Source organism: Podarcis filfolensis (assembly GCF_964270895.1).
Source record: "Podarcis filfolensis genome assembly, chromosome: 6".
NCBI lineage: Eukaryota > Metazoa > Chordata > Lepidosauria > Squamata > Lacertidae > Podarcis > Podarcis filfolensis.
In genome coordinates, this window is record NC_139609.1 from 29,222,481 (window position 1) to 29,725,067 (window position 502,587).

General features: G+C 42.9%; 1 protein-coding gene and 3 long non-coding RNA genes across 10 annotated transcripts; 3 read left to right on the top strand and 1 right to left on the bottom strand.

Moving 5' to 3' along the window:
• Positions 1 to 69,341: 69,341 nt before the first annotated feature.
• Positions 69,342 to 79,045, top strand: LOC310765616. Its single transcript, XR_014549679.1, has 3 exons — positions 69,342 to 69,817; positions 70,137 to 70,384; positions 78,933 to 79,045. It is a non-coding gene; the product is annotated as an uncharacterized lncRNA (long non-coding RNA).
• A 77,035-nt stretch (positions 79,046 to 156,080) lies between these two features.
• On the bottom strand, positions 156,081 to 168,955 carry LOC310765606. Its single transcript, XR_014549668.1, has 6 exons — positions 168,596 to 168,955; positions 160,565 to 160,741; positions 159,889 to 160,089; positions 159,130 to 159,715; positions 156,970 to 158,791; positions 156,081 to 156,598 (listed from the first exon to the last, which is right to left on the bottom strand). It is a non-coding gene; the product is annotated as an uncharacterized lncRNA (long non-coding RNA).
• Positions 168,956 to 219,037: 50,082 nt separating this feature from the next.
• Positions 219,038 to 486,923, top strand: LOC310765583 (uncharacterized protein). Of its 7 annotated transcripts, none has more exons than XR_014549641.1 (6): positions 219,038 to 219,709; positions 252,408 to 252,529; positions 269,726 to 269,773; positions 281,492 to 281,592; positions 419,353 to 419,558; positions 437,658 to 438,932. XR_014549641.1 is itself a non-coding variant. In XM_083620781.1 (5 exons), exons 1-5 carry the CDS (start codon positions 219,649 to 219,651, stop codon positions 486,721 to 486,723), a joined length of 504 nt encoding a protein of 167 aa, XP_083476907.1. In that variant the 5' UTR covers positions 219,042 to 219,648; the 3' UTR covers positions 486,724 to 486,923. The 7 variants fall into 7 exon arrangements, 5 of the variants coding, with proteins under 5 accessions (XP_083476907.1, XP_083476908.1, XP_083476910.1 ...); XR_014549642.1 differs by lacking the exon at positions 437,658 to 438,932 and adding an exon at positions 453,765 to 457,435 and having other exon boundaries at positions 219,039 to 219,709; XM_083620781.1 differs by lacking the exons at positions 281,492 to 281,592; positions 437,658 to 438,932 and adding an exon at positions 486,657 to 486,923 and having other exon boundaries at positions 219,042 to 219,709.
• LOC310765627 lies at positions 294,408 to 305,994 on the top strand. Its single transcript, XR_014549690.1, has 2 exons — positions 294,408 to 300,123; positions 300,364 to 305,994. It is a non-coding gene; the product is annotated as an uncharacterized lncRNA (long non-coding RNA).
• Positions 486,924 to 502,587: the final 15,664 nt, after the last annotated feature.

Here is a 502,587-nt window from a genome sequence, read left to right on the forward strand (position 1 = left end):
AGTCACACTTCTCTGAAGTTTCTCAGCCCCACTCACCTCACAGAGTGTTTGTTGTGGGGAAGGAAGGGAAAGGAGAATGTTAGCCGCTTTGAGACTCCTTAAAGGGAGTGAAAGGCGGGATATCAAATCCAAACTCTTCTTCTTCTTCATGCTTCCAGGCTTAACACCCGAATAGTTATCCATTCCTATCTAGTTTGGCCCTTAGAACTTAGGGCTTTTGATCTTCCCACTGCTTATATTGCCTTTGCACTTCTCTGGATAAGCCATTGCAAATATTTGAAGCCCGTGAGAAGGTAAAGGGACCCCTGACCATTAGGTCCAGTCGTGACCAACTCTGGGGTTGTGGTGCTCATCTCGCTTTATTGGCCGAGGGAGCTGGTGTACAGCTTCCAGGTCATGTGGCCACCATGACAAAGCCGCCGTTTACCTTCCCGCCAGAACGGTACCTATTTATCTCCTTGCACTTTGACGTGCTTTTGAACTGCTAGGTTGGCAGGAGCAGGGACTGAGCAATGGGAGCTCACCCCGTCGCGGGGATTCGAACCGCCGACCTTCTGATCGGCAAGTCCTAGGCTCGGTGGTTTAACCCACAGCACCACCCGCGTCCCTGCTGTGAGAAGGTAGCGGAGCCCTTAATGAAATACATAGGCCTCGCTCCCGGCTCCTCCTTCCATTATTATTATTATTATTATTATTATTATTATTATTATTCCAAATCCTGCTTCCCCATAGCTTCCTAGGGATCAAGGGGGCCATAACAGGCATAACCCCCTACTCTGGGAAACCAAGCACTGGTTTTAAGGGTGTTGCACATGTACAAGTCTTCTAGTATCATGCAGAAATGAAACCTTACAGGTCTCATCAGCAAAAGGAGGTTAAAAACAGGGGGAGGGACAAGAGAGAGCGAGAGACCCAGCTCTGAGACTAAAGAATTCCTGCCCACTTATCCCAGGGGGCAGACTAGTAAACTCCAGCATAAATCTGATGTGTGTGAATAAAACGCCATAAAAAACAAGAAGCATGGAAGGGAAAGATAATGAAACCAAATGTGCTGTAAGCAATGTAACCTAAAATCTCACAGAATATTACCTGACTCCTGTGTGCTTGCAGACACAGTACAATAAAGGATGATAGTGTAAGTGTGATATGGGAATAGTGGACATAATCCTGTAATGTGCTATGTCTGGGAACTGTAGATGCAGCTGAGCAGAGCTGAAAGCAAAACAGATTGCTATTACATAAAAGTCAAGCGAAATAGCAAATATCTAGTCAAGTGTCTCCCCACCTCCCACCTTGCCTGGAGGCAGGAGATAATATCCATCTCTATATATATCTAAAGAGAGAACATCTGGTAATCAAATTAGAAGGGAGGAGGGCAGAGGGGACCCAGTCCACTTACTTTAGACCCTGTTTTTAGAAGGCTGCAGGGATGGCATGATTGCCTAAATTAAAGCGGGGTCAGGAGTGGGGCTTGCAGAATTCATTTGGGGCTCTGCAATCTTCCCACACCCCTGCAATAGTTCAAGAACTGCACGAAAGCACGTCAAAGTGCATGTAGATAAATAGGTACCATTCTGGTGGAAAGGTAAAATGGTGTTTCCTTGCGCTGCTCTGGTTTGCCAGAAGTGGCTTAGTTATGCTGGCTACATGACCCGGAAGCTCCCTTGGCCAATAAAGCGAGATGAGCGCCACAACCCCAGAGTCGGTCACGACTGGACCTAATGGTGAGGGGTCCCTTTACCTTTACCTACCACTAGAATAGGTGGGAAGTTCATGGTCCCCAGACTCCAACCTCCATCTTTCTTGACCACTGCCTATGTTTGCTGGAGGTAATAAGAGCTGGAGTCCAATAACACCTGAAGGGGTTCCCCACCCCTGTAATTTTGTTCTTGGCATCCATCTGTCTCAGCAAACAATGGAGGAGAGTGCCTTTGGAGGTGAAGTCAAATGGCTGGAAGGTTGCAGCGCCTGCTGTGGCTGTAAAGACGGATGTGGGAGAGACACATTTTGTTGAAGCTGGGGCAGATGAAGGTGTCCGGTTGTGCTGCTGCAGAGGCACCATGGTGTTTCTTCAATCTGCACTCCTCCCAGTGGTCATTCTTCCTCTGGTTGCTGCTGTGGATACATGGCCTGATGGATGTGTTTCCAGGCACTGTGGTCGTTTGCAAGGGATTCCCACTGGGTGAGGTTGATGTTGCCAGCTATCATGCCATGTTTGTAGACATCTTTGTAACACAGAGCTGGTCTGCCAGTGGGCCTGGTGCTTGAAGCCAGCTCTCCGTAGAGCACGTCCTTGGGTGTCCTGCCATCTTCCATTCTGTGGAACACGGGATTAGTAGGGTTGCCATATTCTGAAGTGCAAAAAAGAGGACACTTTGATGACTCTTCTATAGCCCTACTATATGTAGACTACAGAAGCTGTGATCTATTGCTGAGGGAAGCAGGTAAAGAGAAGAGGAAAGCAAGTCTTCAACCACCAGTTATGTCTATGTTTCATCCAGAAAGTATAGCCCATGGGTAGATAAACTAAGGCCCGGGGGCCGGATCCGGCCCAATCACCTTCTAAATCTGGCCCGTGGGCGGTCTGCGAATCAGCGTGTTTTTACATGAGTAGGATGTGTGCTTTTATTTAAAATGCATCTCTGGGTTATTTGTGGGGCATAGGAATTCGTCCCCCCTCCAAAAAATATATAGTCTGGCCCCCCACAAGGTCTGAGGGACAGTGGACCAGCCCCCTGCTGAAAAAGTTTGCTGACCCCTGGTATAGCCAGAGACATTTCGGCAAATTTAAGAAATCCACCTGGACAGAAATTTTACCCCTGAAAAAGAGGTTGTGTCCTGGAAAAAGAGGACACATGGCAACCCTACATTACAGTAATGGCAGGTGTGCGGTAGTTGGAAATATTAAGATGCGCAGGATAGTTCATTATGGCTGTCCCTTATCCATATATTCTTGGGACTGAAATGTAAATGGATTGAGTGCATCCACCATCTATATTAGGTGAGACAAGTCCCATTGAGTGAGTTTTACCCTGTGCTTTATCATGGTACCGATTGTGTATACAAAGCCTATGTTGTACACATTGTACACGTTGTACACATGTAGGTTCTGTGCCAGTCTTCTGAACAATATACACTGGGGGAAAGGGACCTCCGGCCCTCTGATATTGTTGGATTCCACTTCTCATGAACCTCGGCCAACATGGCCAATAGTCAAGCACGATGGGTGTTGGAGTTCAACAACATTTGGAGGGCCACAGGTTCCTTATCCCTGATACAGAGAGTGGCAGCAGCCACAATCCTGTTAGCCGGTTCTCCATGTAACTGTTGTCTAAACAGAATGGCTATAGCATGTGCTATGGGAAATACTCAATTATTCATTCAAAACAACTTTGAACAAGAAAAGTTAGAAGCAATAGCTTGCTCTGGTAGTAGAGGAAAAGAAACAGGTAAGCAAAAAATAAAATAAAATAAAATCCTAGACTTTTTGTAATTAGCTGTGAGAACCGAGGACCATTCAGAGCAGATTATTTCCTCCAAAGTATTTGGCATAAATGACTCTCAATCCCATTACAGACTCATACAAAAATGATCAGCAAGATTTACAGATTATGTGAAATTACATGTTTATTAATTGCTGCGTGCTCTTCAGGCTCAGAGAAGCAATTCTAAGACTTATGGATATGATTTTAAACTTCCTGAATGCTTTCACGTGGATTTTGATATATATCATGGCATTTGGATTTTAATTATTTTATCATATATATTCTGAATCTATTGATCTATTGATCAATCTACCTACCCACCTACCTGTTAATCTGTTTTTAAAATGGCAGTTGTTTTTGCAGAATCTGGCCCAGATAATGATGGCTTTCACACTGTGCTCAACTTGATACTGATACCTTAGAAGGCAATGGCTATAGAAACAGCCCAGGAGGTCTCTGAATCATTAGAGCCGAAGGACTTGATGTAAGCAGTAGTCAAAAATTATTCCATGTTATGTTGCTTGTGCAAATGCTTATGGCTTGTTAAGCAACAACAGTATGCTGAATCCCAGAAAATGCCCAATCAGCAATTTTCCTGTATCTGAGCAAGGAGGATGTGTTGGGTATTCAGATAGTACACCATTTCCATGACAGTGGCAGGCTGCTGTTTTTTCATGTGTTGCAATCAGATGTTCCATTCTGTGCCGTTAAATGATACAAGCCCATGTGTTTCAGAGTGATATGTCAAGATATCATAATACAACATTGTGCTGATAGACATGCCATGCTGACACATTGCACAGATGTATTTTCTTTGATTTTTTTATTTTTTAAGGGAAAGGAAATAAGCCAGGATATTGCGTTGACTCCAAATGTTGTGTGGATCTATCCGAAAAAGAAAATGGCTTCTAGATAATTTAATACATCTTTAACAGGACATAATGTTGCTGATCCACCTGCTGATTCATGAACAAATGAGGACTTGACGAGAGAGAGAGAGAGAGAGAGAGAGAGAGGAGAGGAGGTCAAATTTGTCTGACTTTTTAATTCCTTCCCATTGGAAATGATGGAACTCAAAAGTGCTCAATATTGGCTACATTGTGCCACATAAAAGTTGTCATTTCTCACATGTGTACTCATAGCAATCTATCAAGGTCTCATTGAGCACAACAAAATCATGGTAAAGTATGCCAGTCAGATGTTTTGGAAGGCCACTGGCCAGTGAGGGAGCATCTGTATGGAATGCAGAAGGTCCCTGGTCCAATCTCTGGCTTCTTCAGGTAGGGAGAGAACCCTACCCGAAACCCTGGAAAGCCATTGCCAGCTTGTATAGACAATGAAATAGATGGACCATTGGTCTGACTTCATATAAGCAGTTTCTTGTGTTCCTGTATTGGTGCAAATATATGGGGTGCGGGAAGACTTCTTTTAGGGAAGGTCTTTTCAGGCGGGTGCCCAGTTCTCAGTTGTTCCCTTTTCATTTGCTCTCCTAGACAGCTCCTGCCCCACAGCCATGACCCATTTTACAAGGGAAAATAGGAAATTATCATGGGATTAGAAATCCCTTCCTTGTCCCAAATTTGGCAATCAGCTACAGTGGTACCTCAGGTTAAGAAATTAATTCGTTCCGGAGGTCTGTTCTTAACATGAAACTGTTCTTAACCTGAGGTACCACTTTAGCTAATGGGGCCTCCTGCTGCCGCCATCACACGATTTCTGTTCTCATCCTGAAGCAAAGTTCTTAACCCAAGGTACTATTTCTGGATTAGCGGAGTCTGTAACCTGAAGCGTCTGTAACCTGAAGCGTCTGTAACCCGAGATACCACTGTACTAAGCTCTGAGCATGAATGCAAAATCCAGCGATGGGTTTCCTCTCCATTCCTAAGAAGAGCTTTCTTAGTTTTTAACACAAGATCTTCCAATCTGATATTTTATTTATGTTATTGACTTCTACCGTGCCTTTCCAGATGCTTGAGGCTGCTCCTAGTTCTGTAAAAGCAAGTGGCAATAAACCCCAAATGCTCTGCCCCCTGCGGCGAAGAGAGATATCGAAAGAGCTGCGAGAGAAGAAACCTCTTTCGACGCCAAATGCCAAATGTCCACTGCTTAGGCTCCACGGTGTTGGGAGTTTGATGCAAACGCGACTTGCTTTAAGCAGTGCACAGTTCTCTGCGGGGGCACATGAGGCCTACCCTACACTTTCCAGAGGTGAAAATCATTTCACATTTCTATAGCCAGGATGCAAATGTTTTATGCTAATCAGATGAGTTCCAAACAAACAAACAAGTCCGGGAAAGAAACCTAAAGCCAGCATCAAGCCACAAAGTGCCCAGTGGCAAGTTCTGTTCCAGACTATGAGAAATTAAAGAGAGAGAGCGAGAGAGCGCACACCGGTGCATATCGGTTAGTCTAATTTATTCCGCCTCATTGCAATCTCGCAACCTCATGTTTGATTTTCTTATAAACTAGTAATTTCCTGAATGAACTTATATTGCCACAGTCACTACTAGCTCTGCCTTATAGAGAAGCGGTGTGTGTGTGAGTTTTTTTATTGTCGTGTGTGCAACTAAATTGAAATATCTTTCACTTGAAATATTGACTTTAATATCTCATTTGAAAAATTCATGAAGCCTTTGATGTTAAATCCATACTCAATTTAGCCAAATGCCATTAGAATATGCAATATGCCCGAATACAGAAAGCATTATTGTCTGTGTTTCTCTAGAAGAATTACATTTTATGACTGTAGCGTCAGGATCCTTTTTTTGGACTTGGGCACAGGAGGAAAAGAAAAGGGGGGAAGGCAGCACATTAGAAAGAAAATGAAAAGTGGTATTGATTAGGGCTCCCACTTACCCTCTCTGTGCTTCAGTTCGTAAATGCATGGAAATCAGGGCTGTGCCACTGTGAGTAACAATGCACTGTAATGAATGGAGCAATCGTTGGAAAATTAGTGTAAGCTAGGATGATGGTGCACAGATGTTGCTCCTAGTAACTGTCATGCATTTTCTTTTACAACTCCATTTCCATAAGTCTCTTTATTTCTTAATAGTATCATAATAGAAACATGGCAATAGTTAATGATTTCATAAAAACATATAATGTAGAGAGGTAGAATGTTAATTGAAACTGCAGCTAAGAGTACTTCAGAAGGTTCTTTCTCAATAAAACATCCCCCCGTTTTTTTACAAAATGGAAAAGAAAGAGGGGAAGGCGTAGGACAAAGGCAGTTTTAAGCGGGAGGACATGAACTTAGGCTTTCAGCAAATTAATATTTTTTTCTTTTGTAAAGTAAAATCTAGCACTGGGCAAATGTTGCAAAATCTCCCGAGTGCTAATAGAATGGTATTTGCCTTTAGTAATTTATGGGCACTTTCCCCCCAGCTATCGATCACATAAAAATAAAAAAAAGCCAGCTCCATTAACATTTTAGACAATAATGGTTGGAGAGGGGGGGGGGGAGTTTCATTTTTATCACTCTTGAAACTGATGTCATGGTCCTAGCATATTTAGCTGAGACGTAAGAAGAGATACTTAGGGTGCCCTCTGCGTCTAATGTGCTTAGACAGGTAGCTGGGGACTAATCTGATGAACCAGATGTAAAATAATAAAATAACAAAGCTTTGAGCTCATTTTGTTTATCTGAGGAATAGGAGGGAGCATGTTGATGCCACTTAATTAGGTGACCCTTACCTGGCAATGTAATTGGGTGTCCAGGGGGTGGGGGTGGGGTGTCCAATGCGGGTAAGATGATCAGTAAACAGATAAACAAAAAATGCAGTCAGAAAGGAAAGCTGCTCAGCAGCTCCATCTTCTGTCCAGCCTACGGGATACAAAAGTTTCCCCAGTCTCATTTCCAGGAAAGGGAAACTGCCTGTTACCTTTTCCAGGAAGAAGGCAGGGAGACTGAGGCTGTGATCCAAAACATGCTTACCAGGAAGGGAGTGGCTTATCATCCAACGCCAGAGCTTTGAAAACAGATCAGTCACATAGGTCCTTCTGGAACACCGCCAGAAATCTTCACTTCTGCTGTACGTATCTTATCACCACCACCCAAATTATCCTTTATTATTGCTGAGGCACGTAACATGCACCGAAGCGCCGTGAAACTGTTGATACTGAAATTTCCAAAGTCTTTGTGCTGTTAAGGGCTAGATAATGAACAGAATACAAATTCCCTTGAACTGCAAAATAAAATGATAAAATAAAATACTCTGCCCATTTATTTCTTGCATCCAGATGCTACTGTAATATCACAACAGCCAAGTGGATTGTTTTGGGCCACCACCTCTGATTGTTCAAGGTTTGACACTTTGATAAAAAGGGACAAATCTAATGGTTTGGACATTTCGCTAAAGCGGCAGAGGCCCATAAAAGCAGCGCCAGGTACAGTGACTTGGGGCTATAAAATATTATCTTGCATCCTTCTTCCAGCAATCTCCCAAACAACCATACAGTCTGAGGCCAAAAATTCCAGTTGCCTTGTTACAGAGCTTGACTCAAGCCATTGCCCCTGTTGAGTTAACTCGGCATTTGGTTTCATTCTCTTTTCCCTTTCATCACACTGTTGCGAGAACTTCTTTGCCTACCTAATCCCCAAGCCTGACTTAATTTAGACATAGCAGTCCAAGCCCTGTCACTGAACAACTTTGAATGAAGTCTGACTCAGCGCTGATTTACATGTGATGGCTGCCAAGTGGAGTCTGCAGAGAGGCAGTTGTCAGTACTGAAACTCAAGGCAGTGCATGTAACATTTAAAAGGCTTTCAGCCTGTGCACCAAGCAACCCGCATGCTAGCCTTTAGCTTATGTATGTTTATGAGCTGCTTCTAGCAGCGATGCTAGGATATGTGTCACTTTTGCTTGTTTTAACCCATAGGTCTGTTCCATTTACCTGATTATTATTTTTAATGGCCACAATTGATTGTGGTCAACTAACTTATACTCAGAGTATAACTTATGAGTCAGTTATGGTCATTAATTTCAATGGGTCTTCTCTGAGTAAACATTCGTTGGCTGCAACCCATTCTTTTTATATTCACACACACTTTAATACGTATTTCAATCTCTATTTCCCTCCAAATGCACATTTAAATATGTTTAAACTGCTAAGAACTGTGTCACAACATTTGGAGGAGTACAATTCCCCTGCATAGCACATTAGTCCTGGTTAGAACTTAGCTATGCTATGATTCTGACTTAAGCCCTATTTAGGCAGCCTGAGGCGTAAACTGTTTATAGCACAAAAAATGTAGTTTCCCCTCACCTTGGAATTGTTTGTGTGCATCCATAATACGTGGATTTCAATTTCTATTGATTCTAGATTCTGCTGCCCACCAGGGTGTGTGTGATTACTTGTCACACATTTGAGAACTTCCTCTTTGATTAGGCTATCCATGACTCTTCCTCCCTGCAAATGCCCCTGGGGAAACAAACTAGGGCTGCTCCAAGAAAACCCAAATGGCAAAAAGGAGCACCAGGCCCCCTTATCTTGGCCAAGTGGATTTTTTAAAAAAGTTTTTCCCTCTTCACTTTGTCACTTCCCTCTGTGGCCCCCTAGCCTTGTGCTATGGCCCCCCATTTATGTGATTTTCACCTGTGCCCCCCTCAGAATATCCTGGGGGGCATATGGCCCCTGGTTGGGAAACACACCCTTAGAACAACCTTCGCTGAATTTTGCAATGCAATTCTCCAGCCATCAAAATGGCTACAAAAATGCATAAAAGTAAAGTGTGCACAAAACTGCATATATTGGTGAAAAGAACATGCAAACATACACTATAGTTGGAGAAGTTGTTTTACAAAAGTGTGTGAGAGGCAAAATTGCATACAAGTGTTTCTATTAGGAGAAATTCACACTGCAATGCTGATGAATTTTCGCAAGGACTTCAAAAACTGATGGTCACAACTGAACTCAAGAGTGCAAAAATCAGGAACAGAGAGATACTGAAATAGGCATTTTCTTCTATCCCTCCATCCCTGCTTAAATCCCACTTCTTCAGGGAAACTTTTTGCCACCCTTCTCTTTTCCCTCAGTTTTAAAGCCATAACGAAAACACTCATCTAACTGCAGCCCAGGGTTAAATAATTGATTAAAATCGTATTTTGAATAACCCAAATGGTAATTTAAATCAAGTTTCTTACTTTCTACTTCATATATTTACTGAACAAACAGACATACTTAATTAGTCTAGCAACCAATGAAACATATCTCTTTGCAACTGAACAGAGACTCAAGAATATTGTCCAAAACCTCAGGCTATGCTCACAATGTGCCTTTTATGCTATGGGGTTTGTATTTGCATTGTAAGAACCATTGTGAACTTAAGGATTCCAGTTTGCCTCTCTCTGTATACACATCAAGTGAAGGGCTTTAAACAAGACCACCTATTTCAGGGGTGGGGAAGCAGCCTGAATGCAACTCTATGGGCCTCTCCTGGCATTTGGGCCTCTCCCCAAGCCACACCCCCTTCCCAGACACTTCCCCATTGTCCTGACTTTGCCCTGTCCTTGAATGTTGTAGTTTTGCCTGACTAGCATATGTCTTGGAACTCGGATAATGCATCTCGTTTGCCCAAATGGAGATGAGAGAGGATTGTGTGAGGAGGCACAGAAACTAGCCTACTGTACAAAGCTAAAATGTACATTCTCTGCTCTGCTCGTTTTGCCCTGCCTGGCAGCCACTGAGATGTGGGCCCCAGAAAGTTGCTCAGAAGGAAATGGGCCCTCAGCCTTAAAAGAGTTCCTCATCCCAATTTACTTGAAGACTTAGGTTGCGGTCCTATACCCACTTTACTCACCTTGTGACAACTATCTGACTTTTAGAAGACATCTGAAGGCAGCCCTGTTTAGGGAAGTTTTTAATGTTTGATATTTTATTGTGCTTTTAATATTCTGTTGGGAGCTGCCCAGAGTGGCTGGGGAAACCCATCTAGATGGGTGGGGTATAAATTATTATTATTATTATTATTATTATTATTATTATTATTATTATTATTCGTTCTGAGCAGAGATATGTAGGATTGCCCTGTTAACCAGTCACAAAAGTAAGAGTTTCCATTTTCTCACCAGAGCAATTTCCCTCTAAAACATGGAAAATTAAATGTCCATGCTCTTTGGTAGTATTTGTAATTTTCACAATAATTACTACAATCTATGACTGAACGCGTCATATTTATTTTACTTGACCTCAAAAGTCAAAATATCTTTGTCTCTAGTTCATTGGTTTTCATAGAAAAACATGCTCTAACTCAGTGTGTATGACAGAGGGCACAGATTCATTTTAAAGAGATGATTAGTGTGGATATGGCTGTAGTACACCCAGACATTATTTTAAACCAGTTATTATATGAGATCCTGAATATAAATGAAATACTTAATAAACCAATTTCATTTTTTTATTTAAAAAACCCCTCTCCTTATTTTTATTTTTTTTAAATTAGACGTCCATTTTTGTCCGCACACTATTTATCCACTTGCAATTTCGTTTCATCAGATACTCTTTTCATTCTCTTCTGTTTCTACTGTGATTTCATCCCAGGGGCCTTATTGCTTTGTTTTCTTTTGCTTTCGCTGCTGAGGACCTAAGATGGGAGGAAGTCCACAACCCAGCATGCCATGCAGATGGGCAGAAGGACTCAGAACAGGGACTTTACGTTTTGGAACACCTTCTTCTTACATATGAGGCACTTATATAGTCTCTATTGTATTTTTGGAGCCTACTGAAGGTCTTCCTTTTTCAAGCCGTTTTCTGAAGTGGAGGGTTTTTTAAGACTGTTGTTGCTATTGTTGTTCTTAATTATCCCAGTTTGCATTGGATTTGAAACTGTCCGTAGATGTTTCATTATCTGATATATGTTTTTATTGTTGATGCTCTGATTGCTAAACCACTTCAAGGCCTTTCATAGGAAGTGGTTCATGAATGAAATGAAATAAATATAAAGAAGGTAGCCGGCAGCAGAAAGCAGCAGCTGGGACCATAGGAGAGTTGGTAAAGGATTGCTGAGGGAACAACAAGACCACAGATTCTAAGGCTACTTTGCTCCCGTAAGAGCCAGAGCTGAACTCCATCCTTATATACTGGTGCTGATGTGGAAACAAACTCCCCCTCCCCCTTGTTAAAGGAGGAATCTTTAACAGTGTTTGTGCTTTGGGCTTCGTTGGTATCTTCTGCATGGTGGTTGCTCAAGGGGCTCCTGGCTGTTGCTTCCTTGAGTTTGTTTGCCAAGGCACCCATGGCAATTTGCTGAAGACAAATATATAAAACATAATGAGGGAGGGCCCTCTCAGACAAGCTGATGGAACAAACTCCATGGGCCCAGGATTCCCTCTATTCACACAGGTCATGCCATATGTTGAAAGCACTCTGGTGTGACTTTAGCAGACAAGGCTTCTCCAAAGAATGAAAGCTCCTGTGGTATTTTAAGGGTGCTGGGAAACGTAGCTCTGTGATAGGTCTCCTAACTGCTCCTAGCTCCATTCACAAACTACAGTTCCCAGGATTCTTTGGGGAAAGTCATGGCGCTTAAAGTGGTATAACAGCATTTTACATATACGGTGCAGATGCGGCCATAGTCACAGAGGAACGAAGGTGGGCTGTGCCAGAAGTTCCCTCAGGCCACTGATGGTCACTTTGGAGCTGGTGGCTTTGCACTTTCCTCAGGTCACACAGGTCTTTCTTAAGCCACCCCAAAGGACGTGGTGGGAGGGGCTGCCCCAACAGTTCTCTCTGGCCATTGATGGTTCTTATCAGATGATGAATGGTGGCTACCAGATGGACTTCCTTCGCATCTGCTGTCTTTTCTCACTTTAGCAGGTGGATCAAATCTGTTTTGCTAGATACAGTGGTACCTCTGGTTCAGTACTTAATTCGTTCCGGAGGTCCGTTCTTAACCTGAAACTGTTCTTAACCTGAAGCACCACTTTAGCTAATGGGGCCTCCCTCTGCTGCTGCGCCGCCGCTGCGCGATTTCTGTTCTCATCCTGAAGCAAAGCTCTTAACCCGAGGTACTATTTATGGGTTAGCGGAGTCTGTAACCTGAAGCATATTTAACCTGAAGCTTTTGTAACCCGAGGTACCACTGTATTGGATCTCTGTCTAGTAGTGCTGACTGCTCTTCGGTCAGGACCGGCTCAGCCATTAGGCAGGTTGAGACTGCTGCCTCAGGAAGCCACCCACTGCTGGCGGAGAAGTGGCAGCAGCAGCACTGATTCGGGACACCCCAAAAGTTGTTGAACTTTTTTAGGAAGACGCCAAAATTGTTGAGCTTTTTTAAAGGATTTTTTAAATTGACTTGCCCCTAAGATCCAGGACAAAGCAGCACATCGCAGAAATCCCACCCCAGATGTCATTTCTGCCTGTGAAATCCCAGAAATATCTGGGAAAATCCTGATGTATGGCAGCCCTAATATCTAACAGGTTGGACCCAGGCTTGTGCGGGAAACTAAGTATAGTACCACCACTACTTCTGTTGATTGAAACACCCCCCCCCAATAAGACAGGATACATGTGTCTTGAATTATACTCAATATGAAACAAACTGAAAATAACAAAAACAACTGAACACTTCAGGCCAGCCTCATCCTTAAGTTTTTCAGGTATTTCACTTGCCACCCCTTCTTCTCAATCAGTGTCTGACTCATTGGATTTGGCCACATTATCTTTAATTTGAATGTTAGAATGATGATGGGTGTACAAATAATTAGTAGCGGCAGTATGCAAATCGTTGCTACAACACTGAGGATGGTTTTCAAGTTTGACATCTGAAAAAAATATACGAAGCAAACCAATGTACATATTCTATATATAGTTGCTATGAGCTGCTGAATCTGATGAATGACAACTTATTAGAGAAATACATTTTGCAATGCTTGGAGACTTTGCTTGGAAGTGCTTTGCATATCTTGTTATTCTGCTGTGAATTTGAGTTGAAAATCTGGAGAATATGCTAGATAATGAAGAAGTGTGGAGAAGAATGCTAACACCCACATAAAAGAAGAGCAAAATCAAGTAACAAACATGCATTGGGGAGGGGACAATCATGTGACTACATGCTTTGTGCATGTACGTTTGCATAAAGCATCTCTGTTCATATTGCCCTTTGGGAAATTAATTTTGATATTTAGCCGTGACTGCTTTGACTTTCCTGAGGGTTGTTTTTGGGTTTGTTTGTTTGTTTGTTTGTTTGCATTTTAAAAGGGGTTGCCCCAGCATATCGGTCAGTGCAAGACAACCTGGTAAAATGGGATCATGTGCCCAGGACCATGTTATTAAAGAAATTGGTTTTCTTTCTTGATTTCATGTCATTGCAGCTCAGCCATTCATTTGTTCAATAAACAGTTTGGTATGTTCTGGGAAATAATGAATATTGATCAACCAATCGATTACTTATTAAGAAAGAGACTAAGGGAAATTGTTTATCCAATCAATTTTAATTTTTGATTTGTTATTTATATTTTCCAATTTAATCCACCCCTCCCTCAGGCTCCAAAACCACTAAGCAAATCAGGGGCGAGTGTACAGAGAGAGAGAGAGAAAGATGGTCTGCAACTTCAGGAGAAAGAAAGAAAGAAAAGCAGAAAAGCCAATATGCTCATTATAGATCATGCTGGTTGGTTGCAATAGGCCACATTAAGAAGAATTGTGACTGAGAAGCGTGGGCACATTGCCTTGTGCTCCTGTGGCTGTTGGATGAAAATGTTAACTTATTAATGGGATTTCTTAGGCTGTGTGATTACTGTTTCTTATATCACTCAGCCCTGACACTTAAACTACAGCCAAATGTCAGAGATACAAGCTCATCCATCAACCATGTGTCACACTTGTAACATGGCTCGCTCAAGATGCATCCGGATCAGATATGGAGCGAGGGAGTGAAGCAAAGAGATGGTGTGCTCTCAAACCAGTCAGATCAGAGCTCCGGTGGGACAGGAGCTGGCGTGAAGGCAGCTGGAGGCGGGGGTTAGTTGCCTTGTGCAAGGATGTTGGTGCAAAGATGTCATGGCGGTAAATAAAGAGCTGGGAGGGTGAACGCTTTCATAAGATCTGCAGCATGTGTGGGAAGTGAATGGATGTGTGTGGTTTGTCTATTTTGAGATTTGCAAGCAGCTCAGAACAGAAAATAGCAACTTGGAAATGTTCGATCACATGTCATCACACGCATCTACTGGGGAATCCTGGGACAACCCAAGGTGGGTGAGGTTTCCTTATGGTGTCAAGCAGCAGTCCCTCAGAACCACCTTCTGGACAGGGCCAGACGGAAAGGATCAGAACCAATATGATGCTTCCAAGGTCCAGCCTGGGCAGGCAGTCCAGAAAGAAATTATAGCTGATTTATTTTATTTTATTTATTGAATTTATATACCGACCTATACCCAGAGGTCTCAGGGCAGTTCACAAAAGAGATCACAATATATAAAATCAAAATAAAAGCAATAACCCAATAATACCCCCCTCCCAAAGAGCCACATTTTAAAAGGGTATAGGATGTTAATCAGGTCAAGCAAAGACCTGGTTAAAAAAGAACGTATTTGCCTGATGCCTTAAGGTGTACAATGAAGGTGCCAGGTGAACTTCTCTGAGGAGAGCATTCCACAGATGAGGAGCCACTGCAGAGGGAGCCCATTCTCATGTTGCCACCCTCCGGACCTCTCAAGGAGGAGGCACATGAAGGAGGGCCTCAGAAGATGATCTCAGGTTCCGGGTAGGTTCATATGGAAAGAGGGGGTCTTGAGGTATTGCGGTCCTGAGCCATTTAGCTGATGGTACTGAGATAAGATGTTCAAGAGATGAATCGGGATATGCTCCCCAAGTCGGGTGACAGTATAATACAACAGTCAGGGCTGGATTTAGGTTTGATGAGGCCCATAGCTACTGAAGGTAATGGGGCCCTTTATATGTCCAGCTGTCCTTTGTCAACAACAAAATGTCGCTGTTTTTTGTGTTGAATATATACTATATTGTAATTTATGGACCTAGTAGGTATCTAAAGCCATTTGCACATAACAAAATATGTATTTTATCTAATTACAGGTAGGTAGCCGTGTTGGTCTGCTGTAGTTGAAACAAAATACAGAAATTCCTTCCCGTAGCACCTTAGGTAAAGGTAAAGGGACCCCTGACCACTAGGTCCAGTCGTGACCGACTCTGGGGTTGTGGTGCTAAGCTTGCTTTATTGGCCGAGGGAGCCAGCGTTTGTCCGCAGACAACTTCTGGGTCATGTGGCCAGCATGACTAAGCCGCTTCTGGCAAACCAGAGCAGCACACGGAAATGTCGTTTACCTTCCCGCCAGAGTGGTACCTATTTATCTACTTGCACTTTGTTGTACTTTCGAACTGCTAGGTTGGCAGGAGCAGGGACCGAGCAACAGGAGCTCACCCTGTCACGGGGATTCGAACTGCCGACCTTCTGATCGGCAAGTCCTAGGCTCTGTGGTTTAACCCACAGCGCCACCCGCGTCCCTCCAGTAGCACCTTAGGGACCAAGAAGAAGTGTGCATGCACACGAAAGCTCATATCAATAACAATCAAAAGGTAGATGAAGAAAGAAAGCTAAGAGTCCGGCCCACTGCAGGTGCTGCAAACAATGCCCTCTCAAATTCACCACCCTGGGCATTTGCCTTGTTTCCCCTCCATTTAAATACAGCTGAAGGGACATGGGTGATGCTGTGGTTTAAACCACTGCGCTGCTTGGACTTGCCTATCGGAAGGTCGGCGGTTTGAGGCCCCACGATGGGGTGAGCTCCTGTTGTTCGGTCCCAGCTCCTGACGACCTAGCAGTTCGAAAGCACGCAGTGCAAGTGGATAAACAGGTACCGCTCCGGCAGGAAGGTAAACGGTGTTTCCGTGCGCTGCTCTGGCTTCGCCAGAAGCAGCTTAGTCATGACCCGGAAAAACTGTCTGCGGAAGTGGACAAACGCCGGCTCCCTCGGCCTGTAAAGCGAGATGAGCGCTGCAACCCCAGAGGCGTTCGCGACTGGACTTAAATGTCAGGAGTACCTTTACCTTTTAAATACAGCTGAAAATAGAGAGAACGGCTGCACAAATTGATCCTTTTGTGAGAGAAAGGTGTCTTTTCTTTTGCCGTTTGACTGCAAAAGATAAAACGTTACAGGCTCCCCAGTGATTAATTAACTCTTACTCAGATTTCCATGCAAAATTTTGCAGCTTCCCTCTTATGGAGTTTCCTCTATATCGAACAAAGAATGGGTAGCTTCTGTGAACAGCATTTCACTTCCTGTATTACTGAGTATACACTGTTTTGCTGTTGCAAGCAAGCAAAAGTTTTTCCTTCTACTTTGTGAGCGACATAAATATTTCTGAAATTTTCCCATTTTGCAATGCACAGAACTTGTGGGGACAGTGGGTTGCTGTGACTGTTTGCCTTCCTGGTTGCACTTTTTATCTCTGGGTGCTGTATCTGAAAGCCAGGCCTGCATCACATGTTGCTTTCTTCTGACACAAATTAATCTTCATATTGAAAAAGACAGCAATGTCTATAAGGCGGGTGGTATAGGGACATTGCAGCATAGTAGAACAGTAAACCACACTGTGATCCTTGGGTGAAGGGAGGTATATACATTAAATCGGGCAAGCAAGCAAGCAAATAAACAGAAGCAGCCAATGTGGTGCGCTCCAGAAGCTGTTGGACAACAGTTCCCCTCAGCCCCCGCCAAGCATGGCCAATGGGCATTGTAGTCAGGGTTTTTCTTTAGCCGTAACTCACTGGAACTCAGTTCTGGCACCTCTCAAGTGGGCTCCATTGTCATTCTAAGAGAACAAGGTAGGTGTTCACAGTGAGTTCCGGCACCTTTTTCTCTCTCTAGAAAAATAGCACTGGTTGTAGGTCAACAATACCTGGAGGGTATTGGCTGTCCCTGGGATAGAGTGTCAGAAGCCCCTCAGAAGAACTGAGGAGACCCTGTTTCCAAATCCTCAGTGAAGCTCACTGAATATCAGGAACTGTCTTGTGTGGTGAAACACTGAATTGCAAGTATTTAATATTTCAAAGACCTCTAGTCTAGGTCCACTCTAGGCTGTGGACCGATTCCACCCACCTAACCTGGCCATTGGATCTTCTTGGGCAGGAATGAGTACAGAGACAGCAAGGTCATCCTGAGCTCTGGCACGTTCTTATATTCTTAATTATTCTTCAAATCTGACTCCTAGCTGACCTTTCAGTCACACCACCTGATCTGTCTACTGGTTCTGCCCTGCATCTTGACACTGGTTTGTCCTTCAATCCTGCTTTGCTCTTTGACCTTGACTTCTGGCTTGCTTTTTAACCCTGCCTCTTGATTTCCCTCAGGTCCCCACTACTGGTTGGTCCCATGGCTCCTGGCTCCAGGTGCTTGGCTCTTCCCATATTGCTGTCCACCTGGTCTGTAGACCAGTCACTATTTCTTCAGCTAACTTAACTCACAGAGTTACTGCCTCGAGCTCCTTGGAAAATAGGTGGGGTAGGAATGTGATGTAAAAACAAATGAACACATTCATTAGCATTGCAGAAATCTCTTTCAACCAGGTACCTAGAGAGGAAAGCCACTGCATACATCTGCTTCCTAAATCCTGTACCTGGAACATCAGTAAAGACATTCCATCATTCACAGATAGTCCAAACATGAAGTAGAAATGGTGCAAACATTAACAAGCCAAGTTTTAGGTCAGTGCAATGAATGCTAGTGAGGATAATTCTAGCTGTAAGTTTTATTTAAGTATACAGTGATGATTGCATAAACTTGGATTATAGACAAAATGTCCAATTTGTTATGCCTGTTTTATGTCTGTTTATTTGCAGTGAAATTATACTGTCTTGGAGCATGATGCATGCAGCAAACGAGGCCTGTGCTGTTTGCTGGTCTTAAATCTGCTAAGAATCACTGTTTTATAAAGTAGTTTTCCCATATAAAAAGATTTCTGGTTCTCATGTAACTCGCAAAAGGTTTAGGGTTAGGATCTAGAGCTGAAACCTAGGAACACGATCGCTTACAGCGCATCAGAATGCACGCAATTTCTCTGAGAAGACCAAACCGTGAGATTCCTACAGACAGTTCTCGTGTGGGCAATCCTAATTCATATAGAACTTCACTTTAAACAAAATACAGTAGCAGTTCTGCAGAGGTTTATACACTCACCTGCTCTCTGAAAAAAATAATCACTAACTTTATTGGAATCATTTTAGCTTCCCTCAAAACTCTTCCAGATGTTTCCTCCTGAGCAGGACCCTCCAAGTTTGCCTTGGATTCCACTTGAGGCAAAATTCAGTGGCAACCTCGACTTGGACCCAACGGTTACTGGTGTAGCACACAATCTTTCTTCAGCTTTTGAGGTCTGGAAAGTGCTGTGATATTAGTAATGCTAGCGGCTGATGGAATTTTCTTTTCTTTTAAACTGTATTTGTACAAGCTAATCTGTTCTTGATGACTGCACTCACATAAAGTTAATGGGAGTTCAGTCTGCTCAGCCCTATGGGATGGCTGCCTTTCTCAAATGGGAGACATGACTTGGCTATTATTTTCCTGCTGCCTTTTCTATATTCTCATATTTCCCATAGCATTCTAATCTTCTCCAGATGAGTGGAATTGCATCCCTTTTTTGCTTGACAGCCAAAGACAAACACCAAGCTGTCCAGAAGATAGAGTGCCATTTTATTCCTCCGTCGAAATTCCTGATGAGATGGGCAAAACATCAGGAAACACTCAGGAGGAGACCCCCACAACCTTCCAATTATTCTTGTTCGCATCTTTAAATAGATAAGGTATTTAAACAATCTTTTTCTTGTTTCAGATTAAAAAAAAAAATTATAAAAAAATTATACACATAAAAATGCATTGGTTTGGAGGTGGTTTTTTTTGGGGGGGGCTAGTCAATTGGGTTATTCAATATCCCAATACTGTACGAATGCCTTTCCCTAAAATGCTGCCCTGTAAATACTTCAGAGAATGTTCCGTCCCACTTTTCACTCGTTGATAATCCAGGTGCTTACAAATCGAAGTAAACAGCACTGTGTCACAATATCAACATAACTGAACGACCAAAAGCAATAAAATAGCCTTTGGAGACAAAAACTGCATTTGGAGCACCAAACAGATAATCACGTACTCAGCATATCGGAATTGGGGGTGGAGGAGCCATTTGACGCCATTTGCATTTCCAGGCAAACCTACCTAATTTGTACTTTCTGAAACAATATGTGAACCAAAACACAGACTTCCTTTGAAATTTGCACCTCTCCAAATTTTATAGTGTGTTTCTTCAGCCAAGTCATGTGCATGAAAATGCATATACTTGGGTAAAGTGTGCATAAGAATGCATATGTATTAGTGAAAATAATATACATGTAAGGCATCTTGAGCTCCTTGCAGGAAAGGGTGGGTGGGTGTATATAGCAAAATACATACATACATACATACATACATACATACATACATACAATGGCTTATGCTACAGAAATGTCGCTAGTTTTTAAGATACCAACAAAACTCAGTTTTTTGTTTTTGTTTTTGCTACCACAGACCAACTTAGCTGTCCCTCTGGAATTTGTATTAGAATTGCTATAAAAAGTAGACTGCTTTTCTGGTTTTTATTTTTTAAAAATATTCTAAGGTGCATAATAATAATAATAATAATAATAATAATAATAATAATAATTTCAAACAATGTGAATGCCACATAGTTTCAAGTGGTCCACGGTGAAATTGCAAAAGAGATGCAAAGGGTAAAAACAGTTACAATTAATCAATTCAAATTAATATAAGATTAGGGGTTTTTTTTTATTTAGCTACACAATTCCACAAAATTGTGGGCATACTTCATTCTTGCAATTTACCAAACTTCATAATGGAACCATCTATCCAGTCCCTTTTATACTTTTCTGGATGTTGTTCTGTCCCTATTTCCTTAAAAGAAAAAAAGAAAAAAGCTTTTGAAAGATGAGGGAGGTCCCCCAAGGAACAGATGAAACTGGCTAGAACTGTGGTGACCTGGTAGCTTCATCAGTTGCCATGGGAACAACTTGTGACCCTAACAATGCTATTCAAGTGGGAAGCCAGAGACCAGCAGGTTGAAAGGGGAAATATTTCGCTGCTCAGCTGATTGATGGGAAGCTGTGACTCTTTTCAAACTCTCCAGAGCCTGCACTGGACCCTCCTAGAGTTTTTGATGGGATGCAGATGGCTTCCTTAGGGATCAATATAGCTGCGATTGTCAGTCCCCAAGGGCATATTCCATACCCATCCAACACTTTCAGGGCAATCTCTACCACATTAGACACAACCAGGAATTGAAAGGGTAAAAACCAGCTGGATGGCTGGTTGCAGTGCGGAAACTGCTGGTGGAGAAAAGTTTGAACATGTCTTCTCCTCCCAAGCCTATGGATCCCTCCCCAAATCTGCTTTTGTCTGCAGAAACGGGCCAAATGTGACTCTTTATACATACATGTTTGAGTGTAATATGTATTCTTCCCTTGAAAATGGGGAGGCAAAGGAAAATCTAGCTATTGGCTGGGAATGCACAGTCATCTCCTTAACTTCTTCCAAAAACTATTTACATTCTGCTATTGCCTTCCCTGCTGCCCAAGATGTTTGGAGCAGTACTGTTGACTCTATAAGTATGAAGGAATGTGTTTTGCCCAGATCAGTTAACAGGGAGCATGCTTTAAAGTTAACACGGTTCATTTGGATAAAGTGAAGCTTGGGTTTATAGCAGCTACTGACAGAAGGGGGCCTCTGCTATGGCCATTTGAGGGTTAAGCAAGCAAGCCAGCTCTGTGACAGTCAAAAGCCATACAGCACCAAATATCTGGCCCTTAGTGGCAGGCATTGTCTTAGCCTTTATTCGCCTCCATATCTACAGGGTGTGGGGTATTCTTTCAGCTTTCAAATCAAGGTTGTGCAACCATGGTATTTCCACCAATACAGAACCTGACGGTGCTGCTTTAGTGGTGGAAACATGGAAGCCCTGCAACATTCTGTGGTGAGGCTGGTTCTCAATGTGGCCCTGCTGTTCATCGTCCCACCACTACATCAACGCTAGCATTTTCTGTCCACAGGCTCTGTTTTAAAATCCCCCAGGAGAACATTATGTGGCATCAAAACACTACATGACCAGTATTATGTATACCTCCAGCTTTCTACTATTTCTCCAGCCCTTTCCTCTGGGTGCCCTCTTCCTTCAGGTTCTCGTCCCCTCCACCTGTTCTTCTCTGGGCCTGGCTTCTTCTATGCCTTCTTTCCCTTTGTCCTGTTGCAACGCCACAGAGAACTCCGAATGACCAATTTGCTCCGAGCCTCTGCCTTCACCCTGTCTCTCCTAGGCTCCACCCACTTTGTCCTACAGTCCCCAAAGGGCCAACCATCTGGCTTGAAGATGGGCACTTCTTTTGTGCTCTTTGACCTCCTCCCTAGTGCGAACTCTGTGCTGCTGAACAGGCAAGGCAAGTTGAGATGCACTTGGTACCTCAGGCCCAGGGGAAGGTCCCCTGTGTGGGCAGCAGCTCTCTTTCAATCGGCTCCAGTGTTGTAGGATCTGGTCCAGGGGATTCTTGCCTGCTAGCCTTGACTTTAGTGGCTCCATGTTCACCATCTTCAGTCAGATACTTGGCCTGTCTCCTTACTGAGTGACTTCGCCTCTTGGGCTGTGTACATGCCATCTGTTTAAAGCACCACCTCCATCCCAAGAATCTTAGGAACTGTAGTTTGTTCAGAGTGCTTGGAATTCCAGCACTGTGAGTTTAAACTACAGTTCCCAGGATTCTTTGGAGGTGTGGATTAAATGGACAGTCTGTGTGTGCAGCCTTGGTCTCTGCTAGTCTGTAGGGTCATGACACCATGTTTCTGCTCTTTTTATCAGTTTTTTTTTTGGTTAATGTACAGTAAACCCACATTTTATGTGTGGGTTACATTCTGAGGATTTTGCCTAAAGCCAAAATCATGTATAGTCAGAACCTGTGCTATTTTTCTAGAAAAAGACGTGCTAGAATGCTTCCCTTGCTCTATTATAATTATATTCAGAGCCCTCTTGCCTGTTCTCCAGTTTCCACCACAATCTGCCTCTAACCGCCCCCTTTAGATTTTTAGAATAGAACAGTAAAAGGTAAAGGTAAAGGACCCCGATAGTTAAGTCCAGTTGCAGACGACTCGGGTTGTGGCACTCATCTCGCTTTACAGGCCGAGGGAGCTGGCATTTGGCGCAACAGAACACAAAACCAGAGCAGAGCACGGAAACACCATTTACCTTCCCACCAGAGCGGTACCTGTTTAACTTTTTGGCATGCTTTCAAACTGCTAGGTTGGCAGGAGCTGGGACCAAGCAATGGGAGCTCACTTTGTCACAGGGATTCGAACTGCCGACCTTCCAATCGGCAAGCCCAAGAGGCTTAGTGGTTTAGACCACAGCGCCACCCACATCCCTTAGAATAGAACAGTAGGTCACCCAATAGCTAGCAAGAGTTCACTGAATGGTGAGTAAATTCCAGTCTTTGCTTATCTCATAGGTTGTCCGCTTTGTCCCCCAAAGTTTAAGTTTCTGTCACTTTAAACGAACTAGCAATCTACTACTTTTTGGTAAATCTATACATTCTGCATTTAATTTGACTTATTTGTATCTTCACTACCACGGTATGTGAGTTACATTTGTTTCTGCACAGAAACCTCATATTGGGTATTATAACAAAGACATTATGCTGTTGCTGTATACCTGTGGAAATATATGATTCCTTATGTGAGCTAAGCAAACTATATGGCACCCATTATTAAACGTGTAAAAACTATTAAAGATGGCTGTTCAAATATGCCTTTGAGAAAGTACAAAATTAAGAAATTCGGTTGGATTAATATAATAGGAAAGCTTTTGTTAAGACCAATAGTATTTTTAAAATGTGAACTGTTTGACTAAGGAAATTGTTACATTATCCAAAGCTGTAGTGCTTATGTCTCTAATTTCTACAGCTGTTGCCCCCTTTAAAAGAAAGCCAGAAGAGAATAATAAGTCATTGTTTTAAGGCTGGAAAGCCATTCCTGCCTCATTTCCAATGGTCTGTCCAGATGGTAGTTTTCTATTACTTTGGTTTGATGCTAGACCATACAACCAATGACATGGAAAATGTTCCAAATTCCTCCAGAATTTCCCAACATGGTAGCAAGTTGGCCAGAATGTTACTGCCCAGTCAGGCTTTCATCCTCTTTTAACAGTTGCCATTGATGCAAACCAGTGTTTTGCATTTTCATTATTCATTGCCTATCTGGGCTGTAACTGAGCATTTGTGTGCACTAGGTAGTTCTACTCCTGGTATTTCTTGTATAACCATGCATACATAATAAATGCAAACACATGCATATTGGCAGCCTGCCTTTCATAAGAGAAGCCCAGAGATGGCTAGATCCTACCCCGCTGTCTTGCAATCTTATGTTCATGGAGGCAAGAACATTGGAACCTCCTCTAGTGCAGACTCTGTACAGTTCCCATGCCAGGGCTGCCACATTTCAAAAAGTGAAAATCCAGACACAAAAGTTGTTGAACATGGGTTGCCATATGCCTGGGTTTTCCTGGACCTTTTTACAGATTTTTGAAAATTCCGCCTGGACGCTATTTCCAACGGACAAATCCCGGATTTGTCTGGGAAATACCAGACATATGGCAGCCCTGTCATGCATACAATGGTACCTCGGGTTAAGAACTTAATTCGTTCTGGAGGTCCGTTCTTAACCTGAAACTGTTCTTAACCTGAAGCACCACTTTAGCTAATGGGGCTTCCTGCTGCTGCTGCGCTGCTGGAGCACAATTTCTGTTCTCATCCTGAAGCAAAGTTCTTAACCCAAGGTAATATTTCTGGGTTAGCGGAGTCTGTAACCTGAAGTGTATGTAACCCAAGGTACCACTGTACTTTCCACGATTTTGTAGGCACCACATAGGACAGTTTTATAAGGACTGGAGTGGATCCCTTCCACAAGAAAAGGACAGCCAGAGTAGAAACTGGCAACCGTACCATCAATGGTCATGCATGAAGGAAGCTGGTCTGTGAAGATTTGCCTCAGCGGATGGGAAATACCTGTCATGCGGGATTCAGGAGTTGTATTCTGGATTCCCAGGCTTTGAGGTGGGATAGGAGCTGCCTAGACGATTCTTAAATATGATGGTTGTGCATGCATGTGCTGAATAAGAAGGAGAATAAGATATGTTATATGTGGGGGTTTGTTCCTCCTCCTGAGTCAGACTCAGGGACCCAACAAAGCTTCTGTTTCTGTACCACATACCTCTATATTTTCCTATATTTCTATGTTTCTCTATGTCCATGAACTTTGGAAGAAGTGAGGGTGTCTAAAATGTCTACAGAGCACAGGGGGAATTGTACCCATTTTTAGAATTCCCAGTTATGATGAATGGAGCAGACAGAGCTTCGTTTTATACAGAGTGGCTTGGAACCTGAATTACAAATTGATGCGGGGAAAGCACCGAGCGACTGAGAAGCAGATCAGAATTTTTAAAAATACACGTACATACAGAAAGTGAAGCTTGGGCCCCTTCCTCACACCCGTAGTGTTTATTTCTATTTAAAATTGCCCGGTCTGTCTTGACACAGCTGAATATTAATGCTCTGCTTTTTTCCTGGAAAAGACTTCAGACAGAAATGATTGGGAAATATTTGATATGAGGGGAGTCTGGACACATTGTGAATGGTCACTGTTCTCATAGGTCAAAGGCAAGTCTTGGAGCCCTTTCCCACCCCTATTAAACATTGCAATGTTTACTGGAGCCCTTTGAAATCCCCTATCTGGTACTGTACAAAGACAAAAGCTCTCCTTCGGAAACGGTGCGGTGTATCCCAATATTCTTTCAATTTATGGATCCCTGTTTAAAGTCGTGCAAATTATCCAGAGAGTCGTCCACTAATAGAGTGCAGAACTGAAGCATACTCTTCGGGATGCAGGAAGTCTGCATCTGTTGAGGGTGGGTTAGCAAGCTAATTGGGTAGAAATATTCCCTAGTGTAACAATTCGAGAGCAATTTAAAGTTTAGGGAGAATGGTGTGTGCCTGTTCGCATGCACGGTGACAAAAAAATGAATATGTGCCGTACACAGTTTGGAGCCTAATAAGTCCAACTCCCAATGAATTGGTTTTTGACAGTTATGAATGGTGGACCAGCTGCATTAAAGCAATGAGGGAACTAACAGCAGGGCTGAAACTGAGTTTGAATAAATCAGCCACCAAACACATAACTGCATTGTAACAGTAGGCCAGAACCTATATAGGCATGTGATTGCTTGTTGCCAAGAGACTCTGAATCTTGGGCATTTTTAAAGGGGGGGGGGGAGAGAAGAGAGTGTTGTGATGTATACTGGGCTCTTTTTTTTAAAAAAAAGAAAAGAAATCAAAAGCATTGCAATGCATAAGCACTTCTGCCTACAAGTGTCAGCAGTGCTGGTGTAAAACAGCCCAAATGTGGGTGTTGTTGAGGCACAATTCCTTGCATGAGCATCGTACCCTGCCCAATGTGCATACTGAACAACACTAACTACATCAAACCTTCAGCAATGAGCAGGAAAGTCAGAGTGGAATCCCTATATACAAGCAAAGTTTGCCCATTCTGTTCATTTGAAAGAGTTCAAAATGTGCAACTGCTAAGGAAATAACTGGGGGGGGGGGGGAGCAAAGGAGGCAATTTCATAATGGCCCCAATAGTCTGAAGGAAACAATTGCTGGCTGGGGGAGGGTGACATTAGGCCAACATCTGAGAGGCTGGGAGCACTGCAAGAGAATCTGTTGGCTTGACCCTATGGGCAGTGGAACTGATAAACAAAGCAAGTCAGTGGTACTTCTGAGGTTTTTTAGATGTGTAATTTTAACACGTCAGGGAAAACTATTGATGAGAACCTACCGAGTCAGACCATTGGTCCATCTCACTCTGCATCGTCTACACTTGGCAGCAACACTCTGGAATTAATAATAATAATAATAATAATAATAATAATAATAATAATAATTTATTATTTATACCCCACCCATCTGGCAGGGCCTCCCCAGCCAATCTGGGTGGCTTCCACCAAATATTAAAATACAGTAGTCAGTCAAACATTAAAAGCTTCCCTAAACAGAGCTGCCTTCAGATGTCTTCTAAAATTCTGGTAGTTGTTGTTCTCTTTGACATCTGGTGGGGTGGCGTTCCACAGAGTGGGTGCCACCACTGAGAAGGCCCTTTGCCTGGTTCCCTGTAACTCGGCTTCTCGTAGTGAGGGAACCACCAGAAGGCCCTCGGCGCTGGACCTCAGTGTCTGGGTAGAATGATGGGGGTGGAGACGCTCCTTCAGGTATACTGGACCAAGGCCGTTTAGGCCTTTAAAGGTCAGCACCAACACTTTGAATTGTGCTTGGAAACGTACTGGGACGTTTTGTACCCTTTCTGAAGATCGGTTGGAAACATCTTGCATTCAAAGCATGTGCTCTACTTCTGAGTTGCGGCCCATCCCGAGAAGAAGACAGCTAACAGTCATTCTCAGATGAGGACAGTGTGAGGAATATGCTCAGAGCAGCTCCTAGAAAATGGAAACAGCTTGCCAGACCTGAAAACTGAAGTGGAAAAACCAGAAGTTCTGGCAGTCGAGTGCCAGCAATGTGCCAGATGGGGCTGTAAGTGAGAGTGTTGAACAAGAAAATGTTCAGCGATGTAACTGGACAGCACGGAGTGGCTAGTTGCTGAGAACAATACTGGTTAAGTTTCAACAGTTATTGAGGAAGATGGGTGGGGGAGAAGTGATTCTGGGACTCATAAATCTTCTCAGGACTTCTGGGCTTGGAAATGACTGCAAATGTATTTGGAAAGAATTCTGTAAGCTGAACTTAATGTGTAATGCCCACCAGAATCTGCTCTTTATCCAAGACTGAAGTCACAGCTTTCCATGAGAATTATAGGCCCCTTCACACACCTACATCTAACATGAATTGATGCACAGACTTAATAAGATATTTTAAAAAATCTCTTTTCATCTCAAAGACTCCACTATAGGTGAATGTGAAAAGGTAAAGGGTAAAGGGACCCCTGACAATTAGGTCCAGTCGTGACCAGCTCTGGGGTTGCGGCGCTCATCTCACTTTACTGGCCAAGGGAGCCGGTGTACAGCTTCCGGGTCATGTGGCCAGCATGACTAAGCCGCTTCTGGCAAACCAGAGCCGCGCATGGAAATGCCGTTTACCTTCCCGCCGGAGGGGTACCTATTTATCTACTTGCACTTTGATGTGCTTTCGAACTGCTAGGTTGGCAGGAGCAGGGACTGAGCAACGGGAGCTCACCCCGTCGTGGGGATTTGAATCGCCAACCTTCTGATCGGCAAGCCTTAGGCTCTGTGGTTTAACTCACTGCGCCACCCGCGTCCCCATAGGTGAATGTAGATGACCTTTTATCAAGCATTTTAGAAATTTAACTTACCATGGTATGCTTCTAGACTCTTGGTAAACTGATCGTATGGAACATTCCACTACAATATATGGTGATATTTTTCACCACCCCTTCTCACTTTATTTGAAATCTGAGGAAGCAGAGAAGCATCCAATTCTGAAAGGATAGCCTGGTTTTTCAAGTGGTCACAAGCCCATCAGATCATTAAAAGACGATCTGATTACCCCTTTTTGTCTTGTAGGTTGGTTCCATATTAAACTATCAACAACCTTGGATGCGTTATAAAGAATTGAAAAGATTGTTTTAGGCAGCAATCCAACATAGTAGGGATGAGGAACCTGTGGTGTTGGACGCCCATCACCCCTGACTCTTGGCCATGCTGGCTGATGCGAATTGAAATCCAAAAACAATTGGAGGGCCATGGGCTCCTCATCTCTGCTATCAACCTACTTGGGAGTAAGTCCTGTTGAACTCAGTGGTTATTGCTTATGAGCAGACATGCATGCACTGCATTTTTAAGATTGATATCGGGGGGAAACAAAAACAAACCCTGAATCCCAAACACCCAGGTAATCCCAAGCCTTTCCATAGCAGGACAAATGAAATGGTGCGAGCTCCATGTAAGAGGACATGTTTTCCAGCAAACAGCAGAGAACGGCCGTTGGGAAGCTTAACACAAAAATGTTATAGGAAAACATACCACCCTTCATGTTGGGATTACAATAGTAATTTCTGCAGCTGAGAGGGAGGAGTTGGGAGGATGTATTAAAGAATACAGGGCAGGATTCACCTAATGAGGCCTATCAGTGAAAGGCAGCGCAATGGGGCTTCTTCACCCTCTCTTCCCTCTGCGCCCCCCGTAAATTGGCTCTGGGTATGCGTGTGAGGTATGCATGGGACGCGGATGGTGCTGTGGGTTAAAACACAGAGCCTAGGACTTGCCGATCAGAAGGTTGGTGGTTCAAATCCCCACGACGGGGTGAGCTCCCGTTGCTCGGTCCCTGCTCCTGCCAACCTAGCAGTTCGAAAGCACGTCAAAGTACCTTCCCTCCGGCGGGAAGGTAAACGGTGTTTCCGTGCACTGTTCTGGTTCGCCAGAAGCGGCTTAGTCATGCTGGCCACATGACCCGGAAACTGTATACCGGCTCCCTCGGCCAATAAAGCAAGATGAGCACCGCAACCCCAGAGTCGGCCACAACTGGACCTAATGGTCAGGGGTCCCTTTACCTTTACTATGCGTGCGAGAGGAGGGACCATTCTGTCTGAAATGCTTGTGCTGGCAGAACAATTGGCATAGCACAGCAATTCCTTCCTCCGTATAGTAAAATAATGTTATGACGCTTGTGGCCCTATAGATCAGATGGCATGCTAGAGAACGTTTGGGGAACTTTTAAAATCTGAGGATTCAATTAAGGTTTAAATCCATAGCACATTTGAATAATGTCTTAAGTAGATTTTGCATCAAATGCATCAATTACCTTGTTTTTGTAAACCGTGTGAATACAAATGTTTGCTTCCCTGTCATACACAGGACTTTTAGGCTGCAGCCCTGTACTCATTTAGCTGGGAGTAAGCAATATTGAACTCAATGGGACTTACGTACTTCTGATTTCACACACACACACACACACACAGCCTGTGCTGTAAATAAAAGGAATTCAGTGGACTGAGACGTTTCCTTTGAAGACCATTTTGCTTTGCATATGAGCCCGTTCCATCATTAAATAATAATAATAATCAGAAAAGCAGCCGCCTAAGCTTGTGCGAGGGAGGCAGAATGAGAGAGCGAAACTGAGTGAGTGAAGGTAAGGGCAGGTGAAGAACAGTGAATATCTGGCAACAGCAGCAAAACAGTTTCAATTTTCTGGATTATTAATTCAAATTCACATGCACATGCCAGTTAAAATTAAAGGCCTTTTTTTACGGCTCTAGTTTAAAGATTATATTCTGCTCCACAAGTCTGAATTAAATAGCTTATTTTGCACACCAAGCTCTCATTTTAAAGCTAATAAAGAAAAAACATAGCATGTACGTGCAGGCTTGAGACAGGAAGGCTCTAAATTACTACACCTGTTTCACTTGGGAGCTACTTTATTAGTGTTACAAAATTTGGCTTTGGGTTTGGCATTCTGCAATGCATTTAGAACAAGCCTTTCTTTGTTTTGACAGAATGACTGCAGTAAATGAATGACGTTTGAGCTAGGTGTGAAATGTGAAGGTACAAAATTAACTGGTAAGATAATTACTGTTCTAATTCTGCATAAACAAGCATTTTGAAAATCATTAATAGTTCAGGGAAATAATGTTAGTGATTAAATAAGGCGGTTTGCATCGCTGAGCACAACTAAGCTTCTTTAATTACATTTGAAAGCAAGGGAAAGCAGCTAATTAAAATTAGCACAGGGTTCCTGAATGACCAACACTGTATTGTTGCCCTAACCTGTTTAATTGTGTTTATTAATATGTCTTCATTTTCTCTTCTCCTATGCATTTTAAAAAAAATTAAGAAAGGGAAACCGCCACAAAGGAACATGAATTGTATGTTGTGGTTAAAATTAGGAATAGCTGCTATAACCAGAGAATTATTTATATGGCAAGCTATCGTTACTTTGAAGTCATAACTTTTTTAATGTTCCAAGTGTTCTCTGGCTGAATCACTGATGGGACTATGTCTATCATGCCTAGAGAAAAAGGGTATTGCCAGGATCCGAAGTGCTGCTCTAGGCATCCGAGGGCTTGGCATACATACCCAGTGAAATTTGCAGGTGGGGATCCCTTGAATAGTAGAAATCATGTTCATTTCCAGAAGCGATGAGCTGGGTGGGGCAGACCCACTACCCTAGCCTCCTGACAAGTGGGTTGCTGTTGCTTAAAGAAAGGCCATAGGGGAGAGCAATGCGAGTGTCGTTGTGGTGCAGAGAGGCAGCAGATTGGTGCTGCCAGTGGGTTTTCACTGCACTGACCTCCTGGCTACCTCCCCATCTTCTATCTCGTAAGCAGCAGTGACTCACCTCCTGGGAAGCTGGTGTCAGGGGCGGAGGTAGGGGTGTGTGGTGGGGGCGGGCTGCCCTGGGTGTCACCACTGAGGGAGGTGTGACAAAATGGCTGGTGGCACTCACCGTGGGGCCTGCAATGCGCCTGAGCCACAGGTCTCTCCTGGGAGTGATGTGGTGGCTTGGGTGCTGCCCCAAACAGTCCGCCCGCCACCTCCGCTCAGCTGTAGGGTGACTGAGTGGGAGGAGGCAGACAGACTCCTTGGAGGCCCTGCGGAGCGTCCTGTCCTGGCTTGCCCTGCCGCACAGGTGGCTGGCCCTGCCCCCCACTGGCAGTTGGCCCCGCCCCTGGGCTCAGGGCATGCACACCGCCCTAGGCACCTGATTGGCTTGCTCCGCCACTGGCTGGTGTAGCAGTTCTGCCCCACCCAATGAGCTACTTTCGCAAATTGAAATTGCCCTTAGTTTCTAAAGCAGTTTGCCATGTGGCAAGGGAAGATTGCTTCTGGATGGAGGAGCCATCTTCTCACTATGATTGAGGGGGCCCGGCGTGATATCCTAACATCACGCAGAGCCAGGGGGCATAGATGAATGCACTTTGTACATTGAGGGGCTCTGCCCTCCCCCCAAAAAGAAATGGAGGGAGCCAAAAGTGCCTCGGCCCCTAGGAGTTGGTGCCTATGCTTCTGGAGCAACACAGGCTGTTATTCAATTAAGTCATACTCAAGGTAGACTCACGTGAGTTAGCCATGACTTACTTAAGTGGGCCGACTCTGAGTTTGACTTAGTCAGATATCACCCACAGTTCAAAGGCTCCATGAACTTTGGAGTCACACCTATCCTATAATTAGTTTCCGGGCTCAATTCAAAGTGCTGACCTCAATATTTTAAAGTATGCTTTTCTCCATACAAAACAACCTGGACCCTATGCTTGCCACCAGAGGCCCTTCTCTATGTCCCTCCTCCCTGAAATGTTTGGAGGGTGGCAACACAAGAACAGGCCTTTTCTGTGGTGGCTCCCCATTTCTGGGCTGCTCTCCCCACAGAGGCTCGCGCAGCAATATCATTACAGACAAAAACATTTCTCTCCATCCAGGCCTTTGGCCTGTTAAAGGTGGTAGCAGTGGTGTCAGGGAACTGCCATCAGCTCAGAGGTGAGAGGTGGAAGGGCAGTTGGGTTACAGGGAGCCTCCAAAGATTGTGAGAAGCAGCACTTCCTCCGAGGAAGAGGGAAGCCCCGCCTCTAGTGGGGAAGGGATGCAGGGCTTGGAGGGTGCAAGAGAGAACCAAAATACCATGCATGAGCAAAGAGGGAGGGAGGCAGGTCCCCCTTTACCCATGCCCTCTCTGCGCAGTAGGTTTACGCGCAGAGAGGGGAGGCGTTGGATGGGGGTCAAGAGACTACTCTGCTGGGGAAAGTTTAAGGACCGCCCACTCTCAGATTCTGCTAGTGACTGAGCAAGACATGGAATTGAGACGTTCTGCACTGTAAATGTTTCTGCACCGATAATAAAGCCTTTGAAATGACCAGTGGGGATCTTGCCTGTTCGCTCTCGAGCAACCACACCAGTAGGCATAACAGATGGGAAGGGCTGTTATTATGATTATTTTATCGTTATGCTTTGTATTGTGTTTTTATTATCGTGCTCTGTAAAATGTGTTCTTAATGTTGCACACTGTCCCGGGATCTTTTGATAAAGGGCAGCATATAAACTGAATCAGCAATACTACTACTACTAATAATAATAGTTAATTGTAGAATTCAATAACGGAAGTGGCGGGGTGTGCACGTGTTTACCTGACCTCCCCAAAGTTGAATCATTGCTGGTTACCAGAAGGTAGTGGTGAGGTCGGTCCGGGGCAAACATAAGCAGGAGCACAATTGGGCTTGGCTGATGCATCTATATGTCAACCTTGCTGCCACCTTAACCCTTCCCAGTCAATAGTAGTAGTTCTGTTGCGAGGTCAGGTAACTGCCTGCACCCAACCACATTGTACATTACTGGTAGTATTTTAAGAAAAATATCCAGCCCAATTCCTACGGAGTACAATGGGGTTTATTATTAAACAGCAGTGCATAGGGCTGCAGTCTGAGGTTATAATCCAGCAGAGCACTAAACGTGTTTTAACTTAATAGCATACCTAATTCTGTGTTAGTGTGTGGGTATGGCGAACATCACATCAGTTACATATATGAAAATGTTCTTTATAGAAAAAGTGGATATGCTTTTAGTCAAACAATCTACTTTTTTCCATCAGAAGCTCTGTTTTTTAAAAAATTCAATATCTACAGTATAATTTTATTTGACTGTCTAGTTTAATTTCCATTTCTGCTGATCAATTGGCATTAGTTCCAATCCCTGGGGTGGGTCATTTTTAAGATTTGTAACAGAGAAATCATTTTCTATAATATACAATGTACAATACAATGAATAGGACAAAAATAGAGTCGATGCTAATTTTTATTTTATTTTTAGGTATAATCAAGTCAACTTAAAGCAGATGCAACAATTTATACAGTATTTATACAGTACTGTATCTCTGATGTGAGCCTCAGTCGAATAATAATTTACATACATATACATTTTAAACAGTAAAAACTGGTGAAAAAACACAAAGTTCTATACTGAAAGTTAGCAGGTCCTAAGAAAGCAGGTTAAATCATGGAAATTATGCTCATGGAACTGATAAGCAATTATCATGAGAAGTTAATTTTAACTACATGAATAGTGCAGAATATTCAGCAGACATTACATACGTTAATTTATAGATGCACACTTTTATCAACACAGAGAGGAAAATTCTGTTCTCAGTGATCCAACTGTATATTTGGAAAAGCACCCATTGGATTAATCTGAAGTGCTGTTTTCCCAATTAATGTCAACACACCCCTTTAGCAAGAAATACTTTTTAGAAAGTAGACTGGAATTTAAAACAACAACAACACAAGTCATTCATTGTTCTGCAAGCAAATTTTCATTTTGCAAAGATTGGCAGCAGATTCAAACATAAACAGCATGAACAAATACAGGAAATATGTGTGGATTTCAATTCTTGTACGCATGTGTATCGCAACTTGGAAGCACCTGTAGGGAGAAGAGTTTGCTCTCAGTGCAACTAAAAGATTGGCATGTCCACACAAACAAGGGAAGCGTGATTCACTACAATTCCTGCATTCTTTGCTTTTATTTATTTGTAAAATGTATTTAAAAGCTTTTACAAACAGCTCAAAGTTTTAAAATCTATAAGCGGTGCGCAACATAAAAATAAGAAACAACATTGTTAAAACAAAGATGCTACATAAAACCAGCGAAACAGTAGTATGAAATGATTCATGCCTGCAAACGTGGATTTGCTAACTGCATTTTATTAATATTGAATACTTGCAATGAGTTAGATACCAACTTCCCTTGCGTTCTGCTCTTATACTGCATCTTATGCTATGATGTATAGGAAGCTACCACAGAAGGAAGATAGGAAGGGCAATTTTCACTGATCCTCCTTTCAGCTCTCCATGCCCCTGGAAATCTGATCTGGAAGGTTGGGGAACCCTCCAGAAAAGCATGGGAGTTGGTGCTGGGCTGCAGGGAGAACCAGTGAAAATCCAGTAACACCTCCTTTCTGCAGTGGAAGCCTCTGATGGATCAGAGCACCTTTTACAAACGGAAGTTGTCCTATGGGTAGAAGGGCGAGTCTAGATCCCACCTTATGTATCTGAGTGGTAACACTGAAGATTAATAGGTTTTCCTACTATATGCAGCAAGTAAGCCACCCTAGTTGTATGTTATTATAGTTCAGCCACTATGTATTTCTATGGTAACGTTTAAGATTAATGGATTTTCACACTGCATGCAATAATGGTCATTGTAAGCCACTGATTATATTGCTTTTTATGTGCTGCATACTCCCTGTGGAAGCACAGTCTTAAGGAACTCCAGTATGATATTTTGACCCTACTCAATTAGCTGGGGAAAGTGGAATAGAATATCTGAAACTGGTGGGATATGATAGGGGAGAAATTCCATTAGGATCCCATTTCACACTTCCCAAAACAATACGGAAATCAAAACAAATCTCCAAATTTGGTGATGCAAAAAAGAGGTATACAAAACTGCACATATTGGGGGGAAACGAAAGTGCTCATAAAATGTATATATTTGTAGGAATCATATACAAAATGCATTGCCTTAAGGGAAATTGCTTGCTGTTAGGGATTGTAGTTAAAGATCTGCCAAAAAAGCTGAAAAACATCTTCATGTATGCGACAACGGCCGCAAGAGTTCTAATAGCACAAGGATGGAAGACTGAAGAAACCCCAACTAAAGAATCATGGCAAGAAAAATTGATGGACTATGCAGAACTTGCAAAATTGACGTATAAGCTACAGGACAAGGATAACTGTGACTTTAAAGATGAATGGGAACTCTTTACAAAGTATTTGAAGACGCAACAAAGCGAACTGAAGTCCTTGGCTGGCTTTGAATAAACATTCACAAACTTTTTATCGATGATAATCAGCTAAACAGTTTGAGGATCTATACAACTGTGTAACATGCAGAAAACAGCAGTCTCAGAGAAACCAAATACTGGAACTGAGGGAAGTCGGGGGGGTGGGGGTGGGGGGGGTTTGTGTGGGAGGGTGGGGGGAGGGAGGAAAAATGGGGAAAAAATAAGGATGATATGTTTCTGGATGATATGTTTTGTTTTAATTTTGAATAAAAGTTTCAAAATTTTTGAAGAGAGCCAGTGTGTTGTAGTGGTTAAGAGCAGTAGTCTCGTAATCTGGGGAACCGGGTTCATGTCTCCACTCCTCCACATGCAGCTGCTGGGTGACCTTGGGCCAGTCACACTTCTCTGAAGTCTCTCAGCCCCACTCACCTCACAGAGTGTTTGTTGTGGGGGAGGAAGGGAAAGGAGAATGTTAGCCGCTTTGAGACTCCTTAAAGGGAGTGAAAGGCGGGATATCAAATCCAAACTCTTCTTCTTCTTCTTCTTCTTCTTTTAAAAAAGGGAAATTGCTTGCAAAAAGAATTAAAAAATTGAAAAAGAAGAAAAAATTGCTTGCCCACTGATGCAGAATCTGAACGTAAGATGGGTGAGTGCGGAAAACCGAGGGAAATCAAAACTAACAGCTTTGTACTTGGTTACAGATGAAAGTTGGGAAGGGTAGGCTTTGCAGCAACTGCCTTCTGCTTGCTATCTTTGTCAGGCTCAATTTTCCAGGGTTCTTAACTGCACAAGGAGGCTCCACAATCAGAAAAGGTTCCCCAGTGCAGAATTTGCAGCCAAACATGGGGAAGCTGGGAGGAGCCGCCTGAATATTCTGAAAATGAGGGCAGTTCTCAAGGGACATTGGTGTGACCCTTTTCTACCCTTCAGGATTGGGATGCCTAAAAAGGGTTTATGAAATCATGCATTATAACATCTTGCTTGCAGAGGCTGATGGGAGTTGTAGACCAAAACATCTGGCGTGCACAAGGTTGAGAAAACCTCCCTTACAATGTTAATACCAGAACTTCTATGGCAGGTTTTTTTTTTTAACTGTCTTGCTAACTTTAAAGAAAAGAAACTCATAGATTAAACAAATGATCTAATTAAGTCTCACAGGGATTTTTTTTAGTAGCACCTCATTGCCATAACTACCATTTTACATCATCAAAGGGATACATGACAAGTTCTTAGTAATCAGAGAGATAATTAATGGTGGCATTTCTTTGTATCTAGCAATAGGAATAAATAAAAGTTTGATTTTTTTTTAATTGCCTTTGGCCCTTTGTTGGGTCATGGTCATAGAAAAGTGTGACTGAAACCTTTAATTAACCTTTCTCTAATTCAGCATTTCAAATTTAGCATCATTAAAAGTATAAGAGCTGGCAAAACGGATTATACATTGAACTGGAGAAGTACCCTAAATATGTGAGGATTAATGTTCGAGTAAATGATGCTGTTACCACATTTCATTCCATCTTGGTTGATTATAGCAAAGCTTAAGTTGTGACCCACTTGGTCTGGTACAGATTCTGCCTTAGAAGTGACTTTATCGGGTGGATAATCTCTACCATGATCTTTTCATCTGACACTGGTGGCCTGTAATATATGGATAATAATGACAGCACAATTGACAGAAGAGAAATAATAATAATAATAATAATAATAATAATAATAATAATAATAATAATAATAATATATTATTTATACCCCGCCCATCTGGCTAGGTTTCCCCAGCCACTCTGTGAGGCTTCCAATAAAAGATTAAAAATACATTAAAACATCAGTCATTAAAAACTTCCCTAAACAGGGCTGCTTTCAGATGTCTTCTAAACATTGTTTATTTATTTGACATCTGATAGGAAGGCGTTCAACAGGGCGGGTGCCACTACTGAGAAGCCCCTCTGCCTGGTTCCCTGTAACTTGGCTTCTTGCAGTGAGGGAACTGCCAGAAGGCCCTCGGCGCTGGACATCAGTGCCTGGGCGGAATGATTGGGGGTGGAAATGCTCCTTCAGGTATACTGGACTGAGGCCATTTAGGGATTTAAAGGTCAGCACCAACACACTGAATTGTGCTTGGAAACCTACTGGGAGCCAATGAAGGTCTTTCAAAACCGGTGTTATGTGGTCTTGGCAGCTGCTCCCAGTCACCAGTCTAGCTGCTTAATATAGGATTAATTGTAGCTTCCAGGTCACCTTCAAAGGTAGCCCCACAAAGAGCGCATTGCAGTAGTCCAAGTGGGAGATAACCAGAGCATGCACCACTCTGGCAAGACAGTCTGCGGGCAGGTAGGATCTCAGCCTACGTACCAGATGGAGCTGGTAGACAGCTGCCCTGGACACAGAATTGATCTGTGCCTCCATGGACAGCTGTGAGTCCAAAATGACCCCCAGGCTGTGCACCTGGTCCTTCAGGGGTACAGTTGCCCCATTCAGGACCAGGGAGTCCTCCACACTTGCCTGCCTCCTGTCCCTCCAAAACAGTATTCCTTCTTGTCGGGATTCAACTTCAATCTGTTAGTAGGGGAATGGGGTGGGGGGTTTTTTATTTAAAAAACTATGTTCTTCAACCATTCCCAAAATTGGTCTCTTTGCCCCCAAACCTGCAATCCTAACCCCCCACCCCACAATGGGGTTTTATGGAGTGGCAATCTGGGCCTGGGTGGGGGCAGGCTGGGTCTCACGCCTCCTAGAAATTACTCAGGATCTACTGAATCCCGGGCCAGCTCAGCCTCAGAATGAACACACACACACACACACACACACACACACACACACACGAATGGCCAGACCTGTCCTGCTCACAAAGTATTCTTAAACAGACACAAAGCATCACACATGCATTGCTAAACTAGTATGGGGCTACCTTTGAAGGTGACCCGGAAACTACAACTAATCTAGAATGCGGCAGCTAGACTGGTGATTGGGAGCGGCCGCCAATACCATACAACACTGGTCTTGAAAGACCTACACTGGCTCCCAGTACGTTTCCGAGCACAATTCAAAGTGTTGGTGGGTGCTGACCTTTAAAGCCCTAAACGGCCTCGGTCCAGTATACCTGAAGCCATCCTGGTTTCTGATTTGATCCTGAAGGAGCGTCTCCACCTCCATCTTTCTGCCCGGACACTGAGTTCCAGAGCCGAGGGCCTTCTGGTGGTTCCCTCGCTGTGAGAAGCCAAGTTACAGGGAACCAGGCAGAGGGCCTTCTCGGTAGTGGCACTCGCCCTGTGGAACGCCCTCCCACCAGATGTCAAAGAGAAAAATAACTACCAAACTTTTAGAAGACATCTAAAGGCAGCCCTGTTTAGGGAAGCTTTTAATGTTTAATAGGTTATTGTATTTTAGTGTTTTGTTAGAAGCCGCCCAGAGTGGCTAGGGAAACCCAGCCAGATGGACGGGTTATAAATAATAAATAATAAATTATTATTATTATTATTATTATTATTATTATTATTATTATTATTACTACTACTACTACTACTACTACTACTATTACCATGGAATGCATATATATGCATATATGATGAGAACATGAAACATTCCCCAGGTTTGATGCAAGTCTCTTTGGCAATTGTAGGTTTCATCCTCAAGTGATGCAAATTCATTTCAAACATATTACCCTTGTGGCGAGGAGAATTTGGCCACATGCCAGCCCCCAATCAGGTATCTAGGAAAAGCAAGAAATAAACGTTATCCTTGCCACGCAGGGGAGAAAGTACAGATAACCAGCTCCAAAAGGGATTGTATTTCAACACCACTTTAGTAACTAACCACTTGGCAAATGGTCAGCTGTACTCAGCCATGGAGAAATAAAATGTATACCTTATGGAAGCAAGGAAACATGATGGATTCAAAGGTCACACAGGATATATTTCCATCATACGCTGTGGTAAAAACTGAGGTACGTCGGACATACCCTATAATTGCCATCTAGTCACATTTTCTCTATGTCGTTTGTCACATTGTGACAGTAAAAGAGAAACTAGTGGGAAAGGAGTTATTTTTAATGCATGTCTCATTACCAAGTAGTGGTTTTTTTTTTTTTAAAAAAGAAAGGCTTCTCCCATAATTTTTTTTTTCTTTTTAAAGAAACGCTGAAATAATTTCTAAATAAGAAAAAGACAAAACCAAAATAGAAACTTACTTAATTTCCTCCGAAAGTGCTGTGACTTCTGATCAGGGTTTTATTTTATTTTAAAGAATGACTATCCTGAAATGCATCCCATGAGGGAAACATAAGAAGTTGTGTGAGTGATGTGATTAACTATGGCACTTCACTGCATTATGGCAGTAGCAATGAACAGGAAGGTGTCGGGGAGTTTAATTGTTAAAGCTGCCATCTCCCTTGCCCCTTTGCTCCACCATGACTCTTGTAATCATGCTGGGAAACTTCCATTAACCTTCCACTATTTGAGTCAGTCTTTTTGAGTTAATACCATCAAAACAAAATACATTGGCTGGCTGGTGTAACGCCGTGCTGATTGTGTGTGTTGTTTTTAGGGTTTGATTTACTTATTTATTTATTTTCATTTTGTGTGTGTGCAAAAGACGCTGTTTTAAAGAGGTCTAAGCTCCTGCCAAAGCCAAGCCACCTTGAAAATTACATTTAATGCCAAACAATGCATGCCTTGCCCTTTCTCATACTGGGGTGGTTCTTACAGATTGTGCTGAAAATGTATTTGCGATTTATTTATTATTATTTTTAAGATTTATCTGTCATCCAGCTCACCATATCATCTGGGCAGTTCACAATTTAACAGAACACCATCAACAAACAATTAAATTAGTAAATACAAAAGCTACACTGGCAGAACACTTGCAGAAAGTCATATGGAGATGCGTAAAATCACAGACACTTCAAGAATTTTCCAGGGACAGTCCCAGATTTACAGAAGCCATCCTGGTTTCTGATTTGATCCCGGAATGTCCTGCTTTTCCTTAGGACGTTCCCATTTTCATCAGAAAAATGTTGGAGGGTGTGGAGTTATCCGGCCCCCGAGCCATCTGAAGGCAACCCTTTATAGAAAAGTTTTTTTAATGTTTAATGTTTTATTATGTTTCTATATATGTTGGAAGCCGCCCAGAGTGGCTGGGGCAACCCTGTCAGATGGCTGGAGTATTATTATTATTATTATTATTATTATTATTATTATTATTATTATATAGTATGTCCCTATTTTCATCAGAGAAATGTTGGAGGGTATGAAATCAACCTTTAAAAAGCACAAAAATATGATGGGAGAAAATGATGACAGTTCTAAGAATGAAACCATTAAGTTTAATAACAGGCCTAGGACAGCACTGGGAACCCAGTTAGGCCCACTGAGCCTCCCCAAAGTCAGGTAAGATAGTTGGTGGAAAAACCAAACAACCACCTGTGGACTGGTGAAGCCACAGCAGCAAATTGCAAATGATGAATCAGAATGAATGAATCAGGATGAATCAGTGATGGATTTGGCATCTTTTTTCTGTTGTCCTGCCCAGTGACAGAAAAAAAAAGTAATAGAGAGCACACTTGCCCCAGTGCATTCCCAGTTCTCCTTTGCAGCCACATCAACTGAATTTGAATCATCTGTTGTCATATGAGGTCAGGGGATTGACATGTGGTCAGTCCCATAAACCTGTCTCAAAAGAGTGGTCCAGTTCTGGGTCACGTTCCAGTTCACCACTCCTGTGCTGGGAGAATATCTTCACCAGGCACTGAAGATATCTCTAGTGTAAGCATCAGGTAAGCTTCTCTATGAAGTCCCTGAAGCTACCACCTTGCCAAAGCTAAGCATGTCTGCAGCTGGTCAGTGTCTGGATGGGTGACTGCCTAGGAATCACATTTGTGCTGCTTTGGGTTCTATAAAAGGATAACATTTGGATATAAGTGTAATACAGTGGTACCTCGGGTTAAGTACTTAATTCGTTCCGGAGGTCCGTTCTTAACCTGAAACTGTTCTTAACCTGAAGCACCACTTTAGCTAATGGGGCCTCCTGCTGCCACTGCGCCACTGGAGCATGATTTCTGTTCTCACCCTGAAGCAAAGATCTTAACCCGAGGTACTATTTCTGGTTTAGTCTGTAACCTGAAGTGTATGTAACCCGGGGTACCACTGTAATATTATTTTGAAGCACACACACAGGTTTAATGCTGCCCATAGACTCAAAACACACAGTACAACAATAGTATATATCAGGGGTAGGCAACCTAAGGCCCGGGGGCCGGATGCAATCCAATCGCCTTCTCAATCCAGCCCACAGACGGTCCGGGAATCAGTGTGTTTTTACATGAGTAGAATGTGTGCTTTTATTTAAAATGCATCTCTGGGTTATTTGCGGGGCATAGAAATTAGTTCATTTCCCCCCCCCCCAAAAAAAAATAGTCCGGCCCACCACATGGTCTGAGGGACGGTGGACCAGCTCTCTGCTGAAAAACGTTGCTGACCCCTGGTATATATCAACAGTTTTTAGGATAATACTACCAGAAAAGCCAGGGACGCAGGTGGCGCTGTGGGTAAAACCTCAGCGCCTAGGACTTGCCGATTGCATGGTCAGCGGTTTGAATCCCCGCAGCGGGGTGCGCTCCCATCGTTCGGTCCCAGTGCCTGCAAACCTAGCAGTTCGAAAGCACCCCCGGGTGCAGGTAGATAAATAGGGACCGCTTACAAGCGGGAAGGTAAACGGCGTTCCGTGTGCTGCGCTGGCTCGCCAGATGCAGCTTGCTACGTGACCCGGAAGTGTCTGCAGACAGCGCTGGCTCCCAGCCTATAGAGTGAAATGAGCGCACAACCCTAGAGTCTGGCAAGACTGGCCCGTACGGGCAGGGGTACCTTTACTTTTTTACCAGAAAAGCCATCACCTCACCTTATTTGGTCAGAGAACCTGAAGAAGGGCCTCCAGCAAACATCTTAATAAACAGACAGGTCTGTATTACAGGTGTGCATTGCCGGTGTGTGTGTGTGTGTAGCCAAAATTACAAGGCAAATTAGGGTGATTGGGGAATGGCTTCTGCACTTCCAAGTCAAATTGCACCTTTGAATTTGGAAAGACCTGGTGGTTCATAAACAGTTAGGACTGCTTCCGAAAGCTACAGATTCAAGCTGAATCTTGTGACTGGTGCATGCCTTAATATTTGCTGTCTCTTTGAATGTGGAAGTGCCACTTGGAATGAGGGAATCAACAGTGGTGTCCAACCTCCTCCCTTCTCTTTGCAAGTGTTGTACTAAGAGGAGGATAAGGGTACTTGAGGAATTTTATCTCTGTGAATTTTGATATGATGCACCTTCTGAGCTAATGAGAGGAGTGGCACTTAGAGATCCACCAACTGTTTCGCGTCCCAAATGTTCCAATTCTGTTTTGGGAACCGATGTATAAAAATGCATAAATATGTTCAGAAATGAATATTTTGAAAGAAACCATATTTTAAGATACTTTTTGTGCAAATCTTCATACGCTTAATTAAAAAAAAAAGAGTCACCGGTTCAGTTTCTGTGGAAATGAGATAGAAGAGAATTATATGTGAACAAATAAGAAAGTGACACAGACTCAGAAATGGACTGATTTGTCCATCCCTTGAGAGGGAGGAGCACAACAGATTGTGCAAGAGGTCGTCTCCTTCAAAAGAGATGTGCTTGCAGACTAAAATGGTGAAGGCAAACAATTTTGCAAAATGGGGAGCCCTTGCTACCGGTGCAGGTTGGAAGTTAGGCAGGTGCTGTGTCTTTCTGCTCCCTTGGTGCAATACCTTCCTGCATCTTAGGGGTGTGAGTTATTAATTACATTGTGACCTTCTACCTGTGTTGTGCCTTCTTCTCTGGTTGGTCATGAAAATGGAACGCTTGTCACTTAATAGGGCTCCTATCTGAACCATAAAGAACAACATTGCATCTGTAGCAAACAATTAATGGCTCGCTCCAGTATGCAAGCAAGGCATAATTGTAACCCACAGATAACCTCTTTCCTCCTTTCTCTCTTACCATTTCAATTTGAATCTAATTGTAGCAAAAGATGCTGACCTGCAGCTGTGCTCCCTCCCCTCCCCCAGCTATAGCAAGAATCCGCAGGAAAGAGAACAGGTGATGCTCACTCGAAGGGGATAATTGAGGCGCAAGTGTCTGCCCCAAACCCCTACGTCACTTCTGAGAAGTAACGCATGACCCTGACATCTCTAAGTGAACAAGAAAAATGGATCAGAAATTGTGAACTTAAGTTAAAGTTTCATAGCAACCATTGTATCAGGAAATGAGAGATGTTGATCAACTGAGCCAATACCAATTTAAAGTTCTGGAAGCAGCCTTTCCGGTTATGCTAAATAAATCCCTAGAGTTAGATGTATGGAACAAAATAAATGTGAGTACAAATACATAAAGAAAGAATTATCTTCATTATATTGCAAATATCATTTTGTGTGTGTGTGTGTATATATATTTACACACACACACACACACACTCTATAAATACTATTTGTAATATTGTCAATATCCCGCTTTTCCATTATAGAATGCCAAAGGTAGCTAACGAAAAGTTACAATGAACATGAATATTAAATCATTAAAGCAACAACGATACAATAATCAAGTAAGAGCAGATAAAGCAAACAATAACCAATTAAAATATTTAAAATGCAGGTGAAGAAGAAATTAAATAAACTCATGAGGCCAAAAACCTGTTTGAATTAAAAATAGTTTTTGCCTGCCAGGGGGAAAAATAAACAAGGCGGCTGGTGGGCTTTCCGTAGAAGGAAGTTCCAGAGCAGGCTAAGCAGAAGAAGACCTCTTGAGTTTCCACCAAATGCACATGGTCTTTTGTGGGAGAAAAATGAGGGCCTTATTGGAATATCTCAAAACTGGGACAGGTTTACATGGGAGAAGTCCATTCAGAATGGTTCTGGGTGTACCTCTCCTCTAGCAACTATTTGAAGTAAAGAGATTCATTTCCTGAACAAGCTCTGAAGGCCTGGGTAGAAGAAGCAGTTTCCTGCAAGCCGTGGTGGAAAGCCTGGTTTGAACGCTACCTCGTCCTGCTTTCTAGCTCAACACTGTGACCAGATGCAACTTCATGGTTTCTGCATCAGTCAACTCCCCTATTGTTCTGTTTACCATCCAGCCTGGCAAATGGGAACCTCCAGCCCCATGGGTTCAGATAAGGCCTGGCAGGCACTCTTTCTTAGCAAGCAATGGACCACACCTGCCATCTTATGTGGAGGAGGTAAAGATGCAGCTACAAAGGAACATTCTTGAGCCCTAAAGTACTCTTCTGATTGCAACCATCCACCATCTCCTAGCTGTGCTCATCTTATAACCAAGATGAAAGCCAGTGGTAAGTTGAAAGGTTGTGTAACATGCCTATTACTGGGATGGCTTCACTGGCAATGGCCATACTAAAATAAATAGGTCAAAGTTTACATGTATTTTCTTTAGTAGAAGTCACAATTGCATGACAGGGAGCCTTTGCTATGAATTCCATGACTTTGGGGGATTAAAACAAACCTTTAACATTTCTGTTTGCATTTTCACAGTGTCCATGGGTGACCTTGCCACCAGCAGTATGTCTTACTTGTGGTGCCACCATTTTTGTTGTTGTTCATTTTCTGATATCCTGGTTTCGTTTTCACACCCTGTCCTTGACTCCATGTTCCTGAAGGCCCTTCTTGAAAAATCTGCTTCTGGCACAGCAAGATTTCTTCATCTATGAGGTCATGTTTCAGGCTTTTGTTCAGTCACAAGTTCTGCTTGGATTTATCTTCTGCATGTCTACTTGAATATTCAGAAAGTCATCAGCTAGTCTGATTTGTTCCCCCCCCCCCCAAGTCATGCAAAAGACTGATTTGCTTTGACAGGTGGATCAGGAACAGAATTGGAGCTATTTTATCTGGACCTAATTAAACAACTGTCATTACTGGCAGGCAGGTATGTGTTTGTAATGACTTAAAATTATCTTGATTGGAATGAAAATGCAGAGTATAAGCCGTCGAATTGGCTGGTTTTAAAATGTGATTTTTAAAATGCATGTTGCGTGGTGTGTATATATATATTGCACCAACTGTAAACTGAAATTATAATAATCCCATCATGCTGAATTCCATTTTGTTTTCTTTTAGAGGGAAAAAAATCTCCATAGCAGATTCTTTCCCATTATTATTTTATTCAGTGGTTGGAACTCCGCTCTGGATCTGGAAGCAGAATGCTTGAAGTGCCAGGACAGACAAAAGGAAGTGCTTCTTCACACACCTTATAATTAAACTGTATAATTTGCTCCAAGATCTAGTGATAAGCACCAAGAGAATCAGACAAATCCTTGGAGAGTAAATTGATTGATGGTCACTGGCCGTGGTGGTTATCTTCTCCTTCACTATCTGAGGTAGGATGCTTTGGACACCCAGTTGTTGGGAGAGGGCTATTGTACCCGTGTCCTGCTTGTGGGCTTTCCATGGGCATTTGGTTGGCCACTGTGAGAACAAGAGGTTGGACTAGGTCAGCTTTTGGTCTGATGTGTCTGGGCACTTCCGATGCTCCTATTTTATTTACGGTACCCTGAAGGTCGGATAGTCATCTGCGACTACTGTATCTTAAGGTCTGAAATAATAATTTTGCAGTATTTTAGGACTCTATGATAAAGATTTACTACAAATCTTAGCTATTTCAACACCAGCTAGATATAAGAAATGCAACAACAAGAAACAAGATTATTGTCAGGCTTTGGGGGATCGGCTTCCTCCCCCGTGGCAGTAAATAAGAAGAGATCATATGAAAGGAACATCTTACCACTTAGATTCTTTAATAATCACAGTGAGAGACAAAGAACCAGTCTACCTAGAATGGCGGTGCTCCCAATTAAGGCTTACACCCCCTCCGCCCCTATTAATCTACGTCATTCCTACATCTTGTAATCTGAGTTTGTACCCTCTGCGCTTTCTGTTCTGAGACTTTCTGAGCTCTTCTTGACCTTGGGGAGGGCGCTGGAGGAATGTTGTGCAAAGACTGTGAATCTGTTCACTCTCTCTCTTCCAGTGTTTCTTCTCCTAGCTGTTCCCCATCCAGTATTTCCCAGCTTCTGCCTTCTGAACTATGCCCCTCTGCAAACCACTGTTCCAAATCTATACTGTCCTCCTGCTCCTGAGAAGATTCAGGATCAGAGGGAGGGGTGGCTCCCACCATTCTTCCTCAGTGCTGTCCTCCTCAGCACAGTCCCTGACATCATATGCAATTCTAATAGTTTAGAGCTAAATGGATTGACAGAGTTCAGCTCTGAGTTATTCTTGGTCATTCTTCTGTTGTTGTACCATGATTTCACCCAAGTAGGTGTGGTTTGTTTGAAAAAGGTTTTTTTTTTTTGTGTATTTATTTATTTAAGACCACTTCTATACTGAGAGAGAGGGAGATGGAGAGATCACTAAGAGGTGTAGAACATCTAAAAACATAATGAATGTAAGGATTTCTGCTTGCGCAAAGGAACTTCACGCCCCTTTCCTCTCCCTATGTATGCCCTGTAATTTCCCCAAATCTGCTCTGGGGAATTGGGGGAAATCCAAGAACAGATTTAGGGGGTGTATGGGGGGGAAGAGAAGGGGGAGTGTTCTATTGCACAAGCTGAAATCCTCGTGGTGATGGATACTGCCTAATATTCATTTTAATTTATGTAAGCTGTCATGAAAATCATCAGTACAACAGAAGGATGGAGCATAAATTATTATAAATACAGTACCTGCAATGGAACACATCCTGTACATTACTGGAATATCGTGCTGCCAGAGGTTCCAAGTTTCAGCACCAAACCAGTTACAAGGAGGTACGTTTGTGGGGCAAGATATACTTCTGGCCCTTGAACAGCTGAGTGAAGAATAGAGCATCCTATTAGACTACAGAAGTTGGTTATTCTTGGGTCTAAATAATTAACAAACCAGTAAAGATAAAACATTATTTATGCCATCTTCTCTCTAGTATTTGCAAATTGACATCATCTGCAAGTTCCATTCAGTAGTGACTCACTTGCAGTTACAAAGAATTCCTAGAGAATTAATTTAAAGGGGGGAAACGTGAAGCATGCCAAGACAGAGTATGTAAGTCCATATATAATTAGCTTCATCCCTCATATAATTCTTTTCTCACATGCGTTTAGCAAACTGGTACCAGGCAATGATCAATGTACGAGCTATGAAAGCAGACAAAACCAGCTGAAAAAGCAATCCTGGACCTCTTTAAGGAAGAAGAAAAACTTTTTCCAATTGATGTAGTGCTTCATAAATTAGCCTTGGGACACCACATAGATTGTGCTCTTGTCATGCGTATAGAATTCTATTCAATTAATAATTTTGCTTTTCAATAAAATACGTCTGAGTAGCATTCTGTGTGCAGGATAAATGTAAATGAAAGGAGCAGAATGAAATGACTCCCCATTGGTTTCCTTATTTGCACGCTGATCCTAAACAATTCTTGCCGGAATAACCAGGTTCCATTCATCTGGTCCCAGTCAGTCACTTGGTCTGTGTATTTGGAGCCAAATGCAGTTTCTGAATAGTATTCAAAGGAAGCCCCAAGTGCAATGCATTGCAGAACTGCGGCAAGGCTACTGCTTTCTAGGAGGGGCACATTACCCTTGGTTTAGGAAAGGTGCTTCAGAAGTCACTTGGTCCCTTAAAGACAAGTCTGGGCCCAACATCACCTTCTAAACCACATATACAAAACAGAGGACAAGAGAGGATGGAGATTGGTTGCAGCACTGGAGGAGAAGAAACAAGGGGGAACGCAGAACCTTATCTCCACCTGGGAACAAAGCAAAGCAAAGCCTTCGACATCTTCTTCACTAATGCAGAAATTCTTTCTAAGCCTGTTAAAGAAGCAGAAGTCACAAACTTCTTTATTTCTTCAAAGCAAACAAACAAAATTGCATTTATTGTAATGGGATATTATTGCAAAATTATGACCACACATCTTCCCAGAATTTTCCCAAGCAAGCAAGCGAAAGAAGAGCCCCTAAAGGATTGTGTATTTTGGCCATCTCTGAAAGTCTCACAGATTCTAATGAATAAATTTCTCTTTCCTCCTAGTTTTGACTTCCTGGAACTCATTGCATGAATCTGCAAACCTCTAGCCTTTCAGTGGTTAAAGAATGGGTGCAATGCTGCAAAAGCTGAGTGTTCCTGTTAAAACCACCTGTCCAGTAAGTTCATGAGAGTTGATAGTGTGGTGGACTTGCATAAGACACGGTTGTGGTAGTTGTGGTATGATGCAAAATGGACCCTGTTAGGATCCGTGACGGAATCTCGGGGAGTTTGAGTCAAAGCCTAAAATGATCCCGAGGTGAATGCAAGAAATCAACTGCTTTCAGACTATGCACCATCACTAAAGACATCACCCAAGGCTGCTTTGACTGCCAGAGGGCAGTTACTGTCCCTTTATTTGATGTTCTTAAATGTAACAGGATTGGCTTAGGATGCAAGGCTAGGAGGTTGCTCTGCACTATTGGTGGGACCTGAAGTTGCCAAATGATTGACTGTTTTTTGTAGTTTGGTGTTGAAAAGTAAGAGCACTGGGTCTCAACCTTCTTACCTTCCCGCCCCTTCCCTAGCTGGGTAAGCAGCAGCATCACCAGTGTTTGTAGAGAAGTTCTTCCCCACCACATGCTTTGCTACTCAAGCTTCACAACACAAAGTGTTTCTTTGCCCACCCTCAATGAGAGGATCACCCCGCAGCTGCGTGCTCTCTATTCAGATGTTTAATTTCTCGACATCAGAAACAACCATCAGCATCATGTCACTATGATTTGTCACACATTTATTTTCCGTGTCTTACATCTCACTGCAGCCCCATCTTGCTGTCCTTCTGCTAATGATCGCACTAATGCGAAGAACAAGCTAAATCTCAGATTGAAAGTACTAGAGAGAAAGATGCTGAACGGAGAAAGACGGCGACATCTACAGAATCTGGAAACTGTCATAGTCGTGACACAGCTCATATGTATGGAACTCATGTGGTGAATCAGGAATGGAGACTATGATTTTATCCAGACACACCCTTTTACATTTATGTCCCACCTTGCTTCCATCACAGAACCTATTCCTATTATTACCGTTCCTACTTTTTATTACCTCCCTTTACCAGCAGGTCCCAGGGTGGGTTGTTGTTGTTTTGTCGTTTAGTCGTGTCCGTCTCTTCGTGACCCCATGGACCAGAGCATGCCAGACACTCCTGTCTTCCACTGCCTCCCACAGTTTGGTCAAACTCATGCTGGTAACTTCAAGAACACTGTCCAACCATCTCATCCTCTGTCGTCCCCTTCTCCTAGTGCCCTCAATTTTTCCCAACATCAGGGTCTTTCCCAGGGAGTCTTCTCTTGTCATGAGGTGGCCAACAGGGTGGGTTACTACAATTTAAAATTCAGAATTAATACCTGTGGTTCCACATCAGTCATCCATCCAGGCAATGACCAGGCACATATCTGCTTAGTTTCAGCAAGTGGGCCCACTTCTGATGTTGCAACCTGATGGCTTCATGGGTATCCACACATCCTGTGGTGCCCTTATGGACTGAGGGAGGAGCTGGCATGGGGATGTGACCTCAGGGAGTAAAGTTCTACCCCTGATTCACTATGTGAACAGGGCTACTGTTTGGTGGGAAATTCCTAACAGTAGATTACTTGATAGGCACAGAGCATTGCCATGGTGGAGAGTGGTGAAAACTAGGGAAATGTGCCCTGGGTAATTAATCTGATCCTTGCATCATTTTAGCACCTAACTCTTCCTGCTTAGGGGCGCGGGTGGCGCTGTGGGTTAAACCACAGAGCCTAGGACTTGCTGATCAGAAGGTTGGCATTTCAAATCCCCGCGACGGGGTGAGCTCCCGTTGCTCGGTCCCCGCTCCTGCCAACTTAGCAGTTCGATAGCACGTCAAAGTGCAAGTAGATAAATAGGTACCGCTCCGGCGGGAAGGTAAACGGCGTTTCCGTGCGCTGCTCTGGTTTGCCAGAAGCGGCTTAGTCATGCTGGCCACATGACCCGGAAGCTGTACGTCAGCTCCCTCGGCCAATAAAGCAAGATGAGCGCCACAACCCCAGAGTCGGTCACGACTGGGCCTAATGGTCAGGGGTCCCTTTACCTTTACCTTCCTGCTTAAGACTGCTCTGCACTTGACATCCTTCTAGTCTCAGTCCAGCTACTATGCTATAACAGACATATCTCCTCCCACAAGAGTGAATGCTGGCCTTTCTGTTTACCACACTACAGAGAGTTGGCTGGCCACTAAGTGTTGCTTGTTAAAGGGTTCTTGAAGTGGAGACATCCAGGGAATAAAGATAACTGCTAGGTGGTAGTGGAAGAGGCCAAAGAAGGAAGGACTGAGTTAGTTTGTTCCCATGCCCACACATTCGCCTGTCCATCAGCTTTGGGGAACACACTGGCAAAGCAAACCCCTGTAGCCAGCAGGATTGAACCCTTTGCTCACCAGGCGGGGTCAGCCTCGCCCGTGCCTTCCCTTTCTCCACCTCCCCAGGTTAACTTTGATAGGTGGGTGGCATTGCCAACCTTTCAGGCTCCTGATGCCATCACCCTGACAGATGATTGACAGGTGGATGCCCCTGTCAAGCTTTGGAGATAAAAATCTGCCTCACCAGGCCAAAAATGTTCCCTGCCCCTGCACTATAGTCATACTATGCTTGTAGTTGTGTCATTGCCTAAGCTACACAATGTAAGTCTGCCTAAACTATGGTCACAATCATTGCTATTTTTCTAGAAAAAGAGTCCCTCATTCTTAAAGAGTGGCAATGATGTCCACCTGAGAGGTGTTGGAACTGAGTTCCGACTGAAAAAACATCCTGGTCACAACTTAACCTGGCCATATAAAGATGGAGTGTAGACAGCCAAATGAAAGAAAGAAAAATATTTGACACAATGTCATGGTATGCATGAAAACACAACATTTCATTAAAAAAATAAAGTTTATTTATAATTTTCATTTATAACAAATAAACATTTCAACAATGAAATTAAAACAGTTCTCACATATCAAACTTTGACTTCCCTCCCCTTCTTTCAACTGTTCCATGAATATACCCTCTTTCCCCGCTTCTGCATATCCCAGCTAACTCTATTTATTCTTTTCCTCATCTATTTCAGATATGTTTTAGAAACTGCAAGTTTTTACAGTAATCCTGCTAATGTCTTAATTTGTTTACAGTTTGTAAATATTCAATAAACGATTTCCATTCCTTGATAAAAATTCTGTTGTCTTGATTTCTTATTCTTCCGGTAAGTTTCTCCATTTCTGCAAAGACCATTAAGTTCTGTAACCTTTCTTCTTTCCACTACGTCTTCTTTCCATTTGGGGGCAAATATCATTCTTGCAGCAGTAGTTGCATACATAAATAAATTTCTGTATTGTTTAGGTAACTCTGATCTCATAATTCTCAAGAGAATTCCCTGGTTTCTCTTCAGATCGTATAAACCTTTCGCCTTTTACTAATGAAAACACAACATTTCAAGCTGGGTTGGGAGGTCTGTAGCCCTCCAGATATTGGATTGAAGTCCCCATCATCCCTGACTATTGGCCATGCTGCCAGGGGTTGATGGGAGTTGTAGTCCAACAGAATACCTTCAGGGCCCTTGTTCCCCACCCCTGACTTAAAGGAACCCATGAAATTAAGCATAATTTGATTAGTAATAAGGAAGTACAGGCAACTTAAGTTTGGTTTCCTGACAAAGAATCAAAGAATTGTAGAGTTAGAAGGGACCACAAGGGTCATCTAGTCCAACTCCCTGCAATGCAGAAATATTTGGCCCAATGTGGGGCCCAAACCCACAACCCTCAGATGAAGAGTCTCATGCTCTACCAACTGAGCTACTCTCACCCTCACTCTCACAAACTGTGCAAAAAGCTATCACTGTGTAACAGATGATTCCGTTTACGTAGAGTGGAGAAGTATATAAAACTATTTGCTTTTATGAATAATACAGCTATTGCAGCCGGCTATCAAATGTAACAATGAAGGATCTAAATGTGCATTTACTTTACACCTTAAGCATAATATGTCATTTCCCCTCATCTATGTGTACCTTTGGGATGGATTTAGTGGAAAATATTGAAAATCCCCCAATAACATTCTCAGAAACATTCTGGCATTCAAAGGACCTTCTGTTTATTTCCCCTTTGCACCATATGTGCACTGTGACTGAGAAAAGAATGGTAGCCCTTGACTGAATTTTCATACTGAGGACTAAATGAATTTTTCAGTAATTAATTTGGTTCCCAAACACCTGGCTTCCAATTTTGTATGTAATTGGCACTTGGGTAGTCTGCTTACCTATTGATAATTTCTTGGTCTAAGCAAGTATTTCAATTCTAGTGTGTTTCTACTTAATAATCAATACTCCTGTTGTTTAATGAAGAAATAGCCTTCCATCATGGCCTTTGTGCATTGTTAAAATGACATTGATCCCGGCCATTATCATATGTCCTTGCTGTAAGGACATCCATATCAGTCTTACAGTAAAGGAGCTGTTTAGTGGTCATGTATCCCTAACAATGTTCAAACAAGTATATTCCATGGTGGAAACATCATAGAGGAAAGAGAACAGGAAGAAATGTTTCTTGTTCAAATGTAGGTGGCATTAGAAAAGGGACTAGTTTGGATTATACTTCTCACCCACCCACCCACACACATACACACACAAAAGGATAGGGGAGAAATCTGTTTTTAAATGCACATCTACCTAAATTGCAATACGCAAAGGAATACGTGAACTGAAATTTATACTGCTCATAATTTTGCAATTCAGTTCTCCAGCCAAGGAATGCGTACAAAAATGTATATAATAGGGTAAAGTGTGCATAAAAATGCATATAAATACATACATAAAAAATGCAAATGTGTATATTACAGAAAATTGTATACAAAAATGTGTATATTAGTAGAAAGTCACACTAAAGTTCTGATTAGGACTTTTTTAAAATTGTAAAGTGATGTGTGAATTTGGAGAGCTGAACTTCATATCAGAAAAATGAGAAGTGGAGTGAAACTAAAACTGACAGGGGATTGGTGGTGGTACAACGATGAGTGGTCAGAGGGAGAAGACTGGGAGGAGGAGGTGTCAGAAGTTGAAGCAGCAACAGGGTTTAGTGAGCGGGAAGAGGCTGGGGCAGAAAGCAGTCCGGAATCAGAGGCAGGAGAGGCAGGCCAGTAGACGGAGATGAGGCAGGCTGCTGATGAATCCAGGGAGTCTCCCCCACTGGCTGAGACCAGCTCCCCTCCCTGCTGGTCTCCAAGAACACCCAGAGTAATGAAGAGGATGGAGCAATGATAGACCTAACTACCCCTGCTGCTGATGCAGGCTGCAGACCTCAGTAAGGGCAGGTAGCCAATCAGCAACCGTACACTTGCACAGAAATTGTTGCAGTGCCTCCTGCCTCCACCTTCTCCTCTTGACAGTTACTGCTAAGGCCTGGTTATATCCTTCTCCCTTCAATTACTCTGTTGCGACTGCCAGTTGCTCCTGGTAGCAGACTACTCCGCCTGCCTCCACAGAACCTCATGTTAACTCTTTAAAACAGTTAAGAGTCAGTGCTCCCTGGAACACCATAATCTCCTGTACAGAGAAGAGAGATGTTGAAACCACAGTGCATTCTGAGCCTGATTCCCATTCACAGTTTATATGACAACAGCATATCATATTTATAGGATATTAGCACTTAATTTATGGCCACAAATTCTAAAGCTTGTGTTGAAAGCAAGGCATTAAACAAACAAACAAACAAACAAACAAACACAACCTTAAAATATATGCCCAAGATTGCTTGAACTTTGCAATTGTTTTGGAACAGATTTAACACTGTAGTATCTGCAATAACCCATTTATAATTTGGAAAATCACTGCAACCCAGGGAACCCCTGTAACTAAGTGGTTTCTCAACTCCCATTTCCACCATTAGCAATTGTTTTCCCATTTCCCCCAGCTATAGAACTTCTTCCAACTGTATGCAACACTTCCAAACCTTAATCCTTTTTCATAGCATAGCACAACATATACGTTACAGCTGTTTTTTTGGAGCTCAGGGACAAGGGAGCATTCCTAAATGCCCTTGATGTCCAGCAGTGCTGGATGAGGTGGCAGGGTCAGTACCACGTCTGCATCCCTGTCGCAGATTGTGCCGACATGGAGCTGGCTCAGCAATTGGACCCGCCTTGTGATGCAATTGATCCTGGGCTAGCTGAGCCCTTCCCTCTCGGAAAATCCCATTTTGGAGCTTTCTGTTGCTGCCAGCAGTGGGGAACCTGCCAGTGCTGCTTCCACCCACCCATTTGGCAGCAGGAAGGAGAGCTCTGCATTTGCCAGTGATGCTGGCCTCACTCCTCAAATGGTGGCCAATGGGAATGCAGCGTGGGTGGGTGGGTGGAGGGACATCTTTGCCAAATTCACCCCACCTCCTTGCCTATTGCAAAAGTGTCTAGGTGAGACAATGTCCGTGAATCTGATAAAATGGGGGGATGCTTTCGTTATTTACTCGAAAACTTCACTGATCTTTGGGAACGAAAGAACAAGCAGAGAGGGGTGCTGAGATGACATTGCTTCCATTTAGTTAAAGGGGAAGTTGCATGTGTAGATCAAGGCACAATTTGGGTTCTAGGACAGAAATAAAAAAATATTTGAGTAAGATGTATTATTCAGGCATTCTAATACAGTGGAACCTTGGTTCTCAAACTTAATCCATTCCGGGAGTCCGTTTGATTCCCGAAACAGTTCAAAAACCAAGGCACGGCTTCCAATTGGCTGCAGGAGCTCCTTGCACTCAAGCGAAAGCAGTGTTGGACGTTCGACTTCTGAAAAACGTTCATAAACTGGAACACTTCTGGGTTTGCGGTGTTTGGGAGCCAATTTGTTCAGCAACTAAACCATTTGGGAACCAAGGCACCACTGTAAGTGTGACATATAGCTGGGGAAAGAATGATTAAAGTTCTGTCAACTTGAAATTTCAAAAAAATATGGAAGGCCTAAGACACAATTTTCACAAGCATTGTTTTGATTGCCCTCGTAACTATTTATAGGCAGTAAGAAGGGATGGGTGATGGCTACATTTGCAGGTCTTTGGCACTTCTGTAGCCTCAGTCTGTAAAACCCATCTGTTGAAAGAATGTTTAGAGAACAAAGGATCTTTTCTTGGGGTAAAGAGTGATCTCCCGAAGCTCTTCAGAGATACAGACAGGCCTTGTCACTTCATGTTTCAGTATCACAAAAAAGAACACAATTCTGTGATTTTCACTTTAGGCACTAACAAGGTCTAGCCACATGACCAATATTAAGAAGCCATGCTAAACAACAATAATAATCTCACGGCAACTGGGGAAGAGAGATCACAGCTCTTTGAAAACCTGGTTTCCAGGAGTAAATATTTTTACAAATATATTATTTACTCTACAGAAAGCTTTTTTTTAAAACAAAATAATTCTGAGAACATAGATAAATGTGCTCACCACAGGAGCTCTATGACCACTACAGGCCCCACTGTCAGTCCTTCGGTACTTCCTGTCAGTCTGACTAAACTCTGTCATCCTTCAACCCAGTTTAAATTAACAGGTAATTTGTAAATGTCACTTCAGGTTAGGCCGCTCATTTTGTTTCTACTCTACCAATGCAAAGTCGAGGACTAATTTTTCTTGTCTTCTTTTAATAGGATTTTCATTTATAAATAGAATTATGTTCTGAAAATAAATTACAGTAAGTGATGCACGGAACTGGGAGCAACAGCACTTTCATAGAATTTCAAGCACCTACATCAGAAGAGATTAATAAAAACACTTCAAAGGCTAAATTCTATTTAAGCAGAAGACAGCTTTTGGTTAATATTTAATCTGAGTAACGGCAATTTCAGTTGAAAATATAATTTTTTAATATCTAAATTAATTTGCAAAACAAAGCCATTAATTCAGCCCGAGAGCTTTCACAGTGCAAAAGTTTCGGCAATTTATTGGGGTGAAGTGACGTAGGGTTAAACTGTAAAACTTTAAGCCAAAAAAAACTCTTTGTTTTTTTTAATAAACAACTTACTTTCATTCTAATGGCCCTGGTGTGGTATTTGATCAGCTATACTGCTTCAGGTCTACACTTTTATGTTATGCATTTCTATATTACATTAGACAAGGAAGAAGGCGTCTAGCTTTCAAGGAGAAGCCTGGGAAAGATGGGTATTGCTTTTCAAGTTCAGAGTTAATGAATGAGGACAATATACTTTCCATAATTTAAAAAGAGAAAAAATAAAGTTTCTTATTTTTAGTTTACTTCACAAGAGCCCTTCTTCCTGGGAACCAGACAGAGGGCCTTCTCGGTAGTGGCGCCCACCCTGTGGAACACCCTCCCTTCAGATGTGAAGGAAATAAGTAGCTATCCTATCTTTAAAAGACATCTGAAGGCAGCGCTGTTCAGGGAAGTTTTTAATATTTAACTCTGTATTGTTTTTAATGCTTGATTGGGAGCTGTCCGGAGTGGCTGGGGAAACTCAGCCAGATGGGCGGGGTATAAATAATAAATGATTATGATTATGATTATGATTATTTTCTCAAGCAATATTTACTCCTCTCTTCACCAAACTGCTTTGTCCTGCATAGGAACACAGGAAGCTGCCTTAAACTAAACCAGACCATTGGTCCCTCAGCATTGTCCACACTGGTTGGCAGGATTTCAGACAAGGTTTTCTTCCAATCCTATCTGGAGATGCTGGGGACTGAACCTGAGACCTTCTCGCCTGCAAAGCAGATGCTCTGAGCTATGGCGCTTTGCCTGGAAAAATCTTCAGGGGTGTATCTTGAAAGCAATTTTGCTGTATCATTTATATTCACCCGCTGAGAAAGATCATAGGGGGACTCAGGCCCAAACTACTAAATGTGATGCTAGGAGCTTCGATCTCCCATGTTTCTTTTTAAAAGTGAAATATAGTCATGGGGAGGGAATATACAATAAAAAAAATCAACTGGAGTTGTGCAACTCAAATTGGGTCTTCTTGACCCAAAACTTTTGGACAATGTGGACTAAATGTGCTCCTGGGGCTCCTCCAGGATTAGGGCCCCTGAAGCTTAAGCTCCATTAGTTTCATAGTAGATCAGGGGTCTACATCAGGGGTGCCAGTTTTACAATCAAAGATGAACTGCATGTGCTATTTGTTACATCTAAGTAGATGGCGAAGCAGATAGCCTGTGGCAGGTGTCTCCACCCTAGCCTGGTACCCCATGTTGCCTACCTCTAAATTGAGCCTTGTCTATTGCAGGTGGTCCCATAGGTTGATACAGTGGTACCTCGGGTTACATATGCTTCAGGTTACAGACTCCGCTAACCCAGAAATATTACCTTGGGTTAAGAACTTTGCTTCAGGATGAGAACAGATATTGTGCTCCGGCGGCGCAGTGGCAGCGGAAGGCCCCATTAGCTAAAGTGGTGCTTCAGGTTAAGAACAGTTTCAGGTTAAGAACGGACCTCCGGAACGAATTAAGTACTTAACTCGAGGTACCACTGTATTTATCATTTTGGTCACTGTAAATGCGGGAGAAAAACCCTCAGCCTTATTCATGCCTTTATACTGGCACCGGCCATCAAATAATGAAACCTCCCCCTTGTAAATATTTAACACTTTAATCATGAAAGACATTTTTAATTCCAATTGTCACACCAACATTAAAGCGCACCCAAAGTCTGAAATTGCTGCTGTGATATGCTGGCTTGGGGTTCCCTCGGTGTGGATTAATTATAATTAGCCAAGACTGCATGGGCAGTCACAATGTCATTCACTTCCCGGTACTTCCGTGGATTTTAGCTGCGGCTGCAACATCAGCCAAATTTTCCGCCTAACTTATCTCAGCGAGGTCTCCCAATCTGATCCGCTGTGTTGTGTTGTGTTGCTTTCCCCCACCGTGTAATTTACACAAAGCTCTTCTGGGGCAGCAGGGGGAAGATTTCATATCACCACTGCGTGGAAGGGCTCAAAATGATGGTCTCTGATTTGGGAAACGTAGGAAACTGCCCTTTATGGGGACCAACGGCCAGAGTTTCTCAAAGGGTGAACTAATGCTTAGCTCTAGTAAAACTGAGAGGGGAGGGGAGAGAGCTAATAATTGGAACTGCTGACAAAAGGAATTCATGGTGAAATAAATGCCTGTCTGCCTGTCTAAGGCCATCAAAATTAAACCCAGGAAGTAGAAATTTATTACCACCTGTCCTGGAGACAAATATGTAAGATGAATGTGCACTGTACCATTCAGGATGACATCTGGGGGAGCTTTATTGTCTGTCATCAGAGTTATTGCAAAAGGAGAACTGAGGCAGTTGCCCTAATTTCCTTTGAGTTGTTTAGAAATTGTTTAAGCAACCTGCCCTGCTGAAGTCTGGAAGTGCAGAAATGTTTCTTTCTCTCTTCCCGCCCCCCTCCCAATTTTAACATGCCATCGAGCCCTTTAGGAAATTTAAGCTCACCCTTCTGTTTTGAAGTGATGTAAGCAGGGTTGCCAGGTTCAAACCCCTAACCAGACTTTTAATGGAGAGAACTGGTTGCTTCTATGATAGACAAAGCCACACCGTGAACAACTTAGATCCAATTTGCCAAGGCACCCACGTTCTCTCGGGGTATGAATCTTGCAATCCCAGATGGAATCATTATGAGCACAAGGTGGGGTTGGCCTCCACCTGTAGTTGCATGTGCAAATCGAGAGAGTGCATCACTTTGCTGCCACTACATAGCCAGGGACAGAGCTATGTGTTCACCAATTGGTTGGAATGTATCCAGAGAAGGTGAAGTGCCTAGTGGTCAAGTCCTGTAAGGAAAGGTTGAAGGATGGTAGAACAGCCTGCTGGACCAGGCCAATGTTCTCACAGTGCCCCCAGTCAAATGCCCATGGGAAACTTGCTAGCAGGACCTGAGCATATGAGCACGCTCTCCTCCTGCAGTTCATAGCATCTGGTATTCTGAAGTGTAACTGCCTCTGAGACAGCCTAGACTTCATTGCTAGCACCATTGATAGCTCTCTTTGCCATGAATTCATTCAATTCTCTGTCTTCTGCAGAGCAAGCTCCATAGTTTACCATGTGCTGAGTTGGGGCGGTTTGGCCCACAAAGCTGACAATTAAGAAGCAATAAAATAGTCAAATTGGAAGGGCCATCATATACAGTGGTACCTTGGTTTACGAACTTAGTCCATTCAGGAAGTCCGGTCTTAAACCAAAGCATTCTTAAACCAAGGCGTGCTTTCCCATAGCAGCGGGGGACTCAATTTACAAATGGAAAACACTCAACAGGAAGTGAAACATGTTCTGCTTCCAAGGCAAAGTTCACAAATCAAAACACCTACTTCTGGGTTTGCAGCATTCTCAATCCAAGTTGTTCATAAACTAAACTGTTCTTAAACCAAGGTGCCACTGTAAAGGAAAGTTTATTTTCTGTTGCTTCAGAAGGTGAGATTTGAAGCAGTGGGTTCAAATTATGAGGGTGGGGGAAATAAATTTGATGAAGTATTAGAAAGAACTTTCTGTTTATATAAACTGCCAGACTGTGGAACAACCTGCCTTCAAAGCAGGGGTAGAAGGACCTGTCCCTTTCAGTTTCTTTCACTTTTTCATTTTCCAGTCTTAAATTCTGCTCTCTACATTTCTGCAGCAATTTATGACTTAAAAAACCCCCTCTTGAAAATTCTTCAACATTTCAGTTTATCTGGTAAAGACCTTCTTGTATGCAGTTTTGACTAGTGCACACCTTTTGCAATATAATGCATTTCCATATGTTATATGCACTAATATATTCATTGTTTTGCATCCTTTTACCTAACATGCATTTTTGCAAACATCGAATGGTTGGAGAACGGCATCACAAAATTCAAATAAATGTGAATTTTGAAGCATGACTGTATATCCGTTTTCGTATTGTCTAGTCTAGCGTCTTGTTCTCACAGTGGCCAACAATATGCCTTTGGGGACAGGATAAGCAGGGCCTGAGAGCAACAGCTCTGTCCCCTCCTGAGATTTCCAGTAGCTGAGGTTTCCAGCACAGGCTGGGTTACATGAAGTCTTGAGGAACTGGACCTCAAGTCTGCAATCACCCATGAACTGAGCTTATCATATGAATAGTTACCATTACAGCTGCAGTGTAGGGTAGAGCGGTGTCTGTATTGCATTTTAGTACACTACTTTTCTTACCACAGAATCACGGCAGATCTTGTCTGTTAAGTACCAGCCATGGTGGATTTTCTTTGCAAATTGATTAGATCTTCCTAAAACAGACCTTGAGCAAACCAGATGTATTTCACTACTGATTTTTAATTGAAGTGAAAGTGCTGCTCATTAAATGGTGAGAGAATTATTGTTTTATATATGTGCAGAAGCAATGGAGAGGGAGGTTTTTTTTTTTTTGTTTCCAAATAAAACTTTACAACTAAAAGTACCCAACTGCATTAGCCCAGATTAAAGACTAAAGAGATACGGTTTCAGTATATTGCATGGAGATTTAAGCACATGAGCTCAGTTCTCATTCAAAAGCAGATGCGTGCCTTTATCCTCAACAAAGTAGCCGCCAACGCATTCTAAATCTGAGTGTTAAACTCAACTGAGTGTTTGGTAAAAGTGAAATGCAAGACAACATTTAATGTGCTATGAAGTGATGATAGCACTGCTTGCTTTCTAAAACATGCAACGCTTTGAGTTCCTATTGAACCTGAGTGCTTTACTCAGCAATCCTAAAAACTATTTACTTGGACACAACTCCCATGGATCTCCCTGGGGCTTCCTGCCAGCTGACAACTGACGCCATATTGCTCAACAATTGTTTGGTAAAGCAAAAAAGCTGGAGCGTGATGCAACTAAAGTTAATTTTGATGGAGGAGGTACAGTTCGATCCTACGCACGTTCACTCATTAGCTAATCCTGCTGTATTGAGTGGGGCTTGCTCCCTAACACTGATAAATAAAACTCGTTCTTAAATTTCTAAAGCAGGGGTAAGGAACCTTATGCACATAGGAGCCAACTCTTAGGGGCTGATGTCCCTTTGCGCCTCCCAATAACATTTTTAGGGGGCTGACCCCAAATGTTAATGGACATTGCCATTCAAATGGTGTGTGTGCACAATGTTGTATGATTGATTATGCAGCATGGGGCTTACCTGGGCCCCCAGTATTTTATTCAGGTTGGCACTCCTGCTCATGCACAGAGCCAAACTGTGGTTCTCCAAATCTGTCTGGCTCCCATGACTCTCCCTGAACCTCCCTAGCCATGCCACACCCGGGCCTTGCTCTACAACCTTTCATGTTTTTGCCTGGTTAGAATGTTTCTTTGAACTGTGATAACAATACCTCTTTGGTTGCCTGGATGGAGGAAAAGAGAGGGGTGTCTGTGAGAGAGAGTAGAAACTGCTGTAAGGTAAAGGTAAAGGGACCCCCTGACCATTAGGTCCAGTCATGACCAACTCTGGGGTTGTGGCGCTCATCTCGCTTACAGCCGGTGTACAGTTTCTGGGTCATGTGGCCAGCAGGACTAAGCTGCTTCTGACGAACCAGAGCAGCACACGGAAATGCTGTTTACCTTCCCGCCCAAGCGGTACCTATTTATCTACTTGCACTTTGACGTGCTTTCGAACTGCTAGGTGAGCAGGAGCAGGGACCGAGCAATGGGAGCTCAACCCGTGGTGGGGATTCGAACTGCCGACCTTCTGATCGGCAAGTCCTAGGCTCTGTGGTTTAACCCACAGCACCATCCACGTCCCCAAACTGCTGTACTAAAATAAAATTTACATTTGTTGCTATGCCCATCATTAGTATGTGGCCCTCAGAAAGCTGCCTAGAATGCAAAGCGACCTTTGAAATAGGTTCCTCATTCCTATTCTAAAGAAAACATGCATTTTGCCCAACCTTAATCGGGAACGAAAAGCAGTCCAAATCAGTACCGCTGAGCAAACTAGGGAAGGGACTAACCAAAAGTCACGGGCTATTTGCAGATAACCATCTTGTCAGCGGTATGGATTCACTCCGTTGGTTCTGATGCCATTTAGGACGAAGCACAATGCATCAAAGGACACGACAGTTCACGTTTCATCCGGACGTTGCACTCTTGGCATGTTGCTTTTAAAATGAAGTGACACAGCAGCTGACATACAATTCACGTTGCCCATGACGAGGCAGAATGTGACTCCCCGCACATTCCAGAGACATGTTTAGACTGTGTCAGGATTTATTGGCGAAGCAACTAAATACTGAATCCTGGTGCTTTCTGTCGAACTTTAAACAACTTTCTTGGTTGGCTCTTGAAAGGTTTGCCAGCCCCTCCCCACCAGAATATGCAAAGAGAGCAAATTTGGGCAATGAAGAACACCCTCAAACAACCACAAACGCCTCACAGTTCATATGTTATTTTCCAAATAATATATTGACTTTGAAGCATTCCACGACTGGGTGCCTGAAATACTGTGGGGAGCATAATTGTCGTAACATTAAACTGAGTGACGTTTCTATTTTCTTTTTCTTTTTCTTTTCTTTTCTTTTTTGCTGCCGTCTTTAAATTGACTAGCTATTAAACCAAACAGCAGCTGTAGTTGTTAGCCAGATGGTTTATGCAACAACAACAACAACAACAACAACAACGAAACCTTTCATAAAATTTCCAGCAAAGATTCCCGTTAATGAAAGGCCTATTTGTGAGGCGCTAAAACATGTATCCACATAGGTATTGCCCCATTTATCAGACATGAGAGCTAATTACCTCATACACGGCTGTATTTCTTCCATCCCCTGCATTTAAATTCCCAATATTAGCACATAGGTGGTCAAGCTGACCATTGAATAGGCTGCATGAGCATGAATGCATTTAATAATTTAATGTTAGGAGAGTTTATTAAACTGCCACAATCTAATCAGCATGCGTACCTGCCTTCATTAATCTTGCAATGGTCCATGGTGTGTCTCCGCAGCCAACACAGAGAGTGCTAATGTTAACAAACAGGGCCAGTTAATCAAGGAAAATTTACTACGAACCACATGACTGTGCATACCACAATCTAATTACAATCAGACTTAACCTCTTCATTATCTGAACATGTTCCCTTTCCACTGAAAACACCAGGCTGCACGGAACGAAGGGCCGGTGGTGTTCATTAGTGTTGGTAATGCTGTTTGCGTTAAGTCAACATTTTCAAACTTGGGAGAATTTGGGCATAGCCGACTCTGTGTTTTTACAAAGGCTCCTCATAAGATTCCATGCCACAGGACTGGTGAAGGGAATTGAAGTCTAGCTCCCCCAGCTTTAGAAAGAGTGCTCCGGGGGTGTGGGGAGGGGAGGGGGACAGGTTAAGAAGGATGGATGGTTATTGGAAACATGTGTTTCGGAATGAATGTCCATAATTGGGTGTAATTCAAATGACATTTACTCATTGATAAATTGCCAATTACAAGTAGGTTGCACAGGCAGAATATCATAAAATGTAAAATATTTAGCTAATTTCAGTAGTACAATAGTATTGTAACCATGAAGGTGACACAGGTTCTTGGATATTAGTATTGAGGAGGCACTAGGAATAAATGGATCCTGGCTTATCACACTTTTCCATTTTTCTAGATTTAAATTCAGTTCTCCATATTTCTGCATCAGTTTGCAATTTTTTTTTAAATCCTCACAGACATTCTATTAATTTCTCATAATCTATACTTTTTTATTCCATTTTGCCTGATATAGACATTTTTAAAAACAATTCTTCCTGATACCATGCATTTTTGTGTGTGGTTTTCACTGATATATGCATTTTTGAATACACGTTCCCCTAATACACACATTTCTGTACAGATTTTTTGGCTGGTGCACTGCCGCATGGGGGGAAGTGTGCATTAGATAGGTTTGACTCAAAATCCAAATGAAATCAATTTTCTCCTCCATCCCTACGAAAAACTCAATTCATGTCCTCTATACTCAACCACGGCACTGTCCATTGCACTCCAAGATTGCTGCTTTTACAAAAATCCAAGGGCATGACCCCTTTGCATGGAAGACATGCAATGAAAGGAAAATCAAGGATGGCTTTTCCTGTCATTACTTTGACTCACAAGGCTTCAAGCGACCCACATCACAGTTTGCAGAAGGTCATCCATTCCTGGAAATCAGTATGACAAGCAATGCTACAACTGACCCATAGCGCAACTTATGGAAGGTCCACTTTTGCTGGGAAAGGCAGATCTGGCCATAGTCACACATATCTTCCTGACACTGAACTGGACTGAGGAGGAATGATGAGAACCGCCTCTCCTCTTCCTGGCCCTTACCGAGAAGAGGAGGACAGTATAGAATTAGAACAGCGGTTTGCAGAAGGTCATAGTTCAGAGGCTGCAGAGGGGGGAAGCTAGGAAATACTGGGAGAGCAGCAGGAAGAAGAAGCATCAGGGGAGAGACAGCTGACAGACTCAGTGTCTCTGGAAAGCATTTCTGACTGCCCCTCTCTCCTAGGACCAGGTGTGCATTGAGGGTAGTAGAACAGAAAGCTCAGAGGCAGAAAGCACAGATCAGCTGGCACAGGGGTGACATAGTATCATGGAGACTGAGCGGATGGGATTTTACTTGCAGCAACGCCATTATCTAGAGAGAGACCACATTCCTTTGTATCTCAATGTGATTATTGAATAAATTGATTGGTAAGAACTGCTTCTTTGTTGCCACTGTGGGAGGGATAGGATTCCCTGAAGCCTCACGCTTGGTCACCTACCTCCAAGTTAGATTACTGCAACAGACTTTACGTGGGTCCGCTTCTGAAAAGTGATTGGAAACGTCAACTGTGAAAAATCTGACTTGTATGACTGGGATCTGTTCTGCAAAAGCATGTGATTGTGATGTTGTTTAGCAGAGCCGTAGCTAGGTGACCTTGCACCCCTGGCAGAACTGTCCAGATTGCACCCCCTAGCCATGGACAAATTAGCTCTTCTTTCCTCTTCTCCTCCAATCCCGCCCCCTCCACTCATTCAGTTCACCCTCTATTTAAAACTTTTCTTATGAGGCAATAATCAATATTTTTGTTTATATACATATTTATGGACATATTTTAAAAGCTGATTTTGCCCCCGTCACCTGTACCCCTGGCAGGGGCCCACCTCGCCACCCCCTAGCTACTGTTACGATATTCCGTTCCACCTTAAGAGGAACAGACATGTGGAGTTGTTGTATGTCACATGTCTGCTTACATTCCAGCACAGCCTGCTGGGAACTTCCGTTGTGTGTATAGCTTTTGCGTATGCTGTTTGCTTTGACACGAAGGGGAGCAGACATGTTTTTCCTTTGTCCAGATGCTGAATAAAATGCCTGTAAATACGCTTTACACAGCCTCTCTCTGCCCTTCTGTTGCGAAGAGTTCTTATCTCTGCTGGCTTGTGGGCCCAGCTTCTGGAGGCTTCTGAAGCTCAGGTCACAGCTACATGCTGCTTCAAGGACCAGAGATCACCCAGCTGCCTACCAGTGGGCTGGAGCCAGCTTGGGGCCTTCCAATTGCCCCCATTTCCTTGGATGCATCCCAACTACCATGGCCCTGTTGTTTGGTCTTCATTTCCCTTCTGCTCCATTTCTGAGCACAATTCAAGGTGCTGGCTGTTTTGTGTTGTTTCTGTGGCAGGGAGCACGGTGGCTAGGGTGATTCATTGACTGGGTGGTACAACTAGCCTGCACAGCCCTGGAATCCTGCCCATGCATTCTTTCAAATGTTTGTATATTTAGAGGGGGATTGTCATCAGCCTCTTATCACTACCCACTGTATCTGAGATGATGAAGGCACAGAAACATGACCTTGGCTGGGCTCATAGGGGGAAAATGTGGTCCTTTAGGTACCATGCTCCAAGGCAAATCTTTATACAAGCAGATGGTCCATCCTATGTGTCTCATCTTTCCTCCACAGTGGAATTCAAGGCGGCATAAATAAGTTTCTTAGGTGGCTTTTCAAAGAGACGCTGACCAGATTCAGGTCTGCCTCACTTCAGCAAAGTTGTCCCTAAAGACCCCATCCTGGAACCATATATGAAACCTTTGGATGTAGCATAGATGTGATCCACGGGATTCATTAAAATGTAGATGCAGCAACATTGGGCCCCTGAAAACAAATCCTCTAAATGTGCAAATTGATTATGTCCACAATTTTGTAAGTATGATCACCCCCCCGCCCCTTGGGATGGAGCCCTCCGGATTCCAGACAGCAATCTTTCCTAAAGCATTTGCTAAATGCACAAATCCACTGCAACAGGAGAATGTAATGCAATTGTATATGACTCATAAATATAATTTAGTTTGGAAATGTCATATAATAATCCCACATAAGGTCTTATTCATCACAAGGCTTCTGCTGTCAAAGCCATGATGGTACTTAGATTATTCTACACATTATTTACACAGAATGGAGTCAGAAGGCGCATTCCATACATGATTCAGAAAGAAAAACAGCCCTTTAAAAGGGGAGGTGTGTCTCTTTCTATATGTTCATTCTAGAATTGAAGAAAGAAAGAAATGAGGATAAAACTGGGCAAGACAGATTCAGATTGAATTAGAAGTATGCATGGATGAAGGCTGTTAGATTTTAAATCCATTCTTGTCCTGTTTATTGGAGGTTTGTCTTTTTATTTTTTTTAATGGTGTTTGCTCAGGGCAATTTTAAATAAATTAAATGAATATGGGTACAAGGATGGGTTTTTTTTTGCCTCATGGAGAATCAATGGGTGCAAAAGTCTGCCCCCGTACCTCTTTTTACAATTTTTATTGTAAAGGCCAGTGGTTGCTGCAAATTAATATTTATCTATTTTATGGTTCTCAGCTGTTTGGCTTGTCTCTGGTTGTCTACCAATATCCAAGTGACCTGCTTGCTCCTAGCAGCCTAGGATTAAAGACTGCTCTTTGAGTCTGGAGCTAAGTAGACACAAAATAAAGTCCAAGTACCAACAGACATGCTGTTGATGATTCAAAAAGCAAGGGGAAGGTAAGGATGAAGACTTGAGATGGCTTGGCAGTGTAGGAAAGAAAAGGACGAGAGGTCTATTTCACTTGCACTCATTGAAAACTTTGTGGGATCCTTAATGCTTGGTGAAATTAGGGATGGATGGATCAGTCTGCAAATAAATCTGTTCTATGTTGTTTCTTCATTAGCTTGCAATGCTTTAAAAAAAGAAAAATCTGTCCAGAAATCCATATTTAAATATGCATTTCTAACCTAAGTTTTCCACAAAATACACATTTCTAAATGGATTTTCCTTCAAAATATGCATTAAAAACACACACAGAGAGAGCTTTTTGAAGCCACAAGCAGCAGCCAAAATTTGAAGACGTTCAAAATCCAAAGGATGACAATATCCCAATCTCAATGTTCGTTCGAGAAGTGCAGATCAAGTGATTTCATAATAGCAATAATTTGCACCATTTTTGAAAGGGCTCTAGGGTTACATTTCCAAGCCAGATTGTATGGAAGGAGATATTTCCCAAGGTAGGCTGGATGTGCTTGGTAAGGTAGGTGTTTTTTAGTGATCCTTTTTTACAGATGAGAAACTGAACCTTTTGATTACCCAGAGAATTCAAGGAAGAGCAGGAAATGGGATCCAGATGTCCCAAGACTAACACTATTGGCCCACCAAACTAGCTCTCACAAATAGGTACGTGCAAGGTGCCCATGCTGTGGACACTTAATGCTTTAAAGGTAAGCAAAAAAGAAAAAAAGAAAAAAGAAAGGTCTGGTTAAACATGAAATAATGTTTGGCTTGTCTTCCTTTGTCAGGCCTAAGTCGTTCTATTCCAGGACTTGGTTTTCAGGAAGAATTAGACTGATGTACCTCAGAAGCTCACTATCAGGGCATTATGGTCATGGACCATGGCCTTGCTCTGTCAGTAGGCAGCGTGAGGTGGCTGCCTCAGGTGGCACATGCAGAAGAGGAATGGTGTGGCAGTGTTGTGGGGAAGAACTGTGTGTACCCTGTGGCCCCTAAATTGGCTAGCTGCCCTCAAGTGTGGTGGAGGACTATCACCAGTGGCAAAGTGAGGTTTGCCACCTTATCCATCTTCTAGATATAAATAGAAATAGAAATAGAAATAGAAATAGAAATAGAAATAGAAATAGAAATAGAAATAGAAATAGAAATAGAAATAGAAATAGAAATAGAAATAATAGAAATAGAAATAGAAATAGATAAATAAAATTTTAGTTATACCCCGCCCTCCCCAGCCACAGCCAGGCTCAGGGCAGCTAACACCAGTAAAATTACAATTGGGGGAAAAAAACCAATTTAAAATACAGGTTAAATTATAATTTAAAATTCAGCCTCATTTTAATAGTAGCCCATAGATCAAAACCTTAAGGGGAGGGAAACATAAGGGTCAGACTGAGTCCAAACCAAAGGCCAGGTGGAATAGCTCTGTCTTGCAGGCCCTGTGGAAAGATGTCAAGTCCCGCAGGGCCCTAGTCTCCACCAACAGAGTGTTCCACCAAGTCAGGGCCAGTACTGAAAAGGCCCTGGCCCTAGTTGAGACCAATCTAACCACTTTGCGACTTGTGACCTCCGAAGTGTTGTCATTTGTGGACCTTAAGGTCCTCTGCGGGGCGTACCAGGAGAGGTGGTCCCATAGGTACGTTCTAGGCCGCATAGGGCTTTAAAGGTCCAAACATTTAAAGGTCAAAACAAGAAGGAAGGGTGCCATCTTGCCCTTCACGGCAGGCAGCAAAACGTCTCTTGGGCCCAATCAGAGGAACCCACTGTGGCGTTTGTATGGAGCCCCTGGTCGTCCCATGGACTATTGACCCGTACACCATTAATCTGCTGCTACCAACCGGGTCCTCCCTGGTAAAATCACTTCAGTCTCAATCAGGTTCTCAATTAATAAAGAAGAGTGTATTTTATTTCAGGCACAAACAAACTTTTACGGCATTCCAAACGTTGTTGCTCTTTACTTTCTTAGTCTTGTTTTCCTCTCTCTCTCTCTTCTACCTCCCCACACTCAAGAACCCACTGCCCTAACTGTCTCTCTATTACCAACTGCCTACCAACTGCTTCTACAACCAGCCAACCCACTAAAACCAGCCAACTACCCACCAACAACTCCCCATGAACTCCTTTTATAGTCCCACTGACTCCACCCCCCTGGGTCCTGACTGGGCAACCTGTTTAACTATTTCACCTCCAGTACTCTCTCATATGTTAATCGTCACACCCACTGTCTCCCTGGTGTCACTGCATCTATCTGTGCTCACCTTGGATGGAAAACAAGGAAGCTTATCCAACTCTGTTGCTCTGCTAGCACAGCAGACTGCTGCAAAAGAACTGTCCCATCTCTTCCTCTCTCCAGCAGCCCTCCATGCACCCTCAAAATCAACTCCAGACAGGGAAGATTTTGAGGGTATGCAGGGAGAGGAGAGGAAGGGGAAGTCTCACTGTGTAAACAGAACACAGCACATGCAGCATTGGATACGACCCAAGGTTGCTGTGTTCCTGTATGCGTCTGATTGGTTGACTCCAGTGGGGCTTAGAAGATTGCTTAGTTGAGTGTCTCCACTGAATCCCACTCCGAAAGGGGGAAAGAGTAATTTCATGGGGCATTCTAGAGATAATTTGCTGATGACTGCAAGGCCAGATTAAGTACGCAAGGCCACCCACGGAGAGATTTCCCTTAAAGATGACAATATAATTCCCCTTTCTCTTGCAAAGTTTGAGATGAATTCCAAGAAAAATAAGGAGTGTAGGAACAAGGAGCTATTGAAACAGTATATTATGCTTCTGTGAAGAGTTTTTATGTTGAAATGTCTTCTTTTGATATTTTATTGAGCTCTACTTCTTGTGTCTCTATTTCTCAAGAGCAGAATGCTTGCATTAAGTCACAGATCCTGGGCGTAAAAAGAGCTATGGCAGCATTATTCGGCAAATGATGTCCATGAATAAACATTTGACAAAGACTTCTGCCAAGGCTAAAACCACTGGAAGACAGAAGTGCGCGTGTTATCTTGAGAGTCTCAGATCTTCAAAGAACATCTGGCTGTAAGAGAGCCACAACTGTTTCAACCCATCCTGAGCCTGTAGGAGAGGATGAAGTGTACATTCAGCTCATGAGGCAAACACAAAACATACCCTTGTAGATTATATTGTTGTATGGACATAGCAATTAGTTCACTGCATCCAACAAAGGAAGAGCTAAAATTAGACCATTAGCCACAGTGGTACCAAACCCTAGTGAACTCAGTGGGGCTTAAACAAATTAGTTATGTTCCTGGCCACAGTAAATTATTCTCCTAAGCCTTTGTCTGAGGACAATGAGACCTTTCTCCCATATTCAGTGTTAAAAATATCCTTCTTTATTTGCTTTCAGAGTTCATGCTTAGGAGCATGCATTCAGTCTACAGCAGTCAAGTGAGGAACGAAGGCACACATAAGCTCTTTCCCCATAAGTGTGGGTGGGCTTATCTTCAGATCTTTGCCCATTCAGCCTGGAGGTCAGAGGGGGGCTTCTATATGCATTTAGTGGATTGTACATGGAAGCCTATCTATGACTGGGAATCCTTCTAAAATTGGGCTCTTGATCTTAGGGATGGGCAATATTGTCCATTTCAGGTTCTCTTCTTTCCAATCTTGAGTTCATCTCTCCACATTCCCATATCAGCTGGCTTAAAAGAAAAAAAGTCCTCATGGAAATTGATCAGCAGTTGTATTTTTGTGTGCAATTTTTGCAGTGCAATGTTCACGCCGAAAACCCAGAAGGAAATGCTCCGGTTTTCGAACGTTTTCTGGAAGCCGAATGTCCGATGTGGCTTCCGCTTGAGTGTAGGAATCTTCTGCAACCAACCGGAAGTCACACCTTGGTTGTTGAATATTTCAGAAGCCAAATGGGCTTCTAGAATGGATTACGTTCGACAACCAAGGTTTGACTGTATGTTATTTCCACTAATATATGCATTAGTGCATCCCCTAACATGCACCTTTCGACACATTACTTGGCTCAGGAGCTGCATGGTGAAATTGGGAGAAATGCACATTTCAAAGGATGACTGGGTTCGGCTCATGCGTTATTTCAGCATTGCTCCGGGGGGATCTGAGTTTGCCATGATGAGGCCGCAATAGCCGCCCACCCCGTGGCTGGGAAAGCAGCTATTGTGTTACAGTGCAATCGTATGTATGTTTATGGAGAAGCAAGGCCCATTGAGCTGAATGGGACTGGCTCCTAGGTTAGTGAGTAAATGTAGGGTTGCAGCTTCAGACTTTCATCTGCTGCTGAAACAAAAGTGCCCTTCTAAAGTAACTAAATAAAAAATCTCGGATTGATATGCTTCACTTTTTCCATACCTACTTGTGTCTGGGTTTTGCTTCTCTTTCTTTCTACACATTTTTCTTTTTTACTAACAAAACACCCATTATTATTATTATTATTACTACAAACATCAAAGGACAACACTGTCCCTAAGTCAGGCATAGGCAAACTCGGCCCTCCAGATGTTTTAAGACTACAACTCCCATCATCCCTGACTACTGGTCCTGTTAGCAAGGGATGATGGGAGTTGTAGTCCCAAAACATCTGGAGGGCTGAGTTTGCCTATGCCTGCCCTAAGTATTTGGCTGTGACTCCTGAAGACCTTCTCCCTACCTTGCAATCCCTTTTTCTCCTGGCCTGTGAGGGCAGAACCCTGACTGACTCCAGCTACAAAAGCTGCTGAACAGACCCTTCGGTTGGGATATTGTTTAGGGTGTTTTGTTGGTTGAGAGTTGCTGCTGTTATTGATATTATAATATTGTATCTTTATTTTAGATATGATTATGATTTATGTGGAAACCGTTCGATTTGGCTGTGTATTTTTTGATACGTTATTTATTGTTTATGGCTACTTTTGTTGTGTTGTAATTATGTATTTTTTTCATGTTGTAAGCCACTTGGAGCATGGTTTGAACTATGGATAGGTGGCATACAAATAAAATTATATATGTATGTACTTTTCCGTGTCTAAGATGAGTTGTTTTTTTACTCTAAAACAATGTTATAAATTTGGGGCGTCTTATACACAGATAGTGCATATGCGGGGCAGGCCTTTGGTTGCAGTTATGCGGGGCGGGTGTTTGGTTGTCAGCGGCGATTGGGTGGGTGATTGATGGCTGCTGGTGGCAAGTGGGCAGACGCTTGTTTTCTTCTGCGACACGTGTGATTGGCAGCATCGGGTGAGTGATTTTCGGGGCATTCCTCTCCAAAAAAAAGCTCAACAAATCTGGGCAATCTTCCCCACTAAAAGTTCAACAACTTTGGCAATCCCCCCCCCCCATTTTCTTAATTTGGAGTTCCCAAAAGTAGGGGCATCTTATACACGGGGGTGTCTTATACACACAAAAATACAGTATGTATGTATGTATGTAAGTATGTATGTACTGTGCTTTATTATTTCCCCTTCACTCCAAAACTGGGTACTCTGAAAGGCTATTACAGTGGTATCTCTGGTTACGAACTTAATTCATTCCAGAGGTCCGTTCTTAACCTGAAACCGTTCTTAACCTGAGGTACCATTTTAGCTAATGGGACCTCCCGCTACCACTGTGCTGCCACCGCACGATTTCTGGTCTCATCCTGACGTAAAGTTCTTAACCTGAGGTACTACTTCCGGGTTAGCGGAGTCTATAACCCGAAGTGTTTGTAACCCAAGGTACCACTGTATTTAGAGAATAGTCAATCCAGAAGAAGGTGGACTCAGAAGAACTGAGAGGAAGTAAATGAAAGCTCAATCTGGCCATCTTCTCCCAAGACACCTAATACTTCTACAGTGGAAGAGTGCAGTCACCTGCCAATATAGGGAGGGAGGGAGGGGGTACCAAGTTGCACCCATATCCCCAGACTGCAAGTTGGGATGAGTTAGAAATTAGATTTACATAATCCAAAAAGGATCCAGGAAAAGAGAGGGAAACCTGGGACACCATCAGAAAATAAATTAAAGCCAAGTAGTTGTAATGAAATTCTACCCCCAAAAAGTGGTAGTTCACATACACAATATATTTATCTGTATGATTTCCATTCCCCCCCACCACCTGTGTGTTTAAATTGTGCAAGCCAAGCTGAGGCTTTTACTGAAGAGAGGGATGAGGGAGACATTCTGGTTGGTTCACTATAGCTAACACACACATTTGAAACAATGCGGGAACCAAAACACGGAAAATTTGCGCTTCTCTATATTTTGGGAGCCGTTTCTCCAACCAAAAAGTGTATACAAAAATGAAGGACACAATACCATATATGGTTGGGTCAACATCATTGGGGGGGGGGGGTTTGCCACATTCAGGAAAGAATACTGATTACAGACTAAGTACCTCACTTGAAACTTTATAAATTACTTAATATATTAACACAAATGGAAACCATAAGATTGTAGCTGTTGTATAAGGGATTATTATCTTGAAGGGAATGTAACTGAAATTATTAAGATTTTGGAAAGCAGAAAATAATAATAATAAAGAGGGAGCCATCAAATCTAGCTGTGAGGAGGCCACTTTAGCTATAATTTGGTATATTAATAATTGGTTTTTAATAATTGTATTAATTGAATAAAATTGGCATTGTGACTGTTATTGGAACGATATTGGAAAGTCAATAAAACTATTTATATTTAAAAAGGGTATACGAAAATGTTTCCTTTAAAATAATGTATGCATACATGAGTGAAAATAACATAAGAATGCATGATATATGGGAAAATTGGTAGCAAAAAAATGTAAATTAGGCAAAAGTGCATACAAAAATGTGTGAGTTAGGAGAAATGTCACTAAAATGCTGATGAATTTTCATGAGACCTTTTTTTAAAACTCACACACATAAACTGATACTGACATGTGGTGAGCTAAAGACTGGTAATCAGAACTGAAGCAAAACTAAAATTGAGATTTGTCCATTCCAAACTGAAGGGCAAAGAAGCACTGATAAGTAAACAATCCACCAAATGGCTTGTTTATCCTTGGTATTTAATTCTCTGTCGTCTATTGTGGCACAGCTTTTATAATACTGAAATATCAGAGCCCCAATAGGAACGCAACATTACAAAGCCTTTGAGACTAGTTAAAATTCTGTTACATCTTTTGATAAAGTCAGGATATCCATGCTTAGAGAGCACACTTAACATATCATGCAAATACCTGGACTTGCATATTGATATAAGCCTTAAAAGCAATGATAATTGCTCTGCTTTGCAGTGACAAATTGTAGTACAATTAGGGCCCAATCCACCTGAATGAAACACTTTTAGGTCCCATCTATTTCAGCAAGAGGGATGTAAACACACACTTAACTTCAACACTTAAATCAACGAGAAGTGCCGAACTTTGTCTGCATGGTGCCCTCATTGGCTAGCCAAACTTCAACCTAAATTGCTTTCTAACCTCCAAGTACCTTGTCTTTGCTACTTATCATCAGCCAGATCATACTTGGGCTACAAACTTTGACATTTTGAAATAATTTTATTACTTTTACAATTTGGTAAGCATTAAAGTTCCAGCACAGCATGCCTGTTTCTACTTAGGAATATTTTTATCTCTCCTTTAACCAGAACTTTTCAACCTTTCTGTGATCTCTTTATAATTCCCTTTGGAATACATAATTGTGCTCGATCAATTTGTTAAAGGCTTTTGAAGTGTTAAAAAAGCTGCATTAAAATTATTTTCTTTCAGGTTTTATGTTAATGAATATAAGGTGCTATTCAAAGCAAAGTCAGTGTGTCAAGGGAACTTTAACTAAAGTTATTCATACATAAACTAAAAAAGGAAACATCTTTAGTGAAGGAAAATACATTTAATGAGTAAGTGCAGCACACAATTCCTCCTTTCAAAAATGTCAGTTCATATTGAACCTCCATTCTAGATATCTTACAATTACTTTGTCAACAGAAGGTAGAGTCGTGATGGATGATGCATTGGTTCTTGAAACCAAACTTTCTGGGAGTTACTTAGGCTGAAACTAAGTGCTTTTACATTCCAGTCTTATTGATGATAGTGGTTTTATATTTATCACCCTGTCATTTCAGTTGACTGTATCAGCCTCTTCAGTGCAGCAATATGGACACTAATGGAGGTGTGTCCTTAGTTTTCTAAAGGGTCACAGATTCATTCCACTAACACGTTCACAGCACAGTTATAAGCACAGGGGAAAACACGCTTTCCCCCTCCCCCCCCATCTTAAACAGCAGTCTAAAGTTAATAAGGCATATTAGGAAGGAAAGACGCTCAAAAACCCTTTCTTACTACTCCTTTCAGGAACACAAAATGGAAATTGAATAGTGACATCAATGGCTACCTCCAGAATTGGCAGCAACGTGCTTCTGCATTCCAATTGTTGGGCAGTGACAGCAATTGCTTGTGGGCTTCCTAATGTCATGTGGTTGCCCTCTGTGAGGAAGAGGATGCTACACTTGACAGGCCTTTGTCTGATACAGAAGGGCTGATCTTATGCCTCTTCTTGCTCCAATGTATACCACTAAATGTACTGTTCAGCATACCCTTCCAACATTTCTCTGATGAAAATAGGGACACTCTATTCGGTACTACTATTACTACTACTACTACTACTACTAGTAGTAGTAGTAATTTTATTATTTATACCTGGCCCATCTGACTGGGTTGCCCCAGCCACTCTGGGTGGCTTCCAACATATATAAAAACATAATAAAACATTAAACATTTTTTTTTAAAAAAAGTTCCCTATACAGGGCTGCCTTCAAATGTCTTCTAAAGGTTGCAAAGTTACCTATCTCCTTGGCTTGAGGGTCACATAACCCATACCCTCCAACATTTCTCCGATGAAAATAGGGACATCCTAAGGAAAAGCAGGACATTCTAGGATCAAATCAGAAACCAGGATGGCTTCTGTAAATCCGGGACTGTCCCTGGAAAATAGGGACACTTGGAGGGTCTATTTCAGGCCTTCAGGTGGTCTCTGGGCTGGATCCAGGCCTAGTCATGTTTAAAGGAGGTCCACTTACTTCCCGTTGATTTTGGTAGGTCTCCTCTAAGCGACTAAATCTGGATCAAACCCATAGATCAGCTCTAAGCTGGAGGCTTGTTAATCCAACTCATTGTGTTCTGGAAAAGCATATAGAACAGTCTAAGGAGAACAGTACACAGGTTGAGGCTAGACCACATGTTTAAATGCGTCTGTGTTTAAAAACTGAAGAACCAAAGATCCTTCTAGGAAGCTAGTGTGTCAGGTTGGTCTAGAACTTTTCTCCCTGCATGCTTTCATAGGATCAAAGGAAAATACCTTATACCGAGTCAGACCTTTGGTCTCTCCAGCTCAGTATTGTCTCCATGGATTGGCAGTGCCCCTCCAGGCTCTTTGGAGAAGGGGTCTTTCTCAGTCCTAACTCCATACAAAACAGCTGCTCTGTCACTTCCCACAGCCCTTCCCACAGACAGAGATTTGGATCACCCCACACAGATATTTGATTCTCCCACTCACATTGTGAAATAGCACAAGGCCATACACGGAAGATGCATGAGTTGAGTTTAAAAACAAAAAAACCCTGAAAATGGCTGTGGGAAGCTGGCAGTTTCAGCAAAGAAATCGTGGTGGGGCAGGGGAAGGAACAAGCTGCTTAGTTATTTCTGCTCCTATCCTTTTCCTGCTCCAAAGTGTCCACCTCTAATTGTTTTTTCTCCCAATAGGGGGAAGGATACTTATCCCTATTTCCCACACCTCATCCCGTGAATCACTTCTCCCACATTTTGACTGGGAAAATAGCAAGAGAGGGTTGAGCATCCCTTCTCTTTGATGTGCTTCCTTTTCTGATCGTAGTCTTTGATGCTGCCTTTTAGCTTAGAAAGAAGACAATTTGTGCATATCTTGTCCATTATTTTGCCTGATCCACAGGTTGTTGCAGGGACACACAATTGCTGGCAATCTTGTTTTAGCCAATTCCTAAGAGGGGACTTGTCTCTTAGCAGCAGACCACTCTGCAACTAGCTATTTTCAACTGGTGTGAGGAAGGGTTCCAGGTGGGTTGTAACCTGTAGGTCTTAACTGTATGTGTGTGTGTGTTTTCTAAAACTCGCATTTGACACAAAGCTTTTTTTTAGACCAAGTTGAGTAATACATTCCTTTCCCATGCTACCTGACGAAGACTTCTGTGAAGGCTTCAAAGCCTGCCTGATGCTTTGCTCCTGGGATTTGGGCCAACAAATGCCATCGCCTTCCCCCTTTCCCGTCTCACCCTCTGGGGCCATTGTGGCAGCGACTGTCTCTGGCCTCCCTCTGGCAGCGCTCCCTGTCTCTACAGCCAAATGCGCTCCTTTCATCTTTCAGTAATATAATGGCACTGTTTTGCAACCTGCCCTGTAAATAGGTGGAATTCTACCAGGACCTTGGCTAGCCCAGGATCAGATTGCAACACTTATTTATAAGAAATTCTGTCAAGAATCAATAATAGTCTTGGGTCTCAAGTTCCTTCTTTAATAATACTTTGATATGATTTGTCACAAGCTAGCCCAGAGTCTCCACCAGATTTTATTACTTAGCTTGCAGCACAGTGTCTCATCTTTGAGTCATGAGATCAGCCATGGGGAGACCTTTAAAAAGCTATATTCCTTACTCTTTGGTTATTACAGAAAGTCTATATTACTCAATAATATCTTTTATAAGGTGTGCTGTCACATCTTCACATAGATGTTTAACCTCGATGTAGATATAGTGAATGCCCGGGGGCCATCCAAGTGACACGGACATTGTCTTTCATGATTGGATGCCAGATGTATCAACAATAATAATAACAACAACAACAAAAGTTAGGCCTTATTTTCGCAGCTTGGTATTTCTGACGGGGATTTCATACCAACTGTCAACAGCAACTAAGATTTTATTTAGAGTGCAAGGGTGTAACATTTTTATTACTTGGAAATATGTCAGGCTTCTCTACAAGTAATTTAGACTCATTTCCACTGCAATACTGCTTCCTTAGGTTGCTAGTGTATATCTCAATAAACAGAATTCTCCTTCGCCACTAGCATACTTTGGCTCCCCATATATATAAGAGCTCACTCCAGATCTATAATTCAAGTAGTTACGGCGGATGCCAGGACTGGCTCCAGGTTTGGTTTTCAGCGTTGTAGGCTGGAGATTGTTGACTTAAGGTACAATAATTCAGTTTTCGACTTAAGCTTCATGTGCCTTCGGAAAATATATAGATACATATAATTAGGGTAGTCTCAGCCTCGTTCGTTCAAGCGTTCCAAACCTTTTTCTTAAGAGAGAACTGAACTCTTTATAAATGCAGTGTTTGCTTCTAGTACAATTAAAAGAATCACGATTTAGGTAATTTCTTACATCTTCGACATGAAGCAAATTACTGGAATACCACCTTGATTCCCCCCCCTTCTCTAATTTTGCCTTTCTTCACCTTGTGTCCCCTCATAGGAACTGCTCACCTCTGTTCTCTCCCCTTCATCTCTCTGCCCCGACCATCAGACATGATAGAAGAATCAGAGGAAGGCACAGTGTTTGTCCAAGGAGTTTTGTGCTGTGCTCAATGCTCAGGTGCTATCTGTATATGGGAAGGTTTTTGAATCCACGTACAATCCCTGGAAACATGTAAGTTGGCATTATCCCAGAACACTAGAACACACTTATGCACATATTGTCTATTTCATCTTCACAGCTCAAAGGCTCTGTGATACTTTGAGGCAGGATAAGAGATACTCCATCTCTGGAAAAACTGGTTGTGCCCCCCAACACCCCTTCTAAACATCACATCCCTGATTCATCTCCTTGCAACAGCCACAGGAGGCAACCCCACCCACCTAACTTATGGGAAACGTCATAGCAAGTGGACTCTGGTAAGTAATGTCCTGTTTCCTGAGAGGAGAAAGGAAGAACCTGCACACAGAGGCTTGTAGGGAAAGACTACCTATGGCCGCCCTGGTGCCTACCAGATTTTTTGGTCTACAACTCCCATCAACCCCAGCATGATGTGACCGAGCTACCTGATGGGAGTTGTAGTTCAAAACATCTGGGGAGTACCAGATTAGTGAAGGCTGTATTATAGAAAATCTCTAGATTGGGGAAAAAGCAGATGAGAGAGGAAGATGCTACCTGCATAAAAAATAAGCCATGTACCACTTATCTCTGGATATAGTGGAAACTCCTTTGAAGGTCCTGCTTCATAGAGGCAAAGGTTGCCCACTGCCTTCCAGGCTCTCTCTAAAATCCAAAGCCTGGAAATGTTGGAGGGGCAGAGGAAACAAAGAAGAAGAGATGGCAGAGAAATCTTGTAGAGATTCCACAGGAGTCTGGGCAGCCAGTATGAGAACAGGATAGTGGGTTAGATGGGCCATTGGCCTGATCCAGTAGGTTTGTCTTATGTTCTCAAGTGTAAATCCCCAAGAGATTCCCAGTTGCAGACTTCTTGGTCCAAATTGCAACCCAGCAATAAAAAGGATTGAGAGTAACTGAATAAACTCGGAATCCACAACTCTTTTTTTTTTATTGGTTCTTCATGTTTACATTATTACAAGGAAAGAGGAAGAACCATAGGAGTTTCCTTTCACCAGGGCAGTTGCCACAGTGAAGATTCATTTTGAACTGTTGGCCCAAATATTTCACAGGTGTAGCTCCTCTGCTTCCCTTATGGAGGCAGAGCCAGCACTAACCAGCACCAGACATCTGTACAAATAAACTTTCTCCATTGTACTACACCTCCCATCTTCAATGACCAATGGTCCTGCTGGCTGGAGCTGATGGGAGTAGGAACTGGAGAACAAGGAGGGGCACAAATTCCTTTGTCCTGCCTTAGCCCCTGATTCCTCAGATTATTCTGGGCTGGCCAAGGGATCTCCTTTCTTTTTTAGAACTAGTAATGAACTAGACTTCTCAGAGTCTGCACAGATGGTGGCTTCAGAGTCATATCTGGATCAGCTTCTAACAACTTTCAGAGGTGTAGTATAAATTGGAGAGAGCTGCGAGTTTAAGGAAAGGAGGGCCAGGAGACTTAATCTGGAAAGGAATTTGTCCTCTCAGCAGAGCAAGCTACTTTATTTTTCCTAGTATAATGACATCTTGGTTTTTCTGTTTCAACTTGAGATGTACGAAGCTGACAATATGTGGGCAAAGGTAAAACATATTAGAAAACAGGGTTCTCCGCAAAGTAGATTTCCATTCAGCCCATGTCAAGGATGAACATATAAAGCAGAAATCTTAAATATCCATTTTGATTATCATGAAGGCTCTGTAGTCTGTATAGCTTTTGTGTGCATTTCTGGGATATGGGCCTTGGTACAAAAGTTCCATTTAAGAATATGACGTTATAGAAAAGATCTGTGGTATCAAAGGTGGCAGAAGGTGAATACTGAAGGATTCTGTGAATCTGAAAGGATTCCTTTGTTTGGATTGTTCATAGGACTGGGTTTCTGGCAAGCAATGTTGCAGTCTGGTTTATCAGTGAAGTGAAACTGTAGGCTTTTATTGATGCATCAGCTGATTTGACAGAGCTGTTTAACTGGGGATGGGGTGGGGGCAAGAAGGGAAAATCACAACTGTACAGTTTCACAAGGACTCTTCCATGTGTGTCCCTTTCACAGTAGAAGGATGAGTAAAGATATTAAGGAAGTGCATTATTTTGACATTTGGTACAGACATCTATAAAATTAAACAATCAATGGATGAATTAAATTCTCCTGTTTTTTGGTTTGAATCTTGCTAGATCAGATCCCTGAAATGTCTACAGATGACCATTTATCAAGTCTCTGTAAGACTGTAATATTATAACCATCCTCTTAAAAGTAGCTAAGCACCTTCAGCTGCTAGATTGACAATGTTCAGCTACATCCATGATGGTGGTGATTAGTGCTATTTTTCTAGAAAAAGAGGTGCTGGAACTCACCATGAACGCCTCCCTTGTTCTCTTATAATGGCAATGGTGCCCACCTGGGAGGTGCCAGAACTGAGTTCTGGCTGAAAAATCACCCTGGTGGTGACCATAGAGTATATCATTGTTGAGTTAACACTCAACAATGATATACTCTATGGTCACCACCAGGGTGATTTTTCAGCCAGAACTGTGGTGGTTGGCTTACATTGTGGTGGTTGGCTTTCTGACTGTGGTGCTGGAGTCATTGGTTGGATATGGAGCATTGTCACAACAGAGATGAGCATAAGAAGGTTCATCTCCCTCTTTCCCTGAATCAGATAATGAATACCATTTGATCAGCTCCCTATAAACTTCCCAATTTCTCTCTAGTTTAGTGGGTTTGTGTTTTTAGGAGTTTTTAGGAGTTTCTCAGTACTTGAGCAGGAGTTTCTCCATGTGAAAGTCAACATTGGTGAACAAGCCTTCCTAAACAACAGAATGGCCCATCATCAGTGATCCCTGCAACAGGCAGCTACAAGCAAGTTTTGTGTGTTTCCTGTGTGACCTTCTCGAGCTCAACAAGTAACAATGAGCCCAAGAAGCCTGATGCCCAAATAAACATGCACATTAAAACATGTGCCAAGATACATTGCCATGAAACTCCCTCCCAAGCTGAGATTAGAAAGGCACACTCCCTGCTGAACTTTCAGGCACATGACTCAGTCTTTCTTGTCCCAGCAGGCATCTTAAGGCCGTGTTCAATTTTATGATTTGCTTAGAAGTGCAAATACTTAAGAAGTATATAATTGTCTTAAGTAAATAAAAAAAGTAAACACTTTAGATCCATTCCCGCATAAAATTCAATAATCCATTGCACACAAATATTGCAAGGTAATATCAACAAAACGCCAACTAATCATCATAATCACTCCCAACAATTACAGCAAAGCATTAAAGAATTATGAACAACAAAAACGGTCATGGCAAAGAGATGCATCAAAGGCCGCAGACTAAGATCAATGCAGGAGCAAGACCACTTGTCTTATACACACAAATATAACTGGCAATTGCTAATGAAAGAAAAGATAAAATCCTCCCAGGGCAGGGACTTGCCTTTTTGTCATTACTTATTCTCTGATAAAACCCTCTGAAGAAAGCCAACCACGCTTTATCCAGGGATGACTTTGTTCTGCCCACCTGCCCATTTGCTCTTCCGTTAGTGGAGAATCCAGCATTGCATCAGCAGTCCCACATCCTAGGTAGACTGTAAGTGAACAGGCCTTTGCCAACCATCATTGGGTGAGCAATGTCAAGAGCAAGATGCAGAAATGCATTGGAAGTCCACCATGCTATCTTTGTGGAGCAGTTCTGGAGGTTTTAGCAACTCCCTCCTGAAGAGCTACAAAGCCCACAAAACTTACCAGTGGCAGAGAAACCGATGACAACATTCATAGGAGGGGTAATAAGAATACAGTCGTACCTCAGAAGTCAAACTGAATCCGTTCCAGAAGTCCGTTTGACTTCCAAAATGTTTGAAAACCAAGGTGTGGCTTCTGATTGGCTGCAGGAAGTCAAAGAACCCGCATCGGATGTTCAGGTTCCAAAGAACATTCACAAACCGGAACACTCACTTCTGGGGTTGCGGCGTTCGGGAGCCAAAATGTTTGACTCGCAAGGCATTCGGAATCGAAGGTATGACTGTACCTCTGTATCTCTGAAACGATTAAGCATTTAATTAAGTGCATGCCTTATTTTTGAGCAGTCTGAATAAGTAGGCTTTTTGATTACATGGACTTGTGGGGTGGGGAGAAATGAGAGAAGGAAAAAAACTGGTATGGGCAGATTTGGTTTTCTGTGTGGTAAGGAGGCTTGCGAATCTGGCAGCAGAGGCATGCAGAGTTTTGCTGCTGCTGCTGCAGCTGCCTGCAGCATAAACCTTAAGTGACAGTTTTGACATCTCGTGTGAACTGGCCCATACCTGTATCAGTGACAACTGTTGCGTGGCTCAATTTAGCATTTGATCAGGAGGCAGCGTAAAACATCACCACAGGCTTTGATCTCATCAGTTTCAATCACGTCCATAAATCTGTGCTCCGGAAAAGCATCTAACTTTGCTCTAACTTTCCCGTGAAGCCCCATATTTCCCTCTAGTCCCATCAAAGTTCACTATATTAACCCAGGAGTTATAGGTTTCTGCAGAAATAAATTCTTCCAGCGGCAGCAAAATGTACTTGTCAGACTTTTCCACTGCTCCCTCGGAAACTCATTCTCTTGGAGAAGAGGCTCATTTTGAATGCTAACATCCCGAAGCAGCCTCAGCTATGGTACCCACACCCTCAACATTAATATTCATAGAGATCTTCACTTATGGACAGTCCCTCCTAGGGGGCAGTGAAATCTTGTTGAGTGGGGAAATTGCTTGAAACTGGGGCATACAAGGGAGCAAAGTGGGCCCGGTTCAAGATTTCTTTTTATTTATTTATACTTCTCAAGTTTATACATTTCATTAGTTTTACAATCAATTTAACATTCCAAAGTTTGACTTCCTCCCCCTCTTTCTGCGGTTCCTTGAATTCATTTTTTAATATCTTCTGCATATCCAAATTCATTTAATTTGCTCATTTAATTATCTACTTTAAATATATACTCTTATGAAAATGCAGGTTATTATAATAATTCTGCCAATGTTTTTATCAGTTTGCAATTTATCTGTAAATATCCAATAAACCATTTCCACTCTTCTATAAAAAGTTTGTTATCCTTATTTCTTATTCTTGCGGTAAGTTTCACCATTTCTGCATATTCCATAAGTTTTTGTATCCAGTCTTCCTTTGAAGACTTCTGCTTCTTTCCACTTTTGGGCAAGTAGCAATCTTGCTGTTGTGTTGTTGTTGTTGTTTAGTCGTTTATTCGTGTCCGACTCTTCGTGACCCCATGGACCAGAGCACGCCAGGCACTCCTGTCTTCCACTGCCTCCCGCAGTTTGGTCAAACTCATGCTGGTAGCTTCGAGAACACCCTCCAACCATCTCGTCCTCTGTCGTCCCCTTCTCCTTGTGCCCTCCATCTTTCCCAACATCAGGGTCTTTTCCAGGGAGTCTTCTCTTCTCATGAGGTGGCCAAAGTATTGGAGTCTCAGCTTCAGGATCTGTCCTTCCAGTGAGCACTCAGGCTGATTTCCTTAAGAATGGATAGGTTTGATCTTCTTGCAGTACATGGGACTCTCAATAGTCTCCTCCAGCACCATAATTCAAAACTTGCTGTTGTAGTAGCATACATAAATAAATTTCTATGCAATTTAGGTAGTCCTGTCCCTATAATTCCCAAAAGGTCAAGATTTCCAGTGTGAAGGGTCGGAGCAAGGTGCACAAACAATAGACTTCCAAATGGATATCCAAACCCATTGGCCTTTTGCAGCAGACCCTGGCTTTTAGAATCAGGCAAATAAAAGACAAGGGAGAACCAGGCAATTTGAAAATGGTATGTCTCTTCCTATGAAATTCAATGTTGGGTGGAAGCACCACACCTGGAACCATTTTGCTTGGGAGAAGAAAGGGTATCTATTGCACAGGCACAGAACAGTTACCCATTCAAGAGGTCCTGTTCTAGAATGCTTGAATTGGTCCATACTGCAAGAATTCTTGTTTATGAATATTCATAATGCAGGTGGCTCAGCAGAACAGAGATTCGGTTAAATCTGGGGAAACCCTTCTTCTGTTGGGCTGAAAGAATGCCAGCTCCAACCACCCATTCAGTGCCTTGTCATTTTACCTGGTTCTTTGTAGTCCCAACTTCTCAAAACCTTAGCATTGTGTATTTAATAAATGAAGAATTTCAGCTGTCAGACTTGCAAAAGAAAACAGTGACCCCTGCACACCTTTTAAGTCTCACTTCTAAGGTGAGATTTCTCTGCTGCTTTTCGCATGTCATTATGTGAGACAAGTAGTCACAGAATACTTTGAATATTCCCATCACTCCCATAAGACTGGGGCTGTCTTTAAAGATGGCTTGGAAACATCCGCTGAATAGGATGGGCCACGTGTCATGCTTCACAAAGGCCAGTCCTATGTTCTGAAGGACTGCCAGAGGAGAGTCCTCTGTTTGAAAGTGTCCTCTGTTTGAGAATTCTCTAATGAAAGACAAGGAACTATAAAAAGTGAGAGCAGGAGCATGAAGTTGCCCAACAACTTCCAGCAATACCTGTTCTGCAAATTCAACAGCCACACAAATCACCAGGCATCTTCCCCACCATGGTGAGATGCATTGTATTTTTATTCAAATTATAATTATAATAAAATTTTAAATTTGCATCTTTACACACCACATGCAAATGATCTGCAAATTGGTGTCCTCTGTTTTGGTGGTGCAGATCCTCTTTTTTGGCAATGCATAACTGACCACTCTACACCTCATAGAGCCTGCAGATGCTACAATGCATGTAGAGGCCAGGTGATCAGAACATAGTAGACCAATACAGTGGTACCTCGGGTTAAGTACTTAATTCATTCCGGAGGTCTGTTCTTAACCTAAACTGTTCTTAACCTGAAGCACCACTTTACCTAATGGGGCCTCCTGCTGCCGCCACACCACAGGAGCACAATTTCTGTTCTCATCCTGAAGCAAAGTTCTTAACCCAAGGTACTATTTCTGGGTTAGCAGAGTCTGTACCCTGAAGCGTATGTAACCTGAAGCATATGTAACCCGAGGTACCACTGTACTGTTAAAGGCTTTATGAGTGGATGATAATTTCAGGTTGGCAAAGGGGATTATTGTAGACTATAAGTGGGGAAGCCCAATGAGATCATGTGTCACTGGTCTTCAAAGCAGGGCACTGGCTGTCAGTGACCTACCAGCCCCAATTCAAAGTGTTAGTACTAGCATACAAGGCTGCTTCCCAAATGGGACCCACATGCTAAAAATTAATAGAGTGCCTTCCCCCTTATCAACCATCTCACAAACTTTGATCAGCCAGTGAGAACTTGGTGGAGGTACAATCACTCAGACGGCAGCCTGGTTGGCATCAGCTCCTGACAGGGCCTTCACAGTGGTAGTCACTGCCATCCCTGGCATCCATCTCCTTCATTCTTGACTTTCAGGAGGAATTTAAAAACATTCCTGTTCACCCAGGCATTTGATGGCTGAAAAATACTGTTCCCAACCACCCTGAAATCCTCAGCTGAGAGAATGTGACTCTTTTTAGATCATTTCTAATGATATGGCTAGTACAGTGGTACCTCGGGTTAAGAACTTAATTCGTTCTGGAGGTCCGTTCTTAACCTGAAACTGTTCTTAACTTGAGGTACCACTTTAGCTAATGGGGCCTCCCGCTGCCGCCATGGGATTTCTGTTCTCATCCTGAAGCAAAGTTCTTAACCCGACGTACTATTTCTGGGTTAGCGGAGTCTGTAACCTGAAGCGTCTGTAACCCGAGGTACCTCTGTAGTGTGTTTGCTGCCCTGGTAAACAGACCCAAAAGTTTATAAATGGGGAACACCAGGGCCGGCCCAATATATTTTGACACCTGAGGCAAACCACAAAATGGCACCTCCCACACCGGGTAAGAAGGGGTGAGTGAAGATCTACATAAGGGACAAGGGGGGTGGGATAAATATCTCCATAGGGATGAAGGGTGGGAGGAGACTAGCAATGCCTCCTATTTGCCAAGAAGCTGCTGCAGAGGCAGCATTTGTGGGGGACTGCCGAGGAGGTAGGAGGTCCAGTCTCCAAGGAGCACCCAACAGCTGTTGCAGCAGCAGCAGTGAGTGGTACATTCCTTGGAGGCTGGATCTGCTGCCCGTGTGGATACTGCTGTCTGAGGCAATCACCTCACTTTGCCTCATGGGTGGGCCGGTCCTGATGGGGAATGCATATGGCAACTTACTTGGGGTCAGAATAGCTGGTGACATGGACACCAGGATGCAAGATGCAGAGCTTGGGGCATTTCTCAATCTGACCAGGAGTCCCTTTGCTGAGTTCCTTCCCTAGGCTATTGAATTAATTAGAACATTGATATAAAGGCCATTTCGAAGAGGATTAGGTTTTTATTCCTCACCAAGATATGCGCCTTGGTGCACTTTGAACATTGCTGTTTTGTTTGTGTGTATGTGTGTCTTGCCATTTTTAATACTTTTTAAAGCTTATTGCGAAAGGCCAGATGGGCTTCTCCACTAACCTGCATACTGTTACATTCAAGTGTATATTAATCTACTTCGTATTTCAAAAGCAATGCATCGAAATCCAGCTGGATTGTAGTTTCAATAGAAAACGTCTTTTATCATTTTTATTATCTTTTGGTTGAGTGGCTCATTATGTAGATCGATCGAGTCGTTCCCCTACGAACCAAATGCACTCAACAGTTAATGAAAATATTAGTCTCTAAGAAGAATTTATTTACAAAAACAAACGCTACTTTTTCATATTTGCTGAGAAAGTCAATAAATGCCCGTGGCCATCTTTTGTTTTACTTTCACTGTTTCAAAGTTTGCATGCCCCTTATTAGGGCAAGTCCTCCCTACATGGGTCATGACATAATGAAACTATCAATCCATCAGCAGCAGTTTTAAACAGTACAAATGCTACATATCTTAAATCCAGCAGCTATAATGGATATTGCACTTCTTTGTAGAAGATGGTGGCAGCTTACTAAAGGAAGCTCATCCAAGATGGTAGCAGCTTTCTGATGCTTTGTGGGCTTTTGGATCTCTTGTTTTAGGAGGAAAGCCAGGAGAGAGGTTGAATGATAAAAAAGACCCTATATGCATAATGTACTAGTGAACTATTGTGATAGGTAAGATGAGCAGTGTTTGCACTGCAAAGGCCCCTTGGAGAGTGCAACCCCCTGCAGAGTATCTCATACCCTCCAACATCCCACTGATCCAAACTGAGACACTCTCATTTTTTGGCCCCAAGCCAATTGACCCCAAACCTAGAGTCTTTCAGTCCAGCGCTCTGGCATGAGCCAGCTGACTCGCACCACAGTGCTGGACGCCCCAAAAATTGGGGACATTCTAGGATCCAATCAAGGACGCGGGTGGCACTGTGGGTTAAACCACAGAGCCTAGGGCTTGCCGATCAGAAGGTTGGCAGTTCGAATCCCCGTGACGGGGTGAGCTCCCGTTGCTCGGTCCCAGCTCCTGCCAACCTAGCAGTTCGAAAGCACATCAAAGTGCAAGTAGATAAATAGGTACTGGTCCAGCGGGAAGGTAAATGGTGTTTCCGTAGCTGCTCTGGTTCGCCAGAAGTGGTTTAGTCATGCTGGCCACATGACCCGGAAGCTGTACGCCAGCTCCCTTGGCCAATAAAGTGAGATGAGCGCCACAACCCCAGAGTTGGTCATGACTGGACCTAATGGTCAGGGGTCCCTTTACCTTTACCTTAGGGTCCAATCAGAAGCCAGGATATCCCATTCAAATTGGGACGGTGTCTCAAATCAACATGGTGTCTTTCCCAACCTTGCCAAAAATGACAAAGATTGAACCTAGGAATTGAGATTGAGCTACAGAGATTGAGTTACAGCCCTTCCCCAGTTAAAAGATGGGGCATGTCTGTTACAATGGTATTATGCCCATGGCTAGAGCTAACTATGATTGGATGTAAAAGCATCAAAATTAGCTGTCCTTATTGCCAACAACAGAACATTACATCAACATGTGAAAATATCCAAAATAATCAATTTCCCTCCTAGGGGCAAGAGCAAATCCCCCAAATTCCCAGCAAGGGTAGTAAGTGATAGCCGTGTATATAAATTGTCTAGAGTCAATTAAGCCTCTTGATGCATTTTGTTAAAAAGAGAGAGTGAAGCAAATATGCACATCTCCTTACAGCGCCTTTGTTTATACCAGTTTAAATTCAAACAGTTTTAACAGAAAGTTTATTAAATATGTTACAGGCGTTGAGTAATTTCCACAAATCTCTTCAATCACTAATGTTTATGTGATGGATTCAGCTGCTATAATTATTGTATAGGCTATAGACCAAGCCCATTGCAAAGTTAAGCCCTTCCATAAGACCACAGAACATTCCAGGAATTACATCAGAGGAAAGTATATGCTTTTAACAGTAAGCCGCTGTTTGGACTTGACATCAGCAGAACGAGCAACGCTAAAAAAAAAAAAAAAAAGCTTCAAGCTGCAATCCTAAATTTACTTAACCAGAGAGTTTCATTGGAATCATGTGAACTTACATGGGCTTTATAGGTTCAACATGCATAGTCTTGGTCTACGTCAACACAGTGTTTGGTTTTGATCGGGTTCAGAACTGGGAACCTCATGATATCTGTCGATGGGCACAGCTGGTAGTGAGCTAACTGAAATCACAGTGAAGAAAAAACGAGACAGCCTTATTCTTCAAGCCCCTAGCATGGTAGAGCCAAGCTCCTGACCTGGAGGACCCTCCTGCTGACCTGGCTTGGGTTTAAATATGTCTTTGTCTAAGCAGAAGTCCACCTTGGCCTTGTGCCTTGTTCCTGACACATGTTTAATAATATGTTTCCGCTACTTTCCAGTATTCCAGCCATGGTTTGTGGTCTTGGGGGTTGCAGAGGACCTTTCCACAGGACCTTTCAGAAGCAGGCAGCGCCTGCAAGCCCCTTTTGGCTGAGCCAGGTCTTTACTTGTCTCATCTTTGATGTCATATATGATGTCAAGTGTAAGTTAGGTAGGCCTGGCTGAGCTTCAGGGAGGTCTGTTGGGTATGATGATGCACCACAGGCCAGAGATTCTCCTCCTCTGAGTGATTATTATTTTATGCAAACCATGTAGAGGTTTTTGGTGATTAAGCAGCACATCGCTCCTGTTAAACAAATCTAAAACTATTTTTCATTTAGCAGAGTTTGCACTTAAATCACTTCTGAGGGGGCTGAGGGATGTGTGTGAGAGAGTGCCCTCTTCATTTTACAGGGAACTCTTGCTGGTCTGCACCCTTCCCAACCCACCATTCCTTGAGACTTCATGTCACCCATGGCTGGATTTTTCTATAATTCAGTTGTGGCCAACGCAATGTCCTCCAGATGTTGTCAGGGTGAGCCCCAGCCAGCTTGGTCAGTGCTCCAGGATGATGGAAGTTGTAGTACATGGAGGGCATCACACTGATCAATCTTGTTGTGAGCAGAAGAACCTGGAAAACTACCTTACACCAAGTCACACCCAGTGGTCCATCTAGTACTGATTACGCTGGCCACCAACAATTCTCCTGGGTTTCAGATGGAGGGGACTCCTTGCTCGAGACGCCAGGAACCTTCACCACTGAACATCATTCAACAAACAAATGGAAGCACATTCTCAAATATCCCTCCACCTCCTTAAAAGTGAGTGCCGCAAAAAAGCCCACATCCCACCCATGAGAAATTCACAGAAATCCATCCCCTTTTGCTGAGTTTTGCACGCAGTTTCTTTTAACATTACCTGATGGAGAATGGTTGGGGAAAGCCCGTGATAATTTGTTGGCACTTCACTAGATGGACCGAAGTTCTGACTAAGTATAAGGCAGGTTCCTATGAATAATAGATAGGGACCACATCTTCTCAAAGCTACTTTTCAGAAGTATCCTGTCAACCCACATTCCAAGCTTCTGGTATGCTGCTTTCAGGTACACTGATTGTCTGGATTCTCTGGACTAATGCTTTCCTGCATTATTCATCTTTTTCAATAATAAATTTCAGCACCAATCCTTCCAAGGCAATCATGTAGCTGGCTCCCTGCACAGACCACAAGTTTAGGGATGTCCCATAACTGCCCTCAAAAGGTTTGCAGAATAATTCTCACAGTTCACCACATGGAGCAGGCATGGTACTCTCTTGAACCTTCACACCATTTTTTGCGTATGAATTCCCCTCACAGAGTTCCCTGGGAAGAGGGGTTGATTGGTAAAACACTCTGAGCATTGTAGGTCTGTGAGGGGATTAGGGGCATTTAAACAACTTTCAGGGCCCTACAGTTCCCAGGATTCTCTTGGGGAAACCATGACTGTTTAGAGTGGTATGATACTGCTTTAAATGTATAGTGGAGTTGAGGCCTTACTCTTCGGTCTTAACCATCGGCTGGCCCCATGGCTTCCTGTTCTCAACTCCTGGTGCACTTCAAACAACCTACAGCTGACCCCATGAGCTTCATGGCTGAGCAGGGACTTGAAACTGAGTCTTCCCGGTTCTAGTCCAACGCTCTAACCACTATACCACACTGGCTATTATTACCCTTTCATTTTGTTTATGATTGGAATTTTGCATAGCTTCAAGTCTTCCTGTTTCATCCTGAAAGTGATCTCATTTGGTGAGCCTTTGGAAAGAGCTCCTCTCTCGGTTACTTTCCCTCAGGCCAGTGATCTTGAAATGCATCTACAGGGCCACAAAACCCTTGCAAGCCCAGTGATTCATGTAATGTGCATTTTTTCCTCCTTAGTGCAGATGTCCCCTTCTGGAACACTTTAATTAACACTTTAATTAAAGCTAAATTATAATGAAAATGCTACAAAATTATGCTTTCTATCAACATTAATGCAAAATGAGTTCCTCCTGGATGATATTTTTTACAATGAAGACAAAAAGAGATAGTACTAATGAGGCCATCAATTCAGATTTACCATAATTTCAAGACCATGTCACTTACTTATCTGCTCACTAGCACAAAGCCTTCACATTTACTGTACATTTTTGCCGCAGTTATAATGTCTGCAGGGCAAATGACAAGGGGTGGAGGGAGAATCACCTTTCATATACCATATTCTTGATTCTGGGTTCAGATATCTGAGAGTTACATTGCTGCAATGAAACGCAAAGACAGCCACAAACCGTCACAGATCCTGGGTGGCAAAAACTTAATAAGAATTATATGTTGTTATAATTCATATCATTTTATGCTGATTTTATCCCTATTTTTGTGCTGGTGAAGCTTTTTCACGGACGGGTTTTTTTTTTTAGTTGATTTATTTGTGTTAATATTGATTTTAATTTGTGACTACTCAAGAGTACATACTTAATTGGGTGGTATATAAATGCCAAAAATAAATAAGAAGAAGCCCATAACAATTCACAATGTGAAACATAATTTACTTTGGTACTGAAGAAAATACTCCAGACTCCATGAACTGGGAGCCCTTAAATAAATAATAAATAAACATCTGCTAATGCTACTATTAAATAGCTTTGCAGTAATCCATCTTTAAGGTTCCCACTGTATGGATCACGGTGGCTGGGCTAGTCACATCCAGGAACAGTTGCAGCTAAGATCACCCTGAAAATGTGTACCTGCTTCATTAGAGGGACTGCAAGCCTATCCAGAACAGGCTACTTACCTACATAATTTACAGAACCAGTGCCTCCATCTTGTTAGGATTCAGCTTATTGTAAGGTTACCAGATTTTTTCAAAGAATTCGGGGACACTTTTTTTTTGGAAAAGAGAAAAAATAGTTATTTTTTAAAAAGTTATTTTAAAAAAAGAAAGAAGTAATATGTTATGTACTGAGTTGAATAGGATTCAAACTGCAGCAGTCTGATTAGTCCTAGAACAATAGGATTCAGAATGCAGCAATCTGATTGGTCCTAGAACAATAGGATTCAGAATGCAGCAGTTTGATTGGTCCTAGAACAATGCAGCAGTATGATTGGTTGGCAGGAACCACCCAATCATGCTCCAGATAGAAGTGAATCCACAACCTGATTGGCTTACAGTAGAATTCCGGAATTAGCCAATCATGTGCAGCCCATTGTGTAAATAATGTATATAAAGCAGATACTTTGAGGGGACTTTCATTCATTCCTTCTCACCACTATGAGCTGAATAAAGAGCATGAAATCACTTTGCGACTCTGAGTATATTTCACTGGCGACGAAGGTGGGATCCTGCTGAGCTGACTGCCACACACAGCATAATATCTTCTCTTTTGTGGTATCCTCTGTCGTGCGGCCTTCCTCTGGGCCCTGGCCTGCTCTCTTGGAGCACTAGCCTCCATGGAGTAGGCTCAAGTTGGGCCTGGGCTCGGCCATGTGTCCTTGCCCTCCCGGTGCTCTCCTACCTCTTCTCCTCAGCGGCGGCAGTGGCGCAGCAAGGTTGGGACTCCCCTCTTTTTTCTCCTTCCTCTCTCTTTCTCTTCCTTCTTCTCCTCTCCTCCTTCTCCCTGTGTCGGCTCCGGGGTTTTTCTGACCCCGTAGCGCCGCTGGGCAGTTGGCCAGTTGGCCGGGCGCTTTTGCTCCCAGCTCGATTTGGGTCATGGGGGGGGGGTCAGCGGTTTCCTCCGTTGACACACCGGGCGTCCCAGTTCCCCCTCAGCAGTGGCGACGGTAGCGGCAGTCTCAGCAGCCTGGAGCCAGCCTGGTAGCTCAGTTGTCTCTGGCTGGTTTCAGGAGCTGCTCGCTGCCGTGGCGCCTGCCATTTTGCCTTGCCGGAAGTCCCCATATGATGTGCCTTGTGCCGTTGAACCAATCACACAACATTCATTCCCTACTAATAAATCTACAACACTTAAAATATAAATCCGGGGACATTAAATGAAATCCGGGGACAGATTTGTAAATCCGGGGACTTTACCCGGGAAACGAGGACGTCTGGTAGCCATAGGTTATTGGCCTTCATCCAGCACACCACTACATCCAGACACCAGTCTAAAATCTGCACAGCCTTTCGTAATGCAGAGGAAATAGGGTGCATATGGAGTCCCTAATATAGTATCAAGACTCAGAACCACTGGGCCATGGAAGGCTATGTTACAGGAGACACTCTGAGTTTCTTATATGTCTGATATATTTCTGCTATAATTATCATGCTTTCTACCATAAGAGCCAGCAGCTGGGGGCCTCCCAATAAAATATTTGAGGGGGCCATCCCCCAAAGTTGATGGGCATTGCCATTCAAATGGTGTGCATGCGCCACATCTTGTGGTTGATTATGAGGGCTGGGGCTTACCTGAGCCCCCCCTAATATTTTATTCAAGTGGGCACCCCTGCTTTCTGCTTTGCTTCTAGCAGGACACAGGGTCAGCATGGCTACGTGATACTAGCATAGCACTGGCAGAATGGGCTCATGGAATTCTGAGGTCGTAGGATGGAACCTGCCCATCACTGTACCCAAGAAACAGGTTGTGATTAGTGATGGTTCCAGGTTTTGTACAGAAGGCATTCATAAAGGCAAACTTAAGGGTTTAAAACATTTCCATCTTATTATGAGCCAAGCCCAAACCCCATTGACGTTCAAGTCCCATGTGTAATGAGTTTACCAGAGTGTCATCATTCCCCAAAGAACAGCTGCTCAATGGGCATCATTGCTCCCACATGCCCAATAAGCATGAGATGCCTTTTGCCCAGCGGCACTGTGGCCCATAGATTGCAGCAAAATACTGGGCAAGGTTTTTCCCAGTATCTTCTCTGTGTGATGGGCTCATGGGAAAAAGCTGTCCCATGAGCCCTTGCTGAAGAGCGGAGGGGAAAGCCTATATAAGGCTGCTTTCCCTGAAGCTCACAGCCATTTTTCTTTGAGAGCTTCCCCACACTCCTTTCCCACATAGCCAAACAAAATAAAATGGCATACTTGTACTGTTTTCAGATGCTCTACCGTCTATTGGAGTTCTCTGTTTTACTTTTCTATAAATTTCTTTGGGACTTCATTTGGCTGTGCAAAGCAGGGAATAAATTTAATTAACTTACAAAGAACCTTGTGGATATACCCCAAGAAGTTGCTGAAGGGTCACCATTATTCCCCTTTGCAAATTCATGCATCTTTTTTTAGAATTCAGAAATCTTTTTTTAGCAACACCTGGCAACCAGACATATGACTTGTCAGCATGTGACTACCATGGTGTCATGCCAGGATAGTTCAGTTTTGAGTTTCAGGCCTATGTCGGGAAATATTAGTTTCTGAGGTAAATTTGTATCCAGGGCTGCTAGGAATTTCAGTCCATTTTCCTGCCTCAGTTGAATAATGAAATATGAAAACATGTTTCAGCTTTGTAAACAGCATATTACAGTGGAGAAAAACAATTCTGTTTTAGGTCATGCCCTAGTTAAGTGCTAAAATAAATAGGTATTGATTTTGTGATATAGCCTATTTCTGTGGAGACTAGAGGAGGCAGTGTGGGCTGAGGCTGTACTATCCATTCTAAGTATCCACACTACTTAGGCCAAATAGCAGACAATTGTTTTATTTCTTAAATACAAGAGCTAGGCTGCAATCCCACTTACCTGGGAGTAAGTCCCATTGAGATCCATAGAACCTATTCCTGAGCAGTCATGAATTAGACTTGCATTGCTAGAGTTTATAAAGAGAGTGAAAAGTTGCATGTTAAATCAATCTGTTTATTTTTGTGCTATATACTGCAATTATTAGTTCAATGCATTATATCATATGGACCTATACGTCATGAATTTCTTAGTTCCACTACTTTTTTATTTACTTTCCGTGTCCAACTCCACATTAGTTTCTCTGGGTGTTATTTATTGTTAAAGAGATCCTTAGTTTTATATCTTCGTCCCTTGGCAGGGTTGGCTCCAGCTTTTTGTGGGTCCTAGAATAGCAGTACGGCAGTAGTTGTACTGCCCTCATCCTCTAACCACATTTCTGCCTCTCAAATTAAATCTCAGAGGTTGCTGCCAGGGGAGGCACAGGGGGACACATGAACCATACCTTAGCAAGGGGCCAGGCTCTTAGCTTTCATTTAAAACAAAAGTAAGTCATTCAGACAATACTGAAGAAAGTTAGGGCACAAAACATGGAGGCAACTCCAATGTATGGCACTCGGCAGGCAGCACCAATGCTAAGGATGCTTAATCACTGTTGCTGAACAATCAGAGGAAGGAACCTTGACCATAGCCCTCCCAGAACAGCAGAAAAAGCAGGAGAAGCTGGTTGGATGAGGATACTGGGGTATGTTTGTTAAGGCATTTTCCTCATGTCCACATTATTTCGTTCACTCTCTCTGTATGTTGCATTTACATAATAAAACACAATCTGCTGGCTTTGGTATGTTTTACTGGGAAGTTGTTCCCTTGAAATAAATGAGGTTTAACGCCTACTGAGAAAAAAATGGTGACATTGAAGTCCCCCTATATTCTGATTTAAAAAATAATAATTCTACAGCAAGTTTTTGTGCATGATGGATACATCTACATAGTACTGCATCTAGCTAGACACCACTAGTGACAACTTGGAGAAGAAAGGAACCAGGTCAGAGGCAACCCCAAAGAGGACATTTCCATGAAATATACAGGACTAAATGCTCAGGTGCCAGAATGAAGTGCAGGTATTTTTGTACCCACACATTTCTAGCTTTTAAAAATGTCGCTGGCAGACTGCCAGCCTTAAATCAGACATCTAATACTTGTAAGGTGGCAGCTGATAGAGGGTTTCAGCAACTTTTCAATTTTAACTTTACTTTTAAGGCTCCTGCAGGAAGTCTGTCTTGTCTGACAGCCCAAATGCACTGGCGACATTTTCCTCTTTACAGTTGATCACACCTGTTGACACTTATGTGCATTAACAAATCAACTAATGGACTTCTTTCCTTTCCTTTTTTTTTCATTTACATTAGTGCTGGGATTTCTATGCATAGGGAATGAAGATAACACAGTCTGTGCTTCGGATAGGTGTTTTTTTTTTATTATGTGACATATTAATTCCTGTTCTTATTGTTAGGCAGCGTGTACATCTGTCACGAGAAGCATTCTGTAAAACCTTTGGGCAGCAGTTAATTTGTAAATTGAAAGCCTTTCGATTGTTCCCTCCACGTACAAAAAGAGAACGCCTCAGCACACAGACTACTCTTAAAAAAAAAAAAAAAAAGCGATGCCGAAGATGCCCTAGAATGGCTGAGCATGGAACCAACTGGAGCAAACCTCTGAAGTACACTTCTTTCCTGAATCAGGGGTTGGATCAGCCATCCACAGTGGTAGAATGCTGCCTCCCTACCATTAACCAAGCCATTGGTTGGTTGTGCATCCAAAGGCCCATATAGTTAAAGCTATGGTTTTCCCAGTAGTGATGTATGGAAGTGAGAGCTGGACCATAAAGAAGGCTGATCGCCGAAGAATTAATGCTTTTGAATTATGGTGCTGGAGGAGACTCAAGTCCCATGGACTGCAAGAAGATCAAACCGATCCATTCTTAAGGAAATCAGCCCTGAGTGCTCACTGAAAGGACAGATCCTGAAGCTGAGGCTCAAATACTTTGGCAACCTCATGAAAAGAGAAGAATCTCTGGAAAAGACCCTGATGTTGGGAAAGATGGAGGGCACAAGGAGAAGGGGACAACAGAGGATGAGATGGTTGGACAGTGTTCTCGAAGCTACCAGAGTGAGTTTGACCAAACTGCGGGAGGCAGTGGAAGACAGGCGTGCCTGGCGTGCTCTGGTCCATGGGGTCACGAAGAGTCGGACATGACTAAACAACTAAACAACAACAACAACATGCTATGGATTATATGCTGGAAAGTGTGGCCTTTTGTACAATTATGATGACCCTCCATTCATTAATTGACATCTTTAAAAACTGTGGCAGGAGACCACCCATCCCCATCCCTGGAAAAAGGTGATGAAATGGGTGGTGAAAATTATAGTAGGGGCAGTGGATGGAAAACAACCCTATGATTAAAGCTTACAACATTTAGGGCTTTTCAGTGGGGATATGTAATACAGTGATGGCCACCAACCTAGATAGTGTTAAAAGAAAATTGGACAAATTCATGATGCAGAAGGCTGTGGAAAGCTAGCCATGATGGCTAAGCTCATTCTCCACAGTTGGAGGCAGTGATGCTTCTGAATACCAGTTGGAGGAGAGGGGAGAGTGTCTTTGTGATCGAATCCTACTTAGTGGTCTCCCATAGGTATTTAGTTGGCCTCTTTGAGAAGAGGATTTTGGACTAGGTGGGCCATTGATCTGATCCAGCAAACTTTTCTTACGTTCTGATGAGATGCTAGAGATTTATAAAGCAATGCGTAGAGTACAGAAAGTTGACAGAGAGGTGTTCTTCTCCTTCTCTCAAATTATGAGGACCTGGGATCATCAAAAGAAAGCTAGGTTGTAGGAGATCCGCAAGAAGCCTCGAATAAAATTTAAGATATTAACTGATGCTAAAGAAAGTCTGCCTGCCAGACTTAAAACTTTATTATGAATCAGCCGCTTTTTGCTGGCTGAGAGAATGGATGCTTCTTGAAAACACTGACGTGCTGGATTTAGAAGGTTTTAACAATGTATTTGGGTGGCATGCATATCTGTGGTACGACAAGGTCAAAGCACATAAAGTGTTTAAAAACCATATTGTCAGAAAAGCATTGTTCAATGTTTGGATAAGATATAAGGACTTGCTTGAAAATAAAACTCCAAGGTGGTTGTCACCAATGGAAGCGAAGGCTCAGAAAAAGCTCAATATGGAGGCCAAATGGCCGAAATATTGGGAAATTTTGGAACAAGAGGGAGACAGATTAAAACTGCAGAGTTTTGAAAAATTAAAAAATAGAGTGCGAGATTGGCTTCATTAGTACCAGATAATGGAGGCATATAATTTGGACAAAAAAATTGGCTTCCAGGTGGAAAAATCAAAATTGGAAACAGAACTGCCAAATCCTAAAATTAAGAACTTGTCAAGAATGTATAACTTGCTGCTGAAATGGAATACTCAGGATGAAACGGTGAAATCTGCTATGATTAAATGGGCACAAGATGTTGGACATAATATTATGATGGCTGACTGGGAACAGTTATGGACCACAGGTATGAAGTTCACGGCATGCAATGCCTTAAGAGAGAATATAATGAAAATGATCTACAGGTGGTACATGACACCAGTCAAGCTTGCAAAAATCTACCATTTGCCCGATAATAAATGTTGGAAATGTAAAGAGACTGAAGGTACATTCTTTCACCTTTGGTGGACATGCCCAAGGATTAAGACTTTCTGGGAGATGATCTATAATGAAATGAAAAAGGTATTTAAATATACCTTTCTGAAGAAACCAGAGGCCTTTCTCCTGGGCATGGTCGGCCAATTGGTGCTAAAGAAGGATAGAACTTTCTTTATGTATGCTACAACAGCAGCAAGAATACTTATTGCAAAGTACTGGAAGACACAAGATCTACCTACCCGGGAAGAATGGCAGATGAAGGTGATAGACTACATGGAACTGGCGGAAATGACTGGCAGAATCTGAGACCAGGGAGAAGAGTCGGTGGAGGAAGATTGGAAGAAATTTAAAGACTATTTACAGAAACACTGTAAAATTAATGAATGTTAGAAGGATGTTGGAATGATGTTATGTGGTTTTAGCAGAAATGTTATAAAGGATTAGGAAAAAACTGACTGTTAATTGGTGAAAGGAGGGAAAGTAAAGTTACACTATAAATTACAGGACAAAAATTTGAAAAGATGGAAAGGATTTGCTGAAACAGATAATCGAACTAGAATACAAAAAAAAGGGAGGTGTGAGGAGGTCAAGGAAATAAGCTAATGAAAGATAAGTTATGGGAAGATTTGCTGTATTTTTTTGTTTTTTTATGGATTTTATTTCTCTGTTTCTTTTTCTTTTTCTCATCCTTTTCCCCCCCTTATTGTGATGTGCTGTATTGTTTTTGTTTAATATGATGTTTTTTATTTTTTCTTTCTGTAACCTTTAAAACTTTAATAAATATTATTTAAAAAAAAATAGGTTGTAAGAGATCCATCAAATGACACACTCCTTTCCCACAGAGCATAGCCAAATTGTGAAATTTGATGCCACAACTCAGATGGCTTTAAAGGGGGTTTATATGAATTCACGGAGGATATAGCTAGTAGTCATGAATCCTAGCAGCTGGGGTACAAGAGTTATTGCTCTGATGACCTGCTTGCAAGCTTCTCAGAGGCATCTTAGATAGCCACTATGGGAAACAGGATTATGGACTAGATGCAGAGCATCTTTTAAAATAAGTCACAGGACAATCCCATACATGCCTACTGGGAAGAACGTGCCACTGAGTTCAACTGAACTCCCAGTGGTGTGTGGGCGGCTTCAGTAAGTTACAGGGCCTATGCGTACTCAGAAGTAATTCCCATTTAATTCAATGGGCTTACTCTGAGATAATAGATATACGTGTGACATTAACATATGAGAGTGCTGGAGGTGAAATAGTTAAACAGGTTACCCAATCAGAACCTGGGGGGGTGGAGTCAGAGGGACTATAAAACCAGCTCTGGGAGGGGAGAAGGGAGGAGTTCGTTGGGAGTTGGGTGGTTGGTTGGAGTGGGAGTCAGTTGGGATAGAGTCTGTGGGTAGGTTGAGTTAGTGTAGCGAAATAAGCTGAGTCAGGAACAGTTAGGAGCTAGGAAGACAAGTAAATATCTGAGAGGTGGTTTAGTGAGTGAGAGCAGGTAGCGGAAGTTATAGGTCTGGATAGGCACCCCATGATTGTAATTGACCGATACCGTTTATGAAACCACACACTTGTTAAACTGCAATAAATAAACAGAAGTTTATGTTCCAATTTAACCCTGACTGGACTCAGTATTGTACCAGGTAGGGCCTGGGTGGTGGCAGCGAGAAATAAAGTGGTGGCACAGGGATCAATAGACGGTGAAATGTCTGGGGACCCTGTGTGATCGCCACAATAGGATTGCAGCCTAAGTACATGAATCAATATAAGTGACCCCACATTGCAGAAAAAGGTCTGTTAGATCTGAACTGGAGCATTTTAGAACGGGCCTTTTTCTGTGGTGACTCCCTGCTTGTGAAATGCTCTCCCCAGAGAGGCTTGCCTGGCGCCATCATTACATGTCTTCAGGCACAAGGCAAAAACATTCCTCTTTACCCAGGCCATTAATCTATGGCCTGTTAAAGCTCTGGAGGTGGGGGATGTTATTATGATTATTTTATTGTTATTCTATCTGTTACTATGCTTTTTCTTATGTTTTTTTATTATTGATGCTCATTAATCTGTTCTTAATGTTGTATACCACCCTGGGGTCTTTTGATAAAGCACACTATATAAATTTAATTAACTAACTGATTAATAATAATAATAATATAGTTTGTGTGTTTGATCTCAGTGCTAAGTGATATTATTACTGTCATCACTCAAATAAAAAGTTAGGCCACATAAAATATCCAGAGATCAGGTAGCCAGCAATGGTAATGTGCTGACAAAATACGTGTACTCAGTGTCTTAAAAAAGATGTATGAAACTGAAAGATTATTATTAGTAGTAGTAGTAGGAGTGGTCGTGTTTGTGTATATATGGAGCAAGAAGGTTTTCTCACATTATTATTTGCTAACAAATATTTGTTTCTTAATTTCAGGTCCTTAGAGCATTAAAAAAATTGAAAACCCTGTGAAAACCAGGTGAGAGGTTTTTCAGCATAGCTAAATGCTTAATAAACTCAGGAGACTTCAAGTTTATGTCCCTGAACATATTGTAAGATCAGTGGGCAAGATGAGGTTTAAATATAGATTAAAAACCACAGGATATTAAGCATAGAGGAGCATTTTACCATGTGGATTGGATAGCTAAAACTAAATATACAAAAGAGGTAATTTAAATACAAGGAGGGAGTCAGTTTCAAGGTGGTCTCAGCCACATAACACATTAAATAATGGGAAAAGCTGGGAGCTATACAGATGGCATTGGGAATCAAAATGGACAAACTGTAAGAATAAAGATTCTCTATTTTCCCCCCTAAAAACTTTTGTTGTTAAAAGAGCTCAACAGTTTGCTAACAAATTTTACAGAATAATATTTATCCCAGGAACCTAAGTTAAAAATAGTAATGTTAGCCAAGCCATTTTTTAGGTGGAGCAAATTTTCCAGCCTTACAAAAATATTGTATTTGTTTGAAGCCAAGGCATGGAATGAATACTGTATAAATGGACCTCAGCCCAGCTGGATGGTCTTAGAAAAAGAATAACCTTCATTCTTTCATTTGTTCTCATTAATGAAGGGGAACTGGACAGGCTACTTGGATCTCAATCCATTGCTGCAAACACTTCTTGAGTGGGTTCTGAAATGTAAATAACACGGAATGGAAAATATCAGGAGGAAAGACCATCATAGGTCTTCCTAGATAATTTGCAGGAAAATATGTTTCACTGAAACAGAACCCTAGATTCATAAAACTGGTGCCAAATCCCCCTTGTTCCCTCACCATAAGGCAGGTGTAGGGAACCTTTGATCCTCCAAATGTTTTGAGGAGAAGTTGGTAAAATATGGGATGGACGACTCATGGCAACTGTTAGGTGGATTTGTAGCTGGTTGTCTGACTGAACCCAAAGAGTACTCACTAATGGTTCCTCCTCATCCTGGATAAAAGTGACAGATGGGGTGCTGCAGGGTTCTGTCTTGGGCCCGTTGCTGCTCAACGTCTTTCTAAACAACTTGGACGAAGGAACTGAGAGGATGCTCATCACGTTTGCAGATATCGAGCTGGGAGGGGTAGCTAAAGCAGAGGATGGATGGCCATCTATCATGCATGCTTGATTGAGATTCCTGAATTGAAGGGGATTGGACCAGATGACTCTCAGAGTCCCTTTCAACTCCACACTGCTGCTCTCCCTCTGAGAGTGTGAAAATTCTTCCCCTCATAAGGGTCTAACATGCCTTCAGATTTCATCCAATTCTGCCCAAACACAGAAGTTATAGATGGTTCCTTTAAAAAGAAAAAAAAAAGTTGAGCCTGGCACAAAAAACATCTACTTCTGTCAAAAGTGGGGGAAGTTATAGCCCTTGTTTGATTTCCCACAACAATGCTGAGGGGTAAGAAAAAGAAGCTTTGTTTTACCCGAAGCAGGTTTGGACCCTCAGGTAACTAGGTAGCCTCTGAAACATGTTGGATTGAGATGTGGGAAAGGCGTGGGGGGGGTGTCATGAGATTTGGAGGAATCTCTGTACAGTGGTACCTCAGGTTAAGAATTTAATTCGTTCTGGAGGTCTGTACTTAACCTGAAACTGTTCTTAACCTGAGGTACCACTTTAGCTAATGGGCCTCCCGCTGCTGCCGGGCCGCCGGAGCACGATTTCTGTTCTCATCCTGAAGCAAAGTTCTTAACCCGAGGTACTATTTCTGGGTTAGCGGAGTCTGTAACCTGAAGCGTCTTTAACCTGAAGCATCTGTAACCTGAGGTACCACTATATATGGTTATGTTTTCGAATTTTTGAATTTTTTTATTGTAAAATCAAATAAAAATGATTTCAGGAAAAAAGAGATGGCTTGGTTTTCCAAAGTACCAAGTCAAGGTTTGAAATGAATCTTGTGGTCAGTACACACCCTTAACCATATACCTGTACATGGGCAGTGGTATATATAGTGATGGAAGAAATTTTTGATTCAATTTGCCTTTAAAAGTGAAGCTACCCGGTGCTTTTCCCCATATATATATATATATATATATATATATATATATATATGTATGTATGTTTAGGGGTACTCTCATTTTCCTACTCATTGAAATACTGCCCCTCAATGAAGCCAAACTTAGACTCACAAAATGCTTAGGGGTATGCGTACCCCTGAGTACCCCCAGAAAAAAGCATGGAAGCTACCTAATTCATACTTTCTGACGTAAGAGGTGAATTAAAACACAGCCATCCTTTGAAATTTGCACTTCTCTGAATTTTGCAATCCAGTTCCCCAGCCAAACAATGTGTATAGAAATGCATATGTAAAGTAAAGTGTGTTAAATTAGTGGGAATGATGTACAAAGCCATACAAGAATGATTTATATTAGGGGAAATCACTTTGCAAAAAAAAATTGTATATTAGGCGAGCCTGCACAGATAAAATGTGCCTTATTCACAGAAATTTGCACCAAAATGCTTCTGTATTTTTATAAGGATTTTAAAATAAATCACAAAATGATGTGGAAATGCGGACTTGAAACTGGAGAAATGAGAAACGAAGAGGAAGCAAACTGGACAGATTCGCTTATCCTTAGGTGCAAACAGAGATGGCATCAGATGTGCTGTATCACACTCATAGGGAAATTCAGATCTGGTTGTGCAGGCATTCTAAATCCACATGCATAGTATTTAAACCAGAAAAGACAGGAAAATTGGGGTTGTGGTTCCAGATAATGAACCTCTATGGCTAGCTCACAGTGACAACATCTACATTGAAAACTGAATAGCATCAGCAAAGTAATGAAACAAAAGCAAAGAAAATATAAATGTTGCCTTGAAATGGACAAAAGGGGATTGCAAAATTAGTTTCGTCTTTTGACTTCTTCCATCTTTTTTTACTTTGTGATTAGCAAAACTATGCAAACTCCAGGGAGGAGGAGAGTTAGAAGTGGTTTACGTGACCTGGACAAATGCTAGCCTTGTGATTCTTCAAAGGGTGCCAATTGGCATAATTTATTCAAATAATCCTGTTATTCCGCAGTTTGGGCTGGGTGTTGGTGGCTTTATTTTCTTTGTACGGGGCGATCCAATTACAGCTCAAATACTTGCACTCCGCAGCAGTTTTTGATTCAAGAGCAAAATGAAAAAGTCAAGGGAAAGAAAACCTAGTGGATACTTTAAGAGCAATCTGTCATAAGCTAATATTTTTGAAGAACAAATCCTGACCACCTAGGGTTATGAAAGATCCCATGGCATTTTCCATATGATTATTCACAGTGTCCTTTCCAAAATCCAATTTAGATAATTGCCTTCTGTCTACATAAATTCCCTTTGCAATATCATTTGGGATATGATGTTTTTCCTATCACTAATTGTTGTAGTGTGGGCTGTTAAAAGCTGTCACAATTCTCTCCCAGAGGTGGATGCAATTTCCGTCTCACAGCAAAATGCATAGAAGGAATTCAGTGTTGTCTCCTGTTCGTTCCATGTAGCATATAGACTGGAAAACGGTTGTCTACTCTTGGGACAACCAATGGATAGATTATAGATACATATGATTTATTGATTTATTTGTGAATCGCCTTCTACATGTGTGCCAAGGCAGCGTACAAGCCTACAAACATATAAACAAGCTAAAGAGAGTTTTAAATTATTATTATTATTATTATTATTATTATTATTATTATTATTATTATTAATTTATTTATACCCTGCCCATCTGGCTGAGTTTCCCCAGCCACTCTGGGTGGCTTCCAATCAAGTGTTAAAAACAATACAGCATCACGTATTAAAAAAATTCCCTAAACAGGGCTGCCTTCAGATGTCTTTTAAAGAGAAGATAGCTGCTTATTTCCTTCACATCTGAAGGGAGGGCGCTCCACAGGGCGGGCGCCACTACTGAGAAGGCCCTCTGTCTGGTTCCCTGTAACCTCACTTCTCTCAATGAGGGAACTGCCAGAAGGCCCTCGGCGATTGATCTCAGTGTCCGGGCTGAACGATGGGGGTGGAGACGCTCCTTCAGGTATACAGGACTGAGGCTGTTTAGGGCTTTAAAGATCAGCACCAACACTTTGAATTGTGCTCGGAAACGTACTGGGAGCCAATGCAGATCTCTCAGGACCAGTGTTATGTGGTCCCGGTGGCCACTCCCAGTCACCAGTCTAGCTGTCACATTCTGGATTAATTGCAGTTTCTGGGTCACCTTCAAAGGTAGCCCCACGTAGAGTGAACAGAACTGATGCTGCTCTATCTCCACTTGCCACTGCTGGCATCCTAAGAGATGGCAGTAAAAGCAAGGAGGAGGAACCAAAAGGCCAGGAGGCTCTGGAAGTCACCAGGAAGCCATCTTCAGGGACCTGGGCCTTGGCAGGTCCCCTACACTGCCTACACTGCCAACCCTTTGGTGTGAGCTCTGACCACCACTCTGTGCTGCTAACACTCATAATGACATAAAATGGGCCCTGCAAGATCAGGCCAAAGGTCCATCTAATGCAGAATCCTGTTCTCACAGTGGCCAGCCAGTTGTCTATGGGAAACCAGCAAACAGGACCTGGCTGCAACTGCATGGTCCTCACTTGTGCTTCGCAGCAACTGGTATCCAGAGCCTACTGCCTCTGACAATGGAGGTGAAAGAAAGCCACTATGGCTAGTAGTTACCAGTCGCCTTATCCTCCATGCTATTCTACTCAGACCTTCCAAGTGTTCCTATTTTCCAGGGACAGTCCCAGATTTTCAGAAGCCATCCTGGTTTCCAATTTGATCCCAGAATGTCCCGTTTTTCCTTAGGACATGCTTATTTTCACTGGAGAAATGTTGGAGGGTATGGAGTTATGTGACCCCCTGAGCCAAGAAGTAACTACACAACCTTTAGAAGCCACCTGAAGGCAGCCCTGTATAGGGAAGTGTGTTAATGTTTAATGTTATTTTATGTTTTTATAAGCTTAGAGCTGATCTATGGGTTCAATCCAGACTTAGTCACTTAGAGGAGACCTACAGGAACTAAGTGGACCACCTTTAAACATGACTAGGCCTGGATCCAGCCCAGAGATCACCTGAAGGCCTGAAACAGACCCTCCAAGTGTCCCTATTTTCCAGGGACAGTCCCGGATTTACAGAAGAAGTCCCAGTTTTTGATTTGATCCTAGAATGTCTTGTGTTTCCTTAGGATGTCCCTATTTTCATCTGAGAAATGTTGGAGGGTATGGGTTATGTGACCCTCCAGCCAAGGAGATAAGTAACTTTGCAACCTTTTGAAGACATTTGAAGGCAGTCCTTTATAGGGAAGTGTGTTAATGTTTAATGTTATATTATGTTCTTATATATGTTGGAAGCTGCCTAGAGTGGCTGGGGCAACCCAGTCAGATGGGAGTATTGTTGTTGTTGTTTTTATTATTATTATTATTATTGAACAGGACTTCCCTATCTTCATCAGAGAAATGTTGGAGGGTATGTCTACTATCATACTCCACAGAAATGTTCAGGCTGCAAGTTTTTAGATTTAGGCTGCTACGTTTTTGTAATTCTTAATGTGTTTGTAGGATGATACCACAGTGGAATGTAGTAGATCACAGTGTGATATGTTACATATACAGCTACATTAACACACATGCATGGATGACATTGCACAGTGGCTTATATGTGAACACAGAGTTTTGAGTCCAACTAGATTTTTGTCTGTAGTGGAAGCACAAGGCAGGACATCAGCGTTCTCCAGAAAATGGCTTGAAACGGCCTTGATATGAAAACTTATATGTTTAGCTGGTTGGGCAAATTTGGAAGAAGAAAAGGAGGGGGTCAGGGAGAAGGCCTTCTAAGAAAAAACAACCTGGTTATTTTTTTGGGGGGTTTTTTGTTTTAAAATGTTTCTGCAGTTTGCTAGGCTCATAAGCCTAGGGCAAGTTTAATTAAAGTCAATGAAGCAGTTTAAAGTGAAGAAAAAAAAATAGGACAGCAAGAAAAACACAGTGATTGTTTCCTAATTATGCTGAGGTCTTTTTTTTTTCTAGATTGGATCCTTTTTTCAAAAAAGAAGAAGAAGCTGAATGATACATCTGGAAAGAAGCATTTGCACAATTATTTTGCACAATTAAAAGCAACACTTCTCATTGAACATGGAAGGTAGTTTTCATCCCGACCATTGCTTGCTGTCAGCAGCTGAGCAAGAAGAATGATTATAATATCTGCATTATACTTGCCCACTTGAATGTAATTGATGTTGGTACTTGTACGTGTTAATTATATCCACCCGCGTTGTCATATCGGAGACTTGTGCATGAGTGAGCTAGTGTGGTGTAGTGACTAGAGGGGTTGGACTTTGACTGAAGGGGGTCTTGTTCAAATCACTCCTCAGATATCAACCTCACTAAGGGCGAAATCCTAAATCTTCCCTCCCACTGACAAAGTTTTGCAGGAATGTGGGGCCACTGTCTCATCTGCAGCTCTGTCACTCAAGGTGGCCACAGGGCGGGGTGGGCAGGACAATGGGAGCTGATGCTGTTGCGTGGCGAGTTCCCACCTCCCACCAGTAGGAATAAAGACCCAAGACACCAATGTTTAGGTTAATGGGCTAAAATTGGCCACAACTTTATTGGTTACAGGTAAAGAGTGGTATTGGCTTAGGCATTGGTCCATCCGACTATCCGGCTTCAGCCTGTTTGCTTGAAGACCGGGAAGGGTTAACACCAGCAGGGGGAGCCCAGCTGATGCACATCAACTAGGGACTCCCCCGGGGGTCACCGCTCGGGGGGGGGGCGCGCTTTAGGCCCTGACCTCCATAGGCTTCAGACAAGGCCACGCCCCCTGGAATCCTTTACCGGACTACCCTTCAATATTTGGGGGAGGTGATGGCGCTCCCCCCCCCAACACATCTACATAACAATACCCCTACCAGCTCTGCCACTCAAGGTGGCCACAGGGCGGGGTGGGTTGGATAATGGGGGCTGATGCTGCTGTGTGACTGTACTGAGAACAGCTTGAGTTCCTGCTGATTCTGGTTGACTCAGCCCTGCCCACTTTCTGCCCTTGGAATGATCCATTTGGAGGGTTTCTGCTGGTTCGTGTCAGTGGGGATCTTGCCAAAGGACTCCCACCTATCCACATGTCCTTCAGTGGGCAGAAGGAGAAGGTCAGAGCCAACAAATGCTTGTGCCCCTCCACTGGAAGGAGTCAGTAGGAGGCCAACTAAATCAGGAGAGCTGAGCATAGAAAATCTCCACCTTATCCATCACCATCCAGCCCAGAAGAAGAGTGGTTTGGATTTCTGCATCAGTGGTCCTGGGCCAGTCATTTTTCTTGGCCTAATCAACCTCACAGGGTCATTGTGAGGATAAAGTAGGACAACCACATAGGGCACCCCAAACTCTTTGGAGAGAAAAAAGCCTAATAAATAAATGTTCTGCCATTTCCTTTGTTGTTGCTACATTCACTTACATAACACATAATGCCAAGCAGCTTTTAAATAGTTATAAGAATCTTTCGACTTTAGAGCAGACAGAGTCTGAGCCCTGCAAACATTTAGTGCCAAGAAGGAAAACTGGAGGCACTGCATCTTTTGTGACTTACCCCCCCCCCCATAAAATTTATTCTGAGAAGGCTGAATCCTGTCATCACCATGTAAATTAAGCACAGTTGCACAAATTCTGCTTTGCTAGGCATGCAGGAGGACAAATAGCCATGGAAACGCTAAAATCCCACTCTCTGACCACTGGATTTTTTATTTATTCATCCGCTGGGTTTCTAAGTTCTCACAAGGCATTGCCTACACATTTAGCACACGTTTGCAGCAACTTGTTCTCATTTCAAATGAAATTTCAGAGTCCAGGAATGCAAATTCTGCATGCAATACCACACTCTTGCATAAGATGTGGACTGCACACAGCCCTGCCTGTGAGCCCCAAGTGCCACAGAAATAGTTGCACTTGAATTTTAGCCGCTTTTAGCACCCAGTTAGAAGTGGTAGAAGTTACAGCGATGCTGCAAAATGAGTGTTTGTAGGGCCATGAGGAGCAGAATACAAATACTCCAACTCTAAAGCATATGTTATAGATTAGGGAGTCTGATCCATTGGCATTATATGGACTACTTACGTAGACAGGGATGAAAAACTAGAGGAGAACCTGAGAAAAGACTTTGAGGTATTGTGTAAAGTTAGGCTCTTATGCTGGTCTAATTAGCCTAATTGTGTTGCCCCCAGAAGCTATTGAGGAAGTCCTCTATTACGCTTATTTCATCTCTCATTACCAGCAGGAATTGCTAAACTGCAAGCCTGACCAAATCCCAGGATTGCCATTGCAGCAGTGCTTCTAGGCAAGTATAGCATCGTGATCCCACCCTATGATAATCTTTCAGGGCCTGAAAGAGAATTAAAATAGGGAAGGAAAGACAACCAAGAAGCCGCTGTTCTGCTTCAAGTGTGCCCCTTATCTACCAGATCGGTGGTTCTGTTTTCCTTCTGAGACATCCCATTTCACTGAAGAGCACATCTGCATGGTAAACGTCCTCATGCTTTGCTGCACAACTAGAACTGTGGGAAAATAGTCTGGTAGAAACATCTCTGATGTGGCACTGGATTTATTATGCCAACATACTGTCATCTGCTCTTGGGACTGTGCAATTTTTGCCAGGTCAAGGTAGGTTGGGCTGGCACCTCTCAAATGTTCTCCTTTTCAATAAATAAATGAAAACTCCTGCATTTGGAGGGCTGAGTGGAGAAGGCCACCACAAGCAGAAGACCTGTGAGACTGAACTCCTGGAAGCAATAAAAAAGCTATATTGGAAGAGGATTGGAATTGGGAGGAGAGACTCTGGAGAGAGAGCACATCCTGATCCCTATTTCCTTATCCCTATGTGAGAAAAAAATGAAATCAATCTATCATTCTGCTTGATGCCAGGGCAAAGAGGAGCTGTGAACAAGAATTTATACTCTGTGCATGCAGTAATGCCTGCATGTGGTCCCCAACTTTTAACATGCATGCACGAGTTCTTCTAGGGAACAGCAGCAGGCCTCCCCAAATCACACCTGAGCCAGGCCCCATAAACCCTCTAGGTGGACCCTCAAAACTGGCAATGGGGCAGGGGGTGATGAAGGCACTTCTTGCCCGAACCTTCTGAGGCATCAACTTTGCACAATTCAGTATCCTAAAATTTAGGTTTTCTTGTTCTTTTTTACTTTATTCCACACCTCTCCTTTATGCCCATCGTACAGCCCCCTGAGCCATTTTGAAGGGGCAGGCATGGTGCAATACCATCTTTCTAATAAAACCTGCTTTTTGTAGCCACCTGGAAGTCCCTTTTTTTGAGTGCTGCACATTAAATAAAGCATGTAATATAACTTTTAGTATACTTACCCTTTCTTTTTCTTTCGGAAGATTTATTTAGTCTTCAAAATCCTTCTATCAAGGTTGTGGGCTTACGACCACCCAGGGGCCATCTTAAATTATAGCAGGTACATTAGGTCCTGTGCTTGTGGAACTCTGAATTGTCCCATCATTCTTCATTGCGGATCTAATGGGCACATTCCTGGTTGTGTGAAGCAAGAGCCTGCCTTGGCGAGCAGCAGTAAACTAAGCGTGAGCTTTGAGGGACTTCTGGCTGGAGTTCATGACGGGAATGAAGCATTTACTGCAAAAAAGAAAAGAAAAGAAAGAGTTACACCAGAGAAAAAAAGAAATCACGCCTGAGCAACTGACTAAACGTTCCTAAGGTTCATGGCTACGAATTAAAGATAGTTGCGAGAGCTCAAAGAAACTACGGGAACCATTCAGGTCTTTCTTGGAAAGAATTAAATGTGTGTTGCTGATCATACAGCCTCATTTGTGATGTGTGCACTATGATTATACAGGTTTCAAACGCATGATCTCATGCTCCCCCACCACTCCCCTATGACCGCAGGCACAGGGCAAATTACAGGCGGTTAATGAACCAGCCGGTCTGTGTATTTATGATTCTCATTTTAATCAACGGGTGATCCCATTCCTTATTTGCTGTTCCCTGTTCAAATCTAGCCCCAAATCAAAGATTATTCATTCTCTAATAACAATTGAAAGTCAGAGGTGCAAACCCCGAACTTGCCAGTTGACCATATAGCATGTTCCCCTCCCCGGATAATTCTCACTCATTCAGCCATGGTGATGCTATTGCAGCTTTGGGAGAAAGTTTACCAGGCAGCCTGAATAAAACCAGTCTGGCCCTCCCTCCCTCTATTTGAATTATTCAGCTGCAATTACAAACCAATTGTCTTTCACGTCTGCTTAGTTATGTTAAAATTATATCGCAAGCAAAGCTACATGATGATGAACAACTGCTGTTAACTTTTAGCAGTGGGTAGATTAATTTAATATGGGGGGTGGAGCCACAGGCAAAAGTGGGTGGAGCCACAGATGTAAATGTTAGTTTTGTACAGTAGGCTAGTTTCTACACACACACACACACACACCAGATAGGCAAAAACAGTCAAGGAGAGTGTGGAGCAAGATAGTTGAGGGAATATGGCCTGGGGATGACCAAAAGGGTAAGATACAGTGGTCTGGTGGCATTTGACCCTCAAGTCTCAGGTTCCTGACCTACCTCTGATATAAGCAAAACAGAGGGGAAATAAGCACACACACACACACCTGCTAAAAATTGCAATTACTGTACAGTGGTACCTCAGGTTACGTTACCTTCGGGTAACGTAATTTCGGGTTGCAAACCCTGAAGTGTATACTTCCGAGTTTCGCCACACACACATGCGCAGAAGCTCTCTATCACGCCACACGCGTGCGCAAAAGGGGTGCCTCTGGATAAGGACTTTTCGGGGTAAGTATGGAGCCCCAGGACAAATTAAGTTCGTATCCAGAGGGTCCACTGTACATGAAAAATTAGCTTCCAAACATAACAAAACTTTAGAAACTTAAGTTATGTTGTTGGTATCTGTCTGTCTCAAGAGACAATGGAGTGTGCCTCCAGGGGTGAAATCATTAGCAGCACCAAAGTGATCTCTTTGGGGCGCAAGCATGGCCAGTGTGTATGGAGGTCCTGGGCTGCCCAGACGACAAGACCACCCTCTTGGCCTCGCTGATGTGATCCAAAGGAAAGCAGAGCAATAGATTTGGCACCAGCTTGGCTGTAGGAGTTGCCGGAAGGAGGCATACAAGGCATCATCCAACCATCTTAGGGACTCCACTCTGGATTTGTGTAGGGTATACTCCTTAGCATTTTATTCTCCCTAAAATATCATGCAAGGCAGCAGAAGTTTAGGTTCAGAGTTTTCCTTCACCTAAATAGGCAGCCTGCTCAATCTGCTCCTCACTTCCCTCTAAAGCACGTGCAGAAACCATCTTCTTGCTGTTGGACCCACTGTTGGTTTGCCCACTCAATCCACCAGAACATGTCCTCATATGCAGGTGAAATTCCTAATTCACCAAGAGTTGGAGATCCACCAGCTACCCAATTAACTATATACAGTGGTACCTCGGGTTAAGAACATAACTCGTTCCGGAGGTCCGTTCTTAACCTGAAATTGTTCTTAACCTGAAGCACTACTTTAGCTAATGGGGCCTCCTGCTGCCCCCATGCCACCGGAGCACGATTTCTGTTCTCATCCTGAAGCAAAGTTTTTAACCCGAGGTACTATTTCTGGGTTAGTGGAGTCTGTAACCTGAAGCATATGTAACCAGAGGTACCACTGTATTCAGCTGTATTCAAGAAAGAAACCTCCTATGATGTAGGAACTCAAACACCACTGGGTGTTAGGTTAGAGGAGGAAGACTGGAAAGAGCTGGACTTGACGGTCTTGTTCCCTTGCATAACCAGCAACGGGTTACAGAAATATGGGCCATGTTTTCCTGCAAGGTTGAGAAGCAAAGGATTTGAGACAATTTGCCTCCAAGTCTTCACAGCTCCTATGTCTTCATCCCCTCATATTACACTTGTAAGATGTTATTAAATTCTGTTTAAAAAAATTGTATTTATTATGTTGGGAACAACTCGATGTTATTAATGTATGCCTGTCAACTTCACAAAAAGGTGTTTCATAATGACCTGCATGGGGTGCAGACTTGAGAATATAACAGAGGAAATTTCTCGGTCTGGCTCTCTGTGAGGCATGAATATGTGCCAGCACCAGTGATGTTGCTGTTAGAATAAGCCTAGTAGGTCCTGAATCTGGCCTTTTCGTATGCACTGAAGTTGCATTACACACCATAAGTTTAATGTACATTTAAAGCAGATGACTTCCCCCAAGAATCCTGGGAACTATAGTTTGTTAAGGGTGCTGGGAATTGAAGCTCTTCGAGGGGAAAAGCACAGTTCCCATGATTCTTTGGTGGAAGGCACATGCTTTAAATGTGTGGTGTTTGCGCAGCATCTATCAGCACTTGATGCCATCCAGTGTTAGAGCAACTGCAATTGCATTTTAGTATGAAATCTACTAACGTATGACTGCACACTGAGGGCCAGAGTCAACAAAATAGTTGTCCTTGCATGAGCCAGTACAAGTCCTTCTAGCACAACGAGGCTTCTCCCTCCTTCCCGCTATGTTCTTCCGGCACTCCTAAATTTGCTCTGAGGGTCAGGAAAAGCCCTAGAACAGTGTGCAGGGGGATCAAGCAGAAATGGAGCAATTGCCTTAGTGTTATGCAAACAAGGCACCAGACTTTGGGAAGGAGGCGTGTGGGCTCTGGCAGGGTCCTAGAGCCCTCCCACCTCCTTCCCAAAGCTGGGAAAGTGCTAACTAGGCTTTGGGAAGGAGGTGGGAGGATTCTAGGACCCTGCATTGGACAGTCCTGATTTAGTTTAATACCACCAACAGTTATAAAAACAGATAAAACCATTGCAATAATAAACCAGTTTCAAACAGTATACATTCAGCAAAAGAAGTGTATCTTCCCCAAACCTAAACTGCCACATCTTTAATCTGGGATGGGGATAAGGAGTGCTGGGTGCATTGTCTAGGCCACGTAGGAAACCCTGGTCAATAGGAAGCTGTCACACCTCACCCCTTGCTAACTTGGCAGACCTCTATGGCTCAGTTGGCTCTCCAACCACCATTTGCAAAAACACCGTTGTCAGCAGCAACGTTCCCTAGTAAATACTGTATTTTTCTGTGTATAACACGCCCCCTTGTATAAGACACCCCCTGTTTGGGGGGACTAAAAATTAGCCACAACTCCAGCCAATCCTCAACAGCCCTTTAAAGGACCCCTGACCATTAGGTCCAGTCGTGGCTGACTCTGGGGTTGTGGCGCTTTATTGGCCGAGGGAGCCGGCGTATAGCTTCTGGGTCATGTGGCCAGCATGACTAAGCCACTTCTGGCGAACCAGAGCAGCGCACGGAAACGCCGTTTACCTTCCCGCTGGAACGGTACCTATTTAGCTACTTGCACTTTGACGTGCTTTCAAACTGCTAGGTTGGCAGGAGCTGGGACTGAGCAACGGGAGCTCAACCCGTCATGGGGATTCGAACCGCCGACGTTCTGATCAGCAAGTCCTAGGCTCTGTGGTTTAACCCACAGCGCCACCCACATCCCTTACTCAACAGCCCTTTACGCAGCAAGAAATCACCCACCCAATTACCACAGAAGCAACAAATGAAAAGAAGCCATTGCCCAATTCGCCAATGACAAGCTGCAACTCACGGCTGCAACCAATCACCCATCCCCCCCATGCACTACCCATGCATAAGACATCCCCCCTTTTACATTATTTTAGAGTAAAAAAGCCTTGTCTTATACACGGAAAAGTACAGTATATGCAGGATCCATCCTTAGTGCGATGAAGCTTCATTCTGAAACTCCTCTTGGCAACAAGTGCTCCTGTTTCATCTGAGAATAATTCAGTGTTTAGATAATTGGTGAATTCCCAATGGGAACCAAAGCTTGATTCTGCCTGAGCATAGGTTGCCGAATGCTCCACCATATAATAATTGATTTTGTGATACATCAAGTGGAAGCACACATGGAGATTATTGAACTTTTCACTTAGGGCCTCCGGCTGATTGTGAACTGGGCTCCCAAAGGTGAAGAGCCAGCATGTGAGATGAACAGGGTTTAGCACTCTAAACAGTTCTTTAACTTACATTTTCTTCTATTAATTTAGTATGATAGATCTACCTCCACCAAGGTCTAGATGTGTGCAGAGACTTACAGGGATGGTAACTTGTCTTTGGAGATAATCACTAAAGGAATGTTTTATAAAAAATGAGGGAGAAATATGCCCAGAAAGCCTGAATATATATTTTTTTAATTCTGTTGTTTTAGCGAAGAGGTTTTAGATGCTGATAGGAAAGCCACTATAGCTATAGGGCACATTTAATTGCCTTTTAGAAAGTTCTCTTAATCCTATAATAGCAAAAAATTAAATCAGTGCTGACATTTTTTTTTTGTTGCCAGAAGAAGGTAGTAAAAGGGTAAAGAAATAATTGTTAGTTCTGAGAATATAATTAGCAACTTTAATGCTTTAATCTAGAAAAAAAAGGAAAAAAAGAATGCATATTTTGAGCCACGTTGACTGATTAAAGAAAAGATATTGAAAGCTTTTGGAAAAAAATCAATGTTTGTTTTTTAATTGTAAATTATGATCACCATAATTAGCTAATTTAGTACGTTTATAATATAATCAAAATATGGATATATAGAAGTTCTGTGATATATTTCAGGGCAAATAAGGAGCAATATTTAACCCTAGGTGGAAAGAACTGAGAAAAAAAACTGTTCGAGGAAGCCATGGTTTTGCTTTGGGATCCCTTTAGAAATAAATGAAAAATGAAAGGATATACCATATTTTTCTCTCTATAACACACACCCAACCATAACATGCACGTAGTTTTTAGAGGAGGAAAATCTGTAGGCATGCCACCCGTAGGCATTCCCTCCATAACACGCACAGACATTTCCCCTTACTTTCTAGGAGGAAAAAAGTGAGTGTTATGGTGCAAAAAATATGGTATGAAATGCATGCAGGAATGTGATGAGGACTCAGTGGTTTAGGCCCAAACATCCATAAGTGGATTTTTGCACACAGAATCTGGTTTCCCTGCCTTCCCACCGTAACACCACCCACCCCCACCTTCTCCATACCTGGGGACGGCACAGAAATTGAAAGGTGATCTTACCCACTTCTCTCTTTCTAAAATGACTCCTCCCCACATCAAATGGGGGGCGCCTTTTGTGTGGTCATGCGCAGCCCTCCCCCCAATCCCATGCGGCTCCCAGCAGCACAACCTGGATACGCCCCCCCCCCAGGCTGGACACCTGGAGGTAGCCACCTACCTCTGCCAATTACCCAATCCCAGCTGGGGGAGCGTTGCCAGGAGAGAGTTGGCCAGGTAAGGGGAGGGATCGACCAGCCCACACAACAGTGGGCAGAACTTTCCAAAATGATATGTGAATCATAATGCAGCCATTCTTCAAAAAATTTGCATTTCTCTGAATTTTGCAGTGCAGTTCTCCAGCCAAGCAATGTAAACAGAAATGCATATATATATATATATATATATATATATATATATATATGGGCATAGAATTGCGTATATTGACTAAAATAACATGCAAAAATGTTTATATCAGGGAAAGTTGTGCTTGGCAAAAATGTTGCAAATTTTGCTGTCGTATGCAATAAATTTGCAAGCAACTGCGTGTATATGGAGCGAAATCTGCACTAAAATGCTGATGAATTTTCACAACTTTTAAAAATAAAATAAATCACAAACTGACCACAGACTACGCAGGAGCATAGGTCATAGCCATAGTTTTTCCCACTATGGTGACGTCGTTGTTGGCATCGTCAACATCGTTGACTGTAATGTAATGCATTTCTATTTAAATTATAGTCATTGTATCCAAATTTGCCTCCATACATGTGATAGCTGATAGCATGTGCAAATCTAAGATTTTTTTTTAGTCCTTTTATCTTACCATGCACTTTTTAAAAATCCTCCAGTGTCTTGGTTTTCTTTGTTTTTAAAAAAATATATTTTTTATTTTCACCTTTTACAAATATTTTTAACAAGAAAAACAATTTTTTTTACAAATCTAATTTGCCTTCTCCTCTACTTCCCTCCCCTCCTTTCTGCGGTTACTTACTTCATATTTTATTACTGCATATCCAATTCAAGTCTATTTACGATTTTTTTCTGTTAAAGGTAAAGGGACCCCTGACCGTTAGGTCCAGTTGCGGATGACTCTGGGGTTGCAGCACTCATCTCGCTTTACTGGCCGAGGGAGCCGGTGTACAGCTTCTGGGTCATGTGGCCAGCATGACTAAGCCACTTCTGGTGAACCAGAGCAGCACACGGAAACACCGTTTACCTTCCCGCTGGAGTGGTACCTATTTATCTACTTACACTTTGATGTGCTGTCAAACTGCTAGGTTGGCAGGAGCAGGGACCGAGCAACGGGAGCTCACCCCATCATGGGGATTTGAACCGCTGACTTTCTGATCGGCAAGCCCTAGGCTCTGTGGTTTAGACCACAGCACCACCCGCATCCCACTCCCCCCCGTTATCTCCCCCTTAATTATCTCCTACTGCACATTTTTATATCCTGCTAATATTTTGATTTGTTTACAATGTATCTTCAAATAAATTTTCCCCGTTTTGTTTTGAAAAGTCTCTCTCCTTGATTTCTTATTCTTCTGGTAAGTTTTGCCATTTCTGCATACTCCATTAATTTTAGTGGCCAGTCTTCCTTTGTCGGAACTATTTCTTCCTCCCATCTTTGGGCATACAGGTTCTTGGTTTTCAATATGTTGGAGCTGAGCTCACCTTTGTGTATGTGAATACAAAAAACAACAACATTCGCCATACAACCCTAGGTTCTTTAATTACACCCTACTGTGTGCACAGTCACAGTTATCTGATCTAATCTCCTGCTCATTCAGGGGTGCATTCATGCGCCCCAACCTGCAATGTGGTCCTTTTAGTCCAAAGCCTTTGCATTGTTTGTTTGCTTGTTTGTTTGCTTGTGTATAGCTGACGGGTAAAAATAGAGAGAAGGAGAGCCATAGACATTTCAGTCGCCGCTGTGACACCTGCTCTTTCCATATCAGTTACTGCCACAGCCAACGCCTGACCCCACTTCACTCCTGCAACTTTCTGCCCAGTATTAAACGATGATAGGTCCTGTCCTCTCAGATGCAGGTTCAGGCTTGAAATACCAAGCTGTCCGTCATACTTTTAGTAGCTGTCTTGGTTCTTAAAGCAACAGGGCCCTGTGAAGGCAGGTGGGCGGACAGTCACATACAGTACTATTACAGTATTACACTTCAGGAATGAGAAAGAATTACAGCGGTACCTCAGGTTACATATGCTTCAGGTTACAGACGCTTCAGGTTACAGACTCCGCTAACCCAGAAATAGTGCTTCGGGTTAAGAACTTTGCTTCAGAATGAGAACAGAAATCATGCTCCGGCGGCATGGCAGCAGCAGGAGCCCCATTAGTTAAAGTGGTGCTTCAGGTTAAGAACAGTTTCAGGTTAAGTACGGACCTCCGGAACGAATTAAGTACTTAACCTGAGGTAACCCTGTACTGTATAATTAGAAAATGTTGACTAAGGCGATATGGGAGATCTACCTTTTCGTACATCTACTGGAAGTGGGAAATCGAGAATGAAAATCCTGCTTGTATCTTCTCCATTCCCATAATGTTCAGGACTAAGCTCTGTGCCTGACTGCTCCTTATAATGCAGGCCTTCATTAGACATTTTCACCTGTTCTTTCCCAGAACTCCCTCTGGGTCCTGCATACTACTGGGAATGAAGTCAGCTCCATTTCTCATTGGTGGAGGGAAAACACCATGAGGCTTAAGCCATATAACACAGAACACTGCTGCATGAGCCTTTTTTCAATAAAAGGTTGTTTGGCGGGGGGGGGAGGGGTTGGTCACAACAGCACTGTATGTACTAGCAGTAAAACAGCGAAAAAGGAAATTAGAATCACATAGTTCACAATGGCCAACATTTCTGCCAGTATATTAAAACTAACAGCCCTTGTCAGGGAGATGATAAAAAAAAAATACTCAACGTTGCCCCTTGCTTTGATCTTTCATTTTACAGGTCTCGGAGATATTATACATATATAAATATATATCCTCCTGTTTTAGTGTAGCCTCGTGACTAAAACTTTGAAATGCGAAACTTTTTCCTCCACCGTTTCTTCTTGTTGAAGGCTAGAAGTTGGTGTCGTTGTTTCCTTCCAGTTTGTGACTTCATCGCTAGAAGGACCTGCCTGTGTCTTCAGAGAATACATTTTCTGTGTGGGGTGTCGAGCAAAGATGAGACCCAAGTGAGCCAATGGTAAAGATTCTAGAAATCACCTACCCTTGACTCTGGCGCCTTTGTGCTTCTAGGATCTGTCTGTTAGCTTGCAGAGCACAATATGTTTCTTGTACATACACTTACCTTTTGTTTCAGCAACTCTCTGGCCCCTGCAAATGCAAACGTTTGAATTTCCTGTTGGCTCAGAGGTGAGATTTATAACTTTTTATTAAGGTTGCTTTTCATTGTGAGTTTACTGGGCAAAGAGCCTACAGGGTTTCTTTCTCTCTTTTTTTCCCTCCCCCTCAGTGTGCCTAAGTTTTTTTTTTTAAAAAAATGACTTAATTGCTTGAATTTACCAGAAGGGGGTATGGCTCCAGTCTCTAGCAGTACCATTAGCCCCTAAAATAGCCAGGTGCTGGGCATTCCCTGTGGAACCAGGGATCTCCCATTCATATAGGTTTTGACCTGTTGAGCTGCCACATTTATGGGTTTGTTTTCTAAAGTAGGCAAGTGGAGTTCAGGATCATGTGATGATTATATTGCAGTTGGTCAGCTTTTGGACTCTGGATTTTCCCACTCAGGCAAGTGTAGTTTTCTGACATTGGGTTGTTGACATTGGAATTTCCATCAAATTTCACTGGAAGGAAAAAAAAGTGACTTGAAGAATCTGAAGGTTTCTGCCTGGGTGAAAGCATTTCAGAAATCGGTCGGAAAAGAGTTTCAATAAGAGACAGAAATGGAGGGTTATAGCTGATGGTAGACCTATTGAAATTAATGGACATGACCCACTTGGCTACAATCCTGCACCAAGTGAGTTAGCTATAGCAGGCAGTGATAATGTTAAGAGTCTTCAGGTAATAATCATATGATGTCTAGGGGGAATTGAAGACACAAACTTATATTACTCTATTGAAGATCTGATTAAGATCCTGACCATTGGTCCATGCTGTACTCCTCTCAGCTGACTCTGGAGTGCCTGGGTAGAGGCCTATCTACTTTTTTTAATGTGTTATTGAAAGTAAAAAGAAACAGCGAATCACAAATTTATCCTGAAAAAAGAGAAAATAGTAGTAATTGTTACATCAGATCACAAGAAATTCTTATATCTGTGTCGACTTCCCGTCACCCCATCATGTATCTACCACTTAATCCATCTAGTGCACTATAATAATAATAATAATAATAATAATAATAATAATAATAATAATAATAATTTATTATTTGTACCCCGCCCATCTGGCTGGGTTTCCCCAGCCACTCTGGGCGGCTTCCATAGAAACCAAAAATACAGTAAAATATCACAGATTAAAAACTTCCCTGAACAGGGCTGCCTTAAGATGTCTTCTGAATGTCAGGTAGTTATTTATCACTTTGACATCTGATGGGAGGGCGTTCCACAGGGCGGGCACCACTACCGAGAAGGCCCTCTGCCTGGTTCCCTGTAGCTTTGCTTCTCGCAATGAGGGAACCACCAGAAGGCCCTCGGCGCTGGACCTCAGCGTCCGGGCAGAACAATGGGGGTGGAGACGCTCCTTCAGGTATACTCTTTTATTAATTTTCATTAATGATTTCTTCTCCTGTAATTATCCATCCTACCACAGAAGTCATTCAAGGCCTGCCACTGATGTCATGTTATGACAATATTCCTTAAGGTACAGTGGTACCTCGGGTTAAGTACTTAATTCGTTCCAGAGGTCCATTCTTAACCTGAAGCACCACTTTAGCTAATAGGGCCTCCTGCTGCCGCCGCGCCACCAGAGCATGATTCCTGTTCTCATCCTGAAGCAAAGTTCTTAACCTGAAGCACTATTTCTGGGTTAGTGGAGTCTGTAACCTGAAGCATATGTAACCTGAAGCGTATGTAACCTGAGGTACCACTGTATTTTTTGTACATGTCTCATTCTTTAATAAGTATGACCTCTCAGTTTCCCTGTCATTTTTGCCAGCTCGGCGTATTCTAATAGTTTACTTTGCCACTCCAGTTTAGTTGGAATTTTTTCACCTTTCCAATTCATAGCCATTTAACCTTCTTGCAGCTACCGTGGCATACAAGAATATTTCCCTCACTTTCTTAGGTATGTCTGGGTCTAGTATCCCCAGGAGGAAAGCCCCCCTTTTTTATTTGTTTTTTTTTTTATGAAAGAGACCTTAATCATCTTTTAGAGCTCGTTATAAATTACATCCCAAAATTCCTTTATTTTCTTACAGTTCCACCACATATGTAGCTTTGAACTTCCACTTCCCCACACTTCCGACATTTATTTGAGGTGTTTTTATACATTGTAGATAGTTTTAGTGACGTTAAGTACCAGCAGAATTGCATCTTCATAATTTTTTTTTCCAAAGTGTAACATGTTCCTTCCACAGTTTTTTCCCCAGAGGTAGAGGTCTATCTAGTTGTACTCAAGAAATAAGTCAAATATCTACAGCATGTGAAACATACCGGTACTCTGTTCTACTACACTGGGGCTCTCATTGCAACCACTTTCTCCCTGATATTGGGTCCTCTCCTGCCCTTGGAAACTGTAGGTGTGCACAACATGAACCCTGTGATCTGTAGCCCCAGGGTGTGTACCCTATCATCTACGTTATGGTCTCTCTGCATAGGATTCATATATACTGGTTATGCTGTGCTGTGATTGGGTGCTGAGTTACACTATATCCCATGCTGTCATGGCACTCATTCACACAGATGCAGCTTTTTTGAATTCTCCCACTTCTTACACACCATTGATGGGATTGGTGGTCACAGACTAAAATGGTATAGGATATAATGCAAGTTTACACCACTCCCATGCCCCACCCTGCCCACCCTGCTTTGTTTTGGTCATTCCTCTGATTTATGGCAGTAGCACTATTATGCTGCAATGGTACTTATGCAGGCATAACCTCACTAAACTATAGGACTGCATCCTTAAAGAGTACCAAATTATATATAAGGCAAAACTATGAATGTTCATTCCCACCCACCTCTGTCCACTTTTAAAGACAAAGGTCTTGCTAGAAACAATTAAGCAAGCATTTAATTTTGTCCCTGAAATGAAGAAGAGATTAATTTTGGCTAGATCATGTCCATAGCCTTTAAGGTGGACCAGGACTATGTTAGTTGAACTACCAATATTTCCAATAATACTAAACTAACAATATTAAAATATATTTAGCTCCCACCCCACCCCATTTTTGTACAATGCATTGAATTTTCAATATATGGCAACCTGACAGTCATGTAAGCTAAATCAGGCTGCAATTAATAGCAAATGTATTAAGGAAATTTACTCATAGATTGATGCAGCCACCATTGCAATTGAAGAATAAATTGGAATATTTTGGGTTGAGGGTTTTTTTTAATCCCCCTCTTTTAAGTCCATTTGTTAAAGTGATAAATGGGGGTCTCTCTACTAAACAAAAGATATGTAAATGCTGTATCATGATTTAAATTATGATAAAACCTCAACCACAAAAAGACATTATCATGCAAAAAAAAATGTACAAGTACATTGCTTTACAAGTCTATAATGGTAATGTGATGTTGATGTAGTTAAAGATGTCAGAAGGGAGACAATGACCTTAAAAGTTTAACCCAGCAGACACATTAATATTGATTGATTTTTAAGACATTGAATAGCAAGATTAACCCATCTATATATATCCTGAATATTGAATTGATGGAAAATTTGAAAAGGAATCACAGAGTATTTTAGTCTTCTAATGGTTTAGACCAAATAGCATGCACTTGTTTTAAACACAGCCATTTGTATGACATGAAATTGGATAAAGGTTTACCGTAAATTTATCAGACTGTAAACCCATTTCTCATAAAAACCAGTGATATTTTACAAAGCTGGGAGATCATTCTTGGCTAAGCCATAAGTACACCATTTTCCTAGGAAATGTCACAAATGCAAACTTTCTTGGCTCAAGAAAATATTGCAATTAATATAAATGGGTGCTTTGCCTTGCATATATAAAAAAGTACTTTCAAAATGCTTTTGGTGAATCAGTGTTTCTACCACAAGAAGAGTCCTTTTTCACAGGTGTGGGGGACCTGTATCCCTTCAGATATTGCTCCAACTCCCAGCATCCCTGACCACTAGATATGCTGGCAGGGGCTAATCGGATTTGGAGGCCATCAACACTGAATGGGCCACAGGTTCCACACACCTGATTTAGTAGTAATAATAATAATTTATTGTTTGTACCCTGCCCATCGGGCTGGGTTTCCCCAGCCACTCTGGGCGGCTTCCAACAGATTAAAAATACATTAAAACATCAATTATTAAAAACTTCCCTAAACAGGGCTGCCTTCAGATGTCTTCTAAATGTCAGGTAGTTGTTTATCTCTTTAACATCTGATGAGAGGGCATTCCACAGGGTGGATGCCACTACCGAGAAGGCCCTCTGCCTGGTTCCCTGTAACTTGGCTTCTCATGGTGACAGAACCACCAGAAGGCCCTCAGCGCTGGATCTCAGTATCCAGGTAGAGCGATGGGGAAGCCTGTTGAATACTAGCCCCACTAGGCAGTAACTTGGGTAGAGAAGTCCTACCCTGTAATGGACTAACATCTAGCTGCATAGGGAGCCATTTCCAGGGCCTTTTTCTCTGAGATGACCTCAGAGATTCAGAAGTCAAGCACAGACCCTCCAAGTGTCCCTACTTTCCAGGGTTAGTCCTGGATTTACAGAAGCTGTCCTGGTTTCTGATTTGATCTCAGAATGTCCCACTGTTCCTTAGGACGTCCCTATTTTCGTAGGAGAAATGTTGGAGGTTATGATAAGACATCCCTATTTTTATCAGAGATATGTTGGAGGGACACCTCTATTTTTACCAGGGAAATCCGGGTGGGTATGGAATAGGATATCTCTATTTTTATTGGAGAAATGGTGGGTATGCAAGTGTCACTTAGAACATTTCAGGACTGGAGGTCTTGCAGAACCTCTTGAATCTGTCACTAGGAGATGGATGGTGTGAGAGGCACAAATAGCAATAGCCTCCATCTGGGAGGCGACTTCCATGATCAGAGGCACCATACCTCTGAATAGCAGTCACAGTGAACATGAGCAAAGAGTACTAATGTGCTTACTGTGGACTTCCCATGGGCATCTTCAGTGCTTTTCTTCTGAGGGTACGCAGGGGTACACATACCCCTAAACATTTTGTGAATCTAAGATTGGCCTCATCGAAGGGCAGTATTTCAATATGAGTAGGGAAATGAGAGTACCCCTAAACTTTTTTTTTAGGAAAATAAAGCACTGGGCATCTTGCTGACCACAGCGGGAAACAACTTTCTGGCCTACATTTCCAGCTTATCAGAGAGGGCATTTCTTCTGACTCCCACTGTGGTCCACAGATTCGAAGCAGCAGAATAGCTGCTGCAACAAAGACTGCAGGTGCAGGAGACTTGAATACACTTTGGTCTTCCTTATTTATTCTATTTATTTATTGCATTTACAGTGGTACCTCGGGTTACATATGCTTCAGGTTACATACGCTTCAGGTTACAGACTCCGCTAACCCAGAAATAATACCTCTGGTTAAGAACTTTGCTTCAGGCTGAGAACAGAAATCGCACAGCGGCAGCAGGAGGCCCCATTAGCTAAAGCGGTGCTTCAGGTTAAGAACAGTTGCAGGTTAAGAACGGACCTCTGGAATGAATTAAGTACTTAACCCGAGGTACCACTGTATATAGAACCTTCTACAAAGAGCTCAAAGTGGTATACAGTGGTACCTTGGTTGTCGAATGGCTTGGCTCCCAAACAAATTGGATCCCAAACGCCGCAAACCTGGAAGTGAGTGTTCCGGTTTGCAAACGTTTTTTGGAAGCCAAACATCTGACGCGGCTTCCGATTGAGTGCAGGAAGCGCCTGCAGCCAATCAAAAGCCGCACCTTGGATTGAGAACGTTTTCGGAAGTCAAATGGACTTCCGGAACAGATTCCATTCAAGAACCAAGGTACGACTGTACATGGTTCTCCTCCTCATTCAATCTCCATAACAGCTAAGTGAGGTAGCTTTGGCTGAGAGGCAGTGACTGGCCCAAGATCACCCAGTGAGCTTCATGGTTGAGTGGAGATTTGAACCCTGGTCTCCCAGGTCCTAGTCTGACACACTAACCACTATATCATACTGAATTCTCCAGTAACTCTTGTCTAATTTGTTGTGTTCTAAATGTATTGTGAGCTACCTCAAGGAGGACTTTCGCTAGCAGGTGAAGCATCAATATTCCAAATAAATACAAGTTAACAATATCCGTTATTAACAGTCCCAAGCAATGGCTTGCAATGAACAAGCCATAAATCTTAACTGCAAAGTACTCCTCTAAATAGAATAACTGTAGCTGGTTTTTAGTAATGTGTTCCAACAAAGCCAGTGTGTTTTGTCTGTACTTCTTATGGTTGCAGCCAAGGGAACAGGGATTTGAGGAGTTATGGATGTTGTTCCATCCTGTGAAGAAGATGCAAGTCTCAGGCACTTCTCTTGCCTTGCTAGTAGTCAGACTTTGGTAGTTGCTTCAACTCTTGGGTGAATAGCAGCATGCATTTCTCTGCCTCGGTTAGGGATGAGGGAGAAATCTGACCCAGTTCACATTTAAAGGCAAACATACATTGCAAGGTGTGGATTAGATGCCCCTTTGGGCCCCTTTCATCACTACAATTCTTTGAGTCTGTGATTCTAACTAATCACACTTTCTGAAACAATACATGCACAGAGACTCTTTGAAACCCTCCCATCTCTGAATATTGTCAAGCCAAGTAACATGTGCAAAAAATGCATTTATATGATAGGGGAAAGTGCATATAACAAAGCATATATTGGTGAAAATAATCGACCAAAAAATGCACAAAAACGGGTGGGGGGATTGCATTGCAAAAAATGTGTATACCAGGGAAAACCACATAGGAAAATGTGCATGTCGGGATAAATTTGCAGGAATATACTGATGAATTTTCACGAGGACTTTTACAATTAATAATAATTGCAAGCTGGTATGGAAATGGGGAGAACTGGGGAAATGAAAAATGGACAGGAACAAAAACGGATATATAATAATAATAATAATTAATTAATTAATATACTGCCCTATACCCTGTCAGAATTTTGAACTGCAGCTGTTCACTGCTTTGGGTCTGGAACACATGTGTGTTTATCATTCATTTAACTTCCATATCCATTTGTACCCTCCTATTCTTCCAAGAAACTTAGGATGGTGTGCATGAAGTAATTACATTTGATCCCCTCAACAACCTGCAGCTTGCACTCAGTTTTAGTTGTCTTCAACTTTTTACTATGAATCCGTTATCCTCAGCCCATATCCAGCGATATATCCTTTATCTCACCTAATTGCACGTCTAATTGCGCAAACTTCCTGTTTGTGCTAAAGTGAGAAACAGGAAGTGTTGGAAAGTTTAGTGAGAGCATGCACTGAAGCTGAAGTTCCTGAATTTATGCCCCACTCTCTCATCCCCTCACATTCAAAATGAAAACTACACATTGAAAGGCATTGCTAAAGGGAACACTATGAAAGGATCTTGGGGACACACCATAGAGAAGACGCTTGCTTAATTTGACACTTGCTGTTGGCCATGAAACCAAATTATGGCTTTGTGACAAAATGTGATTGAAGCATGTCATAGTACCCATGTGCCACTTGACTGACAGCCAAGGTGGCAGTTTTTCCCCACACTTAAATTCAAACACCTGTGCAAGGTGCAATTGTTACGCCAGATTCAAATGCTAATTGTATGATTAAGTCATGTCAATTTAGGAGTCAGACACCAATCCTGAAAGAATTTATTTGAATTTCTTTTGGGGGGAGGGAGAATACAATCCCAAATGTTTAATGTTCTGTATCCACCCTTAAATTAAACTTTCCCACAGCTGATTTTGATTGCAAAAACTAGGCTGGGTTACATATCAAGGTAGGATCTGTGGGCCAAACTGGATAATATATGAGATGCGCATGTCACACATCTCAGATGTTTTTGTTAGTTGAAGCTGTTGGTGTTTGAGTACCAATCAGGATTTGGGTGTTGCCATGAAAAATCCTTTCACCTGACACAAAAATCATGGTGAAATCCATTCACCCCCAAGTTGGTACTGGGATGAAAACTGCTCTTGGTTAGTAGCTTCTCTCCCACAGCAAATTATTTCTGCATTAGGTGTGGGAGAACTGTCTGGTGCAAATAAACCAAGTAGAAGGCAAGGGAACTCACATTCCACTGGCTACTCCATGCATCCCCACTGAGGCATGAGAGACTGTCCCAAAAACCTATGCAACAATTGCAGGACTTCTGTAGTGAAGGTCTGTTTCTTGTTGAGAGGAGCACTGGGAGGAGCAGAATAGCCCATTTCTTTGAATACAATTGATTGCTGCTGAATCTGGATGGTTGCTCCAAAGACTCCTGTGTTATCAGCAGTGTCTGTGATGATTGTGTATGTTCTGTTTTGGGAGATGCCTGGAAGAAGTGGAGCAGCAACTTCTTCATGTACTAAGAAACCTGAGGGAGGCTCTTCTCTGTGACCTCCAAGTGTCTCTGTCTAGGGGAAATGGGGGCTTACTTTAGAGAATTCCGCAAGTCGGAAAGCTCATGTTTCTGCTGGGAGGGACATCTTGAAAAAGCAAGAAGCAACTCTCCACAGGTTTTAAGCTTGTGCATCAACAAAGCTAAAAGAAGTGAGTCCTGGTGGGGAGGAAGTAAACACCTATCTATTGATTGATCTCTAAAATGGAGTTACAATTGGGAAAAGTGTGTGTGTTGTGTGTGTAAAATTGAGGTACTTCAGAACTACTGCCTGGTGGCTAATGTGCCCTTTCGGGGACAAGGTTGTGGAATTGCTGGTGGTTGAGAAGCTTCAGACATGCTTGAAGGAAATGGATTGTCTAGACCAGGCACGTCCAACAGGTAGATCATGATCTACCAGTAGATCACTGGATGCCTCTGGTAGATCACTGGTAGATCACTGACTTCCCAAAAAAAAGCTCCACAACTTTGACTCGACCTACAGCCCCCCCCCAAAACAGGGCTTTCCTCCCTAAAAAAACCTCAACAACTTTGACCTGAACCCCCCAAAATGGGGTAGATCACTGCTAGTTTTTAACTCTGCGAGTAGATCGCAGTCTCTTGGGAGTCGGCCACCCCTGGTCTAGACCCATTTCAATCTGGCTTCAGACCTGTGTTTGGTCTGGTCACTCTAATCTATGAACTGATCTGGGAGACAGGAGAGGAGTGCAACCTTGTTGAACCCCTCAGTCACTTTTGATACCACTGACCATGGTATCCTCTGGGAACGGCTCTGTGGATTAAGAGTTGCAGGTATTGTTTTATGGTGGTTCCAATCCTATCTGCAGGACTGTTTCCAGAGAGTAGCATCAGGAGACACGTGGTTCAGCCCAGGAACAGATCTACTATGAAATTAATGAAGCTTAAGCTTCAGGGACCCTAATCCTGGAGGGGCCCCAAAGGTGTAATTAGTTTATTGCTTTAAAATTTTGGGTCTAGTAGACCCAATTTGTGTCGCACTACTCAAATTGATTATTTTTTTTTGTTGCAACAACCCCAAGGTTTGAGAGTCAATAGCACAGATGTTGTAAAGGTTTGGTGATCTGTCATGGAATAACCCCACTGATGAAGATAACAGTGGTTAACCAGACCTCGTTGCTGGTTGTGAAGGGTTCCCCGTAACAGTTCAAGCTTCAGGGCACCAAAAATGTAGGTCTGCTAGTGGTTCAGCCGTTGAAATTTGTGTTGTGTGGCTCTGCATAGGTCCATCTTGCCACCAATGCTGATTAACGTCTGCACAAACCACCTGTGCTGAAGGTCCTACAAAAAACAACAACCTACAGCCAGCCCTGATATCTCATGTCGTCTTCACCAGAAAATGACCTGCATATAGGAAACTAGTAAGCTCTTTCTCTGTGGATAATGCCATTCTATAGTTTAGTCACTAGGTGGCACTGGGCTTAGTTGAATCCCTGGGTAAGAGGTCATTCTTGTTATCTTGCTGGTGTGTCCTCTAAGCCTTCTATGACATACACAGAGAGAGACTATCAATTGATGGAGCTGGGGAGCAGGGCCTGGAATCCTTTACTCATACTTTATTAATTGGAGTAAACGTTGCAAGATGACCAATCTACTTTGTTCCGGGAAGGATCCACACCACTCAAAGCTAACAGATAAACTAGGACACAATTCCTCAGCAGCATGTTTCTGAAAAGCCCAGTTTCTGGTGGACAGGTGTGATCCTAGGAATGCTACCAATATGAAGGTAGTCAGGATTGATTTATTTCCTTTTTACTCTAAATCTCATTTCAGAGGATGATTAACAGAGGGAGATATGTAAATGGTAGAGTCTCGATCAAGGGAGCTGCTGTCAGGATATCATCTAGATAAATTAGAAAATGAATGCTCGGGTTTCTGCAAAAGAAGACTAATGACATTAAGTCTGGATGAAATAGAAAGGCAACAGTGCAGAGGCTGAAAAATAATAAAACTACCAGCTTGGCCTGCTAGTAAATCCTCAGGAACATTTTTGTCCAAAAAACTTACCAGGAATGGTGCAGACTTCCCTGGTGTTTGAAATCCTTTAGATATTTTGTCTGAGGCGTTCCTGTTCCTCTCTTCCAAGAAGCCTTGTCAATGAAATGCCCAACTCTACAAAGGGTTGTGGTATCGATTATTTAGCTTAAGTTTGTTAGCTGCCAAACTCTCACCTAAAGCAAATTTCAAAGCAAACCAGGGCTCCATCCCAGGTGAAACATCTGAGGAATTTCAAGGGAATGTGTACTTATTTAGATCACTTTTATGATCTCAAAGATTATTTATTTAGATCATATTTCTGCTTCAAAGTGGTGAGCAAGAAATTAAAACAGAATGAAGACTGCGGTCCTCAGAAGTAAAGCTTACTTTCAGGTAAGTATAGGACTGCAGCATAATTTAAATAAAGTGGGTCATGTGTGGATTTTATCATGTCTTGCATAGACCCGTTAAAGTCAATGGGACTTCAGTTAGTCATGACTAAGGTCCCACTGATTTCAATAGGTCAGCTCTAAGCATGATTGACAGTGCAATCTTCACCATGTCTACTCAGTCCTGTTGAATTTAATGGGCCTTACTCTCAGGTAAGTGGGTTTAGGATTGCAACCCCAATCTAGATGCAACACCAAAAGACATTTTCACAGCAGGCACTAAAAGCCGTCAGTCAATCAATCATTCAATCAGTCACCCAAATGCCATCACAAATAAATGAATTTTATAGGCATTTTATAAGCAAGAAGGGGAGACAACCTCAATAACAGCAACATTTCTAGGAGGCCCAAATGAGTGAAATAATCTCAGACAAGTTCCACACATGTCAGTCTTTCAAGGGGGAGTTGCCGAAAATGTATAAACCTACTCCCGACTGAGATTTTCACCATCTGAAGATGTTTCTGCCGCACCTTCCTACTTATATTAGCTTTATTAGAACAGCACAGAGAGTTTGGTGATGGGAATCTTCTTTCTGAACTGAGGAAAAATAGGAAGTGGGGTGGGGGTGAGAGAGAAACTATCGAAAGGAAAGTTCAGTCAGGAAACTGTATGCAACAGAAAATTCAGTCACTTGCATTACCACCAGGCCTTATGACTATAAATAAAATTTGCCGAGCAGCTTTTCTATATTTTAGCTGTCGTTTTGCCCAGCAGGTGTGCTGCACTTTAGATAAATAGAGGGCTTCTGTCGGCAGCGCTGTCAATCCGCAAGTTTGTACTCAGTTAATTTTTCTTCCTCCCTCCCCTCTTAAAGCCCAAATGGGCATGTTAAAGCAGCTTAGTGAATGGGTAGCATTGCACATCTCCAGAACATCTTGCACATATTTACTAGGTACTTCGTCTATGACTGCTCCCACTCTACAGATTTAGTAGGGCTGTTCACAGCCCCCCTACCCTTTGCCCACATCTGGGCCACATGCTCCCATCAGGCTGACCTGCCCCAGGCCAAATCAGGAACCAACCCACCCTAGATCTGGTCCTGAATTAGTTTGGGGATGCAGCCAATGTTTAATTCGGTTTTTAAAAAACCCTAATTAAACATACATTGTATCTCCTTAACCTACATCTGACCAAGAGCAGAAGGTGTCATAGCTGAGCACCTTCCACCACACAGTATTGATGTTGCCACTGAACATCTGTTGTGTGGCAGCACTCATCCTGCGGGGTGATGCTTCAGGGTTTGGTTTTTGCACATTCTGTGGGCAGTGCTGGGAATTTTGTGGGCAGCAATGGGTTTTCTGACATTGCGTTGCCAGCCATACTTAAATTAACAAGCACTAAGCCTTGAATATATATACAGTGGTACCTTGGGTTAAGAACTTAATTCGTTCTGGAGGTCCTTTCTTAACCTGAAACTGTTCTTAACCTGAGGTACCACTTTAGCTAATGGGGCCTCCCGCTGCCACTGCGCCACCACGCAATTTCTGTTCTCATCCTGAAGCAAAGTTCTTAACCCAAGGTACTATTTCTGGGTTAGCGGAGTCTGTAACCTGAAGCGTCTGTAACCCGAAGCATTTGTGTATATATATAAACAATGCACCTTCTCCTTCCACACCCACCATAGTAACTCTGTCATGCCCACTGGTGTGGCAGCAACGTGGTAGCGGGAACGTTAAGACAAGTTTAAATATTTCTGATAGCCCGAAAAGTCCATTGCAATTCTTCTCGTAACTTACAGGGCAGCAGCAATGATTTATTAGTGCTAGGAGCCACCCATCTGAAAGTCCTGTATGAGCGGAGGCACTATTAAACTGTCTGCACCTAGACAGGAGACAGTTGTCTAAGACTAGATGCTCCTGCCATCTCTGGGGTAAGGAATTGTCCCCTGAAAAGGAAAATAAATACTGCACGGAAATAGCATTTGTTTTGGTAGCAATTGTTCTGCTACCCAGTAGCATTTGTTCTGCTAAGAGTTTCGTGAAGATATTTCTCAACCTGTCTTGGTGAAGACCATGTTAAGGCATGAGATGGTTTTGATTTACACAATCCATAGTCTATGGATTTCTGTCCAGTTTTCCTTTTGTCAGCTTCTGTTGGGCCTTTTGTTACGGGGCTCTCAAAGGTTTCTGTCACAGGAACAAAGCATGACCTAGCATAGTACCATGCAACCCATTCTGGAGTTGTTTGTTCAAGTCCAGTTTAGCCTCACAACAACCCTTGCTTCCAGCTAGGGGAAAGATGGAGGGCACAAGAAGGGGACGACAGAGGACGAGATGGTTGGATAGTGTTCTCGAAGCTACCAGCATGAGTTTGACCAAACTGCGGGAGGCAGTGGAAGACAGAAGTGCCTGGCGTGCTCTGGTCCATGGGGTCACGAAGAGTCGGACACGACTAAACGACTAAACAACAACAACAACATGATTCATTTAGGGGGAAAAAATCATATAAACAGCTTAATATTGTCAATATCCCACTACACCAGAGATAAACGAATTCCAATGGCCTCTAGAAGTTTTTGGACTGCAACTGTCATCATTCCTGAACCTTGGCCATGCTGACCAGGGGTTATGGGAGTCCAAAGACATCTGAAGAACAACACATTGACTACCCCTTTTCTAAGCAATGTGCATAAAACAATATAAAACAAGTATCAATAAAACACAGATTAAATCAGGAAATATTAAAAACAAGCGCACATAATTAAATTATGTGTCTGGATAGCCTTGCTGAGATAATTCATTTTTAAGCAGGTGTCTAAAAGCAGTGTGCTGAGGATGCCTGCCTAATGTTAATAAGCAGGGAATTGGGATGCTACTGTAGATTCAGTTATGGAGCTGACTGTAGTACTCATGTCATAAATGCACCTCCTAATAAATAATGCTCTGTGGTTGATCAACTAATACTGGTACCATATGGCTCCAGAATGTCACATTTTCCTATATATTTGAAGACAAGTACAACTGTTAACACAAGCATTTGGGCATGCTCATTTGTAGTTTTCTTAATATGACCCAAGCCCTACATGATGAATAGCCCAATCTTCTGAAGGCAAACTAGTCAGATAAGAACTCTTTAGAACAAGCATGTTGTTGTGAATATTAAGTGATAACATTAATACAGTTAATGGCCAAAGTCATCCCTCCCTGATATGACATTTTTGTCATCCTGGGAAAAAAGAGGCCATTTACATCGTGGTTTCTGTCATAGCTGTATTTTTTTAAATTTTTAATTCTTCATTACTAGTCAGCACCTTTGAGTCATCGACATCAGCTGTGGTTTTATTATATTTTTTTTGCATGACATGACCCTGAACGTAACTGCCTAATGATTGTGTCATCCACGTTATCCTCTTAGCCTAGAATAAGGATTTCTTATTGTGGAAGTTAGTACCTTATTGAAACTATACTTCCCTGAAATCCTGTGTACCTTTCCTGGGCAAATGTTGTGGAGTTCCTTTCATCCTAAGCTCCTAATCAACATTATTAACATTTCAAATAAAGAGATAACCACTAAGATACAGACAGTGTTTTTTTTCTGGAGGTACGCAGGGGTACGCATGCCCCTAAACATTTTGTGAATCTAAGTTTGGCCTCATTGAGGGGCAGTATTTCAATATGAGTAGGAAAATGAGAGTACCTCTAAACATTTTTTTTAAATACAATGGTACCTCTGGTAATGAACTTAATTCGTTCCAGAGGTCTGTTCTTAACCTGAAACTGTTCTTAACCTGAGGAACCACTTTAGGTAATGGGGCCTTCCACTGCCGCTGCACCACCTGTGCGCGATTTCTGTTCTCATCCTGAGGTAAAGTTCTTAACCCAAGGTACTACTTCCGGGTTAGCGGAGTCTGTAACCTGAAGCATTTGTAACCTGAGGTACCACTGTAGAAAAAAAATCACTGGATACAGCTAAGCATTTTCTGTGGGCAGAGGTAGAACCATGACCCACATTCTCAGGAAGGGGAATTGTGCTGGAGGCCATGAGAAGGTTGAGGAGGCTGAGGCCTAGTTGCTGCTGCAGTGGCAGAGAAAGAGAGCCAACAGAAACAACGTGGCAGCAGGCAGGTGTTGTCAGACTACAACTCCCATCTTGCTCAAACATTGGCATGCTTTCCAGGGTGATGGGAGCTGAAACATCAGCAGGCCATACACTCCCAGCTCTCATGGCTTCTTGAAGCTGGACTGGATATTATTTTCACTACAGTGATGATGGCCAAACTTCCTGATTTTGCCATTAAACAAAGCTCAAGATGTGAAGCAGGGTCATCTGGATAGGAGCTTCCTTGCCTTCTGTCTATCTACAACAGCCACTAGCCCCCTGCTCCCCTTCCTGAACTCCATTGCTCCACATTTTCATGTTTGCAATTAAAATAAGATAAAATTAAAAAGCGCTCATGGAAATTTATCTGCATTTAATGCAAATTTCTGCTAATAGACATGTTGTTCCTATGCAATTTTTTCCTATCGTGACACATTTTTGCAAAACAGTTTCCCCTAATACAATGCACCTCTGAAATACCGTTTTCATCAATACATGCATTTTAGAGTATATATGCATTTTTGTACAACTTACGTGACTGGAGAAAGGCACTGAAAAATTCGGAGGAGTGCGAATTTCAAAGGATGGCCATGTTTTTGTTTCAAAATGTGTGAATCAGGTACTGTAGACCCACCTTTAAATGTGAACTGAATCAAATCTCCCAGCCTCCCAGCCCTACTTCAGTTATCTGAAGGCCTCCATCATGTCTCTCCTTAATCTCCTTTTCTCCAGACTAAATATATGCTGCTCTTTTAACATGTAAATAAAATGGATAGGAGCAATCTCTTATAATTAGCAGAAGTATAAAACATGTCTTTTACATTGTGACATGTCATAGGTATGCATACCTTTATATGCCTTGAATTATATTGCTAGACCCATTTCTAGCTGTCTTTTGTTCCCCGAGTCCCCACCCCCACCCCTCGTGCCATACAGTAACTGCACTTTTGCACATCTTCCCAGCACAATGGCTTGCGACCTGCTGCAGAAAATTGCCCATTAAAATTTTATCCATTTTGAGACAGTATGAGCAAATGCCATAGGAAAATTAGATTTCTTCTCTGACATCAGGCGCCCACTCAGCAATCCAATCCCATGTGTTTCTACCGAGACATTAGGATTTGATATAATTTTGGGCACAAACATTTTAAAATGAAACAATTGAATTTTCTCGATGGTCTTGGGGACCACTTAGCTTAAGAGAATACACTTCAAAATCAAAAGGCTTTCAATCATTTGAAATATTATTTGGATGGGTATTTCCTTTATTGTGTAGTTGCAGTTTGAATTTGTATTGAATGTTTGACTGGCTCGTGCACATAGATGATGTATGAAATTATTATTTCATATTTTTCCTGGTGTTTGCATTGTGGGTGACATGTAGCTGACAGGAACCTGGAGATATGGGATGCACAATGAATGCTGTTGATGCCATGGTGTCCTGTTTTATGGGAAAGGTTTAAGGTTAGTCTAGCTTTGTTTAACACACACAACATGAGAACTGAAAAACAGAAATGGCTTAGAGAATCAAGACAGGCGAAAAGTCACACAGCTGGAGCAATTTCACCCAGCACACCTATTGTTCTGCCTGCATTTGTTATCAGTGAGATTACACTGGTTCACACATGCATGCACATCCCTCGACGGCTGTAGTAAGGATTTCCACATGTGAATGAGTTGGAATCTTCATGTTTTCACACTAGACCATCAAGTTTGAGGCACAGAGGGATGCGTGAATGGAGAGTAAATAAGCCAGAAATCAAGAGAAATCGAGATCCTTCTATCCCTATTGGGCAATATCCAAGAAACTCATTCTGTCTGTGCATTTCAGCTTGCAGTGTGGAATTTCCCATCTCCATACTCTGGGTCCTCCTGAAATCTGCTCCAGAGGGTCGGAGGACCCCCAGAACAGATGTAGGGAGCATGGCGGAGGAGCAGGGAGTTCCACTGCGCAAGCAATGTTGGAAAGAGTTAGTTGGATTCCACCTATCATTTTCCATTCCACTGAGTTTCTAATAATGATGATTAGATGATTCCTTTCATTAGTTTTTGTAACAGCCAACTCAGGTTTTTTTTAATAAAAAAAAGTTTGAGGGCAAGAAGGTTAGAAAATGGGCAACTTGTGCACCAGCTCTACTTTGGCAACTGAAGAACTCATGAAGACTTCTGTGTGAAGAGTATTAATTGCAAACTATTAAGTATGCAAATTAAAATGCTACATAAATGCTTAATAATAAAAAGAAGCATAAAATTATATGCAGCCCTCTGGCTTACGACACAGTTTCAAAGTTGCTCTCAGTGCTGAACATATTGCTCACTCCAGTCCAGAACATTGTTTTTCACTTGTCAGGGTTCCTTCTCTGTTCCTTATGATACTTATGCATATGCAGTGTTTGTGATATTGCTGCATTTGCAAGCACTGACAGAAATGATTGCTATTGCAAATACAGTGGTACCTCGGGTTAAGTACTTAATTCGTTCCGGAGGTCCGTACTTAACCTGAAACTGTTCTTAACCTGAAGCACCACTTTAGTTAATGCAGCCTCCTGTTGCTGCTGCGCCGCCAGAGCACGATTTCTGTTCTCATCCTGAAGCAAAGTTCTTAACCTGAAGCACTATTTCTAGGTTAGCAGAGTCTGTAACCTGAAGTGTATGTAACCTGAAGCGTATGTAACCCGAGGTGCCACTGTAGTTGTTCTCGAGATGGTAGATCCAGGCTATGTATACAATATGTATTTGGCTTGCCCCAGAGAATCATGGCAAGCGTGGTTTACTCCTTGCAGAACTCCAATTTGCAACATCCTTAACAAACTACAGTTCTCAGGATTATTTGGGGGAAGTCAAGTGCCTTAAATATATTATCTGTATGGAACCCCCACCTCTGCTGTCTTGTGGGATATCTTCAGGAGAAGAAAAGGCTAAGAAGGAATCCTACACAAATCCGAAATGGAGTCCCTAAGACTTATACACCTCTTTCCAGTAACTCCTGCAGCCAAGCTGGTTCCAAACATATTGCTCTGCTTTCCTTTGGACTATATCAGCAAGGTCGAGAGGGGTATCTTGTCATCTGGGCAGCCCAGGACCTCCATACACACTGTCCAGGCTTGTGCCCCAGGGAGGTCACTTTGGTGCTGCTAACCCCCTTGAGGCACACTCCATTGTCTCCCGAGACAGATGGATGCGAACAATGGAGCCCCAAAGCCAGTGGTTAGGGGGATATTCAGAAAGCAGAGGTTGGGGTGAGTTGGCCTCTTTAGTTGGCTATGCAACTGATTTAACCTGGGGGATAAAATGTTGGAATTCACCCAAAGGAAAGGACAATGGGCTAAACTTACAAGGGGGTAGATTTTGGTTGAACAATCAGGGAAACGTATTGATGGGAAAGGTCCAATTGGACAGGCATCTGCTGGGGATGGTCTCTCTCCAGATTTCTGGCACCAAGCAGTGGGCTGGACTAAGTAGACTATAACTATATGATTCTATGAAATCACATGTATGCTGTTGACAGCTCTGGAAAGGAAGCATAGAATAGAAATATGCTAAATAGATATTTTCTCTGGTGTTAGGTTGCAATCAGCCTATTGTGCAAAGTCTAGGAGCACACAAAGCACATTCTGGGCTGACATAGCCAGATACAGAAGGAATTGCCTGTGATCTCACCCTTCAAAAACACCAAATGTTGTACTGAATGAAAATTGGGATCAGCCCTAGGGAAAAGATGGGGAATCAATCAAATCCCTTCTCACCTTGGAGGCTAGTTATCCTTTCATTGTGGGTTATGAGGCTTACATTGGATAGAAAATCCATGACGGATGTGGGTTAGGACAAACACAACATAGCCTTCACTTTTGTGCATAATAGGAATGGCAAATAATGGAATATGACATGAACAGTTTGGCAACACTGTGACAAGAAGCCATTGTCCACAGCACGAAGCTGCACATCTGAATTTCACAGCCTCTTTTGGACACCAATCTGCACAATCTGTCTGTTTTAATGTGTGCTGTTATCTTACATTGCGGTCCTTGATATTAACATATTCCGGTTGTAATTACGAATCTCTTTAGAAATAAAAAATGTGACTTCAGGACTAGCTAATACGGTGTCTTCTGCATGCTACTGAGCTACAGTGCTCATCACCAGTGGCAATGGTCACGTTGGCTGGGGTTGATGGGAGCTGGAGTTTGACCGCATCTGAAGGTCTACAGGTTTTGCACCCCAGCTTTGAAATAGCTTCCACAGTGCATCTGATGTGACTGTTCTGGCAGACCAATCATGTGGGCTGAACGGGGCAGACTTTGTGGGAGGCAGTGATATAGGCTCTCTCCAAACCTCAGCAAGGGAAGGATATTAACTTCCTTATTCTGAGCAGAAAGCCCTGTATGCACTCATTGAACTGGGGCCTCCTGATGTAATCATTCATGTGTACCTCTGTTGCTGCTCGTTATTAAGTTTGGGTCAGAATTGCACATCCTCCCAGTTTTCTTTGATGAAGTTCTTTGTTAAGTACAGGAACTGAGAGAGTTTTGGACACTGGAATGCTTTTAGAGTTTAGAAGTTTGGAGCAGATCGGCAGATCTGGGAAGGCATCCAAGGGGAGCGGAACCTAGAGAACGGGAAGCTGAGAGGGAAGGAAGTGGATGCAGAGACAATCAGGAGGTTAGACGCAGTCTGGGAGCTACTTTTGAAACAAGCATTTAAATAAGTCAGCACTCCACTCATCAACCTCAACTACTTCCCTTCCAAAACCAACAGCCCACATATCTTCAACTTCATCCTGATTAGAAAGGCACTTTTGCCTGCTCCAATTAAGGTAGTTTTCTTTGGCAGTGCTTTGGATAGCCACCCATTATGGTGTAAATGGTTAGTTCCACAGAACCTAGGCCTCAAAAAATGCAGGTTGTGATAATTTGGTGCACATGACAGCTTGAGTCAAGGGACATTGCAACGTGGTTTAAAAAGTAAACAGAAAACTACTAAATGGGAGGTTTTAAAGTACTGAGTTGAGCATTTCCTGCACTGAGCTGACCAGCCAAGGAGTGCTTCCAAAGTCAGAAACAATTCTGAGTCAAGGGAATTTCACTTATTTCACTTACTCAAATGAATAATCTATTCTGCTTTCTTATGAGCAATGAATCTCAATTTTGGAATGAGTCTACCTAAAATGAACTAATTTGGCTTTGATTCAGTTTGAGCTTCAAATTACTTTGTTTTAAGTTGCACCCCTTTCTTAACTCCAGTTCCTGTTATATTTCTGCTGACGAACATGAAAAGACCTGGTCATCTTCCCTTCCACAGCTCTTCCAGAATTGTAAAGTTAAAAGGGACTCCAAGTTCATTTAGTCCAGCCCCCTGCAATGCAGGAATCTCAACTGAAGCACCAACTAAGACCCCTAGATCCTTTTCACATCTACTACTGGCAAGTCATCGTATATTTGTGCAGCTGGTTATTCTTGCCAAAGCGTAGAACCTTACATTTATTAGTATTGGCCCAGTCCTCCAATTTGTTATAGTCATCTTGAATCCTGATTCTGCGGCTTTAGCTATATGTTCCAGTTTTGGCTTAGCAAAAACAATCAAAATGTTAACTTGGTGGTCAGTGTGTGGCATCACTCAGTAATTTCTATGAGTAGTTCAAATCAGAATTCCATTTGCCTTCTGATTGCTTGGAGAGCTTTATAGGAAGCAAACAGTTTTACTGGCATGCTTGAGTCTATAGTAAACGTTCTGATGTGTCCTGGTCCAGTAAAACCATATCAGATTTGTGATGTGCCCTTTTTCCAGATGGCATGGTTTCCCTCAGGTGGTCATGAACCGACTTTGCAACTGCCTCAAGGAAGCCAGATTGTATGATGGCAAGAAACATGAGGCTCCAGCAGGAGAGCCAGATGGCAAGTTGACACAATTCCTCTTAAGATCTCGTGGCTGAAGTTAGGCCTGTGCATATGGCTTGGTATAATATCCTGAACTTGCTGATTTGGAGTACAGTGGTACCTCAGGTTACATACGCTTCAGTTACATACGCTTCAGGTTACAGACTCCGCTAACCCAGAAATAGTACCTCGGGTTAAGTACTTTGCTTCAGGATGAGAACAGAAATCATGCTCCGGCGGCGCGTCATCAGCGGGAGGCCCCATTAGCTAAAGTGGTCTTCAGGTTAAGAACAGTTTCAGGTTAACGGACCTCCGGAACGAATTAAGTACTTAACCCGAGGTACCACTGTACAGTAAACATTTGTGCCCACCCTTTCTGAACATAAATCTCAGCCTACCACTGCCCCTTCCTACTTCTCCTCAGCCGTACCAGCAGACCCTTCAAGTGTCCAGGACAGTCCTGGATTTACAGAAGCCTTACTAGTTTTCCTTAGGACATCCCTATTTTCATCAGAGAAATGTTGAAGGGTATGGAGTTATGCAATCCCCGAGCCAAGGTGATAACTATACAGCCTTTAGAAGATATCTGAAGGCATTCTTGTATGAGGAAGTTTTTAAAAATGTTTTATTATGTTTTATACAAGTTGGAATCTGCCCAGAGTGCCTGGGGCAACCCAGTCAGATGGGCAAAGTATAAAACAACAACGGAATAGGATGTCCCTATTTTCATCAGAGAAATGTTGGAGGGTATGGAATAGGATGTCTCTATTTTTATTGGAGAAATGTTGGAGAGTATGGAATATGACTTACTTTTAAGTAGATATTATTATTATCTCCACCCTCATCATTCAGCCCGGACACTGAGGTCCAGCTCCAAGGGCCTTCTGGTGGTTCCCTCACTGTGAGAATTGAGGTTACAGGGAACCAGGCAGAGGCCTTTCTTGGTAGTGGTGGAACAGCCTCCCATCAGATATCAAGGAAATAAACTATCTGACTTTTAGAAGATATCTGAAGGCAGCCCTGTTTAGGGAAGTTGTTATTGTTTGATTTTTTGGTGTTTTTAATACTCTGCTGGGAGCCACCCAGAGTGGCTGGGGAAACCCAGCTAGATCAGTGGGGTGTAAATAATAAATAAATAAATAAATAAATATTATTGTTGTTGTTGTTCTTGTTCTTGTTGTTGTTATTTACATTTTTTTAAAAAAAAATAATTTTTATTAACTGGCCAATCACATCAAATTAAATCACATCACATAAATTCCAAATTACAAAGCCAAATTTTTAAATTTTGTTGGGGGAACCCATACTTCAAGATCCAAAGGGGGATTCAGATCATCTTCTTATTACTGCGTTAATGTCCCAATCAGTCCCAATCAGTCCAAACAAAATTCATAATTCTATCCAGTCTTATCTTGGTGTTTCCACATCATATCTTGTTCATATAATTTCTATTTTTCCTTTACGATCTCTTCTGTTAGTCTCCTTAAGCCGATAAGCAAAATAATAATCGTTATTTACATTTCTATACAGCCCTTCATCTGGGGATCACAGGGCAGGTTACAATATAAAAACAGAAAAATTCATACTATGGTAACAAAACAATACCTTCCCCCTCACCCCCCACCCACAGATTAAAAGGCCATAGATGGTTTAATTAGCCAAAGGCCTAGGAGAAGAGGAATGCTTTTGCCTAGTGCCTAAAGATATGTAATGAAGGCACCAGGAGAGCATCCTTTGCAAGAGCATTCCACAAGCAGCAGCAACTTCAGAAAAGCCTTGTTCTCATGTTGTCACCCTCCAGACCTCATGTGGAGGAAGCACACAAAGAAGGGCTTCAGATGATGATTGCAGGGTCTGGATCATGCATAGGCTTGCACTGTTATGCACCATTGATTCCAATGAGAAATGTTTAAGCAAATGCTTAGCACTTCTGTTGACATAGAATCATTCAATTGTAGCATTGAAGGGGACCCCAAGGGCCATCTTATACAACCCCCTAAAGTGCCGAAACATGGAATAAAATCAGTGCTTATCTTTCACTGGATCATGCTTATTGTTTTCAGAACTGGAAAAAGACCTCCCCCCCTCAAAAAAAGGGGTATTATTTTTAATACAAATACAGAAGCAGCCAATAAAACTACTTCAAAGCAAACATTATAGATGGCTTGCACTAAAAAATTCTCCAGATAAGCAACTGCATCGAGGTTTGGTGCTATAATTCTGAAAGCTCTCCAGAGAAGTCTGAAATAGACAAAAAGGAGGAGGAGATCCCTTCTGACAGCTCATACAATTCTGCAAAATACAATATTTTTGTAAGCTCACATTATATGCTCCTGCGCTTCGGAAAACGTAAAATTGAGCACAATTCCTTCTATGATAAGAGTCCATTTAATAGCTGAATTACAATTGAACATAAGTACATTTTTTTAAAACCTGGCCTTTCCTTTGTTTTCCTCCATGGTCCGGGAGAAAACACGAGAGCAAAAGAGAAGCTTTACAGAATGAATCTCAGCAACAGCAATGCAACTCAAACAAAAACACAGTATTTTAAATTGGATTCTGCTATGTCTTTCAATGGATATGATAAAATGGTGAGAGATAGGGAAGATGTAAAAATGCAGAGTCTTTTGTCCATTCCCTCCTGCACACTTTTCTAGTGCTCAGTTACGTTCTGGGTAGTGAAGGCTGCATGTGGGTGGATCTCTCTTTTAACTTTTGGACCTGCGTTGAAGACATTAGGATTCCTTATTGGCTAGCAATCTCTCCAGGGCCTTTTGCAAATGTTGTTACTTTGATTGTATTTAATTGGAAATCTAAACTTTAGCTACTGCTACTTTTCTAAATAAGGTTCTCTGCATTCCAGGTTAAGCAGCTGAGACACACACACACACACCACTGTATTTATTGTAAATTAGCCCTGACTTAGGCCATAGCTCAATAACTGAGCACATGTAGAAGGTTCAAGGTTTAGTTCGGGGTGGCTAACCTGTGGCCCTCCAGATGTTCTTGGAGTGCAACTTCCATCATCTCTGACCACTGTTTCTGCTAGCTGGGGCTGATGAAGCTCAGAGTCCAAAAACATCTGGACTAGTTTAGCCCCTGACATTTCTGACGGCAAAAGAATCAAGGTTTGGAAACATTTCTGACTTAGACTTTGGAGAACCAGTCAAGAGTAGGAAGCAATCAGTGGACCAGAAATCATCTTTTAACTCACATCATTGACAGGGAGCAGCCTGGTATCAGTTCAAGCTTTTCTTCTGGCTTTCCCGATGGGTACAGAGCAGGAATGGGGTTCTCCCATCATCCCTGATCACGGTGGGAACTGGAGTTCATCAACCTTTGGAGGGCCACAGTTTCCCTATCTCTGGCAAAGAGAGTAGACCCAAGCAGTTTCCTGTTTTCTCGGCACTTTTCCTGCACTCCCAGTTGTACCGATGCCAGAAGTGCATGCAGCTGTTGTGACTTGCGCAAAGGGAGTTGTCATTAAGGAGAGGCTAAGAATTGCCTTAAAGGTCCTTCCACTTTGTACCATAGAGCCGCGATCCAGTCAACCCAAGTTACAGCATGAAGCAAATGACAGAGGACATGGAAAAGTACTGCATTTCCCCCAGAGCATTAGGTTAATGGGCAACAGGAGTGCAAGCTCCACATTGGTGTATCACAATGATATATGAAGGCAATGCATTTGGGGAGCGTGAAGTGCACTGCGGACGGCTTTGGGGAGGGGTGGAGTCCATTGGGAGATTGAGAGTGCCTCTTTTTTCTTTCTTTCTTTTCTTTTTGCTTCTGGTTGCTGTGGCTTTTCCGCTGTAATTTTATTGTGGGTTTTATTGATGGGTTTTTTGGTGTGTGATTTTTTTTTTTGTATTTGGTTTGGTTTCTATATTGCTAATTCTTGGTTAAAATGTTTATGTATTTTGCTGCCTTGGGATCTTTCTGTGAAAGAGCAGACTATAAATGGTTATAATACATCAATAATGTCTTCCATTGATCCACTGCACAATCCAGGGCCATTAGTGTACCTTTAGAGAAGGAAAGATTTGTTTATAATCAGCAGCACTCTGTGATGTATCTGTTGTTAGACGGTACCTCCACACAGCAAGTTTGGGACTGAGTCTTTGGCTGATCCCCCAGTGTTAAAAACAAAGCAAAAACTTCCTGCATGTGCCAGGCAGAAGGCTAGGCTGGCGTTGTGAAGAGAACTGTTAGCTGGCTGTCCTACCTGCTCTTTAGTTTTTGGACCTAGATCACACAATTTAAAGCTTTGCTTGGCTGTTGGTGACACTTATGCTACACTCCTGTCACCAAGGTGAAGCCTACAACCAAACTTCACAAGTAGTACACATTTGCATTAAGGGTCTGATGCATCCTCCGTCTAGGAGGCAATCTGAGCTGATACTGGTCTAGAAACAGTTGGCAGATGGAGCACTTGTTCTTAAAAGCACTGCTGGGCTTTATTGACTGACCTGACATCAGAACATTTTTTCTCCTTGTCAAATTGCTAACAGGTTTAACTGTTGGCCCAACAGCGGTCTTCTTTTCCTACAATCTTCTTAAGCTAGCAAAGCCACAATGAGCTCATTTTAAAAACTTCTGCACACAAAAATATGTACACATCCTCCCTTCCTGGTTTGGTTGGAATTGGGCTGGGCAATTTCCACAATTAACCAGCTTGGTTAATTCTGAGCCTGATCCACATCCAGTTATGCTTTTCGTCCATTGGGACCATTTCCCCACCTACTACTCCATGAACCTTCCAACCTCCTGACCCTGTGGAGCCATTGATGGCTTTTGGGGAACAAGAGGTCTCTGTCTCCCCATCTGCTATCTTTCTATCTCCTTTCTTCCTTGCTCTTCCTTTTCCTTGTTCTTGAGAAACTACTACAGCAGTGTTATAGGCATAAGGGATGCTGAGGGATGCACTTTTCTCAGGAATCTAGGGAAATTGCATTTCCCACTGTCCATGGTACCAATGGCACTGTTATAGTAAAGGTAAAGGGACCCCTGACCATTAGGTCCAGTTGTGGCCGACTCTGGGGTTGCGGCGCTCATCTCGCTTTATTGGCCGGGGGAGCCGGCATACAGCTTCCGGGTCATGTGGCTAACATGACTAAGCCGCTTCTGGCGAACCAGAGCAGCGCACAGAAACGCCATTTACCTTCCCACCGGAGTGGTACCTATGTATCTACTTGCAGTTTGACGTGCTTTCGAACTGCTAGGTTGGCAGGAGCAGGGACCAAGCAATGGGAGCTCACCCCGTCATGGGGATTTGAACTGCCGACCTTCTGATTGGCAAGTCCTAGGCTCTGTGGTTAAACCCACAGCACCACTTGCGTCCCTGTTATGACACTGTTATAGCAGCATCCTAATCAACCTAGAGGGAGGGTGGGGAGACGATCTCCCACTTTCTTCAGTTACCACAGCAGCAGCTGTGGCCACCTGAGGGAAGGAGGTGCTGGAGAGGTTCTTCTTTTCTGCCTTAGATTTCAGTCCAAACCAGACAAGAGAGATGGGGGAATTGTCCTGATTTAGGGTACCAGTGTGCTTACAAACACACCAAACTCATATTTCAAAACTGGGTCATTATGAAATTGGGTACCATCACTAACAATGTTCACATTTTACGAACATATCATTAATCTAACCAAGATATTGTAGGCCGCTCACTTTATGGGGCACCTGGTTTGTTGAGCAAATCTATTTCTTTTACAGAGATCATTTAGGTAAAACATATCCTTCTTCCTTGGTCAGTAGACTGTAGCATTTTATCATTTTGAAAACTTTTGTTTCCTTCATGGGTTATTACTTCATCTGAAATGCATTTAACATCTTTTAGTTCAGGACTTCAAAAATCAAAGGCTTTCCGTATCTGATTATGCTGTTCCTCATAATTCATTTTTTCCCCTTCAGATTTAGTAGTATTGTATATTTGGAAATTCAATTTCAGTCCTTTCATCCAGTTTTTCATCTGATTAATAAGAGGACCATGATCAGGACTTCCCCCCTTCATACAAACTATGAACTTCCTGAAAGTACTATAATAAATAGGTTTTAAATGTTACGTTATAAATGATGGATAACATGCAACTGACAGATTCAAGGCTGATCAAAATGTTAGATGCCCTGCTGAAGATCAACAAAAACATTTCCATGGGCTGGTGGTTCTGCATCCACATGGCCCACTTCCACATCAGGACAAAGGAGGACATAGGTAAAGGTAAAGGGACCCCTGACCATTAGGTCCAGTCATGACCGACTCTGGGGTTGCGGCGCTCATCTTGCTTTATTGGCTGAGGGAGCCAGCTTCCAGGTCATATGGCCAGCATGACTAAGCCACTTCTGGCGAACCAGAGCAATGCACGGAAATGCCGTTTACCTTCCCGCCAGAGCGGTACCTATTTATCTATTTGCACTTTGACGTGCTTTCAAACTGCTAGGTTGGCAGGAGCAGGGACCGAGCAACGGGAGCTCACCCCGTCATGGGGATTCGAACCACCGACCTTCTGATCGGCAAGTCCTAGGCTCTGTGGTTTAACCCACGGCGCCACCCGCATCCAAGGAGGACATATATTTACATAAAAATTGCATGTGCTATTTTATGGATGATATCCAATGATGTCAGCCTGCTCACACAACATACACCAGGTTCCCGTTTCTCTTTGCACTCCTACATTCTCCTGTGTTCCCCAAAAATCTGTTCCAAAGGATCGCTCAACCATCTGCAGAAGGTTTGGAGGCCACACAGTGAGGCTGAAGGGTTTGATGAGAGGAAAGAGAAATCTTGTTCTGCAAGCATGCACCTGCTCTCACTAACTTGTATCACACTCTATACGTATAGATGCTAATTTGGAAATATCTTCTATAATGCAGAGAAATGCAATACACCTCGTTATAATGGGGAAGACGGTAACAAGGTGACCTGTGTGCATGCTTAGTCATCTGTCCAAGTACTAACTGCTGATGGGTTCAAGGCCCCTGAATATGTATCTTTAGGCTTGGACTGAACAGCCTTTCACATAGAGACCTTGAAACAGAGGACTGTCCTCTGAGATCCCATCAAGCAGCTAGGACATTTGCCACCCTAATGGAGTTTGAACTTGTGGGAACTGGTCATGTGTTCCAGTTATGTGGGTAATCTCCACACCAATGCTGGATGCTCTCAGGATTGTGTAAATCTTCAAAATGCCCTATGGTCTCCATCAGTAGTAAACCACATTTTAGGGTTCCCTTCCAGTTGGAGACTAATCTTGGAATATTAGAAGCTGCCTTACACATTGGTTCATTGAGCACATTGACCAGCAGCTGCTCTCCAGGGTCTCAGAAAGGGAGCCTTTCCAAGCCCAACCTGCAGATTTTGGAAATTGAACCTTGGACCTTCTGCATGCAAAGCATGCACTCTACCACTGAGGTACCAAAAACATGTATTCAATTTTCTTACATTTTCTAACCCATCTTTCTTTTACCACGGAATCCAAGGCAGCCTACATGTGGTTCTCAGCTGGTCTTCCCTCCAGACACTGAACAAACCCAGACCTGCTTAGCTTCAGCAAGATAGTGGGATGCATGTCTTGAGACCACCCCCTGTGATCTTGATGAAGGACATGCAAGGTCCATGACTACAAGAGGGAAAAGTGGAAGAGGCAAGAGGTAAGTGCCTCACTCTACTTTGCCCCTTCCAATTGTTCTTCCTCTTGGCAAATGGTGATGCAATGCATTTCATCCCCACCTCCCCATAACCATCTCAACAGATAGCCCCACCCCATACTCAAAGCATTAATCATTTATTAGCCTGTCAAATGGGAGACTGATCAGGTGACCTTTGAGAAGTCTTCCAGGCCTACAGTTCAATTGCTACAGAAAAACAACAGTCGTGGGTGTTTCCCTGGATTTTTATAAAAGATAATAATAAAACGAATGGTTTAGCAGCTCTACATTTTTCTTGATTTGTTCTCTCTGTGTCAAATAAACTGAATTGCTTAATGCATATAAATATTTTCAAAATGATAATCTAGCAACAGACCTCTTGCTGTGCGGCCTTAGTCTGTACTTTGTACTCATTTAAGTGAGTTTCCATTTGCATGGGAAAATAATCTCTCTTTTTCTCATCTGTTATGTTATTGATCTCTTTCTTTCAGGTAGTTATGTGCAGAGGTGCTCACAAATACATTCATAGTTTAATATTGTCACCAGGAGTTGATTTCCTATACCCTATTGACCATAAACCATGACAAATTTAGATCTATCCCTTTTTTCTCCTTAAAAGTTCAGTGAAAACTAAGGAAATCGTTTTTTTTTTACCTGTTCTTACCATATTGGGTACTTTTTCTTTGTTTACTGACCCTCCATCTATCTAAACTATTTGACCTAAACCTTGATGAAATGGTTTGTTTGCATTCTCTGGTTGAGTGTATTTTCGCTGGGTTATAAATTTGGAGGTGACATAATAAACTAAGGAATCTGTACATAGTGGCAAATTCATACGAGTAGGCATGCTAAGCATAACTTAATACTTTGGATAAAAGGTCACTATAGTCTGTGACCAAGGATTCCCATAATTTCAATGTCTAACCCACCCACCCCCATCATTTATGAGCAGCAAAAATTGAACGAAGTTCATTAATTTGCTGGGGAGAGGAGAACAAACGTCACTGCCATCCCCCGGAGCATCTCCTGGCAGCCATAAACTTGCAGCTGCTATTTCCCTCCCCCAAAGCCCCTTGGCCTGACAATGCATATAAGGCAGGGGTGGGGAACCTTTTTAGCCTGAGGGCCACATTTCATTCTGGGCAGCATTCTGGGGGCCATATGCCAGTGGTAGGTGGGGCCAGAGGCAAAAGCAGGTGTAGCAGTGAATTTTAATATCTTTGCACAGTAAACTGAAATCTACACATACTCAAACAAAAATATCTGCTTTCAATCAAGGCAAGCAAGAGACATTGTTGATTTTCAAGGACAAATTCCAGCCACGAAAAATGTCTCACACTCCAGGTCTGAGGGGGCATCTGGCCTGTGGAGAGTCTCAAGGGCCAGGCAGAGATACCTGGTGGGCCACACCTGGCTACCAGGCTTAATGCTCCTCACCACTGCCATAGGGTAGCTCTGAGGTGGATGATCCCAGAGACCAGGGAAATTGAGCTGAGGCACATATGAAACTAAGTGTTCATGCGATCCTTTTTTTTTTTTTTTTGAATGGGTATTTCTTTTTCTGGGAACTTAGGTCCTCAGAGGCCTTATGTGACTTGTGAACTTGCACCAATCATTAGCAATACTCCCGAGAAGAATGAACCAAACAGGACAATGGAAAGTCTTTGACTCAAGACTGCAGGCAGTGAGGGACGATTGCGAGGATATTTATACTGCTTGTTTCTAACTCTACTAAATATGGGGAAAGCCAGGAAGGCCCCATCCCCCAAATAAACTGAAGTGTTGTGGGAAAGACACACACACACACACACACACACACACAGTGGTACCTCAGTTTTCAAACACAATCTGTTCCAGAAGACCTTTCAGGTTCTGAAATGTTCAAAAACCGAGGACTCAACAGCCGACAGCTAGGCCTCTGGATCTTGCACTCAGCTGAAGCTGCATGGCATGTTTGACTTCCAAGGCGTGTTTGAAAACCAAAGCATTTACGGGTTTACAGCATTTGTAAATCAAAATGTTCGTCAACAGAGACGTTCAAAAACCAAGGTACCACTGTATATTCATTCCACTGATCCACTTTTAGTGTTGTACTGTTATTTTCATTGTGTTATGTTTTGGTTTGTACTTTGTACTTGTCCCCCTCCTCCCTCCCCACACTGCTCTGATATTGTGTGAGCAGTTTATATATCTTTATACTGCTGTGTTTTTTTTATGTTGGAAGCTGCATCATAATCATAATCATCATAATGGAATAGGACATCCCTATTTTCAATGGATATATGTTGGAGGGTATGGATGCCTTCATCTGCCCCAGCTGCAACAAAACGTGTCTCTCCTCTGTATCGGTCTCTACAGCCACGGCAGGCCCTGCAACCTCCAAAAAGTTTGACTTCACCCTCCAAAAGGCGCACTCCTCCATTGCCTCCCAAGAGAGATGGATGCCAATGACAACAACATGTAGTAGTTCAGTGGTAGAGAATCTGCCTTTCATGCAGAACGTTCTGGGTTCAATCCCCAGGTAGAACTGAGAGAGACCCTGGCCTTACACTTCCCCCCCGAGAGCTGCTGCCAGTCAGTGGACATGCTGTTGGGTTGGATCATGTTCAGGCTCCATATCAGGCAGCTTCCTATGTTCCATCCTTTTCTTGGCGATATTAGATACATTTTCCATTTACTGGTGTGGATCACCTAAGATGAATGGGCAAAGTCTTCAAGAGGTGCCCCATCTCAACCCATCACTATCAAACACTCTGCTCCCGAAACCATTCATTTCAATGTGCCGCGCCTGTCATTAAAATGACCTCCAAGCACCCTTTTGCCAAAATGGTCCTGAAATTCCCAATCATCGCTGTTAATACGTTTCATTTCTCGTCTTCCATGAACTTCGACTTCCGGTGCTCCCCCCCCCCCTTCCTTAACCTGCTGCACACCGAGAAATGTTGGTATCAATTTGCTAAAACAAATAAGCGAAGTGAATTCTCTCAAGCCTTTGATCACTTGTTCTGGCCTTATTAATAAGTACATCAACTTGAAAGCAGTCTCTCCTCTCCTCTCCCCCCCCTAAAAAAAACCCTTTTCTCTCCATTGTTGGCTAAGTGGCAGCTTGTATTGAGTGATTTAAAAGTTCCCAGTTACAAAAAGGAAATCTCTTTAACTATTTATAATCGTCTTTGTGAAAACTGTGCTCACATGTACAAGCAGGAGGAAAACAGGCACAACAGCCCCCCCCTCCCACCCCAGACCTTGTTAAAGAGTCACAGCGTGTGTTTTGTTCTCCCCCCCCCCCGCCCCGTGTAAGGACATCCTCTCTATCAAGGACTGTGAAAGTCTCCTTTTCCCTCCGACTTATGAAATATTTACACGCTAGGCAGTATCAGGAATACCCATTTTCCATCGTGCCGCACCAAGCCCTCTGCCGTCAGCGGGGCTGGTTAATTAAGTGTGACCTAAACCAACTTGACTTGAGCTCGGCATTAAATGCACAAAAACCCATTTGAGCTGACCAGCAGCAGAAGTGGTACTCAGAGAAATTGAAAAGGATTTCTCCCAAATGCTTTCTACTTACTTACAGCACTCAAGTAATGGCTGAAGATTAGCATATGACATGACAGATTACATTAAGCCCTGTCTTTCCCAGCGCTTTATGACAGCGCTATCACATTAGCTTCTTAGCGCCGGCACATCGAGGCATGCAAACGTTTTCAGAGCCCTCTTATTCAAATCTACAAGCTGACATGGCAGCCTTGATATGATTATTAGTCATTTGAGAGACTTTAATTCACGTCATCAGATAACAGGTTTTCTTAAAAGGGTAGAGAAACTGTCTGCTTTTAATGAAGCCCTTAAAAGAGAGAGAGAGAGAGAGAGAGAGAGAGAGAGAGAGAGAGAAGGCCCTCAAAACCATCTTTGCTCTTTCGACTCCCAGTTTGACTTCATTGACAAGAACCCCCACCCCCAAAAAATTGAACTTAAATTGACTAGCTAAGTAGGCCTCTGGTTTTGGGGGTGGGTGGGGTGGCAGTGAGGGAACAGACTCTTGCAGGAAACTAGGCAAAACTAATATCTCTTCCTGCTCCCCTCTTGCCTCAACCTATATGCGAGAGCGGTGTGAGCTTTCCCTAAGAAAAACAAAAGTCCCATTGGAAAACAGTGCAGACATTTTGTCGTGAATGCCAAAGCCATTGGAGAGGCTTTAATTTGTGTCTGACTCTGTACTTGCCGCAAGGGGTTAACTGAAGGCGCCTGAGATGAGGCATAACAAATAAATGTTTGGTGCGCTGGTGGAAGATCATTAGAGTTTGCGGTCCGGAGTCCTCTTTCCTTTACGCTGACTCCGTGGCATACACTTCCTCTGTTTTACAGCATCATGAATCTGCACTTCGCTACCCAGAGGAAACCTCCATTACTAACTACTCAGGACATAACTCAGTGGAGTTGAGCGAGTTCAAAGAAAGGAGGGATGAGAGAGAAAGTGCCAAGTGAAGGCTGTTTATGTGAGCAGATAGAGAGAAGGGAGGCAGGGAGGGAGACATCTGCAGGTAAGCAGAGATGATTGTTCAGAAAGCTGATGGAAGACCTGTGTGGAGATCAGAGCGAACCACCCCAAGATACTGGCACTGCTACTATTGCCCTAGGTCAAAGTTGATGTCTCTTAGCCAGTTTCTCCCGGGTTATGGAGATTTGCAGTGCCTGCATTGGAACCAATGAATGAGGGATTCTTGATTGTTGCATATTTCCAGGTTTTGTGCAGACCACCAATATGTTCATTCATGCCCCCACCCCTGGCCGTTTCCATATGCACCCATTGATGAAACATTCAAAAAAGCAATACTGAGGTAAAGATTGCAAGACTTCTTCTGCAGTGTTTTACCTTTGCACTTCTAAGTATTGATAAAACACCAGCAAAGCAAACTAGATGTGATCGTTCTGTTTAATTTTTATCCCACCTATTCTCTCAAGTGCTCAAGGCTGTGCACACGGTTCTGGCCCTCCCTGATTTATCCTCACATCAACAACCCAGTGAAGTAGGTTAGGCTGAGAGACAGTAACTGGCTCAAAGTTACCTAGTGAGCTTCGCAACTTCAGAAATGAGCCTCATTGTGTTCAGTGCAGTGGGGGTTCCTCCTGGGTAAGTGTATATAGAAATGCAGTCTTCATTGGTTAATTAATCATTAACATGCAGCTCTTATGCCTCTTGATGTGCTTCTTTTTAACACTCACATCCCCCACCCCAATATTCACAGTAACACCACTCACTTATTTGTTTTTGAGAACGCAGTTTATGTCCATCCAAAAACATTCATTCCTGCCTTTCCCCCTGGATCCCATCACCACCCAATTCTGGTTTATTAAAGAATTTACCAGACTAGATCTCTGCTTCAGATCACAGGGTTTCGGGGTCGAACCAGAGTCTTTTCCAAGAACTTTCTGAACTGTGGGTACACATCCTGACAATGCCTAGTCTTTCAAGATGGACGTTCAAGCTCTTCTCTGCTATCCAGTGAGGCTGGAAACCTACTTGGAAGCAGTATTCCCAGAATTCTGGGACAAGGGCTGTATTTGTCATCTAATTTTGCTTTGAAGGTCCTTCCTTCTATAAATATCTTTCTAATATGCAAGTCTGTGTAGCTTCCTTAGTGCCTCTTCGTCACATCATGCTTCCATACGTCAGAATAATACAACCACCACCTACAAAAAACATTAAATTAGGTACCAATCCTCAGCTGGTTCACATCATAATAATTTGTGCTATGTTCTAAGGCTCTGTGGAGTTAATTTTGCCCATTGAGGGAGCTCGGATGAAGTGGTACTTTTCAAGCCAATTGAAGGACCTACATTATTTCCAGTTAGGGACGTAATGGTGTATCGGTTTGAATTCCATGCTTCATTATGGGCAGAGTCCCTGCCTATACACGTGAGCCTCAAATCCCCTCAAGCCACAGTGACCTTCCCCTGATGTCAGCTGAGGAGGGCAATACTATTTCCTTTGCACAGCAAGAGTCCACATGCCAGTATGCCGGTATCTCTTTGCCTCATTAATTCTCGATTTGTTATAAAACCCCTTCTTAAAAATGCATATTCCGGTCTTGCTTATACTTCTTAATTTCTCTTTCTCTCTCTAATTGGATTTATGACTACTTTAATTTATTCATCATTTGTTTTCATTTTGGGTTTTTTTGCAACTGAGTTGCATAATTTTAAAATATTAGTTTAGATGATTCTGTATAGTGTCCAAGAGAAAGTTTGTGTGGAAGACTCCATGCAAACTCAAGTTGTTCTGCGTTGTATTTCAAACACATTTCCCTGGGCTTTTTTCCTGAAGCATAAAAAGTTTCTTTGATTATGTTTTATGCTGCTAGCATCAAAATATGCATTATTATTGTTGCTGTTGGTTCTCTGACTTACAAGACTTCTGATTAAGCACTTAACAATATAGAAGGATTGTAAAAAGGCATCATCCCCCCCCAATTTGTCACATGCAGTACTGTTTCTGTTCTGCTGCAGTTGGTCTTCCGACAAAAACTGTGTTATTTGTCTGCTGCAGCAAAATTACATAACCAGTGCAATTTATATAATTATCTGAATACCTTGCCATTGCGTCATCACACCCCATTCATTTCAAAGCAAAGGAAATGCAGTGCAAATTGGGGTATGGGTGTGTCATCAATTACTGAAAGCAACTGTGAATACCAATCAGCTGCTGGATTAATTTCCATTCTGGACAGGTGATGAAAAAGTGAATAATTTCCACACTTCCTTCCATTTTTGTCAGAATTCTCTGACATCCCTATAGTGTACACAATTAACCCATGTAATTCATGTAGCACAACTGTGCCTGAATGCTTGAGGCTTAACATTTGTGTGGTTATATTAAGATCACCTGCCACACATTATGATAAGAGTCTTATTTGGCCATGTGGAATGAGGAGGGAATCTGCTATGATGCTTTTGGTTTTTTGCACATGAGTCATACATATGGGCAACAGAATGGACGTCTCATCCATGTTCCTTTTGCATGTGTTCATCCATAAGCCTGTTCAACCTCATGTCCATATTAATCGATATTTTAAAAAGGAAAAAGTTGCACTAAAAGATTGCATTTTCATATATGTATATTTCCAAATTTCTAGATTTGATTTCAAAATTTGCATTTTCATGTGTGTTTTGATAGGTATAAACTGCCAAGAATATCATTCCGAAAAAAATGTGAAACCAAGTAGATAGCTAAGTTCTCATACAATGGCAATTGTTTCATCAGTGGAAGCATTTCAACTTCCCAGATAGAATTATCCACCCTCTCCTCCCCCATGTGCTGTTCAGGGGGTTCTCCCACCCCCTTGGATCAATAATGGGGGGGGAGGGAGGGAGGGAGGGAGGGAGGAACCAGTGTTAGAAACTGAGATACGAAAGCTAGGAGCTAAATGGCACCTTAAACTGAGGTTATGGGTGCAACAACAGGGTGTCCAGGCGTGCTTTTTTTATAACAAGAATACAAAGCTGAAAATGAATGAGCAGCAGCTAAAATATTGTGTTCATTTTTCACATGGTCTAGTCTTCCTCTGCCCACCCCCCTAATATTCTTAAGAGGGTCTCTTCTCCAGTCTTCAGAGAGTAGCTGGAAGTGGGGAGGCAGAAAAAGGTCCTCCTTTCCTTCCACTCTGCAGTGTTAATCTGAAATCTTAGGGGCAGTACTGCACCCAGAGATCAGAAACGGCTCGCGCTAATGAAATTCCCTGTGGCAAAATGCGCCTAGAATAGTGGGAGTTTCAAACACTGAGAGGGACCCTATTGCACTAGCAGAAGTCATTGCATTGGCTTCTACTAGTGGCGTTAGTTGAATCCTGCCTGTTCACCAGAGAGGTGCATAACAGCTCAGTTTGTATTAGAATTCACAAAGATCAAACTATTCAAGCATCCTTAACTAGAAATATTTGTTTCAGTTTATTTATAAGATTCCTTCCTCACCATTCTGAAACTTACACGCCACTCAATATGGCTTAAAATCCCATTCACAATTAATCAATAAGATACAAGAAAAGGGGGGAACGGCAGGCAAAATGGATAAAAATGTTATTGAACAAATCCTTATTTAGGTTAACTAAACATTCTCACTAACCATCAGAAAAAGAGGGGCATTTGAATCTCAACAGGCAAGGTGTCCCATAATCCAGGTACAACTATGGAAATGACCCCTGCTCTGGATCCATTAGGTGAGAATGAGCAATGTAAAAGAATGGTGGGACTTGTAGTCCAGAAACATCAGGACTGCCCTTGGTTTGGAGAAGGGAGCGGTTTTGTAAGGGCAAAACTTAAGATGGCAGGATGGGAACAGAGGAGAGGGAGTTCCATCACAACTAAGAGGGCTAGCTTGTAATCAGAGGAAATTATTGTATCAGGGAAATGAATTCCTTTTAGTTCTTTCCACCCCGAAATCATATTTTTATGGGCCTACGGTACAGGTAAAGGAACCCCTGACCATTAGGTCCAGTTGTGACTGACTCTGGGGTTGAGGCGCTCATCTCACTTTATTGGCCGAGGGAGCCAGCATACAGCTTCCAGGTCATGTGGCCAGCATGACTAAGCCACTTCTGGCGAACCAGAGCAGCGCATGGAAATGCCGTTTACCTTCCCGCCGGAGCGGTACCTATTGATCTATGTGCACCTTGACGTGCTTTCGAACTGCTAAGTTGGCAGGAGCAGGGACCGAGCAACGGGAGCTCACCCCATCGTTGGGATTCGAACCGCCGACCTTCTGATCAGCAAGTCCTAGGCTCTGTGGTTTAACCCACAGCGCCACCCGCGTCCCTTCCTTTATGGGCCTATTTGCATGCAATTTAGCAGACACTCTGGAGGGGTTAGTTTGCCTAAAATTCCATCCACTTCTGTCAAAAGGAAACAAGCTACAGCTGTGTGTTGTTTTATTTGCCAATAGTGAATGGGAGGTGGGGGGAAGTGGACTTGAAGAGAGCTATCAGGTTTCCTCTTGATCTTATCTTCTGTAGGAGAAGCATACATGTCTCTTTCAGGCATTCCTCATTGGATTTGGTTTCCTATTCTTTCTCTTCAGATTCCCAAACTTCAGAAATGAAGATGCTATTGTGCAGCTCCCATGCATTTCAATGGAGCTTGTGCAGAAGATCGTCCCGGTGGGGATCATGTCCTGAGCTAACCCATTTAACAACATGCAAGGGTAAAAGCTCTTCTCCCGTGTTGCCCAGGGGACCCCCTGATTGCTATCAAGACTCATGGAACAGGCTCAAGAGTATGTTTCTCGTCATGAGAAGCACAAACATTTTGAAAGCCTTTTTCTTTGCAATGCCGAAAAGCCTTCAAACAATGTTAACGTGGCACGATAATCATACTGACAATGGTTTGTAATAGTTTGCCAAAGTTTTCATGTAACATAAACTAGGAATCCATATTGCTCATGTAACCCTGTGCCAGGATTCTTTTGTCTTTCAAGTGTCAACTCGCATTCTGAACAAAATCACATTGCAGTAAACTTGTGTTAATTGATACATTATGGACTTGGAGGTTTTTCTCCTTACAAAACACACACAAAAAACCTTCGTTAGCTTTGCTGAGGAAGCCATGCCTCTCCTCTACCTATAAAAAGAATGCAAAAAGACATGTTCTCAATGAATAAGGCATTTTTTTTAATTGCTGGTTTACGCTTAACTGTCAAAAGGAAAATTGCAAATGCCCCAAGATCTTCATCCAGGTGTTTGTTGCAAGTCTCATAACAAAATTTTCTAGGGTGGGGGGCAAGGAAATGGGAAGCTGACACCCAGCCAATACACACACCTGCATAACATTCTCATCCACTGAAATTTTCAAAGGGGCCGGGGGGCCATTGAGAGACGCTATGGGGAAGCAAGTTCCTTGTATTAAAGACTACATAATTAGGATTCAGGAACACCAAAATGGTGCCTAACTGTATCCAAACTGAGACAAAAACCTGCTTCTTGACCTCAGGAGCTCTCATGCAAAAAATGGCCATGTAATGTCAAAATGTGTCCGAATTCTTAGAGAACAGACAAAGAATTCTACCAGTTTCCAAAATAGAAAAAGGACAGCTCCTGCCCTCAAGTTTACCATCTGAAAGTCAAGGTGCAAAAGGAAAGGGGGATGGGAGGGAGGAGGAAAAAGGGGAAGTTGGAATTATTGTGACTAGCAGCTGGAATGAAAGGATTCAAGGAGTTCAAAGTTAGAGATCTCTTAGATGAGCCAATGAAGAGATAAGAGAAGGAGAAGAAGAAGAAGAGTTTGGATTTAATATCCCGCTTTATCACTACCTGAAGGAGTCTCAAAGCGGCTAACATTCTCCTTTCCCTTCCTCCCCCACAACAAACACTCTGTGAGGTGAGTGGGGCTGAGAGGCTTCAGAGAAGTTTGACTAGCCCAAGGTCACCCAGCAGCTGCATGTGGAGGAGCAGAGACGCGAACCCGGTTCCCCAGATTACAAGTCTACCACTCTTAACCACTACACCACACTGGCAGTCCCATCACTCCTTGGTGGAATGACTGCTGGTAGACAACAGTAAAAGAGAAAACACTTTCCAAATATTTAGAGTTCAATAATGTTATAGCACACAGATGCAATAAAAAGGCTAAGTAATGCATCAATGGGAGCACATAATGCTTCTCGTCTCACATTTTCTCAGACCTATTCCAATTAAGAATACAGTGGTACCTCGCAAGACAAATGCCTCGCAAGACGAAAAACGTGCAAGACGAAAGAGTTTTCCGTTTTTTGAGTCGTTCCGCAAGACGAATTTCCCTATGGGCTTGCTTCGCAAGACGAAATGTCTTGCGAGTTCTTGCGAGTTTGTTTCCTTTTTCTTAAAGCCGCTAAGCCGTTAATAGCCGCTAAGCCGTTAATAGCCGCTAAGCCGTTAATAGCCGTGCTTCGCAAGACAAAAAAACCGCAAGACGAAGAGACTCGCGGAACGGATTAATTTTGTCTTGCGAGGCACCACTGTACTGTACGTGTGTAATCCTGCAAAGATTTCTCAATTGCCCCATATTTAAAATGGAAACAAGGGGTTTAGTTTTAATGGAAGACACTGGGCCATTTCCACTTGGTCCTCCCATTTGAGTTGATAGTGGGGAGGCCACCTGGGTGGGTCTGCTGGGGTTAACAGCTGAAATCTGCTTTGTTCCAGGAAGAAGCTTTTAACCCTAAGGGGCCCTACCACCCATGTTGCTTCAGCACGATGGTGTCAGAAGTGGTGAGAGCATAAGAAGACATCTGCCTGGCACGTGCTTCCATGGGCTCCTCCAAGGAACACCAATTCTTCCACACATTTCTGGAGCACTCAAGGGTTTTCCTCACTCCCCTGTGTCTGGTTTATAATGGTACAATTGGGTGAATGACATCAGAACCCATATCAGCAGAGGCCCTCGTAGAAAGAAAGTTAAGACACTTCTGAGGGATTTCCCCCACCTTTCGATGTTTTTAGCCAATGAGTGAAATCAGAGCTGTGATTGATGAGTGATTTCTTTGGACACCAGCCTATAGGAATCCCTGGGGCTCCAAAGAGCTTTCTACTTCCCTTTAGTGCTCTATTCCAGTGGCGAAGCGTGGGGGGTGCAGGGGGGGCCGGCCACACCGGGCGCAACATCTGGGGGTTAGGGTTAGGGGGCACAAATCCACAGGTTAGGGGGCGCAAATCCACGGGTTAGGGGGTGCAAATTACTTGCCTTGCCCCGGGTGGTGACAACCCACGCTACGCCACTGCTCTATTCTTTTGTGCTTCTCATTATTTTCAGTTCTTGGGATCTCTGCAGTTCATTGTGGGCCAATTCAGCTATGCATTCTCAACATTTGATGACCTCTGAATCAATTGGTCACTTGTTTGCATAGATGAGCCATCACAGATCAACTTATCTCCATCCCATTGTGCAGTTTGTTGGGTGGAATCAGTGTACACATCCAGCTGTGGGAAGAGGGGGGGGAAACCTGATGAGAGAAGCCAGATGAACTGAACCAGCTTCATCCCTAAGTAAAAAGTCATGATGGGCTGCCTATGGCTTCCCTTTGAGAACCCTCACATACATACTTGGAGCTAACTTTTGGAAGCTGAGACCCTGGGTTCATTCCCTTGGAGGTCCCAACCATCTAATGCCAGCCTTGATGGAATCAGTCAAGACAATGCCTTTATATAGATCCCTGGTCACCGGCTGTGGTTTATGGTCATATAAGAGTCCGCTGATTCACAGGAGTTACTACAGGAGCAAAATGCCATTCCGAGAAGTGTAGCTCACCAGTTAGGCTTCTCTCGTGACAGCAAACTACCGCTCTAATTTTCATTTGTTCTGTCCCAGTCTCCTAACAGATTGCATTTCTCCCCGTCTCCTTCCTTCACTCTCTATCGCCCTGTTATTATTCTTTCCCTTTAAAGCGATTAATACCTTTCAAGAAATGGACTTGTGTGCTGATTCAACTTTTCTGAGTGCTAATATATGGAGTCCACAGTACGGAGAACCTGCCGCATCCTGATGGGACCTGATGTACAGCTGCAGTTATCTCCACTTCCCGCCGTTTGTGGGGCCTCATACTTATCACGCCGCGCTTGGTGCAAGGAGGCGCTGCGAGGTGAATGAAATCAATTGTTCAAGGAGTTAAAGGACCTGCAATTTCAGATTAATCCTCCCTGTTAACAATGCTTGTGATGCTAGAAAGTCAACACACAAGGCCTGCTCTCCAGGGGAGGCAGGAATGTATATTCTCTGACATTTCTCTGATGAAAATATCCAGCGCTTTATTTTTCCTAGGAAAAGGGGTGCTGGAACGTGTCATGAACACCTCCCTTATTCTCTTAGAATGGCAACAGCGCCAACCTGAGAGGTGCCGGAACTGAGTTCCGGTGAGTTCTGCCAGAAGCAAAGCCCCGAAGGCATCCAATTCCATACCCTCCAACATTTCTCTGATGAAAATAAGGTTGTCCTACCATACCCTTCAATATTTCTCCAATGAAAAGAGGGACATGCTAAGGAAAAGAGGGACCTTTCGGGATCAAATCAGAAACCGGGACAGTTTCAGTGAATCTGGGACTGTCCCAGAAAATAGGGGTGCATGGAGGGTCTGGAAATGTAGTAACTGGTGGGATATATGTGTTTGTTTGTGTGTGTTGAGTGGGGAAGGTTGTTGTCAGTAGCAGGTAAAGTATTCAAGAAACCGAATGTTTTCAGACAGAGGCCCATCAGAGGATATCTCAATAAAACCATAAATGTAAGGATTTATAGTGGACAGGAGCAGAGAGAGCTGTGCTCTTGGTGGTGGTGCTCCTGCTAGGGCAGTGATGGGGTGAGGCAGGGAGGTGGTGGCTTTCGGCACACTAGCAGAGCCAATCTGGCACTTCTGCCACTGTGCCTGATCTGCCCCAACCTTGCCACTGACCTGCCTCACCATCCCAGTATTAGGCAGAGATGCTGCTGCCAGGAGGCCAGCAGGTCTGCAGTGAAACCCCTTTCCAGCTGGTCACTACTGAGAATGGATTACAGTATATAATGAGATTTAAATTTTTTCCCGAGAAACCCAAAGCTTTTCTTTTAGGAATTCTAGACAATGATGCACCAAAAGAGTTGGTTAACTTATTCATGCATATAACAACAGCAGCAAGAATACTGTATGCCCAAAGATGGAGAGAAGAGGAGGTTCCAACAAAGGAAGAATGGCTTTCAAAAACAATGGAGTATGAGGAACTGGCAAGATTAACAGCAAAGATTAGAGACTGAAATGATGGGGGGGGGGAATCCTTGAGGATTGGGGACTTTTTATCGAGTATTTAAAGAACTATTGTAGTGAGATGAAAAGGCAAGCAGGATTTGAAATACGAGAAACACCATTAATTATTAAGATAAAAAAGTTAAAAAGGGTGTATTGAATATTAAGTGTGAAATATGTGGGACGCAGGTGGTGCTGTGGGTTAAACCACAGAGCCTAGGACTTGCCGATCAAAAGGTCGGCAGTTCGAATCCCCGTGACGGGGTGAGCTCCCATTGCTCGGTCCCTGCTCCTGCCAACCTAGCAGTTCAAAAGCACGTCAAAGTGCAAGTAGATAAATAAGTCCCGCTCCGGCGGGAAGGTAAACGGCGTTTCCGTGCGCTGCTCTGGTTCTCCAGAAGCAGCTTAGTCATGCTGGTCACATGACCCAGAAGCTGTACGCCAGCTCCCTCGGCCGGTAAAGCGAAATGAGTGCCGCAACCCCAGAGTCAGCCATGACTGGACCTAATAGTCAGGGGTCACTTTATCTTTACCTTTATGTGCAGCGTTTAAGGATAAAAATGGAAACTATGGAATGGGGGATGGGAAGTCAATGGATAAAGTAATTTCTGTAAAAAATTATAATTGTCAAACATCAATAAATAAGTTTTTTTAAAAAAATAAAAATGAATTACAGTCCAGCACAGAGATCACTCTGCCAAGAGGCAAAACTGATGTATCCCACATTTAGGCCTGGTGCAGGTGTGATGTCGGTCTGTCTCTTAAATGGACATTGGAACTGTTTTGCAAACCATGGTGAACGAAGGAAATCCTGATAAGCATGAATCATAACTAGGGTCCATGGAGACATATTGCCATATCGAGGACTGGCCAGAGATGTTTTGTTGCCTGGGACATATGGAAAGATTGCCCCTTCATCCATTCCCCACCCCAAAAAAATTCCATGAGGAAAAGATGACTGGCCTGGCCTTTGAATCCCCCTTCAACACTGGTGACAGGATAGCATCCTCTCGTACATCTGTAGGCGACTAGCAGAGGAGCCAGCTTCTCCAGAGGATTGCGGGGTCCATTGGCTACCCTGCTATACCTGGTGAAATCTGGCAACGGCAGGCAGGAAGAGGGGGTGGATGTAAAGGGGCAGAGAGCTCACAGTCCCCTCTTAGTGGTTCAAATATTAGCAGCAATGCATTTGGACCAGACCTATTTGTGAGAAAGAAGCAGCTGCACTTATTTTCTTATTGTCCCACATTATGCATTTAAAAGTCTCTCAATAAGATCTTTGTCTAGGTGGAGGAGGAGGGGGAGCAGGATTTTAGATCATATCTGTCAATGAAATCTACCCAATATGCACCAGCTATCATTCTTTGTCGCCAAATGTACATATGCAATTACCTTTTAGAGATTTTTGTCGTCTATTAACATGACGATTGTCAATTCTATTTTTTTTTTAGGTTGTGCAAAAATAATGTTTATGTAAAAGGAGAAAATCTCTAATCATACACATAACATTAACCCAGACATTTATGCTGCTATTACAATACATCTGAGATGTGTTAAATTTCCATTTTTGTATATACTTGGGGAAGTGCTTTTGCACTCACACTCCTCACAGATCCACAAATACAATAATCTGGGATAAATACAATCTGAACTCTCTTTCTGTTGTTGTGAGGAAATGTTTAATAGTGCTCAATATGCCTACAGCTGCTTCTAAGGAAGTTTATAAAGAGGGAAAGTGGTGTAGCATCTTTTGTTTTCTTTCTTCTCCTAACATGGGCTCAACCTCTTGGGTTGATAAGTTTTTTGTACATTTTTTTGGGGGGGGATTTAATACATATACATAAATGTGAGGGTTGACCTTTTCTTTTCTGAATGAGGCTCTTTCTGCTGAGGTCCAGAATTACTTCATGCCGTCTGGGCGTCTGTCTGGTATATTGCTTCTATAATATGGTGGCAAAGAACAGTCTCAGGCTCCACTTGTTTCCCATTTCCCTCAGACTCCTCCATCTTTGTGACAGAAGCAGCTTGACTGAAACTTTTGTTTGGAAATATGCACATAAACAAGGTGCAAACTGACAAGAAAGAGACAACAACTTCTCAAACCCTTCAAGTGCCCCTATTTTCCAGGGACAGTCATGGATTTACAGAAGCCATCCCAGTTCCTGATTTCTTCTCAAAATGACCTGCTTTTCCTCAGGACATCCTTATTTTCATCAGAGAAGTGTTTGCGGCTATGGAGTTATGTGACCCCCCCCCCCAGAGCCAAGGAGATTTTTAATGTTTAATGTTTTATTATGGTTTTTATATATGTTGGAAGCCTCCCAGAGTGGCTTGGGCAACCCAGTCAGATGCATGGGGTACAAATAATAAAATAGTTATATATATATATATATATATATATATATATATATATATATATATATATATATTGTCAGAGCTGCCCAAGGTCTCAGCTCACAAAGGACCAACGCTGCTTCGTTGTTAAGTACAAAAGTCTTTATTGAAGTTCAGTTTCACTTCCAGAGCCGCAGCGCGCAGCTCTACGTCTCAACTGTCAGACCGCTGATGATCCGTCTGAATCTCCTCCCCCTGTACACCAGTTTAAGACCCTCGCCTTGCTCCACCTTTTCCGCTGCTCTTTCCTCCTCTGGGTCCGCCTGCCCACCGGGGTCTCGCCCTTTCTAGCCTCTTCTGACGCTGATTCCCCTGAGCCTTCTCCCTCCCTCCGGCGGGCTTTAGGAGCTGGTTCCCCATCCGCGTCTCCTGTTGTCCCGCGCGCCTGCACATTTGAACTTGGCGCGCGCGCCCAGCCAGCAGCTTTCCTCCTGACCGTTTCAATGCTGCTGTCACTGCTTCCCCCTTCGGGGGGGCTAGCTGCAACTGACCTCCCCTCCATTCCCCCACTCTCCGATGGAGGCGTGGTCAGCTCTGACTCACCTCCTCTCCCCGCTGGAGGAGACGCTGGCCCTGACACATGTGACTCTTCCCCCCCACTACGCTCTGGTGGGGAAACTGGTCCCGATCCCCCACTGCTGCTTTGGGGTTCCCCTCTGGCTCCTTGTTTCTGGTGCGTCCCCCCTGGGACCCCCCTTGCTCTGACCATCGGCGCCCCCTTCTGGGAATCTTCTGATTCGCTGGAGAAGCTCATGGAATCTCTCGGGCCACTGTCATACTCCCCTACGCTTCCCTCGGATTCTTCCCCTTCGCTCTCCAATTCCTCTCTCCCCAGTGCTCCTGATTCCCTGACACACACACACACACACACACATATATATATATATACACACACACACAGGAGGGTATGAGAACATAATAAGAGCCTGCTGGATCAGACCCATGAGAACCATCCCGTTCTCACAGTGACCAGATGCCTGTGGGAAACTGTTGATCAGGACTTGGGCACAAGAGAACTGGGCCCTCCTGTTGTTTCCTGCAACTGGTATTCAGAAGGTAACCTCTGACTGTCGGCTGCTGACATAAATTTGCTCCCCCATGATAATATGACAGCAACAATCACAGATAACAATGACTCTCAAAGTGAACCATTCCCAGTGGGAACAGGTGTTAAACAGAGTTGTGTTATTGCCCCAACTCTATTTATTATTTTCGTTGCCATGATCCTACACATTGTCGAAGGGAAACTCCCCCTGGGGTAGAAATCATATATCAAACAGATGGAAAGCTCTTTAACTTGAGTAGACTGAAAGCAAAGAATAAGGTTACCGTAACTTCCATCATAGAGCTTCAATATGCTGATGACAACATAGTGTGTGCACACTCAGAGGATGATCTCCAAACCATCCTGAATATCTTTGCTCAACATCCAAAAAAACCAAAGGACTGCATCAACAAGCACAAAACAACCCTGCTGCAGTGCCACAAATCCAACTCAATAGTATATAGTTGGAAAGTGTTGAACACTTCTCCTACCTAGCCAGTTACCTTTCCACAAGGACCGACATTGATGCTGAAATCCAGCATTGCCTGAGCTTAGCAAGTGCAGCTTTCTCCCAATTGAAGGGCAGAGTGTTTGGGGACCAGGACAATTGCAGGGCACCAAAATGCTTGTTTACAAAGTTATTGTACTAACAACTTTACTGTATGCCTGTGAAACATGGACCACTTATAAACACCATCTCCAGCTCCTTGAAATATTCCATCAATGGTGTCTCTAAAAAATGTTACATATCACTTGGGAAGACAGGCAAACTATTACCAGTGTACTGGAAGAAGCAAAGATCACCCATGTCGAAGCAATAATTCTTCAACATCAACTTTGTTGGACTGGTCATGGTGTTCAGATGCCTGATTATCGTCTTCTGAAGTAACTACTCTATTCCAAACTTAAAAATGGAAAGTGTAATGCTGGTGGTCAACAAAAGAGGTTTAAAGACTCTCTCAAGGCAATTCTAAAAAAAAGTAGTATAAACACCAACAATTGGGAAACTGGCCTGTGAGAGCTCCAGTTGGAGAACAGCCTTTATCAAAGGTGTCATGGACTTTGAAGGCGCTTGAACTCAGGACAAAAGGGAGAAGCATGCTAAGAGGAAGGCACATTTGGCAAACCCTCACCATGCAACTCCTGCCCGGAAACCTATGTCCCCACTGTGGAAGGACATGTGGATCCAGAACTGGCCTCCACAGACTCACTATTAAAACCGTGTTCATAGAAGCCAGTCTTAGTTGGCTATGAGTGATCGCCAGAGAAGAAGAAGAGGCCTCTGACTGTGGAGGCAGACCATAGCCATCATGGCTAGTAGTCACTGGTAGCTTTCTCCTTCGTGAATTTGTCCAATCTGTGCACTCAGGGGCACCAAGCTGATGATTCTAACCTTTGCTGCTTTACAGGGGTACTTGTTTTCTTATCCTTCTCTCTAAAAAATACACCTTTTCTTTTTCTGCCTGACAATGCTGCTTATAAGCCCAGGTAATAAAACCTTTTGTTTACTGTAATGCGGATGCTTCCTAATTTCAAAATGTATTTATGATTTATTCCTATTTTCTCAGCTGGCATAAAAGCCCTAAGATATACTTGACTCCCATAGGGCACAGCAACTTGCATTTCCCTGCCCCCCCTCCCTCGCTAGCTGACACTGGGTATATTTGTAATTATTGTTTTTCATAAAATGAAGTCATTTATGCTTTAGAGTTTCATAAACATAACAAGCTGTACAATTTTATGTGTTAAATTATTATGCACAATACATTTCATGTTCAAGAAGTCATAAAGTTAAGTAGAGGTTTGATAAGTATTGCATATATTTCACACACACACCCCCACACTTCTGCTTATTCCTCCCTCCAACAACAGAAAAACACATTTTCCCTACAATATTTTCAAACATTTTAGCCTTTCCATAAATCCCCATCAGCTAGACCGGTAGGGAAGTGGAACGGGAGTAAAGTCTATATGTGGCACAAGCACACAACACAGATCCATAGAGCACGGTGTCCGTAGATACGCAACACTGCAAAATTGCGTCAGATACGAGATACCATTGTTGTCTCCACTGCCATGAGAGTCTTCAGAATAGCACAGTAGTGAATGGTAGCCATTCACTTACATAGAAGGAAATTAGTCTTTCTGACTGGTGTATAGTTATTTTGTCAAACATTCGCAAATGGGGGACATTAACATTTCAAAGGAGGCAACATGGATCTGCTCCCATCCCAGTGCCAAAGTGGACAGGCAAATCTATCAATTTTAGTTTCTAATTTTTCCAATCTTATGTTCAGTTTCTCCACATTTTCACATCAGTTTGAAATTATTTTTAATGTCCAAATGAAAATTCATCAATCTTAGAGCAAATTTCTCTGAATATACACATTTGGGTTTGCAATTTTGCTTAATGTGCACATTTTTGCAAAGGAATTTTCCATAATAGAATGTGTTACTACTGTGTGTTATTTTCACTAAATGTATGCATATTTTTTTTTTACACAATTTATCCTAGTGTTGCATTTTTGTACTTGGCTAGAGGCTGGCACTACAAAATTTCAAAGCGCAGCTGTGTTTCGATTCATGTATTGTTTCTGAAAGTGAAAATTTGGTAGGTTCGGCTTTGAATGCAGACAGAATATAACTTATTCCCCACCACTCATTTTTATATTACAGTTTACTAGTTCCATAGTACTCAGTGAGAGCCCAAGAGAATGGAGTCTGTCTACAGGGCTCCAGAACTATCATGGGCACTACAGAATGATCATTTCACAGAAATTAGTGATGCTCAGAACCCCCACCCAACAATGGGCAGCCAAACTAAGGCCCCCAAATAAATAAAACACATGACAAAAAGGAAGCCAACCCAAAAATGATAGGTGCCCCTCCCTGCAAACAACAACAAAAGCACTCCAAACCCTTCAAAATTTAAAAAAACTAGAGGAGGCAGGGGGTACCAATATTCCCTTGGGTGCCACACTTGGAACCCCAGATCTATATAGTTCTGCCTTGGTGTTGGTCACACCAGAGCGTGACAAAGAGATGGAAGGGTTTGAAGCAGGCACTCTTCGGACTGTAAATGATTCCTCACATTGTTGTCTAAGATCAGAAAGAACAAATTGGAACAAATGAGGGAAATTGCCACAAGATGCATCATACTTCCCTCCGGACAGCTCCAGTAAAAGTGTGGGGAACTTGACTCTTTTGAAAGGAGAACGTTGCCACGTTTTGCGGGTAAGATGCTGCCATCTCCCAAAAAGAAAAGAGGTGCTCTGACCTTGTGGTGTGCTGACAGTACCCAAAATAGCTGCTGATCCAGGCGGTCCTGGAGGATGAAAGCTGACTTCCAGTCCAAAGGACATGCTGTGTGCCTGGTGCAGAGGCTGGTTAGAGGACGCAATCAATCAGCTTAGCTGGTAATAGTGGATTCCTGCTGAGATAAAAAAATATATGGGGGAATCAGATAAAAGCATATTTTAAAATTGCTGTGTTTGAGACAGCATAGTTAGGCCTCGGATTTTTAAAACCACAGTGGCTGCAAAGGGAGGTGTCCCCCCCCCTTTTTTGCTTCGAAAGAGGGCTGCCCTTTTAAGTAGGGGAATGTGGGTGACATTTCTGGCATGGCAGTCTGACCTGAGAAGTTTGCATTGGCACCCTCTGGGTTGTAACTGGACTCTGCATAAACAAAGCACTTCAGTTTCCAAGGCTGCCATACCTTGAAGTTCATAAACATCAACATTCATCACCCTCCCTGCGCACACCCAAATGAAAAGAATCTGTATATGCGGGCATGCTTATAAGTGGGTGTGCGTGTGTGATCACCAGCACAATCTTGAAAAGCAAAAATGAAAAGTGCTCTCCTCCTTGCAAACATGATTAAGCACCACACAGCACATAAATCCAGGTAATGGAAAATGTTCAGCAACAACAAATCTTAATGAACTGGGAATGTTTACTCCAGATCCAGCCAGCCCTCCCAAGAAATGATACCCGCTTTGGAACAAACTTGGCAATGCTTGCAGAGAGCCAGGTGGCGCCCTAGCCAGGATGGTGGCAATGGAATGTCTGGGAGAGGCACTGGACCCACTGAAGAATATTCCTTTCCAAGTCCCTTCTCTGAATGTTGTGGTTTTTAACAAAGAAACCACCACACCCTAGTTCAAAGCAGTTCACATACAAAGGAGCGCAAGAAAGTTGTCTTCGGCAGAGTTGGCCCATTGGTCTATCTATCTCAGCATGTCGGTCTATCTCAGTATGGTCTACAAAGACTCTTAGAAGCTCTCCAGGATTTTAGGCAGGGTTCTCTCCCTACCTGGGGATGCCCAGGATTGAACCTGAGACCTTCTGCAGGCAAAGCAGACGCTCTATCACTGAGCTACAGCCCTTCCATAAGACCTTCCCTTAGGGTTATTTTACCAATGTCTGGCTGTTTGTGAAGACCCTTGCTCCTTCTTGCAATAGCAGAATGCTAATGTTTTTTAATCAAAAAAGCTAAGATCATGGCCTCTGGTCCCATTACCTCCTGGCAAATAGAAGGGGAAGAAATGGAAGCAGTGAGAGATTTTACTTTCTTGGGCTCCAAGGTTGCAATCCATTACCTTCAAACTAGGATAGAAGGGGGAGGCATAGGTAGGATTAGAGTTTGTGTGGCAGTATTCTGAGTAGCCACTTCTTAGGGGTCTTTTTAAAAAAATAATCAGACTGATTGAACAACCCATTCAGATCTATCACATATTTCTCATGTTATAGTAATCCAATGTTGATGTTTTCCCTCCAAAACTAGAGACAGCCAACTTGGTGTTCTCCTTGTTAGTCGCTGGCCATGCCGGCTGAGACTGATGGGAGCTGCAATCCAATGGCATCTAGAGATCCTCACATTGGCCATCCCTCTGCTAAACCATATTGCTTTGATTTATTCATTTGTAAAAGTATTTAGATACTGCTCTTTCCAATAAATAAACAGGGCAATGTACATTTTTAAAGCATCAAAAGCAGTCCAGAACAATTATTTTGCAAGTGACCTCCTTGTGTTTCGTTTTGAATGGAGATAAGAGGTGGTTCTACCATGTAATCATTTATCATCTCAGTAGTGTTTTTATAATGTCACCTTTGATAGCAAATGCAGTGGAGTCCTGAACATGGCGCGGAGGCGGGGGGAATTCAGCTGCTTTCTGGTTAGCGGTGTTGAACAGGATGAATAGAAAATGTTTAAACTTTCTCCAGCGCTGCCCTTTAGGGGATTTTTGCCCCTTTAAAAACAAAACAAAGTTGATTCAAAGCCTAATGTGTGTAAAAGCAAGTGTTAATGGTGCTTCTTTCAAAATGTATGAGCAGCAGAGGATTGGAAATTGAGCAGGATTAGGCTGCATTAGAGAAAATGCAGTAAAGTTGAGGAGCATTAAAGGAAACAGTGTATTGTTATCGGTCAGCGCCAGGGTGTGAATCTGAAGAAGGGCAGGCATAACTAGTTGGAGAGTATGGACGTGAGCCTAGTGCTGCTTCCAGCCTGCTGGCATTTTGTGGGTAGGGCTGAATCGTGAAATGGAAAACTGACGGCGTGCAATTGAAGTAGATTTTGCCATTTTCTTTCAGGATGTTGTCGCACCATGATTGTTGTTATATTCTACTTTCTAATGCTTTCATCAATGTTTTCAATTCTGCGTTGTTTTTTTGTAAACTGCTTTGCGATATAGGGTAATGGATGGAATATTATTTTCTTAGATAAATAAACAAACCTGATATATATATATATATATATATATATATATATATATATATATATACATACACATGTATGTGTGTATATATATATATATATATATATATATATATATATATATATCACCCAAAATTATTTTTGCTGTAAGGAAAGTGATGGGGAAACGCCCTGGGAAGTGTGGAATAGCAATTGCTTGGCTTATAGTGTTGTATAACTTCCCCAGCACCAACATGAGTTTGATCAAACTTCAGGAGGCAGTGGAAGACAGGAGTGCCTGGTGTGCTCTGGTCCATGGGGTCACGAAGAGTCGGACACGACTAAACAACAACAACTTCCCTCGCACCAAATCAGAATGAATGCCCGATATGCAGTGGACCTTATAGAACCTCCCTGCAAAAGTTGTGCAAAGAAATCAGAACAAATGGTTAAAAACAAGACATATGGAAGTGACCTAGAATCTCACCCAAGCCTCAAAGCGACGGCATCTATCCAAGCTGATGAGAGATATCAGCATTATCACTTAGCCGCAGGGATTCCAGATAACCTGTGGAAGGGACAATTTCTATAAGAGTGTTAAGCTACCCAGGTTTATGACAGTTCTGGAGTCCCTCCCCCCCCCCTCTCTCTCTCTCATTTGTGTGTGTGTGCAGGAATGAGTTGCTGAGAGAATTCTCTTCCTTCTGGAATTGGAAAGGCCTAGGAAAAGGCTTATCTTGTTTCATGTCAATGGGAGTTGTGCAGGAGCATCCCCTTATTAATCTTCAACCTGCAGGTGATAAGACTGAAATTTATTGAACAGTTCTTCCTGGGGGCAGGAGAGGGGAAACAGGAGTGGGGGAAAGAGTTGCACTTGTCTATGGACAGCACGGCCTGCCTCTTTTGAGTTGAAACTGTTTCTGGAATGTGATCCTGCTTTTGAGAAGCGTCTGTGTTACCACGTGTCCTTTACATATTTATTTGGGATATTGCCCATGCCGCTCTTCGTTGCAAAGGGATGATCAAGAATGGCCAGCAACAAAATTTAAAAGCGGTGGGGGGGGGCACAGGAAAGAGGAATAAAAGAAAACAGTGAGTAAAACAGGAGAAAGAGAGAGATGGTGCAATCAATGGATGTAGGTGTGGGCAGTGGTTTAAAACAGGTTAAAACAACAATTGAAATGTGGTGGTGGTGAGGATCTACCTCCTTCTTGAGTTAAGATCCTACCCCCTACCAGTCACACATCCTGTTGGCCAGCTAGATGCTACTGGAAAGCCCACAAGAAGGCCACAAAGACAACAGCCTTCTTCTCAAAGTTTGCCCACCCACCTCCATTCTGAGCAGCTTCCGTTGCTTCTGAATACATCATCACTTGACCTGGAGGTTTGGCTAATCATCACTGCCAGACCTTCTTGACTCTTTCAAAGCTGGTTCAAAAGCCAAAGGCTAGGGATGGATTTCAGTGTCTGTGCCAGTCTTACATGCCTACATTCATAAGATAGTTCTGTCCCATTTCTGTACGAATCTACAATTAAAGGGGGGAGCCATTTTAAATACTATAAGCCAGTGGTTTTCAACCAGTGTGCCCTGAGATGCCTTCAATGATGATCAGGGGTGCCACGGGCAACACTGGCCTCGGTCCTCCTTTCCTTTCATCCCTCCTCTGGTGTCCTCTCATGTCTCTGCCTCCCAAAGGCTTGCACAGCTGTTTGTTGCAGCAGCCCTGGCTACAAGCTCCCCAGGCAAATGGTCCTCTGGGGCTGACCAGGGAGTGCTTCCCAGGTCCCTTTGGGGCAGTAGAAATTGCTGACATAAACATTTTCTCAAGCATGCTTTTGCATGTCCTGTGTAGCCATATTCCTCATCCAGGGGACTTAAAATTGAGGATTTACACGCTGCCACACCATCTGGGAGATTTTCCTATATTAGCAAAATTCCCAGCTGTCCAACGGGGACAGCTTTATCGCTGTTGGAGTTTCGAGGGCTAAAACAATGTCCTTTATCATAGGTTTGCAAGTATTTATTTAAATATATAGCTTGATCTCTCCTGGAGGTGCTGAATGAGTTCAGTATCAAGTCTTTGAGAACACAGTATTCCATAATGGTGGAAATGCCTTGGTTATCTATGAGAGTCACCACCATTCTGCAGCCAGACACTATGCAAATACCAACAGTCATACACAATAAAAAGAAATGTGCTGGGTGGCACCTTGAGACTAAATTTTAGTAAATGTTTTATTATAAAATGGCATGAGCTTGGGTAGGCAACATCCCACCAAAGATATAATTCAATGACTTGGGACTCAGCTACACTAGTAAAGAAAAAGCACTTTATATGTGTTATAACACTTTGACACCAGATGGCGCTGCGGAGTCCCGTCTTTCGCCAACATGATTTCTCTTTATGAAGTTTACAACGCGTTATCCTGAAACACGTTTTTGATGTGTCTAGTTCCAGCCTTGTACTGCTTGCCCAGTTTCAGTCTCCAAATCAGTCACTTCTGCCTCCATCTTGGGCTCCTATGAGTGTCTTTCTATTGTGTATTATTTGAGTTCACAGTTGAATTGGGGTGGTTCCACATGATCTCACTTTTAAAACTGTTTTCACCTGCAAAGGTTTGGGGGTTGATTTACTGCCCTGTTTCCAATCAGATCCCTGTAGCTTCTTGCTGAAATCCTGTAACTTTTCATATTACAAATACTCCAGGTTTGCTGTTGTTTTCTCTTGCTTTTTTTCCACTATACAGCACAAAAGTGCCCCTACAGATGGCAATAATGTGGCAACATTGGGGAAGCAGCTCAGAACAACTCATACAGTAGAATGACATGCGGGCAGTCCAATATAAATCCATCACTGATGTACTATTATTGTGTCAATGATGCGTTGCAAAATCCACTCACAAAATCCCACCAGTCTGGAGGGGCCTCTAAGGACTGAAGGAGGAGTAATGTTGTTGATGTTGTTAAACAACTGAGTATCAGAACGTCCTTCAGGTGTACGACAAGTCACCTAACATTGTAACAAACGAAGTCATTAAGATAGTGGAATGACTTTCACTCAGGCAATTGAACTTCCCCTTCCTTTCTTCCTGCTCCACCTAACCTACTCTGGATGAGGAGGTCTCTCATTCCTCCAAAACTGATTTTAGGGGAGTGCAGGGCAAACAAGAGGGAATTCTGCAAGCACAGTGATTGCACTGGATAGACCCCCTCCAGCAGTTTCTCACAAGATCCTGATCGACCTTCTGTCCAGTCCTGCTCTGATGTTTCTTTCAGTGTCTCCCCAAGGAGTTGTTGCAAGTAGAGACCCACCCAGCTGCCAAGACTTGCCCTCCCTTTAATAGTCTTTAACAAATTTTAATAAGCCAAGATAAACTAAATAAATAAATGAAATACTTTTAAAACAAACTAAGATAAACTAAAGGCCATCTTCAACCTATTGATAGCACAGAACATATTTTTTAAAAAAACACTGAGTCTGTAAGGTACAAAAGTACTAGATTTGCTTCCCTGACATAATTTGAAAGGCACAACTCGAATAGCCACGTAGATCGCTCCACTAAGGGACGGAAATCTTCCTTTTACCAGATTAAGCAGCGATGTGATGCTTTAAATAAAGTCCACCCCCTTCCTGACCCTCATTAACTAATAACAGGTCTTGTCCATTTAACTTTGGAGCACCACTTTGGAAAATGGCCTTTAGAATAAGAACGGGGTAATAGGATAGTCCAGGTAATCAGATTTGATGGAAGCACTAGTAATCAGTTTCCTAGTAAGCTTTGGGCAGGAATACTCGGACAGCACATCGAAATGAGTCATAAGGACATGGTGGTATTAGTGCAGTTCCCACTGCAGGGCATTTCTAAGTACATTTCTATATTATGTACTTGTTTGGGTTATGCCTTACATGTGCTATGGAAATAATGAATAGTACCTCATTAAAATCCCCAGTAAAGCTACCTGTAGCCTTTGCAGGAAGGAACCACATATTTCCTTTGAATTTTTCTGGTTCTGACCCTCTCCAGAGCACGTACAATGAGCCACATATATCCAGGATGAGCTAATACCCTCTAACATTTCTCTGATGAAAATAGGGACATCCTATTCTGTAATAATAATCATAATAATTTTATTATTTATACCTCGCCCATCTGACTGGGTTGCCCCAGCCACTCTGGGTGGCTTCCAACATATATAAGAACATGATAAAATATTAAACATTTAATAATAATAAAAACTTTCCTGTACAGGGCTTCCTTCAAATGCCTTCTAAAGGTTGTAAGGTTACTTATCTCCTTGGCTCAGGGGTAACATAACTCCACACCCTCCAACATTTTTCTAATGAAAACAGGGACATCCTAAGGGAAAGCAAGACATTCCGGGATCAAATCAGAAACCAGGATGGCTTTCAAGGGGGCCTGTCCCTGGAAAATAGGGACACTTGGAGGGTGTGTGAGATCTCTGAACCCAGGATAGTTTGGTCATCTGCATTATCCTACCTACAGATTTATTATTTTATGTAAGGTAAGAGGGGTAAATATAACCATATACCAACTTCAAGTTGTAGTAAAGTTTATTGTAAAATAATTGTCCATATATGCTCTCTCAGCCTCTTTCCAGAATTGTGATATATTTTTCTGCTTACCAATAGGCCATGAAGCACCTTGGTCACACGCAAGAATAACAGTAAGTCCTTCATTTGAACCAAGTAAAAAAATCGAAGAATCTGCCTTAACCTGGGTCAGACTATTTCTGTCTCTATCTGTAGCCTCTGTCCCACCCTAGATTTGCTGGACCACAATTCCCATATTCCCAGTCCATTGGCCATGCTTGCTAGGGCTGATGGGATTTCTGGCTCAGGAAGATCTGGGCGGCCAAAGGTTTCCCACTGGTCTAGCACATTGTTGTTGACCTTGACTGGCTGGGGATCTCCAGGTTCTTCTGGTGTGATCATTCCTCTTGCCTCACACCTGAACCTCACTAGAATTTAAAATCCTTTAAAAAACACAAAAAAATCCCATCCCCTACCATTGAGATATGGGCCAAGAAAGAAGTGAAGAAGCTTTTGCAAGAAGTGAGGTTACAGGGAACCAGGCAGAGGGCCTTCTTGGTAGCGGCACCTGCGCTGTGGAACACCCTCCCTCCAGATGTCTAGGAAATAAACAACTATCTTTTAGAAGACATTTGAAGGCAGCCCTGTTTAGGGAAGTTTTTAATGTCTAATGTTTTATTGTGCTTGTAATCCTTTTGGTAGCCACCCAGAGTGGCTGGGGAAACCCAGCCAGATGGGCGGGGTATTATTATTATTATTATTATTATTATTATTATTATTATTATTATGTCAATTAAAACTCTTCATCACAATGGTTTAAGGAACTCTAAAGCTTGTTTACTTCTTTGTGCCCTTTCATTTGGTCCTAATAAAAGGTTTCTTTGGGGAGGTTCACCACTCCCACTCCCTCGATAAACCAACATGGCTACTTGCAATTTTTTATCTGTGTGTAAAGGTAGAGTCTGACCAGAAATGACAGACTTCTATTCTTGGTTTGTTGTTCTGAGCTGAATTTCACTTTAGTATCAAAGGGGGTTGTAAATGTAGCTCTGAGGATAATTACTTTGGGCAGAAATTAGCTAGGAAAAAAAAACCCCAGTTTGCTTTTAAATGTCAAGTTTCATTTCGACGAGGAGCAGCTTAAATTTCACGTACCTGACAGTGTCCTTCAGATTGACAATTGCGATAGGACGATCTTGTTCTCAATAATCTCTCATGTTTTAAGGTGTTTCTGCAATGGTTTCTATTGCATTTTTTATAAAAATAAAATAGAAGGCCTAGGCATGTCCTGATGCCTGCTAGGGTATTTTGGGCTTGATTTCTGAGCATACTGACAGCTCCTGAAAGATTTAGGAACTGGCAGCAGGAAACATTCCCATAGAATTGGTATTGCAAACTCCCCCCCCCCCCCTGGAAAAACAGCATCGTTTAGCAGGTCATATATCTCCAATAAAACTACAGTTATGCAATAATGGTTCATTAATATGCTAAATCATAACATGGGCTGTTCTCCGAAATTGAAAATGGGACCTGCAGAAAGAACAGCCCTGGTTTCTCACTGCCCCCCCTCAACCTGGCCCCAGACTACTTAGGCAGCCCAGTTTAAGTTTGTGGCTCTTATTATTTTTCACTTGAAATGACTTTTTTTTGATTTGCAAAGAGATAGCATTGGACTTCTGACATTTTTATTCCTGTATAAACAGATTTGCATTTGGGCTAAGGTTAATACAGTAGGATTTTTCTTTTTCTGTTTTTTTTTTTCATTTTGGATCCACTGCTGCTTTTGCAAGAGCACTTTTGTTTGGTATGTGGCTTCTAATTTATCCGTTCTGCCTTTACGATCGTGTCAGAGCCTCATGACTCCTTTACTTTTAACTAATCTAAAATAATCCCTTTGAAATCCTTTGATTGTCTGTTTGGACCTGATCCACTTCTAAAGAAGGAATGTAATGGGCTTCATGGCACTTACTTGAAAGTAATTTATCCAGCGGAGTGACTATAGATACTTTTTTCTTTTTTAAAAAAACAACAACCAGCATGCTTTATGGAAAGTGGGGAGTGCTATTTAATTAGCGAAAGGGAAAGTAGTTCATGATACAATCTGTTCCAATCATCTTGGACATTAAACAAAAAGCCAAGCTAAGTTATTAATGCACATGCACTTTATTTGCGGCTGCTTTGTGTAACCTTTCCTTGTGGTACTTTTGCAGCACCATCTTGAGAATTAAAAAGAACATCTTAAAAGAAGCACGTTTTGTATATATGGTAAAAAAAAAAAAGCAAACAGAAGTTTCACTTACTGCTGCCTATGTAGTTTCACTTACTGCTGCCTATGTGGCAAGTGCAAACATATTAAAATCTGTTGACGGCGGCAAAAATCCTGGTTTTATTCTGGGTAAGATGCTTAACTTTTTGCCCAACGTCTGATGCCTTGTGTCTTTGGGGTGTAGAATACCAATGCACAACACTGAGGGTTTTTTAACACGAGGAACTCTTCTGCTTTTCCCATGAAACATTCAGAGTGCGGATGATTGAGATGTATTTCTTCTTAAGACGTTAAGACTTGTGAACACAGTTTCACGCCTGGAATCCAAATGGCCATGCTCCCCCTTCAGCTTTTATAACTGCAATGAATGTGTGGAAGAGTGGGGAGGGGGTGACTGGGAAATATTATAGGCCCTCGTTTGCTTCTTTCTAAAAAAGGAAAATGACTCTTGTTTTGTCAACTCAAACAACAAACCTGGGTGCACCTGAGGGAACTCAAATTTCCATCTCCTATTTTCATCGGAGAAATGTTGGAGGGTAGGGAGTTATTTGACCCCTGAGCCATCTGAAGGCAGCCCTGTATGGGGAAGCTTTTAATTTTTTTTTTAATGTTTTATTATGTTTTAATATATGTTGGAAGCTGCCCAGAGTGGCTGGGGCAACCCACTCAGATGGACAGTGTATAAATAGTAAAATTACTACTATTATTATTCATGAATAGGACCAGTCCTTTTTTTCTTAAAAAAAAAATGTTTAAGGGTACTCTCATTTTGACTCAAGAAAATTACAGTGGTACCTAAGGTTAAGTACTTAATTCGTTCCAGAGGTCCGTACTTAACCTGAAACTGTTTTTAACCTGAAGCACCACTTTAGCTAACGGGGCCTCCTGCTGCTGCTGCGCCACCGGAACCCGATTTCTGTTCTCATCCTGAAGCAAAGTTCTTAACCTGAAGCACTATTTCTGGGTTAGCGGAGTCTGTAACCTGAAGCGTATGTAACCAGAAGTGTATTTAACCTGAGGTACCACTGTACCATTTTATAGTTCAAATGGGGAAAAATAAATACAGTAAATGGACAAAAGTACAAAGAACATACAATACCGCATATTACACAGCTGACAGGACCTTCCACATTGGCATGAGTTTGTGTGTGCCCTAACATCTTCCCGATTCCTCTGCTTGCTGTTGGTGTCTGTTGCCAAATCAAACCTCCATCGAAGGTGGTAACAACAAAATTGACCAATCACCATGCTAGATTCCTACTCCTACTTCACACATAAAACGCTCACTTTTGTCTGAGACTCAGGAAACACTGTGACAGGAAATGAGGCTGCCACCGGGGGTAGCAATGGAACTGACCAATTACCGTGCTAGAGAAGAAACTTTTTTCTTTCTTTTTTACTTTCTTATCCCATTAGATTCACAAAATGTTTAGGGGTATGCGTACCCCCAGGAAAAAAAGCACTGAATAGGACGTCCCCATTTTCATTGGAGAAATGTTGGAGGGTATGGCTAAACACGCAATTCCACATTTTGTACTTTTGTATTCCACCACCTCCAAAGGAGTCAGGGTGATGTACATGGGGTTTATCTCATTTTCTCCTCGCAGTGACCCTGTGAGGTAGATTGAGCTGAGAAATCACAACTGCCCCAAGATCAATCAGTGGCTAATAGAGATCTGAACTCAGGGCTCCTCGGCAGGGCGATCTGTCTTCTGCACCGTGCTGGCTCCCATGCAAATGTGCAATGGCTGCTTTCTTCCTCTAGTTCTGAGAGCTGAGCACTGGCTCTCAAACACTGGACGTTTAGCTCCATTATTAAAGGCAGTCCATTATCTGTTGAGTTCTGAATCCTTCTGCCAATCCCCCTGGCCTTTAAATGTGCTAATCAACCCCGATCCCTTTCCCACAGACAGATACTTGGGGTGCCCTTGAGTGACTATGATTCCGCACGAAGTTTTGTAAGGTCACGAGAGGATCATCCAGCCTTTTTGTTTAGTTCTGGCTAATAAAGGCAGCGGGCTCTGATGCTTTTGAAGCATTACAGTAACATATACAAACATCAGTTGTGTGCAGTCAGCGGGAATTCCTCTAGTGATGGGAACACAGGCCCAGGGCTTAACATTAGTGAATCAACGGGAGGAAAAACAGAAAATTAAGGAGGGGTTTGCCTTGTGGCTCCTGTTCCCAATCCCTTTTTACAATAACTTGGAAGAATTTTTGACATGAGACGAAGCGCAGCGCATTGTGGTGGCTTCCCCTCCCTCTCGCAAATATGTATAAACAGCTGTTTTGAATGATCTCGCTCGTTTCCGAGAGGTGTATGGCAAGACTGTGACATTAAACATGCATGGACCCAGTTCAGAAAAATAGACAGCATTAAGCTGTAGTGGGTGGGGGACCCTATTTGCATAGCCTATGAGCCCTTGGCTGGCTGTAGCCTTACTTATGCCCTTGCCTTCTCACTACACCGCACCGAGAAAGGAGGGCAGCCCACGAGAGGCATGGGCACATGTTTCTGCTTAGGTCTCAGCTGTTTAATTGATGGGCGTTGATCGGAGCAGCCAGCAGAGGCATATGCACATGGAAACCGGTTAGGATATCACTTCCTTGCAGGTGCTCCACAAAGGAGAAGCTCACCCCAGCCTCTGTGTACCTGCTTAAACGAATACAGTGCACACATTCTGTTTCTTGCAGTCAGATCCGTTTTCCAGAGGAAATGCCTAAACTCCTGGCCCCAATGTCTGTATTTCAGCAGTTTGCACATTACCGTTTTATTGGGTATGGAGAAGCGGAAGTGAACCTCAAAATATAGCAAAGTGTATGCAAGAAGTTGTTAAGAAAATTCACACCTGTTTTGTGTGACTCCCTGGCTAACTCGTAGGCAAGCAGGAATAGCAGGCTGGCACAGCTTCTGACCAAACTAAAAGCATCCCTTCGTTCATGCATAATGTCCTAGACATGCTGTTTTTGTACCTGGTGCGGGTAGCACTGTGGGTCAAACCACAGAGCCTAGGACTTGCCGATCAGAAGGTCGGTGGTTCGAATTCCCACGACGGGGTGAGCTCCCATTGCTTGGTCCCTGCTCCTGCCAACCTAGCAGTTCGAAAGCACGTCAAAGTACAAGTAGATAAATAGGTACCGCTCCGGCGGAAAGGTAAACGGCGTTTCCGTGTGCTGCTCTGGTTTGCCAGAAGTGGCTTTGTCATGCTGGCCACATGACCCGGAAGCTGTATGCCAGCTCCCTCGGCCAAGAAAGCGAGATGAGCGCCGCAACCCCAGAGTCGGTCACGACTGGACCTAATGGTCAGGGGTCCCTTTACCTTTACTTAGAATTTCAAGGACAGGTAGGCCCAGTTCAAATTATTTGGGCCCACTCAAATAATCCACAGGGCAACAATTTTGAGAGCCCCGTCATGCCCCTCTTCACCACCTCTCTCCTTTCCATCATGGTTTGTTTAAGCCAGTGTTTCCTAAACTTGGGTCTCCAGCTGTTTTTGGACTACAACTCCCATCATCCCTACCTAGCAGGACCAGTGGTCATGGATGATGGAAGCTGTAGTCCAAAAACAGCCGGAGAACCAAGTCTGGGAAACACTGGTTTAAACCATTGTTTCCCATTACATCTAGGAAGGGAAACTGTAGCTTAATTTTGACCAGGAGATGAAATCAGGATCCTGGTTTCATCTCATTGAAAACAAACTTATAACCATTTCCCATTGTGGATATTATGGGAAACTGCAGTGTAAACAAACCAAGACAGACATGACAAAAGCAATGCATGAAGAGGAAAGGGGAAGGGAGAGGGGCGTGAAGCTCATATGAGCTTATAGTGGCCACACACCTTACAGTGGACAAGTGGTACAACTTCAGCTAGATAGAGTGGGTAGATTCTGATTCCTTTAAATAACCCATTGTTCCATTATTCTTTGAATTCTTTCGTTTGAAATTCATTGATTTTTATTAAAATTGCTTTGAAGTTCCCCCTGACAAGTCACTAAGGTTCTTCTAGGGTCGCCATAATTTAATCCAGTCAGAAAAGTTGTTGAGCTTTTTGGGGGAAATGAACCTGAACCACTTCCTGGTTCTACTGGCAAAAACCTGGACATTTTGCCGGTTTTTCAAATTCCATATGTATGGTTCTTCCTGTCCTGAGTGATACTTTTCAGTCACCTGACCCTATGCATATTCACATCAGCAATTTCAGTGGGGCTTTCTCCCAAGTCAGTGAGTATGCGGTTGTGGCTTTAGAGGCACTATGGCTATCTTCTAGTACCAGACAATTTTGTTTCCAGAAAGGCCATATAAGAATTGCATACACACTCAAACAAATCATACACCCACACCAACACTCACTACTCTCTGGGATGAAATATGATGTTGCTGAAATCACACCATAGGTCACCCCAACCTTGCCATTTTCTTGAGCTGCAGATCATATGATGTGCATGTTCCCAGACGGCTTGATTAAGCCAGCTGAAGAGTCTCATTGCTCCATCTTTGCTGTTATGGAATGGGAAACCCATTACACAAGCCATTTGAGCAAGGAGAAAAAGTGGTTAATTTTTATATATATATATTTTTATTTTAAAGCAGGCTGTCAGTTTACATCTAAAGTGCATTTAACTGAGAAACAGGAGTACAGGCCTGGACACGTTTCAACCCATTTGCCTTTAGGTAAGCTCCCTGCCAATCTCTTAGTTTAACTCCAAGAAGATGTTTCTCCCATTATTTATATTTGTGGCAACCTGTTAAGTACCTTAAATTATGCTTATTATGCACTTAAAAATATACAGCAGCCTGACAAAGAATTATGGGCTAGATGGTGAGGCCCAAAGGTTCAACTAAAGGTTGTTTCTGCGCTGTTCGGCTCATCGAAGTTACTGGAGACAGATTCTGAGGCTACAGGGGGAAAGGGAATTATGGTTTCCCAAGGCTTCTTCTCTGATGGAGTTTGACACATCGCAGGTTACTTCATCAAGCACCAACTGAAGCAATCTGGAACATAAAGCAGGAAATGAAAGGGCTGATTTTGGAATTTCAGCAGGCTTCTGTAGGGCAAGGTGCATTTGCCTCAGCCTAAAAGGAAGGGGGGAAATAACCCTTTGTCCCATGGAGAAATGCTACCGAAGCAAGACTTGAAACAGCAAACTGTGCATCATTACAGAGACTTCTGGATATTGTCATGAAACCTTCAAACAACAGGGCCTTTTCTGGAAATGCCAAGGCGCAGCAAGTCCATCTTCTTCACTGATGTAAATTTAAATAAAAAGGAGGGAATTATCCCACATTTTTAATGAAACCATTTCGTGCTAAATAAAATTAATTGTACCGATTATTCTCTCAGTGTATAGACCAGCTGATTGTTGGGTTTGCAAAGCTCCAATTGGTTGTCCGCACTCATGGAGACCAGTGCACAAGGCTTGGCATGCAAAATTCCTTTTAGTCCAGTCATGTCTTTCTTGTCCCACACTTGATCTCCACAGGTATAGGCCATGTGGCTGTAAGTTGTCCAAAGCAGCCTCTCTGCAGGCCAAATGGGAATTTTAAAAATGTTTTCTCCCAGCAGGTGAAATGATAGGCAGAAGTATAGCCACGATAAATCTAGCTGGGAGGGGGTTAAATGTCAACAGAGGATTGGTGGTCGTAGAAAGGGTTAAGCACCCCCTCCTTTTGACCACTATTTTCCCCTAACAAATACCCTTCTTCCCCTGCCTTCACATAAACCAACAGACAGGTGTTTCGAAAAGAAATGTTCACTAGCATATTGTGTAGCCCTACTATTGCTGATAACCCGATGAACTTGAGGCAGAAGTTGCAAGAAAAGCCATGCTGTAGCTTTTGTTACAGGAAAAGCAGTTCAGAAAGTTGCACTGTGAGGCAGAGAAGCAGTAAGGGAAGGTATGCTATTGTAGGGTCTCATTAATGTCAGAGAAAAGCAAGTTGGGGAGAGTTGCAGCAGTGAGTGGCAGTGGGTTAAGCATTTCCCCTGGCCCAAATCAGTGCCTCCCAAAGCAGATTTCCACCCCCCCAACAAATCTGGAAAGTGCCCTACTACTTTCCCATGGAAATCCCACTCTTTCGCACTAAATCAGAACCAATGGCAATCCTCAGAAAACCTGATTGCCATTGGTTTCCTGGTCAGTGCTAAACCATGGGTTTTCCTGGAGCAAAGTGGCAAGGCAAACAAAAGTATGGGAAAGCCCTTAGTCTCCTAAACGTGCCCAGGGTGAGGCTGAAAATGTGAACAAAGGTAGCACTAATAAGATTGCAAGAATGAGTTTAACATCCATTCTTTGTTTAAAGAATGAATTGGTGGGGCCCAAATAGGCCAATATTTGGTCCAAACATTTGGCTGTAGTACTATTTTTTGCCTTCTTGCGTTCTTTAAAAGGTTGAGCCAGTGTGGTGTAGTAGTTGAGAGTAGTAGACTTGTAATCTGGGGAACTGGGTTCACATCTCCACTCCTCCACCTGCAGCTGCTGGGTGACCTTGGGCCAGTCACACTTCTCTGAAGTCTCTCAGCCCCACTCACCTCACAGAGTGTTTGCTGTGGGGGAGGAAGGGAAAGGAGAATGTTAGGCACATTGAGACTCCTTTGGGTAGTGATAAAGCGGGATATCAAATCCAAACTCTTCTTCTTCTTCTTGAATGATGCACAGATGGGGACTCATGTACACTTCTGGGAGCCCTGATCTGGCCAAAGTTCTTAGCTGCATGTCCAGGGTATTTAAATATGCATCCTGCACACAAATGAATAACCTCAACACTTTCCTTGTTTGCTGAAACTCTTGCATAACAATGCACTGTATACAACCGGCCTAATCAGTTTCAGTTCCTTTGCAATTTGCCTTTTGTAATGTGGATGTGATCAGGCCTAAATCTAAGACATGTGACAGCAAAGCTCCTGGGACCTTCTCAGTTTACTCCTCTCCGAATCACATCTGACCATTCGCACATTACAAAGATGTCTGTCTGCAGCTGTTTCCACTCAGAATATGAGCAGGGGAGTGTAGCATCGGGAGCCGAATGCTTTCTGAGCAAGTTGGACCTTGAGCAAATTGGACACCGTTGTTTGCTGATTATTTCCATCACTTGCCCACTTTAAGCCTCTCAAAAGCACATTTTCCCATACATGCAGTGCACAGTACTGAGCTTTCACCTGTAGGTGATGCTAGCAAATTACATACTTTGCTTTACTGTGGAAGAATAATTGGCTCATTCTATATTTTTTCACTAACTAGTGGCACCCGCCATTTCTGAGGTTGTTAAGATATCTTTGTTTCAAAATAGTTTCAGATTTTTGCTAGAGGCAGTGGGCCTCGCTTCCATCATTAGGGCTAACAAGCAGCCGCCACCCCCCCAAAAAATCACTACCTGAGCCTGCAACCCCTAAAGGATAGCCTAAGTCATTGAGGCAATTACGTATGCACTTAAAGGCGAGGGCAGTTTACAGTTCTCTTGTGGCAAAATTAATATATTACCGGACTGCGTGCTCCTATGTTTCCATTCTTCTTTATTTTGAATAAAGCTAAAGAAAATTGCAATAATAAGATCAGATTTATGAAAGACGTCCTGGCTTAGCAACATGCAAACATAAAAAATAATTAAGTACAATGTAGCGGAGAGGCATGCGACTCAATGCTGTGGGCATTCATATAATTAATTGGACCAAAAAAAAAGCCCTCTCCTTGCTTCAGTGTGCTATATTTATGGAAGTGTCTGAGAATGAAGGTCTGTGTGGTGTTTTACAGGGAAGCCTAAGAAAGAAAGTGGTTGTCTGTGGCCACTGCTTCATGTGTGGCTTTTTGGGAGGGGCTGGCATGCTTTCAGTCTGGCATCGGATCCCGAGGCAGTAGGAAGCAGGCAGAAGGCTCTCCGCTGGGAAGAACGGTTAAGAGGCACAAGGGCAAGAAGACAGGGATGGTGTTAATAGCGCTGTGTGGCTCAGGATTGCTGCAGAGCTTGTGAGATCGTAATAAAAAAGCAGCAGGCATGCCACAGATTTAAACATTTCCCCTTCCCCAGTGAATTCTGGGAACTGTGCTTCTGTGCACGGGGGGGGGGGGGGGGAGCAAGTCACCGCTTGCTCAGGCCAAAAATCAACAGGGCTGCTCCAGTACTCAAGTTGCAAAAACTCAGAAACCAAATGCCTAATTTAAATGTCCACTTGTTCCCCATCTCTCCCACTCCCTGTCAGTCCTCTTTCTCTTCTGCAAGCCCTGAATAAATCCTTGCTCTGGGTGTGAGGGAGGAGGGGGGCAGAAGGTAAGAGAGTGGGTGCAGGGAGCTCTGAGCAGGGCAAAATAGGTCTTTGGGGAGCAAGAGGGCTCTTCCCGATTGCACAGGTCTTTTGTACCTTTGCAGCCACGGATTGGTGGGCCTTGCCAAACCAAAACTTCAGCTACATATGGCAACTTGATATAGCCAGGAGTGGCAACTCAGCACTACTATTCGTGGCTGGTGAGCCTTACTATTCACTTTTGAGTGTGAATTATGCTTTCATTGGTAAATTTTGTGAATTAACATGAAGACGGCAAATGCTATGTATGAAGGAGCCTCACCAAATTTCACTCAGTCTCTGTATGCAGGAAGAGTGGAGCCATTCATGGTAACTGCGAAACAATATGTTGGCACTGTGTATTACGAGGCTTCTGTGAAATAAAAAACTGACATGGGCACAGAGGTGCCATCTTCCGAAGAACATTGAGGGGGCAGCACGTGATGTCCTGACGTCACACACTCACATGTGTGATGTTGCGTGACGTCCTGACATCGCTCCACACCTGGCTCTGGATTTGGCCTGAAAAATAGGGGTCTGGCCCCCTTAAAAAAAGATTAAGGGGCCCAGAGAACCTCGCCCCCTGGAGCTGGCAACTATGTATGGGCAATATCTCAATCTTCTCAGAACCATGGTGGATCAGGCAAAAGGCCCAATTTGCCCAACAGAGGCCTGCTAAATTCAATGGAGAACCCACAAGCAGGACACAAGCACAACAGCATTCTCCCCACTTGTGATTCCCAGAAACCGATATCCTTAACCATACGGCCTTCAACACTGGAGGGAGAACATATTCATCATAGCTAGTAGTCATCGAAGGAGCTACCCACCATGGTTTTGTATATTTCTCTTTTCAAACCATCCAAGCTGGTGGCAGTCATTGGCAACCGCCCTCCATAACCCCATGCACAATGCCCATGTCCTCCTCATGGACAGCTTTCAGATACTTGCAGGTTTCATAGCAGCATGGTGGATGAAGCGCATGCTGGTCCAGAGGCAAACTATTCATCTAGCACACAGGGGTTGGGGGAGAGGCATTGCCACACCTAATCAGCAAGGGTAGCTCAAGGCCTCCTCAATCGGAAGTGCTACCGGGCTCAAGATTTTCTCCTCATCACTGGCTTATGTTTTATCTGAGTGATACTTATTGAAAGCCTTCTTGGCAGACTATCATTGCCAGAGGTTAGACTGCTCTGGTGATTTTAACAACATTGGCCTGCCACTACTTGGATTTCTTAAATGTAATTAGATATTTAATTTTTTAAAACTTTCATTATTTTATTGTATGTTGTTACTGTCTTTAATTTATGATATGCTTTTACTCTTTGTATTGTCATAGATTTGTTTTTATATTGTTTTAATTCTGTTATAGATTAGTTACTTTTGAACCATTATCTTTTATTTGTTTTTAACTTTTCTGTATTTTGTCTGTGTTGTTTAAATTTGTGTAAGCCTCCTTGAGTCCCAGTCTGGAGAAAAGGAGGGAGATAGATGATAGATAGATAGATGATAGATAGATAGATAGATAGATAGATAGATAGATAGATAGATAAGTAAAGGTAAAGGGACCCCTGACCATTAGGTCCAGTCGTGACCGACTCTGAGGTTGCGGCGCTCATATCGCTTTATTGGCCGAGGGAGCCGGCGTACAGTTTCCGGGTCATGTGGCCAGCATGACTAAGCCACTTCTGGCGAACCAGAGCAGCACATGGAAACGCTGTTTACCTTCCCGCTGGAGCGGTACCTATTTATCTACTTGCACTGTAACATGCTTTCGAACTGCTAGGTTGGCAGGAGCTGGGACCGAGCAACAGGAGCTCACCCCGTCTCATGGATTCGAACCGCTGACCTTCTGATCGGCAAGTCCTAGGCTCTGTGGTTTAACCCACAGTGCCACCTGCATCCCTAGATAGATAGATATAAAATAATGATATAGTCACATGTTTGTTTATTTATTTATTTCACAAAAAATTATACAGTGCTTGATTATTTTTTAAAAAACACCTCAAAGAGGTTTACAAAAAGATAAAATCATAGCACTGAGAAAAATTCACAACTGTATTTTAAAACATACAAAAGAATAATAGAACAGATTAAAATTTCCTCAACTTCCTAAGCATCTCAGTAGGCTTAGTTGTGATCAGCCTTAGAAATATTTTACATTGAAAGGTGGGGTGAAAATATTCTGAACAGATGAATAACATTTTCTTGACACTCATTCCATTTTATATGCTGGATTCAGACTCTTGAGTATATGTGTTGGATACAGTTTGTTGCTAAGTATGCCTATGCAGACTTTTTTCCTACTTCAGTGTGCATCTTTCTCTTTTATTTATTTCTTTATTACATTCCTCCTAAGAAAATTGGGCAGCATATGTAAATACAGTGGTACCTCAGTTTAAGAACAGCCCTGTTTACAAACTATTCAGTTTACAAACTCCGCAAAACCGGAAGAAGTGTCCCGGTTTGCGAACTTTACCTCGGTCTAAGAACGGAATCCGAATGGTGGAAGGGCACCGGCAGTGGGAGGCCTCATTAGGGAAAGCGTACCTCAGTTTAAGAACAATTTCGGTTTAAGAACGGACTTCCGGAATGGATTAAGTTTGTAAACCAAGGTACCACTGTAATCATATCTCCATTTTCTCTACATAACAACTTTGTGAGGTATGTTAGGGTGAGAGAGAGTGACAAGTCCAGTGCCACTGAGGGAGTTTCATGGCGAAGTGAGGATTTGAATCCCTGGTCTCCCAGATCCTAATCCAATGCTCTACCATCCCACCATGCTCTCATTGACTCCACGGAATTCAGTGAAGACCACATTTTCTCTTTCTTAAAAACAGAAAACTCTGGAAATGAAGGTAAGGAACTGTGAACTGTGATGCTCTGTAATCAGATGTTATGTTATAATTACTTTGGCATGTTATTGTAACTTTAGGGTTTTTTCTGTTAAAAGTCTTTGCTATAAGACGAAGTAAATACCAATAAAATGTTATTAAGGCAAAACCCCTCATACAATATATATTATTTGTTTTAGAATTGGTATGGGATACCAATTGAGCGTGGGAGGGAGATTTTTTTTAAAAAAAGAACAAGGGGGAGTATTGTTTTCACTTTCTAATTTCACGTTGACCAATATTTTTACTTCGGGTAGAATAAAAACATACATTTTCCTGAGACTTTACCAAGATAAATTTTCTTAATATTGTGCATTCCAGGATCTGCCGCCAACTTCTGCTGAAAGACCAAATGCATAGATCTGTTTTGCTTTGGGATTACATTTCTCTCCTCATTCGTCAGCCTCGATGGCAGCAAATCAAAGTATTGTGAACAGATCAGATCAAAGTTCTCTGAAGAATTCACACGTGCTTTTTCATTGCCCAGGTCCCATTGGCTGCCCAGGACAAGACGTCTGGCAGAAGACTAGAAGAGACAAGTCTGCGACGGCATGTGGGTGGAAGAAGGAATAGGCAAAAGTATTCATACATATGTAATCGCAGATGCTGTCCTTGATGACATCATCTTCATCCTGCATTGATCAGGAAGGACTTAGAAGCTGTGCACGTAATTTCTCTCTTTGTGGTGGCCACAGCTCACTCTAGAGAGGACCAGAGTTGGATGAAGTGCTGGGGCAGTTAGAGGTTGCACCATACGTTCAAAGCTCATGGCTTCCCCTGAATCTCCCATCCTTTTTGATCCTCCCCAATGAGTACAGCTTTAGAAGACTACAGAACAGCCATAACTTGACTAATCTTGGAAGTGGCAGCAGGTAGAGATTGCAGTTTTCCATAGACACCAACTTTGAGGGACTGAGGTCCCTCCTCCACCAATAAAATATTTGAGGGGGCTGCCCCCTCAAGTTAATGGGAATTGCCATTCAAATGGTGTGCATGTACTGTGTCATGTGATTGATTATGTGGAGCAGGGCTTACCTGGGCCCTCCCAATATTTTATTCAACTTGGCACCTCTGTGGATTTCATTAAGAACCTCCCATTATGTCTTTCCATTCGGGTACTGGGATTATGCCCCACAAAAAGCTCCTGGTTCAAATATCAGCTAATCCCAAAGTCACATTGTTATTGCACCTCTTACAAAGATTCCCTTGGAACTTTGATTTGCTGTCTACAGAACCAGTGTGCAACTACTAAGGGGGGCGGGGTGGCACAACCAGGGCTTTTTGTGCAAATTTGCCAAGTCGTGCAACTATTGTGCCAGCTGCCGGGGGCTGGGAAGAACAGAAGTAGAAGAACCAATGGCCACAAGCAGGGTGGTCGATGCCCACGGACCGCTCAAGAGTGCCAGCTGCCTTCATTCGGCAAGCCATGACAACTGCTTACCTTTCTCCTTCCTTGGGAATGAATAATTCAAAGCGTGTTCTTTAAATGAAGTCATCTGCATCTCCTTTTCCAAACCATGTTCCCAATTCATAACCAGCTATTAACTCTTTATTATTCCTCTGAGGTTTCAAAACAGAGACTCTCACTGTTATTTTGCCCAAAGTCTCTGCGCTCCTTTCAAAACACATGTGGATGAGTCACTTTGGCTAGAGACAGATAATGAATCGTTTTTTAAAGAGAGTTAGTGTGACATAGTCCATCAATGCCCCTGTGTGTGTACATGCACATTAACTTTTTTCCACTGTTGCCTCTGATAGAACAAGCTTAATCGGCAGAATGAAAGTGGGCAAGAGGTATCAAAATGGAGAAAACACACACTTACCTACCTACACACACACACACACACACACACAGAGAGAGAGAGAGAGAGAGAGAGAGAGAGAGAGAAAGAAAGTATACATGAAATATACTCAGAGTCGAGAGTGGATTTCATGCTCTTTATTCAGCTCATTGTGGTGAGGAGGAATGGAAGTTCCCCTACAATATCTTCTTTATATACATTATTTACACAATGGGCTGCACGTGATTGGCTAATTCTGGGATTCTCCTGTAGGCCAATCAGGTTGTGGATTCACTTCCACCAGAAGCTGGATTGGGTGGCTCCTGCGGACCAATCATACTGCTGCATTGTTCTAGGACCAATCAGACTGCTGCATTTTGGATCCTATTCAACTCAGTACATAACAATACACCTATGGAAAGTAAATGGAAATTATCCCCCAGCAAGTACTCATTTTGTTCAAATGATTTCATATTTAGATTGTGTCTGTCTTAAAATCACAGGCAGTGAATGAGAAAGAGACCTATTGCCAAGTCTAATTTCCATGTCTGCTCTGCCACCAGGGTTGGTCAAGTGAATCTCATCTTGCATGTTCCCAGTTTTGCAGAAGCCATGAAGAAGCAAGGTTGCTCATCAACAGTTGCCTTTGCCTGGCTCTGTGTTCCAAGCTTCCCATTCTGGCAGGTAAACAATTAATTAATTAATTAATATTTCCCAATAGAGTGCATTTCTGTATGCACACTTTACAAGATTGGAAAACTACACTGCGAAATCTGGAGAAGTGAAAATTTCAAAGGATTGTCGTGTAACGATTCCCGTCATGTTTCAGAAAGTGCAAATTGATAAGTTTGCCTTTAAATGCAAACCAAGCCAAAAAATTTCCTTTGTCTCTTGGTTCTGTCTCAGTTGGTTCTTTAATTATCCATATTAGATGCACACGAAAGCTCATACCAATAACTAACTTAGTTGGTCTCTAAGGTGCTACTGGAAGGAATTTTTTAATTTTTATTTTATTTTATTTTGTTCCAAACAACAGCTTTATCTTAATCAACAGCTGCCCAATTATATCAGAATTTACTTTTGACTCAACCCCTTCTTGTTGGGGATCTGATCAAACTAGATGCCCAGTGCCCAAGGTGTTCAATCCTGGCCATACCTTTGTGAAGGATGGTCCATCCTGCTTGTGTAAACTTGCTGCCTGTCTAATGAATTAGCATCAACTGATGGCAAGAGTCTAGGGACAAAACAGTGAGGGACTCGCTAATGTGTGCTTTGGCAAAAGGCTGGTTTCAACCAAGGATGTAGATGATGCAAACGTCATCTGAGTGTGTTCATTCTTCTGACACCCCAAGAGCACCTGGGAGCGGCAAGGGCAACTAAGGACAATGCTTATCCAACTCCCTGCTTTTTTACATTTTTTGTTAGCTTAACACTGCTCCCTCCTAGGATTACGCCCCAGCCTATGTGTGAGCGTTTATAGCAAACTTGCTTTTACACATAAGAAATTCTTGGCATGAATTTTAAAAGGCATGGGTTATAAACTAATAAATGTCCTTTGAAGACTGCCAGCTTTACAGTCAAGAGAGGGCAGTACATGGCACTATTAAGGATAACAAGAAGAAGAATCCTCTGATGGGAAATCTAATAAATGTAGTGGCATGCTGTAATAAAGAGCACTTGAAAATGGATGAGGTATAACAAAATTATTCATAAAGAGAAATAGGAAAAGGATGTCATGCTGAGTGGTTACATGCAGTTATATGGAGCACTAACAAGGTTATCACTGCAAGCAAAGTGCTGGTGAGCTCACAGATGCTCCCTCACTAGCACAAAGAGAAAACTCTCTCTTTTTTAACCTTTCAGAACAGGAAAGCCAGGAGTTTAGAGGTGTGCCAAGCTCCTGCTACAGCTTTTTAATAATTCACTGCCAAGTGGCTTCGGTGGTTCATGTAGGTCAGGGTAGAGAACATAGAGAAGTCCCTTTTGGGTTGTTTGATAGAAGAACTGAAGCCCAGATGCTTTCCGTCGGTCATGATGTCTTCTTTCTCTGGTGCTATATCATTCAAAGCACATTTTGATATTATAACCCATGTAATGTTTTGTTCTATTAGGTCGCCGTGCATCATATCTTTCCCTTCCCTCTGCTGCCTTGGCTTTCCCCCTTCCTTCTTTCCGACCCCATATCTACCTGTTGGGCTGCTTCCAAGATTTCTTCCTAAAATACTGTCATGAACCCTTTGGAGAATTCTTGGCAGGATTGGTCAAAGGGGGAGGGCAACTGGGAGGAGACTACTGAGATGGTGAGTGAGCAGGAGCCAAATGGCTCATTGGACAATACACTGCACAATCACACAAGATGTATTTTATATCTATCATCTATCTATATCTACCTATCTATCTATCGTCTATCTATATCTATCTATTGTCTATCTATATCTATCTATTGTCTATCTATATCTATATCTATCTATCTATCTATCTATCATCTATCTATCTATCATCAATCTATCATCTGTCTGTCTAGCTATATATCTATCATCTATATCTATCATCTATCACCTATCTATCATCTATCTATCTATATCTATCTATCTATATCTATCTATCTATCATCTATCTATCATCTATCTATCATCTATCTATCATCTATATATCTATCATCTATCTATCATCTATCTATCTATATCTATCTATCATCTATCTATCTATCATCTATCTATCATCTATATCTATCTATCAGGGTATAGGAAGCAGTTCAGATCTTAGGAATTTAAACTTTCAGACTTCTTCAGACACAAATTGTATCAAACCATGGTGGTGAGTACTGCCATATCTAGAGCCAGTAAAAAATTTAGAGACTTGTTCATCCCCGTCACCCTCAAAATTGACCTTTGAGGATTTCCCCTTTAAGATTCCCATTAAATCGTAGTGTCGAGCCAGTCTAAATTATGCTAGGATTCCTTGCAGAGTTCTGCAGGTTTTTGCCAGGTTAGTTAATCAATTCCTATTGGTCTTAGCCTCCAACCTTGAAATGATGAAATGGTCTCTCAATGTTTCATCCTCAGCGCTGCTCATCTTCACAGCACCAGCTTGACTTCAGGTAAGCTTATTAAACAGTTGTGGTGGTATTCAAATAGACCCAAGCCATTTGTTTTAAGATGTCTGCATTAACAACAACAACAAAATCCCTCCACCCACCCCGACCTCTTATATCTCAGCTTACGTAAACAATAAAATATTGTTGGGGAAGATGGTAATCAAAAGCGCAAGGGGAGGATGCAGCCCAAATAATGCTTCCTTTAGAGAAACCACAGGCTGCCAATCATTCACACCCCTCTCTCTCCTTAAAGCCTCCTAATGAGCCTGGCTGCCGTGTGAGGCCTACACTGAAGTGAAAACCAGAAACAAAGAATTCCATTGACTTTCCCTTTGAAAATGCTAAGAGGCACTCAAATGGCCTTTTCAGACATAATGCCAAACTATGGTCCAGGCTAAGGTTATGTGAATGGGCCTTGGTCTTGTGTGCTGCCCCCTCGCCTCTGTTTTTCCCATTGTGCCTTTGTGAGGAGGTGATCAGAAGCTTCCATGTCTAAGCTAGCCAGAATGGTTTCTTGAGTCCAGACTCATCCATACTGCTGAGGACTCTGGGTAGCTTAAGGCTGCAGTGCAAACCCACTTTGGACTGGGCTGGGAGGAGCTTCCTGTTCTGCCTACTGAATGTGCATGCAGTCAGAGGTACCATCACTGGGTTCCCTGTATGCAAGAGTCTGTGGAAAGCCCCCAAACAAGTCATTTTGGGGGCAGAGGGGGCTGCTGTTACTTGACCACTTGCAAGGGGGTCTCCCCATTTCCCCCTTCCATCCATTCTGCCTTTCCCTTTTCCCCTCTTGCCCCCTCCTCTCTTTACAGTTTCCCCACCCACCCAATAAACTTAGGCTGAGGGCCACATGGAATTAAGCCAAGGGCTGCATACATCCCAACCCTGATTTGAAATTCTAGCCAAACCAGAGTTATTTCCCCAGACTCACATTTCGTACAAGCTTTCTCCTTACTTCCCATCCACCAAAAAGATAAAAAGGTGGGGAGGACGGGCATTTCAAATAATCATTTCAGACACCTAAAAATAGAACAGAACTTCCTTACCAATAATTAATGAAGAACTTGGCTTTAGAGATAAATCAGCCTAGTGACTTTGGCTTATTATATAGCCTGTAGTGGTCAAATAACTCCAGGAGGTACCATGTTGCAAACTGGGAGGCTTGGCGGTGTTAATGAAAGTCTTAACAGATGTGTTTCTTCTGACTGTGAATACTGCAGTAGCCACAAGTTTATGCATGAAGTCAGATGCCATTTGCCAGCCTACGGCCAAAGGGTTAAAATAATGAGCAATGCCGAAAGATGGAAAACACGTGCTGCGTTGGGCAACAGTTCAGTGATACTGTGTCACCACGAGTGTGAGGAAACATCAAATGCAGTTTCAGACTGTTTACACTGCCTAAAATCAATTTTGAAAAATGTAAGCACTGGCCTCTGTGGGGCCGTAGCTCGGATTTAAAATAAGCCTCCCAGAAGAAGGATGTAATTATTTTCCTCTTAATATCGAACATATCAGGTTTAAAGGGAAGAGGAATATAAAACGCTCCTTCGGTACAATTCCCTTTGTTGCAGAATCATATGGGCAAGGGGGTCAAAATCCAAGCCATGTTCTCTTTGCCGTGCTTAGAGGACATGAACAATGGCAGAGAGGCCTCCTTTCAAACCCACTTTGTATACTCACTGAGGATCCACGTTTTTGCTGAACTCTCTTGCCACTGAATGCAGAAGGGATAAACCACACAGGAAAGCTGACAGTTTGTACATGCTCTGCGCTTACTGATGATTTGCATGGTGGAATGGCTTGATTGTGTGAAGGAGCGAACTAGTACAGCAGAAACAAGCTTTTTCAAGCTTCGGCTGCCCGTCACCAAGGCTAGAGTAATAAAGTGATGACAAATATGCAGACAGCACTCACCTGGAATTGAGTAAGACCTAAATCCCCTTGAATCTGCCCACTGATTCATTCTGTATACCCTTAATTTCCAACACCATCGATTCTGCCCACTGGTTCACTCCCACTTAGGAATGGGCAAACGTTTCTCAAGGCGTTCCGATATTAATCCACACTTTCGTCTTCTATTTCCCCTTTAGCTACAACTGGTTTATTTTACACAAGTCAGTCTTCTGTTTTGTCGTCTGCTCGTGCGGAAATATATGTATTTTTAAAAGAATCAGAGCACACAATAAATGTGCATATCTCAGTTGCCAAACCAGTTATCTTCCCTTTGCATTCCCTTTCAAAGTTAATGCGTTTCCAGAGGGGTTCCCCCATTGGTCTTTTGCACCAAAGCAACAGAGAGTTTTGTGGCACCTTAAAGACACCAGAAAGTCATTTACGGTGGCAAGTCGAACAATATATAGAAGTCCTATTGAATTCCATGGGGTTTACTGCTAGATAAGTAGGGCTGGGGTGGCAGCCTCTCTTGTTACTTTGATTTCAAAATTTCATATAAACCTGTCATCCGGTCTCATTTCCCTCACCCAGAAATGGACAGGAGTGGGGCAAAGAAACTTTTTAAAACAGAAATTTAGGAGAAGGGTGGTCAAAAATGAACAGACAAATCCAGATGATTCTCCCCACTTAGGCTCGGACTTTAAATGAGGAGAATAGCTAAAGTCTGCAGGTACCAAAATAGATCTTTAGAGGGATTAGAAGAAGAAGAATCTTTATTTGCGTCAGCTACTAGCCATAGCAATAGAATAAAATGCAATGTTTTGAAGATAGAGGTAAAAACTTAACTCTACAAAATACATTCTGGAGGTTTACATCAATATAACAGATCTTATTCTAATTGCCCCTGCTAAGAATTGATGCTTTTGAATTATGGTGCTGGAGGAGACTCTTGAGAGTCCCATGGACCACAAGAAGATCAAACCTCTCCATTCTGAAGGAAATCAGCCCTGAGTGCTCACTGGAAGGACAGATCGTGAAGCTGAGGCTCCAATACTTTGGCCACCTCATGAGAAGAGAAGACTCCCTGGAAAAGACCCTGATGTTGGGAAAGATGGAGGGCACAAGGAGAAGGGGACGACAGAGGACGAGATGGTTGGATAGTGTCTTCGAAGCTACAAACATGAGTCTGAACAAACTGCAGGAGGCAGTGGAAGACAGAAGTGCCTGGCGTGCTCTGGTCCATGGGGTCACGAAGAGTCGGACACGACTAAACGGCTAAACAACAAACAACAAATTTCTTTCTTTCTTTCTTTCTTTCTTTCTTTCTTTCTTTCTTTCTTTCTTTCTTTCTTTCTTTCTGCCATTTTTGCTGTTGCCTGGTTATCTTGATCTCCTAGAAGAAAAGACATAGTAGCAATGGCTGAGTGACCTGGTATGGACAGTAGTAAAGGGATAATAACCTCACTCTTCAAATCTTTACAAAGTGTGCAGGCTAGAAGCACACAAGCTACTGATTCAATACTGCCATCTCCGCATGGACATAAGCGTTTTTTTCAGTGGATTTTTAAAAATTTCGACCCTCAAGTACAGCTGAAGGCAGAATATTTAATTTTGTGTAAGTGAAGGTGCATCTGTATTTTGGAATTGTTAAATTTTGCAAATAGGGTGCCAACATATCAAAAGGACTAGGCGAAAAATAATCATACCATGGACAAAATTTCCCTATTGTGGCACAATTATTCTGTCGCTACCAAAATAGATCTTTTTATGTAAAAAAAAACAAACCAACAACCAAAAATGCTTATCTGTAGTAGCAACGGCAAATGGGGGTCCTTGTCCAAAACAGGCAAGTATACAAAACATTTTCTCTCTATCCAGATAGTGTATTCCAGTGAACTTCACTTACTGATGCAAATTCAAGACTCTGTCGTAAATAAATTACCATTCCCCACCTTTCCCTGATGTGTTGACTTTGCCATCCCTTGATGTTCTGCACCAGTGGAAAGGCATCGGTTGAGTTAATAGTGAGACAACTTCCCTAGCAAACAGCTGGTACATGAGCAGATTCCACAGCTACCACATTAATATCTTTAGTAGAGGAGCCCATTGACTCAGATTATATTGGGATGGCATAAATGCAGCTCCTATTTGCATGGAAATTGCAGCTTGAAATTAATTAGAAATGATTTAACTTACTTGCATGGGTCTAGGTCAGGCAAACAGTTGTCCCTGGCTCCCTATTGTAAAGCCGACTGCCAGTTAGTCTCTTGCAATCCAAACATTATAACTTTGTGTAATTTCCAGTTATTGACTGGAAATAAGTTTGCTCCAGAAGCCAAAGTGATGTTTGACTTGGATCTATTGGAGCATTTATGGAAAAGTCTTTTTAACGGTATGTAGGAAATAAATCACATGCTTTACAGAGAATTAAATGTCTTTCTCTCTGCGCATTCACTGAGAGGGAGGGCGGGATGAATGGGCTCCTAAAAAGTATCTCAGCAAAATGGTATCGGATCAATATCGGAAGGTAAAATAGTTAGTCTCCCACCCCAATCTCAAGTACTGTGTGAGTTCTGATCATGAACATTCCCACTCACTTCAATGAACATGAGCATCTCCATTCGCATCAGAGGAAGGCACTAGTTCATATACTCTTTCATTTTCACGCAACTTGTTCTTGTTCCCACTAGCACCCCTGCTAAGTTGAATCTGGCCCTATGGGTTCACTGAACTTAACAGAACCACATTTTTCAGTCTTAATTTTTACATTTACAGTGGTACCTCGGGTTACATATGCTTCAGGTTACATACGCTTCAGCTTACACATTCCGCTAACTCAGAAATAGTGCTTCAGGTTAGGAACTTTGCTTCAGGATGAGAACAGAAATTGTGCTCCGGCGGCATGGCAGCAATGGGAGGCCCCATTAGCTAAAGCTGTGCTTCAGGTTAAGAACAGTTTCAGGTTAAGAACAGACCTCCGGAACGAATTAAGTGCTTAACCTGAGGTACCACTGTATAGCTCTCTTTCTTCTGTCATGGAGCGAAGAGCAGATCTTCCACCCAGGCAGTGGTTTTTGCATTTCAGGTGTTCAGCTAGGTAACCCTTTGGGTCCCTTCCAACTCTACAATTCTATGATTCTGTGAGACTCCAAGCAGCTTTGTTCCATCAAGGTGGTTGTCTCATTCAGACCATACTCTCAGAACATACTCAATTTACACTGCCAGGACACCCTTTGAACTGTCCCCTCTCTATTGAAGAATGCCAGCAGTGATGCCTAGGTGGGCGTTCAATGCCAATGTGAGGAGGTGACAGTTTGGCAGGTGTTAGATAGCATGAAATCCTTGTCCTGGCAACTGTGGCTTCTTTTTGTCAAGGACAGAACTGGCTTGCTGCTTTAAGCTTTACCGGATTATTGAATAACGCTGTACAATTGCTTCAGCAGTCATGTATGTTGGTCCATTTTGCATCACTTCACACACTGTAAAATAAATGGGGTGGGTGCTCAAAGTTAAAAGAGCCACAGGAATGGTGGGAGCCTTATTTTTAAAGGGCTGTTGACCTTCTCAGTCTGTTTTGTTTTGTTTCGGTATGCTTAACTGCCCCCAGGAGGTCATTAACAGACTGTGGTGACTGTTGTCAGGTCTTACTGTTTAATTAGATCACAGTTTCTGTCAAAATTCTAAAATTCTTCTTGGCACATGCCAAAATTTTCACAGTTTTTAGCCTTTATGTTGAAATATTTCTTAAACAATAAGCAGCCGCATCTACCAGACAGTCAGCAAATTTATTTAATATTTACAGGATGCATTTAAAAAGATGTGCCTCAGGTTAGATTCACTGAGATGTTGACATCTTATTTTCCAAGACCTTCCTGTGGGTAATCCCTTAAAACTCATATTGACATTAATAGAAGCCTTAAGAAATGGACCGACTGTGGAGTGTTCAGTAATATCTTTAAGGAAGCAGAGTCTTCTTGCCAATCTTGCCTCCTCCACTCATCAAGAATTCTAACATTATTCAAAAAACAAACTTTTATCTGAAGCAGTAAACAAGACTATTGATATTTCCTTGGAATGACATGAGCACTGAATACAATCTGTGCTTTCAAATACAAGTCATATCTAAGAGCCTCTTTCACTGTAATAGCTACTACCACTGTAGGATTGCTTTGAAATTATTTCAGTGGAGATATTTAGGGGAGAGGAGATTAGTGGCCCCAAGATTAACCATGTGTGTGTGTGTGTGAATATGTGTGTGTTGTTGTTGTTGTTTAGTCGTTTAGTTGTGTCCGACTCTTCGTGACCCCATGGACCAGAGCACGCCAGGCACTCCTGTCTTCCACTGCCTCCCGCAGTTTGGTCAAACTCATGCTGGTAGCTTCGAGAACACTGTCTAACCATCTCGTCCTCTGTCTTCCCCTTCTCCTTGTGCCCTCAATCTTTCCCAGCATCAGGGTCTTTTCCAGGGAGTCTTCTCATGAGGTGGCCAAGGTATTGGAGCCTCAGCTTCACGATCTGTCCTTCCAGTGAGCACTCAGGGCTGATTTCCTTCAGAATGGAGAGGTTTGATCTTCTTGTGGTCCATGGGACTCTCAAGAGTCTCCTCCAGCACCATAATTCGAAAGCATCAATTCTTCGGCAATCAGCCTTCTTTATGGTCCAGCTCTCACTTCCATACATCACTACTGGGAAAACCATAGCTTTAACTATATGGACCTTTGTTGGCAAGGTGATGTTTACGCATTTTAAGATGTAATCGTTGTCTAGGTTTGTCATTGTCTCTCATATATATATATATATATATATATATATATATATCATCTGTTTCTGAGTTGCCCTGTGTGTTCTCCAATTTGAACAACAATTTGGCTCCTGAATCACTCTGTGTAAATGAAGCTCTGTGCTTACCCATTCACTATCTAAAAACAGCTATGAAACTTTTCCCTCTGGGCCAAAGTGGATAAACTTTAGAGGTATAGGAGCCCCTCCAGAAAGGCTTAAGTCTGCAAATTGCAGACAAATAGGTCCAAGGACATTTTGTGGGGAAAGCAAAAGGAATTCACTTCCTTCTTAATCCCACATGAGGAAGGGATCTGTGTTTATATTATGCTCTTTCTTACCTTAAAATAATTCGGAGGAAGCTGGGTAGTGTGTCTTCTTGTTTGTACATTTTTTAAAAAAAAAAAACACTTTGCAGTTCCAGCACGGACACTTGATTAGGTTGGCCACTGGACAAGAGCCACAGGGACCCAGAAGTGCCTCTCACTTGCCTGAACCAGCTGTGCTAGCACTCCCCACCCTCCTCATTAGGCCCCCAGGTGGCCAGTCTTTTTAGGACAGCTATTTTAGCAGTTGCAATCAGCAGCCTGGACCGACTGTGCTGCCAATCATGCCACCATGACTGGGTCCCCTGGTGATCATTTTAGGAGAAGGCTAGAGCAGGGCACTGCTTTGAAGAGGGAGCCAAGCTTAGATTCCATCCATGGAGGCCACCCAGCCTTTTAATTTAGACAACATGGAATGCTAGCCTATTATGACAGCAGGAGGGGGGGGGGGAATCACTGCATGGCCACATTGGTGTGTATGCGTTGGAGAGTGAGGGCTCAATGGTGATACTATGGCCCTAGTGGTAAGGATAGAAGTAGGAGAGAGAGAGAGAGAGAGAGAGAGAGAGAGAGAGAGAGAGAGAGAGACTGTTATACACAGTCTGTAGAGTACATCTACTTCAGAGAATTAGAAAACTGGTTGGCTGAATCCTACCCATGGATGATTGGCAGTGCATGGATATAGTAGTGTAGTGAGAACTTAAAAGCCTAATTTAGATGGAGACATTATGGGATATGACTTTCACTTACAGAAACCACTGAGTACAGAAATTTCCTCAGATACCAAACATGTATATTGCTTATAAGACAGCTCACTCAATTTTTGAGAAAATAAAATTGCCAAATTTATTTTAACGGGACTTTAAAAGTGAAATCAATGAAACTGCAGCACACTGTAGCGCTTTATGTTGAGTTTGAATCAATAAAACTATATTGCACATGGCAACGGGAGGCTAAGGTAAACCTTAGCAGTATACCATTTAGCAGTGTTTTATAAGGTACATATTACACTGAATTCTAAAAAGGGGCTGTCATTGGGCTTCTTTTGTGAAACGGAAATAGAGTTTTTAATTGAGAAATTGTAAAATGGAATGTTTATAAGATTGTTACAAGTTCATCTAAATTAGCATTTAAAATTTGAGCACTTTAGAGATTTATTAGACCTTCTGAAACTCACCGTCAATTTCACACGATAGTAATAATATTTAGAATTTCTATAGCAGTTATAAACGAAGCATTGTAAAAAAATAATAATTTAAGGGATAAATCCTGCCCACTGGTTCAGTTCTAATACAGACCAATGAGAAGGGAGGTGAGGGGGAGGGAAATGGAAGGAAAAATCAGGAGGCCCAAGGTTCTTAAGTTGGAATACTAATTTTCAAAAGATGGGATTTCAGGTGCTATTTAAAGACAAGGCAGTGAATATGTCACTGGAAGGATATTTCACAGGTAGAAAGCCAAAAGACGGAGAACACAGATTACAGTACCAATAGGACAAAAGCAGGGGGATCTGCAGCAATGCATTGGAGTGTGAGAAGCAGGGCTGCTCAGAATGTCAGCCTACGTACATACAGTATACTGGATTTCCATTCCCCACCCGTCTGCATCAACAGAGAAAGTTGAGCAGACCCTGAGCCTCTGCCTTGCTTCTCTTTTATCCTTCCCAATCTTGATTGGTACGACAGAGTTTGCTCCAGCTGAGCAGCTATGCCCCTCCAACTTGACAAAGCATGTGATCCTCACCGGCCCTGAGCCTAATCCAGTCCAAGGAACACCATCTCCTCCCAGACCTCACAAGTCCTATGATCTTCAGCTGGTCCACTAGTGAGCTGGGCTGTGTTTGCTTGTCTGCTTCAGTCTCCTGGAGTACACTGCCTGCTGTTCCTGACACCGTAGAGCCTGACATGGAGATGGGGCCACCTTTAGTTCATGTGTCTCCTTCCCCTGGCTCCCACGAACTGTCGGCTACCCCCCTTGACGTTCTCCATGAGTACTTCCTAAGTTCCTATCTTCATCTTGTCCCGGTGTGCATCAATTGTGGCTATACCCCTCACCGGGTTCCCCCTCCCTTTCCTTGGTGTCCTACCAACTCATGACAATGTCTTGGCCAGACCCGTCAACATTCAATGGCTACTATATCTGTTCAGTCCTTGCTAGGCTGTTTTGTGGTTTTGCTTCGTTGTTGTATTTCTGAAAACCTGTCCAGCTCAGACGTCCATCCTGTGTGTTGTGACCTAGTGTGGGTGTCAGGTACCATCCTCTTGGGACTTGGTCAGCTTTTCCTCATTTGTGGTACAATTCTATCTTCAGTGTATCATTGTTTTTGTTTTTTTTTTTTAAATAATATTTATTAAAATTTTTCAAAAATACAAAAAATATCACTTTACGGGACTCCCCCCTTCCCCCACCCCTACCATATTTCCCTTTCATATTGTTGGCCAAACAAGTTCCCCATTCAAATTGAAACTTAATTTGTTTTACAGTAAAAAAAAAGAAAAAAAAAACCCAATGTTCTTTCCCCAAGACCCACCCCATGTCATTCCACAATTTCCATTTTTTAATAACAGAAGCACCCCAGATAATAGAAACAGAAAAGGTAGAGAATAAAAAAAATATAATGAATAATAGACCAATTCAGCAATAAATAACCAAGTTGGCAAGCCTTTGGAGTTTTAGTTCTCCCCCCCCTGTCCCCGGTTTAATTTCCCCCTGACCATCAACCCCTGGTGTCTGCCTGGAATTCTTAAGACCATAAATCACAACTTTTCCCCAACTCCTTGCTGGCTTTTTCTTTTTTTAAAATTAAAAATAAATTTTTTTGAAAATCAAAATTATTATTATTATCATTATTTTTCAAAACTTTAACTTCAGTCTTTAATAAAACTGTAATAGAACTCCCTCCATTGTTCTTTCCAGATTGTAGTCTGGTGTATCATTGTTTTTGAATGCCCCCTGCCCCACATGTGTCATGGAGAGATATCACGCTCTTGATTTTCCCTTTCAACTTCCATCGTATGAATCCATTTTTACAGAAATGTTCTCTTTCAGAATCAAATGTGACTCTATTGGACTTGCAGTAGTCTACCTCCACATAGATGTGGTAGCATTGTGGTCACTATTTCCAACTGGTTTAACAACACTCGACCTCACACCAGATCCTGGACACTGTTTTAAAATTAAGCCCAAAGTTGTCTCCTGTCTGGTTGGCTCAGTGACCAACTGTCCTAAAGCACAGTTGTTTAGGCTATTTAGAATTGTTAACTCTTAGTTGTGACCAGAACATGCACCCGGTCTGTTACCCAGTATTGCTCCCCACCCCACTTTTCAAGGGCTGATTATATTAACCATTACATAGACCTCAAGTAATTAACCCTCTAACCCTATCCTTTTCCAGACTCCATGCAAAGTTTTCAAGTCCTTTCCTGTGCTCCTTTGTCACTGTACACACAAGTAGTCAGATTTTGCTTTGTTTTCCTGTTCTGGATTCTCAGCTGATGAGTTTCCCTTAAACCAGAATGCTTTCCCATGACCAAAATGGTCCTGAGATCAGCCCAATGTGTTCCACGCTTGAGATTGTACAGGAGATCACAATTATTGTGTCCTTGATGGTACAGTGGCAAATTTAGAAGCGAGGTCAGCATTCTGTACAAAGCTAAGCTATTCAGCTGAAATCAACAAATATTCAAAGTATGAATCTCCTCTCAATTCTCCTTAACTAACCCTAGGGTGACTGCTGGTGGGTATTTTGTGTCTGTTTCTGGCTTGCAGGTAAAGTCTGTCCCTTCGTTGCCGAATGTCAGGAATGCAGGAACTCTTTCCCCTTCTTTCCAGGGTTCGGATGAGCTGCAGTTGTGAACAAGCCATGTATAATATGCACATATAACTACATCAGATTGGTCTGAATTGGTTAAAGCAAGTGAGCTGGAGAAAAATCTGCAAGCTGCTCTAATTTAGACTTCCTCTGGACTTAATTAAGCGACTTTAGATTTGCTTTGTCTTTCCTTTGATATTTAGCCAAGAATCTTCTCAATAAACCTATTTCTATTCTAGGCTTGAGAAATAACACACCGTAGGCACATAGTAGGCTTGCGAATGCAATCAGACTTATTATCTAAGTTGATCATTATTTTCTACAGAATTGATTGCTATTTATGATCTTTAATAGAGGTCATTATTATATTACATGCATTCTGAGTATGATTATGTTGCTTTAAATTAAAGCTTGCAGTTAGCAAGGATAAAGTATTTCTGATTATTATTTTTTTACAAAGTGCAAACTAAAGCAATTCCATAAATTATATGCATTGTGGTATAATGGGATGGCTGTTGCTTTTTGTACCAGTATCTCTAGGTAGAAAAAATATATACAGATGGTAAATTTTGCCTTCAGTTGTCAAACCACAAGGAACTTCCCAAGGAAGTTAGTGGCCTTGATTGGGCAAAACAGATGAAAGCTGGACCTTAAAAAAACACATACAAAAAACCTTGGTCTTTGGGGCTGCTACTTTGATTACAGAGTGGGAGTGCTTAATTGTAATACCCACTATTGCAGACAGAGAGGGAGTGGTAAGAAGGATGCAATCAACTGCTTGTGATTTTAATCCTTGCTCATCTTGGCTTATGAAACAAAGCCAGGAAAGACTAGAATGTACTTGCTAGAAGTTTCATTTTGTGAAGTAGTGCATGCAATGGCCTTTATTTATCGGGTTATGATCTAGGGAAAGGGAGGAAATTAGCTGGTTTGCATTGGAATGTTAGCCTGCACTTTCTAGAACTTTCTGCGCAAACGAATTCGTACATCTCTGAATCTTGTGATGCACTTCTCCAAACAAAAATGTCTACGATAAAGGGCATATATCGGGGAAATGTGTCCATACAATCCATATATTAATGAAAATAGGGTACACAAATTGCATCGTACTTGAGAAAATTGATCTCAAATGCAAGTGTATTGGCAAAATCACATGCAAAGGGGTGGATATTGGGGAATGCGTTCACTAAAATACTGACAGAGCTCCATGATGACTTTTTTTTGGGGGGGGGGTAATTGCAAGCTGCTGCTGAAATGTGGCAAACTGGAATTCACATTGGAAAAATGAGAAACTCAGAGAAACTGAAATAGACTGATTTGCCTGACCCCAATTGTGGCCCCAGTAGAAAAACTTCCAACTTGATTTTCTGATTTCTTACCATTACATCCATGATCACCTCTTATTCCCCCCTCCCCATCCAAATTGTATGTGTGGGCAGGGAATGGGGGCGGGGGAGAGACTCCCTAATGGGTGAGAATTCTGGCAGCTACGTCGAGAACTGGAATGAGAAATGAAATGATAACGTCCACCCATACGCACTATTTTAATTAATGTAACATTTCCCCCCTTTTATGTAATTATTGATCGTAAATTACTGTAAGCTTTTCGTTTTTTAAAAAAAAAAAATTAAAAAGAAGGAGAAAAGGGAAAAGCATCTGGGCCCCTGCCAGAATGGCTTTCAACCTAGGCTTGGCAGTAAGAATGTACTCCTGGCCTTGGTAGAACTATGCATATGGAAACTGAAAGGGAATTATTCTCTGATGCTTCTGCCGTCTATGCTTGAAACCACTCATCATTTGTGGTAGGTTATTGATGAAGTGCACAGCACCTTGTGAACATTCTCAGAACCACACGTGAATGGTTCTATTCATTCTTGTCAAGTGACCTGAAGAGATTGATGAGTGTCTGTTTATGATCTCATCTCAGGAGGATTCCTGTATTATTTTGGTTCCATATCTCTCTCTCTCTCTCCCTCTCCCTCTCCCTCTCTCTCTCTCTCTCTCTCTCTCTCTCTGTGTGTGTGTGTGTGTGTCTGTGTGTGTGTGTGTCCTCTTTCAATATGTATGTGCTGGATAACCAGATGTGTCATTAGGATCCTGATAACACCCTGATCTAGAGTTGTTTAGTTTATTTGTTTGTAAATCTGACCCAGGTCCTGCAGTCTCATTGCCCAAGAAGCAGATGCTTATGTTATGATGACCAGTGGTATTCTACTTTTAGATGATCAAACTTTAGTACACACAGGATTGGACTATGTATCATCGGATGTTACCTTTAAACCTACAATTATTTGGGAGGGAAGTGGGTGGCGCTGTGGTCTAAACCACTGAGCCTCTTGGGCTTGCTGATCAGAAGGTCGGTGGTTCGAATCCACGCAACGGGGTGAGCTCCTGTTACTCTGTCCAAGCTCCTGCCAACCTAGGAGTTTGAAAGCACACCAGTGCAAGTAGATACAAAGGTGCCGCTGCGGCGGGAAGGTAAATGGTGTTTCTGTGCACTCTGGCTTCCGTCACAGTGTCCTGTTGTGCCACAAGTGGTTTAGTCATGCTGGCAACATGACCCGGAAAGCTGTCTGTGGACAAACACTGGCTCCCTCAGCCTGAAGTGAAATGAGTGCCGCAACCCCATAGTCACCTTTGTCTGGACCGTCCAGGGTCCTTTACTTCTTTTTTAACATTTACAATTCTTTGGGATTATAAACCAGATAATTGTCATATTTAAACCTGCAGCTAAAGTGGATGTATTAATTTGAGTTCTGGTTCTGCACTATACATGGTTTAACTTTAGCTCCATGTGCGTTCTGAACACTTTGTATAAAGCGAGGCAAACAGGGAAATGCCCTTTAACTTTTCACTCTCGTTCGTCTCGCATGACCCAGAGTGAGCAAAAATATTTGCAAGACTGAAGATGCTGTCGCGAAAACATGCCAGCAAATCACATGAACTCTGTGTGCACACGCACGAAATGACTTTTTGACCAATAATACTACATTCCCTGATTTAGGTCTGCCTGCTCAGTTATCTATCTTGCTGTTGCTACTCAGATTTCCTGGACATTTAGCAATTAGAAGAACACCAAAAGCCTTTTGCTCTCCACCCTCTCATTTAAAGAGAAGGTTGGTAATTGAAACCTAGAGTTTTTGAGTTGAAGCTGGGGCAGTGTACTAAACCACACAGCAATGACTGCTGTGTCATCATTCTTGGATTCCCATCTATTTCCTTCTGCCTACATGTTATATGTACTGATTCACTGGCTTGATGACTCTCACATCAGTCTACTGCAGTGTGTAAGAATTCACCCATTCAAGCAGTTGGCAAGAAGATAGGCTCCTTTTGATGGAGTCCGGGCGTCACTTCAAGATGGATTTAGAGGACGAGTCTATATGTTACTTGGATCCTGCATGTGATCCTACTTGTTGTCAAGTAGTGGTGTGATAGATTGGGCTCACACGCGACAGATAGTTAAAGGTGGATAACTGATGGACATTAATTGGTACCAGCTTGCAGTAGGTCTGATCAGGGACCACAGATTCAAGGTATTTTTTATTATACAAATTCATTTCACTGCTGCATATTAGAATACCACTTTCACATTACAAATATTGTGCATGAAGAGGGAATAATAAGGAGAGGGTGTACGCATTTGAGAGAGAGATGTCTGTTGGACCACTCTCACCTATTGGGAATAGAGTGAACATATTTTGTCCTTGCTACAACAGTGTCCCTAAATGCATAATTCTATTTTTCAACTTATTTGTATATGGAAGCAAGCAAAGGATGTCTCATTCATGTCACAATTTTGGTAGCTGCAATCCAATATGCATTTCAACACTACACCCAGCCCGGCTGGCCTCCATCAACCTGCCTATGGTATGACACCAGCATCGCTCTGCTGGTGTGGAGCTTCCCTTCCAGCCTCTGGATTTTTTGGCTGGGGGAAGTGCCACTAGTAGGATTCTCCAGGATCTGGAAAGCCCTGAAGGCTTTCCAAGCATGGGAAGAGAAGGACCAGGGCTTTTTTCAGCTGGAACTCACTGGAACTCAGTTCCAGCACCTCTCAAGTGGGTGCCATTGTCATTATAAGAGAATAGCACTGAGCAGCACTGTGCTGGCTCCTGAGCCAGCCTAGCTGCCACCATGTGGTGATATTAGGCCTAATATGGGCCAAACTGCTGCACCCGTTCCAGGCTTGGACAGAACCACCCATCCTTACCCACAAACACCCTCGTTTTTACTTTATATGTGGAGAGGAAGACGATTGTGCTGGCTGGTCCAACAACCCTGGTCTCCTTATGTCCTTTGACTCCATCCCTGGCCTTCATGCATTGAGACAAATGTAGGATGAAGGCCAGAGTTTAATCAAGGGTTCCTGGTGGAACAGTGGGCTTTCAGAAGGAAGTTGAAGCATCTCCAGATGCTCTGTGAGAAATAGTGTTCCAGGCATAAGTAGCTACTGCAGACACTAGCTACTGCAGCAGGAACAGATGTTTGTAGATGGTAGTCATCTGAAGAGGAGCAGGACCACACCAGAAATGCACACAGATACACTTACTTTAAAGATGATGTGTGGTTTCATGGGTTCGATTCAAACAGAGCCACTCTAATGACCCTCTTTGAGCAGCCTCCTCCCTACCCTAACTATACTGTCAGGAATGGCGAACCCTTAGTACATCATAATTGGGATCAGCCCCCAAGGATGGCTTGAAGGCACAACTAGGTCAGTAATTCATGGGACCAGACTGTTAGTACCCATCAGTGGAAAATATCTGAACTGGTCAGCATGGCTGAAAAGGGGGACATAACAAACACACTCCCATTAATGTCAAGTCCCTTCAAGACTGTGAGAAGCAGTTATTTCCTGGTAAACACCAAAATGTATGTACAGTTTTTCTCTTCCTGGAATTTTACTTTTCAGGACCATGTGATCTAGCTATTTCCACTGGCAGTTCTGAAATAAATGAAACTTAACATGTACAAACTAAAACAAAAACAAAGTAAAGCTGCCAATAGCTTAAAAAAAAAGAACAACAACCTCACCTTTGCTTTCTTTTAAAAGAAAGGTCTTGCTGATCACAGAAATTGCCTTTCGTGTTAATAAGGTTACTTTTGGAGATCCAATGTTGCTTTTCACTAAGTGAGAGAGTAGGAGGCATTTGAGAGGTTGACTTCTCTCCCATAACACGAGTGTGTTTAAAATAGTGGCAACGTGTGCTTTATGAGGAAATGAGAGAGGGCCTAAAATGCCCTTAATTTGTTTTTATAATAAATATCATTAAATGAAAATGTGAAGCCATATATTTCATATTTTTTTTTCCTGCTTGCAGCTTTGAATGTCAAAAAGAGAGAGAGCCATTTCATGAGATGGTTGAAAATAAGCCATTGCTAACAATGAAGTCACTATTTTATGGAAACCTGATCAACTTTCTTGGATAATTTGGGATATTGTAACAATATTTTTCAATGCAGGGGATCACTACAATCCAGGAACTTGAGTATGGAAGAAATGAAAAATGGTTACCATGGCAGTTCCAACTGGATATAGAAAACCTGTCCCCCACCTTCAACAAACTAAGCACTTAATGTTCCAAATCCATATACTTGCTTTTATAAGTATGCAAGCTCCTTATATAGTATTAGTAATATGGTATTTGGGGTGGGGGGAAATGTAACCAGAGATACAATATGAAAGGTTAATTAAAAAATGGTTTGGGGGGGGGAGAGAAAAGACTGTATGGAAAGTAGGGCAAAGGGGTTCCCTGCTATACCTTTTTAATGAAGTCTCGGTCGTTTGATGGCTCCTAGCCCCATTCTTCAACACTTCCACAAAAATGTCACATTCTTTATGGGGGGAAAGTGTGGAATGTGCCTTAACCACATCAAGTGCACCATTTTACAGTTCAAGTTCAATTAATTAAGCCTCTATTCTTCATGCATGACTAGCCATCTCTCACTTATAGACCCAAGGCGTAGCTCGAAGGGGGCAAGTCAAGAAGCCGGTAAATAAATATATATTAAAAAGAAAAGGGAGCATTCTCTGTGTTCATTTTTTAAAAAAAAATGTTACAAAAAACAAAACAAAACCCCAAACAAAACAAACACTTCTTTATATATACTAGATGCAAGTGTGCCCCCCAAAGAGGTTATATATGTTGTGGATTTGCAAATTAGGGAAAGCATATTACTGTGTCCCAATAACATGTGCTTTTGGGGGTTGGGGGAGGAGGAGGAGAATGGTTTTAATTGCAACAAAGAAAGGGCAACCTCCTTTATGCATGAAAATATATCTGATTCTATATACTGAAGCTAGAAAGGAGGTAATCTATGCATAACAGAATGAGTAGAATGAAGGAGATGGGGGTCACCAGCAACTCTTGGCATGGGGTGTACGAAAGAAGTGGATATATTAATGGGACTGGTGTGTGGGTGTAAATCTCGCCCTTAAAATATCAACATGTAGCCTAAATTTGCAAGGAATTAAAAAAACAGAATGATCCATGACAGAAGCCACAGAAAGAAGGGGGTTGTCTAACAGTACGTTTCTGAGCACAATTCAAAGTGGGCTGCTGACCCTTAAAGCCCTAAACGGCATCAGCCCAGTATACCTGAAGGAGTGTCTCCACCCCCATTGTTCAGCCCGGACACTGAGGTCCAGCTCCAAGAGTCTTCTGGTGGTTCCCTCAATGCGAGAAGTGAGGTTGCAGGGAACCAGGCAGAAGGCCTTCTCGGTAGTGGCGCCAGCCCTGTGGAACAGCCTCCCATCAGATGTCAAGGAAATAAACAACCATCTGACTTTTAGAAGACATCTGAAAGCAGCCCTGTTTAGGGAAGTTTTTAATGTTTAATCTTTTATCATGTTTTTAATGTTCTGTTGGCAGCCGCCCAGAGTGGCTGGGGAAACCCAGCCAGATGGGTGGGGTATTGAGATATCTACTCAAACAGATTTCTTTAAAAAAAGAAACTGAAACTGAGTTCTTCATTTGCTTTTGAACATGGGCTAAACCTGTGGAAACATGTGATGCCTCCACGTAATGGGGAAGCAAGATGATTCCTGATGGACTGTCTTCTTGTGGATCTACCAGACATCCACAGATGGACACCAGCATACATGTGTGCAGGCAAAATCCTTTACTGGAGCTCAGACCTACTGCATGTGTTGGATTTTACATATGTAGGGCCTGTGTGAAATAGCGTAGTCCAAAGTTTTGGATTACAACTTCCATCATCCCCAGTCAGCATCGCCCAAAGTCAAGGGTGAAAGGAGTTGTGGTCCACAACGTCCAGAAGACTCCACAAAGGCTGCTCCTATCCTTGCAAACATTATCTACACATATGGAATACATATGGGAGCCCAGAGATGAGACCAGGTGAGCTGGGTGAGCAGGATAGAACCCCTTCTCCCACAAGGTGCAGTTTCCAACCACATAAAGTTTTGTGTGAACTAGACCAATGCACCTGTGTTGTTCTCGATACTGTCATAGAGGCAAACGCTACACCTACTAGTGAGAATGGTTTTTTTGGACAAGAGGCGGTATGTGAAAACACTCTCATGATCTGTACCTATTTGAAGGGTTGTCCGCCCCAAGCCTGGTTTATGGTTTAAACCCCAAGAAGAGAGAACTGTGGCGCTGAGGTTACCCATCAACAATCTGTATCTGGACAGCAGACTTAACAAGCATATGGGTAACCTGCCATAGTCTTTCCACTATGGTGGATGTATTGCATATCTATTTAAATTACAGTAATTGTTTCTAAATTAGCATATCTCTTTCTTGCCACACACACACACACACACACACACCATTTATGCAAATCTCTGTTCTCATTTCTCCTCTTTTTTTGGCATTGTCTAAGTAGTCACTCTATCTGGTGTTCTTGTTATTCTAGGCAGTGCTGTTTTTCTAGAAAAAGAGGTGCCAGAACTCACCATAAACTCCTCCCTTTAATGGCAATGGCTCCCATCTGAGAGGTGCTGAACTGAAAATTCAGCTGAAAATAGCCCTGGTTCTATGGTATAGTATACTGAGGCATAGACATCATGGCTAGTAGCCATTGAAGTCTTTCACCTCGGTCAATCTTTACACATTCTCTACCTATATAACATTTATCAAAATATCTCCTGCCATGGATTAGTTTACAGAGCTGGAGTGGTAAAGAAGGAAGTGTTGGTCATGGGTCCGCAAGAAATGGGTTCAAGTCTCCGGCATACTATGAAACACAGTGGGAGGGCTTGAGCAAGTCAGGGCTGTAAAGACTACAGAGAGAATAATTGGGTGCACTCTTCCCACCTTGGATCAAATCTATGCTTCCAGGTGCCATAAGAAAGCTGCAGAGATAGCGCAGGATAGTGCACACTCCAGAAATGATCTCTTTCAGCTTCTGCCTTCTGGAAGCAGGTACAGGGTTATAAAGACTAGGACTAGCTGCCTGAGAAACAGTTTCTATTCAAATGTGATTTTGGTTTTAAACGCAGTGTAAGGAGTCTCTATGGGAGTATATTGTATTTAAAAATGGGGTATCAGAGTTTTTAGGGGGCTAACCAGGTTGGGATAGCTGGGATAGCAGGCTTGTTGGTTTTTGAATGTCTTATGTAGATTTTTTCAATTTCATTGTTCTGTATGGCACAGTGACAATAAAGATTGTCGTATCGTATTTCTTTGTCTGACAAGTTTTGCTGGTTAGGATAGTATGGATAAAACAGCCCCTTCCATACTTCCTTGAGCTCCTTGGAGGCAGGATAGGATACAACTGTGATTACGATTACATCAGCAAACCCCTAAAATATCCGGTAATATGCCTGCACTGATACGTTGGTAGCTTTATCTAGACTCCAATATGGAACGAATTAAGGAACGTACGCTTTATCGTATCATATTGGATGGTATCACAGAATGACTCAGTGTGTTCTTAAGTCGGGGGTTTGGGCTTACAGTTCATGAACTTCAGTGCCACCTGCCATACCCCTTTTGAAATCGGGGGTTTCTTTCAAAAGCAGATGGTGCTAAGATATTGTGTGTGAGTGTGTGTAAAGCAGAGAGTTTCTCCTGTTCAAATAAAAAACATCCCAAGATAAATTGATAAATCTCACTGGGCATACCCTGAAGAGCGATTTGGAGTCCAGCCACAGAATTTGGTTAGAATTCTTGTCAAAAGAAGGTTGAGAGAATGAGAGAGAGAGAGAGAGAGAGAGAGAGAGAGAGAGGGTGTTATGTACTGAGTTGAATAGGATCCAAACTGGCTTACAGTAGAATTCCGGAATTAGCCAATCATGTGCAGCCCATTGTGTAAATAATGTATATAAAGCAGATACTTTGAGGGGACATTCATTCATTCCTCCTCACCACTATGAGCTGAATAAAGAGCATGAAATCACTTTGCAACTCTGAGTATATTTCACTGGCGACGAAGGTGGGATCCAGCTGAGCTGACTGCCACACACAGCACCGCAGCACCGCCACCTGCCGCACCGCTGCCTCGCACCGTGTATCCAGGCTTCAGCTCTGGGACACAAGGAACTCAGAATGGCAACCGACAGCAGCTTCTCGTCGTTCAACCCAGCATCTGGAGACTGGGAAGCGTACGCCTCCCGTTTCACCTTCCTCCTAGAAGCCAAAGGGGTCACCGATGAAGAAGACGCCAAGAAGAGGGCAATATTCTTCAGCGTCTGTGGAGAGGAGACGTTTGAAATCGCCCGGGCTCTCCTTGCGCCTGAAGACGTTGCTACTGTTCCATGCAAAACAATAATGGAACAGCTGAAGGGGCACTTTTCACCACAGCCCTCAGTGGTGGCTCGTCGAAATGCCTTCTACGCAAAGCGGCAAGCCCCTGGGGAAACCATAACTGGGTTTGTGACCTCTCTCCGCCAAGCCGCCCGGTTCTGCAACTTCTCAGAGCTGGAGAACATGCTTCAGGACCGCCTCGTCGGTGGCCTGAAGGATGAGAAGCTGCAACGACGCCTCTACGCTAAGAAGGACCTAACGTTCCAGGTCGCTCTGGAGGAGGCCCTGGCAACGGAAGCTGCCGAGAGGTCGACGCAAGAGGCACAGCCGAGCCAGCCGTCCCAACCGAGGGTCCACCATGAAGACCTCACCGACGACTCAGGATCCAACAGGGAGGAGGTGCACCGAGTACAGCAGCGCACTCAAGCAGCCCACATACCACAGCTGCCTCGACGAGAAGGAGGGAACTGCGCAAGCTGTGGAGAAAGTCACGAGAGGAGGACCTGCCGTTTCCGCAATGCAGAGTGCAGGCAGTGCAGAAAATTGGGACGCCAGGCATCAGATGACCAATCCAAGAGCCCCAGGTCCCGGGGCCCAACGCACCAAGGCAACTCGACGGAGCTCACGGACTTCCAGGTATACCAGTTGCCCCACCCCAACGTAGAGAAAATTTATGTAGAGGTACAGATAGAGGGGGCCCCATGCCGCATGGAGCTTGACACGGGTTCAACTCTATCCATAATCTCGGCAAGGACCTTAAGGAAACTGTGTCCTACTGGGGGTCCCAAACTCAGGCCGGCCCCATTCACCCTCCGGGACTTCCAGAAACGTCAGGCTCAAGGCCCGCCGGGTCCCGTTCGCTCTGAAACCCCGTATAGACGAGGAATTGGACCGACTCGTGGAGCAAGGAGTGCTGGAGCCGGTGCCTAATGCCCCCTGGGAAACCCCAATCGTCACACCTGTCAAGCCTAATGGTTCGGTCCGCATCTGCGCAGACTATAAATGTACCATAAACAAGGCCCTCACAGCCCATGCATACCCAGTGCCAGTGGTCAGCCATGTCCTTGCCACCCTGGCTGGGTCGAAAATTTTTGGCAAGCTGGACTTGGCCCAAGCATATCAACAGCTGCCAGTAGATGAGGCCACAGCAGAGGCACAGACGATTGTGACGCACAGAGGAGCGTTCAGGGTAAAGCGGCTGCAATTCGGTGTCAGTGTAGCACCAGGCATATTCCAGAATCTAATGGACTCTCTCCTTAAAGGGATTCCTGGTGTCACCCCCTTCTTCGATGATGTGTTGATTGCCGGGCCCACACCAGAGGAGTTTGAGGACCACCTCCGCACCGTTCTGCACCGTTTCCAGACGGCGGGTCTCAAGGTGAAGCGGGAAAAATGTCTACTAGGAGTGCCTCAGGTGGACTTTCTGGGATTTATGGTGGACGCAGAAGGGGTCCACCCGACTGGGGACAAGGTACGGGCCATTTGTGATGCCCCAGCACCCAAGAACAAGACTGAACTTCAGGCCTTCTTGGGACTATTGAACTTTTACCATTACTTCCTTCCCCACAAGGCGGCGGTAGCGGAGCCCCTACACAGACTCCTGGACAAGCGGGCCCCTTGGGGTTGGGTTAGAGGGGAGAGGTTGGGGAACAACGACCCTGCTTCCCCATAACAGGCACCCCTTGTGGGCCGACAGTTCATGTTTGCGGGTTGTGTAGCCGGCGAATTCTGGCCCGGGGCTGCTGCTGGGCCATCCCCTCCACACCCAGTCCAGGACCCGGGAGATGACCCTATCTTTCTTGGAATGGTGTGCAACTTCTTGTGCCTGAATGGGGCGGTCGGGAAGCACTCCAGGCTCATAACCTCTTGTGCAGGTGCTGGGTCAGGGCCTGTTTCCAGTAGTGGTAGCCTGCTGAGGGCATCTGCATGGCCCATCGCCTTCCCAGGGCGGTGAATCAGTGCATACTGGTAGCTGGCAAGGAAAATTGACCACCTGAGGACGCGAGGAGACAGCACTTGGGGGGTCTGCTTTTCGGGGGCAAACAAGCCAAGCAATGGCTTGTGGTCAGTCACCACGGTGAAGGGCTGCCCGTACAAGAAATCATGGAATTTTTTTTACTCCCTTCACGATTGCCAGACCCTCCTTGTCGATTTGCGAGTAGTTCCGCTCGGTTGTGTTGAGTGTCTGGGAAAAGTATGCCACCGGTACCTCTCTTCCATCTGGGAGTTGGTGTCCCAGGACAGCGCCAATGCCATAGGGCGAGGCGTCGCATGCTAGCACCACCGGCAGCCTCTCGTCAAAGTGTGCCAAGACCGAGTTTGAGACAAGCAAGTCCTTGACTGCCTGGAATGCGGCCTCCTGGCGCTGGCCCCTTTCAGGGGGAAACATTCTTCATAGTGGTGGACTCCTACACCAAATGGCTGGAAGTTGCACTGGTACCATCCACTTCTACGTCCGCAGCCATCCGGGTATTACGCAGGCTGTTTGCAACCCACGGGCTCCCTGACACTCTCGTCTCAGACAACGGGACTGCATTTACGTCAGGAGAATTCCAAACCTTCACAGCGCAGAACGCCATCCGCCACATCCGTTCAGCGCCATTCCACCCTGCCACCAATGTCCAAACAGAACGCATGGTGCGGACCACCAAGGACACCCTTCGCCGCATGACGCAAGGGGATTGGGAGTACCGCCTTGCCACATTCCTCCTAGCACAGCACAGCACCCCCAGCTCAACGACTGGCCGGAGCCCCGCTGAACTACTAATGGGTCGGCGCCTTGCAATCAGACTGGACCGCCTTCACCCCGATAGAGCTCAGGATGAGGTAGTGGTGGGGGAAGGCAGGAACCCCCGGACCTTCGAGGCCCAGGACCCAGTGTACGCAAAGAATTTTGGGGCAGGCCCTGCATGGGTACCCGCCAGAGTCACCAGGGTCACTGGCCCCGTGTCGTACGAGGTGCTAACAGATGGGGGGCAATGCTGGCGCCGCCACTGCGACCAGATACGGCGATGATTCCCAGGAGAAAACCAGGAGGAGGAGGACAGGTCAGGGAACAGTGGGGCAGTGAGGCCCATAGAGCAGCAGGGGCAAGCAGGAGAGGCAGAATCAGTAAATACAGAGAGGACCCGTGAGGCCGAAAGGACACCGGAACCAGAACCACGACTGAGCAAGCCGGTTGCGCCAGACCAAACAGCCCTATCACAGCCAGCATCCTTGGAACACGAGCCAGAACCTGAACCCCAGACCAGGGAACACCCCAGGCCGCAACGCACACGTAGGCCGCCGGCGTACCTTGAGGACTATGAATGCTCCCGGGCAGGACTGGAACTTAGAGGGGAGGGGTGTTATGTACTGAGTTGAATAGGATCCAAACTGCAGCAGTCTGATTGGTCCTAGAACAATAGGATCCAAAAGGCAGCAGTCTGATTGGTCCTAGAACAATAGGATTCAGAATGCAGCAGTCTGATTGGTCCTAGAACAATGCAGCAGTATGATTGGTTGGCAGGAACCACCCAATCATGCTCCAGATAGAAGTGAATCCACAACCTGATTGGCTTACAGTAGAATTCCGGAATTAGCCAATCATGTGCAGCCCATTGTGTAAATAATGTATATAAAGCAGATACTTTGAGGGGACATTCATTCATTCCTCCTCACCACTATGAGCTGAATAAAGAGCATGAAATCACTTTGCGACTCTGAGTATATTTCAGAGAGAGACAGAGAGAGACAGAGACAGAGAGGGAGACAGAGAGAGAAAGAGAGAAAGAGAGAAAGAGAGAGAGAGAGGGGGGGGGAATAATTGTTTTTTTGGAAAACATTGTGAGAATTAAGATGTAGCATCCCTACATGATTAGTGGGAGGTGGGGGATATACTTTCAGTTTACCCAAGTTTATTCTTTCTCCTATGGTTGCTGTATGTTTCTTATTCCTGGCTGAGATAAACTCACTTCACAGTACTGTACATGAATGCCTCTCTCTTTTCTATTGCTCTTTTATCTCTCTCTGGACCTCTTGGGTACTCCATTATGTGCGTATTCAGGCTGTATCTGTTTTTAGCAACACATCCCTATTACCTGAAGCAATAAAACCAGCCCTGTGGTTTCACTGTGGCATCCTCCCTTTTTGGGGGCATGTATCACACATAAAGAACAGAGCCCCAAACTGCAAAGCCAGCCTGCGTTAGGATCCCTACATAGCTTCTCGTCTTCTCCAACAAGTCCCTTACAAAGAAGGTGGCTAGGATGGGGAAGGAGGTGCAGAATCTAGCTGAGCGGTTTGCTCCTGCAATTTGCAAGCATACCCCCAAACGATTAAGCCGACTTAATAAAGCAACAGTTCTTGAGCTTAGCATATTTTCGCGTCTGAAGCAGTTCCCTTCTTATTGCTGCTTTCTCCCCTCGTCTTCCTACAAGCAAGAGGGGGGCAAAGTGAAAGAAAAACAGATTACTGTAAATGTTGGCAGGGAATTCAATTTGCATCATTTTCTTAGAAGTCACATGATTTGGATTTCCTCTTGTTTATGATAGATTGCAAAGGCCTTCCAGATGTTTTTAATTCTCAGACTTTTTTTTTAAGGAAGGCAATATGATCACACACAGAGAGATATAGATAGATAGATGATAGATGATAGATAGATATGACAATAGACAATAGACAATGAGTTAACATGCCACAGCAAGCATATCAGGCTGACACATATTTCTACGGATGACCACAATACAGCGAAGCCAGGCATTTGCTGAAGACAACCAGGCAGACTGCAGGCGAAGGGAGTTGAAGGGGGCTGGGAGTGTACTTTCAGTTCCTGTTTCCAGTTGAAATCACCATCAGCCCCAGCCCCAGGCCAAGCCCACAGCGCAGCTCTATTGGTCTAGGTTGCGTTTACTTCCTGCATAAACATAAACACCTCTCAGCTGTATTGTTAAGTTGAAAGAAGCAGCTTGTTGACGCGGTGCTTTCTGAAGTTCGGAGCCAGGATATTGCAAGAGGGAGAGAGAGAGAGAGAGAGAGAGAGAGAGAGAGAGAGAGAGAGAGAAGCAATGGCATTTTAACGGCTGCTCGACTGTGAAGAGTGTTTGTGCAGGAAATGCTGGAGGCCTGCCCAGTTTGCTGTGCTAGGAGCTGGAAGGAAACGCAACCGGGCAAAGGGACACCTGAATGAAGCCCCGAGACTTCACATGGGGGCAAGGCAGTTAGCATAAAAGGACATTGGCCAGGCACTGGAGGAAATTGGCAATGGACAGTGGTGGCGAACCTTTCAAAGTCCATCCTGACTCTGCCCCTCTTATTAATGCAGGTAACTCTCTGTTCTTCATAGACAAATGACAGGCTGCCTCTGACGCGTATCTGTATGAATAAAGTGGGAGGAGAGGAAGGCCGGATCAAAGAAACCTAACACTGTGAATGGGGCACGGGAGGTGTTTTGTGCTTCTTGGGCAATGTTGCTTCCTTTTCTTACTACGGTTGTCAAAGCCAGAATCTCTGGGACACTGGTGTCTGATGAAATGAACCTCTGAGTGCATGTAAGAAGAGTTTGTTATAAACTTTTTAAATATTTGCTTTGAAGAACACGGGGGTCCGTCAGATACTTATGGAGCCATTAGATGCTAATGGGGTCCCTAGAATGATGAAGTCTGCAATGAGAAGACATATCATGCTGTCTTTCCCTGAAAGACAATTTTGCCCAGCACTCCTGACCTTCCCATGCAAAACCCAGCTATGGGGTAATGTTGAATGGCTTCCCATGTGCATATGCAGTTTGTGCAGGACAACAACTGCATGACAAGAAACTAGGGCCACATTCATACCATACATTTAAAGCATTGTGGCACCACTTTCAGCAGTCATAGCTTTCCCCCAAAGAATTCTGGGAGCTGTAGTTTAAGGGGTGCTGTGGGTTGTTAGGAAAACCCTATTCCTTTCCCAGAGCTACAATCCCCAGAGTTCCATGTGAAGAGGGATTGGATTGCTAAACCACTCTAGGAATTGTAGCTCTGAGAGGGGAATAGGGGAAATGCTCAGGAAATGCTGGTATATCTGAAAGAGCTGGGTAAAGCTGGCCATAGTTCCAAGGTGTGATGGGACCACTCACTCTGTCAACAGCACTGCCCTTATAAAAAATGGAAAGGTTCATAGCAATATTTCCAAGTAGCTTTAAATACATTTTTTAGACTGTCCATCATGGATGTTACCATGGGATTATTGGAAGGTGAAGGAAATTATCTTATGGAGGGATAACAGGAAGAATGTAAATGCATCATTAAACAATCAGAGCCAAGGAAATGACCCTTCTGTGTCCCCTTCAGTCATATGGTGCCTGTAGATACTGAACATGTGGCAGCTAGCCCCACCCCTAGTTTGAGATATTTGTGTTGTGCCCCTATCATCATCATGCTGGCACCAGTGTGTACCTGTGTCAGTGTGATGGTGGCCACCAATGTGTATGGATATACATGCATGGGGCTTCCTCCTTGTGGATGGGGACGTTGAACAACCTGAATTTTCATCTCCATGGAGGAAGCACTGCATGCAAACATCCAAATGTGCGCAGGAACCCCTTGGCTGTTGTGTGTGTTAATGTGTAAGGTACAAGGAATGTTCTCATGAACTTCTTCACACATTGATTAACAAATGCATGAAGAGGGCTTCTGGGTCTCTAAAATCCTATAGGTGATTTTTCAAAAAGCAACCTTTTGAAAAGAAATAAAATGTGATCCATTGGTTCTACCAGTTTCAAAGCATTTCTGCTGCTCCACAGCACAGCAGTGTGTGTGTGTGTGTGTGTGTGTGTGTGTCTACTAACACATCTGCAGCAGCTGTTTCAGGTCCCCAGAAGTAAATCAGCTCTAGAAATTAGCCTGGGAAGTAATGGATACCACGGAAAATGCGGTTGGTGTTCAGCCGAGAACCATAATAGCTATGGAGATACTGTTGCCATCCAAACATTGAACCAGCAACCCAGGATAGGTGTAGATTAGTTTTTGAAAATGCTTATAAAGGTGAAGAGGCTTGTATTGCTATCCAACACTAACAAAAGCAAGTTGTGAGACAGAGGGAGAAATTCTGGTTGCACACCTGCATTTGGGTATGTCTATAGATGGTTATTATTAAAATTGTGAAGCAAGTATTTAGGAAAATTATGCAAAGCCTGTTGAAAGACAGTTTTGCAGTTATTTGTGCTGCAGGCATAATAAAATATTTGAGCCTTGTCCCACCTGTGGTGAAATGGAAAATTAGCAGCATGCTGGCTTTGAAAGATAACTTAAGGAAGCAAAATATTTGGTTCCGATCTTCTGGTTGGCGTTATGATATCCTAATTGACAGTCACTCGACTGGGGATGAGCATGCTATCTCTGAGAAGGCCAGAACCAATTCAAATAGAGCAGCTATTTGTGTTGGATTTGAAGGCCCGAAGTTACCTGCAAAGCAGATTTGAGTATTTTGATTGGGTCTCAGCAAAGTCATAGTGAGTATTAAGGAGCAAGCAATTCATCGGGATGTTAAAGATGGGCTGCAGCTTCTCCACCAACTATAGTCCAATGCTGTCTAAGCTGAGCAGCTGAGTTAATGTTGTATGTGCTGGGGAGTACGGCATTTGTTAGCAAATTAACGCCAGGGGAGAATCCATAGCTTAGTGTTTTACAGTGCTTGCTTTTCATTAAGAAGTCCCAGTTTGAACCAAAATGGTCAGCACTGGGCTGGCAGACTAGTGATCTGACTCGGTTTAAGGTACCTTCACTTCTCCATCTTCCCCTCTCTATTAGGAAGGCCACTTGCTTGTTGCTACAAAAGATGATAGACATTCACATAACATGCTTTATATGTGTAGATGCACACTGAGGAATAATTACTATAATTTAGACATAATACATCAGACCAATGGGAAGAAATTTGACCAGGTGACCTGTGCTCAGGTGCTAACCGTCGATGGCTAGCTTCTTTGCTTTCCCTCCTTTGGACATAAACCAAACATAGACAGGAGAACCCTTTAAATAACAGGCGGTCCTTTGTAAAATAGTGAAATATGCTCGGAGGATGCAGGGATACCTTACTCTCTGCTTCCATTATCAACTCTGTGTGTGTTGTATACAAGCTGTGCAAGAGTTATCAGGTGCAAAAGAAAGAAATCAGGGAGGCATTGCCGAGTTTAAAACTTAAGGTGTATGTTTGGCATGTAAATGAAAGTACTAGGTTGGCTTATATAATTGTTTAGGACAGAGGCACCAATTTGCCCCCAAGATTGAGGGGCCCCGACATGTGTCACATGTATTTGATGTCACTCACACGACATCGTGACATCTGGAGGAGCCAGTCGCTGAAGCTGTGATTTGTGCCGTGCAATGAGCACTGGGGGCCCCAACATTTGGGGTGTGTGTGTCCAGGCCCTTTCCAACAAATATTGAGGGGGGCCAAAGACACCTCGGCACCCCTACAGTTGCAGCGCCTGCTTTGCCTTGGTCATGCTAAGCTAGTCTGCTGCCCTCAGGTGTGATGGATGTTCCTGGCATTAAAGTAGGATTAGCTTGTTTACATGGAAGAAGGGGGCAGTGTTTCATCTTTTGCCTCAGGGAGAACCATACCTTGGTGCCAGAGGAAAGAAGCAGAAATAACTGAAATGCCTGAGGTAAGGTGGTTCCTGAGAAGTCTAAGAAAGGGGAAGTTACTGAGAAATGTGGACGTTGTGCTCTTTTGAACCACTGTCCTGAGGGGAAGTGGCTTAAGAAAGCCTTTGCCAACCTGGTGCTGCCCAAATGTTGCTGAACTACAACTCCCATTATCTGCGGCCATTGGCTGTGCTGGTTGAGACTTATGGGAGTCATAGTCCAAGCCATCTGGAGGGACCAGTCTGGCAAAGGCTGGATTCGGGTGCTGCTATGAGAGAATCAGGAGGGTGTCAGGAGAAGCCTATGGTTGGAGTTTATCTCCCCTCATACCTGTATGAGAATTCTGAAAATAACCATGGATTATGTGGAAAGGAACAAACCGATTACTAGCCTCTGCTTGCAGCCTCGCATCTTGCCCACTATCCTTTTCTCAAGAAGTGGACACAGATCTTTTCAAAGAAGCCGAGTCTCCTTTTGTGAAGTAGGTGGTGCAACCTCATTTGATAAAGGTGCCTTCATCAAAGGAGAGAAGTGCTGCCATCACTTTTCCTGGTAATGTGTAGAAGATTAAATTTACCCTCCCTGAGAAAATGAACGCTATAAATGTCATGGGTGGGGAAGGGATGCAATGATGATTTCAAGCATTAACCCGATCTTCATCACAACTGATGGCAATATATATATATATATATATATATATATATATATATATATATAAGCAGAAGCTGTAAATAATGCTTAGTGAACTGACTTCTGATACTTCCCACTTCTTGAGAAGTGGATGACATTGAGTATTGTGTACAGTGTACTCACACTGCAGAGGTTTAGCAACTGCACAGCGTAAGATATTTCGGCAGGGATACCTGTGGGAGTAATGTCATCCTCCTCCCCTCACAATTCATGCTACCCCTGAGAATAGGGGCAGGGGGATTTGTGGGAAACTAGCTAACGCATCCATCAAAGAATATTTATTTGTTCATTAATTTATTTTATGAACATTGCACAAGTTATACACAATGCTATTTTACTGATCACCCTTTGTTCAGAGTTTACAGCCCATGACTTGGTAGGAAGTGTAGCTCTGCCTGGTTTCGCCCTGCATTTGGTGTTGCACTGCAGCTGAGTGGGGAAAAAATAAATTGGAAAAGCTAAGCATGTTATTTAATTTCTGGTTGAGTCCATAATTCTAATGATTTTTTCTTCTTTTTCCTTAAATTCCTTGATTTACAAGGGGGTTGATTGGAGGGTAGAAAGAGAGAAAAGTCTACATTTCCCTTCCTCCCTGCTCAGTTAAATCCATCATTCTGAAGTAAGCTGAAGGGCAAAGTATTCACATGAAATTCATTTCAGAATTTTGGTCAATAGTTCTAGTGTGGACAGCATGCAGTTAAAAGTGTAGACTCAACAGTAGTGCAGTGGCAGGACACATGGTCCCCAACCCATCCTCTCGTATCTCAAGTTCATAGACAGTAAAACTGGGAAAGACTACTGCCTATGACCTTGGAAAGCCATTTTCAGAACTAGATGAACCAATGCTCTGATTTTCCCTGTAAGTGAAAATATGGCAAGTGCTAGATAGTCAAAATAGGCTTTTTCTGGTTCATGGAAGCCGCCCAGAGTGGCTGGGGAAACCCAGCCAGATGGGCGGGGTACAAATAATAAATTATTATTATTATTATTATTATTATTATTATTATTATTATTATTATTATTATTATTATTCCACGTTTTCAGGCCAGAAGTTCATTATGTCCTGCTTCCACCTTAACCATCAATTAAACTCATCTTTGTGCACACAATCACCATATTTAAATATGTATTTTCAACATATTTTCACTCAAAGTGTGCAAGTTTCTAAAATGCATTTTGATCCAGTTTTTGACCATTCAGAGAAGGGCAAAGTATAGAGTTCTGATTAAGTTCTGATCCACACATTAGTTTGGGAAGCGCAGATCAGGTCATTTTGTATCAGAATTCGCAAAGATGGAATTCCTCAATCACATCCCTTGTATTGGTTGGTGTAAAACACTGTCATTTTGTCGGACAGATGTAGATTTTGTGGACCAAGCTGGGAGAGGATGTGGGAAAGAGTGTCTCTCTTCCAGTTTCCTCCTGCTGCTCTATGCATTTCTGAAGGGAGAAAAAGGTAGCTACCCTCACCACCTCATGACCAAGATGGCATGGCAGTGGTGGGCATTCAGAGGCTTCATAGATGCAGGGGGGCGAGGGAAGTGCCCATTGGCAACCTGTTGGCATTAGGGACCTTTCCTTCTCATCCTGGAAAGTGCATGAATTGAGGGTGAATGAATATACAGAGCACCACTTCAGTCTGCTGCCGGATTAATCATTTGCTGGACGTAGCAACTCCACGTTGACCATGTTCACAGCTTTCCAGTCACACTGAACAACACTGACTTCCACCCAAGGCCTCAATTAGGATGCCGAGAGTTTGCATGCTTCCCTTGCCCACAACCCTCCAACATATTATTTATTACGTTGTTTTCTCCTAACTCCCATATCAAATGATTGCTTTCAAGAGAAAGATTTATTTAAATTCCTAAGTGAAGTGTCCTAATGAAAACTCTGATCCTGCTTCTAGCAGAGCTCGCTGCAGTAACTCAATAGCTCCTTGCTTTCTTTTCCCTAATTCTTAAATGTTTCCCTTCCTCTTTCCCTTGTGGGATAGGTGAGGAAAGCAGTTGCCTCTGCTGCTCATTGCATCACAGACACCCCTCCCAAAAATAGATGGCTATTCTTATAATTTTGAATCCCAGCCCAGTTGGTGGTTCCTGGATTTCAGGCATTGAATATGAGTTCAGCCCTTCTAAATCAATCACTCTGGAAAAATATTTCTGTCAAAAGGAAATATTTTCTTGGCATTAAGGACTTCCTGGTTATTATTATTATTTTAAGATTCAGTGTGTATTGTGTGAGAAGTGAACACTGGCATAAATGGATTTAATATGTAGAAAAATATTAAGCCATCAGTAGTGCCTTTCCTTCTGGGAGAACTTTACCTTAAGGTAGAGTGCAACTGTTGCTTCAGGCCACAGATTGGGAATGCAAATTTAGGGATGGATGAATCTATCAATTTTGGTTTCTCTTAGTTTTTCACTTGGCCAGTTTTAAACTTAGTTGTCCACATTCCCATATTAGTTTTTTTTTTATTATTATTATTATTATTATTATTATTATTATTATTATTATTATTATTTACTGAATTTATATACTGCCCAAACTCACAGGTCTCAGGATGGTCCTCAAGAAAATTCACCAGCATTTCAGTTCACATTTATCCCAATACATGGTACCTCGGGTTAAGTACTTAATTCGTTCCGAAGGTCTGTTCTTAACCTGAAGCACCACTTTAGCTAATGGGGCCTCCCACTGCCGCCACGCCGCCGGAACACGATTTCTGTTCTCATCCTGAAGCAAAGTTCTTAACCTGAGGTACTATTTCTGGGTTAGCGGAGTCTGTAACCTGAAGCGTATATAACCTGAAGCATATGTAACCCGAGGTACCACTGTACAATGGTACCACGGTTTAAGAACAGCCCTGTTTACGAACGATTTGGTTTACAAACTCTGCAAAACTGAAAGTAGTGTCCCAGTTTGTGAACTTTACCTCGGTCAAAGAATGGAAGCCGAATAGTGGAAGGGCACCGGCAGCAGGAGGCCTCATTAGGGAAAGCGCGCCGCGGTTTAAGAACAGTTTCAGTTTAATAACGAACTTCCAGAACAGATTAAGTTCGTAAACCGAGGTACCACTGTATACATGTTTTTGTATGCAAATGAATCCTGAGGCAGCTTACAATCAATCAATAATAACAACATGATAAAACATAATGGAACATCACAAATGCAGCAAAAATCATGTAGAACAATTAACAAATCATCAGTGAAACAATTACGATCTATAAAACACTGTCAACAAAGCGACAACTAAAAATTAAGCTAAACATCACATTTAAAGCAAAATTCCTGTTATATGTTTATCAAATCAATACAACATTTATAATCTATAAAACAATGTTAACAACATTAACAAAATAGCAAAAAATGAAGCACTGTTAAGTTCATGCACACACTGCCCACATACCCTATGACTCATAATCTTTCATTGTATTCAGCTCATTAAAGTACCCATAATGCCCGTGGCAGCAACTTGCTTCCAAGTTATAACAGTAATTCAGAATACCGAAGAATACCCTTCCCCAATTCTCCAGCTGTGAAGGGAAGATTCTTTTTCATCCATAGCCTTCAGCACGCATGGATCCTATATGAAGGATCATACACACATGGATCCTATTTGCTGATGCTACCCAGCCCTAACCTCCATGCCTTGACTATAACTTATGCATAGCAGCCTAAACCCCAGTGCATGCTGGTTAGGAACACGTGCCTCATATTTTTTGAAGATTCTATGTTCAGAGCCTACATGCATTAGTGTCTGTGGGTACATTTTGGCCCAGTTTGACCATTCTGCATCGGACTATATTGTTATTAGAAGAGAATAGCGTGGAACTCTATAGTCCCTTGGCTCAAATGGAATCATAGAATCATAGAGTTGGAAATGATCCAGTGATCGTCTAGTCTAACCCCCTGCAATGCCAGTCTCTCAACTCAAGCATGCCTGACAAATGGCCATCCAACCTCTGAGAGCCAGTGTGGTGTAGCGGTTAAGAGTGGTAGTCTCGTAATCTGGGGAACCAGGTTCACGTCTCCGCTCCTCCACATGCAGCTGCTGGGTGACCTTGGGCCAGTCACACTTCTCTGAAGTCTCTCAGCCCCACTTACCTCACAGAGTGTTTGTTGTGAGGGAGGAAGGGAAAGGAGAATGTTAGCCGCTTTGAGACTACTTCGGGTAGTGATAAAGCGGGATATCAAATCCAAACTCCTCCTCCTCCTCCTCCTCCTCCTCCTCCTCCTCCTCTTCTTCTTCTCTGCTTAAAAACCTCCAAGCAAGGAGAGTCCACAACCTATTGCACTGTTGAACAGCTCTTACTGTCAAAAAGTTGTTCGGTATGTTTAGTCGGAATCTCCCTTCTTGTTACTCGAAGCCATTGGTTTGAGTCCTACCCTCCAGTAGAGGCCAGGACTCGAACCAATGTAAATATTTTAACAAATAAACTTAGAAATAACTTCAGCTGGGTTTTCATTTCATTGCAGTAGGCCTATTTATTTTATTTTTCAAAATGCAAAGCTGAAAATGAAATGTTTAGCAAGGCGTGGTGAAAAAGCACAGGTTCCGGGGGCTGTTTAGCAGTGCTGGAAGCATCCTTGACGTATGTCACGGTGGAAGGGAAGAGGGACAAAAGAGAGATTAGGCGCTGCTAAAAACCGGACAAATTGTTACATTGAGGGCGGGGAGAGAGAATTAAAGGGGCGTTTGAAAATGTGACGCACTATTGTGGACAGTCTGTTTGGATGGATACAGGTGGCAGCAGACAGACTGTTTATATAGTGATATGGGCAGGATGTATCTGGAAGGAACTCTGCCTTCAAACAATCAAATGACAATAAAATGGGTGTTGCTGTGGCTCGGAAAACAATTTCTGAGGAAAGATAATGGAAGGAGAATGACATCTTTTTTTAAAAAAAGAGGAGCAAATAATTTACGTCACCCATCCTTCGCTCCAGATCACTTCCCATGCAGGAGTTTTCTGCTGCCCAGTTTTCTGGTAAGACCCAAACCAATGGATTCAAGTTATAAGGAAGGAGATTCTGACTAAACATCAGGAGGAACTTTCTGAGGGTAAGAGGTAGAGCTGGTCTTCAACATCACAATATATCACTAGCTAAATATTGTGATATAACAAGATATTCCAACGTCTGAAATAAGGATGGAGCTATGTAGAGGCATTGGCTGGCTTCACTGTTCTTCCTGCATCGTGATTTTTGACAGTGCCTGCTCTTGTGATTTGCTGTCCCCTAAATGAGGAGAAGAGCTAAGCCAGCAGCGTTTAACAGGTGCTGCAGCAATCGAGAGAAGCATTGGCTGGCTTCACAGTTTCCCGCACATTGTGATTTTTGCATAGCACACACGGTCACACATCATAATTCACAATATATTGCCAGGTATCACAATATGGACTTCAGACAGGTTTTGGATGATATATCAATATATTGCCTTGCCTCTTCTTCTTTCTTCTTTGGCAATCACTCATACCTGAGTAAGATTGTCTTCCATAAACACGGTTTTAACAATGAGTTTGTAAGTGACTGTGGAGGCCAATTCTGGACCCACATGTCCTTCCACAGTGGGGACATTGGTTTCCAGGCGGGAGTTGATCACGGTGTAGATTTGCCAAGCGTGCCTTCCTCTTAGCACGTTTCTCCCTTGCATCATGAGTTCAAGTGTCTTCAAAGCCCATGACACCTTTGGTAAAGGCTGTTCTCCAATTGGAGCGCTCACAGGCAAGTGTTTCCCAATTGTTAGTGTTTATACTACATTTTTTTAAAAAAAATTGCCTTGCAACAGTCTTTAAACCTCTTTTGTTGCTCACCAGCATTACGCTTCCCATTCCTAAATTTGGAATAGAGTAGTTGCTTTGGAAGATGATAATCAAGCATCCCCACAACATGATTAGACCAATGAAGTTGATGTTGAAGAACCATTGCTTCAACACTAGCCCTAGTAAGAGCTGTTTGATAGTGGGATTGACTCCCTTAGAAAGTGATGGGTTCTCCTTCCTTGGAGGTTTTGATGCAGAGGTTGGATTGTCATCTGTCATGGATGCTTTAGTTGAAATTGGACTAGATAACCCTCAGAGGTCCTTCCCAGCTTTGCAACTCTGAAATTCTATGACTGTTAAAAACTTACTTCAAAACCAAGTCTAATATATTATCCAACTGTCATTATGAAATACCTGCAAAGCTCAAACCTATCTATCCATAAACAAAAAATATTTGCATCCAAGTAACTCCAAATATACAAAATAAATTAAAATGAAATCTTAACATTTAGATTAAGGTTCTGTTTTGTATGGAAGGCTGCAATCCTATACATGCTTACCTGAAAGAAATCCCAACTGAACACAATGGGGATTGCATAGAGATGCATAGGATTGTGCTGTTAATCATAATTTATGAGGGGAAATGCATGTAAAAATTTGAAACGACTGATTGCTTTTTTTGCAGTCAAACCGTATTAGCAAAATGGGGGAACTTGGCCACTGAGTAAACAGTCGGAGCATTTATTGACCAGTAAAGATGTCAGTTTTTCATAAATTGGAAGATAATTAAAATAATCATTTCTAGAATGAAGGAACAGGCCTTTCTTAACATCTCACAAGTGCTGAGAAAGCAAAGCCTGTGAAGCCTTTTTGCTTTGAATTCACTTAGCTCTTACAGTAATACTGTAGTTAATGATTTCTGGAAAGTGGATCCCTGTTTGAATGAATATGTTTTTGCTCTAAACATTGAGAAATCACAGGTATGTATTGCAAGCAGTGGGTGAGCCAACTAAGTCTGCCGAAAATAGCTCTTTAGTGAGTAATGCGAAGGAAAGGAGACCCTTTCTTCCCTCCAAAGCTGGAAACGTTCATGTATATGTCTTACTCACTGACATATTTAGCATGCAAATTATAGTAGTCCCTTTTTACACTTTGCATTTCATTTGATAAATGCCATACATTATGCACTTTGTAGTAACTTCCTAAATTTAGTTCTCAAGAATAATTCTCACTGAGATTGCAACAAAGAAATGCGAATGTTTAAGTGGTGTATAAATAAATGAAAAGAATAATAAAAAATAAATAAAACAGCAAACAACAACAACAGCAACAATTTATTTATACCCCGCCCATCTGGCTGGGTTTCTCAGCTTACAGCAGAATATTAAAATACAATAATTCATCAAATATTAAAAGCTTCCCTAAACAGGGTTGCCTTCAGATGTCTTCTAAAAGTCAGATAGTTGTTTATTTCTTTGACATCTGGTGGGAGGGCGTTCCACAGGGTGGGCACCACTACTGAGAAGACCCTCTGCCAGGTTCCCTGTAACTTTGCTTCTCTCAGGGAGGGAACCGCCAGAAGACCCTCAGTGCTGGACCGCACTCCTTCAGGTATACTGGGCCGAAGCCGTTTAGGGCTTTAAAGCTCAGCACCAACACTTTGAATTGTGCTCGGAAACGTACTGGGAGCCAGTGTAGATCCTTGAGTACCAGTGTTATATGGTCTTGGCAGCCGTTCCCAGTCACCATTCTAGCTGCCCCATTCTGGATTAGTTGTAGTTTTTGGGTCAACTTCAAAGGTAGCCCCACGTAGAACAAACATTTAAATATGAAAAAAAATCCTTAGAAGTTAATTTGAGCTATATCCTATAAGTTCAGACAGTATTTAATCATAATTCTAACCTTATTTCATTCCAGCACCCCTGAGAACAGGGGTGACATAGGAGCCAACTCCTAGTAACTGAGATCCCTTTGGCCTCCCCAATAAAATATTTGAGGGGGCCTCCCCCTGCAGGTTGATGGACATTGCCATTCAAATGGTGTGTGTGCACTGCTTCTTGTGATCGGTTATGCAGGGTGGGGCTTACCAGCCCCCCATATTTTATTCAAGTTGCATACCCTCCAACATTTCTCTGATGAAAATTGGGATGTCCTATTCCATAATAATAGCAATAATAATTTTATTATTTTTACCACACCCATCTGACTGGGTTGCCCCAGCCCCTCGGGGCGGCTCCCAACATATATAAAAACACAATAAAACACTAAATATTAAAAAGCTTCCCTATACAGGGTTGCCTTCAGAAGTCTTCTAATGGTTGCATAGGTACTTATGTTCTTGGATCAGGGGCCGCATAACTCCATGCCCTCCAACATTTCTCCAATGAAAATAGGGACGTCCTAAGGAAAACTGGGACATTCTGGGATCAAATCAGAAAACTGGGATCAAATCAGAAACCGGGATGGCCTTTGTAAATCCAGAACTGTGCCTGGAAAATGGGGACACTTGGATTTCCATAGGTCTCCAGACCCTGCCTCTCCAATTCATTTGTATCGCTCACAGTGGATCACAACAATTACACACAACACAAGCCTATAGACAAAATAAAACAACATCATAAAAGCAGAAACAGGAACAGCAGATAAAACCATGGTCTGTAGTTATAGTCTCTGCAAATGGAAAAGAAAAATACATTTTTGCCATATCAGTAAAGAATTCCATAGGACACATAAACCACTGTCAACATTTCTATTGCTTCTGCATATCGTACTGAATTTTAAGTGAGTGGCCAAGGCAGCAAAAAGTTTCGATTCTTTACTCTTTGCCTCCCACCGTTAAAAAATTTGGATATTTCCCTCTCACTGTTACACACTTCATTGTTGATAATTGATTAAGAGTGGGTGAGGATATTAGTGGATATCGACTAAAACACTTACCAGTTTTTCAAAGAGAGTTGACGGAAAGGGTAGATTTTCTCGATAATCCTTTTAAAATTAAAATACAACACGGGTACATTATGGTTAAGGGACATTAAGGGTTTTACTGAAAATAGTTCAAGCTGGGCAAATCGAAGAGCAGCTGCAACTGGGAAGTTAACTTCCTTCAGAAAATGTGCATATTGCCCCCATTGCTGGAGGAAACCCGAAAGGTGGAAAGGTCATTTTTGTCCCGATAACATCACGTTTTTTCAATGATTATGGAAGTATGCCGCTGATTTAGACCAGTGTTCCCCAAATTTCTGATGGCTGGGGCTATATACACATACATACATGCCCACACTATGAAGAAGGATCAGTGAATTTTGGTTTTCTCACTCTGTCATTTTTCTAATCTTAAATTCAGTTATCGACATTTATCACAATGTGGCTTTCAAAAACGGAAAAAATCCTTATGGGATTTCCACCAGCATTTTGAAAATTCACCAGCATTTTAGTATGAATTTATCCTAATAAATACATTTTATATACAGTTTTGACTGATGTACACATTTTTGCAAGCAATTCCCCCTAATATAATGAATTTTTGTACATATTTAAAACTACATCGCAAAATTCAGCTAGGTGCGAATTTCAACAGTTAGCTGTGGTTGTGTTTGCATGTTCTTCCCCAGAAAGTGCAAATTTGATAGATTTGACTTTAAATGTGTTCTGAATCAAGTTTCTCCTCCATTTCTAACACACACACATGCATATTTGAATTATAGGCTGAATTAATTCTTAAATTCCAAAGGGTTGAAAAGAGGCAGCCTTCCTCCAGAGCAGTTCCAGGGAAGTAGCTTTGTGAGTTTGTTGTTGCAAAGAGTTGTGTGGCTCCAAAGACTACCAAATTTATTATGACATAGGGTTTTGTGGCCCAAACCCCATGAAATCTGCTGTATGTATCCAATGAAGCAGACTGAACGCCATAGAAGCTAATCCCACAATTAATTTAGTAGGGTTTTTCCATGCAGGTATCCATTGTGGGATTAATACTCCTCACTCATGCATTTTTTTATTTTTTTATTTTTAAATAGCATCAATGCACCATATCTATCAAAATTCCAGACTATCATTCCCCCCATTTATTCCATATTTACCCTTTCCAAAGGAAAAAAATAATAATCTGATTAGTTTTAAAATCCTGTTGCCAAGGACCCATTTGAGATATCTGAAAGACCCATTTATAACATTATGGTTTTTTCCCCTGGAAGCCCCCTATAGATTTAAGGTGCCACAGGAGTCTTTCTTGATTTACCCCCGGAGCAGTGATTCATGCTTAGGTTCCTGCTGTCCCTGTTATTTAGGGCCAGTTCTAGTTTTGTGGTGTCTGTCCCGATGAATCAGTCTCCCTGTTTCATCTCTATTTTTAGAGGGGTGCAAGGCCTCAAGATTTGCCTTGTACCTGTTAAAAAGAAAGTAAAGATCTGTTTCTGAGCCTCTCTGTGCTATGTCTGCTTTGTTCTGTGTTTCAGGTTCTCAGCTGCTGTGTGTAAAGACAAAACTCTGGTCCCTTTTCAGTATAATGGGGAATCTAAAAAAAATCTGTTAACTATTGAGCAAGGTGGAATGAAATATATATGCATATACAAAAGCCCTTTCTGTATAACGGCAAACAAGTAGGCTCAGGGGTTTTGTGGGGAGAAGTAAAGGGATTTTCTCCCCTCTATAGTCCATGAAGAGGGTTGGAGAGAGGGTCTGTCTCTTGTTGTTTCTTACCTTAAAATAATGATGAGGTTGCCCTGTGGTATGCACAGCCATTATGAGAATAGCTAGGTTGACCAGGTGCTCTATCTTACAGAAGACCGTTCTCTAGCTGAAGGAGTCCACTAGACTGATTGCTTGTATTTTTTGCGCTGCTTTCCATTCAAATGAACCCCAAAGCAGCTTACGAACAATAAATAACAATAACATAATAGAACATCACGAGCACAGCATAAAGCATATGATATAATTAACACGTCATCAGTAAGATAATTGCAATCTATGAAATACTATTAACAAACCAGCAACAAAGATATTAGCTAAACATCACGAAAGCGGCGTAAGTCATTTAACGATGAACAGACCAATAAGGCATTTATAATCTATAAAACAATGTTAACAAAACAGCAACTAAAAAAATAAGGCAGCACAACCAGTTCTCCCACACTGGGCACTGGGCAGAGATGCCTCCTTTTGAAGCCTGGTACGACGCGAGGGCTGGGGGTCTCGCCAAATTTTGGTTTAGCTCAGGGCGCCATAGTTCTAAAGTTCACCCCAGTATCAAAACGCTTAGGTGGACCTCAGGTTTTGCAGAAATACAAAAAAAGCACAACTGATGTATTTTAATGTTGTTTGTAGTGTTAGACTTGTTTTAGAGAGGGGATATTCCACAGTGGAGTCAAAACCTTGAGGAACATCTAAAGAACAATAGAGAAAGGCTGAGACCTTTTATTTATGGTGCACATAAACTCATGGTAGGAGGCCAGTTGTCTACCCAAGTCACCTCTGCCAAATCAGATGCATATGTGCATCTTTGGCCCAAAATATGGGCTCTATGGGTATGCCCTTAGTATAAAATCCTCCCTATTGGCCATGTTCACATTTCAGCAAAGAATGAGTCTTAGTCTTGTTGTTCAAGAACAAGCCACCCATAGGAATGAGCATGAATGAGTCACCTCATTCGATAGCAATTTGGAATGTTTACCAATTGTTGCCCGGCATAATTTGCTGCCTATAAGTATATATGGTACACATTTTACAGTGAACTGTAGGAGGCATATATGAATGCCTTAATTGAATAACTGGTGCAATTAACTGATCAATGGCTTAAGTGTATAATAAGTATATATGGTACATTTGGAGCATACCGTGACAGGCATGAATGCCTTAATTGAATAGCTAGTGCAATTAACTGATCAATGGCTTAAGTGCATATTAAGTATAGAGGTGTGTTAATCAAAGAGTCCCAGTTCCTGGATGTTCCTGTTCCTCCACTTTCCTAATTCTGTTCTTTATACACCAGTAACCATTATACACATAGTAATGCACCTATTAAATCAGCGGAGGTGGAGAGCGGAGAACAGAGAACAGAGAAGGCATTTGTTTGCTTTTAGCTAGAACATTAAAGAAGCTGAATGTTGCAGGCTGTCTTTTTCTTTCTGTAGAAGAAGGAGGCAGCTGGAGCAGGAAGCAGGCGGTAAGTTCATTTTGTGGAGTGGCAGAAGTTCTCCAGATAGTAAAGGCTTTTGTTTCTGGCAGTGTACAGTCATACCATGAAAGTCAAACTGAATCCATTCCGGAAGTTCGTTCAATTTCCAAAACACCTGGAAACCAAAGTGTGGCTTCTGATTGGCTGCAGGAAGCTCCTGTAGCCAATCGGAACCAGCAGAAGCCCTATCAGACGTTCAGCTTCCAAAAATTGTTCACAAACCGGAACAGTCACTTTCAGGTTTGTGGTGTTTGGGAGCCAAAATGTTTGAGAACTAAGCTGCTCAAAAACCAATGTGTGACTGTATTGAGATTCTGCAACAGAGCTTCATGGTGCTTACAACTTACCTTCCCAATTAACTTGGAACAGCTAAATCAAAAACTGAAATTGCAAGCCAATCTGATTGAGGATGGTGTGAAGGATGTAGAAAAGGGGAGACCAAAGGCCAATTGTGGTACAGTAAAAAATAAACAACCTACTGACCCCCTGGCACAACTGCCCTAAGGGTAGGAGGGTTAGGTGGTGAAGGAAATGAAGAAGTCCTTGAGGGAAAGGTGACAATGCCTTGTATACAACACACCAGTTCTCCAGACAATTGGCCCAGGTTGGCCATGGGATTCCACTCATACCCTCCCCTCAGGATGAAGTCTCATGAGACTTCCACCATCATCAAACATGCCCCCATCAGAGGGATGACAATGTCTTAGGGTACAGTATGTTTCAGATGGGGCCTAAACACTACCTGCCACCTGTCCAGCACAGTCATAGCCTCCAACTTTCCTCAAATGAAAATGGGGACATTTCTCACTCCTCACTCCAAGTGATACTCCTTAACTCCCCATTTTTGTACCCCACACCCACAGAGCATTTCCTATCAGCAGAAGGGTGAGTGCCCCCACCGCGCCAACAGAACACACCCACCCTACGCTGTCCTGAGAAAACCCCTTAATTCTTATTTTATTTGATGATGATGATGATGAAATAATAATAATAATAATAATAATAATAATAATAATAATAATACTTATACCCCACCCATCTGGCTGGGTTTCCCCAGCTACTCTGGGCGCCTCCCAACAAAATATTTAAAACATGATAAAACATCGAACATTAAAAGCTTCCCTAAACAGGGCTGCCTTCAGATGTCTTCTAAAAGTCACATAGTTTTTTATTTCCTTGACATCTGATGGGAGGGTGTTTCACAGGGCGGGCGCCACTACTGAGAAGGCCCTCTGCCTGGTTCCCTGCAACCTCACTTCTCGCAGTGAGGTAACCGCCAGAATGCCCTTGGAGCTGGACTTTAGTGTCCGGGTTGAATGATGGGGGTGGAGACACTCCTTCAGGTCTACTAGGCCGAGGCCGTTTATTATTCAGTAGATTTACAAAAAGAAAAGTAAATTTTCGAAAGGGGCAAGAGTAGACGTGGATGCAGAAAACATTTTTTAAAATAAAAAAAATCAACAACAACAGCAATTTATTATTCATACCCCACCCATCTGGCTGGGTTTCCCCAGCCACTCTGTGTGGCTTCCAGCAAAATATTAAAATACAATAGTCTGCTAAACATTAAAAGCTTCCATAAGCAGACTCCTTGTGCTCCACTCTGCTCCCCCTCTGCCTGCCCCTCAGAGCAAACACATCATGCGGGGCTGGGCCATGGAAGCTGCAGCCCCTTGCCCGCTCTCCAGCAGCCACCACAAGCTGCTCAAGGGTGGAGGCTGGCAGCGGCAGCCATGGAGAGGCCATAGATAGGCAAGGAGTTACTCACTTGCAGCTGTCCAGCTGCATCTACTGACGCTTTCGACAAGTGCCAGCTCATCTTCCTCCCTGAGCTCAGCACCGACGGCACTGGCAGGGGAAATAGGGACTTTCCAGGACCAAATCAGAAGCCAGGATGGCTTTCATAATTCCGGGAAAGTCCCTGGAAAACTGAGACACTTGGAGGGCATGTTAACGTCTGCTGCCTCCTCCCATTTTGCATCTTAAGACTTATACAGAACTCACGACTTCAGCTTCAGCCGGCTTCTTCTCTCTTTATCCTGTCCGCTTGCTTTTTCTTTTCTTTTCAGAGTTCTCAAAAACTCAGAAGCTTGTGCGCTATTTTGTGTCATTTTAGTTGGCCTAAAAGATGAGGTAGCAGCTGGTTTTAGTTTGGCTGAATCAGGATTAGTCAATGGGGGTGTATTCACGATGCCCTCCACCCCATGGCGTTACGGTACTAAATGCCCCTGAAACACCCCCTGCACCAGGAACTCGGAAAATGTTTAGCACGTTTTTGGTTGTCTGAAGTTTCACTATGTAGCGCTTAGTAAAGTCGTTGGGGGTGATGATCCCAGCTCCATGAAATAAAGTCAGACAGCAACTCACGCGTACACACAGCTGCACATATTGCACGAACCTGTTAAGGATTTTACCTTTTTAAGAAATGACAAAATAATTAAAGGACAACATGTCCTTCATGAGTAAAAGCAGCCAAGCTAAAGTGCTTTCAAGGCTGGAATGGCCTACTTCTCCACTGGCAAGCTGCATAAATCATAAAGTGTTAGGGGACTGATTCATACGGTAGGGGATCTGAAAGCATGCAGCCTATGTTTGTGGCTCTTTCTGTGTATTGTACTAATGCATAAAAATGAGCAGTGTTGAGCTGAAGAGAACATTTGCAGAAAAGTGTTTAGGATTTCTGAATCCATTAAACTGGATAGTTGTTGGCCATGTTGAAAATGATTCTTTCCCCTTCTTATTTTTTAAAAATGATTATACAATTTCTAATTTGTCCACTGTTGTATCTGCTTGCAGACCCTCCAAGTGACCCTGTTATCCAGGGACAGTCCTAGATTTACAGAAGTTGTCTTGGTTTCTGATCTGATCCCAGAATGTCACATTTTTCCTTAGGAGGTACCTATTTTCATCAGAGAAATGTTGGAGGGTATGGAGTTAGGCAACTCCTGAGCCAAGGAGATAAGTAACTATACAACCTTTAGAAGACATTCAAAGGCAACCCTGTACAGGGAGGTTTTTTAATGTTTTATTATGTTTTTATTTATGTTGGAAGCTACCCAGAGTGTGGGGACAGCCCAGTCAGATGGCGAAGATATGAATAATAAAGTTGTTGCTGTTGTTGAATAGGACATCCCTATTTTCATCAGAGAAATGTTGGAGGGTATCTGCTTGCCAGAACAGTGTATCTGCCCCAACAAAGATTTGAGATGGTTCACCAACTCAAGGCCTGTTTCAGAAGTTACTTCTGAAACATAGTGTGAGAGTAAAACTTGATGCCTCACCCCTACCCCAAGAGTACCCCATAGGGGCAATAGTAGTCCATTAGTGGTAGATTTATACTGGACAATCCACACATCATTCTGCTTTATTGGCTGTTCTGCAATGCTTCCCCGATGCTATAGCATTAGGTAAAGGTAAAAGGTAAAGGACCCCTGGATGGTTAAGTCCAGTCAAAGGTGACTATGGGTACGGTGGTCCTCTCGCTTTTCAGACTGAGGAAGCCTGTTTTTGTCCACAAGACAGCTTTCTGGGTCATGTGGCCAGCATGACTAAACCGCTACTAGTGCACAGAGGACCATGACGAGTGCCAGAATGCATGGAAACACCATTTACCTTCCTGTCACAGTGGTACCTATTTATCTACTTGCACTGGTATGCTTTTGAACTGCTAGGTTGGCAGGAGCTGGGACAGAGCAACAGGAGCTCACCCCATTGCGGGGATTTGAATCGCCGACCTTCTGATCAGCAAGCCCAAGAGGCTCAGTGGCTTAGACCACAGCGCCACCCGCGTCCCTGTTGTAGCATTATTGCTGTCTGAAGAGGTCCTCTTGCTCTATAGCTCAAGAAATGTGAGACAAAAATGAACCCTGGAACATTACAAGATTTCATCAGGAAGTTATGGGGTATGAGCTGACTGGAAATGAAGCAGCACGTCTGGACCGAAACTTTTGCAGGTGCAAACTATTCAAAGCTGGATTGTGTCTAACTGCCCAGATATCATCATGGGCAGAAATCAGCATAAATGCACAATAGGAAGGGCATCTGGGGCTTTTCTGCACACCCGCCTCCTGTCTCCCCCCTCCCACCTCTCCTCCTGTCGATTTCATGTCTTCACTGCAAGGGGCTCCTGGATATGCTGTAGATTTGGAAAGAAAGCTGGTCAGTTTCACTGTTGCTTTTTTGCTGCCTTTGTATGCAAATCTGCAAGCTTGTGAGAGGTCCTCCATCCAGTAGCATCTTCTCTATGTGAGTTGCATGCACACAGGATTGCAGGTCCATCTGTCGATACAGCTTTTTCTTTTTTCTTTTTTGCAAAGCAGGGGTGTTATTTGTCCAATGAAAATTAGTTCAGAAAGAAGAAGAAGAAGAAGAAGAAGAAGAAGAAGAAGAAGAAGAAGAAGAAGAAGAAGAGGAAGAATAATAATAATAATTTATACCCCACCTATCTGGCTGGGTTTCCCCTGCCAGTCTGGGCAGCTTCCAACAAAATATTAAAAATACAATAAAACATTAAAAACTTCCCTAAACAGGGCTGCCTTCAGATATCTTCAAAACATGTGAACCTAAGGATCTGAGATACTTCTTCACACCAGTGGGAGTAAATATCCTCCCCATAAATAAAAACTAGCAGATTACTTCAGCATTCACACACACACACACACACACACAGTACACCCGGGGGGGGGGGAATCTATATGTTTATAAATGAACCTATTTACATGTCTTTGAGTCAACTTCTGTTTCTATGGGTTGTCTTTCTTGGACAGCAGTTGAATCTCTATGGTGCTAACCAGAGCTTTTTTTTCCTAGAAAAATAGGTACCAGTACTCACCATGAAGTTATTACATTAAGTGCCACACTTTTTAACAACAAAAGAAAGAGGTGCTGGGACTGCATGCCCTTGAGTAATGTAAAGGGACCCCTGACCATTAGGTCCAGTCGTGACCGACTCTGGGGTTGTGGCGCTCATCTCGCTTTATTGGCCAAGGGAGCCAGTGTAGAGCTTCCGGGTCATGTGGCCAGCATGACTAAGCCACTTCTGGCGAACCAGAGCAGCGCACGGAAACACCGTTTACCTTCCTGCTGGAGCGGTACCTATTTATCTACTTGCACTTTGACATGCTTTCAAACTGCTAGGTTGGCAGGAGCAGGGACTGAACAACGGGAGCTCACCCCGTCACGGGGATTCAAACTGCCAGCGTTCTGATTGGCAAGTCCTAGGCTCTGTGGTTTAACCCACAGTGCCACCCGCATCCCTGCCCTTGAGTACCCCCCCCCCAAGAAAAGCACTGGTGCTGACTGAGTCACTAAGATTTACCTGTTACTGTCCCATTGGCTTTCAGGACTTATTCCCTCGGACAAGGCATTTTTTCTCCCTTTGGGAAGAGGGCGTGCTATCAAACACTAACGAAATCCTTGTAGGCTTTTAAAATCATCCACAGGAACACTCAAAAATCCCGTTTTATTTTTGAGGAAATCAGGAGGGAGCAAGCAGTGACCCTCATATACCGTAGCTGAGCTGCTTCATTCATGTGCAGGGCAAAATGGGTTTATAATCACTGCCTTTCCCATTTTCTTGAATTGGGCGGGGTGTGTGTGTGTGGAATCCGAAACATTCTATAAAATAAAGATCCAAGATCCAGTAAATTATGTAAAAGAAACATCCAAAATCCATAACATTATATTAAAATAAAAATCCAAAATCCAGAACACCACATAAAATAAAGATCTTGGGCAGTGGTTCAGTACAAGATATTACTTCTCCCTCTTTGCAAGTTGTGTGCACATGCCTATTGTCACAGCAATTTCAGTGTTTCTGATCCTTTTGCAGGAGTGCCTTGGCACCTCCTGGTACCTTCTTTGCATCGATGTGATTAAATAGTGGAGTGTGCAGAGTACACACATACTATGTTGGTGAAAGTCGAGTTGCGGGCGGGGGGGAGGGAGGGAGAGGGAAACTTGGCTTCTTTGTCAAGAGTTCACTGAAAACATCTGTTCAATCACGGAGAGGCCAAAAAGGCAAGAACAATTTGAGAAAGGGGGAAATAAAGCAGTACAGAAGTTAACACAATGCCAGCATACTGTTAATCCTTCAGGCACTAGGAAGATGAAGAAATTGCTGGAGTTTGGGCAGCTCCATTACCAGAGATACCGTGCCGTTAAATATAGGGCCGAGCCGACTGAGGAAAAAGGGGCTTGTCATTTATCCTTTTGTATAGCCTGAACCAACACTTGCCTCCTCCAATTCCTACTGCAAGACAGAAATTGGGGCTTTGGCCATACCCACTGGAAGGTGAAAGGACAACAGTTATCTTTTCCCACTGGCCATACTGGGCCATATTCAAAGTTTTGGTACTGACGTCTAATGCACTATGCAGCTCGGGACCTGAATATTTCAGAAGCCTCTTTAATCCCTTATATACCCATTAGATAGGGACTGGAGAGAAATTTGATTCCGTTTACATTTAAAGTTGAATCTACCTAATTTGCTCTGTCCCAAACTATATGGGAACTGAAACACGGCCACAAAATTGGCACTTACCCTGAATTTGCAGTGCAGATCTCCAGCCAAGTAATGTGTACAAAAATGCATATGGTGGGGTACATTTTGCATAAAAATGCCATGTATTAGTGGAAACAGAATGAAAAAAATGCATTATATTAAGAGAAATTGTTTTGCAAAAAGTGTTTGTGGAGGGCAAAATTGCACACAAGAATTCATCTATAAGAGAAAATTGCACTACGATGCTGATGAATTTTCATGATGATGATTACCCTTATTATTTTTAAATCACTAACCAAAGTGGAGAATTGAAAAAATGGGGGGGGGGGGAATGAGAGAAACAGTAATTGATGGGTAAGCCCACCCCTACCAGAAGGTCAATGTGTTCTACAGGACAGTTTCTCCTTGAAGCTGCTACAATACCGGAAGCCTGCTGTGCAGTAACTTGGAGCATGGCTTTCTGTGTGGAACAGCATCCCTGCTGAGGTGTGACAGGCGCCTGACGAATTGTACTTTCTGAAAACAATTGGAGGCATTTTGGGTTTGACAACCTTTCCCAGCTCTGTGGAATGGTATCTTTTCCTTAGGTGTTTGTTCTGTGATGATGATGATGGTATTCCTGTATCTCAGTGCTTCACCTGGGTCACATGACAGAGCTGGGCCAGTAGAGAGACGGCTCTGGCCTTGGCCTTCTTAAGATCAGGCAGGCTGACTTGCCACCGTACTTGGAACCCAGACCGTTAAGTAGTGGATAAATGCCTGGAAATATAAAGCATGACTGATCTGCGAAGCCCATTGCTGTGACATGTTGAGAGCCCCGTTAAGACAAAGGGATTCTTAAAGGATTGGGGAAATGTTGAGTGGATTGGCACGCCAAAGGTTATAGCCAAGATGCTTAGGGAAACATGCCTGGAGTTTCCTTAAACTTCTGGAATGCCAGAGTTGGCTAGCAAAAAATGAAACGGGATAGATCGCTCAGTATTTGTCCTGCGGCTTTTTGAATGTCTCTTCAGGAAACATTTGGTGCTGGCAACATGCAGGTCTTCAAAACAGGGTAGTATGAAAAATTTGGACAACAGTCGGAAGATGCTGTTCCTGGCGACCTTGAAATTATTAGCTGTGAGAGTAGAGGATGGTTTTACTTGTTTTAATTGCTTTTAGAGGTTTTCCGTTGTTTTGAATATGGTTTTATTTTACTATTGATTGTATTGTTTTATCACTGATGCGTTTGCCACCCTGGGCTCCTTTGGGTGGAATAGTAATAATAGTAGTATTATAGTAGGAATAGTAGGAATAATTATTATTAGAATAGTAGTAATAATACTCCCATCCACATTGGTGGTATTATCGTATGTGTGTGGTTTCGGTAAGGACAATGAACTACACTATCATGCCAACTGAGGAATGACTTTTGTAGGAATTTTAAACTGGTAAAGAAGAAAGTGCCCATCACTCCAAGATCTGATTCCTCTATTTTTAGACTTAACCTCATCTTTGTGATTGTCGTTCCGAGAAGACCCAAACTTGAACCTGGCCTTTCCCTTCATCATAAATTTCCTTACATTTAGGGAAGATTTATGTTCTGGCTTGGCAGCATAGGCTCTCAACCAATCTTTTTGGACATTTTTATTTTTTTAAACCTAACCAAAAGGAAGCACAGCTAATTATTGGGGGGAGGGATTGCTTCCAGCATCACCATAGCGTAAGTGGATAAAACGGATATAAGGATGATACAGGGTTAAGCCTAATGTGTGGTCTCTTTCTGCACTGCCTAGAGGGGGTGGGTTTGGGTGGGGGCATTTTGCTGTGGACCAAGTGCTTCCTTGGGACTCAGGTTTGGAAGACAATATTGGGGAGATCATGTTCTTTGCCAAGGCTACTGGTAACACGGTGTCTCTCAGGGATCAGTTTTGCCCCTCCCTTCCTATGGCTTAACATCTACTTAAAGGCACTGGAAGAGAGATTGTTCAGGGATTTCGCGTGTGTTGTTATCAATATGCTGGTGATCCACAGCTCTGTTTGTCCTTTTCATCTTACACAATGGAAGCAGTCTGTGTCTTGGATAACTCATATGCATTAGTAAAGCAGGGTTAAGATTCTTCCATAAATACAGTGGTACCTCGGGTTAAGTACTTAGTTCGTTCCGGAGGTCCGTACTTAACCTAAAACTGTTCTTAACCTGAAGCACCACTTTAGCTAATGGGGCCTCCTGCTGCCGCTGGACCGCCGGAGCACGATTTCTGTTCTCATCCTGAAGCAAAGTTCTTAACCTGAAGCACTATTTCTGGGTTAGCGGAGTCTGTAACCTGAAGCGTATGTAACCCGAGGTACCACTGTAAATGAATTGCATTTTTATTTCCACCCTTTCTCCAGGGAGCAGAGGTCAGTATATATGTTTCTCTTCCCCTCCCCCCCACCATTTTATCTTCACAGCAATCCTGTGAAGGCTGTGACTGGCCCAGTTCACTCAGTAAATACAAGATATGAATGGGGATTTAAGCCCAGATCTCCTCAATCCAAGTCGAACACTCTCACCACTACACCACAATGCCTTGGCCATTGCAAGCAGCAAGAATACAGTTGCCTCCCGCAGGATAAGATGAGTTTGTAGTGAAGATTGCTGGCTTTCTTTCAGCCAGGTTTGCATGATAGCAACTCTTTGCAAGCATAACTGAATAAAATGGAATGAAATATGAATGGAATGCCAGCCCTAACTTTTATTTATTTGTGTTTCTTTGGCTTTGTCAGTCCTTGCCATATATCCTCAGATTGTTCTGTGAAGGCTTCAGCCACAAGAGTCTCATTATAGTTAGTCAGTCAGGTCCTTGTCTGGTGTAAATTGGTGGTGCACCATTGAAATTCAGGCAGTGTGTCCAATCGAAACCCGATAAGAATCCTACCGGGAAAATGAGGTTGTTATAAAGCTTGTATAGCACTTTAGAAGCCATGCATAATAGTGTTGCGGAGTAGTTTATAATCTGGAATGTTTGGGAAATGCACCTCTTCTGAGGAGCTTTCGGTCTCCAACTGGTACATGATAACTTATAATCATCACTGACTCATCATCAGAGTGATGTTGCTGAACAAGGCATAGCGGTGCAATCAGTGCTGGGTCAGCATCTCAGTGATTCTGGTCACATGCCAGGAAATGATTTCAGATTATTCCTTACTCCATAGTAAGCACACTAAGGATTGCAGCCTTAGCCTTTGTTTGGACCAGGGCTCTCACCATCACTATCTAAGGGCCCTGCACTCCTGCTTTACAGAGCAATCAAAACTCTCAATCTGGAGAGGGTTTGGTGGGAGGCCTCCACTACTGTGGAGATCCCTGGCGGGCCCACCAAAAGTGTGGGGATCAGAAGCCAGCAGTAGCCGGAAGATCATTCCCCCCACCACCAAAAAAATGAGTCACTTCTTGGCTGGGGAGTGGAGTCCATTAGTTCCCAATCGATTAGATCCCAAGCCGTCCCAGAGCATCAGAACATAAGGAGAGCCTGCTGGATCACGCCAATGGTCCTTCTTGTCCAACATCCTGTTCCCACAGTGGCCAAACAAGATGCCTGTGGGAAACCCACAAGCAGGATTTGAGTACAAAGAGTACTCTCCCCACCTGTGGTTTCCAATACAGTGGTACCTCGAGTTAAAAACTTAATTCGTTCCGGAGGTCCGTTCTTAACCTGAAACTGTTCTTAACCTGAAGCACCACTTTAGCTAAGGGGGCCTCCCACTGCCGCCGCGTGATTTCTGTTCTCATCCTGAAGCAAAGTTCTTAACCTGAGGTACTATTTCTGGGTTAGCGGAGTCTGTAACCTGAAGAGTCTGTAACCTGAAGCGTCTGTAACCCAAGGTACCACTGTATTTAGAAGCACTGCTTCCTCTCACTGTGGAGCTACCAGTTCAGATTTCTCTGGCGCAACATTGAAGAGCTTTCAAGCAGATGTGGCTCCATTAGCTAGTGTGCTGGTCTGTGCACATTTTCGTTCTCCCCTCCTGCTTCTAGGCCCCACTTGTGCAGCCCATATGTGTGTGGTCTGGGGTGGCCAATCAATCTTTATTGTGGTCAAAGACCAGACGACAGAAATAACATCAGCAACATGTACTGCATCAGCACCAAGAGGTGAACGTAGTAGACAAAATTAACAGTTCCCTATATACTTATTTACATTTTTAAAAAACACTCCAGATAAAATCTATCATCCAGAGTTTGAAATCAGTATGCATTCACCGACCATCGCTATCACCACAGCCAGTCTTGTTCTCGTTGCCACAAAACAGAATTTCGCGACAGGCCTGGTGATATTCAGATCTTTGTCAGCAAGAAGGTATTCAACATAAGTTTTCTCTGAGTGGCCAGGTAGTTCCTTTAATAATGGTTGAATTAGCTCCCGCCGGGTATTATGATATAAAAGGTAAAGGTAAAAGACCCCTGACAGTTAAGTCCAGTCGCAGATGACTCTGGAGTTGCGGCGCTCATCTCGCTTTACAGTGCAAGGGAGCCGGCGTTTGTCTGCTCCGCAGACAATGTTTCCGAGTCATGTGGCCAGCATGACTAAGCCGCTTCTGGTGAAACCAGAGCAGTGCACAGAAACGCTGTTTACCTTCCCGCCACAGTGGTACCTATTTATCTACTTGCACTGGCATGCTTTCGAACTGCTAGGTTGGCAGGAGCTGGGACAGAGCAACAAGAACTCACTCCGTTGGAGGGATTCGAACTGCCGACCTTCTGATCGGCAAGCCCAAAAGGCTCAGTGGTTTAGACCACAGCGCCACCTGCGTCGTGATATAGTGGGCAATATATATGCCCAATGGATTCAATCTCATCAGAATTAGATGGACATCATCTCTGTTCTACTGCGATATCATGGTATCTGCCCTCTAATAGTGGATTTGGGATGGTAAGGTTGCTATGGGGTGGTATTTGTTTAAAAAACATACTTCTGAATGCCTCAGTGTGTGTCCTTCATGCTTTTGGGTTGGGCCATTTTGGCTACATAGCCATCAGCACTCAACAACCTGTGTTTGTTATTAAAAAGAAGTTACGAGGTTTATGTTATATAGTGGAAGATATGTGCAAAGAACTATCCAGTATTTCATGTTCATCTTCCCCAGTAGGTCATTCTTTCCGTTTCTTGCCCATAGAATTCAGGTTATTAAAGAGAGTAATTTGTCTTGCCAGCCCCATGGCCACGCAAGAACTTGATTTCATGTTTTCTTTTATGCAAAGCCCATCCTATCCTGACTGCACCACATTTTGCCCTATGGACTAATTAAAACACCCATGTTGTTAATAAGTTCTGGCTGATTTTTTCATTTAACGTTGCAGCCTTCTCCTGCCTTGTAAATTTCAGTTGGAACGCTTGATGCCAAGTTAGAGGACATCAGTAATGTGATGTAATTTGGATTTCCCTGCGTCCAGTCCCAACAGGATACATGCACATAAGTACTGGTTATTAAGGACAAGACTAAGTCAATAAATCCAAGGGAGTCTTCTTTAAATAGTTAAATTGCTATAATTTATGCAGTGCCAAAGCCCAGACTTTCTTCTGGTTCTCTTAGAACTACTTTATTAATCTTAATTTATCCCCCACTTTATTAACCCTAATTTCAAACTGCATCTTAATAGAAGTAGTCAGTTGACCTAGAAACTATTAATGATGAAGCAGAACCTCTGAGAAATGTGTACAAGACAATCAGCCCGGAACTACTAATCAGTGCTGCTGACCTCATGTTCAACACTGAAACCTAAAATGGGTATTTGGATGTGTTTCTTCTCAACTGGCCAGTCTGATGTTTATTTGGCGGGGGGAGGGGAGGAGAAGCTTGTTTAATTTGAGGCCGCTTGATGGGGTACAGCAAGGCAGCAGAAGGACTGAGTGTTGTGTGTGCCGCTCTCGGTAGTGCAAAATGTAGCAAGAGTTTTGAGAGGCTTTTTGGAAGGTTGGGCCCATGGCAGAGGGGTGTGAAGGCATACTAATATTTCAGAGGAATGAATATATACTCCAGTTTGCTGTGCCAAGTTTCCCGTTACTAGTGAACTCTTTGGGGAGGGTTTATGAATGTCCATTTTGGGCATGCTGAATTTATGCAGAGGGTTCTTATTACGCTGCCTCATCTAAAACAATTTGGCTACTTTAGCTCCCCCACCCCCCAGAACTGGCCAGCCTGCTCTGCTTTCCCAGCCATATCACAGAGCAATTACAACCAAGGTGATTAGCTGGTTGTAATCTCAGACCCTCCAAGTGTCCCTATTTTCCAGGGATGTTCCTGATTTAGAGAAGCCGTCCCAGTTTCTGATTTGATCCCAGAATGTCCCACTTTTCCTTAAGATGTCCCTATTTTCATTGGAGAAATGTTGGATGGTATGGAGTTCTCTGACCCCCCCCCCCGAGCCGTCTGATGGCAATCCTGTATAAGGAAATATTTTCAATGTTTAATGTTTTATTATGTTTTCATATATGTTGGAAGCTGCCCAGAGTAAGATGAGTGGAGTATAAATAGTAAAATTATTATTATGGAATAGGGCAGTCCCTCTTTTCATTGGATAAATGTTGGCATGTAAGCAATCTCTCCTTCCTACCCATGGTGGGTATGTCACACTTTAAAGACACCAATGGCCTAATCCTATCCATTTTTGATCAGAAGCTAGTCCAGACAGTTTTTAAAATAGGATTTACTTCCAAGGAAATGTGCTTAGGGTTGCAACCCTCGAAGTGAGACAGAACAAAGGAAAAAACGGGGAAGTGTGTCACATATTTAATTCTCAAAAGTTGCGTGTGTGTTTTAGGGAACCCAGCAGATTCTAAGCGCAGGTGAAAACTACTGTATCCCGAGGCAGTTTTAATTTACATAGCCAACCCTTACTCAGCAGAGTACCATAAGTAGTGGAGATATTGAAGCCATAGATGGGTCACATTTCCTGAACAATTTGTCATACATAGTGTGGGCCCTAACAAGCTTTCCCTATCAGACACCTGGCGTCATTACTCTTATTTCCACTGCATTCGGTGCTACAAAAAAAGAAACATGCATTAGGCTCGCAAGTGAAGTGGTGAACACAGTGCACAGCCCTCTTGTTTTCTTGATGCAGATACAGGAACCGTTTTGTTCTTTCTTCGTCTTCTGTCATGGCATCAACACCATATTGTGTGCTTCCCCTCCCCCCTCCAATAAGCATCAACGTGCTAGACCAGACCAAAATCCAGCTGGCCTGCCATCCTGCTTCCAGCAGCGGTCAGCCACATGCCTCTGGGAGGTTCACAAGAAGGGCATGAGCCTCTCCTGGTTGTTTGGATCCAGCACCTGCTATTCAGGGGTATCTGTATCTTGGCTTTCCGTGAAACTATTGGGGCTAATAGATATGGAAATCTGTGCAAACTCCACCCCCCCACACAAAGATAAAGATCTGTTGAACTGACTGCAGAGTCCTCTGCGGTTGGTTTCCTCTTCTAGAGAGGGTGGGCAAGCATGGGTGCCAACTTGAATAAAATACAGACCCTCCAAGTGTCCTTATTTTCCAGGAACAGTCCCAGATTTACAGACACCGTCCCAGTGTCTGATTTGTTCCTGGAATGCCCCACTTTTCCTTAGGACGTCCCTATTTTTACCAGAGAAATGTTGGAGGGTGTGGTAGGGTGTCCCTATTTTCATCAGAGAAATGTTGGAGAGTATGACCCCAGAGCCATCTGCAGGCAGTTTTGTAGAGGGAAGTCAGATGGGTGGGCTTTAAATACTAAAATTATTATTATGGAATAGGACATCCCTATTTTCATCGGAGAAATATTGGAGGTTATGTAAAATATTGAAGGGGGAGGTAAGGCCCGCCCCATATAATCAATCATAAGTTGTGGCACACACACACACACACCATTTGAATGGCCATGGCCATGAACTTCGGCTGGCCCAGCCCCCTCAAATGTTTCATTGGGGGTGCTGAAGGGACCTTGGCCCTAGGAGTTGGCTCCCATGTGGAGCTTTCATGAAGGTTAAAGGATCGTGCTATATATTTTCTCTTGGGCCCATTACCACCCCACCTCCATATTTCTTGCTGCTACCCCTCTGAATTGTACTGGCGGAGGGCAATCATTCTCAGAAGCCAATTTCCTACTCCTGGCCCTCCAATCTGCATTGATAACCCCCATCAGAGCATGAAGGCTGGGCTCAGATACTACTGCTAGATTCCCTTCCAGCCTCTAGCTCTCTTCAAGGTCTGAAAGCACAGGTAAGTGACAGCGAATTAACAGTTTGTTCACAGCTTAAAATGGAATTTTGATTTATTGAAAATGCCATATGGGCTATCAAAGGTTGCACCGTTGCCCGAGAGGCTGCCTCCCACTTTTTAACTTTCCATCCTTCTCCACTCATTTTCCCGCATCTTAGTGTATTTTTGTAGGTTGATTTTGACCAACAAGAGTGGCTTTTTAAGGCACACCTTCCCCTAATACATGCATCTATTTTTTTTGGTATATATATTTTTGGTTGTATCACCGAATTCAGAGAAGTGCAAATTTGGAAGAGTTAGCTGTCTTCCAAGCTCACATTTTATTTCAGGAAATGAGGTAGGTCCGTATTAAAATGCAAACCAAATTTCTCCCCCCTACACCTAGTCGTAGGCTGAGAAGGGATGAAGCAGAGTGAGGCAGGTTAGAGGCATTACTGAATGCTGAAATCATCGGTTGTGTCATGTTTATTATTTTTGTAAAATCACATAATTATTGAGGGGGGGCATGGATTTACCCCCAAATCTTGGTCAAGCCCACACCAGAGCTGTAAACCACATGCTGTGCATGCCATAGGAGCCATCTCCTAGGGGCTGAGGGCTCTTTGCCCCCCAATAAAATATTTGAGGGGCCCCCAAAGTCAATGGGCATTGCCATTCAAATGGTGTGTGTGCATGGTGGCATGGAATTGATTATGCAAGGCAAGGCTTACCTCCCCCCTCCCAAAATTTTATTCAAGTTGGTAAGGTAAAGGTAAAGGACCCCTGGACAGTTAAGTCCAGTCAAAGGTGACTATGGGGCTGCGGCGCTCATCTCGCTTTCAGGCCAAGGGAGCAGGCGTTTGTCCACAGACAGCTTTCTGGGTCATGTGGCCAGCAGCACTAAACCGCTTCAAGTGCAACGGGACACTGTGACGGAAGCCAGAGTACACAGAAACACCGTTTACCTTCCTGCCACAGCGGTACCCATTTATCTACTTGGTTGCTTGCTTTCGAACTGCTAGGTTGGCAGAAGCTGGGACAGAGCAACGGGAGTTCACCCCGTCGCGGGGATTCGAACCACAGACCTTCCGATCAGCAAGCCCAAGAGGCTCAGTGGTTTAGACCACAGCATCACCCGCATGCACACAGAAGTCACCAGGGTTCAATCCCTGCCCATCTAAGACATGTGCAAAATTCCTCTTTGGCCGTTTTCACACCAAGCACTTAAAACAGTATAAAGACCACTTTAAACACTCATGGCTTCCCTCAGAGAATTCTGTGAGCTGTTGTTTGTTAAGAGGCCCCTACTTGCCACACAGAGCTATAATTCCCCATGAAGAGGCATTGACTGTTGACCCACTCCAGGGATTGTTTAAAGTGGTATCGTAGTGTTTAAAATGTATAATGTTGATGTGGTCTTTGAAATCCTGGAGGGCTGCTGCCTGTCAATCAGATGGGCCCAAGTTCTGGGCCCGGTGCACATACTATTACCCCACAATGCCTTTCTTCCTTAGGGCAACAACTATTGCATCCAGGGCAAGAGCTTGGAATTTCTGCCTGAGGGCTCCCAAGTCCTTTATGCAAACCCAGATGAAAACTCCCAGTGGAATAAAGAAATGCATTAGGATGGAGTGATTTAATGAATGGATAGTAAAAGCCAAATACTATCATTTGTAGTTGTACACTTGAAGGGGGTTTGGCTGATACTGTGTTTCACTCTCCCCCCCCCCCTTTACAGTTTTTTTTTTAAAAAAACCAACAAAATCAGAAAGATGCACAATGCACATTTTTATAAGGGCTTCTCAAAGGACGTAAATATATGGTTGCTGACATTTTGCCTCTAAGGACCCTTTTGAACACATTATCTCCAGAGCGTTGCTCCAATCTGACTGTTTAAAATAGAATAAGTTGGGAAAACTCCCTTCAATGTGTTTTCAATTGCAGATCGTGGCACTTTCATCCAACAATTTTGAGGAGATAACTTTTAATTACAATAATAAGAACCACATGGGCAGTTGATTGATGCAAACCTGATGTGTTCTCTTACTTTATTAATCTTTTTAATTAGAGTCAAAAGAATGTTTTATCTGTCGGGAAGGAGACGAGATGGGCCGTGACGCTCTGCTGCACTTCTGTGACTGCAAAAACTTGATTGCTCACCAGAAATGTCTTTTAACTTGGATACAAAAGGTAAGGGAACTGATGCAGAATATGTCCTTCCAGTTCAGCATCTTTGGTCTCTCACTCTTCCTGCGACAGTGTACGTCAGCATCTTACTGTGTGGGGATAACAGTGCGGCAGGCCTTCCTTGTCTTCATTTGCAAAAGGGCTCTTGCCTGCGATTTTTCAGAAGTTCTCTGAATATATTATTCTAGAAATACCTTTGGGAAGAACCATTGGAGAGGACTCCATCCCCCAGCCCCGCTGGAGAATATTCAACGATAACCCTTCCCACCAAATAAGGTGATTTTGATTTATTTATTTTTAACTAGCCCTAGTTGTAGCATGAGAGGGACACGGTTGGCGCTGTGGGTTAAACCACAGAGCCTAGGACTTGCCGATCAGAAGGTCAGTGGTTCAAATCCCCGTGATGGGGTGAGCTCCCGTTGCTCTGTCCCTGCTCCTGCCAACCTAGCAGTTCGAAAGCACGTCAAAGTGCAAGTAGATAAATAGGTACCGCTCCAGCGGGAAGGTAAACGGCGTTTCCGTGCGCTGCTCTGGTTCGGCAGAAGCGGCTTGGTCATGCTGGCCACATGACCCAGAAGCTGTCTGCGGACAAATGCCATCTCCCTTGGCCAATAAAGCGAGATGAGCGCCGCAACCCCCTTTACCTTTACCTTAGTTGTCCCTTTACCTTTACCTTGTGTAGCACACAAGCATGGGTTTATAATCTTGGTTCCAGGATATGGCCTGAAGGTTTGTGAGGCTTGCTGAAGCCAGGTGGGTCTGATCACAGTCTGGATGGATGACTGCTGTGGAACCATGTGTAGGCTGCCACCATGGGTTCCATGATGGGAGAAAATAAGTAAATACAAGTGCTTAGCCTTATACTTAAGTTGATATTTTTCTGGATAACACAGTTGGTTAAAGCAGGGTGCTGATAATCTTACTTGGCTACGAGTGATCACCAAAGGAGGAGGAGGAGGAGGAGGAGGAGAAGAAGAAGAAGAAGAAGAAGAAGAAGAAGAAGAAGAAGAAGACGACAGCCTAGATGTGTAGCAGTTGAGTTTCCACTGAGTTGAGTTTCATTGGTCATTAGGAAAGAAAATGTATGTAGCACCTAATCACAGGCATGGCTGCATGATGCGGAGTCTGAATTCAGATGCTATCTAGCATCCAAATGCAAAGTATTCAAACACAGAAGAAAATATAATGTTGTGTAGCTTATTTGTTTGTTTGCTTACATTTATGAATTGCTTCCTATGAAACCTCTCCAAACAATTTTACAATAAGAAACCCCAGCAAATTCTCCTACAGACATTCAGGTTCCAGACCATTCCTACTGGGGGGGGGGGGGACTTGCCACATCACCACATCACAAGACAACTCTTTCTCATTGTGCTTGGCAATCATTGGTACCATTAGCAGTTAGCCAAAAATGAGTATCATCAGGATGTGGGGTTGTTGGGTACAATGGATGAGCTTCCTATCGCTCCCTGGGCTAGTATCCCTGCAAATGCAATATTTTGTTAGGAAAGTCTCAAGATCAAGCTATAAATAAGTGAGATGTTGACTTGGAAGAGGTTTTTAGAACTCCCTCCCCTAATTTGAAACACATGTGGCAAATATTCTGTATCAGCACTACTTAATATGTTCACAGACCCAGGACTTCTTCTCCTTTTTTTTTCATGGAATTGATTTCCCCAGTTCCCCAAAGAGTTCACAAACCTAACGTTATAATTTAGGCTCTATTATTTGGAGTGGTTTCCCTTTTGTGCCAGAACAGGAAGCCGGTCTGGTGGTCAAATTGCTAAATGCAACGTGATAGTCCCCATCTTTTGTTAGAATTGACCGCGGTCATTTGTTACGATTTTGTGTGATGCCGGCATTGCAGCAGGCAGAGGGCTGTGATTCTGAGCATGTTTCGTAAGCGAAACAAAATCAAGAAATAACTTCTGGTCAAATGTGCTTCAAAGTGTCTAACTTGCTTGCATTCTCGGTGAGCTTTGTAATGGGGCATAGCTCAGGAGCAGAGCACAGGAACGAAATCCCTGCACACACCAGAATAGTGAGATGGGGCACAAGAGGACTGGGGAAACTTATTTATTTAATTTACTTACAATAGTATCCACATCGTTAATGTGCATGGGGGCTTTAGTTACTACAGTTCTGGGGACACCTGACATAGATAGGATGAGCCTAACCCAGCACTCAGTTGGCAAAAGTCATATCCTAAACAACTTAGCACCAGGCTGCTGAAAGGAAGACCTTGCCTCCATACATCTCTGCTAGGCAACTGCCTAACTCAGATGGAGCACTGCTTAGACTACTGCACACACCCCAGAGGTGTGCTTCGTATGTCCTAGAAATTGAGCTTTTAGTGTTGCAGCTCCAGCCCTCTGGAATTAGTTGTTTGTTTCTTATTTTTACTAGTCTTATTCTTATTTATTAGTTGCGTTTTTGCACTCGGGTGTCCCAGAGTGACTGAAACAATGAAAAGAGAAAGAACAAAAACATATAAAAGATATTAAAAGGAACAAGTCCTACCCACCCTACTTAAAGGATGGGCACAGCAAAGGCCACTGACATATCTAGCTACCCTCCCAATTAAAAAGCCTGGGTTATTAAGAATGTTTTTGCCTGGCATCTAAAAACAGGCAGTGATAGGAGAATGCAGGGAATTTTGATAGGTGGGTTTTGCACCTTTCTTGAGTGTTTTTGCCTGGCTGAAATGTGCCTTTGAACCCTGATAATGTACGTTTGTTTGTTTGCTTGCTTGCTTGGGTGGAGGGTGGAGAGGTATGTATGTGCAAAGGTAGCATTGACATGAGTTGTTCTATCCAGTTTTGCCTGTGGCCCCACCCATCAGTGCCCACAAGGAAATGTGGCTCTCACAGAAGCATCATTTTGGTGCTTTAGAGATGATGTGCATTTTAAGCAAGAACATGGTAGAGCCTCCTTCGGCATGTACCACTTCCAAACGTAGGTGGGAGGATTCACATGTTCAAATGCTGCCCTATGCAAAAACAAAAACAAAATCCTTGTAGAATGAAAACTAGGATACCAAGGTGAAAGCCAGGCCTGGCTGAGAAATGCTAGCATTTGAGGCGAAAAAGGTTAAAACTATTCTTCCTTTCCGCAGGCATTTTTTGGGGGGGAAAGGAGAGCAGCCTTCAGTCCTGCAGTCCCCAGTCTCTATTCCGGTCCCAGGAGGGGCTGTTTCAAGAGTGACAAGATTAAATAACCCATCCATCACAATTTCCTGCATTCTCCCAGTCTTCTTCTTCCATCCCACATCATAGACTCAGGGCCAAGCCCGATGTGATGGTGACAGCCACTTTTGTTTGTTCAAGTGTCTGCACAGTTGATGTCTAAAGTGGGGAAAGTGTCTAATTTTAACATCAAAAGGGGTGCAGAGATGAAAGGAGAAGAGCGCGCCTTGCAGGCTGTCACCCCCCAGCACTCATCTCTCAGCCTGTCTCGCTTCCAGTAATGGAGTCTGGCTGACAGGGAGGGAGGTAGTGCAGGTGAGGATGAAACAGAGGAGCTCCCTTTAATGATGAAATTGGGCATTTCCACACACACACACACTATTCTGTGAACCTCCACATGAACAGACGGTCATATGGGTCCAACCAACATCCTTCTCCATTCCATCATCCTCTTTCCTGCAGTCAGATGCCTCTAGGAAGCTCACAAACAGGACACGAAAGCAATAGCTGTCTTCTCCTCTTGTTCCTCAGTGGTAGGTTGCCTCTAGCATCCTTCCCCCTCCATGAATTCATCCACTCTCTTCTCAGATCCATGCTAATCGGTGCCCTTCACTACACGTGGTGCTGAGTTCCAAAGTTTAACCACGTGCCTAAATTACTTCTTTGTTGCACTTGAATCTCCCACCACTCTGCTTCACCTGATGGCCCTGGGTTCTAGTATCATGAGACAAGGAGAAAAACATTTTTCTGTCCATGGGCAATGAGTGATGATTGTTACCATCAGACCTATGGTCTGCAGCTTTGAGCTTATCAAATGTCATTATCCTCAGGTGACCCAGGGTAGAGTTGAACTAAATGAGCTTCTCACACAACGGGGCATGAGAGGAAAGTCTGTGATTGGCAGGGACAGAGCCCTTGAAATAGCAGTAAGAATAAGAGAGGCCCACTGCATTCTTGCCTCATGCCTTGCCAGCCTTGGAGACCCCAAACATAGTACTATTTCAAGATACAATAGACCCACAAGCCTAAGGGACAAACTGAGCTCTAAGTTAAGCAAATTCCAAGTAGGCCTCTGACCTGAAGATCCAAGTGTATGATTCCTTCCAGAAGGAATTTGATCTATGCTGAAACAGCGAATTCAGTATTGAGAGTCTGTTGGGTTTGAAACTCATGACATGTCGTATTGAGCCAGGAACTCCTGGAACACAATGGCTGCTGTTTTGTGCTGGGCATGATGGCACTGTCATGTATGTTGTGGTCTTTCGGCCAAATGTCTATTTCTGAAAAACTGGAGAAAGTCCAAACCTCCCTGTGAAGAAGACTGGGTTGAGGATTTATTAAATTTAGCGACTAATGGGGGAAAAAACAAAACATTTTTGGTCATGGAGATGCATTGGAAAGTAGCGCCAGTGTTCAAGGAAATTGTTGCATGTGTGCAAGGCTGACTGCTAGTGCAACAAGACTCTCCTTCTTCTCCTCCCAGCGCATGTTCCTGCTCTCCCCAAATATGCTCCAGTGAGTTGGAGTAAACTCCAGAACAGATTCAGGGTTCAAGCAAATGTGGGGGGAAAGAAAGAGGAAGTCCTTGCACTGACAGAATCTTAACCTTAGTGCTATGTTGAACACAATCCTATGTTAGGGTTGCCAAATTTCAAAAAGTGAAAATCTAGACACAAATGTTTTTGAGCTTTTGAGTTGTTGAGCTTTTGAGTTGTATGGCAGCCCTACCTATGTGTTCCTTAGCTTGTAGTGGAGATGTATCCAGCTAAGTTACGCCAGTGTTTTCCTCTTCTCTCTCCCTCTGAATAAATATTGACCATTTGGGGGGTTATGTGGATGGGCTTAGCTTGACAGATGAGCAAAGATAAGCAGACTCTTTATTAATGCTCTACATTTTACATAGGTTTATAACGGTATCGGTTTAGTTTGGGATCCGCCTTTATTTATGAGCTGAAATTGTTTAGTGCACTGAAATGCTGATGCAAATCTTAATGCATCTTCCTAGCTGATATGGTTTATGTACAAATAGCTTCTGAGCATTTAGATTTCTTCTCATTTATTTCCACAGGAGGCTTGGGGGGATTTCTACTATGTTTTACAAAACAGGTTCTGTGTTTGTGAATCAGGTCATTGGGTCATTGCAGGGATGGGCAGCTACCTACTGCCCACCATGACCTTGGCACCACAGAAAAGAGTGGGGCTTGTGCAAGAACTGGACTGGAAGAAATGTAGCGACAGACCCTCAGATACCTATGGAGAAAATTCCCCTTGCCAAAGTGATGATCACCAAAGGGGCAGGGAAGATTTCACCACCGACTTCCACATTTGCTTCTCTAGGGGCATAACTAATTGCTGTCCTCATAACTTTGAAGCAAGTGAATACAAACCTGGGACCAGGGCTGGCCCACCCAGAAGGCAAGGTGAGGCGACTGCCTCGGGCAGCAGGATCCCCAGGGGCGGCAGATTTGGCCTCCAAGAAATGCATTGCCCAGTGTTGTTGCTGCTGCTGTAGCAGAAACAATGGCTGCAGCATGTTCCTTGGATGGTGGATCTGCAGTGTCCTTAGCAGCCCCTCGCATATCGCCTCTTGGAGAAATGGAGGTGCTGCTGATCTCCTCCACCCCCCTTGTTCCTGATGCAGATCTTCACTTACCCCTTCTTCCCTGGTTGTTGGGTGGGCACCATTTTATGGTTCACCTTGGGAGCCAAAATGTCTTGGACCAGCCTGGGGCTGTTGAGTATTCAGGACTGGCTCCCTCACAGTGACCTTTTGAGTGTGCAGTATGGACATTCCATGTGCATCTTGGGGGATAGAATTCAGGAGTAGCCAACATGGCAGCCTCTGGATATTGAGGACTACAACTCCCATCAGCCCCAGCCAGCATGGCTGATGGTTGGAGGTAATGGGAGTTGTAGTCCACAACAACAACAACAACAACAACAACAACAACCACGTTGGCTACCCCTGAAAGAGACGTTCAAATGCTAAGATTCAGAAGCCTGTAACAGGTGCATAAGACTAGAACCATACTACCAGTTTGGTTAATCGAGAGTTCTGCCTAACCCAGTTCCTGGATTGCGTGACTTGGAAATATACTCTAGTAAGACAGCATATGATCTTAAAGAGTTAAAAAGAAAAATCCATAGGAAAATTAAAAATGTGCTTCAGTCTGTCACCCTCAGCATGAGGATGTATGGGGAAAGTGTTTCAGGGCTTGCTTCATCCTCAGATTCCGAGAAGGGTGTCTTGGCAAAGATTTCTACACACGTGTTTGTCATATCTAACTTATTAAGCAATTGAATTTAGTAATAATGACTGTAAATTAACCATCTGTCAAAGATAAGAAATGTCTGACTTAACCCTCGGGCTGCCGCAAATGCATTTGTACGATGCCCACAACATTGCAATGGTTGCCAAAAGGGAAAAATGGCAGCAGACCAAAAACTCACAGAGGAGTATGCATTCCTTTGTGCAAATTGTTGGTGGTTTCTTTTTATTCCTCTCCCCCACCCATTTTTGGCCAAACTTTAGCTGTAAGGAGTTGTTTTGTTTTGTTTTATGTTTTGGAGATTAGCTTAACGGTAAAACGGAATGTATGTTTCTGTGTGAGAAGTGTGAGAAGCACACAGAGAAGTGTCTTTCAGCCCTCCCTCCCAAATTGAAATGGTAGTTTAAAAAACGTAAACCAATATGTTGTGTGCCTTGGAAAGGGCTGCTGGAGATTTATAAAGCTGTCTTCCTAAAATCCAATTGTCTTCTTTCAGCTCCTGGTTTACACAAGACTATCACATACAGTCGTACCTTGGATCCCAAACGCCTTGCGAGTCAAACGTTTTGGCTCCTGAATGCCACAAACCCAGAAGTGACTGTTCCGGTTTGTGAACGTTCTTTGGAACCCGAACGTCCGACATGACTTCCGCAGCTTCTGATTGGCTGCAGGAACTTTCTGCAGCCAATCAGAAGCCGTGCCTTGGTTTCCGAACGTTTTGGAAGTCGAATGGACTTCCAGAACGGATTCCTTTCGACTTCTGATGTACCACTGTATTTTTACTTCTGATATGATTATAATGCTCCCGATGGGTTACGCTGTAGGGAAGCATTGCACTCCCAAGGTATGGGCGGCAATGTGAACTGTGTTTAAAGCAGCCGTGTTTTCAAATCCTGGTTAATTGGGAAATCCTGGTTAGTCTTAACTACAGTAAATGCTTATACAGTGGTACCTCGGGTTAAGTACTTAATTCGTTCCGGAGGTCCGTACTTAACCTGAAACTGTTCTTAACCTGAAGCACCACTTTAGCTAATGGGGCCTCTTCCTGCTGCCACGCCGCTGGAGCACAATTTCTGTTCTCATCCTGAAGCAAAGTTCTTAACCTGAAGCACTATTTCTGGGTTAGCGGAGTCTGTAACCTGAAGTGTATGTAACCTGAAGCGTATGTAACCTGAGGTACCACTGTATTGAAATTGACATGGTTTGGAACAATGATGTAATACTGTGGACAACTGCATCTGCACAAACCATATATCAAGAGTGGGGGACCATTTTAAGTCCAAGGACTTCAGGCAGTGATCTCTCACAGTCCTACCTGGAGATGCCCAGATTTGAACGTGGGACCTTCTGTGTGCAAAACAGAGGCTCTGCCATTGAGCTTTAGACCTTCGTTCATCATGCTTTTAGGAGCTGTCTGCTTGGTCATTGACTCAACAGTACTGGTGTACAGCTTGTGTAGCACTAAAGGTAAAAGGTAAAGGACCCCTGAATGTTTAAGTCCAGTTGAAGGCGACTATGGGGTTGTGGCACTCATCTCGCTTTCAAACCGAGGGAGCTGGTGTTTGTCCACAGAGAGCTTTCCGGGTCATGTGACCAGAATGACTAAACCACTTCTGGCACAGTGGAACACCATGACAGAAACCAGAGCACATGGAAACACCGTTTATCTTCCCACCACAGTGGTACCTATTTATCTACATGTACTGGCATGGTTTCGAACTGCTAGGTTGGCAGGAGCTGGGACAGAGCAAAGGGAGCTCACCCCATTGTGGGGATTTGAACCGACGGCCTTCTGATCAGCAAGCCCAAGAGGCTCAGTGGTTTAGACCACAGTGCCACCTGCACCTGCCTGTAGCACTGAGGAGCATGAAGGAACCCCCAATTTTGAATTGTGCCCAGTTTTGCAGTTTGATTGCAGCCACACAGGAAGGCAGAAAGTTCTCCTGCTTCTTCTCAGGCAGCTGGCCTTTTATTTCCTTGAAATGTAGGTGGTCACTGTGCGTTGATGGCATTTTTTCTGCTCTTCCTACATCTGGGACTTGCCTCTGACCCTCGCACCCAACCCAAGGAATAAAAATGGCTCCCATTCTGTTGGCCGCTTGCACTTTTAACTCTAAACAATCTTATGCTGTCGCATTAGAATCTGTCAAGAGCCAAAATTGCTGAAACATCACCGGGTCTATTCAAACCAGCTCATTCCACCTACTCGTACATTTGGGAGAATTAAGCAGCTCTCTGTGGAAATAAGCATGTCAGCAAACATGTGCATAAAATCAGAAGCAAAATGAACCTGATGCACCAATCCAGAGCTGGAAGATGTTTGACAGCAAAAAATGGGAGCCAGTTCTATTTGCTGATCAATACATGCAATGACCTTGTGCATTTAGAACAATGCAAGCCTGCAGGAAGCAGTAGGCCCCATCTAGTGATGGAAAAGACATGATGCCTGTAGAGAGCTGAATGTACGGACATCTACTAATCAGTAGAGGTGAGCAAGGTTCAATTTGTTGTATCTTTGGTTGTGGGACTGGGGAAATGAAGGGACAGTCCAATATTAAAGGTAAAGAAAGGGACCCCTGACCATTAGGTCCAATTGTGGCCGACTCTGGTGTTGCGGCACTCATCTCGCTTTACTGGCCGAGGGAGCCGGCATACAGCTTCCAAGTCATGGGGCCAGCATGACTAAGCCACTTCTGGTGAACCAGAGCAGCGCATGGAAACGCCATTTACCTTTCCGCCGGAGCGGTACCTATTTATCTACTCGCACTTTGACGTGCTTTCAAACTGCTAGGTTGGCAGAAGCAGGGACTGAGCAACGGGAGCTCACCCCATCGCGGGGATTCGAACCGCAGACCTTCTGATCAGAAAGTCCTAGGCTCTGTGGTTTAACCCTCATCACCACCCGCATCTCTAGTCCAAGATTAGTGTGTCCATATTACAGATGGGGAGTGAGGCTGAGAAGCAGAGCTATCCAGCAAGTTTGTGGCTCAGCAGAGATTGGAACTAGGCACTTCAAATTTAACATGCTCTTAATTATTAAGTCGCATTAGTCCAAAACAAAAATACCTTTCACTTACTCCCTTGAGCACCCAATGAGTCTCTGTGGTTTTTATTTAATGATTTTTAGTCATGCTGCTTCCTTATTCGTTCATTGAGGGAAAGAGCATCAACCAATCAGAGCCAAAACTTTTGAAAGCTAGCATTTGGGCATCCAGAAGAAGCATATTTTGCCAGCTGGAGTACTTTTTGCAAGTTTGTGACCCATGTCTCATGGCCATAGTTCCCAAAACTTGTAGTTCTTCTTGAGCTGCAATGGGTCCTATCTTCCAAACAGAAGGTCCCTTTCATGAAATCCATGTGCTGTCCTCACCACCATCTGAGAGAATTGCATATAAAGTGTCCATTATTCACAGAGTCATATTGTAGAGTTGGATGGGACCCCAAGGGTCATCTAGTCCAACCCCCTGCAATGCAGGAATCTTGACTCAAGCATCCATGACAGATGGCCATCCAACCTCTGCTTAAAAACCTCTAAGGAAGGAGAGTCCACAACCTCTTGAGAGAGACCATCCCACTGTCGAACAATGGACCCTGTCATGCTGCCCAGCTTCAGTCATAAAGAGACCAAGCACTCCTGTATTATAAATACATCATATGGATTCGTTTTTCTTTTCCTGTAAAGCATCATTCTAGAACAAGAATAAACACATTTCTATATCTTACACCTATCCATGATGTTGTTGTTGTTTTACCTATTGTAAGCCAATCTGAATGCATTAAAAGGTCAGGATATGTTTGGAATGAGTAAATAAAAATGTCCTTAACCTTCTGCCCCCCTCTTCCACCATAGTTATATTCTAGTGTGATCAGGGAATGACCACGATTGGACTATGCGAGCAAACTTGGTTTTCAAAGGAGCCTAATGCAGTCCCCAAGTTCACCCATTTACTTTTTCCTCTATAAGTGAATGTTTGTTACTAAATATATGGAATAAAAGGTGAGGTGTTGTTTTTGAGGAAAATTATTGCAGTGAAAGAAAAATCTTCCATCACCCTGACTGTAGGTGAATAGGGGTCTTTGAAATACACAATGCCTTCCTCGAACAATCTATGCTAGTGTTCTTCTGTTCCATACATTTTAGAAACAGTTGAAGGTAAGACCAGGTGAGCAAGAAGGCCATAACTGTAGAGTTTCTCCACTAAGAAACTTTTTTTAAAGTATTTGCCTACCTCCTAATTAACTATCTATGAATGTGGCTGTGAATTGGGGATGTTGTTGTTGTCCTCCATCATTCACCACCATTCACTACAAACCGTGCCTTGCTTTCTTGCTTGCTAGTTTTAAAAATGTCACTTCAGTAGGCCAAAGACTTAAAAAGGGAAGGGTTTACCCACTTTTTAGGGTTTTAAAAGAAATTACGATCTTCAGTGTGAGTGAAAATGCAGTTCGTTTCCGCCCCCCTCCTCAGTGTCGGGAACTAACAATGGAGAAAGATGGCTGACTCATGGGACAGAACGAAGAACTTCTGTGTTGTCATTTTTTATTTCCACTGCAGTTGCTTCTGAAGTTTTAAAATGCAGATTTGAGCACTTCAAATGCTGTGAAATGGACAACTTCTCCTCAGTTCCTCAGTTCTTTACAGCTACTGGAGTCTGGCTATCCCCCTTTTGGCTGTAAAAATGAAGCTATGAGATCTGATTATGCTGTGCTAAGAATGTTTTACCTTAGTTAGTGATGGACATGTTGGAAAGGAACTATACAGGAAAAAACTGTTTCTCTGTATTGCAGTAGTAAATCATAATGCTTTTGTGTTGGCTTATCCTCGTGGCTACAATATAATACAAGGAACTCATATTTCAAAATTAGCTGAAGGTTTCTTTTCTCAGACCAGCTATACTTCCTTGTTTTGCCAGCCACAGTTCCTTTGAGCAGCGATTTCTTAATGGATTCATCTATTAATTTGCAGACATCTAAGAGTATCTCTCGGGGGTTCCCCCCCTTTCCCCCCTAATCTTGATGTTAGCAATACTTTGTGCACAAATATCCTTCTTGGATAGTCCAAAGCTGCATAAATTACTCTTTTAGCTTGATCCATCTCTTTGGATTAATCTCAGACATGTCTGTACACCGTAGGCAAACACCGCCTCGCTGAAACAGTGAGCAAAATGCTACAGGGTTGAACCAGATACACCAAAGATGGGGAAATATATATTGGTATTGTTCAGGACTGCAGTTACGGAACTGCTTGATGTCAAAATAGCTGTGATCCATAGAAGTATAACAAATCGAAGGAGGTGCCAGTGTCCTATTTAATCAGTGAACCTCTAAAGCATTTTCAAACTAAGTAATTTGCCTGAAGCAGCGGTGAAGAACTGGGTGACCCCCAGATGTTGTGGAACTCCCATCACCCCCTGCCAGCATGCCCAATGGTCAGGGACAATGGGAGCTGTTGTTCAGCAACATCTGGAAAGCCACAGCTTCTGCATCCATACTTTGCTGTTTTCGAAGCAGTTACGAAACTTTTAATGCTGCGCGGTAAGGGAAAGCAAGCCCTGGTTGACCTGTTAGTTTGGATGGGTCCTTCACAGCCATATTTGGCTGGGGAAACCCAGCCAGATTGGCAGGGGTATAAATAAATTATTATTAACTTATTATTATTTTATAGATAGATAGATAGATAGATAGCAAATGTTTGGTAACATTTTCAGAGAAGTATATGCCCAGACGCCATGGTAAGCTATGTCTAACCAGACCAGGGCTGGATCTAGAAACATAAAAAAAAAAGTTTCAGCAAAACGCATTGTAAACCTCATAATGGGAAATCACGTTGGCGATAGATGGGACTCCACAGCGCCATATGGTGTCACAGTGTTATAGTGCATTTAAAACGCTTTTTCTTTACTGAAGTAGCTGAGTCCCAGGCATCTCATCGCAACCTAAAGCGTTTCAGCATGAAACAGATAATGTTAGATATATTACAGGCTGTGCTGTATACAGCATTTTGGCATCCACAGGGTGCAATGGTGTGACTTTGTACAGACTGGCCCTGAAAGAACTGGCAGGGTAGTCCAACACATGGCCCAAGGAATGGCCCTTGAGGCCTTTCTTTGAGACCCTCAGCAACATTTGATGTCAGCCCTCATGCTGCCTTCGCAAAGCTGGATAAGGAGGCCCTAGGCTTTGGGAATGGGACATGAAGGCTCAGACAGGGTCCTAGAGTCTTCCCAAAGCCTGGTTAGCACTTCCCCAGCTTTGGGAAGGAGGAGGAGGGCCTCCTGCCAGAGTCTCATGTCTCCTTCCCCAAACCTGGTGTGTTCCTTTGTTGGCTTTCGCATGGTAGCACGAGGAATGGGGAGGGGCATCAAATTTTGGCCTACGTCCCACCCAGCCAACAAGGCAGTGTGCGGCCCACAGGTTCTGTGACAAAGTACCTCTTGCGGCCCACTTTGTATGAAAGTTGCACCACCCTGCACTAGATTTTTAAAAAAGTTCCTATGGCAGAACTTGGGTCTTCAGAACCTCAGACCAATACACAGTAAAGGTCTGACCAAAACCTAGCTCTGTCAAACTTCTTCAAGAATGGTACTCAATTCTGGTGTCCATCTCTAACGTGGAGATATTATTAATTTGAAGTGGCAGACATCGTGACTGAGGCTGGTCTAACCACCAGCTGCTAAACATGTTGCTTGAAAAGAAGGGGTGATGTTGACTTATGCAGAAAAAATCTGTGTATGAGAATTGAAATTTGCCATCTACTCCTCACCCCTGCAAACCCGCCCACTGGACACCATCAGAATTCTCCTCAGAAGGCTGGAATACTCTTTGGACAATATAGGGACTGCAGGAGGAGAAGGGGAAATCCCATCATGCCCACTGGTGCAATGTTAGAATTTGTCTGAAAAAAATATGGTTTTGTGGTGCTGCTCTCTTGGGGGCCCTTTCTTGGTTGTCAAAAATGGCCCATAAGTACATTGCACCAATCCACCCTTAAACCCTAGAATAATTCTCTGGGTCTGTACTTTGTGTTTCCCCTCTTCCTTATTTTAGCATCTTTACTTTTCAGACCGAAGGACTTTGTGCATTTTTGCAGTATTTCTTCTTATTGGGGGGGGGGGGGAAGGCCTTATAAGGGTCAAGCTAGACAAGACGCTAAATGCGTCATTACAAACCACATCTACGGTTTGTTTGTTTTTAGAAAAAGAAAAGAATATCAGCAACTGCGAGGGAGGCCAATTTTCACTTGGATTGCAGTGCACAAGGAGGGCAAGTTTAACCCCTTTCTCCCTTGTTACAGCCCTAGCAATAATTATAGCCCGGTTTCTCCCAGGTCTAGAATCAAAGCTCCCATTGCTACTGATTTGAGTGGGGTGGTTCCAACTGCAGTAAGGAAGGAAATAGCTTCCATTGGTCCTTTCCAACCAGCTGAAGTTCTGGGGTGTAAAAAACCCCAAAAGCCTAGGTGATGTCCTCTCCCTGCAATCCCCATGCCCCCCAATTTTTCTCTGGGCGCTTCAGGTGAAAGTAGGGGAAGTCCCATTAGTCAAGCAGAAGTCCATTCAGAATCTGCTCTGCATGCAGAAGGTCTTATGTTCTATGTTCAATCCCTTGTGTCTCATGGTAGGCCTGAAAATGTCCCAACCAATGTAGACAATTCTGAGTTGTAGAATCATAGAACTGTAGAGTTGGAAGGGACCTTGAGGACCATCCAGTGCAACCACCTGCAATGCAGCAAAATGCAGTTGTCCTGTAGGGGACAACCTGCAACCTTGGCATTATCAGCACCACGCTCTAGCCAACTGAGCTAAGTTAGATGGGCCTGTGCCCCAACAGAGTATAATGCTCTTTCCTATGTTCCTATTGGGTAAAAAGGTAAAGGAACCCCTGACCGTTAAGTCCAGTCGCGGACGACTCTGGGGTTGCGGCGCTCATCTCGCTTTACTGGCTGAGGGAGCCGGCGTACAGCTTCCGGGTCATGTGGCCAGCATGACGAAGCCACTTCTGGCGAACCAGAGCAGCGCCGTTTACCTTCCCACCAGAGCAGTACCTATTTATCTACTTGCACTTTTACATGCTTTCGAACTGCTAGGTTGGCAGGAGCTGGGACCGAGCAACGGGAGCTCACCCCGTCGCGGGGATTCAAACCGCCGACCTTCTGATTGGCAAGCCCTAGGCTCTATGATTTAGACCACAGCGCCATCCCTCCAAATGAATAATTTGAAGGAATCCTATAATTTTAAACACACAGCGCCAGATGTGATTTGTGATGTGTTTCACATCATGCCCACTTTGGCCCTAATAAAGTAAGCTTAAGAGCTGAGCAGGGATTTGGACATCCAGTGTCCAAAGCCTTTGTGCTGTCCCAATGGGGACCACATTAGACACAATGTACACCCAGCTATCCCCATTCAACCTTTAAAAGGAAAAGGAAAGGGGGAAAGGCACAAATATTCATGCTCTTTCTCGTTTTTGCTGAGAGTAAATGATCAAAATGCTGTTTTCAATGAGACCATGGAGGCCCCTGGGAAACATCATTTTAACTGTGCCAAGGATGCCTCTCTTTTTTTCCCTTCTGCATTTCTTTATTAATAAAAACCACATTTTGTTTGCAAAACAAAACAGATTGGTCCAGTGGCACAAAACAATAATGCGGTGAAGGCGCTAGTTCATTAAACTGGAATACAGGGATTGGGTTACTAATTTGATGCTTTTAATTTCATGTTATAAATTATGTCCTTTCAGAAGGTAGGAGAAAAAATATTTCCCGTGACAATGGCTACCTACAGACAGGAAGGTTATATATTACCCTGGAGAAATGAAAAGTTGAGGGAGTTGCAGGAGATTAGGCCTGCCGCTCAGATGGTTCCTCGGGAGCAAAAAGTAACGTGTGTGTATCAAGAGTAGCTTTATAAATACTCTTCATCAAATACAGAGTGCTTTTCTTTGCTCTTTTAATAAGAAGTTTTATAAAGATGCTAGGTAGATGGTAGCTACCAAATTCAACAACACGGCTATGAGCCAAACATGAAAAACAAACACAAAAGCATTATCAGTGGGAGAATCAACGAGAGGGTCATCCTTCATAAACCTTAAGTGTTTTCAGTTCATATTTGCATTATGTTTCCCAATGTCTATCCTCATCGGAATAAACAAGCCTTTAACTTTGGGCAAAGGATTGTGGCCTAAAACCTATTTTCTTCATGTCTACTCTTACTGTTAAGGTCCTCCTTTCCCTCATTGGTCTGTTTAGTAAAATATCTCTAAGCATTATCAAACATATGGTGCAGACATATTTCCCCCCTTTCAATCAAGTCTTAGATACCCAAGTATGTGAGACAGATTTCTCCAAAGTTGATATAGGGTGGTATTCAACTAAGTTCTTCTCAGAAATTGATCCACCGAAATGAACGCACATTAGTTAACCATACTGATTAATTTCAGTGGATCTACTCTGAGTAAAAGTTGAGTACCACCCAAAGGGTTGCATCCAGCTACATTCTACTCAGACACATTGAAATTAATGGGCCTCAGTTAGTCATAACTGTTAATTTCAATGAGTCTACTTTGAGTAGAGCTAAACACTGGATGCTGCCTTTACTGTTTGCAGCAGAGTGAAGGATCTCTCTCCTGTGACTTCCTCCCCATTTTTGAAAGGTTGTTCCCTGAAGCTGAGGAACTTGGCTTTATTCTGAGTACTACAACCCAATGGTCATTTAGCACCAATTATAAGTACAGCTCTTCCTGTTTGACCCATTTTGAAACTTGTCATCTAGTCTGCAATTCAGTACTCACTTAACTGAGAGTAAGCCCCGTGGAAGTCAATGAGATCTGCTGCTTCGGAGTATACTTGCATGGGATTGCACCGTTAAGTCCAGAAAGTGCTATCTCACAACGTATTCACTCAGGAGCTTTTGGCATAAAACAGGGGTCAATAAAAACAGCCAGCTTAAACTAAGATTCAATAGAGACAGCCAATTTACCATGTGGCTTGGGGAATAGCAGACTCTCTAGGACAAAATAGGACTCCTAGACATCCTATCTGGAAGTCTTTCATTAGACTTCAAGGGACTAGGAAAGGGGAGGAGGAAAGAGGAGATATTTGGGCACAACCATCATTCTCACTCCAATAAATAATGGTTTTGTGTTACATTTGAACTGGCCCTAAGTCTCCCGCATTCACAGCTCAGTTCCATGACGCCATTGGGGGCAATGATCCCTGGGCACCACTGCTGCCGCACAGCCTTAATTTATGACACTGTAGACACTGTGGTTTCTAAAAGTAACATTACATTTTTTAAAAAATTGGAATGATATGCCATAAAAATGAAACAATACTTATTGAATGCTTTGTCCCGCCAAAGCTGCTCGAGATCCATTTTCTCTTTGAGAATGAAGGTTAAACACCATAAACTTGATTACTTCTCCAGGCTCAGAGAGACTCCGCAGTCCTGAGCCCTGTTTTAAGCTGATTGTCCATTATCTTTTTGTGCCTTATTGACTTGAGGACTAATTAAGAGCATTAGCATAAAATGAAAAAATTACAATGCAAGAATGGTGCCAATTATCACATGTGAACCACATTCTGAAACTGTAAAACATTCATTTTGCATTACTGATCTGGCCCTGCGAGTCTTCGGTGCTGCCAAGCAGATAATGCTGATGTTTTTTCATATGTTCATTCCCCCCCCCTTTCTGCAGCACCCATTTTTGAGATCAGTTTTACTCCTAAATACCTCTTCTTTTTACAGGGTCTTCAGGGTGAAGGTGCTCCAAGGTGCAAAGTGTGTACAGCCGAGGTAAGTCACTCATTATTATTCTTTACTTACATCATTTCTTCATAAAACTTCTGATTAAGAGTAAAATGAAACCGTTTTTAACCTGAGAGCTAGTCAAACGTGGTATGAGCTAAGAACTAGGAACTCAACCACAAAACCACTAGATGATGTTGTCACTCGTCTTTCATCCTCAGTTTGCATCATATATAAATCACAGAACTGGCTTACATTTTAAGATTGTTGTGATGGTCACTGTGATATGGTAGATAATGGGTGGAATTCAATGTAGTACTAAGTCAATGGGCCTATTAGTGCAAGAATTTCCCCTTGCTCAGAAGACTCTTTTCATCCTACAGCACCTAAATCTGTTCTGGGGGTTCCCCAAACTTTTGGAAGCATATTTGGGGATGGCATAGGGTGGCTGATGGGAGGAGAGGAGGGAAGGACATGTTTCACAGGCAGAAGTCATTCCACTCCTGCAATTATTTAGTTGAATACCACCCAAAGTGCTTCAATGTGTCACAAATGGTCTTGATGTGCATATTCTGTTAATACAGTGGTACCTCGCAAGACGAATGCCTCGTAAGACGAAAAACTCGCAAGACGAAAGAGTTTTGTGTTTTTTGAGTTGCTTTGCAAGACGAATTTCCATATGGGCTTGCTTTGCAAGACGAAAACGTCTTGCGAGTTTGTTTCCTTTTTCTTAAAACCGTTAATACCCAGGGAATCCGTGCTTCGCAAGATGAAAAATTCGCAAGATGAAAAAACTCGCAGAACGAATTAATTTCGTCTTGCGAGGTACCACTGTAATGCAGATTATTTTGTTTTGTTTGTGCTGGTGTGGGGTTTTTATATATTGATATTTTTGAAATCATTCAAAACATGTACACATGCTTCCCAATGGATAGAGATCCACATTTTTTTTCTTGCTAGCTGAGCAGTCTAGACTGTCCCTGGTTACGCACATGTGGACAAATTAATTTGTTTATCAATCACAGGTATATATACCCAGCAACATCTTTGGTGGCCAGTAGAAATGCTGATTGCTTGGCCAGTGTCCCTTTGTTTTAGTATTCTAATATGGTAATCTTGGTCAAAGTGCTTCAAACTGCATCAGGAGCACAGTTCCACACTTTTAAAAAATGTGCATAAGAACAGGAGTCTGCCAGATCAGGCTGGTGGCCCAGCTAGCCAAACATCTTACTGTCACTGGGGCCAATCAAATTCCCATTTGTCTGCAGTCCTTGCTTCAGCGTCAACACAAAACAGCTGAAAATAGTCTGTACCAACAACAGATCCATTTGCATTATCGCATTGGCCTAGTGCATACTGAAAAAGAAGTCATACATGACTTGTATTGCATCTGTGAAAAGCAGGGCCTCTGGTTCCTATGTGTTTGGTAGCATTGTTTTCGCAATTCTTGATAGAAGGTCTTTGCTCTTCACTGTGTAATTCCCTAATTCAAATGGCACTTCAGCCATCAAATGCTCCTTTCAGAGGTGCATCATGTGAAAGAATCGTTGTGGCAGACGCAGGTAAGAGTATTACAAAGGAATAGCTTAAGGGGTTGTTCTGCTGTAGAATGTTTACTTCACCTGACATGTCTATCTTGGATGCCATCCATGATTATTCATCTGGATGTTATTTACATGAGTAAGGATACATCATTTCTTCTGTAGACAAAGGATGGGAGAAGGGAGGGAAGAAGATGCAGCCCAATACCTAAGAAAGTTAAGGGATTAAAAACAATTGTACAGGAACAAATAAAATGGCTGGTGTTTTGTAACAGTCAAACTTTATCTGCCATAACTGTTGCAATGACAGTAAGCCACACTTCCTCGCACAGAGGTTGATGTATTGGCTTGTACTAATGGTTGATTAAGGGGCACAATCCAAGATGGTAATGTAGCACCTTAAAAGAACAATGCTTTAAACCTGGGGACCTGTATGCAATGTATAGGGTGGTCTTCTGTAAGTCAAAATGGGGGTCACAGACATGGACAGTTGGTAGTATTCTGAATTAAAGTTGTCTGGATTGAATTTGCTTTAAGTGCTAGATATCAAAGTTTTATACAGGAGACTCAGGAGGCTGGAGTCTTGTGATTGCACCGCTTCCATCTTTGATTGATCAGCATCTGTGTCTTCTTCTCACACATAAATAGAATTGCTTCAGAGCCTTCAAAATTCTGGGTGAATAATAATCTTAGAAGCTTTGTGAATCTCACAGAGATGGCATTTCCAAAGGTTCTAAACTCAGAAGTCTTGTTGAGCTATAGATGTTCAAAACAGAAGTTCTAAAAGGCAACACATGTTGATTAGGCCAGTTTTTGTTTTTGTTTTAACCCATGAAAATACATTTGAAAAAGAGCAAGGGGCTTTCAACAGCAACTCTGTAAGTACTGTTACAGAGCCATGCTGTGGAGGTCAAGTTGCACACAACCACTGCCCTGAAAGAAAGTAGCAAAGAACTTCAATCATGTATAGAAAAAGCTACAGATGGATGTATAAAGAAACTAGTTTTTTTTCCATCTTCAAGACCATCAGACTCACCGGACCATTATCAGGAGAAGAGAAGATAATGCACAAAATAACAGCAGAACCAAAAGCACACCTCTGTTTAGATTCAGTTGCTGCATTCAGATGTCCAGCTAAACTATGGTGTAGCAAGATGTAAACAAGCCTAGCTTCAATTGCTTGCATGCTTCTCCTCTCATCTGGCCAGGAGGAGCTTTGAAACGTTTGCTTCTACATTTGTTCAGCATGTCATCCACACCAGAAACTGTCGTTAACATTAACTGTGGTTAGTTTGAAAGAAATCAGCTTAAACCCATGGTTTCTGAACCTGAGTTGTTCAGAAAGTGGCTCTGGCAGTGCAAGATTATGCACGTCTGCACAGAAGTTTAATGGGATTCAATTCCAGGAAGGTGTATTTAGGATTTGAGTCTCAGTTATATATGCGGACCTCAATATATTTTGCTGCATGGGGCAACATGGTACAGAATTTGGCCTCTAATATTAGGGTGAAATGCCTAAAGAGCTCACCACAACTAAGACTGAGCAGGACCTACTGGTCAAGCAACAGATTAAAACTGCCAACAAAAAAGTATTTTAAAATGCAAAATCCTGGTTATCAGTTTATGAAAATCCAGTTGAGTCTGATGACTTCATGCTGTAGATCTTTTACTCCCAACGGGCCAACTGCACTCACAGTTTTGGCAGGGACAGCTGTGATCTCTGCATTAGGAGTTAATTTTGGAAAAAGTCCAAGTAGGCAACTCTTGTCTTTTTCTGTGTCTAGAGGGTCTAGCTCCATTGAGCTGCAGGAACTCTGTGTGGCCTGCTTCTCTGCGTAGAAGCAAAATCCGTGAGAACATTTTTTCTCCCTGTTGTGATTATAAACTTTGCATAGTTATGCCTTCACAGAGTTATATAACCCTATGTGGTACTTAATGAAGTGCTGGATGTTTGAAAAAAAATAACTGCAATGTTATTTTGCCTGTGGTATGTTTACCCTTATAAGGATTAATGCCTAGCACTAATTCACTTGTGTTCTGTGATCTCTATCGCGCTGCAATAAAGATACTTAGCACTTTTCACTTAGAAAAAAACCCGCTTTGCAAACATCTCATTATGAAACTCCACAACAGCCCTGTGACACAGGTATGTGGGTCAATTCAATGCTCTGTTTTAATAAACCTCCAGTGCTCAAGTAAATTACAAAATGTGAAGTCATTAAATCCACTTAAAGGAAGGAACATTCGTGAACAAAGGCTCATCCTATTCATTACAGTCTAGATGGGGAAAAGACAGAAAACTGTTATAGTGATTACCAACGATAATATTTACAGAAAGCCACTGCAAGAGCTACATTTAAGGCACTGCAGGAACGACCATCATGTCTGGTCTCATGTAGGGATGGTGGGGGGATTTGGTTCGGTTCACATTTTAAGGGGAACCTGTTGAATTCTCACTTCCTGAAACTATGCAAGCCAAAGTGAAGCTGTCCTTTGACACTCACACTTCCCCAAATTTGGCAATGCGGTTCTCCAGCCAATGGATATATTTGAGGACCATCTTCCACAAAAAGGCGTATATCGGTGAAACCCAAAAAATATGGGCGCGTGTTACATTGCTTTCCAAGATTGTGTATTAGGTAAAATGGCGCAAATGTGTGTATTAGGAGCTGATGAATTTCTGTGAGGACTCTTTTAACAATGCAAATTGCTGTGGAAATGTGGGGAACTGAAGACCAGGAAAATGAGAAACTGAGAGAAACTGAAATGTCAGGGCTACCCTAGGTCCCAGCTCACAAAGGACCAACGCTGCTTCGTTGTTAAGTATAAAAGTCTTTATTGAAGTTCAGTTTCACTTCCAGAGCCGCAGCGCGCAGCCCCACGTCTCAAGTGTCAGACCACTGATGCTCCGTCTGAGTCTCCTCCCCCTTGACACCAATTTAAGATTCTAGCCTTGCTCCACCTTCTCCGCTGCTCCTTCCTCCTCTGGGTCCGCCTGCCCGCCGGGGTTCCGCCCTTTCTAGCCTCTTCTCCCGCTGATTCCCCTGAGCCTTCTCCCTCCCTCCGGCGGGCTTTAGGAGCTGGTTCCCCATCCGGGTCTCCTGCTGTTCCGCGCGCCTGCACATTTGAACTTGGCGCGCGCGCCCAGCCAGCAGCTTTCCTCCTGACCGTTTCACTGCTGCTGTCACTGCTTCCCCCTTCGGGGGGGCTAGCTGCAACTGACCTCCCTTCTGTTCCCCCACTCTCCGATGGAGGCGTGGTCAGCCCTGACTCCCTCTCTGGAGGAGACACTGCCCCTGACACATGTGACTCTTCCCCCCCACTACGCTCTGGTGGGGAAACTGGTCCCGATCCTCCACTGCTGCTTTGGGGTTTCCCTCTGGCTCCTTGTTTCTGGTGCGTCCCCCCTGGGACCCCCCTTGCCCTGACCATCGGCGCCCCCTTCTGGGAATCTTCTGATTCGCTGGAGAAGCTCATGGAATCTCTCGGGCCACTGTCATACTCCCCTACGCTGCCCTCGGATTCTTCCCCTTCGCTCTCCAATCCCTCTCTCCCCAGTGCTCCTGCTCCTGATTCCCTGACAGACAGATTCACCCATCCCTAGACCCGTGTTCCTAAGGCAGGATGCTCACCTGTATCTCAATTTGGTTGCACAATAACTCTCCTCAGAAATGATTTATGACACCCAGTTTATAGTGCAACAAGTAAGTAAGATGATAGTAAGCCCCATTGAACAAGGCGACATTTTATCCTTGAATAAATATGTACAGGATAACAAAGAATCTTGTGGCACCTGAGAAACTTTACAAATGAGCAAGCAGAGGTGGGTGACCCCTTCCCTAGGTACTTGGACAAAATATATCTACCACGCATCTCAGATATAATCTCAGTACAGTAAACAAAGCCTAAATGTTGGATGGGAAGCAAAACAAACTAATTATGTTTTTATGTTCCATTTCTCCATCCTATCCTTCCTGGGTAGCAGACCGTTTTTGGTGCTGCATCTGTGTAGCGGTATTGCTGGGCCCAGGCAGCAACTGCCAAAAGTAAAACACAACATGGAGAAAACAATTGTGCAGTCATTCCCAACAGAACCACAATTCACCCCAGAACTAGTAGAACGTATGAGGGCGTCACTAGTTGCACAATCCCAACCCTTACTGCTTTATTTCACAATAATCCTTGATTCATTTTGTTAGTGGATTCATAAGTAAAAGCATCCTAGTGAATTCTCCATTCCACCCTTACTTTGTTCGAAGGGAGTACTTTTTCAGAGTCCAAGAATAGTCATTCAAACTCTCCTTTCCCTCTATGTGTTAGCAAACTGATGTTGTTGATTCGAATGTAAGCGTTCAAATTGGTATACAGTGTGAACTGGAAGACCTCTGAGACATACTTTTGTCCTCTGGGCAATGGAAAGGCAAAAGAGACAGTAGTCACTAGTCCCATTTGTTGTTGTTTGCTGTTGGAAGACTACAGTTTCATCACCCAAGAAGAATGTGGTGGGTGTAGGAATGTCTGGGCATGTAAGTCATGATGGATGATAAAATGCAGCATCTTAATCAAGAAACTATTCTGGAGTTCTGTGAAATATGATACAGATTTGCAAATGGGCTGAGTTTGGAAGAATAATAAAAACTCTGCATCTCATTGTCGGCGTTGTGCAAAGGGGAGTTCTTTCGTTCCAGAGTAATGGAGAAGAGAATTGTCAACTTCCTTCTCAAATCTGTTACTGTTGGATAGAAAACGGACCACTTGACGCAGTTAAGTGACCTTTAACATAGCAAGGTCTTTGAAATGTGGATTCTTCTGTATTTCAGATGTTCCCTTATGGCCCAGTACTTTATGCCTACACCAGAGAAGTCACACCCCCACCCTTTGGTTCAAGTTTCAGACAGCTTAGCCTGGTTCATCTGTGCATATTACTGAATTCTTTGCACTGGAATATCTGATCAGCTCCTTCCTTACCCTTCCTCAGACACCAGCTCAAATTGCTGTTATTTCAGTGTGCCTTTCACAGCATGGGCAGTGACTGATTAATTCTTTGAGGCTCTTATAAAGATGGGTTTCTGATTCTTATTTTCTTAATTTTGTTGAATGGTGATTTTGGCCACAATCCTATCCGCCTGGAAGTAAGCCCCATTGAAGCCAGTGAGTTATTTTTGAATAAATATGCATAGAATAACAAAGAGCCCTGTAGCACCTTAGAGACTAGCAAAATTGTGGCATAAGTTATCACAGACTCCACTCTGCTTCATCAGAGGCATGAAGTGTTGCAAAAAGTGAGGTCAGAGCAAAGTGAAACTTAATGGTGGTTCTTCGAAAAACAGCTCTGGATGACAGAGAACCCCTCCAGACTGGTGTTTTATTGTGGGTGTCTTGCAACATGCTCTTGCCGTAATAAGAGTGCATTAGTGGCAGGTTTGTTCTGCTTTACTGTTTGTTCTGCAATGCTTCCCCAATACTAACACACCATTGCTATCCAGAGGCAAGGAAAATGAGAAACAAAAAAAAGTTACAGTGTTTCAGGAGGAAGTTATAGGACTTCAATTGGAAATGAAGTAAGGTGACTGCTCTGAAACCTTTGCCATTGTAAACAACATTGAAAGTGGATTCATGTATGACCGCCCCCATAGCATCATGAGCATAGATCACCATGAATATGCTATAAAAAGGACTGTGGAGAGGCCACAGACATCGTGGCACGGGCAGCCAATTAACACATATAATGTGCTAAAAATCCTTTGTATCTGTTCAATCCACAAGTGAAACAGGCTGACAGCATTGTTTGCAATGATGAGGAACAAGAACATCAGAAGCTGCCACTAGTCAATCTAGGTCAATATCGTCCACCCTGATGGCCAGAGGCTCTCCAGGTCTTCATACTAATCTCCTCCCCCAGTCCTAGAGCTTTACCTTCCAGAGATGTCAGGAGTTGCATCTGAGACCTCAAGTAAACAAGCATTCACTGATGGAGTGAATGGAGATTTGAACATGGTCCTTGTCTCGCCCTCCTCCTAGTCCAACACTGCAACCACTCCACCACATTGACTCTTACAGTGTTTGTCTGCTTGTGTGTGTTTGTGTGTGTTTTTAATGATTGATTGAACATCTTTAATGGATTAAGAAATAAATGCATGTTTCCCAACACTGCCTTGTGTGCCGCAGCAGAGGAACGGCAGTCAGTTTTCCATGCTTGATTTCTCCATGCTTATTTTAGGATTGAGAAATGACATTCACCCCCAAAGGCAACAAATAACTATCCTCCAGCAGGCAACGAGTGACTTGTATATATTTGCTGGAGGCCTGTGCATTTGACAAGGTGCCATGGGTGACGAGTTGGTTGTGTTTACATGTAGAACACTTCCACAGCATGTAAGTTAACCCACACATTTAATTTCCATGCTTTTGGGTACATTACTGAATTTGTAAGCATCTAAACTCTCCTCTTAACCCATAAGTTCCTTGATCCTAGAATTAACATTTACCATTTTTATATCATTGACCAATCTACTGTGTTTTCTCTCTCCTTAATGATCCTAGACATGTTACGTTCCTCCTGCTAAGAGGAGAAACATCACCCATGTAATCATTATCAATGAAATGGGGAAGAAGTAACTGCTTCTGCAAAGAATGATTTTCCTGCTATGTAGCAGCAAGAAGTAGAAAGCTTATTAAATTTTGTGGTTACTACCGTCATAAGATCTGAATATTTTCTGAAGTGCAAAAATGATAATGAACAGTATGCCTTTGGTGACCCTGTTAATGGTATTATTACCCATACTGTGTTTACATTCTGCTTTATAATACTCTCTTAGTCATGGCGGCTTTTAACATGCAGTCATTCAGAGCAGGCTGCCTCTCTGCCATGCCCTTGCCATTTCACTCTGCACTATTAAGTGTTGTTTTCCTAGGAAGGTCTTGAAATGTGGGGCATTATGTATGAGTTATGCTAATTTGTTAGGGCAATGAATACATTAATTTCATTAGTAAATGGCCTCAAAGCAATAATTACCAGTGTAGGTGTGTCAGAAACGATCATGTTCAGTTTTGCCAGTTAATTATTAAGATTTTGTTCTGAGGGACCCAGATTTGACATCCGGCTTCGGCTAGCCATAAATAAACTTGAGATTATAGAAGGAAGCAGGAGACAAAACTAAGAACTTGTTTGGATCCTACACATGGCCTTTTCTGTCCAGCAGCTGCTGCCAATAAGGTGCCACAATAATTAGTGTCCGTCATGTGAGGCTACACTAAACACCTCCCCCAAAAGGCACATCATAACAAAAAAAATTGATTTTTATTTTTTGTTGCATTGTGTTACAGCATATTCATGCTTTCTGGTGGGGACTGTTATTCCCCAGTGTCAAATTTTAAATATTGGGATTTTCTCACATTCCTGGATAGCCTAATAATACAACCTCCAAACTGGCAATGCCAACATGCTTGGCTCACTTCACACACAAATGGCAGAGGCTCAGGGCTTAGTGACTTGGAAGTGTACACGACTACTTCCTCTAGGTCAAAGCCACAGCCAGCCTGACCATTTGGACAAAACGGGCATGCAAGTGACCCTTGCAAGCTTTGCCAGAGCACAACATGGTGTAGACTGCCTAGGCCTGGCTGTAGACTCTGCTCACCCATTATTGCTACAGCCCCTATTTTTCTATTGGCTGTGCTCCCCACCTGACTGGCTACCTTTTCCTGTCTCAGCGCCTTTGTCCTGCAACAAGCAAACTTCCTTTGGCCTCCCATGCCCTCCTCCTGCCCATCTCTCCGCCAACGCACTCTGCTATGCACTCTGCTGGCTTGCCATAACAGGAACTGCCAGAGTCACCTCTCAGGCACTGTGGTTTCAGTTTCAGTTTTGCATTACAAACAGCTGACCCTTGCAGAGTTCTCTCTCTCTCTCCAGAAGCTGCTGTGTATTCAAGTTCTTTTGGTTTATGCGTCCTCTGTATGGCCCTCTCTTGGTGATCATTTCCATCTTGCTTGGTTGGCCTCTCCAGGCTTATTTCTTCTGCCTAAAGTCTGCCTGCTTTGGGGACAGGATTTTGAGAATGGCATTTGAATCCACAGTAGGCCTGGGCAGTGGCAAATAAGCCTGGAGGAGGGAGCAGAGTTCATAGGCATTGCCTAGAGCTCAATAGAGCACTTCCCCCATCATCATTATGGATAAAAAGGTCTGCCTGCCCACCTAGAAACAAGAAAGGCTCTCCTAGTATAGGGAGTGGACTCACCAAGAACAGCTTGCCCAGGGCTCTTCAAACCTGGAGCCCGACCTGGAGCCAAGGTTGCAAGTGCTTAAGAGTGAGGCATCCAAACCTTAAATAAGAGTGGCTTTACGTTTCTGTAACTTTTAGCTAAGATTTTGAGTAGACAATGCTGGTGCAATTGATTAACTTTAGGATGCGCTTTGCATTTCTGTGAATTCCTTGAATCTACCACTGGGGAAAAGTCGGAATAGCCACACCCATGTGGCATAATTTGCTATCATAAATAAGGTCATTTTTCACTGGAATGTAGTTGCTGCAGCCATGTTGTCAGGCTTTCTTTAACTACCAATAGGCTTTTGGAACCTTCTAACTCTGGGATTCCTCATTTAGCAAATGGGCATGCATTTGCAGAATTTTAGGGGTGGCATTTCCTCCTCGCAGGCACAATGCAGCCGAAGTTAAGCACTTGGTAAATCCCACTGGCTAGGCAACTTTGTCAGATAAATATTTTCAAAGCTGTGTACAACAAAGCCATCAAAAGAACAGCATGTGTATAGTAAAAATAAAGTATATGCTACAGTCTAAAAAACAGATCTTGAAAGCATTGTGTTACAATAGTCTACACGATATGCAAGATAAAATGCCTGAGTCATTTTTCAGGGAAAGCCTTCTTAAAAATAGAAGTTTTAAGTAGCTGCCTAAAAGCAAAAGCACTTGTCTAAGTTTTGATGTCTCTCAAGATTTTCATTCAAATTACAGGTGTACGAACTGCAAAAAATAAAATAAACCAAAACGACATCCTGATTTAAGGAATATTTGCGTAAAATGAATGTTCCTGCCCTAGTTTAATGGAAGTTTTGTAACATAAAAGGGCTAGTTGAGATGGTGTGTTTTGCACTTAAACTCCACTAAAACTCGTGCCCTTATAGAAGTTGTTATTAAGTAGAATAAAAATTGTTGCTCTCTACAGACGTTTTATAACCACCTCAAGGAAAAGGTTGAGGAGTAGGGGGAGTCGTATTGCCATGTGGAATTAATTCATGGTTCCACAGGAAAAAAAGTGCTCTAAGGCAATATAGTAGCTGAGCCAATAACTGTTAAGTCACAAAAAAGAGAGATTTTAGCAAATACTGGGGATCAACTGCAGCTGCAAAGAGGAAATTTAGAATTATCATCATACTACCACTATCAGAAGTCCTTTTTGTTCAGAAATTCATAGAAGTCCCCAACTGGGGCGCTTAGTGCTCGCTAATAAAAATCTAATGACAGCCTTCTTTTGCACTTGGGTCCTGATTGCTTAGACAATTATTTACTTTAGATGTAAAGTTTTTCATTCTATTTTATAAAGAAACCAATCATAACAGTTTCTGTTATGGATCAATATTAAGCTGGGATGAGACCCTGCTCCCACACTCAAAGGAAACAGAATTGGAATAAGGTTATATTTATTAAAATATAACAAACTGGAGGAACTGCAAACAAGCATTAACCCAATTAACCAAATTCAAAGGAATGTGAGCAGGTGAGGATTTATCTAATTATCGTAGGAAAGCATCTCTTCAGCTCCCTAGGCTGTGGCTCTCCAGCAAAAGATATGGAGGGAATCGCTCCCTCCTTGCCTTGGGTATGAACCCAGCACATGCACATGTAGCCATCCAAGCCTCCTCCTCTCCAGGGCTTTTCCCAAGCAATCTGAGACTGCATCTAGTTGCAGCCTGCCACTGCTCTGCCCGTTTCAGCCCACTTCTGGTTCTGGGAGACAAGGTGGGGGGGAGAAGGGAGCTTGTCACAGCAGGAGGGGAAAACACCCATGACTCTTCTCCGGCCTGACTCATCTCTGCCTCTTGGCCTCCCTTTTCCCACTAGCCTGCTTCAGCTTCTGATTCTGGACTCCTCTCTGCCACATACTCTCCCCGCTCACTAAACCCTGTTTCCTCTTCAGCTTCTGACACCTCCTGTTCCTTGTCTTCTCTGTCTGCCCACTCATCATTGTCTCATCACCACTCCAGGCTCTGAGCCTCCTTCTCTTGGTGGTTCCCCAGCTGGTTCCTCCCACCATTCCTCTGTGTCCAACCAGTCCACGCCCCGCATCCCCGCCTACTCCATCCAGGTAAGCGTGAGGGATTATCAGTGCTCAAAGGCACTGTCCAGCCAATCAAAAGCACTTGAGGGGGTAGAGCAGGGCCAAGGGGGGTCATGGCCTGAAGTGGAGTCATGGCTTCGGGAGAGTTCCATGGGGTGCTAAAGAGAGGCTTGAAGGGAAGCTTTTGGAGGTTCCCCACCTCTGCACTAGATCTTATCACAAGAGAGAAGGAGAGACAGACTGTCTCCCGTAACATCAAGCTCCAAGTCTTCACTTGCCCTGGGAAAGTTGTCCCTTCTGCGGATATTGTGCAGTTTTTGTTCTTAAGAATTCCTTGGTATAATGATGTGATGATATACTTTGGAGTCGGTTGGCTAAAGATCGGAATGTGATTTATGACACAAGGAGATTCCTTTATTGCCTGAACAGTACAAAACCTGTGCTTAAGCTGTGAGGAATATAAAACGAGGGTCATTAAGTAATAAACCTTGTGTTTCAGCGCAGCACATTGTATCTCTCCCTGCACTGATTTGTACGTGGGACAGATGACTTTACTTACACCTTGTTAAATGTTTATACATTTAATTTGACACACATTTCTTCCCCACCCCCACCCCACGTCTGTTTCTTTCTGGTATCGAATGATAGATCACAGGGAAGAAGACAAAATGGCCACAATTGAACTTTTCTCTAGTCTTATTAGTGGGTAGATATTAGCTACATTAGCTTATTGCACTGATTTATTAGAACTGTTTAGATTACAGCATGGACAGATGTAAGCAGCTGGAGGAAAGCAGAACAATAGACCCACCTGGACTGTATTTCTTGTGGGGGGGAGGGGAGTGATCCTGCAGTCAAACCGATCACTTTCCCGTGTGCCAGCTGTTGTCGTCACTGTTCCCTCTCCTGTGAAGGGGCAGAACTGCAAGGAGACTTGGAGATACCACTGAAACTAGCACCTTTTTGGGTGTGTTTTCCACCTCTCCTTCTCTAGCCCCATGTTTTGACATCATCACAATATGCATTTCCTGCTCAACATCATGGGGGGGGGGGACCAGGCAAAAATTGTGAAGGTGGCAGGAGCAGGTGCTAGGCGTCAAGCCACATGAGATTCTGTCTGCATCTTCAAAAGATCTGAGGCACTGAGAAAAGAGGAAGTCATGGGAGATTTCAGCTACCTGTTGGAGCTCAAACTCTGACAAGAATGTAAGGTCCAACAATTTCCCCCATTGCCTCACTGACAATTTCATTTCCCAGAAGGTGGAAGAAGCAACTAGGGGATCACGTGTCTTGGACCTGATCCTGACCAACAAGGAGGAACTGGTTGATGAAGTAGAAGTACTAGAAACCTTGTGGGGGAGGGATAATGTCCTTTTGGGTTTCATACTAGGCAAGTGAAAGCTGAGTACAGTGGTACCCTGGGTTACATACACTTCAGGTTACATACGCTTCAGGTTACAGACACTGCTAACCCAGAAATAATGCCTTGGGTTAAGAACTTTGCTTCAGGATGAGAACAGAAATTGCGCTCCGGCGGTGCGATGGCAGCGGCAGCGGGAGGCCCCATTGCACGAGTAGCCAACAGTTACAGGGTGAAGGTCAGGTGGGCCGAAGCTCAGAATGGACTCAGGCTTACAAGATTTTATAGTTGGGATTCCTTCATTGTAGGGGTTTGGACTAGGTGATTATTGGGGTCCCTTCCAACTCTACGGCTCTATGATTACAAGAGCAGCAGTGTCTTGGGACAGGAGAACTTTGGGGCATAAGTCCAGAGCCCCATTCAGCAAAATGAACAGGAGGCCCTCCAAATACAGTGACTGTATCATCTCAAGGATGCGATGGAATGATTGAGGGAGAAAGCTATTAATTCCTGAGTCTAAAATGATTTAGCTCTTTCAGGTCAGTCATATGATCTAGCAACCCAGCAAAACTTACACCCAAAAGAGTGGTGTATGTCAAACTGGATTCTAAAGGCTTGTTTTCACTCTGTCAAGTTTGGGTTGGCTCAGCCAGCAGTGGCCCCACTCCTGAATATAATTTGGGATAGAGGTAACCAGATTTCTGCAGTTAGGATTGTTCTGAAAGTTCGGAGCCTAAAATCACCTAACCATACCACTGCTGAAACTACAGATATTACCGTATCTAAAATGCAGTTCGCACTTGTTTGGGATGTATAACATGGAAAAGCCCCGACTCACTCATCAGCAGAACTCAGGAGGTGATAGTGGTTCAGGAGTGAAAGAAGTGGCCAATTTTAAAAGTTACTTATGCTACACAGGTAGCCACAACCAACTAACTGGGCTGAATCCATTTTACATGCTGTCTGAGAAGCTTTTCGTGATGCTGTTCCACATTTCTGTGTGGCTGTGAGGTTGACAAATGTTCCACATTATCTTTAATTTCCATAAAATGGTTCTAATCTTTGGTTTCTAATAAATGTATCAAAGTGCCCCGAGGGTAGCTTGGTTTCACATTGTAGGTACTTCGATTGGAGATTAAAAGGAGAAAAATATTCAGGTTTTTCTTTTCATCTCATTCTCAACATGGGTTTGTTTGTTTTTTAAAAAAGCCACCCCCATGAATGGGGATAGACAATAGTTCTCAGTGAGCTCAAAGTGGCTTGAGGAACACAATGTACATTACATGTGTGCTGACCTTGCCCCCTTCATCTTTGAGGAATTTTCCATGGTGACAGATATCCATGGTAACTCTTCACAGTGCCTTGGATATAACCATAGAGTCTCCAAACAACTTGTGTTCATTTCCACACTCTCCCGCTGGGCCCACCCTGCCATTTTGCAGAATTAGGGGCTGCCACTTTAGGCAGGTGGTTTGGAGTGTCATGAAAGGGGTGAAAATTGTTCATTGTTTACTTTATTGTTGTTGTGTTTTTTTCTGACAGGGAGGGGAAAGAGGTACTTGTGGTTTCTGCCTCAGGTGCAAAACAACATCAGCCTCGTCTGGTCTTGATTACTAACGCAAGTCGACTTACGGATGGGAGGGTACCATTCGCTGCTCCATCTCTTCAGGCAGCGAAATCTCTTGGGCCAGCTAGGATGCATCAGACCATCTAGTCCAGCAATAGCCAAGCAGATACCTATGGGAAGCCAGAATTTTTTTTGGGGGGGGGGGAATTCGATTCAATTCACATTGCAAGGTGAACTTGAGACATTCACACTTCCTGGAAAAAAGTTTGAATGAAAACACAGCCATTTCTGAATTTTGCAGTGCAATTCTCTCCGTTTTAAAAATGGGGGGCCCCACTGTCCTTCATTAGAAGATTTGAAGCTGAATAGTTACCTTTAGAGGCTTTCCTACATCAATAAAGGGTGGGCTAGACCAGGAGTACTCTATATGTTGTTGAACTTAATCTCACATCTGTTCCAGCCAGGATGGCCAAAGGTCAGGTATGGAAGTCCAACAACATCTGGAGGGACTACATTAGTTCTCTATGGACCAATTCATCTTTCAGATCCATTCAAATTCTTTGATTCGCTGTAAAATGCTTGTGGCAAATAGCATTATGTCCTCATTCTACAGAGAATTCACCTTCCTCCTTGTTTGCTTTCCAGAATAATATTTTCTAGCTGCTTCTGTCATTTCACTCCGCAAGTTGTGTATTATGAAAATGCAAATACTCATGATCCCTGCATAATTTGCAAATTTTAAAGGGAAAAGAAAGAAATTCCAAATTTTACAGATGCTAAAATTTAGTTCTTTGGTGCCTTTGGTTAGAGCCATAATGAAAAGGTTAATGGTTTTTTGTTTGTTGGTTGGTTTTTTACATTTGGTTTATTAGCATTTAATCTAGGCTGGTAGTGAATTGATGGACTTGTCACCAGAAACATTTCTGGGTGAAGTAAATAAAGGATCAATCTGGACTAAGACAACAGGACTAGCAGCAAATTGCTCAGAATTTATTGGTTTTCTTTTACTCGATGACTCTTTCCTGGTTTCTGGCTTTGCCAGAAGAAACAGCTGAATGATGAGATGGAGAAACAGTGAAACATCTAACAGCGATAGGTGCAAGAATCTATCTCTTTCTAAAAGTCAATGCACACTTTGCTTTTTTTAAAAAAAAACAAAAACAAAATAAAACCTCAGGTACAAAAAATACCTGAGATAAATGAAATACTTAAGTAGTAAAACGAAAGCAGCAGTTGGCTTGGGATGCTGCTTCTGTGCATATGAGAAGGAAACACAGCTTCTGTGTCATTTACATGTGTCAGTATATAAGGCCACAACCATACCATAAACCGAAAGCACTCTCATGCCACTTTAGAAGTCATAGCTTCCCTCAGAGAATCCTGGGAACTGCAGTTTCTTGAGGATAATTGATTGGTGTTTGGAGACCCCTATTCCCCTCACAGAGTTGCAATTCCCAGAATTCCCTGGAAAGAAGAATTAATCATTAAATCACTCTGGAAATTGTAGCTTGGTGAACAGATTGGGGATATCACTTTCATTAATGCTTTGCCAGCACTAAATCAAGCCAATGCCTTAGCCTTACATCAATATAAGAATCGTAAACTAAAGTTCAAAAATTATCTGTTTGGTAGCCAGGCGTAATCACTAGGCTCAAGTCTCAATACAAAACCATGGTAAAATGTAAAATGGAGGGATTTCCTCTTCCAATATGATGAAGCAGAGAAGGAGAGAGGTACAAATTTCTGGTCTGTACTGAAGGAGGAGTCAAGAATAACTGCTTCCTCATTTTTAGAGGGTGGTTGAACTTCCCATTCTACAAATGGAAGTGACGCACCGACATGTGAACATTTCACAATAATGATCTAGTAACTTTTCTTTGGTGATCACTCATAGCCGAGTAAGATTGCCTTCCATAAACACGGTTTTAGCAATGAGTCCGTAAGTGACTGTGGAGGCCAATTCTGGATCCACGCGTCCTTCCACAGTGGGGACATTGGTTTCCGGGTGGGAATTGATCACGGTGTGGATTTGCCAAGCATGCCTTCCTCTTAGCACATTTCTCCCTTGCATCCTGCATTCGAGTGTCTTCAAAGCCCATGACACCTTTGGTAAAGGCTGTTCTCCAACTGGAGTGCTCTCAGGCAAGTGTTTCCCAGTTGTCAGTGTTTATGCTACATTTTTAAAGATTTGCCTTGAAACAGTCTTTAAACCTCTTTTGTTGACTACCAGCATTACACTTTCCATTTTTAAGTTCGGAATAGAGTAGTTGCTTTGGAAGACGATCATCAGGCATCCACGCAACATGTCCAGTCCAACGAAGTTGATGTTGAAGAATCATTGCTTCAGCACTGGTGATCTTTGCTTCTTCCAGTACACCTAGTAACTTTATTAATCGTGGACCTACTTTAAACAGGGTTATTTGTTGTTTACATGACCACTTCAACTAGTGGCTGGGTCAGAATTAATAGCAATGAGAAGAAAAGACAAATATATGCCTGCGTTTTCAAACATAGCTGCTAATTTGAGATTAATCTGAGTTTTTGGCAGTGGCACTTAAGACAATTTTGCAGCTACTACAGCTCATATTTAAGGCCCTTTTATGGGATTCTCCGGAATGATAACTGGATTATGCAAATGGCGAGCAAGTGAGTTTATTTGGGGGAACGGATTAATTTCTAAAGGGAGAGATGTGAAGGTGAGGCAATGTTAATGAATAGGGATTTTTGCCTCTGCATGCCAACTCGTTATTGAGCGTATATTAGCGGCAGTGATGCTATTAATTCAGTGATTCTAACATTAGCAAACTACCAGTGGTAAATAATGCAGTATTATGGGAATGTTTACTTCTATTTCATTTTATGGTGGGAAGGAGAAAGAGAGTGAATGCAGATAAGCACCGTGCCACCAAAGGACTCTAGAATTGCTTTGATAGTCCCAAACTAATTGTATAGGTTTCCTGCCCCCCTCCTCCAAAATAACTCTTGAAATGAGGCTCTGATGCAGTTAATTTATGTTCCAATAAAGGCCTGTCAGGACTTTTCATCAGCTTTCAGAAAGAGATTGCTGGAATGTAGCAACGAAATATTTGTGTTTTAGCCTCTCCTGTTTGTTCTCCTCAAGCCTTTACCGTTTGTGTTAAATTCTTTAGGACAGCATTCCCCAACCTGCTGCTGTGCAGACATTTTGGACTATAACTCCCAATGGCACCAGTCAGCAGCATCGTGTTGGCTGGTGTTGATGGGAACTGTAGTCCAAAATATCTGCAAGGCCCAGAGTCAGGTGGGCTGGCCGAGCAAAATGGAAATTCCTAAAAAATAGTGACAGTGGGGGTGGTTAGCGTGGCAGAAGTAGACATTCTGGCAAATGTGTGGCTACTACTTTTAGAATCAAGCCCTGGGTCCCACTTCTGCCTACTTTCCCTTTCCAAATAATACTTAGCACATCCCTGCCGCATTCTGTTTTATTTGCTGCTGTCATGGGGCGGTTTGGCTATAGTGACATTTTGTTTTACTATGCATTATTGGAGCAAAAGCGGCCTGCTGTTTCATGCGGAAGCCCCAGGTTCTCTGTTTCCTCTTGTCTTGCCCACAGGGTGGGGCTAAATAAATCCAAAGAAAATAGCTTCCCCACCCCCACCCCAAATTGCCACCAGATGAGGGCCAAACTATAGGTGGAAGCTACAGCAGACCTATTTGCTTAATGTTGGGGTCTGCCCCAAATGAAAACAATATTTATGAATTTGGTCTGTTCACTTAATGCACCAAATGAAATTATCTTCCGTGTCCAGCTGTGGGTCAGAAGGAGGCAGGTTAGCTTTCTTTTCTCTTAAAAAGAAATTGGACCTGTTCCCCTCCCTGACCTTTGATATGCAATTGGGGTAGACCAGGGTTTGAACTTGTAACATAGTTTGGCCCAGAAATTCACAAACTGATAATGAATAGCCTGAGACACGAGGCATTTTCTGTGTCAAGACTGAATTAACAAATACTATGCAGCCTTGTCCTAACTAGCAGACACACACGTACAAACACACACCAGCTGTCCCTCAATGAATAAACTGCGTTCTGCTGAAGTGTTCAGAATTTGAGGTTTTCTTGCACAGACTCTTGTGTTTTGGTGTGGAAACTGTTACATGCCACGAGCCGCTCTGTCCAACCACATTTCATAACATTGTTTCATCAGATGGTCTTAATTTTCTGCATGACATTATCTTTTCAAGCTGACATAAGATTGGGCTGTGATATTTGCATATGCAAGATGGAACTATGCAACTGAACTGTATTTCTCCTTGCGTGTGGTATTTCAGTTTGTGACTTAGGGGAATCCAATGAGCAAACCCTTCCAAAGAATTTCCTCAGATTCCTGAATAATTTTATTGTTTAAAGTAATATTAAGAGCTGCGTTGCAGGACTTATTGCTAGCATAATATGTCATGTGGACGCTTTTTATTTTGCTTTTCAGTCACTGGTGTTAGTGTGGAATTATTTATTATTTATTAATTGTTATTCATTTTTCTTATTATAGCATCAGTGCATGGCAATTTACAGAGTACACGAAGGCAGCCCCTGCATAGCTTCCACTCTGAAATTTGACATGGGAGCCAGATAAATGTGGGGAAACAGAACAGGAACATAAACAATATGGTCACAGGATCACTTCTTTCTTTATGCAGTCATACCTTGGTTCTCAAACGCCTTGGTACTCGTATGTTTTGGCTCCCAAATGCCAAAAACCCGTAAGTAAGTGTTCCGGTTTTCAAATATTTTTTGGAAGCTGAACGTCTGACACGGCTTCTGCTTGAGTGCAGGAAGCTCCTACAGCCAATCGGAAGCCGCACCTTAGTTTTTGAATGCTTTCGGGAGTCAAATGGACTCCCGGAACGGATTAAATTTGAGAACCAAAGTTCCACTGTGTATTATTGTCAGTGGGGATCAGGTGCACCAACTCTAGGGGGTCAAGGTGTCTTTGGCCCCCTCAATGTTGAGGGTGCAGAGGAGGCCCAGTGTGGAACTGAGTGTGGCACACTGGCCGGTTCCTCCAGAGTGCTTGGCCTTCTCCAGACAATGTGACATCACTCCATGCATGTGATGTCACACACAATCAATGCGCACCAGAGCCAGTGTGGTGTAGTGGTTAAGAGCGGTGGACTCGTAATCTGGTGAACCGGGTTCGTGTCTCTGCTCCTCCACATGCAGCTGCTGGGTGACCTTGGCCTAGTCACACTTCTCTGAAGTCTCTCAGCCCCACTCACCTCACAGAGTGTTTGTTGTGGGGGAGGAAGGGAAAGGAGAATGTTAGCCACTTTGAGACTCCTTCGGGTAGTGATAAAGCAGGATATCAAATCCAAACTCTTCTTCTTCTCTTCTTCTCAATCTTGGGGGCAACTTGGCTCCCCTGGTGTGCATTATGTTTTATAGAGGTCCTGTCCCCAAGGAGCTTACAATCTAAAATTTGACACCGGGGAAATAACAAAGGAAGAGAAGCGATCTGAAGGTAGGGGTAAACAGAGAAATAAATAAGACACAATTGTTTCAGGTACATATATTTAAGTTTGCTTATAGGCTTAGAATGTCTACAACACATTTAAGAAAACTGCAATGGCCTTAACACAGTTCCTGAACTTTTCAACGAGGCTCATGCTAGAGGACTTTCTGGTGGAATGGACTTGAAATGAAAAGTAGGGAATGGGAGAGGGTGCATGAAAGAGGAATATTTCTATTTAGGTAGATGAAAGGTCCAATTTAATTCTGTCCTTCTGAAAGGCAGAGTTACAACCAGATTATTCTCAAGGGGGGGGATATGGCGGGGGGAGAGACCTGCGTTCTGATTTCCTCTTCTGAATTTACTGTTGGAATTGCATGCACCTGATTGCCAATAGCGTACCAGTTTCATTAAACTCACACAATCAGGAGAAGGCATTGATGATGGTAGTAAATACCTGCTAGAACTTGATGTTCTAATAATTTGCTATGAGAAAAATTACTGAATCTCTGTGTAGCAAAACACAAGCTGGATAGAGTCAAATTTCACATTCTTCCCCTTCACAGTTCTTCTAATTTTTCTTCCTTTCTCCTTCTTAACATTCCCCAGTTAACCCTTTGAAAACTTAACAAAGGCTGTCCTTGTGCATAGGCACAAATGCTAATGCTGTTTGACCCATTAGCTCTAGGCAGTATTTTTCTTTAGTATACACTAATTTTTCCCCGAATAGTAGAATGTTAATTCCATTTTACAGAAAGAATACTGAGTCTAACAGAGAGAGGTTTGTCCAAGGTGACCTACAAACTAGTTTTGGGGCTAAGAAATAACCCCAACTAACCCATGATGATGACGATGATGATGATTTTATTTATACCCTGCCCATCTGGCTGGGTTTTCCCAGCTCTCTGGGCAGCTTCCAGCAGAATATAAAAAGATAATTAAACATTGAATGTTAAAAACTTGCTGATACAGGGCTGCCTTCAGATGTCTTCTTAAAACTGTGTAGTTCTTTATCTCCTTGACATCTGATGGGAGGACGTTCCGCAGGGAGGGCTCCGCTGCCGAGAAGGCCCTCTGCCTGGTTCCCTGTAACCTCACCTCTTGCAGTGAGGGAACCGCCAGAAGGCCCTTGGAGCTGGACCTCAGTGTCTGGGCTGAATGATGGGGATGGAGACACTCCTTCAGGGTAACTCAGTGAATGCTTTAGGCCATACATGTTCAACCGGTCAACTGCGATTGACAGGTAGATCCCCGGGTGATTGTGGTCGATCGCGGGACACTTATTGCTCGTGGGATTAAAAAAAATGTGGGAATGCATGTCTCTGCCCCCTCGCCCTCGCTCTGTTCCTCTATCGCCTCTAGTGGGCGGTCGTTTGGCATTTGATGATTGTGATTTGGGATACGATGATTGGCGCTTCGTGCGTTTGTTGGCTGTGGATTTTGTTGTGAGCGATTTATGGTATTTCTTCCCCCAAAAAGCTCAACAACTCTGGGCAATCCTCCCCTTCCACACACACACACACACACACACGTTCCTCCTCCCTCCAATGACAATGGGTAGATCATTGCCAGGTTTTTTTACACTGGGAGTAGATCGCAGTCTCTTGGGAGCTGGACGTGCCTGCTTTAGATGAATGATCAGCAACTAGCTTTTCTTTAATACGAAATAGTGGGAATGCATCTATTTTGGAGCTCATTAGGTTTTGATAACCAAAGTGGGTGAGAGCAGAGGATAATATTTCCCACTCACATTATGTGTACACTTAACATGTGTGTCTTAAGGATGGTGATTCAGATGTTAAATACCAAAATGGTGGAGGAGGAAATGACTTTTGTTCTCCTGAGCTGGGAACTATTGTGCAGCCTGACAAATACTGTGTAGTTAAACTGCTTATCTGCATTATGGTTTCTTAAGCAAAGACCTTTAAAATGCAGCTCCACTTTCTCCCCCCCCCAATTGCTACTTTGCATTGTGCAGCTCTCAGTTACATCTCAATTAGTCATGTCAGTGCAGTTTTGCAACCTTGACATGGAAAACAGTGTTTTAAATAACGTGATGAGGAATTTGGGATGGGATATTCTGTTACAGAAATAGTTTTTAGTTTTTTAGAGGGGAGAGGGACTCCATCGAAACACTATGATGAAATGTTTTATGTGCATACTATCTGCAGTTGGAAGACGTGAAATTAAGGCGAGCTGTAAAATATAAAGACTCCAGATCTGCATATGATTAGCTGTAGTAAATTGAAGTAAATTTGCTTTATATTACTCAACGAGTGTTTTTCAGCAGTAAACCAAGATTTGTTTTTGCTTCTATTGCTGCCATATTTGTAAAAATGACTCAAAGGCCATGCTGAGTTCAGAGTGAGGCCTTCTTGGCTACCACTTTCATGTTCAGTTTTGGAGAAAGAAAGGAGAAAGGCATGTAGGGGGAAATGACTCTGGTATAATTCTTCAATCACTCACACAGCAACAGAGCACAATGTGCGTAAGAAAGCCCCACTCCATCCTCCTCACATAGCCCTCACAGGGAGCAACGTGTGAATAGGGTTACTCCCGTTGTTGTTTTTCATTTCCTACCTTCAGGTCACACCAACTCAACTGCCAAGGAAACCCAGTGCAAAAGCAGAGAGTTCATTTCTGGAGCATGTTAAGGGAAGCATGCTCAGGAAACGCAGGAAACTGGACAGAATTGCTGGGCTTCACTGTTGAACCTTGAGGAATGAGTGTGCAAACTTTCCTATGGCTGCCACATTGTAGAGGAAGATGGGTTGTCATGGGCAAGATGTCTTGTCAGAAAGCTTGCAGTTGCCAGTCTTCTGAAATTCAAAATCAAAGAATTTCAGTCCTAGGAACCCTAACTGCAAGTCAAATGTACAGTAACATAATCTGGGAATAAATGTAATGTATAAATCATTACAGTGGTACCTCAGGTTAAGAACTTAATTTGTTCCGGAGGTCTGTTCTTAACCTGAAACTGTTCTTAACCTGAAGCACCACTTTAGTTAATGGGGCCTCCTGCTGCCACTGCGCCGCCGCTGCACGATTTCTGTTCTCATCCTGAAGCAAAGTTCTTAACCCGAAGCAGTGACGTAGCGTGGGGGTGCAGGGGGGCCGGCAGCACCGGGCGCAACATCTGGGGGGCGCGCTCGCACTCGCAGCTCTCTGCCCCTACCTGGCTCACTCTCTCTCACTGCAGTGCTGGCTGTGCGAATCCGATCTGAGCCACCGGGTCGCTGCCCACTGTGGAGGGGGTGGGTGCCAGGCGTGCGGTGCGGAGAGAGAGTGAGGGACTATCTGGGGGAGGGACAGTGCAGCGGCCGCCCAGCGCAGCTCTGAGCGCGGGAGAGAACCACACCAGACCAGACCAGGCAGCAGCAAGAAGAAGCTGGCATCGGCGGCAGGTTAGGGGTTAGGGGGCGCAAATTACTTGCCTTGCCCCAGGTGCTGACAACCCACGCTACGCCACTGACCCGAGGTAATATTTCTGGGTTTGCGGAGTCTGTAACCTGAAGCATATGTAACCTGAAGCGTCTGTAACCTGAAGTGTATGTAACCTGAGGTACCACTGTACTTCTGTCCACTGTGAAATACACACACACACACACACACAGAGAGAGAGAGAGAGAGAGAGAGAGAGAGAATGTTACACTTCTCAAGGAAGTTGCTAAATGGAAAAGAGGAAAGGGCTCTTGTACCTTTAATAGGGCATTTCAGGTATAGCTTCCATCATAACTATTAAAGGTTCATGAGCCCTCTCCTGATTTTCAAAGGTTCCTGATCATTAAGTGGTTTTTAAAGTTTGATCCATAACTCCATGAGTGGTTGAGCACCACCACCACCCTGATCTCCTCCAGAGGATTTTCTGGATCTGCAGGTAAGTTATTTTTTGGAGCTGTAGGGTGGAGGCAAAAATGTAACTCTTCCCTTCCATTCTGGACCCAAGCTGCTTCTGAGAACAGAAGCTGCCCTTCTCTGAACAGAAGGACATTTTCCATTTGTAGAAGACCTCACTGGGCTCAGGCCAAGGAATCTCTTTCTACTTCTAAGTTCGGTAGTAAAGGTAAAGGTAAAGGTACCCCTGCCCGTACGGGCCAGTCTTGACAGACTCTAGGGTTGTGCGCTCATCTCACTCTAGAGGCCGGGAGCCAGCGCTGTCCGCAGACACTTCCGGGTCACGTGGCCAGCGTGACAAAGCTGCTCTGGCGAACCGGCACCAGAGCAGCACACGGAACGCCGTTTACCTTCCCGCTATAAAGTGGTACCTATTTATCTACTTGCACTTAAGGGTGCTTTCGAACTGCTAGGTGGGCAGGAGCTGGGACCGAACGACGGGGAGCTCACCCCGCCGCGGTGATTCGAACCGCCGACCATGCGATTGGCAAGTCCTAGGCGCTGAGCTTTTACCCACAGCGCCACCCACGTCCCCTAAGTTCGGTATTTTGAATCAAATTACCAAGTGCCCACAAAACAATTAATAAGGGCCCAATGGATAGTAATCAAGTTATTTCTCTCTCTGGGAGATAACAAATCACATTAGACAGTTGTCTCACAAAACATCAGTGGGAGCAAAGAGTTTCCTTGCACACTTTATCAACATCACCCAGTTCCACCGAAAGTCTTGCCACATTTTGAAGTCTATAGCTATGGAAAATAAATCCATTTTCTAATATCAGCTTTTCTTTTAACCTATTTGTGAATGATTTATTGTGGTAGAAAGTCAGATGATGATAAGATAGCGCTGTTTAGAGGTCATTGAAGAGTTCTTGGGAAGTTTTTTTCCACCAAGGTGCTGGTCTCGCAATGTCAGTCCGATAAGAAAACTAACAGTTTATGTCAAAGTTGGCAAAATGAGTTTGTCTGATAAACAGTCTGCTTAGTGGGCATCAATCATACTTCTTTTTCATGCTATGTTGTATTTATCATAAGGTGAACTTCCGTGACTTGATAGTCTTGCAGGGTTGAGATTGCTGCATGTTAAACAGCATGGCTGTGCATGGAGGAGGGACAATGTCCTGCATATATTGAGCTCTGCCAAAGGTGTGGCCATTGGCTTCTACAGTGCTCACCTGGTGCCAGGTGAGACCGCTATCTTGTTGTCTACAAAGCCGATGGTATTATAGTTTGAACAATACATAACAAAGGGAGAAAGTGAAAGGCGATGGAAAGAGAGGAGTGGGGGAAGAAGAGAAAAGGGGAAAAAAGAATAGAGGTGTTATAAATGGAAGGAAAGAGATGGTACGAGAGAGAAAGTGGGGAATAGATAAAAGAACTATAAGCACAATATGACAGGATTTTCTAAAATAAAATGCTCCGAGGGCGCAGAGCGTCCAACAATTTCGCAAATATGTTTTTCCTGTGGAAATGGGGGAAACTGCTAAGTGTGCATTTCAGACCCTCCAAATCTTGCTGTTTCCCTCCTCCCTCCCCCACCAGCATTTTCAGCTTATTCCTGTATAAATCGCTTTGCAAAATTGCCTTGAGCTGAAACAATATATCTGAGCTTGGGTTAAAAGCTTATAAGTGCTTCTCTGCTTGAACAAAGTGAAATCAGGTTACGTTAATAGAAGTATTAATTAATTTGCCCTCATTTATGCAGCAGAATTAGCATTACCAAAAGTCTTTACTGCCTTTAAGTACGCTAAATTGTGTGCAGCTTTGGCGACAAGAGTTTCAACCACAGCACCTAGCGATGTGTCAAATGCCGTTGAAAAATATTGTCCAATTTGGAAACCTGAGACGTAACTTGGAAATGCTGTGGGGTGTGTTATAATGAAAATACCAATCCACATTAGCCATTGTTGCCATAAGCAAAAATCTTAATATCTTGGCCAAATCTACGTAAGGTTCATGTAATAAAGTCACATTCCTAATTTTATTAGGGATGTGCCAAGTTAAGCGCTTTGCTGGCCTTTGGAAAGATTTATTGGTTAACTTCTGCTGAATTAGTGGTGACTGACAAGGGGACATTGTTTTATAGGACGCAATTTAAATAAAAAACCTGCAGGGTATTTCTCTGTAACGTTGTCACTTCAAGTCCAAACTTGGAAGAAAGCAATGCGTATTAAGGAGGAATCTTCATTAGTTTTTATGAATGCAATCTAGTGCTGTCAAAATCTTCCTTATAAGGTAACGTACAACGACAACTATAATCTTGTTCCAGCTTTGGTATTAAAAAACCCTCAATATTTCAGGTTCATTGAAAAATCAGGGAGGGAAGAAAGAGAGGGAGACAGAAAGGATAATTTTGTAGGCCTGTCTCTACTGACAAGCTTTCTTTTCCAGCTTATTTTTGCAGTAGGAAATGAAGTAGCCAGTCATGAAATGGGTGCTCATCTTGACTGATTTTTATCAATATGCTACCTCTGTAAAACGAGGCTCCATTTAGGAAGCATGGCTGTTGACAGACCTATTCTCTTTGAATTTTCCAAGCATTTGTTTTAAGGCAGAGATGGGTAACTTATGGCCCTATAGATGTTTTTGGACTACAGTTCTCACCATCCCTGGCCATTAGCCATTCAGGCTGAGCAGGAGTCCAGCAATATATGGAAGGCCATTGGTTTCCTGTTGGTTTTCCTCTCCTATTTCAAACCTCTGGAAGACAGCAGCCCTCACCACACCTTCTGTTAATGAATGTCACAAAGTGATTATGTGTTGCATAAGTACACCTCTTTAATATATCCTTTTTTGTAGAACAAATGAATGTTATTATACCCATGTAGACTAATGTGTATGTTTTCATTGCCGGGGAAATTTAAGAATTTGTTTTATATCGAAAAGCGGGCTTGCATAATAATCATAATCATATTGTTTATACCCCACCCGTCTGGCTGGGTTTCCCCAGCCACTCTGGGAGACTTACAGCATATCTAAAAACATAATAAAAACATCAAGCATTAAAAACTTCCTGAAAGAGGGCTGCCTTCAGATGTCTTCTAAAAGTTGTGTTATTCTTTATATCCTTGACATTTGAAGGGAGGGTGCCACTACCAAGAAGGCCCTCTGCCTTGGTTCCCAGTAACTTCACTTCTCGCAGTGAGGGAACCAGCAGAAGACCCTTGGAGGAGGACCTCAGTGTCCGGGCTGAGCAACAGAGGTGGAGACTCTCCTTCAGGTTTACTGGGCCGAGGCCATTTAGAGCTTTAAAGGTCAGCACCGACACTTTGAATTGTGCTCAGAAACGTACTGGGAACCAGTGAAGATCCTTTAGGACCAGTGTTATGTGGTTCCAGTGGGGCCTACTCTGCTTCCAAAGATATTCAGGGTTATATTTCACATTGCCTGATGATCCCTGGATCAACCAAGTGGTAGTTGCTCTCAGGGGATTCACTTGTGAGTTGAGGCCCCGCTCCCCGCTTTGTGATGAAATAAGACACATGGACACAAGTAATTTAGGTTAATGGGCTAAAAAAAGGCCACAACTTTATTGGCTACAGAATGTGAGTGGTATTGGCTTAGGCATTGGATCCAAACGGACTATACTTGACTCCTGCCCGCTCTGTAGGGAGTCACACACAAGGGTTATTAACCTGTAGGGGGAGTTTGTTGATGCAAATCAACTGGAAGCTTTCCCCTAGAGCAGTGGTGGCGAACCTATGGCATGCGTGCCATACTTGGCACACAGAGCCCTCACTGCTGCCACGTGCGCCATCGGCCCATCCGCGCTCTTCATGTTGTTTTCCCCCATTTGTTCTCCTGCTCCCCCTCACGCTACAGCTTGCGTCCGCTGTTAGAACCCAGAACCGTTTTTGCCAGTAGCTGGAGATTGTGTTAGGTGATTGGTCTGTTTTTCAATTTGCTGTGTCAGTGGCTGTTTCTGATTGGGTGTAACAGCGTTCATTTTTAACCCTTTCTGTGCTGGGTTTTTTTTTTGGCACTTTGTCAGACCATGATGTTGGTGTTATGTGTTAGTTCCAGTAAAGGTATTATTCATCATTTATTTCTCCCCCCCCCCCAAAAAAAAATCCGAACAGCTTTGGGGCACCCCCCCAAAAAAAGCAAAGCAACTTTTGCAACCCCCCCAAAACTTTGGTCAGCAGCTCCCCCCAAAAAGTTCAACAACTCTGGGTACTTTGCGATAAATAAGTGGGTTTTGGTTTGCAGTTTGGGCACTTGGTCTCTGAAAGGTTCGCCACCACTGCCCTAGAGTCATCGGAGGGTCATGCCATGGCCCTAGCCACCACCTGGGCATCAGACAGGAACCACGACTGCCGGATTCCTTTAATGGAATACCCTTCCAGGGGAAAGGTAGGTGATGGCCACAACTTCTCCTCCAACACACAACACATTTTCCAGTGCCTAACCACCAAACCTTACAAAGTTGTGACGATTTGCTACAAGGTAGGCGAAAAACCAAGTGGCTGGTGCCAATCTGCCACGTGGAAAAAATTCCTACCAGGCCCCTTGAACAGGCGACCAACCGAGGTCCATAGCAAGGTCAAGTGCTGAATGCAAGACATAGAGCAAGGGTCAACAAACCTTTTCAGCAGGGAGCCGGTCCACTGTCCATCAGACCTTGTGAGGGGCCGGACTATATTGGGGGGGGTAAATGAATTCCTATGCCCCACAAATAACCCAGAGATGCATTTTAAACAAAAGCTCACATTTTACTCATGTAAAAACACCAGGCAGGCCCCACAAATAACCCAGAGATCCATTTTAAATAAAAGGACACATTCTACTCATGTCAAAACATGCTGGTTCCCAGACTGTCTGCGGGCCGGATTTAGAAGCCGATCCGGCCCCCAGTCCTTAGTTTGACAACCCATGACATAGAGGGAGGGAGGGCAGGAGATCCAAGGAAGCAGGAACAAGACAGGAGGAGCTCGTGAGCCCGCGGCCTTTTAAATGTGGCCACACCAAATTGGCTGGCTGGGGGGCATGACGTGGGCCCAGGACTCTGTGACACAAGGGACCTGGCCATGCCCCCCCCTGTGAGCACGGGAAGCGATTCCCACCCACAACCCCTCCCCTCGGTGAAGAGGAGAGGCTTTCCCACCTCATAAACGCACGCCTTAGTTGGGACTGTGGATGTAGGCAGTCGTTCAACGGAGATCTAGAAAAATGGTAACGAACCAGATAGCAGTCGCCATTCTTTTCATTGAGGCTTAATTCCACAACGGACTGAATAATCGTTACGTCAAAAGCCATAGTTTATAGCACAATTTTTACCCTGCGCGGCATGTTGCTTCACTATGCAATGCTACCCTTGACACCAAACGGTGAAGCAGGGAGGAAGGCCCTTTACAAGCAAAAAGTCGCCTCTCGGTATCTGTGTACATGATGAAAAATTAGTCATTGGAAAGCAGCAAGTCCAATGCAGATTACAGCTAGCATTTGGTAAAGTGGTCATTGAAGTGCTGTGTTGTGCGCTTAAGATCACTGTTCAGATTTATTTGCTCATTTCATCACAGGGAAGTGTGCAGTTAGCAGGACAGATGGAGGAATGCTTGAGGAATTTGATATTTTCGAATTCAGATATGAACTGACCTGATCTGCACCTCTCCGGCTAATGTACAGATCGGATCTTGGTTATACACAGGCTTTAACGCCTCCTGAATGCTCCACACAGTTCTCTGCTTAAAAACCATTTTAAAAATATTTTTAAATGCATATTTTGAGAGAAAATATGTGTAATTTCTGATAAAATATGTTTATAAATGCCTATCTTTGAGTCTCTGACTCAGATAAGCAAAGGAAAAAATTAGTTAAGGGTTATTGTTAATGTATTGATTGGACTGTATGTTGAGGGAATATTTGTTTTTATTCTTTGCATATTACTGTTTCTTAGCCACCTTGAGTCTCTGTGGACAAACTGGGGAACAGAAGTTTTTAAAATAAAGTAAGATATTTGAAGCAAAGGTATCTTTGAAGTACACATTTAAATGTTATTTAGTCCAAAAATATCTGGAAACACAGCCTGTATCTTTAGCTAATGGATGAGGAGCCTCCAGGTGTTGCTGGACTCCATCTCCCATCAGCCCCAGTCAGCACACCCAATAGTCAGAAATGATGGGCGTTTTAGTGCATCAACATTTGGAGGGCCACAAGTTTCTCATCTCTTCCTTAATAGGAGCTACGTACAACATAACATGTAGCTAAGATGACTCTCAAGGATTCTATAATGTGTGGCACTATCCAAATACAGTGGTACCTCGGGTTAAGAACTTAATTCGTTCTGGAGGTCCGTTCTTAACCTGAAACTGTTCTTAACCTGAAGCACCACTTTAGCTAACGGGGCCTCCCGCTGCCACCGTACCACCACGGCACAATTTCTGTTCTCATCCTGAAGCAAAGTTCTTAACCAGAGGTACTATTTCTGGATTAGCAGAGTCTGTAACCGGAAGCGTCTGTAACCTGAAGTGTATGTAACCCAAAGAACCGCTGTAGTTCATTTAGTAAAAGTTCAGCAAAATGCAATGGCTGTAATGTACCATGTGTGCAAAGTAAGCCAGCCTATGTAAGTACTTTGATCGGCTAAATATCTTTGTGCCTTTGCAAAGCTCTGTCAGTTGTGCTTCAGACATTAAAAACTAGTACTGAAACATGTCATTCCAGGCTTCATATGGATGTATAAAACTAGCAGCTGTGCATGCAATTGTATAATTTAACATATGCAAATTCATGAAAGTCATTTTAATTTTTCACACACACACACACACTTTTTAATGGAGAAATTTAAGTTGTATTCATAAAGATTTGATTTCATGAAAGATTGAATAGACTTGCATGAGATGCAGCTTTTAAATTTGGTTTGTGTTCTGTATTGTGCTCTGATTAGAGAGAGAGAGGCTTAACGGGGGCCAGATCTGATTGCTCCGCTCGTCACTGGGAACCTTTCCATGAATTTTCATGTGCGTTGCTTGGATTGGGCACCAACCCTCTAGAGCCACAAAGGAATTTTAAAATTAAGCATGCGCTGAAATGCTTTGCCGGATTCAGACTCGAGAGTATAAAGTTTTAATGGCCAGCCATCCATTTGCAGTTTGGTATCAGAGCAAAAGCACTGGTGTAATTGATTCCAAAAAGTTGGGAGAATTTCAAGTAATGATTCTAGGTTGGCATCTGAATGCAAGATGGTTGAGCCAGATCAATAATATGGGCGAGATTGAATCTTTCTTCCAGTCTTCTTGGCAAATGCCTGTTCTGTTACTTGCTTCACGGTGTCTTTCTTTTTTCTTTTTATAAATGTATGTATTCTTCCTGCCCACCTCCTTTTCTGGACTGTTCGGTTTAATTTGCTTGTTTGCACAATTTAGAGTTATTTCTTGTACATTCACCCCTCTGGGGAATTCTGCTTTCCCCTCATGACATCATGACCTCCTAGATTTAGGGTTGCTACGCACACATATCTGATCTTTCATATTTGCCAACTTTGAGATATATGTATGCAGAATAGCTTTTGATCCAGCAGAGTTGTCTGCTAACATAAGAGAATGGGAAGCAATTTTTTTCTTGAACTTTCCCCCCTGCATGTACACCTTGCCACCACATCCATTCTGATGGGACCCCCAATTCTTTGGTGTATATTTTCAGGGAAAGCACAAGGGGCTGTAGCAGGGACATGGAAAATATGAAAAATCAGCTCCCCTTCTCTTACATTTGCCAGCAGCAAAGGATTTAGATCTCACCCTGACAGGCCAGTTGGTTCTTAGAAAAGGAGGGTTCTGTGAGTTTAAATTTATGCCCGTCAGCTCTGCTTTCTGTTTAAGGGAATAACTAGACATAATAACAGCAGATTCCACGTGTGGAACTGCTAATTGCATAGAAGTTGAGCGGGCATCATTTTTAAAGCAAGAAATGTACACTGCCTTTCTGCAATCCGGGACAGAAAGAACTCTTATTGTGGAGAAATATGCTTAGTTGGCCATCCCAATATGGCCCTCTGAGGGTTAATGTGGTAGGAAAGTCACCCTTAGTGGGGTCAAGGAAGTAGAATCTGTTGGAGTTATTTTATTTTATATCTATATATATAGAGTTTATTTACAGCACACACACACACACACACTTGTCAAACTAAACATGAAAATAATAGTATAGAATCAAGAGAAAAACAACTACAAAACACAAAACAAAAAAATACAAATAAGACATGATAACGTGCGAAAACTTATACAAAACAAATAATCACACACCCACATACCATTGTTCAGTTCTTCTTTTCTTCTAAGTGACTTCCTTCATCCTCAACACTGTTCTCTTTTCGTTTTTGGTAAACTGTCTCCTTTTCAGTTCATTATTACCCTCTTTTTCTTTCTGTTTTTAACTTAAGTACCATAAATTATTCTGCAGAAATTAATCCAAGCAAGTCCAAGTATTAATTTGAGGGCACTGCTTTTTAAGATATTCTCTATATTTTACCCATTCTTTTTGGAATTTTTGCTGGGTTTGACCCCTAATTGCCTCCGTCAATCTAGCCAATTCAATATAATCAAATAGTTTGTCTTGCCATTCTTTTTTTTGTTGAGATTATTTCTTTTTTCCAATTTTTGGTAATTAGTGTTCTTGCCGCTCCTGTGGCATAAAGGAATATTTTCATATTTTCTCCGGCAATACCTGTGTCTGGTATCCCCAATCAAAAAGCTTCTGGGTTTTTTTAAAACAAAGTTTTGTTTAAACATTTTCTTTAACTCTTCGTACACTATATCCCAGAAGCCTTTGCTTTTATCACATGTCTACCACATATGTATGAGTGTCCCCTCTACCTTGTTACACCTCCAGCACAGATTTGATTTTGTTTCATGCATTTTACGTATTTCATTTGGTGTTAAATACCATCTGTAAAACATCTTTATTAAATTTTCCCTTATCACTTCACAAGCCGTGAATTTCCAACTCTCTTTCCATAATTTTCCCGATGATCTGTTGGAGTTATTCTAAGATGGTTGCTAATACATGTAGTATTTAGAGACCTCTAGCCTGAGTGAAGGACAGCTGGGAGAAGAGTTGTGTCATCGTCACCATCATTGTTTTTATCATAATCATCAGCTTTAATTATTTGCACACAACTGTTCTTTGGAACAATTCCAAAGTATTTATCCCCAAATCTATCTTTCTATGTATTTATTTTGGAAACCACAGCTGCCAATAATGGCAAGACTGAGCGACCGCTCTATAGATGGGGACATAGCTTGGAGCCACCTAAGTGTCTGAGCCAAGGATGGAGTATTGAGGAAGCAAGCATAGGATTAAAGGTAAACGTAAAGGGACCCCTGACCATTAGGTCTAGTCGTGGCCAACTCTGGGGTTGCGGCACTCATCTCACTTTATTGGTCAAGGGAGCCGGCGTACAGCTTCCAGGTCGTGTGGCCAGCATGACTAAGCCGCTTCTGGCGAACCAGAGCAGCACACGGAAATGCCGTTTACCTTCCCGCCGGAGCGGTACCTATTTATCTACTTTCACTTTGACGTGTTTCGAACTGCTAGGTTGGCAGGAGCAGGGACTGAGCAACGGGAGCTCACCCCGTCGCGGGGATTCGAACCACCGACCTTCTAATCGGCAAGTCCTAGGCTCTGTGGTTTAACCCACAGCGCCACCCGCGTCCCCTAGCAGAGGATTAGGAGGCTCCTAAAATGCATGCTTCAAAGTCTGTAGTACTTCCATACTGTGGCATACTAATAAGTGGCATCAAGGGTGCCCTTCAGCCAGGGAATCGAAGAATTAGATCTTTGTGAATTGTGATACAATGTGAACCGCAGTTTCCTTCAGATGCTGCACTTCACTGAATTTAGCAATGCAGTTCTTGGCTCTAAAATGTACAGAATATGTATGAAAATGTGTGTTTCAGAATGAGATCTGTCTTTTTTTTCCTCCCTGAAAACAATGTGTTCAAACTACGTATTTAAGTGCTATCTGAATATGGATTTTCCTGTGGATTTCTTCCCTTTAAAAAATCCACAGATGAGTGCAGAATCAGGACTGATAAAATAATACATGTGGAAAAATGACCAGCCATCCTTACCTCTGGCAATGCTTTCTGATGCTCTGGTGTGCCAAACATGGAAGCAAGGAGCTGAGTACAGTACAAAAGATTGTGAGATTCACAGACTCAAAGTGCGCATTAATACATTCCTCTAAAGTTTGCCTGCAGGGAAGCTTAAGTGGTTTTTAGAGAAAAGCCTCCCCGTTTAGCATTCTGCTATGCAGAACAGCTCAGTACCCATGTCAAGTGTAACATGAGAAGCAGCTCACAGATTCCTTTATGGAAGATTATCTCTCGATTACCATCACCTCTATCTAAGCTCTTGTTTCCTAAAGAGGTATATGGACTAGGTTTGTAGGTTCTATTATTCTCACTCGTCTTTCATCTGTCCCATGAAATTGGCTTTGTTTTATTCCCAGCTCTTGAAAAATGATGTCACCTCCAATCCCTTTTTCCATTTGTATCATGGGGGGTGTTTATCAAACCACTCTTTAAATAAAAATATATACAAAACACATTTCTGATGTGAGAAAGAGTTCCAGGAATAACCATATAATTTCAAAACGATACTGATTTTGTTTATACGCAACATAATCTTTTACAGTGCTTAGTCTTTATTTGAAGCATTGCAAAGTGGATTTTTATGAAAGGTATTATAAAAGACTCCTTGTTTCTTCATAACAGATTTGAACATTAACTGATCAGAGTTCAGATAAATAGTCTTTACTCTCCATTAAAATATTAAAAAGCCTTTGGTAAGAAACTGGCATAAAGATCCTTCATTCTTGTTTAATGAACACTTGTTGGCAAGTATAACACTTTAATAGCTTTGCAGAATGAATTTTGTGTGAGCATCTTCCATTTCCCTGTCAGACGCTTGTCCAGGTGCTGGGAATTTATTGGGGGAAGCATATTTTTACTCATTAGTTTTGTATTTGATTACAGAACAGTAAAATATGAACCACCAAGTCCCCGAGGCATAGCTGTGTACATTGAGATTAGTAATTGCATGTCATCGTGTTTTCCATTGGAATTTATATGGACAGATGGGATAGGTGCTTCTTAAGTGGGTTTAAAAGCAAAGCAAATTTGTATTTAATCTTTTTTCCAGGCATATTTTCCCTAATGGAGGAAAGGTTAGGACAGATGATATATTTTAAACACAGTTTTAATTTATTTTTTTTCCTGCCTCATTCCCCTCCTCCTTTTGTTAAAAGTATGAGGATTTCTGCTCTGAGAGGGAGAGGTTTGTATATAATATGAAAGCCAGGTACAGTATATACATATATATAGATATATACCTGCTAAAGAAAACCAAATACATACCTGCTCATTTAATCAACGTGAGGGAGAGTTGTATAATAGAAATTAGCATAAAGGTGTTTACATGGATGGATGGACAGGTGTAAATCTGTAGATGGTATTTTAATTGTAACGTGGGAGAACGCAGTGGAAAACCATTTCACACCGTCTTTCTTTCATTCGTTTAAACCCTTTTCTGCTGCACATTTATTTTACTCCCTCTGAAAGCCCTTTGAGCATGTTGATCAGAGAAGATTGGGGTTACAGAGCTTCATATTTCAAATGTTACATTTCCTGCAATAAAGTAACAAATTTGCTTGAAGTGCTTTTAGTTTAACAAAAACCACATATGCTACAGCAGCCGCATAGATGATCTTCATCTCACACTGTGTATGTGGAGTTACAGAATGCCAAGCATGCCTAGATTTTTTTTTTTTTGTATAAAAATGCTCATAAATGCAATTTCCAAAACAGAATCTAATGAGGTACTTAATAGTCACAAAACTGGCACATTTGATAATTAATGTTCCTTACTGAATTTTTGCTGATGCAGCATAGTTTGAAAGAGAGAAGAAAGTTAACTGAACATTTCGCTTGATCCAACAGGGAAAATGAAAAGTTAACTTTTATGTTTTAATAAAAAAAGAAAGAAAGTGCAAGAGAGAAAACTATCTTCTTTGGTATTTGACTGTCATAGATATAGGCCCTTCTAATTGCTCTAAAACTTCTAATTATGCTGAAAAGACATATAAATGCACCTATTGTTCAACCAAAAATCATAATGAAAAAAATAAAATGTTCCAAATCCAGAGATCCACTCAGAAAACAGCAGTCTGTATTTGTATTTCTGTGCATTGTATGCTTGCTGGATTCTACCTTCCTGCACCCAAAGTGTTGAGCAATTGTTTCAAAAGTTGTATAAAAGGCAGCTTCTCTGTTAAGCTCAGAATTGAGACTGGAACGGGTCCCACCTATATCTGTTGATATTTGGAATCTGCAGAATAACAGATATATAAATATAATGAACAGTGCACAAGCCCTCCTAGGCTGGGGAGGGCGGGATACAAATAAAATTTTATTATAATTATTATGATGATGATAATGAAAGAGAGATAATTTAAGCTGCACAAAATAATTATATACGTACTTTTTAGAGGATTTAGCAGTCATGTGATAAGAGCACAGGTCCTCGTATGGATCTGTAACTGGTTAAAGAACAGGAAACAGAGAGAGTAGGAATAAATGGACAGTTGTCATAAACAAGGGATTAAAGAAGTTGGTTCTCCTGAGGATCCGTATTGGGACCTGTGCTTTTTAACTTGTTCGAAAATTACCTGGCATTAGGGATATTGGGCAGTATATGGATGTGTCAGGCTCATTGACTACAGTCACCCCAGCTATGGTTGATGATACCTGCTCTAGTCTCCCCCAGGCCCTAGCCTGACACTCTTAACTACAATTCCACACTGTCCCCACAGTGGCAGGGATGTAAGCAGCTACAAAGGGACTCCTGTGGCAGTGAGACCTTGGACCATTGGCTGTGGTGAGGACTACAGGGCCTGCTGCCTTCCAGGGCATTTTCCAACTGGCCCAGGGGGCGTGGCCCAGGCCCTCATTTGGAACAAACTTTTGGGGAAGTGCGGGAAGTTTTTCTGCTATTGCTTCCCTGTTCCAAGTGGTTAGTGTGTTTTAAAATGTCCTTAAGCAGTCGGTGGCATTTTAAATTTTCTTTCTTTCTTTCCTTTTTTTCCTTTCTTGGGGGTGGGTGGGTGGGATGGATATTTGGTTGGGGATAAATTTTTCTATAACTGTTCTGTTTTTGTTTTTTGTTGTTTTATTGGTTGTATTGTTTGCGTTTTGTTTTTAAGGGGCGGGATCGGGGCTGCCTGTGAGTGGGACCCCAGCCAACACAATGGCTGGGGTAAGTTCCACGGGGGGGGGGGAGCACTGGGACATCCGATCTTGGTGATCATGGGCAGGAGGAGGAGTTACGCTAAGACCAGACCATGTCATTACCAAGGAGGCAGGTTTAGTCGTTTGAAGACTATCCCTGCCTCCAGGTCTGGTCTTGACCGGATGGATACTGGAATCAACAAGGGTTGCTGTGTAATGCTAGGTCAATGATTCATAAGACCACTGCCATCCATGACTTGATCGTGGATGCTCTGTGGTTCCTGGCATTCCTGACATCTGTGTAAGGCGGGTCTTCCTAAGGAAGTGAGGGGTACCTTATGTGATTTAACATTGCCAGTCAATATGTAGAAACTCACATAGAAGAAGAAGAGGAGTTTGGATTTGATATCCCGCTTTATCACTACCCGTAGGAGTCTCAAAGCGGCTAACATTCTCCTTTCCCTTCCTCCCCCACAACAAACACTCTGTGAGATGAGTGGGGCTGAGAGACTTCAGAAAAGTGTGACTAGCCCAAGGTCACCCAGCAGCTGCATGTGGAGGAGCGGAGACGCAAACCCGGTTCACCAGATTACGAGTCTACTGCTCTTAACCACTACACCACACTGGCTGACGTGTTCTGAGCATCAGTGGTGATGCTGTAGTTCTGCTGCTGCCACGTAAGACATACCAAAAGCCTTAATAGGGATGAGGGGTTTACTAGAGGTGGGGTGGGGGTCTTCAATTCAACTCATACTTAAAGGCGAACATGCCTAATTCACACTTTTTGAAACAAAATGCCGCTGGCTTTTGAAATTCACACTTCTCTTATTTTTTCCCCTCAGTCCAGTTCCCCAGACAAGTAATGTGTACTAAAACCCCCCACAAACAATGCATATACTATGGTAATGTGAGAATAAAAATGTGTATGTTGGTGAAAATAGCACACAGAAATGTATTCTATTAGAGGAAATCAGCTTTGCAAAAATGTTACCATACAAATGGCAAATAATAATAATAATAATAATAATAATAATAATAATAATAATACAGTGGTACCTCAGGTTACATACGCTTCAGGTTACATACGCTTCAGGTTACAGACTCTGCTAACCCAGAAATATTACCTCGGGCTAAGAACTTTGCTTCAGGATGAGAACAGAAATCATGCTCCGGTGGCGCAGGGGCAGCGGGAGGCCCCATTAGCTAAAGTGGTGTCTCAGGTTAAGAACAGTTTCAGGTTAAGAACGAACCTCCAGAACAAATTAAGTATGTAACCAGAGGTACTACTGTAATAATAATAATAATTTATTATTTATACCCTGCCCATCTGGCTGGGCTTCCCCAGCTACTCTGGGCGGCTTCCAACAAAATATTAAAATACAGTATGCATCAAACATTAAAAGCTTTCCTAAACAGGGATACTGTACATGCATATGCTTGGAGAAATTTACGCTAAAATGTTTGATTGTGAAAAAAATAATTGCAAACTGATGTGGAAATGTGGAGAATCCAATGGAAGACTGGGGAAACGAAAAAATGAAATTGACAGAATTGGAATTGCCCATCCCTAGTGGTCACCCAATATATCAGGTGGATATTAATTTGATAATACCAGTAACTGCTATCATCTCACACAGAAAAGTGATGCTTAGGTCTGTAAAGGCTTTACGTCTAAAGACTCTGTGTGTGTGTGTGTGTGTGTGTGTGTTGTTTATCTCTGCTTGAAGATCACGATTGGATGCCCTTCATTATCACTTTTAAGTAGTAAATCAGTGTATCGTTTGTGAAAGGAATGTTTGCCTCCAGTCCTTCCCCCACCCCTTTCGCCACTCTTTGGGTTTCCTCCTAAGCCTATTTCAGATGGTATTGAGACCATAAGAATAATTTTTCAACAATACTCCGATAACAAAGCACTTGAAAAAGGTATAACCTTGTGGGTTGTTTAAAGAAAAGCAAAGAGGAGCCGTGAATAGCTATGAAGTCACTTTGCTGTTTTAATGTGATGATCCCTCCGTTCCGCTGCTTCCCTGCCTCCGACTTTAAAAGCATGCATTCAGATTCTTCCTTTAAAGTCAAGGCAATGTGCTGATTGACTGTACTGACATAATTGTGCTAATGACAAGACACTGAGGCTACATTGTTAGATATGTCGCTTAGCATCACTATTTATTTAGTTCACTTCTGCCAAGCCCGACTTATACTTTTTATACATTGTGGTTTCAGTCAGTCTCTTAAAGTGCTTCATTGCTGAAATAACATTATTTTCCTTTTTCTTTTCCTTTTTTTAAAAAAAATATTTATTTATTTTTAAAGTCTTTTAGCAGTAGTTCAAGAGAAGAAAGTCTCCCCCAGCATCATTAAACAAGGTTCAAAGTTTGTCCTCGCTGGAAGATTCAAAGTTGGAGCACTTAGAGAATGAATTCTTTAATCTGTAACATGATTAGCAAAAAGAGTTTTTTTGTATCCAAGCCCAGCTTTTAACCCAGGTTAATGGCAATAATATGCTTTTTAATCTACAAAAAGAAAAGAAAAAAATCCCCATTGCTTTTTTTAAAAAAGATTCTTTCATTTTCTTAGGTAATCTTCTGTGGTTACTGCCTTGAACTGTTGAAATGTCATTGTCTGCTGTTTACCAGAATGGAATATAATTGGAAATGCAGGCGAGGGAGTTATTCTACAAGTGGCCAATGTTCCTGCTTATATGCTGTTTACCTGTAGTCATTCTCTATGAAATTGTGTGACACTTTGCAATTGTGAGACTCCTTAAGATCTCCAGCAAAACTCCAGTATTTAAATAATACTGAGGTTGTGGCATAATGTGATAATAGATAGAGAATACAAAGTTGAGGTCAGCACTTCATTCTGGGCTCAATGCATATGAAGGAAGGGGGGGAGAAATAAGAGGCCCTAGAGATAAGCAGACATGAAAATATGGACATTTTGGAAATAGGTTTGTGATGCACCAGGTATACAGGGAGACTATTAGCCCTATGCATGTATTTGGGTGAGCAAGCTGGGGCGCATAATGTGAGGAGGGGCAAACATGCAAGCTCAGCCCCTAATGTCCCCCATGCCCCCCCCCATTTCCAATCTCCATGTGCTAAGAACTTAGGAAACTGCCTGATGACAAGTCGGACATTGATCCATGTAGCTCCGTAAGGTCCATACTGGCTGGTAGCAGCTCTCCAGCTTTTTAAACAGTGAGCCTTTTCCATCCTAGCTGGGAATGCTGCCACTGAGGTACAGCCATTCAGATTGAGCATAAAGGTCTAAATCAGGGATGTCCAACAGGTCAATCGCGATGTACTGGTAGATCCCCAGGTTTTGGTAGATCGTGGTCAATTGCTGGATAAAATAGAATCCGGCCCTGGCAACCTCACCCCACCCTCCATTGTTGCATGCTCTGCAGAACAGAAGAAGCACCGTATTTTTCGCTCTATAAGACGCACCAGACCAAAAAACGCACCTAGTTTTTGGAGGAGGAAAACAAGAAAAAAAAATATTTTGAATCTCTGAAGCCAGAACAGCAAGAGGGATCGCTGCACAGTGAAAGCAGCAATCCCTCTTGCTGTTCTGGCTTCTGGGATAGCTGTGCAGCCTGCATTCGCTCCATAAGACGCACACACATTTCCCCTTACTTTTTAGGAGGGAAAAAGTGAGTCTTATAGAGCAAAAAATATGGTAGTTTACTCAGTAAGGCTGTTTGTTCCCCCAGCGATCTGTTGGTGAGTGGCTGCTCCTTTTTCTGCCCCCAAACGGGGCTTTCCTCCTCCCTTAAAAAAGCTCAGCAACTTTGACGGGGGTAGATCCCTGCCAGTTTTTAATTCTGTAAGTAGATCTCAGTCTCTTGGGAGTTGGCCACCCTTGGTCTAAATCAAGGTTCCCCAAACTTGGGTCTCCAGCCATTTTTGGACTACAGTTCCCATCATCCCTAGCTAGCAGGGCCAATGGTCAAGGATGGTGGGAACTGTAGTCCCAAAACAGCTGGAGTCCCAGGTTTGGGAACCCTGGTCTAAATAGACATGTCTGGACGCACCCCGTCATTGGGAACCCCGATAAAGCAGCATTCTGCAGGGTTCCAAATCCCAGTAAGGGTTATCTGTACATTTACTTGAACACAGGAAGAGTTTCCCTTCTGAACTTCACACTCAATATGCATATGCCAAACGTAGAGCCAGGACATGCAAGGATGCTGGAGGTGGGGGTAGTGTGCATGTCCTCTCCCCTCTTTAAGCCCACCCTCCTTCAGTAAAACAGGTGAATAAGGCTTATGTGGTGATAGATAGTTACTTCGTTGCAGAAAAGCACATGTCTTTCACATATGGGCCTGCTCCGTTCATCGTGGCTAAATTAATGAGTTAAAAGGGGAGTCCTAACAGTTAAGTCCAGTGGCGAACGACTCTAGGGTTGCGGCGCTCATCTCTCTTTACTGGCCGAGGGAGCCGGCGTTTGTCCGCAGACAGTTTTTCCGGGTCATGTGGCCAGCAGGACTAAGCCGTTTATGGCGACACTAGAGCAGTGCACGGAAAGGCCGTTTACCTTCCCGCCAGAGCGGTACCTATTTATCTACTTGCACTTTGACAAGCTTTCGAACTGCTAGGTGGGCAGGAGCTGGGACCAAGCAACGGGAACTCACCCCGCCGCGGGGATTCGAACCGCCTACCTTCCAATAGGCAAGCCCTAGGCTCAGTGGTTTAGACCAGAGCGCCACCCGCGTCCTAATTTTCAGTCTATATGAAATGAACGTTGTGAGTAATGAGGGTAAAAAAAAAGGATGGGGATCATTTTTGTAATCCTCTTTCTGCCCACTGCAAGAGACAGGTTTTCTGTTTCTCTAGCTCACTGGTCTGATTTTTGTGCCCTGGTGTGGTATCATTCTGGAATGTTCTGGGGAAAGCAACTGGAAATTGCCAATGAAGGCTGCCAGGGGCCAAAAAAAGGCAGCCTCAACATTTCATCCTTGACACCATCACCAAAGGATACACTGGAAGACAAAATGTGTAGACCATTCTGGGGAAATAAAATGGTGGCTGCCAGGGGGAAAGTGCTGAAATCTCCCTTACACACAGAGAGAGGGAGCATATTTTTAAAAGCAGGGTTTTATTGGAAAAATAATGGGGAGGACTCAGGAACATGAATTGCAAAAACAAATGACTAATGAAATGAATGTGATTTCAGTGAATGAAAGAAATGAAGTTTTAAATAATGAAAACAAAAGGAATAATAAAATGGAGGGAACACCTTTACATCCCTTCTTCGGGAGCTATTATATATGCATTTGTTTTAAACATTAATAACTTGCCCTTTCTTCAATAGAGCTCAAGCTAGTGAGCTACAATGAATTAAAATGACTGTGATAGAAGAATAAAAAACTAAAAGGAGCTAAATAAACACTAGTACAGCAGAATGAAAAGAATAAAAATATATTAAAAGCTCTTCAAAATAATGAATGGGAGTTGGCATAGGTCAGTGAATAGCATTTAGGGATTAATTAATTGATGCATTTAGGGATGTTCCCAAAAAAAGTCCTTTTAGCATTCAAGTCTTTCATAATCTTGTATATCCAGGTTGCCTCAAGCTCCTGATTATGAACTCCCAGAAGTTTTCTGATCCTTTGGTGTTATTCATACACCCAAAGTTCACATTACGCACCTGTGAGTACAAGGCACTGTACATTTAAATGATTGTTGCGACACTCCAACAGGCATGGCATCCCCACCCTGCCGAAAATCCTGGGATCTGCAGTTTGTTAAGAAGAAGAAGAAGAAGAAGAAGAGTTTGGATTTGATATCCCACCTTTCACTCCCTTTAAGGAGTCTCAAAGAGGCTAACAATCTCCTTTTCCCTTCCTCCCCCACAACAAACACTCTGTGAGGTGAGTGGGGCTGAGAGACTTCAAAGAAGTGTGACTGGGCCAAGGTCACCCAGCAGCTGCATGTGGAGGAGCGGGGAATCGAACCCGGTTCACCTGATTACGAGTCCACCGCTCTTAACCACTACACCACACTGGCTGTCCCCCAGTCTATAGGGACCTCACCTGTTCTCTAAGAATTCTCAAAGATAATAGACAAAAGCTCTGAAATTAGAAGAAAAGGTCTATGCAGGACACACACACCCCTCTAGCTTAAAATTAAGCATATTTTCAGAGCAATGCAACTTTACTGTAATGAGGTGCTTTTGCTTGTTTTTGCTATTACTTTAAATTGTAATTAAGACATATTTTATGAACCAGAATTAGTAAAAATACAACGACCCCCAAGAGTAAATGAAAAATGAATGGCTAAGACCTGGAAAGAAGAAGTGGGTTCTGTTACTGCATCTCTCATTTTTAGTTCTTTCCTCATGTCGTATCTGTTTATCCTTACTAAATGTTTTCTGGTTCCCTCCCCTTCTCATTTAGATGTATTTAATTTGGGATTTATTTGCTTTAAAGATGGAAGCTTTTAAAACCTGGCTAGTAATTTACTTTAGATTCAATATCCTTCATGCAGAAATGACAGTTATATTTTCTCATGGGACAAAAAAAATAAAATGGATTAATCCCCCCTCTGCCTCATACCACCCCCCCAGTTTTTGGAGTAAAGGGCCTGTGCCAAAGATTAAAGGGGGGGGGGAATAATTGTGTGTAAGCCATATTAAACATTGGCCATTAGAAAGGAAATTGGAACGTGTCATGTCAAATATCTTTAGAGGGAAAAGTTGGGAGGAAGCTGAGGTTACATAAAACACATTCCTTGAAGTAAATAAAGAGTCTCCTGGCACAATGGAAGGATCCTGAGGATCTAAGGCCTTAATTAAGAAGAAATGATCAAGGCCCAGGGTACATCCTGGGGATTAATGACTGACTGGGAGACTTGATGGCCTTAGGCATAGCTGTAGGCCATTAACCCCAGCTGGTCCTTCATTTTTCAGGAAATCCAGTGTGCCAAGGTCATGTATCTAAATAGAAATACTTGCCATGATCTCATGAGAACCATGGATTCCATGATTATTTATAGTTTGCGAGGGCAGCTTTAATTCTGGCTTTTGCCATCTGGGTTTTTCCTTTCTGAATGTTGCCACTTGCCAAGTGTTTTTATTGGAGAAGCTTCTCTGCTGGTGTCTCTGCTGGTGAACGAGAAGCTCAGCCCAGTGGTCCCTATTTCCATTCTATGAGCCACAAGAAAAAGGCCTGTTATCAGAGCAGGGGGCTGAAAAGGCAGCAAGAAGATCTTCAGTTTTGTGGTGGATCCAAAGGTTCCGGAAAGCAGCCACGAGATCATTGAACGATGTACAGGTATAATATGATCTCTTTGGCCATCCACCATCAAGAGTCTAGCTCCTGAATCCAGAACCATTTGCAGTGTCCAATGGAGAAGACATTATGGCAATGCCATGGCATTTAAGCTCCTCGATCCTGAGCAACCCAACAGGTCTGTTTCCACAGACGAGATCATTATCAACATTCAGAGAGTTGCCTGTTAGGGTCCTAATAAGTAGAACTCACATAACTGGAATGTATTACATGGAATTCCCAGCAAGCCATCCTGGTGCCATCAAAGAGTTTTATAGTCACAGCAAGCGGTCCAGAAAAACCCACCCGATCCCACTTCCTTGTTCATGACCTCTAGGGCAGCGACAGTTATGAGGTGAGGCTGCCAATGAAACTAGAATGGATTCAGTCAGTTGTTACTGATACACATCAAGAGCCGCTAAGAGACTGTAAGAATATCTGATGCAATATACAGTGGTACCTTGGGTTAAGAACTTAATTCATTCTGGAGGTCCAGAAACTGTTCTTAACCCGAGGTAACACTTTAGCTAATGGGGCCTGCGCTGCCGGTGTGTGATTTCTGTTCTCATCCTGAAGCAAAGTTCTTAACCTGAATTGGGTTTCTGGATTAGCAGAGTATGTAACCTGAAGCGTCTGTAACCTGAAGTGTCTGTAACCCGATGTACCACTGTAATAAGCAATGCACAGAATTGTTCTTTAGAACATTTGGGGGAGGGGGGAAGAAATTGAATAGATCTTGGGAAATAGTCCTCCAAACATCTGCTTACCGTATTTTTCCCTCTATAACACGCAGATTTTTTCTCCTAAAAAGGAAGGGGAAATGTCTGTGCGTGTTATTGAGCGAATGTGTGGTCCCTGGAGCCAAATGGCAAAAAAAATCAGGCAAAAATCAAATCGCGCGTCTCGGAGAAGGGAAACCTGAAAAGAGGAAGTGGCTGCTTTCCTGCATTCTGCCTCAGGGTCTTACTGCCCACCCTCCTCTGTTTCCTTGCTGTGTTTGCTCAAACGGAACAAAGAGCAGGGAAAGCCCCTCCCCTCCAGGCAAGCAGAGGGGAAAGCAGAGTGTCGTCTCTGTGCTCCGGTGCTGCTGAAAACATGTGCCTTCCTTTCCTCCCTCCCGTTATACCCCTCTCCTGCATTCTTAGCCAGCTGCTTCTCTGCACACCCCTCTCGTGCTCCTTGTCCATTCTGTATTTTTCCTTCCTTCCCCACTTAAAATGTGGTTAAAAAGCATGGATCCACATGGATCCTCAGGATCTTTGCATTGGGTCACCCCAAATTCACCATCAGATCACATAGCATGTCCATGGCTACAGCCTGCCCCCCAAAAATCACACACGCACTGTTGCCTGGGGCTGCAATGGTGCAAAAATGTGGTTAAAAAGCATGGATCCACATGGATCCTCAGGATCTTTGCATTGGGTCACCCCAAATTCACCATCAGATCACATAGCATGTCCATGGCTACAGCCTGCCCCCCCCCAAATCACGCACCCACTGTTGCCTGGGGCTGCAATGGTGCAAAAACGTGGTTACAAAACATGGATCCTCAGGATCTTTGCATTGGGTCACCCCAAATTCACCATCAGAGCACATAGCATGTCCATGGCTACAGCCTGCCCCCCCCCCCAAAATCACACACCCACTGTTGCCTGGGGCTGCAATGGTGCAAAAACGTGGTTACAAAGCATGGATCCACAGGGATTCTCAGGATTTTTGCATTGGGTCACCCCAAATTCACCATCAGATCACATGTCTGTGGCCACAGCATGAAGCACAAAAATGATACATCCACTGTTTCATTCAGAATGTTTTTTCCCTTGTTTTCCTCCTCTAAAAACGATGTGCGTGTTATGGTCAGGTGCGTGTTATCGAGCGAAAAATACGGTATATCATCAGTAGGGAGCCCATGGGCCTCCATATTTTTTGGGGGCTCCCATAATTCCTGACCACTTGCTGGCAGGGGCTGATGGTAGTTGGAACCCAACAACACCTGGGGGGGCCACAGGTTCTCCAACCCCGGCTCGCACAATAGCTAAAACTAAATGATGCTTAGAGGAAATCAAAGAGATGTTGTTGTTGGCATCTGTCTGTCTCGAGAGACAGTGGAGTGTGCCCCTGGGGATGAAGTCAAAGCACTGAGTTAACGGCACTGAAGTGATCTCTCTGTGGGCATAAGACTGGGCAGTGTTTATGGAGCTCCTGGACTGCCCAGATGACACAGCCCCAGCCCCCTGGCCGTCTCACTGATGTGGTCCAAAAGAAAGCAGAGCAATATGTTTGGCACCGGCTTGGCTGCAGGAGTTGCCAGAAGGAGGTGTAACAAGGTTTGAGACTCATCGGCTACCCTCAGCTCGTTTAGCTGGCTGGTCAAATACCCCATACACCTTAAATCAAAGAGAGGCTATTTAATATTAAAGTGTTAACCTTTACCACTGAAAAGGTAAGACAATAAGAACCTGTCCATTTCATACAGCAAAATATGACCATTCTGCACACTTTTTCTATTTGTGCTTATCTGTGGAAGTCAGAAATAGCAAATCCATAGACCTTATATAGCACAAACAGGCTGTATTTCTGTTTCTTTTGTATCTTGAAGTGAGGCCGCTATCGATTCATAAAATGGAGCTTTTTCGATTGAGACATTAGCTCTTCTACAAGAAAAACTTATCTAGTAAGTAAGCAAACTCAAGCCAGCTGTCTGAACAACAAACTACTGCTTCAACAACAACAACAAAAGTAGCTACCTGGAGAATAGCCCACAGAATTGTGATCCTGCTAGGATAGGTCAAGATGACAAATGTATATCCTCAGCAGCCCAGAGGAAAACTCAAAAACAATTTTAAATATAGACCCAGTATTTTCAAAACAAGATGCCATATGTGATAGTCTCGCTTGACATCATTAGTTCATTCTGCTATAAGAACTGGTTTTCAGGGCTGGATTAACAATGATTAACCATTCTTGCAGAAGAGGGATCCAAGCAGATCAGGATTCCTGCTGCTCAAAATAGTTTATACCCCGCAAAAGGTGACGTTTTATTAATAATTTGACACAAGCTGGCTAAGGTTAAGAACTTCCCTGTCCCCTTTACTTCAGTTGAAGAGATTTATAGCACTGGCTCCACACTTGACATTGGAATTATAGGGTTGGATTCAGACTAAGTTTGTCATGCTTAGTTCAGTAGAACATAAGTTGTATTGACTAGGGATGTCAGAGAATTCCTAGGAAAAGAGAAATGGCAGTGGAAATTGCCGGTGTTTGCTTATTTGTCCCATGTCCAGAATGGAACTCAATGCAGAAAATATGATTGGCATTCACTGTTGTTGCTTTCAGTCCACAAATTATTGATTCGTTTTTCCCACATTTGCACAGTTTCCATTGGATTGAAATGAATGGGGGGGAACAACCTAATGACAATGTAATTTACATTATTAATTACATATATGACACGAGTTATGTAATTTCACCACAGCAGACAATGGGGAGAATAACATAGATTTTGGCAAAAGATGAACTGCAGCGGAACAGAAACATTGCTACACGTGTCGATTAAGGGGCAGAAATAGAAAATGACGTTTTCTTGCATCACTAGTTATGACTAAACGTCCGTGTTGATTTCAATGGGTGTGATCTACTGATTTAGCCCTTGGTTACTTCAAAGTGCTTAACTTTGAATGAGCTGCCAAACATCCCAGGGCAAGCCCCCAAGCCCCCAAAGGCATTAACCTAGGTCTGACCAGTGACCAAATGGGAGACTGTCTGGGAAGCCAAGTTCTATCAGTTTCAGCAGCAACCACACCACTAGAAGGAAACTTTTGGTCATCCCCTTGAAGTAGAATAAATTATGCCAGTGATTTAAATCTATGCTACTTTGTCTGACTTTGGAATAGGGCGCCACAATTTCTTTCTAGTGTATCCAGTTATAAAGTATGTTTTGCATCACGTCAAAAGGAGACTGTATCCTTTCATCCGCTGCCAAAGGACACAAACTTTGCCCTGCCTCAACACCTGTAAGCAATGGTCGTTTTAACAATAGCTATGGAAAGAATCAAAGCCAAACCATAACATCTCTATTCTGCATGGACTCTTGCCCTGTTTTTCGTTTGTTTGGGGGTAAGGGGTAATTCCCTTCCCTTGTTCATCCTTTGTAGTCTTTCCTTTTTAAGGGCGATGAAGTGGCTAATGCAATTTGCAATGCTTCTTAATGATTTCAGTTATTTGGATGCAGATGGGGGGGCAAACTGAAAACTGGTCCTGCGAAACTGTTTTAAGTTTAGAACTCTGAAAACTGATTGAAAGCACAGAGGTGTCAGTGAAGTAATTCACATGGATGAGCCTTAATGGGGAGGGAGGGGAGGAAGTGTCTTGAAAATGCCAGTATTGTGCTGGAACTACAGCATTTGTTCATTTTATATGTATGTCACTTAAAATAAAAATCATTCTTAAATGGCTTGTATAGCATGTACAGTATAGCCGTTGTCGAAATCAGGAAATGCAGATTTACCACCCCATGTCTTGTATAACAACTAGGATCACTTACTCATGTCCTTACTCGGGCGTTACACACCTTCCCAGAGAGATTTACATGATCCACTGCTTATGTGCTTTGAGAATGGTATTACAGTGATACCTCAGGTTACAGACGCTTCAGGTTACAGACACTTCAGGTTACAGACTCCTCTAACTCAGAAATAGTACCTCAGGTTAAGAACTTTGCTTCAGGATGAGAACAGAAATCGTGCAGCGGCAGCGCAGCTGCAGCAGGCAGCCCCATTAGCTAAAGTGGTACCTCAGGTTAAGAACAGTTTCAGGTTAAGAACAGACCTCCAGAATGAATTAAGTTCTTAACCTGAGGTACCACTGTATTCAGTTGGATCCTTTGCAGTGCTATTTTTCTAGCAAATAAAAAGTGCCAGAACTCACCACAAATGCCTCCCTTGTTCTCTTATAACTGCAATGGCGCCCCCTGAGAGGTGCCCAAACTGAATACTGGTGAGTTCTGGCTAGAAAAAAAGGCTGTGCCTCTGTAAAATTAGGCCCTTGACTTACCCACTCTGTTGTTTTGGCTGTTCTTTTGCTCTGCTTATGTTTGAAATGGTTCTTGACAAAGCTTAGGTGTCTCGAGTTAGCATGTTCTTAGAAAGGTAGGTTAAAAAGTTTCGTTATAAATGAAACCCATAAATAACAGAGCAACCCAAAGCCCTCTTACATCAGACAGGGGTTTGGATTGAGCCACATTCACACTGGTCGCTGTGGGTGCAGTGCAAGAGGTGTACTGGTGAAAGTCCAAATGGCTGTTCCAAGGGCAGGGAGGGATCCTGAGATCATCTTGCTGTTGATGCCAGATGATATTGTGCCAGATTTGTACCCAATTGTGCCAGGCCAGAGGTGGCACAAGGATGTGGCCTAATTGTTTTGTCCCGCCATCTTCCTCTGCAGTGGTTCTGTTGCTCCACAAAGTCCCACTATAGGGAGTGGGGTTTGGATTGCACTCTTAACTCATCCCCCCTACTCATTTTACTGGCTGTTGCTTGGTGGGAGATAAGCCAAGCCATAAAAAGGTAAAGGTACCCCTGACCATTTGGTCCAGTTGTGACCGACTCTGGGGTTGTGGCTCTCATCTCACTTTACTGGCCGAGGGAGCCGGCGTACAGCTTCCGGGTCATGTGGCCAGCATGACTAAGCCGCTTCTGGCAAACCAGAGCAGTGCACGGAAATGCTGTTTACCTTCCCGCTGGAGCGGTACCTATTTATCTACTTGCACTTTGACGTGCTTTCAAACTGCTAGGTTGGCAGGAGCAGGGACCGAGCAACAGGAGCTCACCCCATCCCGGGGATTCGAACCGCTGACCTTCTGATCGGCAAGTCCTAGGCTCTGTGGTTTAACCCACAGCGCCACCCGCGTCCCAAGCCATATCATCACAATAAGGGTAAGCTATGGCTGGCAGAAGTTGCCTGTTTGACATAACACCGAGTTCCCTCCAGGTTGGGTAAGAATCTTTCCACTTTTTCTGCTTCAGCCACATAAACCTTGCACTGCACCTCTGGATATGTTTTGTAGAAAAAGAATTAATGATTCCAGTTGAAATTGGAATTTTAGGAATGCAAGATTACACGAGCTGGAATTTGACCAGGTTGATGTGATTAATTTAACACTTGGAGTCTTGTAAAAAAAACAACAAAAAAACCAACAACCAACATTGCCATGGGATCGTTAATGATCAAAAGTAGTTAAGAGTTAGAGCTCTGTTTAATGCACCACCCGCAAGAAATAAATGTGAGATTTCAAGAAAGGCAGCTCTGTCATCAATTTGTACCACACCACTCACTGATATTAAATTAGCCTCGTAAGCAATGTGAGTTTTTATATGTGGAAAAAATACGGTCAGTAAAACAGTGTTTAGCTTAATGAGAGATTATAGTTCTTTGAAACAGAACATGTTCTGATGACAGATCTACTTTGAAAATGACGTGGTAGTGACACTGCTACCTTAGGAATATATTGTTTTCATAGTTGCCTTGTGCTTTGACTCAGTATAATTCTATTAACATTTGTGTGGTGTTCGTGTATATACAATGTATATAAAATCAGCTACATTCATCAAAACTCCTTTGTTTTTGATAGGCTGAACTCCACATCCCATAAATCTTACAAGTAGTATGTCCCCCCCCCCCCCCGGCCGTTGATGAAAACTGGAATAATTTAGGCTCTTTCCTCACTATTGGTTGCAGCTGGAATGAGTTCCGTTAGGCCAGGGATAGGGGACTGTGGCCCTGCAGATGTTTGCGGACTCCAACTCCCATCAGCCCCAGCCAGTATAGCCAAGTGTCATGGATAATGGGTGTCGGAGTACAACAGCATCTGGAAGGCCACAGTTTCCACATGCTTGCATTAGTTCATACACAATTTCAAGGCTATAACAACAACAACAACAACAACAACAACAACAACAACAACAACAACAACAACAATTTATTATTTATACCCTGCCCATCTGGCTGAGCCTCCCCAGCCACTCTGGGCGGCTTCCACTCAAGTGTTAAAAACAATACAGCATTAAATATTAAAAACTTCCCTAAACAGGGCTGCCTTCAGATGTGTTTTAAAAAGAAGATAGCTGCTTGTTTCCTTCACATCTGAAGGGAGGGCGTTCCACAGGGCGGGTGCCACTACCGAGAAGGCCCTCTGTCTGGTGAAGAAGAAGGAATTGTTTTCTCCCATTATTAATGCAGAAGTTGAGTTTTAAAAAAATTAATACCTAAACAAAGTACTCATAAAAGTGTTCAGGAAAAGCACTGCAGTATGTTAGATTGTAGATCCAACAAATTATTGATTAAAATTTATAAAACTAGAAGCCTGGAGATGTCAACAAGAGTTGACCTAACAGAGGCCTAACAGGTCTTCGATAGAATATGGGTATTTATTGTTCCCAGTTCCATGCTGTGGAACATACTTTCAACAGATTCAGTAGCCGTTCCTCCTTTTGACTTTCAGACATCTCTTGAAGACTTTTTGTTATGCCTAGGTAGTTGTTTAAAATTTTATTGAGTTGCCAGTTATCACAATGATTAATTTGTCCTGTTTTTAATGGGTTGTTGTTATCGTTATTATTAAACTTTTGAGTCGCTTTGGTACCAAAGTACCGTATTTATGCGAACCCAATGTGCCATCGAATCTAATGTGCACCTCAGCTTTCAAAACCTTGAAACCAAAAAAAAGTACTTGCTGTCGAATGTAAATGTGCCATCAAATCTAATGGGCACCCTAATTTGCGCTGCGTAATTTGACCAAAAAAGGTCGCGTTACATTCGATTAAATACGGTAACTAAAAGCAACTTACAATAAATAAATGCATGTTTTAAAAGCAGCATGAAGCAAAACAATGGGAAATCTGAATGTTTTTGTATTGCTGTACACCACCCTGATATTTTATGAAACAGTAGTATAGTGGTACCTTAGTTTGCAAACAGTCTGGTTTGCATACGTTTTGGATTACAAACACGTCAAACCCGGAAGTGCGTGTCCCAGTCTGCAAACTTTTTTTGGATTACAACCCTTTTTGGGGGGGATTACAACCCTTTTTTATTATTATTACAAACAATTTTTTTTGGAGGCCCCATTGGCGAAAGCACGCCTTGGGTTACAACCTGTTTTGGATTACAGATGGACCTCCGGAACAGATTATGGTTGTAAATCAAGGTACCACCGTATTCGTCTTGTGGACACTGATAGGCCCCACTGCGAAAACTGACCTTCATTACTGGTTTTTCTGAATCTGAACACCGCCATACAAGACCTTACAGGCAAGTTTTCCAGAGCACTTTTCTGGCTGGAGCGAAATGTGAACATGAGGATCAGTGATTCACCTATAGAGCAATCCACTTCAGAAAATACTTTCACAATCTGCCTGGGGGTCAGGGAGGGGGAGCATCTATGGCAAAGCTCTGAAGCACTTTAGTTTAGGAGAGAAAACAAAGAGCCGTACTGCTTTACTCCTTTATATTCCAATGAGATTTGGTAGCTTACTCAGAGCTGCAGCACAAAAGCATTTACGGTTCATGTTATATTAATACTGCGGCTTGATTATCAAAAACCATTACTCTTGGTTATCTCGCCGAGGTTGAACCAAGCTGCTATAAGTCAGTCTGACTACCCGCACCGTGTGTGTTTTGTTTTTATGATAACAGCATTCTAAATGTAAAAGTGCATTTGTAAAATTACGTTCCTGGGTTGGATTCATTATAAATGGGGCGAGCTCACACAATTGTGTGGCGTGCATGCACATGTACACAGAGGAAAAACAACACACATCAATAAAGAAGGGGAGATAACAAAAAAATTCCTTGACTCATTCAAGTTCCAGGCAGGTCATTTTCACTTGTGGTCAAACTCAGGGGTATGACGTTAACATTCTTTAAAAATTCTTTGTTCCCTTCGCCCTGGGCAGAAAAACAATAGACCGTCTGCTTCCTTTTCTTCTCTGTGTTATGTTTTGATGTTGTTTTCCCTCTTAGCGATATGCCTCATGGCTCTCTCCCTTTTTTATATATTATTATAATGATACTGTATTATTCTATACCACAGCAGATCCCTATGGAGGAAAAGGATTGTTTCAGAGTTTCTTTGTGGATTACATGCATTTAGGATTTGTTTACAATAATGATTGCGTTTGTCATAACCTCTCATGCTAATGCCATTGTGCTTGGCTTTTTAATTTCAGCCTCCCTTACTGTGATACTTTCACAGGGCTTGTTTGTATTTGTTTGAAAGAAGGCCTAATAAAGGACGGAGCCTGCCTTAATAATCATCTCCCTATCTTGGATATCTGTTTTATTAAGCATGCGAGTCTGAGCAAGAGCTCTGCTGGGTCTCTCTACTGTCAAGGACACCTGGGGAGGAATGACTTCCAGCCCCCAAAGTTTCTTTGCAAACAGAAGCTCAGAGCTCTCATGGGTGATCCTTGGCCATTGAAAATTCCTCATTTATTTAAATTCATTTGTTGTTCCATGTCTAGTGTGAGGACAACACCACCCTGTATAAATAGGAATGCTTGCCTAGAATTCTGATTCCTGGGAAAGGAGGAAAGAGAAAGTGCTTCCTCTATGACAAATTGGATTAAGCAGTTTGTAGCTAAACATTTCGGGGTGTTTTTGTACCATCCCTGTAGTAGAAACTTCTCAATGCTTTCAAATGACGGGGCCGTTTCACAGATGGTCCTGAGGTCGTTAATTTAGCACTGCTGCTACAAGTCTTATCTTCCCTGGAGTCAAATTATATGATCCATGGAAGAGTTGTGACTGATTTACCATTTTTGTGTGTGTTAAGAAAAAACCATGGGGAGCTCCAAATACTATGAAGATGGTTAAACCAGGGGTAGCCATTATGTCACCTTCCAGATGTTGTGGACTACAACACCCATCATCTCCAGCCAGCATGGCCCATAGCTGGGGGTGATGTGCATTGTAGCCCACAACACCTGGAAGGTATCACATGGGCTTCCACAATGCTAAATTCTAAAACACCCCCTGAAACTGCTAGCTGCAGTTAGGGGAAATGTGGGACCAACAGCTTTTGTTGTTGTTGTTGTTGTTTAGTCATTTAGTCGTGTCCGACTTTTCGTAACCCCATGGACCAGAGCACGCCAGGCACTCCTGTCTTCCACCGCCTCTCGCACTTTGGTCAAACTCACGCTGGTAGCTTCGAGAACACTGTCCAACCATCTCGTCCTCTGTCGTCCCCTTCTCCTTGTGCCCTCCATCTTTCCCAACATCAGGGTCTTTTCCAGGGAGTCTTTTCTTCTCATGAGGTGGCCAAAGTATTGGAGCCTCAGCTTCAGGAGCTTTATGGAAGTCATAATAGAACAATAAGCTGGTGTTGGGGAAGGGTTTAAACCAGGGGTCAGCAAACTTTTTCAGTAGTCCACTGTCCCTCAGACCTTGTGGGGGACTGGACTATATTTGGGGGGGGGAGAACGAATTCCTATGCTCCGCAAATAACCAGTGATGCATTTTAAATAAAAACACACTTTCTACTCATGTAAAAACACGCTGATTCCCAGACTGTCCATGGGCCGGATTTAGAAGGCGACTGGGCCAAATCCGGCCCCCGGGCTTTAGTTTGCCTATCCATGGTTTAAACATTATCTCCTGCAGCATCTCTGAGCCAATCAAATTTGGAGACAGCTCACCCCTACCCCAGTGGCTGCTGCAAAGAACAAATTAAAAGAACAAAACAAGTTTCGAATTTGTCATTTGCTGGAGCAACACACCTCTGTGCCTTGCTCCAGGATCACGAAGGGGTTTGCATTGAAAGCCCTGCTAAAATAGGGTCTCCCCACTTGCTGTATACATAACCATGTCTACCTCTAAATACGTCACTGGCATCTGGGGGTTGCAGCTGACTGCCGGCAAATCAGAATTCCTCATAACACCAACTGCTGCCTGTCCCAATAGGGTCTCTGGCAAACCTTCAGGACTGGCGTATGGAACCATCCAGTCACATCAGCTTACACATGGTATAGCTAATGGTTTGTTTGGTATCTAATGGACTACTTGCATGTTTTATATATGATGGCTGTTAATTGCTTCATTATCCATGCAGATCATAAAGGCAAACTGTGTCTTAACATAAAATCAGCATTGAGGCCATTTGAAAACAGATTTAGAGGAGAGTATTATTGTTGTCCATACTTCCTCCTCTACTTTTGCATTCTTTTCTGATTTTTTAAATGGCCTGGCATTAGGCTCCTGCAATGTTTTCTCCACTGGCTCAGTCTTGGGTTAAAATTATCCAGCCCCTATGAATTAAGGTGAACCCACTGACTGCTCAAGTACTTAGGATATAGCTGGATTATGCAATGCTAGTTTGATTGGATAGTAGTTTGATTGGGGAAAGGGAGGGGGAGACGGCTATAAAGTTCTGAAATTGTTCATCAGTCCATGATTCAAATAACTGGGATGTTTTCCCTTGAGCATAAATCTTACTCTCAGTGATTATAATGCACAGCATTGGCAATATTTATTTAGATTTTTAACTGTCATATATCCCTAAGCTCAGAGCAGGTAAAAGCGTTTGAAAACAAGGAAGTAACCAAAGCAACGGAAAAGTAACAAAAGCAGACTTGGCTATAGGATGAAATAATTGGTCAACTTTCATACAGTTCCTCTGGAAAATAATCATTCCCAGTCTTTGCTGGACCTCGGAAGGAAGGGCTGAAGCTTAGTGGATAGATGCCACCAAGATTGCTTCTGCATGCTAACCTCTGTTTTTTAAATGACGTTGCTTTATAATCAAGAAAATGTAACGGAAGATTTACGGCATGCTCTGATGCATCCCACAGAGTAATTCCCAAGTAACTATGCATAGAGCTGCAGCCATATATATATATATATATATATATATATATATATATATATATAATATTTTATCTATTCCCATTCATGTATAGATCTCAGTGCAGTTCACAACATACAAGAAAAAAAACACAAAATACATAATAAAAAACAAGGACAACCCGCCCACACACAAACCAATAACTCCCAACCTCTCCCACAAAAACATTTAAAAGGGTATAAGATATTAATCTGCCCAAGTCCTGGTTGGAGGAATGCTTTTGACTGGCGCCAGCCAAACCTCCCTGAGGAGAGCATCGCACAAATGGGGAGCCAAGGCACAAAAGGTCTGTTTTCGTGTTGCTGCCTCTCCGGACCTCTTGTGGAGGAGGCGTACAGAGAAGGGTCTCAGATGATGGTCACAGGTTTTGGGTGGGCTCATATGGAGAGAGGTGGTCCTTGATTGTGATCTCGCTTGAAAACAATCAAAATTGCCTAGGCACTTCCATCCCCAGGGCCACCCCTATCATTAGGCAGAGTGAGGCAGCTACTGGGGGAGGTGCTTGGTTGCAGGGAGGTGGCAAAGTTTTGGAGGACAGAGACTTGTGCACCACATGGCCTAACAACCCCCCCCCACTCCCCAACACTAGCCTGCTGCCCTCAGTGGACGATGCTGTCACCTCACCAGTATTACAATAAGATTCAGCTGCCAGGCCAGTCAGCTTCTGAGTTTATAATGGTGTGTATGATCTGGTCCTTCTCCTCAGGCAGCAAAATGTCTTGGGCTGCCTCTGCTGTTCTGAACCCGCTGCCCTGATCATTCACACTTCCAACACAAAATATTGTCTTACAGCCAAAAGGAATAACCATTTTTAATATATAATTTTATTTATAATTTTTCAGCAAATAAACAACTCAACGACATTTCAAATTTAGCATTCAATCATTCCATCTACAACTTCCCTTTCCTCCATGGTTCCCTAAGAAAAATCAGTTTATGCTGAATATTATAGTTACTCGATACCGTCTCACAAGAAAAACAAAAAGTCCAACCCCACTTGCTGTTCTTACTCAAATCCTATTTGCGTTTTTACACTTGGCTTTTTAAGTATCCCGCAAACATTTCCCATAACAAATAACAAAACATGGTGTGGGATTCAGCCGACAAGTCCTGCTAAGGGAAGCCAGTGCAGTGGGGGTTTCCCCTCTCTTCTCCCCACATGCCCCTGAAACCGGCTCCGGGTTGGGAGAACCCCAAGAACAGAACAGCAGGAGGAAAGGGAGAATCATTCTATCTGACAAGCTGAAAAGCTGAAAAGCTTCCTTTGCCATAGCAGTACAGTGGTACCTCGAGTTAAGTACTTAATTCGGTCCGGAGGTCCGTTCTTAAGCTGAAACCGTTCTTAACCTGAAGCACCACTTTAGCTAATGGGGCCTCCTGCTGCTGCCGCGCCATCGGAGCACGATTTCTGTTCTTATCCTGAAGCAAAGTTCTTAACCTGAAGCACTATTTCTGGGTTAGCGGAGTCTGTAACCTGAAGCGTATGTAACCTGAAGTGTATGTAACCTGAGGTACCACTGTATGTTGAATTCCTCCCACAATAAAGAGGAGGGTTATTTATTTGGGGTGGGGGACAACCAGTCAGATGTGCTTCGCATAAACCAGGGATGAAGAATCAGGTGTTGTTGGAGTCCAACTCCCTTCAGGCCCACACAGCCTAGCCAGTGGTCAGAGATTGTGCAAGTTAGAATCTAGTAACATCCGACGGGCCACAAATTATCCAGTCACTGCCATAAACACAGTAACTTGGCAGGGGAAACTGGCATCATGAACATGGAAATGACTGTCAGGTCACAGGGTCAAGCATGTTTTCCATCAAAATTGTGGGACTGAACCATCTCATCGCTATGCAACTCAATGCACCCAACAGCAATGAAGGCCCTGGAAGAACCACACTATGACAGAACTATGCATGATGAGAAACAAGAAAGTGGAAGCTACCCAAAATTAGCCCTTTCTCCTTGTATCACATGTAATGAGATGTACCTGTAGCCTGACATTATCAAACTGTGCTTGAGCCCTACTCCCCCAGTCGCTGTCAGCAATGTCGATGAAACACCTAACTGGATGTCATCACAAGGCACGGAGATTTTTATGCATACAGAAGGAGAGGGAGACTTGGGGTTATCATTTATCACAATAAATCGCCCTACCTGAGATTCCTCTCTTTTTCTACGGTGTCCTAGGAGAGGCTGAGACGGTCATCTCCATTTCTGTGATTTGGCTTGAGAACTGATGGGGTGATCGATTCCTTGTTAAGGATGGCAAGAACAACTTCAGATTTACCGCTTTGAAGGCTAACGTGCCTTTATACTCCTTTTTCCTCCCCTTCACACACTACATGCGAGAAGGCATAGATAAACTCCCCGCCCCCCGTTCATTTTAGGAAATTGGAGTCCCAGATGCAAGCATTGCAGGTGCGTATTCAACAAGAAGACTGGGAAACACTTTGACTGCAAAGTATACTTCCCAAACTAGCTACCCATGATAATACTGAGGTAACAAAGAAACCAGCCTCCGCACTAATTTCTCACTGCAGCTGTTGGGGTGTTAGATTAGAAGGCTGTATACCTTTCCCAAGAATATTAAAGCAGACTGTCTAACCGCCTGTGTTTGTCCTAGTAGCCTCATTCTTGCTGTTAGCAGAGCATGTCCCAACTGTTGTCAATTTATCAATGTAACGTGCACTAGTGGGCACAGTTTGAGCAGCCATTAGGACAGGTGCCTCTATCCATCACAGTCAGTCACTTATTCCACCTTGTCAGGAAAACTAAATGGAGCTTTTGGAGAAATGTAAACAACTCTCTAATGGACAATCAAAGCACCACTTTCTGAAGCAAACAAGAGGAAGGAATCTGACAGGCCTTTTTTTATAAAAAGAAGAAGAAGGAAGAATCGAGTATTTTAAGTGTTAAAACCCCTTTTAAAAATATGTTTCCATTTCTCAAACAGGAAAACAGAAGTCCAAGTGTTTTATTTTCCAAGAGATGAAGAAACTCAGTTTGTTGTACAGACGTGAATGTCCTTTTTAGGGTTTTTCAGGCTCTCTGACAAACTGGAAAGCATGACCAGATATTTATTTGACCCACAAAATAAACAAGTCCATTACAGATCCCTGGCCCTGGCTGTTAGTAAGTGATTCTTCTAGAGATGTTAAATCTGCAGTTGTATACGCAGCTAAGATCAATGATGCTTACTCACAGCCAGAATTCCTCGGGTTGCGTTGCCCATCTACAATATGGATGTTGGAACCCACTTTGAGATCCTAGAGCTGGGCTAGTCAACTGGGATAAAAATACTGAAATAAATTCTGTTTCAAATCTATTGGGAAGCATCCGACCAAGTCATACTCAAAGTAGACCCATTGTAATCAACAGACTTCAGCTTCTCATCATGGTTAGCTCAAGTCCATTGGGGTACTCTGAACATAACCTTTTGTCTCCACCAGGAAGAAAGCTCAAGCGATCCACAAAAATGAACTAGAAAAGTACAACAACAACAACACCCAACTCCCAAATTTCTTCACATTCATGTACTCAGACACCCACATACCATATGTGTTAGTTCATGTCAATTAATGAGTACATTTCATTTACAAAAGAATAATCCATGATACCCAGTTTGTACATTCTTTGCTATTTTGAAAGAGAGAGAGAGAGAGCAGTTAATACTGGCAATTATTTTTTTCACTGACACTGCTGTTTTCCTGATATTTTTTAGCAAAAAAAAAAAAAATCTCCCAAACTGTGCGACACCAGTCCTAATATCGCAAGTCTGTCCATATAAGGATAAGCTCTCTAGTATTTGTCCAAAATAAAAAGGTTGATGAAGTACAACATCGCCCATGCAATTTCTCTCCCCGGTGCCACAGCACCTTGCCTGTTACAGGTAAACATAAAAACTTGTGAGTAACAATATGATCCCATCAATCTCCCCCTTTACTAGCGCTTTATAGCTCTTTGTAAACCTAGTAATTAACTTTTGTCAAGCTTTGTAAAAGCATTTAGAGTGTCCTGCTGGCATCTGTGTTTAAAACAACATTATTGCCTTTTAAATACAGGACACCCAGTTCCTTCATTGAAACAAAATACTTGCCCTCCAAGGCTCAGGTGTTAAGCCTCTACAAACATCGGAGCAAAAAAGCCACGTCTGGAATTGGTCGTGGATAGTTTATGGATTTAATTTCTTTTGGGAAATAAAGGATGACTTCCAAAAAAAATTGACATGAGTACAGAGCTTGTGTAATCTCCTTTTGCAGTGATTTTTCTTTGATTGATGTGCCATTAATACTTTAATTGGTAACAGGTGCGGTTGATTGTTAGTTCCTAAGCTAAAAAATCTGAAATTGAACATAAGGCTCTGATAAATTAATAAACTCTCTTCTAAACAGTTGTTGCTGTGGAGGAACTAACTTTCCATGAAGTGCTGCTCCATCAAGCACACTGAATTCTTTATGTTAAAAAGCAAAGTGATGCTTAATGATAAATTAAAATTACACTAACAGGCAGGGAGAGAACATAATAATGACACCCCCCCTTAAGGAAAAAAAAACGTGGCTGGGAAGAACAGAGGAAAATGTTTCATGAAATGTGTGGGCAACATTTTGAACATCAGGGTAGATCTTTGGGCTTCGTATCAGGTTATTAAAGACAGCTTGTTTTATGAAATATGAATGCATCAAGCAAATGAAAGCGAGGAAGGCATAAGGAAGATTATGAAGAAAGTCAAAGGAAAGTCAGCTGTGCCAGCTTCTTGAGGTGTCAGATGTGGCCATGGTGACACATGCTTTAATCACATTTGGATTACTGCAACACACTCTACATGGGGCTGCCTCTGAAGACTGCGCGACTGATTCAAAAAGGGACCAGCTAGAGCAGGCATAGGCAAACTCGGCCCTCCAGATGTTTTTAGACTACAATTCCCATCATCCCTGACCACTGGTCCTGTTAGCTAGGGATGATGGGAGTTGTAGTCCCAAAACATCTGGAGGGCCAAGGTTGCCTATGCCTGAGCTAGAGGGAGCATTTGACTCCAGTGTTGCAACCATTAAATTGGTAGGTGTTAGTCATGGAGTCGCAAGTCCTGCCAATCCCAGGGAAGCAGTAGAAGTGATGGGCTGGGACCTATCATGAGGAACAGAATAGAGTTGATGGAGATACCTACTACTCAAGGATGTGGATGATCTAGATGTCCAGACATCTTCTGGATGGGTTTGCCAATAAGTAGCTTGGAAGTGCTCCTTGGTCTATCGCAGACCACGGCTGCTGATGGGGCAGCTGTTAGCCAGGGGTTTGTTTAACTGTTTCAGGTGACATACCAAGTGTGCTGTATTTGAAGAAGGCAGACTCTTCTGTGATGGGGCACAGGTCTTTGGAATGGTCTCCCAGTCAGTGGTGTGCTGTGAAATTTGTTAGGGTCAGAGGCACCAACTTACAAGAGCAATTTTTTTGGGGGGGTGACATTGCATGTGTGACGTCTTGATGTCCTGACGTTGCATGTGTGAACATTGCGCCTGCCTCCCGGGTAGAAGATTCCTGGGCTTTGGGAAGGAAGCAGCAGAAGAACATTTAGGGGACCAGCCTGGTCCCCCTAGGCTGGTCCCACTGCTCCCAGTTGATCTCTCAGAATTCTTTTTTCTTTTCTTTTTTACCAAATATGGAAAACATCCTTGTTTCAATGGGCTTTTAAGGTACAACACCTAGTTTTCTTGCTACCAGTTTTAGAATGGACACACGATGCAGCCATCTTGCTGAAGCCGAGCAGTTCTATGATCTGGGCAGTGCCTGGACAGGGAAACGACTTGGGATACCTATGTGCACTTCCTTGAGTCCTGTGATCAGTGGCGGAGCTTCATGCTCCGGCACTGGGGGCGGAGAGCAGGTGGGGAGGGGCTGGCGCATGTCCTGGGGGTGGGGCGCGCCACCTGTGGGGGCAGGGCGCTCAGTGTGGGTGGGGGGCAGCCACGATGGAAACCCCATCGGGATCACGCTGCCGGGGGCGGTGCGATCCTCCCGCCCCCCTCTTCCTCCGCCAGTTCCTGTGATGGAAGGAAAGCAGGATGAAACGTACTAAAATGACAATCTTTTAGCCTTAAAAAAGTATTGGTTGCGTTCCATGTTTTTGTTACTGCTTTCAGAAATTCTTTGTCACTGTGTGTGTGATCACCTTGTTTGATTTTATGGTTGTTGTGGCATGCTGCTTTGGTAGAAGAGGAAGGTATACATAATGAATCGTCGTTGTTATGTCACTGATTAGCATACCTGCATGTTTGCTTGAATCAGCTCAGCTTGACTGAATAATTCTGCCATTCTGCATGCAGCTTTCTACGGCTTTGGGAATAGTTTTGTTGAAGTGTACAAATAGAAAAACTTCCGTGCACCTTCCAGATATTCCAGAGTACCTGCTGGTATGTGTGACTGCAAGATGAAAATGACTGCATCTGTCTGCAAAGGTACATATATATCCTGGGCGCTGGGTGTATGGCTACAAAGCTGTTCGGAATCAACCGCATCCTAGAAGAATTGTATCAGGCAGCAGTGGCTGGAGGGAGGTCAGCAGATTCAGACAAGCTATTCAGAAAAAAAAGAGAGAGGCACATGAGAAAGTAGCCTCCTTGCTTGTGAAATAATCTATCCTGCATCTGTGAAACATGGTTGGCCTGATATTACTGAAGACTATAGATAGACTTGCCAGCTTGTATTTATGGAATGCCTGTTGACCACAAATAAAACAGAGAAGACGGATGGACTCAATTTGACAGATTACAAAAGCTAATCTCTTGGTCAGATGTTAAAATTGCCTTCCCCTCCCTGGCCTAGAGTACAGTATCAGGACTAACAAACAGATGAAATTAGCAGTGGAACAGTTTGAAAGTGATTTGAGACGGAAGACATTATATAAATGCAAGTCATTATCACCATGTGGTATATATTTTTTCTCCATATGTGTGCATAATTCCCATTAGCGTTAATGAAAGTTCCAACCATGCATCAACAGAAGAATAAATCCCAACGTCTAGATCTCTTTCATGTAGGAAATCTGAAATAGAAAGTGAGACTTCTTGCACAAGAGGCAGTTAATGGAAGCAGATACCCTCCCTTGCCAGCACTGATGTGCACCTTGGGAGGGGAAAAATGCAGAAAGGCGACCTTTGCCCTGTCCCTTCCAGTCAGAAAATCCAGGCCTCGGTATAGCTTTTTAAGCACTGCATTGATTGACAATGCTTCTGTATGTGTGGTCAGCCAGGAACCAAAACAATGACTGTCTGAGGTGCCAGGTTTGGGTTTTTGGGGGCACCTATCACGGGCAGTCTACCTGACTATCCACTCAGCAGCTGAAACAGGTGGCAGCTTACAACAAAATCTGATCCGGATCAAAATCCTCTGACATCCTTTGATACTCGTGAATGATCAATGATATCACTGTGTGGAGAGAAAGTTGGGTGTGAAATGAAGCTGGTGGTGACACAGGGAGATGCTAGCCATTTGCATGGCCACAGCAACAGGTAGAAGCACAGCTATAACCACAGGAATGTCTGCTAGCTCCCCACATGCAGGGTTCACAGTTATGGCAGCCATGATATGGCACTGTTGATATAAGTGAAAATGGGGACCAAGTTTCAAGAAGAAAATGATCAAGCTTTCTGAGGTGCACCGAGTATTTTGGGGAAAGCTGGTCCATACTATGGACCATGGATGACTGAATGGAGTGTAGTGTTTTACTGAGAAAGATACTGTTTTAACTATGGTTGTTTTGACTGTGTTCCCTGAGGTCCTTGGTAAAGGGTGGGATAAAATATATATGGTGTGTGTGTGAGAGAGAGAGAGAGAGAAAGAGAGAATATCCAATGGGCATTCCATTCATAGAAGGGGCTTGCACCCATCTAATACTTGTGCAAGGCGGGGAAGTGATTTTTCTGGGTTCTCCCTTCGCCCTACATCACATCTCCCATGTCACATCTCACACTGTTCTGGAGAGCCACTAAACCCTTAGAACAGATCTGGAGAGCACAAGAGGCTGTGAACAGCATTACACTCACAGAACCGAGGCATCAGGCTGGACCATTCAGTTACTTCACTCTATTATTTCCTTGTTTCTTCTTCGTAAGCACCCTTCCCCCTGGTGTTTCTTTAGGAACCCCTCTAATGATTTCTTAAATTGCAGTGGTCCCATTATTGTTGGGAGCTTTTGTTTATTTATTTATATTTTTCATTTGCAGAGGCATAAATTTTACCTAACTAGATTGCTTTTGCCATCCTAATTGCTATATGTCAAAGATCTCTTAGTTCCTTAGAGCAAAAATTGGCAGGCAAGTAACCCATAATGAAAAACAATTGGTTTGACTAACTTAGGCTGGGGAGGGGGTGTATATTTTGGTACGGGATATAGGAACAGTTATTTCATTTTGAAAAACTGTTTAATATGTTTGGCAGTCAGAGTAGCCAAGCCATTCAGCAACTCCGTGTGTGTGTGTGTGTGTGTGTGTGTGTGTGTATTTAACAGCAGGCCTCGATAGCTGACTTGTGGTTGTCTTGCATGCTGAAATGGTTGCATGAGTACATAGGAGACAAACTCTTGACCTCTCTCTCTCTCTCTCTCTCTCTCTCTCTCTCTCTCTCTCCTCTCTCTCTCCCCATGAGAATAAAAAACAACTTGCTGTCTTAATAAGTTACGCAGATAGTTACCAGCAGCTAACAGACCCTCCAAGTGTCCCTGTTTTCCAGGGACGACCCTGATTTAGACAAGCTGTCCCAGTTTCTGATTTGATCCCAGAATGTCCAGCTTTTCCTTAGGATGTCCCTATTTTCATTGGAGAAATGTTGGAGGGTATGGAGTTATCCAACTCCAAAGCTGTCTGAAGACAATCCTGTATAGGGATTTAAAAAAAAATGTTTAATGTTTTATTATGTTTTTATTTATGTTGGAAGCTGCTCAGAATGGCTGACGAAACCCAGTCACATGTTTTGGTTATAAAGAGTAAAAATATTGTTATGGAATGGGACGTCCCTATTTTCATTGGAGTAATGTTGGAGGTTATGAGCTAATTTAACCAGTGCGCAGCCCCTAGTAGCTGGCCTCAAATCAAGCAAGTCTCACTTTCAGTCATCCAACACAGACAGAAACTTCTGCCTACAGATCAACACCATCACCATCATTCCAGTTCATATCTTGGCCATAGCAACACATAAGTCACGTGTTCAGGTCAAAAAGCCCACTCTCCAGATGAGACATATTAAAAGAGAGAGGAAGTCGACTGCAGTCTGGCCACCAGTTGGCAGCTATAACATTTCTCTTGTCCAGAATTCACATCCCAGAATAAAATATAGATTTACAGAGTGTGTCATCATTGTAAAGTTTTTACAAGGATGTTTGCAAGGCAGTTTGCAAGGCACCCTTTGTTTACCCATTTCTAACTGCATTTTACTTTTGTCTTTTTCTTTTTTGCCTCTGTAACATTCACAATTTTCCTTCCTTCCTTCCTTCCTTCCTTCCTTCCCTCCCTCCCTCTGGTTCCTATTCTGTCTCTTAGGCAGCAAGAAATGATTGATCACTTCCTTCAGCACTGGATTAACCCAGTCAGATGGGTGGGGTATAAAACAACAACAACAACCTATTATGCTATAGAATGCCTATCACTGTAGTACAGTTCTCTGACCAATAACTTATTCAGTTATTGGGGCATACCCTCCAACATTTCTCTGAAGAAAATTGGGATGTCCCATTTCATAACGATAATTTTACTATTTATACCCCACACATCCTACTGGGTTGTCCCAGCCACTCTGGGCAGCTTCCAACATATATTAAAACATTATAAAACATTAAACTTTTTTAAAAAACCTTCCCTATACAGGATGGCCTTCACATGGCTCAGGGATCAGATAACTCCTTACCCTCCAGCATTTCTCCAATGAAAACAGGGACATCCTAAAGAAAAGTGGGACATTCCAGGATCAAATCAGAAACCAGGACGGCTTCTCTAAATCAGGCATGTCCCTGGAAAATAGGGACACTGGGAGGGTCTGTTTGGGTATCAGTCCCTGACCTCAGTTCTGATTTGTTTATGTCATCAAAAGTTGACCCACAGACTAAAAACAGTAGGAAGAAAAGGATGTGTGGTGGAAGAAGGATCAAATAGAATAGCAGAACAAGGATCTCTTTCTCTCTCCCCTACCGTCCATAAAGCCAAGGGTCACATGAAATTAGGCAGAGTACTGCAAGTTGTCCACAAGTGCTGTAAGGTAAATGATGCAAATAGGAGCAGGGCTGAGGCTCAGAGGGAATGGCTTGCCTAAGACCTTCTGGTAAGCACAGTGTTCAGCCAACATGAAACAAAACTTGCTCTTTACTTCTCCATTCTTTGACACTTGGTCCTTATAGTGGTGTGTGTGTGTGTGTGTGTGTGTTTCAATCTACTTTTAAAATATATATAGTTTTAAATTTCCCTGAACACCAGTTATGGGCCTAGTTATGGAAAGGGAAGTTTTAAGTGCACACATTGATCCAATTATGTTAAAACCTATTGAGGGAGTTTTAAAACATATTTCATAGCCTCACACATTGTAAGAAAATCATCATAGCCAATGATAGCCTATTGGTTTACCTACTTATGTAGGTGCATTAAAAGAGATGGAGATATAACAGGGAAGAATACGAGCTCATACCATTATACGGGTCTCTTTCTTTGCCTCCTCGCATAATTTCCATGTAAACATCCTTTAATATAAATCTATTATAGTTGTTAAAATCCCACCAATTGTTGTGGGTGGAGGCCGAATTTGTAGAATCTGTTATCATATCATCATGTGCATGTTTTGATTCTTACTGAAAAGCAAAATAACAAATCTTCCTTGCTAGTTTAGAAATACGTTAGTTATGTAATCTGAAATTACACAATGAACGTATTTTCAAATAGCGAAGAAGATGCTGTTTTTGACATTTTTCGAGCAATAAATAACGCCATGTGGCAAAACCAGCTAAAGCTGCAGACCAAGTTCCAGTATGAAATTAATTTTTAATTTTTAATTAATACTTGCACCCAAAACAAACCCACAGGATTTAAAAGCTGAAGTGCTGGAACAGCTTTCTCAACTTTCAGGCAATGTAAGGGAAGAGGAATTGCCTATAACTCACTGAACATATTGTTATAGTTTTTTGGGGGGGCCCTAGAAATTGGTAAATGGTGGGATTTCAATTGTTTGGAGTATTGAAGGGAAGATTGCATGCCACTGGAGGCTGGCCACTGGCCAATGGAGGCTAAGCTTACTTTCCAAACCAGAACCTCACCTGGGATAGAGGTGATAGCATGGCAAAAGATGTTGATGGGCCTTCTAAGAGGAATCTTAGACCTGGGCAGGGTAACTGGCTGTGAGGTGGCAGGAAAGAGTCTTGAGCAAGGTATGCTGGGTAGAAGGGGGGGGACAAAGATGGAGATCCATCTTGGGCAGGCTGGCTGAAGGCTGGCTGAGAAAGATGCCTAGGACTCCAGGACTCCACTGCTATAGGGTACAAGCCCCTCTTGAAATGACCATGCTGTAGGATCTGGACTTCATGCAGACTGAAGGTGTCAATATATGAATAAATATCTATCCTTTGGATTTTGCATTTCTCTGAATTTTGTGATACACTTTTCTGCTTTAGAAAATGGGACAGAATGCATTTAGGAATGAATATCTGTGAAATTGTCATGGATTGGAAGGCTAAGCCATCCACCCCTACATGAAATAGAGAGAGCATGGAAGGAGATGCTGAAAGAAAGTACAGTGGTACCTCAGGTTACAGATGCTTCAGGTTACGGACGCTTCAGGTTACAGACTCCGCTAACCCAGAAATAGTACCTTGGTTTAAGAACTTTGCTTCAGGATGAAAACAGAAATTGTGCTCTGGCGGCAGCAGGAGGCCCCATTAGCTGAAGTGGTACCTCATCTTAAGAACAGTTTCAGGTTAAGAACGGACCTCCAGAACGAATTAAGTTCTTGACCTGAGGTACCACTGTATCTGATCTTATGTTCCGGTTACCAAGAACAGGAAAGCAACATGTCCTGACAACCAGGGAGAGCAGAACTTTTTGCAGCTGAGTTTTTTAAAATACAGTTTCATTGTTTGAGAGGCTCACCTTCTACTATTGAAACTCAAAGCTTCCAATGTCTTAATTTTAGACTATCATCTTCCGTTGTTAGTGAAAAAATTAAGAGATAATCCACTGATGTAGATTCTAAGCACTGGAATGAGATAATTTATGGGGAACCAAATTATCTGTGGATTGTCTGCCTGAACTTGCATTTTAAGGTAGCTTGTGGCTTAATATATGCTAGAAATGAGATTGTGTGTTCTCTTATTGTGGAAGCGTGGCCACTGGGGGGGAAATATCCTTAAGAATACATGTACCTAGAGAAAAGTCATGTTATTGCTATTTCAGAGCTAAGTAGGATAACAACAACAACAACAGCAAACAGCCTGCTTGAACCATAAAACAATTGAACTTAAAAAAGAAAATGCAACAATTGTGAAACATTACCAGACTGATGAATTAAATATCATAGGAAGTTTCCCTTTATAATACTGAGTGTTTATGTTTTGTATTGCATAACTGAAGAAATCTCTATGGGGAGCAAAGACCAATTTAAATTATGAGGCTGTTGTTGTTCCTAGGAGCCTTACCAGCAGTCACACAAAAACCACAGTCAAGAGAAAGTTGCTCTCAACTCATGTATTTTCTCTGTCTCAAAAAAAAGAAGAAAAAAGGGTCCAGTTGTTTCTTGTGCATCGCTCAGCCTTGTGTTTTTCCCCCCTTCCACCTTAAAATCTTTACCTGGCCGAGATCTGTTGTTCCATTACTGGAGGGCAAAAATGGGAGGAATTGTCTAGGCTAAATTGCAATTAGGCAGCCCTGAGTGAGGCTGGCACCAGTTAACTTGGGATATTGCAGTGAAAAGGCCCGTAATCAGCCTTCGGTCATGTAGAACAATGCATAAAATTAAATTGACATTAATGAATAATTGTGTAATGAAAATGGAAGAGGAGAGTTAATTGCATGTTACAGTGAGTGTAATGCCTAGATAACCTTGCATTTAATGCTATTCTTAGCCCTGCTGCCAAGACTTCTACAGAGCCTCTCTCAGCAGGAAGTCATTAAAGCTGTGAGTAGATAATGCAGGCTCAGTGTAACCTAAGTGGCAACAATATAACAAGAGTTTCTTTCAGACCTTAGTGTTTTCGGGAGAGGTGGGGAGGGAGGAGGGCATGTTGAGGTAATTTGTACACATCTGAATGAAAACAGGAAGCTCGGAGCAACAGATTCTCAGCTCGGTCCGGTGCTAGGGAGTTCTTGACTATTGTTGCAACCAAGGTCAGTGCATATGATCAAAGGCAAGATTTATCCACCAGGACTCACGAGGCCGTTAGATTCCCAGCTGTCTCTCTCACGCCTCCAACTTACTTTTGGTAAATGGCTAGGAGTGTAAGAAAACACTTGACCTCGGAGCGTACAGGATGACCGCCGAAAGTGTCTCCGCGCCCTTCCTCATTATACCTCTCAACCCGTGGACTTTGAAATGAGTGACACAAGCCCTCTAAGAGAAGGACACTTGCAGATGAAGCTCAGTGAAAATGAGCCCATCAAGCCTTCTGTTTCTTTAAAGGAAGGTGAAATGAAGTGGTATCTTACAGAGAACTGTGAGCCTGATTGGTTTCGAAGGAGCCACAGGTTTGCAGTAGCTAGGAGGGCCTAAGGCACAAGGCTGCTGGTGGTGGTTGTGCAGGGTTTGATGGAACAGGGACATTTGAGAATTAAATGAATTCATCCAAGGCTTCTGTTGGCTCATCACCCAACAAAGGATGAAGCATCTTGAAATGCTTAAGGACACTGAGAGGCAGTACCAAGTTGGTCTCTGTTGTCCGCCATTACACTGAGGCCTTGTACCAGATGAAATGTTGAGGCAGATATCCATACTCAAGTGTGGAGGAGAGGGGGTTAAAATGTGTAACTCTTTCTGCATTATGAGGCATTTGTTTCCACGGCAGATAAATTATGGCTGCTGAAACTAAAGCCCAGAAAGCACATAACAAGCAAATTGTTTCTCAGATTGGTATATTTAAGCTCTGTATTTCCATACCAATCTTGGTGCCACCAAGATTGTTGACCATGCCACTCTAACTGAGCAAATAGGTAAGCACAATAAAGTGGATTGTTTTTTTTAAAATGCACATGCCGGTTTTTATTCTGCCAAACTCCTCCACCAACCCACCACAAAGCCCTCACTGTTAAATGCAAATTGGATGTTTTTATTATTGGCTATCCCTCGCTGCTTTCCCAAGGGTTGCAAAGGAATTATAGGGAGGGAAAAGAGTGGGAGAAAACAGCAAAAGGAGTTTGGGCGATGGAGGTATTTTCTGGCTTTCGTCTCCTTCCTTAATTTATGGCAGGGGAACGCATCACCGTGAATGTAAAGTGCTGTTGCACTGGAAGGGTTTTAATAAAATAAAATAAAGTGATAAATATTTGGAAATTGGAATGAGAGAGAACTAGCAATGGATTTCTTGGGAGAGAAGAGCTGTCCTGACCAGGCAAATTGCTCAGGGGCAGCCTTGTCCCTGAATTCTGTTTGTGGAGGAAGGCAAGAAGTTGTCCAATGGTAAAGGAACAGCACCCCACACATGCTCTGGGATACTCATTTTCTTCCTATATACCAGGATTCAACCCTAGAGAACAGATAAGTCTGCATCTTTATTAGAATTGTTTTTTTAAGATTTGCTCATGGCTTTATCTCTGCCTTCCATTGTGAGGAAAGGCAGGTTATAAATTTAATTAATAAATAAAAGCCAGAAGAACGAGAACATTTGTGGTAAGAGTTGGGGCTGTGGGTGTAAAATGCTTTTGTGAATTGCTGGCTGGGAAGGAATGAGGAATGGATTGTCTTGTGTGTGGAGGGAAACCAATTAGTTATGGATTGCTGGCAATGGAGGTATATAGAAGTAGATAATCTCAAAAAAGGGAGAGGTGTTACGGCTTTAATTCTTATTATGGAGATCTGCTGTAAATCCCATTTCTCCATTCTAATTCTGAGAAGGGGACAAGGCTGCAGTTGCTCAGTGGTGAGGAGAAAGCAGTTTGCATATGCTCAGAGGCATACTCTTTATTGTGACTGAACGTATTTCTGCTTAAAAAGTCTCATCATGAATTTGCTGACTGAACTTTAGCTGTTTCCTCATTGCTGTGCCCCAGTGATTTCCAGCAAAATGAAATCAGTGTAATTTTTTTTTACATAGAGCAGGGACAAATATCCTCCCACGATAGAGGGAGATGTTCAGCAACTTTGGAGGTGGGGTACGGTTCGTGTTAGTTATTTCTGATACAGCAGTGCCAGCTCTCTTTTTTTATCCATTCATTTCATTTATGAGTAATTTCTCATTAAACAATGAGAGGCCTGATGGAAACGTAAGGTCTCCGATAGGCACCAAAAAGATAAAGTGCTTCTCTGATATGTAATGGGAGGGAGGTGCTGCCACACTAAGAGACCAATTCCTATATTGTACGGAGCAGACCTCCTGATGAGACGGTATCTACAAGGAGTCCTTTCTCTTTTTGGCATAGCTTTAGTGATCAGTTGGATATATAACAGGTCCCAAGATTCATCCACCAATACCAGCACCTTGAACTTAGCCCAGTGGTTAATTGGCAGCCATTGCACTTTTATCAGTAGGAGAGCTTTCTGGGTTTTTTGGTGTGTTTTTGAAAGGCTGTGTAAGTTTAATAAGCTTTTCATGAAATGAATCATTTGTCTCTGAGGCCCCCAAAATACATATGTTCAAATTATATAGTAATAGCATTACAGAGTTGCTTCCCCAGTGCAGGGAAACATAGAAGCTCTGAAGATGAACATGGGCCAGTTACATCTTTAAACCTCATTTCCTGAGGTTAGAGAAGACTGAAGTATTTATGACAAGCGCCTTTGCAGACTTCCTTTCCTAAAAAAAGAATTTCTGCCACCAGTTTACTCCAGGGTTTGGAGTGGGGTAGGGAGAGAAGAAGCCATTGTGGTGGACGTTGTTTCCATGAGACTTTTCAGGGGTGCCTCTTAAGTTGGGGGTCCAAACCCTTCGCATCCCCAGATTATTTTTTTAGGTGTTATGGACTCTTTGCAGTTTGGTTGTTCTTGTAAAGGTAAAGGGACCCCTGACCATTAGGTCCAGTCGTGGCCGACTCTGGTGTTGCGGCGCTCATCTCGCTTTATTGGCTGAGGGAGCCGGCGTACAGCTTCCGAGTCATGTGGCGAACCAGAGCAGCGCACGGGAACACCGTTTACCTTCCCGCCAGAGTGGTACCTATTTATCTACTTGCACTTTGAGGTGCTTTTGAACTGCTAGGTTGGCAGGAGCAGGGACTGAGCAACGGGAGCTCACCCCGCGTTGGGGATTCGAACCACCAACCTTCTGATTGGCAAGTCCTAGGCTCTTTAGTGGTGATTAATCGGGACTAAGACCAAAATTGGCACCATCCATTCGCTTCGCTCAGTGTGTATGTTGAGAACTGTGCTTTCCCAATGTTTCAAATCTATATAGCTCATGAAAGATGTCCTTAAAAAGACAAGCACCGGTGTGTTCGACACCATATTTGTTCCAGATATGTGAGCTAAGTAGCTACTTAAATCTGATAAAGGAAACACAGCCATGCTACTAAAGACGGAAAACATCTCTTCTTTATTTTGGTCGCAATGGCAACTGAAGGCGGTAGAGTTGGCTCCTGATGCTTCCCCTGTCCAGATTATTGACTTCGTTAGATGAACCACATCAAAGCCATTAGTTCAAAGCACCTTTTGCTTCCTTGCTGAAGGAAAGAATACACTTCACTTTCTGATTAACAGGGCGGTGTTGTGTAAATAACCTCTTCCTTAACTCCTTCAGAGTCATTGTAAAGGGACACAAACCAGGTCACTCAGTTACATGTTGGGGAGGGACAACACTTTTTTTAAAAAACAAATAAATGTACTGAGGAAATGTCTTGAGTTATTCATTGTATTTGTTATGCCATTCAGAGCAGGCTTTGCCTCATCTTATTTGAGTTAGCCTGCTAATAGAGGAGTGAGAAAATTATAAACACTTCAAGCCATATAATTCTGTTACATTTCGCTTCCACTGTTTGTTCTAACTGAATCATTGCTGTAAGGAAATTAAGAGAAAAAGATGAAATTACTGTACATGAGCCAGCTGAGGGGGTAGCTGGCTGTTTTCTCCACTTCCCATTCTAAATTAATGCTGGATTTTTTTAAAAAAAGTTATAATTCAGCATGAAAGAGCTTTCTATTTGGGAACAGGCTTCCTGTCTGTTGTCAGTTACTCTTGTTTTACAGTAGCGTAAATCACATCGTCCCTAAGAGAACAGGCTTGCCTCTGCAAACCAAATATAGTTCATGGGTCCTCTTTCAAAACTACGGAATCCTTTTTCCATTAATCTGCATAATACAAAAATGGAAGGTACAGTAATGGTCTCATGAGCGCATACAATATGCATGCAAATCATAAGAGCCTCTTTGTGCATAACCCAAAAGCAGTTGCCCCACAATATATGCTCTGATGCAGGGTGAGGCCTCCAGATGTTAGAATACATCTCCCACCAGCCATGTGAGTTGTAGTCCAAGCACATCTGGAGGGTACCATGTTGGCTACTTCTGCTTTAATGTAATAGAAGGCAACATTTGGAAAAAAATATATAATAGTAATAATAATTATAATGCATGTACTATGTCACAAACTCGGCCCTCCAGATGTTTTGGGACTGCAACTCCCATCATCCCTAGCTAACAGGACCAGTGGTCAGGGATGATGGGAATTGTAGTCTCAAAACATCTGGAGGGCCGAGTTTGCCTATGCCTGTACTATGTAGATACATGTAGCAAGGAGACACAGCTGGCTTTGTTGCAGCCTACACATTTTAAGGGACGCGGGTGGTGCTGTGGGTAAAACCTCAGCGCCTAGGGCTTGCCGATCGCATGGTCGGCGGTTCGAATCCCCGCGGCGGGGTGAGCTCCCGTCGTTCGGACCCAGCTCCTGCCCATCTAGCAGTTCGAAAGCACCCCTAAGTGCAAGTAGATAAATAGGTACCGCTTTATAGCGGGAAGGTAACGGTGTTTCCGTGTGCGGCGCTGGTGCTGGCTCGCCAGATGCAGCTTCGTCACGCTGGCCACGTGACCCGGAAGTGTCTCCGGACAGCGCTGGCCCCCGGCCTCTTAAGTGAGATGGGCGCACAACCCTAGAGTTGGACACGACTGGCCCGTACGGGCAGGGGTACCTTTACCTTTACCTTACACATTTTAAAAGGTATTTGAACAACCCCTGCCTGTAAGCCGTTTCCAGAAAATGTGAGGGCTAGAGTGGGGTCATGTCTGGTAGCCAGGTCTTCAAACAACAACACATCTTCTAGCTGTGGCCTCATTGGCTACAGGTACGAAGGGGACCTATCCACCTATGGGCATGAGTCTCCACATCAGAGCCAACTTTGTGGGGCCAAGGTCCCTCTGCCTGCCCCATAAAATATTTGAGGAGGCCAGTCCCCCCTATAATTTTTTTAATGGGCATTACTATTCAAACAGGGATGCAGATGGTGCTGTGGGTTAAACCACAGAGCCTAGGGCTTGCCGATCAGAAGGTTGGCGGTTCGAATCCCCGCGACGAGGTGAGTTCCCGTTGCTCGGTCCCTGCTCCTGCCAACCTAGCAGTTTGAAAGCACGTCAAAGTGCAAGTAGATAAATAGGTAAACGGTGGGAAGGTAAACGGTGTTTCCGTGTGCTGCTTTGGTTCGCCAGAAGCGGCTTAGTCATGCAGGCCACATGACCCGGAAGCTGTACGCCGGCTCCCTCGGCCAATAAAGCGAGATGAGCGCCGCAACCCCAGAGTCGGCCACGACTGGACCTAATGGTCAGGGGTCCCTTTACCATTACCTACCATTCAAACAGTGTGTGTACACCATGTCATGTGATTGATTATGCAAGGTGGGGCTTACTTGCCCTCCCCAATAGTTTATTCAACTTGGGGACCTTAGCTAATTAGAATTCCATTTCATGTATGAGGTCCTTTCATGCTTCAGGTACCTCTTTTTTACTTTTGAAAAGTGCTGCTGCTACCTCTGGTTGGATGCCGTTGTTACACTCAGGAAACGGGAAGTGTGATTTTGCTGATGTTTGCAATGCTCACAAATAAGTCACTGTTCTCTGTCAACTCGGCTCGAGGCCTGCAGAAACAGACCTGTACATGTCGCCCGACTTGCTGTGACTAGCAGAAGATAATCCAGAAGGGAAAGGCCAGTGGTCAAGCACCTGCTAGAAGCCCTGGAGGGCTGCTGCAGAGTAGACAATACTGAGCTAGATGGAGCAAGGGCCAGACTCTGTATAAAGCAGTTTACCATACATATGCACATTATCTTGACAACACAAATGGATTTATTTTTTCTTGAAGAATTTTCCAAATTCCCTCACCCAGGCATATATATTTCTTCCCTCCTACCCACCCACCCACCCACCCACCGCCATCCCCCAAAAGTCAGTTTCTTTAATCTTTTCTGTATGTACAGCAGGATTAGAGAGTCTCATTTGAAAGTAATCTATTATATGAGGAGCAGCCTCAGTCATTTTTGATGCTTGCATGCTGTAGAGATTGCAATCACCCTGGGCACAAGCTGGGATCAGAGAAGTATGTGAGGCTTCATTTGTGATTTTTAAGTAGTATAGCAGAGGCATCCGGGGCAAAAGGAATCTTAAGTTATTATTTTGATCCTTTTTTTTCTGACCAAGGCAGCAGGTTGGATCAGATAAGTGTTTGTAACAAATGGGGGGAAAGGCATGAGAGTTTACAAGAGGTAAAGATGGGCTCTTTGTTTGCCAAAGATTAAATAAACTTCCTCACCCTTGGGTTGGATGAACCTGATGAGGTGTTGGCCGTGCCCCAACCTCCAGACAAAAGGAACACTAATTACAACACAATATGTAACATTTCGAAAGAGTAGAATGTTACAGCGCTAGCAATCCAGCAACCTCAAAGTGGTGAAATCCAAAGTAGAGCTTTTTTAAAAAATGTTATTTTACAATCAAGCTTTTATGTCATTTTCTGGCCATAATCCAGAGAGTTACTTTAGGTGCTTCTAGGCTTTGCTTGCATCGAGTGGGCTTTAGATTTTACCCCTCTTTTTATAGCAGACCCCCTCCCAGGCCATAAACTACTTTGCAAACTTGTTTTAATTTCAAAAGTGGTTTCCTCTGCCGCATCCCTGTTGTTCAGGAAACGCAAGTTCAAAACGAGACAGGACACATGTTGTTGCCTGCATGGTTCTCTGGACAATGGGCTGGTTCACATGCAACACTAAACCATGGTTTGGATAATCCTGATCCAAGTGTCAAGTTTACTTTCAGTTTCATCTAATCTTGGCTTGGCATAAAGTGCAAATCAGGCAACCTGACTTAACAACAAGCAATAGTTTGTTAAACAACCCTATTGGTTAAAGAAAGCAGTGGGGGAGGGGGGAATTACAGGTAGAAAAATGAGAGTTCAGCACTAGGCTCAAAGAAACTGAGGCTCATTACTTACAAATTTGCAAATTCCTGTGTGTCCTTCCCCACCTCCATCAATATTATCAGTTATTATGAAAGTGTGATGGTATGAATATAAACTCTTTAGCAGCAAAATTTGGAAAAACAATTGGTGGTGGCTTTGATGTGATTAAAAGGGGGGGCAAGCATCGCCTCCCCAACCCCAGATGTAATTACTGATGGAAAATTCATAGCATTCTTTTTTAAAAAATCTGTTGGCTTTTATTTCGGCACATTCATTTGCTGTTACAGTAGTAACATCCTTGAAAGCTAAGTGAAATTTCTGAAGAAATAGTCATTGTGATCATAAGCATAACTCAGAGAGAAAATACTAGGGTATTTTAAGTCCTGTTGAAATCTTTTGGGCCTCAGAGCTTAACAAAAAGCATATATCATAATGACTTCAGTGGAAATTAACCATGCTTGTATCTGTTCCTGGGTTATGACATTTGTAATTCAGAAATTCAAAATTTTAGAAGATTCTGTTGCTGCTGCGTGTTTTTTTAATAGAAGCTTAATGTCAGGAGGTAAGAAATGACTTTTCAAAAATAATATGAAACATTTTGGGCAAGATTCAGTCAACAACAAGCATTTGTAAGTGTAATTTACTCAATATAATGAAGATGTTGGCCTTAATGTTCCAGGATAGTCTAGATATGGGCACTGGGGGGGGGGGGACAGTCAGCTCCATTTTTCTCAATCATTCTGAACAAATATGTGCACCCTTGCAGATACTAATTACTTACTTTAGGCATTTTCCAATTAATCCACCATAACTATCTCCCTCCCCCCCTCTAATTATTATTAACGAAATATCTGGAGCTGGGTGGATTATTTCTTATTTGGCATTTATTTATTTGTGGCATTTATATAACACTTAATCATTAACCTTTCCAAGTATTTGACATAAAAATACAAAAATTAAAAATAAACCATACAAATAATAAAAAGCAATAATTCATCACAAAACTGCCTTAAGATGCCTGCTGAAATAAGAAAGCCTTTTTCATGCGAATGAAGTTCAGCGATTTAAAAAAAATTCCTGCATTGACAGAGTACAAATGGCATCACTATTTTTTTACAAAGATGGTTTAATTTAGGGCAATGTTTTTTCAATACAGGAGAGAAGGATCGTATGAGAGGTTGACTGAGATTTGAAGATAGCTAACAAAAAATATAGTTATTGGTTGTGATAACTGAGACCTAAATCCACAGAGATCAAAATATCTGGTCATAAAAAGTGAATGATTTTGGGGGAGGGGTTAATTCTGTAAAGCTAAAAGCTTTCGACTGAGTTGAATTGCAATATAGTTATCAATTTATTAATTTGTGCTTTTTTATTTTGATATTGAGCTAACTTTTTCCTGTTTCTGTTTGCATAAAAGATCTAAAGGTTGGAAAACTAGACCATATTGTATCTCTTAAATATGAATAGAACAGCCACAGGAAACATGAATACAACTCCACCAATAAATAAACTATATAATGATGTTATCAAAATTCTTTCATGTCCAAAAATCTATGAAAATCTGATATATATGTGAATGCTTGTGAGTGTGGTATCAATGTTGTTTAGTCATTTAGTCGTGTCCGACTCTTCGTGACCCCATGGACCAGAGCACGCCAGGCATTCCTGTCTTCCACTGCCTCCTGCAGTTTGGTCAGACTCATGTTTGTAGCTTCGAGAACACTATCCAACCATCTCGTCCTCTGTCGTCCCCTTCTCCTTGTGCCCTCTATCTTTCCCAACATCAGGGTCTTTTCCAGGGAGTCTTCTCTTCTCATGAGGTGGCCAAAGTATTGGAGCCTCAGCTTCACGATCTGTCCTTCCAGTGAGCACTCAGGGCTGATTTCCTTAAGAATGGATACGTTTGATCTTCTTGCAGTCCATGGGACTCTCAAGAGTCTCCTCCAGCACCATTTTTGACCACATCCAACTTACCAAGGTTCATGGTTCTTACATTCCAGGTTCTTTACAGCATTGGACTTTCCTTTCGCTTCCAGGCATATCCGTAACTGAGCGTCCTTTCGGCTTTGGCCCAGCCGCTTCATCAGCTCTGAATCTACTTGTACTTGTCCTCCGCTCTTCCTCAGTAGCATGTTGGACGCCTTCCGACCTGAGGGGCTCATCTTCCAGCGTCATAACTTTTATATGCCTGTTGTCTTTGTCCATGGAGTTTTCTTGGCAGGGATACTGGAGTGGCTTGCCGGTTCCTGCTCCAGGTGGATCACGTTTGGTCAAAACTCTCCACTATGACCTGTCCGTCTTGGGTGGCCCTGCACAGCATAGCTCATAGCTTCTCTGGGTTATTCAAGCCCCTTCGCCATGGCAAGGCAGTGATCCATGAAGGGGGTGGTATCAATAGCATCTGCTATATTTTCTGCTATTCGGTGAATGTCAAATTCATTTAAGTTACAACACAGAAAAGGGCTAAAGATTTGGATGCAGTGATGGCAATTCTGCTCCATTCAATACTGCTTTTGACTACCAAGGGCTTAGATTGCCCCCTGTGGCATTTGCCCATTCCTTGTGATTCTGTTTGTACAGAGGGATGGAAATGGTTACTGTAGATTGACCAATGAGAAAGCTCAGAGGCGAAGCCAACCTGGTTTGGAGGCTCAGCCCAGGGGTTTTACTATTGGGAGATAGGAGAGTCAGGGTCAGACAGAGCAAGTAAAAGACGAATATAACGGTTGTGACAGTTAGAGTGAGAGACACGGATAGAACTGAGAGAGAAGAGTGTGACAGTGCCTCATGTAATTAAGGGCGTGCATTTGAGAAACCGTTCTAAACATATTTAAAACTTGTTTGTTCTTCAATAAGCTTTAATCTTCGTTGTTGACTTCACAACCTGACTGAGCCTCAGTATTTCACCAGAGGAAACCTGGTTGGTGGCAACGGAAGAATAAAGCAGTGGTGTACAGGTCAATAGTCCATGAAACAACCAGGGGCTCTGTACGAACGCCACACCCCCTAATATCCCCCCCCCCACTATCATTTGAGTTGGCAGAGGTAAATATGGGATAAAATTATCTTGATTCCACATTTTAAGGGATATTTGCCAATTCATAAATTATTGTCATGTGCTGTTAGATTACTCCGATTCATCATAATTAGGTGCACATGGTAATTCATGGCTAAAATATCTTTTTTTTCTATCATAATGCTATTAGATTGGGGAGTGGGTAAAAAGGTCCATTTAAACTGGTCTTAAATTCATTTTGGCATATGGAAACAAGATATCAAATGCAGAGCAACTATTTTAAAAAGAAGGTTTTAAATATATTTTGCATGCAGGAACCTTTCTCGCAGAGGTTAGTGTGCATATAGATTATGCAAGAACTTTTCAATGCACTGACCTACACAAAAAGTACAAGATTTTATGTGACCTTGGCCTTCTGGATATTACTGGTAAATGAATAGCTTCCTCAAGAGCAAACAATACATACAGAAGCATTTTTAACCATTCTCTCTGTTTTATACTAAACATTTCTTGAAACTTTTTTGTTGTTATACTGCTTACTTTTCATCTAATATGCGTATACAACTTGCTTACTGCTGATCTTTAAATCTTCATGACGTCTGTGCCAAGATAGAATTGTGCATTATGTGAATTGGGGAGGGGGGTGTATACCAACTGTTATCTGAGTGTTTTCACATGAGAGCAGAGTTCCCCAAAAATATCTGAAAAGCGGAGGCTGTTACTCTACCCCAGCTGAATCCAATGATAGATTTGCGAGTTTGACTGGGAAAATTCACAAAGGGATTACCCAAGTCTCCCAGATTGTATACCCCATGGCCAGACTCTTGCACTTATGAATAAAGTACTGTTTTCTATTGTATACTATGAAGTAGTGGATGCTTTATATTAAAAAAAAATTGGCTGAGATTTCTGAGAAATACACTCTGCTTTTTGGAAGGATTGTTTATTTGCTTGCTTGTTAGTTAGACACATACAGGTTTCTGTTATGTACTCAGCAGTGCCATCACCAATTCATAAAATGAAATAATAGTTCTGATTTATTTTTCCTAATAGGTTTGCTACCTTTATCTTTACAGGGCTTCTGTACATTAGCAACTGAATGATAGGACATCTGCACCTGTTAGATGTTTGCCTCTCGCTGGATTTCCATACCAGTAAAAGTTGCATCCTGCTAAATTCTTAATTGTCATGTAGCTACTAAAAGCCTAGGAACACTGCCAGAATAAAAAGGTGACAACCTGTTTGTGGGTGATATTTCAGTGATGTAAGGCTGAAGTAGTGAAAATACAAGTACTTGCTGTAAAAGGCAACTCACTACACCTAGTTTTTATTTGTGGTTTATTTATTTTATTTCCACATTTTCCACCCAAAGGTCTTTTGAAAATCAAAGCTTTTTTGCAAGCCAGTACTTTCTTTTGGAAAGGTGGGTATTTGAAAGTCATAGAGAGACATCTTTGGGGTTTAAGGATGAAATTGGGGGATCTAAAATGTCACACACACACACACCTCAAGCCATCTTATATATAGCTTTACAAATCTGTCTCAATCCCAAGGCTTTAGTTTCCCTGTCTGCAAAATGGAGTAATTCTTATACATATAATTCTAAGCAGAGGAATTAAAAATCTACATATGACAAGAGTTATTTGAGAACTCCAATTTTTTAATGAATTGTTAGACATACTAGCTGCACCAGAGGTTATGCAGGTAAATATGTTCTATACTTACTGATCAATCCTCTGTGATGACAAAAAATATATATAGTCTATTGGTGCAATTGAAATATTTGTGTTAATTTGGTCATAATTACCCAATTTTGCCAATGGAAACCGCTGATAACTTACAACAAAATTAAGTGCTACATTTTTATCTTTTCCTTGGATGGTTTAGAAAAAAGAAATCCGCTCAAGTATCATCACACGTTGCAAGATATCACTGTCAGTAATGCAGTCCTGTAGCTGGAAGCTGGACTAGAGTAGCACAGCTTTTTGCATACCACTTACACATAATTCCAAATAGTCTCCCCTAATCACCTCCTCAAGCAAGAAGGTTTAAAGACACTCTTCACATCTTAAGGAGAATATGTGTCAGAACACCCCAACTTACCTGTCTACCTTGATGCCTTCATTTGAAAGGACTGTACTGCATTTGATGCTGAGGAAGCTGGTACTATTTTGAATAAGAAAAGCACTCAAATGTCGCTTTTGATACATGAGAGACACTCTAACATGTTGCACTTTAGTCAGTCAAGAGAAGAAAAGAAAAGCCCTAAGGAATCTGTCCGTTCTTCGTCTTCCTACAGCTCCTCTTCACAGTTCTTCTTACGTTTCTCAGCCAAACTAGATCTCCACTTAAGGTTGATTTTTAATGTTTGTTTTCTCTTAAAATAGTACGTGTGTAGTGAAGGCAGAGGAGGAAAACAGTACGCTCAGATGCTACTGTAGGTAGACAACCTGGATACAGAAAACTGCTTGAGCTGGTATACTTACATTTAAATAGTTGTGCAGCCTGGACCCCTGCACTTAGAAATAAGCTCCATTCAGTTGAATGAACTAAACCCATCCACAGATCTGTTGCTTGGAGGGGCTTAAACTGGGGTAGAAGTACCCTTCTACCAGCAAAGAGGAGATCCACCAGCAGGGGGACATCTCTGCCCTAGAGACCCAGATATGCCTCTGCAGGGTGAATCGACTGCTGGCTGTAGTCCCTGAAATGGGCAAGGTGGAGGTAGTCTGAGATCCACTAGATCCAAAGCTCCTCCCTTCACCCAAGAAGCCCCAGATTGGGTTCCCAGCTGGCATAGTTAATTCTGCCACCCCTCCTTCCCAAAACTAACTGGTGAGCTGAGCCTCCCCATCTGCATCAAAAGAAGCATCTGGTCCATTCGGTGTGTCCCATTTAAGCAGCAAGATGTGAATGGAGATAGCTGGTCCTGGCTATGCTTACAGAAGTGTGCTTCCATACGTGGGTGCCTTTTGCTGAATTGAGCTGATAAACCCTACTGGTCCTGGCTTTTATAGATGAGTTTTTCTTACAATGGGCCTGGCGATCAGTACTAAGCCTCCAAAGTGTCTTGGAGTGCAGCCCTAACCCCACTTACCTTGCAGAATTCAAAAGGAGTTTCTTTTGACTAGACATGGTTAGCCTTGTGCTGCTACTTAGCAAGTTCTTTCATAGCTGAATGGCCAAAGATTAATACCATGGTGGTTTAAGGATACTGGGACCACAGAACCCCAAGTAGGTTCTATCTAGCTCCATTGTGGGAATGGAAGCCAGCCTGCTTATTAAGATCTTCTAGAAAGGCTCTGCTTCATGTGGGGATTCCCTATGCGATGATGAAAATGTTTCCTTTGAGGTTGTTGCAGGTACACTGATGACTGCAACACAGATCATGAATTGGGGGAGGATGTTAGAATTCCTGCTCCATGATTGCAGTCATAGGAATGTTGTCTATCACATGACGGTGTTTGTTTTGACTCCACAGAGTGGGAAGTGATGGAGACAGGATGTTTGTGTTACTGTGTTCCGTGAAATGGGACTACAGTGGTACCTCGGGTTACATACGCTTCAGGTTACATATGCTTCAGGTTACAAACTCCGCTAACCCAGAAATAGTACCTCGGGTTAAGAACTTTGCTTCAGGATTAGAAAAGAAATTGTGCTCTGGCGGCACGGCAGCAGCGGGAGGCCCCATTAGCTAAAGTGGTGCTTCAGGTTAAGAACAGTTTCAGGTTAAGAACAGACCTCCGGAATGAATTAAGTACTTAACCCAAGGTACCACTGTGTTATTCTTTGTTCTTTTTCTCTTTGCTGTCTGATGCTAGAGAGAGAGAGGGAGCCATGGTGCAGAGCTCCATGTGTGTTTATATGTAAATAAAGTAGATTAGCCAAAATGCTGAGTTGCTGAGGTCTGTTATGCAACTGCAAAGACTCTGTGGATCCCTAAGTGTACCCATGTCTGTTGGCATCGGTCACTGTGATGTTCAGGCTGAAGAAAGCTTTTGAAGCTCCCGAACGAAGGACCAGGAGGGAGGGAACATGCCAGTCGGGCATACGTCTCTGCCAGGGTCCTACTCGAGCGTAGGCTGAACTCCTGACAAAGGCCAGCAGCGTAGCGTGCATGGTTGGTACCTGAACAGGAAGCTTGCATGCCTGTTGTGTCCTGCTCACAAAGCCCCGCAGCATCACCGATGGGCACAGGGCTGGCAGGGCAATGTGATCGCACTCCTCGGGTGCATGTTTGTTGCACCCGCCAAGGGCTGCAGGCGGGCAGGGTGGGTCTTGCAGGGTGGCAGGGAGCAAAATGCACCCCCCCCCAAAAAAAAGAAAATGTGCCCAGGGCCATCGCTCATCTGGCCCTCCCCACGCAATGCCACTGAGTAGGGCAACTTTTCATCTTGGAGTTGTCATTGCAAAGGACCAAAGAAGAAGAAAGGAAACGTCAAAACGTTGCCTGAAGCGAGGAGAGAGGAAATGTAATGATCTTTCTGTTGCGTTCAAATCACGCAGCCTTTAGCTCGGCACAACCAAAACACTAGGTCCGTTTCATTCAGGCTTTCAGGTTTGTTGTTTTAATTGCCTTCGTTCTTAAAGAAGGCCTGAGCACCAGCAAGGCCTGTGTGAGTCAACTGGAAGAAACAGTTTCAATTTTGCCAATAGGTGCAGTTGTACCTGTATCATCTCCACCTAGGTCAGCAATGAACCAGTAGGCAGAGCAGGGAGTGAATTCAGTGACGCTGAACTCATTGCTTCCTCTACAGTTTACGTTTGCTGCCCTGGATTTCCCCAGTGAATTGTTAAGACTAAATATGCTAATAATAATAATAATTTGTACCCCACCCATCTGACTGGGTTGCCCCAGCCACTCTGGGCAGCCTCAAGCATATATAAAAATACAGTAAAACATTAAACATTTAAAAGTTTCCCTATACAGGGCTGGCTTCAGATGTCCCCTAAAAGCCTCATCTCCTTGACATCTGATGGGAGGGCATTCCACAGGGCGGGCGCCACTACCGAGAAGGCCCTCTGCCTGGTTCCCTATAGCTTCACTTCTCGCAGTGTGGGAACCACCAGAAGGCCCTCGGTGTCCAGGCTGAATGATGGGGGTGGAGACACTCCTTCAGGTATACAGGACTGAAGCCTTTAAAGGTAATCACCGACACTTTGAATTGTGCTCGGAAACGTACATGAGTGGATGAGCCCAATAACCCTATGCAGGAGTTTAGGCAGCGGCAGACATTTCAATGGGAGAGTACGCTGTTCACCTGACCTCCTTCCAATGGAGGGAGGGCTTTCTAAAATTTTATCCTGTTGAGTCGCTGCTGCATCTCAGGATGGAAAGGGGAAGGATTAAGATGGTGGTAAGGGTGGCATGGTGCAAACATGCCAGCAAATGCAATTTGGCATTCTTGTGGGCATGTTTACACTGTGCCAACCTCACCACTACTTTACCTCTCCTCCTGTCTGTTGCGTCAGCAGCGAGGACTCAGCCGGTGGGGGGAGGTCAGTTGAGTCTCATCGCACCTTCCACTACTGAAGTAATAATAATAATAATAATAATAATAATAATAATAGTAATATTTTTTATTTGTACCCCACCCATCTTGCTGGGCTTCCCCAGCCACTCTGGGCAGCTTCCAACAAAGATTAAAAATACATAAAAATGTCACACATTAAAAACTTCCTTGAACAGGGCTGCCTTCAGATATCTTCTAAATGTCAGGTAGTTGTTTATCTCTTTGACATCTGATGGGAGGGCGTTCCACAGGGCGGGTGCCATTACTGAAAAGGCCCTCTGCCTGGTTCCCTGTAGCTTTGCTTCTCGCAGTGAGGCAACCGCCAGAAGGCCCTTGGCGCTGGACCTCAGTGTCCAGGTTGAACGATGGGGGTGGAGATGCTCCTTCAGGTATACTGGGCTGGGGCACTTTGAATTGTGCTCGGAAATGTAAAGCTTGCAGAGGGAAACTGGTCAGGGTTTCCCACATCACTGTGGTTCAGAAGCAGTTTCAGGCTACTTCTGCCCAATTCCAAGCTTGGTATACTACCCAAAAGGCCACCTTGGCTCTATAGTCCATTGAGAACTACTAAAATAATCTGAGCTGTGTTTGACTTAGGCTAAGCAGTTAAGAAAGAGAGAGAGAGAGAGAGAGAGAGAGGTTCGGGGAAAGGAGATCCATCACAAGCAGAGGCAACCATGGTGGTTTTCAAATGAGCACAGACGTTAAGGGCTGGCAATTTGTTTAAAGCAATGGGTAAAATATTTAAAACCACCACTTTATTTAAACTATTGTGCCTCCTTCAGTAAACACTTGGTACATGAGTGAACCCTGTATGAACTTGTGCTTATTGCTGGTTAAATAGAACCTAAAGCTTAAATGGGGGGAAAAGGGCTTGTTATTCAGAGGACAAAAAAGTTGCACACGAACTTTTCTTTTCTTTCCTCCCTCCCCCCTTTTTTGCCCACACACAAGCTTTTACCCCACAAAGTATTGCACTCACAGGTTCTTTTTATTAAAACACCCTGGTTTTTTATTTTCTTTCTAGGCCTCAAAGTACTAAACTGAAAGCAAGCTGTTAACAGAAATGAGTAATTATTGAAGCTCTAACAGGCAGCTTTCATTGAAGTTGATTACAGCAGCCATATAATCACTTTTACGGATGCTGTAATCACAGTAGCAGGGAATGCTTGACTTGGTTCTTATTGTTTTCACTCGGGGTGGTGGCAGGGGGCCTGCGAGAAACCCGTTTTACCACCTCGGTGCAATTTCTTCTGTAAAAGAAATCTACACACCACTGAATGAAGCAGGGAATCATTTATTCTTTCTTTATTAGCATTTTCCCCTCCCTCACATAAGAGTCTGTTGGAGTCAGGAAATTGCTGTTATTCAATATGCAAGCCAGAGGTTGTAATGACCATTTGGAATGGGTATGGCCAACAATTACAGCCCTTAATGAATAGAGTAATCTGGTGGAGCCTCAACGCAAGTAGCAACTATGGGGCTGTCTCTGGTTAAATTAAAAGAACAGCAAGGCAAAGGAAGTTAACAAGAATTAATTAGTTAGATCGAACTGAAAACCTACTCATTAGCAATGTTATAGGCAAACTAAAAGCCTATCTTCAGTGCAATTAGGTAGACAAATGAATTGTACAACTGACTGACTCACACCTGCTAACAGCTAAAGGCTATAGCCGATATGTACGGGATCCACTTTTTACAGTTCATGCATAGTTGCATAGTTTAATGGATCTTGCATTTCTGCATTACCCTTCGCTCTTTCCCCATTTTTACTTGTATATTTGATCTAACTATTGCAAGTATTATTTTGTTAGTTTCTGACGTGATGCGGCTGGAGATGAATCAAGAAGGGCATCGCACAATCACAAACAAAGCCTTTAGCTCGGCACAACCAAAACACTTAATACGTTTCTTTCAGGCGTTCGGGTTTGTTGTTTTAATTGTCTTTATTGTTAAAGAATGTGTGTAGTAAAACCCCGTGACTGGAGGTCAAAACAAAAATGGTAGGCAGAGAATGGAAACACGTAAATAGAAATGATTGTGACCTAAGATTTAGCTCTTTGCTGACAAAGAAAGCAAACAGGAAAGAAATCAAGAAGGTTGTTCATTGCTTCTGCTGTAACAGACTCTCCAAGTGTCCCTATTTTCCAGGGACATCCCTGATTTAGAGAAGCCATCCTAGTTTCTGTCCTGCTTTTCCTCAAGTCATCCCTATTTTCATTGGAGAAATATTGGAGGGTATGGAGTTATTCGCCGAGCAATCCAGTATAGGGAAGTTTTTTTAATGCTTAATGTTTTATTATGTTTTTATATATATTGGAAGCTGCCCAGAGTGGCTGGGGCAACCCAGTCAAATGTGTGGGGTATAAATAGTCAAATTACAGTGGTACCTCAGGTTAAGAACTTAATTCGTTCTGGAGGTCCGTTCTTAACCTGAAACTGTTCTTAACCTGAGGTACCACTTTAGCTAATGGGGCTTCCTGCCTCCGCACCGCTGCTGCACAATTTCTGTTCTCATCCTGAAGCAAAGTTCGTAATCCAAGGTACTATTTCTGGGTTAACGGAGTCTGTAACCTGAAGCGTCTGTAAGTGAAGCATCTGTAATGCTGGATGGAAAGGATGGAAAGGAAAGTCTCAGATTAGGATCCAAACCATAGAAGAACAGAGAGGGAAGGGATTACTTTAGGAGCTGGATAAATTGGTATTCCAAAGTAGGATTTCAGTTGGATTTGAAATGTTGGATCCAACTAGGTAATGCTGAATTTCAGTGACATGGCCAGGCCAGAAATGCAGGCTGCTAGGAACCTGACGGAACAGTCTGGGATTGACTGCCCCACAGCTCTCTGTCAAAAACACCCATTTTTCTTCTGTGTGATGGAACACTCAAAAGATGTGTAATACCCTCTGTGAAGTCTGCTCAACGTATATGGTGGGTGGTTTTGCGGCCAGACCACAACCAGTGATCCAGCAAGCACCCAGGGGTTTGGCTGACCACCTGCCTGTGATTGGCTAGGCCGGTAGGCTTTGGGCGGTCCTTCTCCTGGGGCGGGTGCAGCTGGCTAATCAGTGCCAGTTCAGCTGGTTCCTGGATGTGGGGCTAAATTGTAGCCCAGCCTGGTGGTCCTTCCTTCTGCTCCTCTTCACTTCATTAAAATGGCAGACAGAACAATCGTATGGAGGCTGGGGGAGACTCTGTTGACATCAGAGAATGGTGGCAATGGCTTTTGAATGTTCCACCCTTTTCCCCATTTCCCCTCCCATTGGTTTAAATAGTAGAGAAAATTACTGCCAGTTCCAGAGATGGCATAGGCTATCCCATTCCAGGGATGTGCCCACAGAACATGCCCTTTTTGCCCTTGCCACCCACAGAGCACCAACGATGCGGAAGCCACAACAGTGAAGCTGTCCACTGCTGGGCAGTGAAGGATCTCCATAGATAGGTGAAGGAGGTTGTACCATCCCATGGCTCCTGGGAAAGCTCCTGGGAGCATTAAGATTACACATTTATTATCTGAATAAAGACCGGTCCATCCTTACCTTCCATCATTTTTTGCTTAACTAAAATATTAAGTGAAATATTGATAAACTATTACCGAACTGATAAACCTTGCACTCAAATAATAGACTCAAATAAGAGCAAAAATGCTTCAGTTCCACTTTGCCTTCTTTGCTGATGCTACTCTAATTTTATGTGCTTCTCACATGCTCTATCTGCCTCCACAATGAGTAAAGTATTCATCTATTGTTATTGCTGTTAACATCACAACTCTCTTAATCAATCACAGAAAATTGTTTTATATCACATGCAAAGGGTTATTAATGCGTTATTGTGTAAAAGCTTACCTAAGCTGATGTTCTCAAAAGTGAAACATTTAATCACATTTGTCATATTTTGGGGTTTTTTCTCTCCTTTTTTCTTTTTTGTTTTTGCTGAATGCACAACATCTCGTAAAACTAATTAAAACGCCATGCGACAGAGAATACACTGGGAATATATTGATGAGGAAGATGGATGCACAAAGAAGTGACTTCAGCTGAAATTATCTAAATATGCTTTCTCGTTAATGGAAGAGAAATACATCCAAACATGAATCTGAATTAAAGGATTATGTGAGCCTGTGGGCCAAACCTCAAAATTGGGGTGGGGGTGGAATAAACCCTATATGGCCAGAGTTAACATCTGACAGAAAGTGGGGAAGCAGCTATGGGTTGGGGAACAAAAATTCCATAGAGAAATCCTAGACATTATAGCAATATTATACTGGAGGGAAGGTATTGTTTTTGTTAGCTACACTGACATGTATTTTTGTGTTTTTATATTGTAAACCGCCCTGTGATCCTCAGAGGAAGGGCAGTATAGTAGTAGTAGTAGTAGTAGTAGTAGTAGTAGTAATAGAAAATATGAGGGGAGAACCATTTTAAAAATGCAATAACAAACTTGCTGCTATTTTTGGCCAACACTACCATATTTACTGGAATGTAATGCACACCTTTTGGGGCCAAATTGCGTTGTGAAAATTAGGGCGCAAATTGAGGTGTGCATTAGATCCAATGGCGCATTAGATTCGCGTAAATACAGTATTGACTTTGCAACACACAATGGCTTGGGTAATATATTTCTTTAAAACATAGCTAGATGGGGAAATGAGGCCAAACGAAAGAGGAAAGGTTCAAATACAATAACCAGGCCTTGCAATGCTGTGGTGCCTTTGAGGGACTCTCAATGGCGTAGGAAGCACCTGATGATCATCTCCAAGGCGAGAAAGCAGACTGACCTTGGAGAGGGAGATCTGAAGTGAGAAGCTTCTTCCCCACCACCAAACAAACTTCTACATTTCTTGCCCACCAATGGGGTTTAGAAACAGGGATTCCAGGGGAGACAGGGGGTGTTTCGGTGGGGGTGGGGTGTAGGTGAAGGCATGAAAGATCAATCACATTCACAGCCACCTCCCTAACCAGTCCTGGAGAAAATTAGGCCAGTCCTGTAAACTATTCTTTCTGCCCTGCTCACATGAGCCCTTCAGGGTGCTGGGTGAGGTAGTTTGACCGCCTTCAATTCTCCCTCCCATTGCTGCCTTATTTCGAAACATTCCCACTATGATTAAGACTAGTGAACTCACTTCAGTTGACTTGAATCGGACCCAAAGAGGTGGAAGGCTTGGTCCTTCATTAAAAACAGATAGTGTCGAGCGAGGGTCGTGATGCTCCTACAAAACTGTCAATGCACAAATGTGTAGATGTTCCAAGCCTGGTGCAATCTTTACCCGCTTTTCAGATATCTTTCTGGGGAGGAGAAAAGGTGCCCATCGGTTTATGGGTATTGTCTCAGATATGGGTCCTCATGACAGGTGTCCTAGTTCTAAAGCATTCTGGTACGTTCCTTCCCTGAGACACCCAATTCATAAAGCGCAGATTGTGAAAGTGTACGAAGGCCGGTGTTTTCCCCGTACTGTTGTATGGCTTATCACGAGCACAGATAAATGCCTGACTTCTGCTGCAAATCTCCTTCCCCGATCAAATGCGAAATTCCCACCCACCCACATTCCATCCTACATGTGTCTTGGCTTGCTCTGAATTGCAATGCAGACGTCTGTTAGGAGGCAGCAGGCTTCATGTTCTGAGTGTCTGCGGAATGAGGCAAAAACATTCCACAGTCAGGGGCAGTATGGTTCCAGAACACTTTTGCTAATGCGGCGAATGAGAGCCACAATTCCTTAGGCCTGTGAGAATATATGCATATGATGATCATTTCCACAACTATAAACAGAAAACGCTTGTTAGCAAAGGTGACGTTTATCCAATAATCCAACAGAATGTTAAAAGGGTGTGCTGCAATTCCCAGCACCCTTAGGGCTCTCACGATTCTTTGGAGAAGTAATGTGCTATAAATGTATGCCTGGAAATTTCCAACAAGCTAAAGATGCGTCTGTGTGCTGAGTCAGGGAAGTAAAAACTGGAAGAGCGTTTGCAGACTCTCCAAGTGTCCCTGTTTTCCAGAGGCGGTCCCACATTTACAGAAGCTGCCCAAGTTTCTGATTTGATCCCAGAATGTCCCGCTTTTCCTTAGGACAATCCCATTTTTCCTCAGAGAAATGTTGGAGGGTATAGAGTTATGTGACCCCCAAACCAAGAGGATAAGTAACCATACAACTGAAGGCAGCCCTGTATGGTGAAGTTTTTTTTTAATGTGTAATGTTTTGTTATGTTTCTATATACCTTGGAAGCTGCCCAGAGTGGCTGGGGCAACCCTGTCTGTTGGGTGGGGTATAAATAATAACATTGTTGTTGTCGTTGTTATGGAATGTTGTTGTTGTTTAGTCGTTTAGTCGTGTCCGACTCTTCGTGACCCCATGGACCAGAGCAGGCCAGGCACTCCTGTCTTCCACTGCCTCCCGCAGTTTGGTCAAACTCATGCTGGTAGTTTCGAGAACACTATCCAACCATCTCGTCCTCTGTCGTCCCCTTCTCCTTGTGCCCTCCATCTTTCCCAACATCAGGGACTTTTCTGGGGAGTCTTCTCTTTTCATGAGGTGGCCAAAATATTGGAGCCTCAGCTTCACGATCTGTCCTTCCAGTGAGCACTCAGGGCTGATTTCCTTAAGAATGGATCGGTTTGATCTTCTTGCAGTCCATGGGACTCTCAAGAGTCTCCTCCAGCACCATAATTCAAAAGCATCAATTCTTCGGCGATCAGCCTTCTTTATGGTCCAGCTCTCACTTCCATACATCACTACTGGGAAAACCATAGCTTTTACTATATGGACCTTTGTTGGCAAGGTTGTTATGGAATAGGATGTCCCTATTTTCATCGTATAAATGTTGGATGGTATGCATTTAGTTCTCTTTTTCTTTTCTTTTCTTTTCTTTTTTTCTTTTTTGCTTTTCAGGCCCACAGTGTATCACAAATGATTAGCCTATACATGTGTGAGCAGCAGGACTAGTAAAAAAAATGTTTGTGAGGTGGTAACTTTTGTAGCTTTGTTTGCAGGCCCTGCTCAGGCCGAGTGGTACATTAGCCACATTGGTCTTATCAGGATTTACTCTTTGGCTCAGTTCATGTTGACGAGTGCATTATTTCACATAAAACATGTGATCAGCTGAATATAACAGAGGTGGAAATGAGGCTGGTATGAGATCTCTCCTCCGAACTAGAACCATCACATCTTATGGTTTATTGTGGGGTACGAGAGTCTCGACATTAAGAGCATCTGAATTTGTAATGTATTCCTTTGCCATTCCTCCCCCCCCCCTTTGCTCTGCCTTCCTGTTCCACGGGTGTTTCCAGTATTATCTTGGTGTTCTATCCCAGCTCTACTTCTCATTACTTCTATATATTTATCTTCAGACGCATGCTTCCTGCATATTTAATAACTACAGGATGAGAATTCGTTCTTCATGTCAAAGAATTGGATTATCATCCCATTACAGGCAAAGGCTCGTGAAACCAAGACACTTAACTTTTGACCTTTGTGGAAAAGATCATTTAATTTAACCACCCAGATGGATCAGGTGAATCTTTAAAAGAAAGAAAGAGAAAAGGGAAGGGAATCAAGACTGGCCTATTTTACTGTTTGTTTAGTGAATCAGAAAGGCTGGGGGGGGGGGAGACTGATTTTTCATCTCCTTTTGATACTGTCCTAACCCATTATCCAAGTTAGCTTTATTCTCCATATCTTGGGAGAACTATGGAGATAGATATACAGATTAGATTCAAGAGGTTGCACTCAACCATCCCATGGTTAGATTTTTTTTAATCAAAGCTCTCTTGATAGAGAAAGCAAGACTGATAATGCAGACATAGCTATGGTGTGTACAAGGCATGGATAACTCAGCCTAAGTCCATTCTAAGTTAGTTTGAATGACACTCAATCATAATTCCATTCTCATTTTTGGGGGGCAGACTGTCCAGAAGAACACAAAACCCTAGCATGTTATCTGCTCTCTTGACACAAATTGCACATGTCTTCCAGATGGCATCTTATGCACCCCACACTAATGTCTCCCCATTCATGTTAGAAGAGAGCACCATAGCAGCCAACTCTTAGGGGCCAAGGGCTCGAATGAAATATTTGGTGGGAGCTGGGGGCCCCAAAAAGTTGATGGACATTGCCATTCAAATGATGGGTGTGCACCATGTCATCTGATCGCTTATGCAGGGCGGGGCTTACCTGCCTCCTCCCAATATTTTATTCAAGTTGGCACCTCCGGAGAGCACCATTATTCAGTCATCTTCTCAACACTTCCCAATATACTTCCCAATACACATAACTCACATCTTATGCAGGGGTTACATTCCTGGCTATCACACATCTAAACAAAAGTGCATAGAGCCAAAACACCCCCTAGAAAACCATAACGAAACTGTAACAAAACCACTTAATTACTGAATGCAGCTCTCAGTCATCCTTTCCTTCACTGGATGCTGCTGCAAATGGTATCAGAGCCACTGGGGTTGACCAGTAGCCAGAAGAAGTGCTTGGCTATGGTTCAGATCCAGAGGTGGTCATTTTCGTCCCATTTTCTCTCTTTTTATCCCCCTGTGCCTGCCATTTTTGCATCATTTTTAAATTTTAAAAATCATTTTTCGGTGGCATGCATAAAGCTACAAGCGTATATGTTAAATAAGCATAGGATGAGAGTTACCAGTACATGTTTAGTTAGAATCACTAAAAGTTATCAGGCCTGAGTGGCTGAAATGTCTCACCTATTTAATGTGTTCTTCTCATTTGTCAACATCCAAATGTAAAACAAGCACCGTTTGTTTTATTTTGCTTCTTGCTACGTTAATCTAAAATGGTTCATATTATCATTGTAGAAAAGTTATTCCTGGTTTTAGTGACTATTTTGACCTAATTGGCTAGTGTCTCCCCCCTGCCCCCGACACACTTTGACCTGGTGTATCAGCATGGAATTAAATTTGCGTTTGATTTCTGTGTTTGGCTTCATAATTCTGCTTGGACGTAATACATCTGAAAGTTTAGCAGGCCGTATAAATCATTTCTGAAGCCTGAAATGCAATTCACCTGATAGACTGAAACAATAGTTGGAAGCCAAAGTACATGGGGCGTGCCATTATTTGAATGTATTAAGTACTTTATCTTCGTTTCAACAGTGTGTATCAGTTACTAGGGAACTTTAGGGAAGTTTTTAATGTCTAATGCTGTATTGTTTTTAATATTCAGTTGGAAGCCGCCCAGAGTGACTGGGGAAACCCAGCCAGATGGGCGGGGTATAAATAATAAATTATTATTATTATTATTATTATTATTATTATTATTATTATTATTATTATTATTCTATAATTTCTATATAGCAGCCTGTTCATGAAGGCTGGGATTTGCCCCAAAGCTGAAGTACAGCTATCTATTTGATTGTTTAGCTCTCTAAGTATCTAAACTGCTAAAGCAAAAAAGAGGGCATGAAATAACTTGGGTTAGAATTTAAACGATACCTGCAAAAAACAAGAAGAAAATGTTTCTAGATGTGGGGAGTATCTGAGGAACAGAAGAGCGGTCCTGCTGGAGCAAGGGATTTGTAGTCTAGCATCCCATAGGCAGCTATGGGAAACCCATAAGTAACACCAGAGCTCAATAGTGTGTGTCTCTGTGTGAAAATGTATATGCTGCTTTGGTACTATCCACTTAGAATGCAACTGCCAGAAGCTTACCTCGGAACAAATAAATTCCATAAATATATTATCTCAGTCTCACACGCAGGTGCAAGTCCTCTTTCAGCAGACAGCTATGTAATGAAGCAGATAAGAAACCTATGTGATTCTTCTTCTTACCTTGTTTAACTAAGGTTGCAATTCTGTACACAGTTTCTTGGGACTAGGCTCAACTGGAGTCCATGGGACTTTTGATGGTGCTGTAAATGCCTTGTTTAACTAAATGTTATTAGAGAGGCATGTGTGATCGGTGGCTATATATCTCCCCCATATGGTATAGCTGCTAGGCCCTAAGACATAACAGGTCTACTCACAGCTATGGCATACCTTTCAAGTGCCCCTATTTTCCAGGGACAGTCCCAGATTTACAGAAGCCATACCAGTTTCTGATTTGATCCCAGAATGTCCCGCTTTCCTTTGTTGTTGTTTAGTCGTTTAGTCGTGTCCGACTCTTCGTGACCCCATGGACCAGAGCACGTCAGGCACTCCTGTCTTCCACTGCCTCCCGCGGTTTGGTCAAACTCATGCTGGTAGATTTGAGAACACTGTCCAGCCATCTCGTCCTCTGTCGTCCCCTTCTCCTTGTTCCCTCCATCTTTCCCAACATCAGGGTCTTTTCCAGGGAGTCTTCTCTTCTCATGAGGTGGCCAAAGTACTGGAGCCTCAGCTTCACGATCTGTCCTTCCAGTGAGCACTCAGGGCTGGTTTCCTTCAGAATGGATAGGTTTGATCTTCTTGTAGTCCATGGGACTCTCAAGGGTCTCAGGACGTCCCTATTTTCATGAGAGAAATGTTAGAGGGTATGCTATAGTTTGAATGAAAAACTTTGATCAGTTGGAGCACATCTTTGATTATGTACTGACTGACCATTTCTTTATCTCCTACATTAACAAGTTGTGTGTCCTGGCTTTCTTAGCATCACTTAAGGACTCCTCAAACATTACATTTTAAAATATACACCTAATATACACCAAAAATTGAATCTCAAACCAATATATCTCACAGGCAAGCTAATCCGTGAATATTCCATACACTGCTAGTAGCTACTGGCATGTATCAATATTATTTATTCCGAATCCCTTCCTTCTCTTTGATGGTCCTGTACTGTAACGCATTCAACATCAGAAAGCTGGAATTTGCAATTAGTCTGTGTCGGAGCTGAGGGTTCACAATGTATACTTTACACAATAATAACACTTATAGATCTTTCATCTTTTCCTCCCCATATTAATTGCCTAAACCACAATGATTTATAACCACTCTGAACATGATTATTAATTTTCCTGATGATTATACCTGTGGGCGGCAACAAATCTACTCCTGATAGAACTGGCTTTGAAATGCTGCAAAATTCTAAAATGTCCATAAGGTAATAACAACTAATTTTTACCTTAATCAACTTACACTTAAAAAGAATTTAATATAGGGCACTTGTGCCTTGTGGGGAAACTTGTTTGAAATATACTGTATAGTCCTGAGTTATTTATGAGAATAATTATATATTTGTTGCTTAAGTTTGTACTGGGAAATCAGGATCTGAAATTAGGCTAGGGTACATTTTGTAAAAATAAAAATGAAGCTAGAGAGTTCTGTATTCTGAAGAACTTTGGTACTAAGGGGAGAAAAATAGAGAAGAATGAACAGGGAGAATGAACATTTGTTCAGGGAGGTCATCCGGCAGCCTGGCATGCCATAGTAGACAAGTCCGAACAACCCAATGGTGGCTGGCAGGTGGTTTGCTAGGACAATTTTTTTGTGGTGATCAAGGGGGAGACAAGTCCATACTTTTAGGCACGTGAATATAGCAGTGAAAGAAACAGAAGTGAAAGTGAATGGTTTCCATCTGGAGGAGCTACACATCTTTATCGGTGGTTGTTACAGAACAGGAGTGCAGGAAGCTGGCAAATGGGTCAACACCATGCAGGAACTGGGCTGCTGACTAATAGCAGCACGGGCACAAACTAATGATGTCATCAGCCTGCGCTGGGAGCTACTGGTCAGCAGCTGCATATTTCCATAGTGCTAGCCGGCTGCCCTCTACCTCTGTGCCACTTACTGGCCACCATTGCCCTAGTTATGTGGTGCTGTAGTCTAAACCACTGAGACTCTTGGGCTTGCCAATCAGAAGGTCAGCAGTTTGAATCCATGTGATGGGGTGAGCTCCCATTGCTCTGTCCCAGCTCCTGCCAACCTGGCAGTTCAAAAGCACACCAGTGCAAGTAGATAAATAGGTACTACTGTGGCGGGAAGGTAAAACAGCATTTCCATGCGCTCTGGCACTCGTCATGGTGTCCCATTTGTGCCAGAAGTGGGTTTAGTCATGCTGGCCACATGACCCGGAAAGCTGTCTGTGGACAAACAGTTGGCCTGATACGAGATGAGCGCCACACCGCATAGTCAGGTTTGACTGGACTTAACCATCCAGGAGTCCTTTACCTTTACCTTTTTACCTAGTTATGTATGCTTAGGGTATATAAACGTATACGGGTCAATCTTTTTTATGTAAAAAAGTTAGCTACCTGATTAAAGTTAGCCAGTACAGTGAACCTGGATATTTTGTTTTTCTTCTGTTGCCACTGTTATAAAATATCTTTTTTTAAAAAAAATCCAATTGTATTTTCTTGTTCTTCATAACAAAGAAGAAAACAGTGCCACCATGATAAGAGAATTGAATATGGTCTGTCTTCATATACTGACCAGGTCTCATTAAGACATTAATGGGATCACATGAAGAAAAAGTATCAAATCCACTTCTTTTAACCAACCCACTAGTTCAGGGGTCAAGGGGAGCTTGTGGCCCTCCAAATGTCATTTGTCTAAAACTTCCATAATCCTTAATCATGGGCGTTACTGCTTTGGAGCTGGAATCCAACAACATCTAGAGGGCTCTAGTAGCTCATTGCCTGCAATAGATAATGGTAAGGATGCTACCCTTGGTTAATGAAGCCACCCAAAATTTGCATCAGGAGGATGAGAGGAACTGCTAAGGGAACTGAGGAATTTTAAAGGAAGCCAATTGAATTTTAACAAGACTTAACACATTTTTTCAAGGATGGATTCCAAATCTCAGTCAAGAATATGTGGTTTTTCAAACGTCGCCATCAAGGCATATGTTTGCTTAATGGACTTGTATGGGATAAGGGCTATGACTATACACCATTCATGTTCTGTAGCAACACCTGTAGCCACAGATAAGACCAAATCACAATACTAATTCATAGTGTTCACAGTGTATTGCAGACAGAGGTGTAGATGTCGGACTGTAACTTGGAAACCATTGGCCGCAACACTGTGTTATGCAGAAGAACGCAGGGAAGGGGGCACAATATATTAAATACCTGATATTACATGCTTTAGGGGGATATTTCCCCACAAATAATGATGAGAAATATTAATTATTTATAGGCAATTTGCATAACTGCATAATGCATCTCTCTATAAATAACAGATTATTTGCATAACAGCATAATGCCACTAATCATGGAAAAGAGCGCAAAATAATTTGATATTTCTAGCATTTGATCACGCCATGTCATACATGCTACGCGCCTGTTTGTTCTCATACTGTGGCAGAGAAAACGTACGGGGCTGCATAAAGGCTATTTCGCCTACCCTTTTCAGAATAGGTGGTGGCAAAGGGTCATCGCTGAGAGGGAGAGCACATGCTCTGCATGCAGAAGTTCCCAAATCCAATCTTTGGTATCTCCAGGTTAAGCTTGGAATCAGTCCTGTCTGATGTATGCACTGTTTTGCGCTGGAGTGAAGAGACTCATTTTCCTATCATCATTCATCCACCGTCAAATCCATTCCATGTGCCATAACACCTGTGCATCATTGTGAGGTCCTATGAGCTGTCTCCCCTAGATTTATAACCAAATTCTGACAGCCATTTTATATAGCATTCAACCTGGTTCAATGGGAGCTTCCTTCTAGGTAAGTGTGCTTGGGATATCTGGCCCAGGATAGCTTTCGTTTCATGGTTCTTTGTTTTTCTTCATTAGCAATGGGGCCTCCTACGTGTGCCCCAGTCTGAATATCAAGCATAAGTTGTTGTAGCCATGAGGGGTTATTGGGTTGTTGTTTTTACAAGGTGTGACTGGAAAGTTCGGTGAATGGTCACAGAAATTGGACAGCGAGAAATATTCGAACATACATACCTTACAGGCCTTCAAAACAGGCCGCCTCTGATACAATGCACCATTGACAAATTCGTAGAAGTGCTGGAAACTTCTGGAGAAGTCCTCTTTTTGTACTGCTTTCTGTTCCCTCGTCACAGCAGCTTGGACGTGTGAAATGTTGGAAAATCTTTGCCCTTTCATTGCAGATTTCAGTTTTGGAAAAAGAAAGAAATCCGGTGGGGCCTGAGAGGGAGAATATGGAGGGTGGGACAACTCAGTAACCTCAGTAATGATTTCACACAGAATATGCAATTCTTCCGCCATCATTGAGACGGACAAACGCCGATCTAGCGTCAATAAACTCACGAACTCTGTTGACGTTTGCCACCGTTCTGCTCTTTGACAGTCGGCTAGACCTAGAGTAATCTTCAATGGTTTGCTGTTTAGGGAAGCTTTTAATGTTTGATGCATTACTGTATTTTAATATTTTGTTGGAAGCCACCCAGAGTGGCTGGGGAAGCCCAGCCAGATGGGCAGGGTATAAATAAATTATTATTATTATTATTATTATTATTATTATTCACAGAAACGCTTGAACCACTCATACACTGTCTTTCGAGTTAGAGCATATTGTGGCTCTCTGATGCCAATTGTATGTTCGAATATTTCTCGCTGTCCGATTTTTGTGACCATTCACCGAACTTTCCGGCCACACTTTGTATTTTGATGATATATTTTGTAGTTTTATATTTTGATTTTGTTCTGTGAACCGCCCAGAGAGCTCCGGGTATAGGGTGGTATATAAATTCAATAAATAATAATAATAAATAATAACCTATTTTGCAATAATGAAGCTAGAAGTAAGAGCTAGCTTACTTCTAGATTAAGATTAAGAGATCCAGAGAAGTCAGTCAATATATACAAACCGTGTAGCCTACTCTTAATGCTCAACAGATCCTTTAACTATTCTGTGCTCTCAGAAGCTATATGGTGCCCTAAGGTTTCCTTATTGACCATCTGGAGAGTGCTTTTGTTTTTAAATCTGTTTCTGGGCCATTCTATATCAAGTGATCCAACTTTTTAAAATGAAGAACTAACATTAATTCTTTCAAAGCGTCAATGCTATCATGCAATATCAGGCTATCACTTGGCTTCAGAACACATTTTTAAAAGAAAAGCCTGGCTAGCTTTTCAGATAACTTTTAATTGAATAACTTTCTAAAGAAATGCCTGAAATAATTGATATTGTCTAAAGTAACTGATATAAGTCTTGTTTATTCTGTTATATTTTACTCTAAGAAGACCCATTTATCCAAAATAGAACCCAAAATATTTTTTAAAAATGTGATCCCATTGAGATCCCAAGATCAAATTTTGCAGGTAGCTCTTAGAAATATTTAAAAAGTGATTAAAACAATTAATTACATTTTTCCAAAAAATTGTTGATTGTTTAATATTTCTAAGAGCTACCTGCAAAATTTCATCATGGGATCTCAATACATTTTTTTGGAAAAATGTAATCATGTTAATTGTTTTAATCACTTTTTAAAAAAAAAAAAATCAATTTTGTAACTTAAATTTAAAATTTAAAGTAAGTCCATCATGTGGTATATCATATTAAAGCCCATGAAGTTCAGAAGAGATTAGTGTTTTTAATTAGTGTTTTAGTTTTTTAGATTAGTGTTTTAGTTTAGATGTATCTCAATTCTGGACTGAGCTTTTGATGTTTTTGTGCAGTCTGGCAAGGCCAAAATTGTCGATTTTTTAAAATTTCAAACCCTCATAACTCACAAACAGGATGAGATAAATAATTAAAATTTTAGATTTAAACTTAGTTTTGATCATTCAACAAGTGTACGAAATATTGAGAAAATTGGATGACGTGATATAAAAAAGTTGGATCACTTGATATGCAATGACCCTTCAGTGGCAGTGAGATGTTGGTTGGGAAGTAGTAACAGGTATGGATACAAAAAAGTTGGATCACTTGATATGCAATGACCCTTCAGTGGCAGTGAGATGTTGGTTGGGAAGTAGTAACAGGTATGGATATCTAAGTTTTTCGATAGCTGTAAATTCTAAAGAAAACTAACCTGATTTGCATCTCCTGGACTTGTACAGATCAGAAAGTAATTAACCTTCAGGTGTCAACTTACTCTGAATTTTGCAGTACTCTTCTTGGCTCAGAGAAAATACCATAATGCATTTTTAAAAATGTGTATTTGGGATAAAATACATCTATAAATGTGTTTTGTGGTAACATACATATATAAATACAAATGTTCATGGTTAATGCAGAAACAAGATGTAATGGACTAATGAATGAAATCATGCAAAATTGACAGAGAGCAGAAAGAGAACGATCTGTCTGTGCCACAGGCTGTCAGCATTGTGGTGAGTCGTCCCCCCCCCCCATCTCATAAATGATTGGCCCATAGAGGTAAGAAAAGGAAAAAAGAGATAGGAGCAGAAAGAAGGAAGCAAGAAGGGAGATGTTAACATAAAAAGAACTGGTGGAAGAGAAAGTGGTTTTAAAAGACATGAAAGCAAAAGGGAGCAAGACATGAATGGCGGAGCTGGTGGAGGGATAAGAGAAAGACCAAGGAAGAAAGTGAAAACAAGCCTCGGAAGATGGAAAGGAAGTAGAGATGAATTATTGCATGAGAAAATGCAAGCAAACAAAAAGTCAAGAAAATGGAGGCCAAGGGGGCACCTGCAAAAAGAATAATGATCCCCCAATAACTGGAGAAAGGATAAGTAGAGAAGGAAGTAAGGTCAGAAGCACATTAAAGATGAAAAATAGCATTATCCTTTGGGATATTTCTCCCCCTCATTGCTCCTATTTTTATCAGAAGTCACATTTCCTACATCACCCAAAATAAAAATTGAGAAAATGCTAGATAAAAAGCACTCCATAATAAAGAGTACACACACAAACAAACAAAAATTGTGACATAAAGTCAAACTTCCCAATGTTCATGAAAGGTTATCTCCTTAGACTATGCATATCTTCTGCTATCTAATGCAGCCTGGAAATTGTGTTTACACTTCTCATATCCCTCCCCGCCCAAATCTGGGTATGTGGCAATACAGATTAATGGCACTACTAAAGTTTGACCTTCCATTCATTTTGCACTAAGCTCTCAGTTCGTGGGTGGCACTTTGTAGTTAATGTAGCCAAAATCTTCTCTCCCTCATTCCCAAGGGAGAGAAAGGGATACTCTTAAAGCAGCCTCTCTTTTTTTAGGCATTACTGTTTCAAATGTTTACTTTTTTGCAAGTTAACGGCAAAGATAATGCAAACCAAAAATTTGGGTCGTGGTTTATAAACTGGGGGTGCATTCCAGGTGAACCTTATTTATGGTCTAAGGTGAAAACCGTATGAGATCCAGTAGTTATGGCCTGTGATGGGATAAATTGGATATTTATCTAACTTTTCCCTCCGTCTGTGGGTTATTGAAACATTAAACTATAACCAGATCTATGAGGTGTGTAAATCCCAGGTGAACCAAAGCAATAAAGTCAACTCTGAACTGAAGCTACTGCACACTTCAAGCCACAAGTGCTAGTTTGTTGGCAGAAGAGCAAAGGAAGGGGTTTTGAACTTTGAGGAACTGGCAGCCCTGTCTTTTGAGCCAAGGTAACTAAAGAGACAGATGTGGTGGCTTGTGGCCCTGCAGGTATTGTGGCATTTTATCCCTAATAAGTGAGAGGGCTGCCTAAGTCATCTTGTTGCCAGATATATAGCCGAATCCTTCCACTGCTACAGCCAATGTAGCACCATTGAGGCCCTGGCTGCTATCTTCATTCATCCCCTTGTGATACCTCCTCAAGGTGGTCACTTCATGTGACAGGGATGGTCCTCAACTGCAGATAATGCAAACACCATTATCGTTCTGTCTGGTTCCCTGTAGCTTCACGTCTCACAGTGAGGGAACTGCCAGAAGACCTTCAGAGCTGGACCTCAGTGTCTGGGCTGAATGATGAAGATGCTCCTTCAGGTATATAGGGCCAAGACTTCTGCCACCTGCAAATCATGCAAATCAGTCAGTTTGGGTTTCTCTGGGTTTCTCATTTTTCCCAAACTTAAGTTCAATTGTCCACATTTCACCCTAAGTATTTGCATTTTTGTGCCCATTACTTGGCTAGAGAACTGCATTGTGACATTCAGATAAGTGCCATTTTTGAAGGGTGAATTATGTGTTGGCTCATGTATTGTTTTGGAAAGTGTGGATTAGGTAGATTTGCCTTCAAATGTGAACTGAGATGAATTTCTACATCTCTACCTGGCATCACTAGAATAATAAGAGACGCTGGAAAAGCCCCACCTGAGCAGTCCACACAATTATCTTCCTGTGATATAGGGATACCACCAAAGTTACCTTTTCTGCTGTTGTGTGCTTTATTCATTTATTACATTGATTGATATCCTACTCTCTCCAGTGGGCATAGAGTAGCTTTCAACAGTTCCCCCACCAAAATAATAATAATATGTTTATAGTTCTGTTCCCGAGGGAGTCACAATCTAAGGGAAATAAAAGATAAAAGAGGCCAAACAAAATAATAAAAAATAGCACTGTAAACATCAAAATATATTTTTAATAAACAAGCCAAAACATCCCATAAACAACCAGTCCAAAAAGTCCTCCAAAGGGCAGTCCTTTTTGTAGACATCCGCCTAACTGCAGTCCTAAGCCCACATACCTGGGAGAATGTCCCACTAAATTCAATAGGACTTACTTCAGAGTTGACATGGTTGGAATTGCTACTTTAATGGCTATTGCTGAAGAACAGCCTGAGCTGGGTGAAGGCCAGAGGTCAGTCCCAGGTGTGATGGTGTCTTTCGGGCTCTGTGCAGGAGGTAGGTAGATCTTGACTCCAAAATCCTGGAGTCATCCACAGGAGATGTGAGTGCATAGACATTCAGAAAGTGACTTAGCCAGTAGATGAATAGGCCCTTTATCTGGTCATTTATTCTGGATGTTCAGTAATAAAATGCCATCTCCAGTTTATGATTGTGTTGGTTTCTCTCCACCCCCTGCCCCCATACCGTCTGCTAATGATAAATCAAATGATGGGTTGTTTTACGTGAAAAGTTTGCATTTCATTGAAGAGGGACAAATCTTCCTTGAGAGGTCCTGGGCTGCCCATTGTCTACCATTGCCCCATTCCTTCTCTTTCATTTTCAGTGCATCTTTTGTACCCAGCCATGCAATGCAAGATCATTTACTTCTCAACTGACCTCTTCCCCTATCAGAGCAGCAGGCTGGCATGTCTATTTTAAAAATTAACAGCAACAAATTCTTTTGACTTTTACCAGATTTGTTTGGATATGAATTAATTGATCTACATCCCAACCTTAGATTAAAAGCAAAATTGTTTTAATAATAATAATAATAATAATAATAATAATAATAATAATAATAATTATTATAAAGAATTATCCTGACTTTTTGCTGTATTTGTTTGGGAATGAATTAAAATATTGATCTACATTTGAACGTTACATTACAATAGTTGTTTTAATAATAATAATTTTGAAGAAGCCTTCTGACTTTTGGCAATATAAGTCTGGTAATACCCTGCAAATGACAATATTGATCTATGGTCCTTACTTTAGATTAAAACAATAGTTTTAGAAGTGGAGTGAAGAGGGTTTAAAGACTAAAGTAAAAATGTAACTTGCACAGGCTATTAAGTGATTGATCACACTGATACAAGTGCCTCCAAACATAAGTTTAAAGTGACACATCTTATCTGAGCTGAAGAGTTTGTTTTGTGCATTATGTAGAAATGATTGATGTCATGTATTTTTTTTAAAAAAGAGGGAAACAACTTCTGCTGTTTCATACACCTTCCCTATTTTGAAAATGAGGTATATGAAAGAATTTTTCAACAGTGTAATCGCTGCAGATCAAAAGATTTGCAACAGCTCCAGTCTCCCTCTGCTGTTAAATGCTATACTTCTTTCATTTAGAAACAAACAGCCCACGTTAAACTAAATATTGGAAGCAACAACAACAGGCCAAATGATACAGCCCCTGTGCTAGTACAGCATTGCTGGTTTAATGGTGTATCCAAAAACAGAAGTCAGCTCTGTAGCTTTCTTCATTGTAGCAATGAGTGCATTCAGCAGGGAGACGATATCGCTGCCTCCGAAAAGAAATCTTATATGCATTTCTCGAAATATGACAAAGATTTGACATTACAGTTCCGCTATTACAGTTACACGAAAAGGAAAAACCCTATTATCCAAATAACATAAGGAGCCTGGAAGCCTGTTGCCATCTGAATTTATTGAGGACTTGATGCAAATGTAGACAAATGAGATTGTTAAGCAACCCCTTAACTGGAGGCCATTTGAGTTTGAAGAGCAGTGTGTCATGATTGCCTCTACAGATCCATGTGAAATTCTCTCCAGTACAAATTCTCTACACCCAGCTTAAAGCAAAAGCAGTCCTGTGGCTGTAAGATAAATATACATGCCTTTTGGAACTGAGAGTAGCTGATTATCATCCCCCTGTCCCATTGCAATGAAGCTCTGTTTTTCTTTCCCTAGCCAAATTTCTTTGAGTTTCTTTTTTTGGCACGTGTGTGTGTGTGTGAGAGAGAGAGAGAGAGAGAGAGAGAGATTAGCACCACATTAATACTGTGAATATTTTGTAGCACTAGAATTTTCAGTACATAGAAACTGGCACACACTGGCTTTACAAATACCTTTCTTTATATAAAAAGCAAACATTACCCATATTAACTAGTTATTTTTAAGTGTGTTTTTTTAAATTAAAAAAATGTGGGAAATGCAACACAGACTCAGCACCCTATTAAAGGTCAGCAATGGCTTCCCCTGACAAAGATCAAACTGGCTGATGGGCGAATGCGCAAAGAATTCTGCCTTCCCCAGTAGCATGTTATACGGCCCAAATGCTTCTGCCATCTGGGTAGATGTTATCAAACATCTCATTATGCTCTCCGCTAGATGCTCTCGTGTCTTGGTCTCGCACATCAACTGCTCAGGGCTGTTTAAGCCCATGCAAGATCGAAGCATTCTAACGGGACAATTTCCAAGCCAGACTTGGTTGATGTCTAACTTGTGGCTTTCTGTCATACAAATGTCTTGCTTTTGTCGGATGTTATCTCTTACCTTACATTTTTAGTATTAGGATTCAGAATGTATCAAGTACAGTGGTACCTCTAGATGCGAACGGGATCAGTTCTGGAGCCCCGCTCGCATCTAGAAGCAAATGTAACCCATGTCTGCGCATGCGCGGGTCATGTTTTGGCGCTTCTGCGCATGCGTGTGACGTCATTTTGAGCGTCTGCGCATGCGCAAGCGGCAAAAGCTGGAAGTAACGCGCTCCGTTACTTCCGGGTTGCCACGGAGTGCAACTCGAACGTGCTCATCTCGAAGCACATTCAACCCGAGGTATGACTGTAGTGGGATGAAGCTGCGCAAGTGCAGGTTATAAGCTGCTAGGGCAGGCTTGCCCTATGGGGGAGTCAGCAAGATGGGTCCAGCCCTGACATTGCATATGGCAGCCTACCAAGATCCAACATGCCCTCTCTACCTGTCTCCAGCTACAAAAATAAGCTGACAAGGACCTAAAGAGCCAGTGTGGTGTAGTGGTTAAGAGCGGTAGACTCATAATCTGGTGAACAGGGTTCGCTTCCCTGCTCCTCCACATGCAGCTGCTGGCTGATCTTGGGCCAGTCACACTTCTCTGAAGTCTCTCAGCCCCACTCACCTCACAGAGTGTTTGTTGTGGGGGAGGAAGGGAAAGGAGAATGTTAGCTGCTTTGAGACTCCTTCAGGTAGTGATAAAGCAGGATATCAAATCCAAACTCTTCTTCTTCTAGCAGATCACAATGCCATAATGGTCGTCTGCATTCCATACGTGTCCCGCCTTTCAGCAGAATACTTCTGAATACTTTGTAGCAGAAAGGGGAACGGTATGTGCATGAATCAAGGGCCGCAAGGTGTGCACATATGTGCTTGTGAAAACCTCTCAAACCTGTTTCCACGTTCGGAGCTGAGCTAGGAATGAATGACTGTCAACGTTGGTTTCTCTCTCCATTTCTCATATTTCCAATCTCCAGACCAATTTGCAACGTTCTTTTGAAAAGAGAAATCTGTACAAAAATTAGGGTGCCTTTTGGCCTGCATTTCTTCTCGTACGCATTTTTGCACACAGCAATTATTGCATTTTTGTATCTTATGTTCTTTCCTTTTTGTTGGCAATCTGCGCTCTGCAAAATTCAGAGAAGTGTTGAATTTCAAAGGACAGCTGTGTTTTAGTTTACATGTTGGCTCGGGAAGTGTGACTTCGGCAGGTTCAAATAAAATGCAAATTGAACAAATTTCTTCCCCTTCCCTAGACTGAGCGGGCTCTCTTTGAGAACTGTGATCAGATCACACTTGCAAACTGAATTCATCATTGCACTCTAGATCCTTTGAATGACCCCGGTCTATTTTGACCAGTCTTTTGCATATATACAGAAGCCTTGTACACAGGTTAATACATTAGCAGGGTTTTAAAACTACTTGTAATTTTGTTATGAATGGATAATAAGTAATTTAAATAAGGTTTCAAACTGAACAATGGACATGCAGTATATTGATAAATAATGGAACCAAGGAAGGAACTAGAGGGAAGTCAATTTGTTTTGATTTGTGTGTGTTTTTTGTATTGTTTTGTTTTTTAATTTTTGTTATTTTTGAAATATATATACATATATATATATACATATATATACATATACACACACACACACACACACACACATATATATATATATATATATATATATATATATATATGTATGTATGTATATATATGTATGTATGTATGTATACAGTCTTCTTTTCTTATTTCTGTGGCATATTATGGCCAGAACATTTGTGGCCAGAACAGCCTTATAGTACTAACACACATAGTATGATCATGTTGTAAGGCAAAGGGTCAAGTGTAATTTGCATGTTTATTTGCATGTTATTAACCTAGTTCTCATCTCTCTTTAAGGAAACAATGACACTGACATTGGTTGGCAGATAGCCATCAGTATTGCCATCCTGAAACTTTCCCCATTCTTCGACAAAAAGAAAAGTCACTGTCTTGAGAGTAGTTTTATATATTGCAAGTACCATAAATAGCTGCAACAGAAGTGTGGGGAAGAGGCATACATCCACAATTTGCACTTCCTGATTAATGTTTGAGGGGGGAAATGTATGCCTCTTCCCCACAGGGCACCCAGAGCTTAAGCTTCTCTCCCATTGATAAGTTACACACCAGTTCCCTTTTCAGAAATTACACAGGAAGCACAAACAGAGGCTGCTTCAAGAAAAGTGTACATCCTCTTTGGGTGACTCTCGGTGATATCCCACCCTGAATCTGCCCTTGAAATAATTTGATATACGGCCTCGGACAACAAGAGAGTCAAAGAAATGTAAAGGACTTTGTGTTCTTTTTATTTGCCAATTATAATCCAATGCTTCAATATTTCTGCTATTCTGTTTTCAGTCTTATCTCAGACACCGCGTAAGGGTTATAAATCTACTTTTTAGGACGGGGTGGTCATGATTCTAAATCAACCCATAGCACATAGAAACATCATGATGGAGTGGGCACAATGTTTCGTTGAAGAGGACTGTTTCCTGTGAGCACGGTTCCCCACCTCTCCATGTAGTAGAGAGTTTGAGAGTCAGTCCTTATGTGGATTTTCCTTTGCAACAGCACTGGAGTTCAGTGGCATTTTGGGTGACATCTGTCTGTCTACAAATATCTACCTTCGCAATCAGATTGTGCTGGTTAGTAAGGCAACATCACTTTCCCACAAAAGCAAGAAGCATCCCCTTGGAGTCCCACAACACTATTCCACCCTAAGATATTTCCAAAACTCTTGCTTTTTCTTTTACTGGTTAATTTATAACGTGGAACTGCTTCTCTAGCCCCCACCTGAGCATGTGTAGCATATCCTAGCTCAGGAGGAGGAGCTGTCGATACTCACTGAGAAATACCTGTGATAACCTTTCAAATTCCATTGAGCAAGCTAGCTTGAGGAACAGCATAGGGGGTTCCTTTACACCAAGTCAAACTATTAACAGTACCCATTAATAATAATAATAATAATAATAATAATAATAATAATAATTTTTAATTTATATCCCACCCATCTGGCTGAGTTTCCCCAGCTACTCTGGGTGGCTTCCAATCAAGTGTTAAAAACAATACAGCATTAAATATTAAAAACTTCCCTAAACAGGGCTGCCTTCAGATGTCTTTTAAAAATAGGATAGCTGCTTATTTCCTTCACATCTGAAGGGAGGGCGTTCCACAGGGCGGGTGCCACTACTGAGAAGGCCCTCTGTCTGGTTCCCTGTAACCTCACTTCTCGCAATGAGGGAACCGCCAGAAGGCCCTCAGCGCTGGATCTCAGTGTCCAGGCTGAACAATGGGGATGGAGACGCTCCTTCAGGTATACAGGACCGAGGCTGTTTAGGGCTTTAAAGGTCAGCACCAACACTTTGAATTGTGCTCGGAAACGTACTGGGAGCCAATGTAGATCTCTCAGTCAACCTATGTCCCCACTGTGGAAGGATTTTCAGATCTAGAATTGGCCCCCACAGTCACTTACGGACACACTGTCAAGACCATATTAATAGAAGACAATATTATTTGGCTACGAGGGATCACAGAAGAAGAAGAAGAAGAAGAAGAAGAAGAAGAAGAAGAAGAAGAAGAAGAAGAAGAAGAAGAACTCTTCCTGGAAGCAGTTCTTCAGGACCTTGGACAGAGATGTTCCACACCACGTGCTACCTCATCTTTCTAACTGGAGATCCAAGGGATCAAACCTGGAGCATTCTGTGTGCAAAGCATGTGCTCTACCCCGAGCTACGGTCCTTGCCCCATCAGGTGACCATCAGTGCTGCCTTAAACTAAAGATAGCGAACTCTTCACTTGACACACCATGCTGACATTTCTCTTACCATTTCCTTATAGTGATACAATGGAGGGCACGAGTAGTTAGTGGCCCCTGTCTTAGGCATTGTATGGCAAAGGGCTGTTTGAAGAATGTGAGTAAGGAGGAGTAGACCAGCTCCATCTGCCCAGTCATCTTCTTCATCCTCCACAAGTTGGAGGCAAACATCTGTAGAAGGGAGCCCATAGATAGAAAAATCTCCCCACTTCAGAAGTTAGCCCTCCCAGTTGTGGAGGATGATGTGGGCAGTGATATGGGGTGGAGTTAGCATACTTGACCTTTTCTCCCTGATCACACAATGGGTTGGAAACCCTGAACAGAGCTTAGGGGTGTTCCCAAGTTACGTTCAGTGAGTGTGCAATTTGCGTACCTGTGTACACAATTAACACTCGTACAGTTATTCTCATGTCAAATTCAAAAAGTATGCAGTCTGTTTACCTGCATGTGCAGTAGCTGAACTGTACAAATCAACAATTATAGACACACAAACAGTTGTACATATATACATGTGTAGAGACAGTTTGTCCATGTGTTCAGTGTAACATGTGAACAAGCTTCTTATATGCATTATAAGAAGAAAACATGTTGAGTTGGGGGAAATGGGAAAATTCTTCAATATTTTATTGTACGTTGCTATCTGCTGACCTATTATTTCAGACATGAACACATAAACTGAAAGGCACACATTTTTTTAGTGAAGCCACAGTCATTTCACATGGCAACAGTTAAAAATATCCCCCCTTTAATTTCACAAGGGAAACTGAGACTTTTCTGAGTTTTCCCTCCTTGCAAAAGGGAATAATTTAGATTTTCTTCCATCCCTGTCAGAAGTTGAACAGACGAACAAAACAGATTCTTCAGAGACAATTTTACACAGAGTTACATCCATCCAATTCAATTATAAATTAAATTGACTAACGAACCATAGCTCATTATGGGAATCAATTACTCAGAACTGTCTTTGGACCAAAAACGTGGAAAATAAAAAAGAATGGTCATACTTCAATATACCAGATTGTCAGTGTTTGAAAGCTCTGTTTTTCTCTGCCTTGGCATAGTCTACCGCCAAAAAGGAATGATAATCATTTGTTTTACTGCTTGTAGAGCTATTTCTGTTTTATAAAGACTAGTTAATTCTTGAGTTTGATCTCTTTCGGACCAGCACCTCAGGCTTTTTTGAGATAACAGGCCAGCCCTAGAGTAATGTCATCACATGGAGATCTTTCAGATCAGTTTATGCAAATGTGTTATTAAAAGAAGCCTCTGGTACAGACCAAACAATAGTAGTGGAAAATGCTATGAGGTAGCATTGAAGGCATTTGATTAATAAAATCATCCTTGTGACAAGGGAGTAAACTGGCCCACCCCTCTGGGGTGATTTCAGTTAAAATGTTCTGTACATATAATAAGGGTGAAAGAAATAATATGATTAGTTTAAGACGGGCATGGTATGATACTTTTTATTTTAAAAAGTATTCTCATTTCTGCTTTTGGTATAAATTAACTAGGGAATTTGGGTTATGTTTCTAGAAAGAAATGTACAACAATAAATAAAGTTGTGGGAGGTGGGCTTTAAACTGAAGAAATTGGGTGTAAACTTTCTAGGCCCAATGTTTTCCATGCTCTTTGCTCATCTCAAAAGAGAGGACAAACAAGAGGAAGCAAAATGGCTGCCATATGGCCAGTGCCAGCAGGGTCCTTGTGTGTGAACTGGTGTGTGTATATGTAAACCAAAATGTAAGAACTTTAACATTTATTTATTTATTTATTTATTTTGCAATACATTAAAACTTTCAGGGCCAGTTTAAGTAGCAGTGTGTGTTATCTCAATTTTATTTTCTGTTTTCTATAAATGTCGCTGTTATGAAGCCAGAGAAGTAAACACTCAGGCTCAAGTATTCATCCCCCCACGATCTGAAGCCTCTAATAAGTCACCTTTGGTAACTAATTTGTGTTCCAGCAGTGTGAACAGCAAAGCTGTTCCCTGGCAATAAACTTTCAGAAAAGCAACTCCTATCAAATTAATCCTAATCCCTATAAGAGTATAATTTTACTCCTGTGTTATTTGAAAACCTTTTAAAAGAGCACTTTCCTTGAGCAGAGGGGAGGAAAATCACCATCGCCTTAAGGCACAATCCTATACTGGAGTCACATTGGCCTTTAGGATTTCGTGTGCCTGTTCTTTTTTACCTCCTCTTGAATATTTGGCAAGAGCATCTTTTTTCTGTGGGTGGACCCTTGTGTTTGTTGTAGGAGTCTTGCCCAGAGAGCTGTGTGGCTACTCTTGAGAGGATGGACAAATCTGTCATTTCTCTCTCTTCCAGTTTCTCATCATTCCAATCTTAAATCCATTCTCCACATTTCTGCAGCAACGGGCATAAAAAAAAAATTGTCGTGAAAATTCATCAGCATTCTAATGTTCGAATTTCTCCTCGTCTTTGTATGCGGTTGTAACGAGGATGCTCATTTTTGTCAAGGTAGCTTCCCTGATAAAATGCATTTCTATACATGTTATTTTCACAAATATATGCATCTCTACGCATCTTCTCTCCAGTGTATGCACAGTTATACCTATGGTTTGGTAGGAGAACCACATAGCAAAATTCGGAGATGTGCAAATTTCAAAGGATAGGTGTTTGGGGTTTTTTGGTGGGCACATTGATTTGAGAGGTGGGAATTTGGTCTTTGCAACCAAAATCCAATTTCTCCTCATCTCTAGTGTTGTGCTGTGTCTTCTTCCTTTGTGCCATGCTCATAAAACAATACACTGAGTGGTGTCTGGCAGTAACAAGGACTGGGCTGGTTGTGCTCCTGGGATGATGGAGAGGGGCTGCATGGTTTTTGTATGTGTTTGTGTGTTGATTATTCTTGGACTCTGTCCCCATTGTAATTTAATCGGCTTCCTCTGTGGGTGTGGCAGATGGTCATCCTATTGGCACAGTCCCTGGTTCGTTGCCATTGGTGGAATTTTTCAGGGATGCTGAGGCGTGTCTGCCTCTTTTTTGTGTTTTCTAGTTGTGGGCTTTCCCCCTCCAGTGTGGTGTAGTAGTTAAGAGCGACAGACTCGTAATCTGGTGAACCGGGTTTGATTCCCCGCTTCTCCACACGCAGCTGCTAGGTGACCTTGGGCCAGTCACACTTCTTTGAAGTCTCTCAGCCCCACTCACCTCACAGAGTGTTTGTTGTGGGGGAGGAAGGGAAAGGAGAATGTTAGCCACTTTGAGACTCCTTCGGGTAGTGATAAAGCAGGATATCAAATCCAAACTCCTCTTCTTCTCCTTCTCCTCTCTCACTGAACACACATTGGATACAGAGGCCTTTCTGGAGTCTTAGCAGCAGTGTCCAGCACTTTAAGTGTAGAGCTGCTCTGTTCACCCCTGTTTTTGAAAAATAGGCTTTCACTATAATATTTTTTAAAAAATAAAAACAATAACCAGAATTGTTTCCATAAATGGGAACAGACACTGGAGAATCGAGGCTCAGCAATTTAAGGAGCAAGACATCAAGATGAATGTTGAGGAATTAGAGACCATTTACCTTTGCTTTAAAATGTGGGCTTTGCTCCAATGTAGACATTATCCATCCAACGCTCCCCCGTGTCTTCTCTACATGTTTCTCCCCACCGCTCTCATTTACAAATCCAAATATATGTTTTCCTCACAACTTATAACTATTTTTAAAAGCCGTATTTCTAGCATATACCCCATGATGAATATTAATAAGTTCCATAAATGCGTTTCCATCCGAAACCTGCTCTATAAAATATTGGTGTTATCCGATGGAGGACACTTTTATCCGGGGTGATTCTCTTACCCTCTGTCAACAATACCACTCTTATTGTAGATATGCAAAGAATTTGAGTTTGAGGGTTTGAGGGGAGACTTGCATTACATTACTGTAGTTCTTGGCAAACCCTTCTGCTGTTTTAATTTTAACCAATTAGAAGAGCCAATCTTTTTTTACTTCAGAAGTATATTAAAAGATATCACATTCAAAGGCTGGCCATGCACTCAATTAATTACTGGTGTCCAGCGAAAGGTCTACCATTAGCTATCACCATGGCAACCTTTGGGAGACCTCTGCCCACCTGTTGCAAGATAGAAAGTGCATTAGGCAGTTGGTTCCTGCACTAGGGCCTCCTTCTGGCCTGTGGGGAATTTGTACTAATTAGAATTAGTTGTCCTTCTGTAGTCCAGCTCCTGACACAAATTGCATTCTGTAGCTTTTTGTTCCACTCGAGTTCACAGACAAAATAGCCTGTGCCATGTTTGAAATGAAGCAAGGCAATATGAAAGGATTTTGCATAATTGGTTTATATACTTTAACATTTTAACTAATATCCTTCGTGTTGGTTTCTTGCAAAGAAATGTTGTTTGCTTTCTTCTCTCTCTCTCTCTCTCTCTCTCTCTCTGTCTTTCTCTGTATGTTTTTTTGTTTCCCTCCCCTGCTTGATAATTATTTATGATCACACACAGAGGGTAATTTTAATGCTGCTTGTTCAGGTGTCGTTAAATCATGGTCAGGCTCAACTGCATTTGGAACAAAACAAGTGACCTTTAAAAATGATAGTTTGAAAATGGGCCCTGTGGTGATGGCGAACTGCAAAAGTACAAATTGCAGAGTGGTAAAGAGAATAAAAAGCTCTTTCACGCATATCAGGAGAATGTCGCTTTATTTATTGAAACCAATAAAGAAACCACAAGGAAGTGGGGTGATTAAGAAAGTCAGGTGAAGGAAGGTGTTACACACACACAGAGAGAGAGAGAGAGAGAGAGAGAGAGAGAGAGAGAGAGAGTCCCAAAATTGTTTCATTAAGCTGGTTCACAAACCACCACACACCAAACCTCGGCTTAGCAAGAGCACACAAGAGTCGCTTTTGCTGCTGCGTCAAGCAAAGCTAAACCAAGGTTTTGGCTCAGTGTGCCATCTGAACAGGATGGGAAAGTCTGTCCATTTTGGTTTCTTACCATTTCCCATTTTCCCAAATTAAGTTCGCTTCTCCACATTTTCTCCTCAGTTTGTGATTTTCTTTAAAAGTCCCCATGAATATTCATCAACATTGTTGCGTGAATTTCCCCTCACGTACACATTTTTGCAAAGCATTTCCCCATAATATAACGCTATTTTCACTAATATGCAAGTTTTTGTGCACAATTTACCTGAGTGTAGACATTTTTATACACATTATTTGGCGGAAGCTTACATTGCAAGATTCAGAGAAGTGCGGCTGTTGAAGGATGGTTGTGTTGCAGTTTGCGTATTGCTTTGGGAAAGTGTTGATTAGGTAAGTTTGTCTGCGATTGCGAACTGAACTGAATTTCTCCCCCATTCCTACTCTTAGCCAAGCCTCCTCCTCACTATCCACAAGCTATAGTGAGGAGAGGGCTTAACCACAAGTCCCTGGTAAAATGGCATATTAAACCAAATCTTGGTTTAGCTTAGCATAGCACAGCCATCAGAAGGGTAAGGCAGGAGTAAAGAAACTGCAAGCTCCTCCCCAGGAGTCAACACATTTGTATTTATTCATTAAGCTGAAGTTTGGTTTTGTGTGTCATGCAAACCAGCCTTTAAAGGTGATTTCCCCTTAACCATGGTTCAGGCAACCAATACATCTGACTAGCTAAACCATGGTTAAGGACCTGAACTGAATTTGTGAGCCTTGGTTTGTGTTAACCATGGGCAAGTATTACATCTGATCATGGCAAACCATGCTTAGTGTGAAGAGCACTTGGCAGCCCTGAAGTCTTTCCCACAAAACAGATCTGGAGAGTTGCTTATGGATTGCTAGGGTGGTTTAGTGGTTAGAGTGTTGAACTAGGACCAGGAAGACTCAGGTTCAAATCTCTTCTCTGCCATAAAGCTCACTGGGTAACACTGAGCCCAGTCATGATCTCTAAATCAAATCTAAATTGGGCTGCTGTGAGGATAAAATGGAGGGGGAGTTTCTTCACTATACATCTTTCAACAAAAACTAAAAATGCACCTCTTTTCCCTGGTATCTGACACCTGAGATATGAAGGCAAAGGGCAATCATCATCATTATCATGGTTCTTTAAAGTCCAGTTTTTAAGCAAGCCATTGATATGAAAGTGGCTGTTGCTTACTGCTAATTTTGATGGTGTTGCAATCCTATTAATTTATAGAGTTTTTAAAATGACTGCTTTCATTATATGTTAGTAATATATTCAGAGTCCTCTCTTGGTGTGTTTTTTCTTTCTAAAACTAGCCTAAAGCCTCAGAAGAGGCAGGAGAAAGCATTTGAAATACATGCATCTTTTGTATAAAAACTCACCAGGAATGAAGCAGCCTTCGCCACTTTGTCGCTGACAGATCAATCCAATGCTTCATTAAGTTGGACATACTTGGATGTAGACAACTCCCCTATGAGGAAAGGTTGCAGCAGAGGCTTTTTAGTTTAGAAAAAAAGTTGAGTAAATGGGGGTTGGCAGAAAAACATGACGGAGGTCTATAAAATTATGCGTGGTGGATAGGGAAAAGATTTTCTACCTTGCTCATAATATGGCAGCCAGGGATTGTCCAATGAAGCTGGATGATTCAGGACAGTTTTGTTTTGTTTTTACAAAAAATTCATTCTTCACACGGTGGATAATTAAACTACAGAGACTTCTCTTGTGCCACAAGAGCTAAAACATATGGATTCATATGCTTAGCAACATAGTGTGCTGTTGTTTTTAATAATTCACGTTTATATCCCACCTTTCCTAAAAGGGAGCTCAAGGTGGCGTATGTAGTTCACCTGCTCCCCATTTTACTCTCACAACAGTCCTGTGAGGTAGGTCAGGCTGAGAGTGAGTGACTGGCCCAAGGTCACCCAGTGGGGTTCATGCCTGAGTTGGGGTTTGAACCTTGATCTCCAACACATGAGACACTACACTGGATCAGAACAGAGGCTTATCACATCCATCATCATTTTCTGCCCCTCATTCTCAGATACCTATGGGAAGCCCGTAAGCAGGATATCAAGGCAACAGCACTCTCCTACTGTTGCTCTCCAGCAACTATAATTCACTCCCATCCTTCTCTTTAACCTGGAGGTTGCATCTAGCCATTGTAGTTACTGGCCATTGGTCAACTTTTCTTCCAAGAAAGTTGCCTATCCCCCTTTAGCACTGCCTAAGCATAAGGTCATCACCATACCTTGTGACAGCAAATTTGATACAAAGATTGGGTCCAGCGTCATCATTCTTGCTCCATTTTGATGGTGAAGGAGAAGACACTGAGGAGATACAGCAGGCGCACCAAGGATTTGCAGAACCTAGATTTCTAAAATGTTGATAATATACCCTGGAGATTTTGGTCATTGCTGGTGCAGTCTCCCGGACATCTCCACTAATATACTAGAGACAAGTCCAGAGAGACTGAATTGAAAGTAACAGAGCCTTGTGAGACCTGTGAGACTGGGAAAAGGTATAATGCCATAAGACTTTTGTGGACTAGTGTCCTCTTCATCAGATGCATAGTGTTATCCTAAATTGTCAGGAGGCGTGTGCACATTCATAAACGTGTGTGTAGAGCTGTTTAGCTGGGACACAGGTGGCACTGTGGGTTAAACCACAGAGCCTAGGACTTGCCAATCAGAAGGTTGGTGGTTCGAATCCCCACGACGGGGTGAGCTCCTGTTGCTCGGTCCATGCTCCTGCCAACCTAGCAGTTCGAAAGCACGTCAAAGTGCAAGTAGATAAATAGGTACCGCAACGGCGGGAAGATAAACGGCATTTCCATGTGCTGCTCTGGTTCACCAGAAGTGGCTTGGTCATGCTGGCCACATGACCCGGAAGCTGTACGCCGGCTCCCTTGGCCAGTAAAGCAAGATGAGTGCGCAACCCCAGAGTCATCCACGACTGGACCTAATGGTCAGGGGTCTCTTTACCTTTACTTTAGAGCTGTTTAGAGAAGAGAACATGAAATATACTCGGAGTCCTGTAGTAAGTTCATGCTCTTTATTGAAGCTTGTAAAACAGTGATTGAATTGCCCCCCCCCAAAAAAAAACCTCAGGCTTTTATATGTATTATTTACACAATGAGTCCCGTCTGATTGGCTGATTCTGCTTCCCTCCTGGAGCCTGATTGGTCTTTTCCTGCAGGCCAATCAGTTGTTGCATTCTAGGATCCTACTTGCCTATTGTTCTAGGATCCAAGCTTAGTACATAAAAGAACTGGAGAATGGGGTGATATCTGATATCTCAAAAGTCCCTGATTCAGATAATATAAAAGGCTGTTTATTAGATAAAGGTTATATAAAAGCAGTAAGATCAGAGGGAAATGAAATGCAAAAAAATTTGCCGACTGTGACAATTCAATTAAAGTTTAAATGAACGTCAAAACAAGAACGCTGTCTTTATGATAAAAACAAACATGTAATCTACTAATCCTGGCACCAGTTTTTCCCCAGTTTGTCCAGTGAAAATGTGAAGTCACCATGTCACATTTTCATGCCGACAGTACATGATGCTTTCTCTGTTTCACCCGACACGGAGGATGGACAGCTGCGATCTTTGCTTCCTTCCATGTTCTGAAGATTGAGTTTCCATTTGAATTGGAGCATTAGTTATTGAGTGATTCCAGTGAAATAGGAGAGCTAAAGATTGATACCGGATGTGCTTAGGTGGCATGTACACAGTTGCTAGTTGAGGATTAACATTTCACTTTGTTGCTTCTCCCACCATCACCCATCCCTGCCTTTTCATGCTCTTCATGAAAAGCAATAAGGAGCAGGATGCAAAACGAGGCCACAAAAAAACCCACAGATATAAAACAGCAGATGAAACTCATAACCCTGGACATCTTCTCCATGGGCCTATTTGTCTACATGAAGCAGTTTCACACAAGTTGTCTCTTCTTGGTGATATGAATATTGAGGCGAGAGACTGACATGAGTAGGAGAGTGATTCTGAGACCTTCTGAAGCAGAGGAAGCTGCTGTTTCATTGTTGGATTAGAGGAAGAAGTGTCTAATTGTTTCAAAATATACAGAAAGATACACAATGTAAAGGAAAAGGGACCCCTGACCATTAGGTCCAGTCGTGGCTGACTCTGGGGTTGCAGCGCTCATCTTGCTCATTACTGGCCGAGGGAGCCGGGTATAGCTTCCAGGTCATATGGCCAGCATGACTAAGCCGCTTCTGGCGAACCAGAGCAACGCACGGAAACGTCGTTTACCTTCCCGCCAGAGTGGTACCTATTTATCTACTTGAACTTTGACATGCTTTCGAACTGCTAGGTTGGCAGGAGATACACAATGTACTGACACACTATAAACTTGCTGGAGCTGTAAGGCTGCAATCCCAAGATGCTTCCTTGGGCGGAGGAGAAATCCAATAGCACTTACTTCAAAGTAAACAAGTTGGATTCAGTCTAGGGGTCGGTGAATTGGTTAATTTTACTTTCTCTTTGTTTCTCGTTTTTCCAATATTAAGTTCAGCTCACCGCATTAGTCTGCAGTTATTATTATTAACTGAAAATTCATCAGGATTTTAGAGTGAACTTCTCCCAAAATCGCATGCAGTTTTGCCTAATATAACTAATGTGCCTGGTGCTTATCTTTTTGCAAAGCAATGTTCCCTAATATAATGCATTTTGGTGTGTTATTTTTGCTACATGCATTTTATTGCACATTTTACTCTGGTTTGTTCATTTTTGTACACATTGTACACAAAAGTTTTTGGTGTTTTATATGTGTTGGAAGCTGCCCAGAGTGGGCGGGTCATAAATAATAAAACCATTGGTTGTTGCTGCTGCTTGCAAAATTTGAGAAAGTGTGAATTTCAAATGATAGCTATGTTTCACTGTGCATCCTGTTTCAGAAAGTGCAAATTAGATAAGTTTGCCTTTAAATGTGAACTAAACTAAGTTTCTCCCCATCCCTAATTCAGATTTAGCCATACTTTGAGCTAGGGTTGCCATATTTCAAAAGGTAAAGACCAGGACGTCCCCAAAGTACTTCTGTTTTATCTCCTGCAAAACAATGCTGCCATCTTACAAGATGCTTAGAAGTACAGCATGAAAAGATATGCAGGTTGGGGATAACCAGTGGATGATGATGACGATGATGATGATAATTATTATTATTATTTATACCCCACCCATCTGGCTGGGCTTCCCCAGCCACTCTGGGCAGAGTCCAGCAAAATAATAATAATAATAATAATAATAATAATAATAATAATAATAATAATAATTTATTTATATCCCGCCCTCCCTAGCCGAAGCCGGGCTCAGAGCGGCTAACAACAATAAAAGTAACATAGCATTCTAAAATCAATTCATTCTAAAATCAATTCAAAATCAAATTAATAGCAACCATTGGGCTAGAGTTCTATGAGAATTACCAACTGTCAGACTGTGCCTTGGCCAAAGGCCTGGTGGAACAGCTCTGTCTTGCAAGCCCTGCGGAAAGATGTCAATATTAAAATACAATAAATCATCAAATATTAAAAGCTTACCTAAACACCTCCCCTCCCTTATCCTTCCTACTTGCTTATATTCAGCATGAGATAATTTATATTTAGTTTATGTGGATTCCCCCGTTCCGTCCCGACCCGGCCTGTTAATACACAGTATATGTAACCATTTTAATAGGACCTTTCCTAACACATATTTTCCAGGGACAAAAACATTTTGATGACTGTTTCAAAGAGGGCGTTCCCCCCCCCCCAAAGCCTGTGCAAAGATGGAGTACGAAAATCATTTGTCAAAATTGTATGAATTTGTAATTCATAATTGGCATGAAGCAATTTGAGGAAATAGTTTTCTGCTGCTGACACTGCTGTCAAAATAAATGTGGGGAAGATAATTATAGTAATTAACAAAATAGATAATTACACTTTGTCACGGGATAAGGTTCACTTTGATTTCTGATTAGGAGTAGATCAATAGCAAATGAAATGCCTTCGCTATTCATATCTGATTAATATCATTGCACAGACAAGGGTATCAGTTTTTCAAGCAGGGCAGAAGCAACAAGGAAGTATTGCATTGGCTGCCAGTTGCTCTGCCGCAAGAATCCCTGTAATATGTATGTTCAGCTGCTCCACAAAGGAGCCTTCTGCTGCAAGTTTCCATTAAATGCCTGTCTGGGCATTTGGTTTTTTAAAAAAATTAAAATCCCAAGAACTTATTGTGTCCTTTATTCCTTTGAAAGGAAATTAATTTGTTTTTTTTTTTATAATATTTTTATTTTTTCCATATAAACACAACATACATAGACATACAAAGACAAAAACAGAACAAAAAAAAACATGTATCATTTCGTATCCTAATTTCTTATACCTTTCTTCCCCGACTTCCTCATGCCTCCCCTTTCTGTATTCCAAATTCTTATCGATTGTTCAGCAAATCTTCCCTTATTTTAATTTAAATTTAGACTATTCTTCCTTATTCTCCTTGTCTTAACCATTGCTAATAGTAACCATTTACTTTCCAGTCCAACATCATTCTAACTTTCATTAACTTTGTAATATTTCTTTAAATAGTCCTTGAATTTTTTCCATTCTTCTTGCGCTGCTTCTCTTCCCTGGTTTCGGATTCTGCTCGTCATTTCTGCCAAGCCCATGTAGTCTATCACCTTCATCTGCCATTCTTCCAGTGTGGGTCGCTCTTGCGTCTTCCAGTACTTCGCAATGAGTATTCTAGCTGCTGTTGTAGCATACATAAAGAAAGTTATATCCGTCTTTAACACCCCTTGGCCGACAATACCCAAGAGAAAGGCCTCTGGTTTCTTGGGGAAAGTATATTTAAATACCTTTTTAAGTTCATTATAGATCATTTCCCAGAATGCCTTAATCTTCGGGCAAGTCCACCAAAGATGAAAAAATGTACCTTCAATTTCTTTACATTTCCAACATTTATTGTCAGGCAAATGGTAAATCTTTGCAAGCTTGACTGGGGTTATGTACCACCTATATATCATTTTCATAATGTTTTCTCTTAAGGCATTACATGCCGTAAATTTCATCCCGGTGGTCCACAACTTTTCCCAATCAGCAAACAAAATATTATGACCAATGTCCTGAGCCCATTTAATCATGACCGATTTAACCGTTTCATCTTGTGTATTCCATTTCAGCAGCAAATTGTACATTTTTGACAAATTCTTAGTACTGGGTTCTAACAGTTCTGTCTCCAATTTTGATTTTTCCACCTGGAAGCCAATTTTGCTGTCCAGTTTAAACGCTTCATTTATTTGATGATAGTGCAACCAGTCTCTCACCTTCCCTTTTAATTTCTCAAAACTCTGCAATCTCAATTTGTCCCCTTCCTTTTCCAAAATTTCCCAGTATCTTGGCCACTTGGACTCCATATTTAACTTTTTAACTGCCTTAGCTTCCATTGGCGACAGCCACCTTGGAGTTTTATTTTGAAAGGAAATTAATTTGAAGAGCAGCACTAATTGGCAGTTTGAACCCAGACAATAATAATAATAATAATAATAATAATAATAATAATAATAATAATAATAATTTATTATTATTTATACCCCACCCACCTGGCCGGGCCTCCCCAGCCACTCTGGGTGGCTTCCAACAAAATTTTAAAATACAGTAATGCATCAAACATTAAAAGCTAAACAGGGCTGCCTTCAGATGTCTTCTAAAAATCTAAAAGATGTACCATTCCTGACCTCCACACCACATCCAAGGTCTGGCCGACTGAAAATGTGCTCTAGGCTCACATCTCCCACCCCCTTCCTTGCCTCCCTTCTTTCATTGCCTGCTCAGTTCTAATAAGTCACTTCCTCCTAAGTTCAAACCATTGTTTCCATCACATTCCATTCCATCACATGGCAAACTATGGTTTGAGCCTGTCCTGTAGACCACTATTGCAGACCAGGACCAAATCATAGAGTGCATGGAGGGAGCAGATGGTGCTGTGGTCTAAACCATTGAGCCTCTTGGGCTTGCCGATCGGAAGGTAGAATCCCCATGACGGAATGAGCTCCCATTGCTCTTTCCCAGCTTCTGCCAACCTAGCAGTTTGAAAGCACACCAGAGCAAGTAAATAAAAAGGTACCACTGTGGTGGGAAGGTAAACGACATTTCCGTGCACTCTGACTTCCGTCATGGTGTTCCGTTGCACCAGAAGTGGTTTAGTCATGCTGACCACATGATCTGGAAAACTGTCTCTGGATAAACAACGGCTCCCTCGGCCTGAAGCGAGATGAGCGCTGCAACCCCATAATTGCCATTGACTGGACTTAACCATGCAGGAGTCATTTACCTCCCCCCCCTTTTTTTTTCTTTTTGCAGACCAGGATCAAATCATACAATCCTGTCTGTCTGGAGGGCAATCACACAACTCAGGCTACCTGATATTTGCTAAGCAACAGAATTACTTTTCTTACTAGCAAATAAAATCATCAGTTTTGTTTTGTTTTGTAAAAAATAGGCACATGCAATGGAATACTACAAATCATTTTCCTGGTGGTCCACTGTAGGCCCCCTTCAATGTGTGCTATGGCTTATCATCCCATGAACAAACCTTGGACTCATGCTCTTCCCTCTTCCCTTTCCTTCTCTACCATGGCTGCAAGGAGATCAGAAACTTTCACTTTTTAGCGAAACATAAGTTTAGCAGGATGTCCAAACCTAAACGAGCTGTGATGAGCCTAACTATGGGCAAACCTACTTCAAATCATTCAGACTGTTTGTGTCAATAAACCGTGATGCGGATTACTCGCAGTTTATTAATTGGATGTAATGTTAAAACTATGATTGATTAAAAATGAAAGTGCCAGTTCTGATATCATCGTCAAAGCCGTTATGGAGGAGAGATAGGGAAAGTATAGGAGCCTGGGGGCTGTGCATAAACGGCTCAGAGAGATCATAGAATGAATTGAGATTAGATAGATAGATAGATAGATAGATGACAGGTAGGTAGATGAGAGAGAGAGAGAGATGATAAAGATAGATGATAGATAGATGATAGATAGATGATAGATATAGATAGATAGATAGATGATAGATAGATAGATAGATAGATAGATAGATAGATGATAGATAGATAGATATAGATAGATAGATAGATAGATAGATATAGATAGAAGATAGATAGATATAGATATAGATAGATAGATGATAGATAGATGATAGATAGATAGTAGATAGATAGTAGATAGATGATAGATAGATATTAGATTGATGATAGATAGATGATAGATAGATAGATAGATAGATAGATGATAGATAGATAGATAGATTGATAGATCGATAGATATAGACAGATGATAGACAGACAGATGATAGATGACACAAAAAAATTGATGATAGATGATAGATAAAAAAAAGATGAAAAAGATGATAGATGGATAGAGATAGATAGATTAGGACAAGGTTTCCCAAACTTGGGTCTCCAGCTGTTTTTAGACTACAACTCCCATCATCCCTGTCAATTGGTCCTGGTACGTAGGGATGATGGGAGTTGTAGCCCAACAATAGCTGGAGACCCAAGTTTGGGAAACCCTAATGTAGGACAACTAATGTTCTTATCCTATCCAATGCTTGTTAGTTGCCCATGTTCTCTATCAGTGGATAGAGAAGGAAGTACCGTTCGCTAGAGCAATTTAACCAACCTCCAGCAGTTTAGTGGTATTACCTGCACATTTCTTTGGTTGCCTCTGGTTGGCTTGGAGTCACTGCGATTCTAGAGACTTGCTTGCTGTGGTAGACTTTACATGTTCCATGCAATTTGATGCTTTAATTGTATTGCTGCTTTGCCAGCCAAGTGTCCTAACTCATGCAACCTGAGTTTTCTATCAGTACCTAGAATTCATAGGGTCCAAACTGGTGAGGAGCAACAGATCAAAAACCCAAGTAATGGTTGTTGAGAGGAAGCAAGAGAAACCAACTTTTGCATAGACTTTTATTTTATTTTCACAGCATTTTAAAAGCACACTTACTCAATCAAAATAGACGGTAGCCTTTAGAATCAGCGATTATCACATCCAGAAAATACACAAGTCTCTACTAATATACTAGGCCCATTTGAGAGAGAGATTCAGCACACAGGTTTTTAATCAACTAGTAATTCATACTTACTGCCACACACCTATATGTGACATTATCTGTTAACACGTTTACAGAATAACTGCAGAACAGAATTGGTCCTGGGTGAGCTCAGTGTTGGGCTGGGCAGAGACGGACTTGGCTTCTCTGTATTTTGCCATGTGGTTGAGTATTTCTAATAGGTAAATCACCTTTGCTAGATCCTTGCTGTTGGATTAATTGATCTCGAGTGACATTTGTCCTACCATGCTGCCAATTATAACCTGAAGAAACTAAAACAAGGAAGCAGAAAAAATGTGATTTTGCGCATAAAGGAAAAAATACTATCAGGCATTTCCTTTACTTAAGATGTGGCCAGGAAGTGGGTGGGGAAGGGCAATCAACACCGAGTAAATGCAATTCCCTGAGTTTTGTCTAGGTCCATTGCTGTTTTCCATACATAACCCTGAAACAACATACAGTGGTACCTCGGGTTAAGAACTTAATTCGTTCTGGAGGTCCGTTCTTAACCTGAAACTGTTCTTAACCTGAGCTAACTTTAGCTAATGGGGCCTCCCGCTGCTGCCGTGCCGCTGGAGCATGATTTCTGTTCTCATCCTGAAGCAAAGTTCTTAACCCGAGGTACTATTTCTGGGTTAGCAGAGTCTGTAACCTGAAGCATATGTAACCTGAAGCGTCTGTGACCCGAGGTACCACTGTATTATTATGATTGCCTAGATTTCCGCTGTGTCAGGGGATGAATTTATGTAATTCTAGTCTTGCGAGGGGTGGTTTTCAGCAGAAGCACAGGGTGCAAGGAGATTTATCCCTTCCCAGCTGTGTTTCCAATAAAAACCAACATACACACACGTGGTGCTGCAGTTAGCCTTAGGGAAAAGAGCTTCTTTCCTGACCGCCCCCACCTCCAACAATAAGCAGACCAAACACTCTCTCCTTATTCCCCTATGGTCATGCTTTGTTCTGTTGCCACCATGATGACAGCAGCAGCAGCAGCAAACACTTATTGACCTCCTAGCTGGGACTTTAGCAATGGATGGGGGAGCAGTGCCACTTTTGAACAAGATTGACTAGATCTATGGGCCCTGGCACTGCATTGTTGGTAAATTAAAATAGTTGTCGGCCAGTGCCAACTCCCATTCAAAAGTGGTTCCACACACCCCACCCCATGCTAAAAAGGGACCCCAGGAGCCCAGCGAGAAGGGTGATAAAGTGATACCATTGGGTTGGACCACTGAGAAGTGGCCAACCTGGTCAAAACTGTGGCCAGACTGCCAACACAATTGCTGCTGCTGCCACTTGTAATTCCTCTGCCCAAAAATCAGGTGGAGAATTCCAAGAGGCCGTTTACACACAACTCTGATTACTGATGACCTTGCATAACATCGTTTTGCATAAGATATGCACACAAACAAATCACCTTTGCTGGATCAAGACTGAATAACATTACTGTCATTTTGTAACTAATCCTTATTTGCTTTTTTGACTTGGTGGGTGCTATCCAACTGAGTCTACTCTGAGTATGAGCAGCACCCAATATTATTGGCTTTACTGGTATCTCCCTCTGAAGAGTTTGGAGGAGGCTATGTATGGTTTGCAGAGCTTTGACAGAGTCAGCCAGTTTATAGGGGCTACGTGTCCAGGATTTAATGTGTGACACATTTTGCCTTCCACTGTGTTTTCACCGTAATGAAAGAAGAACCGAACAGCTACATAAAAATAGAGTCAATGGAGAAATTCACTATTCACTGAGAATTGAGAAGATGCTCAAAGTAGCACAGAAACAGACTGTGATTTTTTTATTTTTTTTTTACTATGGGGGCTTTCCTTTTCCTTTGCTATGTCATAAAAATAACGTGAGAAAACACATTTCCTTGCACACTGCTATTCAGTTATATTGCCAATATAACAGGAGCAGCCAATGTGGTACCTTTCAGATGCTGTGGACTACAACTCCTATCATCCCTGACCAATGAGCATGCTTGCTGAGGCTGATGGGAGTTGTAGTCCATTGCATCTGGAGGACACCAGCCCTGCAATGTAATTTATATGAATTCTATTTTTAAAGGTTTCCACCTGTCTCCCCTTTAATTTTTACCCCCTTCTCTCTAATAATTTTGAAGACCAGGAATCATATTTTTGCTTGCCTTTTCCAATTGCCCTTGTTTACTGCAGTTTGGGTTATGATTCAACAACAAAAATGATAACCACATGGACAAGTTATAAGCTCATAGGCAACTGCATGTCTGGGAGTGAAGCTAGGGAACTGGCAATGATATGGAAATCTATCTTAAAATGTTTTCTTAGAATTAGTTCTGAACTCCACAAAGTACTTAGCTAACGCCATGCTATTGAAATCATCCATCAACTCAAAGTGAATTGAGAAGCTGCTGAAATTAGCCCATAAGCTGAGCAGTTACTTCTGACATTTTGGAAAACTGTGACACCCACAAAAAAATTGCTGACCCGCTCAACAAGTTGCCAGACTTGAGCAAAGAAGAAAAGTTCTCAGGCTTCTGCAGTGCTAAGGAATTCTTCTCTCCCTCTCCCTCTTTCTAGTTACATGAGCAGGCTTCTAAATGAGATGAGAGGAGAACAAAATCACTTTTTATTCAGAGAATTAGCAGCATCGAAAGAAGTGTCTGTGTGGGAATCAAATATCATGCTTGCTGCTCATTCATCATCATGACCTGTGATGTCATAACAAAGTTTTCTTTTCCTGTGCAGGGAAAGGAAAAAACCTCCACTGTGCAAATATGTTGTACAGGCTAGCTCATTAAACCTTGCCTTCATAATCTAAAGCGAGTGCCAACAATACAGACCATGCTAATATATTTTTTTCTGAAGGGAAGGGTGGTGCCAGAGTTTGGCATCACTGGGCAACTGTGGAGGTCCACATCCCAAGAAGGAGCCTACTGTGAGGTTACCAGACGTCCCTGTTTCCCGGGGACGGTCCCCATATTTACAAATCAGTCCCCTGACAAAATCCATCTATTTAATAGGAAGTTGAAAAGTGTCCCTGGATTCACTGAAAAAAATCTGGTAACCTTAGCCTACTGCCGTTCCCTGAAGCATTCTGGCCTGGCTGCCCACCCTCTGTGCTACTGCCAACTGTTCAGCTGCCCTCTCAGAGTGAGCAAGCCAAGAGAGACAACAGTAGTGAGAAGAAGGGTGTCCATTCAGAGACAGAGGCCTGCTGAGACCATGTTGCCCAAAGACATCCCCATCTCCAAATAGCAACATCTGAAGATGTACAGGTAGATAATACCAGATAATTTCCAAGGTAGAGTATTCTGCCACTTGACTTCTTGGTGACTTCGATGACTTAACCTGTTGCTGGTGGGTGGTGTGTTGGACTTAGGGCAGGGGGCAGATCTTCCAATCTTAGTTTTCATTTTTCGTTTTATTATTTTTATCCACCCTTCAGCTTCAGGTCCCAGGACGGGTTACAGAATTAAAAAAAACCATTAAAAATAATCTGTAACAACTTACAACCATAAAAACAAGGTGTTCAGAAGATACACCTCCAACACATGTATGTTCCAACCAGATTGTTCAAGTATGGAGGGAATTGTTTTCAAAAAAAAGAGAAAAGAACTGGAGAGCTAGAGGTTCCTCATTCCTAGTTTAAAGCCAGAAGTCAAGTTTAATAACACCACCAAAAAAATCCAAGTGAAATTCAGGTTGCCTGAGAAGACAATGGTAGTGCTGGGGTAAACTCTTTAAAAGGAATTGACTACTTAAAATGGATAGTCCAACAAAGAACAATTGAGGAGCATAAATGGATGCAGACCTTGCAAATTGCAACATTCAACAAAATCTCCCCCCAAACTGTACACACAAAAGGTACTGTCATGGGGCAGCCAATAATTTTATTTACAGTTCTTTTTTTAAAAAAAAGAATAAAGAAAAACCTCTGCCAATCCCAATTTATCAGTTACTGTCTTGTGACAATTTATTCATTGTTCACTGTTAGAAGCTAAAACTTACATAGGAAGCATGATTGGTGATAGCTTCTCTATTTCAATATGGTATAATAGAGATAACACGGTGCCCAAAAGCTCTACAGCCGCCTTTTTTGTCTGCTTTGTCTCTTTTCATTAATCTATCAGAATCTTCATTTAATATAATCCAAAAAAGCAAGGTAATTGCTTCACTTATCAGTTATCATCGCATTCGCATACTTATCATGTCAAAATTATTTATGTGGATGGCCAGGTTGATCTTCCCGCATTTAAAAGCTTAAAAATTTGAATAACTGTTCTGCCAGTTAGGTTATCAAAATTGCAGCATAAGCAATGAGTTTCCTCTTTCAAGATCTTTCGGGGGTGGGGGAGAGAAAGAAAGAAAGAAAGAAAGAAAGAAAGAAAGAAAGAAAGAAAGAAAGAAAGAAGCAGTAGCTGGGCTTATCCACATCAGAGTACAGCTCCAAGAAACTGCCATTCCAGCGCCTGCCAGTTGCCCAAATTTGGGGAGGCAACTGAGATCTCAAACTGGGAGAGGCAGCCAACTCCCACTGCAAGGCTGGGCAGCTGCATAAGGATCCAGGAATGCAGAATGGCTGGCCTGGGACTGCAATTTTGAGAGGTGCTCTGCAGGTCTAATAGGGACTCCAGGCAAAAATCTGAAGGCAGGCGAAGACAGAGAGATTGGGGTGAAAGCGATGAAGCTGAAAAGAGCATGGTTTGGAAAGAACCTGGGAAATTCCATAGGCAATACCAGAATCCAGTTGTTGCCCACATAAGGACCCATAGATGAGGGGAGAAACATCTGGAGGGCCGTAGGTTACCCACTCTGGGCAGGAGGGCAATATACTAAATAAAGTGGGTGCGGGTGGCGCTGTGGTCTAAACCACTGAGCCTCTGGGGCTTGCCAATCGTAAGGTTGGCAATTCGAATCCACGTGATGGTGATGATGTCCCATTGCTCTGTCCCAGCTCCTGCCATCCTAGAAGTTTGAAAGCATACTGGTGCAAGTAGATAAATAGCTTCCACTGCGGCGGGAAGGCAAATGGCGTTTCCGTGCGCTCTGGCTCTCGCCATGGTGTCCCGTTGCACCATGAGCGGTTTAGTCCTGCTGGCCACGTGACCCAGAAAGCTGTCTGTGGACAAATGCTGGCTCCCTTGGCCTGAAAGCAGAGAAGAGCACCATACCCCATAGTCAAATTCGACTGGACTCAACCATCCAGGGGTCCTTTACCTGTACTAAATAACCATCTATTTCATGGCTCTACTGAGTCCTTTTGATTTCTTGTTGATCATCCATACATTTAAAAAAAAAATATTATTCTAACAATGGAACAGATGCCCAGTTAGCCAAGTCAATAGCCACCTTAGAGCTGTGTTTTTGTACAGCCATGCAATAAAACATCATCTTTGACTTTCACCCTACAACTCTTACAAGTAAGGCGCAGCATGGAATCAGCAACTCCCAATGCAGTTTCGAAATGAAATCATCTGCACCCTGAGGGCAATTCCCTTTAAACATTTTGGGAACAGAGCACATTAATGTGGATTATCAAGATTATATGCTAATTATCTGTTAACATCCATAAGCTACAACAAAAAGTTACAATAAAATGAAAAAGTCCTGAAACAGCTTGAAGGACAACAAATTATGCATCATAGTCATTACTGTTTGGATACACTATTAGCAAAACTTAGAGTAGACCCACGGAAATTGATGGACATGACTAGTTTGGGCCCCCTAATTTTACTGGTTCTACTCTGAGTAAAACTTAGTTTGAGGCAAACTTATATTTCCATATGGTGGTGGTTATAATGTTCAGGTCCAGCTCCATATTTTAGAAAGCCCTGTACAATCTGTCCTTAGTGCCTTCCAAACAATATTACGTCACCCCTATCAGAACTTACTGCTTAAGAGTTCTGAACTGGTTGTCACTGACCAGGAATAAGATCTTGGGGTCATAGTGGATAGCTCAATGAAAATGTCAAGCCAGTATGTGGCTACTATGGATTCCATGTTAGGGGTCATTAGCGAAGGCACTGAGAACATAACAGAGTAGAACTTAGTTGGCGACCACCCAGTTGTGGTCACGGTTTCCCGAACTTCAGTCTCCTGCTGTTTTTGAACTACAATTCCCATCATCCCTGACTACTGCTCCTGCTAGCTAGGGATGATGGGAGTTGTAGTCCAGAAATAGCTAGAGACCCAATTATTGATGACAGTCAGGGTTCCCCAAACTTGGGGAAACCCTGACGGTGGTCAGTAGTTGAAAAAGGTTCAGAAAAGGTTAACCAAAATGATCCCGGGGCTGGGGTGGGGAACCCCTCTTTCCTGACTAAAAGTTACAACATTTGGGGCTTTTAAGTTTAGGGGGAGAGATAAGGGAAGACATGATAATAATTTAAGCATAGTGTGGAGAATTTTTTTAGGTTTTTTTTTTCTCACTCCCTCATACTAGTAGAACTTCTGGTTCTCATGGAAGCTAAATGTTGGAAGATTCCGGACATCATCATCATCATCATTTATTATTCATACCCCGCCCATCTGACTGGGTTTCCCCAACCACTCTGGGCAGCTCCCAACCGAATATTAAAAACACGATAAATCATCTTTTTTATTGGTTTTTCAACACATATTAAAAGACAATACAACACAATACAAAAACAAACAAACATATAAACACGTATAATTTCTTGACCTTTTTTTCCTTAAACCTTCTTTCAGCAACTTCCCCATACCTCCCCTTTCTGCATCCCTGTTTTAAATCTTTCCAGCAACCCCTAATTTCAGTTACTTGTAGCAGTTTCTTTAAATCCTTTTTCTCATATCCAATTGTTTGTCACTGCAATTCTATTTTGCATTACCCAAGACATTTTAACACTCATTAATTTTACAACAGTTCTTAAGATAAACTTTAAATTTCTTCCAATCTTCTTCCACCGTCTCTTTCCCTTGGTCACGGATTCTGCCAGTCATCTCAGCCAGTCCCATGTAGTCTATCACCTTGGTCTGCCATTCTTCCAATGTGGGTAGCTCTTGTGTCTTCCAAGAGTACTCTTTTGCTAAGAGTACTCTTGCTGCTGTTGTAGCATACATAAAAAACGTCCTATCTTTCCTTGACACCAATTGGCCTACCATGCCCAGGAGGAAGGCTTCTGGTTTCTTCACGAAAGTGCATTTAAGCACCTTTTTCATTTCATTATAAATCATTTCCCAGAAAACACGATAAATCATCAAACATTAAAAACTTGCCTGAACAGGGCTGCCTTCAGATGTCTTCTAAAAGTCAGATAGTGGTTTATTTCCTTGACATCTGATGGGAGGGCGTTCCACAGGGCGGGCGCCACTACCAAGAAGGCCCTCTGCCTGGTTCCCTGTAACCTCACTTCTCACAGTGAGGGAACCGCCAGAAGGCCCTCTGAGGAGGACCTCAGTGTCCAGGCAGTGACTCTTCATGTAGCACATAGTTAACCTATGGAATTCATTGCCACAAGATTACCACTAACATGGATGGCTTTAAAGGGGGTTAGGTCAATTCATGAAGAAGAAAAAGAAGAGGAGGAGGAGGAGGAGTTTGGATTTGATATCCCACTTTATCACTACCCGAAGGAGTCTCAAAGCGGCTAACATTCTCCTTTCCCTTCCTCCCCCACAACAAACACTCTGTGAGGTGAGTGGGGCTGAGAGACTTCAGAGAAGTGTGACTAGCCCAAGGTCACCCAGCAGCTGCATGTGGAGGAGCAGAGACGCGAACCCGGTTCACCAGATTACGAGCCTACCGCTCTTAACCACTACACCTCACTGGCTCTCATGGACAATAAGGCTGTCGGTGGCTACCAGTCATGATGGCTATTTTCTGCCTCTGGCAAAGATAAAACTATACCTTTACCTTCCTCCCAGAAGCCAAAGTGGCATACATGGTCGCCCCTCTCTTATCCTTACAACAGCTGTGAGAGGGGCTGAGGGACTGTGCCTCATAAATATGGGCTTGATTTTTGTCACCCATTGCTACATTAACTTCACCAGACCTTTCTCTGACTGTTAGACAAGGAAGTGTGGTCTATTTGGTCCTGATAGGGCTGGCTGGGGAACTTGCACTTTGTGAATTCTGATATAAGTGAATTCTGATGCCCCGATTAGAATGCAATTGTCCTTCGGAGTAACCATTTCTGCGAATTTGGTAATGCAATTTTCAGCTCAAAAACATATCGACATGCGTTTTGAAAAGGCAAGGCGTAGATGAGTTGTTTTAGAAACGAATCTTTTGACACAAAATTCATTTTGAAACGACTGTCTTGTGAGAAATGTGTTCGAAAACCCACACTGGAATGCAAATGTTCACAGAGGAAGTAGAAAAGGGACAGGACGGACTTATGAATGAGCACATTCATAAGAGACGCGGCCTGGAAAGAGACCGATCATTCCAAAGTACTGACATACAGACTAGCCAGCTGCGTACGGTTTGATAAGTGAATTACTTGCAGACTCCTGGACCTAAACAAAGCTAAGTTTGCAAAGGAGAAACAGAGAAGGCAGCTGTAGAATGTGGATCCCTTTTTGCCACTGACTTGAAAGCAAGCCGAAGTCTTTGTACCTTGAGCATGGGCTGCGGTGGCAGCTGCATCTTTGTAGGAACAAAAGCAGATCTTGGAACCGAGTGTCAGCGTGCTGGGTGCAATCCTGCACATCTGGCGGTGCTAAAGGAGCTGTGGGCTAATCAGAAACCTGCAATCAACTCCTCACTTGTGTTGCTTTCATCCCTTGACTCTGCAGGCCACAATAGGCTCCTGGCCCAGTTATCTCGTACTCGTGGCCGGCTTAATTTGCCATAGACTAGAGGCTCCGCATTGCAATACTTGCTCCGGTACAATGGCTGTTCGTTCCATTAATGGCAAACAACAAAGCAGAAGAGATGCAGGGTGGGGTTAAACCGGGAAATATATATATAGGCCCACAGTTGTTCCTGCACGGTCATTACCCACATCGTGCTACGGGTTTTGTGATTTTACAATACAATTGATTGAGACCTCAATAACTCTTTCCATGACAAAGGCTTGTGATATTACAGATGCAGGGAGTGGGTTGGGTCACTGGTTGATAGCTGCGGGTTGAAGATTCGGCATCACAATATTCCCCCTCCCCAAAGTTATTACAGAAATGCTTAACTGAACAATAAGGGGACTGAATCAGAAGGCCCAGTAAACATTAAAAAGTAAACATAATTGTTGCAAATGTAATGAAATTCTGCACTCTTTGATGTGACAGCTGATTTGAAAGACTTTCCATTTCCCGGCTTTAATATCAGCGTTTTCTCAGTCTAAAGCTTTCCGAACCAGTCACGGTTTATCTCAATTATTGCTTTTCTTCCATCCGTCTTTATATATAATTTCATTTGCCTTTATGGATGCTGTAACCCTTTGGAATAGCTTTTAACCTTTGCAAGAAAAAAAGTCGCCTTGACCTGACTTGGATCCAAATTTTTTTCTTGGATTTCTTTTCTTTCTTTCTTTCTTTCTTTCTTTCTTTCTTTCTTTCTTTCTTTCTTTCTTCCTTGGCAACATTGGATAATAAAACCTGAACAGCTGAGTGCTACTCTTGCCCCCACCCACCCTAACCAGGGATCTAAGACTCAGAAGCTGGAAAACAGTTTCCATTTGAATAATAGTAACAAAAAAAATTAAACAACTTTTCATTGCTTTTTGCTGGCAAATAATAAAAACCTTCAGATTTGACCTCCATTTCAGTGGCAGCATTGTACTTGGTGACACCGCCACCACAATATATAAGCTTTATCTTTTGAAAAGGGGAGGGGGGAGAGCTTTCTTTGTACAGTAGCACATTAACTTTAAAGAGCACTTACCTAAAGAGTTCAGCTCATCCTTCCGGTAAATTTAAGAAAAGTTCATCTTGAGATTGTCTGTTTCAATCATGTATAATGTAGATAACGCCACGTCTAAATTGTTACAAAAGCTAGGGATCAGGGAAATGGCGGAGAGGGGGGAAGGATGCCACAGGTGATGTGTTCAAATACAGCATCCTAGCAATCCTCTTCTCCCTTATCCTTTAATGAAGGCTCCGGTTAATAAAGGGATGATACACGAAGATGATTACTTCTCTCTCTCTCTCTTTTACAAATTTTCATTACTCGAATTCGATTACAAAAGTGGCTGCTCAGTACAGCGTAGTGGTTTCTCAAGTTGCAAGTTGAGCAGAGCTCAAGCATCAAAGAACACCGGATTGTATTACTAACATACTCCTTGATAGTAGACACTGTGCTAAGAAAGAAAGAAAGAAAGAAAGAAAGAAAGAGAAAAAGCCAGCCCTTCACCTGCCTCCTGGAGGTAAGAAAGCAAACATGGAGGTTCCAGGGCAACCCTGAAGGTCTGGCAACCCTACTCACAGATTTTCTATGGAAGACATTGCCAGTGGTTTAAAGTAAAGAAGGGCAAGGACTTGTAGAAACCTTTGAATAGGGTGACGACTTCAGTCTGGGATACAGAGTCTACAACTAGCCAAAGAGAGAAACAAAAATGTCCAATCCAACTGGATATGTTTTGGAGTTGTTTTATTGCTGCTGATTCTTCATCAAACAATTGCCCTCACATTTTACAAATCCTCTATACCAGCCTTTCTCAACCTGTGGGTCCCCAGATGTTGTTGAACTACAACTCCCATCACCCCTCGCTGGCAAGGCCAGAGCTCAGGGATGATGGGAGTTGTAGTCCAACAACATCTGGGGACCCACAGGTTGAGAACCGCTGCTCTATTCTATCCTGAGGACTAGAATCCTTGAATGCAGGTGCAGAAAGCCAGAGTCCATCACAGAGGGCGTAGGAGCCAACTTTTAGGGGCACAATAAATTATTTGAGGGGGCAGCCCCCCCCAAATTGGTGGGTATTCCCATTCAAATGGTGCGTGTGCACTGTGTCATGTGATCGATTATGTGGGATGGGGCTTACAATATTTCATTCAAGTTGGCATCCCTGACAGGGGGTAACATACTAATTGTAAGGTGCAATTATTTGATGACTATGTGGCAGTTGATCACTTCTTCGCAATGTCACTCAACTGACAAGGAATTTACTTGCTTATATTTACTGAACTGGCTGACAAGGATGACTAACATAGCAGCGTCACATAGTTAAAGGCTCGATGCCTCTGTTTGGGGAGAGCTTCCTGTAAGCATCTCTACCTTCTCCCCCTCTTTCCTCCTTCCTACATCAACACAGAGCATCAAAACTTCGGGAGAGCTCTTTCTCATTAGGGCTACAATTACCTTTTCCAGCCAGTGATGCTTTACATCGAACCATGGTTCATGAGAGCAGCAGGTGATACCTGCAAGCACCCTAATGTGTTAAACGACCATGCCGGGTAACATTAGCTCTCTCTAGCAGTGGCTCCGTACAGAGACCATCTGCCAAGAAAGGTTAGTTTGTGTCTTTAAGTTATTGGGCTTTCAGCTTAAGGGGGGGGGACCATGCATTTAGGAAGTCAATGATTACTTCCAAGCTACCTTGCCTTAGCTGAAAGCCACAAACAGAGTAGGTCTATAGTGAACTTTAGGCAAGGTTTGTGGCTTCCGGTGTGCAGAAGTGGAAATCTGGGCAAAAGTACAAGCTTGCACAAACAGTTCAGGTGGATTTGACACATACAGTCTGCTCCGGTGCATATAATATATTTGAAAGAGCGAGCAAAAGTAAACCCGAACAAAAAGATATTTATTCTTCAGATTTAAAATTAATTTCCTGTATTCCTCAGGGAAACACCTCCCCTCATCCTATCCAAAGACATAACTTTATGAGAAGAAAAATGGGGAAAAAATATTTTATTTTATTTACACACTGTGGGGTGAAATGCCCCCCCCCCACGGAAAAGCAGAAAAAAGGGATCTGCTGGCTGTTTCAGGTTGCGTTTGCTGCTCTTCTCCATGTTAGGTAATCAGATGTCGTTTAGGCGAAATAAATCGGAACGACTTGAATAAAAAAAAAGAAAAAGAGAGAGAGGTGAAAGTGCAGAATCTGGTTTGGATAAAAGTTTAATTCTACGGTTCCAAGTGACATCGCCCTTTTACAGGAAGCAGAGCATACCGAGACAGGAGTGGCCAAGTAATGAAGATGGATTCATCTTGTTATCAGCGAGTCATTTACAAGGGCTTGAGGTAACCTTAAACATAGCAGATAGCTCAATGGCACTTGCCACTAAGCCTCTAATTAATGAAGAGCAGGCTCTAAATTAACAATGTACATTTACAGACGAATTCCGAGCGAATGCATTCAAGCCGTGGCCCTGAGATGGGGCAGTCGGCTCTGTTCTTTCCAAAAGAGTTTGCTCGGGAGGCCCATGGAGTTCAGCAGCTGTGCGTCCAGGTGTGCAACCGAGAAGGGAGCAGTTCAGCGAAGGGCAAGGCAGCGTCATTTAAATCATGCCCTGCAACACCTGCGCAGGCGACGAAGGTGCATCAGCCTGATCCCTTTATAACTGCAAATATAAAGATTTTTGATTTCCTGGAGACATTCTCAGACTTCAATTTGATATGACACTCCTCTTCCAACACCCACACTAATATATATTTAGGGCTGGCCCAGATCGCTCTCTTGGGCTTTGGGGAATGTGCAGATTTGTTCGTAGGCAATTAAAATATCGCTGGAGGTGCCTGCTACATGATGGAGCACCCTCAAATGCCGTCACGGCAGAGATGTGAGCTGGTGGAGTGAAGCTCCTCCTGAAAGCCAAACGGAGATATTTATGCGCCAATTAAGATGTATTTCCCAGAAACAACAACAACAATAGTAGTAGTAGTAGTAAGAATCTGATTTGTCCGTGTGCATTTCCAAGATAGGGGGGGGGGAGAACCCTATCAAGAAAGAATATGTGGTGACCCTGTCCTTCAGGAACAGAACACTATAATATTTGAAGTAGTTTAATCATTGTGAAGCTGTGTGCAGAACACACACCCTCTCCCCCCGCCAATCCATCCTTATTGCAGATAGGCTGAGCTGTGTACAGATGACCATAACTACTGCAGATAGTGAGTACTGCTACTCCTGGGTAGGTTGATCATTGGTATCAGAATTTAATAGTTGCTTTTGGACATTCAGTGAAGGCACTTGGGAAATAAGTGTGTGTTCATTTGGAGTGACTGCGCAGAGCCTCTATGCATACGAATATATGTGTGTAAGTGTCTTTCTGCACACCATTTGTGTTGATTTTACGCTGCCACCAAGACATAAGAGTTTTCTGGGCAACTTATACAGGGTTGCCATACGGCAGGGAATTTCCGGACATGTCCTCTTTTGGGGGTCCCTTTAAAGCAAATGCCCTGGATTTGGTGTTCAAATTTTATTTATTTATTGTGCGGGCGGCTCTGGTTCGGGCTCAACAACTTTGCGTGTCCAGATTTTTACCTCTTGAGCAATGAGGCCAAACTTAGATTCACAAAATGTTTAGGGGTATGTGTACCCCCGCATACCCCCCAGAAAATAGGTGTGTGTGTAAATATAAAATGTAAAGCAACGTAAAGCATAAAACCATTTTAAAATGGTGGCTGGGGGACTACCTAAATAACAAAACAGAACTCAGCGCACCCTCAACATTAAAAACAGAGGCCCAGGGCATATTTACATTGCCACCTTAGAGCATAATGAAGTGGGGGGGGGGTTGTGCATTGCAGAGCTCTCCCTCCACAGCTGCTCACATCAGCACAGCTTCATTAGTGTCAGGTTCATTTCTGTTTGTGTACGTACCAAGGGATGTTGAGGGGCAGAGGTGTCTTTAACCCATGCAAAGGTGTTCACACCTTGGCTAGAGACAAGTTAGGAATGGCTTAAGGATTCCAGTCAGTGTGAGAAATAACACATCAAACTATAGTATTTTTTAACAAAGTAAAGGATATATACGCGTTTTGCCTACCGTCATTTGAACATGGATTAGAAACCTAGCACTGGAAACGCAGTGAGGGCGCAGCCCTGGATTACCTAAATTGTTTAAAAGGCCTGAGTGAAAACAAAAAAAGAGCAGCTGACGAAACCTAGATGGAAGGTGCTGAAATCACCCAGCCCCAGTTAACAATCTTGTAGCTCTGTTCTGGATCAACTGCATTTTTTCTTTTTTTCCATAATTTAGGTTTTATGCAATTATAAGGGATGCGGGTGGCGCTGTGGGTAAAACCTCAGCGCCTAGGACTTGCCAATCGCATGGTCAGCGGTTCGAATCCCCGCGGTGGGGTGCGCTCCCGTCGTTCAGTCCCAGCGCCTGCCAACCTAGCAGTTCGAAAGCACCTCCGGGTGCAAGTAGATAAATAGGGACCTCTTACCAGCGGGACGGTAATACGGCGTTCCGTGTGCTGCGCTGGCTCACCAGATGCAGCTTGTCAGGCTGGCCATGTGACCCGGAAGTGTCTGCGGACAGCGCTGGCTCCCGGCCTATAGAGTGAGATAAGCGCACAACCCTAGAGTCTGGCAAGACTGGCCCGTACGGGCAGGGGTACCTTTACCTTTACCTTTATGCAATTATAACACATACTGCAACAAACGTTGCACAACCAAAAAACAAACCACAACAAAAGCAAAAAAAGAGGGGGGAAATGCATCTATAAGAAATAACAGCAAACAGATAAACAACACAAACAAACTTAATTATTTAAAAATCCAACCTTATACACATGTTACTTGACTTCCTCTAATCCCTCCCTTCTGAATTTCCTTGTATCTGAATGTAACAGTTTTCCAATATCATTATTAAACAACAATATTCCAGTCATAATCAAATTTCTTCACTTTTCTTAGTGTTCTAAATCCCATTTATTTAAATAAATCCTAATTTAATCCTAGGCCTGTTTGGTACTTTCAAGTAACTTCTAGTTTTTAATATTACAATATTTATTCAAATAGTCCTTAAATTCCCTCCAATCTTCTTGATATTCCTCTTCTTTCTGGTCGTGGATTCTTCCAGTCAGGTCAGCTAGCTCCAAAAAGTCCATCATCTTCATCTGCTATTGGATCAACTGCATTTTCTGGAATGTTTTTCAAAGCAACCGCACATGCATTGCAAGGGTCTAAATGGGAGGTGACCAGAGCATGGGAAATTCTGGCCAGGCTCTCTCCATTCAGGTGAGGTCACAGCTTGGGCACTAATGGGAGTTCCTGCTTTTTCCCGAGTTCTCAGAATGAGCCCTACTCATACACTTATACACAATGTCAGGCACGCCCTCCAAGATTACTCTGACCAAAATTACGGTGCATGTCTTTTGGTGTGTCACTGCGGCGTGAGTCAGCTGGCTCCCGCAAGGTGTGAACTCCAACTCATCCCCAAGACATTCCGGGATCCTGTCAGAAACCGGGATGGTTTCTGTAATTCCATGAATGTCCCGGGCAAATAGGGATAGTTGGAGTTATGGAAGGTCTATCTAGACCTTGAAGTCAGGAATGAGGTCAACTGCTGCAATCCCACCTTCATCTTGCCCCTGTACTTTAGCAGTAGTGTAGAAAAATAAATTATTTAGGTGCAGCTTTCCAAATTCCCCATGTAATATATGATTTTCCTTTGTATTATTTCAGCTACAGAAAGATGTTTCCCCCCATCTTTCCTCCCCCCCCCCATTCACTCCAGTCTATTCCAGATTCTATTCTGAGCAGCATAGCTCAGCTGTGCAGGAGGTTATTATCCCTCTACTTCTGTCCATACCAGGTCACTCAACCATTGCTACTGTGCCTTTCTTCTAGCAGATCAAGATAATCAGGTGACAGCAAGAACTTCACAATTTTTAGCAGGGGCAATTAGAATAAGATCTATTATTTGATTATTGATGTAAACCTCCAGAGTGTATTTTGTCTGGTTAAGTTTTTACCACTAGCTTCAGTACATTATATTTTATTTTATTGCTATGGCTAGCGGCTGATGCAAACAAAGCTTCTTCTGATTCTGTGCAGGAGCCAAATATATAGGCCTGCAGCCAAATATATGGGGAGTTATCTCAAGGCAATATATGATCCTTTATCTCTGCAGGAAGGGAGAATATGTCAATTCCAGTTTCTCTCAGTTTCTCATTGTTCCAAATATTAACTTCAGTTCTCCACATTTCCACATCAGTTGTGAGGGGGGTGTAAGTTTTTCTCACAGAAATTTATCAGAATTTTAGCATTGATTTGAAAGGCTGTCTGCTATAAACATTTTTCCTTAATAAAATGCATTTTGTACTGTTGCCATCTGTCTGGGCAAAAATCCCTTAAAATAGCTCAAAAATGGCATTTTATTATTTTATTTTTTAGCGATCTTGCCAAAGAAAGTTCAACGACTTTGCCCCCTGCCCCCCCCCCAAAAGCTCTGGATTTTCACTGTTTGAAATATGGCAACCCTAGTACTTTGTATGGTTTTCCCCTCTAATATATGCATTTATATATTCAACCTAGTATATTCCTTCTTGCGCGTGTTACTTGGCTGCGGAGTGGTGTTGCAAAATTCACAAAAGTGTGAATTTCAAGGGATTGCTATATTTTGGTTCCTGTCTTGCTTGGAAAGTATGAGCTGAGTAATATTGCTTTTAAATGCAAACTGATTCAAATTTTCTCCCCAGTCCCCAGAAGTTGCAAATGTAGCTATATTCTCTTTGTTCTGTTTTCTTTCTCCTCTCAGACTTCCCCCAAGCTTCCTTTCTCATTTCACTCCCTCGCCGAATTCCTAATCCTCAGTGATCCCCCCAAGCCTCCTTCCTTTGGTCTATGGCCTTCTCATGCCCTTCGCTTTTGCTTTCCTTGTCCCTTCTGCCTATTCTTTCTTTAGGACAGAAATGGGAAACTTGCAACCCTGTCAATGTTGTTGGACTCTTCTACTCCCATCAGCTCCAGCCAGCATGACCAATCGCAAAGGATGATGGGATTTGTAATCCAGAAATATCTGCTTGCCATACTTTCCTGTGGCTTTTAGGGTTCTGTCATGACTGCTCTATAACTTGTAAGATTTGGATCAAAACTGAATTGCAAGGTGAGCGTTTCATCAGCCTGCTTGGCCAAAAGTATACTGCACAAAAAAGACACCCAGCTATCATGCGAGACGAAATAAGTGGGTGCTAGTGAGTTCATTGCAAAAAGAGTAACATTCCCAGCATGACCAAGAGGGAGGTGGTTGGTTGGTTTTTATTTCCCGCAAGCTGAAATATGAATGAATGTCCTCATGGATCAGTTGAGTCATACCGGCCTGATCACAATTTAAAATAAAAATATCAGAGCAATCTTCTGTCTGAAGGCAAAGAGAACCACGAATTCTCAAGGAATGGCGTCTGCTGGAATTATAAGGAGTTAAAGGAGGTTTTCTCCGTGATCACTTCACCAGCAGGAATTGTGTAGGGGGAGAAACTGCACAACATAAACAGACTTCTTTTCTTGCAGACATCCTGTGAAACATGAGCATTCTTCCATACCAGAAGAAATGTGTATATAATTTAATTACTTGATAGGCTATCATGCATAATTGCTAATCAGGCTCAGACATTCTTGCAGAGTTACAAAGACAAGAGAAACATCCACTCGGGTCAGAGCTTGCAAGCATCAAGGGTCTGGTGCACACTGTTGCGTATGATCCCAAGATCGCAGTCTGTAACAAAGTGTGCATGTTGTTCCATTTATGGGCAAAATAAAGAGCTGGCCCTGCTTCTAGGGTTGGTTCCCATATTAGCCTTTTCAACACTTGGTTGAATATCAGTTTAAGGACTGAAGATGTCTTATATGAACAGTCCCAAAAGAGCATTTCATGCAGCTGGGATCATACATGGGCACACTTTGATATTTAAATCCTTTAAAAAAATAAAATAAAAGCGTATTACCTAGAAATCCCACCTCTATATACTATGGAAAATGAAGTAACTGACAGCACAAAATGCTTTCTTTGTTGTCAGAGCTTATTTGTGCCGCCTTTATGTTGGATTTTATTACATATATAACATAAACATAAATATGGATCACATTCAACAAATGTGTGTGTGTGTGTGTGTGTGTGTGTGTGTGTGTTCCTCTCTATTACAGGAAATCTATCCCTCCCTGTGCATGTTGAGCTTCAACTCTTCTCCATTTTATCACGTATGCGCCTTGCCTTATTGCAGGTGTTCACACACTATATTCAATGAGTATACAGTTTGTGTCCCAGGGTGCACAACAGCCGAGCTGTACAAACAAAAAAAATTGTATGCTCTTTCACACAAGCACTCACACCTGTGTAGAGACAGCTTGTACCTGTGCCAAATGTGAACAAGTCTAAAATTACACATGTTCTTGGCCGCTGCAACAAATCCCCTTCCCAGTAGTCAATACTGTATTATTATTATTATTATTATTATTATTATTACTTTTAGAAATGTCTACAGTAAATATATATTCAAACACATTCTTGAATAATAAATTTTCATGCAGGTTTTTAAATTTAAAAATCACAGAACAGCATGGAGACAGGACTGGACAGATTTATGAATAACGCCATGTGAAATGGATTTGGGCCCATGGTAAACTGACTCATGTATCCCTGGTCAGTTGTCATTTCTTGGTGTCTGTGAGTCCCATCATGTCAGACTCGTTTTCTGTTGATATTCAGCACTCTCTCCAGACTCAGGGAACCCCTGAAAACTTTAACCAGCTTTGTGTGATGCTGATTGCAGAGATTCCTGAATGCACAGGCATAAGAGGAAGGAGCGGGTAGAATTTCTATAAAAAAATCAAAGTGGCCTAACTCTTATTTTATTGTTTTGTGGAACACTGCCTTTGGGACAGGAGGACAGCACTTCAGTACCTTTCCAAGTATACCGAAAGATTACGACAAATTATCTGGAGAACAAGCCAAACGGGAAATGAGAATCCCTAGAAACACGAGCCCCACATCAACTGACAGTTGATAAGATCACAATATAAGCCGAGATAGAAAAGGGGGAAAGGAATATCAAAAGTAGAACAAAGAAAGTAATGGAGAGGGTGGGGAGGTTGGTTAAAGCAGAAAAGGCTGGGTAAAAGCAGCATCTAATAGAAGCTCTTCTGTCCTCAGAGCCAGTGTATCGTTTACTGTAGCGGGACCAAGATACTTTAACGAAGGCATTCATTTATCATAAAAACGATATGGGGGTATCTTGCAGACCAGCCGCGAGTCTCGCCAAGGGTAAAATAGACAGCATAAATTGTGTCCAAATGTCGAAAGAGAGAGGGTCGCGACTCTTCCAATGCAGCAAAACAGTCCACAAGGCATAAAATAAAAAATAAAAATAAAAACCCGAATGGAAAGCTTCGTATAATCCAAGCCAATTCACTTGAACAGCGATATCTGACTGTTCGCAGATCTTAATGGCACCCATGCACAGAACAGCACCAAGCAGAAAAGTGCAGGCAGAAGTGAAATGAGAAGTCACATTTAGAAGTGTCCAAATTAGGATGTACTGAAAGACCGTGGCGGCACAGTACAAATTTGCTGACAATGTCTTCAAAGGACATTTTAATGGGGATTGCATTCTCCGCAGGCATAACAACGTCACTTTATACCTAGTGGAAATCCTACTCGTGATATTTCATCTGGTGGTTCTCCAGTCCCATGTTGTTTTCCGTAAACCCTTTGAAACCTGCCGAAGTTGTTTTTCCTCCATCAAACAAGCACTTAGAGACGGACATGTAACTGTAGGGTTGCTCAGGAGAGCTGGGCTTCAGGCGCTGCTCTTAAAAACACATACAAAATGTTACAAAGCAAAAATGTGTGCGTCTAGGTGCCAGGTTACAGAGCCCGGCTACAAGTTTATAGAGTCCTGACCTTTATGTTTCTCCTCTTGGTTAATTTTGATTTAGGCTGTAATCCTAAACACGCCGACTATAGAATAATCCCCACTGGAACTTAGCATGACTTGCTTCTGAGCGAAAACACATAGGGTTTTGCTGTTAGGCTGAATTAGATGATACACTGAGCATCAGATTTATACATAATTCTTGGCGTGGGAAAAGTCATGGAAGAGAACGATATTTTGGGGGGCTTGCTATTTGACTAAGGAGAATATATTTAAGATGGTTTCTTGGTGGTATCTGACACCCAGCAAACTCTCTAAAATGTATAAGAGAGGATCAAATCTGTGTTGGAGAAGGGTTGCAGGTTCCATCTCTGGCATCTTTCAGGTTAAGTGAAAAAATCATGGAAAACTATTATCGGCCAATGTAGACAGTTTTGAGACTGAAGGACCATTGAGGCAAGGCTCTATAAGGCAGCTCCTTATGTTTTCTGTGTGTTTAAAGAAGGGAGACTGTGCACCCCTTTAGCTGCCACTCAGCATCAGCCAAGTGCTACCTGCTCATCCCATCTCACCGAATGCATCACCCACTGTGTTGAAAGGCCAATCGTCCCATATTACACACGTTTCTTCAGAAGTAACTCACGTTGCGTTTGCTGAGATTTACTCCAAAATAAGTGCATACCAACTTGCAGCATTTAAAGGCTGAATCTGGAGACCAGGGGAGCTTTCTGAAGTGTTGCAAAGGTAGCCAACGGATTTCTTTGTGGATGCGAGGTGCTGTGGAACAATTGCTGTGACGCTTCTTCAGCTGAAGGCATCAGTTACACTTCTCCTTAAGTCACCAGGCAGCATATTTTATTTTTTATTTTTTAAAAATGAAGCGTAAGTCATGGTGCTTCTGCAGTGAAAGACTCCCTTGTTTTGTGAGCATTTGATTTGTTGGGCTTAACAAACTCTGCGTGTGGGGCATAGCACGGCGCTTTTGTTCCACCTGATTGAAGTTGTAAGCTAGTTTTTTCACTTCGTACAATAGATATTAGTATTTATTTTCATGGGCTGTCTGTACCAACCGTACTGCACTCAAGTTAAATGTACTTTAAACACCGATTACCTGCAACCCGTGTTTAATCTTAACCATGGGTTATGGATATTTCACCCCACAGGTATTTTTCTGTAATCGCAGTGTGTGAGTCACATAACCTATCAGGAGCGCAGATATGAACTCCTGTAATTTGGGGCATGCTTTGCAACAACAGCATAGAATAGTAAGCTTGCAGGAGCTAAATGTTCTCTGTTTTCCAGAAGGCTCTTATTTGGTGACATTTCTCAATGCATTGCTATTTTTTACAATCACATAGCAACAACAAAAAACAACAACAAGGGACAGAGTTTGGTGGTACTCATTCAAGGCAAGGTCTACCTGTTTAAATGTTAAATGGACTCAAGACTGAAATGTGCTTATGAAATATCCGTTTGAAACTTCAGAACAATCAGTAGAGACAAAGGATACATAGCATGCCTGGATCACAAAGATCCTCTCATTTGTGGTTAGCCCTTTGCTTTTTAAAGTTTCAAAGGAAATGACAAGGCAAGTGGGCACGACAATGTACTTGACCTTCCTGAACTGTACCTCCTACGGGCATCCACAGTCATAAAATTTTCTAAGAACTTCAGACTTTCTTCTGGTACTTTTCCTCCCTCAGACTCCATGCAGAATAAGGTACCATTTGATCACATCAGTCTTTCACACCAAGGTGGTACTTCTTGAACATATCAGCCCATTGGAAAACATGTCAGTGAAAGCTGGCTCTATAACTTTGATGCTCCCTTCCTCTGAAGATTTGCCAAAGAATGAGTGACTGTACACATTTTAATGGCACTTGGCTGGCTTTTATTGTCCAGAACTATGTTTTACAACTAGCAAGGTAATGAGTAGAAATTTAAGCAACATTCCAAACTGTTGGAGCTTTCTTTTTTTTAAAAAAATGTATTTTTATTAAAGATTTTCTTGGTTTACAAAAGTATGTGCAATGTCTCTCTTTTTTTCAAGTAACATTTTTTACAGATCAGTTTCATTTGCTGACATATTAGGAAGAAAAGGGGAAGAGAGGTGGAGGGGGGAGAGGTGAGTGGGGGTGGAGTCGGGTGGCGATATTTCTATTTTACTTAATATATGTGGGGTTTTGTGTCAGCGTCGCTTGTGCAGGTTCTCTGCTATTCACTTGTGTTCCTTTGGTGGTGAGAGGAGTTGGGGTTGGCCTAGGGTGTGGTTGTTTTGTTTGTGATTGGCTGTGGTGATCTTTGTTTTCATGTGTGAGTGGGGTGGGTGGGTGTTTTGGATCAGGTTAGCCATATTGATTTGTATGCTGTTGGTGGATTTTTGTCATTATCTTGTTGGGTTTTGTATGTGATAAAGGGGAGCCATACCGGGGTGAAGGCGTCTTTTTCTATTTGTCCCCGTGTCAGTTTCAGTTTATTGGTTATTTTTTCTAGTAAGGCTGTTTCCCATACTATTTGGTACCATTGCTTACTCCTGACAGGTCTCTCCAGTGTCTGGTTATGATGTTTCTGGCTGCTGAAAGTAGGTGGGTTATGAGTTCTTTGTGGTGCAGATGGGCATTATTGTCTTGGAAGATGTTTAGTAGGGCCAATTCTGGGGTGATTTCTAATACTTGCTTAGTTTTTTACACATTTATCATATGGCTGGTGTCCAGAATAGTTGGATTTTGGGGCATTCCCACCACACGTGGAGGTATGTGCCTGTGGAGGTGCACCCTCTCCAGCATTTTGGTGAGATTCCTGGTCGTATTAGCACTAGCTTCTGACTTTGCAAAATTTACCTGTAGACCCAACACCATTGCAAATGTGTTGAGTTCTCTGATTAGGGAGGTTGCTGTGCTTTGGGGCCTGGTGTTGTGACCATTAGGTCATCTGCAAAGAGCCCTAAATTATTGTTGGAGCTTTCTAATTCTACATTAGGAGGGACCTGTGAAGCTGTAAGTGGATACAGGGCTACCTGGGACTTCGCAGTGGAAGGTTCCTTGGAGGAACTGCCTGCTGTACCAGGATATCTTCAAATGGCAAGGTAAACACCGAAGCACAAATGTGCTTATTAAGGTCTCCAGGCAGAAGTTGGAGCTTCAAAAGTAGTGTTATGAAGTGCTGTGTACCATCCTACTGAACACACCTGATTACCTCTAGCATGATGCTCCCTCTAACCTTACGCAGTACTTCACGGTTATGTCCCTGACTTGGCTTAGGTTCCTCCACTCAGGTGCCACTTTCCAAGAGGAAGTAAGGCTCCACCCACTTCCTGCTAGGGGTTGGCAACTTGTGGGACATGCTGTAATCCCATGCAGGTTGGCGAGGAGGAGGAACAGGGACAAAAACAGAGAGATGCCCCTCCGTACATTGGCAATATCCACCACTGACTCCAGGGACTCATCTAGATTGGTAAAGAAAAAGCGTTTTGCATGTGCTGTGTATGCGGTATAACACTGTGACACCAGATGGCGCTGTGGAGCCTCATCTTTCCCAACCGGTTTTCCCTGTATGAGTTTACAATACGCTTAACTGAAATGCTTCTTTGATGTGACTAGATCCAGCCCAGCTCCACCTATCCCAAGAGGAAAGAAGTGCTCAAAAAAGAAGGTTCCCATCCCAATATAAGCAGCTATTTAGCAGCCAGCTTGCCATTTAGGAGGCAATTGTTTTCCATATGGGGCTTATGCCTTTTGGTTATCAATTGTTCAGCACTGCTGACAGCAAAAGAGTAGAGCCCATTGTGAGTTCCTGTTTTGCTCCTACTCTAGGGCAGCTGCCTATGAGCTGCTTCCCGGTTCCCTTCCAGACTGTTGGGCCAGTTTAGCACTTCCTGCGCCCTGAAGAATGATGATTGCCTCCTCGTAGTAGTATGTCTTGCAACATTCTGTGAATTTACAGTGGTGAAATAATGCCAATTTATTTCAGCAGAAATCTGGGTGTAGATTCGAGCCATTTTATACAGATATAAAATGGAAATTATTCAAGGCAAAGACAGCTTTATGAAGGTCTGAGAGCAGCCTCTGAATTGGGCCCTCTAAGTCTTTATCTCGGATGACGCGCCTTCCCCGTTAGCTCCTGACAGAATGAAGATTCAGAGCGCTAATATGCAATAACTGTATCTCAATCTGTTGCAGGTAGTTCAAGGCCATTCTGCATAAATGGTATGCATTGCCTCTTGTCTTAATCCTTAAAAACTCCCAAATATCTCGCGTGCTGGCATAGGTTAAGGTTTAATGCGTCCTCCTGCCATAAACGCCTCACTCGAGACTAACAAATAAGGGGATATTGGTTTAAGCCCCTTTGTGAAAACCAAACAAGTTTTCAGCAGCTCTTCGTATATTTATGGTCCAACGTGAATCATTCCTTAGGTTTTTTCCCCCTGTTCTAAACTATTAGCAGTTAATGTTCATCATTCCACTGCCTTTACTCACTTTCTCCCCCCTCTTGTCTTTTCCCATGTGTTTCCCCTGCCCACCTCCCACTCTGCAGTACCAGCTCGAGAAAAAATCGCCTTGGAGAGTCATGCTGTTGCGATGGCACAAGTGGCTTGTCTTCTGCACAATCCTGGCTGCGATGATCAGTATTCCACTTCTGGTCTATCAAATGATGATTGCCTTTAAGGATCCTCCTCCCAGTCTTGTTTTCCACATCGCATCTGTCTGCTTTGGAGCGCTCACAGAGATACTTCTGACCAAGTGAGTGAAAACAAGAGTCTGAATTTCCTCCCGCCGCTTCCCTCATGCAAACTAGCAGAGCTGGCTCTTGTGCTTTTTCAGACTTGGTGGCATTTAGAACGTCCCTGCAGAGATGCAGCCATTAGATTAAATCAGAGGTCTCTTCACCCTCATGTTTCAAAGCACCATTAAGGTTGCACGCCTGTGCTTGTCTCATGTTTGTTTGCTTGTTATGCAAACCAAGCACTCAACTCCCCACCCGAGATCTCAAATTGGGTCCACCCAGCAAAGTCGAGAGAATAATATTTCAGGGTTGTGTAACTGTTAAGGAGTTTTGGTTATTGTTGTTAATGGTTTCATTATAAGGAAGGAATTAAAAATCCCTCCCAGTCAGGACTTAGAATTTCAAAGTCATCCTTTAATGCCTTTGAGTCACTGTGAAACTAATTCAGTTGCACAGTGAAGCACCATTCCATGGCATGCAAAACACAGATATGACAAGAGCGGAAATTGCAAAGTTGAATTGACACGAAATTAGTTTGCAGTGTCTAAACTTTTCCGTTATATGCTCTTCAGCTTGAACAGAACAGGGGCCTATATTTCTAAAGCACAGTGAGTCCTGCTGCTTGTAAGCCTAATTACAGGGCCGGTTCTTCCATTAGGCAGAGTATGGCAGCTGCTTCTGACAGCAAATGCAGGATGTCATGAAAAAATAGCAAAAACTGTTATTTATTTATTATTATGGTAAAGGTAGAAGGTAAAGGACCCCTGGACGGTTAAGTCTGGTCAAAGGTGACTATGGGTTGCAGCGCTCATCTCGTTTTTCAGGCCGAGGGAGGTGGCGTTTGTTCACAGACAGCTTTCCGGGTCATGTGGTCAGCATGACTAAACCGCTTCTGGTGCAACGGGACACTGTGACGATTGCCAGAGCTCATGGAAATGCCATTTACATTCATTCATTCATTCATTCATTTAAGCAACAGTATTTACTACTAGGGACAAGGAAGAAACACTTGTGAGGTTCTTCTTTGTGGGTAAAACCACAGAGCCTAGGACTTGCCAATCAGAAGGCCGGCGGTTCGAATCCCCGCAACAGGGTGAGCTCCCGTTGCTCGGTCCCTGCTCCTGCCAACCTAGCAGTTCAAAAGCACATCAAAGTGCAAGTAGATAAATAGGTCCCACTCCGGCGGGAAGGTAAACGGTGTTTCCGTGCGCTGCTCTAGTTCACCAGAAGCAGCTTAGTCATGCTGGCCACATGACCCGGAAGCTCCCTCAGCCAGTAAAGCGAGATGACCGCCGCAACCCCAGGGTCGGCCACGACTGGACCTAATGGTCAGGGGTCCCTTTACCTTTACCTATGGTGCCAAGATTACTTTCATGTGCACCTTGACTTAGCGAGATGGGAGGAATACTATTTGCTGCCCTCTCTCAGGCAGCAAAATGTCTTGCCCCTGCCTAATCATTAATATTGTTAGCCTTCCTATTTGTGGATGATATCCAGCTAAGTCATACCTGGAATACACCCGTTGAAATTAATGGACTTGTTAAGTTTATTGCATCCGTGGATTTTAATGGCCTGCGCCGAGTATGATTTAGTTGAATATTAACCGAAGAGTTTTATCCCTCCATTTGGGCCTGATTCCCACTTTAGATGTGACGACATCATTAACAAGCCATTTTTTCGTGTCATTTTCATGTGGTGAGTATGCCTTATGAATGCATATCCTTTTGGAGATGGCTGACATTTACTGTGCCAGGTGGAAAGCCTAGAGAATTAATAGGCTCCCTGATTTGGTAGATATCGGCTGTCATCACGTGGGGAGTGCATTCAGAAGACGTAATCACCGGGTGGTTTCGCCAAGTCAAAGCAGCTGAGTATGAAAATTGAACCCTTTATCTTCCATTAGAGGGGCAATATGCTTCCAATGGGACTGAAATCCTCAGAGACGGAAAAACTGATATTGCCAAAGCACCAAAATTAAACAGGACTTCAGCATTTCAGTGATAAGGCTGCTTCTCTCTAGGGGCTATTTCAATAGTGACACCAAGAATGCCTTTTAGTCTGTAAAATCTTGTGTATGGATGTTTAAATAGGATGTGGAGAATGGGAGGAAATTTGTTAAACCAAATACAGCCTTTTTGTTCGTTTTCACACACAGGAAATACAAAACCCAGTTTAATTAGCAGCAGTGAAAATGATTCTTATTAAACTAGATTTCCCTTGTTCAAGATTTCCCTTTGTCTTACAGCTTTTCCTTATAAAAAACTAACCTTATGGTTCTGCCTAGTCCAATTACAAACACATTTGTATTTCTGTGTGTTACGTTTTGTCCTAGTTTTGTTGGCTCTGTGAAATCCAGAACTTGCTTGTTTGTTTGTTTTTTACTTTAGGTCACTATGAAAGTCTAACAGATGATTTAGTGTATTATTAGTTTTGGCTATCAAAACAGATCATGGGAAAAACAGCCCAGGTCATTCTGAAATGGCATTTTCATGCAATGGAATATACCTGATTCTGTCAGCCGCCAGATGTGTGACTTTATTCAGCAACAAATTCCCATCAATTGCACATACCTTGTCAAATGTGCATGTACCAGCCAATGCTCTGGTGTATGTATGAATGAAAACAGACACATGCACAGAGGCAGGGCCGGCCCTGCGATGAGGCAGAGTGATGCAGCTGCTTCAGGCAGCAGATATTGAGGTGCAGGGAGTGGCCATGTGCCCCCTATGCTAGCCTGCTGCCCTCAAGCACAGTAGAGGATATTGTCCTTTCACCAGTACTGGAGTAAGAGCAAACCACCAGTCCTGTTGGCTTTTCGTATGTGTCTTGGGGAAGGATATCTTCTTGTCCTTTGCCTCAGGCAGCAAAATGTCTTGAGCCAGCTCTGTACACTGGATGCAGCACATTCAAATTACAGAGACACAGACACCATTTAATAAAACCATCATACATGAAACAAGTGTAATTTATTACAGAGTAGAGAAGTGTTTCCCACCTTGGTGCATGGCAGTTCATGGAACTGGACACAACTTACATTAAGCGAGAGCTAGAGGTGTTGTTTATCTGTGGTACAGCTATGGCAAGTTTCCCTCTTGTATCCTTCTGATTTCCATCTATATAACACAGGCATAACTTATAGTCAAAGCTACTACAAGGCATCAGGAGTTAAAGCTCATGGGCACCGTCCCTCGGTTTCTTTAAAGTATTCTCCTTGCAACTTTTCCTTACGCCTCAGGAGTGAAATGTATCCATGTTAGTTTCACTTTATCTCAAATCAACATGCCCCACACTGACACGATTATCTCGAATCTGTGATGGTCACCATTAAAATGTTGACATTTACTGTTTGAAACTAATTTGCGTTACTGTGAAATTGCAGGTATGCCCTGTAAATAAGTGTCACTAACATGAATTATCTTCAGACACTTAATGTCAGCATTTTAATGCCGGCCACTCTCTGTTGTAGGTGGCTGTAATTTGGGAGCTCGGGATCTGGAGAAGTAACTAGGGTCAGGCTTTAATGAAGTGTCTGAGCAAATGAAGAACAGGGAGAAGTGAAGCACAGAATAAGAAGCGGGGAACTCTGGGAACGAACCTTCAGAAATTTAGATATGTATTTGAAATGCTGTTTCTGCTCTACACAAAAGCACAAAAATGCTAATGATATTTAATTTTCCTTAACTTCTAACCTTTTAATCTGTTGCACTGCTGGCTCTGTACTGTAAAATGGTTAAATAATTCCAGGGTTGCCATCTTTTAAAAAGTAAAAACCAGGACACCCCAAACGTTGTCAAGCCCTAAATAATTCTGTACAGTGGTACCTCAGGTTACATACGCTTCAGGTTACATACGCTTCAGGTTACAGACTCCGCTAACCCAGAAATATTGCTTCAGGTGAAGAACTTTGCTTCAGAGTGAGAACAGAAATCATGCTCTGGCGGCACAACAGCAGCGGGAGGCCCCATTAGCTAAAGTGGTGCTTCAGGTTAAGTACAGTTTCAGGTTAAGAACGGACCTCCGGAACGAATTAAGTACTTAACCCAAGGTACCACTGTACATCTGAATAACAACAATGTAAATCGGACTGTTTTGTATTACTGCATATTGGCTGTGTTCACACATATAATGCTAAATCGTGTTTAGCGTTACAGTGGTACCTTGTTTCTCGAATAGCTTAGTTGTCGAACAAATCGGCTCCCGAACGCCACAAACCTGGAAGTAAGTGTTCCAGTTTGCAAACGTTTTTTGAAAGCCAAACGTCAGACACGGCCTCAGATTGAGTGCAGGAAGCTTCTTCAGCCAATTGGAAGCCACACCTTGGTTTTTGAATGGTTTCGGGAGTCAAGCAGACTCCTGCAATGGATTAAGTTCAAGAACCAAGGTACCAGTGTATGAGGATGAACCCCCAGTGAGCCCCTCCCCACTCCTCCTTCAGTGCTGCCATAAGTTTGGAAGCTTTTACTTTCATCTTAGACTAAATGACATCCAAATCTAGGTAAACTCTGGTTACCCAGACTTTACTATCATTAGCAAAGACAAACCAGTTTTAAACAATTGTTCACGAAGCTGGCTTCTTTACACTAAATCGTATCCTCCCTCAAAGAGGGCACGTGTTGCGGTGCGACCTGGAAACCAAACCCTGTGGTGTGGGTGGGTACAATTGGATAGCCACAACACCCTATTGGAAGGTCCCTTGATGCTGGGTTTAATCAGGCCAATGGGACACTAGCCAAACGGATCAAGGGACCTATATATGCCCATGCACGTGACCCTGAGTTTCCTCTTTGGGCCAGTGCATCAGAACACCCGCCCACCTCTCCCTATATTTAGGGCTTGCACTTGACCTTGCTATGCCGTTGTGTGTCATCTGTTGTTGGGACAGGAGCACGGCAGGAATTTTCCCCACTTGACTGATTGGCTGTTGCCATTTGGGTTTTGCCTGCCACGTAGCAAATCGTCACAACTTGTAAGGTTGCGGCTAGGCTCTGGTTCAGGTGATAGGGATGGCAGAATGCTCTCGCCATCCCTATGTGAAGGGTATTCCGTTAAAGATATCCAGGGACTCAAGTGTTTGGTCAACCCTGAGAGAGGTTGTGCCCGTGCCTGAGTCCAGGGGGACATCTGGGTGATGGACTAGTCTGACCCCGGCTTTCCGCTGTTCCAGGTGTTCACCCTAGGCTGACCTAAGTTGTGGCTTAAATTCTGCCAAAAACCAAACCAAAATTTGAGTCTTGTCTGAATTTATTTAAGGGGGAGGTTAAAAGGTCTAAACACACAACCATAGTTAAGATTTACCACAGTTTTAGGATTTAGGCATAACAATAATTTGTGGTTAATCTAACATCTGTGGCAGCTTCCAAATTCTTCCAACAGAGGAGGGAGGAATGTGTGAACCTGAAGTGGCTCATCTTCCTAACACCATACCATGGTTTAGTGTTACACTGAGTCATTCTAGAGTGTCTGACTTTGCTTTAAAAATATGTATATTCAATTAGGAGTTTCCATTTTTCAGTGCTTGACGAGCATCTGCATTAACTATGAACTACAAAATGTAAGGAAGGAAGGGGGGATAATTATAGGCAGCAGAAAATCACAGAAGAAACCGTCATGAAACAATTAGGCCAAAGTATCACTGGCATATTTCTTTCCCCTTTTCCAGTTGTTTGGGGCGGATGTCTTTCCCCCCACTTCTCTATAAAATACCAATTGGAAAATTGCCTGGGGGCTCCTAAATCATTAGTAAATTAAGAATCTGTTTTTAATAGCGTTGAACTTGTAAATAATGCATTAATTGACTAGCCTGAAAGTTAGGTTGAGTGGTAGGAACTCTGGCTGTAAATGCATAGTGAAAGAATTGTGCACCGTGAGGAAGCTGCACAATGAACGGAACAAATTAAATATGACAGTTGATATTTGCGAAAATGGTGAGATAATTGGAGGACACCTGCAGCTGTTTTCCAACCAAAACAACAGAAGCTGAATATATATCCAATAGAAGTGTGTCACATTTTTATTTGGGCACGATTCTTTTTTGTCCTCCTTGGGGTTTTCTGCTGCGAATTGTGTTTGTTTGTGCCTTATTTTTTGTCAGGTCATATGTCTAAACAACCAACAAGTGCCTCTTCGCCTGATTCTGCAGTTTATTGGTTCTGTCACTGTTACATCTTGCTGTGTAAAAAATAAGAGCATGAATCTTATTTACTAAGAGCTGGGAGTTCCTGCAGACGATGACTCGGGCAAACGCACAGGAGAAGCCTTGAATCCTTCAAAACATTTATCTGTGAGCTTCTTACCTGTATTGGTTTGGGGCTAATTTCTCAATATCTCAAATATCTAAGGAACGTGGCTCAATAGACCAATGAGAAGCATTCTGTGTTTGGATCTGGACTGGAGTTTTGTCCAGCCAAAGGTGCTTGGAGACTAAATACACATTCTGTTAATGATACAATTACAGTGGTACCTCGGGTTAAGAACTTAATTTGTTCCGGAGGTCCGTTCTTAACTTGAAATTGTTCTTAACCTGAGATACCACTTTAGCCAATGGAGCCTCCCACTGCCACTGTGCCACCACCGCACGATTTCTGTTCTCATCCTGAAGCAAAGTTCTTAACCCAAGGTACTATTTCTGGGTTAGCAGAGTCTGTAACCTGAAGCATTTGTAACCTGAAGCGTCTGTAACCCGAGGTACCACTGTAGTGATTATGCATTTTAAATAAAGATGCATTTTAAATAAAAGGACACATTCTACTCATGTAAAAACACACTGATTCCCGGGCCATCCAGGGGCCGGATTTAGAAGGCAATTGGGCTGGATCCGGCCCGCGGGCCTTAGTTTGCCTACCCATGATTTAACACATTGCTATGTTTTTTAAACTCCTATCTACCAAACTGTGGCCAAAGATAGCCTCACGGGTTTTGCCCCATATTAAACAAGCTGCTGGTGATAGTGAACTGGTATTTTCTTTTAATTAACCACAACTACAACTATTGGGGGACACTGGTGGCGCTGTGGGTTAAACCACAGAGCCTAGGGCTTGCTGATCAGAAGGTTGGCGGTTCGAATCCCTGTGACGGGGTGAGCTCCCGTTGCTCGGTCCCTGCTCCTGCCAACCTAGCAGTTCGAAAGCACGTCAAAGTGCAAGTAGATAAATAGGTACCGCTCTGGCGGGAAGGTAAACGGCGTTTCCGTGCACTTCTCTGGTTTGCCAAAAGCCGCTTAGTCATGCTGGCCACATGATCCGGAAGCTGTACATCGGCTCCCTTGGCCAATAAAGCGAGATGAGCGCCACAACAACAGAGTCAGCCACAACTGGACCTAATGGTCAGGGGTCCCTTTACCTTTCTTTTACCTTTACCTTTACTATAACCATTATTGGTAATCTCAACAGAAATATTTTGCAGGGCAACAAATCGGCACACAAGAAACTGAACGAGTGAAGGCTTGTATTTGAAGTGTCTCTGCAGAGTTTGGCATATCTAGCACAGATGTACAGTAACGTACGTGGAGCGGGTGACGCTGTGGTTTAAACCACTGAGCCTCTTGGGCTTGCTGATCAGAAGGTCAGTGGTTTGAATCCACACGACAGGGTGAGTTGCATTGCTCTGTCCCAGCTCCTGCCAACCATGCAGTTTGAAAGCATGCCAGTGCAAGTAGATAAATAGGTACCGCTGTGGCGGGAAGGTAAACGGTGTTTCCGTGCACTCTGGTTTCCATCACGGTGTTCCATTGTGCCAGAAGTGGTTTAGTCATGCTGGCCACATGACCCGGAAAGCTGTCTTTGGACAAACGCCAGCTCGCCCGGCCTGAAAGCGAGATGAGCACCACAATCCCATATTCACCTTTGATTGGACTTAACCATCCAGGGGCCATTTACCTTTTTTTGCTTTTTTTACAGTAACTTATCAAAAGGTGCTGGGAGATCCTTTCTGAGTCAATATCTAGTTTTCATTGGGCTTCCACTACTTCAGGAAATTTGATCTTGCTTTGTTTTTGCATCAGAACTGGGAGATGCAGAGAAAAGCTTTATTTTGCATTCTCTATGTATATAGGCAACAAATCAAGCCTTCAATACATCCTTGTCAGTCACCAAAAACGAAGGAACACGTGGGGAGACTTAAAAGTAAACTGTAAAATAAAAGCTCTGGACATTAGCTGAGCTGGTGTTAACAAGAAGCATGAAGCATTTAAAACAAACGCGGCTTTTGAAGCAATTACACCTCTATTGCTACATGATGTATTTATCTTGATTAGTCTGGCATCAAGGAAGTACTGAAAGCAACTCTGATGACAGACTGTACCATACCTCACACTGCAAATATGATATCATGGAGACAGACTGTAAAAATTGCATGCTGGCTGGGAAAATTATTAAGAGTTTTTTCTTTTTCTTTTTGTCAAATATGCAGGAAATGTTATGTGTATTAAAATTCTTTATCCCATATGGAAAGACTTTCAAAACTGTTTTGTTTGGGGAGGCCAGCACAGTTGTAATGTGTTATATAAAATAGCTCATGCATCTTATCACTTCAAAACAGAAAATTACCACCTAAGAATATTTTTACTTGATGGATTAAGTTGAATGATCACCAGCTAATAAAAGTATATGATATCACAGTTGTACCTGTTTACGTATCCCTCTGGATATGTAATCTTCGGGTTATGGCTGCGGCAAACCCGGAAGTGCTCTGTGTGCCTTGCGCACGTACAGAAGCGCTCAATTGTGCTGTGTGTATTTATGTAATTTTCAGGGTGTGACGGACCCCCAGGATGAATTACCGTATTTTTTGCTCTATAAGACTCACTTTTTCCCTCCCAAAAAGTCAGGGGAAATGTGTGTGCATCTTATGGGGGGAATGCAGGCTGCTCAGCTATCCCAGAAGCCAGAACAGTAAGAGGGATTGCTGCTTTCACTGCGCAGCAATCCCTCTTGCTGTTCTGGCTTCTGAGATTCAGAATATTTTTTTTCTTGTTTTCCTCCTCCAAAAGCTAGGTGCGTCTTGTGGTCTGGTGCGTCTTATAGAGCGAAAAATACGTTAAGTTCATATCCGTAGGATTTACTGTACGCATGTTCATAGTGTTTTGATACAACTGAAATCATATGCAGTTAACTAGGCATATCTGAAACAGATGAAGGGTCGTGACAATGTTTTTTTATACTGTCTTTTGGTCAGCCTTTTGTTTCAGTCCCAAAATCTGATTCCCTTGACTTCAGTAGCAAATAAGTGAAACCATCTTCTATTCTATCTTCACTTGAGACATTTCTGTAGTTCAGTAATTCTCAAATGGTTGGTCAAGGCTAGGGACAGTTGGATCCATCTATTTCCAGTCACATCAGTTTTATGTATGTCCAGGCATGCCAACTAAGAGGTCTGGGGATGGGCCTCCCCCAAAAAAGTTCAATGAAAGGGCCGGGCCTCCTCAAAATTCTGCAGTGGCCGTGCACACAAACCCCCTCAATTGCGGGAGCAAAGCAATGTGTGCATGTCTTTGCTTTGTTCCAATTCCCCTTTAATCTGTGAGTGTTTTTTTGTTTTTGTTTTTTACTCCTCACCCAAAAATGTATCTACAGTGGTACCCCGGAAGTTGAACAGAATCAGTTCCAGAAGTCCGTTTGACTTCCCAAACATTCAGAAACCAAAGTGGGCTTCCGATTGGCTGCAGAAAGCTCCTGCAGCCAATCGGAAGCCACAGAAGCCATGTCAGACGTTCAGGTTCCAAAGAGCATTCGCAAACCGGAACACTCACTTCCAGGTTTGCGGCGTTCGGGAGCCAAAACGTTTGACTCGCAAGGCGTTCGGGATCCAAGGTATGACTGTATATCTTATTACATTTTTTATCACAAGTTAAATTCTCAGCATATGCATTTTTTAAAGATAAAATATGCCTTCTGTAATGCATTTTGTTACTTTCTTTTTTTAGCAAAAAACACTAGTGTAGGTTTGGGAGTGGTGTGGCACCCAAAGGATAACCGTGTTCTGATCTGCACCTTAGTCCAGGAGGTTCAATATCAGATCCATTCGGGTTGCAATTCACACAGATCAAATCCTTCAAGCATCCTTAAGTCAAGGCTCTCCATTGAAGCAGGGGGACCTTGGGGGGTGGCTCACAGTGGGTGCTGAAAACAGGGCAACAGAAAGAACTAAAGAGTGTTCAAATGTGTGCTTAACAGGTTGGGAGTAACAGGTGGGTTCCAAGTGGGCAAAAAAAATCCATTGGTTGAAACTCATTAGTTAAAAGTTGCTGAACTACTGCTCAGCAAAGTTGTATTGTTAATTCTTGCAACTTAATTAAAGGATGGGAGGTATTGAATCTTCAACAAAGGCATCCTTCTTTCCCGGCTGTCAATTAAACATTGGAATGAAGTCATTGTGAATAAAAACAAACAAAATAGTCTAACCAGATATCCCTTATCCTCTCAGATATTCAATGCTCTCATAATCCTGCCTCATATAATAATAGTGTTACGTATTCAGAGATACTGACTTATTTCAGAGAAATAAAACAATCTTTTTGCAGATAATCTTAACTAGTGATGAAAGAGGAATCAGTCTTTAATAGATTTATGCACTGATTTTGGCAGTTCTGGCCCAATTGAGCCTTGCTTGCATCAGATGGCCTCTTGCATCAAGTGCCCACTTATGTCTGAGTTGCTTGTGCAAAAAAAGTCCAACTAATTAAATGCAATAATTAAGTGTATTATACATTAAACACATATTAAAAAGAGCCAAGTCCCATATTGTACTATATTTCTGATGGAGAAGTATATTAATTACCTCAATCTGGTCCTCATATCACTCCCGAAACTGTGAATCAGGGCAGTTCGTTTAAAAACGTGAACTTAACTAAATTTGCAACCATCTCCTATTCACTCTCCAGCTTCTTCAGGGCACATTTTCCCAAAAGATACAGCTACCTTCTCGTAAACTACTTACTTTATGGTTACTTTGGACAGATTGTCATGAATGGAAGAGCAACACTGAAATAAAAGTATGTCTAATAAAAGGCTTTGGTTTTATTTTTAATACAGGATTTAAGTTCATAGCTTAAGGTGGCAGTCCTATGCATATCTACCTGGAAGTAAGTTCCATTAAACAAAGTGTAACTTGGTTCTGTGTAAACATGTATAGGTTTTCAGGCTAAGATGCTTATCTACATTTTTTAAAAAAGCAATATCAGAACAGAAGGAAGATGTGCTGGCTTAGTTAAAGTGCAACTGGCATTATTTAATTAAAATATATTCTGCAGCTGTTATGGAGAATTCCAGCCAGTTTCAGCTTAAAATAACTGCCCCTCTACTGAGTGTGATTCAATATCATTAAACAGTGTCGCTCAAACTGTCAGGTTATACGCACATGTGTGTGTTTTTGCTGGAGCCTGGTTAGAAATATGGGGTTAAAATATCCTGCATGAGAGCAATACAACTTTCCTTACTGTTGGTAAGGCCAAAACTAGACCTTATGGAGATTGCATGGCCAGTGTGGTGTAGTGGTTAAGAGCGGTAGTCTCGTAATCTGGTGAACCGGGTTCGTGTCTCCGCTCCTCCACATGCAGCTGCTGGGTGACCTTGGGCTAGTCACTCTTCTTTGAAGTCTCTCAGCCCCACTCACCTCACAGAGGGTTTGCTGTGGGGGAGTGTGGCGATCACACAGGGCCCCCAGACGTTTGACGGTCTATTGACCCTGTGCCACCACTGTAATTGCTTTCTTCACAGCCACCAACCCGTTTCTCACGGGTACACACGGAGTCCTGTCAGTTGTTAACATTAACAAATAATCAAGTTTATTTTTATAGGCATGAACAAGCTTATGGTTACAGTTAATTTTTCTTGGCAGTTTCTTAATCTTAGTTCCTTAACTGTCCTATTCATTCCTAACAACTTCAAACTGATTATCCCAACTAACTTATCTATCTGACTCCACCTAACAATTCCTCTCACAACACAACTCGACCAACCCACAGGCTATTCCTCCCTCCTCCTTCTTCAACTCCCAACTCTCAACTGACTTTCACACAACACCCACTCTCACTCTAACTCCTCCTATCAGTTTCCACTGGCCAATCACATCACACTCATTTTAACCCTTTCCTTATGACCCCCCCCCCAGGAGGCAAACGCCACAGGGAGGAAGGGAAAGGAGAATGTTAGCCGCTTTGAGACTCATTTGGGTAGTTATAAAGCAGGATATCAAATCCAAACTCTTCTTCCTGGCAAAATGAGGAGCTCAACACCTTCTGATCTTCCTCTCACAGACTAACCAAGACAAGTAGATTCCACCATCTTGTGAATTTCCCAGCTCCTTCTTCACTTCACTAACTCATAATGACATCCTAACATGCCAGAGAGCGAAGCTGCTAGTGATACTAGATAAGAACGTACGATGAGCCCTGGTGGATCAGACTAAAGGTCTATCTATCCTGTTTTCCCAGTGGCCAACCAGGTGGCACACACATTTTATTGCACCTTACCATGAGACCGAATCCATAGCACAGTAGGTCCCAGGTTCTGTCCTGGCCTCCGCACATAAAAATGGGTGGCGGCAGCCGGTGATGTGAAAAACATTACAGTGGTACCTCGGGTTAAGTACTTAATTCATTCCGGAGGTCCGTTCTTAACCTGAAACTGTTCTTAACCTGAAGCACCACTTTAGCTAATGGGGCCTCCTCCTGCTGCCGTGCCGCCGGAGCCTGATTTCTGTTCTTATCCTGAAGCAAAGTTCTTAACCTGAAGCACTATTTCTGGGTTAGCGGAGTCTGTAACCTGAAGCGTGTGTAACCTGAAGTGTATGTAACCTGAGGTACCACAGTACTGAGCTTGATGGACGAGAACTTTGACCCGGGAAGCAGCCTTATTAACCAAGTCTGAATAGTGATTGAACCATCTAGTTCAGTAGATGGATTGCGACAAAAAACTCCGTCCAAAGAAATTATGGAGGAAATAAGCACCCTCGCCATGGCGCCACCTGTCTGTTTTCGCACCTTTCCAGCAACGTACGTGGAGTTTTATGCGCTTTGTGCTTAAAGGGACGCATAAGCAGCAGGATCGAGTTTCCTACCTGGTTGAACTCCAATGTCTCAAGCAGGTTGAATTTAGCTCTCGAGGCCCCTGCAAACCATATGTACTTGTACTGCAAATGAGAGGGAAATTGAGTAACGGACAGAGAGGCAGCGTGAACTCTGGAAATTTCCTTGCTTTGGGGGCATTAAATTAGACCCTTGCAATGTTATTGAAGGGACATTTTTAAGCTGAGGGTTCCCCCCACCCACCCACCCAATTGCATTGTTTTTTGCTTCTGAAATATTCATACAGCTTTGCATTATTCGCTAAGCAAGGTACAATTTTCCCCAGCGATCGCCCGTGATCTGCCAGCCTCCTGCTGTCCACTGTCATTGTGTCTCATAGTCACGCCGTGGCCTGAGGCACAGCTGGCACTCAAGAGCCCCCCTCCAATGCCTATAACTCTGAAACTACATGACATCTTAACCTTTATAAAAATTTCTCCACGGCAGCATTTAAAAACACCCAAATCTTTCCTGACCTTTACATCTTAGTGGAAGGGGATTTTTTTATTATTTTCAAATTGATGTTACAATATTTCCACCCACCGCCACCACTTCAGCTGTGGCATTTTTAAACTACTTCAAGAGGAACTTTGTTTTACCTTTTCCTATCCCGTTCCAGACCAATCATTAATCATGAGGGGAAAACACTCCAGACTTATACCTGACTTCATAATATTTCTTTTGTGTTTCTGACATTTTATATCTACCAGCTGAAGGGAAGTTCTTGTCCTTTTTCATTTAGAAGCTGCTGGGCGGCTGCTGGATACTAAGGCCTCGCTTCCCCCTTAACTTCCCACAAGCACTGCTTTATTTGTTCTTTCTCAACACAGTAGTGGTTCCATATATGTTGGCGAATTCTGAGTCAGGTGAAGTCAAAGGATGCTTCTGTGAATCTCAACAAACCAACAGCACAGGAACACATTTGTTGAAGGAGCTGCGCTCAGGCCCAGATTGTGGGGGCAAACAGGGGCGCACGCTCAGGCAGTAGGTATGGAAGCCAACAAACAGCATCCCAGACCCTCCAAGTGCCCCTATTTTCCAGGGACAGTCCCAGATTTGCAGAAGCCATCCTGGTTTCTGATTTGATCCAGGAATGTCCCATTTTTCCTTAGGATGTCCCTATTTTCATCGGAGAAATGTTGGAGGGTATGGAATTATCTGACCCCTGAACCATCTGTATAGGGCAGTTTATTTAATATGTAATGTTTTATTATGTCTTTATATATGTTGGAAGTGGCCCAGAGTAGTTGGGGCAACCAAGTCAGATGGGTGGGGTATTAATAGTAAAATATTATTGTTATTATTATTATTACTACTACTACAGTGGTACCTCTGGATACGAACGGGATCCGCTCCAGAGCCCCGTTCGCATCCAGAAGCAAATGTAACTAGCGATGGCACGTCTGCGTGCGGCGCTTTTCGCCGCTTCTGCACATGCGCGTGACGTCATTTTGAGCATCTGTGCATGCGCAAGCAGTGAAACCCGAAAGTAACACACTCCATTACTTCTGGGTTGCCACGGAGCGCAACTCGAATGCGCTCAACATGAAGCATATTCAACCCGAGATATGATTGTATTATTATTATTATTATTATTATTATTATTATTATTATTAGACATCCCTATTTTCATTGGAGAAATGTTGGAGTGTATGGCATCCTACCCTGACGGTGACGCAGACACGGAATGGGAGAGAGAAGAGAAAGGCTGGTGTGCCTTTGGTGACTTTCATGCTGCCCCTCTCTATCTGTTAGTCTGAGAGAAGGGAAGGAAGAAGGGAAGGAAGGGAAGAGCTGCTGTGCCTGGGGATGTGGTGCTGGCTACTGTTGAACAGCAGCATCCAGCTCTCCAACCTGACCCATTCTCACCAGAGCCCTCGGCCTCCTCCTCTCACTTTCTGTCAGGATGCTGTCAGAGGCTCCCGGTTGGTTGCTCAGGAAGTATAAAGACAAGGGACAGTTTCTTACCGTTCTTTTTTATTTCAATATTAACAGAGAGAGGCTATAGACCCCAGCTTCTTGGATAATGGCGTTGTCCTGAGTGAGTCTCCACACACACACCCCATCTCTCCCACTTCCTCATTCCTCACTTCTACGGGTGCTGCTATGTGCCCTCTGTCTTTGAGCTCTTTGCTCTCCTACTTTTAAGGCTTGCCAGGTTCTGGGATACAGTGGGTCTGGAATGCTTTCTAAAGAAACTATGGCAGCCAACGGCTGCTCCAGTTCTACCTCCTCCTCTCCCGTTATTTCCCAATTTCCCTCCTCATCTGCCTCTGAGCTGTGACCTCCCTCAAACCACTGTTGTAAATCTCTATTGTCTTCCTCTTCCTCCTCCCTGGAAGGGTCAGGATGGGGAGGCAGTCTCCACCATTCCTCCTCTGACCAGTCCCTGGTACTTACTCGCCTGTGCTGCTTCTTGAGCCATGCCCACCTAAGCCCAGCTTGCCACAGGGTTGCCCTGCCCCGTTCTTCCTCACAGGCCCTCACAGACTCACCTCCTCAACCCCCACTATCCGCCATTTTAACCACAGTAACAGAGCTTCATTGATGTACTTTAGTGATGGAACAGGGAAGGGTGAAGAGCTACCACACTGCATGATAAAGACAAACTGAGCCTAAATTCTGAATAACAGTGCTTAGGATTGGGTTTCATGTGTTATTCCACACATACATGCAAAGAACCTAACTTTCAAATCAGCTGCCTGAGGTAGCTGCCTCCCTTTCCCTAACAGTAGGGCCCCAGTCCCAATCTCAGTCTACTGTTTTGTAGGATAGTGCAGTAGTCCCTTTCTGCCACACTTGGCATCCAAACCACCCCCTTAGCAACTGGACGTGTGTGGTGTTTGCATTGTAGCCTTCACAAAAGCACTGAGGCAAAATGAGGTGTTTCAACATGTGCTTTCTTTTTTTTTAAAGTTAAGGTTGAAACAAAGATTTCTTTTATGGTAGAACCATTCTCCAGCAAATATTATACCTATTGGTCATTACTTTCAAACTATATTGTAGTCATGAACTTCTATGGTGGGGGGGGCGGTTGGAAACAAATGCCGCATTTATTACTGTAATTCTACATTCATAAAATATATTTCATTGCGGGGGGAGGGAATTTACAGGGGGTAATGTGATTTTCCCCCCCTTTATCCATTATTTATAACTGCTTAATCCAGGTGCTGTGGGTTATTTTTTTATTCTTCAGTTTCACAGCTACAAAACACTCCAGTATTTCTAATTTATTTCTGCTTACAATACAGATGTTCTCAATTGTGCTCCTAACTACATTTCAGCTGTTATGATTGCTTTTATTTGTTTGTGTCGGTATGCGTGCAGAAGTCAAATGCACAATACACAATTGTTAGGTTTTGAGAAGCCTGTAAAGAGCCTCTGATTATTTAGTTATCAATAAATTAAAGTATAATATCTGGGTCATTAGCGGATTTAGTCTTCCTATGATTTCCCTGCAGCTTATACAACTCCATGTAGGAGTCTCTCATATTGTCACATAAAAGTTTAATCTTGCAGTTATTCACAGAGACCATTTAGAAACGACATTTGGAAGAGCGTTTGGGTTGCGTCCTGTAACTAAATTTCTGAACTGCTGAAAGCAGACTAAGGAAATTCATAGCTCAAAGACATCCAGAAAATTCCGTGTGTAGAGATCAAGGGCAAGGGGGGGGGAATAACCAGAGAGACATATAGGGGGTCTTGAAGAATATGGACTGAAACATGGAACAGTTATTATGATGTATGAAAAAGTAACCGCAACAAATGCTCTCAATATTGTTTGATTTTGGGCAACTAGGTCTTTAAAAAGCAGGGCTTTTTTCATCCGGAACTCACCAGAATTCAGATCCAGCACCTCTCAGGTGGACGCCATTGCCATTATGGTCAAAGAACAAGGAAGGTGTTCACTGTGAGTTCCGGCATCTCTTTTCCTAGAAAAATAACATTGTATCCCAAGATCAAGGTATAGATATTTTGAACCTTGATGCTAATCTTACCCCTTTCAAGGCTCGGCCCAAGACGTTTTGCTGCCTGAGGCAGAGCAGCAAATGATACCTCCCCCTCCTGTCAAGTCATAGGAAATAGAGCTACAGCTCTCCCCCCAAAGTCAGTGTGAGAAACTTTTGGCCCTCCGCATGTTGTGAGCTACAATTCCCATCAGATTCAGCAAGCACCGCCAATTCTCAGGGATGATGGGAGTTGCAGTTCAGCAATATCTGGATGGCCAAAGGTTCCCCATGCCTACCCTAAGTCAAAATGTATTGCACACATACCCAGTCAAGTTACTTCAGTATCTGAAGCAGAAAAAAACCATCTTTCGCCTCCCTGGGAGCAAAAAAGCAACAACAATAAATTAACAATTGGCTGCCTTTTTGTAGAACTACTACTGAAGAGAGGGCTTTGCAGTCAAAACAGCTCCTTAGACCTTTAATAATAGCATATGGCACTCTCCATCCCACCTTAAACATCTGGTCAAATGTTGCTTTTTGAGCATGCCAAATCAAGGAGACCTTCTTCTTGAGATATGTACATTCAGTGGTTCAGAGCATCATTATAGGAGCCACCTCAAACGCTTAGGAAATGCAAGGAAACAATGAATAAATAAATGAGGTTTGAACTTTAGTTAATGCAGAAGCATCAGATCTTTGGGCTGCTATTTTTCCCAGGGGAAAATAAAATACTGTGGACAGGCGGGTGTAGGGGGTGGAATAACACAAAAGTTCAACTAACAGAGTCTGTAATTAAGTGTGGGTGTTAGTTTATACAAACAGCATTTGTATATGCTAACTAATAAGATGTATACAGCACAGCTCTGTGATCTCAAGGCATGAAATATGAGGGCCCCACAGCATTCCCATTAAATTAAATGAGAACGCCATAAGATCTTTGCTATTTGCACCACAAAAGTGTTTCATGAATGGCACTACTGTCACGAAAATCCCTCCGTAATGGCTAGGGAACACATTAGCTTTCTCCCTGGACAATCTAACCTGAATAACCAACTCTGGCAGCAATTTTCCTAATGTATTTGTTTCCTCTTTTTTCATATTCTTAGTTCCTGCATGAAACCCGGCCGTGCCTCTTGCCTCTGCTGGCTGCCTCTTATTCTCCTCTGGGGGTGAAATAGAGACTCTTTTATTTGCACACGTTAGAAGATGGATTTAATAAATAGCAGAATCCTACATCAGAATGAGAAAGAACACTTTCATTGTGGTGAATGGAGGCTATGAAAGCTGCATAAAGATGGCCTATCTCTGCAACAGGCAGAAAGCCATTAAAATGGGGCAATATGATTCCAGGGTTGCCTCAGATTGTTCTTAATCCTATCACAGTGTGGGTCTCCATTGCACATACTTGTACTTGCAAGGTTGCTGTTACCTTTGTGGTGGTGCCCATGCTAAAGGGAAAGTTTTCTCCACAGCACAAATAACTGAAAGATGTACAAAGTTATGAGATACTTGTCAGAACCACTTGCTGCCTAGGATTCCTGTCTTAGCCATCACAGGGTTTGTGAGTTTCTTCACAAATCTTCTTGCTCATCTTACCTTCATGTTATTTGGGTAGAATTTCATCCATGTCTTCCACCCCTATCTCATTTCTGCCAGGTGGAAAGAAAAAGCAATAGAAAAGTTCAATGAAGAGCCAACCATTTGGCTTCATGGGTCATAGTCTTCAACAGTTAACAGCTCCAGGAGGTCTTCATATCTCAGAGACCTTGGGAGCACAACATGTTCTGTGATCTGCAGGGACATTGTAATTGCTGGTAATGCCCCTACCATGTACTGGAAAAGATCATCAGTAATCATTAGTACCACAATAATAGAATGCCAAGGCCTGAAATTGGACAGATTGTTCTCCAGATAAGTTCAGGACAACAAATGAAGTTGAAAAGAGATTCAAAGCAACAGTTTAATGGTCTATTGCAAAATAAAGGCCCAACCAGTGAGGATTTTAATTATTAAGAAATATACTTTTGCCCTTCTAGTACAGAGGAAAACTACTGCTGAGTGGTTGCCATTTATCCAAAAGCCATGGACAACTTCCCCCATAGGTAGGCCAACATGTCCATAACTAACTTTTTGAGAACACAAGACCATAACACTATGTATAGCATTCAAAATAGCCTTCAACACTGAAGCAATATGGAAGAAGTCAATGGGAAAAGTCCAGTCTTCTCCATGTGACTACAATGGCAAGAAGAAAACTCTAGAATGCAATAGCAAAAATAGCCAGTCCCATATTGTGAGCTCCTGCAATGGCTCTCAACATGATTGACAGCCGCCATGGGGAAAGATTTCATTTGGCCACCACAAAAGTGCCTTATTTCTCTCCATTGCCGCTGCCATTTTGTTTTATCTTCATAAACATATTAGGAGGAATTGCCTCTAAATGTTTCTTTAAAAATTAGACCCTGTCCTAACAAATGGAAGCTGTGTTTATCTCCAGATGAGGATGTGAGGATCTTACTTGTCTTGACATCTGATTATTATGGTACATGAAATACTAACCTTGCAGTACCAAAGTGGCTTGAACTCTGGCAGCACCTATAAGTGACACACATGAAGTGACATGGGCCACTGACGTAGCAGGCCCCTCTTGCTTCCAAGTGACACAAGGAATCAACAGAGCTCAAGGTGATATGGGTGTGAAGTTGATTGTGGTGACAAGACGTGGGGGACAATGTGCTGACAATGAATGAATGAATGCCAAACGAGTCCAACTCATCAACTGGTTAATGAGCAGAAATGTCGGCTATCTTTTCTTCTTTCTTCTTCTTCTTCAGTGATTTTGATAGCCTGATTATTTGCTTTAAAAGTGATCATTCAATACAATCTCACGCACCTGAATCATAGAGATGCAGAGATGGAAGGTACCCTAGGGGTCATCTAGTCCAACCCCCTGCAATGCAGGAATCTCAATTAAAGCATCCATGACAGAGGGCCATCCAAGCTCTGCTTTAAAGCTTCCTTTGAAAGAGAGCCCACTACCTTCCAAGGGAGTTCATTCCAGCCCTACTGTATGAGCATTCTTCCTGATGTTTAGTCGGAATCTCCCTTCTTGTAACATGAAGCCATTGATCCAGGTCTTATCCTCCGAAGTTTGCTCCCCTTTTCAAGTGACAGCCCTTTAGATATTTGAAGATGGCGATCGTATCTCCTGGCAGTCTCCTCTTTTCCAGGCTAAACATACCCAACTCCCTCAACCGTTCCTCGTAAGGCTTGGTTTCCAGACCCTTGATCATCTTGTTGCCCTCCTCTGCACACATTCCAGCTTGTCAACATCCTTCTTAAATTGTGGTGCCCAGAACTGGACACAGTACTCCAGGTGTGATCTGACCAAGGCAGAATAGAGCAGTACTATTACAGTGGTACCTCTGATTATGAACTTAATTCATTCCGGAGGTCCGTTCTTAACCTGAAACCGTTCTTAACCTGAGGTACCACTTTAGCTAATGGGGCCTCCCGCTGCTGCCGCACCACTGACATGCGAGTTCTGTTCTCATCCTGAAGTAAAGTTTTAACTCGAGGTACTACTTCCAGGTTAGCAGAGCCTGTAACCCGAAGTGTTTGTAACTCAAGGTGTTTGTAACCTGAGGTACCATTGTACTTCCCTTGATCTGGACACTTTACTTTTTTATTGTTGCATCACACCATTGACTCATATTAATTTTGTGGTTACTACATACCCTACACCCTTTTCACATGTACTACTGGCAATCCAGGCATCTCCTGTCTTATATTTGTGCAGCTAGCTATTCCTGTGTAGAACTTTACATTTGTCCCTATTGAAAGACAGCTACACATTGTTTAGATACCTAGGCCTGTTTCACCCATAAATGTGTTTCCCGCTTGATGTGAATGTGTGAAGGGATTCCACTGGAAAAAACTGCATTTTAGTCCACGGTTATGTGTTATGATTGGAATCTAGTTGGGGTACTTCTGGCCCCAGAAAGAATTTTAATCCAGCAGAAGCATGGAAAAGGAGAGGGACCAGGGTTTTTTTGTCCCCCTACAGACCCTAGAACCCCATAAGAATTTGTTCCACAAAGTGGAGGGGCCCTCCAGTGCAGTGTGGATAGTGAATGGGTGGGAGGAAATTACAATTGACAAAGTTGTCCACTGGATCAAATTACCTTTCAGGAGTGCAAAGGCTGGGAAAACCCAGCCAGATAGGTGAGGTATATATAATAAAATTGTTGTTGTTGTTGTTGTTAATATTGGCAGCAGTTGGTTTGCAGTTGGTTTGTCATGGCCATTTGACAAACAAAAGCTGTTGTTTTGTGTTGCTGTCATCACAACAAGGAATATGCATGTGTGAGCTAGCCAATGAATTTTGGGGTAAAATGAGCACTAGTTAAATTGAATCGTACTGGCTTATATCTGCATAGGACGGTGTACCGTGACGTCAAGGTCAGATTATAGAGGCTCCACTCTAGTTACCAATCCCTGCACTTTACGATATGCTTCGGTCAGTTTGTGATAACATATTCTTTTGTTCTGCTGTCCACTGCCAACGCCACTCTCTGAATTGCAGAAGTCTTGCAATAATCATTTGAACCTGGTGATCAAGATTAAAATCTTCAGCGTGACTGTTTACTCCAGATAAGCTGGCTGCCTGCAATTGAGCAACCACACTGACATTTGCACAGATGGGCCTCTGGTGCCTAGGATATGATGAAGGAGCCTAACTGAGAAAGCTGTGCCACTGTGGAGGGGGGAGGATATTTTGGAGGGGGCAGAATGGTTGACTTATCCTTAGGGAAGCCAATTCCCATAAGACACAGTTCTCTTTATCCTCTGTGCTAGATACAGTAGCAAACCAGTTAACCGGAAAAGGGCTGTGTTTCGCATTGGATTTTTAATGCCTGATCCAAAACCTGCTGGATTGTTTGACTGGGCTGGGGAGGAATCTTCTTGTGAAGATACACCTTTCATGACTCCATAAGAGACAATATTAAGAGCCCACTAGATGTGTGCATGTGTTGGTATGCCTAAAGCCATAAGGATACCATGTTTGAGAAACCTTAATCGCTCTAGCCCTCTGAAAATGGGGGGAGCTTGGGATTTGAACGTGAAATGTATCATTGTGTCATGGATGTACATACCCATTTTTGTTCTGAGATATTGACACTGAAGGGATATATCACACTGCATGACGTATTGCATTAACATCTGTAGTGATGAAATGTTTTGAAAGACTGGTCCTTCAACACCTTAGAATCTGCTTTCCACCGGACTTTGATAATCATCAGTTTGCCTATAGAAGAAATAGGTCCACAGATGATGCAATAGCTACCGCCTTTCATCTTGCAGCAAGTCATCTAGAGAAACCGGAGAACTATGTCAGGATGTTGTTTATTGATTATAGCTCGGCTTTTAATACCATCCTTCCGGACATCCTCATTAAAAAGCTGACTGACATGAACCTTTCTCCTACCATTTTCGACTGGATTAAAGACTTTCTGATAGATCGGACGCAAACAGTGAGGACTGGACATGTAACATCTAATTCCTTAAAAATCAACACTGGCACACCACAGGGATGTGTGCTAAGTCCCTACCTGTATTCATTGTATGCATACGATTGTGTATCATCTGACCCGTCTACTGCAATTATTAAGTTTGCAGATGACACCACCAAAATGGGTTTAATAACAGGTGGAGATGAATCAGCGTATAGAGGGGAGGTCCAAAAAATATCTACATGGTACCTAGGGAACAACTTGCACCTTAATATCAGTAAGACAAAGGAGATGGTATTGGACTTTCAGGGGAAGAGAGGAGAACCAGCCCCACTGTACATCGCAGAGGGCTGTGTGAAGAAGACAGTCTCTTCCTTTAAAATCCTAGGAGTTTATCTCAGTGAATACCTTACTTGGAAAATAAATACAACCCAGATGGTTAAGAAAGCCCAACAGAGTCTTCATCTCCTCAGAGTATTGTGGAAGAATGATGTCAATCAACATCTGATGATCTTCTTCTACCGGTCAACAATATAAAGTGTCCTTTCATATTGCATCACGGTGTGGTACACTGGTTTGACATCATCTGATAGGAAGTGCCTACAGAGGGTGTTGAATACAGTACAAGATATTATGGGCTGTCCTGTGAATCCACTGGATGAAATAGCGGAAGATCGTTGCCTCAGGAGAGTGATGAATATTCTCAGGGATGATTCACACCTGGCCGGCACTTTCTCGATCTCCTGCCCTCAGGCAGAAGATATAGAAGCATGATTAGTCGCACCAACAGGGTACAGAACAGCTTCTATCCATGGGCTGTTAGGCTGCTGAATGAAAAGATAACAACAGGGCAACTGACTTTCGGGTTTGGTGGGTGTGCGTCAGTAAACGAGGGGAATTAAGACTAAGAGAGCTGTGGGGGGGGTGCTCGTGTAATCTCACTGTATACAAGTTGTACAAGTGACAATAAAGTATTTCAATTTCAATTTACTCTGAGGCCAGCACTCTATGAGGCAAGGTGAAACAATTTACCACAGGTGGCAAAACCAACCCCCACCCCACTCCCTGCCAGTTATGAGGGTGAGCCTCGGGTCCCCCAATTCACATTTCAACCCAGCTTGGTGGGTGGACATAGACAAGCCACAGTTTTTTCGCCTGCTCTCCCCACATGTGCAACATTTAGGTATTGGACTACCATTGCAAGGCTAACTAGGGCAGTGGCGGACCTACATTTTGGGGGGCCCTGAAGCTTCAAGGGCCCCCCTGAAGCTTGAACAGTCATGGGGGGCCCTTCACAACCAGCAATGAGATCTGGGTAACCTGTTATCTTCTTCAACGTGATTATTCCACGACAGATACCTTTACAACATCTGTGCTAATGATTCTCAGACTTTGGGATTATTGAAATACATACAATAAAAAATTAATCAATTTGAGTCATGCAACCCACATCACATCTACTATACCCTTTTTTAAAAGCAATGTAGACTCAACTTTCTTCTGGGGACCCTCTGGGATTAGGGGCCCTGGAACTTAAGCTTTGATAGTTTCATCGTAGATCTGCCTCTGAACCAGGGTGGCATCCGAAGGCATTCGGACACTTGAACGATGCTCTCTAAATGCTGTGTAAATGATTAATACAGGAAGATGGTGAGCAGCAATGAGAAAGGTCAGTCATCTGAAATAAAGCTGCTTTGTCCTGCGTGAAGCAAACAACGGATTTTCCCTCATTAAGGCTGAAGGAACCTAGGAAGTAAATATTCTAAAGGCTCAGTGTTCGCCTCTGATGTGATGCTACTGGGATAGGCATTCACAGCTTTTTATAAGCTTTGGCTGCACTCTATATAGGGAAGGCGGGCCTTGCCACAGTGATGTGTGTCCTGGTCAGATCTAGATGAGACAATTCCAAGGCTGTCTTTAAATTCATAGATGCTCCTTCTCCTGAACGCAGCTACCAGAGTCTTACTGGGGGGGTGAAATGGTCAATATTTTTAACACCTCTACTCTATCAGCACGTTTCCAGGCCCATTTTAAAGTGCTAGTCATGACCTTTAAAGTCTTAAACAGTTCCATCTCAAGCAATTGATTGGATTGTCTTCACCCATGCCATCCTGCCCGTACTTTAAGAAGTTCTTCTGGTGTGTGCATCCCCCAGGTCAGTAAGGTGGGTTGCCCTCAGAGAGAAGTCTTTCTCTGTGGTGGCTCCACAGCTACGGAATTCCATTCCATTGGGGCTGCATCAAATCATCATCATCATCAGTGCTATTTTTTCCTAGAAAAAGAGGTGACAGAACTCACCATGAACAATAGAAACACCATGAACAATGGCAATGGAGGCCACCTGAGAATTGCTGGAACTGAGTTCCAGCAAGTTCCAGCTGAAAAAAGCCCTCATGATGATGGTGGTGATTTATTACTTATACCCCGCTCATCTGACTGGGTTGCCCCAGCCCCAGAATGGCTATGATACAGGCCTGCCTATTTCAGTTGGCCTTCCAGGTCTTTATTAGCTACTGCTGCTGGAGGTCTGGTTGACTTATGTTCTTCCTGGCTCTGTAAATAAAGTATTGCTGAGTTGTTGCTTTTCAGTCTTAAGATTTTGTATCATTGTTATTTTAATCTTTAGTGTTTTTAGGATGTTGCCTTACTGTTCGTTTTATCCTTTGATGTTCTGATTTTAAGCCACATTGGACAGGCATTTGCTCCCAAAGCAGCCCCCACTCCACGTATTCCAATGTTAGTCACACTGAGAGTAGACTCATCAAAATCATCAAGCTTAAGTAACTTAGGTCTATTGATTTCATTGGGTTTACTCTGAATATGACTTAGTTGGATATCACCCATTATCATCAGTGGTGTTTTAATAATATTATTGACTTCTGGGTTTACTCTGAATATGACTTAGTTGGATATCACCCATTATCATCGGTGGTGTTTTAATAATATTATTGACTTCAAGCCTCGCATTATAGTTTTAATGGATACGAACTTACTTCTTTTATTTTCTGTCCTTTTCTTATTATGAAAGCTTCCATTCACATGATGCTGATTTGTATGCCAAGTATCAGTTTTTTCTCTTTGCGTGGTATAATCAGGAATACCCACAGTCCAAGGCACGTTCCTAAATGGAATCAACTCATTGTTTTGCATACTTCTGGAATGCCAGTCTAGGCGTGCCAGGGAAGTCCTGCGAACAACACGCTGTGTCGCAGAGCATGCGGAGACTCCATCCTGCAAACCTGTCTGGTTGCAGAATACCACACCTGAAAGGCTTTGCCACGCATTAGAAGCATGACCACAACAGGAGATGTTTTAATCTAACCCTCTCATATGCGGAAACATGGCCAAGGCTTGCCTCAAACCAGGACTCCCAAACTGGGGAGGCAGAGAGAAGCACAGGCATTGTAAACAGTTGACACAGAATGGGCTCCAACATTTTAATTTGGTTCTCATAGTTGGCTGAAGAGCCCTGATTTAATTAGGGGAGAAATAATCTCAGCGCTAGAAACTTTATTTTATTTTTTTTTTAAAAGTGTGTTGTGCTATAAAACTCTTAAGTGTGATTTTTGAGGGTGGAATTGGAAGTGGGTCTCATTCTCTTTTCCACCCCAGTTCTAATTGCTAATAAATTTAACTTTCAGCTGAAAGAAGAATAATGTTATTTTATTTGCACACACACCACATCCATCACGCTAGGCCATGATTAACAAAGAAGATGCAAATATACTAGCTTTGCAGATTTCCGAATCTCCATAATTGCAGCCTATTCGTTTTGGGTGAGCCGCTTACAGGAGTCAAGTCAGGAAAGTGAAAGCATGCAGAGGCGTATTGGACTGCCAATCACTATCCGGTAGTGAATTAAATATCTTAAGACTGTCTTGTAAAATATATTAAAGCCGGAGATATTTCACATTCCGCACTCATGCTCAGAGTAAATGATTAGCAATTCCACTGGAAACAAGAGCCTGGTAACTGAATATGGCCTGGATCGTTGGTTAACTCCAGTGGTGGCTGGCAGCCATTGGGACTTACAGTGGTACCTCAGGTTAAGTACTTAATTTGTTCCGGAGGTCCGTTCTTAACCTGAAACTGTTCTTAACCTGAAGCACCACTTTAGCTAATGGGGCCTCCTGCTGCCGCCGTGCTGCCGGAGCCCGATTTCTGTTCTTATCCTGAAGCAAAGTTCTTAACCTGAAGCACTATTTCTGGGTTAGTGGAGTGTGTAACCTGAAGCGTATGTAACCTGAAGCGTATGTAACCCGAGGTACCACTGTACTAGGGAAGGAGGCAAGGCCCAAAAGCAGGCGAAGCCAGAGCCAATGACAGGCAGACTAACCCTCCAATACTTCTCTGGTGAAAATAGGGACACCTTTCCATACCATCCAACAGTTCTCCAATGAAAAGAGGGATGTCCAGTGCTATTTTTCTAGAAATCCGCTCACACTTTCGCTGTGGCAGCATTGCAGAACAGCAGAGGCCCTTCTAAGGCCCCAATGTTGGGATCTCAAATTCAACCTCCTCTCCAGATAGGTGGCATGGGTGTAAACCTGTGCTGCCTATCAGGAGCCAGATCCTAGCCTGCATCCAGGATTGGCAAATGGGGGAGCAGGGCTCTAGAACTCATGGACTCTAGAACTCATGACGAACCCCTCCCTCGTTCTCTTAGAGTGGCAATAGTGCCCACCTGAGAGCTGCCAGAACTGAGTTCCAGTTAGTTCTGGCTGGGGAAGAAAGCCCTGGGGACATCCTATTCCATACCCTCCAACCTTTCTCCGATGAAAATAGGGATGCCCTAAGTAAAAACAGGACTTTCTGGGATCAAATCAGAAACTGTAAATCCAGGACTATCCTTACAAAATAGGGACACCTGGAGGGTCTGGGCAGAACCAACTAGTTTTGTCCCCATCCTCTTCTCTGCTGAGATCTACAAGGGCAACACTGAGGGCTTGTCCACATTTTCCATGTCTGTGCTTTAAAACTCTGTGCAGCAGAACCGGTCACGCTACCCTAAACCGCCTCTGAGAAGCCCTGAGATTAAGGAGCAGGAAGTTGACCCTCTGGACTGATTGTAAATAGCATTTCCACCCTCTGGACTGATTGTAAATATCAAGACAGGCAGGCAGGTGCTGGCTGAAAGCAGGACGGGGTCAATGCAGGGGGCGAACGTTGTTAAGAGACTCCAATTCCCCCTCAGAGAACTACAGCTTCCAGAATGGTTTATCAATCAAGCCCTCTTCCCAGGGAACTCTGGGAATTGTAGTTCAGTGAGGGGAGTAGGGGTTATGGCCATACTACCCTGAACACGCCCGATCTTGTCTGATTTTGGAAGCTAAGCAGGGTCAGTCCTAGTTAGTACTTGGATGGGAGACCACCTGGGACTACCGGGTGCCGTAGGCTAAGGCACCCACCCTGCGGAACACCCTCCCATCAGATGTCAAGGAACTAAACAACTATCTGATTTTTGAAGACATCTGTTGGGAACCGCCCAGAGTGGCTGGAGAAACCCAGCCAGATGGGCGGGGTATAAATCAATCTTCTATTATTATTGTTGTTGTTGTTGTTGTTGTTGTTGTTGTTGTTGTTGTTATTATTATTATTATTATTATTATTATATAATTGTGCTTTAAAGAGATGGTTTGGATGTAGCCACAGAATTTTCATTCACCTCAGTATGGTGGAAGCTGCTCCACCCTGGGGTTTTCTGGTAGTGGTGGCACTTTTCCTTAGACCATTAGGTCTAAAATGAAATGCATTACATTTTTGCACTGAAAGACAACAATAATGAGTGACTTTCCATTTCTGTAGGTCAACAGATAAATGTTAATTTCTTCTGGTATTCAATTCAATGGAAGAATTTTTAATGCAAGGCGACCTGATCCTAATAATTTCTCTCAGAGGAGAACCTGACAATGAGATATTAGGGTGTGTCTCTGCCTCACTGGCTGCTTCCCAAGCAAACACCTCACAGGCTCAAATCACTTATTCTCACTGATTTCGTTGGGCTTAAATGTATTGACTCTCTATTGGACGGGGGCCGATAAAAGATTGTGAAGCACATTGGCTACTCCAAGTCCTACAAATTAATAATACCATAAAACTGTCACGTTATGCCGGGAAGTGTTTCCTGTGGGCTGGATGTTTTCCCACTTTTCTTTTTACCTCAAAAATATGTCAGCATTTGTTACTGCCATTTTTTGCTCTCCTCCTTCCATAATGAATGATTGCTGTCACATATTGGATTAGGAAGCAGATTATTCCTATGATTTTTTTTCTTTCTAATATGGAAAAACAGCTTTTGTGCTCTACAATAAAGCTAAAAGCATGATTAAAGCAGCAGCGTATGTCTCCTTCTCATACCCCATTAGGCCCCAAATTAAATGCATATATGTTTGCTCTGGAAGACAATGTTAATGATTTATCTATATTTTATGTAGGTCAATAGATAAACATTAGCTTATTAATTTGCTATGTTGCCGATCTGCTTGGATTTAATTCGCTGAAGAATGCTTTGGAGCGCGGGGCACCCTTATCTTAAAACTTTCCATACTTCCAAAATAAATGCTTTGAATGAGGCGTTTTGGCTGTGGCACCAGTACAGCTCCACAAATCATTGTGTTATGCAGTGCTGGGGTCAGCGTTCCCTCTTGGGTTTTTTGGGCGGGGAAGCTGGATTTTGACTAGATGCTCTAAACTAGGATCCCTTTCCTGAGTGGTCTACCTCCTTCCCCTTGTTGTCGCCACAACCTGCTCAATTGCTTCTTTCTCTGAGCCCCTTTGGAACCATCTTCCAGAGAGCGAGACACAGAGACCCAAATGGCCTCAACCAGAACGTAGGCATTTGGTGCTGCATACCGTCCAACTTTTTCAGACCAAAATCCAGGACGTGGCTCTTTCGGGCATGAGATCGCGGTGCAAGAGTGCAGCATCCCAACTGTCCGCTGTGATCTCACACACACACACACAAAAAGGGATGTCCTTTTTTTCCCCTGGGACACTTGGTGGGTAGGGTGTTGCCAATTCCATGTCACAGAACAGCCTTCCAGCAAAGATTTGGCAGGGATACTCACTTTTGACTCTCAGGTGTCTCTGGAAGACGTGCCTAAGCAGTTGTTTAAATTTTTACTGTATGGCCAGTCATGTCAATTATGGTTCCATGCTGCATTTAAACTTGCAAATGTTTTCATAATCCTGTGCATCGCTCTGACATTTTGTGAAGGAGCAGTATGTAAGCACTCTTATAAATAATAAAATAAAATAATAAAATACCGTAGATTCCGGCGTATTAGGCAACTGGGCGTATAAGACGACCCCCCAAATTGGCAGCTGCCAATTTGGGGGGTCGACTTATACGCCCAGTCTTATACGCGGCATCTTCGCTGGGCAGCAGCAGTGGGCAGCGGGCTCTGCACCGGGAGGAAGCTGCCTGGCGAAGCTGCCCAGTGATGCTAAGCTGGCTTCGCTAGGCGGCTTCCTCCCAGCGCAGAGCAGAGCCTGCCACCCACTGCCGCTGCCCAGCGAACCCATACCCGGCGTATAAGATGACCCCCCGACTTTTTAGAGGATTTTCCGGGGTTAAAAAGTCGTCTTATATGCCGGAATCTACGGTAAATGCCGCAAAGCTTTACTGCATTTTCTACTTGCTTCTTTTGCTGGTTTGCCTGCTCCCTCCCTCCCTGTCAGGGACCGTGCTGAGGAAGAATGGTGGGAGCCTCCCCCTCCTCCCGATTCTGAATCTTCCCAGGAGCAGGAGGACAGTATAGATTTGGAACAGTGGTTCGCAGAGGGACATAGTTCAGAAGGCAGAAGCTGGGAAGTACTGGATGGGGAACAGCTAGGAGAAGAAGCACTGGGAGAGAGAGCGTTAACAGATTCACAGTCTTTGGACAGCATTCCTCCAGCGCCCTCCACAAGGTCGAGAAGAGCTCAGAAAGTGACAGAACAGAAAGCACAGAGGGGACAAGCTTAGGTTACAAGATGTAGGAGTGACATGGGTAGGGACATAAGGGGGTGGAATTCTTTATTGGCAGCACTGCTATTCCTAGGAGATGGGTTCTTTGTTCTCTCAATGTGATCATTAAAGTTTCTAACTGGTAAGAAGACTCCTTTTCCTTTGTTCTGTTTATCTACTGCCAAGGGGGAGAGGAAGATGATTCTCTGAAGCCTAACACTCCCTCAGGCCTCATCACTTACCTTGTGGCCTGGACTTTCTGGGCACTGGTTTGCAGTTTCCCAATCCACATCTGAGCCTCTTTTTCCTTCCTGCCGCTTTCCCCAGGAAAACTTGCTCTCTATCGCTGAGTCGGAGGAAACAGCAATTCCACGAATTGCCATTTGCTCTGCTGCAACAGTAAAGAGTGGGTTTTTGCGGGGAAAGCGCTGGGACAAAAAATTAAACTCTCAGACATGAACCTGGAAAGACTGGACTTGTGGCCATAAATGCAGATCAAAGGTAGGTGTGGGTGAGCTCTTAGAGAAGGCAAGTCAGCAAGCAACATCAGGAAGGAGGAAGGAAAAAGAGAGCAAATAGGACCCAGGGATTAGTCCTCACTGTGATGTGGGCCATGGCAATTGACTGACAATGCCCATACAAAGGGGGTAGCCGGTTCTAGGCATTTGTTTCTCCCAGATTCTTCTATGTGATTAAGAACATAAGAACACACGAAGCTGCTGGATGAAGCCAAAGCCCTTTCAAGTCCAGGATCTTGTTCTCACAGTGGCCAACCACTGAACCTAGAACTGTGTTCGCAAGATTCCAAGAAGTGCAAGATCTAGCAGATAGCTCTGTTCCAATCTGCACTTTTGTCTGGGACAGGTAGATCTCGTCCACTTATATCGGAATTAGCAAATGCCTCAAATATTCCTATACGTAACGTAAGTTATTTAGAGTTCCTCATTCTGTCAGAAAGCTACCATTTTGCTGGTAGTCAGATAGTTTTGCTGTTATCAAACATTTGCCTAATGCTTTTAATCTAAAAGTCTTTAGTTTCTTGGGGAGAGAAAGAGAGAGAGAGAGAGAGAGAGAGAGAGAGAGAGAGAGAGATTTACACACACACACACACGTTGTCCATTCAAAGAAGTGCTTTTATTGCCTTGATGCTGTGAACTGTTCCAGAAATTGTTTGGTCTGTGTGGTCCCCTCTCCCTCACCTATGCAAGGTATTTTGCAAGAATGGAGATTTAATTCTGTTGGGACCAAGATAATATCCAAGGTGTGGAAGCAGAAAATGAGTTGTTAGTCCTAGTCAGTTGTTTATGATTAGCAAAGAGTCTGGTTAGGAAATCCTGACCTGCAGCAAAGCCTCCAATAAACTTTGCTAAACATTTATGAATGGCCGGATTCTTGCACCAAATGACAGGGCAGAGGTCTCTTGGCCTCTGTAGCATTTTGACCTGTTATGCAAGATCCAGGTCACACGATCCCAGCATTTTCTTTCTTAGGGGTGCTCTTCCGTGGGCCTGCAATGTGATGACCTGTGCTCACCCCATCAGCTCATAAGCAAAATCTTTACTTTGTATGATACATTGCAATTGCATTATAATGGCACAGGCTGGGGAAAGAACCAAAATCCCTTAGCCAAAGACAAGATCTGTCAGTGGATGATTCCATGAAATCCAAATCACTGTTTGCTTCTGGCAGACAATGGGTGTTCTAGAGATTGATCTCTATAGACAACATAGTTCCAAATCGCTCAAGCAAGACAGCCAAGCCATATGTTGTTGATCTAGTTATATTCAGCAGAAGAATGTTTTTTTAAAAAAAATAAAAATGCAAAGCAATCTGATTTAACATAAAACAAATACAGGGTCTCCCCACCACCACCAGCTCCCAGCTAATTTGTCCCACAGGAAAATCTATCAGTCAATTAAAAAAAAATATTCAATTTAATGCTTTCATAGCCTACAGGCAGTCCAAGGGGTTAATATAAAAATTTCAACTTAAAAATACAATGAACAGCAGAGATAAATACATATTCCTTCCTGAAGCCACAGATGGGCGATCAATAAGACTCTGAAACCTTCTTCAGGTGTTTCATTGAACATGAAAACATTACTATTAATAATAAATTTATTACTCGCCCTCCACCAGCAGGTCCCAGCATGGGTTACAACAATTTAAAAATCATAATTAAAAAGAGTTAAAACAGATTACAGTCACAGGGACGGGGTGGGCCCTGAAAACACGCATCTCAGGTGTCAAGAAAGATGACGTCGTCTTTATATTAGCAAAGCGCAAGATTAATTTTAGGCGGTACACTAGGTCAACAGGAGCCAAATTGAGTTGTATCACCTAGTGGCATTCAAGGACGAGTGAAAATATATTTTAAAAAAAAACAAGTGCATGCCAGTTGCAGGAATATGCTGAAAACAATTGAAGCATTATTTGTGTTAGGAAGGCAAGCATTGTGGAAAGAGCTGTAGAGTTATGCATGTAAGGTAAAAGGTAAAGGTAAAGGACCTCTGGACAGTTAAGTCCAGTCAAAGGCGACTATGGGATGCAGCGCTCATCTCGTTTTCAGGCCAAGGGAGTCGGTGTTTGTCCACAGACAGCTTTTCCAGGTCATGCGGTCAGCATGACTAAACCGCTTCTGGTGCAACGGGACACCGGGACGAGTGCCAGAACTCATGGAATCACCATTTACCTTTCCGCCACACCTATTTTTTCTACTTGCACTGGTGAGCTTTTGAACTGCTAGGTTGGCAGGAGCTGGGACAAAGCAACGGGAGCTCACTCCGTCATGCAGATTCGAACCACCAACCTTCTGATTGGCAAGCCCAAGAGGCTCAGTGGTTTAGACCACAGCGCCATCCGCGTCCTGCATGCATGTAACCCCAGCCAGCCACTGCCCCAAAGTCATGTGGCTCATAACTTCTGAAATGGGGGCCTAGGTCTGGGAATGGAAGTTTCCTACACAATTTAGAATCCAAGCTATCACAGTTCTAAATTTTGTGGGGAGCCCCTGCAGGTAGAACGGGCTCCCCACTTCAGAAGTTTTACCTCAACACATTGATAGTGACAACATCTGCCAGAGAAGCCATGCAACTTAGGGGGTGAGGCTGAATGCACGACCCCACAGTTCCTTTCATCACACTTGGCCTCCTTTGGCATGAGTAATTCCTGAAGAGGTTTTTTCTCATGCCAGAATGTAGGCACACCAACTTCTTGCAAATAAACCGAAACCGAATGGCTCTATAGCTGTTGAAATGCTTTGAAAGATGAGAGGCGCAGAGCAGTTTAGATTACCAGCCGTCTACAATGTACTGTGCATAAAAATGTCAGCCTCGATGGCAAAGTTCAGCATAAAACAGTGTCAGCTAATTTAATCATTTACCATGAAAATACCAGTTATCTTAATCGTACATGGACTTCTTAAAGACTGGTGCATAGTTTTGCGTAATTGAATTGCGACTCTGAAGAATGGAGAAAATCGTGGAGTTTTAGCTTCTTAGCAAGGCAAGCAAGGACCTTCGCATTCCACTTTAGAGATTATATACACCGTGTTTTCATTATGTGTGCATTATACTTCTGACAAGTCTGGGCTTATAAGGGAAAGAGGAAAGCTCTCTGCTGCTGCAGTTATCTTGGGCTGCTGTCCTGTGTGGAAAAAGGTTCTGCTTTTGTCCTTTGGATCTGGGAACACAATGGGGGGACGGTTTTTGTACGCCAAACTGAACGTTTTGTCTGTTGCGTTTCCCATCTAGATGCCTGATAAACTACTGCAACAGCAACCTACGGAGGGCCAGGATGTCTTCATTTTCCATCCGAGCGAGAATTGTGTAGCATGGAGATCAAAGCGGCTGGGACCGTGTGTCCAGCTAGTTAGAACCCATGAACAGCTGTGATGAGCAGAGCAGAGATATGGAGAAAGAGGCCCAACCCTGACTGACTGGAGCAGCATGGCGGCCAGGACAGAGGAGCCCCCAGCAGCAAGAGAAACTAAACAGATTGACTCTCAGTGACTCATTTAGCTTCAGGATTGGACAAATCTCTCTCCCCTGCTGGCAATTTGGCTGAGCATCAGTGGGCCAGATACCAGGATGAATAGCTTAAAATAATTAAGGGGAGGGGGGAGGGGTTGAAATCTGCAAAACTGCTCGCCGTCCAATTCTTTCCCATGTAGTAGAAGACACAAAACAAATTACATTTAGGTTATTAAATATTAAGTCATTGGTTTTACCTCCATTTGGCCCAAAGCAGGAAACTGGAAAACGTTCAAATTCGATATCATTGTGTTGATGGGCTGTTTATCATCGAGTGACTGACTGGATTTTGGCAGTTCGGAAGGGTCTTTGACACATGAATGGAAAAGAGGCACTTCAATTCCCCCCTCAAAAAAGGGGGGGAATAATTAATTCAGCAAACAATTTAGGCATGAATATGAATGTGTACAAAACCAAAAATGCTCACAGCCAAGGAGGGGTGTGTTGTTTTTTGCTCAGTGATCGGGACTTTCAACCTTGTGTTGACATTTGGGGCCCAGCCTTTGCATCCACTGAACAAGGTGGAAATTCTGACGCTCTTTCCAGGAGAAACAGGCTGAGATCCCGGAAGCAAAATAGTCAGTGCTTTGTATTTAATGTGTGAAACCAGAAGCAACAGGCTCGTTTAGTAGCAGAAAAGGTCAGTTAAAATTATAGAGACATCCTTTGGAGCAAATCCTCTGTCTTGTATTTGCATATTTATGAACTAGAGATTACGACAGCCCATTCCATTTATTAGAGCAGCGATGCTATAGTTAATAGTCTGTCAGCATTTCCATTACAAACCCCCTTTTTTCTGAGTTTTAATATCCCAGCCACTTGAAATCATGTCAAGCAAACAAGTCACTTTTGTCGGGCCAGGTGCAATTCTTTTTTTTTCCCCCCTGTTTGTTTTTCTTTAATTTAAGATCAAAATAGATTTCAAGGATTTTGGTCCGTTTGGACTTGAAAGATAAAACCAAACACATAAATGACTCCAAGTTTACTCTGCTACTCTTACTTTCCCACCTTCTCCTTTCTGGGGCAACTGGATAAAACAACCAGTGCTATTTAAAAGTGCCACGCCAATCTTTTCCCAAAATGTCACAAATTTGGAACTATCATCCCCCACAAATCTGCCTATATAACCGAAATCCTTGTATCACTTACTTTAGAGTAGTTCCACTACAATGCTGGGAATCTTTTGAAATTTGTAGCCTACATCACGTATAGCTTTAACAACAGATGGATTAAACTGGAGCATTAAAGACATGGACGTCAATGAGATGAGCAAAGCAATTCAAATCTACCTTTCGCCAAGTGGGGAGGGTGGGTTACTTGGGGAGAGGTGTCCCTCTGCCCAGCCTCTCACTGGCTTCCACTGACAGCACCCCTCCTTCTACCTGCCAATCATAAACACTGGCAAGACTGCGGTCAGCTGGATGCTGCCAGGACCAGCCAATGGAAGGCCCCAAAACTGGGTATCCTGGGGGCAGAGTTGTGCATTGGGCCTAGTGCAGTGATCAGCTGGAAGCCACCTAGAGTGGCTGGAGAAACCCAGCCAGATGGGTGGGGGCATAAATAATCAAATTAATAAGATGATGATAAGATAAATCTATGCCCATTCTGGTCTCTCGGCAGCCAAAAATAGCATTGGAGAGGCAGTCGGAACTATTTTCACATGAGATGTCCATACAATGAGACTATCCTCTATTTTCCAAAATCCGTTCTTGGCTATTCAACCTCTGTTCCCTGTAGTCTCTGCCATAGTCCTCCCCACCTCCAGCATTCATGTATGATAGCCTCTCACACTGTATCATGTATGATAGCCACTATACTGTTGGTGCTGACCTTTAAAGCCTAAACGGCCTTGGCCCAGTATACCTAAAGGAGCGTCTCCATCCCCATCGTTCAGCCCGGACACTGAGGTCCAGCGCCAAGGGCCTTCTGCGAGAAATGAGGTTACAGGAAACCAGGCAGAGGGCCTTCTCAGTAGTGGCATCCGCCCTGTGGAACGCCCTCCCATCAGGTGTCAAAGAAATAAACAAGTATCTGACTTTCAGAAGACATCTGAAGGCAGCCCTGTTTAGGGAAGTTTTTTAATGTTTGATGTTTGATCATGTTTTTAATATTCTGTTGGGAGCCGGCCAGAGTGGCTGGGGAAACCGAGTCAGATGGGTGAGGTATAAATAATAAACCAGACACTGATAGATTCAGAATGCAAAGTTTTGTATCACACCTTCTCTAAATTGGATGTGGAAGCCAAAGGGTTTTATCCAGCAATGACCCAGCAGAAGGCTCTTGGCTGTTGTGACTGGAGCTCACTGGCATTGGTAGGGCAGAAGTTAGGGAGGCCAACAGTTGGCAGAACCAGAGCCAATGACAGGCATGGGCAACTCATTCTAGCTTTATCCCCGTCCTCAGAGGTGGATTTAGGGCAGCGTGACTGGTTCCACAACCCTGGGTGCCAAGCCTGGGGGTACCACAGGGCGCCACAACTATGATTTACTACTGAACTGAGCAGAATGGAAGGCAAGAGGCCGGGAGGGGTGCCAAATTTGGGGTTCACTGAACTTTGAAATACCGAAGTCTGCCCTTTCCATCCTCTTCCATGGTTAGCTCTGCAAGCACAACACTGCGATTAAGGAGGCAGAAGCTGTCATGGCTAGTGGTTCCTGCTGGACTAGTTAATTAGGAAAGCGTGGGGGGCTGTTTGAGGGCAGACTAAGGTTGGTTGGACAGTAACCCCTTTGCCCTAATGGACCAACCTCAACTGATGGGGAGGGTGGCCATTTTTGCCCATTCCACTTTCTACACTGTTCCAAAAGGTTACCCAATCCTCTGGAGAAGATAATGGGAAACACAGCAGCTGCAAGGGGAATTGGCAAAATGGCCTCCTCTCCATTCCACTGTTGGAAGAATCCAGTCTTCTCTCCATATGAAGCACATCATTGGATCCAGTGCAAAGCCTACAGTTTACCAGTTCTGATCTGGAGAGTGCACATATATTCAGTTTTCTTTCCGGATCAGGTTTAATTGATGGGCAGGAATCAAATAAACGAGCTTTGCACACATCAAGCAGGAAGGAGGGGTATGCCAGAAATCTACTCAGATATATGTAGGGTATGCAATAATGTTTTACTTAAAATATATTAAATCTGAAGGCCAGCTTGGCAGCAGTTCACTACATACTTGATGAGCTGTACATTGTTTTTTATTTTGCGGGGGGGGGGGGAGCAAGAATGCCAGACAGAATGTTAATGTGTGCCTGAATATTAAGAAAGACTAATTATTATGCAATTAGTCACAATAGGATATGTGCAATTGAGTAATAATGTTCTGGGTGTGTCATGCAGGTAGTGTCACTGCCAGTTCTCATTTTGGTATGAATTAAAATTATGCAATGATTTACACCCTGAGCAATTGTCATAATTATCATCAGCGCGGCTTTTCATTTAAAGAAGAAACAAAGAAGCCTCCCCACCAAAACAGAGTGTAGTAGGAGTGTTGCTATCCGTGTAATAATTCCGTTTCTTACCTTGTCGTGTTTCACAATTAAATCTTGTAGGATTTCACAATTAAAGACAGAAATTCTACAAACAAGATGGAACTGTGCTCACAGGTTTGTGGTTTAATTTCCAAGGGCCCAGCCCAGGTATGGAACTCTCTCACATCAAACTGCCTTGACATCTCAATTTTTAACGAGTTCATTTGGAATTAAGCCTACTGAGTTTATTGGGATATATTTCCTGGTGTCAAGGGAGTGGCTAAAACCACCCCTCAGGTTCATTCCAGGGAGGGAATTTAATAAGAAATGCAACAAAGGATTCCAGCAAGACAATACTCTTTATCAACTTCACTGCAGTAAAGCACAGTCCCGTAAGTGATGGGCATTGTACAGGTAGCAGATTTCACACAGCCTTTTCTAATCTTTTACATACAGCTTACATCATTCTAAGTACATAACTATTTCCACGTTGTCCATTCCATGTCAGCCATGACATGACATCTTCACGTTTTGGTGAAGACATAGACCAGTTGAGTTTATGTTAGCACACTGGTAAGCATGTTTAGTATAAGGCAAGAAACCAGAAGAGACGAGGGAGAAAAACTGAGGGGATGCCATTAGCTGAGTAACTACAGTAGTAACTACAGTAACTACAGTAGTAACTACAGTAACCTGACTAACCTCACTAACTACAGTAAAAAGGTTTTTTGGAGGGGGGAGGAGTCTAGCAGGGGAAAAGGAGGCTCTGTCTTCTCTTTAGAAAGAGACCTCTTATCAGACCTCTTATTGATTTAATTATGGATTTATTTTATTTACAGGTTTATAAGCCACACTTTCATTTAAAAAAATACAGCAAGGCAAAATACAACATGTAAGAAAAAAATATCAACCAATGTATCTATAAAAACTTCATTTACAATGTCAATAAATACTGATTGGTTAAAATCATGCTGTAAAGGCCTACCAAAAAAATAAATCAGAAAGCATCCAACAGGAGGGATGGTTTCTGTTCTAGTAGTAGGGCGGTCCAGAGGGCAGGGCCTGCCACGCTAAAGGCTTGGTCCCTAGTGAGGGGCAACCAAGCCTCAGGAACATGGGGAACCACCAGAAGTCCTCCATCACCAAGAAGCATCATAGTAATGAACTAATCACTATTGCACAGAGGTCTACTCCAACCAAAGTCTCAAGTGGAGAGTCAACACAGTGCCATAAAAGCGCTGGATTTATACTGGGCAGAAAGAGCGGGGTCAAAATTCCTGCTGAGCAACAAAGCTTGCTGGCTGAGCTTGACCACCTTACCTCTCAACTTAATTCAGGGCTGAGGAATCCAGATATTGTTCGACTACAACTTTCATCATCCCTCACCCACGATGCCTAGGGTTCATGGGAATTGGAGATTGAAAATATCTGGAAAGCTGCAGGTTCCCCGTCTCGGACTTATCATAACCCTCAAGTTAATATGCTGACCTGAGCTTTCTGTAGGAAGCTTTGACGTAGATATAATTAGGAGCAGTGCTAAAACCAGGGTAAAGACTTGGGTGAAATCCACAGCGGTGCTCCATAAGATCCTTAGACAAGGAGCTACATGCTTGCTTTCCATTACGGAATTTGTTGCCTTTTCTATTTAAATCCCAGAATCCCAGACTGTTATGGCTAAGGTTTGGATTAATGGGCAGGTTCCGAATTGCTGTGAGCATCAAGACCTAAAGGGCATACCTGGCTGGCTGTCTTTTCATTTGCATCAGGGAAGCAGGCTGAGTCAACACTCTGGAGCTAAGAACAGGCTACCTTTTGTACCTCGCATCTCAGATGTGGCTTGGCAAGCTAATAAAGATGATGGCGATAAAAGGTTGGGGAAAATGAAGCAATTGTGCATGTGCTTTGAGGGTGTCAGGAAACATTCATGGAAGCAATGAAGATAGTAGGAGAGGAATTAGGGCCATGGGTTAATGAGGTAAAACATCAGAAGTGATTAATAGTAAGCCCATTATAGGCAGTCCCTCTACCCTTGGAATCTGGCAGAAGCATCTTCCCAGCCAGGTGGACTCCTTTACAGCACTCACAAAAACAGGTATGCTACCTGTTTTCTCACTACACCTGCCAGACGTCAAACACTGCATCTATTTCACTGGAAGGTTTCCTTGCTCTACCCATTTTGAGTCCAAAATCCTGAATATTAGAAGATTAAGGAGGCCAGCATTAAATAATAAACTGAACATGTACAGATTTGTGTCATCTAAAAGGCACCAAAGAAAAGGTATATCTTTCAGTAGTAAATGGTAGCTGCCAGATTGGAAGGAAGCCATTTGTTCTGTGCAGGAAATTCCCTTTTCTCGTTCAAGCATGCCTGTGTTCCTCAGGCACATCAAAGTTAGGCAAACAATATATGGATCGGGTCCTGAATGCGCAGTGGGATATCACGGGCCGTGGCTCAGCGGTCTTGTCCACAGAAGGTCACAGGTTCAATCCCTGACTCTCTCTGTCCTGGGAGAGATCTCTGTCTGAAACGCTCAAGAATAAGGCATCTTCCCATGTTTCTCTGCCGTGTGAGCAGTTCCCCTCTCAAGATCCCCACAGCCACCACCTGGGTGCACAGCCACTCGGTGGGTCAGGTCAACACCAAATTGATGGCAGTGCAAGATTTTACGGCTGCGTTCACTCACTTTCAGAATTCCATTCGACTCCTTTCTCTTTTATTTCTTTAATTTATGAGTGGTTAGAACTGTGAGCGGCCCTGTCTAGAACCTTAGTGGTAACAGGAGAAATGGCCCGGTGCTCTGAAGCTGGACTCCCGGTGGCAAGGTCAACTCCTGTCAGTGCGCCCATACTGCCCCAACCTCACCGCCACCCTGCTCCTAGCACCATACCAGTAAGCAGTAGTGGTGCCACTGCCAGGAGCTCCACAACAGCACTCTAGCCAGCCAGCTGCTCCCACTGTGTTAGCAACCTTGGGCAGGCCTTGGCTAGAAAGGAGTGGTCTATTTGCTCAAATGAGCACAGAACCTGCTGTCATACATCCAACTCCTTGTGCTAATCTGCAGCAACAAATATATATCAGATGCCTTTCTTATGGTTTGTCGATGCAGGGAGGTTTTTGCTTTCCGAGAGTGTGCCAAACACAATGACCTCAAACCTTCCAGAGATGTGGAGCCTTCTTTTCTCGCACCCACGAGAAGCTCTTCCCTCTATTTCCCAAGAAATCATTCTGTACACCTACAAACGCTGTCAAAGCCCTTCTCTTGACCTCAGTCAATGCCTCATGGAAGCCCATTGAAGTTGATGAAAAACATCCACTCCGATTGTCTGAGCTTTGGGTCAGATCCAGCAATTTATACCAATTTAATTTCACTGATTTAAACAGACTTGCCACTGATTAAAACAGGAGTAACAAGCCACATAATTTATTCCCAGCAGAGGAAAATTACTGCTAGCCATAGAACCACAGAAGGCTATACTTAATGACATTGACACATAGGATCCAACTTCTAGGGGCCGTGGTGGCTTCGGCCCCCACAATAAAATATTTGAGGGGGCTGGGGGTCCCCAAAGTTAATTGGCATTGCCATTCAAATGGTGTGTGGGCACAGTGTCCTGTGATTAATTAGGCAGAGCTGGGCTTACCTGGGCCCCCACAATATTTTATGCAAGTTGGCACTGCTGTATCGGGAAGGAATACCCCCACATTCTTGACCTGGCTCCAGCCAATTTGGTCATGAACCCAACATGGAATAGCGGGCAGACAGCTAGCGAGATGGAATGGGGTGAGGAAACATGTGATGTAAGTCATTTGCAGTGTGGTGCTTCTATGGGTGACAGAGCAAAAGAATCCAGGGCTAGCCTATCGTTCAGTGAGTGACATTCAGTGAGACAATGCAATGGACCAATTAATCACCAATGGCATAAGCAAAGAAAGAGTTGCAGGAGAAAGGCCAGGGAGCTGGCCCTCTCCTGGGCTACCAGTTACCTTTCTACTTCCTCACTCTCTCAAGTGCATGTCTGTCTACTAAACTCTACGGTGTGTGTGCCATAGTCCTATGCAGTACTTTTTCTGAGGGTATGTAGGGGTACACACAGGGCCACATTTTGATTTGATGAGGCCCTAAGCTACGGATGGGGGTGGCGCTGTGGGTTAAACCACAGAGCCTAGGACTTGCCGATCAGAAGGTCGGCGGTTCGAATCCCCGTGACGGGGTGAGCTCCCGTTGCTTGGTCCCTGCTCCTGCCCACCTAGCAGTTCAAAAGCACATCAAAGTGCAAGTAGATAAATAGGTACCGCTCTGGCGGGAAGGTAAACGGCGTTTCCATGCGCTGCTCTGGTTCGCCAGAAGCGGCTTAGTCATCATCCCACATGACCCGAAGCTGTACGCCGGTTCCCTCGGCCAATAAAGTGAGATGAGCACCACAACCCCAGAGTCAGCCACGACTGGACCTAATGGTCAGGGGTCCCTTCACCTTTACCTTTAAGCTACGGACAGTAATGGGGCCCTTTATATGTCCAGCTGTCCTTTGTCAACAACAAATTGTCACTGTTGTTTGTGTTAAATATATGCTACATGGTAATTTATGGACCTAATAGGTATCTAAAGCCATTTGCACATAACAAAATATGTATTTAATCAAAGTAATTGTTGAACTGAAATGCAATTAAGAAGTATATTAATAGTGAAATAATTATTAAGCTCTAACTGTATGTAGGTTTTATTTTATTTATTTTTTATCTTATATTTTGGAAATGTATATCCAGGGGTTTTTTCCCTTTAATTTTTTTTGGGGGGGCCAAGAGAGTGGGGCCCTATGCTATAGCTTGTTTAGCTTATGCATAAATCCGTCACTGGGTATGCATACCCCTAAACAATTTGTGAATCTAACGGGAGAAGAAACTAAAAAAAATTAAAAATTAGTTTCTTCTCTAGCACAGTAAATAGCATGATGAATCGTCAGTTCTGTTACCACCCCTGATGGCGGCCTCATTTCCTGTCACGGTGTTTCCTGAGTCTCAGACAGAAGCGAGCGTTTAATGTGTGAAGTAGGAGTTGGAATCTAGCACGGTGATTGGTCAGTTTTGTTGTTACCACCTCCAATGGACACCAACAGCAAGCAGAGGAATTGGGAAGATGTTAGTGCACACAACCTCATGCCAACATGGAAGTTACTGTGCGCTGTCAGCTATGTAATATGAGGTAATGCATGTTCTTTGTACTTTTGTCCATTTACTGTATTTATTTTTCCCAATTTGAACTATAAAATGGTAATTTTCTTAAGTCAAAATGACAGTACCCCTAAACATTTTTTAAGAAGAAGAAAAAAGCACTGATCCTATGGGGAGGGAAGCTGTAAGAAGGGTGAGGATTTTGCTCTTCCCACCATTGTGCACAATTTGCTCTAAAATATTAGGGCCACCATGTTATACACAACTGGGACATGCAAAGTGGGTATGCTGTCATCACATCTAGTTTGCCACATACAGCACAATCCTATATATGTCTTCTCAGATGTGAGTTCGATGAGACTTTCTTCTCAGTAAGCGCATACAGAGCTGCAGGCTTACATCTCTTTTAGAAGCTGGTTTCCATTCTTTCTAGCCTATATTTATACGGGAATCTTTCTATACTGTTCCCCCCCCCCCCCCACAGCCCTTGCACTTTTCACTACCTTTTGATTATTTACATTTCACAGTGGATTGACTTACCTGTAATCTGTACTCCAGGTGCTGATGTATGATTGATATGGTCAAATTTGCCTTGGCTGTGAGCTTGAAATGCTTCCTCCCATTGCTGGCTCCATTTCAACTCGATTCTGCCCCAGCTAGCAACAGATGCTGCATAAGGGCTTTGGACCTCAACCCAAATCTATACCTCTAAAAATCAAATGGAAAAACCAACATTGTAAATGTCAAAAACAAAACAAAAAAAGAATTCTGTGAATCAAATACAGATTTTTTTCAGAGATCCAACCCACATTTTGCTCTCGTCAGTCTAGAGATCAACATTTTAAACTGGAACAAATGTCAATGTATCTGAAAAGCAACGCTGTCCTATAAAACTATCTGGCACGTAAGCTGATTTCAAGGTATATTTTAATTATATTTAATGCCTATTTTAATCAGGCGTGTCTTGATTGCAAGGAGTGCTCTATGCCAATAGAGTGTTTGGGATTCCACTGGGATTCCCAGTGGAAATGAAAATAATGATTCTGCACCATCTATGAATGCCCATATGCCAAGAATATCCTCCGGGGACCAGATTTGCCAGATATAGTGGTGCTTTGTGCCAGCAGAGCAACTGAAAGCAACTAAAGTGAAGCTTAGAACAGGGGCTCAGTTAAAAACGACGACATTAGAAGTTAATCTTAGATACATCACTGTTAATGGCTGCTAAACAAAGGCCACGAATAGAGAATGAACAGAGGAGGATGTTCGCTCCATCAGTAAATGGGATGAAATTTTAAATATATCAGCTATTAGGCGGGCAGATGGTTCTCATACTAACAATCCCTTACTTAGCAAAGCTTAGATCCCTAGAAATCTCCTATTGTGAAAGATGACGGTGATGGAAACGACTATTATTTTAAAATATCACCTGGGTCAGCCACTTTGGCATGCTGGGTTTACAGGACGGGATGGTTCTCTGTCGGGGCAGGCTAGAATAATGAAGGGTGGCAAGGTACAATAAACCTCTACATTCACTGAGACAAGGCCAGCTACTTATATTTTAAAGCACCAACATTTGAACATGAGAACATGACTCATCTCCTGGTATGCCCCACGGAGGACCTTAAGGTCCATAAATAGCAACACCCTAGATGTCCTGGGTCCTAAGGAAGTTAGATTAGCCTCAACCAGAGCCAGGGCCTTCTCAACACTGGCTCCAGCCTGGTGGAACGCTCTGTCTCATGAGACCAGGGCCCTGCGGGATCTGATTTCTTTCCACAGGGCCTGTAAGACAGAGTTGTTCCACCTGGCCTTTGGCTTAGAATCACTTGATTCCCTCCACCTCTTTCTTTTTCCTTTCTCCTCCTGTGAAGAGGCTGCATCCTAATGTTTTAATGTTGTATTTTAATCTTGTTTTTTTAAATTGTATTTTAATCAACTTGCTGTTATTATTGGTTGTTAGCCGCCCTGAGCCCGGTCTTGGCTGGGGAGGGCGGGGTATGAATAAAATTTATTATTATTATTATCTAGTCCAACCAATTGCATCTCTAGTCCAGCATTGTCTCCTCACAGCAGCCAATGAGATGTCTGTACAATGCCTGCTACAGCAGCGCTCTGCCCACCTGCAATTCCCTGTTGGCTATCCAAACACACATTGGTTCACTCCAGGTTTGCCAAGTGCTGGTGACCATTCCTAAGGTGCTGTCTAGGGCAGAGGGCTGTGTTTTCCCCACCATCAACAGCCTGAGGCTCACGTGTCAGGGTGCGGCCCAGGTGTGGCCATGAATCCGCTGGTTTTGCTAACTGCGGAAAGGAGGATGAGGCAGGGGGGGAAAGCAGCTCGTAAGCCATAGGATGTGGCTGGGTCACCAGTTATGCAGACCTGGGTTGCTCCCACCATGTATGTTGCTAAGCAAGCATCAACACCTTGCTAAAACTGTGTGGGAGGTGAGCAGAAGTTCCTCCACACAAAGCAGTTTATTGTGCTGTCATGCATGGACTTTTTCTGCAGGGTCAACACAGCATCGTCCTCATCAAATGACTACCCTATGATATTTTCCCATTTAATCTACTGCTACAGTTAAATCTATGGTTTTCCCAGTAGTGATGTATGGAAGTGAGAGCTGGACCATAAAGAAGACTGATCACCGAAGAATTGATGCTTTTGAATTATGGTCCTGGAGGAGACTCTTGAGAGTCCCATGGACTGCCAGAAGATCAAACCTATCCATTCTTAAGGAAATCAGCCCTGAGTGCTCACTGGAAGGACAGATCCTGAAGCTGAGGCTCCAATACTTTGGTTACCTCATGAGAAGAGAAGACTCCCTGGAAAAGACCCTGATTTTGGGAAAGATAGAGGGCACAAGAAGAAGGGGGTGACAGAGGACGAGATGGTTGGATAGTGTTCTCGAAGCTACCAGCATGAGCTTGACCAAACTGCGGGAGGCAGTGGAAGACAGGAGTGCCTGGCGTGCTCTGGTCCATGGGGTCACGAAGAGTCGGACACGACTAAACGACTGAACAACAACAACATCATGTCCATCTGGTATTTATTCATTTTTAAGCAGAAGTGGTAGATCTGGATTAAATGTGTGGGGGGGGGATATTGGGTGGCACTTTGATGAGGAAGATATTGTGTGGTTGGTCCCAACCAGAGAAAAATGGCAACTTAAGTTGACAGAATATGCGCAGCTTGCAGACTCAACATATAGAACAAGAGCACAAGAAGAACGTACGTTTAGAGAAGATCGGAAAATGTTTATTGAATATATGGGAAATAACTGTGTACAGCTGAAAAACGCTGACAACATTAAGATAAATTCAACAGTGTAAATAAGTTTTGATGGATGTAATAATAGCATACTGAATGGTACAGTTTTCGTAAAATATGCAGGGATTTATGATATGCAAAATGAACCATGGAAAGGGTAGAAAGGAAGTCATTGATATCTTAAGGATGTAAAAAATGAGTACTTTAAATTGTAAAACATAAAATTTAATAAGAGAGAGAGAGAGAGAGAGAGAGAGAGAGAGAGATCTTGTGTGGACAGTGTGAAAAACTGGCATGTGTGAGCAAGACCAAGTCCACAATAAACTTCTGCGTGGAAGCGCCATGTGTTCAATCGACCCTTAGCCATCTATCCCTGAAGCTACTTTTCTTTACGAAAAATAAAATTAAAACAGTGGTGGAGCTCTAAAGTTTACATTTGCGTGGAGTGTATAGTTAGCCCTTAAGACATAGGAAGGCAGTAGCTTCAATTATCCATCTGGATCAATCTGGACATGTTCCAGAATGCTTCTTCACATACATATCTTTAATGATATTTATTTTATACTCCGCATTATTATGCAGGCTTTCTTCTGTCCATTGAATGCCCAACATGTTTTGTTGTTGTTTGTTTTGATTTTTTGCCCTTCAACAAGACATTTCAGAGCTCATAAGATGTGGCCCAATGTACATTTTTGTACATTTATTTTTGCAGAAAAGAGTTTCCTTGCTTCTGGTTTGTGTTTTCCCTCTTGCTGTTTGGGTAGTCACTGTGGAGCTGAGGAGCCGGGAAGCATTAGCCATAATGTAGCCACTGTTTATGCAGAGAGTACGTTAATTTATAATTTTCCTTAAACTCTCTTCAATTGGCCAAATGATGTCTCTTTTACAGGAATCTACTAAGTGCTCAGGTTTAGTATTCGTTAATTGAGGTAAAACTCTTAAAGCCATTAGGCAATTTAAATGTAGCTCTCTTTGAGCAATATCCTTTATTGGATTCCCCCATTATCCTTTAAATATCTTGGTGAGCAAGGGGATAAAATTAGAAAGAATTTGTTTGCTTTAAATTGCCAGCCTCTGCTTGATAAAACTATTAGCTATTTAGCTAATTGGACGGCTCTTCCATTATCATTAATTGGCAGAATTAATACAATTAAAATGGTGGCTTTATCTAAATGTTTGTGTTTATTTCCACGTGTACCCATCAAGCTCCCTAACATGTTTTGAAAGCTTTCAATTCTCCAATTAGCTTTGTGGCTTTTCAGGGTTAGAGCGAAGATTAATTTGGGAACTCTGCAAGTTCCCTTACAGTCTGCTGGGATGGCTTACTCCTGCTTGTAAAGTTACTTATTATAATAAGTTCTTCCCAGATAGAAACCTTCCTGTCGTGGAGCCAGATGGTGAATCAAGCATATTAGCCACACGGCTGGATTAACCAGTGGGGCAAAGGGCCTTTCTGAATGAGAGGGTTGTTTTCACAAAAACTACAGTTGTTGCTGCAACCATTCCCCTACAGTTTGCCACTTCTGTTGCAGGTAAATCTCATTTCCTGACACATACACCCCAAACTGCAAAATTTTATTGCCAATGGGAGAAATCTAATCTCACCCACATGACACACAAAAACTGTACAAGTATCAAAGCCACCTATTACTTTAGGTGTTCAAAGCATGTCGCATTATCTTAAAAATTCCTTCCAACAAGGTAGGTTGGTATTATACCCATCTTATAGATGAACAGCTGAGGCAGAGAACTAGCCTAAGGCTGCCCAAATAGTTCCATACCTGCCAATGTGAAAATAGGGACATCCCCTCCAAAATTTATCCAGTGAAAATAGGGACATCCTATTCATACCCTTCAACATTTCTCCAATGAAAATATGGATGTCCTAAGGAAAAATGGGACATTCCAGAATCGAAAAAGAAACCGGGACAGTTTCTATAAATCCAGTACTGTCCCTGGAAAATAGGGACACCTGAAGTGTCTGTAGTTTTTGGGAGAGGCAAGATTTGAACTGGTGACTGGCTCGCAATTCGGCCTCCTATTAGCCACTGTGGCTGCAGATGGTTGAAGGGTATTATTTTATTGCACATCTGCACCGGATGTGTAGCAAACAAAAAACAAAAAACCCTGCTTCACTATGCAGGATGATGATGATGATGATGATGATGATGATGATGATTTATTTACTTATTTATTTATACCCCGCCCATCTGGCTGGGCTTCCCCGGCCACTCTGGGCGGCTCCCAACATAATATTAAAATTCAGTAATGAATCAAGCATTAAAAGCTTCCCTAAACAGGGCTGCCTTCAGATGTTTTCTAAAAGTCAGATACAGTGGTACCTCGGGTTACATATGCTTCAGGTTACAGACTCCGCTAACCCAGAAATAGTACCTCGGGTTAAGAACTTTGCTTCAGGATGAGAACAGAAATGGTGCTCCGGCGGCACAGCGGCAGCGGGAGGCCCCATTAGCTAAAGTGGTGCTTCAGGTTAAGAACAGTTTCAGGTTAAGAACAGACCTCCAGAACAAATTAAGTACTTAACCCGAGGTACCACTGTAGTTGTTTATTTCCTCGATATCTGAAGGGAGGGTGCCACTACCAAGAAGGCCCTCTGCCTGGTTCCCTGTAACTTGGCTTCTCGTAATGAGGGAACTGCCAGAAGGCCCTTGGTGCTGGACCTCAGTGTCCAGGCAGAACGATGGGGGTGGAGACACTCCTTCAGGTATACTGGACCAAGGCCGTTTAGGGCTTTAAAGGTCAGCACCAACACTTTGAATTGTGCTCAGAAAGGATGATACAGATCAGAGGTTACCCTAGGGTAGTTTGAATTTCTGAGCTTTGTGGCCACTGTTGATAAGTGCCACAATTCCATGGTGCCAATCCTATCTTGTGTGTTTTCATATTATAGCACCACTGTAACAGCAGTTCCCATCATTCCTCACCATGGGCCATGCTGGCTGGGGCTGATGGGAGTCAGGATTCAACAAGCTCTGGGGAGCCCAGGCCTTGCTTTCCAGCACTACATCCCAGCTTGGAGAAAGAGTCACCAAAAGTAGGGGTACACCATTTTGTGACAAGGCCCTGTCCTCTAGGCCATTACTACCACGTCCTCCTACATCCTAAGAGAGGATATCAGGGGTACTACGAATATTGTGTCACGAATACAATCTATATTAAGATCCCCTGCTGGAGTGTCATTGTCTCAAGGGTATTCACAAAGCTGAGTGAGCTTATCTAGCTCCTTGCACCAAGCTCAATGTAACATGAGAGCCAGTGTGGTATAGTGGTTAGAGCGGTGGACTCGTAATCTGGTGAACCGGGTTCGCGTCTCCGCTCCTCCACATGCAGCTGCTGGGTGACCTTGGGCCAGTCACACTTCTCTGAAGTCTCTCAGCCTCACTCACCTCACAGAGTGTTTGTTGTGGGGGAGGATGGGAAAGGAGAATGTTAGCCGCTTTGAGACTCCTTCGGGTAGTGATAAAGCGGGATATCAAATCCAAACTCTTCTTCTTCTGCTTCTGTCCACCCGCCTCAGGAAACGGCATCCTGTCCTTTTGCCCCGTGACAAAAGGATCAGCTGCCCGATAATGGGGAAAGTGGAAAAATTGTCACCTTCCCCAGTGCATGTAGGAGAATCGCTCAGCGCATGGCAAGAACAAAAGCGCTTTTTGCTCACTTGCGTGACAGTCGCTTCCCACATGACTTTCTAAACGGGCTTGATGTTGTCAGCGTCGTGCAGTTAATACGACTTATATATGCGCCCTCACCTGGTGGCAGGTAGCATTCACCATGTCAAGCCGACCTCTCGTTTTTGAGCCTTTCACCTGACATGGTAAATAATACCAGCTGTCACCTAGCGCATTTGTAAACACTCGCCATTTATGGGGTGAAATAATCTTGTCATGCCTTTACCATTTTTCTTTTTTAAGTAATCTGCAATTCTTCCCCGAATGTCAGCTCAAAGTGGAGGCATGACTTACGGATCAGAGCATCCCAAAACATACCTTAGTTTACCTTGCCTATCTGTTCTGATCCATTTGCCAACATTTAATATGCATCCTGTGGAAACCCAGCAGAGTTTCAGAATTCTACGACACCGTGTGTAGTTATTGCATGTTGTCAAGGTAAGAAACAAGTGGCGTCGTAAAGTCCTTCACAGGCAACTTCAGCAACAGTCTAAAGTCTTATTCGTGCGTTCGAAAAACATGTGCATAGGGGGAGGAGCCATATGCACTGGCCGAACCTCACATGAGGCGAGCCTGAAGGGCCTCCTAAATGCATTCAGTAGAAAGGGTTGAGAAGCCTCCTCGTGATCGGGAACCCTAATGGCAAATATTTTGGCAGGGGAGGAGAATTACTTGTGCCAGGACCCTTCCTGGAATAGATTTCTTGCATGTTGTTGGTCAGCTTTGTTGAAAAAGGGTAGGGTGGAGTTAGCATAGAGGTGCTCCTCCTCCTACCCAGAACAACTCCACCCCATTTTGGAGATCGGTGGGCAGAACTTCCTCAGTGGACCACATACCCTCCAACATTTCTCCAGTGAAAATAGGGAAGTCCTATTCTATTATTATTATTATTATTATTATTATTATTATTATTATTATTATTTTACTTATGGTAAAATAATTTTACTTACTATTTTACTTATTATTATGCTTTTCCCAGTAGTGATGTATGGAAGTGAGAGCTGGACCATAAAGAAGGCTGATCGCCGAAGAATGGATGCTTTTGAATTATGGTGCTGGAGGAGACTCTTGAGAGTCCCATGGACTGCAAGAAGATCAAACCCCTCCATTCTTAAGGAAATCAGCCCTGAGTGCTCACTGGAAGGACAGATCCTGAAGCTGAGGCTCCAATACTTTGGCTACCTCTTGAGAAGAGAAGACTCCCTGGAAAAGACCCTGATGTTGGCAAAGATGGAGGGCACAAGGAGAAGGGGACGACAGAGGACGAGATGGTTGGATAGTGTTCTCGAAGCTACCAGCATGAGTCTGACCAAACTGCGGGAGGCAGTGGAAGACAGAAGTGCCTGGTGTGCTCTGGTCCATGGGGTCACAAAGAGTTGGACACGACTAAACGACTAAAGAACAACAACAATTATTTTACTATTTATACCCCACCATCTAACGGTGTTGCCCCAGCCACTCTGGGTGGCTTCCAACATATATTAAAAAAACATAATAAAACATTAAACTAGGGCTGCCATACATCCAGAATTTCCTGGACATAGACTTTGTCCACTGAAAACGGCGTCAGGGTGGAATTTTCTGAAAGTGGCTAAAATATCTGGGGGAACCCAGGCATATGGCAGCCCATATCAAAAGTGTTGCTTTTTTGATGTTTTCCCTATTTTTAAAAAAATAGGTAAAAACTTCTCTCTCTTATTGAGATTTTGCCAAATAAAGCACAACAACTTTGTGCTCACTTTTTGAAATATGGCAACTCTAATTAAACATTTAAAAACTTCCCTATACAGGGCTGTCTTCTGACGGCTCAGGGGTCAGATAACTCTATACCCGCCAACATTTGGCCGATGAAATTAGGGACATCCTAAGGAAAAGAAGAACATTCAGTAATCAAGTCAGAAACCAGGATGGCTTCTGTAAATCTGGGACTGTCCCTGGAAAATAGGGACACTTGGAGGGTATGGGAGTACAGTGGTACCTCAGGTTAAGTACTTAATTCGTTCTGGAGGTCCGTTCTTAACCTGAAACTGTTCTTAACCTGAAGCACCACTTTAGCTAATGGGACCTCCTGCTGCCGCCGCACTGCCGGAGCACGATTTCTGTTCTCATCCTGAAGCAAAGTTCTTAACCCGAGGTACTATTTCTGGGTTAGCGGAATCTGTAACCTGAAGTGTATGTAACCCGAGGTACCACTGTAGCTTATTTGGCACAGCCTCCATACAGCGGACAGGTGCATTTTCACCAGTGTGTGTTTCGGCAGAGGCAGCCATCCCTCTGCCTCATCCTGACACCCCCTCAGCTGCCAAACCAGTGAGTGCCGAATTGCATGTTACGTCTTTTCAAAAGAATTATTTTAAACGTCTTGTTGTAGCTGATGGGGCGATTAACAGATCTAAATGATTTATAAGCAAACAAACAAACGTGTAGCTCAGTGCTGAGCCATCGGGTGCCAATTCCTCTGGTATATCTACAGTCGTATCTCTTGAAATGGAGACTGAGGCAAAACGAGCAAGATTTTCAGGATGAGGAACAAGGTCCATTCCGAAGAGTGTGGCTTAGGGTGCGGCTGGTTGTCTTTGGTTGGCTGTAGTGAGAATTGTATCATTCTTGTTTATAAAACCCAATAATAATAATAATAATAATAATAATAATAATAATAATAATAAAGAGTTCCTTTGGTGCTTGTGGCTGAAAAACGACATCAAATCTTTTTGACCTCTAAAGCATATCGCTGCTATACGCAACAATCTCCAGTAAAATGCTAAGGGAAATTCTTATAATTGCTTCACAAAGCTAAAATAATACATCTAGGCTCGCTTTACTTACTTGTACTGAGCCTCGGAGTTCTGTCTCAGGGTGTTCCCTGACTTCCCACCCACCAAGAATCTCATTCTGACAGGGCAGAATACCCCAATGAAGTCTTTGTGTCTTTGAGGAAATCATATTAAAGTCCTGGATTAACAAAAGGACTAATACAACATGCATACCCAGCCCCAACAGGATTAATTTACACATCAACCTTGTTCTGTAATTATGACTCCACTGGTGGAATGTCAGCTGTGTGTGTGTGTGTGTGTGTGTGTGCAAGGCAGAGAGTCAGGCGGATGGAGACAGATTCCTTTCTATTATCTCCTCCTTTATCTGTCAATATATTTACTTTGGCCTGGACTTTTGAAAGTAAGTGCATTCATAAACCAGATTTGATTTCCGGGAGAGAAGCGTTCCATTTGAAGAAGCGCTTGCCAAGACTCAGCGCCAATAATACCGTTTCAGTCCCATGACCTTGGCCAAGTGTCCTACTTTATAAAGGACGGTCCTCTATCTGACGGTATCGTCTGTTTGAAAGGCTATTCTGCCCAATTCCAGTTTTAAGAATAAAGAACCTGTAAGGAGGGAGAGTTGCGGCCTTCATGTTGCTCAACCAGACAGCAAACTGAGCAGGCATTCAAGTCACCTGCATTTCTATTTAAATCAAGGCAAATATTTCTATATTTGCATCTATAAATATAAATTAGCATATGCAATTTTTAGGGAAACAGTGTCCCTTTTTGTCCTCACTTTTGGCAATGCATAAGCAGCCACCTTGAGATGCAGGTGGCGCTGTGGGTTAAACCACAGAGCCTAGGACTTGCCGATCAGAAGGTCGGCGGTTTCGAATCCCTGTGGCGGGGTGAGCTCCCGTTGCTCTGTCCCTGCTCCTGCCAACCTAGCAGTTCAAAAGCACATCAAAGTGCAAGTAGATAAATAGGTACCGCTCCAGCGGGAAGGTAAACAGCGTTTCCGTGTGCTGCTCTGGTTCACCAGAAGCGGCTTAGTCATGCTGGCCACATGACCCGGAAGCTGTATGCCGGCTCCCTCGGCCAATAAAGCGAGATGAGCGCCGCAACCCCAGAGTCGGTCACGACTGGACCTAATGGTCAGGGGTCCCTTTACCTTTAAGCAGCCACCTTAATGCCAAATCTCAATCCTGGAGCATGTCAAATACGGTAATTATAGGAACATGGGAAACAGCCTTATATAACAAAGCAGACCATTGAACCGCCAACCTTCCAAGTGTCCTTATTTTCCAGGGACGCCCCTGATTTAGAGAAGCCATCCCAGTTTCTGATTTGATCCTGGAATGTCCCACTTTTCCTTAGGATGTCCCTATTTTCATTGGAGAAATGTTGGAGGGTATGGAGTTATTCGATCCCCGAGCTGTCTGAAGGCCATCCTGTATAGAGAAGGGGTTTTCTGTTTAATATTTTACTATGTTTTATATAAAACATGTTGGAAGCTGCCCAGAGTGGCTCGGGAAACCCGGTCAGATGTGTGGGGTATAAATAGTGAAATGCTGATTATGGAATGGGACACCCCCGTTTTCATCGGACAAATATTGGAGGGCATGGAACCGTTGCAGCTCACTATTTTCTGCTCCGACCAACAAGCAGTTGTCCAGAAATTGAGGCATAAGTCTTTCTCAGCCCTACCTAGAGATGCCAGGAATTGAACCTGGAACTTTTGGCAGGCAAAAGATTGTGCTCTAGCACAGACCTATGACCTTTACCACCACCAGTTACTGAGCAGTCGCCAGAAGGAGACATACTGGGTGGTGTAACACACCCAGTGGCAGAGCTTCATGCCCAACTGGGGTGGAAAACAGGCGGGGGCGGGGGCGGGGCTGGTGTGTGTCCTGGGGGGCGGGGGAGCAGCCACGATGGCACCCTGCCGGGATCACGCTGCAACTCTTTCAGCCAAGCTGGTGCTAGACCTATTGCTCTGCTTTCCTTTGAACTACATATGCGAGGCTGAGAGGAAGGTCTTGTCATCTGGGCATATGCACGGCCAAGCTTGTACCCCAGAGATGTCACTTTTGTGCTGCTAACGCAGCGGTTTGACTTCACCCTTGGGGGTGCACTCTTGAGGCACATAGAGACCAACAACAGTGGCCTTCATGGCAGATAAACAAGACCACCACTGGAGTCATCAGAACCTGTAGGATTAGAGAAGAGGGGCATTGCTGGACTTCCGAACAACCTCAGCACACTCCAGTTTTAGTTTGGTTTCATTTTAGGAACAAAATGTTATGAGGTGGCCTTTTAAGGCTTAATTCCTTTTAGGAGGGAAATGGTGAAGCTTCATTTATTGAGAGACCTAGTATATTCTGTCTTGCTAGCTGAAGTCTGAACTATATAAATAAGAAGCAATGCCAAAAGCGAGATGGAACATTCTCCTGAGGATCCTTGGAGCAATTATTAGTATTTTATCATTCTTGGTCCCTCTCCCTCCTCTCCCGCATGCTTCTGCCCCCACCCCGCATTTCTAAACTCACTGTGGTGATGAATATGATTGTTATTATCCCAAAGACCTTCCTTGCCTGCTCACTGCATCTCTGTTTATGAAATGCCATAACAAAAGTGAGCTCACGCTTGTGTGACTCCACTGCGTGATGTTCCTGTGTGCCAGATGGGCACTTTCATGACTGTATGAGCGTGGATTATTTCATTTCCTACATCTGGGACTCCAAATGGCTGTGCAGAATGCCACAGGAGAGAGGCTCGGCTGCTTCAGCTGGGGAAACCGGCCTCCGCAAGGGAACCCACTGGATCAGAGGGCATCAAGCTGCCCCATGTGGTATGGGAAAAGTTCACGGAAAACTGAGGGCAGAAGGGAAACCTTTAGAAGCAGGAACAAGGCAGAAAATAAACAATAATGAATGTAGTATCTCAGCTGCAGGGAAAGGAAGGGGGAGGGAGAGAAAGGGTGGAGAAGGGGAAAATAATAAACCACGAGCAATTTCTCGGCTGGCCGTAGAAGATGGGCTTGAAATGCTTCATCGTTACGGTGGGGAGATGCGGTGACCTTCAGACTGATCTCTTCATGCCGCAAGGACTAGACCCAAGAGGAACAGTCTAAGGGATGCTGGCATTTACCACGTCAACTTTGGCTCCATTTTGACTCCATGTGCAAAGCTTGCCATAGGGCCTTAACAAGGCTCCCACAGCATCATTTCAACTCTGATAACTCTCCTGTGGTTTGAGAAGAGAGCAAAGCATGGCACAAAGCAATGTCCCCATGCAAAGCTCCTGTTCTGTTTCACGTTGGGCATGCTCAGCATGCCACCCTTCTCAAAGGAAGACTGTGCCAAGAATGCTCCACAACGTTTGGAAGGTGTCTTGAGTAAACGGTCAGGCCTTCCAGAGATGATTTCGTCCCACCTGGTCTAGGAAAGAGCCACAGCTCAAGGGCAAAGCATATGCTTTGCTTACAAATGGTCCCTGGAGTGGTCTAAAGCACTGAGCCTCTTGGTCTTGCCGATCAGAAGGTTGGCAGTTCGAATCCGTGCAATGGGGTGAGCTCCCTTTGCTCTGTCCCAGCTCCTGCCAACCTAGCAGTTCGAAAGCACACCAGTGCAAGTAGATAAATAGGTACCACTGTGGTGGGAAGGTAAACAGCATTTCTGTTCGCTCTGGTTTCCATCATGGTGTCCCGTTGCACCAGAAGCAGTTCAGTCATGCTGGCCACATGACCCAGAAAGCTGTCTGTGGACAAACGCCACCTCCCTTGGCCTGAAAGTGAAATGAGTGTTGCAACCCCTTGACTGGACTTAAATGTCCAGGAGTCCTTTAACTTTACCTTTTATCCTGGTGCAATCCCTGACATCTCCAGGTAGGGCTGTGAAAGACCCTATCTGAAACCCTGAAGAGCCAGCAACATTCAGTGTGGGCAATGCCAAACTAGATGGGTCAGCAATTTGATTCACCTTATGGCAGCATCAGATGTTTGCCCATTTTAGGGTGGTTCTACTTGAGCCCGCTATGATGTGCAACCAGAATGATCCTCCTCGTAGCTATTTCTTCCATAAATGTTCCCAAAAGATAAAGAAGAAGAAGAAGAAGAAGAAGAGTTTGGATTTGATATCCCGCTTTATCACTACCCTAAGGAGTCTCAAAGCGGCTCACAATCTCCTTTCCCTTCCTCCCCCACAACAAACACTCTGTGAGATGAGTGGGGCTGAGAGACTTCAGAGAAGTGTGACTAGCCCAAGGTCACCCAGCAGCTGCATGTGGAGGAGCGGAGACACGAACCCAGTTCCCCAGATTATGAGACTACCGCTCTTAACCATTACACCACACTGGCTGTCAGTAAAGGGCTGACGTTCACTATGATCCAACTCTGAAATATTGAGTGGAGTTTTTTCACCCCCTCATAGCAATGGCCTAACCCACAGGGTTGTTTTTTGACAATTTCAGTATAAGAGGCAGGCTTCAAAGAGCTGTTTAAGCTCGTACAAGAGATTTGAGCTAGCCCAAATGTTTAACTAGTGTTAAACCTTTTTGGTTTTACTTTGAACAACAGCAGCAGCACACAGAAACACAGCTGCTGCCCATACAGTAAACCGCTCTTGGAACTTTTCCCCTTTTGCTGTATGTTATTTAGGAGTCTGGGAGGCGTCATTCCTGGAAGGAAGGAAGGAAGGAAGGAAGGGAAGGAAGGAAGGAAGGAAGGAAGGAAGGAAGGAAGGAAGGAAGGAAGGAAGGAAGTCCCTAGTTCCGTGGTTATTTTAATCATGGCCAAGGATTATAAGCAATAAAAATACAATTAAAAAAATAGTACCAGCAAATCTTCTAAAGGGTGTGACTAACAGGGTGCTTCTAGGCATGTCTACTCAGAAGTAAACCTGACTGCGTTCAACATGGCTTAATCCCAGGCAAGGAGGTGTAGGATTGCAGCCTAAATATCTTTTCTGGCTAAGAAGTTAAGGCGGTTGTGGGAAGAGGACAAGGTAGAAGACTTGAATCCTGCACCCCCGATTGTGAAAACCATAGTATGAAAAGGGCATAATAATTACCAAGGTGACAACGTTTGGACCGGGAGGGAGGAGGGAGATGCGGAACAAAAAGGCAACAACCCAGAAACAACTTTCCGAAAAGAATTTGTGACAGAGAGTCAAAAAATAAACAGCAGTTGCCTTCACGGTTTTGCATAAGATATTTACAAACCAGAGCATATCAGTGTTTGCTTTATGCATTTCCACATCCTGCTCGGTTTAAAGCAGCAATTTTCTGCAAGGACAACAGAGGGAGGAAAAAAAAAACATGCTTTACACTGCTTATATTAATTACATTTTTCATTACCCGTCATGTTTTCTACAGGCTTGTGTATTATTACTGCAAAATGTAATGAAACAGAAGGGGGGGGAGAGAAAGGGAGAGAGAGAGAGAGAGAATGGACTTCTGGGAAATTTTCCAATTCTTGAAATGCAATGTTAATTGAGAGCTATTTTTAGGTCAGCACAGATAGTGTGGGACCCGGTGCCATCCGTCACGGAATGGGCACTGTGCAGGCCAGAGAGCTTCTCTGCTTTGTTGGGTGACATGCTCCACCGGTGAGGGGAGAGAAAAGAAGAGGGAACAGGAGTCCCACAAAGCGATGCTCCTCTCTGGGATATGGTGCAGATTCATTTGATGGCTCTGTGCAAGTTTCTCAAAGCAGACGGGAAGGGGGGGGGGAGGGAAGGGTGCAGCGTTGGACCCAAGCCAAGGCCCAACAGGTTGGAACTGTGATAGTTCAGGGAGGAGTTGCCATGACAGGAGGAGGTCGAATTAAATGAAAGCAAGCAGCTCCCTTCGGTTTGGTGGCAAACTTCCAGCTTTGTGAGGGAGCGGCGGTTCGAAATCAACATGCAATCCGGAGCAATGGATTGGAAATGTGATCCCTCTTAATTTATATATCTCTCTCAAAAGGGCTGCCAAAAATCAATTATTTTAATTTGTATATAGCACAGGCATGTACTGATTCAAGTTTCTTTTGAAGTATGTTTTTAAACAGCCGGCACACAAAGCCACTCGCTCGCTCTCCCCAATGCAAGAAAGAAAGAGAGGGGGGAGAGAAAGAGAGTTTAAAACATTGAAAAGACCACAAGTTTTCGCAGTTTCTTTGATCCCGGCAAGAAGGCACACAGAGCCAGTTCAAGCAAATCTAGGAACCCCCTACCAAGTCATTCTACTGGAATCCCAAGAGTCAGCAAAGAGCAGTTGTCTCCTTCCCCTTATCCAAGCATTCTCTTGCGATGTTGTTTCAAGGCACGCCAACACTTCAAGCTTCTGTGGCGCTCTTTGTTGTACCCAAAATCCCCACAGTCTCTACTAACGTGTGCTAGATGTACAAAGCACGAGTGTGTGTTCAGGAGTGTGTTAGGCGCGACTGAGCTGTGTCAAAGGATCCTGCACACACACTCTTTATCACCCAAGGAGTATTGCTCAAGGATCGGGCCTAGTTCCAGCATCCTATCTTGTCAACCAACAGGCATTTGGTGGGTCAGTCCGCCAATACAGTATGGTATATGCCTTCTGCCTGCCTTGGTTGTTGAGTCTAAGGGCCACTTAGAGCTTCTGCTGCCTCAGCATTTATTGTATCATTTATTCTTTAAGACAACATGGCGATCGTAGATGCCTTCCTTCAGTGTCTTCAGTGACCCCTAACCTCACACAAGACTTCTGTAGTAGCCAATAGATGCTGACTACCAAAGGAATCCAGAATAGATATGAACATGGGTGGCTGACCTATACTGAGTCAGACCTTCTCACTAAGTACTGTCTACATTGATTGGCTTTCCCAGATTTCAGACAGGATTCTCTCCCAGCCAGTGGCATGCTGTCAGTGAACTAGGGGGACTAGGCTAGTCCCCTAAATGCTCCCCTGATGCTTCCTTTCCAAAGCCCGGGAAGCTTCTTCCTGGTTTGGGGAGGGAGGCACGATAATAATAATCATAATCATAAATTATTATTTATACCCCGCCCATCTGGCTGGGTTTCCCCAGCCACTCTGGGCCGCTCACAACAGAATTAAAAGCACAATAAAACATCAAACATTAAAAACATCCCGAAACAGGGGTGCCTTTAGATGTCTTCTGAAAGTCAGATAGTTGTTTATTTCCTTGACATCCGATGGGAGGGTGTTTCACAGGGTGGGCACCACTACCGAGAAGGCCCTCAGTGCATGACGCTCACAAGCGCAATGTCCCCTCCTTCTCAAATCGCCCTCTCAAGGGTCCTAACTGTTCCCCTATGGAGGATTTCACCGCACGCCACTGCTCTCAACCTACCTAGAGATTGTGGTATGTGCTTGGTTGTGTATGGGCAGTGCCCATGACGGTTTCTCTGGTTTGCAAATGGGCCCATGGGCCCTGCAAAAGTTTGGTAAACCCCGGTTGAAACCTTATTATGCCAAACTGCCATCAAAAATTCACTTGTAGACATATCATCTGATAATAATGTAAATATGTCAACAACATGCAGAACAATCGCATATCTGGGGTCGCCTGACTACACCATGTTGGCTACCCTTGATTAAATGATGCTACAGTGGAACCTCTACTTACGGACGTAATCAGTTCCGGAGGGCTGTCCGTAAGTTGATCTGGGTTGCTGGTAGAAGCACAGTTGTGCACAGGTGCATTGGGCAGCAGCGCGCTTCTGCACATGTGCAGATGGCAGAAGCCGTTTCTGCGTGTGCACGAATCGTGGCAAACCTGGTATTTACTTCCGGGTTATCCACGGCTGCAACTTGGATCGGGCCCAAGTAGAGGCGGTTGTAAGTAGAGGTTCTATTGTAGTCTGTTAGCAATTTACATACAGTGGTACCTTGGTTTATGAACTTAATCCATTCTGGAAGTTCGTTCTTAAACCAAAGCGTTCCTAAACCAAGGTGTGCTTTCCCATAGCAGTGGGGGACTCAGTTTACAAAAGGAACACACTCAACAGGAAGTGGAACATGTTCTGCTTCCAAGGCAAGGTTCACAAACCAAAACACCTACCTCCGGGTTTGCAGCGTTCTTAATCCAATTTGTTCATAAACTAAGCTGTTCATAAACCAAGGTATCACTTTATTTACATCATTTTAGGTAATATGCCCACAAGGGAATTTTGATGACAATGGGTTATCTAACTTTTACTCAGAGTAGATCCATTGAAATTAATGGACATGGCTAAGATAGGTCAATTAATTTCATTGGGCTTACTCTGGCAACACTTAGCTGAGTACCACACCTTATTTCTTCTATACTCTGTGAAGCTTAACCTATTTTTCTTACTTTTATTCTGCCCTCCCCTGTACCACTTCCTTGTTTAGACTATAAAGCTAAGTTATAGAGAACAAATATTGAATATTTGGGTATATCACTCCTACAGTAATTACATATTGCTATTATTAACTCCTGTTATTAATTATATTACTTCTGCAGTAATCGTTATTATAATGATTTCAGTGGGGGAGATCTGAGCATAAGCTTAACTCACCAGATGAAATCAATGAAACTTTGACAGTGCAATCCTAGGCTTGTCAGCCCAGAAGTAAACCCCATGGAGTTCAGATAAGTATATATAGGATTGCAGCCTGAAGCACTTGACTTCAGATGGATCACGACTCCCCACATAGCAAACAAGCTTAAGTTATGTATAACAAGTGCAAAGGATTCAAAATCATACTGCTATTAATTGCTGGACTTCAACCTGTTCGAGAAATAATAATAATAATATCATAATCTGAATCTTCGGTGTCAGAGGAAAGATCACAAAACAGTACTGAGTTAACTCTATATTACTGATTAGTAATATAGAATCGTGTGTGTGTGTGTGTGTGTGTGTGTGTGAAATATCAGCTTCATTGAAATAGAGATCTGGGTCATGAGATATCATTAGATGCTCAGGAATTGGTTAAATATACTTCAATAAACCACAAGCGTTAACCTTAAAGAAAATTTTTATTATGCAATGGTATCTCATACCCTCCAACATTTCTCCGATGAAAACAGGGGTGTCCCTTCCAACATTTCTCCAATGAAAACAGGGGCATCCTAAGGAAAAGTGGGACACTCTGGGATCAAATCAGATACCAGGATGGTTTCTGTAAATCCAGGACTGTCCCTGGAAAATAGGGACACTTGGAGGGTCTGGTATCTAACATCAGCAGGGCTCAATTTTATATACAGAACAACAAGCGTTGTATACTGGCATTGTAAAATGAATAACGCCGGGCTGGTCCAATATATACATATATATATTCTGGTGCATGGTTATAAAAGAATTAGAAAACATCCAAGTCATGTAGCCAACTTTTATTTTTAAAAATCCATGGAATGCTTGCATCGCTTGGAATATTTAGTCGATCCTTGATTATCTTGGACATATCTTTAATTCTTGGCCTTTTTCTGCCTTGTGTAATCAAGGCTTCTACTGGCATGCAAGGACAGAAAGAAAGCAAAGCCTGCAAATGCCCTCTGCAGAGGTGGATCAGCTGGAATACGCCTACACTAACGTTAGAGGTCAGGGAATCACCTGCACAATGCTTCTTATTCCTCCCAAGCAAAGAGCCTGATCAGCGTAGCTTTTACCTGACTATTCCTGTTAGATTAAAAAGAAGAACTACACTCTCAACCTCTCCGGTGCTTAGATAGGAGCGATAAATCATAAATATATGCTAACATGATTTCCTCTTATCTGACACAGTGAATTAAGACGGTTGAGCACAAACATTTATAGCGGGAATGACAAACGCTTCCTTTTAGGTATGCAGCATCAAAACCATTAAGTTTTATGGTAAAGAACATTTAAAGCTAACGCAAGCAATATACATCAGTGCATTAGTGCACTAAGATGTAGTTGCATGTGTGCACAAATACGCCGTGTGCACACAGGAAGACGCTGACCATACGAATTAAGAGAAAGCTCTACACTGTTTGAAAATGATTTGCCAGAAGGTCTGGCTCTGATGCAGTTCAGAATTATGAGGCGGCTCATCTCTGTTCACACCGACCCCCAGGCTCACGTGGTCCACTCCCTTGCTTCTCTCCTTGGCACAGCTACAACCCTTTCACTGTTGCTGTTTAATTGTCCTTTGTTGCGTCATCCAATCCTGAGGTCAATCTAAACTATGGTTTGTGCAAACCAGCCCCTTACAGTGGCTGATGGAGCTAAATTATTATTTGACTGCATCGGCCTATCGTTCTGCTGCTTTATTTTGTATTGGAAAATTAACGAGATGGAAGTGAAGGTTTCTGACCTCGTCACAGCCACTTCAGAGGAGCAGAGGGGAGAACTTCCTAGACCAGCTTCGTTTTTATAACATCAAATCATGGATTAGCAAAAGGATGGGGAGCCTTAGATGTTCTAAGTCAATGGTCAGAGATGATGGGAGTTGTAGCAACAGCTAGACAGCCACAGGTTTCCCTGCCCTGATTTAGTGTTACATCTAAACCAAACCAATGTCTATCGGTGTTGTCTGGTCAGTGAAAATTATCTGTGAATTTCTACTTTTGACAGCCTTATTTATTTATTTATTTTTAAACTCCCTGGCTTGCATTGCTCTTTTTGTTCAGGCGGAATCATATGACAAACCACAGAAATAATAAGCAGCTTGAAGATTCCCTCTCAGAACGGGATCATGGAAATGAGATTTATTTGATTGGATCAATATTTGGGATTTCATGGAGGAGAAGGGATTCAAATGCGCCTTTGAAATTTTTACTTTAATGTGTTCATTTTCTTTTCAATGGCATGCCAAACGTCCTAGGATTTAGAAACCTGACAGGTAATAGGGAGAATGTGTAGCCAGGAGTCTTCTTGGAAAATCCCACCCCAATTGATGGCCCTAACTTAAATCAACATAAATCATTTAGTGAAATATTTGGTCAAAAAATGCCCAGGGCATGGATTCTGAATTACTTTCCACCTTAGTCCTTTTAAGCTGCTGATGAAATTATTGGCGAGCAGTAATCAGTAATGTTTTTCTGTCCCAAGGTTAAAAACAGCAACTACAAAAGACCAAGGTGTGCCATTATGAGCTTTTCATGGTGCAATTTGTTGCACAAGCCTACGTGTATTTACCTGGAAGTAAATCTTTCTGTGGTCAGTGGATGTTACTCCCTGGTAAATTTGCTTAGGATTGCAGCCTCAGTTACTGAGAGTCCGAAGATAGCATCATAATGAAAAACAGGTTTATAAAACTCAGGTGTGTATTTAGATAGATAGATAGATATTAGTTTCAACAGAATCCTGAGTTCCAAGCAAACAGGACTGTGTGATCAGAAGGGAGTGTTCAAAGCATTGAGAATAGCCTTCACTTGGTTGAAACACAACCGGGTACCCTATAACAAGGGTGGGAAACCTCAGCTCCAAGCTTTTCTGTCTGGCCCTCAGGACTCTCCAAAGGTCGCACCATTTTTGGCTGCCCTCCATGGTCTCTCTCAAGCACTTTTGCCGGGCTAGAATGTGTCCTTGCTTCATCATCATCATCATCATCATCATGCTGGGATGACCCATTTAGCTAGGATGACCCTGGCAACTGTGGGCAGCTTCGAAGACATATAAAGACATAATAAAATGTCAAACATAAATAATAACAATCTGATCCAATACAAAAAAGTCACAATAGCTTTAAAATAAAAACTTGTATCGGGACTTCCGGGGCGGCGCCATCGGTAATGGCGGACTCCCTCTGAATTGGAGGGACCAGCTCCGCATGAAACGGGTCTTTTCCACTACGGCGAAGCGGGGACCCTTCTGGAAATCACAGGCGGATGAAGCCTGTGACCGTGGGACTCGGCGGGCACCCTTAGCGCCCCCCCAACCCGCAAAGGAACCCACTAACGGGCTCCAAAGCGACGAGGGGGAAGTGGCGAGGTGCTGTGAGTCAATTGCTTTTTCTGCGGAGCGAAGCCGTATAGCCGTTACCGGAGAGCGCTGCCTTTTTCCTGGGACAATTTGGCATCTAAAATAACCACCCGTGAGTACTGAAACACTGAATAATTGGACTTGAATTAAGAACTGGTGAAATAGAAGGAATTTGGACTTAAAATTTACCTTAATTTGGTACTGAAACGGGAAGGTCTAAACAGGAAGTCAGCCTTCTGTTTCCTTGTAGCCAGAACAAAGCAAAGACAACGTAAACTAGAGCTTTGAAAATCACTTTTAAAGGATTGGCTTTCATCATTTAAAATCGCTGAACCCCCCTACAGCAGCAGGAGAAGAAGGGGGATCTTTTTTGGGCTGTTTAAACCTGCAGAAGTGAGTTTAAAGCAAAGTAATTTCCACCGTCCTGATCCTGGAGCGGGGTGTCAGAATTGACGTTTGAAGCTCATTGACCAGAAACAAATGTCTCTGACAGATAGTTAAGAGAAGAGAAACATAGTGATTCCATTGTTTCCTTTCTCATTTTAAAAGAACAAATATGGACAAAATATCACAAAAAAGAAACTTTGTTGCTATTGTTATCAAAAGAAAGAACAACTAGAAGCTTTCCCCCTAGAGGGGGATTGTGAAATTGTAACTAATTCCTGGGAGCTTGCAGCTGTCTCAGATTACAACCGTGGGAAAGGATTTGTGACCTTGCAGGACAATGTCTTCAGAAGCACTGTTGGGTGCTTTCTGTAAAATAAATGCCCTATTGGATCAGTTAAGCCAGAAGACGGATTTAATGACTAATGCGGCCAGAACCCTTGAACAGGTAGTGGGAAATTATATGGAGCCCACCCAGGAACTAAATCAGGAGTGTGCCATGACAGAACAACTGAAAGAAGAGGATGTTGCTGAATCTTGGGCGCCAGAGACGGAGGGAGCAGCGGCCCAGCAGGAACATAAATTTTTGGAGTTGACAAATGAACTTGGAAAAAACCAGACTTGGAAAGATAAAGTTTGGTTAGGTTTGGAAATGGGGGGCTGGATAGACCCCCCTTTACAGGGAGATTTGGACTTTTCGAGTCTGGCAATGGGCCGTCTGATGTCTGGAGCTGTGTGGGCTCTCAATTTTGGAGGGAATCTGGAACATGTTTTTAAATACCATATGGAGTCCAGTCTGGTCTATGGAAAAGGGGCTGATTTGTTGAAAAGGGTCCAAAACATTACCAAGCTGGAGTTCCCGAGAATGAAAGGAAAATATGAAGAAGAGCTGCGGAAGGGACATGGAAGAGACTTGAGGGCCTCGGATATAAGGTTACCAGGTTAATGTGCTAGATTAATAGGTTAAAAAGGACTGACAAAGCCCAGGACCAGGAAGAAGGGACGCTGGATGAAGATTGGATTGTTTTTCTCTTTTTTATATATATAATTAAGATTGTTCTATAAAATTAATGAATGTTAGAAAAATGTTGAAATGAAATTACTTGGCTCTTGTAAAAATGTCTAAAGAATTAGGTAAGAATGTTATGGTTAGGAGAAGTTGGTAAAAATAAGATTTAAGCTTTAAACTTTAAGGTTTCTATATGATAAGATGAAAATAGAATTAAGGTAATGTAATGACAGAATATTATGAATTAAGGAAAGGATTTGCTGCAATTATTATTAATCAGGATACAAGAAAAGGGAGGAGGAGGAGGTCAAAGAAAGAAGGTATTGAAAGTGGGGAATCTGAGAATGATGGTTTTATTTTTAATTTTTATTTTTCTGTCTTGTTTTTTCTTTGTGTGTATGAATTTTTTTTAATTTTTTTTTAAAAAACAAAACCTTTTTTCCAATAAATATCATTTTTTAAAAAATAAAATAAAATAAAAACTTGTATCACTTAAAGCAATACTCAATAATCAATTAGTTTCTAATACAGTGGTACCTCGGGTTACAGACACTTCAGGTTACATATGCTTCAGGTTACAGACTCCACTAACCCAGAAATAGTACCTCGGGTTAAGAACTTTGTTTCAGGATGAGAACAGAAATCGTGGGGCAGCAGCAGGCGGCCCCATTAGCTAAAGTGGTACCTCAGGTTAAGAACAGTTTCAGGTTAAAAATGGACCTCCATAATGAATTAAGTTCTTAACCTGAGGTACCACTGTAGTAAACAGCAGAATTAAATGACAGCAAATAATAATGAAACAGTTTACACTTATCCGTTACAATAAAGAATTACTAAACTATAATCAATCAAAATAAGAGTGAATCCCAATGCCTAAAATACTACAAAACATACAACTCACGTAAAAGGATCAAAGTGAGAAACAAGGATACGCAACTTATAAAATCCCTGAACGCCTCTTCTCTCTTCCCAGCTGCTTCGGCTGTTCCCTTGGTCACCTGGCTGGAGGATGGAGAGATGCAGAGCGGGAATTAGTGTAGAAACCTCGGACTTGGGTGTGGCTGGAATGTAGTGAACTGGAATGTGCTTCCTGGAATTTGGCTCACTGCGGAAAGGTCAGAGTCACATCTGTTGCTCTGCCTACTTTGACATCTGACTTGGCCTAGTTTGGCTCTGGTTCTACACAACACCAACCTGCAGCCCTCGGAGAGTTACCTGAGGGAATGCAGCCTGCGGTCTGAGTAAAGCTTCCCTACGCCTGTGTTACCTATATCTGCCAATAAATCCCATCCTCTTGAATCCAACCATTTGTTCCACTAATCACTAGTGCCGTATATTTCAATATTTGCCCTGCAAAATATTGTTGGAAGCTCTTTTGACTTGTCTGGGAGAAAGCAGGCGGATTGGGAACAGGGACATAGTGATGGGAACTCTGCCCCAGACGCTGTTGTACATAGTTGGTTGATTAACCAACAGGCATTGCCACCTCAGCTGTTTCCCCATTTGAAGCCCTGGCAAAGTCCCTTCCATGAACCTGCTTCTATGAGCCAGTGTGGTGTAGTGGTTAAGAACGGTAGACTCATAATCTGGTGAACCGGGTTCGCGTCTCCGCTCCTCCACATGCAGCTGCTGGGTGACCTTGGGCCAGTCACACTTCTCTGAAGTCTCTCAGCCCCACTCACCTCACAGAGTGTTTGTTGTGGGGGAGGAAGGGAAAGGAGAATGTTAGCCGGTTTGAGACTCCTTCGGGTAGTGATAAAGCGGGATATCAAATCCAAACTCTTCTACATCAGTGCATGCTCCTCTGCCTTTCCTTGGTAGCAGAAATGGCTGGCTACAAGCTGCCAGGACACTGGGGAATTGAAAATGGTGGCTCAAAGGTGCCCCCCCTCTCTCTCCTCCAATTGCAACCCCAGGCTGTTCCAGATTTGAGGAAGCCCTTGGGCAAAGCTACTCAGTTGCAGAAGGACCCAAGGTTGGCTCAAGAATACCAGGATCTGATTCCAGCCTATTACGGCTTGTTCACATGACAAGATAGGAGCTTCCATCATCCATCAACTTGGCCCTGATCAACTGATGGGCTGTGGGAGTGTGCCTTGCCCCAAGTTCAAGGAAGGATTTGCATTAAACCTGAAATATAATCGGAGTTGAGAGTGGATTTCATGCTCTTTATTCAGCTCATAGTGGTGAGGAGGAATGGAAGTTCCCCCAGAATGTCTGCTTTATATACATTATTTACACAATGGGCCCCACATGATTGGCTAATTCCGGGATTCACCTCTAGGCCAATCAGGTTGCGAATTCACTTCCACCTGGAGCTGGATTGGGTGGCTCCTGTGGACCAGTCAGACTGCTGCATTCTGAATCCTATTGTTCTAGGACCAATCAGACTGCTGCCTTTTGGATCCTATTCAACTCAGTACATAACAAAAAAACCCTGATGAAACAGAGAGAAACAACTGGTTCTGATCAGCTGATGGGCAGTGGGAGAATGTCTTGCTCTAGGATCAGGAAGGAATTTGCATTGCAATCCCTGCTAAAATGGAGGGGAGGGAACCATCTTTAGCAGTGATTTCAATGCAAACCCCTTTGTGATCCCAGAGCCAGCCTTCAAAGAGGCTTGTCAGCTGATGTCATTGTAGCAGCAGGTGATTGACAGGTGGGTGGTACCCGGCACCTGTCAAATCTGGCCCAGGAGGGGTTGGGCAGATACAGATTTGGCCCAGGGGGTGGCGAGAGAAGTGTGTTCTCACTTCTGCGCTAGAAGGCAGCACAGAGGCAGGACCTGGGAACTGCCTTTTTTATTTATATAGGTGATTGTTATGAGGACAAAGGAAAATGCAAAATATTGTGAAGCCTTTTGCAGATAAGTGTCATAAAATCTCCGCTCAGCATGAAACCCACAGTATAACCTCACTTTCCTCACTTCCCCCAAACGATAAGCCAAGCTCTGTAGAGGAAGGGTGTGAGAAAATGGAACAAATAAGACAATCATAAAAAACATTTTTAAAAAGCATAACAAGGACAATTATTCATAATAATAGGAAGTGCAATGATCTCGCTGGTTCTTTCAAACTGCCTTATTCTTTCTCAAGAATAGGCAGCTGCCTAGGCACTCACACATGTGACCAGTGTAGCTTTGCAGTTTTGAGGTCACATCATTAATTACAAAAAATATGTGTCTGATTCTCCACTCCATTACTCTGGTTTTATGCCAGTTATCATTCCACTAAAAGTTCCGCAGCTACACCGACATAAAAGAGGAGATTATTCCCCCCCCCAAAAAAAATGCAGCCCTGTTTCCCTCTTCCATGGAACTAGCATAATCTCCTCTCCCCATCCTACACCACACTTTTTGAAATCCCAAAAGCATCAGAAAAAGGCCCTGGTGGTTTTTTTAAAAGCAAGTCGTCTTTTTCCAGTTTTATACAGAGTGCTGTAATATTCACACCAATCCTTTGAAGTTACCCTGGACCACAGCTGATTTGGTGAAAACAGCACAGCAAAGGCACAACACAAAACATTAACTGAAAAGCCAGCTCTTTTCATTTGTTAATTGCCTGGCATGAATTGTTGTTGACACTGGTTTGTCCTCAGCTCTAAATATGTTAAAACCTCCTTTAAGAAAGAGGTTTCAAAGGATACAGTCATCATGGGTATCCCATACATCCCTTGTGTTCAGAAGGAACCCACCCACCCAAGTCAGAGTTCCTTACTTTCTCAAGAAACTGGAATTTATTGCCCTGAACCCTCCAAGTGCTTCCTTAAAGAGGCCTTAATTTTAAAACCCTGCCCCTCTCGGATGCCAGAAGGGACCCAAAATGATTAACACGTTGCAGAGGGGAGGAAATATGGGGTGAGAGCAATTAGCCCAGAATGTAACAAATCTAAAAATAAATTGGCTTCATTTTTGTCTCCCTTGCACCAGTGTAGGCAGAGCAACATTAATTAGTGTAATAGGACAATAGGAATTAAATTGGCTTGGTCACCAGATTTTTGCCAGACGGCTCCGCTGCTGCCGGTATTGCTATCCAACTTCAAAGATTTGGAAAGATGTTGCTGTGAACACTGGAGAATAGAAACCTGTTTTTCATCAACCAGGCCGGCCTGACAAATTAAGTCTGTGGAGCCATTAGATTAAGATAAGAGCTTATCTCCTCGACTGACATTTATTCAGAGGTTTTTATACTGCTCAGCTAGTAATTAGAGTCGTTGAATTTTTAACACTGCTTTGTCCAGCCACTTGACAACCCAGAGTCCAAAAATATAGTGTTTGAGAGGGCGGTGTTCTTTTTTTTTTTCAAAAGAGAGAGAGAGAGAGAAATTAACCCAAGAATACAAAATAATTAGCCTGCAAAGGGTTTTTTTGTTTCCAGAAAAGAACCGTGATGCTAAAGCATGCAGGAAGGTTTTAAGTGAGTCTGTCACGTAATCACTTGTATTCAAAATCTGGCAGCCCCCTTACATTAAGCCTTTAGGTAGGAAAGCTTAGGTATCTTTTCTCTCCAGGATCTATAATTTCTTTCAACCCATACATCTTGCAAATTCTAACATGTTACGAGGGCATAATCAAAACAGTGGCCCTAGTCATTAATGACTGCCTGCTGTTTTACTCGCCTAATTTGGTGTACAGGCTGTGATTTTTCCAGGGGACTTTCAAAAGGAATTTCGCTTCATACGGCTGATTTCACTGCAAAAGGTTTATTTTTCCTGCCCTAATTTTTTGTTATAATAGCAAACTGATTGCTCCACAATAGGCTGATATATTTGATTTGGATGCAGGGCTTTGAAGGCTGCTTGAGATTAGTAGATCTTACGGGTGTGTTTTAAGCAGCTCGTTTTGAGTAATTTGGAGATCAGAATTGGAATAATAAATTAGTAGTTAAATGGGTGATGTGTTATTTATGGAAATTTGGATGGCTTGTTATGACTGCATCCCGTTAACAGTCCCCAATATATTGTTTACACCCTTCACTCAACATGCTAAGTTTGCTATCTTTAACAACACCACCCTCCCAGGAAAAAAAACAACACACACACATACATACACAACACCTCAGAAATCATCTTGGAATAGAAAAATATGAGGCTCTTCTCCAACTAATCCATTTGCATGTTCACTCTTCCTCTTACTGAAAGGAAACAAGCCAGATTAGTAAGCAGCGGGTCTGAGGTGTTGCACCTTCATGTTCTATAGTCTGTGTATCACAGTGATGCCTTATGAAACAAGTGCAACAGTTTATTTACCAAGGTGCAGACGCCATCTGCACTAGGCATGCAAAGCAGTATCGAACCACTTCAAACAACTGTGGTCTGCTCCCGCCAAAATAAATTCTACGAGCCGTCATTTCTTACACCTACTAAGAGTTGCTGGAAGACCCCTATTTCTCTCAAGGAGCTCCAGTTTCCCAGAGTTACTTGGGAAGAGAGTTTGTCTGTGATTCCACTCTGGGAATTGTAGTTGCCTGTAAGGAATAGGAGTTTCCCAACTACTCTTAGCAGCAAGCAAACAAGCTGCAATTCCCAACATGCTCTGGAGGAAGTCGTGTCTGTTCAAAGTGGCATGGTAATGCTTTGAATGCATAGCACAGATGGGGCCATATTCATTACAACATGCCTATAACCACTAGGTAAGTTGGCCATCCGGGGGAAAGATCTTGACACACACTCCAGTCACTTTGGCCTAGGGGTTAGAGTGTCAGACTAGGATTGAGGAGGCCCACATCCAAATCCCTATTCAACCATAAGAGCTCACTGACCTATCTCGCAACGTTGTGGTGGTGGTGAAATGGGAGAGAAAGAGAGCCATGTACACCGCCCTCAGCTGCTCAGAAGAATCATTGGAGGATGGATGGCGGCTAACAGATTGAGGTTGAATCCTGACAAGACAGAAGTACTGCTTTGGGGGGACGGGGCAGGCCCGTGTGGGGGACTCCCTGGTCCTGAATGGGGTAACTGTGCCCCTGAAGGACCAGGTGCACAGCGTGGGGGTAATTTTGGACTCACAGCTGTCCATGGAGGCGCAGGTTAATTCTGTGTCCAGGGCGGCTGTCTACCAGCTCCATCTGGTATGCAGGCTGAGACCCTACCTGCCCGCGGACTGTCTCGCCAGAGTAGTGCATGCTCTAGTTATCTCCCGCTTGGACTACTGCAATGTGCTCTATGTGGGGCTATCTTTGAAGGTGACGTGGAAACTGCAATTAATCCAAATGCGGCAGCTAGACTGGGAGTGGCCGCCAGGATCACATAACACCAGTCCTGAGAGATCTGCATTGGCTTCCAGTATGTTTCCAAGCACAATTCAAAGTGTTGGTGCTGACCTTTAAAGCCCTAAACGGCCTTGGTCCTGTATACCTGAAGGAGCATCTCTACCCCCATCGTTCAGCCCAGACACTGAGACCCAGTCCAGAGGGCCTTCTGGCGGTTCCCTCATTGCAAGACAGGGAACCAGACAGATGGCCTTCTTGGTAGTGGTGGCCACCCTGTGGAACACCATCCCATAAGATGTCAAGGATTTTTAAAAGACATTTGAAGGCAGCCCTGTTTAGGGAAGTTTTTAATATTTAATGCTGTATTGTTTTTAACACTCGATTGGGAGCTGCCCAGAGTGGCTGGGGAAACTCAGCCAGATGGGCGGGGTATAAATAATAAATTATTATATTTTTATCATAGGATATGCATAGCTGTCAAGCGTCCCTTATTTGAAGGGACAGTCCCTTATTCCAGCGCCATGTCCCGCTGCTGTCCCTTATTGATGGATGTCCCTTAAATGTCCCTTAAATAATGTCCCTTAAATTTCAAAGGAAGCAGCTCCTCTTCCTCCCTCCCTGCAGGCCAGGGAGGAGGGAGGCTCCAACTGTGTTGCTTGGCTGTGTTGCTCACCCAATAAGGAGTCTAAGAACGACTGGGGGGTGGAGCTTGCATGCCTTGTGCCGATCAAATCGGCTGCGTTGCCTGGGGACTCGCCTTTGCTCAGCGCTTCCCAGCGGAGAGGTGACGGTGGTTTTCCTTGAGGCTTCGTTTGGCTGCTGGCTGGGCTTTCTGCCTTTGGCTCAGAGGGGCTCAGAAGTTGAACATACCTGTGCTGAGTGCTCGGATCAGAATCAGATGGATACGTTATCGACGGCCCACTCACCCTTGCCAGCGAAAAGGTCTGTCTGGAGCGGGGGCACATGGTGGGGGGAAAGGAAAGGAGATATCGTGGGAGGGGGGCTTTTGAATTTGTTTTTGAGGCTCCTGCGATTGACTTATTGGGGAAAAGAAAGGAGCTGATTGACTAAAATGGTGGGTGACTGGCGATCTTGTGGCGAGGGGGGAGGCTGTGTGTGTGTGGCTAGTTAATGCAAGCTGAGGGGGGGGGTTGAATGCTGGACGCCATTTTGTTGCACGTGCTGCTGCAAACTTTGCAGTGCAAAGCCAGGCCGGGGAGCCATCTTAAGTTGAGGCTGCATAGGCCTTGTGGTGCATGTGATTCAGATTCTAGTCAGTTGAACCTCTGGTTACAAAGTTGGTTGGACAGTGTTCTCAAAGCTACCAGCATGAGTTTGACCAAACTGCAGGAGGACAGGAAGACTGGAGTGCCTGGAACAGGTGAGGCTGCAGGTCCCTTATTTTGGCTGCTGATCCCTTATTTTCAAGGCTGCTGGTCCCTTATTTTCACATCTGTAAGTTGACAGCTATGAGGATAGGGGGGAAATATATGCTAGAACTTTAGGCCTCTGCAGTTAAAATGTATTAAAGGGCTTTGTTGCCCTAGTACAACAAATCTACTTTAAGAGAGAATCTTGCCCTTTGTGGTTTGGTAAGTGATGGGGAACTGCATTGAAAAGGGGGTGGATGGATGACTAATTGGAAGGTATATAAACATCCAGCAAAAAGAAAAAAGAAAGAAATCAGGATGAATGGCGGACAAATGCGCATTGCAGTGTAACATCCCCATGAGCAAATCCAGATGAAGGCTCGATAAAGACCAGATATGATCTAACCTCTGCATTAGCTTTGCGCAAGCAAATCAGGAATGCTCCATAAACAGGCCATCTGGAGGGGCTCTCGGTTTCACCTTCATTCCTTAAACAGTGTTATTGACAATTCAAGCTGTCCGAGTGATCTGTGTTGGTTAGATCAAAAGAAAACTCTTGCAACACAGCTCAGTTATTAGTACTTATAAAGCATTTTGCCTTCTAGTTTACAGAAGTCCTGAACTGCACATTGCAATGTTCCATAGTGTGCGTTGCAAACTGGTATCTATAAGGCTTGCAGGGCCTCAGCTGCCAATTAATATCAAAACTTTTTACAAGAAGTCAGCTGGTTCCAAAAGCAGTTGTGGCTTTCAAAAGTTGGCTACATATAAACTGTTGGATAGGTTAGATGTGAGAAGGCATCAGAAAAGAACAAACTCAGGATTTGCAAACAGATTATGATTTTAGGAATGAGATCTGAATTAATTGGGATTTGATTATTTGAGTATATAGACGCTGATTTTGCTGGACGTCAAAGGCAAGAGGTAGAACGCAGATCTCATTCTGCCGAATTGTTGAATGTTCACAGTATGCGTCCAGCAAATTTCCTCTTCTGAGTGTTCCAAAAAGATTAGCGAGACTGTGGAATAAGCATTGGACTTCACAGCTGAAAAATATGGTGGAGAATGCTAACACTGGTAGAATGACTATTGATGTCACAAGCCCATGCAATTATTTCTGGGTCCAACTGGCAATATAGGACTGTAATGTCCAAAGGAAAAATGTCTCCTTGGAAAATTGCAGATTCTGTGATTACTTGCTCTTCCAAAGCTATTCCCTTTCCCCAAAATATTTGGAAGTTTCTCTAGACATATGTGGAATTCCACGTTTGGCATTTCCAATGTCTTTTTCATTCTGAAACAAACAGATGAGGAGGGATTGGGATTGGGACCAAAGATCTTTTTGCCTTTGCTTTTTCAGAGGGGCAATCTGGTTCGAAGTAGACTCTGATCTCCTGCAGCAAAGTTTTCTTGCCAACAGACAGATTCCCTATCAGAAATGATACTGGTTTCAGCCTTCCGCTCACTGCCCTGTTTCCACCGGCGTTAACAGAGCCAAGTGCAATGGCAGAACAAGCAGAATGTTCTCTGCCTCCTTCTTGCTTATGTTTCGCCATTGATCCAGTGGGTTTCAGTATGGTTAAAAAAAACGATAAAAAGTCTTGTGTCAAATTCACAATGAAGCAGATGTATTGTGGCATACCCTTTTGTCAACATTGTGGCCTGAGACATTGAGTTTCAAATAGAGCTTCAGATTAAGCTGTATTGATCCAAAACCAATCAGAAGGACAAGGGTCCCTGAGGGTGCCTGGATCACGGCTGAGGTCCTCCCCTTTGACCAATGGCTGCTCTTTGCAGGTATGATATGGTTTGACAGGCTTGGGAGACTCCTGGGTGTCCAGTCACTTTGCTGCAGAGTTTTGATACCATCAACCATCATACTCCAAGGCTCACCTAGCAAGGGCATGAGAAGTTCACCCAGTCCTTGGCTGGGAAGCCATTGAGTGGCAGTGGCTGACATGCCCAGGAGATGCTGCCCTCGGTATGACAAATAAGCCCACAAGCCCACACTTCATTATTGGCTCTTTATTTGCAAATCTTATTATATTTCAATAAATATAACCATTCCACCAATACGCTGGCTCTAGAGTCTTCTTCGGGGACATGGGGGCAATATAAATATGCATTTAGTTGCTCACATACATGGTAGAAAATTACACTGCCATAGGGTTTATGTCCTCTTACAGGATTGCATTTTAAATGGTTCCATTTTGCAGGTGGACATTCCATTTTAGTAGTGAGATCGAGCACCGGGTAAGGCAGGTAGTGAGCAGCAGAGCACAGAAAGGTGTGCGGTGTTGATTTATTTTACGTGCCCAAATTTGGCTATGCAAAATACATAGATAGAAGATAGATAGATATAGATGATAGATGATAGATAGATAGATAGATAGATAGATAGATAGATGATAGACAGACAGATAGATGATAGATAGATAGATAGATGATAGATAGATAGATAGATGATAGATGATAGATAGATAGATAGATGATAGATAGATGATATAGATAGATAGATGATAGATAGATAGATAGATGATAGTTAGATGATGATGATAGATAGATAGATGATAGATATAGATAGATAGATAGATATAGATTAGATAGATAGATAGATAGATAGATAGATAGATGATAGATAGATGATAGATAGATAGATAGATGATAGATAGATAGATGATAGATAGATATAGATAGATAGATAGATAGATAGATAGATAGATAGATAGATAGATATAGATAGATAGATAGATAGATAGATAGTAGATAGATAGATGATAGATAGATAGATAGATATAGATAGATGATAGATAGATGATGATAGATAGATAGATATAGATAGATATAGATAGATATAGATAGATAGATAGATAGATAGATGATAGATAGATAGATATAGATAGCTAGATATAGAGAGATGATAGATATTAAAGACTACTTCCCAGATTATAGTTTTCTAGCTGAGATTCCTCTCCAGTTAGGAAAACATGTGTTTACCAAAATGCGCAAAGCATCACATGAGTATTTCTTATATGTCATGTATGTAGCAGCTGGGCATAAGTGAAAAAGCAACAACCACTTTTGCTACACTCCATGTATTACGATAAACACAGGTTTTCCTTCTTAGAGATTCTCTCTGTAAGAAAATTATAATGAATGGAGCATCTTCAAGATTGTTCAGAAATCCATCCAAGATGTTTCAAGGACACATATCGACTCACTTGAATTCAGATGCTACATCTGAGAAATCTTGGTCAAACTAACCCTGTTCAATCGTGAACGTGGCATTTGTATTGCTTACCTTAATGCAACTCTGGTCTCCTGACTTCCAGCTGTTTGTTGCATCCGGAACGCTCCATCTTCTTGTGCTCCCGACAGTTGGGACATCATAATCCCTCTTCCTTTCCTTTCGCAAAGTTTTAAATATCAGTGATGCTCCCCCCCCCTTTTTTTCCAAAGACATCACCAACATCTGCCCAATTAATGTTAAATCAAACTGGTGTGCACGTGTCGTAACTTCAACGTTGTTTTGTAAACAGCCCACGTGAAACATTGGCGGGTGGGGTGGGGTGTTGCAAGGCTGATTGAGCTATCAGCATAGGAAATGCTGACAGACGCACACCTCTTTACCCAGAAAGCCAGGCTCACTAACCCAAACTGCAACTGTTTCTAGGAATGCTGGACAGCCTCACAGGCTCTCTCAGAGATACACCCTCCTCTGCTTCCTCTGCTCAGTCCTGTGTGAGAGCCGAGATGCAGTGGCTAACAGAAGTGATCAGCTATGACACCTACAGCTGATCAGGACACAACACATCCCCAACAGTGGCGTAGCGTACGTTGCCAGTGTCCGGGGCAAGGCAAGTATTGGCCGGGCAGCAGTGGCAATGGTGGTGGGGTAGGGTCTTCCCAGCAGGGAGAGGGAAGCGGCGGTGGCCATTTATTTTATTATTAGTGTTCATTTATTATTCTTATTTATTTTATTTTCTCATTTTTTATTTCATTTTTTATTTCATTTTTTTTATTATTTATTTCATGATTTGTTTACACCACTTGATTGTTTTTTTAAAGAAAAAAACCTGAAAGCAGATTATTTTTCTTTTGGATTTTGGCACCCCACCCCACCCCCACCCACCCCCAAATGTGTGCCTGGGGCAACAGCCCCTCTGCCCCCCCCAACCCAGTTATGTCATTGATCCTCAAGGCACTTCATTCAGGAGGTGCCTCACATTGCCTTCGGTGCTCCATTTGAAGTTGTGGTGGTCTGCATGCCGGTCTGGTAGCCCCAGCAAATGTTCAGCTGTGCCACCCTCTAGAGGCAGTGCTACTCAAAGGAGAGGAACCTTGGAAGCTGCCTTATTATGATGGGTCAAAACATTGGTCCATTTAGCTCAGTGATGCATGCACTGACTGCCAGAAGCTCCCTTAGTTTCCAGCACACTCACAGCCCAAGCTGGAGATTCTGGGAATTGAACCTGGAACCTTTTAAAGAAATGTACACTAGTGGTGAACTTAGGCCTAAACTTGGACAAAGTTGACCATATTGGAGACAAGGGTTTTTTGTTTTGTTTTAAAACATCTGATGTCTTGGCTCATAGGATAATCAGAACGGCCAATATTGTTGGCCCTCAAGTTCCTTCTGTATTCAAAATGTAGTTGCCAACAACCAGAATTCCACCTTTAAGCTGCAATTCTATACACACTTACCCAGGAATAAGTCCTCTCGAACTCAATGAGACTTACTTCTGAGGAGACAAGAAAAGGATTGCTCTGCTTGCGTGTGTTACAAGAGACCCCTGCTTCTCCCTCCACAGAGATTAATCTCCATGTTGGAAAAAGTAATTTACAAAGTGGCCTTTAGTGAGACTCTGTTTTATCAGTCTTATATTGGAGTGCCAAAGGATAATGTGGGACAACAAATACAGCCGAAGAGAAGTCATTTAAGAGATGGCATTCACATCAATACTCCTTGCTCGAGTCTGCAAACAATGCCACTATAGGACTGTGAATATCAACCCGCGTAATCCAGGTTGCAATATAAAAACCACCATTGAACAGGTTTTCATCTTGCACAAATATCACCCAGACGTTGAAGTGCAGATGATTTTCAAGCAATTTCCTTCTCTGCCATCACAAAATGAAATGTAACCAAACTCATCCATCGCATCTTGTTTGGAATAATAGACAGGGGGGGGAGAGACTCCTGTTTGGGGGAATTTAGCACAGCTGCTAGAAACAGAGGTGTCCAAACCAATACAGCCTATCCGTGGAGTCAAATATAATTTAGGGAAGTTTCTATTTGCATCTTCTCAAATAATCCCCAGCATGTGCACGTATGCCTGCATTGTTGAGAATACGCAAAAGAAACTGCAATCCCAAAGCAATTCAGTGAGATGGGCTGCAAGGTGGCTGAATAGCGCAGAGAAACCTGTAGTGCAGAGAGGAAGAACTTATTACCCTCCAAGTATTACTAAGACTACAACTCCCATCATTCCTGCCCAAGAAAGGTTGGGGTGATGCTATCTCATGGCATCATATGAAGAACTCAAAGCAGTGCATAATTGCAATGTAAGTGGAATCCTGCTGAATCAGACCATATATACATTTGTTCCAACATTCTGCTTTCTCCAGTGGTGACCCAGAATTTAACTACGTAGTTATAAACTGCTCAGAAGTTTTACTTATAAACCACTTAGGGGCTTTATTTACAATTAAGTAGCATGTAAATTTTGTTAAATAAACTAGCAGTGTAGCAGTCCTCTTCTATTGTTTGCGAGGTGCTGGAGACTTTCCAAGATATACAGTGGTACCTCGGGTTACATACGCTTCAGGTTACAGACTCCGCTAACCCAGAAATAGTGCTTCAGGTTAAGAACTTTGCTTCAGGATGAGAACAGAAATTGTGCTCCGGCGGCGCAGCAGCAGCAGGAGGCCCCATTAGCTAAAGTGGTGCTTCTGGTTAAGAACAGTTTCAGGTAAAGTACGGACCTCCGGAACGAATTAAGTACTTAACCTGAGGTACCACTGTACTGTCTTTAAATATGAGGCTCCATTTAGCTTACATGCCCACCAGTAGACATTCAGCGCAATCCTATGCATCTCTACTCAGAAGCAACCCTATCTGAGGTCAATGGGGTTTACTTATCATCCAATATGGCAGCCTCAGTCAATTAACAAATAAATTGCACTACCAATAGCGAATATCTGCTCCCACTTTGTGCAAACTTCATAATGCAGTGTGAAAAGAGTGTGCAAGTTTCACCTGTACGCCTGCTGTTGCTGCCTCTGTGCCATAAAGGAGGACACTTTCACTTGCCAGTGGAGGAGAGGAGAATAGAATAGAATAAATATTGACACCAACAAGAGCTATTCAGACAAAGGACTGTGTTGCTTCCTACTTTGTACCCTTTGGGTGGGGCTAACCTTTTTACCAAAATTAAAATGGCCAAATCTTGCTCGCGACTTAAGAGTCACAGAATAGTGCTATCTCCTCTTTTGAATCAGAGCTTCTTTTGCTCTGGTGTAAAGTAAATCAAACTAGTCTCCATGCTAGATGATAGATATATCAGACAAACTTCCTCCACGATACGTAGCCAGCAATTTGTTTTTCACTACAGTAGTTTCTCGCAATCTTAACTCAGATGGAACACAGCAAAGATTGCCTGGTAAGAAATGCAAAGTGATTTTTTAAAAAATGGAGGGGGGGGGGAGAGACGTGAGACTGATATATATGGCTGTAAATGCATACTGCAATATATTTATTCCGGGACTCCCCCAATGGTATTCTCATACCTACAATATAAGTTTTGTCTGCCTGCCTGCAGTCACAACCTTTCCTAGCCCTGCCATCCCACAAAGGTGCCTGACAATAATAATAATGATATTTATATTTATATATTTATATGCCACCCATCTGACTAGGTAAGTATATTTGTGTTAGGGGAAATTGATTTGCAAAAAATTGACAAAATTGCATACAAACATGGGAATATTATTAGAAATTAGCTGATGAATCTGCATGAGGACATTGATGCAAAAATGTGGAGCACTGAAATTATGATGGCGGGGAGGGGGGAAATGAGAAATTCAAAGAAACTGAAATTACCCCATTGCCCATCCCTGGTGGCCATGACTACAAGTAGGCATGGCTCCACACATCCAGGAATCTCAGGAAAACAGGGTTCCCAGTTACATGGAGCCTTGCCAGTATTCATCTCACTTATCTGAATGACTGGAGAAGAGTCTGCAGCCTGGAGAACCATACAAGGGGATGGGGAGTCTATATCTACTAAGTGTGACCCATGGTCACACTTGTGGCTAAAGTGAAAACCCTGTTTGCAAGCCAAATGTCCTACATTTTAGGAGTAGGCAGGAAATATTGTGTGTGATTCTAATCATTCCAGCCATATATTTTATGGGCAGGTGCATGCCATGAAGCACTTTCAAATGCTGCAAACAGACTGGTGCCTATAGGATAGGGTGGCATATACAGTCATACCTCATTTTACGTCCGCTTCATGTTACGTTCTTTCAGGTTACGTCCCGTGGCAACCCGGAAGTACTGGAAAGGGTTAGTTCCGGGTTTTGCCGCTTGCACATGTGCAGAAGTGCAAAATGATGTCATGTGCATGCGCAGAAGTGGCGAATCTCAACCTGTGTGTGCGCAGATGCACCGCTGCAGGTTGCGCTCTTTTCATGTTGCAAACGGGCCTCCGGAACGGATCCCATTCACAACCAGAGGTACAACTCTAAACAGTTAGGCAGATCAATGTGGTACAACCAAATAGTTTTCAGGACAAGGGGCCAATGGGGGCAGTCCGTCCTGGGTGTCAGCACTGGGGGGGTGACAAAATGCTGGGCGGAACTCACCGCGGGGCCTGAAGCATGCCTGAGCCACACGTCTCTCCTGGGAGTGACATGGTGGCTTGGGGATTCGAACCGCCGACCTTACGATCAGCAAGTCCTAGGCACTGAGGTTTTACCCACTGCGCCACCCGCATCCCCTATATACTCCGGACCGCTCGAAGAGGAGGCACACCAAGAACGGCCTCAGAGGATGATCTTAGGGTCCAGGTAGGTTCATATGGGCTTGCTGATCAAAATGTTGGCGGTTCGAATCCCCGCGGCGGGGTGCGCTCCTGTCGTTCGGTCCCAGCGCCTGCCAACCTAGCAGTTCGAAAGCACCTTCGGGTGCAAGTAGATAAATAGGGACCGCTTTATAGCGGGAAGGTAAACGGCGTTCCGTGTGCTGCGCTGGCTCGCCAGATGCAGCTTGTCACGCTGGCCATGTGACCCGGAAGTGTCTGCGGACAGCGCTGGCTCCCGGCCTATAGAGTGAGATGAGCGCACAACCCTAGAATCTGGCAAGACTGGCCCGTACGGGCAGGGGTACCTTTACCTTTACCTTTTTAAAGCTTGTTTAGCTTATATGTAAATCTGGCACTGAGGCAGGATGTGAAATGAGTCTGGGGAGGAATGTGGCCTAAGCAGAGTCCCAAGGCCCAGACAGAGATGCATTTGACCCCCGGGCTCAAGGTTTATGCCTCACACAAAACAGATCCAGGCTTGCATGAAAATATATCATGCATGAAAACATATTGTGCCCAAAATGCAATGACCTGAAGGCAAAGTGCTGAACTGCCAGGAAACAAGTCAGAGAATCCAAATTATTTGTCCTGACAAGAGACCATTCAAGTCAATGAGATTAGTCCACTGTCAGTGCCCTAGTAGTTTTCCCTATCTCAGACCCTATTTTCCAGGGACAGTCCCAGACTGTCCCAGTTTCTGGTTTGATCCCAGAATGTCCTGCTTTTCTTCAGAGAAATGTTGGAGAGTATGGAGTTAACCAACCCACGAGCCAATCAGATAAGTAACTATACAAACTTTAAAAGACATCTGAGGGGAGCCCTGTATATGGAAGGTTTTTTTAAAAAAAATGTTTAATGTTTTTATATATGTTGGAAGCCACCCAGAGTGGCCGGGGCAACCCAGTCAGATGGGTGGGGTATAAAGAGTAAGATGATGATGATGGAACAGAATGTCCCTATTTTCGTTGGAGAAATGTTGCATCGTATGTTAGTATCTCACACTAGAAGTCTGATAGCAGCATGAACAAGAAAACTCCCTTCTTCAGTTTTTCTAGATGAATGAAAAATGTGATGTGTGTGTCCTCCCACTCCAAAAAAGAGAGGAAAATGCTGTCTAACATCCCACAGCCAGATGGATAGTGACCGCAATACCTCAAGGACCAGCTCCTTCCATATAAACCTACCTGGACCCTAAGATCATCCTCTGAGGCTGTTCTTGGTGTGCCTCCTCTTCGAGCGGT

Coding starts and splice junctions, on each gene's coding strand:
- LOC310765583 (XM_083620780.1), top strand. CDS start 219,649: ATGGACAGTGGTGGCGAACCTTTCAAAGTCCATCCTGACTCTGCCCCT. Junction 252,530..269,725: donor TTTTAACTTGGATACAAAAG/GTAAGGGAACTG, acceptor TTCTTTTTACAG/GGTCTTCAGGGTGAAGGTGC. Junction 269,774..419,352: donor GCAAAGTGTGTACAGCCGAG/GTAAGTCACTCA, acceptor CCCACTCTGCAG/TACCAGCTCGAGAAAAAATC.